A 484,730-nucleotide genomic window follows, 5' to 3' on the forward strand; every position below is an offset into this window, starting at 1 on the left:
AAGGATCACCGGTTAGAATCCACCAGTGAGGAGTCGAGACGGGCCGACATCCCATGAGTAGTAGCGCAGCCAATCTCTAGCCGTTAGAGGTCAGCCTGATTGCTCGAGGTGCATTTAATTCAGGGTGACATTCCTCGTGAAGCGCGAGGGTCATGGATGGTGGCGGGTAGCAGCAGCAGCAGCAGCAGCAGCAGCAACCGTGAACTTCATCTCGGCGGTTTCCCCCGCATCGAACTGAGCCTGGTTGGGTGACTTGAGAATAGTTAGCGATGCTGGCTTATTGGCTTTGGCTTGCCCTGCTAGTGGTAGAAAGAAAAGGTTAAGGTGGCTTTCCAAGTTCCCTATTTGTCCCTCCATCCTTATATCCTTTTTGCTCCTCTTACTCCGCAGTCGCGGGAATTAGGCTAATAACCTGACTGACAAGACTGACCATGCACGTTCAGCTGCATATGCGACATAATCAGAGCTTGCTGCCTGCTAGCAAGGGGAAAGTCATTGATGTGAGGCCACTAAGTGGATTTAGCCGGGTTCAGCCAGTCGCAAGTGAGATCGCAATTGCTGGGTCCAGAGTACGGGTGGTAGTGCTACTTCTTTCATTCTCAGACAATGGGTGTATGGCCCCTGTCCACGTCACGGGGCCTGGACAACGTGACCGTCAATTACTCCCCAAACTTGTATACGACCAGATAATCACAATTCAGAAGGATGCAGATACAGACACAAGTCGTCTCTTCGTTGTTCTTATGCAATCAGAACATCCAACATGTTTTACGTACATGTAATCAACCACCCAACAGCAGAAAACCAAAATATAACAGGGCTGGAGGGCCGATATCTATATCTATCATCAATGCACCCCCTCATATTCGAGTCATCACTTCGTTGCTCAAATCTACGCCCGCTTAGGCTTCCCCACTCCTCCGTTCTGTTGTTCGACGGTAGATCTTGCTGGGACGTTATTGTACAGACGACGTTCCGCCAACTTGAGAACCTCATCGATGAGCCTAGTTGGTTTCGGTCAGCAAACATTCTCGCCAGGTAGGGGGGATTCAAGAGATTGACTTACACAACCGGGGCACTAATGGCCACGACGGCCTTCCATTCCATCCAGCCCAGGGGCAGGATCGAGAACAAACCCTGCAAGAAGGGCACATACAAGATCGCAAAGTGCAACGCCATCGAAAGGATGATGGCACCGACCAGCATGGGGTTGTGCCAGAGGAAGAACGTAAGAAGGGATTCGCTGGACGAGAGTGCGTTCATGGCGTTCAACATCTCAATGACGACCAGGATCGAAAGAGACACAGTAGAGGCCGAGCGGGACATATCGTTCGAGAACATCTCGCACCCAATCTCAGGGAACTGAGAGGAGCATTTGTGGAAGTGAGACTATACAGATATTAGCAAGACCGGAAAAGAAAAGAAAACAAGTAGACTAGACGACGTATATCTTACCAATTGCCAGAAGGAGATCTGAGGACCCTCAGGGTTGTACACAAACCACCAAACGTAGCCGAAGACAGTAGCCGCACCAACATAAGTACCGATCACCATGTATCTGAACAGAAGCCAGCCGCCAACCAGGGGCTCGTCGCGCTTGCGGGGGGCGCGTCTCATCACATCATGGTCAGGGGGGTTGAAGGAGAGCGCGGTAGCAGGCAAGCCGTCGGTAACAAGGTTGACCCAAAGAAGCTGCACGGGAATCAAAGCTTCAGGCATGCCCAAGGCGGCGGTCAAGAAGATCGACACCACTTCGCCGATGTTCGAAGAGATCAGGTAGCGGATGAACTGCTGAGTGTTGCTATAGATGGAACGTCCCTCTTCCACAGCCACGGTGATGGTGGCAAAGTTGTCGTCGGCCAAAACCATATCAGCAGCCAGCTTTGCAACGTCGGTTCCTGTTCCCATAGCCACACCAATATCCGACTTCTTCAGGGCAGGGGCGTCGTTAACACCGTCACCAGTCATGGCAACCACATGGCCTTGAGATTGGAGAAGATCGACCAGCTTGGACTTGTGGCTAGGCTCGGTGCGGGAAATTAAAGACACAGTCTTAGCAGCCTCGAGTTTCTCAGCCTCCGAAAGGCCGTCGAACTCCCTTCCAGTGAGGCTCTTGCCTTTAAGATCCTCGCCCTCGTGGAAGACACCAATCTGACGGCAGATCGACTCAGCGGTGTTCTGATTGTCACCAGTAATGACGATAACCCGAATTCCAGCATCGTGGCATTTCTTGATGGAAGCCGCGACCTCCACGCGAGGGGGATCGAGCATAGCGACAAGTCCGATAAGAGTCATGTTTTGTTCCAACTGGGCGTAGTCCTGGGACGATTGAGCGTTGTGAAGCAGAGGGTTGTTGTTGACACCGTCGACACTAGCCAGAGCCATCACACGAAGACCGCGGCTACCGTAGCCCACAACTTCAGCAGCGAGCCGGTCAAGATGAGACTTCGTGAGAGAGGCCCTTTTGCCGTCAGCTCCAAGGAGAACATGCGTGCACCGCTCCAAGATAGACTCGGGAGCGCCCTTGACGAGTAGCTTCTGTTCCTTATCATTTCCAATGAGCACGGACATGCTCTTCCGGTCACGCGAGAATTCGTAGGTTGCTTTCAAGGGCAGGCGAGCTTCGTAGTACGCGCTTGCGGCGTGGAGTCGCTGGGAGGCGGGGAGGCGGAACAGCTTCGCATTCGTAGCGGCATCATCAGTGCCAATCTTCTCGACCAGAACACGCAGTGCACCCTCAGTAGGTTCACCGATACAGGAAAATGAGCCATTCTTCGCATCGTGGGCCAAAGTCGCACTGTTGCAGCGAGCCATGACCTCCGCCATCTGTCGAACAGTGGCCGAGGACACGGCAAGGTTCTGGAGTTCCTTTCCATCGCGAGTGACTTTACCTTCAGGCGCAAAAGTAGTGCCTTCAATATCAATCTCCTCAACACCGTTGCCGGCCGCATTCAAATACGCAATCTTCTCTGCGCTCATTTGGTTGGTGGTCAAGGTTCCGGTCTTGTCGGAGCAGATCACACTGCAGCTGCCGAGAGTCTCAACGGAGGGAAGCGAACGGACGACTGCATTCTTCTGAGCCATCTTGCGGGTACCAAGTGCGAGGCAGGTGGTGATCACCACAGCCAAACCCTCGGGAATGGCAGCCACACCCAGAGACACCGCAATCTTAAGATAGTAGATGGCTCCCTTAGTCCAGCCTCCATGGGAAGGGTCGTTGAAATGCTCGATGTTGATGATCCACACCAGAATACAAATGACGGTAATTACCTTAGCCAGCATGTCTCCGAAATCATCGAGCTTCTGCTTCAGTGGGGTTGGCTCCGAGATCTGAGAGGTGATGCTCTCGTGAATGTCACCAATGGCGGTTGATCCACCGGTCAAGGTCACAATGGCGGTAGCGTGTCCATTAACAACAGTGGTACCAGAGAAAAGCATGTTGGTTTGATCCTGCTTAACGGCCTGCTTGTCATGAACAGTGCGGGCGTCCTTGCTCACACTCTCACTCTCACCGGTCAGGATGGCTTGATCCACTCGGAAGCTGTTGCTGTGAACGGCAAGTAGCCTGCAATCCGCTGGAACACGGTCTCCAACCGCAACAACGACAATATCTCCGGGAACCAGGTCTTCGGCCTTGACACGCTTGGTAACGCCATCACGGACAACAGTAGCTTCGTTTGCAGAGTATTCCTGAAGAGCAGCAATGGCCTTCTCAGCATTGCTCTCCTGGGTAACACCAACCACGGCATTGAGGATCAGAATCGTCAAAATCTATGGTATAACAGGATTCGTTAGTGTCTTGGGTCGAGGCGGCGCCAGACTCGGGAGGCTTTCGAGCTCATACCACAACGGGGTCAACAAAGGCGGACCAGTCATCTCCTTCTTCGAAAAGAGCCAGAACAAAAGATACAGCAGCGGAGCCCAGTAGAATCAGGACCAGTTGGTCCTTGAATTGTTCCAGGACAAGTTGCCAGAGAGGGGTTGGTGGTTCTTCCGCAAGGGCTATGAAGGTTCGAACCGCAAGTTAGTGCCTGCGACATTGCCCATGGGGAAGGAAAGCTGCAACATACCGTTAGGACCGTACTTTTTCCTCGATTGAGAGACCTGCTGTTGCGACAGACCAGAGCTCTCCTTGACGTCAAAATGGTCCAGCACTTCGGCTGGGGAATAGAGGTAGGAGTGCTCCATGTTGTTGGGACCCCGAAAAAGCGCAAGGTGGCCTGGAGCGGGAACAACAGAGAAGAGAGAGAAAAGGAAGGGAAGAGACCGGGGATATAACCCAGATCAAGACATGAACGCCAAGTGGCCGGAAGCTTGGGACCTAGTGAGTGGCACTGCAATCAAGTCGGAGAGGTTAGTCCCTTAGCGGGAAGGATCTAGAAGAGTAGTAGATAGATAGTAGGTTAGGATGGGAAGCGGAAAGCGGACACACCAGATAGTACCGTTGTTAATAATACCGGGCAAGACCAATCAATACACCAGATACCGTCAGCCAAGGAGGGAAGGAAGGAAATGAAGTAAAGTAAGAAAGAAAATAAATAAAAACAGGGTATTCTCTTGGTGTCTTGTGGTTTTCTCAAGAGGATGGCAAAAACTGCTGATTTATAATTTATAAATAAATTCCCCATTCCATACAAGGACCGAATGATGGGCCAGGGATTTTGCCTCTTGGGGGCTCGGGAACCGTGAACCAAGAGGCGGCTTTGTCAGGCACTCAACGTGTTCTCTTCATTTGCGGTGTCTGGATCTATCTGGTCCCCCCCGTCGCTGCGCCAGAATTGCCGGTTCCAATCCGACAGGGCTGAACCATACCATGACCGTGCTTCTGTGAGTCCGGGCGTTGGAGTCACTTGGCCTGTTTAGTAGTCTTTACGACTGGATTATTACACTCATCTTCCTACAAAGGTTCTATAGCTGTGTGTCTGTTATCTTTCGTGTTCATAAAAGTTCATGAAAAATAACTAGGCTGAAGAACATAACTGATCAATTAGGAAAAAAAAGGGTGAAGAAAAAAAAGAAAAGAAATTAAAAAAGGGACGCATTCTCCCCCCAACATTGCACAGCCTTCTTAATAGTTCTAAATAATCTTCCTACGTATCCATTTTCATTCTCGGCGTTATCTCCCTCAATTCTCTCTTTTTCTTCTCTCTCTCTGCAAGCGAGAAACCCACCGCTCGGCCATAACAATACCATACACTCTCCACTGCGAAACGATGATGCCTTCCTGGCTGACCCCAAGACTCGAACTAAAACCACTCGTCCCATACAATTCGCAGTCATCCTGGTTCATTTGGCGCCCATTTAGCGGGGTCTCACTCCTCGGATTGGAAGGTGCTGCATAACACCGGTGGAGGCCTCTTGTGTCTCGTAGATTTTGATTCGATTCCGTGCTTTCCGCCATGGTGTCGGACCCAGAGCACCTGCCCCAAACAAGTCATCGATCTTCCACCCATCCACACCAAACGGTACGACAGCTTGCCTAGTCCGGCCCTTGTAGACGCCCTGTAGGGCAGAGGGCCCGTCCACACTGCTCCAGAAGGTGATTTCATCATTTCATACCATCTATCGTTGTATTGGGGATTCTCCTCCTGAAACCCCAATGTCTTGACTCAGCAGCCCGCCTGTTTCGGTGGTTGTTGCAGTCCTGCGTAATCTCCGCTCAGGAAGGGTGTATTTAGTAGTAGGAGAACCCATAGTTGTCTTTTAGTTTGCATGGCCAAAAGCACGGTCAGCCTAAAAGGGATAGTAAATAAAGGGTTTCCTTTTTAATCGGGCAATAACCGGTGAACTTGTCATCTGCCGGGCTCTCAACATCTTTTTTTTTTTTTCGTCTCGTGCGGTTCTGAATAGACGATCATCGGAGATATGGAGCACAGCTCAGGGTACCACAGCCCGTTGAGGGTGGAGAAGCGCGACGTATAACATCTTCACCGGTTGTGCGGTAGAGAATAACCGGCAGAATAGGACGAACTTGGCAGTTAAAAAGACAAAGGGGACCAGAGCGATGCTGGTTCTGATGAACGGAAGAGCATGATGGTTCAACTCAAGGGGAAAATGAGTATGATCTATCTCCCACATGAACTGGTATCATTAGCCGCCCTCTTATGGTTTTCAACTCTTGCACCCAGGCTCTTGAAGTATTCATGGCTGCCTCAGTCGATTCCGGCCATGAATTTCTGAAGATCTCTATTTACAGCTCCTACTATGCTACTATAATTCCCTCCCCGTTTGGGGGATGTTAGGATGTTACTATGCCGCATAATTGGGAGCCTTTCACTAATAATTGAGAGCGACCGCTCAACTAAGGAGGCACTAACCATTAATTGCCTAGTTGGCTTTCAAACCCGGAGTGATTATTGTTAGATTACGTCAGGGTCCAGTGACCGGCGGAAGCAGGTGACCAGCAGGAGATTTGCTTGCTGACTCACCATGACACTGCCTGAGGCTGCCAGAGCAAACATCGCAAACAGACGAGGCGCCCGCTTCTCGCTAAAGCTGGCTGGTCGTCACCTTCACCGTCCATCACTCGTTGCTGGAGGATCACATCTGCCAAACCTCTCGTGATTCCCATCTTCTTTTCATCCCATTCTCCGTTGTCTCGTGCTCTACTTCGGTATCTTGCACCTCTACTCTCTCCTTTTCACCCTCTACCAAACCAACCACCGTCTTTCCCAATCCCCTTATCTCCATCAGATCGCCTACTATGACTTCTGAGGTATGTTATTCCACCCCCTCAGCCTGACCCCTCTCTCTGCTCTGGCGGCTTCAACTGGCGTCCGTCCAGTTGCAGTCCGTTTAATCCCTAGCCGCATGTATTCCTATGTCGGGAAATTCTCTTGTGTTTTCTCAGTTGTTGCGTCGCGATTAGTCTGGACTCAGCTAACTGTTCTTCCCCCCCTTTACTTGCAGCGTGAGAAGTAAGGATCCAGACCCGTCTCGACCAGTGACCCGACAACAGCAACACTGACACTACACCCTTCTGCAGCAAGACGTTCCTCGCCCGGCTCTGTGAGCAGGCTGAGCGCTACGATGGTAAGATGCCCGTTTACTGCTCTGCCATGTTGGCTTCACATGCTGATCCCTACCGCCTATAGAGATGGTCACGTACATGAAGGTCAGTAGCCGCCTGTCAGCCCCTGGGCTCTTAACAAGCATAATCGCTAACTCTTGTGCAGGAAGTCGCCAACGTATGACCCCCCTTACCTCCTTCTGACGAGAAGCTCCCCCCTTTTCCCCCCGTAACCCCCTTTTACCCGTGGGTCAAGCTGACCCCGCATCAGATTGGAGGCGAGCTTTCCGTCGATGAGCGTAACCTTCTCTCCGTTGCTTACAAGAACGTGGTCGGTACCCGCCGTGCCTCGTGGCGTATCATCTCCTCCATTGAGCAGAAGGAGGAGTCCAAGGGCTCTGAGCAGCACGTCTCGATCATCCGTGACTACCGCCAGAAGATCGAGACCGAGCTCGAGAGGGTCTGCCAGGATGTCCTCGACGTTCTGGATGAGTCCCTTATCCCCAAGGCCGAGACTGGCGAGTCCAAGGTCTTCTACTACAAGATGTGAGTCTTGGATTAGGGAACGAGCATTTACTGGCAGGTATAAAGAGAGCAGAGGCTGACTGTTGTACGAACTATAGGAAGGGTGACTACCACCGCTACCTCGCTGAGTTTGCCTCTGGCAACAAGCGCAAGGTCGCTGCCACCGCCGCCCACGAGGCTTACAAGGTGAGCTCTTTGAATTGCGTGCTATATCGGAGGACTCGCACTAACAATCATACAGAACGCTACCGATGTCGCCCAGACTGACCTTACCCCTACCCACCCCATCCGCCTTGGTCTCGCCCTGAACTTCTCCGTCTTCTACTACGAGATCCTGAACTCCCCCGATCGTGCCTGCCACCTTGCCAAGCAGGCGTTCGATGACGCCATTGCGGAGCTCGACTCGCTTTCGGAGGAGAGCTACCGTGACAGCACTCTGATCATGCAGCTCCTGCGTGACAACCTCACTCTGTGGACCTCTTCTGATGGCAACGAGGCCGAGGGTGCTGCCCCCAAGGAGGACAAGCCCGAGGAGGAGACCGCCGCCGCCCCCGAGGACAAGGCCGAGGAGCCCAAGCCCGCTGCCCCTGAGTCCTAGAGGGGTGGTGTGTGTTCTTGTGTATCAAAAACAGTTGTGTCCCCGACGTGCCAGTTCAGGTGTGCGAATACTACCCGGAAACGCTTATGAAGGTCTGCTTTTAGCTGTGCGAAGGGTCTGGACCGGCACATATCTTCCACTTGTTCGGGATCCTGTGGGTCGGCCGGCGGAGTTTGATGTTTGGAGAGCGAAGAAAAGGGGCTGAGTGGAATTTACCTCTCTTTTATTCTCTCTTTATTCACCCCCAGCAAGATACAGTGTCTTATTTCCAACTTTTTTATTCACCCCACGCCCCTTTTCCCGATTTCCCCCTGCTGTTTCGCTCGTACGTGTTAAGAGCCTTAAGCTTTACAATATCTCAAATCAAAGTAACCAGTTCTCTCAATCCCATGACCCGATACCTTAACGGGAATCAATTTATCATCGAATGACTGCTAGATTCTGTATCCTTCTCAAGAGCCGCGATCCCATTACTGCTACCACCGTTGGAAGTCTTTATTACCGCCGTAAAGATAAATAGCCGCCTTGCACACTTACTGCCACTGCCACCCACTGCCCCTACAGAACATATATTACCTCATCACCTCCTAGTACTCGTTAACACTACGTCCCAAGATGAACATTTTATAGTTAGTAAGAGAGCCATAGACTTAGTAATCGAACAACTGCGACAGCTTCTATACTAGCTGGAAATATATATGCTACCAACGAATATGCCGGGAGAGATGAGCCATGCTCTATAAACCGTATAGGAAGCCGAGTAGCGAAAAATAAGTAAAAAAAAAAAGAAAAGGGACAATCTTATATGACGGATATACAAAACAGAGGATGAATGGACATGGTTTTATATGATGCATGTCAGGGCGCAAGCCGGTCTAGCAAAGATATAGAGTGGATAACTGAGAAGAGCATAGAAAGAATAATAGACACGAAACTAAAAGCAAATGAAGGCAAGTAAGTTAAGGGGATTGGTTTGGTGGTTAAGAAGAAAAAAAGAAAAAGGAAATATAAATGTTCTAAATAACAAAATCACATGAAGTCATCGTCATCCAACCCATCATCATCATAAGAGTTGGTTTCAATCCGGTTCTCTCTGGAAGTGACCAGGGAGACCTTGGTCTTGGCCGCCTTGGTCTTCTTGTTACCCTTATCGGCAGCACGCTCCTCCTTCATCTTCTCGTTGCTGAGGGTAGTCAGGGAGGAAGCGATCTTCTTGACATCACCACTGGGCAGGTCCTTGACGAGCTGCTTGATGAAGTCCTGCGCCCACAGAGCATACTGGGGCTTCTTCGACTGAGTGGTCAACAGAGGGATAAGGGTGGTAGTGACGCGGGTGAACTGGTCCTTGGTGGCGGGCTTGAAAAGAGGCATAGCCGAGAGATCGACGGCCTGGGTCGGGTCGGCCGAGTCACTGATGACCACGGCCTTGGGGGCGCTGCGGTTGCGCATACGGTTCAGGTCGATGTCACCGAAGAGGTCCTCGGCGTGCTTGAGGTCAGCATCCTTCTCGGTCTTGCGGAGACGGGCTCTCCGCTCGGCCTCGTCCTCATCGCTGTCGTCCGAAGTCTCAGCATCGGCATCTGCCTTCCGCTGGGCCTTCTTTTCCTGTATCCGCTGTGCCTTGCTCTTCTTGTTGGCGGCGGCTTCGGCTTCGGCCTTGGCCTTGGCCTCCGCTGCCTTAGCGGCCTTCTCGCGCTCTACTTCGGAATCTTCGGCGGCGTCCCAGGAGTCGAGAACCTAGTTCATTCAGTCAGATTGTGGGGGAAAAGGTGGTGGGGGATTATTTCCACGACTAAGGCTGAGAGAGACGGCGCGGGGCAGATTGTGAGGCAAAAATGGACAGGGAGGGGGAGGGGCGGCAAAAAAACTTACATCCTCCTCTTCCTCATCGTCGAACTTGCGGCGGGCAACCACAGGAGGGGGAGAGACACTCTCCTCTTCGTCATCTGAATGAAGCCGTCAGTATCGTGAATGGCTTGCCATGTTGTCCCGCAATGTATATTCCTATGGCGGGCGAGGGCCACAAAAATCCAAAAGAGGACATACCCCACTTTGAAGGAGCCATGGCGGGCAAAAGTCGTCAAGTTTGGGGCGAAAATGACAAGCTGGAAAGTGAGTTGCGTGGCTGGCAGTGAAGCCGGTGATAAGCGTAAGTCTCACGCAGAGGAACTGGTGTCGTTGACGAGGTACTGCTGGAGGAGGGAATTTGTTTGAACGACCGAGTGGCTGATCCCGTGGGGCATGCGGCATGGTCACGTGAACGCGGGATTGCCCGTGATGCCCAATCTTACTATGTACTTACATTGAACTTGGGGGAAACAATAGGAACTCTCTATATTGAAGGGTGAAAAGAAATATTTTTTCATTATGTGCCACTAAATTCAATTATTTGGCCTTTGAATTCGTCATCATAAATCTTAATCATCTCTGATGTTTTCGCCGCCTAGTTCCATCCCAACGATGTTGTTCTGCAGCCGCTGGGAAGGGCTAGTGGGGACCGCTAGGGTCTTGCACTGGGTGACATTATACGGAAAATGGCTGCATTTACAGGTTAACGGCAGTGCGGAACTTCTCGCCGGCGTAGACGGCGTTGTCACCGAGCTCCTCCTCGATACGGAGGATCTGGTTCAGCTTAGCCAGACGCTCGGAACGGGCAGGAGCACCGGTCTTGATCTGGCCAGAGCGCAGACCGACAGCAATGTCGGCAATGGTGACATCCTCGGTCTCACCGGAGCGGTGGGAGACCATGACACCCCAGTTGTCAGCGTAGGAGTCCTTGGCAGCCTGGATAGACTCGGTAAGGGTACCGATCTGGTTGACCTTGAGCAGGAGAGCGTTGCAAGACTTGAGCTCAATGGCCTTCTTGATACGCAGGGGGTTGGTGACAGTCAAGTCATCACTATAGAAATAATCAGTTAGCGACGAACAACTCTAACGGGGAGGTTGCATTGAGAGGAGTACGTACCCGACAATCTGGAAGTCAGAGGTCTTGTAGAAGTAGCTCCAGGCCTCCCAGTCGTCCTCAGCGAAGGGGTCCTCAATGCTGACAATGGGGTACTTGCTGGCAAGGGACTTGTAGAGGTCGGCCAGCTGCTCGTAGGTGAGCCACTTGGAGGAGTCGCTCTCAGGGTTCTTGAAGTCAAGGTCGTACTTCTTGACGTCGGCCTTGTAGAACTCGCTGGAGGCAACGTCCATGGCAATGCTGATCTTGCCAGTGTAACCGGCCTGCTCGATGGACTCGGTGATCAGGTCAAGAGCCTCCTCGGCAGTCTGGATGTCGGGGGCGACACCACCCTCGTCACCAACGTTGCCAGCGGACTGGCCGTACTTCTTCTTGGCAAGAGCCTTGAGCTTCTGGTAGACCTCAGCACCCTGGCGGAGACCCTCAGAGAAGGAAGAGGCAGTGCTACATGCTGGTTAGTGATGCGATCTACTTTGTGAGTGGCATGTCAGCTGCAACTTACTTGGGGACGATCATGAACTCCTGGAAAGCCAGGCGGCCACCAGCGTGGGAACCACCGTTCAGGACGTTCTGGAAGGGAACGGGGAGGACGTAGGGCTTCTTGGTACCAGCAAGGTCGGAGATGTGAGCGTAGAGAGGGATGCCCTTCTCAGCGGCACCGGCCTTGGCGATGGCCAGACTGACACCAAGGATGGCGTTGGCACCGAGGTTGGACTTGTTGGCAGTACCATCGAGCTTGTTGAGGAACTCATCAACCTTGGACTGGTCCTTAACATCGAGGTTCTCCTTGATGACGGCGGGGGCAATGGTCTCGTTGACGTTCTTGACGGCCTTCAGGACACCTAAGTCAAGCAGTGGATGTCAGCTGGATGGAATTGATTACACCAAGGATGCAGAGAAGGATGCTCTGAACTTACCCTTGCCACCCCACATGGTCTTGTCGCCATCGCGGAGCTCGTGAGCCTCGTGCTGGCCTGGATATTGACTGTCAGCATGTCCAATGTAGAGCTGGAGGACAACAAGGTCCTTGATTGCTTGTTGACTACTAACCAGTGGAAGCACCAGAGGGGACAATGGCACGGTGAAGACCAGTCTCGGTGACAACGTCAACCTCGACGGTGGGGTTACCGCGGGAGTCGTAGACGGAGCGGGCGTGGATCTTAGAGATAGGCATGTTGATGGACTGGGGGGAGGAGAGTTCTGGATCAGTGAAACTGAAAGGAAACGAAGATGGCAAAGAGAGAACAAGGCCCAGATATAAGGGAAAAACGGAGGAGGCAAAAATGTAAGCGCTCCGGACTTGCTGTTTCGGTGTGCACTAGTAGCAGCGGGGGGAGGGTGGTGAGTGTTCACCGAGGACCCAAAAAGAATGAGCGGATGGCGGATGAGTGACGGAGAAGGGAAGGACGGGGAGGGGGGGGAAGGGGAGAGGTGGAGAGGTCCGATCCATCGAATAGACCAGGCTCGGCACAGCCCAAGTTTCCCAAACGATCATCTCATCAATGGGATTGGTGCTAAATCCGGACATGCCAGATCATTTGATAGACAGACAAGATGGAATGATGGGCATATAGACAGGAGGATGTATGGATGGAGGGGTGAAGCACAACAACATGGTGGGATGATGGCGGGGTCATGACCCCCAGCTTAGAGAAGTTGGAAGAACAGGAGGAAATGGGCATGGGAGAGAGATAATAGGAGTGATGTTGATGTTGATGATGATGAGTATGAGTATGGGGTAGACAAGTAATACTTACAGGACCTTGAGGATGAAGGTTGTACTAAGTAAGGAAAGAGCTTTCTTGAGAGTACTCTAACACAAGAGGAGGGGAGGAGGAGGGGGAAGTAGTAGATAAATAATAAACACGACAACAGACTGTTACAGGCAGGCTACTTCTTGTAAGCTTTCCCACCCCCAAAAGGCGTGCCCCGGGAAAGCTCACGGTCTCGTCCTCCGAATCTTTCCAAGGGAATGGTGGGGCAGACAGCATCAGTCGCTGCTCTCGCTGGCTGAAGCTGTCTCTAGACTCTCAAACTGCTACCCTCCCCAGCGAGATCTTCCGCATTCCCTCGGGGTAAGGCGGGTGTTGCTGCTGAGGACGGGGTTGACGAACTGACAAGGCTCCATGGCTCCTCTTTTCCATGTCTTCTTCCCGACCTGGGTCACGGCTAAAGGTAATAGAAAGTATGATGCTTATGGTACGGATCGCAGATGCATCCTGTCACCTGTAGGCGCAATAGCCCCTCCTTTTCCACACAACAACAATACGCACCTACTACCCCTCCATTACAGGTAGTAGTAGCTTGAACTTTCTGTAAATCCTCCAGGACCAATTGAGTGAGTCAGAGTACTACCAATCATATCAATTATGATCTATCTCATACGTTGAGAGAGCATCTTCCACCTGCCCCTCAATGGGTGGGAAAACATCCAGCGCTTTCTTGTCTGGAAACTTCCATTGCGTAATGACGAAAATGCCCGCGGCAAATGGACTAAGACATAGACACCTTGGTGCCTGAGAGGTTACCCCGGATAATAGATACTCCGACAAGTGATAGATTGTTGGCCTTATCTTCCTGCAGCCTAACTATTCAGGCATAAATACAGGCATACATTGGTGATTATGTCATTGTCAATGAGCCAGCGTCATGTGATCACTGTGAGCTGGTGGCTGCTGTGAGCTCCTCGACAGCTCGCCGAGCTGGATGCAGTAAGACCAAGTACCGTCAACCAGCCCATCCCTTATCAATCCATCTGCATATTCACCCTCCCGGGTCGTTACCTTGTTTTCTAAAGACCCCCGGGGATTTTGCTGTTTCGACTTCGCCCTGCTTTTCGGTCTCCCTGATTGCCTTACATCATGAACGGCGCCAGCGATCCGGAGAGAGAGCAGGCGCTCGAGGATTACAAGAGGAGCCTGTTTGAGCTCCGAGAATGGGAAGCCAAGCTCAAGTCTCTTCGCATGGGAATCAAGGATTTGCAACGAGAGTTCGACATCTCTGAAGAGAACATCAAGGCGCTGCAAAGTGTCGGCCAGATCATCGGAGAAGTGTTGAAGCAGCTGGATGAGGAGAGATGTAAGTTCATCTCGACTTCTCATCCCTATACCATTTATTCCCGGGCAGAAACACGTCCAACATATGCTACTCTTTCTACCGGTATGTGAGCTGACCCGTTTCAGTCATTGTCAAGGCATCATCCGGACCGCGTTATGTCGTCGGTTGCCGCTCGAAGGTCGATAAAGCAAAGCTGAAGCAGGGTACCCGTGTCGCCCTCGATATGACCACACTTACTATAATGCGAATGCTCCCGAGAGAGGTCGATCCGTTGGTATACAACATGTCACTGGAGGACCCAGGCCAGATCAACTTTGCAGGAATTGGTGGTCTGAACGAACAGATCCGCGAGCTTCGAGAAGTCATTGAGTTGCCGCTCAAGAACCCCGAGCTTTTCCAGAGAGTAGGAATCAAGCCGCCCAAGGGTGTGCTCCTCTACGGTCCTCCCGGTACCGGAAAGACGCTGTTGGCACGAGCAGTGGCAAGCTCAATGGAGACCAACTTCCTGAAAGGTATACATCTCTAGTTCCGGGCGCGGGCGTAGGTAGGCCTAGATCGCTAACTCTGTCCTAGTTGTCTCGTCCGCTATTGTCGACAAGTACATCGGTGAATCTGCACGGTTAATAAGAGAGATGTTCGGATACGCCAAAGAACACGAGCCTTGCATTATCTTCATGGACGAAATCGACGCTATCGGTGGAAGGCGTTTCTCGGAGGGTACCTCGGCTGATCGAGAAATCCAGCGTACACTGATGGAGCTTCTCAACCAGCTGGATGGTTTCGATTACCTTGGAAAGACGAAGATCATTATGGCTACGAATCGGCCCGACACGCTTGACCCGGCTCTGCTGCGAGCCGGTCGTCTCGACCGCAAGATCGAGATTCCCCTGCCCAACGAGGTCGGTCGTCTGGAGATCTTGAAGATCCACTCCAGCACCGTTCAACTGGATGGTGAGATCGACTTCGAAAGTGTGGTGAAGATGAGCGACGGACTTAACGGTGCTGATCTTCGCAACGTTGTTACGGAAGCGTATGTCTCTCATTCATCATTGCTCTGCCTTTTGTCTTTTACATGAAGAACACTAACATGGAGATACAGTGGTCTATTTGCTATCAAGGATTACCGGGATGCGATCAACCAGGATGACTTCAACAGAGCGGTCCGCAAGGTGGCTGAGGCGAAGAAGCTGGAGGGCAAGCTGGAATACCAGAAGTTGTAGTTCCCGCTTGATTGAATACCTGAGAATTAGCCATGATGTAGAAAGCTATTATTTCCAACTTATGGGAAGCCAAACCCCCAATCTGCTTATGCTCATCTAATGTACACAATCCATGCAGTGATGATGCCGTGCAGTTTGCAGCCTTGTACTTAAAGTAGTAGGTACAGTTTAAGTGGTAGCCCGATTAATCACATGGGACATTTCCCCACAAACTAGGCAAAGAAGGTGCATGGACCCGAGCATTGGACCCTGACCGGGTAAACATGTCTGCCATGGGTTGTAACTGACAATCGAGCTTGAGTACCAGTGTTGATGACGATGATGGCTTCCTCTCCAGATACTGTGAATATGCCGCCCGTTCGTCGCCAAGGCCGCGACCAAGGATCGGCATCCATGCGCTGAGGACAAGTTGAGCTAGGCGCCACATGGGCTTTACACGCGTCCATCGGAATGGCTGTCCTCACTTTTATGTAATGCTCGAATCAGTTTCCCTAGGCGCCGAAACATCTTCTCAGAATAGTTGACACCTGTTCAGTATCTTACTGTCCAGGAACCATCGATGGCCTATTAGTGTGCATCGGGAGACAGTCCGCGGAGATCAACAGACCCAACTTGCGACCGGTCATCTTAAATCGCAAAGAGATCAAATGCTTGGTTCAATCGGGGGCCTGCTAACTTTATCGGTAATCTTGCCATTTACTCCTGGGAGCTCACTATCGCTGCAGCATTTCACAGTGCTTCTTTGGCTAACCGTTGAATGGTCCTCTCATATTTCCTACTAGATCTAAAACCGTTCGCCCCGTTAACTATAGTCTTGCCGCGATACTGACTACTACTTTTGGGGCTTACCCCAGACTACCTATTTACCTACCTACGAACGAACGACGTATCCTGTAACCAGACGTCCTTGCCTGAGCACCAGCCTCAATCCGAGACAAGACACTGAACCTATGCGAATAAATCCGACAGGCCACATATTGTCTCGGACTTAGAGCGCATCGGAGGTGTGGTCCTCCTTCGGTAGAGGACAGATATAGTAGTAGAAGCTTGGCGGTGGTGGTCATGTCTTTCCAGGCCCCTCGGAACAGTTCTCCATTTTCGTCTCAGCAACCGTTCCAGAATAACTACTGGCGTGCTAGTCGAAGCCCTGGGACCAACGGGCTGCCTGGCTATGGGTTTTCGCCACCGACTGGTATCTCCAACTCCCTGAACAATCCCCTCGCCGGCGACCGCACTCTCCCCATGTACAAGGACAAACCCTACTTCGCACCACGACGCACCGGTCCGAGAGCCAGGCGGCGGAAGATCATATATAGCGGACTATGTCTGTTTGTTCTGCTCGCTCTCTGGTACTACTCTGGCTCTGGTCAGCCGGAATGGAAGACACCGGACGCGGAGAAGGGCGCCGAGCTCTGGAAGTGGGTGCAAAGTTTTGAGGAGTCGGAACCACCATACGATGGCAGTGCGGTGACAGAGAAAATTGACTGGGAAGCAAGGAGGGAGAAAGTCCGCGACGTCTTCATTGTCAGTTGGGATGGTTATGCAGCTCATGCGTGGGGTATGTTTTTGAATGGAAATAATCTCTGCTTCTTGGATGTGGTGACTGACAATGGCTTTGTCTGCTGGTGATTAGGTTACGATGAATACCACCCTATCGCCAAAAACGGCCGACACATGATTGAAGGAGGAATGGGGTGGATAATTGTTGATGCGCTGGACACGTTGATGATTATGAACCTGACGTCCCGAGTGCAACATGCCCGCAGCTGGATTCACAACTCGTTGCAATACAACCAGGACCACGATGTGAATACCTTCGAGACTACCATTCGCATGCTGGGAGGCTTACTTTCCGCACACTATCTCTCCACGAACTACCCCGAGCTGGCTCCGCTCACGGATGACGATACAGGCGCGCCGGGAGAAGACTTATATATCGAGAAGGCTACCGATCTGGCAGATCGTCTATTAGGCGCCTTTGAATCCGGTACGGGAATTCCGTATGCAAGTATCAATCTCAACAAATCGGAGGGCCTCCCTTCGTATGCGGATAATGGCGCCTCATCTACTGCCGAAGCAACTACTCTCCAGCTGGAGTTCAAGTACTTGGCCAAGCTGACGGGCGAGGCCGAGTACTGGCAGGCTGTGGAGAAGGTCATGGAGGTCGTGGACGACCAGAAGATGGAAGACGGATTGCTTCCGATCTACGTATATCCAGAGACCGGCGAGTTTAAAGGCGATAACATCCGTCTCGGTAGCAGAGGCGACTCGTACTACGGTATATATCCAGCCGATTCCATGCGTTAATTCTAATGCGCTGACTGATGTCTTCTAGAATACCTCATCAAGCAGTACCTTCAAACGAAGGAGACTGAACCGATCTACAAGGACATGTGGGACGAGTCCCTCGTTGGCGTGCGCAAGCACCTAATCACCTACACACAGAATGCCAAATTGACCGTCCTGGGCGAACGACCTGCCGGGCTGCACGGAGTCCTTTCCCCCAAGATGGACCACCTAGTCTGCTTCTACCCCGGCACAATCGCCCTCGCAGCAACCGGCGGGCGTCCTCTTTCCGAGGCAAGACAGTCACCCGACTGGGGCCAACGCCAGGAGGAAGAGATTCTCCTCGCCCGAGAACTAACCAAGACCTGCTGGGCAACGTACCTAATCACGAAGACCGGCCTCGCACCAGAGATCACCTACTTCAATGTAGACGACCCTCGTGTTATGGAGACAGACATGTACCCAGACTCGACGATTGCCAACCCCAGCTCAGGCCAGCAAAAAGCCTCTGGCGAACTCCCCCTCCTTTCCAAATCCATTTACCCCGTCACCGACTACTCCACCAAATGGCGCGATGACCTCAACATCCACAAACAAGACCGCCACAACCTCCAACGCCCAGAGACCGTCGAATCCCTCTTCTACATGTACCGCATCACCGGAGACGACATCTACCGGCATTGGGGCTGGGAGATGTTCAAGTCCTTCGTCAAGCACACCGCCGTGGTCGAGGACATCCCTGTTGATGAACTCAGCAAAGAAGACACATCCAGCTCAACATCATCGTCGGAGACAGAAGAAGACGACGGAACCCGACAGAAGTCGAAACCCCAGAAAATCACCGGCTTCACCTCACTCTCAAACGCCGATGACGACCCCCCAGTGAAGCGTGACAACATGGAGAGTTTCTGGATGGCAGAGACGCTCAAATACTTCTACCTGCTCTTCTCGGACCGCGACTTCATCTCTCTGGAAGAACATGTCTTTAACACAGAAGCACACCCTCTCCCGCGGTTCAAGCCGACGGGCGAGTTGAAAACAGGATGGATGAGGAAGAGTCGGACGATAACGACATCTAGTGAGGAAGTGGAGGAGTCGGTATAAATTTCTTTTGACTATCTATTTTCTTTTTTTGCTCTTATATAACTCTTGGACTACGTTTCCTTGGGTCTTTTTTTTCAATATAAAAGAAATATGCCGTGAATTGATTTATCGCCTCTTGTTTCTGTCTGATGCTTTGCTTTCTATACTTAAGTACTGTTAGTACATATTGCTCCTGCATTCTGGCTTGTTGCATCATCCGAGGCAGGCACTTGGGTTTATTCGTCTACTCACTTTCATTATCTACCGATTTTGGCTTTATATAACTAATATTACTACTAGTGTTATTACTAGTAGTAGGATTTGCTCTTTCATGACTTGGCTTCGCATTGAATGTCTGTCTGTACGATAGATCCTCTGGTACATATATTAAACTTCCCTGTGGGTGTATATATACTATGTACAGATTACGTACTAGTAGTAAGCGGAGAGAAACAATCGTTATCGTTTCCTCGTTATATGTACACGTCGTGGCTAGCCGGCTAGTTAATGGCTAGCTGGTCAACATTTAATTCCTGCGAGCCCGCTGCACAGCAGCCTCGATGAGCCGCTTGTACCCACGGACCGCCTCCTCCAATTGTCCGACAGTGATAGCCTCATTATCACCATGCGCAACATGGATACTACCCGGGCCATACAGATAGCGCTTGACTCCCTCGGAGACCTTCAGGTTCGGCACATCCGTACCATAGTTCACCGTGGTGATCTCGAATCCGGGGACGTCTGTGTCCAGGTCCTGAGGTGCGTACCCACCAGAATACGCAGCAAAATCGCAGTACACATGCTCATCACCACCAGTGGCATTTCTCACCGCACGTGCAACAATGTCCCTCGCCTCGTCGGGCGTGCCCGCCGCCAGACGGATCGCCACTTCAGCGATCGCGGACGAGGGCACTACGTTGGCCGCGACACCAGCGTCCACGCGCCCAATGTTCACGGTCGTTTCGCCGTATTTATCGCTCGCGGGAAGTCCGCCCTCCGCTTCTGGGATCTTGCCTAGACGATCAACCCGCGATAGAGCGGGCAAGAGGGCGGAGATGGCGCTGCTACCGAGCCAGGGGTATCCCGAGTGAGCGGCTTGGCCAGTTGCAATGATGGGGAACTCCAGCATGCCTTTGTGGCCGGCGACGAGGGCCTGCTCGGTGGGTTCACCGAAGATGACGGTATGGTAGGGGGACGGGGAAGGATTGAGAGTGGAGTTGTCGGAGAAGGTGCGCATGCCGAGGCCACCGACTTCTTCGTCGACAACGAAGAGGAGGCCTAGGCTGGCGGATGGGTTGGATTCGAGGGTATCGAGGACGGCGAAGATCTGGGCGGCGACGCTGGCTTTGGCGTCTACGGTGCCGCGGCCGGAGATGAGGATGTTGGAGTTGTTGTTTGCGTCATCGTGGAGCCCATAGGGGATGAAGGGGGGTACGGTGTCGATGTGGCTGGTCAGGAGGATCTCAGGGCGGTCTTGGGAAGGCGAGGTGGATGGGTAGGCGAAGATGTTGAAGCGGTTGGGGTCGCCTTTGGAGGATGAGGGGACGGGCTGCTTGATGACGGTGAAGTTGTGCGATTCGAGGAATTCCGCCACGAAGGTGCCTACGGCCGTCTCGTTACCAGAGACGGAGGGGATCTGGACGATGTCGCGGTGGAATGAGAGGAAAGGCGAAGCGTCGATGATGTCGGACGCGGTGGAGGCGAGGGACAAGAGGGTCTGCGGGGAGGCAGCCGAGGCTACGCCGACGGCCGCGAGAAGAGAGATGGGGGATTTCATGGTTCTAAGTGGCTAAGGGTGAGTGGGAAAGGGTAAAGGCATTCCCTGGATGAAGGATGGAGGTCAATTGGCTGATGAGAGGGAGACTGTCGAGGGGGACAGGGATGGGGAAGAATTGTTTTGTGATGCTGGGATGAGGAGTCAATGGAATGCAGGATTGATTGAAGCGCGATTTGGAGATAAGCCATTTCTGCCTGAGGATACAGGCAGCATTAAGGCAGGAGTGAGTCAGTCGGTCTGGACCTGCCTAATTGGGGATTAGTGTCTGGTCACGCCATTCCTTCTAAGTAAATGGATCTATCTGTAAGATGAATCGTTGTATAGATCACCAGCAGGATACAGAAGAATGCACCATGATGCATATACACACTACACAGCACTTTTACTTGCTAGATGCACAGAAGAGCAACGAAGGGTCCTGCTTGGACTGGTGCTCCACCAACCAACATCATGATGTAGAATCAACTGGAAATAGAAACGATCCGCTCAATTAACTTCTGCAGTCGGCCGACTCGTCAAGAATACCTAAATCTCCTCGAGAATTGGCAGAATGACGTCCCTGGAAATGCCTTTCTTCCGCAGTGTACGGAACACAACTACACAGCACTTTTTGTCCGATTGCCATCATGCATCTTTGAGAATGAAGTACTGAAGGATTGGAACAGGCGGCAACTAACAAAACATCCCGACCGTCATTGCCGGCCGTCAACAGATATGCTCAGTTGCTCACAAAGCATGGCGCCAAGATCCCTTACCGTTGGAGTTTTCCGCGGAACAGCGCCGGACTTCCACCCGCTCGAATAGCATTCTTGATGCGGTCGAGCTGGACTGAACCAAGGAAGAGAACATCAGAGTTGAGGGAGGCAAGGTTCCCGGTCGGTTGGCGCTGAAGCCATGTGGATCTGACGTCGGCACCAGACCTTTGAATGCTCACATTCTCACACACACACACAGAGAGAAGAGAATCAACTAATCAGAACTTACTGTAGAAGGCAAGTTGAGGGATCCCATTCTTGTTCTACCTCGTCCCCACCGCTGACTTGGCTCTCGCTCTCTACTGTATAGTAGGAAGTTTACTAGTTAGTTGGTATAGAAACAATAGTCATCATAACAAGGAAGGTAGAAAATAATAATATCATCATCATCAGAACTGGGGGCGCGGTCCAGTACCCAAGCAGTGCCACGGCGAGATTCTCAATCTCTCTTGTGTTCCCTCACGCATTGAAGCACAACAGCTCCGGCCACTGCAAACTATTCATTCCCACACCCCCTGCTGTCTTCCCTCCCTTTTATTCCAACCTGCTGTTCCGTCGGGACTGGTCCGATGTCAAATCTATAATGTGGGAGAGGATGGTTGATAGGTCGTCGTACTTTCGGGGACTCTACTTGGTCCCTGAAGGGGTATGACGACGGGGTTGAGGGGTCGCACAGCGCGTTCACAAGCAGTAAAGGAATGGAGCTCTGTCTATCCGATGGGGGGATGCTCTGTGTTGGACCAGTCGAGTCGGTCAGAGTCTAGACAACTTCCTCTCCAGTCCCCACTACCCTCGCTGGGTTCCCTTGTTCGTCCGGCTTCTCTGTCCGTCTCCATCCTCGCTTGCTGTGTTGGAGACGGCGCCGATGTGCAGCCGTTGAAACCTGTCTGAGGGAGGATTCAGACATTCACCATCCATACCCACACACACTACACCAACTCACAACTGCAAATTGGGATTCATCATTCGATGCAAGTCCTTATTTGAACCATCCCAGTCGACTCAGTTGCCGAGCTGCTCGCGGATTAGTACATACGGAACACTACCACTACTACCGACTTACTACTTACCGGAGTAGCCATTCGACCGCGTGTCTTCTCCGACCCACGATGGCCACAGAAGCCCAAAGAACAATTGCGAGCCATGGCCACTGAGGCCCGATCCATGGTTCCCCAGCCACGGAGCGAAACGGAGCCCTCACAGGCCTGTCTAAGTTAGTGTAAACCCGACGATCATCCTGACTGTGGTTAACTGGTTCCTCTGGTTCTGTGGTTTCAGCCTGTGGTTCTGGTTTTTCTCCTCTCTAAAATCTTTTCCCTGTTTCCTTTTCTTTTTTCTATTTTTTGCCCATCGACAGCCCTAAAACTGGCCTGTCAGATGGCTGGGTCGACAGGGAAAAATTGGGCCCAGTCAGCAGGCTAGATAGCTCCGATAGAAGGAGAATTTAGTGACGATGGGCTAAGACTGCGATCCAATGGATCAACTGGGGCAACGTTCTAAAGGAAAAAGGTCGACTGGATGCTGTCAAAAAAAAGAAAAAACCGGTCTAATTTGTCAAGTGTCACAAGAAGATTTTCATCGCATCGCGGCGTGTAGAATATTAGCTATCAATAATGAAGCAACATTCCTGACACACACACACACACACACACACACACACACGCATTCTCTCTCTCGCTCGCTCACACTCTTGCGCTGGGTTGTAGACATTGTTGTTATTGTTGATATTTGCCTATACGTGCTTTGTCTGTGCTCCCAGATCTCTTTCATTCTCATCGCCTCCTCTTTTTCCTCTTCTCCTCATCCTTCCCCTCTTCTCGCCCCCTCATCAGTTACTCGACTCTTCTTCTCTTCTCTTACTCTATCCTCTCACATCATATCTTCTCATCCTATTCCTATTTCCTAGATTCCTAAAACACCCTTTCTTCTCTCCCCTCCGCAAGCATTCCTTCGATATCCTCCCTGTCTACCTCCAACCTCCCCCCCCTTGAGTCGGATCCTGTAACCTCACCGCAATCATCAGCCTCCGATTGACTGCGGCCCACTGAGCTGTCAGCCGCGTCCTTTTGGGCCTCACGAACAATCCCGGCCAGTTGTTCGTTGACTGGGTGCTGCGACAGGCTCCACGTCTTGCCTGCCCTACCAGCGCGGACGGATTCTCAGCGTCTCCTTCCTTCAGGCCGTACTTCTTCAATCCGGGCCAAGCCTGTCAGTCAATAATCAATCTCAAGCAGTCAGCGTCAGTCAGAAAGCCAGTCAGTTGCGCTTTCTCCATCTCTTCTCTGTTCATCAGAGCCTGTCGCTGCTTCTGTTACTGCAAGGCAATCTCGCGATTCCACCGCCACGCCACGTCGTCACAGACCAACTTCGTTCCTCGTGAACAATAAAGGCGCTCTTCCCGGGGCTCGTGGCATCTCTTTGGTCCGATCGATCGTCCTTTCTTTTTCCTTCTCCCTCTCTCCCCTCTCACTTCTTTGAACCGCCTTTTCTTGGTAGTTCAAACAAACAAACAAAAAAGAAAAAGAACCTCTCCCCCCGCCGGTCTGGGCATTTAATCGAACACCGGATGATGTTCCGTCCGCCTTCAAATTGACTCCGTTCTGTCCTCCCCTGCGTTTCGCGTTGTTCCTCCTCACGTCCGTTTCGCCCTGTTCCGGCACGTGAAGTGGAAGCCTCACCATCTGCGCGATCTTCAGTCACCGCCAGCCTGACTACCACGCTAGTAGTCTTGACTTGTCCATCATGTTAAAACCCGCCCAGTTTCTAGATACCAGACGGCGCGATAGTTTTGAAACCATGGCTGAGTCGTCCCCGTCATCTCGCCAGCCTCCGTCGCCCTGGACCACCACCTCCTCCACGCCTGTTTCACCCGCTGTGTCTCTTTTCTCTGCCAAGGGCCACACGCGTTTTTCCAGCTCGGTTTCGTCCCTGGTTTCATCCCCAGGACACGGAAACTCGATGGAGAGCCCGTCGCGGAATCCCTTGACAGGAGTGAAGGAAGAACCCTGTGGGTCTCAGCCCAGGGACCTCGAGGAGGATTATTTCCGTATGTTACTTGCCCTTGCTCCCAGCCCCCGTGCCTTCTCCTTTTCTCCTGCTTTATTCTCCGATATCCGTCTCCTCGTTCGCTAATCGATTCCTGTCCACAGAACACTTTGACCAAGGTCTCTCGGTCGCCGAGGATTCATACTACGCTTCTCTCGATGCTTCTGACAGCTACGACCTAACGGATGCCGGCATGGATCTTGCACATTCGCCCAGGAATCGACGCTCTGATAGTATCTCCGCCCGGGGTCTTTCGCGCATCGGCTCCCGAATCTCCACCATCTCCACTCGCTGGAAGTCCAAACGTGCCTCCGATGGCCCGGACGGTGCAGATGTATTCGCAACACAGCTGCGTTCCCGCACTAATTCAGCATCATCCGCCATAGCCAGTCCCACTACGGGTTCTTTCACTCGCGTCAATTCGATCCAGGTTCCTCCATCACCCGCCAGGACTATCTTTGAGGAGGCCATCAGCGAAGCCGGTACGCAACCTATTGATATCAGCAAAGCCAACCGGTACAGCCAGGATGAGGATTCGGCCCCTCAAGCAACGACTCCCCTACTGCCACCGTTCATGGGCGACGAATCATCCTACCAGACCGCGTCTCGCGTCCATTCTCCGTTACAATCCCCTTCAGTAGCCGACAATATGGTAGATGACGGCCCAGTTGTCTGCAGCGCTGTCGCCGATCTGCGATTAGCAGGATTACCTTCACCACCCCTCTCGTCCAAGCCATCTGTCGCATCGTTCAATCGTCCACGAGCCAGTACAGTGCGGACTGTTTCGGGAGATGCGCCTCCATTCACGCTCTCCGACCCAAATGACGAGTGGGCGAACAGACTCGGTCATGCCAACTTTACCATCCAGCCGGAGCCTTATGTACCCGAGACCTGTGACCTGGGAACGTTTGGGCAGCTGCGCGCAGATTGGGACCTGGCTCAGTGCAACTTCATGCGCCATCTCGTGCGGACTGGCGAACATTATGGGGTTACTTCCACGATCTACAAGCTCACCGAAGAGAAGTGGGAGTCCATCAATCGCGAATGGCGCCGCCATCATGAGGCGATGCTATCTGAGCTAGAAGTGACAGAGGGACCCCGTCTTAGTTTGATGAAGTCCCACTGTGACCCTTGCGACCCGGTCAAAATTCCTCGCCTTCACGACAACAAGTTCCCCGAGCTAGGCGATGGCGAGATCGTGGGTCCTATGAAAATCGCTCCAGCAGCGAATGGATCCGGACTATGTCGCACCCGTTCGTTGAAACGCAACTTTGTCAAGTTCTTCCAGGATCTCGTTATTCGGTCCTGATTTGACTGCCTTGACACGAACATGGAAACAATTAATGACCATAGACAGACTGCGGGAGGCTTACGATGTATACCATCTTACGACTTTTCTTAACGCCTCTCGAACGATTGATTCAGCGAGTGATGACTTATGCCTCTCCTATAGTATACACGTTTCGACGGATATGTTTTTATCTTTTGTTTTATTCCCTGTTTCTGTTCATGATCTGTGCTTGCATAATGATGACTGATGACCTGTGCACCTGCGACTACTGACTCGCAGAGTGCAGTCCGTTCCTTAATGTTTGATCTCTCTGCATATGTACCCTCTTCCCCTGTTGTTAAATACTTGTTCGCGCCAACATGTATTGATAATGCTGTACACTGCCCAGCATCTCTTTTGTGTGTTCTCTCTGCCGGCGATGCATTCCTTGCGTCATTGTCCTTGGCACAAAAAGTAACCGTTGGGTTGCACCGTCTAATGACTGGAGAGGGGAAAGTCTGTGGATGCAAAGACAGGGGAAAGAGGGGAGCATGAAGCAGAAGAAGAATTACGATTGTTGAAAGCAAAAGTGGCTGGGTTACCAAGCGAAAAGGGAAACGAAACCATTGCAAGGGCGCTTCCTGGTGTTCTGTTCAGTCTTATACCCCAAGGCATGGTTCTTCATTCATTTATCCTACTTGAAATTCTACGTTTTGCTGCTCCTTCCACAAAAAGCCAAAAGCATACCTATTATAGATACATGCCTGTTCTCTGTTCGCGTTTCTGTACACCCCAGTGTATATATACAGATGCTACTATTAGATACTACCTAACTAGACCTACATATAACTACATATCAGTACTACTTATGACTCACCCACCACCCTGGCACTCTAACTAATCATGATGCCTTCAATTCCCAACGGATAATTATGGTTCCCCGCCCTTGCTTGTCCACATGCAATGCATATGCAGTGTACTTTTGTTTCCCCCCCCTCCCCTCCCTCAATCATACATACAGTAGTAGTATGTATGTATGTATGTACGTAGTCCACAGTTACTCAACCCCCACTCCCCTCAAAGAACCAGCCAGCCAGCTAGCCAGCCAGCCAGGGTCAGGACTCAGGTCAGACAAGTCGCCTGATGCATACATGTATGCGCGGGGTCGACCGTCTTTTTCCATTCACCCCCCCCTCCCCCCTCCTCCCTTCGACAGCCACCCGAATCGAGTAACTCGTACCGCGCACATGTCGCCTAAACTAAGTTCTTACATTAGTTATCTGGTGGCTAGCTAGCTAGCTAGGGTCTGGCAGATCGCTCGCTTGTTCGGCCATTTACATTGATTGTTCTTTTTCTTCAGTCATGCATGCATGCATGCTTGCATTTCATTCCCGCTAGACTAGATAGATAGATAGATAGATGGTAGAAGAACGCCTAGAACAGGGCTGGATTAGCCCGTTGCTGCATACGAATGACTACGTAGGCAGCAGCAGCAGCTGTAGTAGCAGTAGTAGTAGGTAGCTGGATTTGTTTATGGGTGGTAGTCTAGTTTACCTGAGCTGAGATAAGCTAAGCTGTGTCCCCATGATTGCTTTCAGATGGGACACTGTTCTATGAATGCTAATGAGTTTATGAGGTGGTCCGATACTACACAGATAGTTGTCTTCACACCCAGTACTGGCCCCATAACCTTTTGGCGGTCTCGTCTCCTCGGAAGCGAAATTCCACGCGGATGATGTCTTGGAAGCCTTCTTCCATTGTCGGTTCTTTGAATCGGCGGAGGAAATCTCCAAAGGCGATTCCGGGGAGAAGGGTGCGTGATTCGGGGTTCTGGGTATTGGATTGGGGGTTAGCATTAAATACACATCGACTGGTGGAATGGTGTATGTATGCATGTATGGGTATAGGTGTGTCTGATGATCTGATAATACACGTGTGATCGTTGGGGAAGATGGTAGTGATGGGTGGAGTTGGTATAACCACCACCTACCTCCATTCGAACGACTCGAATGGGGAGAGGACAAGCTATGGGTTTGGGTGGGAGGGGAAGAGGGGACAATGGGGATGCAGTACATGCGCATCTTCATCTCGCACGGACTTACCAAGGTTTGATTTGCGGCACGGACCGCATTGTTATGCCGGCAGAGGGCCGGGGAAGCTGTGAAATAGACACAACGAATCGGGACGTTGAATTCCTTAGCGACTTCTACCCAGTGGGATCTGGTTTCCGCGTCGGCGTTGGTGTTGTCTGTGCGTCTGATCAGCGACGAAATCTAACCGTTCGTGCATTTGCAATAACACCGTGGTTACTGAGGAAGAGGGGGGATGGATCGCAATATGGGCTAGGGTTGGTGTAGCCTGGCTAGACTCGAGCCAGGGAAATCGACGATTTAGACCGTCGGAGTGTCAATGCAAGGGTGGGTGGGTTGGTCTCTTGGGGAAAGACTGCCCCGTTCATAACGTTCACGTACCGACAACCACAGATCTTCCGGCTGCAAGGTGTTCCTTTGCCACTTTGATGCACTTAGGGCGCTGTGTTTAAACGGCTGGTTAGATGATAGATTATGCAATCTTGGTAGTACATAGATGTGGGTTGGTCGTTGAGGCGTCTATCTGCTGCGCGAGCGAAGCCCCTGCCACTTGTGGGCTTGGCGTAGAAGGGGGTGTTGGAAGGAAGTAACCCGTATAAGGGCTGTAGATATAATGAAGAAAACGTACAGTTTTGAGCAGGTCTTGGTTGACTCGTTCGTATTTCAGCGGTTCTAGATATTCCCAGTAGAATGAGGATTTGCCCGCCCCAGGGCTGCCGCAGAATATCACCAGCTCGAGAGGACTCTGGCGAGAGAAAGGTGGCGCCACTGCAGCATGCAAGACAAGTTGTCAATAGGGTACTCTGATGGTCGATTCACAATCACCCCGTGCATTGAGACTCACCGTCGTCAGTTGGCTCTGCTTGCAGGTATTTTGTCGGATCGAACGGTTCCACGAATGGCTCTGGATCAGCATTGAAGAAGAACTCCTCGGGCGTCTTAAAGGGTACTTTAACATTGAGAGCAAATCCGCTTGAACCGCCGTTAGCGTATCAAGTCCGTGAGTGTGCTTCAAAAGGCCAGCCCTACCGGTCGACCATGGAATGATCGTTCGGCCGTCCAGCAGCGTCCCCTACAAAAACGGACTCTGCCAGATTGACCCCCGACACATCAAAGTCATAGTCATCGAGCATCTCCTTCCATAGACCTGTCCTGGGTTTCCTATATTCGTCATCTTCTGTGGCCGCATATACACTGAGAGGGATGTCCAGTTGCTTCATGACAGCCGACGCCCTCTCCTTGAAGTTGACAAGGCTCTTGGAGTCGCTCTGGCATTTCTTAAGATCTTTCTTGAGACTGATCTTTTTTTGATTCGTTACGACCACCACGTAGTATCTGCACAGAAGAGAGATCAATATCCTGTTGTCCGGAAGCAGCCCGATCAGGGAACGATAAGCCAACCTACTACATACCCATTGTCGTTCAATTCCTTGAGTTTCCCAGGTACTGTATCATGCCACCACTTCCAATCTGACCCATTCCTGGGGAAAGTATTTCCAGAGGCTGTCGAGACGAGCGTTGAATCCTAGGTGCGATCACCTAGTCAGTCTCGGGCTCGTGCAATGATATACCGTAAAATCGCTGAACGGTCTGGTTTTCAACTGACCAGGTCAAATGCCGCGATCCTAGGCTTCTCTGTACTATTTTTGTGACCGAGATCCGAAGTATACTTGCCAATGACGGCACTGTTATTAACAATGCGCCAAGTGATTTGTTCGGGCTTTTTCTGAGATGCCGGAGTAAAAAAGGAGGAAACAGCTTTTTCTAGTAGTTATTAACCCTATTAGTATAGAGACGTACGAAAACAGAATAGGTGTGCCTCACTAGTTATGGTAGACTCAACCTTCCTTTTGAGTGGAGGCGGCGAAATAGCTCGAGTGGGGGAAGCTGTACGTTTCACGCCCCCGCCGCCGGCCATCCTGAGATACTGGAGTCTGGAAATAATCTTGAATATGTTTACCGGGTACCGTGGTTCTGAATCTAGCCGAAAGAGAGATAAACTGCGACTGGATGGCTCGAACTGGTGTCGGATTCAAAAGCGGAAGTCGACGCGCTGACACGCGCCTGAACTTCGCGAAGTCACATGCTTATATTGACGGCTCATTGCACCCATACGGTTGATGGATGCTACAACTGCACCGCTGACATCAATTGAATCAAGCGAGGTGTATGTTTTCAACTAAAGTTTGCTTTTCCAAAAAAGATCTCAGCACTATGTTTTCAAGGCTCCTAATGACAGATTTGAATTTCAAATGATTTATCTACTGAGAGCCATCAACTCCGGGGTATATAGCACGGCTAAAAAGATATGATAATACATGATTACTTCGCTCGCGTATCCAGAGACAGCCGATCCGCCATCTCTAGACGGACGGCCGACTTGAGCTGCTCGCGAAGCCCGAACAAATGCTGCGACGCCGTCCTCATCATCTCCTGATTCCCGCCGTCCTGGACGGTGATAGCAGCTTGTAGGACATAGCTCCCTGTCCGTTCCAGCGGTGAGAGTTCCTGATAAGCAGGCAGCTGCCGACGAGGTCCATGTGATTCCTGCGTCCCAGTCGGGTAAAGCAGGACACGGTGTAGGAAGATAACGATGTCATTGAGAACAAAGACATCCCCTTCCACCACGTACTCAGTGACAAAGCTGAACCCAGTTTGTCAGCTGACTAGGACCAATCAAGATACGAAGGAGCTGGATATGCGCCGAGGAGTACGGGATGCTACTAACCTATAGCCCCAGGCATTCATGGGCGCCGTGATATCACCTTTGGGCAGCGTGGCACTGGCCATTAGACGAGCAGTTACGGCGGATCGAGTGCCTGCCTCGGGAATATCTCTGAATTCAAGTTTCCAGGGCTGGTCCTCGTAACTGTAAGACGATGAAGACGACGATGGCTTCTCCTCCAATCCGGACATGGAGACATCGGGATCTCCAGATGAGGAAGGGTTCCCGCCAAAGTCGGCATTGGCGACGGGACCAACTACTTGGGTATAGAACATGCCGCCATTGAGCATTTTATTAAGGCGCTGCAATTCGACACCCTGCAGATCTTGACTGGCCCCAACCCGGGTGGTGGTCAAGCCTGGCTTGCGGTAGGCCTTGAAAACCAAGCGTCTTTCCAGGCGGTGACGGGGTTGCATGGCCGTCAAACCGGCCAGCTGTTGAAGGAGCTCATGATGCTGATGCGCCGGGACCGAGGCGAAGAGCAGAAGCTCATGCATAATCGCAAGAGGAAGAACCGGGGTAGGAATCGAGACGAATAAGAATAGAAATCGGGAGTTCGTTCGAGCCTGTCTGTAGCTCCCTTAGCTCCGGCCAGCTTTGCTCAGGGAAAGACGGAACACATCAGGCAAAGCCGCAAATCAGGCAAAAAGCACGGGTGAAGTCGGGTCGGAGACTCCTTCCGAGTGTCCACTTTGGTCCGGCCGGTAAGTAATATTGTTATGGTACGGTAACTGCCAGACAAGTCTCGAGAATTCAGTAGTAACACAATAGTAGTTGAACAACAATCCACTTTCTGGCTGGGCGGAAAACGCGTGGGGAGATAACAATCATGTGATATCACGCGATTGTAACTCCGAGGTGAGTAAACCAGGGATTTCAGTGTGAGCGGCAAAATGCTAGAAGGCAAAGTTTAAGAAGACAACAAATCAACCATAAAAGATTTTTTTTGAGAAATTAAACTTTATGTTCTTTCTTTTTTCCTTGTTCCTCTAATATTGCTTGTGTTGAAAATTTCCCCTTTTGGACAGGGCTAATTGGAGTAGACTCATCCGAGCACATGCCAAGATGGGGGGAGGGGAAGGAATTTACTATTAGTGAATAGTGAGGTTGACTTGCCCTCCTTCCCAGGGCTTGCGGAGGGGGGGGTCAGATCCCGGAAGGTAAAAAGTACAGTATTAAATCTTACATAGAGTGAGGGTGTACGTATGTGCATGTGTGAGGGGGATCACGCCAGACTACGTACTTGTGATGTTTCTCCGCTCAGGTGATCTAAGATAAGAGAGGGTTTGTTACACCAACTGGAGCATCATAACGTCCTCCGGGAAATCCTACGAATGAGGGGAAGCCGAAAAGAGACGTGCAGGTGAAAAGCGTCGGGAGGAAAGGCGATTAGAAGGAAGCACCGATGCAGGTCCCCCAAAATCCAAACTCACTGGCCACTCAGGCACGGGTCTTCCTTCACCGGGGATGCGGGTTTGGGCAAGGATCGGGGCCGTCGGGAGTAATCATCAGGTGTCAATCATTCTAAGAGTCTATCTGATTTGGGGAAAAGATGGAGAACATGATGTCGTCGCTATCGAATTGGCAAGGAGCAGCTAGTACCGACTCGACCGAATAATCTCTGATCATACCACAAGCAGCATAGAACCAGACGTTGAGGAGTAGTAATCGTGCCAGATTGATGGTGGAATGGATGGTGGAAGGCAAAGCCCGGATCACAAAATCCGGCGGCGGGTTTCTCGTTAATAACCCGTATTACTCCATACATACCACCAAAGCTGGGCTTATCAAAAACCCACACCCTCGCTTCCGCTCCGACCCTCGTCGGCATTTTCCCTCTCCTCCTCCTCCTCCTCATTCATTTCTCTTCCCCTTCCCCTCCACCAGTCTTTCCAATTCTCCTCCTGCTCCTTTCCCTCCGTCCAGACAGCCTTCTGTACAGTCCTTGCCTCTTTCTTTCTCAAAAATATATAGGCCTTCTGTGTCCTTGTCGTGGAGAATCCGCTGCCTTCCAAAAGCTTCCTCTTCCACTTCCAACTTATTAATCGCTTAATTCGGTCGCGTCGGACGCCAGCGGTTTCTCTCGATTCCTCGCTTTTCATCCTTACGACTACCTTATAATCTATAACCCTACCTTCCTTCTTCCTACTATACAAAATGCGTGCCACTTTTGCTCTCCGCAGCGCTGCCCGCACCCCCCTCATCCGGTTCCTCGGCCGCCGTTCCGTGCCTCGTATGTATTCCTTCACACCCGTCAATTCTACGCGCCTGCCTCTTTGTCTAACATGACCCATCTCCAGAGTCCGTTGACCACACTCCCCGTCCCCACCCCGCTTCTCCTTCCGGAATCCTCCCGGACTCTTTCGCCGCCTACCGTATCAAGGCACAGCAGCACGGCCCCCTTGGCCGTGCCTCTTTCTCTCAGGGCATTGGCCGCAGCGCTGGTGCCTCCCTGGGCCCCGTTCAGCCTAAGCAGGGTGAATTCTTCGACCGCGACGAGCTTCCTGCCCGTTTCCACCGCCTTCCCTGGTCCGAGGCCGAGATTGAGGCCATTGAGACCGGCGGTGCCAGCCTGTTCGCGTAGATCATTCCAGGATCTCACTCAACGAGAGATGACGCAACGGTAGCGGTCACGGTTTTGTGATTGACGAATACTATCATGTTAAGATAGAGTACGGCCATCGGCATGGGGCCGTGGCAGCCGTTGTTCTCCCAATTCAACCATGGAGTAACAGGCGAGTTGTGGGGCCTGGTTCGTCTCGCATCATTGGAACTTGGATGGTACTATAATCAGGGGCTGGGAGCACCGTCGCATACTGGTGATGGGTCGTTTGTTGGCATTGTCCAACCAGGAGCTGCTTCCGTCCCTGCACTTCTTCGATTGCTTCTTTTTATGCTTTTCTTTTCGGTCACGGCGCTGGTGGTTGCTTGTTTCGGAGCTTAGCGGTTTGGAATTCCTTGTACTTGGGGCGCGACACATGACGGATGCTTTCTTGTTGTCTGGCTGGGGCTTGCTGAGATATCTTCGGATTTCTGTGCATAGATGGTTGTTTCATTCGGATCCAAAAGTCTGCTGCATGTTGGACTATCCTCGGTTTGCGGGGCTTTGTTTGAGTTCTTCCCTGAGGTTTATTAGTACTATACTGAGGCTCGAGGAGACCTTGAATACGATCAATCAATTCAACATAACTTTTTACAGTCACGTAGTCTATCGTAGAGAGCTACTGGTCGTCCATCCGAGATTCTGCCGGACTGCAGCGGACAGATGTCATGACACGTGCCCGTATCCTTAGCGTCAGCTCCTGCCACGCAACAACAACAACTTTCTATACAACCTCCATCGAGCTACGCGCCTCCAACATCGCGTCAGGTCTCAAACGGGACTTTCATCGAGACCAAAAGGAACACGCGCCATATAATGGCCCTTAAAGAGGACACCACCGCAATAACCTTCACCGAGGTGGACGAAGTTAATCACCCTACCGCAACTTACATTTACTCCGAGCCCGCAGCGGGCCCTGCACGTCCTGAGCAGGACAAGAAGCATGGAGAGAATTGGGGACGCGTGGATGTGGCAGTACGTGATTTCCAATGTTACCTAATCTGAGCACTAGGCTGCAAAGCTGTCATTCCGATTTAACCATTTGCTTGGTAGCATGCTTCCTCCACTACTCTGGCAGCTTGGTCTTCAAAGAGCGTTCTAGACTTTCTGGTTGAGGTCTTCCTTCCTGCTGGATATCCCCACAGTGTCACGGATGATTATACGCCGTAAGATACTGTTGATCTCTCTCCCTAGCATTGGGCTCTACTAATTCATACAGATACCAATTGTTTGTATGTAGAAAGCGTTAAGCGAAACACTACCATACTTGCCCCTATCAGACTAGACGGCTAATCCACGAAGGACTCTCTCCAAGCCTTCAGCAGCTCGATTGCCGGTCTCTTATCCTCGAGAGCAGTGCTGCAAGGTCGGTAGATTTCCTATTCACACCCAACTGCTGGTCCACAGACTACCAATGCTAACAGCCCTTAGGTGTTGGAGTTGGTAACGCCGATGCCTCCCCCACCGCAGCCCTACTGCTGCATATCCTCCAAGATTCCTCTGGCCGGATCGCGACGATTCTCTTCGCGCATCGGGTTGGTACTGCTCTCGAGCCAGAATGCAAGATGTACCGGCTGGCAGCAGACGTCTTCAACGATCTAGCAATGATCCTCGACTGTCTCTCACCAATGATCCCGGCAGGTGCTCCTCGAGTCACCGTCCTCAGCACAGCAGGTGTCCTTCGGGCTCTATGCGGAGTAGCAGGGGGGAGCTCCAAGGCGAGTCTGAGTGCACATTTCTCTCGCTGGGGGAACCTCGCTGAAGTCAATGCAGTAAGTGAATCAATCGTTATTCGAACCTCACGCCTACAATACAGCCACTAACTTCTTGTCAACAGAAAGACTCATCACAAGAGACAATCATATCCCTCATCGGCATGCTCGTAAGCCAGACAGACCCTAAATACTACAGCTCATCTTCCCCCGGGCAAACCTGACACACGAACCTCACAGGTCGGCTCCTTCGTTGTCTCCCGCGTGACCAGCTTCTCCACAACCTGGATATGCCTCTTGATGCTTCTAGCCCTGCATCTCAGTCTCAACTATGCCGCCGTGCGCTCCGTCCAAATGACCAGTCTCAACAGACAGCGAGCCAACATCGTCTTCTCAACCCTCCTAAACACCGATCCAGACGTCACACAACTCCTCCACCCAGAACTCACCAAACAACAACCACAATCCCACCAACCACCCTCCTGGAAGACCCTAACCCCAGCCCACGTCTCCAAGCAAGAGAAAATCTTCGAAACAGACGGCATCCTCCGCTGGTCCTCCTCAACAACGACTCCCCCTCAAACCCTCGGTTACTGTCGTATAGGCATCTCTCTGCAACAATTCCTCTCCTCGTCTGCACTATCCACCACATCTTCAAAATCCCTCCGAACCCCAATCCCAATGCCCCAACTCACCACCCTCTTCAGCAAAGAAGGTTACATCCTCTACCTCACCAACAGCAGCAGCAGCAGTAGTAAGAAGACCCCAACATGGCACGCCAACATCCTACTCAAGAATACCACTACAAGTCAATCTCAGCTCAAGGCATGGGCGCATGCCTTGCTGGCTGCAAGGGTTTTGTCGACGTCATCAGCAGCGGATTCTATCAACACCTCAAACCAGGTTGAATCTACGATAGATGTACTGCACCGGACGTTGGAGTTCCTGAATGAAGGGTCGAGGTTTGATCGGTATACGACTGTGTTGACGGACAATGGCTGGGATTTGAGCATTGCTGCGTTGGAGACGAGGTCGGGAAGGAGGGTCGTGGTGTAATATAGCTAGCATAGCTGTTTGTCTATGACTGGATATTGAATTAGTGTACTCTTGTGTAGTTTAGTAACATGAGTGTTTTTATAGCAGTCATAAATGCTTTGTGATGATCGATACATGAGTATTGACTATGTAGGAAGGAGCACTGTTGATGGGTGAGATGGGGTTTCAATACTTGTACGGTTTATGACAAGACAGTCTACTCAATCCTACGTTCGAGCACGGAACAAGTGAAGATAAAAAGCATCCAATCCATGGGTATCTATCGATCAGTACACAGTGATGCTAATGCTAATGCTGATGCAAAGTGTGATGCTAACTAAAACACGGAGGAGAAAGAAAAAAATGCAGTCATGCCCTTTGACAAAAGGGGGATAAAAAACAACTCCCATGCACGCACACATCAACAGAATGTCCCCTCGACACCCCACACCACTCCCCCTTGTGAGAAATTCAATATGGATACACACACACAAAACGCCAAGAGACATAACAGATAACCACCATCCCGTTTTGGAAACCCCCAAGTCTATATGGTTTTGATGATGACAAATGGAATGATGCACGCTGGGTCGCTTGCTTCGATGCAAGTGGAAGAAAAAAAAGGCAAAAAGAAGATGAGACAGAACGCCGGAATATGCTTAAATCATAATGCACATGCATTACACCGTCCACTCGTAGTCAGTGAGTCAATGCGACATATTCGCTCAATAACCGAGAGATCAATCATATATGCGGTATCAGGTTATGCAGATCGGATCATGCGGTCTAGCCGATGCGGTGAGAGGAGTAGAGATCAGGATGCCATTTTTGGCGATCCGGCGAGGATTCGGAGCGAAGAAGGCTTTTGAGTGATAAAGGACATCATCAGAGCTTTCATGCTCTGCCAGATTGGGTGTGATTTCGATAAGGACGTTGTCGGCCGGTTCTGAACGGCCAGTCATTCATCCATGCCGGACAACTTGAAATGTTGGTTGCCGGAGCCTCCATGGCCCGAGCGCTTTTTGAAGCCCAACTTCAGTCCCATCTTTTTCCATGGGTTTTCGGTGCGCTTCGGGCTGTGAGCCAGGTGCATGCAATGGGGATCACTGGAGGGAGGCGTAGTCGGCGGTGTCATTGGTTCGCCTGCACTGGCACTCGATTGCAAGCTTCCAGAGTCATCAGTCAACGCTCCAGACCCGGAATCTCCGCTGGCGTTGGAGACCTGTCCCAAAGTCCGATGGCCGACCTTACCCATGGAAGTCATTGCACTCAAGGAGAAGTTCGAGCGGCTAGGCGGAGAACCGACGGACACCGGCGATCCCAGATCCTTGGAAGACTGGGGAGACTGCCGTCTCCTCTTCGATCGGCCCCGACTGGCCGTGTGCTCGTCGAAGCTCGAGTTGGATACGACGGTGATATCGTCCTCCTGAGAAAACAGCGGCTCCGATAGCGGCAAAACGTGAGCGGTCGAAGCATGCGAGTTGAGAAACGGCAGAAAGATCGACTCCTCCATCAGATCATGGACGAGTTTTACGGCAGCGTCCAGGGTTTCGGGAAGCGGCGGGTTAGGAAGATTGGCGTGTCGAAGGATGTCATCGCGGACCTCGCTGGAGACGTTGATCTCTCGTGGAGATCCGGGCAGAATGTAGGCGGTCAACAGTCGCTGCCAGAGCATACGCAGATGCTGGCTGCCGGTGCAGTCGGTGACGATGGGCGATTCATTCAGCTGGCGGCTCAGGGCATCGTATGTTTCCCGGTACCGCTTGGCCTCCAACGTGAATTCCAGGGTCTCCAGACAGTGGTTCTGCGAGAGATAGGCCATAAAGGCACTAAGGGTGTATGGGGCAGGTGCAGTGTTGGCCAGCACCTCATCTAATGAGGGACGCATGGGACAGAAAGCACCCGGAGGAACCGTCAAACTCAGCGGACGCGAACCGGAGGAGTCCATGTCCTCGTCCGACTCGCTGTCCGATGAGGAAGACGTGGGAGAAAGCTCAGGGGTGGTGCTGGGAGTATGGTGTCGGAAGAGTATGGGAGGATGCAGGGTCTTCTTTTTAAGCATCGCGTACAGCGTGCGTCGGTCACTGGGGTACGGCGCAGGTGTGGTGAAGCCCCGAAATCCACCTCGTTGTTGCTGTAATCCTCCGAGACAGCCCAGGCAGTGAATCCGGTACTTCGCCAGTCTTGAATGTTGAGTGGCCACCCTTTTCCGGAGAGGCCAGACTCGTCGATAAGAGAAGCCGTGTTTCAGATGGTGAAGCGTAAAGAGAGACAGCGCGACGGTGAGGCGGCGGCACTGAGCGGGTAGAAAGGCTGAAGCGAGAACCCGGCGATAAGGTGGTAGTAGTGGTAGTAGTGTAAGGTAGAGTTGAGTAGATAAGTGAAGACCTCAGTTAGTGAAGGATTGAGATCTGTTGGTGGACAAAGGATTGATTAGTCGTTTTCGATGTCCCGCAGCAAGGGTATAGGCAGCAGCAGCGGTTTTCCAGAAGGGTCAGAGAAGACGGGGGGTGTGTGATGGGAATGTATTGGAGGAGGAAAGTTGGTAATTGGGGGCAAGGAAAAAGTAAAAAACGGTTGTTAATAATAAGAGACAGGACTAAGGCCAGGCACAGCGATAGTAGTAAGTTGTAAAGGGAATTGAGAAAAGAAAAGAAGATGACGCCACAGGAGACACAGCCGAATGGCAGAGGGAAGAGAGAGGGGGGGGGGATGACTGGTAAGTATTCAAATAAGAGGAGGACCAGCCATATCCAGAGGGTGTGAGTGGGAGAGTAAAGTGTGAGTGAGAGAAGAGTGGAAGAAACAAGGCAGGACGGGCCAGTGGTGGGTGGAGTGAGGTGATGCCGATCAGGACCCCTTCAAAAGTTCTCAGAACCTGCACGGAAGCGTCGAGCACCCGGGGGGAAAGAGCGAAAGAGCGAGAGAGAGCGAGAGAACAGAGAGAGAGGGGGGCCACACAGGAAAGTGAGTAAGTGGAGTGGAGAGAAGCCAGCCAGACAGAGAGAGAGAGGGGTGGGGGACCCGCCAGAAAGTGAAAATCGAGAAGAAAGTGGATGGATTTGCTGGATTTGCTGGCCCACAGGAACAACCGGCGGCCCAAGATTTCCTCACTTCCAGAGCCCATCCACGTTGGCTGGCAGTGGATGCTCTCCCTCTGCAATTCCCATGGGAACCTCGCCTTTCCACACCACGAATCACCGCTGACGAGACTTCCCGGTCGATCGTACCCAGGATGAGCCCCAGCCTATCACGCCGACTTCGGCGGGTCTCTTCAGCCAGTCACAGTTGCAGCCCAAAGAAATAATGCCACCCACCCCTCCCAAAATGTAAAAGTAAAAATCTAATCGGGAAAGAAAAAACAGGGAAAGTGGAAAATGGTTCAAAAAAGAAAATCATCACTTTGGGAGAGACAGAAAGAGGGAGAGGGAGGGGGGGCTGCGTATTTCTTTGTCTCCTCCTTCCCAATTTGGCTTTTCTCTTTTTCTTTTTCTTTTCTTCTTAAATCCCTAATTCCGCTTATTCTTCAAAGAGAGAAGAAGAAATTAAAACTGGGAAGGGGAAGAAGGCCGGCAGGAAAAAGATTCCACGCTGATCATGAAAGCAACAATGACTGACTGACCCCAGACAGACTTTCTAGAACCACAGACACACTCTCACGCACCACACACAACACACATTGGAGGGATGAGGACTACGCGGCTAGTAGATAGTAACAGAGGCATGGCCAACCAGGAGAGAATCACGTCATGCCCCTAAGGCATGCCTCAGACACTAGCCCAGAGAGCGACTCGCAACCATTGCAACCCAAAAAGGATCTGAGAGGCCAAAAGGTGGAGACCATGAATGGAAATTGGCTCCCGTCGCTGGTCTTGAATGGATCACCAGAACGCGCGATGGATCTCCGGCCGATGAAGTAATAATCCAGAGTTCCAGCTGCTGGATGTGAGGCCGAAGGTGGGTCCATAACAACGCAAGTTTAGCGTTGGGGCAGTCAAACTCGATGGTGCAAGGTCGTGTTGTTTGTGGTTTGTGCTGCTGCCGCCGCCGCTAACTACTCAATCCCATCGTGGTGTGGAATATAAAACCGGCCATGGTGGATCCTGGCGCTTGTTTCTTCTGCCCTTCAACAATAAAATGACTCGAGAAGAGGGCCCTCTCTCAGCTCTGTGGATATCCCATCTGCCTTGGCCTCGCGTAGTGCTCACTACCACTATGACTGTCTGGCAGTCTGCGGTTGTTGCTATGATGGTATGGACCAGGTCGATCGATCGATCGACCGGCGGACCCCAAAGCAATATCCCGTCATGGATTGCAGTTGAAACAGCATAGTGGAGCGACCGAAAATATGACAAGCACCATGGGGTAACAACAGAGCCAACACAAAAAAGATCAAAAAAATAAAAATAAAACAGAAAAAAAGGAAGGGGCCGAAGGAATGGACCCAAAACCGTAAGGAAATTGAGGGAAATAAGAAAAAATAGCTTTCTAGAAAGAATGAAGGAGAAACCAATGTCGTTCACTCACCATGCGTCAATTGAAATGCGACCTCCCGCAACAGAATATCCGTAGAAGGAGACCGGCAGCAAGGGGGCGGTCGCCAAAACGCGCGTTCAACGCCAATATATCTCAACGGTGCAGCAACGAGGGAGGGGGAAAAAATCGCTCAGGGCTGATCAAAAATGATAGATAGCGGAGCTTATGTAGGTTGCAGGCAAGTAGGCAGGCAGGCAAGCCGAAAAAGAAGCAGGCGTGGAGTTTAATGTATGTATGTTCTGTATGTATGCTGTAGATATTCAACGCCCCGGTAGACAGAAGTAGAAAGGTAAATGTGATATATGATATGATGCACCCTACAGCGGCAAGCGATATTCCGCAACGGGAGAAGGATAGTAGAACAAAATTAGAAACTCAGACTGCAACAACTCATTAGGCGCCCAGGAACCGGATTTCTTGCAGCTTTTGTATGGAGAAGGCGCCTGAATTCAATGCAGAAAGCTTTGGTCAAGTTGATTGCCTGATGCGGTTTGGGAGCAGAAGAGAGAAAAGGAAGAAAAAAAAAAAGAGGTGGTGGCAACTGGGCTCGTATGTGCCAGTCTGGACCCGATCGCAGTCCGCCGTAGCCCCTCTTAGGCTTCGGAGTACATGTACCTGAGCCCTCCCGGTGACCGCAGCAGGTCGCAGAGGTAGAGGTACTAGCTACATACATACATACAAAGACACACTGTCAGCAAACAAGCTGGGGTTTGCATTGCCGCTGTGCTTGAAACCCACGCACAACTGAGCCAATGCCAGATGGAAGAGCTGCCTAGATGCAATGATGAATCCGTTAATTAGTCCAGCCCAGATGTGTTGTCGCATCCACAAGACACATGGCCATCTACTTGGCGCGATGATTACTTTAGAAGTAGTAAGTAACAAGACGAAGTTCTGCCCACTACACCGGAATGGCGAGACAAAGAATACTATACCACGCCTGAACGGCGTACTCCGAACGTTGTTTCCAATTCCTTATAGAATTAATTAAACTCCCATGTAGACCTAACCACACCGTGGACGTTCTTCCCCCCGATACGATACTAGCTGTACCAATCCGGAGACGGAGAACAACTCTCCGGATTGGCCCCCCTCTCAACGGACGATAATGCTGAATATGATCTCAAAGGCGCACGACGGCCTAACGCTGTCGTGCAGAGCGGCCACCCCGCAATGATTGGTCAAGCTGGCGCAGGATCTACAGGATGCCAAGCAGGCTGTGCAGCCAAAAAGGCAAGGGGGGGGGGAAGGGATACATTCATAAGGGTTCCACCAAAAGACTAAAGGTAGAGGGAGGGAGAGGGAGGGAGAAAGTCTGTAGGGAGAGCTTGCAGGTGGTATATTGTGTAGAGAGAGTTTCGAGCCTTATGAGTGCAACCCAGACATCCATTGGGACGATTTCGAACCCGGCTGCAGCAAAAGCATGGTGTGGGTGAGTAGTGAATGCCTGTCGGGCCAATTCCCTTCAGGGAAGAAAACCTTCCTTATGTGCAGTAGCGTCTAAAAAGTGGTAATGAGCGGATCTGCAAGCCGACGAGGAGAGTGTGGTTGCAGACAAAGAATCTCCAGCAGATAGGAGCTGCGAAAGCTGCGTGCTCCTGTTCTTCGCGGAGTCAATCGCGGAGTCGACTGGCTCCAGTTATGGGGTAAATAGTGCCGTGCTACGCTGGAATGGTTCTAGTACAGGATAACACCATCGTGCTAAGCGCCATCAGCTTCTGAGCGCCAATTCCGATTATTACCCAGGAGGTTTAACCCCCCTCCACAATCCTCAGCAACGTCCAATCCGGGGGGCGGAACGGCTGGACGGCGTGGTATCACCAGTAATGACCCTTGTCCGGGGGTTGTGTTTAGTGGCTCTCCCCAAACGCGCCTGCAAGGGCCTGCAGACATGCAGCATACTGGTGTATGTGTCACAGGGTGGTGGTGATGGTTAACGAGAAGAGCATCTCCCGATCCCGGTGTGGTCGTGGTCGCGGGCTCAGTGTCAAATTCCGGGAGATTGATTCATCATTGCAAACCGTTGTCGGGAAACCAGCCGACAAAAGAAAAAAAAAAAAAACAAAAAGAAAAAAGAAAATGGAATCCTGGAATTTCTTACCTTTTCCAGAACACGAAGGAAGGCGCAAAGAAATTTCGAGGAATGCTGGTTTGCCCCAGTTGCGAACCGCAAGGGAAAGCGAGAGAACCAGCCCAACCCTTGCGGCATCCACTAATGAGATAGATGGCAACTGGGGAGGAGGGAGAGGGGGGCTTTCGGCCCGCCCGTACGCAGTTACTGTTGATTGTGACCAGTCAGTGGCCACGCCTGACGAAAAGGCAATGAGAGTGTGTGGCATTAGCGTTGCCCAAGTGGTCGAATTCTGGCCAGTTCCGAGGGTCCTCACGGCTTTGTGGATTGGTGGTGCCACCCCCCACCCCCCCATACACACACGCACAACTAATCCACCAGCCAATGCCAGCAGAGGTGGATGAGCAACGTGTTTCCTTTTTGGGGTTGGCGCCTTTAAACGCTGTGCTCACGAGGTGCAGTGCCTTCCTTTATCTGGTCCAGAAGCTTGTTAGCGGCTGTGGAGCATGGCTCTCGGGGCGTCTTTGCCAGGCCTTGGCGCGATAGGGGCATATCGTTTGAAGTCCTTCTCCTTCTCTTTACTTCCTTTGGGCAAGTGCATTTTATGACCTGCAGGTACTGTTGATACAGTAGTAATCGAGTAGTTATGGTGTAGTAGGAGTATACTTTAGCATATTGCGAACCTGTTACCTAGCGTTCAGGTGTCATTCTGGGTGGCGGACGGGTCTTGATGTTGTGTTCTAGAATGACATGGACCTTTTCCTCACCAGTGTATCTCATCAGATGTTGTTGTGCTACCACGTAGTCCCTGTCAAAGAAAAGGTTCTACGTCAGCACTAGAAAGAAGCCATACAGAAGGTTCCATGGAGTGACACGGCAGGCGAAGACTCGAGGAGGCGTACAAGATCTACCGCCTCCCTTGATAACGCCATCAGCAACAGCATTCTAGTAGCTTACGAATGTAGAAGTGGGAAGGGTGTTGTGTAAAGGGGAGGGATTTTCTGAGTTACCATCCATCAATTCGAACAAGCCACACCCAAATAACGTCATGTACCTGCTGTGTGATGCCCGTTTGCAGATCAGTCTAGCACCCAGTAAGTAAGTGGCTTGAAGGGTCGAGTGACACTTGAATACGACACAGATTTATGGTCCCGGTAACCTTACTGCCTACATTGCTTGAAGCTTCTTGAGTAAGGTCATCTCAGGACGGTCACGCCTGAGTCATCTTGACTAATTGGCTCTGCTTATCAACTTCCATTACATCTTCCATGGGCTGTTGTGCCACCTGATTGATTGTTCGTCGAACGGGTGCCGGGGTCGTCGCATCAACTGACCAGCAGAGCAGATCATCATGAAATTCTAGATTGATCATGGAAGCTTTCGAAGGAAATCATTTTTTTTTCTTCTTTGCACAACGCCACTCTATTAATGTAACAACAACAAGCAACTTTGCATATCACCAGGGACAAAATTAATCTACGGCCATCAAAAATGGAAAAGCGCTCCGATATGCTCCGGACTGATAAAGAAAGAAAGAAAGTCCTTAGCGACGGATCGGGTGAGGGTGGCAAAGCAGCGCGGTGGCTTATCAGTTGGCAATGAAAAACTATTTCGGAGTGCTGAACCTAATCTTTAGGCTAGTGAGGTCGCTACTCCTCTGGGAAAGAGAATCATCGGAGTCTTATCAAACTTCGGCGGCATAAATATACCAAAAATTGAGCCCATCTCTCTCTCCACATATCAACTTAATTATCTACTTACTATCCGGACTCCGAAGAGTGATACGTAGATAGGACCACAGCAACTATGGAGTACTAATGGAGACAAATTACCTAATCCCCGTGCCAGTTCACGCCGACGATTAGCGACGGTACCCGCCCTGGCACTTATCCTCGTTTGCTCCATGTTATATTCATTAGTGAGGACTTAGGAGGGGGCAAATATTGGGTCCAGCCAACAAGGTTGTCGGCACCGCCCGCACACCGAAAACCCCAAAGGTAGAACGGAGTACTGATAGGGAAAGTTAAGTTAGGTATCAATTTGCATCGGAGGTAACACCAAATAACTATCTAATAGCTATGACTAAATCTGGGTATGTTCAGTTTTGCCAATGGTGGACACACCAAAACTAAAAAAACTCAATGGTAGTGAAGCTATTCGAATCGATATTGGATACCTTTTCGCCTCACTTCTCGTCTCATAGCTTCCTGCATGCAGAAGTAGGATGCGAACAAGAGCCCACTTGCAGAAGCAACTTCTTGGAGCTAAGCAGGTAGCTGCTGCTGCTGCTGCTGCTACTGCTGCTACCTACAGCTCTCCATCTCTCCAGCAAGCTAGCAAGTTGAACAACCATTCAGAAATCCATACGTACCTACAGCTCCAATTGACCCCATCGTATCGAGGGCGCTGCCAAGGACTGGTCACCACGTGTACGACCTCAATTGCTAAATGCGCGAGACCGCCACGAAGCCACGTTTTCGGCCAGCTGTCGGAAGAGAAGATTTTTTTTTTCTCGTACAGCTGTTTCTGCTTGGCAGGTTTTGACCTACTAATTGCTAGCAGCTTACATTGATGGTGAAGTTGGCGCTGTATGTATGCACTGCACCGATTGGAGACTTACAATTCTACGGGGAGTTCGGAGTCAACCGAAGGAGCAACAAAATCCACCGTAAATCACCTACAACGTACTAGTCACAAGCCTCCTATGATCGGCGAAAGTCAAGTCATTGAGCTGCTACTACTACAGTATCAATCCTGGCAATGAAAGGACCCTCATCTCTCATCTCATCTCTTTCGCCATCATAAACTTCTACTACGTATACTCCATACTTGGGCTCTACGAAAGAACGACCTCCAAGTCAAGATCCACAATTTCTCCGTGGTCGGCAATACACTAAGCCGCCGCACTAGCCAAGAAATCGAGAGTTATGACGCGATCAGACACCGCGTGAGAATTGAGAAGAGATCTCTGCAGAACCAGAACCCTTACACGGGTAAAGGCAGCAAAGAATAGCCGGTCAGTGCTAATAAGTGAGGCAGGCAGGCACTTGGATCATCATAGTAAGTGGATAATATAAGGAAGATCCGGACCAGGGCAGCCCAACACGATAAAAAAGACAAAAGCCTGAAGAATATGACGAAGTGGCCTGATGCCTGTCTGTCTGTCTGTCTTTCTGCTTCTCCCGTCAATCTGAAACAGGCGAGTGGGAACTGGGAACTGGGATTCCGATTCGATTCTCGGGCCCGAATTGCTGCCCCCCTCCCCTCCCCATTCCCACTTTGGGTCTAGACCTGCTGTAGTGGAGAATAATGAGAGGATTGTCTTGTCTGATGATCCGTTGTCGGTCATCATATGTTTGGTTGTGGTTGGCCCGGCAGTCAATCAGATGCTCGGAATACTGAACTGTCACTTTTTTTATGTAGGAGCTTGTTATATTTTCGTCATTCAATCAGAGCTGAGAAGGACTTCCCCTATATTCTACAAAAATATCATATCCTTCTATTATAGTATTTCTGTACTATGTGTATATAGGATACTAATATGATCATCCCATCACATCACTAAGTAACTACTACAAAGTAACTACTACGTAGTTATCATCAGACCGTCCACAATATACCCCTGCACCCTGCACCACATCTGCAACATGACAGCATCAAACCACCATGACAGGATCCATAGCTACTTAGTACTAAATAGAAGAATAATTGCCATCGCCGATCCCCCATCACCATCACCATAATCCCAGTCTATATTCCGTGTATTAACGGCACGGGGTACTAACCTATAGTATGCACTCCTCCCAAGAAGGCAAACCCTATCACAGACAGACTTAACGAAGACAGCTACCCCTTCATCTGCAACGATGATTCGTTCATTTTCAGAAGTGAAGTAGCCAAGCAGCCAAGCAAGTTGCCAAGACAGGAAGGAAAATGTATTCCTACACCATCGTGTCAGTCATCTTACACTGGAATTATTCCGCAGGAAGATGCTGAACGGGAATTACTTCACTTTATCGTTATCCTACTCGATAGTACAGGCAGGACACTTCTGGTATGGGGATGGGGGATGGGGGATGGGGGATGTTGTATCACCATAATTTAATCCCTATATAGGTACATACATAAACACCTACATAGTAGAAGCGATACTGCAATCCTACTATACCAGAACTAGAGTTGTTATACTACACCTACGTAGTACTGAACATCAAAAACCTCACAAACACACACACATACACACATACAATCATACATACCCAACCACCAATTATCAACATCAACATCAAACCAACCCAAGCCAAGACAATCATCACCCCCCTCCTCCATCCCTCCATCCATCCATCCATCCCAACCTATAACATCACCCGATCCGCCACTACAAACTAGTAGCCTAAGTAGCAGTCCTACCGTGCGCACAGATCCCCCCCCCTTCCCCCTCCATCAATCCATCAATCCCTACCGATCATCATCCCCCCCTCGTCCCGAACACGGCACACAGCTCAGCACCCATCTTCCAATGAGGAGCGGAGTAGGATACTTTACTTCTCTTGATTGATTGAATGCTCGCTTGATAGATGAATAGATAGTCATGTCATGGTATACGTGTAAGACATGGATTAACTATGGGGATGGCTAAAATGTCATGTCATGTCATCATTGTCATAGCGGGAAGGAATACTCTCTTTCTTGGCCTGCAGGGTAAGCTGAGGATAGTACGTAGTAGGCACTAGATAGTAAGTATCTAGTGGGTTGATAGGGCTGGGTGGATGGGCGGGTGGCTTTCACTGCTGCTGCTGTGCCGTGTTTGTGTCTTGGCGATGGGTGGTAATCAGAGGAGGTAGTAAGTAGTGCTGGATGATGTTTGATTGAAGGGTACTAGGTAGGTAGGTAGGTAGTTTATTGGTTGGTTGCTTCTTATGTTGGGGAAGACAGTTTACTGCGGTGTTGCCAACGTCGACAAGTAGATAGATAATAGCATAGGAAGTATGTATGCATACAACGTACATGTCAGCTGCTCGATGTGATGAAGGTGATCGCTATAGAACTGTATATTAGAAGCTCTATCTAATGGGATTAAACTAGTACTATACTATGTATGCAGCAGTAGTAAAAAGTAGGTATCTTCGAAAACAACTCCTAACACGCCCATGTTCACACGCCCGACATCCAAAAGACCGGATTACTCTACGGAAACCAAGCCCCCGTCTTCGATATAGAACTCCCACGGCCATGCTGAATGCATATGCTCTTCCTCTTTCGGTAGATCTGCGACTCCCTGTCATCTTCACCATCACTTTGCATCAACGTATATATAGCACAACTTGCCGCAGACTCTGGAACGCAAGCCTCTTCGAGGCCGACTCAGGGCTTGGTTTACTGCTCCACCTTCCTCCCCCTCTGTAGTCCCTCGACCAACAGGGGTCGAGCGAACTCCTCGTCACACCCTTCGAGCACGGAAAGAAAAAAAGACGAAAGAACCAGGCGAATCTGGTGAATCAACTGTTTTTGAAACTGACAACGGCAGAGAGCATGATAGGAACAAGTACAAATCCAACAAAACACACACGGCTACATCCGAATGATTCCTTGCAAATGCGCGTGAATAGCGACACAACAGAATGGGATTGAAAAGAAGAAAAAAAGTAAACAGAAACAGCCGCAGGCCGCTATCGCATGAACTCCTTGACCGAGGACTCAATTAGTCCTGCACACGCATTCCACGGGGCCGCATATTCAAACATTTAAATGCTAAAAATGCTTTGTAAATCAGTGTCTGCCCGGACGACACGCGAGGACTTCCACCAAATGCCAAACGCCCTTCTGCCACATCATTAAAATTACCATCGAAAGACCAGCCACGAGAGACCCGACGTGATAGAGTGGTAGATGTCAGAGACGGGTCGAAGAGGAAAGGTAAGAGGTTCGGGGCACTGATCATGTACTCTGACAAACACAAGACGGAACTCTAGTATTAAATGACTCGTGCCGGGAATGCGGGACGAAGGAAATAAAGAAGAGAGAAGGAAAGAAATGCAATGACACAAGCAGGACTGATCAGGTTCGCCGTTCCGAGCCGTAGCACCATAAAGAGAGTGTTGAGATGACGAGGGTAATGATGAGAAAGACGTGGGAGGGTCGTTTCTATATCGAAGGCCGACGCATTTCGTGCTGATGTTGCCTTGGCAGATTAGAGAGAGAGAGAGAGAGAGAGAGAGAGCGAGAGCAGGCGGGTTGAAGCCAGATGCTCTTGATCCGAGACCCATGGATGACACAAATAAGGAAAAAGAACAATATATCCACGCTCCCCAAAGTCAACATCATGTTCACCTGCATCAGCAGCTGCAACAGCAGCTGCGTCGGCAAGTCGAAACACGTACAACGGGATGGGGAGAGTTCCCGGGCTATAACACAGTATAATCGCATGCTGCCTTTCAAACCTCCCAAGTATGTTGAGAACAAGAAATAACGAAAGAAAGTCGAAAAGCCAACATGACCAGGTGATTCATGTAGAATTCCAGTGAATTCCACGCTCATCCTCGCATCAACCTGGATATCCCGGAATAAGTATGGGAAGGCCTAAAAACTTGCGGTATGCATTTTGGATCACCTACCGCAGCAAAGCGCCTTCATCAGCTTCTGGACAAACGTAGGCTGCGGCTCATTGTTTCCCTGAGCGCCCTGGCCTTGTTGGCTGTTCTTCGTCGGGTTCGCAGGGCTGTCCAGGCGTCCCGGAATGTTGGCATTCGAGTTCTGAAACTGTGCTTGAGTCGATGCTGTCGGCGTGGCATCCAGGCCCCCGCTTTGGCGCTTCGGCGGCATGCCGCCTGAGACGCTTGGCCGGTCGCGTGTCTTGCCAGCTCCGGGCTTGGCCGGAGACGGAGGCGGGGGCTGAGCGGCGTTTAAACGGTCGGCAGTCACTCCGGGCCGGCTGCCGCGGAGCTGCTGTGCGTGTAGCTCGCGGGCAGAGGTGTTGGGAAGAGCGTTGTTGTGGAGGTGCTGTTGAGACGAGTAGGACTTGTACTCCCATCCTCTTCCATTGTTGAGCTTCATCCAGTCATATTCGCCATCTTCGACTTCTCCGGCATTCTTGAGAGCCTGTGTCAAGAGGTCCCGGAGGTAATCGTAGTCAGGGGTATCCTCGAAGCCGAGGTTGCGCACATAAGTGAGGTATTTCGTGAATTCTTCTAAGCCATCTGATTAGTGACAATGATTCCTTTGAAAAGGAAAAGAGACGCAATCACCTGGGAATCCATCGCAAAGATCCTTGATTGCGGTGGTCTGCTTCTTCTCGCCAATCTTCTCATACTTCTGCTTGTTGGTGGCAGCCTTGAGACCCTGCCAGGGGAGGCCACCTCTGAGGAAGTACAGGAAGACGTGGCCCAAAGCTTCGAGGTCATCACGTCGCGATTGTTCACGTCCCAAGTGGGTGTTGATGCTCATGTAACGGGCTGTGCCGGACAGCGACTTCCGTTCGCGGTAGGGAATATGCTGCTTCGTCTTGGGATCTCTATACTGCTTGGCCATACCGAAATCAACAACGTGGATTACATTAGCAGCCTTGGTGTTCGGGCGACCAATGAGGAAGTTATCGGGCTTGATATCACGGTAGATAAGGTTCTTCTCGTGGATCGTTTGGACTCGTGAAAGCTTTGAAGCATGTTAGTATGGATATCCACACATCGATTGGTCGGAGTACGCACCATCTGCTTAGCGACCATGACAACAGTCTTGATTGAGAAACGTCGGTTGCAATGATCGAAGAGATCTTCCAAACTGGGACCGAGCAGGTCGATAACCAGGATGTTGTGAAGACCCTCTTGCCCGAAGTAGTAGACATTGGGGATGCCAGCTGCAACCAGTCAGGACCGGGAAACCTTACGAACACAATTGCCACCAGGGTATACTCACGGCATCCGACCAGAATCTTATATGTCCGATATTCATCGCGAAGCTGTGGTGCATCACTCTTGCGAGGTTCCTAGTACCATTAGTATGGGCGAACCGTAGACCCGTGCCATCAAGAGTATCACGTACGAATTTGATCGCCACCTGCTGATTGTTCAACAAATTCGTACCCTCGAAGATCACACCGAACGATCCTTCACCGATCTTCTTCCCTACTCGGTAGTGGACACCGACGACGTTGGACGAGGAGGATGACATGACTGCGGTAGTTGGGAGGGGAGGAGGGATGTTGAGAGACCGCGGACAGGGGCGGCGAGAAGGGGAAGGTAGGCTTAGAAGACTCGATCAACGGCGGTTACACGTGAGACTAGCCTGACGGATGGGTCAGAATAATCGACAAGAGGGCATGAATGACGAAAGAAATGAGGTCTAGTAGCGGGCCCTGGGGCGTGAAGGTGGGAGAGGGGGGGAAAAGGCGACCGGAGTCTTACAGGAAGCCCGATGGTACCAATGCGAACCATTCATGAAAGAGAACCCCAGTGTACAACAATCACGGAACCCGGATGGACGACAAATCGGAGACCGCAGACGGCGAGATAGATAGTCGCTCGAACAATCGCACCGGTGAATTTGGACGGGGAGGGAATAGGGTGCACCCTTGGACGGCGTTGGCAAGAAGGGTGACGGGAGAGGGAAGAACAAGGTATTCCGGGGAACCGACAGCTTTGAGGGCTGCAGGCTGACAGTTAAGGGTGCGCTCGTCGGAAAGGGGACGAGGAATAAAATGTTCGATTTTGGGAAAAAAGGGAATTAATCGAGAAGGGGTAAGGAGGGAGGGAGGGAAAAAAAAATAAGGAAAGAAAATTCCCCTACTACCGACCAACCGCGTGGCAGTACGGCAAAAACGCACTGGGCAGGCAGTGGTAGATGTAGAATTGGAGGGCGCCGTCGAAGGGGAGGAAGACGGAGGGAGGAGAGAGAAGAAGGGAAAGAAGAGTGATAGGAGGAACGGAGACGGGAGGAAGAGTAGGTTGGTAGAGAGGACCTAGGTGAGCAGCGAACACGCCGATGGCATGAACTACAACTGCTACGACCTGCCTATGGGGGAGAAGGAGGGAAAGGGAAAGGGAAAAAGAAGGGAAAGAAATGAGGCGGAGAATAACAGGAGCAGGAGAAAAGAGGAAGAGGAAGAGGAAGAGGAGAGAGACGGAGGAGTGAGAGAGAGCGAGCGCGGCAAGAGAGGCGATGGTTGGATGAGAGGGAGAGGGAGAGAGAGAGAGAGGTTTGGTCTGGTCCGGTCTGGTTCCTTTGCTAGGTTTTGGTCAGGTCATGACGGAACAGCCGTATCGGCTACTAGTTCAGGTAAGTAAAGCCAGTAAAGTCAAGTAACTTATTTACCTGTCGAAAGACTCGAGAAAGTCGAAACCCGATGACGCCCTTCGAAATGGGGCGCTTCCGCCCGGTTTTTCTCACGGTAACGATGGTAACAACTGGGTAACTGGTATCAACTAGTGCAGGCGATTGGAGCCGGAAAGGCCCCATCGATAGGGGATGAAGGGCGGTAATCGGGAGTACGGGTATGGTACCTGATTACACTGAGACATCCCGAGGGCCCCATGCATTTCTTCATTCATTCATTCATCTGTCCTTCCACTTCCCACATACCTCTCCCTCCTAAAGAAGTACTACTATTACCACCACTTGCTGATCGGGTAAGATTATGTGAGTGAGACAAGATCTCCATTTTTTTCAGGTTACCCCAGAGTTGTTTCTCATGCCTACCAGACACTGGAACTGTTGATCCCAAGGAAGTGAAGAAAACTCTGGATACAATATGAGAGCCAATGAAAGGATCGAGTTGCAGACTTCAATGGCGCTTATTCGCCTCCCAAATTTTATCCTGAACTCGGAATCGCCCTGACCCAGGGACCTTTACTAGCGGCGCCGCTAGCGCTCAGCCTGTTTGGGCGATGAACGGTTGAAAGCGGGCACTACTCCGGTTAGTAGACGCCAGCAGTGGATTCTGGACCAGATGGGAAAAGCTATTATTATTATTATTTATTATTGCGGTGGTCTCGATGGTACGATTGTTACCTTTTTCTCCTCTTTTTCACCCCAGTGCCACATGGGGCTGGCGCTGTTTAAGTGTGTCGTCAAAAGCTCCATCCAGCACTAAACAAGGAGGGAAAAGAAAATTAAAAAGAAAAATAAAAAGAAACATGGAACCCCCGGGGGTTCGCTCACGGTGGGCAAAAGGAATCCATCCATCCATTTTATTCTCTTTTTCTACCTATATAGATACTATTAAGAATAACTATACAGTCACCGCAATTGGTATTGAGGTTAGTTTCAACCAACTATTTATTTACCATAATCACTACAATTGAATACTATACTTTCACAAGTTGCACTTGTCCTCCCCCCTGTGCCTACTAGGTTGTTGTTGTTGTTGTTGTTGCTCCCTTGACCGAGGAATGAACGACAGGATGGATATGGCCATCAAGGTCTAGCTGGTTTTGGCATGGTAACGTAATTTCAGGTACATACGTGGTGTATCAATCTATTTCCCTGCGGAACATAAAACCTGCCTATACTTGACTTGGAGCAGAGGAGCTCATGAAAAGCCAACACATGCCTAACAGAACTAACACTACGTATCTAATGACTAACTTCATCTTTATGGATCGTTTATCCGATCGGTAGTTCAATAAATCGAATCACATTGCTTCTCTTTCCCCTATCATTGCGGGACACATCCTCCTCTCAATCGGATTTCTACTCCGGAACAAGCAAGCAACAATTAACCCCAGGACCCCTAAACCCAGAGTTGAAGTACCTGCGCAGAGGGGATGCGAGTTGTCCGCAAGCTGCGGGTAATGGCGCAGATAATAACTTCCTAGGTTAGTAAGATCGTATACTATCCAACCTAACTAGTAACTGACTTTGTACTTTGCTAGTTAGGTTAGTAAGTAGTAAGTACGGAGTAAGTAGTAACCTAACCGACACAGCGGTCCAATTCCCTTCTCCCCTTCTCTACCAATAATCGCCAGCGATCGTAGCTGTCAATTCAGCTAAAACAACGCCCCATATAAATTATTCGACAATGACAGACTGTCAGCTCGCTCCTAGCGGCTAATCACTCTTAATCTGCCTAGTGACTAGTGAGGTGCTGCGGTCTGCATCTAAGAAGCCTTGAGGGGTTTGAAGGTACCTGCGCTGAGCTGGCACTGCCCCTGACCAGTCTGTAACCCAACCTGACGCTCAGGGCAACCAATCGAGCTACTTCAAATAGTAGTCCGACTACTACTAGTAAAAGTGTTCGGTAGCTGCTAGTGGTAGATAGGTGTCGTATCGGGGGAAAAATTATGTATCATACCGTACTTACCTGGCCCCTACCTGTTAGTAGATACATAATAGATACGGAGGCTGTGAGTAAGTGAGCCAGTGACTTGAGAATTGGGAAGACTAGACTTAATACTCATCCACCCCCCTCCCCACTCTTTCCAAACGAGGAGTAGGACGAGGATTACTTTGCTCCGCAGTGTCCTCATTATCAAGGTATGGACCTGCTGATTTCATTGGTACAAGGTATCGGAGTGGGATTTGGGGGCCCTGATAGCACAGGGGTGCTTCCGAAGAGCCCAATTGGGTTGGCGGCTTCCACCACTTTTCAATAATATGGAGGATTAGAAGTGTTCTCGAAGAAGTAACCGGCCGTCATGATCGGATTTCCCATGGAGGACTGACTTCCCATGAATTGTCGCTACTGAGTACTGCGCCGCACAGCCGGGCATCCTGCAACTCCGTAGCACATCCACCTGTGGCTCCTCCATTTTAGACGCATCTGACACGTCCATGACCCACATCCCACTGGATGCCTGTGCTTGGTTTGTTCTGATCGACTGGCCTCCATGTAGTGATGACTGCCCGTTTGAAACGCATTCAAAGCAGCCTTGAAACGGTTTCTCCTTCCCCAACTACATCAGACGTGGAATGCCTCGTTGGCAAAACTCTACGGCATACAGGCGCGTATGCCAGATAATGCAGGGGCATAGTCCGGCCTAAATCGGCCCCAAAAATTCATACGTTCGAGAGGCCTGGTGTAGTGTAACGGGCCGCCCATCCAGTAGAGTGATTTAGCCACGCGATTGTCGAATACACTTCATCACATCGCACACAGGGTGTGTTGGTGTGACCATAGCAACAGTCACTTATTCATACAGCAGCAGGTTGAATATATAGGCGGTCTCTCACAGTTCCTCCGCCGGAACGTCTTCTGCTTCACTTCCGAGCTCCTCCGCCACCAAATTTCGGTCTTCTTCTTCGCCGTCCTCATCCATGTCGCCTTCATCGTCCTCCTCCTCCTCATCGTCGTCGTCCTCACTACTAGAGCCGCTTCCGTCGCTCTCACTGTCACTCCCGGGATCGTAATCTTCCTCGTCCTCGTCCTCTTGATCTTCCAGCTCGCGTTGGGCTTTCTGTAGTTCACTTTCCTCCTCGACAGCCCCTTCCTCATTGGCAGCAGCTTCATCGTCTCCCTTGGCACTGTTGACATTGTATCGCTTCGCACGTCGTGCTTCGGCAAGACTGGCATCCTGCAGACCATGCTTTTTGATATAACCATCAATTCCGGAGAAGTCGGCCTGGTCGATCATGGAAAACTCGAATTCCTGCGTCTCTTCGCTTGACGTAGGCCGAGCTACAACATTGAGATTAAAGGTCCGTTGCAGGACAGATGTGTATGAGATTGAGTCGACGTTTTCAAAAGCAAAGAAGACCAGTGGTTTCTTGAACCCGAATAATATTCCCGTAGAAAGAAGGAAAAGATAGCCTGAGATGTAACATTCTTAGTCAAGGGGACATAAGGAAAGAACACGGCGTGCATACCTTCTTTACTGCCGCGGAAGGCCTTGACATGATAGGCCTTCTCCCCCTTGCGGTGAGCCTCAGGCATAGCACTCACGAACTCTCGCTCATCTGGGCGCACAACCTTGGTCCGTGGGAGGCTGTCGTTCAGTATCCGCTGGACGAGTTTATCAGCCGTTTCTTCGTTATCCGTTCCAAGCTGTTGTCCATTTCCTGAGAACGCTGCCTTGGGCGGTCCGTCGTTGACCGTCCATACGATGGCATCGGGAGCAGCTACACCTTCAGGTGGTGAGTTGACGCCGTCCGCATATTGGGGGATAATGCAGAAATTAAATTGTCGCTGGTTCTTCTCGGGAACGGGGAGGCACAAGACGTGCTCTGTTGTGATCCAACAACATTGTCAGCATTGACACCAATTCCGTCAACCATAGTTCTAGACATACGTATGTTATCCAAATGCACTCCAAACTCAACCTCCTTCGATGTCTGGTTTCTCGCACGCAGGAATCCCGCGGTGATTTCGAGTGTAAGCTTCTTCCGCTGGGGAACAGCAAAGGAAACATCCTGCATGTAGAATTGAAGCAAAGTATCGGCTTTCAGGTCACCGGAGGATTGGGCACTTGTAGCATTGCCATTCTGTAGTTTTCGTTTCTTCATGGCCGGGCCGTCGGTGACGACCTCGACAGGCCGAACGGGGGCGGTTGCAGTCCTGGCCAGCAGGCTGGAAGTGTATTTCGCGATATCTTCGAAGAGAAGTCCATGTTGCGGGGTATGTGCTGTTTACAGGATAAGAGGGTCAGCCGGCAGTCCTTGCACCTCCTATGGGGTTGTGGGGTGAAAGTAGATTGTTGTCTTAAGCGACATAACACGCACCGATCGCATCGTAAACCCGTTTTTTGAGCGCTGGTTGGGCGGCAAAGGCGTCCTCAATGGCCGGGATACTGGAGGGCACCGATGAGTTGATCGTGGCAAAAGCCATGCTGTGGAAGGTTGACAGCCCCAATGACGCTTATATATATAACCTGCGTAAGTCAAACCTGTTGAGGCCGCCTAGAACAAGGGAAGTTGAATGGGGGAGAATTGGGTAAACCGGGACGCGGATCGGATGGATGAAGAAAGAAAGTAATTAGCAAGGAACGCAGCTGCAGACCTCTCCCCTGGCGGCCCTGTCGACCCGTGGGCGCGCGCATCCATAATTTCGAGCGCATTTGGGGCAAAGTAGTCCGCAAAGATTGGGTCCGGTCGCGCCTACGTCCAGTCTTCTTGCGACGGATGTAACTGTACTCAAATCAACCTACAGTTTGGTACTGCAGGGAAGCAGCCTATCCATACTATTCATCTTATACATTCAGATTCTATGCTACAGTAGTATAATTGTGTACACCCATTGGAAAAAAAGGAAAAGGGAAATGAAACAGAAAAGACCCAGGCGCACTCTCCCACAAGTCGGAACACCAAACGAAATCCCAGCAAGCAATTAGGCTTTCTTGGTCGCTTTCTCCTTCATGAAGTTCTCAATGAATCCGACCGTCTTATCATCCAGGATGTAATTTCCATTGGCATCCTTCCTCGCGTTCTGGCGCTCCTGCCTCTTGGCTTGAAGCATGGCCAAGAATTCACCTCTGGGTGTCAACAAAGACCGGCTTTGCAGATATTCCCTTCTGTAGTCTTCCATCTTCCTGGCTTCCACCCACTCCTCATCGTGTCTCGTTCTGTACTTCGAAAACTTGTTGCGGAGTTCGTCCAGGACGCTGGGAGGGAATGGGGCGTAGTGCAACGACGGCATCCAAGTGGGCGTTTCAACTTCCATACGGAGCGTGTCCCAGGCCTCATCCTTCATTTCTGCAGGGTCACTTCGGGGCCAAGGAATCTCAATGTCTTCACCGGCAATGTATCTCGTGTGTCGGGGCGTTTCGGTACCGTAGTCGCGTTCGAGGAAAGGCTCTCCGCCGCGGACATGTTCAACCAATACATCTCGTGTGGCGCCGGTGACAGGATCATCGAGAGCGACAACAAGGCGAACATCGTCGATGGAAAGAGGCAGGCTCACGGACTGGAAGGGGCTCGAGTTGCCATACTGCTCATTCAGCCAGTCGGGGAAGTGGACATCGGCCTGTTATTGGAAAACCCAAGGATCAGCAAACGAAACAGTGGTTACTCCAGACATATTCTCATACCATGTTGAGATCCTTGACCACAACAGTCTCGGTCGTAGCATCCACCCTAGTAACCTCGTTGATCTTGCCCTTGTCTTTGCCCTTCATGATGCATACTCGGTCGCCGGGAGCAATGTTGATGTACTGTCTCCGCAAGTGCTCCGGAATAGGCGGAGGGTTCATTGCCTGAGGGCTTAACGCACCGAAAAGCCTCCCTTCAAGACCGGCATCACGCTGAGGAGCCAGGGGTCCACGGAGCCAGTCTTCACGGCGTCGCTGTCTTTCCGCGCGGAGGTTATCGAGCTCGATGCGGTTGTAGGCAAAGCGCTGCCTTAGACTGTCCTTCAATTCCTCGCGTTCGGCTGATTTGGAGGCTCGAACTGCTTTCCGTGTGGCCTGGTTCCGCGCCAGGGCGGTCCTTCGAATGACCTTCTGCATCTTGACTGTTGCCCAGCAATGGCCGATTGTTCCCGCGGAGTCACCAGGAAGCCTTGAGAGATGCTCGGGAGGGAAAATTGCGGCCCTGGTTCGTGCACGTGACCGGGACTATGGAGAGCCAATGGGGAAACCAAATGACGGGGTTCCGAAACTAGTACTCCTAAGTATGTACACACTGGAATTTGTCTCGTCACAACATTTGCTAGTGACTATTTATTTAGCAGTCTCTGAAGATCGTTTTGTTATAAGCACTGAATAAGTGAGTACATTCCAGCAGATATGCAGCAGCTACCATCAAAGAAAGCCTGGCCATAGCGCCAAAACTAGCACGTGCGCCTAGGACTAGGTACGTAGTACTCACATCAATACCTTTCCAAGGCCCCTCCGATCGAGACAGGGTGCACTTCATATTCAGGACTCAGTCTTACTTTAAGAAACCGAAGATCCTGAAAAGTGAAACCCAAATATATATGAGAAACGGAGAGAATCGTTTGACCAGTACGAATTGAAGCATCGTTATCAGTGTTTCTCAAACCATAGAGGCCAAAGAGGACTAATATAGACTGAGGATCTTAGACTTATTCTACAAAGCATATAAGTCGTTATGGCACAGGGCTGGCCATTAACCATAGATCAATTGCAACTATACTCGAGATCATCACTCATGTTCAACAAAGACTGGTCATACCATCTTCGTTTGGGTATAAGTGCTATTTTGGTCGTCTCCTATAGATGTAAACATCGTAACATCCAGTGTGCGGTGTTATTTGCAGGAGACTTGCTTTATATATCAGAAGAAAGAAGAGTGTATTATGTTGCAAATAGGTCATGCTACCTCTAAGGACCATTATAACCCACAAGGTTAGCCCTGTCCTCATAGTCTCCCAAAGAGTAACGCCAAATATTCCCGCTGCAGGCACTGATACTATAATAGAATATCTCAATCTTCTGAATTCTTGACGAATTCATATCAGCTGTGGTCTTCATGGCACACCCGCCATCCTCGTCAACCCCGAAGGCACAAGGGGTATGTCATCATTGTCAACAGGTATCCGTAGCAGGCAACAACATAGTGTTTCCAGTACATGCCCAGCGTCCTTCAGTGTACTCTGCTTTGTAAGATCACCGGCGAGCTAACGCAGGGACCTCTCGCGCGATGACTTGTTCAATGATGTGCGAGGTACTGAGTAGATCCTCCGGGAAGGTACACACACTCATGAGCTACCTGAATCCAACGTCCAAATCTATCGACACTGTGAAGTGGGTTGGCAGACAATTGTGTAGATTCGTAATCCATCGGTGACTACCATCCTTACTGCAAGAGGCCTCCTGTAGGACAAATGCCAATGTAGCGGATCTCTGGGACGGTGTCACCGATCATGTCTTACCACTGCTGAGAGTTACGGGTCCCCAAATGGATTCGGCACAGCATCTGACACGATCAGTAGGCAATAAGCAGGTTCGGTCAGACACAACAACAGCCTGCCAAGTCAGCCAGGCACAAGACTGAGCTAGCAGCATTTCGATAGCGTTTGCTGTCTGAGAGACTGACTCAGAACAGAGAAGATCATGTACTCTATAGGTGCACAGGACCTGCTCTCGTACAGCAACAAGACCCAGAAGGCCGTGGCAGATTATCTATGGTTGCTTTCTCCGCACGAAGGAACTCGGAGAGTACGGAAAATCGACTCCGTAGTGGAAGTAAAGCGTCTCGGCCGCGGACTTGCAGCATCTTTCCTGCACTTCCGCATTCCGCATACGAAACGTCAGCCAGGCCATTTGCTGAGTCTCAAGTGCGGTCACAACCACCCCACTTGACAACCAGCTATTTGGGTTGGTGACCATATACTCCGTGATCCTCTGCGTCTTTCGATCCTCGATCTGTTTTGATATTCATAAGAGGAAAGAGATAAAGGAGTTGCCTGCTTCCAGTCAAAGATGACGTTTGCACTGGAGGAATACGTACCGACCATGTTTGGTAAAGAGCATGGCGATCAATTGCACCGCCACGTCTCTTTGCTGTCGGTAATTGAAGGAAGCATCTCCCCCCCTAGCGGGTCTGGAAGGTTACCGTCATACCGCACCAGAAGTACGTACCTTTGTTACTCCTTCCAGGCTAAGCCTAATCCCCTCGGAAGGTCCGATGGTTATCTTGAGTGCCGATGGTCTGTCATTCTTCTGGAAATTGAAGGCACTTTGCAGGAAATATCATCATATTTACTCCATAATCCCCACAGAAAGGCTGGCTTGGTGATGAGTTGTTCGCTGAAAAAGCAATCTGACCGCTGCCTGGCTATACTCGGATCGCCAATGCAGACCGTACAGCAGGTATCTACACACTCAGTCTTGGATTATCGGGACATCCACAATGGAACGAATCAGCGTAAAGATAGGGCGCCTGCAGGGTTATCGTCTTTGGGTTATCCCTTCCACCACCAGCCGTCTACATCATTGCGAGCTGCAGACTATGATGTTATTTCTTGGGGCGGAGTACTCTGTGCGTGGTGTAGCACGATGTAATGAGTGATCCAAGATGCATAAGTGAAATCCAGCCGGTATGTCTGTCCAAGGAAGAAAGCTGGGGTAGCATGCAGGGAAACCCCGAATGAGTAAAGTAAAGCGAATCGAGGAATTGCTTGACCTCCCGAAAACTGTATTAAACTTGGAGGTCGTTGGCTTGATTGTCGCTATCTTTTACTTGCTGAAGCATGGAAGTGAGAGGAACACATAAGTTACAAAATACTTACTGTGGCAGCTTACCCAGACAACCGGAGGGACGCGACACCGCCGATTAGGAGAAGTATGGAGCCACAGCCGACAGCTCCGACTCTCTGGGGCGCCCACAGGCTTCTAGGCTCTCTCCGACTATGGTGACGGTAACTATGGTGTCGACAGAAGTTCTTTTATTGTGGATGTAGAATGGACCATGTTACTGGTAGTACTATCACGAATTATATTGAAGATGACATGGCCTCAATTGTAGGAGGCAATTTTTGTTTACCTTTTTACTTTTGCAGTTCCCCCCCCCCCCCCCCAATCTCTCCTTCGAAATTGTTCGGAAGATAAGCCCGCGGAATATAGAAGAAGGCTAAGGCAATGCAGTCTGACGACTGACAACTATTCAGTGCTTAGTCTATCTAACTAACTTACCACTACGCAGCCGAGATGGACCGAAGAACTAGTTAGGTTGGAGCTTAATAGCAGCAAAAAAGGAGCTCAACTATTACAGGGGAAGAGATTGGATGAAGGTTGACTGGGCTGAATGCCTGGGAATGAATACATAGTCGTAAACACGGGCCACGACAATACGTAAGTGCCACTGATACTCGTAGGTAATGTCGATTATTACTGCGTTCACCCTGTCATTAGTCTTCAGCCACGGTGGCTTCGACGGAGAATGAAGGCAGACCAAACTAGGCAGCTAAGTAAGCAGGATTGTCGAAGGAGACAAACTAGGTCACGAGCGAAACAAATTCGGTGCCTATTAAAAGGAGGTACTAAGTTGATGGAAGAAAAGGAGTGATGGCAATTGTAGAGATGGAAAAGAAAGAAAGAAAAGAAAGAGAAAGAAAGGGCGTGGAACGATTATCCGACATCTCTCGTCTGGTTGGCCCATAAACCATTTTATTAAATTCCAATGCGATACAAGCCATCAAACTGTACTGTGTCCTACTGAGGAGACTGGGAAAGCATATCACGTCATTCCCAAGTATGATACTTTTATTTTTTCTTCTTTCTGCCTTTTGTTCCGTAGTAGTCATCTACATACAGTAACTAATAAGAATGTGTCCAAGATGGGAGGAAAGAGAATAAATTAATCGAATCACATGAATGGGGAAATTGGAGTGAAAGGGGAGAGAGAGTGGGTGGAAAATAGAATCGTCATAATCTGAATCAAATCAAATCAAAATAAAATAAAAAATAATAAAAGAACTAACTGGCTTTCACAGCCACATAGCATTTTCACCAGGAAAGGTGGATGGGGCTGGGCCAAATGTCGCTTGCCAACCGTTTCAGGCCCTTCTAGTCTGGGTTTGGTCAGGTTCCTTTCCTTAGTCACCCTACTTTTCGGGAACAGGGAGCCTCACCTGAAAGGACGGGGGAACGAAGTTACGAAAGAACAGAACGTCGCCCAAACGAAGGAGGAGCCAAAAGCCAGCCCTGGGGCCAACCGCCGATAACTGACCCATACACACGCCAGCAGCAAAGCAGCAGCAGCAGTACCAATCCAGCTGCACCAAGCATTGTCTCTCTCCCTCTCCTCTCTTTCTCTCTCTCTCTCCCTCTCCCTCTCTTCTCTTCCATCCTTCTATCAACAACCTTCTCCTCCCTTCCTCATCATTGTTCCTTTGGGAACTTTTTTTTTTCTACCTTTCGTGCCATTCTTTCCTCGTAAACTCATTTGTTGGGTTTATTACTGGAAACTCTTGGCTCGGCCATTCACCCTGCCTTTCCCTCCCTGAATATTTTAGTCCGCGCCCGTTGCGCCTACGACTCCCCTGCACCGTACGTGATAACCCTTTTCCTCGGGCGCCTGACTTGTCCCTTTCTCTACTCTCAACTTCCCCCATCCAACACCCCCATCCATCCACTCCTGCAACAACAGCTTCCCACCTCGCTCGTTGTCGTTGGCCACTCTTTCACCACATCATCCCCTTTATTTCTATTCAACTTCTCTTCCTCCTCGTCCTTTGCTAATCCTCCACGCTTTGAAAGATGGCTGAAATCCGCCGCAAGCTCGTCATCGTGGGCGATGGTGCCTGCGGTAAGACTTGTCTTTTGATGTGAGTATCCTCCCTTCTTCTAATTTCGCTACATAGGGATCAAGCAGTGAACTAACTCTGGCTTCTTTTTTTCACCAGCGTCTTCTCCAAGGGTACCTTCCCTGAGGTTAGCTTCCACCGACCCTCCTGACCTGGTCCTTATTGCCGTCTTTCACCCCCCATGGCCATCCCGAGATATCTGGCTAGCCTTCCAGTCAACAAGCACTCCGCTTCTGTTAAGCTGACCTATCACGCTTTAGGTGTACGTCCCTACCGTCTTCGAGAACTACGTCGCCGACGTAGAGGTCGATGGCAAGCACGTCGAGCTTGCCCTTTGGGATACGGCTGGTCAGGAAGATTATGACCGTCTTCGTCCTCTTTCATACCCTGACTCCCATGTCATCCTGATCTGTTTCGCGGTTGACTCTCCCGATTCTCTCGACAACGTCCAGGAGAAGGTTAGTTCTCCGCGACATGCCTGGTCTCCTTAGCGGGCAGATGGGCAAAGGACCTACTTTCCAGATAACTAATATCATTACAGTGGATCTCTGAGGTCCTCCACTTCTGTCAGGGACTCCCCATCATCCTTGTTGGCTGCAAGATGGATCTGCGCCACGACCCCAAGACCATCGAGGAGCTTCACAAGACCTCCCAAAAGCCGGTTACCCCTGAGCAGGTATGTGGCACACGACCAAAAGGATGCATCATCCCCCGATATAGAGGCTAATATGCGATTAGGGTGAGGAGGTTCGCAAGAAGATCGGTGCTTACAAGTACCTTGAGTGCTCTGCGCGCACCAACGAGGGTGTCCGCGAGGTCTTCGAGGCTGCCACCCGGGCTGCCCTTCTTACGAAGACCCACAAGAGTAAGAAGAAGTGCACTATCCTGTAAACTAGTTTTCTCTCCTTCGCAAAAGGTCTGTTTCATGCGGAGATTATATGAACGGATAAGCGTCTGATCCTTTGGTTTTCTACTATTTATTAAGAGGGGGTCATTCCGTTGGCGTGTTCCACTATGTGTGCCCGGATGCGAGTGTGGATAATGTTCAATCACGGGCACATGAGCTTCATGGGATATCTGGCTATGCACTTGGTCGACTTTCTATTTTGCAGACTTGATTTGATTTTCTAGGGAGGCGTTGTCTTCATAACCTCGTGGGTTTTTTCTTTTTTTCTTTCCTATCGGTTTCCAGCTCCATAGGCGCCTAACGGGATGGTTCTCGGTCACTATGGCAAGAAGGGCGCCAGGTTGCCTTCAAAGCAAACGTCCTCGCTACCCCCGAGTACTGCAGATCGGAATTGAGCAACTGGGGAATGCGTTCGTCTCACGTCTCTCCCATCAGTCAAATCTCTCGAATGTATCCGGTCCAAGGAAAGAAAAAGAAGTCGAGAATCGGAATCCCGATTCTCACTTTGTACGGATTCCCCTCAGCACAGTCTTATCCCCCACTTCTGTTGTTTTTTCCCCTGTTTCGGTTAAAGAGAATGCATGGAATTTGTCGTTGGCTTGGTTTTCTCCTACATGTCCTGCAGCCTATCCAGTCGAAACTGCACTGCATCATGTTCTATCATCATGGTCTCCGAGCAGACATGAGGAATATCTAGCACGCCTATTAAGTTACTATTTACTAATCCACCATTTTCTCCCACTCCTTCCTCGTACTGTGATCCTGTTGTGTATGCACTGCGTATTCTCCTAGTACAACCGTCTATTTTAGCATCCGTACTTTTTGACCCATATCAGTAGACTGACGAGTGGTACGCATACTACCTCAAATAGCAACACTCCATAGCCTAACATAGCGATATTCGGCAGCCTACAGACAGGGAAGGGGGGTGTGGATAGTAGACAGCAAGCCAAGGGGGGATTTGCCAATCCACTGATAGCTAGCGTCTAATGATAGTAACAACTAGCCGAACTAGATAGAAGTCAAGACGTAAGTTCAACCACGACCACTCATCCTGGTTTCTCCATCTATATATGGAAACTCGATAGTAGTGAGGAAAACAAGGAACAAATAGATAGATTAGTAGTAGATATATTTATAAAGCAGAAGATATAATGTAGTCATATATAGTATAAGTATGATAGAAATAGGAATTAAGTTGTTACTTATGCGGTATGTAATAATCCCCGTTCAATTTCAATTGTTTTCATACATACATACGTTCGTACCGGCGGTTCTGTTTGTGACTTACGGACGGGACTAATCGTTTTCAGGGGTAATGAACTATCCTAACTACGTACACAATTGTGTACCTGGGTTTTCTTCCCTACATGACTATGTACTTTTTATTCATAGGAAGAAGTGGGTGTAGTTCATATTTGATTTGTATATTTTTGTTATATGCATGCTGATAGATGATCTAGTCACTGGGTGTTCCGCTATAGGTACTTGAGGACTGAAATATATACATCATGAGTTTAGCATAACAAATTCAAGGTGGATTATTGAATCAAGGCACGATTAACTACTCAGTTTCATTGCCTGTCATATCTTGCATATCTACTTCACTGTATCTCATGCTTCTTTTTACTCCGAGTCATGTATCGTGTGAAGCATCTATCAAATTTCTGCCTCGCTTGTAGGTGGGTTTTATCTGTGGGTATGATCTTCGTTTTGAGTGGATAGTGAATTATTTATCTTCGGCTACAGTAGTACTTACAGTTGCTATTCTCCTTTGTCTGATTGGTTCAGTATTCAATGTATTAGAGGTGGTAACACTGGCAGGGTGAATGATCTACCATATTCATTGAAAATAGTGACTGTCAAAGAATACCAATCGAGTCTCTTTATTGGTTCGTAAATGTATATATATCATGTCGTGTCTTATCTATTCAAGCTGAGCAAATTCTCAATATATCGTCTTGCGTCCAGGCCCAGCCCTTCGACAAGTTTCCCCGGTCCTGTATCGGTCCGCGATGCTTGCAATCCCGGCGACGACGCCCCGCCCAGATCGCGGAAGAACCGAGTGCTGCTACTGTTGCGTGCATGTCCGGACGGAGAGACGGAGTCACTGGATCTGCGGACGATGAATGCTTCCTGAAGGGGGGCATTATTGCTGTCCGGTTCCGTGTTGGTCTGGACACTGGCGTTGGAGGCTGTGCTCCCTTGTTCTTGTCTGGGAGGCTCGGACATTCGGATCCAGACGATCCACCAGCCGCGGCTGGTCTTGCAGGTTCTTTCGACCTCGAGAGGTCGCGAGCGGGTTTCAAGGTGGGTGCTCAAGAGTCGGTGGTGGATATTGAGGCTCTCGACGCGCGACCATGGGTGTGTGGCTGGATCCCGGGGTTCGTTGACGGTGGACCCAAGGTCTGGTATGTTCGGGATTGAAGAGCGGATTGTTAAGTTTGTTTGATCGTAGACTAGATTGTAGACGGGCTGGGTTTTGCCGGTAAATCGCTTGTTGATGTCGAGGGCGTTATCGGACATGGAAATGCGAAGTTCTGCGGTGGCAGGTGATGTGGAATTGCTGAGAGACTTGTGGAGCGGGCTGAGTTGGTGGCTGATGGTTTGATATAGCGTCGGGTCGGATAGAGTCGAGGTTGCGGGATCAAATAGAAATGTATATATGAATGGTTGATGCTGTAAGTCTGTTAGTTCAGGTAGTAAGGCTGTGTGGTATGGGGAAGACATACAATATAGACTACTGCTTGCAGTTCTGTCAAGCCTTAGGCGAAGCTGGTTAGCTGTGGACGGTCTAATCACACATTGAATCCCTTACCTGTTAGAGCCGGCTCCGTAGACTCTGACAATTGAATGTGCAAGCGTCTGTAGTTTATATTATTCTGCGATGGCCCTGTCTGACTTTCCGTTGGGTCAGAGCCCTCTTGCATAGGTGCACTCTGATTGTCAGTATTAGAAAGCAGGCCAACGAGAAATTTCCCACAGCTCTGAATCTTTTTGCCCTCACTGGGCTGAAGATCCTCCCCATTAATGGCTCCCGGGGCATCAGTAGACAAATCCGTCTGTTTGTCTGGACTCATCGGCCTGTCTTCTCGCTTTATAGCCTCGACTCGCGGGTGTGGACTGGCTGTTCCCGACGATACTCCCCAAGACGAGCCATAGCCAAGAGTGAGATATTTCACAAATGTCTCTGTCCTGAAGCCTATCCAATCGTTTCCTCGATCGCTTCCTACTGGTGAGCTCTCGCCACTGGTATGTGAGCTCGACTTCTGTGGAGCCTGCGGAGACTCCGCTGTTCCTACCACGAGTGGAGGTGGTATACCTGGAGAGAAAGGGCGATCGGGTGTTGCAGCTTGAGGTTCCGCCATCATTTGCTTGGTGGGATCGCTTCCAGCTAGTTTGCTGCGGTGCTTTCTTCGCCGCTTTCGACGACGTGGTGAGCTTGGGTCTTCGCCTACACCGTATGCGTCGGCGCCGTATCTATAGATTGATTCCATCCATTGTGAGATTCGCAAGAGGGATGGTCTAGAGACTGCTCCGACTCCTGAGAATATAACGCCATCTGCCGGCCTAGGGCAGGCTCCCGAGCCAAGCCATCGATCCTCGCCGTCACCTATGTTCAGCGAATCTCCTGGTCTGTTGTTTGCTGCCGGTTCCTTGTCAGAGGAGCCAGGATCACCAAATCGTGAGACGACCAGGTCCAGGAGGCCATCTGTGCGGGCGACAAAGTCCTCTAAAACCTCCCTCTCCCCGCTTCCCCACTCTTCTTCGCCAACGCCGATTCCGAGTTCACCCCCAGCGGAGAGCTTGACGCCATTGTATATGTCAACAGCGGGGTTTCCGCTTAGAAGAACCTCCCAGGTCCATGCGAACCTCCACCAGAAATTATCAACAAGAGCACAGAATGTGGGTCTACCAACACGGCTGTATAAGGCGTCAAGTGTCGAATCGTGGTGGAGAAGAAAGATGGAGTGGGCTCGACGCAGTTGTTGTATTAGCAAAGCAGGAGGAGACATCTCCCTTGAGGAATAGCTGAATGAAGAAGACGAGGCATCGCGCTGAGAGGAAGTTGTGCTAGGTTGATCAAGTGGGAGGCGAGTTAGGTCGACAGACTGTAACAAGCTCAGCAGCTATTGATGTGATGCTCCGGCGCAAGTCTACCTACAGCTAGAATCCACCAGTCCTTCTCAAGTTCATGTAGAATAATCTGCGACTTTTCGGTTTCGACGTAATCGACTGCTTTCCCTTGCGAAAAGTCCCTAGGATCATTAGTACGGCGCCAGTTGTGGTAGAACGATGTAGAGCGAATCCCACCTGGCAAAGCCTACCATGCCCTGAGCCAGTCCTATCTGTCGCAAGATCTCATTCCAGTAATCGTTGGAGTATTGGTCGCCATCGTCAGCCGCGGAGCCTTCACGTCGGCGCGATCGACCCGATCGAGATGTATAGAAGACGACTTGGTCGCGGATTGTCTCGTCGGTCGGACCGAGGCGGGGGTTGTATATAGCGAGGAACGACAGTTGCGCAGGAATCACTGACGCTAAATCACTCTCCGGCATTGCACCATCGAACCGTGAGCTCCAGCTCACAGTGAAGCAGTGCAGTTGGGTGAGAAACACTCATCGTCACCAGACGGACTGGAGTAGTGGGCGGCGGTGACATCACGTGGTGGAGATGGGAGGTCGGCGAACTTGCCGGAGCTGCTGCGGATGCGACTGTTTGATTGTTCCGTCACCCGCAAATCGCCGCCGTCAATTGCTGGCCATGTTTCTCTTGCGGGGACCTGGAGCTCTCTGTGCCTACAGACGAGCCGGTCTTTTCCCATCCTTGTCACATAGATGCCTCGCGACGAAGGCCTACGACCCACTCCGGATTCTCTTTTGCGGATCTGACGATTTCAGCATAGCTTCGTTGAAAGCTCTCCATGAAGAACATGTCAAGCGACCGGATCGGATTGCCTCAATTGATGTCGTTTGCAGACCAGGGAAGAAGGTTGGAAGAGGGTTGAAGCAGATCCGCGAGGGTACTTATCTAGGCAAGCTTGACAAGTTGTTCGCGCAGCTAATTGTTTTTATCTTGCAGTTCCCATCAAAGCGGCCGCAACGGAGTTGTCGCTTCCGATCCACGAGATAGATACTTTTCGAGGCTGGACGGTAACTCGCAGCTGTTGATACCTGCTATGGCTACGTGCTGACACTGTTAGCCGCCTACGCTACCCGGTGGCCCTATAAACCTGATCATTGCCGTCTCATTTGGGCTGTTCGTACCTCCGCGGCTTCTCAACGGCGCGAAGTATGGAGGTCTAAATGTCCATCCATCGTTGCTTCCCGAGTATGCAGTCGCAGATTACCCACGAACGGACCCCGCTAACACAATACTTGAAGCTTCCGGGGCCCTGCACCACTACATCATACCTTGTTAGCCGGTAAAACTAAGACCGGTGTCACCCTTCAGACGCTTGATCTCAAGCACTTCGATCATGGCACTATCCTGGCGCAGACTCCAGCCCCTGGCTTCGACATTCCCAATCCCGATGCATGCACAGTACCCGATTTATTAAATCTAGTCTGTCCGAAGGGCGCGGATATTCTCGTTAAGGGTATACGGGAAGGTCTCTTTGTTCCCCCGGTGGAAGATGCGGGCTGGCGAGCCTCTGAAGGAGACGGCCCATTGGTCCATGCGGCCAAGATCAAGCCGGAGGACAGGCATATCGATTGGCAAAACTGGTCATCCCTGGACATTAGCAGAAGGAATCGCGTTTTGGGTCCACTCTGGAGTAAGGCATTGGTTGCCAGCAACGCGTCCAGTGAAAAGCCTTCCTTCCAACACCGGCGAGTTATCTTCACTGAGTTTGAAGAAGTAACACCACTCAAAGGCTGCGACAAGTTCTCTGTTGTTCCAGGCTTGCCATTTGTGGATGGCACGCATCCCATCGATTCTACAAAGGGAAAGGGCGTTTACGTGTTCACGCGAGATGGGAAGCTCATTATGGTACACCAGATGAAAGTGGAGGGGGAGCCGAATGCCGACGCTCTTCGCGCTGCTCTGAAGGCTCGGATGGTTGGTGACCGGACATTTTACTCTGGTGAAGTGGGCTTTACGCCGTTTTACAACCCTCTTGTGTAGGGGACTGGTGATAAAAGTAAACTGATATGTGTTCTATCTTGCTAACGTCATGATACCAGCTCTAGCACTTAATATTTACCCGTTCCAGTGCCCAATGCCACATCAGAAAGTCTACTTCGCAAGGCTCCACATTTTCTCTATTTGAAGGAGAAGCCGGAATCTGAAAAGTTAGTTTTGTTGTAGACAACAAAAGCAAGAGCACTCACCGATCTGTATCTCTTGCCCAGTCATAGATGAGTTTTGCGCAAGCATGACATATGCTTGAGCAGCGTCTTCAAGCTCAGGCTGTTCACGACCTCGTTAATAGGCGGAAACCGTGCATGGATTGGTCAAGAGCCTTACCACTTTCTTAAGGGCTGTCTTTGCCGTCCACCCCTCAATTGCTTGGGCAGGGAAGCGCTGGCCCTATGGTTCGTCCACATTAGCTCTCCCGCGACTCCACTACAACTGCGATGGCGCTACTTACCCATTCAGTCAAAAGAAGGCCAGGAAGAACCGCATTCACGCGGACCTTGCTACCTTGAGTGTGTGCAAGGCATTTCACCATGTGCAGTCCTGTTGCTGATGTTAACGGGGATGCAAAGCGTTCATTGCGGTTTGCGTACCTCCTGCTTTAGTGATCGCATATGGCAAGCTGCTTCCAGTTGGCGAAACGGCCTATCTTGCAGGTCAACACTTGCGCATCTTACCACGCGACCTTCGTAGAGGACCTACCGCAATAGATGAGGTTAGCAGGAACACGCCACCCTCGGGGTTTGCGTTGAATGTGGGCAGTGCTGCTTTGAAAAGATAGAAATGGCCTTTTACGTTCATTGACCAGCACTGAGGAATTCGTTAGCCTTGCAAATCACGGCGACCCTCTACAGGGTTCACCCCATTGTGACACCTACTCTATCCCATTCCTCGTCATTCATAGCGTCCAAGTCATTGAACTTGGTCATTTTGGTCCAACCCTGGCCATGCGTTCAGTCAATTTTCCCCTATTGCTGACACGGACCGGGATAGTAGCGACTCACTGCGTTCGAAACAATGATATCCAGGCCCCCCAACTGATCAATGGTGGCCTTGACAGCGTTAATGCAGTCATTCTGAACACCGGCATCCTAAATGATACAGCCACGATATCAGTCCAGCACTCCGTCAATGACACTCGTCACAACCTACACCTTGTATAGTAATAGCCTTGACCTTGTAACTCTCTTGAAGTTCCGCGGCCAATTTCTCAGCAGCGTCTTTGCTCGAAGCGTAATTGATGGCGACATTGCAACCCTCGGCGGCGTATTTCTGGGCTACAAGAGCACCCAGCCCTCTGAACATCCCATATCGTCAACAAATGCTCCAAAAAGGTGAACACAACGGAGCGAGTGAACATACCGTGAGCCGCCCGTGATGAGAGCAACGCGATTGCGCAGAGAATACATGATTATATGGCTAGATAGTTGATTGAATCGATAGAAGCAGATTTAGCAGAGCTGAGTCGACCTGAGGACACACCGAAGTAGTAGATAAGTACTTGACGAAGCGGGGTCAATCGGAGCTTATGTCGGCGGCGCTCATCTACTTAACTAATGCCTGCTGCGGAACCCTCCGTCCGACTAGTACGTGACTTACGGTCTTTTTGTCTACTTGCAGACGGTCTTTTTGTCTACTTGCAGGGTTGGAGGGGGTGGTGCACCTGCACTACATAGCTGCGCTTTTTCTACTATAAGGCCCAAGAATGCTGTTGGGTTTTCAGTCTTAGTGAGTCTAATTGTGGTATCATCATTGTCCAAGAACAATCGGTTTCCAGATCACCCCTGCCAGGTACAATGCAGAAGAAACTGAAAAGAGGGGAGTCCAACCTTACTGTCTCCATGTATACCTCGGTTCGGCCCCTCGATGTGGTCCCGCCGCCGACTGATCGCCCGTAGGGCCCGACAGCTTGTTCTTGCTAAGAAACATGGTGGATGACCCGACAGTCGATTTTAAATGTCCAAGGGGTATCATGTATGATATGTCTATAGATACAAGAAGCTAAGATCAAATCGCAAGACACCGGAAAGCAATCGAAGTTTTGAAGGCTTGTAGAATCGGAGAATCAACACCGGACACTCAATCCATAAGTGTACCAACGTATTCTGTCTCTTTCATTCCCGGCCACGCCTTCTTCCCTGCTAATGCGGGCCACTGAACCAGGAATCGATCTGCCAGAGGCAACAGGAGCTTCCCCGACAGGCTCAATGTAGTCACGCGAGCCCACGATTCTACGAAGATTGTGCGCAGCTGGTAGGTACCCGGCGCGAGCACTGGCGCTGTTGCAGAGTCACTTTCTGATGTGCTTTTTCCGGGCGCAGAAGGAGAAATCAGCCCGCACAAGAACAGCCATAGACGAAGTAGCCGGGCGGCAACGACGACGCAGACCGCGGTGGCAGGGCCATTGGTGAGGATGAGGTCCGGGTATGGAGAGGATAGATGCGACGCTGGGCGAGAATGTCGGCTCTGGTCCGGATGAAGACCACGCAAGACCGAGAGACAGGACCAGAAGGAGTTCAGTGTAGAGAAAGGCGCACTCAGGTAGGATTGGTGTACGCGACGGGCGCGGGGTACCGTGACGATGGTGTAGGAGGGGTCTGGCGATGCGGCTTTGGCATTGGAATTGACATGATGGTTTATATGGGTTGTTTCGAACTCAACAGCTTTCGTCGCGCTGAAATTGTCCCCAGAGCTTACGATGTAGGTTCGATGGGTGTATTTGGACGGATCTAGGTTCATGCGCCGGAGCATAGAGAACATCTCGGCTGTGTGGCCGCCGCTACCGAGGACTATTAGAAGATGAACCGGGGAGTTTCGCGGGCGCCATTTGGGGACTTGGCTGTTTTGTGATTTGGCGAGAGCGTAGATGAGGACCTGAAAGTTATCGAGTGGGTGGATTAGCTTTGGTTGTATATAGGGGAGATGATGTGCAAGGAATTGCTTACAATGAGCGTAAATATGCAGGCTGTGGCAGTAAAGCCGATAGCCAGGAAGAGGCTAGTCCAGGATAGCCATGACTCCATGGGATTGAGAGGTTGCTGTATGTATTGTTTGAGATGAACCGAAGATGTGTTATTGAGGATGTGGCAGGTTCCAGAGTTGTCGCAGTTGTCGCATGCGGCCGGCGGAACGAATGAACTCTATGTATATAGTGACAGCGCATTAAAAGGCGGAGACTTCTTCTTCAAACCTTGTCAGACCAGCCCCATAGCTAGTTACGACAATAGCTGGGGAGCGACAAGTGAATGAGGAGTAATTGTTGCGGGGGGCGTTAGATGCTTGGGGATCTATCTGGAAGCTGGATAACTATCCAGGCACGTGGTCCGTGCTAGTCTCGGCGATTATTTTGGTGTTGTTGTCTTAACTCCTTCCTCTGATTTCCCCCCATCGTCCATCCCATTTCTTATCGTCACCGCCATCAATGTCCACCTACACGGCTTGAGATGGCTTCATTGTTCGCTAAGCGATTCAAATGCTTTTATTGCGGGCGTCGCTCGGCCCACTCCGACAGCGACACTGCCCGCAAATGGCGTTGCAAACATTGCGAAGCCGTCAACTACCTGGATGAGGTAAGTCCCGTGTTTTGTGTATTCCGGCGTCAAGCAGGATTTCAAGTACTGATTGCCTCGGCGGTTGCGCTTCATAGAAAGGAGAAATCACGGATCCTCCCGCTGCAGAAACAAATCCAGACGTCTACGGTCCCGGGGCATCGAGCCCGCCATTCGAATCCACCGACTTTACAGCCTCCAGCTTATTCTGCGCCCAGTGTCTTCGAAACCAACACCTCTTTACCAGCGCTTTGGCGTCCTATTTTCCGTCATCTGATGATCCAAACTACAGCGCATATGAGAAGGAGTACCCCAAATTTCGCAAGAACTTAGAGGAGCGTTATCCGCAGGTGTGCGTCAAATGCGAACCCAGAGTGAAGCAACGCATACGTCAGGCAGGATATGAAGCAAAGTCAGACCACCTGAGACGCATGATGGACCGGAGTAAAGCTGGAAGGGCCGCTCGGCAAGCACGTCGATGGAACTGGAGGAACCTGTTGGTCTTAGCTGGTGCTCTGGGTTACTGGATTAGTGTTGCTGGTCAACTTAGCTGGAATGTGTGGAGTGCTTTGACTGTTGAGGAGTGGGAACCGCTGCAGGATCCAGACTCCCCCTCGATGTCGCCTTCTATTATCTCTTGTGTGAACCTTCTCTTCGAGACCCGCCGCGTGCCGAACCATTGCTCAGTAGACCTGGCACCGTACGCCGGTCTTGCGCTGATTGCAGGCATTCTGTCCATTTGGTGGAACCCGAAATTGAGACTCAAAGTTGAAGGGCGAGGAGGTCGCTTCGTGAAACTAGGAGAGTACTACCAGGTTCAGCTCATTATTTTGGTGGTGCGATGCGCTTTCTGGGGCGTCTTAAGGGATCCGTCATCAAGTGGACTGCCACCAGACCTGCCACCAACATTGCATCTCTTCATGATCTTCTTCACAATTATGGTGAGCTAATCATCTGACAACTATTATCTGAGCCCAGCATGCTAATAAATTCTCAGTCTGTCATGGTCTCCCGGCGGATAGTGCGCTACGATACCCGGCCATTGGTAGACTGGACCGATGACACGCCTGCAGCCACGCCAAACCGCAGAACCGAAGCTTCCCCTCCGCCCTCTACGACTACCGGACAGGAGTTTTCGACCCCAAGCTCCAATCTTCGGCAGCGCACCTCTCGTTTCCCTCTCGAAAAGCTAGGCACCCCAAGGGCGACCACACCGCGGGCAGCCCTCGAGACCCCAACTATTCCCACACCACCTCCAGAATCGGATGACATGGACTGGACTCCCTCCGTGCAGCACGAACTCACACCGACTGTCAGCGTTCATCAAAGGGATCAGAAGTCCGTGCTCGATGGGCCGATGCCTTTTTATGGATCCGTTCCTGCTGCACCACAGCCACCCGCATGGAACCTGCGCAATAAACCCGCTCAGCGTGTGAAACCAATCGAACAAGTCGTTGAACGCAACCCATTCCACCGCACTCCTACTCAAAACCTCCGATGGCATCGCAACCAAAACAGCCCAGACTCGGTGTTTGCACCTCCTAAGTTTTTCCCTGTGAGCGACCATGCTGCGACTACCGGACTCGAAAGTTTGTTTGACCGAACCTTCACTATCAAGTCGCCCGAGGATGAAGAGGACAGCTCTTGGCAGTCTCGCCATCAATCATCGAACTCACACTCTCGCCAGTCTGCCAACTTGCGGGGTTATTTTGTGTACCAATATCTTCGATTAGGCCTGCTACTTGTCTCACTCGTTACCTGGGTCCTCTCACAGTATGACCGCTTGTCAATCCCAGGGAACTATGTAGAGGTGGCCTCCTTGGGCAGTGCTAGCCTGATTGCTGGATTCGCTCTCTTGGAGGCCCTCAAGCAACCTATCGTGCAGTGGAACGGCATGGAAATTCTTGTTTACTTTGCGGAGCTTGTGGCAGCTGTCCACCTCGGCGGGAACCTGCCGCGAGTGTCAATCGAGCGCCATTACTTCGACAGATACGGCCAGCTACTTCTGGTGTTCATGGCGGTCCAGGAGGCGCTGGGTCTGCTCTCGCTATACAATATAGCCAGGGCAAGCAGCACTGGTCTTCAGCCACAACAATCGGGGCATAACTCGCCATCGAATGGCGAGAATCCCGGGCACTCTCCTCAACCGGCAATCGATAACCAACCCCTGCAATCATTCTCTTCTCAGCGGTCTGCGCCGCCCCTTTCTTTCTCTTCTACTCTCCCAACCTCTAGCTTTGCGACACAATCGCCGGAGCCGTACTACTCGCTTGCACCCTCCCCATATGACGGGTCTTCCAGCAAGGATCATAGCTTCAGTCTCAAAAGTCTGAAAGGGAACGATTCTGACGCCTCAGATTATTACGATCGAGACTCAGACACGGAGACAACCGTGACTACCGCAACCACGGCTACTAGCAACACCGTCCGGAACATCCGGTACGGACGGGCTGCCAGCGAAGCGATGTTCTCGCCACGACGAACCGAGCTGGGACCCGGAATTGGAGGGTTGAGTCTCGAAGATAGGCCCGCCCGGCGAGTCACCCGGAGCCAGTCGAAACTCCAAGGCGAGGGCTTTCGTCGGTTTCCGACTCGGGGCCTGAAATAGGCCTGTTTCTGATCTTTTCTGCTTTTGTCGGAATTTTCTTTCTTGTGCTTCTACTTTCGCATACTGTTCCAGGGTACATCATCTTCAGCGCTTGCACTAGAGGAGTTGGGTTAGCTGTGCCTTGATTGTATTCAACCTGTTCACACTGTTCATACGCGGATCGCATATTGCGGGGGTTTATTGTACTTCTGTTCTTCGTTTCCTACTTCATCTTAGGTCCTCGTGGAGATTGTTTCGGGTGTTTGGGGGGTTGTACATAGCAGGTAGAATACATACGACTTATGAATGATGACTGAATATCATACAATGTGACTATCCCAAGGTAGATTATGTAGTATGTCGAACTTATTTCTTTCTGTATGTGCATCACGGGTTCTAGTGAGCTGACCAATAACTACCGTAGCCGACATTGCGTGATTGTCAGCAATTGCATGTTTCAAACCCAACCCAAGACAAGACCGTTATAGTAGATCATAGTGAACCCAGAAAACCAGACGATGCGATGACACATACTCTAGTCTTCATACATAACCGCAGAGTAGTATACATAGCATACAGTAGTCTATAGCAATATAGTAATCTATCGTACATGAAGTAGAGGCGATGCAATATGAAGTGAAGAGGGTAGTAATCTCGTGTCTAGACCCACCCAAAATTAGTCGCAATAAACTTAGCGAGTTCCTCTATAGTAGCTGCATCCTCCTCCGCCCCCAACTGTTCGTATAGAATCTCCTTCCAGTGGGTCGGCCGGATCTCGTGAAGCTTACGCCCCTTGAGTGCCTCCTGCAGACGGGCAGCCTGCTCCGAGCCGACGGAGGAATCGGACGAGACGGAGATGTGGCTCTCCAGGATGGCTCCGTGTTTGAGGCGGAGAAACACACGTGTCTGTGTTGTTTAATTGGGTTAGTTATAGATTGTTGCTTACTGATGCCAAGAGAAAGGGAAAGCGCCATCTTACAGAAGGAGGTAGGGATGATGGAAGGGCGGGGCGTTCGCGAGGGTCCTCTTCCACGGGGTAAGTCGAGAAGATGAATTGGGGCGTTTGCGTGTATTTCCATTCCAGTGACTGTTGCAAATTTTCAATACTGTGTTAGTTTACGGTTTCTTGGCTTCGACTTGTCGGGGTGTCGAGCAGCGACTCACTCGTAATTCGTCGAAGCCTTTCTTGATCTCGGGCTCTTCGTAGCCTTGGGCTTCTCCCACCGCTCCGACGACCCAGTCGTCTCCTGCGTAAAGCTCTGCATCGTGGACATAGGCACGCTGCGCGCGGCGCACAGCATCCGGATTGGTCTGGTATAGCTCTGCAAACTCCGACATGATATTGGCGATCACGTCTTGAATTCCGAATGGGATGGAGGCGTCGGCAAACACGGACGATACATTGGCGACGGGAGATCGCACACTTTCCACGCCTTTGGCCTTGATGTAATCTCGTGCGGGCGATCGTAAGAACGAACCGAGGGAGTTGATGTTGGGCGAATCGAGTAGGCAGGTGCCGTGGTGAAGCGCGCGGTGTCGCGTAAGCTTGAACGCTGAGCCGGAGATCTTTCGAGGTTGGGATTGCCCTTCGTCAAGGGACATGACGATGTCGTGGCGGTCATTGACGCTGGTAGTGGTCGCTCCGACACGGTGCAATGCGCGCACGACCATCTCCGCATGTTTGTTGCGTGTGAATGTCGGTCGCGGGGAGATCACGCTGTAGTTGAGATTGCCCTCGTCGTGAAAGACGGCACCACCGCCAGACCGTCGTCGGACGTAGAGTGCATCTTCGGTGTCGTTGTAGGAGTGGATTCCGTGCTCCGCGGTTCCGCGGTCATTATGTAGCACTCGGAGGTTGGTCTCGAGCCATGGGTTCTGATTGCGCCCGATTACCACACACGGTCGGTTGATATATAGGAAGAGGATGTTCGAGTCGGCGGGCGCATGCTCTAGCAGAAAGTGTTCGATGGAGAGGTTCACGTAGGGATCGGTGGAGAGAGATTGGTAGATTTGATGCCGGGAGGACTGGCGACTGGCGAGCTGGGCGAATTGGTCGGCGGAGAATGAGGAATTCCACCGCACGGCATTAGAACGCAGGCTGGCGCTGGGATGGGGAACTCGGAGCGACGATAGCCAGCATGTTGCTCGAGAGGAGAAGAGACGCATTGGAGGGTTTAGAGAGCTGCCGAGCAACTCATGGCCAGTCCAGAACAGGTAGAGAGGAAGGAAAAGAGAGAAAGCGAAGATGGTGACAATACTGTAAGTATCATCATAATGCAAGATACCAGGCGTACCTTCAAAACAGACCGAACGGTACCTACAGTCGGAGAGGATGATGGACCAATGGGGGCCAAGGAACAAGGCCGATCTCGCCGGGAGCTAAACCGCACACGATCAAAGTGGCAGCCCGACGTGCCATTCCTCTCTCCGAGACTCCATCCAGACTTCACTTTTCTTTCCGTCTGCCCCTCGCTTACTTTTCTCCTCCTCTTCCTTTCCCCTCCGTTCTTCTTATTTGGCCTCGTTCTCCCTCGATATCCTGTCTTCTTCGACTTCACTTCATCCTCTCCCTACAGATCCCACCTTCTCTTCTCCCTCCGAACCCCATCAATCAATTGAACACCGCCCGCCATGTCGACGTGGGGTGATTACTTCCGGGTCACCACGTAGGTCTTCTGAGTCAGCCCCAGTCTATGATGATGGTGACATCGCACACCATCACCACCACACAATCACAAACACCTCTGTCCATATACATGCACATACTAATTGCGCTCTTTCTCTTTTCAGTTACGGTGAATCGCACTGCCGCTCCGTCGGCTGCATCGTCGATGGCTGCCCCCCAGGAATGGAACTCACCGAGGACGACATCCAGCCCCAGATGACCCGGAGACGTCCCGGCCAGAGTGCTCTGACGACGCCTCGTAATGAGAAGGACCGCGTTGAAATCCAGTCCGGAACGGAGTTTGGAGTTACACTGGGAACTCCGATTGGCATGATGGTGCGCAACGAGGACCAGAGACCCAAGGACTACGGCAACAGCACCATGGACCTGTACCCCCGCCCCAGTCACGCCGACTTGACCTACCTCGAGAAGTACGGCGTCAAGGCCAGCAGCGGTGGTGGTCGCAGTAGTGCCCGTGAGACCATTGGTAAGTGAACCGCTCAACACCAGAAGGGAACGCCATTAACGCAGTTTTCCCCCGGGTTACAGGCCGTGTGGCTGCCGGTGCCATCGCCGAAAAGTACCTGCGCCTCTCGCACGGCGTTGAGATTGTCGCCTTCGTCTCCTCCGTTGGCAACGAGCACCTGTTCCCCCCTACTCCCGAGCACCCCACTGCCTCCACCAACCCCGAATACCTCAACCTCCTCAAGACCATCACCCGTACCACCGTCGACGAGTTCGCGCCCACCCGCTGCCCCAACGCCGATGCCGCCGCGCGCATGACCAAGGTGATCGAGCAGTTCCGCGACAACCACGACAGCATCGGCGGTACCGTCACCTGCGTGATCCGCAACGTCCCCGTCGGTCTGGGTGAGCCCTGCTTCGACAAGCTCGAGGCCAAGCTCGCCCACGCCATGCTCAGCATCCCCGCCACCAAGGGCTTCGAGATCGGCTCCGGCTTCGGAGGCTGCGAGGTCCCCGGCTCCATCCACAACGACCCCTTCATCGTCTCCGATGTCCCTACCCAACTCGGCACCAACACCACCACGAAGCAGCGCCTTACCACCAAGACCAACAACTCCGGTGGTATCCAGGGCGGTATCTCCAACGGCGCCGACATCTACTTCCGCATCGCCTTCAAGCCCCCGGCCACCATCGGCCAGGCCCAGAACACCGCCACCTACGACTTCGGCGAGGGTATCCTCGAAGCCAAGGGCCGTCACGACCCCTGCGTCACCCCCCGCGCCGTCCCCATTGTCGAGGCCATGTCCGCGCTGGTCGTCATGGACGCCCTGATGGCTCAGTACTCCCGCGAGAGCGCCAAGTCTCTCCTGCCCCCGTTGCCCAAGACCCTGCCCACTCGTCCCACTCTGGGTACCAACGGCCACAGCGCTTAAATAGGAAGTGGTTCGATTTATTTCATTTTTGTTCTGGGTTCGGGGTCTCTAGTCTAAAATTATCACGATTGGCTCTTTGGGGACCGATCTATGCATGCGGGGTTTTCATTTTCTATCTTAGAATGCAGTGACGTACGTCATGTTCGGCTGATGTTTGATGTCTCAAGTCAGAAACTCAACTTAATGACTTTTTTTTCCCTTTTTTTTCTCTGATTGATATTTGTTGCTTCGGTATATTATATCACCTTACCTTTTCTTCATTATGTTCGCATAGATTTCTTCTCGGGTTTGGTTTCAAATCAAAAAGGCGTTCTACGTTCGTACTACTATAACAGATGAGTCATGTGTTCAATAACCTCGCTTGTTATGGGACAGTAATTACTCTAGGAACTAACTACTTGGCGTAATCAGTAATTGAAAATTTTGAGACAGTCAAATATACCGGAAGGAGGAGTAGGTTTAAGTATCATTCAAATTCATTTAGATTCATTCGACTCATGGCTCGTCAATTCCACGACCTCATTGACATCGTTCAATCCATCCAACTAACCAATTGCATAAAGACATTGACGAAGAGAAAAACAGCAACAAATCTGTAACGAGTGTGGTATCATATCTTATCAAACAAATCAACAATCAAAAACCCGTATGTAATATATGTATGGATGTGGGTATGTATGGATGTATGAACCAACCAGATACCCACATGAGATGAAAGAAAAGGGCGAAAGAAGCTTATCACCGCAAAACTGGGTGTTCAGAGGAATGGAAAAATAAGCAAGCACTGCTCACTTCGCGGCATCACTATTGCTTCTGCTGACGGACTTCTCGGAGAATGTGTCCAGTTCGCCTGCAGTAGCGTTGACGACGCGGAGTTTCTCCTTCGGTACGGTGAAGGTTACCTGGACGCGACGGCCTTCTGCAGCACCTTCTACGTCCCAATCGTCGTCACTGTCTGGATCGAGGTCTAGGAATGCGTGTAAGGCGGTGTCATCTCGTGAGGACCGAGCCTGGGACTCCATATTGCGTGAGAGTCGGTTGGCTGCGCCCCAGTCTTTGGCACCTTGCTTGCGTCTGAAGAGTTCAGCTGATGCGCTGACGGAGCGACGCGGGAGGCCGTAGCCTGTAGAAGTTGTGGAAGGTCCGAGAACCGTGCCTCTTCGGTCGATACCAGAGGCTAGGGGTGCTGTGGTCGGATCTATGTCCGTTGCTGGGCGTCTCCGCGTTAGGGAGAGGACTCTGCGAACGTTGTTGCCGATCCATTCGGATGTGCGTTGTTTGGGGAAAGTGGTAGGCTTGGGGAATAGATCGAGCGGGGAGGTCGGTTCAGGGTTGTCGCGAAGAAGGTGCTCGCCTTCAGCTTGTCGAAGGGAGAGCGAGGTGTGAGCGGTGGAGTAGGAGTCAGAAGAGTAGCGCTTCTCGGATGAAAGCGCTGCACTGTTCGGTCTGCTTCGGGCTGGCTCTCGACTAGGGATCGAAATTGTGACGGACTTTTGAGGAGACTGGCGCCCACTACTTGCTTGACTCGCGGGGTAGCTGAAGTTGGCCATGCGAGGTTGAGGGATTGATTTGGCCGACGTCGAGGAGTCGGAGAGGTTCGAAGATGTCCGTTCATCCTTATCTGGCGAAGAAGGCATGTCTCTGTCATAGCCAACTCCAGCCATGTAGTCGGACGGGCCGGCCGAGCCACCAGCATATGAGTCTCCGCATACGGTCGTGCTCAAGGGTGTCAGGATTGTTGACTCGGCCCGGAAATTGTCGATTGTTTTCTGCGTGGAAACGCCCACGGCATCTTTGGCTTCATCTTCCTCACGTTCATCGATCGGGTGAATATCGCCTGTGGCATCACTCCTTCTATACTCGCTGTATTGCGTAGGGGGTCGATACATTCTGGCGCTCAGACTAGAACGACCTGTAGTTGTGGGACTAGGATCCCCGAGCAGACCAGTGCTTTCTGCGACTGCATCGCCTGTATCCTGCCAACTGAATGGTCGGCCAGATCCACTATTGCCCATCCAAGGGTAGTCACTTCTGACTTCGGCCTCCCTCATGGAGGGCTTGTGGATACTGCTCGCCATGAAAGGCTCCCCTTGACCCCAGAAGTGGGCTCTTTCTGCCCCCAAGGCTAGCTTGCGGAGCTCCTGATCTCGCACGCGGCGCTTTTGGCGCCTCTTCCAGAGGAAGAATAGGAGTATAGCGAGACCAGCAACGACAGGAATTCCCAGCCCAACACCAACTCCGACCCCAGTCTTCCATGTCTTTGACGAGCCAGACTGGGAGGACTCCTGTTGGCTAGCGATGGATTCAGGATTCCGGTAGGATGAGACCCATTCCTCAGAGGTGATATTATATAGATAGACCTGTGAGTTGGGCTGGGATTGCTTAGCTGAACGCTTTGACGAGGATGATGACGACTGCGGTATAGTATATCCGCCTGCCACCATCATCACACCACCAGGCAGCATCGTTGCCCCATGCCCATAAAGACCGCTCCCTCCTGTGGTCTCCGTATCCTCAGTTGACAGTATGTTCCAAGTCCAATCACCAGAACCGCCATACGTTTCTCCCAATTCCAGTATGACTAGCTGCGGTTGAGCAGCAATGCTTGTATTCCCCACCCAGCCCCCGTACACAATGACCTTGCTGCCATCTGGGGAAAGAACTGCTGTATGCCCCGATCTCGGCTCTACCGTGGCAACTTCCCTCACAGCAAGCTCGGTCTTGTAGGAAGTAGAAGTAATGTCGACTGTGACGAAGCTCCAGCTATTCTGGGGCAGTGAGAACACGGCAAGCTGCGACATATTGATGAATGCATCCTGGGTTTGGCCACCAATCAGGAGAAAATCCTGTTGCTGGCGCACCTCGCCGTTCGATGAATATGCATAAGTGGCTTGCAACGGAGTCACGGTAAAGCCGGCCTCTGCAATCGGGGGTGCGCGATTGCCGGTGGTGGATGCATCATAAGCATCAGTCTTGCCCGATCCGGATGGCTCAAGGACCACCATGGACTGAGAGTAGTTGGCGCTACCCATCCAATTTGCGTCTGAGGCATTCGAAAAGGGGCACATCCCGCCAAAAGCATAGACAGAGCTGTCGGAGGTGTTGGTGGAGGCATATGTGAACCCTGCTGAGAGATAGTTCGGTGCATCCACGTTGTCGCTTGACCCGCTTTCCTTCACAGAGAGCTTTTCCCATGACCCATCACCAATCGAGCTATTGTTGTCCGGTGTAAACTGCCACAGCTCACCCTTGTCCAAAGCTTCCTGGCAATTGCCTAGATATATCTTGATCACTCCATGCTGATCGAGAACAGGCACAAATGCAGGGGACTGAGTGTTGAGTTGGAAGGGTAGTGGATCCATCAAGATATTGTAACTCGGACTTGTTGTATCGATCTCGCCTGAAACATCCCAGGTGATGAATTCGGTGGAGGCATCTTGACTCGTACCGGTGGATTGTAGCAGGTAGGCGAACGACCCATTGCTAGTTGAAGAGTAGAAGAGTTGTGAGGGAGTGTATGGGACGGCTGTGGAAGCCGGGCTGGCGAAGAGCAGGAGGGCAAGGAGTGTTGGCACCACGGGGGCGCCAACAGCCCTGCGTATTCCGTGTTTTCTCGAGAGACATTCATCCATGGGGATTAGCGAGAGCTTTAAGTTGCGTTAACAAGAATGCGGCAGTCTGAGACTGACTGCGATGCATCTAGAGCAACGGTCGATCCTTAGCTCGTTAGCACGACTCAGCAAAGGCGCGTCTGGAGGGCCAGACCGGCCGGCATGAGACGAAGCGTTAGAGGCGACCTGTATCAATTGGGGTTTCTCCTTGAAGGTTTGGTCTCCAGAGAATTGCAATCAAAAGACCAAGGTAACCTTGAAACAGGCGATAGAGGGAGGAGTGGTGAAGTAAAGAGCAGCTGCGCGAGGAGGCAGTAATATTGACAGGGGAAAGAAAGCGACAACAGGCTGCATCTCAATTACAGCCGATCGGACCCGGTTCTAGATGATCTCTAGTCTCTAGAGGCGCCGGAAGAAAGATTTGATTAAAGCCATCGTCATCGCTAGCGGGCCCATAGCAAGCTTTGTCCAGTCTGAAGTGGAGGCCTGGAATTACTGAGGGGCTGGGGATGGAGGATTGAAGCGTCAACACGGGCGGTTGCACTGGCAACTGGGAGGGGCGAGAGAGAGAGCACTGCATGGAAGTCCCAAGGAGGGGACGCGTGAGCATTGTGGTGCAAAGATCCCTGTTGGATAGATAAATAGATTTGATGAGGTTGGTGATGATTGATTGATTGATTGTTGGGGGGGGTCGGGCAATTGTGGTTTATCTCAATTCTGTATCTAGATGAATAAATTGACAGGTGCCAGTTTTGACCTTATCGATAGTATGAATGATGGCATGCAGAATAAGTGAGACCGACCATGTGGAGAAAAGTGAAACAAGGGCGATCCTCTAAGAGATGTCACGTAGTTAGTTCAAACGGCTACAAGGAAACTATGAGAAGATGTGTGACAGCTCATAGTAGTAGTCGATGATGATACTGGTCTCTGTAGGATTCTTCTTGTATATACTATGCTACTATTTTGCACGTTTAGTGAGTTGCGATGATTGAGATTTGTTGATTGTTGATTGTTGATTGTTGATATTGCAAGTGGGGCCACCCAAGCAGGAAAACTGAAGGAAGCTCAATATGGGTTGGCCTGCCAACTACCAGCCATCAACAACATTTTCTCTCCCATTCAATTAATGACTATTACCATAACATCATCATCATCATCAGATGAAAATCAAGGTCGTGTTCTTTCATGTGAAACCATGCCCACTTTCACTGCCTCATTCCCAGCCTGACCCAAGACTACTTACTCAAGATATCCACCACTAGAATAGTATAGTATACCTACTAGATACTTTGTAGATACATACATACGCCTTACCCGGTCTCATCCTCGTGGGGCTCCTGCGGGGCTGCATCTTCACCACGAACAAGTCAAAGGAGTCTCGGAAGAAGCAAAGAATCCCACTTCCAACTATCTACCGCCTTACTTGAAGTTTTCTGGAAAGGCCAAGGAGCCACTACCACATCAAGGTTCGGTGAAGTTGGCCTGACCTGACTCAACTTCCGGATAGAGGTTGGTGCTGATGCCCGTACTGCTGCTGCGAGATCTATTTGGCCACTGTGAGTCTGTGCGCTCAGTGGCCAGTCAACATTGGATCTACTTACTGGATCGCTTTTGGTCATCCTTACGCCCAGGCGCCCTCTCACTGGTCGGAATCATCAACGTTGTTTGATATTCGGCCGGACTGACCAGCCCTTCGACACAGTCAGGCTGATCTCCGTGGCGAGATCCGCAACCCGACTATCCACTCCAGCTGGTCCTTCCTCTCAGACCACAGCTTTCTTGACTCAATACGCGTAAGATCCTCATCTGCGGACTGAACATCCCGCGAATCTCCGTAGGCCCGCTCGGGCCGCGGTCTGATATGCAACTGCTTCCAGGCAGCCTCACCAGTGGATCACTAACCATAACTCATCTGCGACGTAAAGCAAACAAACATATCGGAAAAGCTCAAGGGTGGCGACGTTGATCATGATGGGCCAATCGAACAGTGGCCCAGCCCACCCCCTTGGTGCGGGTTGATGTTGATGTTGATGTTGGCGATCAGCTACATTCCTTCTTCCCCCCGGCCGTGACAGTTCGCCTGCATGATTAATGCGATGATTTTATCTCTCAAAAACCAATAGCAATACTTGTAGACCAAGCCAAGACAAGGGTATCTCGGAAACACTCGGTTCGGGCTTGGGGGACGAGAAAGTCTATTACAACTCGGGATTGCATGTTGCCATCTGACCTCGTAGCCAGACTTCATGGGTCCGAGCCAGAGGTATGCTCCCGAGCTCCTGCATGGAGCAACATATCTGCTTGGACGCCACAGGGAATGCCAAGGTGAATAATGTACTAAGTGTCTGTATTTTGCTGGTTCGGTAGCCTCATGATGGGGGCAGCGCAGCAAGCTACCTGTTAGGTTATATTCAGATGGGGAGCATTATCCGATCACCTGAGAACTTGCGGTGAAACATATGCCTATGGACGGTATTTGATGTACGGGGTTTGGATCTTTGACCTCCTCGACTCGATAGCGTCTTGTGTGTCGTGTGGTCCACAGTACTCTTCGCAAACCTGACCGAACATAAGAACAGGGGGTGGCAGCTGGCTATACTCGGCCTTCACAATACCAACATTCTACTGGCTATATGCACACTTGCCAGCGCGATGCACTGGCTCTAGTATGTACAGCTTGGCTGTATGATACGTATCTAGGCAGCACTACACATGTACCTGCCTGACTGACATTAAGCTACCGCCTCTGCTGCATATGCCGGTTCGAATGTGCATTAGAATCAAACTAGCCAATCAAATTGCCTGTGATGTGTGCATGAGTATACCAGGCTAGGACCATACATCAATCTCAATCGACTACTTTTTTATCAGCTCATTGTGGCTTGCATCAGTGTCGCTACATGTATGAGCGATTGGTACCATGGAATGACCTGAACGCGATCTATCCATTGGCGTTATCCGGGTAAAGTACTTCCCAATGTTGAGATATTTCCTGGCAGCCATGCATACTCCCTGTCGCAGAGTTTTGGCACTAACACCCCCCATCCTCATCTAAACTTGGCCAGGTTGGAAGCAAACAAAGCATGTGGTATGGAACTCACCGGACCATATACCACCTAACGAACTACCACGGATCTGCGCGACAAGGCATCAGGACACCTGGTCCAACATGGCCTCCCAATTGGCAAGCACCGGACGGCTGACCGACATATCCGGAATATGGCGCTGTCATATGTAGACTGATTACGACTTCGGCTCGGCTCTCCAGAGGCCCAGAATAGGATCAGATAGCTGGCTAGCTAGGTCTTCATGCCAGCGTCCCCTCCGGTTAATTGATCCCCGTCGAGCTGGATGCTTATCAAGGGCGCCATGAACATATCAACCCCTGAGTCATTTACCATAATGCAACACAGCACAGGGCCTGTGATGACCAACTAGCCAACCGCGATACATATTCCACGAATGGCGCAATCGATCTAATGATTTGAAAACGCCACAATCATCTCACTCACTACGGCTAGATAGTGGTTGCAGCACTATTGAAAAGAACCCTGCTCGCCGTCCCAACTCCTCCTGCTGCATACTGCATGATACCCCGAGGTATAAACAAATATACATATACTACATAGTATACATATATCATCATGCCAGATGCAGCCCAATCTTATCAATTTCCTATCCGGGTAATAAGCACGGCCGATACCGTGCCACCGCATCATTACTATTTACCACGGAGAATTCTATAACAGTGGCTTGGTATAGGTGACCAGGTAGAGTTACACTCACCCGCGCCCCATGTCTCATAGTACTATATTCATAGTCGTATTCATATACTGGGTTGAAGTAGATGCAAGTCTCGTATCTATTTTAGTTCCCTTGGGTTCTGCCACGGATTGCCTGGTTTGGTGGTATGCAGGGGAGGAGGTCGGAGATGGAGTTGCTCACTCCGTATCTACTTCAGTCTAGGGTGTCCTAGTAGTAAACTACTGTAGAGTCTGTGTGGTAAAGGGGTAGAAGCATGGTGAATATTACTACTGGTCAGAGTTATCGCAAGTGGGATACTCCGCGACTTGCACTACGGTAACCACTTTACCCTGCTATAGTCCTGTCCTAACTAACTCCCAGGGTAGGTAGGGTATATCAATCATGACCAACACCATACCACACCAAACACCCATCTCTACACGCATACCAGAGACAGACATACACTCGATCATCTGCAAGCCAAGCCAAACCAACCACCCAACTAAACAACCAACCAACATCCCATCCATCCCATACTTACAAAGTAGATAATCAACAACCAGGTAAATTACACACTGAACCAAGTGGTATACTTGGCAAACTACTAGTATCCATACCGTAATCAACACAGCATACAACATCCCCCCTAGCATACATAACATACATCCGACATCCGGCTATGCCTACCCAGCATCTCCCCTCTGATGAGACGGGAGGGGAAGAAGACGCCCTAAAAAGCTTGGTAGCGGGTGCGCCAGAAACCAAGTCCAGTCATTATTGCTGATAACCTCGGCGAGGCTCGGATATGCATGTTTCTCGATTAGGAATTAGGGATGGGTAATGGGACTACACTACTGAACTTACTGTCTCTTGTGTCTGCTGTCTAGTAGGTAGGGGATGCGGGATGGGGTGGGGTTGGGCTGGTTGGATTTTATGTGAAACTGGGGAGGTGAGGGTGTGCAATTATGTTTGATTTGGGTTGTAATAGGACGGTGTGTCTGATAAAAGATATATGGGAATGGTATGCGATGTGAAGTTATAGATAGTTGTATGTGGATGAAGGGGGAAAAAGTAAAAAGACAAAAAAGTTATTATTTCGTATTGGCGCTGCCCGGAATCGAACCGGGGCTGGCACGGCCACAACGTGACGTCATACCACTAGACCACAGCACCTGTTGTTGTGATAGAGGCAACGGGGATTTGGTACATAGCCTACGTATTTTATTTTTTGTGCTTAGTAGGCTAGTAGTACTAGTGTGGGCACGGGGTTTAAGTAGATGATAGGATGACAATATACTACTACTTTTGTGTTGGTTGTAGCATTGTAATCTTGAATTATTCGTTTCGCATTTACTCTCATCCCCGTTCTCAGTCTACTGGCATGTGTAGTATCATTCACGAATACTCTTCTTATCTTGTCTGAGGGCATCTATCTCGATACCTGGACACCGGATATATATCTCCGTGTTTGGATTACAATCCGGTAGTATGATGAAACCATGGCCTACGTGCTACATCTGCTACCCCTCACGTATCCCCCGATCACACACAGTGTGCCAGCCGGGTAATCCAATTGCGAGTACTTGATTAATGGCCGGCATAGTATGAAACGATGCACCTCGTCTAGCCCGACCCGAGATGATAACGATATATACAGCGGAGCATGAGAGCAGCTCATGCAATCAAGGAACATCCCCAAAAGACACACAAATGAAAGCCCAAGCAACACACCAACCACTACCAGGGGATTATTGAGAACATACTAGAAAAAGAGACGCCGCGTAAACACGGCAAGTAGTAGCCCCGCAAAGAATCAGACCAGACGCACACCAACCCATTCAGTAAGTAGACATGCGAGACCTCGTACTATCACCAAGCTAGTTGAATATGACACTGGAGATCCCTGGGGTAGACTTCGATCCGCGCACCCACCGGCCACGAGATCGACGGAGCAGTACATAGATTTCATGCGTCTCTATACCCCCACGGCAGCGCAAATGCCCACAGCAGCGGCCTCAGAACCCAGTACGGGCCGAGCTGTCAAAGCAAAGAGCCTTGTACCCCGCGCGCAATCGAAGTCGAGGTCTGGGGAACGGGCGAACGGGCCAACACCTGCACCTCGTCTCCACCAAGATCAATAAACGAGCGATACGGAGCGCAAAGCCCATAACCCACGAGGCATGGCACCAGACAGGATCAGAGTGGGAGATGCACCCCTGTCGCGGGATGTAGCGCGAACATTGCTCCCGGCCGTCCAAAGTAGTCACTATTGAACTAGTCTGTTCCTTCCCAGCCAGTGGCCCTCTAGCCACTTGGCAATGGTTGAACCAGACAACAGCGTCCCACTAGATAGCAGGTGCATGCAGACCAAAGTGCTGGTCTAGTGCACAAGGAGTGTCAAAGTGCCTATTCAAGCACTGGTTGATGAAGGGAATGCGGTAGGCCACCGACCGCACCGGATATACCAAAGTATGCGGAAGGCAACCCCCATAAGGCGGCGTGCATTGCGTATATGACATGCCAAGAAACGGCATGTCTATCTTGATCCGAGAAATATTCGCGCCGTGCTCCTTAAGACACCGAGAGAAACATTCAGGGGCGTCCTACGTGTGGCTCGCCAGCGTTGGGCTCCGATGACGTCGGTACGGGCCAGTGAGCGAATGGAATCAGAGGAGCCCGATGAGAATGCAAGAATGCAGATGCATGCCCGCACTGCAGCCCGCCATCCAATGAAACGCTTCCGAAGATCGCATACTAGGTCACTCTGAGACCAGTCTAAGTTGAGGTATCCAGAGAGAGTTGTATCGCCATGAGTCCAGTGGTCGGCCCAAGCATTCCCCGCCTCTCGTGAAAGCCAGTTTCCGGGAGAGCGCTTGCTGGCTAAAAGTGTCACTATCCTGCCCCCAAGTGCAGGAGAGGTTCCTCTAGTAGACCATTAGGGATCCTCATCAAGGAAGCAAGTTATACTCATTCTAGTAAGAATGGCATGGCTTCCATGCCAAAAGCAGGTGGAAAAGACGGATTGCCGCTAAAGCAGCCACTCCTCGTGGGGACGAGTCAGGCTGCTATGCATGAGCAAATCAGAGGTAGGAAACTCATTCGACGGCCTCCCGTCTCTGATGGGCTAGTGAACTTCTATTCGCAAGATGGTTGGGGATTCTCCTGACCGGAACTGGGCCACCTTTGAGCATGGCACCAATGGCCGTGCACCCGTCTTCAGGCCGTTTTGTATACAGGTGAACCCTGGGATGGATAACCAGTCGTTTCAGATCCAGGGATGGTCGCCAGGTATACCCAAGCTAGAAGACCCATCGAGGCCTTGCTCAAGGTGGAGCGACCGGTGCTTCATGGATTGATGGAAATTCTATCGAGAGCTCCCCACCGTTCTTCCACGAGTTTCTCTGCGTATGTCGGCCTCGCCTCCTGCCTCATCAGGAAAGCACTCAACATTGACATCTCCAGGAGTGTTCGTGTGGCTGCTGGTTAGACTGGACTCGGGGAGAACACAGACCTCCTTGTCCAAGCTCTCCGCGCGGAGCTAAAGGAGTAGGCCCCGAGAGCTTATTGGAGGGTGAGGCCGCAGTCAAACATTATCTACATACAGTAGGGTGAACACTGGTGGCCTATAAGGGCTCAGACGGGTGCCAGGGAAGCAGGGTCGCTCCGAAATCCGTCGATCCAAATTACATGGTGGTCAGTGCCCTCTTGATCACTACTGTATCATGACGCTCAACTTTTTGAGAATTGACCCAGGGAGAGAGCATGGTTAGAGACCTGGAAGATACTAGAACGGACGACTATGGATGGGGCGAAAGAGAGTTGGTGATAGACATCATTGGACCCACGGAACAAGCAGATCCAGATCGATACCGGTCGCGCTGGCCAGCCAGCCAGACTGACAGGTGTCAGTGACGACACACAATTCCTTTTACAATCCGTGTCTAACTGATTGTTCGATATATCGATCATATTTTGTAGGGGCTGATGATGGACGTATAGACCGAGTCGCAGTCCTGTAGGCATTGGCAAACCCGTATTCAGGTTGGGTGGCACGAAGGATCCGTTCAGGCACGACGAACAGTTGCGATAGGATGACGGGAAGAGCAAGGGGCGGAGGAGGGCCAATGACCCGTTGACAAAATGGCCGGAGAAATAGTCCTCTACGTAAGACAAGATAGAGAGAACTGACGCCACAGGCTAATAAGTTATTTTCTTACCTTTTTCTTTTTCTTTGTTTTTTCTTTATTGCGTTTACTCTCGAAACTTATTTTTCTTCTTAAGTACTAGATCTATCAAACAGTTTAGTTAATAGAAGTCTAGAAGGCATAGTAATATAACCCAAGTACTAGTACCTCATGCAGTCAAATTAGGGATGGTCAATGGGCTCATGAATGGTCGACACGCGTCTTGAGTTCTCACACTTACAGATGAACCAAGCTAAAGTGGAATTCAGCCTAAGATGCAGCATCTATTTTGCCCCCCGATGGAGAATACTTTAGATAGCTAAAGAGGATCCTCTCCCGTTACCGGTCAGGACGCTAAAGTCCGTAGCCTACGGGAGTGGTGCCCATGGGCTTGGAGGAGGTCCCAACCACCGCCAAGGAGGGCCGGATGGCCGGCCGAGATGGCCTTGTTCAAAGCATTCACTGGCTAGCAATGTTCTTATCATCCACCACTATAGCTACCCACAATCAACTAGGGAAATGACAAAAAAAAGAAAATAAGAAATAAAGATCAATGAAATGGACATTTGATTATCTATTAGATTATCTTCCCGGGAAGCACTAGGGGATTGTATCGGACTGAATCGCATTATGATGATGCTCGTGCACAACGGGAAGAGGGACTTCAACCTCCCCACCGACCGGCTATTGGGTGATGGATCCAGAATAATCTAGGTACGTTTCCATCGGTCCCCCTTCGACGGGCAGGTCGGTACGCCGTACGGAGTATGGTACCTAATATACTGCTGTATTCTGGTTTCACACCCCCCGTCATTATTTAGTATCATCAGTCCCTCCTGGGAGGGAGTTGCCAAGTCGTTTTCCAACCAGTTCTGACCAGGTATTATTGGGGTATTGTAAATCAATTTACCAGTCACCACTGGTAAGTACTGCAGTTTGCGCTGTGCTGTTCATCTTTTGCTACGTATTCATTCGGTCCCCTCCTCCCCTCTCTCTCACTTTGAGTCGCTCAATCTTTCTCTCCCTCTTTCCAGTTCTTTTCCCCCCACCCCCAAAAGGCAAGCCGCCTGACAAAAGCCTGACTGACCCTTCTGTCACCACCGCCGTGAACCACCACCTCCATCTGCCGTTCTTCCCCCCATTATTCATTACTCACGATCCGCCATCACAGCGGTTCCTCTCCTCCCTCTCCCTCCCTCGTCCTGTCTTTCTACACTTTCTCCCTCAACTCTCTCCATCCCCGTCCCTTTTCCCTCTTCTAAACACCACCCATCATCTCCCCTTAATTCCTCCTCCTTCCCCCCCTCCTCTTTCTTTCCCTCTTCCACTTCGTTCCACTGATCCTCTTCTTCATTAAACCTTCCAATACTTACGGATACCTACCCCTCCTTTTTTACCTTCTCCCTATACCAATTTTTTTTAACTTTTCTTTTCTTCTAATTCCTTTCATCGCCAGTATAATTATTTGCACTTTTTTTCCTTCTTGTCTATTTCCTATCAACTTCGGACGGCTCCCCCTTGCTATATAACGGTTATTACACCGTCGTGTCTTTTGTTACTATACTTAGACACTCTCTTGGCTCTGGTCCTGCCCTATTTTAAAGGGTCTCTTCTCCGACCGATCTGCGAACATCTCCGGCTCAACCTCGTTCCACCCTCACGTCTCCGAGCGCCCCAATCGATCATCAGCTGCATCCTGGCGCTGTAGCAGTTCGGTCGCTCGGAGTCTCCGGTCTCGTTATCGCCGTTGTCCGGTACACGGTTTATCCCCCAGGTCACTCTGCATGCCTGTTTATACGCCTTTCCAAGTCGAGCTCCGAGAGTAATGCCGGTCCACTCGTGCGCATCCACCGAGCTTCACGTCAGCTCGCCCTGAATCAAGCGGTTTCTATGGGAAGATTAACCGGACCGGAGAAGGAAATATATTGTACGGACGGGGCCATCAGACGGAACCCCAGGAAATAAGGCCTAGGAAGGGGAGGATGCCCAGTTGTAACTCAGAAAGAGTTCGCTGATTCAAAGACATGAAAATGGACCGTCCGCCTTCAGTTCCCGGTCTGGAGGAGCCCGTCATTCTGGCTGTCCGGAATGGCCAGACCTCAGACCATGTTCGCAGGCGGAGTTCGGACAAGTCCATCGAGGATTCTTCGTTACCGGCACCGATGGAGGCAGATATCAAGCAGACTGTCACCAAGCCACCGAATGCGAAGCTTCCCTTGCAGGGCGATTTCTCAGATGGGCAGGCATCTCTTCGACACCCGTTTCCCCATCTGTACCATTCATCCAGTACATCCAGGTCACCCTCCACTCGTACTTCTTCGAGCTCGCTTCAGGCATTGAACGAGGACACCGTCGTCGATGCGCGGTCGGATCATAGCGCTATCGGCCGGAGCTCCATCTCTTCTCGGAGGGTCGCCCACATGGGCCCCTCTGAGACTCATTCCGCAGACTATCCCGTCTATCCCGACCAATCCTACGCCGTCCTTCAGTCCCAAATCCACCCCACCTACCAACCCCCGTTCCTACGCACCCGAAGCTCTTACCCGTCCCGGACTGAGGCGGCCAAATTTGCTCCGTCGCGTGCATCACGCACGGCGGGCAACACCCCCCTCTCCAGCCCGGGCCTATTCTCCATTAGAAGTCCTCGCTCGACGCCTCCATTCGCGTCCGACGACGAAGGTCGCATCAGCAGTCCCTATCTCCATCCCACCCATCTCCAGCCCCCCAAAGAGTAAGTCCGACGTGCCACCGAGTGCACTAACATCCTCTATCCTCCCAAAAAAAGGAAAAAAAACATTCGACTGTTGACTGACCATCTTGATGATAGAACCCATACCGCTGAGGTGGATCGAGATCTTGTGACCGGAAACAAGCTCATCAATCAGTATGAGATCCTTGAGGAGCTCGGGCGCGGTGAACATGGAAAGGTGAAGCTCGGCCGCCATGTTACGACGCGACAAAAGGTTGCAATCAAGATCGTTCAGCGTTATTCAAAGCGTCGCCGCCTCGGAAAACTCGGTAACCCTGAGGATAAGGTCAAGAAAGAGGTTGCCATCCTGAAAAAGGCAAGGCACCCTAACGTCGTCAGTCTGTTAGAAGTCATCGATGATCCGAATCGCCAAAAGGTCTATATTGTCCTCGAGTATGTGGAGAACGGAGAAATCATCTGGCGCAAGCGTGGGCTGCGAGAGATCGTCCACGTCGATAAGCGCCGGCTGGAGCGTGAGAAGGCGGGCATTCCCGATACCCCGTCTTTCATGGAAGAAAGTCAACAGTACGTAAGGACAGCCCAGCACCTTCGTCGGCAGCGCGAGAAGGCACGTGAACGGCGCCAAGCACAGGCGGCATATGCACAAGAAGCTCCGATCCCTGCCTGGAGTCTGGAGCATGGTGCGGAGTCAGACGAAGAGGAGGATCTGGGGGGCGAGCCTATGGTTGCCCGTGTTCCCAGCCGGTCTATGGTGAGCACCGATGATGCCCACTCCTCTCCCAGTCAGTCTTATGTGTCGGGTCAGGAGTCGGCACTGGCTGCAGTAGAAGGCAGCATGTACGGCGCCTATGCAGACTATCCATTCGAAAGACGGTTCAGCACCGCATCAAGCAGCTTCGGCTATGCACCTTCCGAGCCGGAGTGGTTCACCGACGATGACGACATGTCCTATGTGCCTTGCTTGACTTTTAACGAAGCGCGCAATGCCTTTCGCGATTCGTTGCTAGGTTTGGAATATCTTCACTACCAAGGCATCATCCATCGCGACATTAAACCCGCAAATCTTCTGGTCACCAGCAACTATCGTGTGAAAATCTCAGATTTTGGTGTCTCGTACTTGGGACGCCCCATTCGAGACGAGGAAGAGGAGCAGGTGGAGGAAACGGATGCCACCGAGTTGGATGATGCTCGCGAGCTGTCTAAGACGGTCGGGACACCGGCTTTTTATGCCCCTGAGTTGTGCTATACAGGCGATGATTTCGTGGACGTGCTCGGCGCCGCCCCTCGGATCACCGGCGCTATTGATGTTTGGTCTCTGGGTGTTACCCTCTACGGCATGATCTTCGGGCGCCTACCATTCGTTTCCGATGACGAATACAGCATGTTCCAGACTATTGTACGGAAGGAAGTCTTCATTCCCCGAAAGCGTTTACAGCCCGTGGAAGACGATCCCGACACCGTCAGTCAGTGGCCTCGCTACAGTGACGGCAGCAAACGGATGGAAGACGAGCTGGTGTACGAGGACATTGACGACGAATTGTATGATCTGCTAAAGCGGCTGCTGACCAAGGATCCGGTTAAACGGATCACCGTGAAGGAGATCAAACACCATCCTTGGGTTCTGCATGGCCTTCCTAACCCCAGAGCATGGGTGGAAGAGACGGACCCGGGATACCAAAGCAAAGGAAAAAGAATCGAAGTATCCACCGAAGAAGTGACTAGTGCTGTCAGCAAAGTACCATTCATTCAGCGTGTGCGATCCAACGTTGCTAAGTGGTCTAACTATCTGACTGGAAGGTCGAAAGAGAAGGATGGTCGCAAGCGGACTCCTAGCAATTCTCCTTCGGTCGAGTCATCGTCAACTACAAGCAGCACTGCCTTTGGGAAATACCTTTGGGACAATCGGCGGCACAGCCTTAGGGGGGATGAAGAATTTCCACGCTCTCTCCGCTTACCCAGGGAAGGCGAGCATCCGCTTTCGCAGAGTGTCACTGCAAGTCCCGTGGGCCGAGAAGATCAGCCGTCTTATTTCGCTTCGTCCGATTCCATGCCAGTGCAGGATCAATCTACGCGCCCAGATCCTCCCGAGCGCACAACATCCACATTGTCTACTGCTGAATCTGCCAAGACCGTGAAACCATCGGACCACAAAAAAGTATCAGTACCCCAGCGTGCTGGTACCCCCGTCCGTGTGGAACCGTCTGGGACCACAAACATTGGTGGCCTTTTTGGTGGCGCGAGCCGTCGGCTTGCAAGAGGCCTGCAACCTGGGGATTGGCGGTCCGATCGGTCTGTCTCAGGCGAGACCGCGTCTTTGGACGGTGACCGCCACTCGGAGCCCAGCTTGGCTTTGAGTGTTGCCTCTGCTGTTGGTCAAATGCAGAATTGCAACTTGTTGTCGAGTGAGGAGCCGCTCTTGACTCCTCCCGATGGCTCCCTTGGTAGAACATCCAGCCATCGGCGAAACCGATCCCACCAGCTTCCAGGCAAGCATTCCGCCGAGCCATTCCACCTAACCAAGGAGGCCTTGTTACGGAAGAGGAGGAGCGACCTCGGGCCCGTTGGTGATGCAGACAGCAATCGTGGCGACAGTGAGCCATGCTCCGGTGACTACACGGGCCTGCGGATTGAGAATCACCCGCAAGTCTCATACTCGTCGAATGACCAGTCCTCTGGAGATCCTCTTTCAGGAGGGCTGACAACATCGCCGCCATCGGCAGCTACAATATCCTCTTCGTCAATTGACGAGTATACTAGCGGCATGTCCCAGAGCACTTCTCACCCCAGCATCCCGTCTGTGGTGTCGGGAGCGTCGTCTCTCTCTGGTGAGAGTGGCTTCAAGGAGAAGGATACTGAATCAGCCGTTCAGGTTCCTTCGATTCTCCGCACTGGTGAAACAGTCAAAGCCCGGCATCCCTGTCCTCCACGACCTGCAGAAGATGACGAGTGTCGCTACTACTGCGATGACGAAGAAGAGTCTGGTGACGACTCAGAAGATGAAGGACTTGTCATTGGCAAGAAGAGGGCGACCCCTCAGAAGCCGATCATCCGCCCTGGACAGTCGAAGTCATGATAACAATACACACATGTCCTTTCCGGGGTCTTTCGTCGTCATATAAGCAAGGGACATCAAAAGTTTCTTTCACCGTTACATGATGTTTGCATTTGCTTCTCCTTTACCGATTATGACGCTACTACCATCATATTATGACTTTTCTGGGTGGTTTGTCCAATCACCATGATCATTATCTTGTTGGAGTTTAATTTCTGCGTGTATATCATTTATTCAATCAGTGGGGGGATATTTTCCTTATCTATTCGCTTCGCTTCTTCCCCCCACATTCTTTTCTTCTTTCTGGCTGGTTGCGTCCCTTTTGCTGGCATACAGGAAACTTCCCTAGGGTTCCACATCTGTTGAGACACAGATACATTGCTTGTACATATATTTGCATTGGCGGCACGTTCATATTCGGTCCTCTTGATTCGTTTATCTTCATCCATTGGCTTGCATTCGGATGATGCTGGGGTTCATTCTGCGTCTATATATACTGGTCTGTTTGCTGCATTGGGCCTGGGGTCTGTGATTGCGTGTATGTAATGATGCTTGGAGGAAGGGTCAGGCTATACAATGTACCTGCCTTTCCCCTTTTTCTTTTTTTGGGCTTTGGATAGCTGGAGGCAGCGGGAGTAGGATTTTGCTTTGCGGAAGGGTTGCCATGGAAGGACACGATGCTGATGACCAAGTCGCGAGAGATGATGAAGAGAACAACAATATACACAGAGAGAGAGACAGACACACGTTCACGATCCACTTGGGTGCGCCAGTGCCTTTCTGCCGCACATGGGAAAAGCGGGTCACCGTTTAGCCTAGTGTGCCGATACTTTCTATACCGGGGGAAGCCGGATGAAAGATGAAACCGGCCAAGCAGAACCACGAGTCCGTAGAAGCTTAGGGAGGAGGTCTGAGAGCGTCTCCTAAACTAGATTTGGAGTACACCGAGAAGTCGTCGTATGTGCCCATGTGGCTTGCAGGGAGTCTGGGCGACCATCTGACCTCGGGAGATGTGGGTTTACCGCAAGTTGAATCCGACTTCTCGCTAAGTATGGAGACAGGGAGCCCACGGTACGGATGCAGAATGGGCTCGGGCGTGCCACCGGCCGATCTGCACAGACGGTGTCATGTTCCTCCACCAATGGCTCGGCAGATTGGAAACACTTGGTGTCTCGCGATGCATGACCTGACGCTGACTGCCGTCCTGCATTGATTAAATGGTGGAGAACTCCGGTGGTGTTTAATCTATATGGGCAGACGTTATTCTTTGCCTTCTCCGTGTCATTTGTAAGACGGACCCGGTGGACAATGAATGTCTCAAAGCGGCCAGTCGACGATGTCTTTTAAAAGGGGCTTTGATGCCGGGATTGACTGACTCGTACTGCTGGATCCAACCGTGAGAGTGATAACCGGGCTCATTACAGGCGAGCTTCGATGACAGCCATGATGATCTACCCTCTACTTCTTTCTGCATTGCCTCTGCTCAGCAGCGCCGCGCTGACCTACCGCGGGGCGGATATCTCCTCCCTTTTGATCGAGGAAGATGCTGGCATCAGCTATAAGAACTTGAATGGCGAGACCCAGGCATTGGAGGATATTCTGGTCAACAATGGTGTCAACTCGATCCGACAGAGGGTGTGGGTCGATCCCAGCGATGGCTCGTACGATCTCGACTATAACCTCAAGCTGGCCAAGCGTGTTCAGGCCGCGGGTATGAGTATTTACTTGGATCTGCATCTCAGTGATACGTGGGCAGACCCCAGTGATCAGGTCAGTCCTACTGCTGAAAGAAAAGACTACACAGGAAAAGAGCTGGAACACTGATATAAGGGCTGTATATAGACTACCCCTACCGGTTGGTCGACTACGGACATCGACACACTCACCTGGCAGCTATATAACTACACGCTCGAAGTCTGCAACACCTTCGCGGAGAATGACATTGACGTCGAGATTGTCTCCATTGGCAACGAGATCAGCAGCGGACTTCTTTGGCCACTGGGCAAGACCAGCAACTATGACAACATCGCGAAGCTTCTGCACTCCGGAGCCTGGGGAGTGAAGGACTCCGACCTGACCACGACCCCGAAGATTATGATCCACCTGGACAATGGATGGGACTGGGACGAGCAGGAATACTTTTACAAGACCGTTCTGGCTACGGGGTCACTGCTCTCCACGGATTTCGACCTCATGGGAGTCTCGTACTATCCATTCTACAGCTCGGAAGCAACCCTGTCGTCGCTCAAGACCAGCCTTACGAACATGCAATCGAACTACGATAAGCCCGTCGTGGTGGTGGAGACGAACTGGCCCGTGTCGTGCCCGGACCCTGAGTATTCATTCCCGTCGGATCTCACCTCGATCCCCTTTTCGGCTGCAGGCCAGGAGGAGTTCCTGGAGAAGCTGGCAGAAGTGGTAGAGGGCGTCACGGATGGACTGGGCATTTATTACTGGGAACCGGCATGGATCGACAATGCCGGCCTGGGATCCAGCTGCGCGGATAACCTGATGGTGGATGTTAACACGGATGAGGTGTTGGAGAGTGTCACTGTGTTTGAGGACCTGTGATTTTCCTCGCTTTTCTGTTTGAGAGCACCAGGATGATGCATCTCAGCTATTGTGTATTGTATTAAGTAGTGATGTTCCAGCGTATGTGTGTGTGACTAGTAGTATATGTTCGTTAATAATTGATCAACAGTCAGTCAGTTACTCAATTCTGCTACCTGCATCACCTGTACACTGCACAATAGAGACAAGTTTCAGAACAAGACAAATGAACAAAACTAGATAGTAAGCACATCCATTAGGGAAATAACTGATGTAGATCTAATGAAGAAAGCGACACTACCGGGCCGCGCGCGCACAAACACCCACACACCGAAATGATGAAGCCTGCGGTTGAACCGTGGACCTGCAGGTTGAGAGGGGCAGCAGACAGGGTGGCTGTGCAAACCAGCGATCCAGTTGGGATCAGCGGTGTTTCAAGCTGCAAATGGTATGGTTTGGCCTACCTATGGATCTATCTAAATCAGGGCCAGGAAATTTAAACCCTGACAGCTTGTCGACAGGAGAGATGGAGAATGTGTGTGTCGTGTGTGTGTGCAACCGAGATAGGGGGAGGGGGTTAAGGCTGACAGGTTCTTGCTGAAGAGAGAGAAAGTTAACTTAGAGGATGGATCTATCGGAAATAATAATCAATGATTATCGTAATACGAGAGGATCAGTGCGGGATATTTTGGCATATCACCCTTACTGTACTACGGAGGACTACTATTTGAAGTAAATGATCCTTGACAGGATGATGATGTTTTTCCGACCTGCATGACGCTGGGGAGATAAGAACTCTCGGATACGGAGTAGTATTTATGGAGTGTCTAATTAGGGCAATGAAGAGGGAATTCATCCTCGCTGCAGCCTCTCAGGTCATGATCCCAATCATACACCCTTGTCTTCTTGTATTTTTATCTTCTTTTCGATTCTTGTTGATCAACCTGATGAGAGTGAGATAGACAGGCTATTTTTAGTTATTTCATAGTTATCTCCTACCCGATTAGATCAGCCGGCCCTCATCAGCATGAACGAACTATCGTGACAGGCTGTGATGAATCAATCAATCAATCAATCAATCAATCATCTTTTCAGCTGTTCTTGCTTTGGACCCTTTTTTTCGATCAGCATCGTACAGGTTAACTCGGCTGTAGGCTACGTCAACGGTTTTGTTTGTGGTTTCACTCTTCGTTCTCATCTCAGTGTGGATCCTGCAGTCTGCCTTGTCAGATCAACATACACTCTTTCTCTTTCCACATTCATTGATTGAAATTTACTGAGAGATTAATCCCGCATGATGATGATGCTATTCTTACTACTTTTCTGGTCAAGTGGGGGATAGATGGGGGAGAGATACTATTCATTCTCCCTTCTTTCCAGACAGCTTCCATAAGGGGGTGTCCCCAGTACCTTCTAGAGTATTGTATAAATGTAGTAATACTGTGATAGATATAACATTATCTCAAAACATCACAACTACAACACATATCCTGAGCACGCACAAGAACCAATCAAATCCCATCAACTAAGGAAAGCTCGTCAACTCAACAGTGCTTCTCTGCAGCTCATTATCCCGCAGCTTACGAAATCGTGTCTCAACGTCATCGAGAAAGCTGTTGGGAGTTTCTCCATCTCCAACGTAAAGTGTGACTGTGCCGATCTGTTCGCGCGTCTGCTCTCTGGTTCCGCGGGGTGGTAGATCGGGTGGTGAGGCCGAAGCGTTGAATGGTGCCGTCCTCGGGTAGGAGATGAAGAACGTTGATCATGGCTCCAAAGTTGCCAATAATAAGGAGAACGGAAGGAGGACCGGTGGAGCGGGTGAATGTGTTTTTGAGATGGGAAAGCATGGGTATGTGAGTTGAAGCATTTACATGGTCAAGTAACCTGGCGCTCAAGTGCAATGTTCTCTGGGGATGGTGATTAATGAGTATCTATGGAGGGGATTGATCCCTTATGGTAGATGTAGTCCAGTGCACCAGGCGGAGATTCCTCCAGTCAGAGACAAATTTGGAGAAGACAAGGATAAAATAGCAAGGGAGGTTTCTATATTGGAAAGCTAGGCAGGCAGTTTTGGGGTAGTATACTTTACTGTAGTATACAATAGTAAATTAGGCGACTCTACTAAAACCAGTGAAACTTACTGGAAGAGGGGATTCAAGGTACCTTATTGTACTGGAATAATATATAATAGACCCCCCAGCATCGTTAGAAACTAAACTAAAATCCATTAATTCGATAGATAGTTTAATAATTGTTTTTTTTCTTTTTGAGAGGCAGACTGTCTGGCCTGAGGAATACTTGCTTTTGCACGTGCCCCGGGAATCAGGCATCGGGAATCTGGACGAGTTTCTGCCTTGAACTTCCTTCTTGGACCGTCAGCTCAGTTTCATCATCATCCTTTTTCGAGTTTCGATCTTCTTTCCTGTTTCACCCTTGTCTGTCTCTGTGTGCTTGTGTGTGTTGTGTCTGATTGAGTCTGCATCCATCTTCCTCGTCCCTAGTCAGCGGCTGAGGATCGTCCTCTGCCGGCATCTTCCCCGGCGCTTGTTGGCGCCCGAGAATGTGTGCAACGACTTTCCCCCTCCAGACCGACTGCGCGCCGCGAGGCTGAATCGCAAGGCCCGTCTGCCTTACTCTCTCTCTCACTCACTCAACTCTCCCTCTCCCTCTCCCACCACAATTCCACACCCCCCTTTCCCTCATTTGCCTCTCTCTCTCCCCTTCCTCTGGTCGCTCGTGTCCGCCTTTCTGCACGCGAATTTTCCATTGCTGTGCCGTGCTGGACGTCATCCACTAACTCGTGCCCGATTCCTTGCTACTTACTACCTCCCCCTCCTGGCCCTCCTCCACGCCCACTTCCCTCCCTGCGCCATTTCTGACTCGCTCTTCCCCGCGTTTCTTCAGCTTCTCCGTTAGCTGTAAGATTGGACCGGACCTTACCTTCCAACTCGACTAAGCCTTGCTCATCGCGTGGGATCTATTTTTGGTTCATCCTCTCGTCATGGCATCCCAGGACAACCTGCCCGACTCGGGGCAGTCGCCCGCTGGGATGAGGAGCCGCAGTATCAGTCCATATAATGATCCCTCCGCCGGTTTGACCTTGGATGTCTCCGTCGCAACCACTACAGCTCCTTATACCTCGACTTCCTACAACCCCTCCAATCCAGGCGCCTCTGATTCCTACGGCTATAACCCCACCGGTTATCTCTCCGCACCCTCCGCCGCGCAGACGCTGGCCCCGACCGATCACACATACTCCCACAGCCTTCAACTGCCACAATCCTTCGATGCTGGGTTGATGCCCCAGCTGGACCAGTCGACGGGCCTGTCCTTGCAGCAACAGCAGCAACAACAACAACAAGCGACAGACGAGAATTTCTCTAATCTGTTGAACTCGAACCCCGCAGATTTCGACTTTGCCCTCTATCAGAACCCTAGTCCGAACAGCACGGCCGCCCCGGACTACGACTCCCCGCTCCTGCTAGACCCCCAAGTTCACGGTCAGTCCCGACCGGGCAGTCAAGCGGTAAACCCCGCCGACCTCGTTAGCCAGATACCCTCTCCTCATCCTTCGGCTTCTCCGCAATTGTCCCCAATCTCCCCCCAGGACCATTACCAGCACTCGTCTCCCGGGCCCATGTCGCCGCCCAACTCGACGCCGGGGACTTACTACACCCCGCAACATTCCCGCCATACTTCCTTGGACCCTGCCAGCGCCGCATACATGTCGGGCAATGTGCATACCGATTGGCAGGCAGTCATGGCCAACTCCGCCTTCCAGGGCCATCGACGGGCCCCATCTGAGGTGTCTGAGGTGTCATCCGCTGCCCCATCTCCCTACATGTCCCAGCATGAATCTTTCGATGGCGTGGAGAACAACCCCTCCCCACTCCTAGCGCCCCAGCATGACCCCGGTCTCTACGACAATGCACTGGGCATTGAATCTTTCACTTTGTCCGATGGTCAGCAACAGCACCACTCACAGGGCATCAGCCCCGCCCACAGTCCATATATCTCTCCGCAGTTGATGCCTCAACAGCCCACAGATATGATTCCCAACGTGCCGTACATCTCTGCTCCTGCGGGCAACACGCAGTACCCCACCCCACCGACCGACATGTACGGGGAGGGTATGATGGTCCAAGGAAATGGTGGCATGGGAGATATAGGTCAAGCATCGCAAATGGCGCCACCCTCTATCAACGTGGAATTCGCACCCCCGGCGAAGAATCTCAACCTCCCGCAGACGAAGCCCAGTGCGGACTTGGACTCTTTGAGTCCACCCGTTGCCATGCGTAAGTTGTCACTGCTCGGCCTGTTCTTTGCGGTCTCTCGGACAAAGCTAATTGTGAGCTTATAGGCTCTCGCATGCGTAGTAAGTCGGACCCATATGCCCACCCGGCTTCTCGCGCACGGTCATCATCTACTTCGACCAGCCTGGAGCCGTTTGTGCCTCCATCACCCCGGTCGCTGTCGCCTTTTGATACCATGAGGGGCCAGCCACATAGTAATCCCAGCTCCCGAGAGCCGTCTCCCTCGCGATCGGGTCGGCGACTGTCCACGTCGTCGATCGACAGTAGAAATTACATTCTCGGTCTTGCGGATCCTCAGAGGCCTGGGGGCAACCCCAACGACTCCAAACGTGTCCAGAAACACCCGGCCACGTTCCAGTGTCACCTGTGCCCCAAGCGCTTCACGCGAGCCTACAACCTACGATCTCATTTGCGTACCCACACGGACGAGCGGCCTTTCGTATGCACTGTCTGCGGAAAAGCTTTTGCGCGACAGCATGATCGAAAGCGTCACGAGGGGCTGCATTCGGGCGAAAAGAAGTTCGTCTGTCGCGGTGACCTCTCGCGTGGTGGACAGTGGGGATGTGGTCGGCGATTTGCTCGTGCGGATGCTCTGGGTCGTCATTTCCGTTCCGAAGCTGGTCGGATCTGTATCAAGCCATTGTTGGATGAAGAGTCTCAAGAGCGGGAGCGCACGATGATGGATCAGCAGCAGCACCTACAACCTATACCACCTCCGTTGATGGTGCCAGGAATGGATGGCCAACATACCAGCAATTTCGTTCTCCCTGCCGCGTTGTTGGCCCAATACCCCGCGTTGCAGACCTTGCAGTGGGATCAAATCCCTGCCACCGCAGACGATCCCAGTGACATAGGAGGCCGCAGCAGTTTCGATGCCAGTTCCGGCGGAGAGTTTGGATTTGATGATGACGAATCCGGCCTCAGTAGTGTCTCTGGCATCAGCGGGAGCTACGGAGGCCCGAGTAACATGTACGATGTGAACAATTCGGGCCAGATGTTAGGAGTGAACCCTGCAGACTCTGGCTATCGAGAAGCCGATTGGAGAGCATGACAACGCGTGTCTCGGTGATGCTCGCTTGCCCTCCCATATTTTCCTTCATTCTTAGCTCGGGTGCTATATCCTTTCACCCAATTTTTCTTCTTCTTTCCTTTCCCCATCTTTATCATTTAACAGGCGATATTTCTTTCCATTCTACCCGAAATCCGAGGCAACGGGTGCAGCAGGCTTCCTCATGATTTCGATTTCTCAATAGAACAGGGTTTTGGCGTTGAGATACAGGGAGACGGATTGGACTGGTGATTGATTGATTGATTGCCTCATGACGGCGGGTTTCACTTTCATTCAGACCTACCAGTTTCTTTTTTTTCTATTTCTTTTACTACTTTTCTTTCATTCTCAGATGGTCTAACCGACCACACATTATCATTCTATCTTGTTACGTGATTACGAAGAATCCTTGAACTTCATACCCATGGAAGATGCTCCCGGTTGTGTTTTCGTGTGCGAGGTTTAGGTTTTTTATTTATTTATTTTCTATTTCGCTATTACCCAGGGAAAAGGGATGCAATTTTTGAATACGGATTATTAAGTCATTTTCGTCACATTTATTGTCCTACTTATAAGTGAGAGGTGACTTTTTTAAGCTCATGTAATTGACTGGTGCGCGGTACTGACATACTAACAAACAGAATACATATTAGTAAGTCCACTGTGATATCCACATTCCCAAGACAATAATAGTATTGTATACAGTTCTCTTCAAACAGTCCATATCCATCCATCTATCTATTCTAACTATCTCTATCTATTCAAATTACCCTAAAAATAGAAGCAAAGCTTGATTGCAGCCCCAGCCGAAGGCAAACCTACCTCCTATACGAGCGCTCCATGCATAGATTGCAAGGCAATCCTCTAATAAGGTAAGTGTATCAATAAGACTGAGTGTTACTAGTTAGCAGCACTAGACATAAATATAAGTATTAGTTCAGCTGTGTCTGCCTTGACATTTTTTCTGATTCTGGGATCTGGATGAAGACAGATAGATGTAGTAAAGAGTAAGCAGTAAGCAAGCTTGTACTAGTAAGGATTTAGGTTTCAGTGGAGGGGATGGTGGGACATGAATACTGCTACCGCCACCACCACTACCACTACTACTAGGAGAGGCAGGTACTGTTTTAGTCAGGATGTTATATGCTACGCTTCAAGTGAAGAGGGGAAGGACAGGGATGTAAGGTGAAGTATAGAGGACTAGAGCGGAGGAGCATTTTGTACTCCCCCTTTGATACAAATGATATACTATACAAATACGTTGATGATGATGGATGATGGATGATAATGCATTCATAAACCCCCCATGCCGCAGGAAACGCCGAACAGCTGACCAGCTAGCTCAAGTCCTTAATGGAACAGATAATAGATATGATTTTTCTTTTCAGCTCACTTTAAGAGGTGGGATGGGATTGGATTATCAGATTTCCGCTACAACCATGAAACGCTCACCGCACCAATTTCCCAATCTCCTCAATCCACTTAGCATGGAACTCTTCCTCGGTGAATCTCAACGCAGACTTCCTGGCGCGTAGCCGCATCGCGACCTTCTCTTCAACCGGAAGCGCAAGCGCCGCCTCGAACGAAGCAGCGAATTGCTCCTCCGTGGAGGCGCGGAATCCCGTGGCGCCATCGCCGAGGTCAATGACGATGTCTTCGCGGGGACCGCCGGAGTCGTGGACCACACTGATCAGACCGGCGGCTTGGTACTCGACGACGCAGATGCCGAAATGCTCGTTCCACATGGCGTTGACGCCGATGGAGGCCGTGGCGAGGTGCTCGAGGATGGTGGGCCAGCTGGCGTCGCAGATGAAGGTGGTTTGGTCGCGGATGCGGAGTTCGTGGGCTAGTAGCCGGAGGTTGTAGATGTGGGTTTCGTCGGGGCTGGCGTGACGGACAGAACCGATGAGGACGAGCTTGGGCTCGGTTTCGGGGTCGGCGTTCTGGTCGCGGCGCTCTTGGAGGAAGCGGGCGAAGGAGCGGAGGAGTAAGGGGTGGTTCTTCTCCGGGCGGAACTGGGCGATGTACAGGATAAGGGGCTGGCGGGTGCGTTCGGTCTCTGGGGACACGGTGATGGTGGACTCGAGTTCGGAGACAGCAGTGGGTGGGAAGATTACGGTGGGATCTTTGTGGGGGTTGGTTTGGCGGGAGGGACCCCAGATGGTGCGGATGTGCGCTGATGTCCAAGAGGAGTTGCACATGACGACATCGACGTGGCCGCCTACCCAGCCGTAGAGTTTGGCAAATGCGATCCAGTACTTCCGCTTGACCTGGCCCTTGAGACCCTTTCCGGCGCCGGAGTTGACGCCTTGCAGGCCGGTCTGGTCGTCGAGGGATTGGAGCATGTCGGTGGAGATGGTCGGGTAGTGCACGTAGGCGGCGGTTGGGACGGAGGGGAAGAGAAGCTTGCTGAAAGCGAGGGTGAATGCGTAGCCCATTGTGTCAACGAAGATATCCGGAACAAGGAGGTTGAATGCATCCCAGGCAACGATGAGAGAGCCCAGGGATTGGCCGAGCAGAGTCATGTAGGGGTACATGCTGCTAACGACATATTTGCGGGTAGTGAGATAGAGGAGGACGACAGTCGGGGAATGGAGGGTGATGTTGAAGCGGTTCTGAGGTCGTCAGTATGTGCATGAAAGACATGGGGATGCTAAATGGAGTGGTACCTGGACCCGTTCCAGCATGGCTGCTTTGTTGACCTCATGATCGCCGGTATAGATGGCACAGATTGCCTTGGGCCAGCGTTTCTGGGTTGCTCTCACGGCCTCCCAGAGAACACGTTCACCACCACCGCCTGCGTTACTGTAGGAAAGTGATCAGTAGGAGTTGCAACGAGGGGGTTGCCGAGGGCATTACCAGAACGGATGGAAGAAGCCGATGATGCCATCCCATTCTTCATTGCGGTTGGTGCCAGCGGTTCCGGAGCTGGAGCTGGAGGTATCGACCTTCTCCCAGTCCTCCTCATCACCGGAGTTGGTAGCAGAGGCAACCTTTGTACGAGTAACGTGTTCTTCATCGTCAGCGCGGACGCGCGAGATGATGTACTCGCGGCGAGAGCGGGTACGCTTCTGGACCAGCCAACCGACACCGCGGAGAACTAGGCGGAGAACACTCAGGGGCAGCTGGGGGAGCAGCACACAGGTCGCCAGGAGGGCGAGCACGGTGAGAACCGACTTGAGGATGAGCAGCATCATGGCTAACGAGAGACAGCTGCGGACATGGCAGGTGGATGAGGAGCGGAAGAGAAGAAGAATGAAACTGGCCAGCGTGGAGGTTGAAGACGAAGCGAAGAAGCGGGTCGATCTCGAGATCCTTATCGATAGCCCGTATTGTATGGTACATTACATTACATACATGATATACTGACAGTATGGTCAATCATTGTCTTGTTCCTATCACCACGTGATATCTAACTTCCACGTGATGACATGTTTTCCACCCTCGGCGGCCTTTCAATTCATTCTGGTCTGATTCGATCAACTCGGCGCGGCATTGGTGAGGCATTGTCTCCTAATCCCATACTTCCATTATTTCATTCTTGTACATATTCTGTTTTTCAAACTCATACGTCCAGCCAACCCGCCAATCCCTCAACATGCGGCCCTTCCGATTGTCGCATCCCGCACGCAAGACGACGGCTTTCCAGCAGGTCCGGCATTTCCACCCAACCCGTCCAGCTCCCTTCATCAACGAAGCCCTCGAACTCTCCTCCGCCTTTCTCCATAATGTCCACGCTATTTCCGGTCTACCATGGGCCGTCTCCATCCCATTGAGTGCTCTGATCGTCCGAACAACCGTTGCTCTGCCGCTACAACTCTACAGCAAGATGCAAGCGAAACGAGAACGGGATGCGATACCACTTCTCCATGCGTGGAACCGATGCTTTAAAGAGAATTTGCAGAAATCAGAGGACTACACTCGCGAGGATCGCCTATTGCTCGCCAAAATGGACCCTACAAGGGCCCAAAAGCAACAACTCATGAAGCAATACCTGGAAAGGAAACGAATCGTACACCGTCGCCTGGGCGTTCCCCGGTTCTGGAAGCCGCTGAACTTCCTCCAACTACCCATCTGGATCTCCATCATGGAGAGTCTCCGCGCCATGTCCGGCAATGACCGTGGTCTAGTGCCCTGGCTACTATCGCGCCTTGAGCCCGAGTCCGCGGATCCCTCGTCTGCCCTGCATCTTGCGGTCGAGCCCTCACTCGCCAATGAGGGTGCCCTTTGGTTCCCCGATCTTCTGGCCGGAGATCCTACCGGTATCCTGCCTTTGGCACTAACACTATCTATCCTGCTGAATATCCGAATGGGTTGGAAGGCCCAGCCTCTGAAGAACCTGGCCGATCTGCCCAAGGTAGAGATGTACAAGCAGCTTTCCTTGCGGGGAATTCGGATGTTTGTTCAGGTGCTGGCGTTGAATGTGGGATTGTCATCCTACGTATCAGAGATGCCTACCGCATTGATGATCTACTGGCTCACCAGTACGAACGTCGCTACGTTGCAGACCTTACTCCTGGATCGGGTGCTTTTCCCGGTCAAGCCCCTGCCTGTATGGAAGAGGCACTACGTCATGTACAAAACACCAAAAAGCCTGGCGCCTCCGGCCAAGAAGTCATGAAGTCAGGTTATGGACATGACTTGCAGACTCATGGGAGTTTGTGATGCCAGGCTATAGCCGACCGGAACGGATCCAAGGATACGTAAGACAGGTCCGGTGATGTAGGGGCTGTGCTCACTCACGAGTACTGAAATGCGCCTGAGGTAGTTTCGCTTTAGAGGGCCTCACTTGTTTATGAAGGAAATGCGTCGCGCTTTCTTCGATCAAAACTACCCGGGTGCAATCAATTCGTGGACACACGTCCATTATTTAACCCATTGTGCCATGGCCTGACCTGACGGACCAGAGACAGGGTGCTCGAGCTCCGAGGGAGCTTGACAATCTCAGCGCAACCGGGTGTGGCGGACATATACCGCTTTGTACTTATATAAAATCTCGATACCCCAAGAATAGCATCAATTACACTTGCAAAAGCAGGAGTTACACTAATGTAACGGTCTATGTCATGTATATCTCATTTCATGCTAATTAATGCATACTAAAGCAAGTGTAAGTTCCCCATCAGGCTCCGCGCGCGTAACGCCGGCTGTACTGCCAGTCCATTTAGTCAGGGTGAAAGAAAATCATAAAAGACAGTAAATGCCGTCAACCGTGTATGCATGTATCACGAACGGGCATCAAAGACAAAGTATAAGAAGTGGGAATGGAATCGAGCATGTTTTCTTGCGTCTCTCTTTTCTGTCTCTTTGGCGCCAATCGTAATAATGTCTTATGGTAAAAGTTATGGGTTTAAACTACAGCTTGGCCTTGACGCTCTCCTCGGATGCGCTGGCCTCTTCGTTGATGGTGACGGTGCGGTTGTCAGGGCCCTCGCCGAAGAAGATGACCTCGACAGTTACGTCGTCGCTTAATGAAGTTAGTGGGATCCTAGTGAACGATAAAGTAAGGAAGAAGCATACCGGTATCTGCGGGAATAAGGACTGGGGAGAGTCAGCAAAGCGGAGACCATCTCCTTGTCCTTTCCTCCCATGGCATTGCGCACAAGGTGAGTCGCAGCGTTTTGATCCTCAACGGTGAAGCGGCTGGCTGCTCCAGCGATGTCGTACTGCTGTTGACGGATGGGACGACGTTGGCCTTCAGCGTCGGTCGCCTTGGGCCCCTCAACAGGCAGCTCAGACTTGTTACCAAAGCTAAACCAGCTCTTCAGCCAGGCCTTGTTGCTGCCACTGGCGCCGAGCTGCTGCTGCTGCTCAACCCACTGGCCGACAAGACCGACAACTTCCTCGTTGCTCAACATCTCCCAGAGACCGTCGGTTGCAAGGACGAGGAAGTCACCGCTGCCGGGCTCCATCTTTGTGGTGCTGACGATTGGCTCGGCAGTCACGTAGGGAGGAGTCTTCAGCAGGGGATGGGGAGTGCGACCAAAGAACTGTCGCTTGATCTTGTCCTGAGTATCCTTGCTCCACTTGTAGAATGCATCTCCGAAAGAGCGACTCGGCTCGAGCTGTCCGAGAATCCGTCCGTTGCGCACAACGTTAGGCTCCCCGGGATGCTCCTCCCGTAGACGCTTCATCTCAGACGGAGTTCCACCAGTCTGGTCCTCAGAAAGAGGCGTTGCGGTCCATTTACCGTTCGCAGCACGACGACCCAGAACAGCTCTAGAGTCACCTGCGCAGGCGACCTTCAAATCCTTAGACTGAGAGTCGTAGAAAGCAAGAAGGGCGCAAGATCCGGAAAGAGCAGGCGCAAGCATCTCGGCTGCGACCCGGCGCGAGTTGGACTTGAGCACCTTGTCGACGCTGCTGTGCACAATATCGTCGTCCAAACGAGTGAACCCTTGCTTGATCGCAGCGTCAATGGCAGCGGACGAGGGCGTCAACAAAGAGGGGTCTGCAGCCGCGGCTTTATAGGTGGTGTTCAATTCGCGAGCGACGTAGGAGATGAGAACATTGCGCAACTTGGCAGATGTTGTCCAGCCTCTGTGAAACAGTAGGTTAGCGTAAGAAAGAAACTTGATCGTATGGAATTCTGTAAACGCACGAATGGCCATCAAACACCGCCCAGAACATCCAATCACTCTTAGATTCGCCTTGATTGGCTGCCGCAACGGACGACGGCACCTCGATAATCTTTTCGGCATGATCATCCTCAATTGGAGAATTACTAGGCACCTGCACAATATCGTAGCGGACCACTCCCTTGCCCCGATTCACCAGATATGACTCCTCATTCTTCCTGAGCTTCTGTGTGGCTTGCTCTGGGGTCAACATTTCGAGAACTCGACGGTCAGAATCGTCCGTGTGCTTGGACAATGGCTGATCTCCAGAGATAGGGGCGGTAAAGAACTGATCATTATCCACCAGCAGTGCACGTCGAGTGGCCTCCGCAGGGGCTTCAGCTTGAGCGCCAGCGGTTGAATACGAACGGAGTTGCGACGAGGTTGGGTTCAGACCCGCCGATGTCTGGCCGGTGCCCTGATAAGCGTACCAGGCGCCCGAGGCGACGGCGGTCGAAATGACAGCGATCGAGAAGTTCCGAAGATGCATCGACGACTGGAGGGGGGCGGGGAGATAAGAGGGGTGTTTGCCCGTGGAGGAAGCACGTAGACCGAGACTCCGACTGCTGGAGAAGGACACGGCGCACGGTTTCCTACCAGTGACCTTCCATGCTGGCACGCGACGGGCAGTACGAAGGGCTTGAAAAGCCGCACGACGCATTGGGCCGGCGGATAGAGGACTGTATGTGAGCCGGGAGTGTCTTGGCTACTCTCCGTCTCTGGTTTCGGAGAACAACAAAAGCAAGCAGAAGATAAGCAAGTGAGAAACAGATGAGATGCGGTGGAGGCAAGCAACTACTTTCAACCACGGGATCTCGCCGCCATTGCGTCATGTGATACCGTGTATGTATTGCTTGTGACCTTACATACGGCGGCTTCCGAAAGGGGCTTAAGGAAAACTGACAGAACCCCGCTAAGCCTGTCTCGGCCGTGTCGTCATTCCCCGCGGGACTGCCCGATTCAATCATATTCTTTTGTTCTTTGGCTCTTAGGCTTTCCTGTCAATATCTTTTCCGCGTCGCTGTCTGCGTGTGTGGCCCATTGCGCCTAGTGATATCAGATCACTCTCGACTACTTCTACAGATTCGAATATATTGTCGACTCCTGAATGTCCTCCCGTGCGCTCCGCAAGCTGCAGAAGCAGCGCGAACAAGAGCTGCAGCTGGCACAACTCGAACAAGAGAATGATGACTCGAGCGATGAAGAGCCAGTGGTCCGGCCGTCAAAGCCGAAGCTCAATGCATTCGATTTGTTGAACTTAGTTGATGACGACGAAGAAGATGAGCAGGAGTCCGAGATTGAAGCCGAAATCGAGGAACCTGAGCCAGTGACTCAACCTAAGGAGGAGGTTCCTGCACCTGCACCTGCACCCAAGCCCACAGCCCCGGGAAAGAAAAATAAAAAGAACAAGAAAAAGAAGAAGGCGGTGGCTAAATCGGGGGCTGGTGCTGCTTCTCCTGAGGCTACAGGACTGGATGATATCGACAAAGCGCTGAAAGACTTGGCCGTCAACCCTAAACACCCCGCACACTCCGGTGGTTCAGCCGCCGCAGAAGACCGCGATGCTGGATTCCCGAAAACACCGGAAGCACTTCTTGCCATTGATCCTAGATGCCTGAATGCGACGAACGAGATGCGCAAATTATTTGGAAATGTCGTGTTGGAAAACTTCGATCAAGATACTGGATCGGGTCGCAGGAGAGATAGAGGTCGGGAGACGCTTGATTTAGGACAGGCATTGACAGGTCGGTATAGTCCTGCCAGTAGGGGTCAGAGTCTGGCAGGCGTGACGCAGCGGCGGAATGTTCTCATGCAGGGCAGGGATGAGTGGCCTCGGTCTCCCAGTGGTGGCCTTGGAATGGAGCTGGTCGAAAAGCTCCAAAATGGCTCCACTATGTACAAGATTGTGCACAATTCTTCATATACGGACGTGCAGAGACAGTTCGATATGTGCGTGGAGTCAATGGATCCCCAAAGAATGATCCACCTCCTACAATACAATCCATACCACATCTCTACCCTCCTACAGGTGTCTGAAATAGCAAAGCATCAGGGAGATCATGCGGTCTCGGCTGACCTACTCGAGCGCGCACTATTCAATATCGGTCGTTCAGCTCATTCGTCTTTCAGCAACCTCGTTAAGCAAGGCCAGGCAAAACTTGACTTTGTGCATATGGAAAACCGCGAGCTGTGGCTGGTTGGCTGGAGGTACATTGCTAATCTGGGTATGAAGGGTACTTGGCGGACGGCGTATGAGTGGGCGAAACTACTGTTGAGTCTCAATGAGACTGACCCATACTGCATCCGGCTTCTTATCGATCACCTGGCCCTGCGAGGCCGAGAATACGCCCATTTCGTGGATCTGTGCACACAGACACGTCTGAGCAAGGAGTGGGACGCCCTTCCCAACATCCAGTGCTCGCTTGCGCTGGCCTATCTACGACTTAATAAACCGAAGGAATGCCGCGAGCAGCTGCGTCGAGCCATGTCGCGCTACCCGTGGGTGTTCTGCAAGATGGCGCAAGAGCTCGACATCCAGCCCATGCCCAAGAGGATCTGGGGCAAGATGCCACCCACGGACGCCCATGAACTCTTTACCGAACTCTATATTAGCCGTGCCAAGGACCTCTGGAACACTCCCGAAGCGGTTTCTCTGATCGTAGAAGTGGCCGACACGCTTCCTGACGAAGAAGAGCCCGTTGAACCGCCGGAGATCTCGCTGGATATCGCACGCCATGTCGTACTGTCCGATATCCCTCGGGTCACGACGCACCTGCCCAACCGCTTCGTCGCTGGACGCCTCTCCGCATCCGATCCCCTTCCCCCATACGAGTCGGAAGCCTATCGTCAGCAGTCCGACCCCACGCCATCCTACTTGTCGCAGGTACCAGATGTAGGGCGGCCACAATGGCTGCGAGACCTGCTTGATCAGCTGAACAACGGAGCTATTCATTTCCCTAGGTTCCAGCGTGATGGAGAGGAAGTACACGAAGATGACGTTCCATCGGAGACCGAAGCTGAGGACACCCGTGCGCCGGCCCACCCCAGCGCCGATCAGCAACCCGTTCTCGAACAGTGGCTGTTGAACGACGGGATGCACACGCTGGAAGCATTTCTCCAACAGTATGGAGTTGATCGGGGAAACTGGGGCGAAGTACTTGACTATTCCCCACTGACGGAGTATGTGGATGGCTTGGAATTGGTTCAGCCAGAGTCGGAGCGCGAGCGCTTGCTGCATGGACCAATTCGGGAGGCGATGGGAGACATGGTGGTTTCCATGCTGGAGGACGAGCTCCAGCTACTTCAGTACGACGAGGAAGAAGCTTGATACCCAGGGTGAATTATCGCGTGTAACCTATACAACATTTAGGAAAAGTATTTGCTGCATGGGCATTCAGATGGGCTTAGTAGACCAGTTAGAATATAGATGGTTGTCGATCAAAATTTCTCAATATCACAAGATATTAATTACTTAGAGACAGATAACTTGATCTACTGTAACTGTATTTTATCGATCGTGATGTTGCTGCTATCGCGACCCAGTAAAACAAAGTGTATATTTAAAAATACTAGTAGCAGTAGTACTATATGGCCTGCTTTGCAAGGGACCCCTGCACAATACGACGTTACCAACGGCTATGCGGCTTAGATGCATCCATTCCAGTTATAGAAATACTCACCTACATGTACCCCAAAAGATTTCTACCCACATCCAAAGCAATGATAATTATCATGGGGGAACTTGACAAGCTGATAAGCGATAGGATGAAGCTGAAAGAATGACACTGCTAACACAGACAGCTTAGTCAAAAGCATTCCTGACCGGCTCCACCCGCAACCATGCGCCAATCTATTCAGTCCCCAAGTGACTCAATTGTCGCCATTTTAACTAATAGCTTCATTCCTTCGTGCTTCCCTCCTACACATTCCAGGAAAATTTCTTCAACCACCGGATTCCTCCGAATTGAGCAGCTGACCCTTCATTTTTCACTATCCGCTCTTATCGCGACCCCATGCGCCCGGACGGCAAGGGATTTTCTCAATAAAACCGCTATCATAGGAGGGTTCCTTATCTCTGCCCGTCATTGATTGAGTCGAGCAGTCCGCAAGAGTTTCCCTCCAAACTCTAGCAACAACTCTTGCACCTCACTGCCCCCAGTACCTCAAACCAAGATGGCGGCTCTCTGGACAGCTACCAATGCCGACTCTGTCCCTCTCACTTCTCGCGAAGCAGCCTCTGGCTTGCTGGGTTCGATATCACTCACCTGCTGGATCTTTCTCCTTGTAAGCCCTCTAAATCTTTATCCCTCCATTCCATATACAAACCATACTAACAAGCTCCTAGGTCCCCCAACTAATCGAAAATTACCGCAACGGCAACGCCGAAGCTATTTCCCTCCTCTTCCTCTTCGTCTGGTTCCTCGGCGACATCACCAACCTAATCGGAGGCGCCTGGGCAGGTCTCGTGCCCGTGATTGTCGCCATCGCCGTGTACTTCTGCATCGCGGACGGGGTCCTCATCGGACAATGTCTCTACTATAAGGCGCGGAACTCGCGACAGCCGCGCCCCCGCCGCCGCACTTCCTCTTCCGTGTTCGAGCCAAGCACGCCCGATCCGACGACACCGCTCCTGGGCCGGCGGTTCACTGATGCGTATGCGCAGACAGGCGAAACTCTAGACAACCCTAGGAACTCGACGCGCCGCGCGGAAAGCAGCAGTGATGACATGCTGGCTAAGATTGTCGAGGAGAATGATGTGGGGCGCAAGGCGTGGGTGAAGAATTTTAGCAGTGTGCTGGGCATCTGCGTTATTGGAATGGCAGGGTGGACAGTTGCCTGGCGGACGGGCGTGTGGAAGCCTGCGCCAGTGGAGGAGGGGCTGGGTGGCGTGGATATGGCGCCTGGGGCAATGGTGTTGGGGTATATTAGTGCAATTTGTTATCTTGGGTATGTTTGTTTATTATGCTCTATTGGGGAGGCTGATGGTGCTGGTGCTAACTGGAATATAGGGCGCGACTTCCACAGATCTATAAGAACTACTGCGATAAGTCGTGTGAGGGTATGTATATCTCTTTCTGAGAGAGGTGATGTGGTTGGAGCTAACATATGAGTATAGGACTCTCGCTACTGTTCTTCATCCTCTCTCTTATGGGAAACCTCACCTACGGCGCCGGCGTAAGTCTACCAATTTATCACAATTCTCATGATTCACATAAACCCAGACTAATAAAAACCTTTTTTATAGATCATCTGCCACTCCACAGAAAGGAACTATATTGTGACCAATGTCCCATGGCTGATTGGCTCGCTCGGCACCATGGTCGAAGACGTGACCATCTTCGTGCAGTTCCGACTCTACGCGACACGCGACCAGGACACGGCTGCTGTTTAGCGCGTCTGTTGCACATTAATTTTGTGTTGTGTGTTTGTGTGCTGTTTCTAAGGTTGTCTTGGTTCTATGCTGCTGATGGTTTAGCGTGTCTAGCTAGTACTTTATTGTCTGGGGTTGTATTATTGGTTGGTTGTACCTGTATGGGCTGGCGGTGTCTAAAAGTTCTTTATCTCGATCTTGATCTTGCATTGCGGAGTGGGTATTGCTGTTGTTGTTATCGATATGGATATTGATTTGCTGATGTTGATGTACATCGATTGGCGGGATATTTGTTGTATGGGGAAGTTAGTTGGTGCACAGGGCAGGCGGAGTATAGTATATATAGTACTATAGTATACTATAACCATACGAACTACTGGTGTCTACTACATCTAGATCTACAGAACATATGGAAACAGTGGGAACGAGGTTTTGCTCATGGTCGCATGACAGACATTGCATGAGAGCTGGGGCACCTAAGCTCGAAAGAACACGCCATATAGCAGAGTAGCAACAAGCACACACAACATCAGAGACACAAGAGGAGCCGAAGCCGAATCTCTTCCGCCCCCCCAGGAAAAACCGGAATCGCAACGGCATCGCGGTTTCCCTCCAGAAAGTAGTACTACGTAAGAGACACATTTCTGGTTCTTATTTTCTTCACGACGGAGCCTATCATGCGAGCAGAGCGCCCAGTCCCACCGGATGTCCTTGTCCGTTCATTCTTTCTTTTAATTTTCCCTTTTTGGTCTTCGTGCGGTCGCGTAGTATCAGGTACAAGAAATGCGAGGGGGCGAAAAGGAGGTAGTAAGGAAACGAGATAGAAAAGGAAAAATTAGGAAACCCGAACGGTTGAAGACGCTTAGTCGAAAAGACCGAAGCCCATGTCCTCGTCGGACTCCTCCTTCTCTGTATAGAAGTTAGCCCAAATGTTCCTATTCCTATGATGCCCTGCCATTGCAATCGCCATGACAATGGGTATGTTGTAGTATGTTCCGTACCTTCTTCCTTCTTCTCCTCAGCGGCGGCAGCCTCGGCGGGGGCAGCAGCGCCACCGGCAGCAGCAGCGGGGGCGGCAGGGCCAGCGGAGCCGACGTTGGTCAGGAGCTCCTTGATGTCCTTGCCCTCGAGAGCCTATTGATAAAACCGACGTGTAAGTCTTTGTGTTTGATTCCAGATGGTGGTGGTGCATAGTCGGGTTGAATCGCGAATCGCATGCGATGATGAAACTGAGATGTGTTGCGAAGGTTGGACGGATTAATTTACCTTGGCGAAGATGGAAGTCCAGATGGGCTCAACCTCCTGAACCTTGGCGGCAGACAGGAGAGTCTGGAGCTTGTCGGCCTGTATTGAAGAAATTCCAATATTAGTCCAATTTTGATCCTATAACCTTGAATTTTCCAACCCGGCATTTGTTGCATATTCCGATTCCTTGGTATCTCCTAGTCCCATCTCTTTTCGCGACACTTTCTTATTTTTCCTGCTCTTTCCTAGAACCTTGTTCCCATCCTTGCCTGCCATTCCAATGCCCGGGTTGAAATCAAGGGTCAATACGTACGGTGACCTCGACGCCGTCATCGGCGAGGATGAGGGCGGCGTAGGAGCAAGCGAGCTCGGCAGTAGACATGGTGGTCGACGGGGGGGTTGGACTGGACTGGAGTCTCGAGAGGGATGGGGATAAAAAGAGGAAGAGAAGGACGGGAGACTTTTTTGTAACGGCCTGGTCGAGAAGGGGAGTCGGACGGTGAGTGACTAACGCTTGCCCCGAACGGAAGTTGTGTGTTGAGCACCGCAGAAGCCCTCGCTTAGGGCTGCTCCCGTTTGGGCTTAGTCTTACCACCCCTCGCCCGTGACTTGGCGCTATCCCGCTTCGGGCCAGATAGCTTGGCAATGCCATCATCGCCTGATGGGCTTCACGTTGCTTTCCCGCCCGTGGACTTTACTTCAATGCGGATGTATCTCTTATTAGATTCTGTCTACCTGGCTTGGTTGTTGTGTCGCTGATATAGAATCAACTCGATTACCTCTTTCAATTCCGCTTCATCCGCACCTGCGTCCCCGAACCCATTACTTCGTTATCTATATTCTTCCCCTCTCCTCCCCTCCCCTCCCTCCCCTCTCTCTCCAGCAGCATGGACTCCCCCGCTGTCCCCGCCCCGCTGGACCCGAAAGAGCAGCCAATCCTTGAGCGTCTGTTGCGCACTCGCGATGCTCTCATCTTGCTCAAACAAGACAAGTCTTCATATATTAAATCTCGCGATGTTCTTCCTCTCTATGAAGAGGTGGTCGCCGAGGTAGAAAAGCTCAATGCCGCGCGCAAGGAACAGGATCGCCGGCGGGCACATAATCGACGTTAGCACTGAGTGGGCCTGTGTATGGATGATCGTGACCATAGGAATGCTAACTTGTGCGATGTTCTAGTGGACTATGTTCTTGACGATTGCTTCCAACTCATTTCACTGCTATTCCTGACCGTTGGTCGCAACAATGAAGCTCCTGCCGTGTATGTTTCTACTGCCTGGTCTGAGTCAAAGGTGAACTATACTAACTGTTGTCGCTGTGGTACAGGTACTCTCTTGCAACGACTGTTCAGGTATGCGTGACCGTCTCTGCGATACTATTCCCCTACTAACCGTTCAGCGTCTACTCGACCATCTGGAAGAGGCCGGCTTCTACAGTTCCAAAGACCTGATCTCCATCACCAAGACCCTTGCGAACATGAACGATACCCTCGAGCGATGCCGCCAAGCTTATTCCCCCGCCCTTATTACCCTGCTCGAAAGTCGTCTGGAGAAATGCCAGCTGTTGTTGGAGAAATTGCAGAGTGGTCTGGCCAAGCTGGGTCCGGAACTGGCGGCTACACATGAGACTCTTGTCTCAATTCTACGCTCGACGTCGGCCGTAAACACGCGCTCCAAGGTAGTATACCCTTACCGATCGGAAGTGTGCAAGCTGACACTGGTAGTTTTCATCATCCGAGGTCACTGCGCTTCGGACCCAACTGAAGAAGATTGAGGAGGGCATGAAGGACGGAAAATTCGTGGATGCTGAAGGGGTGCCGCTTTCCGGTGCCCAGGAAGACGTCAAGCTGCTATTGGAACGGTGTTGGCTCTGGACGGAGATCGTGCTGGAACGGTATGTATGAATGGCGACACGATAGAATCCCGTGCTGATATGTCGCAGACAAGGAAAGATCGACGAAAGGTTCAAGGAACAGTACGACAAATTGATCGAGATCCGCAACCAGCTGGACCGTCTGGCTGTGACACAGGCTTGGTCGCTCCGCGAGACGGACCTGTTCGGCTACCAGCGCAAGCTCGACCGGATTGACGAGGCGCGGGTGAACGGCAACTTTGTGGATGCGGAGGGCAACGCAGCAGACATTCATGCGCAGAGGGTAAGTTGCACCGGCCGCCATATATGGTACATACTAACTCGGGTATAGACATTACTGTACCTAATCCGGCGTAGTTACGGGTACATTTATGCGCTGCTGATCTCCTCAGAGCCGGTGTCGGAGGCGCTGTTGCCAGTGTACAACCAGCTGCAGACGCTGCGCAAATGTCTACTGGAGGTACAGGAGTCAGGGGGTGTATCGAACTCGCGCGAGCTCTATCCGTACAGCATGAAGGTAGGTGCTGCTTTCGCCAAACAGAGTTGACAGGCGCTAACGACAAATCAATAGCTCAACTCGATTGACAACATGCGCGTGGACGGAAAGTTCTACGTGGGCACCGACATCCCTGAAGGTCAGGGCAGCGTGAACGCGTTGCTGGCCGAATGCTACGACATTGTATGGGAATTGCGGGCGGCAGTGGACGAGGACGAGCGGACGGCGTAGATGGGAAGGATGTCTTAATATGTACTAATGCGAACGGGAGGATATCTTGCTGGCTTTGGAGGCGTTAGGGAGTTGGACCGTCGTAGTGAATGAATGATTGATCGATTGAACTATGAACCAAGTTGAAATCATGAAGCGATCCCTGCATAAATCCTACATGACATCACCTCCGCTCCGCCCCGCTGGGCCCCACATCCCACATACTCGCGGGTCTTCAAGGGAAGCAAGTAATTCCACCTCATCTTCTAGTCTTGTGTATACATCCCAGCTACTTCCAGAGTACATCACCCATGATTGGGGCATTTGTAGTCTGCTGACAGGCAGATCCCACATCCAATCTCTTCACACTGTATATAAGCGTCACTCTTGTCCCTCCAATTCCCTCATCACAACCAACATCCATTTCCTTCCCCCAATTTACCCAGTATACAATCCTCCAATATCCCTCTCTCAACATGACAGAAACCCTCCGCCCAGCCTTCGCCGACCGACCCCGACCTCTCCTCTCCTACGGCATCCCCTTTCCCACCGCAGCAGCCCACCACATCACCGACCTCTTCCACGCCTCCAAGATCTACATCCTCTGCTCCGCCTCCCTCGCCCACAACACCGACGCCCTCGACCGTCTCACCCGCGCCCTAGGACCGGACAAGATCGCAGGAACCCGCATCGGCATGCAAAGCCACACGCTCTGGTCCGAAGTACTAGAAGTCGTCCGCGACGCCCAAGCCGCGGAAGCAGATCTCCTAATCACCCTCGGCGGGGGGAGTCTAACAGATGCCGCGAAGGTGGTTGCGCTGGTAATATACCTTCCCTACCCCCTCCCCCCCTCCACCTATCCTAACACATATACTAATCAAAAGAACTGGCTGGCAAACTATAGGCAATATCCAACAACACCACCACCCCCGACACCCTCCTCACGTTAACCACCGAACCACCGACTCCAAACCCACCCATCAAACCCCCCTCCATCCCCATCATCTCCATCCCCACCTCCCTCTCCGCAGGCGAATACTCTTCCTTCGCGGGCGCCACGCACGACACTTCCCGGCGGAAATACTCCTTCTCAGCACCGATCCGCGGCCCGCAGCTTGTCATCCTTGACCCGGAGCTGACTGCCACCACTCCCGAGCGGATCTGGTTAGGGACGGGCATCCGGGCGGTGGATCACTGCGTTGAGACGTATCTTTCCTCGGGGGTGGGAAGTAAAGATGGGGTTACGGAGGAGACGGATCGGTTGGCGTTGCATGCGTTGGGGTTGTTGGTTCCAGGGTTGGTGAGGTGTACAAGATTGAATACTAAGGAGGGGGGGACAGATAGAGAAGAAGATGGTGATGATAATGATGGTGGGAAAGCAGCGCGGTTGGATTGTGCCTTGGGCAGTGTGGATGCTATGGCTGCTTGTTCGGCCGGGTTGCCTTTGGGGGCGAGTCATGGGATTGGACATCAGGTATGACCGCATTCATTTTCTTATGTATCTTTTTCTAATAGGGTACCTGTTTATATACTAACGACTACGTGATGAATAGCTCGGCCCCCTCGGCGTCCCCCACGGCGAAACAAGCTGTATTCTCCTCCCCGCCGTATGCAAATACAACGTCAAGTACAGCAGCAGTACCAGCAATGTGACTGCCCGACAGACTAAACTCCGCGATTTTCTGCTCCGGCAGGAGGGCGTATCCGGGGTGGTGCGCAAGCATTATGCAGAAGCAGCAGCAGAAGTTGATCTCGGAGATGTGCTAGACGCAGTGATTAGAGAGTTAGGGCTGCCGCGGTCGTTGCAGGCGGTCGGGGTGGGGCGGGATCAGTTCGAGGCGCTGGCGGAACATTGTCTGCATGATCGGTGGTGTCGGGCGAATGTGGTGCCGTTGCAGGAGAAGGGGCAAGTGTTGGAGATTTTAGAGATGGTTGCTTAGTCTCTCTCTCACTTTCTTTCTCTCTGTCTATATATATATCCTACAGTATAGGATTGATTGATTGACTGGGAGTGAAGAAGATATATGGTATATGTAGTACTATGTATGTATTCGGCTTATTATGGCTCCCAACTACGTCACGTCTTGTCTTGTCTTCTCTCATGAAAACCGCTATACACCTTTAACAATAAAAGCATAACAATAGAAGAGATATAAAAAATAACTGTCGAAAAAATAATAAAAATCCCATATCCTTATTGGTGGTTGTTGTTGTTGTCCTTATCACATTGCAATTCTCATTTCAACTCATGGCATATGAACATTTCCCAAACCGAACCCCGTCCCCAACTGGTGTATATCAACTCACTGGAAGTAGCTGCGCACGGCGGCCTGGTTGTCCGGGTTAACACCCGCCAGGATCTGCTCTGCGTTCAGCCCGGTCGCGGCGACCAGCTGCTTCGCCGAGTTGGCCACCCGGCCGGCTGTCTGGCCCTGCAGCGTCTCCGCTTCCAGTGCCTGGACAATGTGTCCGAACACCTTGTCGGCGCTGGACATCACCACGGGGTTTTGTCTATTGCACGTCAGTTAGTATGGTCACCAAGTATTGATAAGCATATTGGGGTCTTACTGGTCGATCAGCTGCGCAAGGAAGGAGTAGGCGTACGGAGCAGCCTCCTCGTCGAATGTGATAGGGAGAGTGCCGATCCAGTTGGCCACAATCTCCTGAGCGTTCTGCACCTTGCTGGCGTTGTAGTGCAGGATCTTGGCGATACTGGCCGATGCGTTCTCCGTCGCGAACACGTGCTCCTCACTGCGCGCCTGGTTGATCTGCGTCACCTGGAATAGACTGGGGATGCTGGCCGCCACAAAGTCGGCCCACGCGGCACCGCCCTTCTGGGCAGCAACGCCCACACCGTACGCCGCAGCCTGGCGGTTGGCCGCATTAGGGTCCTGCAGGCCGGCTGCCAGGGGCTGCATGATGTGGTCCTTGTAGTTCCACGACTCGGGTCCGCAGAACTCGAGCACATCGTCCATGATGCACAGGGCCCATTGCCGCTGCGTGGGGTCCTGGCTGGTGATGAACGCATCGTAGAAGGCCATAAGCTGCTCCCACGCCGGCAGGAACGTCGTGCCCTGGTTCTTGAAGATGGAGTGGAAAGCCTTGTTCATGTCACTGAGAAGGTTCTGGTCGTCCTCAATCGCGTATTCGTAGTCGAGGTTGTCCTCCTCGCCCTCCTCCGCCTCCGCGCGGTCCTCGAGACGTGCCTTCACGCGGACCTGGTAGTCCTCCAGCGTTGACTTGGCCGACTCAATGAAAGCCTGCATGTGCTGCTGGGTCAGGCAGTTTTGGCCGACCACCTCCACCGACTCGTAGAAGCACTGGTACATCTCCGCCAGTGTGTCGACTGTGGGCTCGGCGCTGAGCACTTCAATGATCTTCTCCGCCACCTTGTTCCAGATACCGGCAAATCCAGCCGACTGGTCGCCGTGAGCCTTCTTGTACGAGTTCAAGAGCTGGGGGATCAGCTTAGCAGACGACACCCGCACGGGGTCGTGGAAGAAGAATGCAAGGCCGGGGACGGCAATCTTCTCCATAGTCTCCAGAACATACGGCTCGAACGCAGCCTCCAGAATCTGTGCGTAGATCGTGATGAGCTCGATGGCGGTGTTCTTGTCCTCCAGTGCACTGGTCTTGATACCGATGATCTTGCCCTTCAGAGGCACCAGCTCCCAGCCCTCATCCTGCTCGACCTGGTCGATCTGGTCCTCATCGTCGAGAAGCTGAATATCAGCCTTGGCAGCGGCAACCGTCAACAAAGGCGGCATGACACCAGGCAGGTAAGGGACAAAGTCCTGGCCCAAGACGCGGCACATGCGGCCCCAGCAGTGGAGAAGGTACTGCGATTGCGGGTCGTCGGCGTCGACAATGTTCTGTTGAATGTTGCCCAGAAGCTGCACCAGGTTCAGCGCGTCCTGACCCATCTTCTCCTTGCCGACAGCCAGAGCGATCAGCGTGGCGCACTCCATAGCCTTGGCGCGAAGCAGGCGGTATTCCTTGGACTGCTCCTCCTTCAAGACGTTGAACAGCAAAGGCATCAGGGTATCGTAGTACTGCTCGAAGGCATTCTCAGCCGAGTCGGCGATGGTAGCGATAGTCGAAAGGGCCTGCTCCTGCACGTAGCGCTTGGTGCTGCGCAGCAACAACAGCAGGTGCTGCAGGAGATCGGCAAGGTACGGTTCCAGCACCTTTCTCTCGGCCTCCTCGCAGAAGTTGACCAGGGCCGCGGCGGCGTGCGCCTGGACACGGGGCTCAGTGCTGTTAAGCACGGGGATGATGTTGGTCAGCACCACAGAGTGGTATTTCTCCTGCATAGTACCGGCGAAATCGGTGCTCATCTGGCCCAGAGCGTTGCAGCCAGCATAGCGCACGCGCGGGTGGGGGTCCTGAAGAGCGGGAACAACCAGTCGCAACACCTGGTCCAACTCGCCGACCATCAGGTCGCGGCAGCCTTCCGAGATGGCGGAGATTGCCATGAGAGCTGCATGGCGATCGCGCCAAGCAGAAGAGGACATCATGCGAGGAATCCAGGCAAAGGTCGCGGGGAGGATGATCTGGCCGCCAAGCTTGTTGGCCAGACGGTCCATGCACTGTTCACCCGCAACGTGGTTGAGGTCGCTTTCCTCCAAGTCGAGCTGTAATACGTCAGCACAACAATAACCATGCAAGATAATGAAATAGAACGTACATCCTCCGACGCATTCCATTCAGAAGCGTCTTCATCATCGACACCAATATCCGTCATCAAGCTCAGGCACTGGGTCACCATCTGCTGAGCGAACTCGGAGTTCTTCTTGCACATCGAGGGCGCATAGTCGGCGAAGGTAGCCATCAATTCGAGAGCGTTCTGGCGGACCTGGTCACTGAGGTCCTTGTCGGCAATCACACTGATACTGAATGTAACCAGGTTGTTGAACATGGTCTTGAACATCTTGGGGCAGATCTCGGCCAACTCGATCAGAGACAAAAAGGCGGAGGAGAGCTCCTCGCTCTCGGACGACTCCTTCAACGGAGGCAGAATGTTGAGCAGATCGGGCATGAGGGAGAAGAACTTGGGCTGGGACTTCTTGGCGATCGAGCGGAAGAACGAAGCGAAGGCCTCCATGGCGGCAATGCGCACCTGTACAAACGGCGATCAGCATACGGCTTGGGGCCTCAAGCCTGAGGTATGGCTGTCTTGACATACTGAGACAACGTCATCCTTGAAACCCTTGCTGAACACACCGACAACAGCCTCCTCGTGGGGCTTCTCGATGATACCGGGGGTAGTGTTGAAGATGCGGAAAGCGGCCTCACGCAGGCCGGAGTCAGGGGACTGGCTGGCCTGGAAGAGAACGCCGAGCAGTTCGGGCCATTGGTCGCCTAAGCCACATGTATCAGATTGGAAAGATCCAGCACGTATCAAGGTCCTTCACGGTGCCTACCGTTGTCAGTGTACTGTCTGGCAATCTCGGCCACGGCGTCGCCGATCTTCTTGCGGGTATCTGTGACGGACTCGCTGGTCAAGCAAGTCACGAGCTTCTGACGGATGATCAACCTCTGCTCGCCGGTGAGGGTCGAGAAGAGCTCTTTGGCCTCGTTTGTGACGGGGTCTTTTCGTGTCTTGGTCGCGATTCTTCTGAAGAGAACGGCGGAGAAAGAACGTGTCTGGGGGAGATGCAACAATGAGCGACCTGAACGCGAACCACCTTTTTGTCTCCTTAAACTGCCACTAGTCCGGAGGGATAAAAATAACGCTTGTTATAATCCGGGGGTGCTGATCTTTGACTCGATTGTCTTGGACCAACGTCCTTTAAGGGCCCACCGAGGAAAAGCCAAGCAGGGCACTTACTAGCACATCCTCCGCACCCTGGATCTGCTCTGCCAGGCCCATCAGCAGGACATCGGGACGGCCTTGAATCCAATCATTGTTCAGCTGTTCCTCCGCCTGAGCACGAATGGTGTTGTCGGGAGTGGACAGCGCGCGCAGGAGCTGCGAGAGCGCCGAGTGGACCTCGGGGGAGAGTAGCGACATTTTGACAGCTCAAGTGTGAACAATCAACCCGAGCTGAAAACCACCAAGATCGCGGGAAATTAGGAGACAGGGGGTCCAGCGGTGAACCCAGGTGGTGGAGGGTGGGGTGGTGGTTGATGTGAAAGGGACTTTTTTTGGCCCTTTGGAGGAGAAATTGTTTTGGTGGGGGAAGAAATAAGTTGACCAGTCGAGGGGGAAGAGGGAGGGCGGTATGGGCACCAAGCAACCAGACAGGTCAATCAATGAACGGGCAACCCGGCCAGGAAAAAAAAATAAAGGGTAGAAAAAAAAAAGAGTAGAGTGAAGATCAATCAATACGAATAAGTACCAGCGCGGGTAAAATCCCAGCTCAGCATCGCAGCCGGACAGAAAGCTGCGGGTGAACAGGAGGGGGGAGGGCAGAAAGAAGAGGGCCCGTGAATAGCGCGAGGCTTAGAAGATAGTGAGAAAAAGAGCCTGGATGTTTGATGGTGAAGGAGGGAAGAAAGGTCAAAAGTGACTGCAATAATACTAGACTAAGGCAATAACTAATATTCACGGCTTTCTGCTCGCGACCCCCCAATCAGCTTTTTCCAAAATCCTAAAATTTCCCCCCAAGGCCGCCGCGCTAGTCTCCTTCCGGCAAGCCCTTCAGGCAGCCAGGCAGTCAACCCCTCTTGCAGGATTCGGCAAATCATCCAGGAACGTCCCTTGGCTATACCGGTAACTATTATGTCTATCATGCAAAATATGCTTTATCTAATCCCTCATGATGTTGACCCTGACGATGGTCCGGTACTGGTGGGTGGTCTATAAGTACGCTTCCCGAATGGGAGCAGAACATGCTATTGTAACCTTACGCTCTCACGAACTTAACGGTATCCGAAACAGAATAAACAGGCACAATTAGGACTTCGGCCACCACCATATGTAAGGAAGGAGATTGACCAATGCATAAGGGAAACTAGTCACACAAACGAAACGCTCTTGGGGTTACAGATATATGACACGCGAAAGGAGACGTCGAAAAGGAAATAGATACACGGGTACTTGCTTTCTTTCATCACGGACAGGTAGATGCACATCTCTTTACCGGGAAGTGGCCCGGCTCAGAATGAACACTCCCGCAATGACGGCCGCCAGGGTCACAATCGCACCCGGAAGCAGCAGGTCGTTGGGCACTCCGGCGATAAACTGCTCTTCGGGCTGGTGTACAGGGAAGGACTGAGCCCGGGGCTTCGCCACCAGGGACTCTTCCTCGGACCGGTCTTCGGGAATGGGACTCTTCTCCTCGATGGGCCGGGCTGGCACCGGCTGGGGTTCAACGGTAGCAGGAATAGGAGGCTGCGTAGGGTCGTGGACGAAGAGATCGACCTTATCGCGGTGCGATTGACGGGCAAGGCTGACGGCATCTGCCAGATCTTGGTCGGTGGTGATCGACACGGTGTCGCCCTCGTTGTCCAGGTAGCTCAGAGCGTAGCCTGTGTTGCTCAGTTTACCCTCGTCACAGCTGGGAACGCCACCCACGGCATCCGCCTCGGGGCCCAGCTTGGCCGACACTTGAGCAACCAGCTCAGCAATGCCAGCAGAGGGGAACACGTTAACACGGTGCACACGGCCGCTAGGAGCCTTGAACTTGAACGGGAAGGGGACGTGCTCTCCGTGGTGCGGGTCCACGTGGAATTCAGAGTGCTCGTCGCCGCCATGGTGAGAAGCAGATTCGTTGGGGAGAACGCTGTCTCGGGCGTCATAACTAGCCTTCGGAGACTCAGGGCTGAGTACTGACCGCTGCGCGGGCTGCTGGCTCCCCGAGACCATGGAATCGGACTCGTGATCCATCGACAGCCAAAACTTGTTCCAGGCCGGGCCCTCATCATCATGCGACTGCATGGTATTGATCTAATTGCAAGTTAGACGAATACTTCTGTCCTATCAAACATCCTGTTACTGACCTGTTCCAACGTGGCGTACGTAAGCTTCAGCACATCCACCATTCCCACAATCTCACCCGCATCGTTCATGACGGGGAGGTTGAGGTAATGTCCATCTATACATCCCCCGTATTAGTTTCTTCTCTTGAGCGTAGCAGGGGTAATTGGAGTGACTGACCGTGCATCTTGCGGAGCGCAGCCTGGATACTCATGTCGCTGGGGGCGAAATCAGGGTGAGGGGTCATCACGCGGACGACGCTGCAGGTAGACGGGTCAAGACCAGGAGCAATGACACGCAGCACAATGTCCTTGCTGGTGAAGATACCCGTGATAGAGCCCTGATCCTGTACGAGCAGGGCAGTGGTGTGGTGTTCCCTCATCAGAGCGGCGGCATCCTTGACCGTGGTGCGGACGGAGACAGTGGTTGGGGGCATGCCGTCCAAGACGGTCTCTAGCGTGGGGCCGGACATCTTGTGTCGTAGCGCTTCGACATACTGGATGATCTGCTGGGGCTGACTGGAGCCGAGTTCCGTCTGCACACCCTCCAATGCATCGTAGAGCTTGCGCGACGAACTGTATGCACGTTCCAACTTCTCCATCGCATCGTAGAAGCACTTTGTGATATCGAGAACACCCGAGATATCCTGGTTCTCGTCCATAACCGGCAAGTGTCTGAATCCTTTCCGGACCATGAGGTCAAGAGCGTCGGTGGCACTGGTATCCGTTCTCGCGCACAGAGGGTTCTTGGTCATAATCTCAGACACGGTGATTTCCCGCGCCTTCAGGCCAGTGCCGACCACGCGGAACGCGAGGTCCTTAGCCGTGAAGATACCAGCAATTCGGTCATCATCGTCAGTCACAAGCACGCAGTCTTCTCTCTTCGCGGCCATCAACTGGGCGGCTTCGGCGATGGAGGTGTTCGGCTTGATCTGGAGGGCTTGACTAGGTTTCAATGCGAGGACGGTACCGGGGGGAGCTTTGCGGGAGCGGTTTGCTCGTGCCGGGGCATGTCTCTTCTTGTTGAGGTCGGCCTCCAATTTTCGTCGGATAGCCTAAGTCCATGAGTGGTTAGAAAAGTCAATGGGAGGCATTGAGCAATCAAAATTTCGAAAACCGAGAAACGACATGCAGGACAAGATTTTTTCCAGGTTCACCTCCTTTTTCTCCGAGGCAGTTGCAAACAATCCAAAGGGGGAAAAGCGTGTCCATACCTCATCGCGCTTGGACTGGTTTTGCCTCTGACGGCTGCTGGCGGCACTCATGGTGGAACTGCCAATGTCGCTGGACGCGGTCTGGGGGGTGTGAGTTGTAGAGGAAGTCTCTGGGCGAGGACGTGGAATGTGACTGTCAAAGTCGGGCAGCCTGCCTCTACCGACAGTCTTGTGGCTAATGGTTCCCTTAAAAGTGGGTGTGGATGACATGGCGCCGAACCGGAATGGCGGACCTGTGGTAGGCTGGCAGGTCTGTGTCTCACGAACCGGTCAAGAGAGAGCGGAGAATGCAGCGGAGCGGTGGAATGGAGACACGACCCCCGTGAAGGACGAACGAGGATTGAGAAGTGGTAATGAACCAGAGACAAGTCACGCAAGGAAGACAGATGAAGAGGAAGAGGAAGAAGAGTAAAAAGAGGGAGAGCGAGACACAACGCGATGATCTGGAGGGACGAGAAAGATACGGCAGACAAGCCAGCAGCCACCAAGCCAAACCCAGGGGGGGAAAAAGGTAGAAGCAGATCCAAAGTGGATTCGGCTGGCCGAACTATTTGCTGTTAATGACAGTTTCAGGGAGAAAGAGGGATGGCACGGGGACCACTCACAATACTCGACCTGAGTAAACAGAATACCGTATTGGTGTACCGTAACTTTGGGTCGGGATGGGCCATGTGCGCTAGTCCACTTCGGGACACGGCACGTGAACGCCAGTCGGATCACCCAACTTTTTCAACTTTCTCGCCGATTGCCTGAGGCAGGGGCGGTCAGGCCACCGTCCGCCACTCTCCCGATGTCACCCCTCCGCTTATGCCTCAGGTGTCTACACCCAGCATTAACCGCCTGAGGCCACTCATCCCGTGACCCAGCTCGCTTAAGGGCATAGGGCTACCACACAAACCCGACACAACCTCATCCCGAAGAGACGACTCCGGAGCCTTTACGACAACCAAACCCGACAGCCAAGTACGCGACAACCTCCCTTCCCCTTCTCCCTGACTTACATTCTCTGACCCGTTGCTGCAGAGAAATCCGTCAAGATGGTCAAGAAGAGGGCGAACAAGTAAGACCGAACCCTTTCCTATCCCACCCATCCATGCCACATACCATATATACATATATACACAATCTACGCACACCTGAATGAAGACGGCCGCACGGAAAAGAAAATTCGCCATACATTTATCGCAAAATGGCCCGGCTACCGTACAGTGTTGTGTGATTTTGGGGAAAATATGAAGAAGATTGAAGAAATGGCGAAATTAAAATCGAAAACATGGAAATTCGCAAATTCAAAGAAAAGGAACCGATAAACTAACCTCTTTTTACAGCGGTCGTAACAAGAACGGCCGCGGCCACGTCAAGCCCGTGCGCTGCTCCAACTGCGCTCGCTGCACTCCCAAGGACAAGGCCATCAAGAGATTCACCATCCGCAACATGGTCGAGTCCGCTGCCATCCGTACGTTCCACGATCTTCCTCCATTGATCTGAGTTTTTCCCGAAACCGTCCGCGCGCGCTGTCTGTTCGTTCCGAAAGAGCTGGGAAGTGGGGGTGTTACATGCATGTGTATGCAATGGATCGAAGCGAAATCAACTCGACCGGAATACGACATGGAGCAACAAAGAGAAGGAACCGATACAAACAGCGCGACGCACGAGTGAACGGAATTCGACACAACCCTGAAAGACAACACCGGACTGACTGGTTCTTTTTTTTCCAACTCTACAGGTGATATCTCGGACGCCTCCGTCTTCACCGACTACGCCGTCCCCAAGATGTACCTGAAGCTGCAGTACTGCGTCTCCTGCGCTATCCACGGCAAGATTGTTCGGTACGCCACCCACCCAAAACAACGATGATGAATGCGTCGAAACCATCATCGACCTCCAGAACAAAACACAAAGCTAATATTTCATCCCTATAGTGTCCGCTCCCGGGAAGGTCGTCGCAACCGTGCTCCCCCTCCTCGTATCAGGTACAACAAGGATGGCAAGAAGCTGAACCCCCCTCAGGCCGCCAAGGCTATGTAAGGAAGGAAATGACAACGATTTCAAAATAAAAGAAAAATGGAATTAGTTTAGGGGCCCTTAACTGTTGCTTCTTATAATTTTTCTTTATGTTGTCTGAAAAAAACCACAACCATAACTTCTTTACTATACTTTATGCGGAATTCTTAAATGGAAATGAACGGGTTTCAGTTTCGGGGTTGAAATGAATTATGCGTGCGGAGTCGTGTCTGAAAGACGAAATTCTATACCAAACTTTTTCTAAAACGAAGAACGATCTTTTCTTAAGCTAAACTTGTGTTGTCTCTTGCTTGCTATCTAGAGATACTAGAGGAAAGAGAATTTTTGATTGTATGGATTTGCTCTATATGATCTACTATTGTTTGAGGGGCTGTCCGCGAGGTGTGTACTATCTATCGTACTAGCTCGGTGTGCCCTAGTTGTAGGCATGACACTACACCTCCATAATTACATAGTAAACGACAGTTCTGGTCCTTGTAGTAAACCCCATAAAGAATGTGAAGAGGATGGTACTGTTAATAATATCTCACCTATCGTTCAAAGCCAGCTGTGGGTGATTGTCTACGATGTATGTGATGTCAAACAGTGTAATATATATCGGGTATCATGCTCGCGATCTCTATCAACTACTGGAGAAGTGCCACGAACAAAATAAATGCCCCATCAAGGGTACAAATAGCCCTTCTCGAAATAATTCCCATACATATCTACCATCCCGCTTCGGCCCTTTGGCGCTGGGTTTCGGACAATCTTCACTTCCCCCTTCCAGTGTCCCTCTAAGTAATGAGCAATTGGTGAATGAGGCACTGATGCCGTCGCCAACGTATTTATGCTCGACGACGGCGAGATCGTTTGGAATGAGGAGACGGAAGGAGAGAAGCGAGAGGACATGGTGCCAGCAGTACCACGTCTTCTGCGATCTCTCCTCAAAATTTCCTCATACTCTGCCTTTTTACTACGTCGGAATGCTGCCAATTCGGCGACCAGATCAACGTCTGGTACGTCATTCTGCGGCCCCATTTCTCCATCCTTGTCCAATTGTGGGCTGTGCGAGCGCATGTTCCGAGGTGTAGTCGTGGGGTCGACTGAGTTTGATCTCGAGCGCAAAGGATCTGGATGAAGCATACCTGGTGAAGAGGCCAGATCGAGTTGTAAGGGGTGAACATCGTCATCTTCTGGAATCAACGTCACTTTCTCGTTCAAGGCTGCCATAGGGAAGTATCGCCCTGAATAGAAATCGGGTACTCCGCATTCTTCTTCACCAAAGAAGCTGAAGTCGCCTATTGCTGCTGACCATAGCCTCTCCGAATCGCGATCACCGGTGCTTGACTTTGAAGCTCCTGCCCGGTAGTTGGCTGGCATCCATCTAGATAACTTGCTGGACTTAACTGAAGATGTAATTTCAAGCACCAAGCGACGCAGACCAAACAGAGACCTGGCACGTTCTTGCTCAGCTTTGGCTCGAGCTCTTCCAGGTGCGAGCGAATAATCCGAGCCCGCTTGTAAGGTTGCAAGTAATGCTTCATTTGAGCAAGCGGTTATGAATCGAATAAGCGATTCCAAGATTGGCGAGTTCGGCGGTACGTGAGATGGAACGTCGGTCAAAACCAATGTTTCAAGATGAGGGACATGCGAAGGATGCAGGTACGGAAAATAATACCTTTTGTTATCACGTCGAGGAAGACTTTTCGGTCGCTTAGCAAGCAACTCCTGGATCTTCTGGGCTCGAGAATCTTCGACTGAAAGGGGAGAAGAACATTGCGGGATAGACGCCGCTGCACCAACCGAGATGCTGGAAATGCTAGAGAAGGAGACATCATGGGGCAAGCGATATGAAGCCCTTGCGGCAGAGGTACTGCTCGGACCCTCTTCATCACTGACTTGGTCTGCCCCGATCACCTCGGGAGCGAAGACAGAGCCTCGTCGCAGGTCAGGTAGTGGTTCGTCTTCATAGATGGTTGGCTTTCGAGCCCGCTCGGCGGGCTGCGAAGGCCAGTCCGGAGATTGCGGGACTGGTGAACCAGGAAGCTCGAAAATAGGTGCTTCGTTTGATGCTAGTTCATAAATCTCATGGTTCGTACCTAATTCTGCCTCTGTACGCACTTCACTCTCGTTCCCAGCAGGGAGCTCTGGTAGCAACATGTCCGCCGTTGAGGTCTCCCTTGACGGCGCATCAACTGTACAGACGGCATGATGAGCTCGAAGATAGGTGAGGTTCCCCTTGGCAACCGTCCCCAGGATGGGAATCAATTTCTCAGCACCAGGAAGCTTGTGGGAATCGTCCTGAGGCGAAGCAAGAGAGCTCTGGTTTCTTCCAATAGACTCTATAGTGTCAACGGTTCCCACATCCAGAGCATGAAGGCGAGATGAGAACAAAAGACTTGCGGCCCCTTCTACAGAGATAGGATTCTCGGCGATATAAAGGTGTGTTATGCCTGCATGAGATAAATCCTCAACCCAGGAGCGCCCTGTCAATGGTTGTGTTAAAGCTTTTAGGATTTGTTCATCTAAAAGCGGGGTCCTAAGAAACCTCCTGTCAGACAGCAAGGGTCTCGATTGCGGAGAGTGTGCAAGGGAGCCCAGTGACGCTAGTGTCGCTCGTTGTAATCTATCCTCAGCACCAGGGGGTAGAAAGGATGCCTGCAATAAAGACCGTATGGACATATCAGTAAGTAGATTATTGCGCAGATCCAAAAATCGGACTCTGCGTCCGATGGCATTGGCCAGGAATTCTGCATCATTGTCCTTTAAACCGATACCTCGAAGCTTGAGAACCTGAAGGTTTTCCAACTGTGATAGCGACGACAGAACTGTGCGATCCCGCGCAGGGGTGGTGTAAGACAAATCGAGATAGATCAATTCAGGGAAGCGAAGTAAGGTCTCCGCAATACCGTGTGATGTCGCATTTGGCTCACTATCCGCCAATAGCAGACGGACATTGTAGGTCTGGGAAGCTGTGTCATTTTCTCCAGATGGACTAGATCTTCTCAAGGCGGTCATAGCATTGTGGTCAAAAAATGGTAGCTTTGAGACCATCAACGACTGGAGGCACGGTAGAGCATCCAAGATCTCCTTTAGCCACTCAGGTCGTGGACCACCATAAATCTCCGAGAGCGCAGGCGGCAGATGCAACGTATGGGTGAGCATCCGCACCTTGAGACGGGCATATTTTAGTGTCCTTCTGAACCTTGTGAGAGCGACTAGTGTGTCTTGTCAGCGCCAAACAGCCAAATCAAACAGTCGTGGGATCGTTCAGACCTACCATAAACCGCATCGTTATCCGTTCCAAAGTGGGAAGCGGGATCCCCCCACAGAAAGGGCATGAAGATACCATGCCATTTCTGACATACCAAGACCACTGCGCATAGGTCGCTTGACGGGATGTAGTGTGCTATAACCGACCATGCGTCTCTGGTGGTAGCGGTTTGATAGGAGGGTGGCACAGTATCCATTGTCACAGTTGTACGTTGATGCGACTTCTCTCCACCCGGGTGATGGGGCCTTTAAGCCTTGTCCTAGATCAGGCTAGCAGGATGCGCAGAAAACAGTCTGCAGTACATCGGGAGAAATGATGGGTTGGATAATTTTCTGGACTGGTTGTCACACGCCGCTAAGCAAATGAAACCAAGAGAATAGCGGCCCCCAAAGAGATGCTGCTGACTTGCAGATGGGCGTCGGGCACTGCCACGGTTCACGATGGGGCGAGGGAAGGCCCGAAGGATCCATAGAGCCAAAGAAACTCCATACTTTAATCTGCCGTAGATAATGACATCCTACTGTGGAATATGGAATATAGTAGCACCCCAACCATAGAGGAGAGAATAAAAGCTGAAGAAAAGGGGAGAAAAGAAGCGACGATAAGAACAGACACTGTTATCGTATGGATACAGTAATTGTACGGTCCTCTTTCTGACGTCATCCCCCGCACGGTCAGCAAACCATCGCCGACAAATAAAACCACTGATTCACGGCGCTTAAATGATACGTACTGGCCTCCTCTCTCTTCCAATTCTCCTCTCTTCAAATCCCTTTACTTCATAGGCCAAAATGGAGCCATGGCAGCGAAACATTCGCAGGATGCACCAAGTCAGCGAGGTGCTCGACCTTGACCCTCAAAAGTCCGACATGATCGCCGATTTCGTTGCACTGATCCAAGCAATCCGCGAAGGGCTTACGCAAATCGATGATGATTCCTATATACCCGATTCGCAGATCAATATGCTTTTCTTGACAAAGCTCAAGGAATGTCCTGATTGGAGTGACTGGGCATCTGCTATGCTGCGAGATGGTCGGATGTGCTCCTCCAATCCTACGGAGCAGGTGACCTTCCAGGAGCTGGCCCAATTGGCCATGGAGCAAGAGAAAATCCGTCAGCAGCGGAGAAGGAGTGCATGGGGTACTAGTGGTCATGGTGCTGCCAAGAGAGGGTTTGTATCGCCATTGGAGGTTCCGGAAGATCCTCGCGCTCTCACTCAGGACGAGATCAACGCATTCGTTGTAAAACAGATGCATAAGGATGAGGCATTCCGAAATCGCAGTGGAAGTGTCCGAAGACATGCTAAGCGGCCCAGTCAGGAGGAAATCAATGACTACGTGGTCGAACAGATGCGTCGAGAACGGGAGCAAGCTACGAGGAATCGAAGTCACAGTCAACCGATGCAGGAAGGACCTGTTCAACGACCGGTGCAAATGCGCTGTACCTTCTGTGGTGATAGAAATCACCAGCTTTCAAACTGTTGGCGGAGATGGAGAGTTGCTGTGGAAGCTCCGAATGGGAACTACTTGCCTAAACGTGTCGAGTACAGGACTGAATTTCCGGGCCAACCACCCATGTATCGCACGGGTTTCACGCTTTTCTAAAGGCCGTATGAGACTTGATAATGATTCTTAATCGTGTTTACGATTCTATTCACGTTTATCAGCGACTGGAGTTTAGCCAAGAGCATGGAGTTTGGAGTCTTTCAGCATCATGTACCCCTATGTTGAATATTTGGAGCGATTTCCCCCCCTGTGCTTGAGCGACATACATTCAGGATTCCCATACATAGTTTGCCGTCATTACAATTTTGTTCTTAAGCTCTGAATCAATAGAAAAGCTTCTCATATCCCCTTCTCAAGGCAAAGGTGTAGCCCGGTGATAAGCAAGCGTTGGAATTCCCAATTTCAAGCTCTCGAGATCTTGGAAGGTTGGATCTGACTTCAAAGACGAAGAACTGTCCGGCCACTTCTTCTGCAGAAGCATGCTTCGCAGTCTCATCTGGACAGACACACATGCATCTGCCCACGCGCAGACAGCTCCAGCCAGGCCTTCTGTGAGGGAAAATGGGCGATCAGGCAGTCGGTAGATGTTAGATGTTGGCGTGACGGAACTTTGGTATGGTGGTGTTTCCCGCACATGCAACAGCATCGCCAGCGCTCTCGATAGGAAATAGTCACCGGTAAGCCCGGTATCCAACACTGTTTGGTTAGTAGTCTGTGTTCTCCCCATATACTTCTCCCTGGCAACTTGCATCTCTTCCTTATCATACTCAAAGCTGTCGTGCAGAAGCAACAATGGCCATGCACTACCGGTAATGCCATGACAGATCCCGCCACCTTTGGAGAGCAGTCCTTCTTCCCATACCCGTTCGCTTGCCAGGCGAATTGCTACGTCCCACTCTGGCTGCCAGAAGTTAGAGATCAAGGGCTTGTTCCGCCTGGCGCTTGCCATAAGGGTCAAGATGCCGGGACTACCATGACAAATCTGGACGAGAGGTGAGGAGCGCTTGGATGAAGGGCCACGATCGGGAAGAGTCGTTGGGAGGTGGCCATTATGAGCAATGCATATCTTGCAAAGGCCGGTGATTGTTTCCGCTATCAGGGGCAGGTAATTACGCAAAGCACCGTCGTTGAGCTCTTCAGGATCGCAGGCAAGGAGGGCCGCGAGTATGCCGGCTAGAAAATCTTATCAGCTGAATATACCGGGAGGTTTTCTACATAGACGTAACATACACATTCCATGTACCCTAGTAGATATGTTAGATTTGCCGTTTTGTTGCTCAGCATTTGTGACCATGGTGGGGGCATTACTTACGCTCCTAGGCCATACCGATCTTCATGCCAGTGCCACATCAACGGCAAAGCATTTCTCTCCCCATACTCCTCTAGATAGTCTTCTCTGCCTTGGAGCCCACCCTTGATAATAGCATCAATAAGGTCTGGAACAGATTCGAAAATGGATGCCAGAAGGCCTGTAGCCCTCTCGTCATACTTGTGAGCTCTCACGCTCAGCACAACCCACAATAGACCCGCTCGGCCATACAAAACTTCGTCCGTACCCATCATCCCATCACCGTGTGGTAGCATGTGGGGATTCCCGATTGCCACTTGTACAACATTTCTGAGACATTCGATATCAGCTTCGGACATGGATGCACCGGATTGCGCAGCTGCAAGAATCCGCATCAAAGGTCCCACAAGCACACTTGGGGAGCCAAAAGGTGCTACTCTTCCGGGCAAAAGTGGAATATCAGGGCCATGTGGCAAGATTTGCTCGCTTGCAAGTCTGCGAAAGTCAAGAGGAAGTCCGACATCTTTGTTGCTGAACGCTTTGACCTGATGGTCCAGTCGGAGGAAAGCAAGAGCAATTCCTGCAAGGGAAGATCCATCAGATTACACTTGCCGATATGTTGTGATGAAGCATATCAATCAACCGCTAACAGTGTGAAAGCTATGCGCATACCTGGAAATCCCACATATATACCCGTGTTGTAGGTTTTGCCCCATTCGCTCTGAGGAGGACAGCCCTCCTGCAATAGAGTTGCACCACGATCCACGGCAACTTGCAACTCTTTGAGAGCGTTCTCCAGGGTTTCTTGATTTATATCTAGCGGGGTTAAGTTGTTCGGATAATACTGGGGTAAATCTGTGGTTGACATACTATCGCGAAGGCAGGAGAACTACACTGGAGAGGAGCTATGTATAGACAAATAAAGCTAAGTTATGGGATATGGAGCTCAGTAAGGGTATTCGAGACACAGTTTGATTGATGATATTCGGACTGATTCAGATGAAGTCTGGGTCACTTGGCCAATAGCTTAAATACGAGGATGTAGTAGAGAGGGGAAGAGCCCAAAGATGTGGGTGACGCTTCTGCATCACCTGACCTGCATGATCTACATTCCTCGAAAAGCAACTCCAGTAATGCTTTTATCTGCTGTAATAAGGATTCTTCGGTTTAGATCATCCACCATGCTAGTTGTCTTTGAAGCTGTGCAAGTTTATCTTTGAGATCCTAGCAACCGAGAGCCCCGATGTGCCACAAGCGTCTGTTCTTTCGCCTCGCTTCTTGACGGCCTAATCACTTCCTTAGCCATGCTATTGACAAACCTAGGTAAGTGAGATGTGCATGAGCTATTCTCTTGGGAAACTCAATGCTGAATACAGTATTCGTCAGGGAGTCTTTCTTCCTTGGCTATAATGCGATGCAAGTCCTCCCTGTTTCCCCTCGTTATTGGGTGTACTGGCACTGTCTTGTGGACCTGTCAAGAACGCATGAGCTGGCCGTGTAACAATCACAAACTCTATGTCGCAGTATATCTGCTTACGATCTACAAGCTATAGATGCTTTTTGTTGTGACCACTGGGAGGAGTCGGAAACTATCTTTCATATCTCTCGTCTTCGTCGAGGACTTCATGGGTTTTCCTAGACACAAGTTCCTTGATCGACATCGGCATCAGAGGACATTTTCAGTGATCACCTACATTGAAATCTGTTTCGACTTTAGTCCGCTGTCCCTTTACATCCGTCAATAAAATGACGCATGATTTGCTTTTTGGGGACTCTTCTGAGTTGTCAGAAGTTACTCATTTGAGAGGACTCTTCCACGCAGTTCATCAGTCAATCGATATTTTGGATATGGTCAGACCTTGGATGTTCAGGTCATACGTTGATCGAATCATAGTCAGGCATTCTAGTCGATAGATAAGCCCTGAAAAGGTCTCTCGGACAAATGCGGGTTGCCTAGCCGAAAGCCTGGTGAGAAAAGAACGCATTATTTGACTCGGAATAAATGAGACTAGAGCACAACAAGATCAGGAGACAATCAGCTTTACTAGGATGTATTGGTATGGATCAGGGACCTCGAGCTAGAAATAATAGCCAGGGCCACGGATGTGGACGATACTCGCGCAGTGATTCTCCAGTGGCATTACTCCCTACAATATGTTGGAAACTTCTCATGGGAATCAGAATCCAACAGATACATTTAGGTCAATTTCGACTTGCACAGTTTACATTTCTATTTGACAGGTATGATCAGTATCAAGGCATTTGCAACTTGAGGCCTAAAACAGAGATGTCTCCCTATGTCGCGCAGATGAGCGTTTTACGTCGCATCCATTATCTTGATCTACTTTACAACGAGCATATGGATCTAGCTTGACTGACAAAAATAATCCGCATTCTGGGCTAAATTGCTCAAATGTCTGTGACTTCCTTTCCCAAGTCCTATCTCTAGATACTCCACTTTCCCCCAAACCTGTGCCAAATCCACTCCCTCCCCTGTTTAGCGGTCGCAGCTACTGCTGAACATTTTGCGGCGCTTCTCGAGAGACACTGTCTCCTGTATATTATTGGCTTGGATAATTGGGTCGATCGGCAGGCTATTCCCAATTTATGGTCTAGACGATCGACTTCAGCTGTGGCCGCTTCAGCTGAGCCAGCCTAGGTAATCTCGGTTACGCATTACTTCTCTGTGCTCGGGACGCGTACAATGCGTCTCTACTATTCCTCACACGAACTTGAACTGAAACACACGGCTGGATATCTACCCTATACCTGCTCATATTTGGCTTCTGTTTGTTAGTTAGGGGTGATTGAGGGGAATCTGCGCTAAGGGTACACCACCCCTGTAGCCTTTGAACATGGGGTAGGGAGACGGCAAAGACCACGTCCATCGCCACCGGATATGATCAGTCTAGTAGTTGCGACACCCTGCATACAGACTGCCCTCAAGATCATTGTATCATGATGTGAGCATTCCGTAAGCGAGCTGGTGAGACTTATACTAGTTACCAACGCGGTAGACGTAATGCTACTCGAGGTCCCAGGGAGCATATGAGAGAATAATCAATGGCAATCGCGGGTTATCTCTTAAAAGATACTTGTTCACTGTCGTGTGGATCATTTAGGATCTTAGTAGCGAACACTACATATGAGATCCCATGCACTGTAGAGTGATAAGTAGGATTACTACTATCACCGTCATAGTCCTCAGAAGAATCCCGACCCCGCCACTCTACGACATATATCTGGGTGGCTACCTGGCAGACATGATGGGATTGAATAACCATAGTAGTACATTAAAGAGAAAATCTATAGTGTTCATAACTCGAGTAAAGAGTGCTATGCCAGTACCCCGAACTAATATTTGAGAAAGCATTATTGTCAAAGTTCCATTCGTATTATGCTGGAATCTGGTGGGGTTCAAATGATTAGACAACAGGAACGGTTCAGGGATGTGATGGACGAAGTGGGCTCAGATGGTGAGAAATCAACCTTATACAGCAAAAGAATATGAATATGAAGCAATTCAAGAATTTGCTAGAAAAAGTACATTCGATATAATCACATTATAAGACTTTCCATAATGTCAAGGTAGTGTTTTTGAGGGGGAAAAGCAGCAAATAGGGCTGCGGGGCGCGGCATGATTGGTCACCGCCTCCAGCACTGGAGAGTTTCGATCCCAAAGAAGCTCGGGGAAATTTTGGTCGAGCAGCGATATCGAACCCCCGACCAGCTAGGACACTCAGGGCCACGATCTCATCTTTCTATAGCCCCTTGTCCGTTGGCTCACAAACTTCCTTTTTCTCCGCCGTCTTTCCCTGAAATAATCTCATCAAAATGGCCTTCGCTGGCCAAGCACCCACGATCATCGTGCTCAAGGAGGGTCCGTCAACCCGCCCGCATTTGCATTGGCATCTGTGTGTCATCGCTGAGAGATTTTGCTGACTCCGTTGATTGTTTTCTTTTGCTTCAGGCACCGATACCTCCCAGGGCAAGGGTCAGATCATCTCCAACATCAATGCCTGTGTTGCCGTGCAATCCACGATCAAGAGCACTCTCGGTCCTTATGGAGGGGACCTGTTGATGGTGGACGGCAACGGTAGACAGACCATCACCAACGATGGAGCTACTGTGATGAAGGTGCGTCTGGGAACACACTCCTATATTCTTCCTTCGGAAGTCTCCAGGCAATATTCATTCATACTTTATTTTACTTCGTGAGCTTACTTGTCCTTGTCTTCTGTTCTAGCTTCTCGATATCGTTCACCCCGCCGCCCGCATTCTCACGGACATTGCCCGCTCTCAAGATGCTGAGGTCGGCGACGGAACAACGTCGGTTGTCGTCCTCGCCGGTGAAATCCTGAAGGAAGTTCGCGAACTCGTTGAGCAGGGTGTCAGTTCACAGACCATCGTCAAGGGTCTACGGAGGGGAAGTGCGATGGCCGTCAACAAGATTAAGGAGATCGCTGTGGACGTGATCGAGTCTGCGGGAAGTGAGGAAAAGAAGGTTGAGACGCTCCGCCGTCTGGCCGGAACGGCGATGAACAGCAAGCTGATCAAGCGGAACTCGGAATTCTTCACCAAGAGTAAGGGGTTCCCCCCCTATCCATGGTGCTGTGTTGTTCGTGGGAACAGATGCTGACTAAATACCCTAGTGGTGGTGGATGCCGTGCTGTCGCTCGACCAGGACGACCTTAACGAGAAGCTGATCGGTGTGAAGCGGGTTACTGGTGGTGGTCTTCAGGAATCCCTGTTCGTCAACGGTGTCGCCTTCAAGAAGACCTTCTCGTACGCCGGTTTCGAGCAACAGCCCAAGTACTTCAAGGACCCCAAGATTGTCTGCCTGAACGTCGAGCTGGAGTTGAAGAGTGAGAAGGACAACGCCGAGGTGCGCGTCGAGCATGTGTCGGAGTACCAGGCCATCGTCGATGCCGAGTGGCAGATCATCTACAACAAGCTGGAGGCTATCTACAAGACCGGAGCCAAGGTTGTTCTCAGCAAGCTCCCCATCGGTGATTTGGCTACGCAGTATGTTCTCCCGCACTGTTTCCTGGCAATTGGTCTACATGCTTACATTATTTCTCTTCGTCTACAGATACTTTGCGGACCGGGATATCTTCTGCGCTGGTCGCGTTGCGGCCGATGATATGGATCGGGTCTGCCAGGCGACCGGAGCGGCTACCCAGTCGACCTGCAGCGACATCCAGGAACGCCACCTGGGTACCTGCGGTATTTTCGAGGAGCGCCAGATCGGTGGTGAGCGTTACAACCTCTTCTCCGAGTGCCCCAAGGCCAAGACCTGCACCCTTGTGCTGCGTGGTGGAGCGGAGCAGTTCATCGCCGAGGTCGAGCGCAGTCTGCACGATGCCATCATGATTGTCAAGCGTGCTCTCCGCCACACGACCATTGTCGCGGGTGGTGGTGCTACCGAGATGGAACTGTCCAGCTTCATGCACGGCTTTGCGGACCGCAACGTGCCCCACAAGCAGCAGGCGGTCGTCAAGGCGTTCGCCAAGGCCCTGGAGGTGATCCCCCGCCAGCTGTGCGATAACGCAGGTTTCGATGCGACGGATATTCTGAACCGGCTGCGGGTGGAGCACCGCAAGGGCAACGTCTGGGCTGGTGTCGACTTTGATCACGAGGGTGTTCGGGACAACATGGCGGCTTTCGTGTGGGAGCCCAGTCTGGTCAAGGTGAACGCCATTCAGGCGGCAGTGGAGGCTGCATGCTTGATCTTGAGTGTGGACGAGACGATCAGTGAGTACCCCCGTGATATAGTGTTACCCCTAAGCCCTATAGTATCTTTTAGGCTGACCGATGGTGATTTTCTTTTTCCCCTCCAGAGAACGAAGAGTCGGCCCAAGCTCAGGCCCCAACACGAGGCCTGCCGCCGGGTGCTGCCCAGCGGGCGCTTGGAGGAGGCCGCGGACGTGGCATGCCCCGACGTGGACGGTAAATGTCGGAAGACGAAGGATGGATTGGGATAGGTTGGAGGGAAGGAGAGAGGTACCACTAGTACAATAAAGCAAATTTCGAATCTCCCATAACTATAAAGGGGAAAATTTGAGTTGTTTATAATCAGTGCCTGAGGTGTCTGTTTACTACCTACGTATGGGAACTATTCATTCTTCGGTGTAGCTGGTTCTTGTACAGTCACGTGGCAGCAAGCAGGAAACACGCAGGGATTGTGCATGATGGAAGATCTACTATTTGTAGAGAATGAACGATTGGGAATTTTCTGGATGAGTGTTCTGGGCCCAAGGGGGTGGATAGGCAAGTCCGTGCTATTTAAGGTGTGGATCGGGGGGAGGACATGGGGAATGCAGGAATTGGCTGGCTGTCTGAAATTGGGCATGTTCGTTTATTTGCTTATGGCGGAAGCAGAAGCACAGCAGAGACAGACACCAGAGAAAGAGAGAGTCCAAAAAGGGATTCGGGGAGACCGAGGCATGCTTTGTTTTTCTGCGCCGGAGGGACCGAGTGGAAAAAGGAAGGAAGGATGGACGTGCGTCGTGCAGGGAGACCATTAACATATTAATTTAATTAGTCGTGCCTTTCCTCGAGGAGTAAGAATCGCCCATCAATTTTTTACTTTTAGTTTTAGTTTCCCAGTGATTTGGGTCTTTATTAGTATCTATTTACTACTACTTCTTCTGTATTGATTCTGCCCCTTCTTTCTCCCCGGTCCGGAACCCAATCGGCGCGATCCGCTCCACTGGCTTATGCTGCAAATCTGCCATCGGTTCTCCATCTGACTGAACTGACTGACGCCTGCGCCTTTTCTTGTTCCTCCTTCATCCTTCCCTCTTCCACCTTTCCCCCCCAATCCCTCCCGTTCACTCACCTCTTATTTGTCTGCTTCCTGCCGGCTTGCATTCTCATCCTCACATCAACCTTTTTTCTGGTTTCACCTGATCGCTTTCCCTTCCCCCACTCCCCCCCCTCCTCCTCTTTCTTGTCAGACCATGTCCTACTATCCACCTTACTCGGGCCCGCCCGGGTACCCTCCGCAGCAATATTCCTATCCTCCGCAGCAGCAGAGCTATGGCTCCCCGCCCCAATATCAGCAGCCGTGAGATCTCCTTGCTTGCTCCCCTCGTGAGATTTTGTTCTCCATAAACTCTCAGTCTCTCTTTAATATTTTCATCACAAATACGAAATCGCTACTTCGAGACGTCGCGCTGACGTAGCTTTGGCAGACAGATGAATCCTCACCACTCACACCACCACTCGTCCTACGGGGGCGGTGGTTACCCCGGCCAGGCTTATCGCCAACAGCAGCCTCCCAGCAACCCTTACCCCTACAGCCAGCCCTCTCCTCAGCAGTACCAAGGATCGCAACCCCCTCAAAACGGATACAATGTATGTCTTGCATGATGCGTCGCTGTTCTGCATGTTGGTGGGTATGGGTGGAAGCTGACGTCGCTTCTCTAGGGTGGCTACCCTTCTGCCAGCCAAGGCCCGATGTATGGGGGCCGGCCAGGTATGTCGCCGCTGCGATGTTTTGTGCAAGCTTCTATCCCAACTGACGCCTCTTTTAGGTATCGCCGATGTCTACCATAACTCCTACAACCAAGGCAACCACAGCGCCCCTCCGCCGCCGCCCAGCGAACCCGTCAGCTTCGGCCAAGGCGCGCCGCAGGGTTACAACTTCCAGTACTCGCGCTGCACGGGCAAGAGAAAGGCGTTGCTGATCGGTATCAACTACTTCAACCAGAAGGGCCAGCTGCGCGGATGTATCAACGATGTCAAGAACATGTCCACCTACCTAAACCAGAACTTCGGTTACGCTCGCGAAGACATGGTCCTCCTGACGGATGATCAACAAAACCCCATGAGTCAACCCACCAAGGCTAATATTCTTCGGGCTATGCACTGGCTCGTCAAGGATGCCCAGCCGAACGATTCGCTCTTCTTCCACTATTCTGGTATGCCGTCCTCATAATCCCGATTTGCTGGACTGGGGCTGACAGTAGCAGGACACGGTGGACAGACGCCTGACCTCGACGGTGACGAAGACGACGGATACGACGAAGTTATCTACCCGGTCGATTTCCGGGCTGCCGGCCACATTGTCGACGATGAGATGCACCGGATCATGGTCAAACCGCTGCAGCCGGGTGTCCGACTGACGGCTATCTTCGATTCCTGTCACTCGGGTTCCGCACTCGACTTGCCCTACATCTACTCGACCCAGGGTATCCTCAAGGAACCCAACTTGGCCAAGGAGGCGGGCCAGGGCCTGCTGGGTGTGGTTTCGGCTTACGCGCGTGGCGACATGAGCGGCATGATGTCGACGGCCGTTGGGTTCTTCAAGAAGGCGACCAAGGGCGATGAGGCGTACGAGCGCACCATCCAGACCAAGACCAGTCCAGCCGACGTTATCATGTGGTCCGGCAGCAAGGACGACCAGACCAGTCAGGACGCCCAGATCGCCGGCCAGGCTACCGGCGCCATGTCCTGGGCCTTTATCAGCGCGCTTCGCAAGAACCCGCAGCAGAGTTACGTCCAGCTGCTGAACAGCATCCGAGACGAGTTGTCCACCAAGTATACGCAGAAGCCGCAGCTGAGCTGCAGCCATCCCTTGGGTAAGCAGTCGCCTGTCGCTTCGTGATTAGGAAGATGGAATTTTCTGACGGAATCATTTAGACGTGAATGTGCTCTATGTTATGTAAATAGTTGCTTTGTAATTTGCGGGGTGCTTGCGGGGGGTAGTCATTTCTCTTCATTCGGAATAGGGCAAAAGGGTTTCAGTCAATCTATTGTTTACTTTTCTTACTTCCCCTTCCCCCTTTCTCGCTAAGCATGAGATGGTTATGATCGCCTTGATATGTCTGAGATGCCTCGTTATGCTTTGCATGCATTATATGTGACTGGGACGGGGACAGCAATGAACGGGACGGGGTTGGTTTTCGCTGTTTATATTGAAAAAGAAAGACTGATAAATCAACGTCAATCGATCAACAAATAACGACTCAATCCATCCATAATAGTAAATCCCATCACGGTATCATTCATTACATTCATGCCTATTTATTTATATGTACCCATGAGATGCATGCTCATATCATAACTTTTGTAACGTCCAAACCCATCCAGTCCCATCCGAACACGATCAAGAATAAAGAAAGGATTTCCCTACCACCTCTTCGGCGCATCCACCACCGTCCTCGAAAACGACGCACTAAACGTCTCCTTCTCCTTCTTCTTCTGCGCCGCAATAATCCCCGTTCGATCCGTCACCGGCGTCGCATTGATAATACTATCAAACGCCTCATCCTCACTCCCCTCCGCGGACCCAGACTCAGCATCCGAATCCTCCAACGGCCTCGACTTCGCCCCTTCCTCCTCCGGTCTCGCAATCTTCTCCGGCTGCGGCTTATCCGAAGCCGAGGGATTCTGGAACGACTTGGAATTTAGAATTTTGGCTCGAATAGCAGCCATTTGTTCCTCTTCTTCCGAGTCGTCTGATATCGCAAAGGGGTCTTTATCTTCTTCTTCCTCTTCTTCCTCCTCCTCTCCCTCTTCTCCCTCGTCCTTATCAGACCCCGAACCCTGCTCCTCGGAATCCGACTCGGCCCTCCGATTCGTATTCCCCACCGTCCAAATATCGTCTGCGCCGCCTGCGGCCCGACTCTCCTCATATTCCCGCTCGATCTTGGCGAGCCATTCCTCCTCGGCGCGCTTGATTTCGTCTTCGTCGGCGCAGGCGGCGTACCGCTTGAGTAGCTTTCCGTTGATTTCTAGGAAGGCTTCGCCGTAGCGGAAGGGTTTGAGGACTTGGCGGGCCCAGTCTTCGTGGCCGCAGATGCAGAAACAGGCCGCCAGGGCTTCGACGCAGTTTAGGCGCCAGGGTTTGCCGTAGTTGACTGTGTTGGCGGCGATGAGGTAGGGTACTATTTTTCATTCGGTGTTAGTGTTGTTGGTGGTGTGGGTATTGGTTGTAAGTTGGGGCATACAGAGTCGTTCGCATTTTCCTCCGATTCGCGACCAGGGCACTTCCTTCACTCGCACCCAGGAACATTCTACTACTGCGGCACCGAATTGTTCGAGGAGATCTTTGTCGGCCGGGGAGATAATCTTCTTTGCGTTGGGACTGGAGGGATGTGATGTGAGTATTAGCGATTGGGGGTTCTCTGCGAGTCTTTTGTGTAGAGGGTATGGGTGACAACGTACGAGACAATTACACCCGGGAATCGCTGGCCGATCTGCAGCTCGCGCATCAGACCAAAGTTCATCAATCTCTTTCCTGAGCAGCGCTTGGGATCACAGTGACCCAGATCCCAGCAGGCGGCTTTGAAGGGAGGTCTGGAGGGGCGGTCGGCATCATCGGCGTCAGGGTCGGCGGGATCGCGGCGGGGAGGACGGGGACCCTTGGAGGAGAATTTCTTGCCTCCTCGAGCGAAGTTGTCTTTTTTATGGCGGACCATGGTGGATATGTGTTGTTGTTGTTATTGTTGTTTTGAGTGACAGTGGAGGTGATTGAAGAACTGCGGAAAATTATTGAAGAGGGGAAAGTTGAAAGATGACGGCGGGCGCCACACGTGGAGTGGGAAAACGAACTAAAGCCAGCCAGCCAGCGGGAGTCAGTGAGTCGGGCAAGTAAACCAAGTCGGTTGGTTCCATTTCGAGCTACTAACTTAACTCATCCCCTCTCTATCTCTCTCGCTCACTCACTCTGTTGTCTCCGGTCCTTTCCCCTCACTCTCCGCCCTGAGTCCCAGTCCTGTTCGACTGACTCCCTTTTATTTCAATTGTGCTATTTATTTTCTCTCTCCCCTTTCTCCATCTTACACAGAATCCGCCGTCACCCTGGAGGCCGCTTCAGCACGCATGGCAGCGAGGGACCGTTTCGGTGCCTACGCTGAGCCGGGCTTAACACCGCTGCAACGGGCTGTTCGTACGTCACCCCTGTTCTTTTTGTCCCTCCCCAAAAGCAACACACACACCAATACAGAATTGTTCTGATTTTTTGGTTGGCTAAATATTTACGACTCTTACAGGAAATGCCTGCGACTTGTCGCACTACGAACCCAACCTCGCCCTGAACCTTGAAGTGGCCGATCTGATCAACTCCAAGAAGGGCAATGCGTGAGTTGCTACTTACTACTGTGTCGCGTCCACCGACCCGCGCCGTTAAAACTAATCCACTCAACCCTCCACCCTTCTAGACCTCGCGAAGCTGCCTTCGAAATCGTCCATCTAATCAACTCGCGGAATCAGAATGTGGCGTTACTAGCATTGGCGGTAGGCTTTTGTCCAGATATATTGAATAGAGCTTAGATGTGCCTGAATGCGGGGCTAACATTCCACCCCTGCGACTCTTGTCACCCGTTTAGCTTCTCGACATCTGCGTCAAAAATTGCGGTTACCCATTTCACCTCCAGATTAGCACCAAAGAGTTTCTGAATGAGCTGGTTCGTCGATTCCCCGAGCGCCCGCAGCTGCGGCCGACTCGGGTGCAACATCGCATCCTCGAGTCCATTGAGGAGTGGAGACAGACGATCTGCCAGACGTCGCGGTACAAGGAGGATCTAGGCCATATTCGTGATATGCATCGGCTATTACTCTACAAGGGTTATGTGTTTCCGGAAATTCGCCATGAGGATGCGGCCGTCTTGAACCCGAGTGATGTACGTGATCCCGCCCCCACTGGTTCTAGGGAGTGTTGCTGACTAGTGGTATCCGAATAGAATCTGCGGTCCGCGGAGGAGATGGAAGAGGAGGAGAAAGAGGCCCAGTCGGCTAAATTGCAGGAGCTGATTCGTAGGGGTACGCCTGCGGATCTGCAGGAGGCTAATCGTCTGATGAAGGTCATGGCCGGGTACGACAACAGACACAAGACTGATTACCGGGCTAAGGCGGCGGAAGAGGTCGCCAAGGTGCAGCAGAAGGCGAAGATCTTGGAGGAAATGCTACAGAGTCACCAGCCCGGTGACCCGGTCGCGGAGGGTGATGTGTTTGAGGTAAGCTTGGGGGTGCGCGCTAGGTCTCGTTTGATTGTCAACTGACTGTCGGGTTGCTAGGAACTGGCCGGGGCGCTGCAGAGTGCCCATCCCAAGATCCAGAAGATGTGTGAGGAGGAGTCGGATGATCCGGAGGCGGTTCACAAGTTGCTCGAGATCAATGACAGCATACACCGGACCATTGAGCGGTACAAGCTCGTCAAGAAGGGCGACTGGGAAGCCGCCACACGGATCCCCAAGGGCACACTGGGCACGACAACAGGTGTATCGAAGAACGCGAACAACCAGCTGTCGCTTATCGACTTCGACCCGGAACCTCCTGCCAGTGCCAGTACCAACGGCAACGGTGCGCCGGCCGCGACCGGGGCCAGTTCATTGGAGAACGACTTGCTGGGACTGTCAATAGATGAACCCGCTCCGGCTGTGGGTGGTATTTCGTTAGGACCATGTAGGAGACATCTGCTGCTGACATGAATGAGTTGACATGGCTAATGCTCGTGCTAGCGATCACGACCACTGCTACACCGCCAGTGCCGCAGGCTCCTGCTGGATTCAAGCCGAACTACGACATCCTGTCCTCGCTGGGCAGCTCTTCTCAACCGCCATCTCAGTCAGCCACTCCGGTGCCAAGTGCACGACCCCAGAGCATCGTCGCGACGCCCACTCCCCCACCGGCTGTCGACCCATTCGCTTCGCTGGTATCCGCTAGTCCCCGGCATGCCAGTCCCCTCCCGTCTGGAGGATCTGCAGCCGGCCATGCAGCCGCTGGGGGGTCCCTGCTCGATCTGGCAGGAAGCGGACCGACGCAACCGGTTGGCAGCAGCGGCAAGGCGGCGGAGGAGGACGAATGGAACTTTGCATCGTCGCTGCCGGAGAGCAACACACTACCGAGCACCAACCGAGTGTCGGTATTGAATTCGGCGCTCCGAATTGAATTTGTGGCGCGACGACACCCCCAGCAGTCGCAGCAGATCCATGTGGTGGCCCTGTTTTCGAACGGCACGAGCCAGCCACTGAACGAACTACACTTCCAGGTGGCTGTGGAGAAGGTGAGTCGTAAAGTTCTGCCCGCTTCCCTTCGGACAGGGCATGGAAACCAACGGACAGAAGAGGAAGAAGCTAAACAACTCCCACAGGCGTACACGTTGCAACTCCGCCCGCAGTCCGGGCGGGACATTGGACCGCTGCAGAACAACGGGGTGCAGCAGGAGATGCTCATCTCCGGGGTAGCGGGGGGCAAGGGCAACTCGATCAAGATGCGGTACCGAGTGTCATACCGGGTGGGCAGTGAGCACAAAGAGGAGCAGGGGATGGTGCCGTCGTTGGGTATAGCCTGATTTGATAACTTTCCATTACTTACACTTTTTGTCGAACAGGATTTAGTCTCCCTTCTTTGATCCCCTCTTCCCCCCCACACCTCCTCTTTTTTTTCTCTTCTCCACCGTGTTTGATGAGAGGGGAAGAGGGGATTGTTTGAAAGTGTGATTGATAGCTTTTCTTCTCTTGCTAGCTAGCCCTGCATAGTTGCCTGCCGTTGTGTGTGGATGATTTAGTGTTTTCTTTTTTTCCCCCTTTATGCCGTGTATACCAACTCAAGCAAGTTTGACAGCCCGCCCCCAACCTACACCAACTCCTCCTCAGATAGGTAGTAAGTAGTAAGTAGTAGCATAGCTAGTTAGTAGCTTCCTATGCCCAAATGAATTTAACCAACTAAACTAAACCAAGTAATGCACAAAACAAAAGACAAAAGACAAAAGACAAATCAATTGTCCCTGTATTGTCACACCCAATCCAATCAATAATCCATCCATTATCACCATCCATCCATCCATCAATCTACATTGTATGCATTGCATGCACACATCCAAGCAACACACCCATGTTTCCCTCCCCCTCGCCCGACCGGACTCACGGACCAAACGCCCCCCATCCCCCCCGTCTAGAACCAGCCTACCTTCCCACCACCACATGTGCTGGCCCTCTAAACTAAGTAACTTAACCTAGGTACTGAGTTTTCTTCCTTCCTTCCCACCACCCTGGGTCAATGTAAATTCTTCCCCCCTAGCTGCAGCCACACAACGACGAAAGCCAAGCCTACCCAAGGGACAGGGATTGGACGAAGGAGGAACATGGCACTGGCAACAAACATCATATCCCGCGAGTCAGTCCACAAGTTCCCCGGGGTTGTCCGGGGTTGTGGTACCATGTTCTGTGTAGGTACGTATGGTACGTATGTGGGGTTGCGCCTCTTCCATCTCTCTCTGTATGTCTCTCTTGTGGCGAAAATAGGGGGGCGAGGGGCGAGAGGCGAGGGACAGGGGACGGGGGACGGGGGCTAGCTATACTGTATGTATGGGATGGATGGATGGCGGCAGAAGCCGATGCGGAAACTAGGACTAGAACGGAAGAGGTAGAGGGAGGGGGTAAAGGATAGAGCCCGAAGGATTGGGACTTGGTCTTGAGAGAGGCTAGATGTGAAGAGGTCTAGGTATACAAGGCCGAAGGATGGGCTCTTGACCGTGTGTGTGTGCTGGAATGGGAAAGTAGACGAGCATGCTCGGGGGCGTACCTTAGCGTCCGAGGTTGTTGGTCTAAGTACCTGGGTAAGGGGGTAAGGGGATTTACGAGATGGGCAGCTGGAAGGAGAGGGAGGGGGGATTGTACCTGGGGTTTGGGTAGGTGGCGTGGCGGTGGCTACGGGGGTTTTAGTTTGGGTGGTGGTTGTTATCCAGACTAGATTCCGTGGGTTGAGAAGTGGTCTGTACGTCCTGTATGGAGGGATGGGGAGGGTGTACTTAGGGGAGGCGATTAGATTGTGAAGGTATTTACTTTTCAGGTCAAAGTAAGTTGGTTGGTATGGGTGATAATGTCTATGTTTGTTGTTTAAGCGAGGTGTCCTAGGATCTTGGCGATGGTCTTGTTATTCTACTCTATACTGGAATGCTGTTTGTTGTCTGTGGAGTGAGATAGGTTGATCCACACAGACAAGGTAGAGGAATTCCCAGATTAGGTATGCGTTAGGATGATTGAAAAATAGATCCACATCCTTGTCTACTGTTGATCTCGCTGTTAATCGGTCTAACAATAATGTCCGTGTGTACGGGGAAAGATAGTAGAGAGATTGTGGCTTGGACTGAAGATCTGGCAGGTGGAGGCAGATGGGAAGATCAGCGGTGGAGAGAAGCAAGATTGAAATGGCTAGTGGTGGTAGTGGTGGTGGTGAAAGTTACGAGGCCGAACAAATCCCCGATGTTCCTACAGTAGCGCGTACGCTCGGATTACGGGCGAAAACCCGCGCATCTGTCACTCTACCCGATACGGTAATGATAACCAGTTGTGGCCAATCACACAGTAAGATCGGACCTGGCCGATCTCTGCACTAGTTTAGGCTGTCCGGCTCGTACTACTTAGTACTAGTGTATCTAGTAAGATTCTCGTACGGTATAGGAGTTACTGGGAAGTATCTTCTCGCTGGAAATGATACTGACAAGATACCTGCTAGCGACTTCATGTCTGGCATTGGCAAGATCGATCGTGTTTCCCCATCACGAGGATCATCCTGGGCAACGATGTCTCCGCTTCGTGTGTAGCTTCCCCCCCTCTCGATCTGCTATCTCCTCTCGAAGTACCTCTTCTCCTCTCCTCTTCTCCCCATCTCATCTGCTTTTTTCCTCGTCTGCTTATCTTTATTCGCTTTTCTTTTCGTCGACTAATATTGTCTGCTACTTCCTTCCTCACTTCCTCTGGTTTCTCTGGAAAATGGTTCCGGTTCGCTTCTAGTCTTCCCCTGCTAGTCACCCACTTCAGACTTCCGCTCTTCCATGGGATCCAGTCTCCTCCCATGTCTGAGTCCCGGCTCTGCAAGAACCTTGCACTGTCGCTCGTTCCATGGTTCCATCAGAGCCTGACTTTTGGTCGGCCCTTGTTTCGGCGACCCAGACTTGCCCCAGCACTGGATGTCTCGTCTAGACTCGGCCCTTGGCTGGCTGAGCTGTTGTGACCTGACAGCTAAACTTCGCTGCTTGAACCACTCCCGGTGTCAACTTTACTGACGCTCTGCTCACTGTTGGATGCCCCTCCTTGGCTGCCGTTATTCCAACAGCTGCCATTTTATTTAACTTCAACCCCCCGTCTTTTTCTGTCCCTTCCCTTCTATTATTGTTTTCTTGTGTACAAGGCGTGGTGAAACATCTCTCACCTTCCTCAACATACTACTGCCGATCTTGCAGTCATCTGCTCCGTCTCACTGCTTACGCACGCCGCGCCACACATCACACCATACTGCCTTAAGTGCCACACTGCTTTACCCGTCACTGTCCGCTACAATCACTCACGATGGGCTCTCCCGCCATCGATGTGGATGTTTGTCCCAATCCCCGCACAAAGGAGGAGAACCAGGAACGGTAGGCTATCTATTTGGCCACTATTTCTCTGCCTGCAAGCCCGCTGACGAGAAAACAGTGCCTTCATAGCCGCCTCCCGTCGTAAAGACCGCAGCTTAGATGCTCGCGTGGAATCGGCCAACCGGGCCTCCAGCCTGCACAAGCAGCGGACCGGCAAGGCTCTCCTCATCAGTCGGGAAATTGTTGAACGAGAGGCCATGTACGAAGAGGTCGATGACCGCTACCAAGAGAAAATCAACCGCATGCTGCATGCTCAGTCGATGCAGCTGCAAACCGAGTTCAACCGCAATCTCATGGCGGCTTTTGCGAACCGTCCTAGTGCTCTGCACCAGCGTCGGGCCAGCTCCCAACTCAACCCGCGGGCGTCTCTCAACGGCATCCGCAAGATGAGTCTGGACTTGTCTGGGCTTCGTGCCTCTGTCTCCGACGGTATGAGCACCGGACCAATGACTAGCCCGTTGGCACCACACCAGGGTAGCTATGTGCTTTCCCCCACATACGACGGAAATTCCCAGTCGCCGTCGTATCCCAGCGTCTTCCCCGCGTCGTCGGGCCAACTACCATCCTACCTCACCCAGACCGCGGGCGGACCCACCTGGCCGGCGCAGCTGAACGGGCCGCAGCCCATGCGATCGCCTTGGACAGGAGGGTTCGTGTCGCCGGTGCAGCAGGTCCCGGCCACTACGATGGGCGAAATGGGCGCCATGCCGGTTCGTCAGTTCCGGGACCGCATGGGTTCGGCGCCGGTCATTCCCGTTCACGCGATGCCTTCCCCCTTGCTTGCAACTCCCGCGGCGTCTAGCAACAGCAGTGCTACGGTGCCTCCCACAACAACAACGTCGTCCTCGTCCTCAACTGTGTCGGCCGGTCCTCGACCGGCCCACCCGATGTACCAGCACACTCGAGTCCGGTCAGAGCCTGGCCAAGCTCTGCGGACGCAAAGCTTAGCCAACCTGTCTCAGCTCAACTCTCCACCAGGCATGCCGATGGATTCCACAGAGCCAGTGCCGACACCAGACTTGTGTCCGACACCCAGCACACCACAGTCCCCCACATCGACGGGGCAGGACCCGGGTCTTTGGGGGCTAGACCTGAACAAGGACGAGGGGGTGATGGGATATGCACAGGAGCACCATATGGATCCTGACTATGAAGATTTCAGCCGGTTCGCATTTGGGCTTGGCAGTGGTCCCCAGCTGCCGGAATCGGAAACGGCGTTTGATGAATTTTTTACCATGGAGGATTTTCCCGTCAGTGCATGAGTACCCTATACGTTGAGTGATTACTTTGCTCTAAACTATGTTTTAGTATTGATTTATTTTTCTTCTTTTCTTTTGTCTGTTTATTATTGTTACTACTACTACTACTACTACTTCCTTTGAGTGGGGACTTGCTGGCTTGGTTGGTGTCGTGTGTACGAGGGGAGACAATACCCGGGAGAGCGGCGTTGACCAGGTGATCCATAGCGAATGCTATACCTTTGCTTAACTTGACATTTTTCATGGGTTGGTAGAAATTCAGCCATCTTCGTAACTTCACTCTCCTCCAAACCCCAACAAACAAACTTCAGGGCCAGTAAAGTGGATCCCCACCGTCCTGAGCTATCTAGCTAGACCGGGTGAAGCTCTTCAAGCTCCAGGGAACCTGGTGGGTGGAGAATTTGGAGATGAGGTTACATTTCCGCAAACAGCGAACACGAATGCATCGATTTTCCTCAACATAGTCCAGGACCCGTTCGACCACCTGGAACTTATAATTATAAATTAGTGGAAATGAAAGAAAATTTTCATCAGATCAAAAAAATCCCGCGGCCATTTATATTTTCTCAGCGGGATGATGTGCATCATAATGGCTTAATAGTTATAATACGAGTTACACAAAGAAAAAAAAAACCTCCTAAGAACTTAGATGAAGAAATGGTTTATGAGGACATAGGGTGATCATAGTGTAGTAGTGTATTTAGTAGCTTTTTTGTTGGGTTATCTGATGCGGGTAGTAGTAATATGGATAATAACTTGAATAACATGAGGAATTTAGATAAATTAGATTGGTGAGTATCAGCTAAGTTTGAATGTAGTGAGTGAGTGACATGGGAGCTACGTCCGTAGTTACTACAGAGCCAGTCAGTCTATAGTAATAAACATTGATAAAAAAAATAAGGAAGGATTGGAGGGGAGTTTACTCTCCAGATAGATAGATTGGTTACTACTATAGTTAGTAGGTAATAGGTAGGTAGAACACGCCGTTTTAGCCGATACTAGCTATCCACTCATATCCCCTTAACCCAGCCGGGATTTCCGTCTGTTATTGTTTTTAATTTCCTTTTTAATTTTGTCATGGTGGGTGTCGACATGCTGACATCTGGGGGAGGAAGCTGGGGGCTAGGCTAGGGGCCAGCTGAGGGAATTTGGTAAGGGTGATGGGAGATGTGCGGTTTAGTGTTGAGTTTATTTTTTCATTATTGTGATGGTGATTCTGCTTGGTTGGTTTGTTTGGTATGGGATCTACATTAGAGCTTGGTGTACTGGATGAGGTTGGATGAGATGAGTTAGTGGGTTATTATATTACTCAGGTAGTTAGTTGCAGCTATACTCATAGTATAATAATTAAAGAAGAGGAGAGGAGGAAGTAATTCCCTCACTACTCTCATATTAAAAATATTTGCTGATAAAGTTCTTCCCTTCTATGCCCAAGTATCTCTGCACAAGCAGTGTATAGAAATCCGCCTCCGCCACCAATAAAGTCTGCCAATCCACACACACACACCCTGCCCTCTAAGTAGAGAGAAAGACGGAGAGAGAGAGAGAGAGAGAGAGCTTGTGTGGGTCTCCTAATCCCTACCCCTCTTTTCTTCCCTAAACCTATACTATAGAGAGTAAAGGTACGTACGTACGTAGTCAAATATAGCCCTTGATCGACCAAAACTAAACCAACAGACCAGCCTCGAATCACGAGAATCATACAAATTAAGTTGTTAGTTAGTTTAACGTTATTAGTGTGGAAACATCATGTGGGAAAAAAAACGGGAAGGTGATCTGCATTACTAGTTTTTTTGCAGAAATGCAAGTCATTTTCTCACTCTCACACACAACAATTTGCAAATAATAAGCAGAGAATATTATTAATTGATTGGTTTGTGGATTTTCCCTTTTTTTTTAGTGTGGATACTTACGGAGTTCCGCTTGGTCTGTGCTACGTACTTTGAACTTGAGTGGATTAACGCACTAGTCCCGGTTAGGAAAAGCCGGGAGGCGATGATTGAACCTTGATTAGTTACTGTACTTTTTGACTTTTCAATTACTTTTTTGAACTGTTAGGAGGAATCGGGTTAGGGCGGGTGTAACTTAACTTACTGGTGCTGGGTAGGTTCAGGTTCGGGTGGTTGGGTTCCTTGGATCTTTCTCTCTCGCTCACTCTTTCGTCTCTCTCTCTGTGCTGTTGCTGTTGCTGAGGTACGGTATTGGGTAGATTCGGGTCTGTCCCTCTGTTTTGTGTCTGTGAGTTCAATAAGTGAAGAAGAGTTTATTTGTAGGGTTGAATCATTCAAGGAGTAGATGCTTTCAGAATACACATTTCCTTCTCGTGAGTATACTCTATACTTCCTGTCTTTACCTTCACTCACCACTCACCACTCAATCCATCTACAGAACTTAAGAGTAGAATCCACCTAACCTGTCCTACTACTAGTTACTACATACCACACTCCCTCACTACTACTACCACAATCATAAACCCACATAGAGAAACATCTTATACTACCAAAGCAAGCAAGCATCCTCACTCGTAAATACACTCCCACCCAAAAACCCACACCCAACATGGAAGTATTTTCCGTCTCGGCTAACACCACCCACTACCCATTCCCGACTTGAGCAATATCCTGGAGGTGGGATGCAAACCAGCTACCCGACTTAGATGAAATAGGGATTGGGAATGGGCCTGTTAAGACCCAGGCTATTCACTAACTAAACAGAGTAACCGGGTTCATCTGTCGCTTTTTGCTACTACTGTTGTTGTGGGCTGGGTCTGGCTACGGACATCCGGCCGATCTCCCATTTCACAGTGGAGTCAAGTAAAAAAGTGAAAGTCTAGAACTTGGGAGCTCCCGGATAGTTGATAGCCCGAAAGAGGGGGGAGGAGTTGGAGCTGGTGTGGAGTTGGGGGGTGTGTGTGGGTGGGTGATCATGATGGCTTGCTCCAGAGATTAAGAGGGATTGGATTTGGATTTGTGTAACGTGTTCTGGGTAGCTTGATTGCTTGTTTGCTTACATCAGGGTTGTTGAGTAGCTTAGTAGCTACTAGCTAGCTAGATAGAAGAAAAAAAGAAGAGGTGAGATGAATATACAAGGATGACTCACTTCCTGTCCCTGCCAAGTGCCAAGTAACATTTCACACATGGCAGATAATACTACTAAGGTACTACCTACACAATAATACTAATAGTAAAGTGTAAGAAGAATAGATAGATAGTAGGCACCGCCACTCCCTCCCTCCTCAACTAAGTCTAACCTAACCCTCACACACACTCCGGAAATACTCACATCCCATACCAGTACTAACCCCAAATCTAACCCTCTCCTCCGCCCCAATCTAGACCAACCCACGCTTTCCCATCCAGGTATAACACCCTCCTATTGGCCTTTTTCCACCCAACTTAACTAACGGATCGCCTCCGTCCGCATTTCCATAGTAGCAGTACCTTGGGCCCTTCCTCCAATCCCTCAAGATAGTAGGGGGAGCGAGCGAGCGAGCGAGCGGGTCTCGGGGATGGCCGGGCCCCGCTTTTCACCTACTAGTAAGTAGTGATCTCTGCAGTTCCTAACTGATTCAAGTATCTATGGATCGGGCGTTGTGTATCCACTTGCTGGTTGCTCAGTCGCTGTATTTAGTATACTGTCACTGTGTCACTGGTCAATGGGGAGTGCTGCTGGTGGGGCGAGGGTGGGGGTGACTCTTGTATTGACGATACTAATTATATTACTGTATTGTATGTAAGGGATTGTATTGCGTAAGGGTGGGTGGGTGTAAGGCCGAGATTCATCTCCCCGCCCCCGTGTTCTTCTATATGTCAGGATTGCTCCATATTTGGGGGAATTTCCGATGGATTTGAATCAGGTATTGGGATTTGATCCTATGGATTGGATTGATATGTACTTGGTGTCGATCTAGGTACAGAATTGGACATAGTAAATACTAGAAAGGGAAAAAAGAGGTGAAAAAAAAAATAAAGGGAGAAAAAGAAGAACAGGCTATACAATTCGCCCGCTGAACAGTTCCCGGCCTATCTCGCCGCTACGTCGCACCCCCACGCTCGAACTGCTGCTGCGTCGTCGTCGGCTACGGCTCTCGGCTGGGTCCGCCGGACTGAGTCCGCTCGCCCGCGCGTGCAGGTTCAGGATGTCCGTTAGACTCACAACCCCGACTAGCCGCCCCGAAAGCCGTGCCCCGGGTAGCGCCGAGGCCGGGATCGACGGCGCGCTGAGATATGCCGCTGGTGCCGCATTGCTGTTGTTGACGGCTGGTGAAGGGGGTGGACTCGAGTTGGTGACCAATGGGATATGCACGGATGAGTGCGATGGTGTAGGAGGTCCTGATGATGATGGCGATAGCGGATCGGTCACCCATAGGCTGGTGGTTTGTTAGTAGTTGCCATTTTGTATATGCTGGATCTAGACTTACCGATGGGACCGGGTGGCGACCACCTTGGCGACGGTGTGCGCTAGTGTCGACCCTGGGTTCACGTGGAAGACCGGGAACGAGTCTTTGCCCTCTTCCAAGCCGCGATTCGACAGAATCACGGAAATGAAATGCGTGCATGTATTGCGGAGTAGTGGGAGCGAGGATGAGCGCGTGAGGAGCTGTCTGGTCAGCGGTGCTCATCTAGCGTCATAGTGCTGCGTACCTTGACATCTGTCGTGGAGATGTTGCCCACGACGTTGGAGTGGTTGTCCACCACTGCGATAGACGAGATGCCCTCTTCATTCATGATCTGCAGCGCCTCAACGAGCGGCCGATCACCACTACACAGCATTAGCTAGATCACTAAATAACGTTCAAATAACTCACTTGATTGAAATCACATCTCGCGACCCGATCCGCAGGTCATGCAGCGACTGCGGATACAGCTGGTCGATCACAGGAAAGCTGCGGCCATTCTCCCACAGGAACTTGACCAGTCGGAATTGACTGAAAATGCCCACAACCTCATTGTCGTCCCGCTCGCTAACCACTACCACGCGATGCACCCCGCCGCCGAACGTCTGTACAGCGGTCATGACACTGGCCGATGCTGGCAACGTCGTCAGCGGTTCTTTGCGACCGAGATCCTTGACATCTCGCAGCGGAATCGGAATGCCTTCTTTCGCTTTGCGTGCAAGTTCTTCGTACGACGCAAGGAGCTCCTCATTCGGCTGTGTTAGTCCCGCCGCTAGCAGGAGATATGCGTTCAGATCGGCGTAGTCGAAGGTGCCCACGGCCGACTTGTGCTGGGGTGATTCCCGGATCAGCAGCACCGGCGCCCCGGTGTCAATCAAGATCTAACAGAGTCAGCCTGCGACTCGGAAATTCTATCTGGATCTAGCAGCAGCGCCCACATTCGTCGCTTCTTCAATTCCCGTGTCTATGTCGACGAACTTCAGGTCGTCTGGACTGACCAGCTCCCCGATGGAGATCTCCCGCCAGTCTCGGCCAACAAACGCGGGGTTGGCATTGTTCGGGGCCGGCGGATTGTCGATGAGACTCTGAATGGCGGCCTGTGTCAGGGAAGGCTGTCGGCGTGCCCGCGGCGACCCTGGTGTCGCACGGAGAGTATCGCTGATGCTCTGACGGTGCTGATGATTCGGAGCGTGCGAGGAGAGGCGGAGTGAACGAACGCTGGCGGATGGAGTGCGGGAATCCGTGCTAGAACGGGGAGATGTAACGTTTGATCCACTGGAATTGCTGTCTGCAACCGTATCCATCGGGCGGTCCGTCATGGTGGACGGAAATGGGAGGGAGGGGAGGAGCTTAGGTAAGGAGGGATGAGGGGTGTAGTTGGCGTGCAAGAAGTTCTCCGGATAGGAGTAGCTGTACAAAAGTACGTGAGACCTGATCTGGGGAGGTGATGCTCCCGATTCGAGACAAACAACAGCATCAAAAGTGGCAGTGCAGGCTGCAAAGAAAGGAGAAGCGAGTCTGGATGGGAGGCGAAGACGAAAGGAGAGTCACTCATTCGAAGCCCCCAAAAGGCGGGGATACGGCGGCTCCCCTTAATCGTCCAATCACAAGCCCCCGCTTGTCATCCCGGCGTCATCCAGCTCCAGTCTGGACATCTCCTAGTCTCCTTTATATCCACCCAATCATTCTACACATTATGTACTTTGTATCGAGTCAACCAGGCCTGTCTGCTCCTTACTGATCTACAGCTATGCAGGTACCTCTGCAGCTCACACACTGTGGCGGTCCCCCGGCCGAGATATGGCCGACCGCCCTGGGACTGTCAGCAGTGACATCATCCAGTTAGCATTAACTATGGATATAGTCCCCACTTGACGGTCTGACACTTTTGACAATCAACTCAGGTCTCCCAGCAGTCCTTCCCAGCCTATCTTGCGGTATTTATCTGGCCTTTGTTTCTTCATCTGGGGATAGCCTCGTGGCCTTTTCCGGTCTGACTCTTGCTCGTGCTTGTAAGTCTTGCTGCCGTCGCGGTAGAAGCAGAATAGCTCTTTCCTCATTGGCGTGTCGCTTTTGGTTTTGCTAGGGTTGATTTCGAAGTTCAAGACGGGGGCAGCGTCTAGACCGGTCGGCTTTTTCGCCTCGCTCTTGATAACTGCTAAGTACTGATCGTAGAGAGTTCCGTCCCGTTTTGTATCGGGATCTACTAGCCATCCATCAACCTGAGAATCAACCTTAGACGCCCTTGTGAGATCCCCGCAGTCCACCGCGAGAACAACCTCCAGCGACGGAAAGTCTCGCAGGTATTGGAGGATCTGCACCGAGAGGTCAATTTGACGAGACAAGACCAAGACTCGGAGATGTGCAAATGCCTCAGAACTCTGCTGCAACTCGTTCCACGACCGGATGATGCGATTGCTGAGCGTGACCCCGGACGACTCGCCGTTATGCCAGGTTTGCGGTGGCGATGATATTTCCAAAGCTACCAAGTTCCGGATACTAGCTATCTCCACGAGATCAGGAACCCTGGCGATTGATGGGTCCAAACTTAGCACCGCCCGCCAACTCAAAGTATCGCTATTCACCTCCTTCCAGTAGTCGGGCATGCCCATCTCCACGCTTTTGACACTATATGAGCGGTAACGGCTGACTTCTCGGAATTGCTCGGGGTAGGCCGTTGCAAAGAGCTTCCAGCTGTGTAGAGTTCTTCTCTTGCTACGGCAGAAGTTAGGCCATATTCGTTCTTATATTCTCGATCATCCTACCTCTTGCCAAGGCAATCCCAGAGGTAGCTAGCAATATGCCAGGGTACGTAAGCAAACATTTCAGGCCGTAGTCTCCTCTGGTCAGACAACAGGCATTTCATGGCGGAATGTTGTAATGAGGGTGCCCCGACTCGGCTGCTCTCCTCCCACCTTTCTGGCAAGAACGGAGACTCGTGAACCCAAAAGGGCCCATTAGGGTACTTGGAAGGATGAAAGGCCATCTCCCTATAGGCCTGGCCGGTTCGCCGGTCGATAGTAACGCCGGCCATTTCTGAGACAGCCCGCCCGGGCTTTGTATATGAGCTAGCAATGCGTCACTCGGCTGCGGAACATGAATTCCCCTTTCATTTGTTACGTAAGGATGTGTTGCACGATAGTAAATCAGATCGTTTAGACGAGTGTTCGTTGCTGAAGCGGGTAATATCGATGTGATGGGAGTAGGAGTAAATGTTTCACCGCAGACGCAAGTCAAGTAACAGGGCCACGTGATCTGAGACAACCACAAATATAACGGCCTGATACGAAGTCCGGAGAGTTTTGTTGAAACGTGAAATAAAGCCGGTTGACACGGTCCGTGTTTTCAGCTAGTATGTGAAATGTGCTCGCGACTCTGTTTTTGATGGCCTGTCATGTGACTGTCCGGTAGATACTGAAGGGTCCCAGTTTCCTAATAGGGAAGCCCCACCGATCGAGTGGTCGTTCTTTCCTTTTTAGTCTCTTGATCTACTATTCGTCTTTGATTTTGTTCACTTTCCTCCTCCTCCTCTCCCTCTTCCTTTTCGTCTTCTCTCTTAACCCGTCTGTCAGAAGCCTCAGTCACAGAAAACTATAAGGCTGCCATTACAGTTTTACCATGACCAACTCAGAATGCCGCGTGATGATCCGACTGACTGGATTTCCGATGGCCAACTACCATGCAACTAACACAACCCTCATACTAACATAAATCCGTCTCCGCTCAAATGATTCATCGCGATAATATCATTACAAAACTGAGCCCAAGGCACCTCTCGGCATTCTCACTGCAGCAAATTACGCGCTCAGCAACGGTCTAAATACGTACGTTCAGGGACCTGCCCGCCCTGTTCCTGCGCTCCCTGCAGATGACTGTCCCATACCCGCGCCCCGGGGGGCTGGTCAGCCGCTGCGCCTCGCTATTCCATAGGTCACAAGTCAATCGATGCTGACGCGGGCGCCAGGCAGCGAGCCCTCTCATGCATGTATCTCTCCGTCTGCATATCTCCGTCGATCCTATACCCCACAGGGACACAGCCTTATGGCCCTGTTCCCCTGACTCCTCAAAATAGGAAATGACTCAGGCCAAGCTGCCTGAGCCCGTATAGATGCCACTGCCCTGCGGCTTGGGATCAATATGATGCAGTCCTGCAGGATCAGGAGGCTGCCTGCCTCGTGGCGCCCGATATTGTACATCTTAGAGAGCTATAAACTGGCTTAAATCTTCACTCACCTGCAGAATGTTATTCTATCTTTCAGTATCTCTATATCAATTCAACTCAACTTATCACATTACAATCGTCAGGGACTTAAGCTCACACGAGCAGATGCGCACTAACCATGTCTTCTGATACAAATCTCAAAGACCCTACCGTCCTTCACAAGGTCGCACGGGTAGTACATGCATGGAAGCGAGAGTCAAGCATGCTCCAAATGGTCACTTCATTCATCTCAAAGCCCCCATCGATTCAAACGGCAGACGCTCGTCAGCATACCGTATGGTTGTTTGATAACACTGCCTATCAGGTACCGGCGCCCACAGCATCAAGACAGGCATCATGGCACGCAGAAGTCGTGGCCTGCGCTTTCCGCAAGAATAGCCGAAGGGATATCACCAAGCTCGTCGCCATGATTGCAGACCTCATTGGACTGGACGGGGAGATGGGAACGGACAAGGAGACACGCCATCGGATAACAGAACGACTACAGCCATTCCTGTTCCATACTGCCTCTGCACACTTGATGACACTCGAAACTCCCTTGCCGAACAGCACCATCCAGATGCAGAAGATCGGGCCCACCGATGAGAGTGGCATCAGTAGTCAGACAATCAGCGCAAACAGCAAGCACATCACAGATGGCACTAAAATTCGATCATATCTTCGAGGTTGGGGAAACCAGGTTTTCATGGACACCATCTTTGCTGGTCCAGAAGGTTGGCTTGTCATCTCCGACATCGACGATACAATCAAGTACACCAAGACTTCTGAGACCACTGGCATCCTTCGCACCACGTTCGTCGAAGACCCCAAGCCTATTGCCGGAATGCCTCAGCTCTATGCCCATATCCAGAACCAGCTTGTACCCGCATGGTTCTATGTCTCAGCTTCTCCTTATAATTTGTACCCTTTTTTGCACGGATTCCTTGATGCATATTTCAGTCCGGGTACGATGATTCTTCGAGACTCATCCTGGTTGGATATCAGCGAGCTAGTAAAGTCCTTCACCGTTAACACACACGAGTACAAGGTGGACCGCGGGGAGAAAATTTATGGATGGTTTCCTAAGCGCCAAGTGCTCTGTATCGGAGACTCCACGCAGCAAGATCCCGAGGCCTACGCAGAACTTTATAAGAGGCATCCGCACTGGATCCAAGCGATTTGGATCAGGAAGGTTACAGACGTGCCTCACTTGGATGAACAGAACTCCCCAGAGAGGTTCAAAACTGCGTTTGCGGGTATTCCAGAACACGTGTGGAGGGTGTTCGAACAACCGGCGGAAGTGCATCATCTGGTGGCTGAACTTAAGTCAAGCAGTCGACAGGCACAATCCCCAAAACAAGGCCTGGTCTACCCACAGAAACTTCCGCCACCGCCGAAAGACTTGGTGATGAGCTCAATATCGCCTGATCAGTCGATCTATTGACGGTGCTGAGATAAGCCGTTCCCTCCTGGGTTACGTCAACATGAGAGTATGTTCACCCGCAGCCACGGTGGCTGCAGCCCACACCAGAATTTATACTAAGCTCTCTTGTGCCCAAGGGTTGCAGATCATTTTATTTTCCCCGAGTTACAGGAAGAAGCTCAGAATATACCAAAGTCAAGGCTCATCCACTGAAAGAATTCGTCCCACCTGGCACTAAGCATAACGAAGCTTCGCGGCACTCACTGTCGCAGCGGTTCATGTCAATTGAGTTTGACTACTTTATTGAATACGATCGGTGACTGCGACACTATCACGCATTAGAGGGACCGAGCGAATCGTCATGAAGCCTGCAAAGCCTCAGTCAACCACGATGGACGAACAGACGTTCGTGCCACCAACAATGAGGGCGCTTTACTTCAGCCCGGCATCAACAGCCGTCACAGACCACACATCTATGGACGAGCCTAGGACCGATTCCCATGTGAAGTTCGACACGGACTTTCAAACTCCCATCCCTTCAGGGAACGACTATCTCGTCAAGGTGCAGGCAGCCGCCTTTTCCCATGATGAGCTCCGGCTATCTAATATTCTGAACCCATCCAAGTCCATTCCGCAGATCCCTTTGCATAGTTTTTGCGGTACAGTCATTAGTACCCCTGAAAAAGACCACTGGAACCCAGACGGGCCCAAATTCAAGGTTGACGACGCCGTCTTTGGGCTGATCAAGCACACGCGCGACGGTGCAGCAGCCGACTACGTCATCGTATCGGAAGATGAGCTGGCGTACAAGCCCAAGAATATCAGCGCTGCTGAGGCAGCTACCATACCCATGCCCGCCTTGACGGCCTGGGAGGCGTTATTCAAGTACGCCGGGCTTGACACCGCCGACGTTAAACAGGGTCGCCAGCAGCTACGGGTTCTCATTACCAACGCGCGCAACAATGAAATTGCCACTCAGGCACTACAATTGCTTCGATCGCATAAGCTCTTCCCGCACTCGCGGCCCTGGATTTGCGCAACCTGTGACGCTGAAGACCAGGAGGATTACCTGCGGAAAGGATACGACGTGGACGCGACAATCTATGCGCCACTTCCCCTACCACATGACTATGATCTCGGGTCCATCTTTCGCAAGAACCGCTGGGACCCGGTAGATGTTGTCCTGGACTGCGCTGGTCAGGAGATGTTCGAGCAAGCACACTCTCCAAAGGTCATCAAAGAGCATGGTGCTGTCCTGACCGCGGTAGACTCGACGCCGGCGGAAGCCAGGAACCCTCTCGATGACGATGAGCCACGCAAGGATGGCGTGCTTAGTCGCTTCATTCTCGTCAGCCCCAACGGTGAAGCCTTGAGCCAGATTTCCGAGCTAGTTGAGGCAGACGAGGTCCGAGGGAGGGTCGAGAGCATCAAGGACTTGGTTGACGGCACGGACGTGCTATCCTCGGGGGCGGCAGGAGCGGGCGGAGGACGTCGGGGAGGAATGATGGTGATTCGGGTTAACTAGCATTAAGCGTCTGATATCTATTATCTTCGTGATTTTGTATTTTAAAGCAGCATGACAGCTCAGTGAATGTACCATACTTGGCAGCTACATTAGCGATTAGACTTATCAATGTTTAGACTAGTAGATCCATAGACCATCGTCAGAGAAGGGCAGACCAAGGCAAAATATCTCGTTAGCCCGGGCGCATGAGACAGATTAATACCAAAATTCTTTTCTTGTTATTGAATCTTACAGGTAGACGAAGCATACCTTTGAGAGTAACTAACGACATGGTGGAAGAGTAAGCGCTAGAAGGACAATCAACGGACAGAAAAGAAGAGAAGAGAAGAAAAGGGAATTGGAAAAGAGAAAGGGGGAGTAGAAACACATACAGGCTCACTCCGAGTCAGGTGCAGCATGGGATAAACAAAACCCCTCCCTCACGACAAGACTTTGGTGCGACCTGATGATCGAAAAGGAACAAGAAAAAAAGAAAAGAAAAGAAGAACTGATAGGAAGGAAGACGAATTCGACAGCACAAGCCACCCGGTGTACATGGTAGATACATTCATGAATGAAGGAAACGAGTAGACGAAGAGGAAAAGGACAGGGAACCTTTAAGCTCCCCTCTGCTACACATGTTGAGAGAAGAAAAGAAGATGAAAGAGGGAGGGAGTGTTATGGGGATGATTAGAGGAAGTGGAAACAATTGGAATAAGACTTTAGGTAGAAGAAAGAAACGGAAGGCGGAGAATAGTAGAAGAAAATAAATTTTATAGAGGGAAATAAAAGGATCATAAGTAGAATAGTAAATAAAGTAAAAGCCATGCAAGGCCTCGTTGGATGTCTCTGTCTCCATGTGTAGCACTCATTCTTAATCTCTCTTTTATTTTTTGGTTCTTCTTTTCGATAGTTTTTGGTTGTCTGATGACAAAGGCACAAACCAGTTGCGTCCTTGTCATGGCATACCGGGTTCAGTGTTCTGGATGGCGCCCCGGTGCTGGTTGTCTGACCTGGCTGCATGCATCTGAACGGGGTTTAACTTCCCAGAGGTGCGTACAATTCCTGTGGGAGTTGGGGGGTGTTTGAGAAATACATATGACATGGCCGCGCTTTGCCTCCTTGAGAAAAGAGAGGGAACAAGCGAGTCGATGGGTGGAAAAGAAAGCTGTGGAACAAAAGCAGACGATGAAAACACAGATCAATGGAGATCGAATCGAACATCCCGTGCAAAACAATGCAAGAAGGATTTCATATAAACGCCACTCTGCCAGTTCCAACCGGTATACCGGTGACTACTTCAAGATGAAGCCAAGTAGAGCTCCCCCGGGGTAGTTGTTTTGTTGATTCAGAAACCAATAGCATAAGGGGAAATAATAGGAAAGTAAAAAAGACAAACTAGGTTGGGGACTATAGCAGATGACGAAGAATGATAATACCCTTACAGTAGGGAGTCGAGTCTAGTGAAAACGCTCAAACATGCTGCCACAATCTGCAAGAGAATTAGCACTGGGCGCAGAGTAGTCAATGGATGAGGAGAAACGTACCTCCATCTGAAGTTCTCGGTCCTTAGATTTGTTCACCTCGTCGTTGATAGCCTGTGCCAGGTTGGCTCCAATGGCCTGCGACCCTCCTGCTCTCCGGGCAAATGGCCACTGAGAGTATTCAGCAAGCAACTCATCCACCTGCGCGAATGCCCTTTCACGGGCCTCGTGACTCATTGTGACCAGAGCGTTCTCCAGCACGTTGGCCGCATAGGCCGCGCATACCATGGTGATGGTTCGTAGGTAACGGAACTCGACGTCTTCAGGAAGCCATGCATTTGCCGGGAGGATCACTGTACGGCTGCTGCAGACGTTGCGGACGCGGCGGTGGAGATCGTCCTTGGCGCCTCCATCGGCGACGGGATGCGTAGCCATATCGAAGAGGAGGAAGTTCCGCTTTTCGGTGCGGAGGATACCCTTGTCTACCAAACCTTTGGCGAGGCGTTCGCGCACTTGCTTGAGTTGGTAGCCAATCTTCATCAGATTCCATGTTTCACCTGCCCGGAAGACACGTCGAGTCAGCCAATGCGTCAATAGCAATCGCGGAAGAATCAATAAGGAATATGATCGGAGATGCTCCTGGGTAACGTACCGCTCAACAAATCGATCCAGGAGTTCACGCTCATCTTCTCACTCGACTTCATTATCTTCAGCGCCTCGTCCAGCAAGACCTCCCCAGTTAGCGTATCGTCGACCACCTCAATCACCCGATCGGCCAAAGGGAAACGTCGCCGAGAGGAGTCCTTCTGCATGCTGATCCGACCACGGAGCGCTAACTCGATCACGATGCATCCTCGGAGAGCGTATGAGATGTTCTCATTCCAAAAAGACAGATAACCCTAGAGCGACACCAAGCCATCCCGGACGCGCCTGTCAGTCATTGAACACCGGTTGTAGATGCGCTAGCCAGGCTAGGGGCTCACCTGCTTATCCTTCAACCCCAGCAGAAGCACCTCTTCCATCAACGTCAACTTGGGCTGCTTGCTGCGTTCCTCCGTCTCACTGATGTCCCTAGGATCAAAGGCGATTTTGTGACCGTTTTCGGAGCTGGTGAACGAGGTCTCGGGGATGCGGTTATCCAGCGACGAGCCATTTCTCGACACGGGCGAAGAGACTCTGCTGTCGTCGTTGTCTTCGGCGCCAGCGACTCGACCGCCACCTCTCCGGCGAGTCAAGCCCCCGGCTGAGGCCATGAGGATCTAAATGCGGCTGGAGGACGGGAGTGGGGGGGAGGGAGGGATCAAGGGAACCAGGGTGGTGTCGATAAGCACGCAAATGATGGAGTCTATGCCGTTATCGTCTGCGACATGGACAGATGTTTGCTTATTGGGCGGGTAGGAAGATCGGAGGTTGGAGTTGCTAGAATGGAAGAGTGACGCCGGAAAGTTTGCTAGACGGGAAATTGTCAGGGGGGGGGTTGTGGTGGAAGACGACGACGAAGAGGAAAGGCAGGCCGACAATCAATGGGGGAAGAAGGAGACGGGCGGCCAGAGAAGTGGGTAACTGAGCCGAGCAGCGACAAGAAACCCCAATTACAGCCCGGTGAGAACTCAAAGACAAGAAAAAAGAAGGGTGGTGGTGGGAGATAAAAACCCGGGGAGGGAAGTTGGATGGAGGAGATATAAAGATTGATGCGGTCGATGCGGTCGCTAAGGCTATCTGGCGCTTGGTCTTCCTTTGGCTGGGCGTCTCCAGTTAGTTAGTTAGAGTAGTTGTTGCTTCTCCGGTGACGGACCCCATTTCTTTTATGGCCACTACTACTACTTACTACTTATTACTTACTACTACTTATCTATTCCCAGCCCACTCGGTTCCAGGCCCCTGCGTGTTTTATATTTATATTTATTTTTATTTTTCTCTCTCTGCTACAAATCGCATTAACATTGGTTTCAAAGCTGCAGCAGAAAATCCCAGCCCTTCTCACCTTTAAAATGCTGGCTGGGGCCCTGCACTTACATTTCTCGTTGATTGCTCCCGAATCGGTAGCCTCCACGTCATCCCACGGAACCGCATATCAGATTCGTTCCGACCTGAACACCGCGTGCAATTCCAAGCTTAATTCAACGCTATCAGTTCCCTCAGCATTGATTCCCCAGCAAATGAAGTTACTTCTTCAACAACACTCAATAATAAAGAGAGAAGATGTTTCATACGAAAAGACCAGCCAAAATCAGTCAAAACTGCATTGAAGATGATATACACGATATAATAGAGTGAAAGAGCACAGGCATGTATCAGCATACAGAGTAGCGTGACCGACTCCGGGTACCTCCACTATGGCAAGTCCCATGTAGATGCACGCCAGAAGTCCCTTTCCTTTCTATTCTAAATCCCCCAATCCACTCCGAGTCCTCGCATTACGTTCATATTTAGTGAGCTAGCAAAGTAGTCAGTACCCAATCCCCGTAAGTCATGTTCAATTGCACATAGAAGGATGTTATGTTGAACTTACCATCGGGCTGACCAAGGATGTACTCAACAGCCTTGTCAACTATAGCAGAAGGGATGGTCAGTATATGTTCTCTGGCGTCGCAATACCCTGTAAGGGCATCTCATCCCAAAGCTGCACTTACCGCTGTGGATGGAGTCGGCCTCCTTGTCGGGGATCTCAATGCTGAATTCCTATAGACATCCCTATCAGTATACAACGTCAAGTATAAACCAGGGCATATGCGATATCCATACCTCCTCAATGGCCATGACGACCTCAACGGTATCCAAGCTGTCCAGACCGAGGTCGTTCGCGAAGTGAGAGGCACCGTTGATCTGTTGAATCGCGACCGTTAAGCTATGATTCTTTACCCGCGGGAAATCCCGGCCAATGACATCGGGCGTCATCGGGTATCAAAACTAACCTTGCTAGCATCGGAGACCTGTAATGGTTCCAGCCTGTCAGTCACTGTGCTTGTTTTATATTTCTTGATAGCTTGCAATTCCTCGCCTTGAGGGAGCAGCTAAAAACGCGCAATTCCGGACGCACCTTGTCAAAGTTCTTCAGAAGGTTGACTATCCGACCCTCAACCTCATCCTTGTTGAGACCGGCGGGAGCGGAGTAGAGTCTGACACCCTGGTAGGCAAAGCGAGGGGCGAATTGGGCCGGACGAGCGACAGGAGAGCTACGGATCTGGAAGGGAGCCGGAGTCTTGACGGCACGAGGGACGGAGGCCCTGAGGGAGCGGACGACAGCGGAGCGGAACATGATGGCAGGAAGGTGAAGCTGAAAGGGAAGGCTAAAAAGGGCCTGAATAAAGAGAAGAGGTGGAGTGGGGGGGAAAATGAGGAGGAGAAGGTAGTGATGGAATGGGGAAAGATTGGGGGAAATGAAGCGATGGATGATGAACGGGTTTGGATTCTGTTGCGGCTCGGAGGAAGCAAAATCCTGGCGGCGGGCCAATCACGGGGCGGCAGAAAGCCATGACCTAAGCAGGCCGGCGACCCAAGCAGAACTTCGTCGACTTCCACCTCCAACCGCTTCTGGTTCGAATTGCTGCTGTTCCCCCCTCTGTCAATTGACCTCCCCCCTCGTCATCCCCGCTCTTTCGCGCGCTTCTTCGACTTCCGCGATGGCCGCCCCCAAGTCCGTCGCCAGGCTCGTCGCCTACTCTCGTCCTACAGCCTTCCCTCTCCGCTCTTCGCCCTTGGGATCCATCGCAAACTTCTCTTCTTCGGTGAACCGGGCAGCTACGCCAGCTGGTCCCCCCCAACCGGGCTTCCGTCTGCCCCCTCCGAAGAAATGGGACGAAGGCACTGAGTCTTCTCTCGACAAGGCCGGAAAGTACTTCCTTATGGCTGAGTTGTTGCGCGGCATGTACGTCGTGCTGGAGCAGTTCTTCAGACCTCCGTAAGTCGTCCCATCCAGCTTCGTCAGGTCTGCCTCGGTGCATATCATCATCAGAACGTCTCGTGGACCGTCTAAGCCTGTCTATTGCTTTTCATTATCTTGAGGAGGATTGTTCTGCCTCAATGGATCTGCGGCTGATGCGCTAGTCGTTTAGTTACACCATCTTCTACCCCTTCGAGAAGGGTCCCATCTCCCCCCGTTTCCGCGGCGAACACGCTCTGCGTCGCTACCCCACCGGTGAAGAGCGCTGCATTGCCTGCAAGCTCTGCGAGGCCATCTGCCCGGCCCAGGCTATCACCATCGAGGCTGAGGAGCGTGAGGATGGAAGCCGTCGCACGACGCGTTACGATATCGACATGACCAAGTGCATCTACTGTGGTTACTGCCAGGAGAGTTGCCCTGTCGACGCTATTGTTGAGAGTGAGTAATCAGTAAAATCATGTAGGACGTGAGTCGTTTACTGACAATGTCGCGTAGCTTCCAACGCCGAATATGCCACCGAGACCCGTGAAGAGCTGCTGTACAACAAGGAGAAGCTTCTCGCCAACGGTGACAAGTGGGAGCCCGAAATTGCCGCTGCTATCAGAGCCGATGCTCCTTACCGCTAAGCGGCACCTGTATTTGCCAATGATGACACCGGACACGGTGTCCATGTGACACTCCCCTTGAAAGAGATGCGAGAAAAACATGATATTAGAAAGAGAGTCTTTCCGACCTAGAAAGCCTGGCTTGTAGCCACTCCCAATTATCCCCCACGCTGTACATATCTCACGCCCACCCCCCTTCGCCTCCCTGATTACCTTCTGTACTAGTCGGGTCTACCGGAATTGATCAGATCGGCCACTCGATTCCGGGTCTGGTTTTGTCTTTGATGTTGAAGGAAATCCTGCATGTTGTGTTGTTCTTTTTACTCTTGTTTGTCTAGGGATCCAATCAAAGAATTTTTCCTTTGTTATGTGACAGAATAGTGCTTAAGCAGCGACTATCGCCAGTGCAGCAACCATCCTCCACAGATAAGCTTTGAACACTCAACGATATACTGATAACATCCCAAATGGTCTGCCATAATATTCCGTCACTCACAGCCCAACCAAGCACGCAACATCCTCAACACTGCGGCACTCAGCTAGCAATCTCTCCCAACCCACCACCCGTCTTTTGCTATTACATACCTCTATCAATCGAAATCATCGGATATATCCCTACCCTCTCATGCAGACCCACCCATACTCAACAACATAGAACATAACCACCCCTATGTCCGATAAGCCATTGTGGATAAACCCATCTCGACCGACATGATACTTTCAAAGTATACATAGTACCTACACCGCAACTCTGCTTCCATATCCAACAAGAGCCTAGACCATCCACAAAAGCATACTATCCATACGAGTACCTGAATAGGCAGTCCTACACCACAGACCTCCCACGGAACTACCACTCATCTCCCCACAAAGTAAAAGGAAACTGCCATTATCTTCTCCCTCAATCTCTGGTAGCGACGAGAACGTCCCGTCCCGCAGTCTGTAACAAAGCCACAGAGCTAGTAGACTAGGTTAGTGTTGGTGTTGGGAGTTTCTTTGTGCAGTAGCAGGTTGACACGTTCCAGTACTGGTAGATGAATGTAGGAGAATGCCTTGACATAGCCCTTATGTCCATACTGTGATACGTTACAAAGCTATTAAGCATATCTGTAGACCCTTCTGGACTTCAATATGTCCCATTCCTTCCTGCATATGGGAGGGGTATCGCTCACGGTATGTCCCAAACATCTCCCAAAGTCATCAACTTCAATGTAACAGCATAGCTATATAAGCCCTTCCATCACGAGATGGCCCCTGTTACAATGCAAGAATCACCATCTCATCCCATCCCATCCCATCCAACCTAGCCTAGCCCTCATCCCCTAACTACCCACCCACCCACCAACAATGTCCCCCACAACGACCACCACCCTCTCCCTCCTCGTCTTCCACGGCTCCCCCCTCGACTTCATCAAATACCGCCACGCCGTGCTCCTCCTCACCACATACCCCGACAACCAACAAAGCATGTTCCACATCACGGGGCCCCCCGGGGGATTTAAATTCGTTGAGGTAACCGGGGCGAATCCCACGCAGAGCGCGAAACTAGAGCGGAATATCCCCGTCGTAACGACGGTAAGTAGTGATAATTCTACTATTTCTAGGAAGATGGTCAGGGATGCGTGCGCTAGGGTTAAAGTGCGGAATGATATCCCCGGGTGGAATTGTCAGAATTGGGTGGGCGAGGCATTGTCGGAGTTGGTTAAGATTGGGTGTTGTACGGAGGTGCAGAGGGGGTTGGCTGTTGATGGGATGGTGGATGCGTGTTTGGAGGCGAGGGATGAGAGGTTTGCTTGATTTCTTTCTTCAATTTCATATCTTGGGGAGGGGTTTGGGGTTGAGGTTGAGAAGGGGGGTAAAAGTTTTGATGATGATAGATTGATAGATGGTGGTGATAGATGATAGATGATGGATGAGTGATGATGATGATTGATGATGGGTAATTCTTTCGGGTTCATGACTTATGAAGTATGACTTGGACTGAGTTACGACATAGACAAAAGTTTGCTGGCAGACAATTCTAATGAAGATGATGACTATTGGTATGCATGGTTAGCTAAGGTCTCTTTATAGAGTCTCTCTCTTAGCTGCTGTGCTGCGACCTGCATTGTGCATACTCAATCAAATTCGTACATGAATGTAGTAGTTGTGCAAGCTCAGCTGGCATAAGAAACAACAAAGACAAAAAATGCTTCGTGAGATTCGGTATATATGCACAAAATGAACAGAGAACCTCCAGAGTTTAAACTCCCCAAACACCGTTTCTCCAATGCCCGCACTCCCTTCAACTTTTTGGTCTCGAGCTTCTTTTGCTCAATCTGTAGCATGTTTCTGCTCCTCTCTGACTTTTCCCTTTTGATCTTCCTTTTTCCCTTTGGTTTGTTTTGTTTTTGAAACTTCCGGCCCCCATTCTTCTGTGCGTGTATGTACACATGGTCAGAGGTTGCAGCTTGGTATTACACTTTGGACGGGTCTCCACTTCTTCTTCCAACACAGCAGCACAATGTTTGCTTATTTCTTGCCTCCAGACTTGGCCTTGAAGCTGCCCTCAAAGCCCGGTCTGGACTTCTTCTTACCTCCTCCGGCCTGCTTCTTCTTGCCGCCTCCCTTAGTGCCCTTCTCCTCTCGGCGCTTCCGGAGGTTCTCTTCACGCTTCTGCTGCTTCATGTCCTTGCCCTTCTTCACGGCTTCCAGACGCTCCTTCCATTCGCGCTCGGACTTCTTCTTCGCCGATTCCTTGCGCTTGAGCGCCTTCTTCAGCAACGATGTGTCGTCACGGACCCGTTCGCCATGTGCCCGCTTCTTCGCGTTAAGCCACAGGTCCTTCTCCTCAATGTCAGCCCGCTTCTGCTCGTCCATGGCGGCGAGCTTGGCCTTCTTCGCCTCAACAGCCTTCAAGGCTGCGGCAGGGTCTTTAGGACCGTGGCTCTTGGGTTGCTCCCGGACTCCGGAAAGAGTGGGGTCGGCGTGTTGGCCATCTGCGAAGACAACGCGGCCAAAAGCGTAGTTGTTGTTCGAGCCGACGGACTCAGCGGGTGAGCGCGGGGAGGCGAGAAGGGATCCCGAGCCACCAGGAGAAAAGCGGCGGACCATGGCTTCATCCTTCAGCCGTTGCTCCTCTTCTCTAGCCTTTTGGCGCAGCTCCTTCTTGTGCGCTTTGCGTTGCTCGGCTTTTTGGCGGCGAGCTTCGATTAGCTCTTGACGGTTTCTAGCGGGCTTTCCGTTGAGCCCATCGGCATGGCGGGCTGCGCGAAGTTCATCGAGCCGCTTCTGTAACCGTTGCTTGAGCTCATCTGGGGTAGGCTTAAGAGGCTTAGGTTCGGAGGTGGAGGATTTGGAGGCTTCGGTGGGGGGAACAATGGAGGATATGGAAGAGCTGCCCGATTGGGGATTGGAAGCATCGAACCCAGGGGAGTTGGGGGTGGACGCAGAAGAGGATGGTTGTTCTTCTTGTTCGGCGTTAAACTCGAGCGAGAGACCTTCGGCGGGGACGCCATCCGCAATTTCACTGTCATCACTATCGCTGTCCTCTTGTTCTTGTTTTTGTTCCTTGGTCTTGTTGGCGGGGGTCGACTCGGATTTTTGCACAGCAGGTGTTTCGGTCTCTTCGGGCTGCTCGGCTACCTTGACCTTCCTAGCGGCTTCCTTGGCCTTCTTCTTCTCCTTCTGAGCAGCTTTCTTCTGGGCCTTCTTTTCCTCCTTCAACTTCTTGCGCGCTTCTGCCTCTTCAGCCGACTTGGCGGATGTGCGCTCCGCATCGGCCGAGTCTTCGGCCTGCTTTTGCTTCTTTGAGTTGGCATCTCCTCTCTTCAATCCTTCCTTGGGCTTCTCGGAGCCGAGTTCACCGTTATCAGAAGAGTCGTCTTCTTCCCCATTGCCTTCCTCGTCACGTTTACGCTTGCGTGCATTCTCGTCCATCACATCCTTGGCTGACTTGGCGGAATCGGGGTCCAACTTCGCCCGCTTGGCTTCACGGGCCTGCTCCTTAGTCTGCTTCTTGCGCTGCCATTGATCCTATTTCAGGAACCACTGGTCAGCTGTGTCTAAAGCGCGACGCTAAATGAGACGAAGGGAGAAAAGGAAGGGCAGGAGGAAATTTTGCAGCAAGAAAAGATTGGACATGTCACATACACTGCCATCTTCGCCGTAATAAAATTTCGCCGGGATCAGCGACAGTAAACCGTCGAAGGCCTGAGCATGGCTTCGCAGGCGTTCCTGAAGAAGAAAAAATAGAGGAGGTCAACCTCGTGATCGGGCATACAGCAATGCACGGAACAACACACCTCGATATCATCCATCCTTCAAGAAACAGAGTGACCGCAGACCTTCCAAGGGATCCAAGCCGTTGAACCAGTAATATACTGGAGGTTGATGAGAAATTTGGGCAACGCTCGGTCGAACGTAGTGAATGCCGCGATACCTCGAAAAAATTGGGTGGGCAGGTTGAAATCTTGGCGCTCTGTCTCCGCTCGGCTGTTCACCGCCCGCGCACACAGACTGTTGTTCGGATTAATGTTTGACCTTGTGCAGGAGCAACTGGTCAATGAGATTACAGCTACGTACTCGATAACTACAGTACTATGCTCACTCATCATTATACAGCTACGATAAGTTGGTGCACAAAAGACTTGAATTCCATACCATACAGAAAGTCATCAACTTCATTAAAAACCCCACACAGTATAGACAGTGGGTTTCATCAGGTACCAGCCCATGATGATTTACTCTTGCACTTTCAATGGTGCTGGCACTGGCACATCCAGTTCCGGACATTCTTCGCTTTGAATCTCAGTGATATTGTCATAAGGAAATGGAATCGTCCAGATCAAATCGAACCTAGATAGGAAACCCATTCTTTAGTAACTCATCTAGCCCAAAGCCAAACCCTCTAATAACTTACCGATCATCAGGATATTCAGGAGGGTCCTCATACCCCAGCTCCTGGACAATCTGCCTCATCTTACCATGGCGCCAGGAGATCAGAATATTTCCTGTTCCCTTGAACTCTTTGATCCGTTTCGCCACACACTTAACGTGATTGCGCTTGCAGGATGTATCAACGGAGAGGCCAAGGTCCTGTGCGACGGGGAGGACGGTCTCATAGGAACGCCTATGCTGGCCTCCTGAGCAGTCACCAACATAAACATTAGCTTGTTCGGCCTTAAAGTAGGAATAACCGCCTGAAATGCGCCATGTCTTACGCTTATTGATCTTGGGCGCCATCACATGGCCTATTTCATAAGGTGACCCCACGCCGAATACTTCCCGGAGGCACTCGGCGCGTTTGAAGCCATCGGCATTTAGTCCACTGTCCCCAGGATCTGGAGGTTTCTCGCCATGACGGATGAGATACACTGTCGGGGGGTTGGGGTCGGGCGTAGATGTTGGGGATGCGTGTAAGATGGTGGAGAGGCATAGGGGGGATAGTAGAATGAGTACGGATTTCATTTTGTGGTAAGGCCCAGCTGATGCACTATATATATCCGACAATATTTGCTGGGGTTTTAGACGTAAGGTCAACACATCGACAACTAGTATAGGTCAGGAGTCCTTTGATGAATGATCTCGAAGTCGGAAGACCGTAGAAAGCTCCCTCATTTTTGCAGCATTCCAGGGAAGGAACGCTACGCACTATTTAAAACAGAAGCAAATACGCAGTGGCACCCCCTGCCACCTACAGGCGTGGATCTACAATTGTCGCACACCATGATTGCAAACCCAACTATGAGCGAATTTTCAGGATGATCCATGTGTTCATCGTAGTCAAAGAAAAACTTCGGTGACGGTCGCAAGTGGGTGCTGATTATAGTTGAAACATGCTTCCCTCGCCCCCTCCATAGTATACTACTAACTTACTGATGTCGCAGTTGTCGGTCAGGCGGGCTATCCACCACGAGAGGCACCGCGTAAAGTATAACCTTAAAGGCGACCAATCTGTTTGCATCCACCAGCTGGTCGCTGGAGTCAGATGATGATCTGTCTAGACTAACTCTTGGGAGTTTGGGGGGCACTTTTTGAGAATACCTTGCGAATACTTGAGATGTTTATCATGGAATGAAATGAATTATGTGGTGCCGCGTGGGCTGGCTGAGTGTAGGAAGCTTGAGATGTGCAACATGGTAGTGCGGTTAACCTTGCATTTTGCGTATGCTGGGGAGATGGTTGTACTGCATTGGTTGTAAGGGGTTTGGGGAATCTTGGTATGATAAGGTTTGATAAAGATGGGTAAGTGGTTGCTTATTGCTGGGTTGGTGTGTAAGGCTGTAAGCACTGTAGTGGTTGATTATGGCCCCGCGTTTTTATACATAAAGGAAGGCACTTGGGTCCGTGGATCATTCCATCGTGATCGTGATTCTACGAGGGATGACCAAGCATGGTATTTGCAGATTGTACAGCTTATTATTCAGCCTTCTGCCATATTTTAGATATTATTTGCTGCCTACAGTTGACATCATGCTTCAAGGTGGAATCGACCTTCAGCTCTGACATCCCGCCCGATGCTAGGCAGGGCACAACAGCCGCCATACACAAGAAAGGGTGTGCGCCCTAGACTAATCTCGGCGCAGCACACCCGAGGATTCTAGAATGACATTCGACAAGGCTAACTCGGCCAAATGCGATCTACAAGGTATCTAGACTACCTAAAACCGGGCACATCATCTCTCTATCTACGTATCTGATCTGATCAACTGCCCAGTGGTGCCCCATAGCCCCGAGGCCCGGATCGTTGCAAGTCTCAAGCCGCCAAGGGTCCAAGAGAAGCGAAACCCAGTAAAACTGCCTGGAACCAAAGACGAGTGATCCATTCAGAGACCAGATTCACTCCGGATTCCTCCACTGCTCGTACGTGTTCGCAACACTAGGCGGACGGAATTCTACACTAATAGTGTAATAATGTGTCTGCCTGCTAATGCCGGTCGTTTTTGGACCCCAATTAGGAACAACCCTACTTACTTGGGTAAGTCGTACGTAGAGTACCCGGCAAACACGGAGATGTGCTATTCCGATGATCCGGCATTTCCAGGGAAGGGATTATGGGGGCTTATTTCGGTAAAAACTCCAGCAGATGGTTGCGATGTTGAGTCTGCCCAATAGGGTGGTGACTGGATGGTATTGGTACTATACAGTATCGGCATCGCGGCATCAGTACGTAGTAAGTACTATTTATGGATTCGCACAGCCATACTTGAGTAGATGTGCGCACGCAGTTGACTATTTTATGCAATATGCAACAATGGTTGCTAAGCCACTGGGCGGCTGTGTGAGAGAGCCACATGTGAGCTCGGTATGATGTGTAATATTATACCATGGTAACGTCACCGATGTACCCGCGCTAACTCCGAGGCCGAAAATTCCAGTCGCGGCTAGCTCTGGCGCTTACTATGACTAGGGGGTGAAGGGAAAGTAAGGGGCCGGATGTGTAATGCGCTGCGTATCGAAGTAATTGCATAATGACAGGCATGATTAATCTATAGAAGCCCGTTGGAATTTGCCACTGTCAGGCAAAGCAATAGAAAAGGAAAAGTACCTGATCCCCAGGTTGGCGGGGAGCAATTCCGAAAGGAAGACCAGATCAACACCCGCCCTGCGCCCAAGATGAACACATGGCACAGCCACCCCGCTCTGCATGGTGGCGGGGGATCTAGTGATTCCGTATGGCATCAGCCTCAACGAACAGCCACAACAGAAGTCGTAATCTCACTTCAAACCGGGTTAATTTCTGACCGGGGGCTGTGACTGAACAGCGTAATTACTTGTTCCCGTGTATTCTCAGCTGGCGCTGTGCTCTTGGCGTAGCGGGGGCATCATTGAATCTTGGTGGGGCTCACCTTCTGGGCGAGTCAGCACTGCGCCTGCTCAGCCCTGCAGTGCCAGATCACCTTATCCAGTGGCCAAATATCCCACTATAAAAGGCCTGGGAACCCCTCGTTTTGTCTTACCTTCCATCATCTTACTAAATCCACTCCACTTCCTTCTTCTATCAACCTTACCTATCTATCAATCAACTACCTCTACAACTCCAATCCACATCATAACCATGTCTGGCTACGACGGATACAACAACCAGGGCTACTACGGCCACCAGCAGGGTGGTTACAACCAGGGCGGCTACGGCCAAGGTGGATACGGCCAGCAGGGCGGATACCCCCAGCAGCAAGGATATGGCCAGCAGGGTGGCTATGACCAGTACAGCCAGCACCAGCACCAGCAGCACGGCGGCCAGGGTGGTGCCTCTAGCGACTACTACGGCGGTGGTGGACAGCCCCAGTATGGTGAGGGCCAGTACGGCCAGCAGCACCAGGGTGGTCAGCAGTACGGCCAGGACCAGCGTGGCGAGTATGTTATACACTATAGTACCTTGATATTCATGAGCTCTAGCTAACATTGTTTGTCTTTAGGTACAACCAGGGTGCCCCCGGCGGAGCCCAGGAGGGTGAGCGTGGCCTCGGTGGTGCCATTGCCGGTGGTCTTGCGGGCGGATTTGCCGGTCACAAGGCCGATCACGGAATCCTCGGAACCATCGGTGGAGCCATCATGGGAAGCATCGCCGAGGACGCCATCAAGAAGCACAAGCACAAGGATGAGCAGCAGCAGGAATACCAGAGCAGCTATGGTGGTTACCCCCCTCAGGGTGGCCAGTCCCACGGTGGCGGTGGCATGATGGACCAGCTCGGTGGCTTCTTCAAGCGATAGACGGTTCTCCTTTTTCTAAACCGATTGTTTTCTTCCTGTTTATTCTTACGAATTCCCTTGCGACTACCGTGAATGACTGAAATTTCGACTTTTGCTTCGTTCGGCCGGCCGGGTTTTGGATGAAGAATTATTGAATCGCTTTTTCTACATTTTCTTCTCATTGCTATTACTGAGATCGCTTTGCTTGTTACACATACCCGGCGCGGATGAAATCTTTAATCCTGATACCAACGCTGTATTCCAGTCTACATAGCTCTTCTGTGGTTACGTTACGAAGAATCATACAGTCTTTGGCCTCATTTACATTTGCTCAACGGTTGTAGAATTATAAATTCCCACGTAGCTCCAATCCTTGGAGAGAAAATCGCGATCCGACCATCCTCCCACCACCCACCACTTGACCGATCTTCACGCATTTGAGTTCGCCCCATGATGTTAACAGGATGAGGGGTTTCAGGTTGGTGGCGGGGTGGAAAAGTCTCGACGACCTGACCCCACCCTTTTGCTTTTTTGTCTTGTCTCATGCCGGAAAATAAGTTGAATCATTGTGAAGGTGATCAGCGAAAGCCAGCTCATCATCAACCAGTAATGTCTGCTGTAACGTCTGATACTACTAACAGCAGGAGGTTTTGGCCCCCTCACAAAGATACCTCCAAGCGGAATACTAGTAGTATTGCCGGTTTAGTATCCGACAAGAAACAAGAATCCCGCACATTCCACGGAAAAGAAGAAAAATGCCTCTTTGCATTTCTTCTCCAACTATCTAACCCCACGTTACACGATCTAGAGGGCATAAAGAAATATATCGATGTAACCTCCTCCTCGTCTTGTCTACAATACGATGGTAAACATCTCAAAATGAGAAAAGCACACTTTCCCAAAGCGAATAGTGCGAAACTTCTGCGGCCCAATATGTCCCGGCTTACTTATTCCCCTAACCCAAAATCCCCACCGTGACATCTCGATTACCTTAAACAGATAGATAGATAGATAAACAGACCATCAATGATCGTGGCTGAGACTGAGCGGTTAAAGGGTCGGATGGATCACCCACACACTGCAAGTTGATCCTGACATATGACCTGACAAACAACATGGTCAGGGTTTGGTGAATGTAGTACGCGTGTCGCTTCAAAGGCAATTGTTTGCCTCGTTTTGGGGCGGAGCAAGGTTCGGTTTTACGTATATGATCGTCGCTTTCTCTCTGTGTATCGATATGCTGGTTATGTATTTACCAACCTACCCTACTTTGTACTTACTTGCAGATTGGCATTTGGGCGGTTGGCTACCGTGCTGTGTTCTGCATGATGGTCTAGGGGATGTAGTGGTCGATTGGTGGAATCAAGTGACATCCTGCCTACTCTTTCCGGGAGATGTCGGAGGAGTGTAGGACAAGATTTGTTATTGGATTGCTGTGTTTGGTCTCTGCTGTTGAGGGATGGTTTGGCGGTCTGGGCGATATGCGAGTGCTACTGTTGGTTGGTTTGACGTTGTCTCTCGTTGCTAGGAACTGGTAGGTAGTAATCATGTTTGTGTTTGGTGGTTCTCTGGAACAATGAATCACCGTTCAGGTGGTGTGCTGCAAATACGAAGTAAGCAAGTAGTAGTGTGAGATGGATGCATCGGAATTGCTGGGATCGAAGTTGATTTCCCCGACATCTAGAACGGGTTCCGTAAACGGTTTAGCGTATTATTTACCCGCCTCAGGCACCTGTTGTTGCCAAGCCCGACATCAAAAGTTCGAGCGGAAGATTCCCTTGAACCAGCTGTGATAGACCAGAACTCCGGCCAACACAAGACAGTATGATTGTTCGGCAACTTGTGCGGCAAAGTGAGTTTATTCTATGGATCGGAATAATTGATAGGAAATATTGGTGCTGATCCCCCCGTCTTCATTCAGGCCGCCAGCTTCGGGCTCTTCCCCGTCAGTCGCGCATCTTGTCCCGATTCTCTTCCACCGAGACGACTGGCCAGACCCCAGTACAGACTATCGTTGCAGAGCAAGCACCTCAATTAGAGACCCCTGCACCGGCTGTTGCGGTGCCGGAGCCTGGTACATCTGGTGCACAAGAGAAATTGGATCCGAACACGCTCCGCAGTAAGTACCGCAACATCATGGCCGTGAGGCCTGCCGCTGTCTGAAGGGAAAGCTAACATACCCTCTTCTTTCCAGGGATCAAATTCCACAGTCTCGGTAGCGATGTGACCGGCGTCTACCGGCCAGAGAGCCTCCTCAAAAACCCTCCCAAAGCCACCGACGTTACCCTCGAAATGCTCCTCGCCAACCAGACACACCTTGGACACTCGACTTCCCGCTGGAACCCCCAGAACTCGCGCTATATCTTCGGTATCAGGGAGGGAACTCACATCATCTCTCTTGACATCACGGCGGCTTACCTCCGACGTGCGGCCAAGATCGTGGAGGAAGTTGCCTTCCGGGGTGGATTAGTTCTCTTTGCAGGCACGCGAAAGGGTCAGAAGCGTGCGGTGGTCAGAGCCGCGGAACTGGCTCAGGGATATCACATTTTCGAGCGTTGGATCCCTGGTAGCTTGACCAATGGCCAGCAGATCTTGGGCCATTGCGACAAGAAGATCGTGAACGGCTTGGATGAGACGATTGAGGACCTCTGGAAAGAGGAATTGGAAGGTTACCGTGCACTTAAGCCCGACCTTGTTGTTTGCTTGAACCCCGTCGAGAACGTTGTCCTGTTGCACGAGTGTGGTCTCAACAACGTCCCGACTATCGGTATCATCGACACTGACGCCGACCCGACTCGTGTCACATACCCCATCCCTGCCAACGACGACAGTTTGCGTTCCGTGACTCTGATTGCTGGTGTGCTGGGACGGGCAGGAGAAGCGGGTCAGCAGAGAAGATTGGCGCTAGCGCGCAAGGGTGAGTGGACGTATAAACTCATGCAACCACTCCGTCAACAAGTAGAGGAGACGACTCTGGAGACTGGGGAAGGACAGACGCCTGAAGCCTCTCAGGAGGTTGTGTCTGAGGAAGTCCCTTCTGAGGGAAGCCCGCTGGACAAGCCTAAGGAAGAGGCTTCCAAGGATGACGAATAGAGTCGAAACGTTGACTATTGCTCTTATTGATATCTGTCTGTCTACATCTGAACTTTCGGCTGGGATTGTATTGTATAGGACATTGTAAATTTTCCTTTTCTCTGGTGTTATATCATGTATCAACAATGCTATTTGAATTGATCTTCTGGTCTAGACTCATGGATTAGGATAGTCTTCCCCTTAGCTGTTTGCGCAGTTCATGGCCGACCACGCCTTACGCCTAGGTTGACTGCGTTTCAGTCAGCCTCATCGTCCTATGGGTACTTACTAAAAGGTATTGTTTAATTACAAGTTGTTTATGTGTGTCACAGCAAACAGTTGATTCAAAATTCAATCTCTTCTATACTATCTAACGCCACCGACATCTATCATCATGATCCGGGTAAACAATTTCCACGTATTACCAAAAGCTTCAACGAACTTTCTAAACCAACCACAACATCCCCTGTCTAGTTCTTCAAGGTATAAACCACCCGTCCCCGAGAGTCCTTACCCTTATACTCCACAGTCTTTCCAATATCCGACACAACGCGTCTCTCATCACCATTATGAAGGACGATATCAAGATCTTTCCAAGCAGGAACAAATCCAGACTTCTCATCACGAGAGAATCCAACAATAACCTTCTCCTCCGTGGAGCTATACGTGATAGTATACTCCGAGATGCGCGCCTCAAGCGAGATACCATCATCTTCGAACCAAGTAGTGCTGAACACCTGGCCATGAGAACTACCACGGGGCGGGAAGATTTCAACTCCACGGTAATCATCGACCTCTTTCACAGCCACAGAAGCCGGAGTGTCATCGCCAGGAACCCTGGTATGGACTGGCTTTCCGACGGGGATGGCACCGCCGATTCTAGCCAGAAGGGGAATGCTCTTCCTCCATTCGGAGGGCACTTCCACCCATTGTCCGGAGGCAAGGTAGTTATAAGGCTCGTTCATGTTCACGTACCCGAAGTCGAACTTGTCATTCGCCTTACGGGGAAGATATAACTTGGCAACGTTCACGCCGGGCTCGTACACACCGCCGACCATGATGGTGTCACCGAACCAGAACTGCTCGTCGCCCGATTTCAGGGCCTTCGTCCATACCTCCGGGTCGGATTCATAGCCCCATCCTACCCAGCGCTGGGGCGGGGACGCCGTCAGATGGCTTTCTAGACCGAGGGAGTAGATGTAAGGGAGGATCTCGTAGCGACGCTTGATGGTATCGCGGACGAGAGAAGTGATCTCGGGGTACATCCACGGCTCGATGACGTCTCCGACGGAGCTGTTCCCAGGAGATGTCTTGAAGCAGTTGATGGCGAAACGAGGCGAGTGGATACCCAGTTGGATCCATCTGAGCAGCAGCTCAGGAGAGGGCTGAGGTCCTTCGAATCCTCCGATATCGTGACCGCAGCACTGTAGAAGAGAGATACCTGCGCTGAGGGACAGAGCGTTCGCTCCCTTCATGCCCTCCCAGCTGGTCACGTTGTCTCCGCTCCAGGTGCTGGCAGCGTAGCGCATTGTACCTGCGGTGGCACTGCGAGTCAGGACGAACGGTCTGTGGTTGGGCTCAATGTTGAGCAGAGCGTCGTGGGAGGCTTTGCCCATGAGTTCGGTGTGCATGGCGCGACCCCACTGGCCGACGGAGTTCTCGACGCCCTTCTTGACGGCCTCGGAGACGGTTGGCTCGTCCAATGCTAACTTCCAATCGTCGTCTGGGAGCGTGTACTCGTTGTTGTCGTTCCACATGGCGTCGATTCCGGCGCGCTTCAGGCTCTGCACGCCGTCATACCACCACTTGAACGCAACAGCGGATGAAAAGTCGATGTGACATCCGTCACCTCCTGTTGCGCCTCCGGCACTCCACAGTCGCATGTAGCCCGGCTTGTTGCTCGCAGGGTCCTTGAAGAACCCGTTTGAATCAATAAGCTTCTGGAAGTCGGGGTGTGAGGCAAGCAGGAATGGCTTGATGTTGGAGAGAAGGCGGATACCCCGACCATGGTATTTGGCAATCCACTCTTCGGGATTGGGGAAGCGATGTTTGTTCCATGTGAAGACATTGCGGACCTTTGGCTCGGTTTCGGCGATCGAGTATCCGGAGCTCATTTGGTGTGCGGAGCAGGGAATGCCGTGCTCTTCCAGCTTGTCTGCGAACTCCATCAATGCCTCGTGAGCAGGCGGGTCGTCAAGCATGGTGTACTTGTATCCACCTGAGATGTAACCATATGCCCATCTGGGGACGAGGATCGGAAGACCGACAAGCTCTGCGTAGGAGCGCACGACATCCTTGAGCGTCTTGCCGACGATGAGGTACTGTTCCAATCCGCCGTAGTCTTGACGGTAGACTTTGAAGTGGCCCCAGAGGCCGTCGACCTCTGAGCCGACAGACCAGGTTCCTCTGCCGTGTGTAGTCGAGAAGATGGCCACGCATCCATCAGGCGATGCCTTGATCAGCAGAGGAATGTGCTTGTATAGAGGGTCGGTGTTGTAAACATCGTATCCGAAGCTGTCGGTGGCTGAGAGCTGGAAATGGCGTCCTGTGAGGTCCATGGGAGCTCTTTTCTCGCCAAGCCCAACGTGAAGGCAATCACGGTCATGCTCTGTGTAGTGTGCGATGCCGGTGGAGTCTGCGACATAGGAGCGAAGTGGCAGATCGCGATATAGGTGCTTCTCGGTGCCCTTCCATGATAGGGAGACGACTGGGGTGTTGCTCCAGTCAACGGACGCTGTTACGTCTCCCACTTCGATTGTCTTTTGATTCGAACCGCCTGATGTGGAGACTTGGACTCCATCTAGGTTTGTTGCTGGCTTGGTCACACTGGGGAAGGGAGGGAGAGGGTGGTCTTGCGATGAGAAGGTGACTCTGAATAGGTTCTCGCGAATTGGTTCAAAAGAGAAGTCGAAGGAACGCTCATCGGGGCTCGAGCGAAGATGTACAGAGGAGGAGTCTTGAGCCCCAGTTGGAGACTCTTGATAAGTCTTAGGGACGAACTCTTTTTGAGGCATTGTTGTGTGTACTCCCTTGAACAGGGTCAATTGAGTGAATACGAATGAGGATTTGACTACAGGATTTGGATTCAAGCCAGAATACCGCTCTATTTGAGTGATTCTACATGCCTCTGTCCCACCGGCATTGCGTGAGGAGCAGTGCCGTTGAGGCCCACCAGCGTGGAGCTGTATAGTCGGATTTCGGGGAGTATCTCCGACACGTCTGGCACAAGGCACTACTTTGTCCTACAGGGTTAGTGAACTTTCCCCCACACTTTGTGCTCCCCCGCGTCCCCGTGACCCACACCCAAGCGAAGCTGGAGATACTTTTTGTACTCGGTCATTCGCTTTTCGTGCCCGAAATCCGAAGCTAGATGCTGTTCAACGTCAAGTATCTCCCCACTCCCATGAATTCACCTGCACGGTGATGGCACAACTGCAATTCATTGGATGTCGCATCGGATAATGTCCGACAGTTTCCACGTCATGTTATCCCGTGGTGTGTTGCCGGGATGGAACGACTACCTCGACGCTAATCTTGTCATGGGCGTCGTGACGAGCCATGGCTGAATTGATTCGCTCCCGCGTCGGGTTTGGGCTGCTTCCGTCCGGGGCAGAGGATGAGGCTTTCCCCACGGGGTTGCCCTTTGGAGTGTAGCTGTACGATGAAGGGGGATATGCTATTACCCAGTGCTGTTGTGGCCTTTGTCTGGGTTTTATCTTGCACTTTGGGGAATCTTCTCTTCGTTCTGGATTACTCTTGCTGAAGGTTGGGACGCTTATTCTTCCTACTTGAGAGACGGTCGTCTTGTTAGGGCTATTTCAAGTACAGTTCGACTACAGAAGAACAGACGAGGAACCATGTCCCACAAACAAGGAACAACGCCCGCAGACAAGACACAAGATGAGCATATTGAATCAGTCGAGAACGCGCCACGTCGGGAGCTGCAACATGCAAACGAACCTACTCAGGATACAGCTTTTGGCCTCATGAGAGACGCAGGTCATTCAGCCATCCTAACACCCGAGAACAACGCCAAAGTCCTTCGGAAGATCGATCTAAGGCTCCTGCCTATTCTGCTGGGAATCTATTTCCTGCAGCAGGTCGATAAGTCGACTCTCTCATACGCATCGGTCTTTGGGTTGGTCGAGAAGGCCCATCTACATGGGCAGGAATACTCGTGGCTGGGGGCGGTCGTCTACCTGGTGCAACTCGTTGCTCAGCCATTCGTCGCCTACATCCTGGTCAAGGTGCCTCTGGGGAAGTTCCTGGCATGTACGACCTTTTGCTGGGGCATTGCCCTGACATGCATGACCCCAGCGAACACTTTTGCGAAGTTGTTGGTTTGTCGGATGTTTCTGGGTCTCTTTGAAGCTGGTATACGTGAGTATTCCCTCTGGCCACAGTTGGCTGTTCTGGTACTAGTGCTGAAGTTGGATGACAAGCGCCGGCGTTCATTGCGATCACGCAAATGTGGTATCGACGACGAGAACAACCCGTCCGACTTGGTTCATGGTATGCTATGAACGGAGTGGTGAACATGGTGAGTATTAGTTTTCCAACCTACTTGTTATGTATGACTGCTAATGGGGACTACAATCTAGTTTGGAAGTCTGATAACCTACGGTCTTGGTCACATTGGATCTTCGGTCTTCGAGCCCTACCAGGTGGGTTATTTTCACCATCATGGAGGCGAGATGCTAACTGTACCACAGATTATTTTCTTGTTTTTCGGGCTCATCACGATTGTTTTCTCTGCCGTTGTATTGTGAGACATGCCGTTTCAACAACGAACGTTGCACCTTCCTGACCTTTATATCTTAGTATTCTGACACCTGACTCGCCGATGAAGTCCAATTTTCTTCACGAAGAGGATAAAGTTCTGGCTATTGAAAGGTAACTACTATGCAGTTGTTAAAAAACGCGCCAAATGCTCACAACTGTGGTTAGACTTCGTATGAACCAGCAAGGTATCGAAACGCACGAGTGGAAATGGCAGCATGTGAAAGAAACATGCCTCGACATCAAGTCTTTCTTTTGGTTTGCTTTGATGTTCTCAATCTCGTAAGATACTTTTATTCAAGCATTGAAGCGGAACGTACTGACGATATCACAGAATCCCCAGCGGCGGTATCTCGACCTTCGGGCCATTGATCATCGAAGCATTCGGATTCAACCAATTTGACACAATTCTTTTCAATATACCTTTTGGCGCTGTCCAGCTCATTGCAACTATGGGAGGGGCGTGGATGGCGACTAAGCTCCAGATGAAGGGTCCTGTCATAGCTTTGCTCTGTTTGCCTGCTATTGCGGGATGTGTAATGTTGTTGCAGATTCCGCACGATGGTAATCACAATGGGGCACTGCTTGCAGGATATTACATTGTAAGTTTTATGTTGATGTCTGCAATGTGCTCGCTAATATTTGCTAGATCTCTGTATACCCAGGAATTAGTATGTCTCTATGAATTGCGCAAACGGGCCCAAGCTAACAGACTATAGCACCCTTGATCTACTCGTGGTCTGCTGGTAACACAGGAGGCGAAACAAAAAAGAAGCTCGTGAACGGTATTCTACTCGTTGGACAATGTGCTGGTAACGTATGTAAACCAAACAGTCCGGAAAGCAGGGTCAAGCACTGACATGGAACAGGTCCTAGGATCGAACCTGTACACTACAACTGAAGCACCGCTATACAGACGTGGTCTGCTCTCCAAGTAAGCCTGAAAAGAGCCAATGAGTGACTGTGGACAATACTGATCATGCATACAAACAGCCTCGCCATGTTCTGTGTTCTCATCCTGCTTTGCGCGTAAGTCCCCCACACCATAATTTAGCTTCACCTACTCATCTACTTTTAGATTGAACATGGGATACCTCTTCTTCCTAAACAAGAAACATGAGCAAAAGCGAGTGAGCATGGGAAAGAGCGCAAAGATCATCGACCACTCCATGCAAGCCGTAGGAGCCGTCCCAATCGACAAGACCGAAGCACCTCAGGAGACGCTTGGCGATGACAATGCGTTCAAGGACCTGACGGACTGGGAGAACGAGGATTTCGTCTATGTATACTAAGAGCGGGCTCTTCACCCCAATGCGGTAAGGAATGATGGAATGTCTTGAGGAATATGCGGGTTATGTTTATAGCGTTCATTTCATGTTATCATGTTATTCAGTCTATGGAGAGTATCTGTTACTGGCGATAGTCAACAACATATTACCATGTTCTTAGTATAATACTTGAACAAGAAGCAAGACAGCCGGAACTGAAATAAAAACCAACCGCAATCAAACCAAGTTCGTAGTTAGTACCTTCCAATAGCCGACTCGGCAATCCCCCGGCGAGACGGCGTGGGGCCCCGCCTTTTCCTCTCATGCCATCCCCGTTCAATCTATTTACCCCCTTCCAAACCGACTCCTTCTTCCGACGATCAGTGCGCATACCCTGCATTTTGATGCAGTCTTGTCTCTAATCTAATGCAAACGACTATACCTACTCGGAAAGTTAATAATGGACTCAGACGAGGAATCCTCCTGCGCGGTATCCGCTTCAGTTGGGAAGAAGCGCATCCCGGTATGCTTGCTTGACTTGATTCCTAGGTCACCTTGGGAGTTATATGAGCTGCGATGCTACTAGTGCAGTAGCTACTGTCTAGATAAAAGAAGCACTGCTAATATATGTCAAAATGGTCTAGAAAGCATGTACTTCTTGTCGGCAGTCGAAAGTACGTCATCTTTCTTACATACTGTGACACTGTGTCTTCGGCTCGATTTTATTGTTTTACTAATGTGTTGGGTGGTATAGGTCAAATGCGATGGTAAACGGCCATGTACGAGGTACGTATGTCCTAATGAGTTTCTAAGATGAGTATGCTGATGAAGATGATTAGATGTAAACGTGCAAGGAAACGATGTGTATTCTTTGAAATACCGAAGGATCCTGCTGTTTTGTATGCATCTCCCTCTTATTCCCGGTTGGAGACGCTGTTAGTTTGTTGACCATGGTACCATGTTCAGACGCCTGGAGAATGTCGAAGCAGAAGTACAGCGTCTACGGGAGCAATTGAGTAATGTGAACGAGCTACTGCTACGTCAGTCTACGCAGCAGCAACAGCAAATTGCTGTCACTTCTCCCGCTTCCGCTCATGTCATGTCTGATCCTGGAACGATGCCGGCATTCCTTGCTACGGGAGGCATGGGTGGGTACCATCACCATTGGCGAGGCGCTAGATACCCTATGGCCCATAGGGATCATGATGCTGGCGTATTTCAGTACCATACTCCTGGGATGGAGGCTGCTCGGCCTACCAGGTTGCGACGCTCAGGGTTCGATATCAAGGAAGAGCCAGTATTGGATTTTATTAGTAGGGGGATGATGACGGCTGATCAGGCTATGTCGTGCTTTAGGACGTATGTTGCTTTTGACGCCTGGTGCCTGATGTTTGCTAACATGCAGTATAGATTCTTTCAGGGCTGTGTACGTGATCTCATTTTTGGTTATGATTTTCAGGGCTTATGCACAGGGAATTAGGATAGGTATATCCCAGTATTTGATCCAGATATCGACACTTTCAACTCTGTGCGCGCTCGGAGTAGCATTCTGTTTAATGCTATCTGCACAATTGGCAGCCGAGTTGAGATCAGTACGCTTGATACAGAATCATTTGGATTAGTGACAAGTCGCTGACAATTCCAGGGTCTGGATCTCAGATCCCCGATCTACTCCATGCCGAACTCAAGAGATCGATAAACGTTATTATTCAAAATAAAAACCTCAATTGCTTGGAATCCGTGCAGGCTTTGCTCGTTGTAGCCTGCTACTCTGCTGAGCGGTCCTTGATCCTGTCTTTTGCAACGAGGATGGCGTTGGATTTGGGGCTAGATGAAGCTTTTGAGGAACTGATACAAAGACTGACGATGAAAGAGACTGAACAGGTTCATGATATGACAGGTGTGCTTGTGGATGATGAAGAGCGTACACTCATGCGCAAATCTAGGATTTGGTTTGGTCTCTTGGTACTTGATCATATGTAAGTATGCAGTACCAGTCAGGTATATGCGCATGCTAAGAAGGCATAAACAGATTCCATGTCGACGGTGGGAAGCCTCCTGGCATCCGGGTGACCGGGAACGCTCATCGATGTCGCATTCTGCTTCGCCATCATACGTCTACCGTCTTGGATTTACGGCTTTTCTCCCAGGTGGAGGTGAGTGTGTCTGTCTTGAACTTACTACCACCATAGTAACTAATTTGAATAGCTGAACATCATACGTGGTAAGCGCCTTACAATTTAAGATACTGACAGGCTGGATAACAAGATGGTAGCAAGAGTGAACGATACTCTAGACGCCAAAGAAACACTACAAAGATCAGATATCACAGAGTTTGTACACGAAGCCAAGGTAGATCTCGATCTATGGTTCGAGTAAGTGAATTTCCTAGCAAGTATCCTCATCACATAGTTCTCCAACTAATCTCAACCAGCGACTGGCTACGCATTATCGGTACCACCACCATATAGCACCATGCCCAAACGATATACCAACTCTACTAACATGCCCAGAAAACTCCCCATCTGCCACCCAAGAACGCCCCTTCCTCCTCGCGGCCCTACGAGTTCAAAAATGCTGGGCCGAGTTGATCCTGCACTGCAAAGCGCTCCGCTCCATGGGCGTAGGAAACGTCGCGTACATACTAACCTTCCCCCCAAAACCCTAACCCAAACCATATCTACCTACTAACCCATATGCCGACGTAGAGAAATGTCCCCACTCGAACAAACCATCCTTCTAACCGCCAAATCCAGCGCCCGAAAACACCTCCGCCTAATCAGCCTCGAACCCGACTTCTACCTCGCCAAACTCAAATACGCTATGGATTTCGTCTGGGCTAAATGCGCCTTCTGTTTCCTCTTACTCCTAAAGTTATCTCGCCTCGTCCCTGAACAAAAAGAAGAGCACACGGAACTTCTAGATCATGGAAATAGACTCCTTGATGAGCTAACTAAGACGAACGGGGAATCGGCCCCAACAGCAGCAACGGCGACAACAACAACAGGGATAGGGAATAACAATAATATCTATATGCAGATATTGCGATTGAGTATTGAGAAATATAGTCGTGTGTTGCAGGAAAGGGAGGTTAATGGTGCCTCGATTGAGGAGGCAGGAGGAATGAGTAGTGGAGGGGAGGGAGGGAATACCAATCAACCGGGCACCAATGCGATGACGCCATTTTGGGAGTTATTTGATGCGCAGGCCGATCTGCAGAGTTTTGTACCTGAGCAGTTTGTTCGGGAGTGGGATTTTCCGGGCCTGGATTTATTTTATTTTCCTACGGCGTGGCAGGATTTCTTTGGGGATTTTTCGTTGGCGGTTTGATTTCAATTATCTTGTGGGTGGTTAGTTGTGGGATTGGATGGTCATACTGATTGAGTATGTGTATGCGGACAGTGTGAAGTCCAGCGCATGTTAGTAGATGGTAGAGAAGGAATCATCATATCATATCATATTGAGCTGGCCAAGTGTTGAAATCCTGAATGCTTTGCCAGAAGGAAGAACGAATAACTCTATATAACCATGCGAGTTTAACATTGTTTGTAAAAAAAGGATGACGTCTAAGTGGAACTTTTCCTCCAGTGCCTGTTGAATGAATGAAAGAAAACTAAAACGGGGATATCAAAACCCTAAACCACCACCAAACTTGGGTATTATTTCATTTCATTTCTTGTGCTAAGTCGATTGGGGGCGAAGTAGCTTAGCCCAGGGCTCTCATGGTGAGCTCGACACTGTAATGCGTAATGCAATTAGTAAGTACTCGACATAAAGCAGCAGCAGGAGAGTAAGTAGGAGGTGAAATAGTGAACGTACACAGCAAAAGTACCCGCCGACACAGGCATAGCCCTCAGCAAGGTAGGTCCAATACCCTTCCAGAAGCCAGCGAGACCCTCAACAGCATAGGTCTTCTTAAAGCAGTCGGTCATGCTCTTGAACTGCTGCTGAGCGCCGAAGCCATCGCACTGCATCTTACTCTTGACGACGTCGAAGGGGTAACTGGACAGCCAGAGGGCCTCACCAGCCAGACCACCGTAGGTAGCGACCTTCAAGCTGGAGATGTCCTCACGCTTGATATTGTTGCGCTTGGCATCCTGGTTCATGAGGTACTCGAAAGCCAAGAACCAGGTTCCGTAGGCCTGGGCTTCACGGAGGTAAGTGACGTTCTGACCGCGGAAGAGACCCTTGAGAACACCGCCCTGGTTGCAGAGCTTGCGGATGCAGTCGATGGGGCCGTTGTACAGACGATCAGCTCCGTGGGGCTGGGTTTGCAGACGGATACGGACGTGCTCGATAGGGCCGGACAGGAAGGAGTTGGTGAGACCGGCAAAACTACCGGCCATGTAGTACTGCGTGTAGGAGAGAGTGCTGTCCGCGTACTTCTTCTTGTTGAGCTTCTCCAGACGTCTGCGGGCTTCGTGGAAAGCTCCGAATTGAACGCTGACCTGGGGGCTGGTCAGTATGAGTGAGAAGGGACTGATGATTGGCTTAATGGGGGTTGCTTACGCAGGCACCGATTCCGATCAACGGAGTCAGGGTACCCTTGTAGAAGGCGAAGGGGCCCTCGTTCTTCAGGATCTTGGTGGCGCAGTCCAGAGCACTGGAGTACTGGGTGGTGGTTTGCAGGCGGACCTTGACAATGTCTGGTCATTGTTAGGAGAACTCTCGGGTTGGAGAGAGAGGGTTACCCACCAAAAGGTTGTCCTGTGCATTGTTAGTATGTGCTTTGAGTAGAGATTTGTGGTAGTGATGAGGGATAATTCTGATAAGGCATGATAAAGCAATGCGCCAGCACATCTCTCACCGTGATGGGATACTCCATCTACGGAGGACATGTGCGCGCAATTGCATCGGGGATGGTATATGTATATGTTCAAAGAACATGAAGCGATGATTATGACATACCAAGAAGCACCTGAGCAATTCCACCAGCAGCACCAGCACCCAAATCCTTGAGGGTGCGAAGGGTTCCGCCCCCCTTCTGCATGTCCTCGAATGCCTCGGACTCCATTGCGGGGAAGTATTACAGGTTCGGGAAACTGAAAGTTGAAAGGAGATCGAGTCGTAGAGCTAAGGACGGAATCGCACCGAACGACGCAGCTGATCTCTCAATCCCGAGAACCCAGGGGTCTTTGTACAGACAGGAAGAAGGAGGAAGAGACGGAGCTTATCAGAAAGACGAGAAAGAAGAGCGCAATTGATGTCGCGAGAGTGCTCGCCTCCGATTCGGCGATGGCGCCGAGCGCACGTGAGGCGGAAAACTGGCGGACCCGCGGGATGAGTCAGCAGGCAGCGTACGGGCGGATACACCAGCGTTACTTTGATTACTTACGGCGCCGATGTTCTTCTCCGCAGTTTTGGCGCCGAGGGTTTCGCTGTGAGCAACGACAATACATCATGCACAGACGGGCTGCTTTGGAAGTGAGTTGAAATTTTCTTATAGCTTTACAGGATTTGAGCTAATAGTCACCCTTTTCTTCCAGCTATCCCGTCGTCACGGTGTCGAATGGTCGTGCGCAACCGCCCGCAGAAATGCTGCCTTCACTCCCGTAGTAGGCTTGGTGCCTCGACGGCATTTTCGAATCTCTCCTCTTCGTCTCGAATCATCCGATTCTCCGCCATCAAACAGTCCCGGTGGACCAGTTGCAGGTACAAGCTCCGGCTCAGCACCTACAGGCCCGAAGTTCGGTAATCGTTGGGGTAGCAAAGCGCAGAGACCGCTTGGGCTGAGTGCAGCGGAGCAAGCTATACGAGACTCTTTAGTCGCAAAGAGGCAACAAGAAGAACAGCGACAGCAACAACAATTACAGAGACAAGAGCAAGACCGGCAGCGTAAAGAGAGGCAACAGCAATCGCAACAACGATGGAAGGAAGGGCGGTCCCAGGGCCGCACGGAAGAGCAATGGCCGAGCACGAGATGGCGGGATTCCGGCTTCAAGCCCAGGCAATCCGATGCATTCCCCAGGCGCCGCTCGGGTCTTAACAGTGAGGACAAGGAAAGCCTGTCTCTACAGCCCGATAGGTCACTCGAAGTCAACGTCAACAAAGTGCCCAAGCACAAGCGGTCGACAGGTTGGACATGTCCAGATTGTCAGACGAGATGTTACGGGCAGCATACCGTCTGCCCGCACTGCAAAGCACCCAGGCCGAACCTGCACGAGGGGCCGCAACGGCACCGGGGCTCACCCCGCCATCGCCACGCAGACGAGGAAGCTACAAAGATTCGAAAATTGGGCCAGTCTATTTTGTCTGATAAGGATAGCGGGAATGCTGAAGGGCTCGGCTCAAGGGAAACAGCGTTCAGAGGTTATATGGCAAGCCAAGGGCAATTTGCCGGTCCACGACCTGTGTTCGACTCCAATGTCGATAAAGAAATATCCGTCCAGGAAGCCAGGGAAGCAAGGAAGAAGGAAATAGAGGCAAGAAAAGAAGAGAGGGAGGCAAAGAAGGAAGAGAGGAAAGCGCAGCAGCAAGCAGAGGAAGACAAGCAGGAAAAGAAAGCTAGTGACCCTTGGACCTGGGATCCGTCATCTTTGAAGAACATCAAAGTACGTGAAGATGATGTCTCGGAAACGAAGCCGAAACGAAAGGCCAGTCGCAAGCAACGCGAGTCTGGTAGGGATGAGGAGGATTTATTTGACGAGGACGACGAGTCTCAGCGCCGGAAGCGTCGCGAAGAGAAGAAGCGCTTGAAGAAGGAGAAAGCGCGCAAGAAGGAGATGCAAGCTAATGTCAGCCCTCTATATCTCCCCGAGTTCATCAGCGTCAGCAGTCTTGCAGACGTCATTGGTGTCCGTCCTGCACAGTTTGTTAAACGTATGGAGGATATGGGTTTCGACGACGTTACGTATGATCATGTCCTTGATGCCGAAACCGCCGGCCTGATCGCCTCTGAATACAACTATGAACCCATTTTTGACAATGGCGAGGGTGACTTGACCGCAGCGCCAGAGCCAGAAGACAAGTCAAGTCTACCTGTCAGACCCCCGGTCGTGACGATCATGGGGCATGTTGACCACGGCAAAACCACCATCCTCGACTGGCTTCGCAAGTCCTCGATTGTCGCAACGGAGCACGGGGGTATCACGCAGCACATTGGTGCATTCTCGGTGGCTATGCCTTCCGGAAAGACCATCACCTTCTTGGATACTCCTGGCCACGCTGCTTTCTTGGATATGCGCCGTCGTGGTGCGGACGTGACCGACATTGTGGTCCTTGTCGTCGCGGGTGATGACAGTGTTAAGCCCCAAACGATTGAGGCAATTAAGCATGCCACTTCAGCCAATGTCCCCATCATTGTTGCCATGAGCAAGATGGACAAGGAAGGCGTCAATCCTGACAGGGTGAAACAGGACCTCTCGATGCACGGTGTACACGTCGAGGATTTTGGTGGTGACGTACAAGCAATCGGCGTGAGTGGAAAAACCGGCCAGGGAATGTTGGAGCTTGAAGAAGCAATTATCACCTTGTCAGAGGTGCTCGACCACCGGGCTGACCCCCAGGGTCACGTCGAAGGATGGGTTATCGAGGGCACTACCAAGAGCTATGGCCGTGTAGCTACTGTACTTGTCCGGCGGGGAACACTTCGAACGGGAGATATCATTGTTGCTGGCACCACCTGGGCGCGCGTGCGCACACTTCGGAACGAAGCTGGTCAGACAATTCCCGAAGCCACTCCTGGCATGCCAGTGGAGGTTGATGGCTGGCGAGAACAGCCAGCGGCTGGCACCGAGCTTTTGCAGGCTGACGACGAGCAGCACGCTAAGGGCGTCGTGGACTACCGGTTGGAACGGGCTGAGACACAGAAACTGAGCGAAGACATGACCGCTATCAACGAAGCGCGTCGTGAAAAGCTTGAGAAACGCCGTCAAGAAGTGGCTGGCGCGGACCAGGCCGAGGAGACTGTACAATCTGGCCCCAAGCCAGTACAATTCATCATCAAGGCCGACGTTGGTGGTTCGGCAGAGGCCGTTCTCAACTCGGTCACTGCTGTCGGTAACAACGAAGTGTACGCCAATGTACTTCGCTCCGAAGTAGGCCCGATCAGTGAGTTCGACATTGAGCATGCGGCCACAGCCAATGGTCACATTATCACGTTCAACATGCCCGTCGACCCTGTGATTTCTCGGATGGCAGAGAAGCGCGGCGTCAACATCATGAACCACAACGTAATTTACAAACTCATTGATGATGTCAAGAGCATCTTGAGTGAGCATCTGGCACCTAATGTCACCCAGCGTGTGACGGGAGAAGCAGAGATCGGACAAATCTTCGAAATCACGGTTAAGGGACGTAACAAGACAGCCATCGCAGGATGCAAGGTGCGCAATGGAATGATCAATCGGGCCAAGAAGGTCCGTGTGATCAGAGGTAATGAGACAATCTACGATGGTGAGTTGAATCCCTCAATGGCGTGTTACTTATGACAGTTGACTAACTGGCCGCAGGCTCAATCACGTCTCTAAAGAACGTCAAGAAGGACGTAACAGAGATGCGCAAAGACACGGAATGTGGTATCGGCTTCGATGGCTGGACCGACTTTGCCGTTGGCGACCACATCCAATGCTACGAGGAAGTCTTCGAGAAGAGATACCTCTGATCGACATTTCGGCTTCACATTCACACCCTCTTTTCCACTCTCAACTTCTGGCATCTGTATTTTTAGCGGACACCCATCGTCCACCTCTACATACATACCCCTTGGCTGTTACCCATGTTTCTCATCTGCATGTCCCAAAAGCGTGTGGCTGAGCAACAACCCATTCTGTACAATATGATCCCGGGGATGATGAGCTTATACCAAAAGTACTACGCATCATCACCACCCGGATAGAAAGGAGTCTACAAATCAAAGTTCTATACCCATCTACAACAATCCCCCCCCACATTTACCCAACCCATCTCATAGTATCATAATTCAAAACTACACGTAAAATAAACCCAGGATTCATCTACCTAGCTTTCCACCTCACCCTCCCCACCCACCTCGCCCAATCCATCACATCCTCCCTCTCACAAATCCTCTCAACAGTAAACCACTCCCTCGCCAGCTCCTCATTACTCGCCATGCGATGCACAAAACTATGACACGCCCGACACAACCACGCCACACTATTCAACCTCCACTCCTCATGCCACCCCTTCTTGACCACCTTGGCATGCACACTCCTCGGAATCAAATGATGATACGACAGCGGAATCCAATCCCGCTCACAGATCTCGCACGCATCCGTGCGCGTAGTCGCCCACACTGGCGGCGGCTTCGTCACCGACGCTACGTACTCGCCTAGTATCGGCGCGAGGAAATAGGGAATGTCGGACGCGGATTCGATGACTGCGTACGCTGTTAGGGTATCTGTGATGGAGGCGGGTAGGGTGTGCGAGGTCCTTTCGGCGAGGTGTTGTGGGCTGTATTCTTTGTCGCTTGTGAAGTCGGTGTTGGGGTCGTAGGTGAGGGTTTGGAGTGAGGGTGGTTGGAGTGATGGGAAGGTTTCTGTGGCTATGAACTGTTTTTTTGGTGGTGAGGAGAGGGGGAGAGAGGGAGGGGAGGGGGTTGTGTACCCCGCTCTCTCGCGCGCTCTCTCTCTCTCTCGTCCTCTCTCGGTGAGGTTAGTTGGGTTTTGTTGTTGTGATGGTTGGATTGGACTAAGTGTAGGCTACGCACGTCGATAAAGTCGGCCAGGTCTTCTGGATCCGTTCTAGTGAACTCATTTTGTTGGACTTGTTCTGCATCCGGTTTTGGGTCTGCTCGACTGCTGGACTTCTGGCGCGGGGTTGTGCGCGGACGTCGCGCTTTCTTGGTTCGAGGTGTCGGAGAGAATTTCGCGACGATTGCGCTCGATACGCAGTCGCGGAAGATTTGGTAGTTTTCGCTGTCTGGCGCTGTCATTGTGGGTTCATTGGAAAGGTTGTTGGGTTGTTGTTTGTGGTGGTGAGGCGGTTGGGTCGATGAGTGAGGCCTTGACATCATCGTCAATCGGCCGCTTCTACATTAGTAGTTGAGTTTACGGGAGCCGTGTTTCTTTCTTGTCTTCTACGACCACATCTATCCGAGATTCGATTGCGCTGGAATACTCAATTACATGATGGGGGATATTGTTCTTGCTTTCGACATTTATGGCACACTGCTCTCCTTTGAGGCTGTCATCCGTGAGCTGGAGCGCTTCTTGAATGACGATGCCCGGGCCCGCACCGTGGCACAGACATGGAGACGCTACCAGCTTGAATACACCTTCAGGCTGAACAGCATGGGTATGTTGCTGTCCGAAAGGATTGCTTCTACATTGGCTAATGTCGTCTCATGCTTCAGGGCGCTATCTTACCTTCCTGGAAGTTACCAGGAATTCCCTTCTGCATGCCTTGGATGATACGGGTACCTCGCTGGGAGACAAGGAGATTGAGCATCTTATGGCGACCTATGATAGACTGACACCCTTCCCCGATGTCGAGGACGCTTTAAATCAACTTTCAGCCTTTCCGCAAGTCACCTCAGTCATCTTTTCAAATGGCACCCGGGGCATGATAGCTAATTGTGTGGAGAGCTCGACGGTTCTATCGCAGCACAAAACATTCTTTAGAGATGTTGTCAGCGTCGACGAAGTGAAGCAGTACAAGCCCGCTCCGGCAGTCTACAATTATCTGGCAAAGTGCGTCGGCCGGAACCAGTCGGAGATGAAGGATATCTGGCTAGTCAGTGGCAATCCATTTGACATTGCAGGCGCCCGCAATGTGGGCATGAATGCCATTTGGGTAGAGCGGGCTGAGGCAGGCTGGGTCGACAAGGCGTTGCCTGATGTCAAGCCGACAGCGATCGTTCACCATCTGGGAGGGATTGTAGATGTGATTAAGCAACAATTGTCACTATAGCATCCCTACTGCTAGCAGATTTATAGGTCTTTTACATGGGTTGACATCGGCAACATGCCTGATTTCTTAAAAGTGATGTACCACTGTAAATATTTCCAAACGCTCCACGCTTGAGGAGGAGAATTCGGGGTAAGTCAGCGAGTTGCTCTGACCTTCTATTTCCCCTCCAAGGTTCCACGGTCAAGGAGCTCAGAGTGAATAAGAAGGTGTTCAGTTTATGTATGGAAGAAAAGAAAAGAGAAGGTTGAAGCGGGCGAAAATTTCAGCTTTATAGCTTGTGCTTCACCGCCCGCTTATCGATAAGGTCTTGGCGGGCATGACGATGTTGAGGCCGTGCTCGGGTGTGTTTGTGCCTTGTCCGCATCGTTCTCCATCTCACACTTGCGCTCTTTCTCTGCTTTAATACAGACCCCTTTTCTACCAGTTTTCTTTTGGCGTTACAATCTCCTTTTGTTGATTTGATCATGCCACACAGACATATCGATACTACTAAAGCAGCGTGGTTATATCCCCTGCGGGTATGTTTGCCCACGTTGCTGCCTGTTCCCTTTTGTGACGGTGAAACTGATGGTTTGGTCTTTCTACAGGGCATTTATTACTTTGCGTCGCATCGCTACCTTTGGCCTCTTTTCAAGACTCGTCTAATTCCGATCGTTCTCCTGTCCGCTTTCATCTACGTCCTGCTCTTCCTGTTTGCATATTTGCCTCAGGTGGCCTTCCTGTCCATCTTCCAGGGTGTCGGGGCCTGGATCAATGGCGCGTTCCTGGTTCTAGGAGAGGGGGCGGCCATTGTTGCTGCTCTCTTTGAAGCCTTCTTCGTCGATGAGACCCTCGTGGACATCTTCGATTCGGTGCTCGTGAGTGAGGGCCATGGCGAACTCGTCACCATGTCGAGGGTTTTGTACCCCCAGGGCGATGATGTCGTCAAACGGCTCGGCAAGCCCACCAAGAGCGCCGTTTATGCACCGTTTTCTCTACGGCAAATCGTGGAATTTATTGTGCTTCTACCGCTGAACTTTATTCCGGTGGCTGGAACACCCATGTTCCTCGTGCTGACCGGCTACCGGGCGGGCCCCTTCCACCATTGGCGATACTTTCAGCTGTTGGATCTCTCGAAACAGCAGCGCAAAGAAAGGATTCGCCGCAGACAATTGCAATACACCACGTGGGTTTCAACCTTCTTTCCCCTGACACAAACCCCCTTGAAGATCAACCGAGGTTCATACTGACGCTCAACCACGAGGGAACCCAGATTTGGGACGGTGGCCCTGATACTTCAGTTGATCCCCATTTTGTCCATGTTCTTCCTGATGTCAACCGCGGTTGGATCTGCTCTATGGACGGTGGATCTTGAAAACAAGCGCGATCTTTTGGGCAGGAGGCCCGGGCGAGATCCCGAAGGTCTCTACCGCGACGATTACAACGATGATGATGCTATGATTTAGTTTGTGTTTTTTATTTTCTTTTTCTTCTTCTTTTCTTGATGCTCCTTTAGCCTTTATTCCCGCTTCTTTTAGCGTCCCCCCGTTTTCTTCACTTCTATGCTGCCCTTGTGGTTTCAAGGGATGTTTTGATTTACCTTGTCAATTGTTGGGATATCAACGTACAGAATACCGATTTTTAATGTGGTCACACCGATGACCGGGTTTAACCGAACACTTCTTAGCGTCATGAATCATGAGAGAGGGTCGGTAGTAGTAGTTCGATCGTTCCATTATTGCCATGGTTGGTCCCTGCGACAGGACGCAAAAAGACTGTTGACTCCACCTGCGGGCTTTTTCTAAGGTACTTTGGTAGACAGGGAGCCTTTCGCTGGTCGAGGATAACTAAATGTAATTAGTATCGGGGGGGAAGTTAAGATTAGTGTGCGGCGGAGACGGACCGATTGGGAAGTAACCCCTGACGGGGCGAGACTTAGCAGCACTGTTAGCAACTTAGCAAACCTTGCCGGCGCCCGACAGTGCTCCGATCCTATAGTAAGTAGTCACTGAGTACGGAGACTAGACTATACTAAGTCTTCTCTACCACAGAGTTAAGGGTTCCGGATTTGTTACCCGCTTCTACTCCCAATTTGTGAGCAAATCAGGCACCGAGTCCCTGACGGCACTTGCGACGATGGGAGTCTCAGTCGGTTCCCTCCATCGTCATCGTTGGCGCCCGGCATAATTGTTGCTTATTATTCCTTTTACTACTAACTAACTAACTCAGCCTCCTTTCAATGCGACCCATTCCATTTTCTAGTTTGGTTGCCTCGGGCTGCCCTTGAGCCTCAAGTTCCAGCATCACACACAGTCTCATTTGTAAGCGGCATGACGCGCAGCCACGTGATCTCCTCCCCGCCTGATTCGGAGTCTCGGTTCCTCCTCCTCTCTCTCTCTCTGTATCTCTCTCTGTGATCGACACTGCTTCTCAAATCACCCCATTAGACATGGCTCAAAACAAGAAGGGAGTGATGAAAGAAAAAAGAATCGACAGAAGACAATTGGTCCTCTAAGAAGAAGAAAACTACAAAATAAAAAAAAACCAAGCAAACACAATTCCGAGGCTCCATAAACGCTCATCACCGGTGAAGTACAGGGCTCCGATTCCACCCGTCATTGGAGCCCCTCTTCTCCATCGACGGCGGAGTTTGGCCAAACTTAAGGTACCAGACTACTTCGTCCACTACTTTTGTCCCAGCCAACCTAAGCCCGGCGTCCAGACCTCCACCGGGCGGGGATATCCTGACCTGACCGGTGGTCGATATTGCATTAGGTCACTCTGGGGTCGCTTCTTTGGGCTCACTGCTCATAATCTTAAAACTCAAATGTTGAACGGTCCTGCGCAAACCTGCGAAATCTAGTCTTTTTCGTCTTCCAATCTAACCCTTCTAGACTAACCCGCCGTCCCTTAATAATCTTCGAGCCTCGTTCGGGCGATCATCCTTCCAATTTCCCCCACAACAACTGGACCGTTCGTCCGATTGTACGGTCTTCGTGCACTGGACTAGCACTCTCTACTCTACTTCACCCCCCTGGTGCCCCCCTCCTCTCCGAGGTGCTGTTGTTCGCTAGTACCCGGGACTATCGGCATACCTTAACTACTACTAGTCATTCCTACTGCGTCTTCTCCAGGTTTTACTCGTTATCATCCCGCTATCCGTCTCCGACCCGCACGCGACAGTGCTGCTCTGTCCAGCATCTTGTGGTGTAGTATGCGCGGACGTCCTGGTCCTGGTCCGCAACAACAACCCTATGTACTAGGCTTCTGAATGCGATTTACAAGAGCATGGGAATATCCGCTGTGTCCTTTACATGCTCATGGACCAACGAACCAGACTGCGTAAGGCTTGTGACGCCTGTAGTATTCGAAAAGTGAAGGTATACTACACGCAGCTGTCACTGTTCATGAAGAAAGTGCAGTGTTGGCTAACTCTGCTCAGTGCGACACCAGCGGACCACCCTGTCGGTCATGCGCAAGCTTGGATATCCCTTGCACTTATGAACGACCGAGTCGACGTCGCGGTCCCCCTAACCGCCATGCAGAAGCATTCAAAAAGCAAAAACTAGCAGAGTCCCCTGCAGGCTCCCCAAGTCCATCAGACCATGCCACCCCGGGTCCTCCCGGGTCAGTGGGGAGCACCACCATCCCCTCGTCCACCCCAGCACCTTTATCGGCGGAGTCCATTTGTTCTATGCCGACCCTGTGGCTATTGATAGACGATTTTTTCACCTACATCCATCCCTTAGTTCCTGTCCCCCATGAGCCCACGTTCCGCGCCGCATTGGAGCGGCGAGATGACCTTACTAACCCTACCTTTTTGGCCCTCACGGCCGCCATGGTCGGGACACTGGTGGCGTCCTTTCCGCGAAGGCCCAAGCGGCATCTGAAGACGGAGGCGGAGAAGGCAGCATTTCCACACTCAATGGCATTGGTCAGGCGATGCCATGATGTTGCAGTCCAAGCTAGAGGCTACGGCTATCTGGATCGAAGCGCGACAGTGTATGATGCCGCAACTAGCTATTTCCTTGGGCTTTGCGCAGGATATGTCTGGCACATGCGCCGCTGTCGCGCATATTTCGCGGAATGCCTTACTATGATTCATGTGTATGACCTTTCTCGGCAGTCGAATCACTTTCGGGCAATGACTCCGCCAAGCCCTTCTTCCTCGTCGCGTTATTCGCAAGATCCTTTTGGCGGCGCGACCGCCGATCTTCACGTCGACATCATCGAGCAGGAGCTCGGACGACGCTTATTTTACACCACCATCGCCGGCTACCGGACGCTACAACAGCTTGGCTCCGGTGACGTGACTATCCATGTGCCTCCTGAAACTCCGACTTCGCGCTACCCTCCCTTGCCCCTCGAAGTGGATGATGAGTATATCTTCTCCACACATGTTGAACCACAACCGTCTGATCGGATTTCTCTTCTTGTGGGCTTCAACGCCAACGTCCGGGTGTTCAGTTCGTATAATACTCTCTCCGCCTGGGAGACTGCGTTTGGGAGCGGCCAGGTCTTTGATTGGGAACGGCAGCGCTCTCTTATGTGGGAATGTCTGCAAAAGGCTAAGTCTGGCTTATCTAATGTTCCAAGGGAATTGGCTATCCAGCTATCTCAAGATCCCGAAATGGGCAACGGGCATGGCCAATACGAGACTACACCTCCTGTGGAGGATCCGCGGGCTCGTAAGCGCCATATGCAACTTCAGATTCAAAAGGCGAACATCTACGCGAGCCAGTTGGGCACCCGATCATACTTGGTAGAGAAATATTGGACCTTGTACGGAGCGTGGAAAATGCAGCGAAAACAGTCCGACCAGCAAATTCCCGTCAGCCCCAGAACTACGATCAAGGTTGAAGGTGAGCCGCCGCAAAGTTTAGACACATACGATGCGGAAGCCCAATCCGATTATATTGGGAGGATGATGGCAGAAGAGCGTCGGGTGGTGATCCGGGACCTATTCATCTTGTTGCAATCGGTCAACGAGAGTAGTATGGAACCCAACGGCGGCAGTTTCGTATGCACCCTGTGTTTCCTTCAACTTGAACCGGGAGAACTGACCCCTTCATAGACCGCTAAAATCCGCCAAATCGCCTCCACATTACTCAACTTCCCGCATCATAGCATGATCACGCCCTCCACTTCTGGTCCCCAACCTTTAACATCCGCAGAAGCCGAAGCTTACCTTCGCGCATTCATTGATACTCTTGTACGCCTAGAAGGGTTCAAATCCAGATCTAGCCAGGACAAAAGCGGTTCCAGTCCCGAGGTACACCGACAATCCATCAGCTATTTGAGCGATCACAACCGCGACGAAGAAGAGCTGCGCCAATGGGCCAGTCTGAAAGAATACCAGGCCAAGTTTGCCGAAGCAGGGGGCATGTTATCCGAACTGTAATGGACACGAAGGCATTTTTGAAGCTGACTTATTTTCGCATCATTTATAGCTGGAGTTTCTGGAATGGGATATCGATTGCTTTATTCGTTTGGGAGGCGGGATACTGATTGTTAGCAACGCTGGGGTGGCGACGGAGTTCAGTGTGTGTACTATTCGGGTCGGGAGTATGATTGAACGGCCTTGGTGTCTATATATTTGTGTGTTTTATTATAGAGTGTTTCATTGACTGTTTGACTGTTATCTTTTGTGATGATACCTGTATCTAGGTTATTTCATGGGTGGATGGTTGATATGATTTGATATATTGGAAGTATCTCAAATGAGATGGATGACAAATCCCAATGTGTAATTTATCAGAGTAGCTGATGAATACTACTACAAAATCAACACATAAGTCAAACAATCACTCAAACCTGGAATTATATGTCTTCATTATTACTTATATCTATCACCACTTCTAACCAGTCAATACACATAACAACAGAATCAACTTAAGTAGTCACACTCTCCGTCTCCGTAACCCTCTCCGTAACAGTCTCCGTCTTCGTCACCATCTCCTTCTCCTTCTCCGTCACAGTCACAGTCTCCCTCTCCCTCTCCGTCACCGTAACAGTCACAGTAACAGGACCCGTAAGCGTCACAGGCACAATCCGAAGAACATCACCTGACTCACTAGACAGGGAAGAAGTTACCGTAGGTATGGACGTGGACACATCATCCTCTTCGCTAGATTGCGTTGACGTTTGTTCTGCATCTAACGGAGTCGTCGCCGTCGTCGACATTTTCTCTTCCCCAGATGTTGTTGTTGTTATGGCTGTGGTAGGGACAGTTTCCGAGGTTGGGGTTGGGGTTGGTTTATCAACGACAGTAACGATAGCAGTAGCAATGGTGGTGGAATCATAGGTTTGTTCTGGGGTGGGTGTATCTGTGATTACTACGTAGATGGTTTGCATAGTTGTTGATGAAAAGTGGAGGGTCGTTGGGGGTTCTTTTGTTGTGGTTGGGTTGATTGTTGTGAGGGATGATGTGGATGTAGATGTGGATGTGGTATCTGGGTTAGAAGGTATGAAGGAGGATGTCCCGATGACTGTTGTTGATCCTTCGGGTGTGACTAGTACGACGACTGGGGTTGGGGCGGATGTTGTGGTGGCGTCTTCTGTTTCTGGTGTGGGAGTGGTTGTGGTCGTTGTGTCCACTGGGTCTGCTGGCTGGGTGGTCTTTGTTGTGGTTGTGCTTGTCGTGGGTATGGTCACCCCGATGAAGGGTTTGGCTGTGTGGGGGGTTGGTGTGGTTGTCTGGCTTTCAGTGGGTGTTGATGAGGTGTCCTCGGCTGTAGTCGTTGTGCTCTCGCTGGAGGGTGACATTTCAGGCATTGAGGGAGAGCTAGCACTGGCTTCTGGGAGAGGCGTGATGACGCCAATCGTGAAGCTGGTGGACGTTGATGTCTCGGAGGTGTGGGATGATGTAGTGCTCTCTGGAGCAGCGCTTGATGATGCGGGTGCAATAGTGGAGGAATGTAGTAGTTTACTAGATGAAGTGATTGTTCCCTGGTGTGATGGAGATGCTTTTGACATCTCTGCTGCTGTTCTGGATGAGTGTGATACTCTGATAGCAGAGGATGACGTCTCGTGTGTGATGTGAGAAGAGGTTGTTGGCATAGGTGCGTGAGATGACGAGCCTTCCATTGGACCTCCTGGCATGTTAATTGAGGGTGTTACAATATGGGAGCTCTCAGAAAGCGTGCTCGATGGTGTTGTGGTATGCACCACCTGCGACGAAGAACTTGTCGTAGGAGAGCTTGGAACTGCACTCGAGGGAGGCGAGTAGGGTACTGAAGATGAAGGTGTAGTTGTGGTTGTGGTTGTAGTCGTTGATGTCAGCGACAAGGTAGTCACGATGCTGTCTGACGAGACACTTCTAGATAACGAGTGCGTAGCTGCAGAGGAAGACTCGAACATAGAGGTAGTTGAGTCGACATGAGTAGTAGTAGTCGGAGATACTTGAACGAACGCAGCTGAACTCGATGGCACCGGCTCAGCGGTAGTGCTAGAGCTGGATGCAGTCTGAGGCAGACTGGAGGGAGTGACCGGAACTACAGTCAAAGCGTTGATCTCATCGTCATCATCGTCATCGACCGAAGGACTGGCAACGTGCACATAAGGTGTAGTGAGCGAAGGAGATGGAGAGAGCGACTCCATGTCTCTCTTGGAAGCAAAAGGAGCAATCGGACCAGCCGCGCAGCAAAAGACCAGGAAGAAGGTCACGAGGATAACTGGTATGAGCGACATTATCTCGTCTGCTGCTGGAATTATGCAGTCGAAATAGTACCAATATTATGTATGTATGTCAAGGAGATGTAAAGGGGACAAATAAACGAGCTGTCAAAGAGAGTATGCAAAGATAAATAGCTGACCACGCTGCATTAACATGTATTGGCAAGTTCAGAAGCGACAGAAATTCATCTTTGACTCGAATTAATATCTAGAAACAACGAAAGAGTGTCGAAGTGAGGGAAAGTAAAGAAGGACAATCAGGAATATGGATGATGCAGAGCGAATGAGGGTTAGACAAGAGAAAGACCGTGTTTAAGAAAGCCAAGCGATGAAAGCGCCCACCCGTCATCTCTTTATTTAGCTGATGCCACGGCCTGGACCGACATCAATTGCAGCTTGACATGAAACATTCCGACGGTCCAACTTGCTGTTGTGGGACTCGAAGCTGGGATCGGTTGGCTGGCGAGAGTCGAGTTGGCGCGCGACAAAGAAGTGCCGGCTGGGATGTTGCAGCACCCGCCCCGGTTGGCCAACATTTCCCATTCATTGGCAACCGTGTCAAGTCTTGCAGAACAGTGGATCATAGCAATCTTTCTACTGAGCTCTGATGAATGGATCTCGCCATGTCCGAGCATACGCCTCACAAGCTAAGCCACCATCCTTGAGCCAGCCAGGCATGGCTAGATTGGCTGAGATGCAGCCAACCACCAAGCAGCAAGAGAATGAAATATCCAATTGCGAAAAAATCAATAATATTGACTTGGCTATAGTCCAAAGCTACTGTTAGATCATTCCTACTTTCATATACGTCCTGATCCTGTCTCATAAGCCTCACTCCTTGCCGCTTGAACCAGCCTCCTTCAACATAGTAGAGGCCAGCTCAGCTGACTGCAACCGTAAACGCTTCGCTAATCCCCTCAAAGGAGGATATCTTTCCTTGCACACTTCTTGAGTCGCCGTAATAGTGGAGACGATATGTTCCACTCTGAATGGGATTAGGATTCCCCGTGTCGTAGTACTCGTCCTCGATCTGCCATTGGAGAGTGACCTCGCTATACCCCAAAATCGTACTCGTCCTTTCCCAGTTATACAGAAGGTTCCAGTCGCTGTCAGTATGCACAACATCCCATGACCCGGTAGCTGAGTTGTACCTCTCCACAGCCGCGAAGGTCGACTCTTGTCGTAGGTTATTGCGAGGGTTTGCCCCCACAAATGTGACATTTACCATGTCTCCAGGCCCGTAAGTGACATTTGCCGACGAGGATACAATATCCCCAAATGCTTTGCTAATTGGCGATCCGTCATATATAACTGAGGGAATAAAGCTTAGTGAGTTGTTGGTATTGACGGGAGGTATCTTCCCGGAGGATAGCGACGGTAGACTGCCCGTCTGCGCTGACTTGCCCAGGTACGGCAGATACGTAAGGGTTAGGTTGATGTATGCTGCAAGTGTATTGGGGCCGTACAGAGTCGAGGCCCCTTCATAGCGCTGCACTCCGTATTCCTCCTCCGTGGCGACGTAATGAGCATAGCTATTGGACGGCGCACCTAGGACTACCAGAGGGTCTGCCACTCCAAGAACCTCTTTTGCAGAGTTGCCAATCGCTTCTTTCCAGCGTCTCCCAGACATGGTGGTGGCTTCGCTTGTCGAGATGACAATGAATAGTTGACCCACTCTCAGGACCTGAATGTCCACAATATTAGGTGTCCAGGCGTACGGCTGTGTGATTGGTCCCACATCGAGAAGAACCTGCTTCGGCGCTTGACACGCCTGCTGCTCTTTCGACGGCTGGTGCAAGAAAGCACGAGCAACATACCATAGAGGGTTGGAATCGGCTGGTCCCGTGCCATTCTGGGTAAAGTCGAATAATCCTGGCCCGTCCGTGGTGCCGGCTGCAAACGAGAATCCCAATGCGGCAGGACACGTCTTTAGAGTACTACCATTAAACGGCGACGTAAAAGTGTAGTTGGACAGGTCCTGGTAAGTGTGGAATGAGCGGACATCGGCGCCTGAAAGAATTCGAACAGGATTTGAATCCAAATTGGCGTAAAGTTCTTTCGCAGCCGCGTATTGTCGCCGTCCAATCTCGAAGCAGCTCTTTGCGCCGTTATCCTTCTCGCGGAAATAAGGTCCACGGCCGTGGCAATCCTCCGTCTTCCCGCCACATGTGCTATCTTCGTATCGGCATTGTTGTTCAGAGCCATCCTCACACCAAGCTCCTAACACATTCGGGCTTGTATCGCCGACATTTGACTGAGAAAAGCCTGCGACAAAGTCATCGGAGAATTTTTGGTCGCCTTTGACACTGCGCTCAAAAAGCCACGCGGCCACACCCTTGTTGTCCCCGGTGATCAGGGTATTATTATTGTACAAAGATGTACCATGTACGGGAAAGAAGGTCAGTATGGCAGTGGTCTTGTTGTCGGATTCCCGATCAAACCTCAACAAAGTCAGCGTCTTGTCCACATTCGCCGAGTACCGAGCTTTCTCTTCTGCAGGATTGGCGTCATAAGCGTAAGGGCTTCTATTGGTATTGGCGTCTTCTAGGTCTATGGACCCAAAGCTGAGACGTCCGGGTGCTAAACCTTCGTGGGCTCGCTTGATTGAAAGGAGGACACCGTCAACAATCGCTTGATAGCTCTGTTTATCAAAACCCTTGGTGGGGATTTGAGGAAGAAGGTAATTCATCCAGGCACCGGGGCCTGAATGAGAGTGTGTCCCAGTAAGTGCGACGTTCTGCTCGGTGTATCGAGCATAGTCGCTGCCCAGGCTAGCAAGGCCATCAAGTACACCATGGCGCACGGCAGTGTCCCCGGTCAGAGCATCCAGGATAAGGTAGATGAAAGTGTCATCTGGGTTGTTATTATTGGCCACAATGAAAGCCCGAGAGTAGATTCTCTGCCGAAGACCAGTCCCAATCTGGTCCAAGCTAGCATATCCATTCATCCCTAACTCAACAACAGGCCTAGCAGACAATGTATCAGCATCCATGCAGCACTGGTAGGATAAAGGTAGTTTACCCCGTTATATCCGCCTTTCCTGCGCCTAGCAGGAAAATATCATCGTTGTTCGCCTCGGTTGCAGCAGCTCTGTGCGCCCACTTAGACTGTGTACCGACAATGAGTGGCTGGCTCTGGTGCTGAAACAGTGAGAACAGTTGCAGCAACACAAGTGCCGTTGCCACGCTGCTGGCCAAAGCCACACCCAGCCTGAAGTTCGCCATTCCACCAAGATAAGGCGTGAGCTCTAGGATCGTTGCAGTGCCAGAGAGCCTTCAGCCTGACCACGGGGATGCGCACTTCTTATTGCAAGCAGGGACCGACCGAGGCAAGAGCTATCACAAGGCATGCCCGGCTAATTTGCAACGACGGCTCCGGGGATGACACTGCAGGGTCTCTGCAACCTTGCGGGGAGGATGCGGAAGAGGCGCGATTGGTGAAAAGGCTATTGGAATGTAGGAGAAAGGGTCTGGTCCGTTCCCGTCGTCATCCGTGGCTAAGCTTGATCAGGAATGTTCTATCCAGCCCCGCGTCGACTAACTGCAAGAATATAAGTTTAGATTCGGCTCTGAAGATGGATGACATGCGGTTGGCTGGTTGAGTCATCATCATTGCAACTCTGTCAAGGTCATAGGCGGGGAACTGGCCAGTCAGGGACCAGCCCTGCCCTGTCACAAGGGACCCTGTAGATCGCATGAACCTCGTCTGATAGAGAAGCCTAGGCTAAGCCTCCAGAGAAGTGGAGAAGAGGCCCGCCTTGCCTAAAGATCCGGGAAAGTGATGATCATGTGGAGAATGAAGGAGGAAAGGAGACGTCCGTGTCGCAGCTGGACGAGATTCATCTATACTTGGGTTGCCCGAAACGGTTTAGCTTAAAACACCCCGGATCAGCTCCGGCAGAATAGGCTGAGTCATCCAGTGATACTCACCGCCCTCCTGTGCTCGGCGCAAAAGCTGAGACGCCCATGACGAGCTGCTGCTGCTGGCACTGTTCGATCTTATACAACATATCACTTCGCATTGGCCCCTGCCTCTTCTAGCTCCTCGTTATCTAGGTCTAATACGCAGGCTCAAGTCAACATGCCTCTCATCAACGAATCCCACGACTCACTTCCTTGTAAGTTGCCTTACCTCTGCTATGAGTTCCCTTCTAACGCGTGGACCGTCATTAGACATCGAACCGGCCCCTTCCACCCAGGCACGAGCAGCTGCAGAGAAGCTAATTGCCGCGGAACTTTCGTTGGATGCCAAAACCACTATTCACCCATCCATTCCTGCTTTTCCTGAGTCGCGGTTTTCTCCTCTCATCCAGCAAGAGGTGGACCGCAAAGCTGCTGGATTGCCCTTGACCGGCGGAATCGACCTCTCCCGCTATGAAGCGCCTGAGGCTCCTGCTAAAGCCGCTGACGGAACTCCCGACCTCGAGGAATGGCAACGGACACTGCAAAGGGCTTACACGGCTAGCTCCCATTTGTCAATGCGGCACGAGAATCTGGCACTGCTAGAAGAGAATGGAAAGAACGCGTGGCTGATTGGCAATTCGCAGCTGGAAGACATCCTACGGGGGCTTGAGAAGGAATTGGCTGAGATGAAGGAGGCCGCCGAGGCAGTGAACAAGGAGAGAAAGCTCGCCCAGGAAGCCAACAAGGGAGAGATTGTGGGGCTGGAGGAGACATGGAAGCGTGGTGTTGGTGCCATCCTCGACACGGAATTGGCTGCAGAAGGCCTGCGCTTGCAGATCTTGGAGCAAAGACGTCAACTGGCGCAGCAGCATGCGCAGCAGTAATGGGGGTTTTCCGTCGACCTACATTTCTCAGGACGGAGACTCGCTCGACCAGGGTGTAGGCAGTCGCACTGTTGGCCGGGTGAAAGGAGGGCATTGCTTGGTAGAGAAGCCACTTTGGTAATGGGCCAGTTACCCAGCTGCCTGGGGCGTAAAATGCAGCTTCTGCGGTTGTCATTGGGCCTGACCCAAAATTGAACACGACAAAGACGACGCTGTATTCGGCCCATATAAGACCATGGTTAAAATTAACTGGGATGATCATTGGCGTTAGGACAAGACTTGGTGGCGATGGCCGCAGGCGGGGAAACACCCAGCATTTGCCATTCCCCGCACCACGGCAAGATCGAGGCCATTGGCACACCGTCACCACTGCCTCAGCTCTGTTGCCAACAAAAGCGACTCCGCTTAATACAAGCAATTAATGCCTGGGAACGAGGGTGAGAAGGAACAATTATTCCGTCCGTGGCTATCCGGTCAATCCGCCTCATTGATTGGTGTTGCGTTTGGCCTGGCGCCGGATTCGTCTCTCTATCCCAGTCCGCCGCGACAGCAACCATTGGAGGATGGCCTGCAAGCTCCCAGCTGACCTGTACAAGGTACGCTTGGGCTGTCGCTGAGCTTCATGTCTGAACAGGTCGCTGACTGGCGAGACCATGTCCTGCTCGATTGGCATTCTGCTTGGCGTTCTCACTGTCAGGATCTGCTCTTTGCCGTCGCAAACTTAATCCAGTCGTCCATTACCGGCAGGAGCCAAGATACACCATTAGAATAGGCTCCCGTATGTCCATCCTGTATATAGATTAATCCACCTTTTATATCGATATATCTCTGACAACTCACTGCATGCACTATGCACGACCCCCTCTCGCCGTGCGGGGAATCTGCGGGAAGCATTTTGTACTTTTGTACCTCTATAGCACTAAATGAAGGTTGTATACCGTGTACCATAGTCTCTTCGCAGTTCTCTTTGTTCCTTGTATGACTTGGACGGTGCGAATGCTGGTTCACATCCTTGTCATGACTCGTATGCAAGAGGGGTTCTACATGGTGGTGCGGGGATGTATCTCTTGGTCCATAGCATTGCCTACCATGATGAGGAGGTGCTGCATCATGGGTTTGCAGGGTTGCCAGCATATAAACCGACCTCTGAATGCCAATTCCCGGTCATTTTCTATCTTTTTCTGTAAATCACACACCTTCTCACTCACAATTTCTACTATCCATACGTAGTCAATCATACCCACCATGACCATCCCAGAGGAAGTGGACATCATTGTCTGCGGTGGTGGCAGCACCGGCTGCGTAATCGCCGGTCGACTTGCTAACCTGGACCATAATCTCCAGGTCCTGCTGATTGAAGCTGGTGAAGACAACCTGAACAACCCATGGTAGGTTGGACATTGTTACCTTTACTCCCCGAGGCCACCCCTAACCTTGCCCTAGGGTCTATCGCCCCGGTATCTACCCCCGGAACATGAAGCTTGACTCGAAGACAGCTTCCTTCTACTACTCCCGGCCTTCGGAATGGCTTGATGGCCGTCGGGCTGTTGTTCCATGTGCCCATGTCCTCGGAGGAGGCAGCTCTATCAACTTCATGGTAAGCTCTGCTTGCTAAACCCACATCTAGCAACAGTAAGACACGCCCTAACAGTGAAGTAGATGTACACTCGAGCCTCTGCCTCCGACTACGACGACTTCCAGGCCAAGGGCTGGACGACAGACGAGCTTCTTCCCTTGATGAGAAAGCACGAGACATACCAGCGGGCCTGTAACAACCGGGACATTCATGGCTTCGATGGACCCATCAAGGTCTCGTTCGGGAACTACACGTATCCCATCATGCAGGACTTCCTGCGTGCTGCCGAGTCGCAGGACATTCCTGTCACGGATGATCTTCAGGACCTGAAGACAGGGTAAGTCACTCATACCTCCACTGTATACATGTACTTAGCAACCTGCTAACATGTGCAGCCACGGAGCCGAACACTGGCTGAAATGGATCAACCGCGACACAGGTACGTCCTCATGGTCACCATATCGTACATCTAGTAGAGAGACTAATAACCCACATCCAGGCCGCCGCAGCGACTCCGCCCACGCCTACGTCCACAGCACCCGGGCCAAGTACTCCAACCTGCACCTCAAATGCAACACCAAAGTAGACAAAGTAATCATCGAGAACGGCCGTGCCGTCGGCGTCGCCACCGTTCCCACCAAGCCCCTCGCAGGCCGAGATCCCCCGCGGACCATCTTCAGAGCCCGCAAACAGATCATCGTCAGCGGCGGCACCCTCAGCTCCCCTCTCATCCTCCAGAGGTCTGGTGTCGGTGACCCGGAGAAGCTCCGTCGTGCTGGCGTGCAGCCTCTCGTGAGCCTCCCCGGTGTGGGACGGAACTTCCAAGACCACTACCTGACATTCTCCGTCTTCCGGGCGAAGCCTGAAGTCGAGTCCTTCGATGACTTCGTCCGCGGAGACCCCGAAGTGCAGAAGAAGGTCTTCGAGGAATGGAACATCAAGGGCACAGGACCTCTAGCGACGAACGGCATCGAAGCCGGCGTGAAGATCCGGCCGGATGCAAAGGAACTAGAGGAGATGAAGAGCTGGCCCACGAATGACTTTTACAAGGGCTGGGAGAGTTACTTTAAGAACAAGCCGGATAAGCCGGTGATGCATTACTCTGTCATTGCTGGGTAGGCACTACACCCTCTCCAAATAACATACTAGAGATACTAACAGTTGATAGCTGGTTCGGCGACCACATGCTCATGCCCCCAGGCAAATTCTTCACCATGTTCCACTTCCTCGTGAGTATCCCTCCCTCCATACCACCACCACTATCCATTCCAAACTTACTCATTAATCAATCAATCAACAGGAATACCCCTTCTCCCGAGGCTCCACGCACATCCAATCCGCCGACCCCTACGAAAGCCCCGACTTCGACGCCGGCTTCATGAACGACAAGCGCGACATGGCCCCCATGGTCTGGGGATACATCAAGTCGCGCGAGACGGCGCGGCGCATGGGCGCCTACGCAGGTGAAGTGACAGGCATGCACCCTCACTTTTCGTATGACTCGCCCGCGCGAGCATTCGATCTGGACCTGGAGACGACGAAGGCGTATGCAGGGCCGAACCATATTTCTGCTGGGATTCAGCATGGTACGTCACACATTCCTTCATTCCCTCATATGTATACATAGGCGGACTAGTCCACTTGAAAAGAATACCTACTGACATTATGTAAAGGCTCCTGGTCCCAACCCCTCGAACCTGGTACTTCGCCCGCATCGCCTACGAGGCTTAACTCCAATAGACAGGATACAAGGGAAGAGATCAAGTATAGTAAGAAGGATATCGAACATATTGAGAAGTGGGGTGCGTATCCCTTCCTTCCTTCCTACACAGCCCCCCCTCCCTCTAACAATCCCATACCATTGAACTGACTAATGACCGAATCAATGATAGTCCAACGCCACGTCGAAACAACCTGGCACTCCCTCGGAACCTGCAGCATGGCGCCCCGCGAAGGCAACAATCTCACGCCGCACGGCGGAGTCGTCGATGAACGACTCAATGTGCATGGTGTGCAGGGGCTTAAGGTGGCTGATTTGTCCATTTGTCCGGATAATGTGGGGTGTAATACTTATAGTGTCAGTTCCCCTTCCCCCACCCTCCCCCTTTTCTTTGTATTTTTTCTATTCTTTTTCTGCAGTGGATTAAGTGGGCTATGCTAATGTGTGGTGGGTGTGTAGACCGCCCTGCTTATCGGAGAGAAATGTGCGGTCTTGACCGCTGAGGATCTGGGTTACTCGGGTAAGGCGTTGGATATGAAGGTTCCGGAGTATCATGCGCCTGGGGAGGTGACGTTTTTGTCGAGGTTGTGAGGGGAGTATACCTTGTTGAGGTAGGTGGGGTGTTGTTTAGTTGTACTTTGTTAGTTTGATTGATTGAGTAGTATGAAATTTACATGAGTCGTTGTGAATTGCTTAGCAGTAAGAATATGAAATGATAGTTTTTCTCGATGGTAATACAATTTGTTGAAATACAAACAGACATTCATGGTTAATCTGCAATGAACTACAACTTCTCCGGAGGAACCACCAAATTCACATCCACACCCTCCTCACTCACACTGACCACCCCCTTTGCCGCAACCTCTGCAACCTCCGCAACCTTCTTCTGGTCCGCCTCGCGGTTCCACACCTCCAGGTGCTTGCACATACCATACATTGTCGTGATCGGAGGAGCGTACCCCAGCCCGCCCTGTTCTGGCGACTTGCGTGCACGCGAATCATCGGCAATGTAATGCACATTAGTGATGGAGAAAAGAGCAGGTTGCATCCTGGCGATATCTCCGGTGATTCTAGGAAGCCAGGGGAAGTAAACGACCTGCAGGAAGGAGTACCATTCGATGAGGTAGGACAGGATGAGGAAAGGGACGGGAGGTACGCGAGGGAAGTTAGCGGGTGTTTTGGAGAGGGTGTGCAGGAGGAGATAGACGTCGCCGTAGGTTGGGGCTGGGTTGGGATCTGTGACTAGGAAGGATTGGCCACCGATATTGGGGAGTGTGGTTGGGCTGTTGGTGTGCTCGATAAGACGCTGTTCGTAGAGTAGGTGGGCAATGGAGACGTTTTCGGCGTTGACGAAGTTTTGCATGGTGTCAATGAGCCAGCTGATAGGGTTGTTAGTCCTTGATATTCTGCAAAGGTTATTGGGGGCTAGTAGGGATGTCTTACGCAGGGGAACCGCCGGATCTGAGATATGATGTGGTGAGAGAACCTTCCGTGTCGCCGATCCCGTAAATGCCATTCGCCGGCCGGATGCAGCCTGTGCGGAAGTTTCCTTCAAGATTGTCGGCGGCGCGGACGATCTTCTCAGCCTTGGATTTGGAGGCGGCATAGTTGCTGAAGAAGTCGTAGTGTTCTTCCGGGACTGGGGTCGAGTCATCGACTACCTGGACGTGACCCTTGGGGGACTTGTTCCAGGGTGCGATCCAGAAGGATTGACTACGGAGACTGACAGATCCTGAGGATGTCGAGATGAGGCAGCTTGCGCCGGCTTTCTTCGCTGCAGCCAGCACGTTGACTGTGCCGCCCACGTTAACGTCGGTGCAACGGGGAAGGAAAGTTTTGAGACGCTCTCCGGGCCTAATCACGGCGGCATTGTGGAAGACGGTCAGGGGCCTATTAGCGACAGCTTCCGGCCAACGTTGTGCGAAAGCAGTGGCCACGGCCTTCTCGTCGGCAATATTCGTCTTGAAGAAAGCGACACCCTGGTCGAGGATCTCGCGACGAGGCGCTGCAAGGTCCAAGATACGGATAGCCGACGGGTCTTCTCCGCGAGCGAGCAGATGGTTTACCATCCAGCTTCCCACGAATCCTGGAACTGTTAGCTTTGGAACTGTTGATATGGGGAATCGCATAAGGCAGTCTCATGAGCCACGGCATGCGAATGTCTTTTGAAGATAGAACGCACCTGCCCCACCGACCACGATATAGCGCCGGTTTTGCTTCGGGGGAAGGCTCTTTTGCACATCGACTGGGTTTCGAATAGAATCCTCGTATGCTGCTTTGATTTCATCGACAGTCCAACGATGAGGAGAGAGCCGGCTTACTTCCTCCGGCGTGCCTGTCATACCACGATTAACGTGGCAGAGATAGAGGACAGCTAGTCCGGAGGCAACGGCGATCTCTGAGAACATGTCGAAATGGCAGCTCTAGGCTGAAACGTGTAGTAAAGGGGGTATGCGATGCAGACAGCCGGATGGAGGACAGTCAGGTCTTTCTTGTTGCAGCGAATTAGCACTTTTACCCTGTAGATCAATCCCTTTTGCGAACACGCAGCAGAAAGCAATGCTGTTGCAACATAGGAAATGATTTGAGATCAATCTAATTCAGGTACAAGAAGTATTGCTCAGCCATAAATCTCATCACTAACTTACAATCTCGCGTGGCTAAGCCTTAAAGCCACCATCCATGGGTCTCAGGAATCCAAGCGAACGGAGATTAATAGTTCGGGATTGGACCGTTCGGTTAGACGAGTCAGGCCCACATGTCATTCGGTCAGTGGCCAGGTGTAAGTTCGTTAAGGGGTAAGGAACCTATCAAGAAGAGAGTTTCTCTGTCAATCAGCCACTAAAGCATAAAAACGGTTCGATAAATTTGATGCATCCCTTGATTCCGAGTTGCATTAGCAGGAGATGGCCTCCACGTGCCCGGCGCCGGGGCAAAAGCAAGCAAAATGGTCCGATTCGGTTTATTTGTGACACCTTCGGAAAATTTGATGGCGCGGTCAGGGGCTGAGACATTGAATATGACCGGATTTATTGACAGCCGAAAGGCTCAATTATTGTCATTCAGAAGGTAAATTGTAAGCATCTCAACTGCCATATACTCTAACACAGCCAAGAGTACTCCCGTACAAGCTCTTTATTGGACGATGCATGCTGCAGGTGTCTGTAAGCACCCAATTCATAGTAGATCCGATGCTGTACACCTTTTCTACCACAATGAAGGATATAGTCCTTTGTTCGCATCAAGGGCTACGCTTGACTTATCATATAGGAATCATATCGCAGGGTTTACTACTTCGTGATTGTGATTATTGTCTGGCAGAAGATTCAACAGCCATTTCGGTATTCTTTCCGAGGGGTGGGTCGGGCTTATCTCCGCAATTCCGAGCCTTGTCTCTCCCTCTACGATATGGCCGAGATAGAGATGAATTGGAGGCGTATACAAAGGTATACCGATAAGAACTGTGTTGTTACTCTTATCGCCTGCAACGGACTATAATCTAGCAAGCATACACTGTGGATTCTCACGCGAGTGCCTCCTGATGAACCCAGTCGGTTACCTAGGGATTAAGGATGAAAGCGTATGTATACACAGTAAGTCCCAGCATGCTTGTTCTGAGTAAGTGGCTCTTCCTCGCTACTCCAGCATCTGACGGCATTGGCATACATGCTCCTCCCTCCATTTGGTCGCCCTCGTGCCTTTGAAGTTGGAGCTATGGCCACCAAAACATTCGTACCGTCGTTTGCATGGCCCGTGCAATGAGTTTCCCACCGGGGCCACTGTCTCAAATATTGCATTTTGGATTCCCTAAATATAGATCCTTATCCTTCCCAGAACATGATAGTATACAGGGCACCATCCTTGCTTCTCGGTAGCATGCTCTGACGGATCCTCACATTCCTCAGAAGAATGGTATGGGGCTGGTCTTGGCACGTGTCGAGTCACCTCTTTGGGCTCGCGCAGGAACTGCGCAATTGCCAGCACTGAAGAGACAAATCATTTTCTCTCTCGAGATGAATATAGATGACGGCATGGTTACCTATCATATTTGGACCTGCAACGTCCGCTCGGAACACGGGCCACTGGGTGGTGGCCGCCAGAATCAGCATGGATACCTAAAAAGAAGGGGCGCAGACGTTCTGGATCGCAAAAACAGAGTTTCGCACAGGATCGTCCTGGTTGTTGCCAGAGTTTCATCGGCAAACCGGCACGGGCGGCACTCGGAACCGAGCCCTGAACTGTGACTGGGTCATGGGCAAGCATCAACCCCGTTTTAGCCTCGAAGGCCTCCCCCGCCCTGTGCTTGACATTTTCTAGTGGACTGGCTCCCTTAGGGTAAGGAAGACGCAAATGCTTCTCCTCGTTGGTGTGGAGCTGGCCGCGTTCAGAATTATCGTCTTCCGACATGGTGGTGGGGACTTGGCTTCGTTTGCGACTGTGCATCTGCCGTTTTCGCCAGAAATCCACCGCAGTGGAGATGCTTATTCATGCGGTGGTGACGTCCAGGACTTATCTCCAGTTTTCTCCCCATCTGGAGCAAATTAGGGATCCTGGGGTAGGTAGATCAGCCTGGCGAAACAGGGTCTGTTAGTGACTGCCATAGTCACGACAGGTATCCATGCAGAGAGACACTGGTAAACTTGCGATGCATGCCCATGATTCCGCATCACACTGTGTCTTATGCAGATCACACCCTGTAGGTGACGAATAGCCAGCTTTAGGTATGAACTAAGTGCGATTGGGCGGGCCTCGTATGCCGTAGCGCAATTTGAATCAGAATTCTCCTGCTACACCGTAACGCCATGCCAGTCCGTGCTGCGAGAGAGGTCAGTCACTGAGGCATTATTTCCCCCCAACACGACTGGGTAGTATATAGTAAGGACTAAAAAGGGTATTAACTCACTGAATGGACATGCGACTTCCCTCGGCTAGTCAATAATAGGGATCATCAGCCGCGTCTAACCATGGATTCCCATATCCAAATTCTAGAAGGAATTCATAGCCTGTCTGTTTTACTGTATCCGGATCGTCAGTTAGGGGACACCCCAGCACAACTCGTCTAGGCAGCGGATCTGGCAACTCAACGTGGAAGATGCAGATGACTGTTAGTTGAGTGCCTAGCGGTGAACGTATCAATTTTAGTTCTCGTGCAATGTCCATCAGCACCTGTCTTTTCCTTGGCAAGAGTCGAAGAAGATCCGGTGGAGGAAGACCGAGGGCTTATCAGTCGCACTCCTGCCGACTGTTCTCGTCCGGCGCCCCCACTTTGAGTGTCTTCGCTTTTGTCTCGCTCTCGCGCTCTCTCTCCCTCTTTTCTTTCCCCTAATGTCACTGACTCACTAGTTTTCGTTGCTAATCATTATCGTATGCGTTTCAGAATTTAATCTCCGCTAAGCTTTATCTTGCAACTCCCAGCGTCTATCACTCAAAAAATTGTCTTCTCCCTTCCCGGCATTTGTACTCGTCTTGTTGGTTTCCATGTCTGCTGCGCTACAACTTGAAATCGCTCACAGTTGATTATTTTGGGAGCAATCCTCTACTTGAAGTTCTGTCGCATTGGATACAGTTTTCTTTCTTACTCTTGCTGAATCGGGAGCACGAGCGAGTCCAAGAGCCAGTTTGTCGAGTCATTATATAGTAGCTGCAGCGCATTTCAGCGCGCTCTATCTTAATTTTCTTTCATATTACTCCTCCACCGCAGCTATATAATAGATTAGGAGGTTTATATCAGCTGTATCGGCTGTACTCGCTCCAACTGTGGAGAGCTCTTCCCCCTCTGGGTCACGGACCGAATTCTAATTGACGCCACGAAAATGTCCTCAGCCAAGATTCCTTCTTCAGATCCCCCGGCAGGCCCAGGGGATAGCAAAGAGGGGCCTACCTCCACATATGCACAATCATACGCAGTATCAGGCTCATCCGAGGACACTATCGATCAAGTGGATGACCTGGCGCACATCCCCACGCGCGCCTCTCGAGCCTCGATACCATCTCTAGCCCAAAGAGTCACATCTATAGGGACGACTGGCACATCTGACCCGAACTATGAAGTTGATTGGGACGATGAGTTCGACACTAATAACCCGAAGAACTGGCCCTTCCCCTACAAAGCTATGGGAATCGCTATTCTATCATACAACACCTTGATTATGTGAGTCTGGCGCATCGCCTAGATACGCATTAAGCGACAACGACGCTAATACCTTTCAGCGTATTATACTCAACATCGTACACATCCGGAGAGTCGCAGATTGCAGCTGAATTTGGGGCCTCCACCACCATCGTTACGTTGGGATTGACTCTGTACCTCATCGGTCTGGCTGTGGGATCCATGTTTATGGCGCCACTAAGCGAATTGTACGGCCGAAAGCCAGTCTGCATAGCCTGCTTGTTTATCTTCACAGTATTGATCATACCTTGCGCGCTCGCCAAAAACCTTGCGACTCTGCTGGTTGTGCGCTTCATCGCAGCGTTGTTCGGAAGTGTAATGATTTCCACTGCGCCGGGGATGGTTGCGGACATAGTCGAAGATGACCAGCGCGCGCTGGCAATGTCGGTCTGGAGTCTCGGGCCCGTGAACGGACCAGGTAGGCATAACCACTCCCCCGCCAAAACCTACCTGTTATTGACCCTGCCCTAGTCCTCGGACCCATTATCGGAGGTTTCGTCACCCAGTACCTGGGCTGGCGGTGGATGGATTGGATCGCTCTGATATTGTCTGGAGTCGCGTTGGTCTTTTCATGTATCATGAAGGAGACTTATGGCCCCATAATCCTGCAAAAGAAAGCCGCCCGCATGAGGAAAGAAACGGGCGACTCACGATGGTGGTGTCGATACGAACAGAAGGCCAGTCTGAGTGAGCTGCTCAAGATAAATCTCGGCCGTCCGTTTGTAATGGCAGTCACTGAGCCTATTTGGTCAGTCTTTCCGAACCAGTACTCGCGTTGTCACTTCAAAGCTGATGTGCCTTTCATATAGTATATTCTGGAATATTTACATTGCCATCGTATATGGTATCCTCTATCTCTGCTTCACAGCCTACCCTATCGTTTTCCGGGATATTCGCGGTTGGTCACTTGGTCTCTCCGGCCTCGCATTCCTGGGTATCGGAACTGGATGCGTGATCACCATATCCAGCGAACCCTTGATCCGCCGCTTGATCAACAGTCATAAGCCGGACCCCGAAACAGGCAAACCACCCCCGGAAGCAATGGTGGCCTTTGTATGTATCTGCGCGCTCCTGATTCCCGCTGGAGAATTGTGGTTCGCCTGGACCTGTTCGCCTGCCTCGATTCCTTGGATTGTACCCATTCTCGCTGGTGTCCTCTTCGGCACGGGCAACACGGGAGTCTTCATCTACGCGACCAACTACTTGGCTGGTAGTTACGGGGTGTATGCAGCGTCCGCGCTGGCAGGAAATTCCGTGATCCGGAGTATTCTGGGAGGTGTCTTACCCCTTGTTGGAACGTATATGTATGCCGGTATTGGTCCGAATTGGTCTGGGACCCTTTTGGGCTTGCTCGAGGTGGCTATCGTCCCGATCCCATTTATTTTCTACAAATATGGCTACAAGATCCGGGAGAAGAGCGTGCTCATCCGGCGGATGCAGGAGGATAAGCGGCGATTGGCAGGAAAGCGCCAACACCATACACAGCAGGTGGAGAATCTTGCGAAAATCGAGGAGAAGGAAACGATGGAGGTATGAGTAAGGAGTGTGATCGAGACTGGAGACAGTGAATCGACATTAAGCGCAGGAGTACAAATGAGTTTTTGCGCAGAAAAGCATCCTCGCACAGTTGGAGTTTGGACGGGGAGCCTGACTTTTTCACCTTATTAGGAAACATTGGTCTGGATAATGTGGATATGTACATGTCTGTCAGGAAAGTCACGAAGTAATGGAATGAAGATCTCGGGTAGTACCATAGTATAGCACATAGAGAAAAAGTCGAATAATTGCTAGTCATTAATGAATATGTTGATATGAGTTATCACCCTGTCCTCCTTACCCTCCTCTCCACTCCCAACGCCTCCTGCAGGATTCGCTCATACTCTCCCAACGCCACGGCGCCAGCTGGGAACACCATCACGGCTTCCACATACACTGGGTTGGGATTTGATTCTGAAAGAGCAGGATCACCATCACTTCTCCTCTTTCTCCTTACATAGCCGAGCACATTTACCCACGCGCCAACGGACAGCTCCTGCGAAGTGACTGTCTCCAGCACCGCGTTGATATCCACGGCAACAGAGGGTGGTTGCTGCGGTGGTTTCTGACGCGGATAGTTGTGTTCAAGGATGAGATGCCCCGTTTGGATGTTGTATGTCCTCACGCTGAGAAAATCAGTCTCTTTACTACTATCTTCCTGAGCAGGCAAAGAAGCAAGTATCTCTAAATAGTCTACGGGATACAGCATGCAAAACGATAAGATATACACATAGATAGACAAGGAACTTCACGCACCAACCGAGAAATCGGACCTTCGAGCTAACTGGAAGAGAAGGTAGATCGGAGAGGAATGCCCGCGTAGAAGGAAGAGGTGCGTTCATTCCAGCAGGTGAGATAGTCTCATAAAGAAGCCATCGTATAGAGGAATGATCTCGAGGCAGCAGTGATCGATCACAAGGCAATCAATCAATCAATCAATAATAAATAATTAATACCCGTGAAATACGATGACCGGCGTGACCCCCATCCACGTGACCATATCACCCCGATAGGCTTAGCGCGGTATGTCATAGGGCCAACGAGGGGAAAACCAACTTGAATCCGGCCGGGGATCTCCTCCATCTCTTGCTCGCTCTTCTCTCGTCTCGGACCTTATCACACTCTCTCTGTTCTTGTCGCTTATCAAGGACCGCTGCCTTGCTCGACCTGGCTTAGGTGACTCGGAGCTGATCGACTCCCGCACCCTTCACCAGGATAATCACCGTCCAGCGATCCCTCACCGATCCCGCCCCGTTGCCACGGACCATCATCTCTTTCCATCCCACCTTCCACCGATTCCAGAACCCGTCGTTACACTTCCTCCCGACTCAACACCAACGACTTCCCCCATCGGACGTCGAATCACTAGTCCCTGACATCACCTCGATCATCGCAATAGCAACCACCCTCTATCACAGCCTAATCAACCCTCATACACCCTTATCAACATGTGGTCTTGGTTCGGCGGATCCGCCGCTCAGAAGCGGAAAGATGCGCCCAAGAATGCGATTCTCATGCTTCGCGAGCAGCTGGACATGCTCCAGAAGCGCGAGAAGCACTTGGAGAATTTGATGGAGGAGCAGGATGCAATTGCTCGGAAGAACGTAACGTCAAACAAGGCCGGTGGGTGACCGCAGAAAAACAGTCAACTAGGCAACAACAAATGAAGACTAACAAGTTATTGATCTGTATAGCGGCCAAGAATGCCCTTCGACGGAAGAAGGTCCATGAGAAGAACCTCGAACAGACGACGGCGCAGATTGTTCAGCTAGAGCAGCAGATCTACTCGATCGAGGCGGCGAATATCAACCAGGAGACTTTGAAGGCTATGGAGGCGGCTGGTGCGGCGATGGCGAAGATCCATGGTTCTATGACGATCGATAAGGTGGATGAGACGATGTATGTTGTTTCGTTATGGTATTATCTGTGTGATGGGAATAAGGCAACTGACTATGGACTAGGGATACACTTCGCGAACAGCACCAACTCAGCACGGAAATCGCAACAGCCATCACAAGCACCTCTCTGGTCGATCAACCAGACGAGGCCGACTTGGAGGAGGAACTCGAGGGTTTGGAGCAGGAGGCCATGGACGAGCGGATGCTCAACACAGGTACTGTGCCGGTTGCAGACCAGCTCAACCGTTTACCTCCTGCGGCAAATGGAGAAAGTAAGCCACTGTCCCTCCCTCTTTTCTGTGAAACTATTCTAACATATATACAACAGTCAAATCCAAACCCCAGACCGAAGAAGAAGACGAGGAAGCAGAACTGGAGAAGCTACGTGCGGAAATGGCCATGGGATAACTGGCCAGCTAGCTATTTTGTTTTCCTCCAATTCCTTCCAGACTCGGGTTTCTTTCACCTCTCCTTCTTCCCTTTTAATCATATGTGTCAAAGAACATGTGCTGCCTCCATTCCACCGTTTTGATTGATTGCGTTATTTGCGCCCCTTGGAGTTAGTTTATTTTTCTTTCTTATTACTTGAATCCTTGCATGATGGAATGAAATCATTGTCTACTTATGTTCGGTTCCTATATTGTGATTGAATACATTTACTAGTAGTAGAGTTGAATTGAGTAGCTGATCCATGATATTCTATGCATACATGAATACTACATGAAACCGTATCTGTTAGTTCCAGGTATCCATGTAATATCTACACATCATACTTATGTACATGATCACACCTGAAGTCCAGTCCTACTACTGCCTTGTCTAGTGCTTTCTACGTATAGTAATCATGCTGCCTAGAAACACATCCATCCATTCATCTATCATGAAAACAAAGATTGTAGTAGTGGTCACGGTAGTATAAACAGACACGTCGTTCCCTGCTTACTATATAGGCATCCATCATAAGCATATACATTTATTACCACTAACCTAATCTAACTTGACCTACAACGGTGGGAGCCTAGCAGAAATAACCTTACTAGTGAAATACATAGGAATGATAATTAGAGTATAGTCGAACCTTGATGATAATCTCTACGAATCACGCTACTAGCCACGATGTAGATTATGAAGTAGTACATATTTTTCTTATTTAACTACAATGAAAGAAAATATTCTCTTCTCTTCCCATCCATCCAACTAGATCAAGTCGGAAGTATAATCTCGCAGTGATAAGGATTAGGATGAGGTTTTATTTTGATAAATTAAGGTAGATTTACGGTAAATAGCTAAGAATAAGATATGAGGCAATAAGAATAAAATTGAGAAATGAGATAAAAGTGAAACACTCAGATATTGAAACGCTCAAACTCCCATGTTTTTGGTAAATGATCTCGCAAACCCATCCGGAATGAAAACCCCCGCCCATTTGAGTGTGTGTTTGCCGAAGTGAAATGGAAATAATCAGTTAGTTAGTTATACGTGAACCCCCGGGTAAAAGAAAAATGGTGAAGCCACTGGGAGGGAAGTGGTATAATACGTCACGAACGACCTTGGTTAAAGTCCCTGCAGTGGCTTGAAAGGGGTAGTAAAGAGAGAGAGAAAAGGGGTATGAAGCGTGCATATCATGGAAACCAGGCGTAACTCTTGAGTAATTTGGCGCGAGCCCCGTCGTTCGCTTCGTGACACCACTTGGATTTCCATTTCCACTCTTGCGCAGCCGCCTCGATGAGGGCTTCCTTGCACTCGGGAGGAAGTTCCTCCAGGATTTCGGGGCTCGTGAACTCGGGATTAGCGGAGTCAGCGACACTGATTAGGCCATTGGAGCCGAGATCGTGCACATCGCCGTCTGGGCCGGGAACGCCCAGGTTGGAATACGGCGAAGATTCGAACTGGATATCATGGATGGCGAATCGGCGGGACAGCGCAGCTGGAACTGAGGAGAAGAGGGTGGATTCGGTGATTGGCTGTTCAGGTTGGCTGTCGCTGGGTTCGTTGGCTTCCCTGCCAACAGCAGCTGACTCTGCTTCGCTGGTGCCGTTCGTCAGGCTCAGGGTAGACATGCCCTGAGCTAATTTGGTTGCAACTCGAGGGTCGGAGGGAGGCAGACGCTCCCAGCGGGCGTGCGTCGGTTGCATAATCTTGGGGTACTGCATGACGTTGGTGTGGATGTCATACTGTCCTTCAAGGTTTTCGCGGCGCGCAAGAGATATGAGTGAGTTAAAGTTGCTACAAGCATGTCAGTATACAACTAGTGTCAGGCAAGCGCGTCATCACATACCTCGCCTCTCGGGCATGTTCGAGCATCCAGTTATCACCAGTAACTGTAACCTTACGTTTCTTCGAATCCACCGCCTTTCCGGTGGGCAACGGCACTGACGGAGCGCTGGTGTGATAGACACTACTGGCACCGTGCCAGGCCACGTATTGATTCTTGTTGTAAGGCTCGCCTGGGGCAGGGAGCTTATCTTCCGGGACGGCAAGTTCGCCCTCGACATCTCCACGCTCCCTCGCGGCCTGGGTATGGTAATCATCGGTGACCTTCTTTCCACCAACAATAATCTTTGCACCGAATTCCCGAAAGACAGATCGAGCGGTGACAACACCGATAGCTCGGCCTTTGTAAGAGTGGGGGATAATTTCTCGTTCGATGAGATCGCGTTTCGCCTCGTCGTCGATGATAATCTTATAGAGGAGTTTGTGCTTCTGGAAAAACAGGTACGAGTCCCTGAAACCAATGCATCGCGCAGGCTCAGTAGACAACATGTATTTGCGATCACCACGGTTGAGAATCGTAAACACACGGACCCTATATTCTCGGTCGCCCAGCAGGTTGCCGTTCTTGTCCACCTTTGTCTCGCCCTCGGGGTCGTCTGGGAGAGCAACTTCGTCGTCGATAACATCCATCATGTTGCCCTCCTTGTCGATCGGAACCTGGGTAACATGCGACGGGCCCCGGTTACGTGCCCACCTACCACCACTAGCAGCGGGACGACCGCGCCTTCGCTTGACCGGCGTGGATGTATGAATCGGGGTCTGAGGGGCGCCGTCATCAGGCGCATCCCAGTCTGGGGGACGGTTCTTCGGGGGACGACCTATGCGGCGCTTTCGTGGGATGGCTGACATGCGGCCACCCATGCGTGTAGGAGTGTCGCCGCGCGATGGAGGGTTCGAATCCTGGGCGGGCGTTGCGGCTGCCTCTTCCTCCTGGCTGGGTTCTGCCTGGGCTTCCGCCTCAGGATCCTTATCGGAAGCATCACCTGGATCTTCCATCGCTGGCGACGATCCACGCGATGGGGGTGCTTCAATCATCTCCTCGTCCGAGACGTCGGGGAGCGGAGGGGCGGCATTCCCTACTGGGTAATTAGTTGTTCGCGTCCGTGACGACCGAGGCCGCGGCGGCCAAGGAAAGAGTAAGGTGAAAACCGAGGAGATCACTTACGCATTGATTGCGCAGCTGCTTGAGCAGCCGCACGAAGTTTCCTAGCCATACCGACGGTGAATGGGTAAGATAGGCAATGGACGCCGACCTAGAATTTCCTGGAGCGACAGAGCTGAATGGAGGCCCTTGGAGACGTTCCTTTCCGCAGCCATTCGCGCTAGAGCCAGACGGGACTAGGTTTCTCCGAGGACCCGGGTTTCTTTATCACGTGATCAAAAAGGAACACCCCTGATGCCTGAGGCAGATAGAGTTGTTCCAGCCACGTGCCGAACCAATGATGGAGATAATCGGAGACCCTCATCGAGGCTGGAGTCAGTTTGGCGCTTGCTGCACCATGATGTCATGGTCCCTTTCCGCTGATCGCCGACGGTTCGTTCCTTCGAACTGATTCGTGATCGCGCGGCCATCTTGTGTTGCCCGTTTCCCGCTGAACAGTTATTATCGGCTTCCCCGTGTAGATACATTCCCTTACCCCCTAGTACTACTACTACTTACTACACGGCGTGTAGCAAGTGCAATATGCGGGATTTCCTCCGAGGGTCAGTCATCCTTTGGCTTTCGCTACACAAAATAAACCTATGTGGTCTAGACAGGTTCGGTAGCCTTGCATCCTGGCTGAAGCTGAACTGAACCATTGCCAGCACGACCCAAGCCAGCAGATGATTCATCTGCAGCGATAAGGTATGCGCGAGCCTGACCACTGACGTATGTAAGTGACAGTGATAACCTGTTCGGCCTCAACTTCACATGTCCGCCAAAGAGGCGGTGGGAGATGGAGCTTCTGGAACCCCTCAAAAGAGAACCCCACCACCCTCAATAATAGCGGCAGAGCAGGACTGCTGTGCTCCGCATTCCTCAACTCTGACCACCCTTATGCATCCCTGAAGGAGGGTAGGCCCCATCGCGTCACATAATCTTCAACGTGTGTTGGAGCCTGGGTGCTGCGAGGCCATCGCGGTACGGTCCCCTCCGTGGGTATCGGAATCGAGCGTGGGCCCGTGGATGTTTTCGGAGCGTCTGTGGTGACCAGATGCTGCGTGCCGCAGATCGCTTACACAACCTCGCAGCAGCCTGCAGGTGACCTACCTACTGATCGTGTCCAAGTAGCCTCAGATGCAGCGACGGTCTCCCTAGTCAACTAGGGCATTTAGCTTATTATTGGCGGATCGTGGAGGGGGCGAGTGTGAAAACAAAGCAGAACTCCACCAAAAGGTTCCCCTGGATATCTTTTCCTGCGATTTCTGGTAGGCATCAATTTCCTAAACAAGCGAGCTGAGAAGAAAATTGCTCCTACCAGAACTCGCTATCTGCACGATGGAGCTCAGTGTCGGTTACACCATGGCAGTGATTGGCATTTTTAGGACTACCCCCTCCTCCTCCATCTCCTCCTCCTCCTAACCCCCATTTTCTGGTCTACGACGGCCGGGTGTTTTTACCGTCGAACCAGGCCATTCTGAAACATAATCGTTCCTACCTAAGCAGCGACTGCATTACAATGCTACTGGATCTGGCAGCTGCACGGACATGGTGTAACTCCGTATCGGCGACTTACCACCTCCCAGCCGTACAGCTGCCCTGAGCTTGTGATGCACAAACGTAAGGGGGTGACGAGCCCGGGATTCCCGCTAGCCTCGGGGCGCGCGATCTCCCAATCGTCCTCGACACCTATGATTTGACTGTGCGAGGCATAGATTACGGGTCTGGCCGATAGTTTGACTCAGATAAGAGGAAGAAATGCAACGCTTCGACTACCTAAGACTGGGAGGAATTCCAAGGGGTTGAGGATGCGGCTGCGGTCATACTATAGGCCCCCCATGTAAGATGGGTATAGGAATGGTACTAGAGACTACTGCAGAACTACCACAACAGCCAGCAGGGCTGTGTATCATTTGAAGATAGCCGTAGTTCCGCGCGAACACATCTCAAACGCGGGGCATCTGAGAATCCTTGAAAAGAACTTAACATGATGTCACTCAATCTCAAGTTATCGCTCATAGTGTAGATAGCTTGCATTGACACACCATAAGGAAACGAGGTCCGGGCGGAAAGGGCAACACGCATACCTAATCGGGCAATCAGTCGATCCGAACCGGGTGCGAATCACTTTAATTAATGACCTTGGTTAAGATCCAGAGACTTTACGGTTATTAATCATAGTAGTCCTAACAAGGTACTGTACATGTACCTCGAAGTACTTCTCCAGGGACAAGTAAAGAGGGAAAGAAACTAATCCCTGTCATAGCAGTACTGTATTTGGACAACCACAAAGCCAAGAGAGGGTCAGTGAGCTGTGATGAGGTATATCTCAATGGTTGTTGATGAGTTGATGACAGTTGCGGTGACCAAGTAACTAGTACTCCACTGGTACCTACCCCACCCTCCCTCCATCCAATCCAACCGCGAAAGGAACCCAAAAAAGAAGAAGAAGAATTAAGAATAATGAGAGATGAGGAGGTGGCGGCGGAGAAAATGATCTCCGGTGGCATTTTCAATGATTTACTTTCCTTCTTGTCGGAGGGGCACTTAGCGTGAGGAGATGGTGGAGAGAGTTGAAAGAGGAGAAGAAGGAGAAAAAGCAGAAAAATCTATATCCATTTTAGCTAAAAAGAGGAATTCGCTATTGGCATGTTCTGCCGGAATTTTGAGGGTACTAGTGGGTGGCCGTGGAGGAGCATAAGCTTTCTACCGAGGATTACAATGGGCAAAAAGAGTATCTGCAGGTCATTATTGCATCTCTAGGTGGGAATATTGGGTGATAATGTGGAATTATTTGATCGGACTAATGCCGTTTCATAGTAAGTAGTATAGATAGTAGTATAGGGAAGGAGGGAGGGAGGAAGGAAGGAGTTACTCGGGTATCTATCTAGTGGCAGTTTTGGCAAATGGAAAAGATAGAGAAGCCTAAAGAACAGACGGACCCATTCCATGGCAGTGACTGGTGTTGGAATTATGCAGCGGGTTTTCTTGACTTTGGAGCATTCCCGGTTCCCACAACCCAGCCCACCCACCCATCCATCCATCCATCCATGTCCACCGGGCGGATAGCCCATCCTTGTCCAAAGAAGGGCCCAAGAGAGAAGGAGAAGGGAGGCAAACCGGCACATCATCGGACCTCTGCGGTCATCGATGGGCTTGGGAGCCTGTCATTCATCCTTTTTGCTTTACACGGATAATAACTTATTCATTTCTTTTTTACTCTTGAAGGAGGGGGGTGAGTGGGAGGGGAGGGAAGAAAGAAGGAGAAATGGCAATTATTTCAACCATGCTGACCCCCCCCCTTCAGCAGAATAAAAAGAAGATAGAAGAAGGAGGAGATGATGGTAGTGGTAGTGAATTAATCATCCAGGAGTTTTTTTCTATTCCTGTTCCCTCTCTTTTATCATTCTTCCAAGGCATCTCTATCCGTTCCAAGAACTGTCCCCCTCCTTCTTCGTCTTCCTTCTTCATCACCGCTAGATAAATGTTACTGTGTGTCTCCTCTTCCAGCCACCAAAGCGATGTGGTTCGTGGTTGACTTCACCAGTGGTTCCATCCCATACAGCGCTTCGTCTATTTGCCAGCAGCACCGCCATCTCCACTCCGTCTGAGGCCTTTTCCCTTTTCCTTTTACTTACGCCTCCTGCCGCGCTTTGATTCGTTCCCTTTCCAATGGGTGGCATTTGCCTCCAATTCTAAGGGACACTCCGAGACAACAATGCACCCTGGACTACTACTAGGCTACTTCCTTCACCAGTAGCGTTGCCGAAGCTGTGCCAGGCTAGTAGTAATCGGTTCGAAAGAGTCATCATCATCATCATCAAACAAACCACCCTTGACCGGTCATCACCCATAAGACCCATCCTATAGTATAAGCACGTTCAACCAGACCTAAAAAAAGGCTTCACCACCAATTCTGACCTGTGTTCTGGTGCGAGAATAGAACCGGGAAGAAAAGAGGAGGTCACATCGTATTCTTGTCGTGTTTCTTCCATACAGAACCATCGCTGGTTCTAACCATCTCACTCTTCCTCTTCCTCTCCCATCCTCGCTGGTTCCTTTGGTTTAACCTCAACCACTCCCCCTCACCCAACAGATCCTGTAACTCACCCAGCTCCTGCACTGCTTCCAAACCTTTTTTTTTTTTTTTTTTGACGCGTTTTTGCCATCCAACTTTCTTTTCTCCTCCCCCAGAATCTCGGTCGCGAAAGTTACCACAAGTCGACGGTCTCCATCCGCAGTCCCTGACCCGTTCAGCGGCTTCAGCGGCAGCTTAGGTCTATGACTATTGGGGGGTTTGGTTCGTTTTAACGCCACCTCATCGCCAACCTCAAATTTGAATTATCCGTCAAAACGTGATTTCCCGAATTTCATCTTCCTTTTTTTAACCTTCTTCCCTCTTCGTATATTGACATCTGCCGGGGTTACTTCTTTTTTATTGTTTTAAAAAAGAATTCCACCCATCCTTGTTTCGTGTTTCCTTCCTATCAGTTCTGGCCATCTGGTACGAAACCCGCCATCCGCCGGCGTCCGCCCGCCATTTGTCCGTCTGCGCCTGATTGACGCTAAGGCTCCGTCGCCCACATTGACGGGCATTAATTGCCTGCCCGAGACTGACTGATTGAGTTCTTGGAGCCCATAAGTGCCTTTCTTCGTCAAATTCGCCCCGGGAATTCATTGGGTTTCGTCTGTGAGTAAAACCCTCCAGGTTGGTGCTTCTCATTCCGTGCCTTTTTTTTCCTTCCCTCCCGTTTTTCCCCTCAAATGTCATTCATCGCTCTTCATCCTTGGCCGTCGACCCCATCAGCTCTACCCACTTTCCTTTCCACGGCTCCGTCGACACTCTCCTCCTAACAATTTGCCAAACAGTAACAGGGCATCCCGCTTTTCTACCCCTCCCTGCTCTTCGCCATCCGCACCCGATCGGATTCATCCTCCCGCAAACTTCCTTGACTTGTCAACCTCCCAACAGCGTCTGACTCACCTTTTTGATTCCCACGTTTCAACTTTGCTCGTCGAAAGACGTCATACCTTCAGCGATCTGTCCTCGATCATCTCGTCGCTTTGACATCACTACTTCTATCACAGCGGTGCGACCGACAGATTCGACCCTCGGTATTCCTGGTTGTGGATTTTGGGTGTCGGATGGAAACATAAAGATGGCTGCTGCTCAGAGTGGACTAGGGCCGCATGGAGATGCGGGCTCATTGAAGCAGCCCAGATCCCGGAGGTGAGTACAGTGTCGCAACTTTCACCTCGTTCTTGCTGTTTGGTCTGGATTTCATCGTATGCCGGGTGTGGCAAGAGAGTGTGTGGTAAAAGGATGAAAGAGCTGGGTGCGAAGTTTTCGCTCAACGGCGGATGACGGCCGTACTTCAGCCCTCATTGTGTTGTCATGGTTAGCATGCAAGCTTTCCATCCTCGGTTTTTGCAGCGCTGCCCATGGATCATGTCGCGTGCGGGAGTCATCCGCGACAAGCAATGACTATATGCCGCACGGGCTGAAGAGGGGAAGAAAAATCGCTCTGCATGAAAACTGCCACTCCATTGCTCTTTCGATGCCAGCTTAAGACCTAGCAACTACCCCTGCTATACTGTGAATCGCTTGTCATATGCCTTCTGTCTTTGCGTTACTAGTCCGCCATACATAGCACCATGGGGGTCTTAATTACGCTGTCATGCTTAATTTCAACAACAATGGCCTTCCTGATCATGGCTGACTCGTGCGCTAGCAATGGTACGCAAGAAGACGACAATCAGGATCAAATCGGCTCCAACAGTCCAACTCCTACTGGGATCTCGACTCCACAGCCCGATCTAGCGGACAAGCGTCTGCCTTCCATAAATTCCAGTTATTTCCAGGTTGGTTCTCCCTCTGGTGATAAGTCCCGTTCCTCCAACACCTGGTCTTCTGAGACTTCTACTTCCGCGCAAAACCCCCAGTCGGATGCGGCCCCCACAGGGACACGGGATCGAGGTTCCTCACCCTCGGGCTCCTTCGTTATGATGGAGCGCCCCGAGGCTTCGGATACCCAGTCATCTACCGTTTCGCCGGACCAGAGCCTTGAGACACACACATTGCAGCCGGAAACGTTGCCCCCAACGAATTTGCCTACTCCCCCCTACAGTTCCGCTTGTTCTCTTTTGCAGAAAGAATCGGATGAGGCTGAACTGGGCTCCTCTGCCCCGGATAAGGGCATGGGCTCCATCTTCAATACTTTGAAAAATTACCTCTCCCCCTCCGGAAGCATGTCATCTCCTGAACAAACATCCCGCCGTCACACCTCTCTTCCCGTCTCAAGCGTCTCTGACGATCCAGTCCTTGCCTCCCACTTTTCCAATCCCTCCCTTCTTCCTGCTTCAGATGCGTTCTGTTTGCCGGATGCTCCCCTTCTCGAACACGAAAAACCACATGTGTCTATGTCTTCTGAGAATCTGGCGAAGCTAACTGGAACTGTGTCGGATCTCGTGCGTCTAAAGAGTACACCTCCTCTTACTCCTCGAGCAATGTCCAATGAAGGTTCGCAAACCGACAAGAAGCCACCCACCTCCTCCCCTCATCCGTCGGAACCTGCCCAGCCGCCCTCCGATGAATCGGCGAATGCAGCCGACGAGATCGCTGGCAAGCTCAACGAAGCGTTCCCCCCTGAAAGAGATACTCCCTCACCAACTGGTCCTCCGGTGGCCTCGCTGAAGGGCAAGCTCTACGTGAACATATCCGAAGCTAGAGGGCTCCGACCTGGGTTCGATCCGTACGTCGTCTGCGTTTTTGAGTGGAATGAAGTCATCTCAAAGAGCGCCCAGGACGAAGAAGCGGCTACCTTGGAACGCCAACAGAAAGAACAAGAGAAGTCGGACCGTGAGGCTGGACGCCCAATGGCGATACCCATGAAAAGTCGGCAAAGCAGCAACAACAGCGCGCTCGACGGTGAGCCTCGGGGGCGTGCCCCAGTGACCGACCCGCATTGGAACCACGAAGCGGTCTTGTACGTTCATCCTCCTGTCAGCATTTTAACGAAGGGTATGTGGCTAACTATTACCTTATAGCGATGTCTTTGGTGATCAGTCAGAGGTAGATGTCTCGGTGTATGATCGCAAAGATCAGGAAGCATTTTTGGGCCACGTGCGCCTTTGCATCAACTTGAAGGATGACAACAGCCGGCTAGAAGGATGGTTCCCTCTGAAGTCCCGTGGCGCGGGTGACTCTCAAGTGTCTGGGGAGATCCACATGGAGATGCGCTTCGAGCGGACAGAGAAGAAGCAGGTTGGGCCGAATGACTTCCAAATCCTCAAGCTCATCGGCAAAGGGACGTTTGGCCAGGTCTATCAGGTCAAGAAGAAGGACACACGTCGTATCTACGCGATGAAAGTCCTGTCGAAGAAGGTTATCATTCAGAAGAAGGAGGTCGCACATACTCTGGGAGAGCGGAATATCTTGGTCCGCACAGCCATGGCGGCTTCACCTTTCATCGTCGGCCTGAAGTTCTCCTTCCAAACACCCACCGATCTTTATCTTGTCACAGACTACATGTCCGGTGGTGAGCTGTTCTGGCATCTTCAAAAGGAGGGGCGATTCCAGGAGGCCAGAGCGAAGTTCTACATTGCCGAGCTCATTCTAGCTCTGCAGCACCTTCATGATCACGATATCGTTTACCGGGATCTCAAGCCGGAGAACATTCTGCTCGATGCGAATGGTCACATCGCTCTCTGTGATTTCGGTCTCTCCAAGGCCAATTTGACCCAAAACGACACGACGAACACGTTCTGTGGTACGACTGAGTACCTGGCTCCGGAAGTACTGCTTGACGAACAGGGATACACCAAGATGGTCGATTTCTGGTCTCTTGGAGTTCTCGTGTTTGAGATGTGCTGCGGCTGGAGTCCATTCTACGCCGAGGACACGCAGCAGATGTACAAGAATATCGCCTTCGGCAAAGTTCGGTTCCCTCGAGACGCTCTCAGCACGGAGGGAAGGAACTTCGTAAAGGGCTTGCTTAACCGGAACCCCAAGCACCGCCTTGGTGCCAAGGGCGATGCAAAGGAGCTTATGGCACACCCATTCTTTGACGACGTCGACTGGCAGGCATTGGGCCGGAAGGAGGTGATCCCTCCGTTCAAGCCAACGCTCAAGTCTGACACTGACACTTCCAACTTCGATCCCGAGTTCACGAATGCGCTCGAGACTAACAACTCACTCAACGACCGCGCAGCTGCCATTGCCAATGGGTTCATGCCGGCGTCGACGCCTTTGTCTCCCGGTCTGCAGGCCAACTTCAAAGGCTTTACCTTTGTAAACGAAAGCTCCATGGATCACCACTTTACCAATGAGCCTGGTGACCACATGGAAGAGGACGCTGAGACTTGGCAACGACCTCAGCAGCCGGCAAGCACTACTAACCACCGCATGAGTGGGGTACAGAGGACACACGAGGGCGGCGAGCCCGGTATTTTCAACGTTGATGATAATTTCGACATGTGATTATGGCCTGATGCATGATAATGGAGTTGTGATTTGTGCCTATTTTTTGAACCTTTTTGCTTTGTACATGCCGTCGTGGGTGATTAGGGCTTAGCTGTTGTTACCTTTCGTTTCTGGTTTGCTATTCGTGGTTTACACCTTAGCTTTTGTTTATTTCTCTTGCTATGGTAACAGCAGTATTAGTCCCCCGCAGTGGTTTGATCATATTTTGCTCTCTTCATATCTTTATCGCTATCTGCGGCTTCCATGTCTTGATTCTTTTTCACTGGTCATCTGGATATAGATGGTTGGATATACTTCACCGATCCGGCTTTGTCCTGCACGGAAGGGACATGAGCCTGGTCCACGAATACTTGACCTTACATTTGCACTTTGTCGTTCCGTCAAACCTTGTGATATCCGGCAGTCGCCTGGCTCCATCGCCGGTCGACCCACGTGCTGCCTTGAATTTGCGGTTAGCTTTTGCGAACTCGTATTGGTCTTGTTCCCGAATCCTTGTCTTTCGCATGCGGAGGAGTTACAAGCATGAGTGACAAACACGCACAACATAGTGAAGAGTTGATGCAGGGGCGTTATTATCCGGCAGCATGGCGCAGGAGGACGCTTGCTTGAGATTGTCTGTTGGTCAGAGGCCAATAAATACACAAGTTGTTACGAAATGTTCTAGGTCTACGTAGTATCCGGATCGTAGTTACTACAGTGCAGTAAGCGAGTGAATTGTAGCAGAGACACACACACACACACACACACACACACACACACACACACAGAGAGAGAGAGAGAGAGAGAGAGAGAGAGAGAGAGAAAGTCCAGACCCAGCCAACCCTAAAACCAAAAACCCACGAAGGCGGCACAAAATAAACCATCTGAAACACATCCATTATCAATCAGGACAAGACAAGCCGTGTACAAACCCGATCTATAATTATCTAGATACTAGAGACTAAATACTAGGTGGATACTGGATAGATCTTCTCAAACCGACCCCCCCTCCCCGATGGACCCTCGGATGAAACCGACCCAACAAACCAACATTGAACCTAAGTAAATCCATGAATCGTGAAAGCCAAAAGCAGCACTGGCCAGATCTATTTTTGTCCGATGATAAGACTAAAACAAGAATATTCGTTGAAACGAGACATTGTCTGACATACACGGGAAGAGTACACACAGCAGTCTTCACTTACTAATGATAGTACCAACGATAGTAAGTGGTTTGATCGCGCTGAGCTCAGATGAGGGATTCCTTCATGGTAAGTTACTATTTATATATATTTTTCTGATTGTGTTGTGCTGTGTTGGGACTAGGTATCAGATCAGATCCTAGTATGTACTGTGCTTAATGCACTGTAAAGCCTACCATGTGAATAAATACATAAATAAACGAATATGTAAAAATCGAATTAAAATGCCAAGCTGAGATGCGATGCGATGGATGATGCGATGTGATATTGTGTAATAACTACCTAAACTATATTTGGATAAGTAGTTAGTTATGATGGTGATGATTTGTGTGAAAGTTTCTGAGACACGAACACTAACCAGCCAATGAAAGATACTCTGGTGCGTTTACTGACTCACGTCTTTGGATGGGAAGGGATTATCATTATTAGACTTTACTAGATGGGGTATAACTCTATTACTACTTAGTAGTTTAGTATATACTAAATGCCTTGGTTTTGAAGTGGTGGTGGTGGTCGCTTTGGGGGCCGTGCGGGTGGTAGATATGGACTTTTATGGTATTTGATAGTGATGATCGGTTCTTTGTTTTTCTCTGTTATTTTGGGGAGGATTGTTGGTAGGATGTTAATACTTTGTTTGTAGTGCGGGTTTGTGGACAAAGCAATTGAGGGTGCATGAATGGTTGAATGAATAAGTAGTTTGAGGTTTTGAATGTGTTTGTTTAGGGTTGAGTCTTCGATAGCAGTACCCTTGTATTTAACATGTATCCCCCACGGATATCCCGAACCCCATTCCACTGCAGTTCGCATCACCAAAAATCTTGGCTGAATTTTAGTTCCCCTGCAACCACACAGAAAAGGGAACCAACGAACACCCAACAAGGAACCCAAAGTGTAGATCATATTTCCCTTCGCAAAGATCCGAAATAATCAATACAAAAGTAAAACGTACTCGAGCCAATCGTGAGGCCGGTTCTAGTTGACCGAAGTAACACTTGCAGGGGGGGTGCTGCAGCCACCACCACCGGACAGACGGCCCCACGGACCCCTGACTCGAGGGAAGAACTTGAGTTACATGTACGTACTAAGTTAGTTAGGTGTGGTAGTATGTGAAACAGGCTACTGTGGTTCCTTGTTTTGTTTTTCTTTTCTTTTTTTATTCCATGGCATTGTGTGGATGGTGGTGGTGATGGTGTGATGGTGATACAGAGTGCTTATTTATATACATCAATACAGGGGGAGGGAGGGGTGGGAACGGTCGGAAGAAAAATGGCAGTGGTTGTAGGGTTGTATGTTGCACTTGCCGGAGCAGAGTGGAGTGTACCATGCGGCATTTGTTCGGATCGGTTGGTTTCGGGATATTTGTGTAGTTTAGTATTTATACATTAGCATATTATGCTGTGTAATCAGTCCAGGATGAAATTGAGGGGGGAGGAGAGTTCGGATTTAAGAGGATGTACTAGTATCTACTATCAACTTACAATGTAGGTATCGGCTGTGTGGATGATGGCGATTAGTGACATTTATATGCATGTTATCCAGCTCGGACAACAATCATTGTATATTGCATCCATATTAACCAATCTATATGACGAAACAGGTGGAACGCATTGAGATAGTTATCTCCGAGCGCGGTATAATTCCTTCACCATCGTTGTCTGAGATTGATGCTCCAAAAACGGGGGGCTGACTAACTGCAGGCTGCGTGGGTTTCCACTTTCCACACACACACACACACACACATATTCCCCTCATACGCACTGAGGCCTCTGCTACACACAAATGGGTCCAACGCAACAGCCAATGGTTAATGGACGGTGCGAGCCGATGGCTGGAAAGGGACCCATCGCCATGGAGACTAGACTAAAGACGACTAAACGGGTGATAACGGTGGTTCGTCTTCAGGAGACGTGCTACTGTGCTGCAAGTTAGTTCGTTATTTCTGTTGCCTGCGTGTCTGCTGCATATATACGCACAGACAGCGTACACTTACACATAAGATACTTCCATCCCTCATGGTATGTATATACTACCGACCTCAATACTCCCTATGAAGACGATAAATAATAGCTGCCTTTTCTCTCGTAATATTGTGTAAAATCCCCTCAGCATGGTGATCGTAAGCTGCATCGACGTCATCAATCCATTGGATGGTATAAATAAACTTCAGAAAAGACCCCAACTACTGGATCATCAACCTTGTCCGGGGCAAGTTGAGCAAAGAGAGCAATAATGCGCACTGAAAAGGGGCTTTCGTAGCGTATCATCTCAATTAGGGACTAGCGTGGTTGTTCCTGACGCTAGTGCCAGCCCGGTCACCGCACTAGACTATACCTGGTATAGTCTTCCTGCCTCGTTCCGCGGGTGTCGAGGCAATCCCCTGCACGGGATTCCATGGATTCGGGGCTGCCACCTCCTTTTCCTTCCTTTTTCCTTCCTTCTCCTGCACCTCCGTCGTCATCCTTGACCCATCCCAAACTCTTGGTTCGGTTGGGTGGGATCGGGGCTACGGTGTGCTACCGTCTACACCATCAAAACAACAAAGCCAATTGACGGTTTTCAGGCCTTTTGATCTTCTGGGGATGATAATGATGATGCGCCGTCCTGCGAAACATTTGCGGAGTCGCTCATCCTCCCACTGAATTGTCGCATCGTTACTCGTTTGGGGTGATACTACGGCCGCCACTACTGTCTCCAAAAGACTAACCCTCCAGCTAACGATTTAGTTCACGGGCCTCTGTCCGCTTTTGCATTGGCAGTTGAATCCTGGAGTCGCCCGACAGTTTCCTTCTGCTTAGTTCACATTATCCTCCGTACGGCTGATGCAGCCCGTCATAACCGAGCATCGCTACCTCCCTTTTCCCCCCTGGCGACGGCTGCTCTTCCTTGGGTCCGTCAGTATTGGATGGATGAATATCGGATGGAGTGATGTTTGAGCCGAGGTCTCCGCTTTTCCTTTTCCAGCACGAGTCGCTGTGATGCCGATGCCCTGCAGTCTCACCACGGACTAGTGAACCTAAGATCCTCGTTCCTCTGGTGGGGACGATCGGCCCTCGACTGCCGTCCCAAGTCCTCCTATCTGGTAGTCCGACCACTCTTGACTACTGAATGTACACACTCGGAGAAGTGGCGTGTTCGCGGTGGCCTGCCTCTTGACTTTCTCGTGCCATCAATGGTCCTGCGTTAAGCTCTTTTGGGCGTCCAGACTAACTTCAGCCGACCAAATGTGTGGTCCTGATACTTGTTGGCGCCCGCTCTCACGCTAATGTTCCCCTCGTTCTCCTAAAATAGCGCCGCGCTGTCTTTTTTCTTTTTTCCCTCTCTTTCTCAAGTACTACTTCCTTTGGCCATCAGATTACAACTTTCGTTGTGATTTCTTACTGTTGCTTGTTGTGTGTCCTTCCTTTTCGTTCCTTACATCCACACTCCTTCGTATATACACGCTCTAGCTGGTGTGCCTCTTAATTTACTGTTCATACATTCCTGTGCCGTCCGTTCTTTTCGACCATCGTTTCCCCACTCGAGCGCCTTTCCCCCTTTCTCTGTCTCCAACGGTCTTTGCGCACTATTCATACAGGCCGCCACCACCACCACCACTACTTTTTTTTTTACTCCCCTGTGCGCCCTCTCACGGTGCTCGTCAAATGCAACACCGGTGTTCATAATGAGTGTCGTCGCCAGTAGACCCGAGAGCGCTGCTGTGCCCTTCAGCCCCATTCCTCAAAGCGAATTTATACATTGCAAGGATGCAGCATATGCCGTGACAGTGCAGCCGGTCTCCTCTCGAACGTCATCCGTTTCTTCCTTCAAGAGCAATTACAGTGTCTCTACTGCCCCTACAGTCTACTCTCCTATCTCTCCCACATCACCAGCTCGCGTATTCGACTCCGCTGCTTCTCTGGATAAGATACTGGAGTCGGTGTTCAAGCGACTACCGCAAGAAGTCTACGATGTCATTCTAGACCAATTGGAGCTTTTACATGTCGGCCCCAATCAGACCGGATGCTTAACATGCTTTCAGCGCGACTTGCACGCTCTTTCCTTGACCTGCCGGGCGTGGGAGAAGGGAGTCAGAGCGAAGTTGTGAGTATATTGTTTTGCTTTCAGCCAGGCCTTCGTCATAGCTATTCCCGCGTATGCTAATCAGGCTTGCATCCAGGTATAACCGCATACACATCATTGGAAACGATTCGCCGTCGCAATTGAAGAAATACCGACTCAAAAGGGGAAGCCGCTTGAAGTTGCTCAGACGAACCCTCCGGGAGAGGAAGTTGCTGGCCAATCTCGTTCTTGAGCTTCGAGTCCCCCAAATGGACCTGTTGTTCACAACAGTGAAGCAGAGCACTCAATGGCAAGAATACCGAGACCTAGTCGCCTCGGTCGTCATGGTGTGCCCGAACTTGGAACGATTGCTCGGCTTGACCATCCCGTATAACCATGAGTTCGATCGTCTGACACATGCGTTATCTACGCGTCGAAAGTTGAAGGAGCACACATGGGTTCTAGGAGAGGCCCCGGCGGTCTCTGAAGAATCCCCTCGCAGCACATCATGCCCCTGGAGCTTGGGCCCCTCGCAGATGTTTGAGTTTCTCAACTACCATGTCTCATGGACTAATCTGGAGACGCTGATGCTTTATGGCGTCAACGAGAACAACGCCCTGGAACCGAGCATCTTTCTTCGCATGGTCAGCCTCCTGCCGTCGCTGCGAAATCTTTGCATTTCCAACTTTGACGCGGATGCCTTTGCGGACAGCGCGCTTCTGTGTCTACCGTCGCTCGAATCGCTCCGCTTGGAGAACCTCCCGGGCGTGACTGATTCAGGGCTCTGCCAATTTTCCATGCGTCCAGAGTCTCGCTCCCTCAAGACCCTGGCCCTTATCGAACAAAATATCGATTCGTTGCTTACGATCTCGAAAATCTTGTCATCACTGAGACAGTTGGAACGATTCAAGTTCGTCCAGAGCAACAAGAACCCTACGCTGAACGCCGATGGGATTGTCTTTCAACCGCTTTTCGCCTCTTCGACGCTTCGATATTTGCATTGGGACGTTACGGGACCCGACTCTGCCGCCGGGCTCGGCAGGCTCGATTACGCTCCGTTTGTGAAACCACCGCGACATACAGAGTCCCCGAATTCTCATCTAGCTCAGAGTATTCTGTCCGTGGGCTTCCCTCGTCTTGAAGCACTGCGAGCACCCTCGGATATAGAACCCCCGGGAGTCCTCCAGGCTGTATGCCAGCCGATACCACGCGGGCAAGCACTGCTCAAGCCAGACCGTTACAGCCTTCCCCGTAGCTCCCACGGCTCTGTTACGACCCGACCAATGGCCCTGCCCGCTGGGAACAACTTGACTTCTGCTCGGATACGAGCGCAGACTTTTATTGACATGGCAGCGAAGGACACGGAAACCGGAATGCGCCTGCTCATCACTGATCACTCCGACTCGTACGTTCCTGACAATGCATTGGACGAACTTTCCGATGATGGGTCCGATCTGGACATGGACGAGTTCGGCATAGGTGGTGTGCAGCCTAAGAATGATGTGTTGCCCGACGATCACGAAGGTCCGGTCACCGTGTATGACTTCCGGATGCCAGCTTTCATGGGGAGGATAGGCTGTAGGACAAGTGAGAAGGACATCTCAATTCCGCGATTTATCCTTCGTCCGGACATACCAGGGCAGGATGGTGATGGAGGTTTAGTTGATTGGAAACATGTACTGGCCTCCAGCCAGTCCCTTACATATGCTGCTGGAGTTGGAGTAAATTGCTTTGGCGGCAAGGGCCACGCGAAACCGGCGCCCGAAGAGCCGCCATCGCCGACCTCAACTACAACCTCACGCTTTGGATGGGGCAGCATCGGCAGTCGGTCCGCGCTGGGCACCAGTCCAAACACCCCTACAACACCAGCGACGCCGATGAGTCTTTCGTCTACGACGGCACTCCCTTGGGACCGAGATACCTGCACCGGATCATGGAATTATAGCCACAAAAGTGGAAGGGACTGGTGGTTCCACATGGAACGAGACCGCCCAGGAAACGTCGAAATAGTTGACGTTAAGCGACTATTCTAGTCAGGTTGATGTACATCACCGGTGACGTGCATTTGATTTTACCTTTCATTGGTACTTTTATTTTTCTCAAGAATGGCATGCTATGGTACATGCTGTCTGTTGGTATACACGCAGAAACGGCGTTTACGGATTGACGGATGGATGGACGATCTCATCAATTGTGGATATTTTTTTTTCTTCTTATTTCTCTGGAAATTTTCTGGCCTCGACATACCCGGTGCAGCAGGGGCTATTACCATCTCTATCTCATTAATTGGCATCTCTCTCTCTCGTGTGTTGGTGGTTCACATACCGCATGAATTCCTATCATCCGGGTCATCTCCGTCTAATAGTGTTTGGCACCGGCGTGAGCAACGCAATTACATAATGCTGCAGCTCTTGTTTATTTTGTATATCCATGTGTCTTCTTTTGTACAGCTTATCATCTGGGGTGGCATTTGTCGATTTTACATCTCGTTTTCCTGTATACTTACAGTACTTACGATCAGACTGATCAGTATATATACCTAGTGCTTAATGCATAACTATGGACATCCAACAAGAACATACTTCACATTAAGTAGTAGATAGTACTAGATAAGCAATATATACCCAGGGATTTAATATCTTCACAACAAGTGGTTTATATATATGTAAGAAACAGTAAAAATGCTCCCCTTCTTCTCACCTACAAGGTCACTTCATCACAAAACTGCAAAGGATGGAAGTAAGATTGGACGACGCACAATCTACCATTTCAATGTTACTCCGTAAATAAAAGAATGATACATACATACATACACCAAACGAAAAAGAATGAATCAAATTGAAAAGGTGAAAAAGAACGAAGAAAATAAAAATAAAATAAAAAAGAGGAATGGGGCAAGCCGGGCTTGAACCGGCCACCTCCAGATCTTCAGTCTGACGCGCTCCCAGATGCGCCATTGCCCCATTGGTTGATACTTTGGCGACCAAAGAGCGCTATATGAGGCTAGACATACTGTGGAGAAGAAATCAAAATTATTCTAAAGCATTTGGGATGGACTATAGAGTAGGGTTGGTCTTTTCTAGGAGTACTTAGACTGGTAAGTGGTTAATGAAAGGTTATGTGGGTAGGAAGGCAAGTCCATTGACTGTACCTTGCCGGATAATGGAACAATGAGGATTGAAAAGAGATAGAATGAACAATGTTCTAGTTAGTGTTTGTCCTTATCTGCTTTCCATTAATAACTTTCTCTTTGTCTATCTCTTGGCGCGGGCAAGTTCATATTAGAATGGTATCGGAAAACATGTGAATTGTAGTACTAAGTCCATCATTATGCAGGAATAAAATGTTCTGTGGTACTATCCCTACTAACCACGTCCAGGACATCGAAATACCTCACAAGGCATGAGTCAATCGATCAATCTGCTCCATATGCCTGCTGTAAGCATCTCTAACCACCACTCCTCCCTCATATTGTCAAAACCCTAAACAATGATCACTAATCAAGGGGCAATGGCGCATCTGGGAGCGCGTCAGACTGAAGATCTGGAGGTGGCCGGTTCAAGCCCGGCTTGCCCCATCCTTTTTTGTTGTGAATTTTTTTTCTTTATCTCTATGATTTTTGACTGTGGATAATTTGCATATTGTGGGTGGAGGAGATGTTGTGGGGTTGTTGTAGATTGCGCTAGCCGTATATGGTTAGTCAATGTTCATCAGAGTTTCTGGTCGATTATGTAATTCGTTAGTTGGTGGGTTGGCTGTATGCTGGTGATGGAAGATTCCTTTCCTGTGAAGGTTACGGCAATATTCAGACGGGGCTCAAATACCATGTTCTAACTCAATTTGTGGGGAATAGTTTGCCTTGGAGTATGTCAGGGAAGGACAAGTGTTGAAGCAGTCGCGTGGGTGGGGTGATATTGCAGAGCGAATTTCGCCGGTTTGGGAGCTTCTTGAGGCTGAGGTGGATGCAGAAAGTAAGAAGCAATTGAGTACTTGCTTTGGAGGCATGGTAGACTGATATACCATGAAGTGAAGTGATGGGCAGTACGTGGTTTTGTTTAACATGTTATAGAGCCTGATTGTTTCAGTTGGGATGTTCTTAATGAACTCCATGGCTTCTGAAGAACTGGGCAGGGAACGAGCAGTTTAGGCGTTTGCGTACGGGGCATATCTGCGTCAGTTGCAATACAGTAAACTGAAAAAGACTTAGTCAAGTTCAACAGTTAGATGCATGTCAATGTCATCATATCGATCTTGGTGCAAATACCATTAGTCGGAGACGGTCGACGGCGCCTAATGTTAGTAAATGCCTCAGTATACAGCCGTGCCAGCCAACTCAAATTCACAATTACCCATAAATAACACCACTATAGTCTGCTAAAAGTAATCCCAGAATAATAAGTACAAGAAAAAATAACATATAGTGCGAAAACTGCCCACTCAGCGGTCGGATTCGCTGCATAATGTATACTTTGACATTTGCAAAAGGGCCTACAAGAATAGAAAAAATATACAGTATTTCACATAATCGGGGCAATGGCGCATCTGGGAGCGCGTCAGACTGAAGCTTTAACTTCGGCCCACAGGCTTCGTCCGAAAGGATGTCTCTGTAAATCTGAAGGTGGCCGGTTCAAGCCCGGCTTGCCCCATTCTTTTTTTCCCCGTTCTTTTCGGACACCAATCGATCTCGCACCATCATCCACTTCAACGTAATCTTCTTCCTGGGTCAGACCTCATTATCTTTTATTTGTTTATTATTTTTGTCTCTTTGAATTCGGAAGTTTCTTACGCAGCCCTTTTATTTAGTTCAAGCCCCTCAAACATTCTCGATTATTGCATGTTCTCCCCATCTACTTACCTCACAGATAATCCAGCCACCCCTGACTTGATGACGGTCTAAAGCCGCTATCCAATATGCTTTTCTTAATACTTTTGACATTCTTACGGACATCCGCGGCATGAATATTCAGAAACTTTATTTTAGAGCCGTTGTATGTCTTTGGTCATGTGAACGTTCAGTCTTGGATTTCGTGAGATGATGAAATTGGCGCATGTTGGAATCTCCAGATGGTTATGATGCGTTCCCTTCTTCTATTTCCGTCTGGGATGTCACGAGAAGAGAATCAAGAGCGAGGAAAGAGGGAGTGTGCGTCTACTATACGAATATGTAAAGACAGGGCCGTGACTTGTTCTCACAATTACACATTGATGGCTGGGAACACCCACTGCATATCTACTAAGGCACATGATAAAGGCTTGTGCATACTTTATGCTATTGCTTTCATGTGCTGCTGATCTGAGAGCAGGTACTGCTGATGGTCATTCACGTCTGCACAGCAGTAGATCAGTAGGGACCCCCCGACATCTTGGATGCGACTGCTGCACCTACCATTCAAGGCACAAGTTGAGGCAATGACTTTTCAACATAGGAAGAGTTTCCATCAAGCCAAATGGGATGAAACAAGCAGAAGGAACTCGGAAAGTCCATGTACACCTGATGTAAACTCCATGAATATGGATAACTAGCTTTAGGCACGCTGGGATATAAATCCATCACCATCCCCTTTCATAAATAGACGCAAGAGGTCATGACATCCAGCAGCGAGTGAACGAACTACAACCTGAAAAGACCAGCGTCTGATACTGATTGGGATAGTTACTCTTCAACACCACTACACCACCTTTGTCTCATATTCAAGATGGGTTGGAAATCAATGTTATGGCCCGCTGAGTACGATCCTTCAGGCCGGTTCAAACGGGGATCTCAGATAGCCAAATTATTGGATCATGCTAAGATTCCCTATGTGGCCTGCGGAGATTTGATGGACGGGCATTACGAGATAGAGCATCTTGCGACTGTAAGGCAAACCAACCATATAATACACCGAGAAAGAAAATGAACAAGGCTAACTGATCGACAATAGTCTATTTCAATTTGCTTCGTGGTTCCAGACGATCGCCTGGATGCCGCTATACGAGCGTTGCGAGTTGCTGGTTTATCCGAGAATCCTTGTACTGCTGGTTGGTCTGGTTGCTGCTGGGCCAATCTCCCAACTGATGTTGACGATTATGCGTTCCCGTGGCCTGCCAAACACTTCCATCACTATTTGAACTCCAGACTGTGCTACCCTGTCGGTCTGCTCCGGAAGTCCCAGTGGCTCTGGCTCATGCCCGATCTTCCCCTTGAATTTCCTGAGCCCAATGACCCTAATTTCATTCTCTCTACAGACCGCCGTCTTCCTTATTGGGATATGGATGGTTATGGCAACTCCTTCTATCCCATAAAGCTGCTCACTCCAGCGCGATGGATAGAGTCATTGTTTAGTCTGCATATCAGAGATTTGAGTACAGACCAAAGATTTCACGAATACTGGTACCATCATATTGTGGAGTTTAATGAACGACTTGCAAGGCTACTTCCTCCGGAACTTTTTCACATTGACCTCATTCAACCACCTTTTCGCACCTTATATATAGAGCAAACGGACAGGCGTAACACAGTGAACTACAAGCACTTGTTGATGGACAGGTTGTGGGAAGAATGGCAGGAAGCTGGTTCTATGCCAGACCCTGTTTTCCCGTTCGATAGCGAAAGGTATAAGAAGAGTCTCGAGGACAGAAGGTTGTGGTTAGAGGCAGACTGGATTTTTGAGATCATGTCCAGTTAAATTTCAGAGTCGATCTTTCACTTATCCACGATACCTTCCTCCTTTCCGCTCTTCCCACCAGAAGATGGTTCCATCGAGAGCTTATCGAACAGAGGGGCTAGATGGGGTGAGCTTAGGCTTCAGAAATCAAATGTATCATTTTAATATAGAGCATGATTACTTACCAGGTTTTTTTCTAGAAATTAGTGATCCAGATGCCTGCCCTTCCCTTTGCGTCTATCCTTAGTAAGGAGTACACTTCCTTTTCCTGGTTTGTCCCGAAGAGAAAGTAAAGAAACCCACTTTCCCAGCTTCTTAGTAAAAAGTCAGAAGAAAAAAAAGGATGAGACAATTAGAGAATCGAATGGCATATGCTAAATAACGAATGGATGTTGTATGCACTACTATATCACTTCAGCTGTAGCGCTTTCCCGGTCAGAGATACTACTTTGTACTGAACACATAGCTGCGCGACACCACAGACATTCTGGCTCTGTCTTGACGTAATTTTACAGAGATACCTGCTCACTAAATCTACCAAGCGAGTGGTTACTACACTAGTATTTTCTATATCTGATCTAGAAGGTGTATGTATTAGAACAAGCAACTGTGGCATGAGATAATCGGTGAGGACCGGAAAATATATCCGCATTTGGGGCTTGATGAACATGGCAGGCGTTACTAGGGTCTATCATGGCCTTCGGGGTTGTCGTATTCCTTAGTATTCCTAAAACTGGACGACATCGTGATTAACATTGGCTTAACTCTGAATTACCGTGTACTCTTGCATGAAATGGCTCAGAGCCTGCTTGGAAGTAGTCGGCAGTCCTCTCCCACTCCCTGTCATCTCTGCACGTATCAAGACCATAAAAAAAGTAGGCCAAGGGAAGGTGTGCTCCTTGTGGTACTGAACCAGCCCTTGTTGTTATTCAAACCCTACTCCTATCCCCTGCCGTCTCCCCACAGCACACACTATGCTAACCCCTGCAAAAGCAACCCGCGAACAAACCAGAAGCACTCGAAAAGCGCTTCAATAGACTTGAATAGTTACCAGAATATAACTCTGTTCTGCTTGCTTATCGTTCTGGGCTTCCCATTGATGATCCTTGCTAGGGAACTACTGCTAGTATCCTGGAGTCTCCACTGGCCATTGCCACAGGCTTAAATTTACGTGGCAGGGTGGCAAACGCGGAAGACAGATTCCGATCAGATGCTGTTGGAGGTTCAGATAATAAGTTAAGTAGATTGACTAGGGACTCTCTGCCTATCGCGTTGCTCGAGCGGGCTGCTGACCGAGATCTGACACACTGACCGTGAATATAGGACTGCCCTAGATCGTATGTTCCGGTAGACTTGAAAATTGGACAAAGATAGAGATTGTTATCAGAATTGGGCAAGGGATGGTCCGTGGTGATTACTCGTTTGGGTGGGTGCTGAAGGTGGTTGGCGCCCAGTGCTCTTTTCGAACGGGCCAGACACAGGGTTCATACCAATCCATAGCAGACTTGGAGACAAACAACGGCTCCATCACCACGTGTACAGTCAGTGACTAGACAGACAAGACAATCTTTCGCGTGGCTGCCGGGTAATGCTTCCGGTAACAGAGACAGCAGTTGAATTTATTAGACGGCTGACTCCGTCTCGCCCGTCGACCCACCCTCTCAACCATGGAGCACCAGCTGTAGCCAAAGACGCTTATGCGCCAAAAGCACGTCTGTACATACGACAGTCAGGAGAAAAAACGGCTAAAACAGGGAACTTCGTGTCCCAAGGATCCAAGTTCCTTGATTTGCTCCATGCCTCTGTCCCCCTCTCTCCCCTCATGGGGCCGGGTCCCTGGCTCCTATTACGGAGATGGAGGGTGGGGACGACTTCAAGCTCGGTGGTTCTGTCGATTTGGGGCCTTATCCCGAACTGACACGGCAGGCCATGGCTTTATAATGCTGCATAATAACTGTTTCACTGCAGGTCATGATCATAAACGCTCATCTGTTCTTCTTTCTCTGTCTCAGAACCCAGAACACTATCCGGAGAACATGGAAGGCTTCAACCGCTCCGAGTTCCTAGGCACGGTATTCGAGTCTACAAAGCGGTAGGTTCAGCTAGCAGTAACTTGACGCTAAGGAATAAGTCTGACCTTGACCGTAACTCTGTTGGGTAGATATGGAAACTTGCAACCCATTGGCTTGGGGGTGTATGGCCTTGTTTGGTAGCCTCTGCCCTGTTTTTTCCTTGATTCCTACTGGGAAGGGGGAGAGAGAGGAATTGTGAGTGAGTGAGGGTGAGTGAGGGTATGGCTGACATTTCAATTCAGCTCGGCACATGATCAGATTACGGGACAGGCAGTCGCCATTAAAAAGGTCATCAAGCCGTTCGAGACTGCCACAGTGGCAAAGCGTACCTTTCGAGAGGTGAAACTCTTGAAGCATTTTCGACACGAGAATGTATGGCAGGCCCAATCCATCTACCTTCAAGACGCCTTCTTCATTCTGACAATCTACAGCTCATCGGTCTTTGTGACATTTTTGTCTCTCCACTGGAGGACATGTAAGTACCCACAAACCCTCCATGCCATCACACTGGCACTGACCACTATCTCTCAGATATTTAGTGACTGAACTCCTTGCGACGGATTTGAATCGGTTGATGAGATCTAAACCCCTGGAACCCCAGTTTGTCCAATACTTTACCTACCAGATCTTGGTAAGTCAGCGGAGTGGTAACCCCAACAGAGTACCAATGCCCAGAAAGGACTAACTTAGCCTCCATAGCGTGGTCTGAAGTACATCCACTCCGCCGGCGTTATCCATCGGGACCTCAAGCCTAGCAATATTTTAGTTAACGAGAATTGCGACCTGAAGATATGCGATTTTGGGCTCGCACGAGTGAAGGAACATCAGATGACCGGCTATGTGTCTACACGCTATTATCGAGCACCGGAAATCATGCTGACATGGCAGAGATACGGCGTGGAGGTAGACCTCTGGAGTACCGGGTGCATTCTCGCCGAGATGCTCTCTGGAAAGCCCCTGTTTCCCGGGAAGGACCATATCAATCAATTCTACTTGATTATCGACCTCTTGGGCAACCCTCCTGATGAGGTCATCGATCGAATTTGCAGTAAGAACGTACGTTTCGAGAAACCACCATTATAACAGTCCCATGCTCACCTGAATGATAGACGGTACAGATAGTTAAGTCACTTGGGAATAGACAGCCACGCTGTCTAAGGACAATGTTCTCGAGCGTCGATGAAGCTGGTATGTGATTTTCTGTTTAGGCATGGATGATGGACTCCCCTACTTACCGAGACTTGCGGTACAGCCGTGGACCTCCTCGACAAGTTCTTGGTCTTCGACCCACACGCCAGGATATCGGCCAGCAATGCTTTAGAGCACCGCTATTTGCAGATATATCATGACCCTACTGATGAGCCCAGCGTCGAAAGACCATTCGATTGGTCGTTCGACGGCGCTCGACTCTCCAAGGAGACCCTCAAGCTTATGATGCACGTTTCCCCGGTGTCTTTAATCTATGCGTACCATCTCCTAACACAGAGCATACAGATATGCAGAAGTGCTGGATTACCACCAATCCGACGAATTAGCCCACCCAGTTACCCTTGCTGAAGAGCCGATGTCCGGAGCTGATCTACTCCCGAATTTCAGCACATTTCCCGTGCCAGGACGGGAGACCGATACAAACCCGGACTCCACGTTTAGCCTCTTGGAGCCTTGGTCCACGTGGGACATTGGAGGCCTTGACCTATCATTACCAGCATCAGATTACGTGGATCCAGCTGGTCCTAGTTTACCGACAACAATTGGGTGAGCATGAAAATACCAATTACAAGGTTAAGCCCGGGGTCGAGCAGATTCTTTAGGTTCGATACCCCGAAAGAAATATCTAAATGGCATGATGAAATCTTTGACTCTTCCTTCACCCTTCCCTGTTGAGAGTACCGGATTATATGGGACAGATTAGGAGCCACATCCTGGCCCGCGCGTTGTATTGGAGTCGTGCACATTCCCCAACTCAGTAAAAAGCGAAATACTTTTCGTCTAAGGTGTGAACAGACAACGACAGTACTGGTACCCCAAAACGGGATAGTATGAGTCTTCAATACTTGATGACGGCCATTCCGAAGGCCAAGCCAGTCGTACTCTCAAATCCGCGGAGTTGCGCGAATCTTCTTTGACGGGCATATTCTGGAGCGTTAATGGTAATTCCAGTCATGCATCAGGCATCCTCAACGATATTATGTACTGAGTCGGAACTAGGGCGTTCGACCGCATGATTCGCCGGGGAATTAAGCGTTGGACTGATAATTCATCCCATCGCGAACGTCGCAGCACGCCTCGATCTTTGGGGAGATAATACGGAGATGTGGACAGCCAAACTGGCCCAGTTCAATCGATTATAGTAAAGAACCCACCGCTGACCAGATTAACGCCCCGGCCGAAGGTGTCCGAAGGATAGATGCACCTCCTTGCCTCATTAAGTCTAGTTGTGTTCATCTGAACTTAATCTGGTAAAAGCATCACTCGCCACCTTGGTTACCAAGTGCTTATTAACCATAGGCTGTTCACTTAGCCAACTAGCTGACAGGCGATGCCACGGCACAGCTCAGCCGTCTAACAGGATAATTTCCATAGTAGCTCACAGCTAACTTGGCTGGCCAGCAGAACCAGCCCTTAGTAAGTGGTTGCGGTGTACACAGTAAGTAAATGGACCTTTTTCCAATGGCCTCGTCAGTCCGAGGGGGGTGGCAAAAGACACCCACCCAAGAGAGTGTGTACTAGAAAAGGCCTCCCACGCAGATCTCGTACGGTGGGGCTGACTAGGAGATAGGCCATCAGATCTATCTAGTCTAGATCTACTCTCTACGGTTTGAGAGCCTAAGCGAGGTGGGGAGTGGAGACGGTCATGCCCGGTGGGCACTGGGCCACCCGTTATCTGAATCTGGGAACCACCAACAAACTAGTCTATCCCCACCACTTGCACACACTCACACTATGTTAGTCACCCCTTGTTGAGTATTTCCACTTGACTGACGGAGAGTCATCACAGTTAAGCCCCGTTTGTTGACTCCACTGTCAGGTGGCAATGTTCGCTCTGCCAATTCCGTCTCGTCCATCTACTTTTTGACTGTCTACCACGGGAATAAAAGCAGTAGTCTAGTCAAGTCAGTACCCGTACTCAACGACTAGACGAGCGTCATGTCTTATTCTCCACTGACTTCAAACGTTCAGCCCTGGTGGATGAAAAGTGCACTTGAAGTACGATAGCATGCTGGCGTCTCTGTCAGCCTCTGTGGCCGCCAACAAGGGCACCCAAGGCGTCGTAAAGCTCTCATAATATCTTCCTTTCAAGTCTCTCCTTTGGTGTGGAGACATCACTATAAGTTTACCTGCATTACAAAACAGCACACTCTTAGCTGCCTTTCACTTCAGCTACCCAGGGAGGGTGGCCTGCATATTTGCTGATATGCCTCAACAGAAGAACGGTTCCCTGATTCGGAAAGCTTGTGTACGTATGGTGAGCATCCTTCGGTGCTGGAAGCCGTCTTCGGAAGTCCCGAAGCTCAGTATCTGCTACTGTGCCAGCCCCACCGATAATACCTACTCAGAAGATGCTAGTACTGAGCCCCTTGGAACCACCGTCTCGTCTGTACGGGGTAAACGCCCTTCTCCCCTGTCTGACTGAGGTAGGGCTCGGTAGTACTCTTCCGGCCAAACATCCAAGAGTAACAGACTCTATCACAGAAGATATCTGATCTTCCCACCGTTGTTGCTATCAAAATGTGGGCAGGCCACACGGGCACTCTATATTTTGACGCTCCTTGGGGATATTACTTCTCATATTGTGGAAGTGGACCTTTTAGCTGCATACAGCAAATTCAACCACCTCTAACGGGTGATGAGACGGCGAACGATACGCACTCATAGATGTCATCATACGACGTTCAGCTTTCTGTGGATTTCGGACCTGATACCTGGTCGGGCAAGCTTCTCCCTGTCTCCAACACTGCAAGAGGCTTAGCGGAGAATTGCTCGGGCCCGACATCGGCCAACCAATCATCGCTACTGGTTAAGTACCACTTTTCAATTGTCACCTGCAAAGATTGAAATACTACTGCTTATTTACATTGTACTATTATTTGTCTGGTACTAATTAATATTTCTTCCTCATTAGCCAATCCACCTGGGCCAAATGCATCCATCTATCGATGGGTTTGGATCGGCAATTACCACGAGGGGTCCACATGATAAGCATCCTCCTATGTATTACCCATCCTGAGCCTACTGTGTATGGTTCAGGACGCCTACTCCGTTCACCCCTCTTGAAGTTACCACTAGACTATGCTATGCCATGGCACATGGCCATCCTATAAGTGAAACATTTGAGCATATTTTCCCCCGTGGAGACCACATCCCCACCTGAAAACCGGAGACCTCCACTATCTGGTCTCGACCTCGATCCACAGACTGGCTGGACTTTCCGCATGAAGACGTCCTTACTACAACCATGTTCAATGTAGACCAAGATAGATTCCATCCTCTACATCTTGCTAGAGGTATCAGAGGAACCGACTGATCTCCACGTCGCAATGGAACTTCTTTTATCTACGGCAGTGAAAGCAACAAATATGTATCCCAAGGAGTGATGTTTCACCCCCTTAAATTGAGTCATTCTGTTACCCAGTCCTCCAAGAAGTAAAGAGACTAGATACATAAGCGAGTCGTCCCGAGGGGGTTTTGGACGCCTTACGAGAGAATAAGGATGAGGGCAGAAAACCTGATTTCTCAGGTTTTGCGTCACGATACAGAACCATGAGAAGAAAATAAAGAGAAAGGACAGCTACACAAGAAATAAGGCACCAATAACTCCTGGAACGTTTAGAAGACGTTGTAGACAGGGGAGGTGAATCAGAGGATTTCTTTTCAACGGGAGGAAGGCGAAGAGCTCCTCTCCAGCACTCCAGGGGCCTTCTCTTGCCCTTTTGCTCGGTAAGCCGGATCCTGTCAAGATTGTCTTCCAGGATAGCCAAATGGGGCTCATCCCAAACGTGTCCAGGCTCTAGCGCTTTGGCCAGTGCCCATATCACATCGGGGCTTTTGTGCGGCTTAGTTACCTCCGAGAAGAGAGCAAACGAAGGCCTGGCGAAAAGTTGATCTTCAGACTGCAAATACTGTAAAGGAAGGGTCTCATCGAATTCTGCAGCATAGACGTCGGACCTAGAATCATCACTTTGATGCGGGGCTTGCGCAGTACGATGATACGTTGTGATTTCAACTTTGATATCTCTGCGAAATTCGTTTTCATTACCCCACGCGATGGTCATTATGAAAGGGTTGCCGTTGCCACTACAAAGCTGGAAAACCGCTGGATTGCCATTGACCAGCTTTCCTCGCAAGGTATTCATGGTCCAATCGGATGTTTGTACCATCAAATCGATTTTCAGCTAGATACAAGTTGTTAGCGGGCTATTTTGCTTTGTCCTGGAGAAGGGGTGGCGGGTAGGGTATGGGATGCTTGGGGTGATGGGAAAAAAACAAGTGAAGGAGCTGATCTCATACTTCATCAGGGTCGACGACTCGATATTCTGGTAAATGATATTGACTACACGTGTCGCCAATAACAAGTACTTTTGACTCCCTAAACTCTCTGTGCTGACTCAGATTCTCCAGAAGAAGGGGCATTGCGCGGCGGATCATCTTGAAGGAAGAGGTTTCTGGTGGGGTGGAGGAGGTCGAGGGGGCGGGGGGGTTCACTGCAGTTCATTGTTGTTAACGGTTCAAAACGGAGTGTAGATTACGATAAGAATGAGGTACTAAGATTGTAGAGGAGAAATGTCTGGCAATTTGGCTTCTCATAGGGAATTCTTGATACTTATAATAGATACTAGAGGGCCCCAGGGGGTGGTAAGACGTCCAATGCAGGCTGGAGTACGCTTCCTGCTGTCCCCATCTCCCAACTTATTTCTTCCTTCACCTACGGCGAAGATTCTCATTTCCGCATTGCACAAGCCCGTCTGCATCCACAACGATAGCGAAGTGATGCGCTGGCATCAATACGGAGCTGCAACCGAGGGTTCGCTTGTCAGACGTCCATCTTCTGAAAGACGGGAGCAGACACCTTGGGAGTTTTAAGGTTTCGCGCTTCCAAACAACTGGCCTCATGCAGCTCTGAAGCAGCAAGAGAAGAGATGGCACCGATGGAAACAAGTCGTTCGATCTGAAATGCCGCAGCCCATGTTGTTTGAGTTTTGCAGCAAATGTCCAAAGGAACAGCTTATGTTACACCATGTCCAGTTGAACACTCAATGGTTGGGCGGAAGATGGTCTCCGCTCCAGGCTGATTGAGGTAGTAGGTTCTCACTCACCGCATCAAAGAAAAAAAAGGGGAAAAGAAGTCTGCCAGCTATAAACACGGATTCACACTGACATCATTGAGATGGAAGATGTGGTGCAAAAATAGGGGACTGTGCCAATTAGCTGAATCCCAGAGGGAGCATAGTAAGATGGAGACAACCCATCCATGGTACCCAAACGATGGATGCAGGTGCCAAGCCTTTCAAGGCAAGCTATCCATGTCCAGTGAACTAGGTTCAAGGCTTGGGGCCGATCCGTGAAAATCCCAAAAAAAGAAACGGAAAATTGGCGAGCAAACGGGGACTGCTGCTCACTGTGAGAGACCGGAAAGAAAGAATATGAGACATAGCCTACCAAGTGCCTCATCTAGACCGCTTCCTGCTCTTCTGCCTCTAGGCACTTTCTCTCTATCCGCCCAAGCCGCCATATGTATCCTAGATGGTTCGAATAGACCTGGCAATTCTATGAATGAGCTGTAGGATCTCGCAACATGTATACTGCCACCAAAACTAGATGGCCGACTTGCTGAAAACATGAATCGCCGCTACTTATGCAGTGGCCTATTAAGCACACGAATAGCCAACGAAACGAGTTATTGTGGAGGAAGCTGGAAAAATGCTGAAAAGTTGACCAGTGTGATCTATTCATCCTTAAGCTTTTCGCCGTTGGATGAGAAGAGAGGCGCTGGTGCTCCGGACCCGGTGGTCGAATACCACCCCGTACTGTAGGGAGCCTTCAGCCACAAAAAGACATTGAATCCTGTGATTATCCGGAACAACCCGTCCTCAGAAGCTTCATCGATGCGGTCAGAGCGAGCTGACGAGTCCAGAAGGCTCAGAGCAAACGGTTTGGAAACGGCGTGAGATAAGAAACGAGAAATCACAATGACAGAGGCGTTTGAATGTAGTCAGCATACGTCACGCGAGCAGCTTTACAGCTCTGGGAATTGACGGGGTTGGTAGCTCGCGGAACAGCCTATGAGAGTTGACCTGGCTAGACACAAATCATACCGCTCCATCCTCAGCGAACTGAACAAGCAGCCCTCACCCACAAAGTCGGAGGAGCAGGTACTTCTCAGGGGTAATCCAGTTCCCCGTGGAGGTTGCACTTGTCCAGTCCTACTCAATCATGTCAAATATTAGAGGCACAGCAAGCTCTAATCGATCAGGTCACGGACTTCAAGCCACAGAACGCAGTAACTGACGGCCATATTCTCCGAGCAATGTATGCTCTGGCACTAGGCCTGACCTGGTCTGTGTGCTGCTGCTTTCTACTGGCTATCTCGCCGGTTAAGGATTGTGCGACGATCTACTGTCGTCATCCTGTGGCTATCTTTCATAGCAAGGCAGAGCGCACCATCGCTCTCTGAATAACCTTTAGGAGACGGCTGAACTGGTCATCTGGTTTCGCGACGCCACCTAGTTCCAGAATCGTAGAGGTGTAAGATACTTATCAACTTGAGACACCAATCACAAGTCACACCAAGTATTGCGCCCATTCCACCTATCAACCTTTCCAGGGAGATGATATCATTGAGCAAGTTCGGTCGCCGGCTGCAACTTTAGTGGCGTTACTCGTCAGTTATAGTACACAGACACAGTGGGCCCTTTGAATGGACATCCGGGTATGGCACCATGACATCGGCACCAAACAGCCATGCAGATCCCCTAAGCTTTCAATCAGCCACAAGCCCGATATAACGGAGAATAGTTGAGTTCCTCACCTCACATACTCTATTTTAGTAATGATCTTCGGGCTTCTACCACTTCATAGAACGACAAGAATACGGGCTCTGCAGTCTGGTTCTAAAAGTGGGCCTAGGCTCTGCTATGGCAGGATCAGTAGAGTAGAGAAACTGCATGTACGTTTGCTGATCATTTCATTCTTGGTTGAACTGGCTTGTCAGTAAGTAGGTTCTCAGACCGATTGGTCTCTGGTGGCTGTCATCGTCCGCTTTTCTTGGCCCTTCCTCTTCTCACTTCAGGAAACAGCTTGTATCAGGACGAAGTGGGAAGAGGATTAGCACGTGCAAAAGACGCTGGCTTTTTAAGCGGTGTGGTAGAATGTGGAAGCACGCATCTTTTGGACTTGAGGAGGGCTCGGGTGGTGAGATGATGAGCGTGATAGGAAACTTGCGGTTGAGATGCATGGCGGGTGCATCACCTGACCTGCTTTAGCATGGATTCTATAGACGGGTGCCCAAAGTCCCTGATGCGATCTTTAATTATTTGAGAGGCTGCTCCGCTTGGCTTTGAATTCGGTTTGATTATGCGGCATAATTACGAGAAAATGAAAGAGGTAATAGCATCTTCAGCCAAGGGAGACATATGTAATAGCATCCTCTAAGCTGCAGCAGGAGTAGATACATAGCATAATGACGACCCGGAGATCATGTAGATAATCGTGACGATGACCGAATTAGACATAGATACCCATGTTCGTGTCCTTCTTCTTCGCCTGTACTTCCGAAATGGCATCCACGTAGTTCTCGTGTCCTACTTTGCTCATGCCCTTCCGGAGAGCGATCATACCCGCCTCCACGCACACAGCCTTCAGCTGAGCACCGCCAAACTCATCGGTACTGCGGGCCAGTTCCGCCCAGTTAACCCGGTCATCCACGGCCATTTTGCGGGAGTGGATCTGCAAGATGTTGGCTCTCGCCTCCTCGTTGGGTAGCGGGAACTCGATCTTGCGGTCCAGACGACCGGAACGGAGCAGGGCGGGATCGAGAACGTCAACACGGTTCGTGGCCGCGAGGACCTTGATGCGATCATCCGAGGCAAATCCGTCGAGCTGATTGAGCAGTTCAAGCATGGTTCGCTGCACTTCACGGTCACCGGACTTCTCGGAGTCGAAACGCTTCGTACCGACCGCATCCAGCTCGTCGATGAAGATAATGGAAGGTGCCTTCTCCTTGGCAAGGGCGAAGCAGTCACGAACAAGTTTCGCACCATCACCGATGAACATCTGCACCAACTGCGGACCGGCGAGCTTGAGGAATGTGGCGTTCGTCTCTGCTGCACAGGCTCGGGCAAGAAGTGTCTTACCCGTACCGGGAGGTCCATACATTAGAGCACCTGTGAAGTATGTCAGAAAGCCCGTGCTAGGCTGGAGAAACCAAGGATTACATACCTTTCGGTGCCTTGATGCCAAGCTTCTTGAACCTGTCAGCCTCCTTCATAGGCCATACGATAGCCTCCACAATCTCCTCGATTTGCTTATCCAAGCCACCAATGTCGGTGTACTTCTCCGTCGGCTTCTCATCGACCTCCATGGCCTTAACACGGTTATCGTACTCGGCAGGTAGCGTATCCAGGACGAGGTATGAGTCCTTGTTGACACCAATGAGATCACCAGGCTTCAACTTCTCGTGATCTACTAGACCAATGAGAGGGAGATAGATAGTCTGGCGGGTCGACGTCTTGATGACAGCCGACTTGCCCACCCGTGTAGCATCAAGGTCAATGTTCGCTCCCTCCTCGGCAGCCTCAGCTTCAACATCCAAATCCAAAAGCTCGACGACGTTTCCGACCAGGTAGGGTAATTGCCTATCAAGAGAAACAGTCAGTAAATGGCCCGAATCGCGGCGCAATTGCCACCGCGTCGAACAGACGCCAGCGGAACCGAAGGCCACGGGACTCAGAGCTTACCTGTTGTTCTCGATCTTTTCTTGGTTATCCTTGACTTTCTCTCGCATCGTGTTTTGCTCGTGGGTCAGGCGCTGGTACTCGCTCTTCATTATACGCAGCTCGTTCTCCAGCATCCGCCGTCGCTTGACGATGTCCGCTGTACTCGAGCTAAGGATCTCTTCGTCCAAGAGTCCATCATCCTCATCTTTCTTGGCATCGGCATCTTTCATCTCAGCATCTCCTTCACCTTCGGGCTTCCTGCCTTCGCCGTCATCTCCCTGGTCCTTCTTCTTGTCTCTCTGCTCACGCTCAAGGTCGTCGAGGTCTTCCAAAGTCGACATGGTGGAAAACTAGAGTGCGGGCGTATGAGGTTAAAAATCGTAATAAGAGCGGAAAGGGTATCTGGATCGGGGGGTGGGTGTGTTTTGTCGAAGGTGATGGACCTAGAGAGAAAGGGTTGGGGAACTTGAGCTGTGTTGGAGTCGTGATGCTTGAGCTCCGGCCAAACAACGTCAGCTGTCTTGCCTACGTCACGTGATACCATTACAAATAGCTTGCGCGAGTCCGCTTCGGTAAACACTGCCAACAACGCTCAATGAGCTTTTCTAAGCCTTGAAATTTACAAAGGATCTAGGATATGTACACTAGAACAACCAACTGATGTTAATGTACAGTTATCAGCTGCCTGCACATACCCCCACGGAACAACAGGTTCAAATGTAGTAGTTGGGGTTATCCAGGGACCACTGGTCATTGCCGATGTTTCTTAGGACCTCCTCGCGACCGAATTTAAGAAGACGGTATCGTGAGATGAAGTCATCATTGTTTACTGTCCAGTGTTAGCATGTTGGTTTTTCAGGACAGGGATACGATAACAAGAAGCATGTAACGGAAGGCCAGCAAAACATTCAGAAAAAGAAATTCACAGCAGTAAAGGATACTTACTATATCCACCGCACATCCTGCGCTTTCCTGTAAATTCCGAGCGACCGTGAAGCATTCTCCAATTGTCGAAGACTTGGGAAAATTAGTCCTGTTCGCAAACATCGTTCCCTGCAACACTTACTGAGGGCTGTCCCTGGTTCAAGCTGTGTCCAGATCTCCATGTCTTTGCGACGAATTATCTCGTCCCAGTGCCGTGCGGCCGTATACCATTTGACCTGTTCCTCCCAGTTCCAATTCTTCTTGGCGGCTCTGTCATAGTTGTTCCAGCGAATCTGAAATAGCCGTTGTAGTTCAGGGTGAACCTTAAGGACTGGAGCTTGCTCCGCCGGTTGCACGCATACGTCCTCATTGCCACTTGAGTGGTAAGGGTGGTTCGTTGACATCAATACCTCGAAGTCTTGTGGGCTCTCTTCACGAAGAATCGAAGCAGCCCGGAAACCATCAACAAGTAGGCTGGCGCCGCCATCTCCATTGGTATGGGATAGAAGGTGGAATAGCTGGAGCCTCGCAGGATCGGTGAAATAGGTGTTGTCCGTATGTGCTCCGAGAAATTCTGTCGTATATGCGGTGTCCTTGAAGGTCAAGTCGGCTGTGAAGTCCCAAAATCCACCTTGTAAACGGGAGAGAGTCAGAAATCGACACAGTAACGGCCAAGGATGTTGCCTTACCGTAATGAGTGTTTCTGATGAAAGCAATTCTCTTTAGGAGAGCTTCAGTTGATTCGGGGTTGGTAGGAACTCCTTGTACAAAAGCAAATCCCCAGTCGTACTTCGCAGTGTAAGCAAGACTTTCTGGTTAGCAATGGAGTCATAGCTTACAATCCCTTCAAGCCAGTCACGCAGAGCACCATCGTCGGCCATGATATCTGCGTAAGGAAATGTTGGAAATGTCGTGTCTCTGCCCGGAACGTATGACTTGATCTCTCTGAGTCAAATTGGTATTTCAGCAAGGGTAGCCACTGCAGCTCAACGGTTGAAGTACCTGAAATGTAGTTCTGACTTCGGTTCCAGCTTGGAAACATGCTTGTTGGAATGGCTCTTGAGCCACGGAAATGGATAATAGGCATGATGCCCGTCCGACCCTTTACAAAGTCAACGTCCACTGTAAGATGACGGGATAATGTTCGCTTACAGTCTACCTTCACACCATCCTTCTCATAACTGAGATCTTTGATACGGATATCATCAGGTATCTGTATCAGATAATGATCAGTAACTCCATCCGTAACAAGACATTAACTTACTGACTCACCGCAAACGTATCAACAGTTCGTTGTCTTGTGTCTGGATGGATGCATTTGGAACATTGGCAGTTGTCCCTAAATATAAGTAAGTTACTGGTCGTGCACATCCGCTACTCTAGCTTTTGGAATGCCCACCGGAGCCAAAACGTCCCACTGTGTGATATTAGCATCGTGATTCAATTGATTCCATATTAGGGATCCTTACAAGTTGCTGGCTTGACCTTCATGACCGAGCTGCAACGCCTCCCACTTTTGGTTCCTCAAGTGAAGAGGCCAGGGATCCTCGTTATCGCTGCTAGAGGGTGTGGCCAGGGCATTTGCCACTGATGAATTCGCGCGTACTAGCGAAGGGAATCGAGTTGAGACGGATGATGACTTGTAGGTCTTTGAAAAGAGTGCACCCCGGTGTCAGATTGCTACTCTCACCGGATTTGGTGATCTGTCTCTTACCATTCCAACATATTTCGGGGTAAGTGATGACACGGCACGCGATGTGCTAGTACCTCGGTCAATCATCACTGTATGTGCGAGAGTCCTTGGGCGTCATACCTTGCATGATTCAAGGGACCAAGTGCCCTAAGGAAGGAGAGTCTGGCCACACTGTACATTTTGATCTTACTATACACAAAACTGAGGATTATTGATGGGAAACAATGGATCTCCACAGTGTCACCCCATATCAAGCCCCACGTCACGTGCGGCCGTCAATTAGGCCTCGGCCCGCCATTCTGATCTTATCTTTCGTTTGATTCCAGTGTACACGTAGTAGATGGCCGATGAACTCCATTTTATAATTGACTATCCATAAAGTTGCTGGTTATTAAATAGAAAAACAGCTAGTGACAGATCTCTACACTCATAGAATACACCACAGGTGCCAATCATAGCTTGCTTCTTGGGTTGGTAACCTTCATCAGACAGCGGCCATTGCTCAGAACTGCCTTGCCCTTACCATTCTTGGTCACGAATCGAATTTCTTCATAACCATCTTGGAGACTGCCCGTCCTCCAGATTTCAGTGATAAGCTTGTCACCAGGTATAACTGGCGAAGCAAAGCGCGCTTGAATCTCCTTAAGATTCTTCGGATCACTACCACCGAGCTCTCGCAGAACACCATGGGCAGCGGAATTCCAGCTGAAGAGGCCATGGACGATGGCGCCACCGAAGCCCATCTTCTCGCCAGGCTCGGGAGTAGCATGTAGAGGATTGTAGTCTCCGTTGAGTCTAATCGGCGGTATCATTGTCAGCATTCAAGGATCCACCTTGTCCACTACGCTAGTACTCTTATGTGGCTGGGGCGGTATCTTACCGATAGAGATGGGCTGTCTCCGGAGTCGTTTGTACTACATGAACGGCATCTGGCTGCTTGCCTTCAGGTGGGGCATAGTTGGCATTGCTGGGGCCTAAAACCCATCGCGTCAATAACAAGGATATTTGATATAACAAGTGCTTTTGGAAGCCTTACCTTTCGGTCCACCCCAGTTACCCTGGCCAACGAAGAAACCGCTGCTAACAGTTCTTGAGTAGATCTCGCCTGTCTCCTTATCCACAATAGTCTGTTCGGTTTCGATGACAGTGCCAGGCTTGCCCTTGTCATAGACTCCAATGACCTTGTTGCGCAACTCGAACTTCTTACCCTCGCTCGTGGGGGGCAAGGGCTTAAGGATGGTGAGCTTGCGCTGGCCGTCAACCACGCGACGATAGTCGAACTTTGGAACACCAGGGATAGGGGATCCGCCAGAACGGGCATAGAAGTCCGTTACTTCTTGATCAGTGAGCTTAAACGCTGTAATTAATACGTTGTTAGTGAGGCATTCAGGCCATACAGGTGAGAAACATTAAACCCGGAGAGTTCATATCCGGAACATAATCCTTAAACACAGCGATACTTCACTTCGTAGGTTTCAACTGGGAATTTATACATACGAAGAATTATAGGATACGTGGGAAAGACCGCAAAGTTCGGATGGAGCTCCTGTGCGAACCTCGGTAAGAAAATTGTGTAGTTGATATGAGCATATAGAATGGAACTCACGTAGAGAAAATGCAGCTCATCGGCCTTGCAGCCGATACTGTAGGCAAAAAGTAGAGCGTCCCGCTTGAGCCAGGACACCTCCTGGCGAGGGAATTCATGACCAGCTCCTGGGGTTGACATTATGGAAGTTCGATGAAGATGCGATAAATCCACCAAACACAATTAAGGACAATGGTAGGGCCTACGGGGGACGCTTCTTTCTCTGGGAGGTCAAAGATAGATTGATGCGGAGAAAGGCCCCCAGAAGGGGCAGTTAGTGTAATCCATGCCGTTGCGGGGCTCCGGCCAAACCGAGGCTCGATCACGAATCAGCCGATTTGGCCGAGAACATTCCCTATCCTATTACTGATTGTTTTCTACCAGTGACGAGACTGTCATACCTTTCAATGCACATTAAGTTTTGTTTCTTATCATCTGAATGGCAAGATGAATGAATAGACTTTAAAAGAAATTATCAGAGGTAGTGAACCGGTTAATTGAACTTCGTGAGATTAATGGACCTGAAGCTAAGTAATGCATAGACAGAACGTCGGAGGTGTGAGACTGAGCGTCGACTCGGGGTATCTACTTGGGAAATTCGAGGAGCTTCATAATCGTCCTTTGGAAATCTTCTCTCCGTACCGCGCCAACTGATGATGCCGTTGCCTTGCCTTCCGTATACGCCGAGAAAAATGATGAAAAATGGCATGACTGAAATCAAAGGAAGTCCAAAATTAACCTTCCATCAGACCGACATCCATACAAGTGAACTTCCGTTAAAATGCTATGCTGCCCACAGGGCAGAACCACTTTATGTTACTGGTGAACATAAATCGACTCCAAGCAAAATAGCTAAGCAACCGAAGAAACAAGGGATGGCCAAGAATTTAGCACCTGCGAGGGTTAGCACATGATGAGTTACTCTGACAGGAACGATTACTCACATCCTGTAGAAGCAGCTGCCCTCGGAGTAACGGTTCGGATCCGTGGTCTCGAACTTGTAGGAGATGCTGATGTCAAGGTCGCGCTTGTTCTTGTCGTTCGGCTTGTTCTCGAGAACACCGGAAACAACTTCCTCCTCTTCGACGGTCAGAACATCGCGAAGATAGAAGACGGTCTGCTTCCAGTGGGTGTATTTGGCATGGGGACCGGTGGAGAAGGTGATGGGCTTGTGGCATGCGCCAAATTCAATATCGAACCAAGCGATCACTGCGTGGATGAAGTCACTGCGCTTGGCAGGAAGCGAAAAGGGTACCTTGAAGACCAAGTCGGCCGGAGTGACAGTGTAAAGATCAAGGGTGATGATGGGGCAAGGGTCGGTAACGAGCGCCTTCATCTCGACAGTGTCGACAAGGGGTTCGGTAAGGGCAATCTGCTTCATCGGGCTGTAGTTGAATCCATACACATTATCCCAGACTAAAATCCGTTAGCGTCCCAATTTCATCGAAAATAGTGGCGCCAAGTGAAGTGTGCTTACATCCGATCTTGTCATCCTTGTACTCGCCATCCTCGATGGCAGCCAAGTACATGGTGGCCTTGTCGGGGAAGATCTTGCCGCCAGGAACAAGGTAACGGTCACGGGCGTAGAGAACGGTGTCCAACATGCTCTCATAGAGAAGGAAGTAGCCCATCCACTCGGAGATGATGATATCAACCTTGGGATAAGGGAGGACAACCTCCTCCATCTTTCCCTGGAGCAGGGTGATCTTGTCCGACAAGCCATTCACAGCAACAATCTCACGAGCCTTCTCAATGATCGACGACATATCGACACCAATCACATGCTTGGCACCTGCCTTGGCGGCGAACCTTTTGAACCAAATGTGTTAGAAATATCCCATCGTTGACCAGTCGATCGGCTTGAACATACATGCTGAGAATACCAGTTCCGCAACCGACATCGAGAACGACCTTGTCCTTGAAGATGTGACGGTTCTGGTAAATAGAGTCACGGTACGATCTAGTACGAACATCATCTTTCTAGAAAACCAGTGGTGGTTAGCGATAGTCAAGGCGTTGTGGTAGAATTGTACTTACAAGCATCTCCTCATGAATGCCTGAGCGGGGTCCGAGATTAGCCACATCCGACTAAAGTTACTTAGGTCATTGAGAGTATTTACCATGGTGATCATAACTGTGAATTTTTGTCAGCATAAATGATGCGAAGAAGACTTCTTATCTTGGCCTTACCTCGTGAAATAACGCACTTCAGCGTGGTCCATGCCTACCATGCGATCAGCGCTGCTGGTGGTCATGGCAGAAGAGTCTGCTTCTCCGGCCATATTTGCGGATCGGTCGATTTGGTGATGGTCAATAAGACAGAAGGAAGAAGAGGGAGGCAGATGCACAGTAAGAGAGGAGTGTGCAAGGGGAAGGATAGGTAAAACCGAAGAAAGAAAGAAAAAAAAATGCTATACAGCTATGTTATGGAGAAAAAGATATGGGCGCCTCAAAGATCCCTTCAAGCGCGGCCCTCTTTTTTTTTAACTTTTGCCTTGTTAGGAATTTCTCCTCTCGATGGCAATTCCCGCTAAATCCGATAAGGTTAGCTCATTTCACTGAGCGCTAGTCCCAAGTTGGACGTATCATGTGACTAATTAGCCCTTTGTTGTGACTAGGGCTATCCCAGCCAGCATGCCAGTTGGCGGTTAGTGATGGAATTTGGCGCTGGCCTGTTGTTTGAAAGGATTGAATGATTTGGCCACCGGTACAATATCTAGGGGATGCCGGTATTCCAAGACTAGTTTTTTATCGAATGTCATATAAAGACTCGTATGGTCGCGCAACTGGTTTTCCGTATGTTGCATGCTACTGGTGGTTCATAGTAGTACCGCGTAAGATTCCCTAGCATGAACGGAAACAAGCACCCCAAGCCTGGTGCTGAAACAAACACACTCCGGGAAAGTGGGGCTGGATTGCCTACTTTGTAAATTTGAGTAGAGTTCACAAATGAGCTTGAAATGATCTTGCTTCTAGTTCTGACTATCTACATAGTACGTATAGTGTAAGGAGGATGAATGCCTTAGCAGGCGTTGCCAAGCTGTTGTTCCATTGTTGCCGTGCGCGATGCCGCTCCGCCCCCGCCGGAGCTACACGCCGCCCGTCTAGCGTCTAAGCTGTTGGTTTCACTCCTGAAGCTTCCCTTCTCAACTAGAGTGCCATACAACAACCACGAAAAGCACCATGTTTATAGGAACGATAAGGAGGAGTACTTACTGCTTCTTCCTTTTCCTTCTCATTGCCGCTCTTATTGGTAATTCGACAGCCTCTCTTGGTGACCACCTTCCCGACTTCAAAGAATGCGTTAAGGTACATCAACCGGAACCTCATAGCATCCACAACGCGGGAGCCAATGGCTAAGCAACGAACAGGTTTGCCAGGCTGAGAATTGCCAGGATGGCAATGAAGTAATTCGTGAGTATTATAAGCATTGCTTTCCGCCAGCTTGGCTACTAACCAATTGGCTACCAGCTCTCCATCTTCGCCTCATGCTGTGGACATGCCCTTCCGAATGCGATTATACCTGCCAACATGTCGTGACGGACCGCCGTGTCGCTCGTGATCCTCCCATGTTGAACCCAGTATTACAATTCCATGGTAAATGGCCATTCCGCAGAATCCTGGGGATGCAGGAACCATTCTCCGTTCTCTTCTCTTTGTTCAACTTCCTTGCCCACTGGCATGGGATTGGACGCATTCGTGAGACGGTACCAGCTTGGCACTCCCTGCGGCCATATTACATTGCCTTCGGATACTGCGGTTTGGCATGCTGGACCTTCAGCGCGGTTTTCCACATGAGGGACTTGTCCTTGACCGAGAAGTTGGATTACTTTGGAGCGGGGGCTAATGTCATGTATGGGTTCTACCTTGCACTTCTTCGGATCTTCCGTCTGGACCAGGAGAAGCCTAGACACAAACCAACTTTACGTCGTCTGTTGACCACGGTCTGTGCTCTGCTCTACACATTGCATGTGTGCTACCTCAGCTTCTGGTCGTGGGACTACACCTACAACATGATCGCAAACATTGTGATAGGCATGGCCCAGAACATCCTATGGGTGGCATTCAGTATTCACCGCTATCGCAAATACGGCAAGGAATGGATGGCCTGGCCCGGAATGATTGTGGTGTGGATTATTTTGGCTATGAGCCTCGAGTTGCTGGACTTTCCCCCTTGGCATGAGCTGATTGATGCGCATAGCCTTTGGCACCTTGGAACCGTGATCCCGACTGCTTGGTGGTATTTGTGAGTTTATGCTGGAATCTGACCATAGGTTTACTACGCGGCTGACAATTGCGATAGGTTTCTCATCAAGGATGTCCAAAACGATGTGGCGGGCGATAGGCTGAAAGCCTGATTCAGCTCAATGGCCCGATCCGAAGTATCTGGACACGCATGACCATTGATTACCCGGTCTATTGGTCTAGCTTCGTATCACCAGTGCAGGTGATCGGATAGTAGTAGCTTGTATTATATGATAGAGTAGTAGTTTTCAACCAACCGCGCCAGGTAATCAGCCAATAAATTTGGGCATTCCTAGTATTTATTATGGGCGATTCTTTTTGCTATAGTTATGTTCATTGAATACCAAGTCTAATTAAGACAAAAGCGAGAGGTGAATAGACATGCCGTGCCATGCAATGCTTCGACTCCATTCCTCCCGCTTCTGCATTGCACCACACCATGCCATGAATGATTGTTGCGGGTTGCCTCACCGCCCACCGCTCGGGACCCTGGGTACGTAGGCAGTAACAGGGGAACAGGGGCAGGAAACTAAACCTGAGCTGGACGGAGCGTGTCTCACCCAATCTTTTATTTGACCCTTCCCCTCTCTCGTTTTTTTTTATTGTGGTTCTACCCCCCCTTTCGCTTCATATTATATGTTCCCTGAACCCCCAAGGTCTCAGTTTTTCAAGTCCTTTTGGTGCTAGTCAACTTATCCTTGGTTTAGTTTGCGCCACAATGGCGTCCCCGGCTATCAGAAAGGCGATCGCTGAAGCGGCGTCGCAGTACTCCAAGCCCGAAGGGAAGGTCTTTCAATATGGTACCGCGGGGGTGAGTTCTTTACTCCATGAAAACCGACTCTTTAGAGATGAAACAAGATGTACTAATTACCTCCCTTACTTGCAGTTCCGTATGAAGGCGTAAGTTGCTCCCCTGCCGATAAACACCTCGAAGGATCGACCCCGCCTCCACAATACCCCGCGACCGCCCTTTTGTTTACACTTTGACCAACGCTTTGCCAGTGATCTCCTCAACACCGTAGTCTTCACCGTGGGCTTGCTTGCTGGGCTTCGTTCCAGGAAGCTTAGTGGACAATGGGTTGGTGTCATGGTCACTGCCAGTCACAACCCCGCGGAAGATAATGGTGTCAAGTTGATTGATCCCATGGTGAGTCGCTGTGAACCTCGCCAGCTTGGAGTATGTGCAATGACATGATAAGTGGCTAATACTGTATAGGGTGAAATGTTGGAGGTAAGCTCCCGGAGCTGTAGGATACTGAAATGCGACGACTTTCTCACATCGCTGTAGGCTGAGTGGGAAACTTATGCCACCAGACTTGCCAATGCCCCGCTTGACAAGGTCGGTGATGTCTTTGACGAACTCATCAAGGAGATCGATGTCAGCATGGAGAACCCCGCTCGTGTCGTCTTCGCTCGCGACACTCGTGCCTCTGGCTCGCGTCTGGTCTCTGTCATCAATGCCGCCCTTACCGCTTCGGAGGTCGAATTCATCGATCTGAAGTACATGACCACCCCTCAGCTCCACTATGTTGTGCGCTGCAAGAACACTCTGGGCACCCAGTATGAGTATGGCGAGCCCACAGAGCAGGGCTACTATGAGAAGCTTGCCGAAGCTTTCAAGAGAGTTATGCGTGGTGTTAAGGTCAAGGGCTCGTTGACCGTGGACTGCGCGAACGGTGTTGGTGGGCCCAAGCTGAGAGAGCTCATCAAATACCTGCCCGGCCCGGAGGAGGGTGGCATGGATATCAAGATAGTTAATGATGATGTCATTAACCCTGATAGCCTGAACTTTGAAGTCCGAAACCCCCTCTGTTCTGCCTGCTTTCTATCTGCATACTGACTGGCTTCTAGTGTGGTGCCGATTATGTCAAAACGAAACAACGTGCTCCGCCTTCCTCCAAGGCAGCTGCTCTTGACCGCTGTGCCTCGCTGGATGGTGACGCCGATCGTATCGTGTACTACTTCATCGACGAGAGCAACACTTTCAGATTGCTTGACGGTGACCGCATTGCCACCCTTGCGGCCTCCTTCATCGGCGATCTTGCGCGGAGCGCTGGGATTGCGCAGAAGCTCAAGATCGGCGTCGTCCAGACCGCTTACGCCAATGGTTCCAGCACGGACTACATCGAGAAGGTCCTGAAGTTGCCTTCTGTTTGCACCAACACTGGTGTCAAGCATCTGCACCATGCGGCCCTGCGCTTCGACGTTGGCGTCTACTTCGAGGCCAACGGTCACGGTACCATTACTTTCTCCGAGACCGCCTTGAAGACCATTAAGAACACTGAGCCCCAGTCTCCTGCCCAGCAGCGCTCCCTTGAGTGCCTCCAGGCTCTTACTGACCTGATTAACCAGGCGGTCGGTGATGCCATCTCCGACATGCTCCTGGTCGAAGCTATTCTTGCTCACAAGGGCTGGAGCCCCAAGGAATGGCTTGCTACTTACACCGACCTTCCCTCGCGACTTGTCCGCGTGGAGGTTGCAGACCGCTCCATCTTCAAGGCTTACGATGCCGAGCGCAAGCTCGAGTCGCCTCCAGGCCTCCAGGCTAAGATTGAGTCCCTCCAGTCCCGCTACAACAAGGGCAGAAGCTTTGCCCGTGCAAGTGGCACGGAAGATGCGGTGCGTGTCTATGCTGAGGCAGCAAGCCGCTCCGAGGCGGACGACCTTGCTACCCGTGTCGCGAACGCCGTCCGCGAGGCTGGCACTGCCAAGGAAACATTGCAGTCTGCTTGAACCCATACTGCCTTGGAATGACGGACTGCTCTAAATAGCAAAGCCCGATTCTCCTGCAAAAAGATATCAGATATACTTACACAAACGGCAAGTGTAGGAACAGGACAATTCTGTTCTGCCTTGCAAGCATCCTGGGAACTTTTACGAATGAATTTATGAAATTAGTTTAATCTGCATTGAAGCAAAAGAAGTTGCATTTGATGTTCTCAGATCCGTTTTCACGTTTCAGATACATTCTTCTAGCATTTCTAGTTGACTGAAGCACATCTAGACTTTTATAAAAAGAAAAAAAGCGTGTCGACACAGCAAGCAGGTGAACAATCATCAATTTTGGGTATTAACTTCGTAAAATGCAGCCGAGAGGTCAAGGCCTTTCACGCCTAACCCTCCTCTTGATCCATCTCATCCCGAGACCGTTTACCACCAAACTTCTTGCCCCTGCCTCCCTTCTTCTCATTGTAATCTTTCATATCCATGATCGCCTGGCGTTGCGCCTCCGCGACATTCTCACCAAGCACCATGACCTCGTCCTTAGGGCAGTCATACTCCTTGAGCTTCTTGCCCAGAGCACCTTCAATTCTCAGCCAAACCTCAACATCGTACTGGGCGACAAAGCTGATAGCAAGACCACTCTTTCCGGCACGGGCAGTACGTCCGACACGGTGGACATAGCTGGGAGAGTCTATAGCACATAAAACACATTAGCTGAATCCAACCATATTGCTCCCATAACGAAAGACAGGGTATACATACCACCCGGCAAATCAAAGTTAAGCACGACATCAACCGACGGAATATCCAAACCACGAGCAGCCACATCCGTCGCGACAAGAATATTCCGACTACGAGCACGGAACTTGCCCAGCGCACCAAGACGAGCCGACTGCGAAAGCTGACCATGTAGCGGGATAGCGCCGAAGCCAAGCGCACGCAGCAAGAAGGCAAGTCTCTGCGTCTCGTTCACCGTCCTCGTGAAAATAATCGTACTCTGGCCGGCGAATTCGTTCAACAGGTAGACGAGGTACAAGTCCTTGTGCTTCTGGGGAATGAAGAGGTAGGATTGGAGGAGAGTCGAGACGGTCTGGTATTTGCTTGTGGAGACGGAGACACGGAGCGGGTTGGAGAGGGAGGCACGTTGGAGGGATTCGACCTTGGAGCTCATCGTCGCGGAGAAGAGGAATGTGCGGCGCTCGCGGGGCAGGACTTTCAGGATCTTGTCGAGCAGGGGTCCGAAGTCCATGTCTAGAAGTCGATCCGCTTCGTCCATGACCAGGTACTTCAGGTTGCGGAGGGAGAATCCCTTGGTGTTCTCCAGGTGGTCGAGAAGACGACCGGGGGTGGCCACGATGATATGGGGCTTTTTGCCCAGGGAAATCGATTGAGATACCATGTCCATACCGCCGACGATGACGCAGCTTCGTACGCCCAAGCTGGCGCCTAGGGACTCGAAGGATTTGGAGATCTGGTAGGCGAGTTCTCGGGTTGGGGCGAGGATGAGACCGAAGAAGGGCTGGGGCTTTTCCATCAGGGCTGTGAGGGGGTGTTAGTTATTTAATCTAGTTATATTTGAAGCGCCGGAATAAAGGCAATGCTGTGGCTAGAAACATACCCTGAAGAATAGGAAGAGCAAAGGCTGCCGTCTTTCCACTTCCGGTCTCTGCAAGACCGATCAAATCACGGCCTTGAAGAGCCAGAGGAATCGACTCCCGCTGGATGGGAGTGGGCGCTTTGTAGCCCATCGTCTCGCAGGCCTCGCATAGCTGTTCGATGATTCCTAGCTCCTTGAATGTCTTGGTCTGTCCCTCTTCTTGTTCTTGCACTTGCTCTTGTGCTTCCGGTTCTGGGGATTGCTCTGGGGTGGAAGATTCGACATCGCTCTCTTGTGCGGGCGCAGGCGCAGGTGCAGGTGCCTCACGGGCGACCTTGCGCTTCTTGACTCCAGGCATTATTATTTGTATGGGTAGAGAATATCTTTATCTGGCAGCAGCGAAAATTCAAAAAACTTGTCGACATCATTGCGAAAGTAAAATAATGTATAATTTTAGGCGCCGCAAAATCGTTGATCCGGGCTCCTCCGCGGCTTTGCTCCGCTCATACTTTTTCTTCGGGTCAGAAAAAAAGTCACTGCCCTGAGAACATCCCCGTCCGGAGCGATTATTATTCCTCCGTTGTTTTCCTTTTCATCTTTACGCTTTTGTCACCATGGCGAAGGCACGTACTAAGAAGCGCACTCATGTTCGCGCGCAAAATGCTACGGCTGCTGCTGCCAAAGGCGGCGCCGCATCTATGAGCAAGACTCCGAAGTCGATGGTTATCCGTGTCGGCGCTTCAGAAGTTGGTTCTAGTGTCAGTCAGTTGGTCAAGGATGTGCGAACGATGATGGAGCCGGATACGGCTGTTAGATTGAAGGTGAGCTTAGAATTGTTTTGTTGACAAATGGATGAAGACTAATGGTATCGGTTGTTAGGAACGCAAATCAAACAGGCTAAGGGATTACACGACTATGACTGGTCCCCTTGGAGTCACACATCTTATGCTTTTCTCCAAGTCGGCGTCTGGAAACACGAACATGCGTTTGGCGCTTACGCCCCGTGGTCCGACATTGCACTTCCAGGTCGAAAACTACTCCCTATGCCGTGATGTTGAGAAAGCTTTGAAGCGCCCGAGAGGTGGTGGTCAGGATCACAAGACGCCTCCTTTGTTGGTCATGAACAATTTCAACTCCCCCAACGCCACTGAGGACTCTAAGGTGCCTAAGCGTCTGGAGAGTCTCTCAACGACTATCTTCCAATCTCTCTTCCCCCCGATCAACCCTCAAGCCACTCCCCTCTCTTCCATTCGCCGTGTGATGCTCTTGAACCGTGAACTCGCCCCCGAGGGTGAGGAGACAGAACACTATGTGTTGAACCTCCGTCATTACGCCATTACTACGAAGAAGACCGGCGTTTCGAAGCGCATTCGCCGCCTCGATCCCAAGGAGATCCGGAACAGGGAGAAGAAGGGTGCCGCTGTGCCTAATCTGGGTAAGCTGGAGGATGCGGCGGATTATCTGCTGGACCCGTCAGCTGCTGGGTATACCTCGGCTAGTGAGACGGAGATGGACACGGATGCTGAGGTTGAGGTGGCGGAGAGCACCACGAAAAAGGTCCTCTCGAAGCGCGAACTACAGCGCATGAAGGCTGGAGAGAAGGAGAAGGCACAGAAGAAGCTGAGCAATGCTCCGGGAGTCGAGAAGCGGGCGGTCAAGTTGGTTGAGCTGGGCCCTCGTATGAAGCTCCGCCTGCTCAAGGTTGAAGAAGGTCTTTGCGAAGGTCGCGTCATGTGGCACGATTTCATCAAGAAGTCTGAGGAGGAAGTCACCAAGTTGGACAAGAACTGGGATCAGAAGAAGAAGGAGAAGGAGCAAAGAAAGAAGGAACAAAAAGCGAACATCGAGAAGAAGAAGCAAGCCAAGGCTCAAGCTAAAGCCGAAGGCAAGGAGGTTGAAGACGACGACGAAGATGATGTTGATATGGATGAGGAAGATGAATGGCTCAGTGATGACTTTGAAGATGACAATGCGGAGGAGCAGGAGAACGATGATGAGGATGAGGACGAATCGATGGAGGAGTAAACAGGCGCGCTTTCATCACCTTGAAACGGACTCTCAATGTCAAGCAGCTCATAGCCCAGCTGCTACATCAAAATCCCACGCATTACTTGCTTCTGCCGTTGGCCCTGAGAACTGGGCGCATGCATGTGAAGCTATGATAGTGGAGATCAGTTACATTTCAGTGACGAAGCCTGCGATAAAAGACGTGACTCTTTCTTCCTTTGCTCGTTGGCGTTGGGAGTACAGGTGGCCACGGACGAAAAGGACTGAGTTATCTAAAAAGTCTCGATCAGAATGTTACGAGCCATGACCGGAAGTCTCTCGTGACGTTCAGCAGGCTGGCCATGACCGATAGAAGTACCAAAATATACCCACAAATCCTGCCTATTATTTTCTATACTCGTACATGGAAGAAACTTTCTCATATCATATCCCTATTTACACGTAGCAAAACTGGCTCGTAAACAACATCCATGATCATACTAGTTCCCTCCCTGCAAACAAAACACGGATATCTACCAATACCCACCCATCCACCTACTACTTCCTCAACTTCTCCTCGACAATCCTCTCCACCATCTTCTCCAACATCTTCATATCCCCACCGGCAGTACCAGCAAAGTACCCCTGCACACTCTTCTCCACATACTTGCCCACAATATCAATCTCCACATTCACATAATCCCCAGGCTTCTTCGCCGCCGTGACAATCTTCTCCTGCGTATACGCAATAAGCATCACCTCAAAGTACCCCTCCGGACCATCCACAACATTCGTCACCGTCAAACTAGCCCCGTCCAGCGTGACATATCCCTTCTCCACGATGTACCGCATCACGCCCACATCGCGCGGCTGCATACGGAACACCAGCGCATTGCCCTCCGGCGTCACGGAAAGAATCTTGGCGATGGTATCGACGTGGCCTTGCACAAAGTGACCGCCCATGCGCGTTTCACCCAGCACGGCGCGTTCGAGGTTCACGCGGGAGTCAGTCTGCAGGGAGCCGAGATTCGTGCGGCGGAGGGTTTCGGGGGCGACGCCGACCTTGAACCAGGTCTTGTCGAAGGCGGTTACTGTTAGGCAGGTTCCTGTTTTTATGTAATTTTATTAGTTGAATGGGATTTCTCCTTGGGCTCCTTGGGGGGTGCTCGTGGGGGGTTCGTGGGGTATTGTTTCGCGATTTTGGGGGGAGTGGGGGTAGGGGGAGGGGTAACGATGGAGAGAGAAGGAAGCAGAGGAAAAAGTAGAGATCGAATGCAATGGGAATGATGGTGAGTGTAACAATTGATATCATGCGATGCGATTCATACCATTGACGGCTATACTGTCGCCGAGATGGCAATCTGTGAGAATCTCCTCACAGTCGGAGATGGTCAAGGATGTACCCCCGCCCCCGCTTGAGGAGGTATCGAGAGGCTCGAGGGACGAGACAGCTGCGATAGAGAAAGGCAATTAGTTTTTTCTGTTTGGGTATTCATGATCGCAGTATAAGAAACTCACTCCCGATTTTCTCAACAAGACCGGTGAACATGGTGGAAATGGGTAAGAATATAAAAATGTAGAGTCGATGCCGTGGTTGCGGGCGGAATCAAGCGGTTGTGAGAAGGAAAGTTGAGCGGAAAGCGGACTTAATGTACTTGACCTCGGCTGCGAAGCTCCGTCGGCGAGGTCCCCGAATGGGAGCCAGCGCTTCTACTTGATCTCCCCTGTAGCTTATTTGGAGAACCTTGCATTGTCGATTATAATTTATCTGCCCACTTTCCTTTTGGCTGGATATTGCTCTAACTATCATTACTTTTATGGGTCTATCATATTATTTAACATCGCATCTTTAAGCCAGCATTAGAATCAATCATGAATCTCACGGCCGCATTGAGGGTACAGCGGGCTTGCGTTGCCCGTCGCAGCATCTATCTTCCCCGGAGGACGACGCAATGGCGCAGCTATTCTTCTGCTGTTTCGGATGATACACTTCCCTTGAAAGGTATACGAGTTTTGGATATGACACGAGTTTTGGCTGGTGTGAGTAGTAGGATTGTCGTCTCCAACAGCGTGGGGTTGGAGATGTAACTAACATTGTCCCCGCAGCCATACTGTACCCAGATTTTGGGTGATTTAGGGTATGTTTTTCGACATCTGACAATTATTATCAAGGCAGTGGGGGATCTGACCGGGATGATACCATATAGAGCGGATGTTATTAAAGTCGAACACCCCGTGCGCGGTGATGATACTCGAGCGTGGGGTCCCCCGTACGCCACGTACACCGATGGGTCCGAAGGTCCAGGGGAGAGTGCCTACTATCTTGGAGTATGTTATGCGGTCTGCTACTGCCATACCTCCAAGAGCGCAATTGACCATTGTGAATAGGTAAACCGCAACAAGAAATCAATTGGTCTGTCTTTCGCTCATAAGTCCGGTGTAGAGATTCTACACCGGCTGGCGAAGGAATGTGACGTCCTCGTCGAGAACTACCTTCCTGGTAGTCTTAAGAAATATAATATGGATTATGAGACCCTGCGCTCCATCAATCCTAAACTTATCTACGCCAGCATCACCGGATACGGTCAGACTGGGCCATACAGTAACCGTGCGGGGTACGATGTCATGGTCGAAGCGGAGATGGGTCTGATGCACATCACGGGTAGTAGAGAGGGGGAACCGGTGAAGGTAGGCGTTGCTGTGACCGATTTGACCACTGGTCTGTACACATCGAATGCCATAATGGCTGCCTTGCTTGCGCGAGCGAGAACTGGTAAGGGACAGCATATCGATGCATGCCTGAGCGACTGTCAAGTTGCGACCTTGGCGAACATTGCCAGCTCCGCTCTGATCAGTGGTAAGAAGGATTCGGGAAGATGGGGAACCGCACACCGTAAGTGGCTTATACCATGTGTTCGAAATCTAGCTACTGACTGTCTGTAGCATCCATTGTGCCTTACCGAAGCTACAAGACGCTCGATGGCGATATTCTTTTCGGAGGCGGGAACGATAGACTGTTCGGTGTGTTGTGCGACCGACTTGGACACCCGGAATGGAAGACCGATCCCCGATTCGTTACCAACAGTGATCGAGTAAAGCATCGTACGGATATTGATGGTTTGATTGAGGAAACTGTAAAGCAAAAGACCACGCAAGAGTGGCTTGAGATCTTGGAGGGCAGCGGCATGCCCTATGCCGCAGTCAATGATATTCAGGGAACGTTGAACCACTCCCACGGTATGCTATACATCCAACATAACCTGATTCCAGAATTATACCAATTCGCTGATAATGTATATGTAGTCCAAGCACGAGGCATGGTTGCAGAAATTGACCATCCAGCCTGTGGTCCCATCAAGTTGGTGAATACACCCATCAAGTATTCCCACGCGACCCCTGGCATTCGGACACCGCCCCCAACCCTGGGGCAACATACGGACGAAATATTGGGGGAGGTACTGGAGTATGGCAAGGACGATATTGCTCGGCTAAAGAAGGATGGCGTAATAGCATAGATTATATCATACAGTAGCTCTGCTCGTCCGACTTGGCTGGTGGATTGCTCTAGACTGCGTTGAAGAGCCGGTGGTCCGGAAGGTCACGCATCTGCAGGAATAATCCCTACATGGTTAGTTTTTCGTGCGACTACCGGCTCATCCGCGCTGAAGAGTCCCGGATATCATAGAGAGATAGCTAGAAGAGAATAACCTCAATCCAGCCATGCATATTGAACAGTGTGCCGCTGGCAGTTACACAATTAAAGGAGCATTATTGCTTTTGACAATGGAAGGGCGGTTCTGTCAAGGGCGCGGGGGATGGATTCCTCACGATCACGTGATGGTATATAAATCTGGGTCCGTTCATGATGACTTCTCTTGTCGCACTCCGATAACAGTGAGGATTCAGGTGCAGTGTCCGGAGCAAGTCTACTAAAGACGACTGAGCAACTGTGCACATCGACCCGACTTGGGGATATGTCACCGCACAATGGAGCTCCTTCCTCCCAGGCGTCTATAGAAACAGCGCCTTCATCAGCCCACGGAACACTTCATACCACTACCACCACTTCTGGCTCACCCCCTTCGGATTCCTCGCGCAGCGTCAGCATTGGTTCCTCCCTGGGACTGCCTCCCTCCTTACCCGGACGGCCGTCGAGCGTACCCTCAAAGAGGGTGGAGATCCCCCGGCTCTCTGCAGCTACTACCGAGTTACTGGCGCGGGTCACCGGTAACCTCAAAGGACCGCAGCAGAGAAATGATAATGATAGATTTGTTACATGGAACCCATCAACAGTTACTCGGACGTTCGAAAGCCAGAATAGCAATTCCACAATGGGGAAAATGAGGGCCTCTTCTACAATTATTGAATTGCCTACGGCGCCGTTCGTGTATTCGAACACTGTGGCGCCACCGGCGGTTCCTCAGCCTGCCTCCCCAGCGCCTCAAGGAACTACAGGAGACATAGTAAAGCCTACAAATCTACCCAACCTCGCCCCAAAACCGCCCAGCACAACACCAATTGACGCAGTATCAAGACATTCAGGGTCTCCAGTCCCGGTCAATGTCGACCTAAAACGCACAAGTTCAACGCCCGTCGATGCAGTATCACGGCAGTCGGCGTCCCCAATTCCAGTCAATATCGCTCCAAAACCAAGCACAACACCTGTCGGTGCGGTTCTAGCACCAACACAATTGACTGCACCCATTTCAGCAGAACCCACAGCTGAGATCAAAATTGCCCCTAAACCAAATGGGACATTGTCGAAGGGTGCAGCACCAGCACCAACACCCTTGCCTACACCACAGGAGCCACAGCCAGCAGCAAAGTCCAAGAGGCCACAAACTGCAGCTGGCTCGCGTCAGCGAAAGGGTGCGGCAAATGGTAACAAGCGCGGCAAGAAGCGCAGACGAAATAATGACAGTGACGGGGAAGATATCATAAGGGCCGGTGACTCCAGTAGCGACGAATCAGATGTTGCACCAACAGCGACGCAAACAAAATCTGGACGCTTGGTCAACCGGCCTTCGTTATATGTACCAGCACCGTCAGCTCCTGCGGTAGCTAAGGAGGTAAGCAACTCGGCGGACGCGTCTGATTATGCAGCCGTCGCACGAAAGCGTAAACGTATCCACCGCCGAGGAAAAGATGCGATCATCACTTGCTTGCATTGTCAGAGGGGTCATAGCCCATTAAGCAACTCGATCGTATTCTGTGACGAGTGCAATGCCGCATGGCATCAGTTGTGTCACGATCCTCCTATTGGCGCAGACGTTGTTGCGGTCAAGGAGAAGGAATGGTTCTGTCGGGAATGCCGGCCTGTCCAAATTTCTGTCATTCAGCCAACAGTTGTGCGGAGCAATCCTGACCTCACATCTGGGCCATTAGTCCCTAATTATCCTCCGCTATCAATTCCCAAAGGCGAGGTGGGTGCAGCGGAATTTTCGGCTGATGAGCGACGAGGCTTCCTGTCGGGTCTGTCGCATGCAACCCTCGTTGAGCTCCTGATGACTATTTCGGACAACAATCCGATATTGCCGATGTTTCCTGAGAATATGAGGGATCTCCAGTCATCCAAGTTCGCGTTTCGATTGCCAATTTCCGACGCCCCGACTCCGTCGACATCGGTGTCGGGTAATGTTTCGACAAGCAATGATACAAGGGATTCCACGTCTGCATCTACTGAAGTGATCAAACACAATGAGGACTCTGTACCCGATGCCACATCTTCATCGTCTACTCGCAGGCGATATGAGGAGATCTCTGATGACGACTCGGAATATGAATTTCAGGAGCACCGCTTGTATCCGCGCGCTGGGAACGGGTTCCGGCTATCGCTTAATGTGGATGACATGGATATCATGCGCGAAGACCCTGCTTGTCCTACCTTCAGCTATTCGCTACACGGACCTGCGCAGGTACGCGCTCAGCTGAGCGAAATGGTTCCAGTGTGGGGAACATGACACCAGCGTCAACTTCCCTTATACTTACGTTCACCTCTGCGTCTATATTTGACATTGAGCACTTGACGTCTTAGATTCTTTAGATCATCTTCATCACTTATGTGGTCTAGCGAATTATAGATATCTGAAGCGTGTGAAGCTTTGGGTTAGCAATACAATACACTATCTGCTGTGCAACCTTCAATACGCCAAAGATGACGCCTCCCGATAACTCGCCGCTACACAAAGTCAAACGCAGATTTCGGACACATTGAACATGGAGAAGCCTTTAGTTGACCACCAACTACGAGCTCTCTGCTAGCCTTGGCTGGCGGGTCCCAAACGATGCCTGCAACACCATGTCGCGGTTTCGACACGTTACAACCGGTGTCATCCACGTCATAGAACAGCAGGATATCTGCACGACTTCCCTGGCTCAAGGACAAGGCCTCGGGTGAGGGAAGTCCGATTGCTGCGCGAGCTCTGGTTGACACGCATTCGTACAATAGCTCAGCATTCGCCTTGGTCCCGGCTTGATAGACACCCACTCCTACACACGCCAATGACAGGGGGTCTTCAGAGCCCCAGGGCGTAAAAGCGTTGCCCACATTGTTGATTCCTATCACCGTGTCCAAACCATACTTGTTTATCATCTCCAAAACCTGCAATGTACCCCGTGGTCGATCCTGCCCCTTCGAAGATGGTGGAGAGGCCATGTACATGTCGCTCGTCGGTAGCCCAACAAAGCTGACTGGGAGGTCATTTTCCCGGATCTCTTGTGCAAGAAGCCCCCATTCTTCATCACTGAACAGCGTCAGTCGCGTGCAGTGCCCCAGCATGACCCGCTTATCTGTTGACTGCGATGTCCACCCCTTTTCCTTCAGCGTGTGCAAAACAAACCATACCAGTGCCTCCTTCCCAGTGTCGAGTTTATAGTCGAGATGGAAGTCCACATGCTTTCTGCACTCTAGGGCACGCTCAATCGCCCATGTAATATTTTGTTTCGATGCATCGATCGACGACTCAACGTACGGTGTTGTCCCGATGACATCAACCTGCGTCTGTCGCACGGCTTCTTCCATGAGCCGACGGTTATGGTTCCCATGCTCACCCGAGAATATCGGGTCCTGCGCAAATGACACGATTTGCACTGCACATACCTCTTTCCACTCATCCTTGAGAGCGATACCGGCTTCAAGACAAGTGAGGTTTACAGTATGATCTACCTCCACGAATGCCCTCATCGCCGTGACTCCTGCGGAGACAGATCCGGCAATCAGCCATTCTCCGCGTCTCAGGAGATCCTCCCGCGTAAACTGCTGCTTTGCTTTCGTGGTAAAGGATAGCGCTTCAGCGAACGAGCCGGTGGAGGGAAGAAGATGTGCATATTCGGGGGAGTTGTGGATAAATGCTTTATCGAGGTGGATATGTGGGTGTGTCAGAGCTGGGAGGGCGAGTGGTGCGGTCTGATCCAATTCAGCATTGGGGTGCGGGGTGATGGATGTGATGATGCTGTGCGGAGAATCATGGGGGCGCGAGATGGCAATGTCCCAAGTTGAGTCTCTGCCGGGGAGTCGGACATTCTGAATGCGCTTGACGGGTGTAAGAGTAGGCGGAGGCATTTTTGGTATATATTATTATATTGTGTTAGATGTTGTGAGTGATAGAAAGTGGTGTTTCGGGTGACAGCAATCTATGGCGGAGCTCGCCGCACTTTGTATGTATCCCCGATCATGGGTCAGTCACAGCTGACGGCAACGTAAACATAAGATTTAACTGAATTATCAATCTCCGAAATCAAAGTTCCAGATAATCAAGGCAAATGCACTATGCATGCCTTACACAACCTTAACTCAGCCACGAGCTGAGCTGAATTGAACTGAACTGAACTGAACCACTCCATCAGCAGCCCCACATCTCACAATCATCTGGCCGGAGTTTCTTTCTCCTCATTCCCTCCTCCAAGCTCCGACTGTCACAACTTCCAATTGACACCCTATACCCCAGACCAGAAGTCCACACTCAATCCTCCTCCATAATCGCACCCAGTAAGTCACTTATCACACCCCCTATCTAAGCGCCGACAATTCCTAACCAACCAATCACAGACCCCAAGCCGCAGCAGCCTCCGCAAAACACCACCACCACTCACCACTCACCACCACAACCACTGCTATACACAACACCACAACCCCCTACCATGCCCCCAACCACACCTAAACCATCACTCAACCATTCCTAATACTCCCTCCCGCAAAATGACCACCCCAAAACTCATCCACACCCACCCCCTCCAACCCACCACCAGCACCAGCATCACCAACAATCCCAACACAAACCCCCCCCTAACCATCGACCTCCTCCTCACAACCCTCACCCGGACCATCCTCCACCCCATCCCATCCTACATCCTCCTCCTATGCCTCCGCGCTCAAGCAACCCCCTACACTTCCCTCCCCTTCATCATCGCCATCATCTACTCCGCCCTCCTCACCCTCATCTACATCCTCAGCACACTCAATCAGCAATTAGCCTACGGGGCCCCGCGCACCGTCGATCTCTCCAATGAAGTGGTGGTCGTGACGGGCGGTGCGAGCGGGTTGGGATTACTCATTGCGAGGATATATGCGCTGCGTGGCGCCTCCGTAGCGGTTTTGGATCTTCGCGGGATATCGGATGAGGAGGTCGAGGAGATGGGGTTGGGGGGGTGTTATGTTTGTGATGTTTCGGATAGGGGGGCTTTGGAGGGCGTGGTGGGGAGGGTTGCGGTGGAGGTATGTATTTTTCCCTTTTCTTTATTTTTACTTTTGATATAGAGATATGGTGGGTGGGAGGGAGTCTGGTATTTAATTGATTTGATTGATTGACTGATGGCTAACTAACTTGATGGGGTGGGTGGATAGTTGGGCCCTCCTACCATTTTGATCCATTGCGCAGCTGCAAGAATCAACGGTCTACCCTTGCAACAGCTCTCTCCCGAGGCTTTCCAGAAAACTATCAACACCAATTTACTCGCCGCCGTTCATGCCTATCAGGTTTTTTTGCCGTATATGCTGGCTGCGCCGGACGGTGGGACCATTGTTACGGTGAGTTCGGTGCTCGGGCAGCTGTGTGCGGCTGGCTTGGCGGATTACTCGGCTAGTAAGGCTGGGTTGAGCGCGTTGCATCGCTCGCTCGAGGCCGAACTTCGACAATCCGGGGACGATGCAAAAGTGAAGATGGTTCTGGTGGAGCCGGGCCAGATCTCAACGCCGCTGTTTGAATCCGTCCAGACGCCCAACCGGTTCTTTGCCCCCGTGCTGGAGCCAGTCCAGGTCGCGCAGGCTATTGTCTCGGCTGTCGACAGCGGCAGGGGTGGCGTGATAAGGTTGCCTGCGTTTGCCATGCTGGTGAACTGGTATGCGGTGTTGCCGGCGAGCGTGCAGCGGTTGGCGCGGTACCTGAGCGGGATTGATGGTGCGGTAGCACAGGCGTCGTCCAAACCCGGCAGGGCTGATTCGTCCAGCCAGCAGTTGCAGACTGAGTTGGATCACGTGAAAGAGGACTGAACGACGAAGCTGAACAACAGCTGCAATAAGAATATACCCCAACTGTATCATGTCCATGCAATGTATATATACTTGAGACACAATTTAATTCGTCTCTGAGCGCAGCCGTTCCGCACGATCATCCAGATGGACGTCCCGGGCAGAGCATTTATTGCTCCTTGGCCAGGATCATCTTCTCGCGCTCGCTCTGTCTCTTGGGCAGGTTCTCCTTCTTGGTGTGCTTGCGCACGTTCTCTTCGCGTCTCTTGATCGCCATCAGCTCCTCCCGCTTGATCTCGCGCGCCTTCTTGATCGGCTTCGGCACGTGACGCTGGCGGCGGATTCGGCGGATTTCCGGCATGTGCGAGTATCTCTGGATCAAAGCCTGGTCGTACTCGAGCTTGGCCCGTTGACGAGCGCTCTTTACTCCGCTGCGGTCGGATGCGTTTGCGCGCCAAAGGCGGATATTGCCGTCGTCGGAGCCGGACAAGACGTACTTGTTGTCGGGTGTGAACTTGGCGGAGAAAACACTGTAGAACATAGTCAGCATTATGGATTCTTGGAGAAGGGGAGCAAAAGTAGATACATACCGTTGCATACGCTGGGTGTGGTAGATGTCGCGAGAGTGGCCCGTGGATCTGTTCCACAAGCGGATCGTCCGATCGTAAGAGGCAGTGACAAGTTCCTGACCGGTGGGACTGAAGTCCACATCCATCACAGCAGCGACGTGGTCCTTGAGCACGTTCAATGCGCGATCCATCTTGCGCATGTCGAACATGTAGACGTTGTGGTCTTCGTTGGCAACGGCAAAGTTGAACGCTTCCATCGGATTCCACGAGATCGCGTTCGACGCCAGGCGGAGAACCATCTTGTGAAGAGGGGACGATGTCCGGAGGTCGTACATGATAATCGAGCGATCAATGCCGGTCGAACCAAGGATGGAGGTCTCGGTCTGGTTGAAAGCAATGGAGGTGATGGTATCCACGTTGGTGGGCCAGTGGAGAGTCTGGGACGGCGTAGAGGAAGGACGGGAGAGATCGTAGATAGAGATCTGAGAGGAGGATGCGGCGAAGTAGGGCAGGTCCCGATGGTGCGTGAGGCAGGTGAAAGCGCCCTGGCCCAGGTAGGTTGCTAGCGGTGGTGCTTCGGGTGCCGAGTTGTACGGGTCAAAAAGCTTGACGGTCTTGTCGCTCGCGCAAGAAAGCAACTTCCGATCGGGGGTCCAGCACACACCCTTGACGATGTTGTCGTGTGCCTGGGTGTTCCAGATCTCTCCCTGGGTGGTCAAATCCCACACCTTGACCACACCATCACCGCTACCACTGGCGAACCGTTCCAGAGAGCCTGGGTCCTTGGCCATAGTATACACACCGTCCACATGGCCTTCGCCCATCTGGCCCAAGAAGGGCGCAGCGAACAGGCGCTCTAACTTGGTGGCATTGAGAGCACGGGTGTATTCACGAGCCCGCTCGAATGGATGCTGCGCCGGGTCGAGGTTTCGGGGCTGTCGAACGACAGCGGTTCCCGGAGCCTGTTGCGAGGAAGTGGGACGAGAGAGAGCTTTGATTTTCTGAGAGGTATATTAGTCTCTATCCGGAAGGCTATGGAGTGATTTAGATTGACTTACCATGGCGTCCGGTGGTTTTCTCTGCAAAGGAAGCTGGAGGAAAGAAAACTAAAACTATATCGGACATAAAATTTCCAGGCGCTTTTTTCTACTGGGCGGGTACCGCCGATTCTGGTTGGCTCGCCAAGCCGCGGGCGGTGAGGGCGGCAGCTGCAGCTCCAACCGCCAGTGACGATAGCCAAACCTGTAAGCTTCCTGTCCTGCCATCATCCTCTATACCTCATCATCTCATCTCTCATCGTGTCTAGGGCCTTCCTACTCTGTGCATTACCTGTCACTCCGCTGGCAGATTGAAAACTACCCGCAATCCCTCCAGATTTCCTCCGCCGCCCCTCACAGCCCCGATCTAGTCATGGCACCCTCTTCGACGACCGCTGGGCGGATAGACGAAGCCCGGGGTCTCGTGAAGAGCGACCCTTCCAAGGCCGAGAGCACCCTCAAGGAAATTCTCGCGCAAGGTCCCGGTTCGTCTGAGGCCTCATCGCGCGATTACGAGAATGCCCTGGTGTTGCTGGGAGAGCTCTACCGGGACCAGAAGAAGCCCCACGAGATTGCCGAACTCATCAAGACCAGCCGCGATTCTTTCTCTTCATTCGCCAAGGCAAAGACGGCTAAGCTGGGTATGTTGGACTGACCGGGTTAATGTATTGCTTCCAGGGTTGCTAACCACTCGTCCTCTGATAGTCCGCCAGCTGCTCGACCTGTTCAGCGAGATCCCGAACACCCTCGATATCCAAGTCTCCGTCATCCAATCATGCATTGAGTGGGCCATCGCCGAGCGGAGGTCCTTCCTTCGTCAGAACCTCCAGACTCGCCTTGTGGCCATCTACATGCAGAAACAGACCTACTACGATGCGCTCACCCTCATCAACTCCCTCCTCCGCGAGCTAAAGCGCCTGGATGACAAGCTCATGCTGGTTGAGGTGCAGCTGCTGGAGTCGCGGGTGTACCATGCATTGGGCAACCAGGCCAAGGCACGTGCTGCTTTGACGGCAGCCCGGACATCGGCCGCCTCCGTCTACACTCCGCCGAACCTGCAGGCCGGTCTGGATATGCAGAGTGGTATGCTACACGCCGAAGACAAAGATTTCAACACGTCATTCTCCTATTTCATTGAGGCTCTGGAAGGGTACAGCTCCCTTGATGAGGGAGAGAAGGCCACTGCGGCCCTCCAATATATGCTGCTATGCAAGATCATGTTGAACCTGGTGGACGATGTGACGAATTTGCTGGGATCGAAGCAGGCTCAGAAGTATGCCAGCCCGCGACTCGAGGCCATGAAGGCTGTGGCGCGTGCCCATGCCAACCGGTCCCTAGAGGAGTACGAGAAGGCGCTCTCGGACTACAGGTTCGAGCTGGGCAGTGATACATTCATCCGCAACCACCTCCGCAGACTGTACGATGCCATGTTGGAGCAGAACCTGATCAAGGTTATTGAACCTTTCAGCCGGGTTGAGCTGGACCACATCGCCAAGATGGTTGGACTGGACACGCAGCAGGTGGAGCGGAAGCTCTCCCAGATGATCCTGGACAAGGTGATTATCGGAGTGCTCGACCAGGGGGCTGGATGCCTGATTGTCTACGATGAGACGGAGCGTGATCAGGCATACGATGCTGCATTGGACACGATTGAGAAGTTGAGCAATGTGGTGGAAGAGTTGTACACTAATCAAGCATCGCTGCTGGAGTAAGTAAGAAAAGGCAGATGATGCGTGGGGGGGAGGTGATTATTGAGTTAATGGCTTGGAAATGAAACAGCATTACTACAAATGAATATATGAGGATCGTTGATCCTATAAGTAACTAGAGAAAAGTAATTATAGAGCGTAGTTTGATGTGGTTACTGGTCCATCCCAAAGAGGAATAGCGCGACCGCGGCAAAAGAATCGCGAAAGCAAGTGACTGACTTGCTTCTGTTCGTCCGCCCAGCAACTACACGCCCATCTCTCCGGCCCTGCGCGGTCTGTCTCATCGCCCCAAGGATCTCCATCCTCCAATTCGCGGATCTTCCCTTGCGGCCTCACCGTCTCATCACGGACCAACCATGAATGCCCCGATCCCACCCAACTACGGCCGTGGGTTCCCCCCACAAGCCGCCCAACGCTCCCCTGCCACGCCTCGTCGCGGTCCTCCAGGTCCTGGTGAGCCTCCACCCTGTAACCCAATCAAACCCCGGCGGAACTTTTTCTTCTAACTCCTTCTTCTCCCTCATATAGCTGCTGCGATGCCTGTCCCCATGCCTCAGCACGCCGTTCCCCCTCAATACATCCCTCCCCAGCGCAACATGCAGCCTCCCAATGACGCCGCCCTGCGTCGCAGCCGCAAACCCACCGACAAGAACATCCCCGACGGCATTGAGGAAGTAATCATCGGCGAAGGTGTGCAGCAGTACAAGAGCCTCCGCGACCTGGAGAAACGCCTCGATGCAGCCATTGTCCGTAAGCGCCTGGACATCCAGGACTCCATCAGCAAGACTGTCAAGAAGTACCGCACGATGCGCATTTGGATCTCCAACACTGTCGAAAACCAACCCTGGCAGACTGCCAACGGTGCCGCCCCCGGAAGCAACCCCGGCTCCGGACGGTACAAGGTGCGCATCGAGGGACGTCTTCTAGACGACGACAGCGACCCGACCGCCCCGGAGGACAGTGACGACGAAGCTACCGAGCAGACAGACAACGGCGACGCAATGGAGCAAGATGGCCCTAACGCCAATGCCACGACCAAGAAGTCATCCAACAAGCGCTCCAAGCAGCGTTTCTCGCACTTCTTCAAATCCATCACCGTCGACTTCGACAAGTCCTCCACCGCCAGTCCGGAGGAAGTCAAGCCAATCACCTGGACCAAGCCGCAATTACCCCCTAACACCGTCACCCTGCCACCCACGGCAGACTTTGACTCGATGCAGTTCGCCCGCGCGTCACAGGAGAACCTGAACGTGACATTCAGTCTCGTGCGCGACGAGACACCAGAACGGTACAAGCTCAGCAAAGAGCTAGCAGAAGTACTAGACGTGGAGGAAGAAACACGAAGCGGCATTGTCCTCGGCATCTGGGACTACATCCGCGCCATGGGCCTACAAGAAGACGAAGAGAAGCGACTCGTCCGCTGTGACCATCGTCTCCGATCGGTACGTCCCCTCCCCATTTCCATATAAATCCAAAAACCAAACTAACCCAACCCAACCACACAGATCTTCGGCCGCGACCAAATGTTCTTCCCCCAAATCCCCGAAAGCATCGGCCCACACACCAGCCCTATCGACCCCATCCACCTCCCCTACACCATCCGCGTCGACGAAGACTACCACAAGGACCCGACCCCCACCGTCTACGACATCCAAGTCGCCCTGGAAGACCCTCTCCGCTCCAAGATGCTCGCCCTCACCCAGAACCCGCAATACACGGCATCCATGCGCCAGATCGCCACGCTAGACGACCAGGTCGCTCTCATCGTGCAGGCCCTGACGCACTCCCGCGCCCGTCACTCCTTCTACACGGCTCTCAGCAAGGATCCCGCGACTTTCGTCCGCCGCTGGATCAACTCCCAGCGCAGAGACCTGGAGACTATCCTCGGAGAGGCGACGCGTGGTGGTGGCGAAGATGCTAGTGGTCCTGAGTTCCGTCGTGGTGGTACAGATGGCGTTTGGGATACGACTGTGGCGAGGGAAGCGGTGCGGTATATGCTTGCGAAGCCGGAGGCGGCGATGGGGAGGTGATTCTTACCTAGGTAGTTTACTCGTTAGGATTGGGTGCTGGAGAACATGTGGTATCAAGTTAGTGATGTGTGACTGGTGTATTATCTGATCAGCGAAGAAAATAACTCCTTACGAACGATACTAGTTTAGTTAGTCGGTTGAGTTGGGCTTGTTTGTTTGATGGGGGCGCTTTCGTGGTGTTTTTTGTCTTTGGTTGGTTTTGATTCCGGGATGGATGTTTTTTCTTCAGCTCTTTTTTAGTTCCCTTGTCATCTATAATGTATTGCTTGGTTGAAACTATACAGATCTTATCTACCGTGGCTGTAGTAGATATATATATTTGGGATTAGTAGTATGAAGACCATATGATAATTGCACAGGTCCATAGTGGTGTATGGTTATATATATTGTAGTAGTGTTATATGCCGTTACTCGTTTCATTTAAATTTCTGATACTGTACTGTACTGAGATCTAAGCCAGATAGCAACTGCACAAGAAAACAAAACAAAAACAGACTAAAATAAGCAAACCTATTCTCCTATCCAGATCAACTCCTTGTCGAAAGACATGAATGCATGGATTTCGAATCAACTAGCTTTCCCATAACATGACATCGCGTTATATAAGAATATATTCTCTGATGCTTGGAAGCCGGTCTCGCTGACTTATGTGGTCGGCTGTAGTAGGGGTAGATATCAAGTCAACAAGCTGTGAGACATGTCCTCGCGAGCTACGAGGCTGTCCATAGTAGGACTGACGGTATGATGAGGGATGTTGTTCCTCGTTGGTTTGTTGCTGCTGCTGCCGCTGCTGCTTTATTGAAGCATGTAACAGAAGCAAACTAGGATGACAACTGGACCTTCCTCTTCCTCAATTCCTCGAGCCCCGAGTCGACAGCCGAAGCGACTTTCTCCTCGGTAACTCCATCGAGGAAAGGGCTACCCTCCTCCTGTTCCAGCTTGGAGGCCGCTTCCAGGACGACCTTCTGCGTGATTTCCTCCTTCAGGTTGTTGATTTGCTCCTCCTTGGAGGGCTTACCGGCCGGTCCGGACTTCTCAGCGGGCCCGCGGAACCGCTTCAGGACGGTCTCGACCATCTTCGAGAACCAGAAGTAGTTCAAGAAGTTGAGGACCACGTTCGAGATCACGTAAGTCAGGACCAGCCAGGTGGGGACGCCGCCGGCGGTGAAGGAGGCGTACCTGGCCATTTCACTGCCGCTGCCTCCGCGGACCTGGAAGACTTGAGAGGTGATATCGACGGGCTCGAGGGGAGTAGCAGCTGCGGTGGCATCCCAGGTCTGTTTCAGGGCGTACCACATGTCCCGATAGACGGCGACGGACTGGTAGGTGCCCCAAAGGAGACGGCAGCTGAAGAAGGTGAAGAGAAGCATCATGCCATTATACCACTGCAGGTTGCTGCCGGTCATGTTGACCTTGTCGAGGAACCAGTGGATATTGAGGAAAGGGCTGGAGAGCTCATAGAGGATGAAGACAGGGGAGTAGAAGTTCACGAATGGTCTCTGTTATTATAGCACAAGTCAAATGATTAGCTTATTGACGCATACCGTAAATCTGAAAAAGGTTACAACTCACAAATCCGAAACTGAACACCCACAGGGCGCTAATGCCATGGAAAAGCATTCCGATCCCAAAGAGCTTAACGTAGATCGTGCTCACGATCAGATCGTAGACAAAGTATCCGGCAGCGAAGGCGGACACCAGTCCACAGGCTCCAGTGTATCCATAGACACGTTCAGGAGTGTTCATAGAAGCCCGGTCTTCATCGACAAACATGACCCAAAGGGCCATGCCATTGATAAAGGTGCTCTGCACCAGCGAGACGACATGAACATCCCAGTTGAGCTTGGTCCGGGGATTGAGTTTCGGGTAGTGACGGGGAAACAACACCGGAGACAGAACGGGGGACAAGATAAAGTGGATAAAGAGGTAGCCGGCAAAAGCAATAACGACTTCGTGAGCATGCTCCGTCAGAGCCGGAACGTTGTAATAAAGCGCCCAAGGCTCGACGAAATCCCGCAGCCATGCTGGCGGGGGTGGAAACGGATCCAACATGCCGGTTGACCGCTCCTCCGACCAAGCGGAGAGAAGTTAGGATGAGAGAACCGGAAAATTAACCACTCTTGCAGAGAGGAGATAGGGGAGCAGGAGAACAAGACAGAGGAGGAGAGAGCAGCAGGAGGGCGGAGACTAGTGAGGTTAGTTGGTCTAGAAACTAGCCATGGTGGAGACCGGAGACGTTGGAGTTTACCGACCGAAAGGAGAGAAGTAGTAGTAAAAGAGGAGTGGCCAGGGGCAGCAGGCACCGAGGATCTATTTATCTCTCGCCGTCGGGCCAGCCAAGGACGGCAACCGATGCAGGCATGCACGCATCCAGGATGAAGCGAGTAGTGACTGTTGATGCAGCAAGGACCTGGGAGCCAACCTCTTTAAACACAAAAAGCGCCGTGAGAAACAAATCCGTTGGGGATTCGGCGCTGACTCAGCCGCGGTGCATGACCGTTGGCCATGTGACTCGTTGCTTCTTTGATCTCCATCTTCTACAGGCAACAGCTACGAACAAACATCTACAGAAGAAATATATTGAATCTTGGTTTTCCCTCAAATCAGCATATCAAGTCCATTATTAACTTCCACTCGCTGAATAAGAAACATAGGTACATCATGCATAAACAGTCGTAAGAAACATAGGAGAATACAAAAGAAAGTAACCCGTATCCAACCCCTTTTCGGATTCATGTCCGACACACCAATGATCCTAATCTATACAGCACTCAGCGCAGCCAAATGCTCGGATGATTTGTTTCAGGAGAGCTTCCATATCATGCTGCTTGCTCTCATCCCTTCATTACTAGGGTCATGCAGCAGAGTCGAGAGGAGTCCTCGTGCGCTTAGAGCTTCATGCCGCGGCACTCGTGACCTCGGGTCCAATACCACTGTCGCTGTGCTGTCCGTAGACCACCATCTTTGAGCCCTCCTCATCCAGCTCCAACGCCTCGTCCGGCTCATCTGCCTTGGGCGTCTGAGCGTCCTCCGCATCGGAGTCCTCCGGTTCGTCCGCGACCGAATGCAGCCCTGTGGAGCTAGCGGCACTTACCCGCCGATCGGCGGAGACATGGCTACTGGTACCATAGATCATGCTATCCGCGTATGTTCCTGTGTAACTGGTTCGTCGCTCCGTGCCTGCGTCACTCTCTTCCCCATCCTCTTCTGGAAAGACTTCGTTCTCCTTGTTGGCAACGGAGCTCCGGCCTCCCCAAGATGCCTTGCGCTGGGAGACGTTGGATCTGACGGAATGGCTCCGCTTCAGACTGGCAAACCCACTGGCGCTGCTCACCTGCCGATCTCCTGCACCGCGATTGCCTGTAACGTTGCTCAGACTGAAGATACGCCGTTCCTTGCTGGTGGTAGATGGTGCGACAGATCCCGCCTGGGACCCATTCGTTCCTCGCTTTCTCAGCGCTAGCCCAACGCTACTGCCGAGGATGCTACGGGCATCTTTGGCGGTGCTGGCATTGCTGGCAACACTAGGCCCGCGGGCGCGAGATCCGCGCTTCTTTACGCCATTCGGGCGACTCAAGAGAACACTGCGAGCGTGGTCGAGAACGCCTTCCAGGATTCTTTTTTCGAGATGGTCTGCACGATCCTCCATAACTTGCATTTCTTCATGACGAAGCTCGAGTGCCATCTCCAAGCCAGCGACTTCCTTGCTGAGCTTGGTGGTCTGCTTAGCAAGGTCATCCTTTTCAGATTTCAAAGTCTGGATAATGTGCAGCAGAGAATCCTTCTCCTCCTTTAGGGTCAAGATTTCTGCCTCCACCTGCTCGCGCTGGGCGTTGCGCCTCTCCAATGCAATCGCTGCTTCTTCGGCCTCCTTACGTCTCCGCTCGTTGTCTTCAGCCACCATGGCGGTCTGGGCAGCAAACATCTCGTTCATCCGACGGGATGTGTCCATGATATCCTTGTGCATCTCGTCCAACTTCATCATCTGCGTAACTGATTGATCATTATTGGTCGCATGGTCGATGAGTACATCAAGCTTATCGTGCACCGGCCCAGTAGAGTTAGTGGCGTGGTCCAGAAGCTCGCTCAGTTTCTCGTAGACCTGGCCATTGGTACTCGTAGTATGGGTCAGAAGTTCGTCGAGCTTTTGATGTACTTGGTCATTCGTAACGCGTTCGACGAGTGTATTCAGGGTCTCTTGGACCTGGCTACTTTTAGCACGATCGAGGAGGTCATTGAGCTTTTCCTGAACATGAGTATCATCATATTTCTCGGGCTCAGGCGGTGGCAAAGCAGGGAGTAGAGGAGTAATGGCGGAGGGAATCGTAGAAAGGTCCATCTTGAGGTCTTGCGCCGATCTCTGGGAGTGGTCGTAGTGCTGTCCGACAATGGAAAGGATCTCTTGAATGGACTCAAGCACCTGAGGGTGGAACTCGTGTAGCTGACTTTCAACACGATCGGTTGCAGCTGCTGCACGCTCGAGATCCGAACGAGCCTGCTCCTGTTGAGTCTTGACTTCGTTGTGCATCTCTTCCATCTTGTTGTAGGATACATCGACCTTTTCAAAGAAGGTTTGCGCATCGGTGCACATGCGCTCACAAGCCTCGTTAACGCTGTTGCCCATGGACCCAATGACAAGCCTGATGTCTTCGGCCAGAGCCTTGGTATTGGTAACAGCCTCAAGATGCGCATTATCACGTTCTGCGCTCTCAGAGAACTTGGAGTCGATAGCAGTCTGGATAGATGACTGGACCTCGTCATATTTGGCCACGATCTCACCGAGCTTTTCGTCAATCTTCGAGCCCAGTTCGACGATAATGGCGGCTCGGGTCTCGTCATGCTTGACCATAGCAGCAGCATCACGCTCTTCCTTCTCTAGTTTAGTCGCATCCTGTTCGCCCCGGGCGCGCTCGAATTCGCGGTTGATCAGCTCCGTGAGTTCGTTGACATTTTCAACTGTCGTGAAGCTTTCGGCAGACGCTGCCAGGCCTTCAAGTAGCTGCTTGAGTTCACTGAGCCCCTCATTGCTACCATCCAGCTTGCTCTTCAGCTCGTCTCCGAGCCCCTCCACGACAGCCCGAGCTTCCTCGATCTTTTCGGCAAGCCCGGCGTGCTCAACCTTTCGAGCATCGAAGGCTTGTCCCGTCATCTCGTTGTCAGCATCAACCTTCTCCCGGAACTCAGTAACAAGTGCCGTAAGATCTTGAATATCGGTCTTGGTCGGTAACGTCTCAATGTCGGGAAGCTTGAGCTCTTCGACCTGCGTCTTTACTTCAAATATCATGGCTTCCACGGTCTGCAAGTCCGCCTTGACCAACTTCTCGGCATCATTCTCCTCCTCCGTTCCCTTGCCCTTCAGTTCGTCAAGAGCGATCCACATGTCTTTCATCAGGGTCTCCAAAGTACCAATTTCAGACTTTGTCGGGCCGTCTGATTCGAATCGAGTGCGAAGTTCAGACATGGCTTCTTTAGTTTCCTTGACGATACCTTCAAGGTTTGAAAGCTGTTCCGCTCTTGCGATCTCGTCAGGGGCAGGGAACGTCATCTCATCAAGCTGTGCCTTTGTGTTGCGCAACAAGGTTTCAATGGCGTCCGTATCCTCCTTCTTGGCTGTCGCCTCATCTGCAGGCTGATCACGAGCGACGATGCCTGTTACTGAGCTCTGAAGTTCGTGTAGTCCGAGGAGAACTTCATCGAGGTGCTCTTTCTTAAGCATGTCTTCAGGAGCCTCCGCAGCGCGGGGAGCTGACTCAATTGCCTCGACCTTGACTTGAAGTTGGGTGATAAGGGCCTTCAGACCTTCAATATCGTTGCTGCTGGTGGAATCAACGGGAGGAGTGTCACTTGCGAGCATCAGTTCACCTCCACGAGTCGTCTCAATTTCTTCGCTCTGTTTCTGAGCTTGCCTCAGCATCTCAACATCTGCCTTCAGACTGCCAAGCCCTGATTTCAGCTCATCGAGCAGCTCCGAATAGTCGAACTCCACGTTCTTATCCATGAGTTTTGCAAGGTCTTCCCGAATGGTGCCAACACCATCGTTCAAGGCTTCGATGACTTCACCATTAGTGAAATTGTCGCTTTCGACAGCCTCTCTGGGCTGGCTTTGCTCGCCCTTGAAGCTGTCGAATCTTTCATGCAGCGCAGCAATAATTTCATCCTTGTCGGTCTTGGGCTCCGTAGGTTCCGCACGGACCAAGGTCATGTTCATTGAGTGACGGAGTTCCTCGAATTCTTGTTTGATAATGTTCGTAATGTCGTCGACATTCGTAGACTTGTGCTGCTCAGACATCTCCCGGATTGCTCCAAGGATTGCATCACTGTCTATGCCCTTGTGTTGCTCGGACATATCGCGTACAACAGCAAGCACATCATCATTGTTGGCTGCCTTGTGTTGCTCTGACATTTCACGGATTGCTGCAAGAATCTCCTCGGTGTTTGTGCTGTTCTGCTTTTCGGAGATTTCATGGATGGCAGCAAGAATCTCCTCGCTGTTCGTACCGCTTTGCTTCTCGGACATCTCACGGATGGCAGAAAGAATCTCATCACTGTTCGTGTTGTTCTGCTTCTCGGAAATATCACGGAGGGCAGTAAGAACTTCATCGCTCGGCGCGTCGGGTTTCTGTTCGAACGCTGCCGCAACTGCGGCAAGGATTGCATCATTGTTGGCAGACTTGTGCTCCTCCAACTGTTCACGAAGAGCTGCAAGGATATCCTCTCCAGGCGTACCCGCCTGCTTCTCCGACAGCTCGCGAATAGCCGCAAGAACATCATCGTTTTGCGAAGACTTTTGCTGTTCGGAGATGTCGCGGATGGCGTCGAGAATTTCGTCCTTTTCATTCGGTGCGTTGTTGCGAATTAACAAGGAGCTCATGGTCTGGCGCAGATGCTCAAATTCCTTCTCCATGGCATCAAGAAGTTCTGGAGTATCCGGGTTACCGCGAGGCGCATTAGACATGGCGGTCTCAGTGATCGTCTTCTCCATGTCAGCCTGCAACAGGCGAAACCCTTCCTTGACAGTGTCCATGATCTCATGCTTCCCGGAAGCTTCGGCTGCAGTTGAGGCGTAGCCTTCCACTTCCTGTCGCACGACAGCAATGCCATCTTTGATAGCGTTAAGCAACTGCTCCGAGCTCTCTTCACTAGCACCGAAATGTTGGCCCATTTCCCCCTTTATGCCATCGAGCTGCTCCTGAACACGTTCCAGCATCTGCTCGCCGACGCTTTGGTTCGCCTCATTGGCCTCCGCCAGACCAGCCGCGATAGCCTCCATAAGATCATCCCTGTTGAGCTCGATCTCTCTCGTGATTGAGTTCTGGCTTTCCATGCCTTCAGCGATGGCGTGCATAATCTCTTCACGGGACACAGTAGGTTGAACGTTGGTGCTGACGACCGACTGCTGTGCAATGAATGCTTCATTTATCACATTGGCAACGTCATCCTTCGTGATGTGAGGGTGTTCGATGGCTTTGGTCGCTCCGAAATGCGCTTCTAGTCCTTCCGAGAGAGCACTCAAAATCTCATCACGACCCAGCCCAGAGTCCAGGGTGTCTCTTGTTAGAGCACTTTGGGACGTGACGGAGTGTGTGACGGCTTCTAGGATCTCATCGCGCATGCCATCAAGGTGTTCGCGCTCCACGCCCCGAGGTGCAGGAGGTTCGAAACCGGCAAGGCATTCGTGAATTGTTTGTACGATCTCTTCTTTCGTAATGCTGGGTGATTGTGCGAAGCTCTGCATTCCAGCCTGGACAGCCGCCAAGACTTGGTCGTAAGTAACGGCATCCTCGTGCTGCGGCCTATACTCTCTAAGCCCTTCTGACAAGCACTCCAGAATCTCGTCTCGTTCCAAGCCGAAGTTTTGCAACTCGATCTCAGGCTTATATGTCTCCCAGGCTTCCCTAACGGTCTCTAGGATCTCTTCCTTTTCCATATTGACACCGTGGGGCTCGGCACGGAACTGAGACAAGTCAAGCTCATCTAGAGCCCTCTTGACGACAGAGTAGAGTTCGTTGCCATTCATGGCGGCTCTGAATTCCGAGATGGATGAAGAGTGGTGCCTACTCTCATCCATAATTGAGGCGAGTTGGTCTCTAAGCTCGTGCAGGCTATTTTCGACAATACCAGCCAGCTCTTCATGAGTGGGACGATCCGGCCTATCTTCTATAGCGCGGGAAGTCCCAACTCCTTCGATTTGGCGAGCCAGATTCCTTCCCATTCCTAAAACTTCTCCTCGTAGTTCTCGTACAAGAGCTTTGACCTCGTTCGTCATGCCACCCCCTTCAATGACACTAGTCTTTACTCGTTTCATGATCGCTAGCATCTCGTCTGCCATTTCGGGATCGGCGGGCACCAAAGAGCGTTCTGCGGGCCGGACGTTGTGGGTTTCTATATCGGGAGAGTATGCATGTTCGTCGTCCAGCGACCTTGTTCCGGAACCATCTGGCTCTCCCTGCGGAGGAACGCTGTCGGCGCCGGCCCAAGCCTGAGAGCGTACCAAAGCCTTGTTTCCCGGGTCGTCCTTCACATGCTCGAGAATCTCTTCAAGCATCCTCGTAATCGTCTCATCGTTTGATACTTCGTGGGTTTCGGAGACAGGCCTAGCTTTGATCTCCTCAACCATTTCTATAAGCTTGTCTTGACCTTCCTTCGTCCCCATCTCCCGGAGGACCTTCTCTAGTAATGCGATGCTGGCGGAACCATCAGAGATAGGCGTAGGAGATCCACACAATTCGCGCTCCATTGCTGCGGCAAATGGATTAGGGCTTGACATTCGTGGTGCTGCATAGCTCTTCTTCGAGCTCGGAGAACTATCCGATTCCCTGTTGTTAATACCGTTTTCAGAACCCAGGAGAGTACTGAAGTCCCACCTTGTGGCAGCATCAGAATCAAGGAACTTTGCGGCTAGGCTGGAGGACAAGTCACGAAGGCTCTTTCGAATATCCTCATCTCGGGCATTAGTCGCAGCTTTGAGACTGACCAGGTCCGTGGCATTGTCTTTACTTCGTCGGCTTAGTTGAGCCATTTCGCGCTGAAGGTTACTCGCAATATCTGTCAGGCTGAGTATCTGGGTAGATAACGATTCGAAGGTGTGGTTGTCGGGGCGCCTAGGCCCAATAAACGGGTCTGCATCGTTACTTTTTGGTTTCGATGGCTCGACGCTCTCGGTAGGCAGCTGCATGTTCTGCAAAGCTAGCATCGTCGCCGACGGAGGTGTGCTTTCGCCTAGGATTGGCCTCGAAAGGTATCGGTTTGAAATCTGCAAGTTAGGCAGCTCCTGTTCATTGTCGCGCGAGTCCGCTGAGTCAGGAGCTTTCACGGGCGTTAATTCATGCTGCTTAGGGCTCTGATCAAAAGTCGACGCGCGGAGAGGCCGTTCTGGTGACCGGCTCTCGAGATAGTTTAAGAATTCATTGCGAGCATCTGTATTCTGTAGCGACTGCATGCGCCTGTGAAATTGGCCCTTGATGAGGGACTTCTCTGGGGACTTCGGCGGCATGGGGTTGGTCGTATACGGGCTCGGTGCGTTTTCGCGCATCTTCTCTTGGAAATTCGCCGCCACGGCTTGGATGCCTGGGGAGACATTTCCTCTTGTAACAGGGCTAGTAGCACTGGGGTTCATGGGGAGCGGAGGGGGTGCCCGTTCGGGATCCGAACTGTCCCACCTTCGTTTCCACAGTCCACGGTCAGTCTGATGCGATTCATAGTTATAGCCCAAGAGAGCGGCTCAAAGATAGAGTTTGCACATACATGGGCACCGATTGATGTCTAACGACCAGTTCCCGGTCGCGGGACCCATCTCGTGTATGCGTAGGCATCATGTAACTTAATCGTCGTTAAAGCAGAAAAAACAGGGTATGTCTGTCGATGTTGGATATAAAGCAAGTCGATCGAGGGATATCAGGAATGTGCGAGAGGAATGTTCGTCAAAATCAAAGCAATCGGGGTCGTAAAGGGCATATCAAATCGTCAAAACAAAAACTAAAAAGACGCAGGAGGGGGGTGGAATTGAAAGACAATAGGCGACAAAAAACAGGAAAGGGATATAGAATGTAAAATGAAGATGATGATACAAATGCGCTTGCTATGAGAGATGAGGGGAAACAAGGACGACGAAACACAATGCGACGAGACAGTTGCAAGAGACCAAGGAACACGAGCAGGCTCCAGAGGTTGAACAGTCAATATAAGAGACAATCAAACATCCAAGTGGAGTTCCTGGCTGAAAGGAACGGTAGCTCATGGGGCATCAACGGAAGCCCGATCCAATGTGCGGCGTACACATCGAAGCTCCCGTCATAGCAACCGACGGTCCTTTGGTTGTCCGGTAAACAAAGAGCCAAGACCCGATCGAGGCGGTGAGTTTGTCCGACCTCCCCGACATCTCGGGCACTAGTCCGTTTGGAGAAACATTCCCAACTCGGCTAGTAGCCTTCAGTCGGTAAGGTGACCAATGAGATTTTGGCGCACAAAGCCCTGAGCCCTCTTCGCTCAGAAAAATAGAACGTCCAACGCGGAGAACCTCACTTACTCGACCGAAGCACATCGACAACCACCCCATCGACCTCCGCTCACCGGGACTTTCACAATGAAGTGTTAGTGAAATGCTGCATCACCTCGACTCTTGATTTTTCTCGTCTTCGAATCCAAACTGACAGGATGTTACGATAGTCATGAAAGTGGGCCGTGTGGCCATCATCACCCGTGGCCGTTACGCCGGTAAGAAGGTACGACAACCGATTTCTCCATTTTCTGGCGAGGACATACATATATATATACCCCGAGGTGGAATGGATTGGAAGGAATGATTTTTGCCGACTTGGGAAGAAGAAATGAGTCTTCGATTTGCATGGGAATGAAATCATCGAGCGGAAACGCGATTTACGGACGAACTACCACGGGGGATATAACGAACGGAATGTGCAAGGATAGATGTGCTGACGAGGGTTTCTTTCGCGAATGACAGGTCGTCATTGTCCAGCCTAACGACACTGGCTCCAAGGCGCACCCCTTCCCTTACGCCATCGTCGCCGGTATCGAGCGCTACCCCCTCAAGGTCACCCGCCGCATGGGTAAGAAGACCGTCGAGAAGCGCAGCCGCATCAAGCCTTTCATCAAGGTCGTCAACTACAACCACTTGATGCCCACTCGCTACACTCTCGAGCTCGAGGGTCTCAAGGGTGCCGTCTCCACCGAGACCTTCAAGGAGGTTTCCACCCGCGAGGATGCCAAGAAGAACGTCAAGAAGGCCCTTGAGGACCGCTACACCAGCGGCAAGAACCGTTGGTTCTTCACTCCTCTGCGTACGTCTTACTCTTATCACCTTTTGCAGCTACGTTGGCTGGGTTAGGTTCGCAATGCTGACCGCTCTACAGGTTTCTAAACGGGGTAATTTGGGGCGTTTTGTCGTTTGAGCGCGCAGGGTCTTAGATGAGGCAAAGGGAAAATGAAAAAGCATCGAAGACGTCCGGTTCAAAAGCATGGGATCACGTGAAGTATACCATAGCACGAGAGAAGAATGGGAATGTATCGATGTACAGGTCCAGGACTTGACCAATTTTTCTTATCATGAGGGAGGCCACTCAGATCTGGCGTCCGTCTCGAAATGAAATGGAAAATATGAACAAATTCAACTTTTTTTTTGTGTTTCGGAATTTTCGGCTTCCCAGGGGTTTTCTTCCTTTTTACAACAACGCATGGCACAACCTAGCGCAGACAAAGAACGCATCCGTACTACAGCAGCCGGTCAGGTCGGAAAAGATTACCAAGTCCGAAGTCACCACGATTCGCTCGATCATTTTCAAACGAAAGCATACTTATCACCTTGGAACGAAAGAATGCTATCGAATCATCCGACACCACGGGCCCTTCCAAGTTCCCCCTGTTTGCTTTGTCTTACGAGGGAAGGAAGGGAACATGTGTGTGTGTCGGGTCCGATCTAGATTTGGAAACCTACATCCGTTCAACCTACCGAGCTTGTACTCCCATCCCCGCACGGCCGATATTCCCCGTACATGAAATCCCAGCCTATCCCACATGTTGGGGTAAAAAGCGGAGTTCCATGGAGAAGCATATATCCCCACCTGTAGGAAACGTAGGCCAGGCCTATATTAGGGGATTATGTCATATTGTGTAGATACGCTGCTCGTCCTTTGGTTCCGTCTAATGTGCGTAGTGGCGGATTAGTGCAAGGAGGCCATGTTCACTAGTGAATGTAGCACGGATGATGTTGCCCCTCCGTCTAAATGACGGTAGCACCGGCTTCTGCGCCTGAACCAAATAAGCTAGGTACCAGAAAGGTAGGTGTAGCGCCAACTGGTGCTGGCAAGGGACTACATGGGGGTCCCTTGTAGCCGTGGAAATGAGGAGGTGCAATTAGAGGTTGCGATCTGTGCACGTCGTTCCTTACCCGAGAGAGGGAGTAGCCGTCTAGGCGTGCGACAATCCCTCAGTTTCGGTCGTCGATAATGACCGGGTATTTTACGATCCTGGCAGCATGGCAACAACTAGGATGGTTAAAGCTACCGATGGGAACCCTTCAGGACATGTGAAAAGCCATTGGTTGTTGATATCTACGCGGCCGGCGATTGCAGCAAGCAAGCCACCAGGAGTCGGCCGTCCAGGTTGTTGGCGCCTTCTATCTCATTTTGCTTCCGATCGCCGGGTAGAGAAACTGTAGTGGTGTTGAGGGGGAGGACCTTACGTCCAGACTGGGCGTCAACGCTAAATCAGACTTAAGCACAAAGACACTGCGTTATGCTTCAATATGTCAAAGTTGATCGGGATCGAGGTTTATGAATTGACCTCCGGGAAGGCTAGCGTTCGACCGACATGCAGCAGCAAGACAATCAGACAGCATTGGAAAGTCCAGCACGGTACGACCATTGTCGCATGAACAGAAGTACGACGCACATGGTCAGCACTAGATGAGACTGGCCTGGAGGCGAGCCCGTGGAAGATACTACAATGGGGACTTATTCTGTCGAAGCTTGCTCAGATCTGGACAGCACTTGCAGGACTGCCACCACACGGTTGGCGTTGGTAGCGCCCAAGACGACGAGTGGATCAAGCTAAACCCCTCTCTATCCCAGAAAAATCTACGGAGCAGTCTGGATAGTAAGATGTCTTCCACGGAGAAAGGTGATGGTCCAAAGGGTCAAAGGGTCAAAGACGCCTCCAACCCCGGACCTGAGACGAGGTCCAGGCGCAAAGATGATGATGCTTGCACTTCCCGCAGGAGATCAACGAGAGCGGTTACCCATCTGGTACAAAAGGAAAAGCAGGGGGAAAGCAGTAGTCCGTTTTCCGGATGTACTGATCCTCAACGTTTACCCTCCAGCTGGTTGCTTCTTGAGACTAGTACTCCGGATCGTTGGGGTGGAATTTTGGGGATCCGGTTTCCTTGTGACAGTCACCGTGAATAGGCGCCCTGATAAGCATGCGGCGCGAACCACGGCGAAGTCCCGTTCTTATCGGAGCCACGAGGAATTCAAGTAAAGGGCCACTGTAAGGTTAGCAATTTGTGCATATTTCCAAACGAACACTGAAAAGATGGCATATAATTACGGCCGATAAGATCAAGGTGAATAGGGAAAGGACATTAGGCAAGAGGAGTGTGTTCGGGAATGAACTACAATGACAGTTAGTGTAGTAAGTAGCAGGAAGACCAGCCGACGGGCGATAGAACACGACTAGGGCCGCCCGACCCGCAATCACATGCTATCAGCCCATCCCGCGATTCCAAGCCAGAAAACCTTCCAAGTCAATCAACTGTTCGCAACTTCCGGATTCCATCATCATCCACACTGCACTGCTGCAACTACTTTCAGCCTGTAGCCCCGAATCAAGGTCCTAATTTGCTGTTCCGATGCCTGTCGTTCATTTGTTTGGCTTGGCTCTTGCCACTCCGACAACGCAACCGTTACCGCCGTTATCGAGACCAAAATCATGAATCGTTCGATTCTCATTCCGTTCCAGCCATGACTACTCTATCTATACATGACTAAGAAAGAGGGAACCATGTAGGCACAGGTGCGGGTGGCTTGCTCGACACGGCCTTCCGAGGGGTCTGAACTCACTCTGTTCAGTTCTGAATCCTTATTTCATATCCTCGCTGCTCCGCGATAGCAACTACTAAGTATGTTCAGTGCGAATTCGGATGCGAGCTGTCGGGGGAGCGCGAGCGCACGGAAGGAGATGCACGATCCTGGTCAATCCAATCTTGGGTCGCGTTTTCTCCAGGCTCATCCCAGGTTCCAGGCCCTGCAGGTGAAATGATAATGACGATGAAGCCGCCGGATTGAGCACGCAACAACTAACTCCGTCCTACGACGGTCTAAAACCTCCTGGAACCAACGGCTGGCTTGCCCCTCCATTCAAGCTCCAAGCGACTTGTTCACCAACGGGCCCGCTATCACATGCTGCCAACTCGCTCTCTCTCTCTTTTTTCTATTTCTTACTCAGAAAAATAAATAAAATATTTATTTTTTGCATTATCTCATGATAAATCAAACTAACATAAAGAAAGACAATAATTAAAAAAACTAAAATAAAATTAGCACAGAAAAAAAAAATCAAACTAATCAAATCACTCAAGCCTCATAAATCCTAGCTATCGGATCGACTGATGGCGTGTTCGCTCTTCTCTCCTCTGAACCTACCTTAAATTTAACTACGGTTCACCTCTTTCCGGTCCATCCCAACTGCTCCCGTATTCCGTCTTTCCTTCTGCAAATGTAAGTAATGTCCTTTCCCCTCTCACCCCTCCATTTCCTTTATTATCCTCAACATCCCCATCCTCCTCACTTTCCGCTTCTTGTCACCGCTTCTTCACGTCTGACCCTCCATAGCTCGTCTTGTCCACCAGGACCTATCTAGCTTTGAGCATTCTATTGTCGGGTAAGGGTTTATCTTATCGCTCCGCTACTCTATACTTCCTTTCATATACTAATGCGATTTTCATGTGATAGAAACTTATGCCTCACGCAGAAAACGGCATTATGGGCGAGAACTCTGTCAACGGGGAGGCTATCCACTCCCAATTCCTCGATGTGAGTTACCCTAATGCACGACTGTCGATCGCTTCTAACATGCGCTAATCTCTATTTCCTATGGTAGCACCTGACATCCTATCCTGTTGTTTCCGACTCTATCACCGTCATCAAGACCAACAAGTACGCCGCGAAATCTCTGGAATATGCCGACCAAGGCTACTCTCGCTTAGCCAAGCCGTTCCTCCCTTACTTCTCCAAGCCGTACGGCTTCGTTGCTCCGTATGTCGCGCGCGTAGATACTCTCGGAGACAAAGGCCTGAGCAAGGTTGATGAAACGTTTCCATTTATCAGAGATGATACGACCACGCTCAAGGGATCGATCAAAGATGGTGTCTCATTCCCAGTGCGATTCGCTTATGACCTAAAGGGTCATGTTTTTGACACTTACAGTTCTGAGTACAAGAAGTGTGGTGGGGACGGAATGGTTGCGAGCGGCAAGGCCGTCATCACTACCGGCTTGGTGCTCTCGCAGGAGTCGCTAGCCTATATCAGCTCCTTGCTTCAGGCCAAGAAAGCCCAAGTTAAGGATGCAGTCAACGAGAAGACTGACAACTAAACTCTCGCAATTGTTATACTTTATTCCTGTTTCAGCTGGTCTGTTGTCTTGCGATAGGTAATTCTTTTGCGTGTTTGTTGTTTAGATCGTTTTGCTCTGGGAGGTCTGTCTCCTTTATTCGGTTTGTCTTGGACATAGGCGGTTGCGTTCAATTCTCCACGTGCTCATGCAGCTTGCATTGGATACATACACAGGCTTGGTAATGGTAGCTAGGGATTAATTGACTTTCATGAAATGTCCGTGCCAGAGGTCTGTGGTAGATCAGTAATAAAACAGCAAAAAAGTAATATGACAAAAAGATCTCCCCGACTGGGAGTCGAACCCAGGTCTCCCGCGCTTGTTCCTGGGAAGGATTGACAAGCGGAAATCATGACCGTTAGACCATCGAGGATCTTCGTTGCGAAAAGCAACTAACTTATGCTATACTAGCAAGGGCTACAGATCTAATAAAGTAGCAAGAATCGCGACAGCTAAAGTATCCCAAGGGTATACAGGGATACAAAAGTCACATCTTACCAACCATTGCTTCTGCTTCTAGCAAGCAAGATACAAAGTACTGAGGCCTACCAACACGCACAAATATCACATAAAACATAGCAATCCAACAACAACTCCACACTTCCAAATCAATCAGACTTCGACGCTCCGTCAGGATAGATACCCAGTCCCTCCCTATCACTAGGAACCAATACATCAAACTCCCCCATAACCCTGGCTCTACCAACCAACCCTGTACTATATACCTTGTCAACATCAACCAAACACATCCAACTACAACAGAAATTCAAAGTAACTACATCCCAGAACCAAATTACATACAAACATACATATCACAAATCTACTCCATACTTGGGTAGATATATGGTACCAACCGCCCCACTTAAGAAGCCCTAACCGGTCCGAAAACAGCTACAACCCCCACCAGCAGCTCTAGATTTATGTAGTCAAATTATTGCCTGAATTAAATATATCACATCCTCGATGGTCTAACGGTCATGATTTCCGCTTGTCAATCCTTCTCAGGAACAAGCGCGGGAGACCTGGGTTCGACTCCCAGTCGGGGAGGGTTCCTTTTTGCTTTTTGTTTTTTTGGCTTATTGGGGATGGGGTTGCTTGGTTGCTTGGTTGGTTGAGTAAAGGAATGGAGAGTGGTGTGTGTTATATTTTTTGGGTGGGTGGGTTTCTGATGTTTTTTTTTTTTTTTTTTTTGCATTTCAAGTCATTGAAGTATTGATTACTTACGATCATATATTTTTGGTTGTGGGTTGTTGCTGATGTCTCACGAGCGGGATAAGATATCTTTAAATGTTGGGGATCGCTAGTTGGGGATCGCTTTAGGACTGAGGGAGTGTAGGGAAATGATAAAGGGTCTGTGGTCTTTTATTCGCTGGACCTATACCCTTTGTTGAGGATATACTTTTCTACCAAGTAGTCTAGTGTGGCTATCACTTATAGCATCGATCTTGTCTTGGTAAAATGCACTATTATCGATGACTTCTCCGGAGATCAGCTGCAATCCAAGCATACCGGTCCTCAACTTTATTAAGTGTGTCGAGTGATTGCGTGTCGCCAAAATATTTGTGGACTTCGGGAATCTCAGGATCCTTCTTACTCAACCCTTTGAAGGCATGTTGCATATCATCTGTCCGGAATACCGGTTTGTTCTCGGGCTGTCTCGCTGCTGTTCCCATACAGTATTGCAGTAATGCGGCCAGTCCAGCTGCAACAGCTGTCGCTAATGAGCTACCGGACAGTGACTGTGGTGGAAACTGAGGAGAGTGCATCTGATCCCTTAACGGTAGGTTTTCTCCTGGAAGATAGAAGTCCAGTTTCTGTGCACCAGTCCGGGACCATTTCCCACCATCGATGGTGGCTGCACCAATCTTGAGTGGATCGCTGAATGCAGCAGGGAGATCATTGTTATCCAGCGAAACGCTAGTGTTTCCATAGTCGCTTGCAGCGCAGAACATGGTGATTCCATTATCGTATGCGGCGCGGATACTTTTCTGGAAATCGTTGTACAGGTCCCCGGGCATCTTGCTCTGATTTATGCTCCAGCTCATAGAGATGATATGCACACCAGCATTAGTAGCCCGTTTGATCGCCTTGATTGCTGTTTCTGGTTTAATCTGTCGCACTCCTTTTTCCCCATGTCCCTCGCCGAGGCGAATAATGTATAAGCGCGCCTTGGGACAGATACGACAAATCAACTTGGCCATTTCCGTGCCATGACCACCAGGTGCAGACCAGTAGTCAATGGGGCGATCGGGACGACCGGGCCGGTGATGAAAGGAAGTTCCACCATCGATGTTCTCCTGCAGATTTGCTTGGAGAGGGTCGATTCCGTCATCAATAATAGCCACCTTCACAGTGGGTGCATACTTCTCCAGGTGCCGGTGGTAGTTCTTGACGATCAGCGCAAACTGGTCCATCGTATCCAGCCAGGGATGCTTGCTGATAAAGCGAAAAATTACGTTAGTTTGTCGTTTGAGCAAGCCAGGAGAGAATGAGGGGAGCGCTACCTGCTGATGGCTGTCGCCTGACTGTGGAAGTGGATCTGCGGCGAGATGCGGTTCATCATTCTCTCTTCCACAACCTCGATTTCCGGCCGGATTTTACGTAACCTCTGCTTGAACTGATTTAGATACAGGGTGATTCTTTCTTCTGAGATAACTCCCTGGATAGTAATTTTCGACTCTCTTTAGTGAAACTCACAAATTCTCAGTGGAGTCGGATACCTACTGGTTGGATGCTGAGGTGAATTTTTTTCAACTATGCCCAGTAATCAGCACATGTTTGAGAACTCAGAACTTGTCAGCTCTTACCTTTTCTAGCCTTTCGAGGCCGCCAGGGGCTGACCAACCACGCAAAACTTCGTTGTTACTGCTGGAGTAGAGATACAGCTCACGTACGCCCGGTGCGGCGTTGAAGATGGCATCGCTCGGCATATCGAATCGGTTCCAATTAAGAATTTCAACTCCAAAGCCCTGGAGAGCCATCTCAATGGCTTCTTCACAATGGGGAGTATTGCAGTCATCAACTACACTGACATCAATGATTTCGCTGACCCCTTTGCTCCGCAACCATTGGAAGACTTTTACAAAGTCAACCCTTCCAGGCAGAGAGGACGTGCGCCGCGAATCCTCTTGGTCACTCTGGGGATCTTCCAGGAGGTTCTCTCCACCACTAACGGTCAGGCACGGTAGGTCGACGTGATGGAGGATGCTCTCGAATTGGACATGGCGGACCAATTTTGTTAGGCGCTTGTATGTATAGTTGTTCTCTGCGTCATTGGAGAGATCGAAATAGATTGTTTTTTCTCCACCGGGTCCTGAGCCATGAGGCCGAGTACCTACCGTTCGAACATCGTACAAGATTTCTTTCAGCTCATCTACCGAAAGCTCTCTCATATAAAGGCGTTTTATATCCTCTGTTAGCTTTCTCAACACTGTATAGTTCTTCGCGGACCCAAGCAGCTCATATGGTAGCCTGTTGTCCTCGGTGCGCTTATAAAATTCCCTCGGGCAACGCGTGGTCAGGTCCTGGACCCAATCAATAAGACACTCGATATTCGGAGACGGTTGAGAGGGCGGTGGCGAAGCAAAGGCGTCTCCAATAGCTTTGACCGCGACGTGTAAGGGCGTTCGGCCAATGTCATCGGTGTGGGAGAGAGCCTTGGGATTTTCAGTTAAGGCAAATTCGATAAAGCTAATCATTTGGGGAAGATTTTTGGTGGTCAAGCCGGTGTTGTGCCGTGCAATGGTGTTAATAGCCACATGCAACGGGGTTTGGCCCTTTTTGTCCCTGCAGGCAAAGAGATCCACCAATATTTTGTGACGCTGCTGAGCATCTGAAACGTCACTTAAAGCCTTATGGACTATTTCAACGATAGGCAGCATTGATTGGAGGATTATATGCAAAAGATTACCATTTCCGCATTCCTGGCCCAGTGCAGGAATCTTCTGGCTGGTTTTCAGAACGGCCTTGATAAACTTTTGGTTGCGTTTGTCCTGGTTGCCCGCGATATGCGGCGCTGTATACCCGTCTTGATTCCTTTGATGGACTAGTTCTGGATAATCGCCAACCAAGCGTCTCACCAGTAATTGACCCTTCGGTTGTCGTGCGAAGTGATGAAGCAAGGTCTCCCCTTTTTCACCCACAGCCCCAAGCACGTCCCGATACTCTTCAAGGAACTCTTGGAACTTTTCACGGCCTCCAAAATATAGCTCGACAGACTTTGCGTCGGATTGCCTTTGCTCGTACTTCTTGCAGATATCGCGATGCCTCCTTGTAATATCCTGCAACTTCCTTCCCTCGCTACTGAGATGTTGGAATGTTCCCTCTCCCTCTTCCTCGTCGTCGTCCTCCTCGCCCTCACTTCCGTCGTCTCCCTCTCCCAGGCCCAGGGTTGGCTGTCTTTTCAAGACCCCGATCGGGCGTATTTGTTTCTCACCAATCTGTTGGTCCTTGGACGATACGACATGAACACTGCGAAGGCTCTTGTCCCAGCCATACGGGTCTTGTGGAACTCGTGCCCGGAAATCACCAAGGGGAACGGCCTGAGGCATCAGGGATGGTTTTTAGAAAGATAATCTCACGGTCGATAAATTTGACTTTTGGATATTTAGGTTAACAGAGCAGCTGAGAGAAAGATTTGATACTGCCGGAACATTCCCTCTTCCTGCTGAAGGTGAGGCTGACATGGGTCCGATTAGAAGACTTGGTCAGGGTGTTGTACGTTTTGTTTGCCGACGTCCCCTCCCGATGGTTGCGGAGCTTCGCGTGATCCTGCATCCAACTCTGCATAATCACACACCTTCCTGTGCTCGCACCACTCCACTTGCACTTACCCCGACATTTGATTTGGCAATCTGTCCACTCCTCGCAGTTTCACCATGCAAGTGTTTCATAAGTGCATCGTTTCATTGGCCCACGTGGTTGGGAGGTCCAAGAGATAAGGTCCCATTTGTTTGATTTCGGAGTACTATTTCAGCTGCTCCTGAAGCTCAGCCTCGTGGGCACCATCGAAATAGCCCGCCTCAACTCGATACATCATAACAAAATTTGATTGAATCTGGGCATACAATGGATTCGACTGCTAAAGGAAAGTCCTTTGCTCGACTGTGGGCACGGAAATCAAAGGGAAATCGTCCTCTATCGTTTGAGCCAGAGTCAGTTATACTCTACGATCGCGCACCTCGTGTTCTTTCTTGATATGTCTTGTGCTATATGCTGACGGTGCTAGTATTGTGGTTGTTCATGACCTGGGAGGACCAGAGTTCGCCTGCGAGAAAGGGAGCGGAGAACTGGTGGCCTGGTTCGAGGATGTTCTCATTGCAGATTACCCCGATGCCCATATTCTCAGCTTTTCCCCCATACCAGATGCTTTTTCTGAAACCCTACTCACAGGCCGTGGTTTTCAGATCCAGGCTTGGGAGCTGCTGAGCTCAATCCAGCAGCAAAGAGAGGAGGATCATGTCAGTTATCACCCCGGATTATTGTGTTTCAGCCTCTCATTAACAACTTCAGCGTACCGGATCCGAAATTATATTCCTTGCTTCGGGTATAGGTCTTCTTGTTGTAGAGCAAGTTCGTGGTTATTGCCTTGAAATTCCCAACACAAAAAGAGCATTGTAGCTAACACCTCTCTTTCCCTCAAAGGCGCTAGTGATTGCCCACCACTACCAACGGTTCCAATCGATTAGCCGTGAAACGTCTCTCATAGTAAGAAGTCCTCTGAGCACACAGTTTGTGCGTGGATTTTCTACACAACAAAGCTAACATAAGTCCGTTCAGGGCTTTCTGGAGGCCGAAGCATTGAAAGAAACCGGAAAATCGTGGGAAGAAGTCAGTCTACGCACAGCTGTTCGATTGCACCAGCGGTATGGATGGAGCATCGCGACGACAATAAGTCACCTAGCTACAACAATGAAAGAAACCCATAGTGCCTTCACTCTGCTTTCTGGGCGATATAAGACACTCACATCTAAACAAACAATAGCTTTTCGGACAGAGAAAGCGACCGATGAGGTGCTAAGTGAGTGGCAAGTTCTCTCAAGCCAAATCAGGCGTTTAGCACTGCCCTTTTTAGAAGGTATGAGATAGTCGTCTACTTCGTGGAACTGATTAAAGTAGCTGTAGAGCTGATATCCAGACCATTAGGTTCCCAACAATCGTTGCACGCCGTGTACGGCCGAGATGCCCGCAACCTAATCCTTTCCAAATTTGCTCCCTCGCATGTTCGTGGACTGATGCCATATACGGCTTGCTCCCAAGCCCATGATCTCCTATATTCTGATACAACCTACCAGTCGTGGAGAAATAATGGTAACGCTGGAGTATTCTATGTATATGGGGGTGGGAAGATGGAAACTGCGCAGGTCACAGGAATATCGGCAGAAGATACGGCGGTGACAGCTTACTTATCTTTTGAAAATGTCCCATGTTTTGAGAGAACAGTATCAACTGTTATAAAAGTGCTTATTCATAGGTTCCTGGTCACTGTTGGCCCCGCCTTCGATATCATTCGACCCGTTCTACGCTCTTTCGGTCACATACCAAAATACACTGTTGAAGAGTTATGGGTCCTTCTTGGATCATTATTGTCATGTCCTGATGTTCAATCCATCTATTATATAATTGATGGAATTGATTTGTGCAATGACAGCATAACAGATCAGTTAGATGCACTGGTGGAGATGGCCCATGCCCGAAGTATATGCTGCAAAGTGCTTGCCACAAGCCGAACACTCAGCAATGCAACATCCGGGAAAACGAATGCATTGGATCTGAATTCATTATTATTACAGCACGGAAACTTAAAGGATATCGTCCGGCGTACAATGCGACAGTTAATGACGCAAACACGCGGCCTCACGGAGCTTGAGCAGGTAATCGTCAATGAGCTTCGGGGATCTGCATCCCTTTCAGATATCAACATTCGACTGCAAGCCTTATTACACTTCGCCAGGCCACTAAGTGTCTGCTCGATAGAGGGGAGCCTCCAAATTCTGCAGAAACCGCTGTCAGAGCTATATGCACGGATGCTGGGCCCGCTGAATGCTTTAATGCCATGGGTGCGCAGGGCTTTGTCTTGGATGGTGCTTAGTTTCCGGCCGCTTAGCATACATGAGCTAGCTATTGCTGTCTTAATTCCCGAAATTCTGGAAGAGCAGGAGTTGCTTCGCCAACTACCTCTTGATCTTGAGGGCGACTTGACCCGTGCCTTGGGACCGCTGATTGAAATTCGCAACGGCCAACCTATGTTTGCGAGCGAATCCGTCAGAGAATATATCGGAAGGGAGCTCACAGCAAAGTTGGAGTTCGGTACTGATGCTCAAGCTTGCGATCTGTTATCGCATGTTGATTTGACTCGTCATTGTCTCACATATCTGAAACGCTCTTGGGTGACTCAAGCGAGTCCAGCCGACGAATGTTATAGTTTCTTGGGACAGAGCGGAATGGAGTTCAGCGAGTACGCGGCACGATACTGGCCTTATCATTACCGCGCAGAAGAGAATAGAGGTAATCTTGCACATGGCATAATAGATTTTTTCTTTCAGGACAACTGTGGAATACGTTGGGCAGAGTGGTGGCGGAATGCGCACTGTCTCGACAGCACAGACTCCTTTGAATCCACCCCTCTTGCTCTTGCTGCGGAACATGGCCTATGCGAGGTCGTTTCCAAACTGATATGGCCCACCGAGGACAAGTCTGTTCCTTCACAGGAAATGACTAAGGCCTTAGAGGTAGCATTACAATTCGGTCACCTGGACGTGGCCCGCCAGTTGCTGCTCGACACGACCCCTTCAAATAAATCACTTACTCTTGCTACGAGAACAGGGGACACAGAGCTTGTCACTAATATACTCCACAAGATCGATATTCCAGAATCTGTCTGTCTTGAGCCACTTAAAGTAGCAGTCATACGTGGACATCTTGAAACAATTGACGTCTTGCTGCAGCTGCTTCCGGATTTGCCATCGACTCTCCAGGATAACACATATTTGTATCTCGACGCCATTAGATCAGGGCAGTTCCAAGTTTTGAAACACTTCCTCAATGTTGGAGGCGCACGATTACCAGGGGAAGTTGGCTCAAGCTTGCTTCGCTTGGCTGCCCAGAGAGGCGACATCGGTGTCATTCGCTTGCTCCTGGCCGAGGGCTTCAGTGCAGACCAGAAAGATGAGAATGGCTGGACAATCTTACATCATTCCGCTGACAATAGGCGTGCTAACGTTGTTACTGAACTTTTACCGTCGCACGACGCTGAGGCCAAGGATGTTAATGGCATGTCACCGTTGCATCTTGTCTGCGGAAATGGAAGCATCCCGACGTTTATCGCACTTATGAAGGCGAATAACATTAGCCTCGAAGCACCCAACTTTGACGGAGACCAGCCAATCCATTTAGCCGCAGCGGGAGGCCACCTCCAGATTGTTGTACGTCTTGTGGAAATGGGAGCAGATCCATACACTTCGAATCGCAAAGGATTCACGCCGTTACACTTGGCCGCTCAAGCGGGCCACCTGGAGGTCGTTCGGGAACTTATTCGCCGAGCAGAAGATCGACTGTCGGTCAGTCGAACAGCTGAAGAATCTCCACGCATAGAGTTCCGCGAGGATATAAGTGAGCATAACGGAGAGTCAGCGGCAGCTGGAGACAGTCTGGATGCCCGCAAGAGTGACAGTAGCAGCGGTAGTGACAGTGAAGAAGAGGAGGAAGGGGAGGAAGAGGAAAGTAGTGATGGAGATGCCGAGGAAACAGGAAATCAAATTTATGCGCACGAACCAACCCCTTTGCATTCGGCAGCTTTGAGAGGTTATGATGACGTTGTAAGGGAGCTCCTCGAGGCGCACGCTGATCCTAATTATGGGAACCAACATGGAAAAACGCCCCTGCACCTGGCAGTTCAAGATGGTCAAACGGCTGTTGTAAAGGCGCTGCTTGATGGAGGCGCCAACCCGAGTCTGTGCGATATGGATGGACGTCTGCCAATACATCTTGCTTCTGAAGTCGGGAACATTTTCATTTTCCGGGCCCTTCAGCAAGTCGTGTCTTACGTGGAAGCGGTCGATGACCGAGGTAGGACCCCGTTGCATATTTGTGCCCGGCATGCATATGAGGAACTGGTCCAAGTACTGCTCAATCAAGGAGCCGATCCCAACGCTAGCAATTCTGAAGAACAAAGCCCCTTGTACTGCGCGATTCAAAGTGGCAACCCACAGGTATTCAAGATATTGTTAGATGCTGGTGCCAAAATCAATGGTGCAAGTAAAAGCCAGGCTGCGCTGATTTATAAAGCGGTACGTGCTGGGCAAGACAAGGATGTTATCCGGCTACTGATGGAGGCTGGCTGCAACCCACTGGCGAAGGTTTCGGGTTTGATGACATCGTTGGAACTGGCTCTTATAAGAAATGATCGGGCAATGGTGTTGCAACTCTTGGAGCGTGTCGGACCAAATACCCCGTCACTGGCGGAATACTCAGAGGGACTTTTTTGGCTCGCCTATGAAGGCTGCATTGAGGGAGTCAGAAAGGTTCTGAAAGAAGCAGGCGATGGCACACTAGAGGGTAAGACCTTTGGAATGGCAGCTTTGCACATAGCAGCAAGAAGCGGGCGTGAGGAGGTATTGCAATTTCTCTTGGAACGAGGCTCGAATCCGAATGCACGATCATCCGATAATAAGACGCCTTTAATATATGCATGCACGCGAGGTGAACAAGTTGGAGTTGTCAAGAGGCTGTTGGATGCAGGCGCGAACCCTGATCTCGTGTCTGATAGGGGCTTCAGCGCCCTCCATTGTGCAATAGAGTCAAAGAGCGACGACCTAGTGCAACTTCTACTCAAGCAGGGGACGCCCTTGCCCAGTGCTACAGAGACCGGTGTTACAATCCTGGGTTCTGCTGTCCAACATAGAATGTCCTCTGTGGTTGAGCTTCTTTTGCAACGTGGGGCTAACCCGTTCGAGATTCATCGTGGCAAGACAGTCATCGAGTGGGCTATTATGGATGACAATCCGGCCTACTTAAACCATATGGTCCATTACGGAATTGGCATGGTTGATGCTGAGAGCAGATTCACACCATTGCATCTTGCGGCAATGATAGGCAATTTGGAACTCATTGAGAAGCATTCATCTAGTCTCGGGGCCAAAGATACGGTTTACGAACGGACCGCGCTGCATTGGGTTGCAAATAAAGGTGAATCGGATGCGCTGAAATACTTGATTTACTTGGGTGAGGAAGTGTCAGTTCAGGATAAGCAGGGAATGACGGCCCTGCATTTAGCAGCGTCTCGTGGAAAGGGAGATATGGTGGAAGCCTTGCTTCAAAAGGATGACCGATGCATAACCTTAAAGGATATTCACGGTTGGGCTCCTATGCACTTTGCCAAAGCATATGGAAGGACCGAGGCTGTCTCCGTTCTTTCTAGTATTTCTCCATCAGGAGTACAAGAAATGCCAAGTTGCTACCCCCCAAGCCGCTGGGTTGGTGAAGAAGAGAGGCCTACAAAAAACTTGCTAGCTGAGGGAGGCCTTAAGGTTATCACTGGTGAGTACCGATAAGCAAAACGTGGATACATGCTGACGGTTTCGACCTACTCGGCTAGGAGGAATCGACAACGATTGGACCAGGATACAAATTCGCCCTAACCATCCAATGCCCCTCGAAAAACATGTATATTACTATGAGGTGGCAATTATCAATGCTGCAACATTCAGGTGAGTCACACCTACTCTATATATTTTCATGCTAGTCTGCTGATTGGTTTTCGTTTGATGGACAGGATTCTGGGCCTCGGATTCTGCGAGGAAAACGCTGAGAAGGAGGGGATGCCTGGCTGGCGGAATCATTCGTGGGGTTATCACGCCGATGATGGATTACTCTACGCGGAAAGCGGGAGAGGGAAAGAGTATGGACCAACATATAGGGATGGAGATGTAGTGGGATGTGGTGTGGATTTTGACGCACAATGTGCGTTTTTCACCTGTAACGGAAAGATCCTCGGTATGTGACTTTGTCTCGGTGCCTCACTATTTCGGTGATATGTCTGACAAGGATTGAAGGCACGTTCCCTTGTAAATTGCAGGGTATCTACTACCCTGTGTTGGGCTATGGCGAGAACGGGATTGAGATCACTACGAACTTTGGCCCTGGTGGATTTCGCTTCGAAGGGGTGGACAGTTACTGCTGGCGGAAAGAGATTGAACCACAAGATGAATGAGTATATGATATGCAGCAGCTATGCTAGATGACTTACAAAACGGGTGGTATATTTAACCTATTGCGCGACTGGCAGAGACGTATGCAGCACCACAGCCGGGATAGCATCCAAATCCACAGCATCCAGATGCTGGGCATCATACACCTTAGTAGTAGGTGGTAAAGCCGGATTAAACACCACCGGATCAACTCTAGGCTTCTTCCCCAGCCAATCTTCAATCTTATTAAACCTCCCCATCTCAGCTTTCACCTCAATTGTCCCGACAAACACTCTCCCCGGATCCCTCCGCAACAGCACCGCCGTCGTAATCGCCCCAGGAATCCCACTCCTCTGACTAGCATTCTCCTCCAAAACCCACTGAGCGCCATTCGGCTCCCCACACAACCGGTTCGTAAAAAGGCTCGTCCCAAAGATCGAGATGTGATCCTTCACCTCCGCACTCTGCGACCGCGTCCACCCAGTTCCTATACTCGCCGTAACGACCCCACCACCCTGTACCCCTGCATCCCCACGAACCTCCTTACTCAGTGAGACTACCGACTCATTCATAACGTATTGTCCATCCAGCGAGACTTTTCTGACTTCGGGTGTATCGCCATCCCCATCCTCATCATCATCATCCATGTCCGCATAAGCAAAATCCCATTTGATCCGCGCGTATTTGAATCGACGATCGAGAGTCTGTCCGAGAAATTCAAATTTGGCGACTATGAGAGTTGCGTTGGAGACGTGATCATCGGGATGAAGATTTCCGTGGATGACGTGCTGGAGTCGGCCTTTGACGATCCGGTCGGAGCGATGGTAGGTGCGGTGAATGAGATAGTGACGTTGTTCTTCGTTGGGGAGGTTGGTCATTCGATAGGCGCTGTCTTCGTTGCCGGTTTCGTGGAGGGGGATGGTGAAGGTGTATTGGTTTGCCATTTGGGTTGTGCTTGGTTTTGTTGTAGGCAGTGCTCTTGCTTACTATTGTCGGTTTGTGTTGTACTTGGGAGGGGAGGTTCTTGTTTTGAGTGGGTGTTGTGAAGAAGATAAGGAGGTATAGGTGAGGCTGAGGCTGGGGCTGAGGGTTAGATTGCGGGGTTCATTGCTGCTGTACTTCAGACACGTGTCGTGCCTTTTTGGAGGTCGGTACACTTGTGTTTGGCTGTTTATGTTTCAATGGATGTTGTTGATATCATACTTTTGGTACTGATCCTGCGGTATACGGGTTCAGTATGGTTTTGCACGGTTGGGGAAGTTTACTGTAGATTCTGGTTAAGGTTGTACCTCAACCTTAATCCTATACCCTGTTTATTAGGGCATGAGGGTGGGGCGATGGATGGTCTCCGTATGCTTGTTGGGGAGGTTGATCCCTTTTACGTTATATTTAGTAAGGTAAAAAACATCATAGAACAGAATAAGTTGTGTGATAAGAGCTTTTGATCCTACCTGCTACGATTCACTTGTCCTCTTCCTTTTGTCTACGGAGTACTAGTATATGTGTCGAGCTGGAAGCATAGGGAAGCTGGCTTTGGGTATGCGACATTTAACAGTGAAGTTCCACTTATGATAAGAAGTCATTGAAGGTTTGGTTTATCGTGGTCTGGCATGTGGCTTGAGAATAGGCATTTCATGGTCGGCTAGTGGATGTAGTCTTTCTTGGTTGTTAATGTGGTAGCTAGTCTTGGTTCAAGTCTACTTCTAGGATACAGTTTGATCACTCAACTAAAGATCCCAATTGATGTCAAAGATATATAATAGCAATTAGTACATAATCTCCCAGTTCATTCTGTTCAAAATTACTTACATGCTTAATAGAAAACAAACTACCATACAATCCATCAATATCCATACCAAACATCTGCACTACACTGCTTTACACTCCACTAAACCGAAAAGGGTCCTTGAACCACAACACCATCATAACCCCCTATCGTTTCGTTAGACCAATTGAATACTTATGCTTTAATTTTCACACTATATTATCCTAGTTCTACAAAAGTCTAGTACATACGACCACAGGGTGTGGAAAACAGGGCTTCCCGTCCGCTCAGCCGTACTTAAGCCACACGCCGGGAGGTTAGTAGTTGGGTGGGTGACCACCAGCGAATCCCTTCTGTTGTATGTATTCTTCTTTTTTTATCTTTTTATTATTTTATCACAAACAATATTCATTCGAATCAGATCAAATAGATCGGTAGCCCTCCTTCACTGTCTCGTTCAGTCCAAGTGTCATTCATATGATTGTCTCCTATAACCAAGAATCCTACGAATCTGTCCCTCCAGCTGCGCACAACACCAAGCAATCACAGGCAGACCAAACCTATCTTTGCTACTACATGCCAACTCGGAAAAATAAGCCCGCCGAAGGTATTACCACTAAAGTCTTTCCTTAACACACAAAATGCTTATTACTATATATCATTAAGCTATTTGCAATTCAAGTCATTAGCTCATATCCCTGACCCTAGCCCTAACCTGACTGGTCCAATTATCCAGTCCAAAAACCATGCGCATCCATAACGTCGTAAACCCAAAACAAGAGACGATATCGATATTGATTAAGTCTTAGTGAGCTTGGTACTTTTGCTGCTAGGGCCTCCCCAGCACCACTTCGCCAAGGTGATGAGCCAATTCATGTCCCGCTCCCGCATGTCCATAAGCGGGCAACTTCGCATGACAAGCTGGCCCTTGTCAAAGTAAGCCTCAATAATCCGGAGGTAGTGCTCTCCAATGGCTGATAGCAGCAGGGCCTGCAAGAGCGGTGAGCGTTTCACTTTGAATTGAATAATAGGGGTATTTAAAGGCTTACAGGGGCAATAACGTGAGGTCGAAGCGCTGGATCTCGCAAGCGTCCGTGCATGATCATAATCGCTGCGTCAACCTCGCTGCGGCAAAGCTCCTTGTTTTGTGGTTGGGCGAGCTCACTCCACATGAGGGCCACGATATGGGGGGCTTCAGTGTTGGTATCGTACCAAACTGATTCAACCTGCCACTGAGAGCCCAAGGTTACGCAGCCCAAGTCCTGAAAATTGAAATTTCCCCAACTGGGCGGCTAAACATCAATAAAGTTGAGTATTCAGAAAAAGGGGGGCGAAACTAACGAGGACATTCCAAAGCGAGGTGGGTGAGTGTCTGCATCTGGCATCTCACAACGGCAGAGAAATCGGTTCAGACAAATGGCGAGGTGTTCTGCATTCTTATATGGGCATCCGTCGAATTCCGGCCAATCTTCCGCATCATCGGGATATTCATACTCAGGTTCTTCGATGGGATACAAGTAAGAAGAGAAGTACTACGGAGGATTACTGGTATCCAGTGACATTTCTGTGTGATTGATTTTGGCCTGCTTGAGATGGGCGGGTAACAAACGATGATCAAGTTTGCCAAGCTGTCCATAAATATTGTTCAGCTCCTGCCGGCGATATTTCCTCTCAAGTATTAGTTGCTCATCCATACTGGGCTTTCATTTGTGATGGCGAGAAACAATGAAGCGCGGAGGACTTTTACAAGATGACGAGTCGATCACGTGTCCCGGAGAGGATTCATGTCTGAGGCATGAAGGGGTGATAAGCATTGTATGATGAGAGGAGGAATATCCTAACATAAACCCCTAAATGGGTTTAGTGGATAGTAGCTTGCAGTGGCATATGTCTCTTGAGTACCATCTGGAAGCAATCTGTGATGAATCATCACTTACAGAATGACAAAAGCAGCGCCAAGAATGAAGTGATTTTGAAAGGTCTCAAGAAGCGCTTATAGCATTATCCTTGACATATTCACTAGTCTCGTATCTGAGAGGCTCCTCAACTGGCGGATCAAAGTCGTCAAGAGAAGCTTTTCGGGCGTCTGCATGTTTGAGTTTTGAATGCGCCGTGGCTTGCCCGTGTCACTACAGGGTTTCCCATTCGACTTTATATCCGCCATAGAATCATTGTTAGATGGGCAGACTGATCGAAACTGACAGCCTTGTCTTTTGGGGCTCAACACACTTTTATCCGGAGCGAAGCGAGGTTGCTCTCAGGGTCTTTTCCGTCCATCTCGGATGCAGTCAGTTTCGACACCCACAATGTTCTTGTCCAATGACTCCGGGACTAAGTGAAATTCATGATTATATGGAATCAAAATGATCAACTGACTAGTATGTCTAGCACGTGCCCCGGGGCAAGATACCGGGCTGGGAGGTCAGGGGTCCTCGTTCCCGACTTCACTATGTCCCTCATCGACGCTCTTCATCCACACCACCGTGCAAACCCCTGAAGAAGACACAGCCAGCAACTCAACAGGTCGGTGGCTCAATTCATCAATGGGAATTTGTCCGGCCAAATTTCGATAGATCATGGATCAAAAGCCGAGTTACCCATCGACGGGCTCCTTCGTATCTGTCAACATCAATGCGAATTGCGCGATCAGCTTTTGCGGGTTTGCGATTCGCATCTTTGCTTCTATCGGAGTATAATGCGTGGAGTCCATCATTAGCTATGACTCGTTGCTCTCTGGGAGAGATCATCAAGGGAAAGATAAGCTACCCATCAAGCAAATCAGATTGTTTTACTGACAACTCGAGACACGAAGCAAGGTACTTCCTCTTAATACGGTTTACTGCAGACATCCTTCTATGCAGCGTCTTCCTCTAATTTGTATGTTGATAGCCTAGATTAGGTTAATAAGATAAGTCGAACACCTATGCAGCTGTGCCATTGAGGTCCTGTCATCCGTGCAACACCCGAGCATGATGCCGAATATGCTGTCGTCCGACCAACACCACGTATTGATGTGAGATAGAGCACTCAGTTTTTCACCGACTGCAGGTTTTAGCTGCAGCTCACTGACTCATAATAGTGTGATGCCGCGTTCGGAGACCGAGCCGAAGTTGGACGAGGAGCTCGCTGAGAGGCCCGATAGGATCATCCCGCCGATGATCCTTCAGCCCAGGGCCGTAACCCAATCTGGCCCCCGCCGTATGCCTGACCGACTATATCTCCAGCACCCCGCTCTCTTCTGGCCTCTGCTACACGCAGATTATACTCAGTGCTAGCAGAACATAATATCAACTATGGCGCTTGAGCAAAAGTCGGCCGCCTCCATCGCCGAGCAGCCCTGGCGCTCAACAGACTTGCAAGGCCCGTCTGACCTTAGCGCCGCGCATTCCACTGCCAGCTACGGCAGACCCCGATCATTCGAGATCGTTGAACCACCAGCTCAAATCTCCACCAACACCTTTCACGTCCGTGACACTACTCCCCATGATATATTTCCAGATGGTGGAACCCGGTCATGGGTTGTTGTTCTGGGGTCCTTCTTTCTACTCATGAGCAGTTACGGCATGATGAACTCTACTGGTGTCCTGCAGAGTTATTTTGCCAGCCACCAGCTCTCGGACTACACTAGTAGTGTCATCGGTTGGATCCCGGGTCTATTTGTCTTCTGTGGCCTAGGCTTGGGCGCCCAGGTTGGTCCGATGTTCGACAGGTACGGGCCTACGGGCATTCTCATCGCTGGGACAGCCTGCTACGTCGCGGGCCTGCTATTGATGGCCGAATGCCAACTCTACTGGCAATTTATCCTGACCTTTGGTGTTCTCACTGGCATGGGCGCCGCTTTGCTGAGCACGGCTGCCATTTCTGCCGTTCCCCATTGGTTCGATCGCCGAGTTGGCTTGGCCATGGGCACGGCGATGGCCGGAGCGGGAGTTGGGGGTGTGGTATTCCCCTGGGTTCTCCGGGCAGGGTTCAAGGACCTTGGATATAAGTGGACCATGCGGCTACTTGCATTGATTGTGGGGACCTTGTGTGCAATGGGAATCGCTTTTGTTCGTTCTCGTCTACCGAGGAGCCAGAGTAAACCGAGCATCAACGTACGTGCGTTCCAGGATGCCAGGTTTACTTGGTTGACCATGGGAACTTTCAGTAAGTCCAAGATTTTCGGTCTCTGGTAGAATAATATTAGTCTGCTAATGATCTGTAGTCATGGAGCTGGAAGTCTTTGGCTGCCTGGGTCTTTACCCGACATATGTTGTAATGCAGGGATTTGGCACAACCACCAGCATCATCCTCCTGTCTATCTTGAACGTGTAAGGGCCGACATGATCTCATTACTTTGAAAAGCCGGTCAAGTCTGATGCAATATTTTAGGTTCTCTACCATTGGTCGCCTCGTCGCTGGTGGTGTCGCAGACAAGTATGGGCGAATCAACACGCAAATAGGTTTGCTCGGCCTAGGTGCCGTGGCGGTCTTCGTCATCTGGCTACCCTTCGGGAGCAAACTAGCAGGACTCTATATCTTCAGCTGTGTATACGGCTTCGCTTCCGGTTCCTTTATTAGTCTGGCACCAGCTTGCATCGGTCAAATTTCCAAAGCCAGCGAAGTGGGTGGGAGATTCGGGGTTTGCTATCTGACCGTCAGCTTTGCGTATGTCGCCCGAACTATCGTAAAGGAATGTGCTAATATAACTGAGCAGTACATTAATCAGTATCCCCATTGGTGGTGAGATGATCGAGACAGTCGGAAAGCAGGCCATGGTGGCCTTTCTCGGTGCCGTTCTGGTCATCGCGATGGGCATGTTTTCCATGGCACGGTGGTCATGCCTTAATTACAGATGGCGGTGGCAAGCTAAAATCTAATTTTTGTTTGGTAAGAATCCGTTGCGGCCAAGTGAGTAAGACGCATTTGGCGTTAAAAGTTTGATATTTGGTTGCAACTTTCGGTGTCCTTTTCTATCTAATATCACCATTTTGATGGTTTTCGGGGTATTCAAGGCAGTCCTGGCGCCACATCAGCAAGTAGCACACGACTAGTGGTTTCATCTATTTCTGGTTTCTGAGAAACTAACTTCATTGGGCGCATTCATCTCGGGCATGTCATCGTGTTGGTGGAGATTTGGGGTGAATCTTTGGCCATCGATGTCGCCGGAAACATCGAGTTAGGGCTGCGGGGGGATATGGTGGCCGTGATTGGTGCATCGATCCAATTGAATTCATATCCCGCCGGGGCCAACCCGAGCAATACAAGCATAGTATATTTCTTGTCATTGGCATATGGTAGGAGCTCTACCGTCTACGTAGGCTTCTATAAATAACCGACAGATACAGGCTTCCTATTAAGGCGCTTGCTTTGAGGATGGTTGTAGACGCACGTACGTTGGTGGTCGTGTAGATGGCGAGATCTCGATCCTTGTTATGCTTGTTCAGGTATATGCCTACCCAGTGATTACGGCTCTAGCAGCTAGTGGCTTGCATCTATTCTGTCAGTGGAGTACTGGTGTGCGAGTGATAGTTTGGGTACTATCACCATGATGTCGATGTCGCTGCAGACTGAAAAAGATAGTGGTGCCGTGATATATAATGGAACGTGTTGAGCTGGTAGTACTACTAGTATTAGCAAGCACCGACAACCACTCAGCGCACAGCTTAACAATCAAACTGACACATAAACTTAGCTTTATTAGAATATCCTAATCATCATTCACACCGCTCCCCCCAAACAACACCCTTAAACCAATGGAGTCAACGAAACTTCCCTCAAAAGGCAACATGAACCCTACACACAACCCCCAAACATAATGTCAAAAATAGCCAAACCAACATATCAAATCCTCGATGGTCTAACGGTCATGATTTCCGCTTGTCAATCCCCTTTCGGGAACAAGCGCGGGAGACCTGGGTTCGACTCCCAGTCGGGGAGATTCTTTTTTATCCCATCATTATTTCTTGGTTTTTTTTGCTCTTGATTACCCCAGTACCCCCTGACCACCTATTGGACACAACAAATTTCCTTTCATATTCGTATTTGGCATTCCTGCCACTAGCTCGTCCACGGTACTGCTGCAAAGCGCAGAAGTAACTAGCCGAAGTAACGCTTCATAGAACAAAGAGAACCGTACACTGAAACCATCCAAACTAGGTTCTACAGTTTCGTGGCTAAAGTTATTTTCACACACCAAACAACATAGCCTACCCTGTAGCCAATAACACACAGTAACTAGCTAACAATCTCAATGAAAGCACGCATCAATTGCCGCGCAACCATCCTGTAGTATCAAATCCTTATCGCACCCGCCAAGCACACCCTACCCAAATAGGATAAATCACGCCCGCCGCGCCCCACCCGAATCTGGTCGCGCCGCAGCGCGTTCCACCGAACAAAGGAAACCGTCGGCAACAATCAATACGCCGTTACTTGCGTGCCCTTACAGACAAACAAAACAAGACAAAACAAGACGACCAGATGCTCATTGCGATGTAGACTGTCAATTCCACATCCACAGACACCTATAACACCCACATCCCTACCCAGAAAGAGAGAAAGAAAAGAAGACCCGAAGAAATGGCACCTGCCCGTAAACGCCGCGCGGTATGTCACTCACTCACACACCTATACACCACACCAAGCTCAAACCTAACACGTAACTGCATGCAAAGGTCCCCGACTCACCCAGCGAAGAAGACGACATACCCACGCCCGCGACGCAACGACGCCGGGTAACAGCGGCGCATAGCGAAGACGAAGACAACGACGACGACGATGCCGGTTCCGATGATGCGTACGATACGCGGGCGCCCAGTAGCACGGACGTGATGGTGAAGAAGATGGTGCGGTTAGCGCTAGCGAGCGAGTTCTCGCGACTGCCGATCCGACGATCGGATATTAGTGTTAAGGTGCTGGGGGAGCAGGGGACGAGGCAGTTCAAGACGGTGTTTGAGGAGGCGCAGAGGTTGTTGCAGGAGAAGTTTGGGATGGAGATGATGGAGTTGCCGGTTAAGGAGAAGGTTACGGTGCAGCAGAGGAGGGGTGAGTTTTTCCATTCATTTATTTCTTGTGATGGGGGGAGGGTGGGGGTTGTGTGAAAGTGTGTATTGGCTAACTGGTGGATGTGGATGTGGATGTGAATAGCTGCGCAAAAGGTTGAAAAGCCTTCATCCACGAACAAGTCCTGGATAGTGACGACTACGTTGCCGACAAAGTACCGGAAGCCTGAGATTTTGTTGCCTAGTAGGGCGCCGATGGAGAGTACATATACGGGGCTGTATAGTTTTATTATTGCGGTGATCGTGCTTAATGGGGGCACGATTCATGAGCAGAAGCTCGAGAGGTATCTGAAGCGGACTAATACGGATGCGTGGACGCCTATTGATCGGACGGATCGGTTCTTGCAACGGTTGTGTAAGGAGGGGTATTTGGTGCGCAATCGCGATGTGGATGGTGGGGAGGAGGTCATTGAGTATATTCTTGGGCCTAGGGGGAAGATTGAGGTGGGGACGAAGGGGGTTGCGAGGTTGGTTCGGGAGGTCTATGGACAGTCTGAGGGCAGTGAGAGGGATGATGGGTTTGAGATCCGGCTGGCGCGGAGTCTTGGGCTTAAGCAGCCGGAACAGCGTGCTCAGGAAGAGCAGGCTGAGGAGGGTGGTGGTGATGATGAAGAGGAGGGCGGGAGGCAAAGGCAGAGGCGGGAGCAGCCTAGCCGCCGGGTTAATAGGCGGTTGCCTGAATCTGAGGCTGAGGAGGAGAGTGAGGAGGAGGAGAGCGATGGTTGACCACCATGTCTTCTTTTTTTGTTTATGTGATGACTTGTTGTTTGTTGTATTGTTTGCTAGCTAAATTCTGTCTGAATGATACCCGTTGATTATGGTTCTGACTTGCATAGATTGCTCACCTGGTATGGAAGAAGATCATAGTTGGTACCAGCCCAAAACACCACTGATGATTTAACAAGCATTCATATTAGACCCGCGGACTGGCCGCATGCATCCGAACAGCCATCTATGCTTCGAATACAGGAACAAAGTAATCATCAGTGGTATATCTATGATCAAAAAAGTCGCTATACACAGTTGTTGCCGTCTATTCGCTGTCACTGGCGCTGTCGTGAACCGATCCATTGTCCGCATCCTCCCTTAGCCCCTCCGCCATGATGTACTCTGCTTGCTGTAGCGTGGTCTTGATCCCCGGGTTATTGTAGACGAGCTCAGCTGGTTTCTGACCGTGCTTGTTCCTGACACGCGGATCACAACCGGCCTCGCACATCATCTTGATCATTTCTTCGCCTACTTCGGCGTCTTTCTCGTTCGCATAACGCACGGCGGTATGCAGCGGGGTATCTTTGTCCAGACGGGTGAGGGGGTCGCATTCGAAGTACTGAATATCGAAGAGGGCATCCATGACGTCGTCTGCAACACAATGTCATTAGATTAGCATGTGTATAAGGCAGTGCTGATGCCAAGAGGATAGGGCTGTGGTCTCAATGAGGGGTGTTCACTTACAGCTACCGTATGCAGCACATATGTGAAGAGCGTGATTCCCCATCGAATCCGTCACACCGTTGAAGAATTCGGCTACTTCTTCATTCGACTTTCCTTCCATACGCTCCAGGACACTCTCTATCAAATGAGGCTGATCTCGACGGCAGGCCTCTACGACTAGTTCACGGGGGGAAGCGCCCTATGCAACCAATGCTTGTTAGCAACGGAACCGGAGTGGGGGTATTGCAGCACTCACTTCGTCAGCCATGGTTGCTCGTTCTTGGGAAATGACAAGTGTAGAGTATAATAAGTAGCTGTATCTTGAATATTCAAGGGTGGTTGCGCGGAGGGGTCAAACAAATGCCGCAAGTATGGGGCCGGGTTAGCCGCGAGGGTGGTAAAGGAGGCGGTGTCGGAAACGAGGACTGGGGATCAGCAATGCCTCAAAGCAACTGAAACAATCGACGTAGTGTTTCAGGGTGGTGAGTCAGTAGCCCTGAGTGTTGAGAAAACACAGAAAGCGTTAATCGATGTGAATACCTTGCAGCTGCGTTTGAAAGTACTATCAGTAGGATACTGTCTCCTATTGTTGTTCCCCCGCGGCCGAGCATACAGTGCAGTGGAATGGATGCATGACTCCCGCCGCGGACAGCCATTCGGAAGGGAGGTTACTCCGGCCGGCCAGGCAGCCCCGCGTCCAATCGGCGGCGGTGAATCTCTCCGCCAACGAAATCGCCGGTCGATAAGAGCCTCAGCAGCTAGCCGGCGATTATCGTCCAGATCGCTGCGACCCTTACTTGCGCCGGACAGTGGCAGCTGCACCAGTCCCGTAACCGCCTTTATGAAGGCTATGCTATGCGAAAATTGTGCTACAATCTGACTGACTGATTGATCCCTTGATTGATTGACGGACTTTCACCCAGGAAGAAGCAAGCAAGCAAGCAACATTCACGATGCCGTTGACCTGTCAGTTTTCTCCTCTTGCAGCCTCTACAATCTACAGTACTTGTTAACTAACCCTCACCTTTCTACTCCCCAGTCTGCCCTAACTGCAGCAATGCGCTCACAATCTCTCGTGCCGAACCGACCACAAGACATCCCCTAGGCGTCAACCGATTCGAATGCCGCACCTGCCCATACCAATATGCTCTGGACCAGAGCTGGTTTGAGAAGACACCCATGAAGCAGAAGGAAGTGGAAGATGTCTTTGGAGGCAAGGAAGAATTCGCAAATGCAGATAGCGTGGCCAGTAAGTCACAAGCCTGGAGGGGCACTTTTCCCTACGGTTGTTGGAATAAACTTGGGGGCTTGGGGCTAATGTTGTGCTTTCTCTTCCCTTTTTCCCTACCCGCAGCTCAATGCCCCGCAGAAGACTGTAATGGCGACCGCGCATACTTTTTCCAGCTGCAGATTCGGAGTGCAGACGAACCGATGACCACATTCCTAAAGGTGGGTGCGCACCAGCGGCTTATGCGGTTCTCATGCATCTGGCCTGACATGCCTTGCTGATTGCGGTTGACAGTGTACCACGTGTGGTGCCCGATGGAGAGAGAACTGAGGCTACTCCAGCATTAGAGTTTGGACTATGGAGATATCCCTGGAGAACAATATGTGTTGTTCGAATAATAGAGGGGCGGGGGATAACGTAGAGGAAGAACGGGAAGGATAGGAAAGGGAAAAAAAAGGGAAGGCTGGTGCTACGGTGTATGATTAGGATGATGATCTGGGCCCTTGCGATTGTGGTTGTTCCCATTTGCGATGATTTACATCGAAATTACTAGAGATACCCCTCAATGGATGATGACACCAATCCATAGCAACTACTATACAAGAGTGGTTAAACTACACGCCTACTCCCTATTAGAGTGAGCTAAGAAAAGTATGTCAGATTAAGCGCAAAAGAAGAAATTTTCTTCCCGCCTCGTTGATCCAATTTATTATTTTTTTTAGTATTTAATTTTTTTTGGGACCATTTTTTCCGTTCCTATTTCCCCCTCCTACAGAATTTGCCGCCGCCAACAAAATCTACGTACTAACTATTCATGGTAACCTGGCAACGGCGGGCAAATAATGGCCCGATTGGGATTGGCCAGATCCAGGTAAGCTACCAAGTTAGTAGGAGTATAAGTGGTACTTTGTAGAAAGGATCCTTTGTGTGTGTTGTTTCTGGTACGGTACCAGATCTTGAGTCATTTTTTTCTCACTTCTTTTTTCTCATCCTCAAAACAGCCACTGTCGGGGTCCTAAAGAGGAAGGGGGTTGGTTAAGAATGGGAAAAGAAAAAAGACGAAATAAAAAGAAAAGAGAAAGGCTAGATACCTAACCGCACTGTCAGGTCAAGACACTAAGTGAGGGGCAGTGATGATGGCAAAAAAATGATGTGGGCAAGTAAAAAAAAAAAAGATTTTCTCTCACATGTTTTGCCGCACCAGCCATCCCACTATCAAAAAGCGATGATGTTTGAGATTGTCGGGTGTCCACATCATTTTTTTAGTGTGAATCGCTAGTAAGAATTTGAGATATTATTGAGCATCATCCCATGATAGCGAGTACAAGTCCCGAGTAAATACCAACATTGCTATACTCCCACTGCTGTTGCTGCTATCTAGTTTGCTACGTTGGTCGTTGACCTCACAGGGATTTCCACCAAAAAAGTGGACCGGGCGGGCGCCACTCGGCCGTGCCACAGCAGCCTGAGAGCGGACAAATAACAACAGCCGCTTGCCGCGGGGTTCGGTTGCAAACATGACCAAACAGGCCAGGCCATCATCAACCCACCGCTGCGTTGATGCCCAGGATTTCAGTCCAATAATCCACTATTTACCAACGGATAGAGCTAGATGAGTTAGGTCCAGATAGATAGACAAGAGGACCGGAGGGAGGGGACCGAGAGAGAGAAAAATTTTCGATGAAAGAGTGGTCAAGGTGGGGTCGTAGTTCGGCGCTCCGAAGGCGAGGAACCAAGGAAAGGCGAGAAAAGGACAGGCTGATCGCGCAGTGTTGCTGGGCTGCAAGCGTGTCCAGTTGAGTCTGGAAAAGGCTCCGCCGTGAAGATTCTGCGTTGGTCCCGCACCTGCGTGGTGGGGGCATTACCCCTCCATGTCCAATGAATTCAAGTCAAAGCCAAGGGTTGAAGCCCGCCCGCTTAGTCGCCTTCTCGCTTGACCCCTCCATATAAGTATTTCCCCTCCTCCCCCTCCCACAAATTTTTCCTTTCCCTTTCCTCCCTCGTCCGCTTCAGTACGTATATCTTCCCCTCCCATCTCTCTCTTCCTTCCTGTCTCTTCTCTCTTTCTTCATTCATCCCTCTCTCTAACTGACTTTGTTGCTCAGCACCTCTACGCGTTCTGGCCGTAGTATCTGAGCAATTTTTTCTACAGACTTTTTCTATCTAATTCCAAAAAAGAACTTCGAGTTCATTCACAACCGTCATCATGGGGTAGGTTCAGACAACGATCCATCATCTGAGTGAGAAGGGACATCGGCTAACGGCTATCTTCTCCAACAGTAAGGAGGACAAGACTCACATCAACATCGTCGTTATCGGCCACGTCGATTCCGGCAAGTCCACCACCACTGGTCACCTGATCTACAAGTGCGGTGGTATCGACCAGCGTACCATCGAGAAGTTCGAGAAGGTAAGGAGGATCATACATCAGACAGAATCATAACAAGACACGGTACTAACTACATCCAACAGGAAGCCGCTGAGCTCGGTAAGGGTTCCTTCAAGTACGCTTGGGTTCTTGACAAGCTCAAGTCCGAGCGTGAGCGTGGTATCACCATCGACATTGCCCTCTGGAAGTTCCAGACTGGCAAGTATGAGGTCACCGTCATTGGTATGTATTCATTAAGTTCTCTCTTCATCAAATCAATGTACTAACGTCCATCTTAGACGCCCCCGGTCACCGTGACTTCATCAAGAACATGATCACTGGTACCTCCCAGGCTGACTGCGCTATCCTCATCATTGCCTCCGGTACTGGTGAGTTCGAGGCTGGTATCTCCAAGGATGGCCAGACTCGTGAGCACGCTCTGCTTGCTTTCACCCTCGGTGTCCGCCAGCTCATCGTTGCCCTCAACAAGATGGACACCTGCAAGTGGTCCGAGGACCGTTACAACGAAATCGTTAAGGAGACCTCCAACTTCATCAAGAAGGTCGGATACAACCCCAAGGGTGTTCCTTTCGTCCCCATCTCCGGTTTCAACGGTGACAACATGCTCGAGCCCTCCCCCAACTGCCCCTGGTACAAGGGTTGGGAGAAGGAGACCAAGGCCGGCAAGGTCACCGGTAAGACCCTCCTTGAGGCCATCGACGCCATCGAGCCCCCCGTCCGTCCCTCCAACAAGCCCCTCCGTCTTCCCCTCCAGGATGTCTACAAGATCTCCGGTATTGGAACTGTTCCCGTCGGTCGTGTCGAGACCGGTATCATTGCCCCTGGTATGGTCGTGACCTTCGCTCCCGCCAACGTCACCACTGAAGTCAAGTCCGTTGAGATGCACCACCAGCAGCTCAAGGAGGGTGTCCCCGGTGACAACGTTGGTTTCAACGTCAAGAACGTTTCCGTCAAGGAGGTTCGCCGTGGTAACGTTGCCGGTGACTCCAAGAACGACCCCCCTCTTGGCTGTGAGAGCTTCACCGCCCAGGTCATCGTCCTCAACCACCCCGGTCAGGTCGGCGCTGGTTACGCTCCCGTCCTGGACTGCCACACTGCTCACATTGCTTGCAAGTTCGCTGAGCTCCTTGAGAAGATTGACCGCCGTACCGGAAAGTCTGTTGAATCTGCCCCCAAGTTCATCAAGTCCGGTGACGCTGCCATCGTCAAGATGATTCCCTCCAAGCCCATGTGTGTTGAGGCTTTCACTGACTACCCCCCTCTTGGTCGTTTCGCCGTCCGTGACATGCGCCAGACTGTTGCTGTCGGTGTCATCAAGGCTGTTGAGAAGAAGGAGGGTGGTTCCGGCAAGGTCACCAAGGCCGCCCAGAAGGCCGGTAAGAAATAAGCTGGTGCAGGGTGAAAATGGCATGATGAACCTTTGATGATCAAACAAAACAATGGAATTACGGAATTAGACTTTAAGTTTATGTAGTTGATCCTACAAAACTTGAATTACGACTCGTTTCGTTCATTTAGCTCGCATCGTAGGCATTTTGTAGCGTTTTCCGTTTTCGGCGACATGAAGCTGAAGTAGTGGTTCTATATCAAATCTTAGTAAGCCGTCAGCGGTGGCTGACTAATCACATCACCAACCACTCACAGTGCTTTCTGCTTAGACGTCCCTCGCAACGTAGAACTTGACAAACAAGCCATATCGACTCTGTTGGTTACAGTCAATAACGATACATGTTCGAGATGTCCTCTGCGACTTGAGCCTACGTTACGCCTCTATTGGTTCTATAATTACATTCTGCTCTATTTAATTGATGTTCGTGTTGTAACTACCAAGTTACGATCTTATCATGCCACAACTACCCTAAGAAGTCCATTCCAATCGCTAAGTCACCGTCTCCGACATGCCATCCATGTATGTAGTTGAACGCAACCATTCCAGCTTCATTCAGTCTTCGTAATAATCGTCTCTATCATCTTAATAATCTTGAAGCGTATTAACTATTGTTATTATAATAACTTAGGAAGCAATAATCCACTACTACTACAGTAATAAGTTCCCTCATTCAGATAAACTAGCCAGAAATGATTGTAAGCTAAGCAACTGCTCTTAAGTCAATTGTTGTCTTGATCAATGGGTGTGGCGGGTATAGTATGTAGTCTCTGCCTGTACGCAAGTCAGGTACTCTTCTTACTTGCTGTGTTAGTTGGTCTATTGAAGTTGATCAGTCCTTTATTCTGTCGCTCCTAGGCACTTACGGTGGGTTTGAAGGGGCGCTTCTATGCGCACATTAAGTCTGAAATACTAATAGTAGCATTTAACATTCTGGTGGTAGTCATAAAACTAACATGAACATGATGGGAGGAAGTAGATGGGGTTATAAATAGGCCCCCTATGTAGGTTTCGCGAAGTCGTAGATATATTTTCTTTCTGGATTCTTAACAACTAGTATTTGACGGGTGTCGCATTGCTGGCTTTCTGGATTGACATAACATTCCTTTGTAAAGAAGTAGGACAAGGAAAGCAAACGGGCAATCTAGAAGCATAACGCCAACTGGCGAGTATATTACCCACTATCTAACATTAGAAGTAAGACGGAAGATCGGCTTCAACTTACTAAACCTAAGGAGTGCACTAGTAATCTAGGATATTGAAAAGAGTCACTTCAGCCCCAAATCTCTCGACATTTTTTTCTTGTCGCTGGATCCCGACACCCACACTCTTTCGAAGGCCATCAAGCATCGAAGGCGGAGGCAGAGGTGCTGTTGGACGTACAAGGAGCATGTCCCTTCAGGTGACCGACCTTTCCTTTGGAGCAGCTTTTCTTCATCTCCCTATCCCCTCAACGCATTCATGGTAACATTTGTGTTCTCCGTAATCAAGTCAATAAGGCTGTTGCATGCGCGAAGAACTGGCTTATGTCTAAATTATATACCAGCATGAGCTGACTATTCGCTCTTTGCTTTAGTCCTTCACTGAGACTTGCTGTATGGGTGTCTGGAAACGACGAACATTTCTTGGCGCTATCTGAGCTCAGTTGGTGCTCTGCTAAACACTGTCATATATCTTAGGCTTTCGAGATGAATGGAAATAACTAATACGTCTCTCACTGGTGGGACTAGATGCAAGAGGCTTCTTGCCTTTTTGATTCTGAGATCTCAATGACGATGCTTAATATTCTACAGAGGTGGTTTTACAAGAAAGTCAACGGGAATCTGAGATGTTTTATCTCATTTTCATGCTATAATACAGGATACTATTTGGTCTGAAAATATTCCACAGCTGCTGCTTGTCGAACGTCCGATCACAAACCAACTCTTCTCGTTGTTGCCACTTTTCGAGCTTGATTAGGACCATTACCAGCCGTTCATCTCGTGGTACTCGACCGTGGCAACTTACAAACCCAGCATTGCCTTTCTGATCTTGTCATCTGAGTGGCCCTCTTCTCTGTCTTTTCCAAGCATCCCTCTTGTCTTGGATACTCGTTGGTGGTTCATCGACTTGGCAGATGCCCTCCATTCTCAAAAGATCCACAAAGGCGAGAGTGATTAGGATCATTTCTACAATTCCAGGTATCACTAGCGCTGTTTGCACTGCCCTCTCTTTTGACATGATATTTTTTTCCCATTTGAGTCAAGATCTGTTGCCCCTGTCCCTTTCTTTGGGTCCTCATCTGGTAAGAACTCCTCTTTATTTGGCTCTTCGCACCCGCTGTTGGGCAGCTCTGCGACCTCGCATGATTCTCCACTTATGAGTATGCGTCATAGAGGCCTCTACCATTTTCGGTGTTTGTTTTACATCTCTCCCACTGGTATTCCTTGCCTTTCCCCCCTGGGGCAATATTCTGCTCGTCAGTGCTTTTGGCCTTCTCCGGGTGCACACGCCGCCAATTCCGCATGTTCTGCTTCGATCTTTTTCAGGTTATTTATCGGCTCGGGTGACAGAATGGCTCTCCATCGTTTGTAGTATTCTCTCTGTTTCTTCAAACAGGCTAGCCGCTTCGCCCAGGCTTCAGGATCTTATAATTTGGTGGCCTGCTTTTGGGAAGGCCAGAGGTCTTCTTTGTCAAGTCGTCCTCATTGGCACTCTGTGAAGAACTTTCATCTTCACCCGGTTTCAAAATCAGGGTCCAAGTCCATGTGGTCATCAGGACTATTATCCGAGGCCTCAATACCTCCGGGCAAACTGCCATGGACCGATTGGTTGATAGACGTGGATACACAGCTTCCGGCTAAGTTGTCGCAAATCCAGTAGTAAGGATCTCCTCATTTATTGGAGAAAATCGGCCTTCCTGAATCCTATGTAGCGTACCGCCTTAGGCTTTCGTGCATGCCTCTAACCAACTGAAGACCTGCTCAGGATCTCCATACACGCATGCATCGTGTAGGTGCTTAGAGCATTTCAGTGCGTCTGCCCCTAAACATTGTATAATATATCGCTTCTGCAAGCAGGCATATCGGTCGTATATAATTGACAAGGTCTGCATCTGAGCTCATCGCCACCATAACAAAATGAATAGTGTAACGAACTTGCAAGTCCTTGAATGAAGGTCTTGGTTTAACAGTATATACTGAAATGAGTGATGCCTAGTGCAAAAATGGTCAGAGTCCAACGCATCAACAAATGGTGGGCTGGTATGAACCTACACAGACTTGGCAGAGATGGTGTCATATTTGTCCGACGGCCACTGAGTCCCTCTTTGTCAGGAACATATTTCGGCATTGCGTTTATATATTGGTACGTGCACCTGCTGGCTTCCATACTATAAAATATCTTGTTCTGGTAGATGATTTTTGCCGTACACGCCGGTTCTTTGGTGCCATGCATCCATAGGATTGTCATGCGTAAATCAAATCGGGCAGGTTTTCCTACCCCATTGTTTCCTTGGAATTACATTATTCAAATGCTAGTTCTATGTCAGCAAAAGATGAATTTGTTGATGAATGTGATATACCTCAGATTCATCATAGGGATTGACGAAAACGGTTGATGGTCATCAAAGCATCGAACTCGATGTAGCCGACGCATTTCTATATAAAAAGGAGTAGTTATATATGATTTAGAAGCCAAGAAACAGTGAATGTTAGAATTATAGATTAGAAAAACTTTCAGGAGAGATGATAACAGGACCTCATCGTGGAACTGCTAGAGCGGGAGATGGCACGCTGAGAGGGGAGAGGAAGTGGAAGAAGGAGAAGAAGGAGAAGAAGGAGAAGAGGGAGAGATGAGCAGATATTTATACCCGAGAACATCTCCATTCTGGGTTCCCAGTCACTCGGAAAATGCCGAGTGTGAGAGGAAACAGTGCAGGCATCATCCTTGGAAGCGCAAACGGCGATTGAATTACGTTCAATTGGCTGGAAAGGAGGGCTGTCCTACCCAGTGACGTACGCGACTGTCACTCCCACCATGCAGATACCCCTTCACCCATACTGGCTTGCGAATCATTCATCATGGCCAGGTGGATGCCTAACTGGAGGTCGTACAATGGCCCCTCCATCCCATCTTGGCAATGCAGAGTCCTCCGGGATGATGCAGCTGTTCTTTTGGATATATTCACCGTCTAAGGGTGGGATTTTCATGAGTAATAACTATCTGACGACCTTATTCATGGCAAGTGCCGTGAGTGACCCAGGGAATGAAATGACCGACAGGAATCAATCGTTTGAGTAATCTAATCGGATGGACGAAGGGTGAGGATGAAGATTAACATTGCAGATAAGCGGGAATAGTATGCAAAAGTTCTATACATTGGCGTAGATTAAGATCGATCTGTTGCCAAGAGTATAATACTGCTATTTATCGATCCTCTTACATGCAGTCCTATATACACCAACCGATCGCTTCCCTAGCAATCTAATCACTCAGCATCCACTCAAGCCATGTACACCTCCATCCGCCGTATATTTACATGACCCTGTTCCAGCTGTAGTGGCATTCTTCCCCGGATACAGCACCACATTGTCATAGTCGATATTATAGCACGGATGTACCTCTGAGCACGAGACCGTCGAGACCACAGACTTCTCAGTATCCACCCATCCCGTGAAATTGACAAAAGCGACATTTGAAATTGACATCTTGCTTGTGCCCGCATAGGAACCATTGTCTCCACTGTCCTGGCTAATGGAAGGACCAGCACTTGCTCCCTGTACATTAAAGTTTGAGAATAGTACGTTACGGATGCTGCCCCAGCCGTCGCCACGAGGCACACCAGCGCTTTCGTAGGAACTTTGGGGGACGAGAGCTCCGACCCAGGTTTTGAGGTAGGCGCTGTTGTGCATGTCTTCGTTGTATCGGAGGATCTGGTCACCGTTAGTACTATTGATGATGGTGGCCGGGAAAACCGCACGTACATTGACCTTGTCCACGCGAATGTTAGCTACGCTGCTATCTTCCAAGTATTGGCCCAGGCTGCCAATCGCGATGCCGTTGCCACCACGGCAGGTGACGTTCTGAATGTCGATATTGTAGGAGCGGGGTTTGATAGCGATGCAGTCATCTCCGCCTTGGTAGACAAAGTTGGTGAGCTGGATGTTGACAGCGTCCATAGTATCTGGATACAAGACCTTAGTCAGTCCCAGTCCAAGTCACTGATAAGGATGGAAGAGATATACCGAAACCATCCGTATTCTGCACCCAATTATCACCCCACGGGGCATCCACAGCCGTGGCATTGCAGTAGATGTTGTTGAAGCGCATATTGGTCCCGTTCATGATGTTGATACTCCATAGAGGTGGATCCTTGACGTAGAAGCTGTCAACAATCACTTCAGACACGTTCCAGAAGACAAAGGGCATCGGACGCCCCGGCTGTGTGTCGCCCTTCTCAGCTGTGTACCAAGTATTTCCATTGCCGTCAATGCCACCGGTGCCATAGCCATTGATGGTGATGTTGTCGCCGCTAATAATGAAGCCCGCATGGTGGTTTTGGAACGCAACTGGGTAGGAGTTGTTACGCCAGTATGTGAGATTGTCGGAAAACTGCCAGCGAATCAGTGTTTCACAGGTCACAAGATGGGCAGTGAGGGGGTCTTACTGTCCACTTTCCCCGCCACTCGATTGCCACATCCTTCAATGTTGGATGCAGTCTTGTCGCAATCCAGTACGATTGGTCTTCGGGGAAAATGATGGTGCCTCCATTGCCACACTCTTCGAACGCCGCCATGATATTGGGGACGTCGTCATGATGGCCCCCGTTTGCTCGGACGGTGCAGACATTGTGGTTGTTTTCCACATTGCCTGCATGGCCAACGGAGGCCAGCCCCAGGAGCAAGAGCGAAACCGAAGCTGTAAGTTGCATTATGAACGCGGGTGATGCGCGCTGTAAGTGTCTGGGAGCATTGGTTCCTTTATTGAATGCTGACCGGGGCTTCCATTAGAGGTGATGAACGATCAGACCAGACTTCGGTGCTACTTCTACCGAACTACAAATTCCATTGATATCACCAATTTCCCTGTGCGGAGAAAACCCGGGGAGAACTCCATGCACTGGCCTTCGAATGACGCCTTTATGCACGATCGACGGGCTCTCTGTAGGAAATTCCACCAATGACGCCGGCATTCCTACTAGCCTATTGCTGCGCAGCCAACCAACGCCGCCCCCTGAACGTGTGAGAAAGCTTGCCTGTTCGCTTATATTTGATTGATTCAATCCGCCATTCAGCCGAGACTGACCTGACTAATTTACCCCAGACTGACCGTTAAGCCAATCGATCCGTCCCGCACGAGCACGCCAGCGATATTAATCCTTCGAAGCTAGCGACCCCTCTTCGCTTTCTGGGCAAAAGCCCGGGGGAACATTATCTCGAGCCGAGACGTTTATATGGACCCGTGTGTCTGGTGGAGAATGGATATTGCTCTGTGTGGTAATTGGTGTTGCAGTCTGCGGAACAGACAAGACAGCAACCATGCGCTGCCACAGGCTCTTGTCGGGCGTGCTCGCTCTACTTCCTCTCTCAGTTGCTCAAAGCTGTTGGCGCAACACCACTTGCTCTGGTCCGACCGACAGCGCTTTCTCCGGGCCGTGGGAGAAGAACATTTTCGCACCCTCGTCGAGGACTCTGAATCCTGAGAAGCTCTTTCTCATTACGCAACCGGATAAGACGGAAGACTATACCCCATTTGCACTTCATGGAAACGGGTCATTGGTGGTCTATGACTTTGGAAAAGAGGTTGGCGGCATTGTGTCTGTAAACTTCAGCTCCACAGGCAGTGGTGCATTAGGAGTGGCCTTCACCGAAGCGAAGAACTATATTGGGGAGTGGTCGGACTCGTCAAATGGAGGCTTCAAAGGCCCTGATGGTGCACTCTATGGTAATTTCACCGAAGCCGGAAGCCACTACTATGTGATGCCGGATAAGAGCTTGCGGGGTGGATTTCGCTATCTGACTCTTTTCCTGATCACCAGCGACAACTCCACCATTCAAATCGAGGATGTGAGCTTGGAGATCGGCTTTCAGCCTACCTGGTCCAATTTGAAGGCCTATCAGGGGTACTTCCACTCCAATGACGACTTGCTCAACAAGATCTGGTACACTGGTGCCTACACTCTGCAGACGAACGAGGTGCCGACCGACACGGGGCGTCAGATCCCGGCGATGGCCGAAGGCTGGGCAAACAATTGCACCCTTGGACCTGGTGATACAATCATTGTCGACGGAGCGAAGCGTGACCGTGCGGTATGGCCGGGTGACATGGGTATTGCTGTGCCTTCGGCGTTTGTGAGTTTGGGCGACTTGGACAGTGTCAAGAATGCGCTGCAGGTTATGTACGACACTCAGGTAAGATCACATTATTGCGACTGTGCTATTTCTCAGCTACTAACACTATTCAGAACAACTCGACAGGTGCATTCGACGAGTCTGGCCCGCCGCTGAGCCAAAAAGACTCGGACACGTACCACATGTGGACGATGGTCGGGACCTACAACTACATGCTCTATACCAACGACAGCGATTTCCTCGAGCAAAATTGGGAGGGTTATCAGAAGGCTATGGATTATATCTACGGCAAGGTGACTTATCCCAGCGGCTTGCTGAACGTCACGGGCACGCGCGACTGGGCCAGATGGCAGCAGGGATACAACAACTCCGAGGCGCAGATGATGTGAGCAATGCCCTAATCATGCACTCATTACCTTCTAACAGTCCCAGCTTGTATCACACCCTCAACACAGGCGCAGAGCTCGCCACCTGGGCCGGAGATTCAGGCGACCTGTCCAGCACCTGGACTAGCCGAGCCGAGAAGCTGCGTCAAGCCATCAACGAATACTGCTGGGACGAATCGTACGGCGCATTCAAAGACAACGCCACCGACACCACCCTGCATCCTCAAGACGCAAACAGCATGGCCCTGCTCTTCGGGGTCGTGGATGCGGACCGGGCCGCCAGCATTTCTGAAAGACTAACGGACAACTGGACCCCGATTGGAGCCGTGGCGCCCGAACTGCCAGAGAACATCTCCCCGTTCATCTCCTCGTTCGAGATCCAGGGCCATCTGACCGTGGGACAGCCCCAACGAGCACTGGAGCTGATCCGTCGCAGCTGGGGATGGTACTACAACAACGCGAACGGCACACAGAGCACGGTCATCGAAGGCTATCTACAGAACGGCACGTTCGGGTACCGCGGTAGCCGCGGGTACTACTATGACACGGCATATGTGTCACACTCGCACGGCTGGTCATCAGGACCGACGTCGGCGCTGACGAACTACATCGTGGGGATAACTGTCACATCTCCACTGGGGGCGACCTGGCGCATTGCCCCGCAGTTTGTCGATCTACAGTCCGCCGAGGGTGGATTTACGACCTCGCTTGGAAAGTTCCAGGCTGGATGGTCAAAGACAGACAAGGGATACACGCTCGACTTTACGGTTCCGCACGGGACCCAGGGAAACCTCACACTGCCGTTCGTCGGCACTGCAAAGCCATCTATCAAGATCGACGGGACGGAGATCACCCGGGGGGTGCAGTATGCCAACGCGACAGCGACAGTGACGGTCAGCGGAGGAGGAACGTACAAGGTGGAGGTGCAGTAGCGGTAGCAGTAACTACATTATCATTACACAGTACTTATACTAGGACATTAAATAGCATAGTAACCTTCAATCCACCTCAATGCCCACTAAATGCTATACTACCTCAACCGTCCAATCAGGGCAGCTCTAATCACGTGTCCCTAATCATCCGATCCGCTCACTTCCACCGCATCCCCATACTCCATCCAGACTTTACATCCATCTCCAACCCAACAAATTCAATCAACACAACACACACAAACAATCAATATGCCACCGATACCCCCTTCCCTCCGCGCCGCCCGCGCCCAATGGCGCACCTGCGCTCAACACCTCCACGCCTCCACCAACCCCCCCAAAACCCGCCTCTACAGCACAACCCGCACCCTCCGCTCCAGCACCACCACCACAGCCAGCAACCCCCTCCGCAGCGCCGCCCGCGCGCCCCGCAGCCGCGAACAAGACCTCGCGCGGAGCAAACGCTCAATGTACATCTCCGCGACAGGGATGATCGTATGCGCCGTCGGAATGTACGGTGTGATCAAAGCGGACGTATTCGGTCTGGAACAAACCACCGCCACCACTACCACCGACGGAGTCGAAATCGAGAACACCACCACCAGCGGCAGTGCCACCAAACTCGACGGCCCCAGCACGGGCTTTCCCACAAAGCCCACGCTAACGCACATCCAATCCGCCAGCGGAAACCCCGACCAAGTGGAGACAGGAACGAGCTCGATCCCGCATTTCCCGGCGGTGATTCATCTGCCGAAGTGGTTGGAGAGTGAGGAGACTCCTGCGTCCGCGACGGATTTGCCTGTGCAGAGCAATGGTGAGGGCGAGGAGGAATACCATCTCCTAGGACTGGGTATTCGGACCGTCTCATTCCTCAATTTCCAGGTGTACGTTGTGGGATTGTATGTTGCGAAGGAGGACTTGGCGGAGCTGCAATCACGACTTGTGCGCACGGCGGTGCATCCTCCCGGGGAGGGGACGGAGTCGGTGATTGATAATGAGGTGGGGGCTACGGCTGCGACGTCGTTGGTGTCGATGGAGAGGGAGAAGTTGAGGGAGTTGTTGTTGGATGCGGAGAAGGGGGAGCAGGCGTGGGATATGTTGTTGAAGAAGGATGGGTTGAGGACGGCGTTTCGGGTCGTGCCGACGAGGAATACGGATTTCTTGCATTTGAGGGATGGGTGGGTGAGGGGCATTACAGGCAGGGCGCAGAGGTATAATAAGGTTGAGGGTGGTGGTAAGGGGGAGTTTGAGGGCGAGGAGTTTGGTCAGGCTATGGGGGAGTTTAAGGGCCTTTTTGGAGGTGGGCAGAGGAAGAGTGTGCCTAAGGGACAGGTGTTGGTGTTGGCGAGGGGCAAGAAGGGACAGTTGGATGTGTTGGTTCAGGGTGGTGGTGAGGGGAAGGATGCGCTGCCGGATCGGTATTTGGGTAGGGTCAAGGATGAGAGGGTCAGTCGGTTGGTGTGGTTGAATTATTTGGCGGGGAAGAATGTCTCGAGTGAGGGGGCTAGACGCAGTGTGGTGGATGGGATTATGGGCGTCGTGGAGAGGCCGGTTGGAACTGTATAATCCCTCTCTCTCCCTCTCTCAAACTCTACTACTCCTTTCCTGTTTCTGGTGTTCGAGTATGTAGTGTATGTATGTATTATATATGATCTGATCTGATCTGATAGCACCAATCAATCATCTATCATTACTCCCCTATCACTGCTTCGCAGATATATCATAAAAGACAAGATATCTACAAAGCTCCAGCAGCCTCCAACAACCCCTTCAGCTCCGCACCCTTCTTGCTCTGCAAGTCCGAGTTTCCACCAATGTGCTTCTGGCTAATGAAGATGTTGGGGACGGTGCGCTGGTTGGAGATTTCCTGGAGGGCGTCCTGGAGGTCGGCTCCGTCGGCTGTACACAGCACACATATATCAGCACACGATTTCCATAAAGAATCTCTCTCTCAAGAGAATGGGGAAAGAAGGATAGGGTAAGGGGAAGGAAGCTTACGCAGCTGATCCAACTCAAGAGCAGTGTACTTCGCGCCGAGCTCATTCAGTAAGTTCTTGCTTGCTTGGCAGTAAGGGCAGTAGGATTTGGAGAAGACGACTATATACCATAAAATATTAGCGAATTGGTTTCTCCACACAACGTTACACTGATACATCATGTATGACACAATCAATGCTGGGATGGGGGTACCTACCAACGCCATTCTCATTAATCAAGGTCTGGGCCTTAGTCTTAGCAGCGGCGGACATGGTGGGAGAAGGAGCGGCAAAAGAGCCGAAGAGACGGGTGAAGATGGAGGAAATGGTGGCGGTATTGACTGGTAGTCTAATCTAAAAAGAAGAGAAGAGGAGAGGAGGAGGGAGGGGGAAGTGGGGTTATTTATAAGATTGGGTGGAATGGGTTTAATCAAGGTTTCAGCGGGATGATGGAATCGATCAGATAGGATGGAATAAATTAATGAATTGAATGGATGAATGATGGAATGAGGAGAGCGGATGGTCGGATTACGCAAGGTGCGCTAGGGTGATTATGTAATGAGGGGTGCTGGGGGGTGGCTTATTAATGATGGGTTATATGGGGGGTTCTAGAACGGTCACTTAACCATGTATATTGTTGGATGTATACTGGTTGTTGTATACTAATTGAAATAAATATTTAATATAATTGTGAACTTTGTCTATAACGATATGCACAAAGAAAATCAATGCATGTTCAAGGAAAGACGCGTGATGTCGTAATGACCGCTCAATGCAGGTGCACAAAACACTGAAATCAACAGATAGGGAATCAAATGAGAGTAAAAAGTCTCCAAGGAACGACAAGAAGTAAAAGGTGGATAGCTATTAAAATCCTAGTCAGATCAAACACCACCCAGCTCGCTGAAAAAACAAATCCACAATGCAGGAAATAGGTATCTTAAATGACGGACATATGCCACTCAAAACGAATGCGTCCTCCCCCTACATCACGATGCAGCATCCGCAGCCCTTCTCCTTCGGCGGCGGTTCCTGCGCAGTCACCACTGGCGGGCTCCATTTTGGCTGCAGCGCCGCCTGTGGTGGTTCATGTACCCGCGGCATCGTGCTGTAGCCCGTGCCCGAGTTCGGCCGTCCCGACTCCTTGGACGGTGTCTCCAAGTTCGGGGTCTTCTGCTCTGGCACTTCTTCTTTCTCCACCTTTTCGTTCTGTTCGATCGGCTCCGGCTCCGGCTCCTCTTCCTTGGGTGCCGGCTTCTCAGAGGGCTTTGGCCCATCCGGCCCGATGGCTAGCGGAGCGAACTCCCGATCATACGTGGTAGGCGTCTTGCCTTCCTTCTCCCACTGCTCCTGCTGCATGCGTCGTGCATGTGTGGGAAGAATCTGCTGGTCAGGCGGAAGACGCGGATCGGGCTTGTACATCGTCGCCAACCACGGAGGATCGCCTTCCGGCCGGTTAATGGGACGATTCTCAGCGGCTTTCGTGGCCCGCAACGTACTAGACGGTGCCCGGCTTCTCGGGGTCGCCTTTCGTGTAGTCGACGGAGGAGCCGACGTCTTGCGATTGGTAGCACCGCCCTTGGTGGTCTTCCTACCGGCCGCATTTTGTAGGGTGTTCCCGCGACTGCCAGGCCGGCTTCCTGCCGGAGTAATGTTCTGGGCAGAGTCCACCGACATCGGCTCACTAGCCCGACGGGGCATCCCGAAGGACAAAGTATCGTCATCCCCGTTGGTATTCGCGCGGCTGCGCTGCTTGGAGAATTCCCGTCCGCCGTTCTCGGGATTGGGAGAGACCGGTACTGGGATACCCGAGGGAATGGGTATCCGCGAAGAGCTTTTGCGAAGTCCGGGGTTGCGGTAGAAGCCAGCCGCTCCATTGGCCATGCCCTCTTCCTGTCGACGAGAATCCCACCTTCCACGCTCTTCACCTTCTTCTGGGAAGGTTGGAGACCCGCTATGTTCCCGGAGCTGGGAATCGCCGTGCAAACTGGGCCAGGGTTCCAGTTGCTCGGTCGGTGGGGAGCTGGCAGGTGTTCCATACGAGTCGTAGTTCTTTGTGCGCGTCTTGTTGCCCTCACCCGCCCGACGTTGTAGCAGAATGGCAGCCTGCTGCAGCTCCTCACTCTCAATCTTGGCCAGCTTGTCGCGATGGATCCAATTGTCCTGGTCGATCTCGTCCGTATACATGCCCATTCCCTCGTGCCACTCGCCGTGCCTCACCGACCCCTTTCGATAAAGAGAATCCGTCGAGTCTTTGACATTGCCGGCGCTACGACTGGCTACATCGTGTCCGTAGATTGAGCGTGAGCTGCCTGCTTCACTTCCGCGTCGGCTGTGGCTAACTTGTGGGCGGCCCCGGGAGGTCAAGTGCTCGTGAGCATAGGCGTGACGCGATAGCGAGGAGCTGCGAGAGCCCTTGGAATTACGCTCCCTGGACCTGGCGTGTGAATCGTGGGAGGACCGTGATTTTGAGCGATGCTTAGTACTCTACCGAAACCCAGGTTAGCATGCCAGTCCGGCTTTTGGCCCGCGAAGGCCAGAACGATCGGCGCGATTGCATCAGAGCACCGCAGAAAGGTATGTCGGGAGTGTAACACACTTACATCCTGTCGAATCGGGACAGCGTACTCCCACTGACCCCCATCTATGCTGGGTGACGTCCAAACATCTGTCGTGTAAGTCGCGGTAGCTGTCCCCGCCATTCCAACAGCAATTATTAAGATTCAGTCAAGGCCAGGCCAGCTGGAACCCGTGGTGCGGCGAAGGTGCGTGCAGGATGATTAAAGAGAGTCTGATCACTAGGTGAATAATTTTTTTGCCCTTCCCGTCTTGTTCCCCGATCAGGCCATCCCAGTAGCGCACAGACCAGAAACAGCAATCGTGCTGGACCGTTTGTCTCGAAGATCCCCTAAGCCGAGACTCCAACAAGTGTATGTACGATGTGAGGGGTAGGTGGTTGGGAGGTAGAGGGCACGAGTCGGTGGGAAAGGGGGGGAAGAAGCGGAACACGAGAGATGCTCCGAAAGGAGGAAATCGTAAACAGCCAGGGAAGTGGAGAAGCCGGAGCCTTAAAATTGCAGCGCAATATGTAATTCCCGGGGGGTGGAAGAGGAAGTCAGGGACCGGCGGGATGGGTACCGTGGACGTAACTCCGGGCTGGGCACTATTATAGGCCGACGGCGGTTGGCAGACGGCTAGCAGTGTCGGGATCCGAGAATCAGGACCGGTCGGGGGATTGGAAGAAAATAGAATAGTGTCGAGGTAGATGAATTAGGGGGGAAGTTAAATGGATAGGAGAGAAAATGATGAGCTTCGATGAGGGGCAGAGAAGAGTCGAGAGTCAAACGACTGGGAGGAGGAGAAGAGGAAGAAAGAGGAGAGGCGGAGAAGGAAGAAGAGGAGGAGGGGAAGGAAGAAGTCCAAGGAAAAGGAGTGGTTGCAAAGAGATGTGGCTGGACCCGTGGCGCCAAAACTGATTCGTTGACACTCCGGGGGAAGCTGATTAAAGAAAAGCTCAATAGAGATAGTAAGTAGGTATAAGATGAGGAAGAAAAGAATAGAGGAAGTGCACTGTCCAAGGGTCCCAACCCAGAAGAAGCCGAATGGAAGGGAAGAAGAAGGGCTAAAAGATGAGAGGGGAGGAGAAGAGGAGAAACGGAGGGAGAGAGAGAGAATAATGTCGAGAACCAAGACAGAAAGGCAGAACAGAGAGAGAGAGAGAGACACGGGGGGAAAAAAGTCCCAATCTCCTTCAGGATTAGCTTCCCGGTGACTATCAGACAAGCCTAGAACTGGTCTGGCCAATCACTCCGACCATCGCCGACTAGAAAAAGAAAAGAACAATTCCCAGCAATTGTCTCGAGAACTAAACTGTGTTAAACTAAACCCAAAAGGAGTACATCTCACTGTCGATCCATCGTTACCCAACTGACTGGCACCGAAAACTGTTCTTTTTTCCCTGTCTTCCCCGTCAACGTCCATGTGTGCAGTCTATCTACAGTATTTCTGGACTTTTTGCCAAACCCTGCAGCTGAGCCGTCACATTGCTTCCATCTTGTTCCCTACATACTGTAAATATTTTTTTTTCTCATAAATTGAGGGAATTCAGTATATTGAGATCCAAGTTCTGCCTATTGTTTGCCTGTCTGCCTTGAGCACCGAGGAGCTGGATCGATACAATATGCAATTTCCCCAGTGACGGGTCGATATGACATCGAGAACGCCAACCGAGGCTACTTCAAGTCACATCTTTGAGTTTCTGTTCTCGATTGCGTTGTGATACATCTCTCCCATCTTGCATCTTTAAGCGAGGCCACTAGTTCAGGATCCGCCTGGTAAGTAGGAAGTAGATCTCCCATGATCCCATCACACACCTTCCAGTTCCACTACTACTGTACTTGCTGTACTACTAGTAGACACCGTTAGTATGATCTACCCAATCCCTGCCAGTTACAGTCCCGCGGGATTAAAATAAGAAACCATGACTCTATCACTTTCTCTGCATCTTGACGGAGACAGAATTAAAACTCAATTCCTTACCAAAAAAATAATAACAATAATAATCATAAATAGAAGTTGTTATCCCCAGTTCCAATCTGATAGCCTCACCATCAAAAGTCGGGTAAATTTCCAACTTCCCTGTAACAATCTCCTTGCCTTTACCTACCCTACCCAACCCAATCCATGACCAAACAGTACCAGTATCGCCCATTACCAACCAGCAACTTCTAATCACCAGATGGCTTGCTCCGTGGACTACGCCACGGGCGCTGACAGGCTCAACATCAACGTCAAGGTTTGTTCTGACCAAGGTCATCCTGAACTTTGAGGGTTGTGTCTGAACCAGGATATCCTTGATTGACCTGACCGACCATGAGTGAGTGTTGTGGTTGGCTCGGAGAGTATCTTGCGCTCATGATCTAGTAGTTCACCGCATCCGAACACTACTAATACTACTTACTTACTTGAACACGTGGTCCACATGTGTATGTATGTGTGAAATATATGTAAGTGAGCAAGTGGTAGAAACACACTGATTTGTACGGACTATCGCAATCAATATCCTGCAAGGAACCAACCAACCCCCAACCACCAGCCCATTCAATTTAATCATCCGGACGCCGTCCCATGCAAATCAGAGGTAAAACCCGCAGCATTTGTATGTATGTGCAGCATGAACTCAGTCGTGGTCGTGGTCATGGTCTCGATGCACGAGGGAGGTCTATCTGTTCTAGATAAGTAGCTCCTGGATGGCACCCGACAGACAGACCCTAACAAAGCAAAGCAAATGAAGGTAGCAAAAGGTTAATGTGTTCTCTATTTCGTTGTATTATTATGATCATCTTTCCCTGGAATATTCCCATCTCTCATGTACAGAAGAAAAAGCAAAAGTTGCATTATTTGCCAGCCGCGACGTCTTATGTCCTGCTGACCTGGTCCAGACTGTTGAGCGCGTTCTGAGCTGACTTGACAAGAGCCCGACGCGCATCACGGATCTCCTGCACACCGTCGGGGTTGATGTTGTCCGCATTCAGAAGAACCTGCGCCAGGATCGTCTCCGTCAGCTTCTTATACTCGAACTCGCGCGACTTGGCATCCGCCGGTGTGTTCGTGATGTAGTCCTCGCAGAGAGGAACAAGCTCACGCTGCAGGTACGACGACAGGGCGTTCACTTGGTCGATCGGGTTGTTGAACGACTTCAAATTGGGTGCTGGGGGCGGCATGCCGGTTCCGTTGGACGGGCGCGGAGGTTCTTCGGCGGGAGGTGGGAGGGTAGTTGAGCCGTCGGCCTGCTTTCTGCCCTTCTTCTTGCCGTTGCGCTTCTTGTTCTTGCCCGACTTCTTGCGACCAGATCCCTCCTGACGGGCGGATTCCGCGTTCCTGTCAGCCTCCGCCTCGGACAATTCACTAGGCGAGCTCTCCCCCGGCTCCACTCCGGAGACGACACATAGCACTTCCGACTGTTGTTTGAGACCCTCCGACCGACACGGCAGCGAGTCGTTGTCCAACAACTTCCCCTTGTAGAGCAGTTTGATCCGCTTCGGATCAGGGGTGCGCGTCGCCTCCGCTGCCCGCTGTCTCAGTTGACCCACGCTGAGGGCGCCGTCGTTGATAGCGTAAGCCGGGAAGTGCAGATCGTACTTTTCCTTGCGGTGTTTCAGAATAAGAGTGTCGGGCTCGGTATCCTCCGCTCCTGCGTATTGATTGCGATACGTGTTCGCGGGTGGGTTGACGATATCATCTTGTGTGATGTAGCTGTAGTCGTTGTCGGTGACTTGGGGGGTATTGTCGACGTTGGTGTAACCGCGGCGCCAGAAGTTGGCGAACGGAGTGCGCCAGGACATGACGAGAATGACAATTGTACAGACGATGAGGGTGTAAGCGACGGGTGTGGTGTATGCGCCGTCGGGGTGGTCCGCTAGTAGTTCGGGCCAGGGCGTAAGCAGGCGCAGGGGAGTCGAGTCTTTGGCTGATGAGAGCGTGGCGATGAGTTGATGGTGGAGAGTGTGCAAGGACGGAGGAAGGTTGGTGGTGACGTGGTCTAAGTAGGATGCACACGTCTCGCCCAGCGAGGACAGAGAAATGTGCGAGAGCAGCTGGCTCATGGATTGACGGCCAGGGCACGAGGCAATGAAGGGGGATGACGACAGGGGAAGGGCGTGTTTGAGGTCATGGAAGATGGCCACTTGAGCTCCGGACCAGGCAGATAAGGCGGAGAGGGCTTTTTTTTTGCCGCAGCCGCAAATCCTGCGGTGGAGCTGCTGCTGCCCGCAATCGGAGTTGCGCAGTCAACTTACTTTGGTGTTACTACTTACTAGTTACTTGTTGCTCAAGGCAGACAGGCATATATCCTCCAGTAGTAGGTACTACTACTAATGATCTCCTGACAAGGCTGCTATGCCTTTCTCATTGCTTTTTTCCCCTTCCTCCTCACACGACAAACAACAACACGAGCCACACCATGTGGTCTTCAAGGCTTACAGGGGAAAAGCATAATCTGCCAAGCCAGTGACTCAAATCTATATTCTTCCCGCCCAGGCATACTCATACTATCTATACTACGATATCACCACTGGAGAAATATACCGCATCAAAGTACTTCAATATAACACCCAACAGACCAAACACAACCAACCTACACACAAGACCCTACATTACCCCCTCTTCATCATAGGCTACCAGCCCATTTGATCGACCACACGTGGCAATGCACCGCGCACGTCAGATTGGGTTTCATTTTCGCAGAAATAACACCAACCCTTTATCTTATTCTATTTTATTTTTTGCTCTTGGAGCCTTATAGGCAGCAAACCCTCAGCTGCTGAGTGGCAAAAACAGTTCTAGAGGTGAACAATGAAAGTTACTTACCTACCGATCGACATGATCCAGAACTAAGTCTGGCTATCCATGTCAGACTAACGCTACAAATACGAGGACAGGACATTGACCCCGCCCGTCAGAGCTCGTTCAGTATGATAGTTAGGTACCAGCAGAATACAGTAAATAGATCAAACTTTGGCTCGAGAACAGCGACCGGATAGACTTTTATTCTAAGTAGTAGGTTTGGAGAGGTTAAGCCTTGTGTGTATGTATTTTATCGAGTTCTTCATCTGGGGTAACTTATCAGCTTAGAGGATACCAAGGTGACAAAGTAGTATTATTTCTCTTACCATGACCTAGAACCTTCATCAGGCTTATCTATCCATCCATCCATCCTGTGTAAGCACGCCCCCTTGTCTAAGTGATATGCATATGCATTCGATATGACCAGCAGGTGTCAGGTACCTACCTACCTGCTGTATCATGCTGGACATGGGGGATTTAGCTTGCTTGCTTGCTTGCTTACCCTGACTCCTGCAGCGTGATCGACATGGCACTAAAACAGGTGAGTGGGTAGCAGGTTATCTAGTATCTAGGGTTCCCCGCAGCCGTTGTGATCGGGAGAGATCATGCTAGATGAGATGAGATAGTATGAAGATAAAGGTTGATGCTGATGCTTACTGTGATATTCATGGTGTTTGTTGGGTATCGCTAGTACTGCATTGAGAAATCAGTATGATGCTGGATACTATCTGTGGCTAGATGTGAAGCGGCTGGGGTAGTACACAAACAAAGTATACAGGATAAGCGCAAAACTGTCATTGAGAGCTATGTATACTATGTACATCTATAAACATTACCATGTAAAAGTGTCTACCAGCAACGCCTTCGCCATGCAGCAAGTCAGGTTACATTACCGACCGGTCAGTGTTCTTACAGTCGGACTCCGCCAGGTGCTGGTCGACCACCAAACCACCTTGCCAGTCCGCTATCACCCTCATTGCTTTCGCTGCCCATCCATCTGGGAAGACGGAAGGAGTCGCCCTGCAGCCACTGGGGCTTGCTGGCGGTTTCAAATGTGTTCCTCACTCGATGAGCGAAGGACTGGAAAAAGTTATCTTCATCCTCATCTTCCATCAACGGAGTCGTGGCAGGTGTTCCTCTGGAGGCCCGAGGGGTTCTAGAATTCTCCAGCAGCGCGGTGCGAGAGGAGGAAAATGCTGGCGTGTCATCGTCAATGCGACTGGACGGGCGAGGTGACCGACCGCCACGAGGGGAGAGTCCCAAAGAGCCGAGGCCGTTGAGCTCCCGGTCGATAAGATCACGCCCCTCTCGCCACCCACCTAGTCCGTAGCCACCGGGGTTGTTCTCCAGATCATCGTCTTCTTCTTCCAGAAGACCCCAGCTGCAGATGTTCTGGACGCGACCGTAGAGATTGAATAGGGTGGCACCGATAGGCACCAGAATGAAGACCGGGAAGAAGTAATCAAAGCCCTTTCCGAGCGGGGTAAGGTCAATGAACCGGCCCAAGAACTTGTAAAAAGTAGTGTTCTGCCGGACCGTCGCAGGCAAAAAGGTCAAGAAGTTGTAAGCGATGGGAACTGTCAGTCTGGCGACTAGCCCCGCATACCAACAGGCGCTCTCCCCGTACGTGTTTCGGCGGACCAAAGCACGGTTGCCCCACACTTTGGCGTCGTTGACACCCACTAATGCTGCCGAGCACATGTACAACAGCCAAGCAGAGGCAATCAATTGGCGCCCAAAGTCGACCGGCGCAGGCTCCTTGTGGTAAGAAACTATAGAAAGCGTCACAACGGATAGCCGAGGCGCCAAGGACTTGACCAACTCCGACCAGACAACGCACACGGAGGCCGCCGAGAAAACTGCGCCTAGTGCAAGTCGTACGTTTGGGATGACATGCACATAGAGGTGGTAGCGCATATAGGGACTCAGGAAGTTCAGGCTCGGGAGCCAAGATGCTCGATGGGGGGAGTGAATAAACTCGAGCTTCTTAGATGCCGACGCATTGATAATTGCCTGCATGTCTGCTGCGGATAGGACCAAGCGATCCCACTCATCGACGAAGCGAGCCTTCTGATGCCGAGCGCGCTGAAGACGTCGGGTCAAGTCCGCAAGGTAACGTTCAGTAATGACGGCAGGGATAGTGCCGGGCCCCTCCGCATGTTCCAAGAGCCCCGAACGCAGCTCGGGCGGGTTCGAGGTCTCTGCCAATTCATCAATCCATTCCTGAAAATCGCGAGCGGTGCCCGTTTTGCGACGCTGCAATTGAGCAACTTGCGACTCCAAGCTTTCCAGGTCATTAATGGCGTCCATCAAACGGTCGTGCAGTTTCGGAGCATGTGCTTGGATTCTCCGCAGACGACCACTGACGTTGGAGTTACGGAAGAGCGTGCGGGGAATGGACACAAGTCCGTGACCCATCAGATAGATGGCCAGAACCAGACCCCAAACATATGCAAGAGCCATCACTAGCGTCTTAATCGAGGTGAATTCAAAGCCATTCTGGATCGAGATGTAGATTAATCCGACCGTTGCACAGCACAGAACAATCAGTTGGTACCGCGCATTGGAGCGAATGGAATATTGAATGCGACCCTTCGGATCACGGTAGCCCGAATCAATGTATTCTCCGAGTAAAGGAAGGATGGCCCTGAGAGGAAGTAAAGCGTTAGTGATTGATCTAGATTGTGACGGTTGCGACCGGACACATCGTGCTGCACATCACCTACCATGTCAGCACAAAGATTAGCCAGTAAGCAATGCGCCAGGAGACGAGAATTAGACGGTCGGGTAGCCAGATGGCCGTGGGGCCTCCGCCATCGCGCGAGCTCGATGCTAGATCAATTGGTACTAGAAGAACTACACTGGCCGGAAGGGCGAGTGCAAGGAAGACGGGGATGGAAAGGTAGGCCGGAGTCGCGCGGAGAGTGAGAAAGCGTCGCAGAAGTAACAAAACTAGCACAGAGATCGTAAGGAGGGCCAAAGTAAAAAAGACGCTGGACCCCACGGGAACCGGTGATGCGGAAATCATGGCGATTCTGGAGGGGCGTTCGACATGCGGCAGCGGAGGAAGGAGGTAGTAGGAGTAACTAGTTAGTCGCAGTACGGGGAAATCCAGGGTCTTGATCGATCGGATCAGTCAATCAATCAATAATAATCATCGTAAGTCAACTTAAAAAGAGAGACTGTTTGACCCAAGAGATCCAGGGGGGTTGCAGAAGCATGCAAAGAGAGTTTTGGGGGCTAGACAGGACGCGGAAAAAAGGGACCGGACAGACAGAGAGGTGATAATGGAAACGAGGACAGTTTTATGGATCATCTCATTTCCCAAAGCTCGTCGTTGTTGGTCGATGCTAATCAAAGTGCATCCATCTGGTGACGACAGCACCCGCGTCACGTGGTATCACCTGACGTGTCCCGCTGCTAAAAGAAGCAACAGGCGGACGAGTACTTTTAAGGCACTGTTTAGTCAGGTCCACTTGGCTGACGCTTTTGCCCGCATTCGACACTAGCCCGATGGATACGGACGGATGATCACGGCGGTGCCTGCGATCGACTCCGTGCCTGGTCGGTCACCCGTGGGGGAAGTTGAAACGGGAAGGATGGAAGTTCTCACGCTGGGTGTTGTGGTGAAATGAGATATATTCATCCCATTTCATTGCTTGATTTTTCTCTTAGAACATGACTGCCCTATATTTTCAGAGTTGTAGAGTGGCATGGTAAATAGCTCATCCTATGAAGTGCAGTCCGACATGCAAATACAATACTGATCCCGACCAGCCCGAAGCACCGCGTGTTTCAGCCGCCGCTTTCCCTGCTCACTTATTCTTTCCTCTTTCTACGTTGAAGGTTGAAGGAACACCTTACCTTCATTCTACCCGCCACCCAAACTCTGTCCTTAGTTGTAGAAAGAACACTCCCCAAGGCTCATGAACAAAATCTCTGAACGCAGAGATATCGATGTTAGCTTTGACTTCGTCTTGATCAGGGGAACTGTGAGGTGAAGAAAGTGTTGTGAAACATGATTACATTTATAGTAATCTGATTTGAAGGATGGAAAATGAGAAATGGAAAATGACGAAAAATGGATTGGAAGGGGGGGAGACAGCATTGACACCCACAGTCGCCCTAGTGAGTAGGTCGTACGGTCGACTGGCAGATGGCCATGGCTTCTATTCGCGCATCGGAACTTAGTAGTCATTTTTGGTCTGCCGCGTACGGACGCTATGTGCTATTACTTCATTTGGTTCAGTGTCTGCAAGGTAGACACTCACTTTATTGAGCTAGCAATGGATAGACCGGAAAGCAACAACCGGAGCGTAAAGATCAAGTATTGTGTAGGACGGTCCTTGTTACCGCACTTCCATCCGCACAGACAGAGACAGCTTGGTTCAGACTCCTGTTGGGATTCCTACATACTTGAAAAGATAAAAATTATTTGGACGCAGGAACATCGATCATTTCAGTTGACATGACTTTGGCTGTAATGCAGTGGACCCAAGCTGAGAATGATTGCAGTCAGTTCATCTGACTTCAGCTCGCCCTCTTTGAATATTAGTGCAGGTTATCTACTAGTAGACTGCTATCTATCTAGTCCCTGGGTAGGCTATCGTCCCACGGAACCAGAGGGATTGCCAGTAGTGGGGCAAAGAGTACACATGCGCCTCTAGAAAGTCCGATTGAGTAGCGGTAGGAATTATGGATGGAACCAGGCAGCCGCTTTCGTAGTAATACTCATAATTATACAGAAGAGACATCCTCCCATTTGGTAGACCACTTACCGACTCGGTGGATATTTCGTCGCTTAAGGTGTGAGGACATCCGTATTCAATGCGGAAACATCCAGACAAAAAAGAGACTTTTTTATTTCCAAAGGTTCATGCACACTAATTGGGTGAAGGTATGGGTGGAGGGGGGAGGGGACCTGACCAACCGACTACTCCTTCAGGCTGTGTACTACTACTAACCAGAATGGTCGGCCCCTGTGCGGGATATTGAGACCATTGGAAGAGTAGGGTGAAAAAAGAAAAAGAAAAGAGCTGGAAAAAAAAAAAAAAGAAATGAGAGGAAAAGAAAGAAAAAACATGAAGCATTTGATTCGATGCGGAAGGTCTGCGAAACCAACATTTCTTGGCCTGACAGACCTTGCGTCCCTTTCAGCCAGTCACCCGGACCAGGCCAATACGGTACTAGTAAGTAGACGGATAGTTAGTTAGTAAGTAGTAAGTAAGTAAGTCAGTAGTTCAAGTCACCTTCAGTCAGTCATTCAATCAATCAGTCAAGAGTCAGAGCCAGTCATGATGAACTGGAAATGGGCAGCAGGGGACCGGTACCGAGAAGGAAAAGATGGCCCGCTTTGGTCGTCCCCCCATCTCTGCAGCCGTCATTTGCACGACACCCAACTCTGTTTTCCTCTATCTTGTGAGGAAGAATCCATGGATGGAGACCGGGTCAGAAGATTGAGAAAGGGACAGTCAATACATTGACTTATTGGATGAAAGAATAAAGAAGAGGATTGATTCGATACAAAGTACTAGTTAGTCAGTTAGTTAGATAGTTACTTCTACTTAAGACTACATACTGGTAATTATTCTTTGGAGAAGTATCTATTACTTTTACTTACATCTCTTTTTTTAAAATACCAAGCGACGGGAAGAGGGTGTACCTTAAGCAGGCAGCCCACTCTGGACCTACGGCAAGTAGAAAAGATACCCACTTGGTCCTAGTTGAGGGACTAATTAAGTTTCCCTAACCTTGCCCGACCGACGACGAGCACCAACGGGCAGATCCCCAAGAAGGGCCTTGGGAAGTCTAGTACCTGTTAGTCTGGCTCCTCTCGGCCACACTAACCCAAACTCGCGCCTTAGGCACACCACTCCCATCAATTGCTCAATTACCTTACCGTTACCATCATCCAAACTTAGACTTCCTTAACCCCAGCACAGCATCGCCTGCCCTCCTCCTCCCTCTTGCCCGCTCGTTTTCTCCCTCCTTCAAGCGGGATCTTCAACATTTCTTGCCTGCTTCCTCCTCCTCCTCCCACCTTCAATCTCCCTTAACCACACCCCCCCTCTCTATCTTCCTCATTCTCCCCTTTGTTATCCATATATTGGGATTTGTCGAGGTTATTATATTCTGTTGTGATTTTTTGTTTTTTTATATTTTCTTTTCAAAAGATTTCCCTTCCTTTTTTTTATTATCTTATTATTTTCTATTTCCTTTTCTTATTATATTTTCCTTTTTCTTTTTGTTTTTTACCCACTCAATTTTACCTTCTTCATAACCCGGCTATTCCTCCCTTCCTAGTCTAATTCCCTGGTTTCGCGATCTCCGCCTTTCCCACCCTCTCACTCACTCTCTCTTTACCACTCGAGTTTCTCAGACCGATTCCTCTCTGGCTGTTTATTTCCTTTCTCATTGACCACACACCCCTCCTCTCTCTCTTTTTTAAACTATTGCTATTACTATCACTATTCTCTTCGGCACTTTTTTTCCTTTTTCCTCGTCTCATTTTCTCTACATCTAATCCTGCCCTCCCAGCTGACACGCTTGTCGAACACGCCACCGTGCAGCTGGTTATCGGGTTACCTGTCTTACTGTAAACTCAGGTATGATGATCCCCTTCTTGACTCTAGCGTCCTCCTCTTTCCGACCGTTCGGCTTTTTGCGCACTTCTGCATTCATTCACTGCCAAACCAGAACGCTGGAAATTTACTGCCCTGCTGGATGCTTTTGCCCTTCTCTTTCTTCTCTTCTTCTTCTTCTTCTTCTTGTTCTTGTTCTTCTTTTGTAATATCGAAGCAACATCCTAACTTGTTCATTTTTCCTCCTTCCCGCTTAGGTTTCCGAAATTACCTCGTCATTTCTCCCCGTCCTGCCACCCATCTTCCCAACTCTTAAAGCCCCGGGAAGCTCCATAGTCATCGAGACGAACGGCTCTGCACTCACTGGCCCAGTGCCACTGCAACATCCCTGTCACTGATCCAGCATCCACCGGACTCAATCCTGCTTAGTCTGACAACCCCCCCAAGCCACTCCCCCCCGGGCATCTGCCAACGAAACCGCTCTGTTTGAACACTGGTGCCCGAACGCCTTGTTTCCCTGCTGCGTTGGTCCCCCGTGTTCTACCGCCGTCCCGTGCTTGTTCCTATTGCTCGTCTTCTTTCGTTTCACCCCCATCAACCTACCTGGGTTTACAGCGAAAGCCCACGCCGCAATCAACTCAACAGTCTCGGACGCGATCAACCTGCGACGAGACTCATCTGCATCGTCTTCCCGTTTTCCTTTCTCTCGTCCCCCCTCAGGCCCCACCGCCGGTCTCATCCCACTTCTCTCTCGCACCGACGACGTCTGCTGGAAGAGCGCCCGTCTACTTTGACTTACAATTTCGTCTATCGCATAGTGTAGCGCTTGGCATTGACGCCGGCGAATGCTGACACCCACGGACGGCTTGCGCGGACTACTCCTCGATCCCCATTGAGGGGGGTTGTTGACATGAATCCGGCAAACTTCCCCAATGTTGGCGGGGCCATGAATGGCGGAGTTAAGCCGCATGGCCAAATGCAACTTCCGACAAAACCTGAGAATAACCAGATAATCCTCCAGCAAGTTGCACAGGCGCTGCAGGCACAGGGTCAATATTCCGGTTGGCGAGCGGATGTTCCCATCAGAGAGCGAGCACTCAAGGTGTACCAAATGTAGGTTCCCACCATGCGCATCCCTGTCGTCACTAACCTGACTCAAATAAATTCACTTGCACCCCTCCCCCTCCTTCCATTCCCTAAGAAGTGGCTGGTGCCTACGCTAATCCATCACCTCCTAGGATCACCTCACTGCGTTTAATCCAGCCTCGTATAGACATGCAGAATGCTGCGCATGCTGCCTTGACCTTCGAACAGAAGGCATTCAAAGAGGCTGGCCAGAAGGTAGATACTGTTACTTCCCTTTACCTTGTGTTACGTGGGCTCTAATCATGGCGTCTCTCAGGCCGATTACGAAAGGGAATGCAATGAGAAGCTCCTTCATATTCGCGATACTCGTGCAAGACAGGCAGCGGTAATGCAAGGTGGGATGATGCCCCAAGGGCAAGCTATGGGAATGCCTGGATTGGGACAGCCGCCATTCAACCCGCAAATGAATCGCCCCGTGCAAGCATCGCCTTTACCCGGACAACAGCAAATGTCGATGGGCATGGGTGACATAAGCCAACAAGCTGCAATGCAACACCGCCAGCAAGCGCAGCAGCAACATCAGAACATATTACAGCAACAGCGCCCGCAACAAAAGCCTGCGAATGGGGCAGCGCTTTCGGACGATTTAAACACCCTTTCCGCTTCTGAGTACGAACAAGTTTGTCGCATAGCGAGTCAGATCATCTCGAAGACCTCGCCAGAGGATCTCGAGAAAATCAAGATGAACCTGCAGAACATGACGCCCGAGCAGCGAGGGTATTTGCAACGGAAAAACATGGACCCGATCACTTACTTCTTTCGCTCTCAGGCGCTCAACCAGTTGAAGAGGTTCAAGAAAAATCGGGGTGATATTCGCCCGCCAGGTGCTGGGGTTGATCCCAACAGTGCCATGATGGGCGACCCCATGATGAACACACAGCGGCATATGTTTCAGAATATGATAAACGCACAACGCAACTCCTTCTCGGTAGGCAGCCAGCAAGGCTTGGACCCGTCATCGTTCATTGGAAATGTTGAGAACATCCAGGGACAACAGGCCGATGGGTTGCGCTCTCAGGAGGCAGGCCAACTTGTGGTGCCCGCAAGCTCCTCCCAGATGAATCAGCAACCATTCACGACGCCGCAGAATATGTTCCAGGTCGGACAGCAGCTTGGCCAGGGCGCGCAGGCAAATATAAACGGCTCTGGAATAAGCCCACAGTTTCTAGCCCAGCAGCATGTGCAGAATGCACAGACTATGCCGCAGGATAGATCTCAACAAGCATCTCAGTTCCAGGCGCAGCCACAGCCACAATCCCAGTCAGCGCAAGACCAAGCACGGGTGCAAGCAGCTGCCAAAGTACAATTCGCAATGTCTCAAAACCAACCTGGCGCGCGAATGCAGCATCAAATGTCCCAACAAAGCCCGGCTATGCCCATGTTGAATCGGCCAATGGCTCCAGGTCAGATTTCTCCGCCACAAGGAACAGCGCAAGTCCGGCCTCCGTCCCGACCCCAGGGAATGGGACAACAGCCTGGGAACATTCAAATGAACGGACAACCGTCTATGCAAAGACCACAGATTCCACCTAACCTCCCCCCGCAAATCCAGGAGCAACTCAATTCGATGAGCAACGAACAGTTAAGCGCGTTTCTCATGAACCATCAACGGCGTGCGCTGGCAAACAACCAGGCCCTGGCTAGGGCAAACGCCTCGCAGCAGTCCATGCCAATGCAGCAGAATCTATCGCAGTCGGGTCAAGGCCAGCAGATGATCAATGGCCAAATGATGAACGGCCAGATGCAAAATGGGCAGAACCTACGAGCGTCTCTTAATCTGCAACAACAACTTGCGGGAATGGGTGGTGCCCAACAGCCTAACCAGATGCTGCCAGGTCAGATGTCCGTCCAACAGCGACAGCAACAGCAGCAACAGCAGCGCCAGCAGGATCTCTATAAGCTTCAACTTCTTCGTGCGCATAGCGGCGGTATGGAGATGTCTCCAGAACAGGTCAAAGAAATGGATCGATTGCACTTCCCGCCCGCGATATTGAGCAACAATCCGAACATCTCCTCGGCTGTTCCGAAAAATATCAAGACCTGGGGTCAGCTGAAGCAATTGGCGGCCACAAGCCCGCAACTGCTGGGAGGCGCCGACATCACGAAGCTGCTGGCGTTGCAGAAACTCCATCTCGCTCAGATTCTTGCTCAGTCCAAAGAGAATGCCCGCAACCCCGAACAGGGTGGACAAGGCCCTTGGATGCCGACACCGTTCCAGGGGCAGCCGCAGCCTTTGATGAACCCACAGCTCCAAGCTGGCCAGCAGCAGATGCCAATGAATATGCCGGTTATGCGTCCCATCTCCGCGCAAGATATTCAATTGGCCCGCCAGCGTTTAGGCAGTCAGGTGCAGAACCTGAGCGATGATCAACTCCGCGAATTGCTGCATAGAAACCGACAGAAGCAAATACAGGCGGCCCAGAGTCGAGCGGCCCAGGCTCTTGCCGCCCAACAGGCACAACAACAATCTCTATCAGCACCGCAGCCCCCGGTTACTGTGCCGCCCTCCATGCCTCAAGTCAAACCGGAGCCGCAGCCCTCACAGCAAACGGCGCAGCAGCCCCAGCAAAATTCGACTACCAAGGCTCAGGCCCAGTCTGTGCCGTCTGGCAAGAATGCGAAAGGGCCTGTCGCAAAACAGGCACAGAAAAGGAAGTTGCCACATGATGAGTCTACAGAATCTCAGCCCACTCCAGAACAGAAACCCGCTCCTCCCGCTCCTTCTCAGGCGGGAGCAACCCCCACACAGGCAAAGGCGAATATGCTTTTCACTCGCGAGCAGTTGGCTGCTATGACGCCCCAGCAACGCGCACAGTTCGAGGCACATTTACGCCGGCAGCAATCTCAGCAACCTCAAGGCCGTGTTCCCATCAGCAGAGCGCATGCAGAGGAACAATGGAACAAGTTGCCAGAAAAGTTAAAGCAGTTGTACAACGAAATTGCTAGAAACACTCCTCCAGGGGAGCCTGTATCCATTACGCCAGAGCAAAAGGCAACCATGGCGCAACAGCTGCGGGAGATCACTGACTACCTAAGTAAAATGGATAATCTTATTCAATTTCTGGCTACTAAAATTCCCGGACAAGAGAAGAATGTGCACAGTTTGCTTTCAATGGTGAGTTGAGCGATTGCTTTCCCTTTCCATTATATGTGAGGTTCGTTCATTACTGACGATGCTTTCCAGCGGGTCTACTTAATGAGGCAATTCAAACCAGGGCCTGATTGGACTCTTAATGACCAGTTCACAATTTCGCCACAATATCTGGGGCTCTACACTGGTTCCATCAAGAGGCTGTTCCATACCATGATTGCGCGCGTCAACCAACAGATGCCAGGCCCACGGTTTAGCGTCTCTCAGGGAGCACCTGCGCAACAGGCCAACCAAGCCAACATGCCCGCCCTGAACGCAAGCAATCTGCAGCAATTGCAACAGCAGGAGGAAGCACTTCAGCGTGCCCGCCGAGCCTCCAGCCAGACTGTTTCTGGCGCTGCTGCCATCCCCCAAGCCCCGTTTGGAGCGCCTTCTCCTCAAGGTGTTCCCCATGCCTATGGCCCGGGTAGTGTTCCTCCGGAACAGCTGAAACTTCCTCCCCCCAAGAAACGCAAGCAGTCCCAAACCGGAGCTACACCCGTTTCTGCGGCGCCAACTTCCAAGGCGCAGGCAGGAAAACCGGCCGATGCACGGACGACCGGTGCAGCCTTGGGTGGGGCATTTAAGTGTAGTGTCCCGGAGTGTCAGCATCACTACCAAGGGTTGGCGACGCAAAACGCCTTGGACAGGCACGTTGCAGAGGCTCACCAGGTTGAAGAGCCCATTGAGAACCCGCTGGAGTTCGCTTTGGAGAGCTTCCGCACCTGCCTCGTGAAGGACGAGGATAAGAGTGGGGCTCCAGACCTGAAGAGCATCCCGCTTGTAAATGGTAAGGTCGCTGCAACCTCGTCACCTTCAAAGCACGAGGTTAAACTCGAGGCGGCCACTCCAGTGCCCACAAGTGCGGCCGCCATGGGGCGAGCTCCCAGCCAAGTAGGACCAAAGCCTAGTTCGCCAGCATCGAACCAACAATTGACGCCTCGCACGTCCACCGCGAAACCGGCAATGCCATCTCCCCTCAAGCCAACCGCCGGCAAAGACGGCAAGAAGGAGCCGGCCAAAATGGCTGAGCCAGGGCCCTCTGCGGACGCAACTCCCCAAGATCCATGGGCAAACAGCGCGATCTCTCTCGACGCGATACAGGATACCTTCATGGAGTTCGCCGATGACGGCGGCCTTGGATTCGGTGCTATGGATGAATTCCTTAACCCTGAGATGTTTACCAACACGCAAGCGAAAGACACACCGGATTCCGTTGAGACTGGCCTCGTAACCCAAACACCCAAGGATACCGAGCTTCCGAAGACGGATGATCTCAATGGTAAGACCGAAGGGAGTGAGGGCAGCTGGCTTCCAGCGGATTGGATTACCTTCCCAGGCCGGCTAGAAGATGGAATTATGATGACGGATCCATGGGAGGAATTTGATTGGGATCTGGTCGACCGCAAAGACGGGGCGATCAACGTTGACGATAGCGGCATCGCGATATGTGCGATATAGGCAGGTAGCCTGTGACGAGAAGCTTTTTATGATTTGAGCCGGCGAAAGGCGTGCGGATTACTATGTCATTATGGCATGGACCACGAATGATTATTGTACATTAAGCCGAGGAGGACTTGTCACTTCTAGTTCGTGACGTGTTGTGTGTTTCATTTTTTCTACTTTTCACTGGTCGGTATTCTTCTGGCGCGGCGTTGGACGGAGCGAGTGATAAAAAAAGAGGGTTTATTTGCTGAGTCGCCCTGGGAGCAAGGCTCTCTCGGGGGATGGTTTGAAGAGTGAGAACCGCCACGGCCTGGAGAAAGAATTAGGGCTGAGGAGGATAACTGGATGTGTATCCCATGGCTGTTTTGAAGCACCATCTAGTCTAGCTTTAATTATACCAATATTCCATCTGTATACATCTCGATGCATTGCATACTTAGTCCTTAAACTAGAACTAGAGTTAGTTAACTAGTTCACTTTGGATTATCCGTATGTATGTCAGCCGTAATGATACGCCCCATACGGACCCGTGACAAGACCCACTCCGGGATCAGCTGCCGATAAGGTTAGCCTGTCCACCTGAAAGCTGTGGCTCTTCTTCCCCATGAACTCTCCCTCCATCTTCCACCCATCATCCTCGTCTGCTTTGTTCCGTGTTTCTCCCATCGATTATCCTCGGTCTTCCAGGATGGGTGCTCAATAGCTCCCTGTTTGCTAGCTTCCTTCCGAATATCAATCTCGCCATTCTACTTGAATGTGCCTTGAATTCCTTCTTGCCTTCCCACCCATCGTCAGCTTCTTCGGACTTGGCCAACTAACCCACTCCCTCCCTCCCTGTGACCACCTTATCACTCCACCCACGTGAGCCACCGAGTGGCTTATCTATCGCCCTTAGTACCTCCCCTCTACCTCTTCCCTGCTTTGTACTATTCAACAACTCCTCCTTTTGTCCCTCATTTTCTTACCACACTCGGGTCATCATGGCGAATAAAGCTGCCGTTCCATTCCTGGTGACGATGATGCTCGTCACCGGGGTGTGCAACACCATCCTCAACAAATACCAGGTCTGACTTCCCTACTGTTCTATGCCACACACCTCTTCGCTCATCCGATGAACAGGACATGCAATGCGTGTGGAATTGCGACTCGCCCTATCCCAAATACCGTCGCACCTTCGAGCAACCCGTTATCCAAACGTAGGTATTCCCCTCCTTGCCCTAGTCTGCATATGTCGGCTCACAATCTCCCTTGGATGACAGTATTCAGATGTTCACCGGAGAAATGGGAAGCTGGCTGGTGATTCTCATGACCTGGCTATATCAACGGTATCTTGCTCCGCGCTTGTCCAACAACTCTTCGCCTCTTCTAGCTGGTGGTTATCACCCTGTCAACAATACGGAAGGACTCGACGATGAGGAAGATTATACCATCAGAGGGCCAGAAGCTTCAGATGATGTCACGAAGCCCGCCACGCTAGCAGACGGTCGCGTTCACCTTCGAGGATACAAGATCTTTCTTCTTGCTGCACCAGCGTGCTGCGATATCGCGGGCACAACTCTGATGAACGTCGGGTTGCTCTTTGTTGCTGCCAGTGTCTACCAGATGACTCGCGGTGCCCTCGTTCTATTCGTCGGCCTCTTCAGTGTTCTTTTCCTCCACCGCAAACTATATCTCTATCATTGGTTGGCGCTGTTCATTGTGGTCTTAGGCGTTGCTCTGGTCGGTCTTGCAGGTGCCCTCTTCGCCGACAACCAAGGGCACGACGTCACCCAAGGAAGTGCTGCTGCCGTAGTGACCCATGCTATCCGAGAAGTCCAGGCAACAACACGGTCTCCGGAAGCACTGAAAGCTGTCGTTGGTGTGCTGCTTATAGCCGCAGCCCAGATCTTCACTGCGTCCCAATTCGTTCTGGAAGAGTGGATCTTGGAAAACTATGAAATGGACCCCCTCCAGGTCGTTGGCTGGGAAGGTATCTTCGGGTTCTCTGTCACCGTCATTGGCTCGATCATCTTGTACTTGACCATCGGACGTACGGAGGCCGGCCGCTACGGCTACTTCGATGCAAAGGAAGGATGGAGCCAGGTTTTCCATAACCGAGCAATCGCCATGTCCAGTTTCTTGATCATGATCAGTATTGGGTGAGTCTCTTCCTAACACCCCTCCTTATCCGTCAACAACATACTAATTGGGACAATCTCAGCGGATTCAATTTCTTCGGTCTCTCCGTCACCCACACCGTATCCGCTACTTCCCGCAGTACTATTGACACCTGCCGGACCCTCTTCATCTGGCTCGTCTCCCTCGCTCTGGGCTGGGAGACCTTCAAATGGCTACAAGTCGCCGGCTTCGCGCTCCTCGTCTACGGAACCTTCCTCTTCAACGATATTGTCCGCCCGCCGCTCAAAGCCTGCCTTCCTAGTTCTCGCCGCGACCAAGAGATTCTTCTCCCTGAAGAGCCGATTGAGCATATGTAAGTTGTTCGGCTCACTTCATCTTCGCATGATACACATCACACACCCAACTCGAAACCAAGAGTACGTCACCTTGATCGGTGACGTCACGTGTCTCTTGTCCTTGACGGACTAGACACCGCTACAGGTTTTGTTTGATACTGGATATCTATCGCTCTCGCAATACAAGTGCTTCATGTTCTAGGCATGGGCATATCTCTGTCATTAGTTGATTTTTGGTTTCATTATCGGCGTTTCAGTTTTGGCTGTGTTGCTCTAGGAATACAAATTGGATTATAGAGGCAGGTACTCAGGCATGAAGCCGCTGGTGAGTGCGGTTTGTTTCTGTGAAACAATTTACAGTATCTCTTTCTTTGGTCTTATATTCGATTTGGCTGTGTGTAACTGGCGTCTCCGATATTTGTTGGCTTAGACAACGAGTCATATACTCGAAATATGGGTATATAGAGAAAGTAGTGGTCGTAGTACTAGCTCGGTATAGCTGAATTTGATCGTAAAGAGTATCCAGATCCCACCTAGTTTTACCCTGTTGGTTTTCTTCATACTCAGTATGTAAGCTGTATATCTAAATCCATCAATATAATAGGTGTTATAGTACATGAGTCCATCTATACCATCAACACTTAAGATAGACCAATCTATTATCTTTCTCTTAACGCAAAGTAGTCCTTCTCAGAATATGACTGATAAATGGAAGAAAACATAATGTAAGACGAAATATGCAATAAATCCGACGGATGATGTACAATGCCAAACCAACAAGCAGGGTATATAGAATGTAAGCGTGCATGTATATGTGTATGGTAGTATATATGTAAAGCGAAATGATAAGAGACAAGCTCAAACGATAATGTACGTCGAATATGCTATGTTACAGACTCGGAATAAGATGGGGTGGTGCCAGGTAGGTCGCGGGGAGATTTGTAGCCAACTGCTAATAGGGATTTTTGGCTTCGTGCGTCTAGACGAGGACGTAAAGCGCACACATCTGCGGTAGGTTAGAGTTGATCGAGAAGTCCGGGTGTAAAGTTGTTAGTAAGCTTACCAGTGATAATCCGAAAATCATAGATAGCCAGAAGAAGAGGTTCTGGATTGAGTCAGTATTTGGTTTGGGGCACAGTATTCAGGAGGGGAAAAGTACGTTTAGTGTTGTCTTTCCTCGGACGTATTTGGACTTTTGTACCGCAACGATGGGTAGCTGGAGCATCATCGCTAAGAATCCGTAGCCACGGAGCTTCTTGGTGATGCAGCTCATAACCAACTCGTGGGCAATGGCGCTGACGAGAAAAGTGATAAACATGGCGACCGGCTTGGAGAAGTTTGATAGCGAGGGAAAGTATACATGGCGGCGGAGGAAGTGGTGAACTGGGATGTTCCATTCGCGGGAGAACTCGAGCCTGTAGCCAAATTAGTAGCCATCATCAAAGAGGCTTCATAAGCTTCCACTAACCAGTCGCATGAATTCCACCAGTCTGAGTAAAAGTGACGATCAGCGAAACAAGTTAGTTCCGCGAAGGCGCCCAAAACATATTCGAAGATCACCAGGAACACAAGAAGAAACGTGACCATGAAGGGGAACAGAAGCATGCTGATGGTCTCCGCGAGAATCAGGGCTTTTTCGGCCGCGCTTGACACCTTGTGCAATTGGATATTGGCCTCTGTCAGGACAGGGAGGATAAACTCTTCGCTTGTCAATGTCAATAGGAAAATGCATCCGAAGATAGCCAAAGTCTTCAAGCCGATTTCGATCCACCGTCTTTCCTTGCTCCGAGGATATTCCAACTCGTAGCAGAGAGTGGGGCAGAATACAAAGTCGACATAATTAACAACGGTAAGATTCTGGGGATAGGTGACGTTTCCCATAGGAGAGGTGAGCTCTGTGGCCAAGTCCTCGCGCAATTCAGCGATCGACTCGGAGCGCGCATGGTGGCTCGCACGCCGGGCTACCGAGCGTCGACGGGGGGATGCATCTGGGTAGGGGATTGGCGCTTCCAATGAGACTTTCCCTGGCTTGTCGAGCGACGCTAGTCGACGCTGCGTCTCACTCAGATGACCATTGTAGAACGCATAGGAGTGCACCTTCATCAGAATGGTTAGAGTATGAAGGGTGAAGAAGACCTGGGCCGTCCAGGTCCAGCGCATCATAAACGGCCAACTACGAGCCTGGTTAGCTGCTGCATCTAGCCGAAGGTACAGTGAGATGCCAACTTACTTGATCCATAGAATGGCCCAGCCTGCCTCGAAGATGCTTTGCACGACCATGCCACCTCTTCCCCAACGCATCAAGCTACCGCTCTTTCGTATGAGATGGTGGAGCGGCAGGACCACTGCGCTACTGACCACCATGGCCACGTCACTGAACCCCATGGACCACACATTTTCTGACAACAGGCTCCATACTCTGATCCTCAGGGGATAGCCAGTATCCTTGATATTCCGAAGCATCGTAGTAACGACCATGATAAACAATGCAATCCAAAACAGGGTATAGAAGCCGCGGAAGTCGCGGTACTCGCTCCGCGGGTCAAAATGAGATACTCGAGGAACATAATCGATTGTATAAAATATTCGAGTCCGGGCTCGTGCTTGCTTTCTTGCCGTGGAGATTGAATGCGCGGAGGGGGGAGCATCGTCGGGGACCGGGGTTGAGCGACCACTAGTAAGGAAAGTTAGCACCAGCCATTCTAGTAATTCCGTATGCAAGTACTTGCCTCGAATCAGCTTTCTCCAAGGGGGAAATTGCCGTTAAATCGTCTAGATTCTTCGACCCCGGAACGGCACGGGGCCGTAGTAAAGGGGAGCCATTAGGTGGTTGAACGGCCGAAGACATGCTGCGGGCAGGGAAAAGAGCAATAGGAGAAATTCGTCGGTTCACATGGATCCAAGGAACCGGAGAGCCAGCACCCCAATAGTTATATAGATAGACGAAATCTGACACATGCAGAAAGCTGACACAGGCAGGAAGGGGGGTGAGTGCTGGACGTTTGAGGTGGATCCTATAGCAAAAGACGGAGTATGACCGCGGGCTGGTAAGGCTGGCTCGTGCAGCGGCCGATCAGCAGAAACGAATACGAAACTGCGCGCAGACAAGGAGACGTAGGGCGGAAGTCTTTTGCGATCGACGGTATCAGGTGTACAGGCTTAATGCAGGGAGTAAGACGAATGACACATCATGAACAAGGCTTGGAGCATGGTACAGTAAGAAAATGAAAGCCAATGGCGGCTGCAGGGGGGTAGATAAACTACATGGTAGGAGTTCATGAACAAGATGTCCATCGCGGAATGAAATCATAGGGGGAAGCCATTACGGAGTACTTCCAGCCTAATATGGCAAGTCCGTTGCCTCCTTCACCGCCTACTGCCTTGAATGTTGAATGAGGATAGCCTCGGCAGAATCCCCCGCAAACCGTATGGCTTACAATACAAATACAAACAAACATACTATGACGCAAGTATAGAGCAGGTTGGCTCACACGCTTCGAATGTCTCACGTAATTCATAGGCAAGAATGATGACTAGTAGTCAGCTACATCTGCCCCCTTAAGACAGAAACACCACTAACGCGGTGAGGCGTACTAAGATTATCTTAGTGTGGCATGAAACAACGGCGGCGGGTGTGGCTGTGAATAGCCAATATGCCGGGATTCTGCATTTTGTATATTGAAAGATAGTAATTGCTACGGTCCTTGTCGGACTTGTAAGCCTAGTTCTATTCAGCTGTTATTTTCTTTGAGATTTGCAGACAGACATCACATTGCAAACCAATAAACACCTTGAGTATCCGGAGATATCATGACCTTAACGCCAATCCGCTTCATTCAGTTTTTAAAAGACATCACAAGCTCCACGCCTCATGCCTGTATGGAAGGGCGCGGAATGGAAATAGAGAATTAGAACCAAATCTTGATCAGCTCCTCACTGACCGCACTTGGCGTCAAGACACCGCTGTCGGTAATCAAGGCAGAGATCAGATGGGGGGGAGTGAAGTCAACTACATCAGCACTGTCTGCCGTTTTGACGGCCTTGGCAACAGCTGCATCCGTAGACAAAGCTTGCTGTTGCTTCGCCTCGTCGGCAACATCTTCTTCAGTCTTGAAATCGATCACGCGCTGCTCAATCGGCAAATCATACTGGCTGAGCGGGTAGATACGGACGAACTTGTGGCTCTCCGCCACAACGTAGAAGGGTTTGCCCATAGCCTTAGCAAGAAGACCAATCTGGTAGGTTCCCATGCGCGACACGATTCCACCGTTTTCAACCACACCCTCAGCACCGACAATGACAGTATCGGCCTTGCCCATCGAGTATGCAACAGCCGACTCCGGGATCGTAGCGACAGGAACTCCCTTCGCCCGGAGAGCGCGCACAGTCTCCATACCCTCCGGCTCATCGGAATGCGCACCAGTACCCTTCGCCGATGACAGGACATAGATCACCTTGAACCGCACTGCCGATGGGCCGCCCTTTTCATCCGCGGCCTTCTGTAGCAACGAAGCGACAACTCGCGATCCTCCGTTCGTCAAAACTGTGCTTCCATCGCGTACAAAGCCTCGTCCAAACGCCGCGATCTTGTCTCGACTCTCCTTCGCACGTCTAATGAACAACCGTCCGTTGGACAGAAGATGCGCCCTAATCGCGTTGAAATCACCTGCGGGCCCGAGCTGTCCGGGTCTCTGCAGGGTAGTGATCAGGTACCGCTGGAAGAGGTCGGTTCCAGCGGAGAGACCAATGGGGTTCGGAATCGACTGTTTCAGGTGTGCAGTAGATTTCTCGAGAAGGTCGAGCGTCTCGGATATCGTCGAGGAGGGAGAGTTTGTAAGGAGTAGTACCAGAGCTTCGATAGCTGCAATTGGCATAGTCAGGTCGGGGTCGGAGCGGAGCAAGTCATTGTAGGTCGCGACAATGCTGGAAAGAACAAATATTAGCGATCCAAAGGACTAGAACTTCCTGGATGTGAAGTAGGTGACTTACTCGAACGGCTTGGCGGCGGCCGATGTGGGAGCTGCCATGATGTCTGAAGAACGCCGAGAAGCGATAATACTCCGAGAAGTTGAGAGCCGTGAGCTGGAAAACCTCGCGTTCACAGCAAGAAAGCACTCTCTAACACTGGTTCACTGTCCACAGGTAATTCCGCTGTGGCCGCCGCAAAGAGTCATCGAAAAAGGGAAGCGTGGAGTAAGTTTGCATTGTTTGTCTGCAATGCCCCTCTCCCACCGCGCTAATCCGCTTCTGGTTGCCATGCGAGTCCTGCGCAGTAAACAATCATCATAACATCCATCGAGCGGGCACCAATCTCGCCACCACTCTGCCTTGGCCGTGTTCGAGTGATTTCTGTAGCTCATCGTCTTAGCTTGGACTGCGAGGAACAATGGCGTACGGCAGCCGAATGAGCCAGCAATTCCATGGCTCCCAGCAACACCACAATAGAGGTCGCAAAAAGGAGGATGATAATGATGCTCTCATGCGCCTGGTCAGTTCACGGTCGAACAAGGCATCTTCGCTTACAATATCTAATACTGCTAGCAGCCGGACAAGGAAATCGCAGGATGCATTAATGACATCGGCATCCCTTTCACCGCCGCCGACTTGATCAAGCCAAACCCGCAACAGATTCAAATGGTCTTTGAATGGTTTGCTGAGCTCCTCATGAATATGACACGCGAAACCGTAGAGCCAGCGATGCGAGCTGCGGCGGATGATATCTGCGGCGACTACCCCGACATCGTACCTACTGACACGCGCAACCTCATGGGGTTCTTTACCAGCTTACGGCGGTTGATGATGGAGGTGCGTATGAACCCGCTTTATACTAAACCAGGCGAGCTCAGTTGGATCTAACACGGCATACGGAGATATAGTGCGGTGTCAATGATTTTATGTTTACCGATCTTACCAAGCCTACTCATGATCGTCTCGTCAAGATATTTTCCTACCTCATCAACTTTGTCAGATTCCGCGAATCTCAAACGCCCGTTATTGATGAGCACTTCAACAAGGGCGAGAAGGTCAAATCGCGCATTGACACCCTGTACACGGAGAACCAGGAGATGGAGCAGCGCCTCGAAGAAATGCGCCGGACTATGAAGGCCAACGAGGCACAAGTGAAGGACAAGGTACGACGTAACGACGAGTTGAAAGCGCGACTACTGGAACTGCGGCGCAACCAAGAGCGAGTGGCCGAGATGCTAGAAAGAGCCAAGGCGGATAAGGCAAGACGGCAAGCGCAACTCGAGGAGAAGACAGAAAGGGTCGTTCGTACGCGGCAAGAAGTTGAGAAACTGCGTCCTTATGTAATGGAGAGCCCCATCTCTCTCCAGGCCTCGTTGAGTGAATTGTCGGAGAATCTCCTCCGCGAGAAAGCGCAAATCGATGCGATGGAAAAACGAGCGAGGGCTCTGCAAACATCATCAGACACATTTACGGTTGTTAGTAACGACGTGCAAGCCTGCGTGCGCCTTCTCGAAGATATATCCGTGGAACTGCAAAAGGAAGATGATGAAGAGTCAAGGGCCTCTAGAAATAGAGAAGCCATTTCCGAGCGAGGGAACAATGTTAGGGAGGTGGAGCAGACCGAGAAGTTGCTGCAGCGGCAGCTGGCACGATGGAATGAGAGGATCGAGGCTCTACGAAAGAATGCTCAAGAAAAAGCGGAAGTAGCGCAGGCGCGTATGGAAGAACTCCGGGAGGTCCAGAAACAACTCAGGGAGGAGCGAGCTGAAAAGCAGCGCGACATGGAGCGGAGGAGAATCCGGATCGAACAAACTGAAAAGAAGGTAAATATCGCTTGATTCCTTCGGCTTTACATGCTTTACTAATTCTTCCCCAGATGGCCGATCTCAAGGAGAACATTGAAAGCGAAATTCAAAGCGCTCACGATGAATACTTGAAGTTGGAGTCACATATCAAACTCTATATCACGGACATGGAGAAATGCCTATAAGTTTGGGAATTCATTACGGTGTCAAATCGGGAGTTTAGGGCTGGTTCAAGGATACCCGTTTGATTATGGGGGTTTACATTGTCTTATATTACATATCTTGCTCTATTACTGTCATTCAAATCGTCAGAGGTCTATAATTTTAGTGTCTGTAATCGGAGCCTCATTATCATTAAACTCAAACCACCGCTGCACGACCCTTTTAACTGGTACTCCACCCCCTCGATACGAAGTACTTTCCTCTCCAACCCGCATAGAGCTGTTCAACAACGGCACCTGCGTATGCCATGAGACCTCCCCCCTCCCACTCCCCATAGAATCACCAACATCTCTACATTCACACAGCACAAGATCCATCCCCCCTCGATCCGCCACCTCCACCACCGCCGCAAACGTCCTCGACAACCCCTGAGCAGAGAACTCCGAAGTAGGAACATGTAAAGCCAACGGGTTCAGAATAGCCATCAGAGGTGGTGGTTGTTTCGTCTGCCTTTCCTTCTCCTCTGTAGTAGTAGTCAACAACTCTCGTTGTAACCCTACACCACCTTCCGGCGATCGTACCACAGACAAATACGCTCGAAGATGCTCCAGCGTAGGGCAGTACACTAACTTAATGCTGCTTGATTTGGACAGCACCCCGATGGTGTTTTTGGTAAGTATGTGATTATGTTGATTGTGTTCTTCACTTCTGGAGCTTGAGGCGAGTAATAACTGTTCTAGGAATTGTTCCTTCGTTGAGCATATGAGTAGTATTGTGGTGGGGGCATCTTGGGTGATGATGTGTTGGAGGAAATCTGTTATGCGGTCGCTGGTGGTGTAGATTTGTCGGGTTGGGGGGTGGAGGGTCATGATAGATAGTATTAAGTAGTATTGTTCGGGTGGGGTTGAATCTGTGGATGAATAGTAGAGGGATAGATGGTTTGTTAGGTGGATAGATGGACGGGTTGGAATGCATTAGCGCTGAGCTATCCACGTACTTACCTACCACTACTAGACTAGTGGTTAGGTTAGGATTTGCAGAGGGTGGTTGAACCGTTTGATGTGGGGATTCTGATTGGTGCTTTCAATTGCTACCGCAGCATTTAGTACTATAGAAGAGGGAGGTTCGTTTAGATGTATACAACGTGACCAATGTTCTTCAATTCTAGTAAGTTCGATAACGCAGCTCAGTCAGCTGCAATGGGCTAATCGTATACCTACTTACCTGAACTATTTTCAGTTGGTGCTAAGAGTCAAGATAATATATCAGACAACAATCACACGCCACCTAGTAGGTTTAATTGGAACCTTTCCTTATTCTTCCTAGTACGGCTAGGGACTATCAGCGCTTACCTGCTCCGTCTATGATCATACACTAGTACTGTTCATGTCATCTTCTCCTCTAGGCATTGAAGACAAGCAGAGGGTGTGTCCTATCAGCATAATGAGGCGTGGGAAAGTACTTGATTAGCTTCGAATCAAGAAAGGTTAAAGCAACTGATAACCGGAAGACACTATAGTAGATGCCTCCACACTTAATCTAAGGTTCCATCATAACTGGAGACTATCTACAGGGGTGTATAGATAGCCTTATGCACGCCAAGCTGGGGTACGCCATTTCTATGTTAGTCGGACAGTTACAATAAGTGCAACGATGGTATGACTCAACCAGAGTGGTAGTCAACTAGATACTAGATCCCTCTCAATTACTTTGCCAATGTCTTCATATATATGGGACTCAATGGGCCTTCTAAGATCACTACTTATGTATCTAGTATGCCATTCATTCGAAGACAAACTGTGGCATCGCTTCCTCTTCATTCTGTTTCGTATAATAATCTTTTCAAACCCTCCTGCTGGTGATGAGCAGAGATGTGCATTCTGAGAAGGGTGGTGGCTCAAGCTACACGATGACAGCGGCTGTGCCTGACCACGACGCCATTCATCCTTCTACCAACTTTTCGGAGACGGTGCTGTCCAAGAACGGCACAGCCGACGACAATTTAGTCGACCCCGAACAGACTCCATCATCAGCACCCATAGAGGTTGACGGTGGTTATGGCTGGATGTGTGTGCTGTGCGTCTTTCTGGTCAATGCTCATACTTGGGGGATCAACAGTGTAAGGCCTCACTCATGGTCTTTGGTGTCTTTCTGGCCCACTATCTGGACACAAATACATTCCCAGGAGCATCAGACCTCGACTATGCCTTTGTCGGAGGCCTCTCCCTCAGTATGGCTCAATTCATCGCGCCAGTCGCAACCATCACGACTCGAATGTGGTGTACAAGAGTTACCTTGATGATCGGGATCACATTGCAGACCGCGGCATTGTTGGGAGCGTCATGGGCGGGTCAGATTTGGCAATTGTTCCTCAGCCAAGCTCTGTGCTTTGGATTTGGCATGGGCATGCAATTCAGTGCTACTGTTGGCATTATTCCTCAGTGGTTCACCCGCCGTCGGTCCCTTGCCAATGGTATTGCAACGGCTGGATCGGGAATCGGAGGCCTTATCTATTCATTGGCTACAAGTGCCATGATTCAGAGATGGGGCATTGGCTGGGCTTTCCGCATCCTGGCGGTCGTCTCCGCTGCTGCGTGCGGCTTCTCTGCTATCATTGTAAGGGATCGAAAAAAGGCCATTGGAGCTGTTCAAATCGCCTTCCATACAGAGCTTTTAAGAAGACCAGATTTCCTGCTCACTTTGGCCTGGGGTTGCTTTGGCGTGTTGGGCTACGTGGCCCTTCTGTTCTCCATTCCCGACTATGCAACCACCGTAGGCCTGACCGCATCTCAAGGCTCAATTGTTGGTGCCATGTTCAATCTTGGAGGAGGCCTTGGGCGACCTGTTATAGGGTACGTCAGCGACAGCTTTGGACGGCTGAACACCGCTCTCGCTTGTACCTTTTTGGCTGGCCTGTTTTCTCTCGTCATCTGGGTCTTTGCCAAAGATTTCGGAGTCCTTATCTACTATGCGTTGATTAGCGGTCCTTTTGCTGCGACCTTCACGACTACTGTAGCTCCAGTTGGCGCGGAGGTTATGGGATTACAACTCTTGCCATCTGCATTGTCGATCTTCTGGCTTTCAGTCGTCATCCCGAGCACATTTGCTGAACCGATCGCTCTTTGGCTACGCACCGACAACGGAACTAACTTCCTGCATGCCCAGATATTTGTCGGCTTCATGTCCATGGCAGCATGCATTTGTCTCGGACTTGTGCGAGCATGGAAGATATCAGCGCTTTCCAGCTCTGATGCTGACGGCGATCCTCTCAAGCAGGAAACCCAGATCAGGGACGACGATGCCGTGCCGCGAGAGTCCGTTGTGGGAACGGCGAGCAGCGTGCCCAGTATCACAAGTAAAGCGAAGATTGTGAAGGGACTATTCACGATGGCGAGAGTTTAAATCATGTAGACAAGATGTCTGGGATGAAGGGGTCATCCTACTTCACCGTTCTACGGATAGGAGCCAGTTAGCCAACTTCGTGGCTTCAGGCCACGATCCATCACCTGATGTTAATATATAAGCAGGTTTTGCTGGACTTCGCTAATCACGTCATCTCTCTTCAGCATATTACTTCCTCCAAATCAAAACACGACGTAAAAACAACAAAAGGAGTTGCCATGCTCTAAAGCGACTTCTCAGTCACACAGACATGACGCCGCAAGTCATGAGCCTCTCCCATCGAAGGCCGTCGAGACATCTGGTTGTTTACTGGAGGTAAAATAAATAGTAGAGTCTATGTAGAAATTAAATATCATTGATAAGAAGATAAATCAGGGGGGTGAACGATAATAAGTTCTCCTAATCTCCTGCTTGGTGATGGTTACCGAGATAGCAAGTGGGATTAGCGGATGATGGAAAGTAGCCGTAGTTAAGCACGTTACCCAATCGTCATGTCAGCTGCCCGCCCGCCGCCGCGGAACTCCCAACTTCCTCCAGCTCCCCTCTATTAGGGACACCCCCTCCCCAGGTCTGATCTGTCATTGCGTCTATGCGAAGGACCTCGGGGCGAAAATGGAGACCATTTCCAGAATATCCACGATGCTGGAAACAGGTAATGTCACCGCGGACAGTTGCTCGCCAATTGTCCTCCGCATCTGGACAAATCAACTAACTGATCGTGCGAGCAGCTCGTGAGCTCACCCTCGAAGCAGCCCAGTCAGCAGCCCTGAGTAAGGGGTCTAGCACGGGTTTATCGTCTCGAAATTTGGCTACTGCTCACATCAAAAAGCTTCTGGATAGTCGAAATGACCGGGAGGTCCTAGATGGCATGCGCCGGGTGATTACGGTATGGCCCCGAGATGCCTAAATGCAAGAATCCATTGTCTAACGCTCTTTTGGTTTTGCGCCATATAGTTGATGTACCGATCCGAACCCTCCCTTCCTTTCTTCTCGGCTGTGGTCAAAAACGTCGCTAGTTCGAATCTTGAGGTCAAGAAGTTGGTCTACATCTATTTGGTCCATCATGCGGAGGCGGAACCGGACCTTGCACTCCTATCTATCAATGCCATCCAGAAGTCGCTTACCGATCAGAACCCCCACTCGCGGGCTATGGCGCTTCGTACAATGTCCGGAATCAGAGTGCCAGTCATCAGTCAGATTGTGTCCCTTGCAATCAAAAGAGGCTGCGGCGACATGAGCCCGCATGTTCGCAAAGCCGCAGCACTGGCAATCCCAAAGTGTTATCGCCTGGACCCGAGTACACTCCCTCAGCTGATTGGGTATCTTACTACTTTGCTTGGTGATAGCCAGTACTTTGTCCTCGGGCCTGCTGTCGCCGCTTTCCTAGACGTTTGTCCGGACAGGATCGATCTCATCCATAAGCATTACCGAAGCCTTGTCAAGAAGCTCGTCGACATGGACGAATGGAGCCAACTCTCAACACTGCGTCTTCTGACCTTTTACGCCAGGAAGTGCTTCCCTCGCAAGGTCCAGAAAGGCAAACAGGCAGTTTCTGAAGGCTTCTACGAGGACGATAAGGCGCCGGAGAGCAATGGTGATGATAACGAGCATGAAGTGCTTGTGCTGGATCCTGATCTTGAGTTCTTCTTGCGTACTTGCAAGCTGTTGCTACAAAATCGCAACTCCGCTGTGATTGTTGGCGTTGTCCGGTGTTTCCTTTACCTCGGCACTCCAGAGTATCTCGATGCCGCCGTTGGTCCTCTAGTTGCGCTGGTTCGGAGCCCACAGGATACGCAGCACGTTGCGCTATATAACATTGTCGCCGTTGCCCTAAAACACCCCAAGCCGTTTACGAAATACACTACGCACTTCCTGGTCCACGCGGTAGATCCGCCTCATATCTGGCGCCTCAAGCTGGAAGTACTCACTTTACTCTTTCCCCACTGCGGGCTGCACTTGAAAGGCGTGATCCTCAGCGAACTGGAACACTTTTCTCAAAGCTCGGACCCAGACCTAGTGCGAGAAAGCGTGCGTGCTATAGGACGCTGCGCACAGAGTGAACCTCGAAGTGCTGATCATTGTCTCCGCGTTCTTTTGAGTCAAGTCACGAGTCTGGACGACAACCTTGTTTCAGAGTCGTTGACCGTTATCAGACACCTCATCCAGCAGGACCCACCTTCACACGAGAAGACAGTGATTCAGCTTGTCAAGCATTTGGGATTAACAAAGAATCCCGATGCCAGAGCAACCATTATTTGGCTGGTCGGAGAATTTGCCGGTGTCGCGCCTGAGAGAAATATTGCGGCCGATATCCTGCGCATTCTGGTACAAGACTTTGCAAATGAATCCGAGGCCGTTAAGCAGCAGATCATCCTCCTGGGGGCTAAGGTATATTTGCATCATCTGTTGCGAAACCCTCCAAAGGAGGTGCCGCCACCAGAGCCCAAGCCTGAGAAGATCGTCAACGAGTGGACGGAGAACGAAGAGGAGCGGAAAGAGGATTCAGGCGACAAGAAACCGCAGAGTGATGAACCCGAAGAAGATAGGATGACGCTGCTTTGGCGGTACCTTCTTCTCCTTGCTCGATATGATCCTTCCTACGATCTCCGCGACCGTGCCCGCCTATACAAGGCTTTGCTCGCTTCTCCTTCTTCTACACAACTGGCTAATCTGCTATTACTTGCCCCGAAGCCCGTTCCACACGCCCCAAGCCCGTCAGAAACACGCAAGGACCTGCTGATCGGCTCCTCGACCCTCGTTGTTGGTCCCGACGCTGGAATGCTTGGCTTGAATGGCTATCAAAGCCTCCCTGAATGGGTTGAGTCCGGACAAGAGCCCGACCCACGCCTCCGAGAGAACGATATTAAACCAAACGTGGTAGATAAGTCCTCCTTGACTGCGGGCGAGCGGCTTGATCGAGCCCTTAAGGAGCATGAAAGTACCGCTGCAACTTCGGGCAGGCAACGGGATGGTCGCGGAGTAGCGAGTGCCTCCTCAGCGAAGGGGAAGTCACTCGACCAGTGGCTTGAGGAGCCCGAGACGGAGACGGAGGAAGAGACAGAAACAGAGGAAGAGGTAACCGACTCTGAATACGAGGAAGTGACGGACGAGGAAACGGACGAAGAGGAGGAAACAGATGAAGAATATGAGACGGATGAAGAAGAACAGGGGCAGAGTGCAGGACTCTTGAAGCAGTGATACCCAATTGGAGAGATGGGAAGAGCATTTGTACAGATTAGCTGCATAGACCAACTTGATATACTTCCAATTCTAGATGTGACGGCCTGAACTCCGTATTCAAATACTTCACTCTAGTACAGAATATGGGTGCTGGCAGGAGATCTTTCGCACTTCCGGAGCACCAGATCTCAAAGCCATTATGCATAATGTAGCCTTCTGATAGTTATATGCTGGCAAAGCCACCGAGACAAGCGATGTATGGATATTCACACCTCCAACCGCCAGACTTCATCGATGATGCGGACGGAACAGCAGGCGGTGCCACCCGGCAGAATGTGGCCAGGAATCCCTCGGCGGGTTGAATGGGCTTTGTGCCTGTCGATAATCCTGGTTTGCTTCATCTCCATCTGTTAGAAGTACAGAGTCCTTCCGAAATATGGATTAAGTGCAGCGCAAGCTCTTTGACATTTTACTCACACCCCTCCGAACCCGCGTCTAGGCCCTGCTCTTCCCACATCGGTCACAGGTCCCCCCTTGTGAGACGCTCACTCCTGCTCCTGCGTACTGTGTGCCGTTGGCCATGATGCGAGCTACTGCAGGAACCTCTCACACAAACATATCCCTTCGCGAACCGGAACGACTACTATTCACTCTCCGCTTATAATAGCGGTGTTTTCCAGCCGTTGATCATTTCTCCTTCCTTTTGGGCACCTATACACGACTTACGGTGGACTTCTGAGCCTCCATTTTCTATTACCGAGCGCAATCGAACATTGCGCACTGCATGAATATACAGATATCTTTGAATCTTCTGAGTTGATTAATATATCTACTCCGAAATGCCTGGATTACCAGGTAAGCATTTCCCCCCTCTACTCGTCCTGTGCGGCCCCTCACCGTTGGATCAGCTAGTATCGACCTCGACGAGTGCATTGAGAGACTCTACCGGAAAGAGTTGCTGGCAGACTCGGTGATCGAAGCGATATGCGCCAAGGCGAAGGAATTGTTGATGAAAGAGAGCAATGTCGTCCACATTGCGGCTCCGGTCACGGTGGTCGGAGATATCCACGGACAGTTCTTCGACATGATTGAGATATTCAAGATCGGAGGATTCTGTCCCAATACAAACTACTTGTTTCTTGGTCAGTATTCCGCGTGATATTATACTGGTGGTTGGCGGGGAAAGAAGGGAAATGGGCAGCAACAAGAAAAGGCGTGCCGATCCCCAGACAGAATACGGTTTAGGTGTGAGCATGAGTGCTGACGGACGTTCTTTCTTCCAATACAAACAGGCGACTACGTGGACCGAGGCTTGTTCAGCGTGGAGACCATCTCCCTCCTCGTGTGCTTGAAACTGCGATACCCCCAGCGCGTCCATCTTATCCGCGGCAATCACGAGTCGCGTGGTGTAACGCAATCATACGGATTCTACACGGAATGCGCGCGCAAATACGGCAATGCCAACGTCTGGCATTACTTCACGGATATGTTCGACTTCCTGACCCTCAGCGTGGTCATCAATGACCAGATCTTCTGCGTCCACGGCGGCCTATCCCCATCCATCCACTCCATCGACCAAATCAAAATCATCGACCGGTTCCGCGAAATCCCACACGAAGGTCCCATGGCTGATCTAGTGTGGTCGGATCCCGACACCGAACGGGATGAATTCTCCCTGTCGCCGCGTGGAGCGGGCTATACCTTCGGTGCGCAGGTGGTCCGCAAATTCCTCGAGGTCAATAGCATGTCGCATATCCTACGGGCTCACCAGCTGTGTCAGGAAGGATATCAAGTTCTCTACGATGACCGGCTCAGTACGGTCTGGAGTGCACCGAATTACTGTTACCGGTGCGGAAACCTAGCTAGTGTCCTGGAGGTCAGTGATACAGGCGAACGGTATTTCAATATTTTTGACGCCGCGCCGGAAAATGATATCCATCGGGGCGAGCAGCAGGCGCAGCAGAACAAGGATGGCCAGAGTCCGGTGATTGACTACTTTCTGTGATACCCTTCTTATCTTTTTCCTTTCTATTTTCTTCTTTCTCGATTCTCTTTACTTTTTTTGCCTGAGGTTGCTTTTTTGCTGTTGTTTTGCTTCTTTCCCTTTCTCTTCTTGTGTCTTTTTTTCAAACCCACATCCTCTTACAAATCATTCATGGATCTTCTTGGGGAGTTTGGTAAATATCACAGGCATTTATAGACAAATATCCCATGGTGCGATGTACGACAGCAAGATGCAGTTTGAAAATTTAGAAAATTAGTCAGTCACACATAGGATTTCTGGGTTCCCAGAGGGGAGAAACAGAAAAGAGAAAAAGGCCCAGGACAGGATAGGACCGGGCCGGGCCGCACGCAAAACGGCCCTTGGTATGTATGCATAGTTGTATGCGGTTATCGGGAATGTATGGTAGATAGGGCGATAACTCTGTAGATGGAGGAAACCATAAACCCAAACACATAACATATATTCGGCAAGAGTGGGTACTAGTAGTTATTCTTTAAACAAGAATTCTAGTAGACAATGAAAAGGTGTAAGATATAATATTGTATTCCAGAACTCGGACAATAGTAAAGATGCGGATAGGTAGGTAGGTCCAACGCTAGTAAAACTGCGAAGAAAAGGCAGGGATATGGTGTGATGTGCTTGCGCTTTCTCATGGAGTATGATATGGGTAGGCAGGGAAAACAGTTCATAGTTTCATATATGAGAGGGAAAAGAAAGAGAGAAAGAAATTTGTGATGGGAAAAGCCAGAAAGCAGAGCCAGTCCGACTGACTATTCTTCTAAACGACAAAATTCATTTCATTCTTTCTACCAGTCCTTGGCGATGTCGAAGGACCACTCGAAGTGGAGGTGGGTGTGGTTGTCGTCGTCGACGAACTTGGATACAGCGTTGTAGTGGCCACGGGAGATCATGCCCGAAGGGGCTTCCTCGGCGTTGACTGGGAGTGTGTTAGGTACGGATCCCTTTACTGTGGAGTTGGATGGGGGAGGGCAGTTAATGGGCAGCTTACATTTCTTCTCGTAGAAGGGCTTGTCGGTGGTGCTGGGGGCGTAGCTTCCCTATAAGCGAGTGAGTACACGGGCTTACATCCTGCCACGATGGTCGCAATTAGAGCACTTACCAGCATCTCCTCGTCCTTGCTAACTCTGATACCCTTGCGCTTTACTACCTGAAGGTACTTAAGACCGCTCAGAACCTCATGGTGCACCTGGAAGACGACCTTGATGTGGAAGACGGCACCCTCCTTGATCTTGAAGGGCTTGTCCTTGAGGGTGTCGAGCGCATTGGGAGTAGACAGATCAATCACAACATCGGGGCGTCCTTCCACCTCCAGGGCAAGGGACTTGATGATGCACTTTCTGGGGTCATTGGGGTCGCCAATAGGAGTTCCAGTGGCCAGACCCAGAGAGGCCTTCCAGCGGTTGAGAGACTCGTCATTCTTGTCTGTGGAAGATTCGAATTAGACGGGAATCAAGGCGGGTGGATGGTTTCAATGGAGAAAATAGGATTATGCAAGAGACACAATTTCCAGTTTTAACGGTGGAGTGTCAGGAATGCTTGCGATGTACGTTTGACGGGACTGGGGCAGCAAGCAAGGGGGCGGCGGCGATGTTGGATGCCACGAGGCTACTATCACGGGGAGTGGGAGGGGTATCGGATTGCCAGGGAGAGGGGCAGGCGAGCGTAGATAGCACATACCAAGGTTCTGGTACTCTTCAATGGTCTTCTTCTCTCCGACCTTGAAACCCTCGGTCTGGGAGGCAACGAGATCTTCTTCGTGCTCGGGCATGATTATTGTTGTTGGTGGGGTATTTGGAGATAGGGGGGAAATGGGAGGGAGAATGCTGATATTGCTCCTCGCAAACGGGATATATAGACTAGGAAAAGGTGAGTCTTCGTCAGAGGAGACTAAGGAACATCGCACATCACGTACCAGACGATAGGAATACAGGAAACTGCTGAGGAGAGAATTGTTTAGGGATGTTTTGGAGTGGAAGCAGTGGACTAAAGTAACAAGTGGGGGGAAGAAAGGCGGTGGGAGGAGTGGATGGGAGTGGATGGAAGTGGATGGGCCAGACCAGACCTTCTTCTTGCCTGGTGTCCGCCGAAAGATTAAGGGGAGCCAGAGCAATCCATGGAACAGGCCACGCAATGGGTATTTTTGGAACGGATGATAATTTGGGGATCTTGATCCTTCTTTTGACTTCATGATCCGGATGAGAAATGAGAAACCACGCTAGGTTGCTATACAAACACCGAGGTCCACCTCCCTGGATGGATTGCCGGAGATGAGATGTCATAGAAATGCACCAGTCTGGTATCTACCATTGAGTATTAACTGCATTTGGAGGTGAATTATTTACTCGGTCTCGATTGGTTTGAATGGGATACTATCTTGGATATACTCATATAGATGCTTGATAACAATCCAGTTATCTGCTCAGTTTAAGCCTCTTTATCCGGATGGCTGCCGTGCAATTTACAGTAGCTTATTTCCTCATCCACGCCTAATTCCCGGTGATGAAGTCTGACTCTGACGATTGGGCGAGAGATGGTGGGTTTGCGTGCTGTACTTAATTCATCCAACTCGATTGAGGCTCTCCTATTATTATCCAATGTGCTTCAAGATGTACCTAATGATACTAGTAGTGGCTGGGCTGAGCTACCCTACTACCATATGAATGGCCGTAGTAGTTAGGTTATTTATATCGCTAATATACTAGTACTCACCACATACTAGTACAATAATATGTCTTAGACAAGTCTGGACTTCGAGTGCTCAGGTTACTACTAGTAGTACTAATTACTCATTTGGAAAATTTGCTTCAGCAATTGGAAGAAATACGAAGCCAGCGGTTAAGCTGTTTCATGCTTTGCAGCCATGGTGGGCGTGTTTCATTCGAATCCAGTGCCCCGAATGCACCAAACCCAAGTTGCCTCAATGTCCGACTCACGGCATATTGCGCATAGGCATTATGCATAGTATATGCGGGTGGCCCAACTCAGCACCTAATACAAATTCATGAATTAATTTCAATACAATTGAATCATTGCCTTGGGCTTGAACCAGTAAAGGAAGGTTCTTCTGGTAGAATAAGTAGATACCTTACGCGAACCGCAGCCATGGAACCCATTACAAGGAACCCGAAAACAACAAAAATCGTAATGGATGGGCGTCACGGGGACAACCGGCAGCGGTGAGGCGTCAAGGCAGCGATACCATGATGAGCCAAACACGTCACAACAGATACCGGGGGATGGGCCGGCACCGCAGATACTTGCTGTTTTGGCTTGCCCCGCCAAAACCTAAAATTATGATTGGTTCACTGCTGCAGTGGTGTCACAGTAGCGCGGTACTGTGGGGGTTCCCAGACGGTCACAGCCGGTCACGGTGGGAATCAATCGCCCTCCCCAATTTGCTTTCGATTCCCTGATTATTTTCCTTCCCCTACGCATTTCTTTGATCCTGCTTATCGAACCCGCGCCCTGACTTCCATTCCATTATCACCTGGGTCGTCGCGGCTCTCTGCCTGAGCGTTCCTATCCATCACCCGCTCATCTCAACCCGCGGTGTTTGTCTCTGTGCGCCCTCTTGTGGTGCCGTGTTTGCTTTCGCGACCTACCTCGCCTGGAGAGCGCCGACAGACGCGCCTGCAACGTGGCCGCCGTTTTGGCGACGCATCTTCTCTCATCACCAACCCTCATCCGATACCCCTCGCTTCTCCATTGACCCTGCTCGCGAGCCTGATCATTAATCATGGTGCGCTCATTGCCGAAGAAAAACAACCCTCTCATCCTTGCGGACGTGGCTCCTGCTTGTAAGTTATTACTCCAGCTAGCGCCCGAGCTCAGACTCGATCGTGGCATGCCGATATCTCCACCAAAGCGTGCGCAGACTAATCTGTCTCCTTCTACCTCCTGCGACATCAGACGATGAACTTCTTTCGCGCCGTCGTCTGGGAAAGACCAACCTCGCCGTGAAACCCACCCAGGTTGGCACGTCAAATGCGACAAAGCCTGAAAACCTCGGCCCCTTCGAGTATGCACACTTGCGCGCGCCGCTGCCTAGAGACCTCAAGGGCTCCGAGATCTTCCCCTCACACTCTCCTCAACAGCATCCCGAAACCTACTTTTTGATGGTAAGGATGGCCGAGAATGAATGAAACGTGATGTCATAGAATGGTTGTTGACCTGTCGCTATAGAGACGTAGCAAAGATGGATTTGTCAGTGCTACCGGAATGTTCAAGATTGCCTTCCCTTGGGCAAAGCTCGATGAAGAACGGTCTGAGCGGGAGTATCTGAAGACCCGGACAGAGACTAGCGAAGACGAGATCGCCGGCAATGTTTGGATCTCGCCTCTGCTTGGTAAGTATCACACTTCAGCAGATATGAACATTGTTCTGATTACTTTCAGCCCTTGAGTTGGCAAAGGAGTATCAAATGTACGACTGGGTTAGGGCCCTTCTCGATCCTACCGACATCGTTCAAAGCCCCTCGTCCGCGAAGAAGCAAATTACCCCGCCACCTCGGTTTGATTTGCCGCCGATCGAAGCCCCGGCCATTCTCACTGCACCACGCCTCCGTAGGGGACGGTCTGCTTCTCCAAGCAAGAAGTCGACCTCCCCGCGTAAGCCCCGCCAGACTCGCGCCATGAAAGAGGCCAACGCTGCGGCGACTAGTGCTGCCAACGCCAGCCTTCAGTCTTCTTTGGACTTGACGGCTTCCACCGTGGAGTCGGAATCGGTCACCGGCACCGTTCATCAGAGCGTTGAAGTGGACGGCGACGAGAAGCCCGCTCCTACCCCGAAGAAACCGGCATCCGCATCCAAGGCGAAGAGGACGGCTGCTCGTGCGGAAGAGCCCGAGGAGAAGGAGGAGCAGGAACGTGAGAAGGTCAAGGTCGATGTTGAGACCAACGCGGAGACTGTTGACGAGGCCAAAACCTCCCAGACCACCGTTTCCGTTGAGATGCCTATCAGCCTTCCTGAGGCACCGTCTGCCGCCGATACCGAGCAGATGATCGCCAAGGCGAAAGAAATGGTAGAAGAGGCGGTCAAGCTTCAGACCGAGACGGCGGAGCCCTCGTCGGCCAAGGCAGCCCAGAAGCGCAAGACGGAAGTGCTCAGCGACGATGACGAGGAAGAAGATGAGGAAGCCAAGACCCTCCGTGTGAAGAGGGCTAAGGTTCTGGAGGAAAAGCTCAAGCAGGAGCGCGTGCGGAACCGTGCTCTTGTTGGCGTTACGGCTGCCTTTGCGCTTGCGTAAGTCTTGCATGACGCCAAATCTTTCAAGTATATTGCTAACCTGCTTTACAGCGCCTCGATTCCGTATTTCTTCTAAACACCCTAGCCAATCTGGAAGCAAAATTGTCGTGATTATGCGCCGTGTCGGCTTGCCCACGTCCAGCTCAAGTTTGGACAAATCCGCCATCGATTCCACCCCCTTGGAAAATCTCCCCCTTATTCCCCAACTGCTATGGTTTTGAACGATGCTTAATGGAGAAACAGCCGAAGCTGTTCCTTATCCGTTCACAATTTGCCCCTACTCTGGAATTCATCCGAGTTCAGGCTTTGGCCAATCCACCCGAGCGCATCACGATCCCTAAGTCCCAATTGAAGTGATTCTTGATGTATCGTATTGGCCGCGAATATTTCTTTACTAATGATGCCGTCTGGGTGCGAGTGATGTGGTTCGCACGGGGGATTGGCCGGTGAGGTCCTGGCGATCGAGGAAAGCCTTGGGTTCGTTTCGTTCATTATCTATGCCGTTTCTTATTATCTCCTGGATACCTGATATACGCCTCTATAATGTGGTTTTCTTTTCCTTTTTCTATTTTCTGTTCTACACCATTTGGACCGGGGCTGTACCCTGGAGTCGTGATGCAATCGGGATGGTTTGACTGGATTGTGTTCGGAGTTATGTCATTGTTAGGTAGATTTGCAAATGATGGATATGCAGTAACTATGAATTGAACATTGCCCTAGTAGATATTTTGTGTAGCACTTAAAGTATAATATAGATAATTTAAGATAATAGTAAGATGTCCTGCGAACGCGAACCAGTCGGGACGGTTCCGTCCTGCAAACAGGCTAAACATCGTCATTCTCTCCGCCTGTTCGGAGCTCTACCAGAAACTCCAGTCCGCATACCACACTCCAGATAACGAACCCAATTATCCAGGCGATGCCATGTCGCTCCCCGGTCTCGATCTAACACAACCCTCGGCGGACCGCGAGTTCGCCCCCGCCCCGCCCTCTCAGATCAGCCTCTCCAAGGGCTCCGAGTGGCGGTTCGAAGTCGCCTTTGGCACGACCGTCCGCGTAAAGGTGAGCTACCATAACCCCCGCTCCTCAAGCAATCTCCATATCTCCCCAATTCACAAAAAGAGACAGCTGACTGACATATCTACCACCTGGAGAACTAGCTCTTAGCCGGAACCGCCGAACTCTTCGGTACCGAACTAGCCCCCTCCCAAACCTACACCTTCTCCGGCACCAAAGCAGCAATCTACACCTGGCATGGATGCACGCTAGAAGTCAGCGCCGGGGAGGCCATCACCGGCCTGGACAGTCTCGCCCCGGGAGGAACGAATGGAACAGCGACGCGCGGACTCGGCGCGGGCGGCTGCCAGAGCGAGTACGTGGCGGAGGAAACACCGATGATTGAATATGCGAACGTGCATTTTGCGTTGGAGACACTACGACAGGAGGCCAAGGCGACGGGGAAGGATGGTCCGCGGGTGCTGATTCTCGGACCTGAAGATGCGGGCAAGACGAGTCTGTCGAAGATACTGACGGCGTATGCGACTAAGGTGGGCCGGCAGCCGCTGGTGGTGAATTTGGACCCTACGGAGGGAATGTTGAGTGTCCCGGGGACGTTGACGGCTACGGCGTTCCGGACGATGATTGATGTTGAGGAGGGCTGGGGAAGTAGTCCTATGTCCGGGCCGAGTGCGGTGCCAGTGAAATTGCCTTTGGTGTATTTTTATCCGATGCAGAATCCGTTGGAGGCCGATGGGTCGGTGTATAAGTCTATCGTGTCGAGGTTGGCGCTGTCGGTGACGGGGAGGATGGCCGAGGATGAGGATGCTAGAGAGACGGGGATTATTGTGGATACGCCGGGGATTTTGAGTCAGAGTAAGGCTGGGAATGTCGAGATGATTAATCATATTGTGACGGAGTTTGCGAGTGAGTTTTTCCTGATCCTGGTGAGGGTGTATGCGCTGACATATTTGGCACAGTTACGACAATTCTGGTTATCGGCTCCGAGCGACTGTACAGCATTATGATGAAGAACTTTGATAACAAGCCTACGGCTAGTGCGTCTGCAGCGGCGTCGGATGAGCGCATTTCGGTGATCAAGCTGTCCAAGTCCGGGGGTTGTGTTGATCGCGATGCGGCATTCATGAAGGCTGTCAGTGAGTCGCAGATCCGGACATACTTCTTCGGCAACCCAATCCCTTCAACGGCATCGGCGGCGCTGTCACTATCTGCGTCGTCGTCCTCCACGAATGTTACGTTGTCGCCGCATGCGCAGCAGCTGGACTTTGGCGCTTTAGCGGTCTACAACTACACCATCGCCTCAGCAGAGGAGGACGAAGATGAGTACGACCCGTCGCAGCTGGGTACCGGCGATGCCTTCCTCCCCGGTGGAAGCAACGACATGGACCTGGGACAGACTCCGCAGGAAGAGACCCCGGTAGCACCGACGCTACCTGGGATTGCTGGACCGGCGAAGGAATCGGTGACGCCGGCTGGGTCGTCCAACGTGCCACTGAAGAAGGTGCTACCTCCTGCGCCCACAGCGCTGGCTAATTCGCTACTCGCCATCACACATGCAAGCTCGACGGCCAGCCCGGCGGATGTGCGCGATGCCAGCATCATGGGCTTCCTGTACGTGGCGGACGTGGACGCGGAGAAGGGTAAGATCCGAGTGCTGGCGCCGGTTGGGGGTCGCGTGCCACCGCGGGCGATTGTATGGGGGAAGAAATGGCCTGGAGAGGTGGTGGGATTAGTGGGATAATACCTAGTCACATAGCAGATATATTATGGCAGAATATTGTATTGCATATCCAAACTCCATCTTCTTGTGGTATCTACCCCAGTAAGGTCTAGATCCCTTACATACATACCAGACATGCTCCAACGGGATCGCCGCATACCTCCGCTCCGCCTCCTGACATTTCCCCAATTTCAACCTCCTCACCACATCACATCGTCGAACACATTACATTCACATCAACTCTCCTTGAAATTCCTCCACCGACACATATTCACCATGGCCTGACACCATCCACTCGCTACACCGGCCTTCCACTCCCACCCACAAATACTACACACAACAACAACCGCACCCCAACTCACCTCCGCACACCATCCTCACCACATACCCAAAGAACCGCCCACCCCAAGCACAATCAAAGCAAAGCAAAGCAAAGCATGCCCCGCCTCCACCCAACCTCCCTCCTCCTCTTCCCCCTCCGCGTCCTCGCCATCCCATTCACAACCCTGATCGCACGCATCCCACACCTCCGCTCCCGACACCGCCGCACCCGCACCCTAACCATGCTCCTCCCATTGCTCATCCTCCTCCTCATCCTCCTCGCCCTCCTCCCCCTATACATAATCTACCGACCACCGCACGCCCTAATCCGCTCTATGGCGGAGAAGTACCCGGATACGTTATGGGAGATACCACTCCTCAACAATTCTCCCAACACCAAGAACAAACCAGAAGCGAATGGTGGGAAGGAAGAGAAAGAGAAACTCATCGCCCTAACCATCGACGACGCTCCCAGCGCCTACACCCTCGACATCCTACACCTACTCGAGCAATACAACGCACGGGCGACATTCTTCCTCATCGGATCACAAATCCCCGGCCGGGAAGGGATACTCCACACGCTAGTGAAGAGCGGGATGGAACTCGGGAACCACGCGATGCACGACGAGCCGTCTGTGTCGCTGGGGAGGGAGGTGCTGGAGCAGGAGATGCAGGAGGTGGAGGGGGTGATTGCGAGGGTGTATGAGGAGGTTGGGGTGGAACGGCCGAGGGATGGGAGGGGGGTGGTGCGGAAGTGGTTTAGACCTGGATCGGGGTTCTTTTCTGGGTGGATGAGAGAGCTGGTAAGGGGGCTTGGGTATAGGATTGTGCTTGGGAGTGTGTATCCGCATGATGCGCAGATTGGGTGGGCGGGGGTGAATGCGTGGCATGTCAGGAGTTTGGTTAGGGAGGGGAGTATTGTTGTGATGCATGATCGGAGGAGTTGGACGGTTGAGGGGTTGAGGAAGGTGTTGCCGGTTTTGAGGGATAGGGGTTTTAGGGTTGTTGGGTTGGGGGAGGCGATGGGGATTGTTGATGCTGCTAATAATGCTGCCGCTGGTGGTTCTACTGATGGGGGAGGGAGGTTGATTGATTGATTGATTGATGGATTGGATATCAGGTGTACAGGTATCATCAACACTAACATACAGGCGGGTTCCTGACAAAAACACACACACGAACAGAGAAATACATGGTATCGAACTACTCGTTTCGCTTCCATTCCTCCACGTTGCGCCGCATCTCTCCCTCCACGTCGTATCCTCGACTCGCGTCTTCCAGCAATTCCTCCTCCCGGTCCCGGTAGCGTTGCTCGGCGTCGCGCCGGCGCAGCGCCACCTGCTTCAGATACATCAGGTCATTCGACTGTACCGCCTCTGCGAACTTGGCGCGCATGCGCGGGGAGTATAGCTGACAGCTTGCTTCGCGGCACCGAGACGGTCCATCGCCAGGGAGCAGTCGCATGGAGGTCGAGAACTTGCGCGCGATGGGATGTTTGGCCCGGACCAACGGCCACACCACGTCATCGTAGCAGTCCTCGCACACTGTCAGCTCTGGCAGTTGCGGCATGTAGTGCCACGTGCTGAGGATCCGTCGGTCCCGCCGACAGTCCCGCAGCACTACCTTGCGTCGAGCGTACGAGAGGAACTCCGTTACGTCGGGGCGCAGCATATGTTCCTGGTCGGCGCGGTTGGCCGCTATGTCCAGGCAGTCGATGTACCGGACAAACCGCGGGCTGTCTGTCAGGAAGTCGCAGGCTCGTTCCTGTTTGGTGGAGCTCCGCTTGAAGGTGTCCCGGTGCTGCGGCATCAGGACCCGTAGGTTCCGCACGCATGCAGAGCACACATTGAACTGCGGGAGGTACATGTTCGTTTCCGGGTCCACAATCCGGTACCAGTGCTGCTCAGTGATAATGCGTCCTGGGCACGGCTTGATGCTGAGGGGTGGTCGCGTGATTTGGTGCAGCAGTTCGAGGTGGTCTAGTTGCTTCTTGAGCGTCTGCATCCATGCCAGCCTGGTCCAGGGCTCGCTCATGGAGCAGCGGATTTTCTCTCCACGGGATCGGGGACTGGCTAGGACGAAGTGGTCGCGGAACTCCGACTTGCGCATTTGCTTCATGCATGACGGGCAAATATTCAAATGAGGTAGTCCCTTGACTGTGTGCCAGTCCTGGTATCCGGCGATGGGAGTCGATCTGGGGCAGGGCGGGAGGAAAAACGGCCGTTTGGGCGATGTCTGACGGACAGCATCTTGCGATGAACTTCGATGGCGAACAGCGTCCTGTGAGGAGCTCCGTCGGCGTGGTAGTGGTGGTGGCTCAGGAATATCCTCGGGAGTCCGTGGGAGCGACGAGGACCTCTGCGGCACGTCATCTAGGAAAGATACGGCCCGCCGGGCTGGCAGCTGAGCGGTTGACTGAGGTTTGTCGCTTGAGATTGATCGGCCTGCTGGCTTAGTGGCCAATCCCGGACGTGGTGGAAGTTGTGGTGCCGGGCCTGCAGCTGAGGAGGACGCCTCATGTTCATCCGCACGGCGGTCAGTAGCTGGCTCCTTGGGCGTCGACAAGGACCTAGGACGGGTTTTTGGGGCGGTGCTCTTGGGCGCTGCAGTAACAGCAGGGGTCGTGGATGGCTCCGCGGGAAGTTCAACCGGGACACTGGGTTGATCAGTAGACGGGGGACTAGGCGTCTTCGGCACATCGCTTGAGCCTCCTTTGGCACGGAGTTCTTGTCTCTGGCGGATTTTCTCTTCCAGCCTTTCTGCCACGGTGAGTCCAGTGGGCGACTTTTTGTCCGTTTGAGGCGCGGCAGGTTTGTTCACAGGTTCAGGCTTGGTTTTGGACTTGACTGTAGCCGAGTCGGACTGGTAGCCGGATTTAGTGGCGAGGGCGTCGGCGGAGCGGCCATGTTTCACACTCCCAAATCGCCTGGGCAACGACGGAGTAGACTTGCTTTGTGTGACGGCAGGAGTGCGTATGTTCGAAGCTCTCGAGGCATCCCGGGAACTCTGGGCTGTATCCCTCTTAGGCGGGCTGTCTCTCTGGGCTCTAGTATCCGCCCTGGGGCGGCCTCGCGTCGTAGAGTCCTGCCTCTGAACAGCTGGCTTCTTGGGTTGGTCCTGGGGTTTCTCTCGACTTGCAAGTGGCGCGGACAACGAGACTGCCTGGTCATCCCCGACAAGGTAGAGCATCGGGTCCTGTTTCTCATCCACCGGGGTTGGCGGCCCTACGTTGTCCTCGGAGCTGCTGTCACGGCTGAAGTCCTCATAGATGACGGTCGTCTCCTCATATGAAGAGTAAGAGAAAACATCCACAAGGACTGGGTATTGGTCGACGGTTCCGCGGGAGCAAACACCTTCGAGTCCGGGCATTTCTCCAATTTGGGACGATCCGTGTAATTCGCGGGAGAGGGAAACAGCTTCGTCTTCCACACATGGCGACGGCGGCCAGTGGGTCTTCTTGCGCCAGCGCAAGCTCATCTTGGTGGTAGAATACATTGGTAATAGAAACAGAAGAACAAAGAACTTTTAGCAAAGAAAAGCAAAGCTCCAACGGGAAAGTATCGGTCCTGGGGGCTATCCTGCGGTGGCACGGTGGATCAGAAATACTTTCCGGGCAGTTGGCATCATATATCCGTCGAGCATCGGACTCACTCGAGAAAGGGTCTCGAAAGGATGAGCAAGAAAAAATAGCACACACACACACACACAAGAGCGTTCGGCAAACAGCAATTGGCACGGGAGTGATCCAGATGGAACAGAGAACAGTCAATCAACTTGCAGATGAGACAGTCAGATGGCCTGGGGTCCTTTGTGAGCGGCTAGAATTATGTATTAAGCGATGGAGAGGTTAGTTTCTGATGTACACACCCTAGGAATCGGGGGAGTTGCGAAGAGATTTTTCGAGAGGCTATATAAAGTAGACAGACCCCAATGGGAAACCTGGTCGGGCAGCGCCTCTCCGGGGATGGTGGCCCTATCAGGGCCTGGGCTCAGACATTGGGCGTTAACAGGGAACGAATCAATCCCGCTAGCCCTGAAACATGGCGATCGTGGCCAGACGTCAAGCGTTGGGAACGAATGGATCTCCTTTAGCCATGTCAACAAGGAGTCGCTCATGAAACCATCCCATCCCTATGCAGGTGAGGTCAAGCGTGGTCTGTCAGACTGTGGGACAACCTGTGTTGGCAGATTCATTCATTCGCTATCCCCGCTTTCCGTCGACCGATTAGGTACACTGACGGGCGAAAGAGATTTTAGTCTGCGGGAAAGGCGCCACTTTCGAGTATTGGCGTGGATGATTGTTGGTCTAGTATACAGTAGGCACAGCACGTCGTGAGCCCGACACGCTTTTTGGCAAAGCCACACAGCCTCCGCTCAAGGGATACCGGGCAACTCGGCACATTGGGCGTCATCAGCTACTGGTGCCACCTTTTGGGATGAGCTGCATGCCCCCTGACCGATGATGCTGGGGAGATCAGTAGCTTCCAATGATATAGGATTCACTGTTGGAAGCGACACTGCTATGACATCAGTGGGAAAGACGGTGAAAGAGCAAACGGTGGCAATTTGCATAGCGAGGCGGTAACACAGAGGGGGCTGAGTTGTCTGGCTGAACTGGAAGATGCATAATGAAGTTTTCCGCGGAAGGGATGAAGAGGGTGAAGGCCCAATGGATGGAGGAAAGACAATCCGGAATGCTTCTGGAGAAGCACGAGTATATGTCCCGATCGGGAATTTATGCAGCAAAGGAATAATATCGCTATGCAAAAACTGACTCAGCTGTGTACGGCACGGTCCGTCGGCAGGAAGCCGACATTTGTCAGCTATATTCCCGACGGTTCGGACTTGCAGCCGATGGCGTCACTCCGTCGGATGAAGAGGTGGCCATTCTATTGACTCCAGAATTATTGCCAGAGAGTAGGAAAGGAGTCGCTGAATAGCTGAAACAGCGAATATCAATGAACGCAGTAGAATATACCGACCGAAAGGTCTGCTTCAGATCCCGGTGATACAGTGCGGAGATGCGTCGGACATCCTGACCCAATATCCGCAAGCGCAACGCAGAATAATGAAGAACTGCGGGGAAGAAGCGCAGAAAATCAAGCTTCAAATGACGGGAATCGACTGCCTCAAGTCGCGGTCCACTTTCGGCAAAAAACCAACCAGCAGGACTGTCCAGCTCCGTCAATCGTAGCCGGGGGAAGAACTTCCACTACCCCCCACCCGACTATCCGGATATACTTAACCCACCTATTGTCCCACCCCTCATCGCGCAACTAGAAATACCCCCGATTATCCAATGCCCCTCCATCGCGTCTTTCCTCGTCTTATCCGATCCTCTATCCCATCCATCACCACTACTACTACCTCGACCCTGTCTTCCCCAGCGATTCAACGACTCTCCGCAATCAACACCCACCTCCACCCACCCATCGCATCCCCCATCCGCACCCTCACCACCATGTCCGTCCCTCAAACCATGAAGGCCGTTCTGGTCGAGAAGCTCGGCGGCCCCGAGGTCCTCGAATTCAAGTCCGACCACCCCGTCCCCACGCCCAAGGAAGGCCAAGTCCTCGTGAAGAACAATATCTCCGGCATCAACTACATCGACACGTACTTCCGCACAGGCCTCTACCCCTCCGCGAAGCCCGAAATCCTGGGTCGCGAGGGCGCCGGTACCATCGTCGCATTGGGTGACGGCCCCAACCCCTACAACTTCCAAGTCGGAGATCGGGTGGCCTGGCTCAGCACTGGCGGATATGCCGAGTACACGGCGGTGCCGATGGCCAAGACGATCAAGATCCCCGAGGGGATCACGGACGAGAACCTGATGGCGTCATTCCTGAGTGGGTTGACGGTTCTCACGTTGGCGAAGGAGACGTATCCCGTGCAGAAGGATGAGTGGGTGTTGGTGCATGCTGCGGCTGGCGGGGCGGGAACCCTGATGACGCAGGTGCTGAAGTCCATTGGTGCGAAGGTCATCGGAACGGCTGGTGGCCCTGAGAAGTGCCAGCTGGCGAAGAGTCTGGGTGCTGATGTGGTGATTGATTACCGCAGCGAGGAGGGCAAGGATTGGGTGAAGCAGGTGAAGGAGATTACGGGTGGTAAGGGAGTTGATGTTGTTTTCGATTCGGTTGGCAAGGATACTTGGGAGGGAAGCTTGGAGAGCGTTAAGCGCAAGGGTACTATTGTTTGGTTTGGCAATGCTAGTGGTCCGGTGCCGCCTTTGCCTTTGCAGTAAGTTGATTCCTACTCTGGTTCGTGGTGTGAGGTGCGATGCTGATGGCTTTATAGGAAACTCTCCCCCAAGTGTGTCAAGGTCGCTCGGCCTCAGCTCTTCGGCTACATTGAGACTCGCGAGGAGTTCGAGTTCTACGTCAATGAGCTGTTCTCGCTTCTCCTGTCTAACAAGCTCAAGGCCAAGGTTCACAAGGTGTACCCCTTGGAGGAGGTTGCCCAGGCTCACACTGATCTGGAGGGTAGAAAGACCACCGGCAAGTCGATGCTGAAGCCTTGAGCTGGTGCAGATGCTATGAATATATGTTCCAATAGAAATCAATTTGTTTCGACTATCTAGAAATGAGCCGTGACTAAGATGAGAATATGATAGTAGCTGTTAGAATCCTAAGAATTGAGCTTCCGCGGACGGGCCTGCTTTGGCGATGCTCACAAAGTAACAGACGAGTCATCCTCTCCATCACTCTCTGCTTTGGCTAAATCTCTCGGCTCCTTCCATCCAAGCATCAAGTCATTCACGAGAGGGGTGTAGTTGGAACCATACGTTCTATACGCATCCTCGAAATAATGGAATCCACAGTTCAGCTCCCATACCGGAGTGATTACCTTCATTCCCGGGTAGCAGTACTGAAGTATATTGTCCTCCATGAAGAACTCAAAATACTTTTCCGGCTGCTGTGCCACTTGCTCCTCCGGACTGAGGTCGAAATCAGGCATACCTGGATCTCGGTAAGCCCTTGCTAGCAGCTTTCCGACGGGAACAAGATCAGGAGCGTGCGTCTGGTAGAACTCGCGGACGTCTTCTCTGGGGGGATGAACTGCGGTAATCTCGAACCCATCAATATCCTCAATACGCACTGCGCACAGCGTATCATTCTCGGTCAATTCCTGGAACCGGAGGGCATGACGATTCTCTCCCGCGCCGGCGAGGGCGAATTTGACGATTTTGCGGGCTGTCTCAGTCGTCAGGCGAGGCGCATCGTCCTTGGAGTTTTTCCATTGATTGTCCTCCACATATGTGTCATGGAGCTCTCCGCCGAAAAGCAAGGAGCAACACGAGTTGAAGTCACCAGGGCTTTTGGCCATGAGTTGGTGATTGTTCCACAGCTCCCTTGTAGCTATATCGCACGAATTCCTGGCCTGATCGATGTTATCGTTGTACTCCGGGCATACATCATGGTAGAGGAGGTAGGACAGAAAGTTTCGGATGGTGACTGTCGCCAGCTTAATCATATCTTCGGTTTCCGGATTGAAATAGTATGGAAAGAAGGAAGTCCTATTAGGAGTCAGTCAAACGTAGTTTCAAGGCGTGTATAACTCGTACAGAAAGCCACGAACGACTGCATCAAAATCCACGGTAAGGTTAGATCTGTCCTTGCCTACACTGGTCATTGACCGCGCCTGTAGGATTTGTTCGCTGTCCATTTGCTGAAGGTCACGGCCGTCCAACCCCCCGAACATTCTCTGACCGACGTTCACCCCGCCATACGCCAGATATTTCAGGAAGACGTCTCTTCTGTCTGACTCCAGGCGCCGATTCTTTTGGTAGCGTAGAAGGGCATCCTCAATCCGGCTTGGACTAGTCAGTATGAGTGCCAAATCCATGAGTTGGCAAGACTTACTGGGTGAGAGGTCGCGAGCTTCACGCATATTGCGGTTAGCAGGTGCTAAACATGGAAGTTTGGGGACATACACATTGTAGAGCTCCTTCTCAGCGCTAAACTCCTCGGGGGTAATGGGCGCGTCGACGTAGTACTCTTCGAAGCCGGTTGGCTTGTTCTGTAGACCTTAGTCTGGCTGCAAGTCGTTGCATCAGTTAGCATTCTCACCTTTCCACGCTTGCTCTTGGGGCGCGTCTTGTTCTTCTTCTTTTTCTTCTTGGCCTGGTCAAACTCAATGGGCAACTCCTCGAGTGACTGGGATCTAGGACTGTTAGGGGCAGAATCTGGTTTATCTTCCGGTGTTTCTGGTGATTGGTCCGTCTGCTGAGGATCGTTGATGGTTTTAGATGCAGCTGGGCGAAAAGGAAGCTTTTTGCCAGTATCTGAAGGATCCTGAGAGTCCGACATCGTGAGTGCAGTAACAGACCCCTGAGATGAGACAAAGAATAAGGAATCGCCCTTAAGAAGAGGATGAGGGGATGGAGGAAAGTGAGGGAAGATAGAGAGAGATAAAAGCTGGAGGGGTAACCTGGACGTGTGGGAGATGGAACTCGGAAGTTGCACGAGGAACACCGTGAAACATTGCTTTGGAGATCTTCAGTTTATTGACAGTAGATTAATTCTGAGGCTTTCTAGATTCACAGCCAATGATGGAAGAATCGAACGTGATAGAAAGCACCGACAGTGAAGCAAGTAAGAGGGATTCACCTGTTAAATGACTGGGACAAAGCCGGTTCCTTCCATGCCAGTATTTATTAGGCTGGTAGATGCCGTTCATGCCATGAAGTGATATCGATACCTCATCAGAAATTGTAAGAGACGCATTGATTGGACTGCTACAGATTAAAACTATTGTGAAGATTCATGTCTATGGATAAACAGTATTGAATTAGCTCAATATATGCCACATTGACTAGGCACCAAAAGCCAATTCCAGTTATGTGAGTAAGAATATTGTAATGCCACTACATTGGGCCATATTAGATCTCTGAGCCTTGCTGCTTCCGAGCCTACCATTTAGGCCTTTCGAATTCCAGGGAAGATGGCGTTACTGACTGCTGCGATTAAGTTTCTAGGTGAGAACCAAGCGTGGGTGATTGAGTGTCTTGGAAATCGACCCAGATAAGAAAAGCGCTTTGCTTGGGGCAGCTGTCCATTGTGGTAACTATGAGATGACTCTGCTGTTGATTGTTTACAAAAGTTATCCGCACAGGGGCCAAGCGTGGGATATATATTGAAGTATGAGCAGATCCATATGCCAACATCATGCCGCTGCATATTGCGAGCTTGTACTGGAAGGGGGATACTATCCGCACGGTGATGGAGCATTGGCGAAGAGAGGATATGAAGTTGCCAGCAACGATGGTGGTCTGCCAGGATAACCGGGGTCAACTCTCACTGCAAAGGCTTCAGCCGCATGATGCTGCTGGACACGGTGGGTCTGTTTCTGGAGACCAACTCAGAGACGGTGAAGGTTTCCCATTACTAGGGAATCCCTGCTGCAAGTTAAGCCATCTAGCCTCATGCCAAAACCAATGGCCCACTTATCCCTCTACTCAAATTGTTGCCAGCGGGTGGAGCAGATGCCCGCGTCGGTAACTCCGAGGGACGTAATCTATTGCATCAACTGACTCGCGCATACCAAGATCCCGAGTGTCTGAGCCCAAATTTGCGAACCAGCTGCTGGAGCAAACAGGGGTCAGTGACAAGGCTGCCATTGAGGCAGCCCGGCAGCTTATTTAGCGGGGTGCAGATGTTAATTGGCGCAATTCCCAAGGCATTACCCCTTTGCACGAGGCTATGCGAGGGGTGATACGCACTTGGGAGGATGAGTCTACAGGTCATGCCGAGTTCCTACACGCCAAATGTCTGCCGCAAGCCCCTGGTGCTGTCATAGGAAAGTCGGAAGAGGCAGGAGTCTCGATGGGTCAGATCAATATAGCAGGAGAAACCCCAGCGCAGGTCCGTTTGAGGTGAGGAAAGTCGTGGAAAGTTGCGGCGGGAGATGAAAGCGCAACAGTGTGCAATGAGAGGGCCAGAGAGAAGGAGGCAAAACGATAACTTGAACATACAGTCTTGTCTGTGTAACTGGCTCTGATTAACTCAGTGTCAGTCGAAGTTCCTGGGCCTATGGATTACATATGGCTTTCGTACATAGACTCCTATCATGATGCAACATGCAGATAACTCACCATCACCATGGAATGGAATTAGTCAAGGATGAGTGAGTGAATTAGACCATGACTCTCTATGGCACCATATCTGAGCAGGCTGAAATCTGGCACCAGTATAAGCTGACGTGCTGGTTATTGGTAATTTTCTCAGCAAAGCGCGGGTGAAATCCAGTGGAACGATGAAGTATAGAGAAGAACTTCCAGCGAATGATCGCCGGCATGCGGCATCATAGCGCCTGATATTATACTTCCTCTGGGCTGCACTCGAGCCTTCTCGGATGATCACATTTCTAATACCGACCATTCCTTTGAGTTCATCTCGGGGATCCCTGGGCGGTGCAGGTTTGCTCGGGCCGCCTTGTGTTTCTTTGGGGGAAAAGGTCAGTCCATTGTCCAGCACAAGAAGAGCGGATGCTTGCATGATTCTCCGCGGTTGCACGTCACTTCAGCTCGGAACAAAACCAGCAACTTCCACCACTTCTTTTCACTCACCACCACCTCCTGTGGCTTGTCCCTCCTTTTTCTGCCAACCCTTTGTTTGCCCTGTCGACCTATTACTCTCTCCTTTGTTTGATTGCCTCTTTTCCCTCCTTTTACTCTTCTCCGGCATTTGCCTAGATATATATACCATATACATCTTTTTTTTTCCTCCCTTACCCGACTCGTCCTGCGCCCTTCCGCATCGCTTCCATTTCTCATTGCCCGTGACTCAACTCATGCGGAATGCCGTCTAGAATCCAACGGTCTCTGTTGGACAGTGAATAATCCCTTAGTTCTTCGGACACCCAATATGTCTTCGTCGCGGTCGGACAGCTTGAAAACCCAGAAACTGGACACCGACAGCTTTGTCGCTTTTGACCATGCCGCCGCTGGCCAGTAAGTTCTGCCTCTCCGCCCTTGCCGCAAGATACGAGATGCTTCATGGCCAGCACTCCTATTTTCTCCCCCTCCCCAAGAAATGTTCGTTTGCTCTGCATACGAGCCGGTACAGGTTACTGACGTCGTGTTAAAATTACAGCGACGGTGTCCAATGCACTTTGTCCGGCTCCTTTATCGCAAAGCCCTGCACCCCCGAAGAAGTCGCGTTTTACGAGTCTAGCGCCCTCCACCCGGAATTCAGAGAGTTCATCCCTACATACATAGGGACTTTGACCTCTGCCGACCAGCAGCAGTTCTCCGCCATCGAAGCTGCGCAGCAGTCCGGTGCGATTGTTCTCCCCGGATCAGACTACTCCTCGACATCGGGCACGCCGGGCGCGACCGCACCGGCACAGCCCAGCGCGGCAACCTCGGGATCGGCGAGTACTGCGCAGGATCTACCATGGGTTCCTTCGAACGGGAAGAAGCTGGAGACAGGAATATCTATTGTGCTGGAAAACGTGGCCTCGGGGTTTAAGCGGCCGAATGTTTTGGACGTGAAGCTGGGCGCAAGGCTATGGGCTGATGATGCGCCGCCTCAGAAGCGAGCGAAACTAGATGCTGTATCCCAGGAGACGACAAGCTCAAAGCTGGGATTCCGGATTGCGGGAATGAAGGTCTGGACGGGCGTGAGTGGAGAAAGCGACGAAGGAAGTAAAACCGATCCGTATGCTACGAAATACGAGGGTTCCGAAGGGGCGCGGGGCGAGGTCATCGAGAAAGATGGATATAAGCGCTACGACAAGTGGTATGGGCGGTCTCTCACTGAAGACACTGTTATAGAAGGGTTCCAAAAATTCCTTGCTGGTGCCAAAGCTGGGGCCGTTGACCGCTCCCAGTTGGTCGCCCAGAGATTGGCGGACGAACTGAAAAAGGTACAGCATGTGTTGGAGTCAGAGGAAAGCCGGATGTATTCTTCAAGTGTTTTGATTGTATATGAGGGAGATCCAGAAGCGATGGAACATGCGCTTGTGGAGGAACAAAAGCCCCGGCCTGAACGGGGTGAGTCCGAGGACGAAGACGAAGACGAGGAAGAGGAAAACATGGAATTCCACATCCAGCAGGGCGGGTCAATCCAGGTGGTTGATATCCCGGTCGGTCAGGGAATCAAATCGCACCAGGCAATCAATATCAACATCGACCCCGAAATGGCCGAGCTGGCCGATCTGGGAGACCTGGGGGATCTAGAAGATGATGAGGATGAGGATCCCCCGAAGGTGCATGACCTTCGTCTGATCGATTTTGCCCACGCCAGTTGGACACCAGGTCAGGGGCCGGACGAGAATGTGCTCAAAGGGATACGGAACTTGATCAAAATCCTGTCCGGACTTGCCGTCGAGTAAGTGTACGATATGCAGGCCAAGGCATCGAAACTCGCGGGCGATTTAGATGCTATATGAAACAATTTGGTGTTAGCGAATATACAAATGTACATCAATTATATGCTACTGAATACCGTTGCATAATATAACTTCTTCATGTTGAGGATAGGACATCTTCACAATCCACATGAATGAGCGCTGTGCACATGGCTCTCAGGCTTAGGTTAATAATGCCAAACTGAGGAGCCTCCTACATCAACCCAAGCATGTTAGCTCAGGGGAAGAGCGCCGGGCTCATAACCCGGAGGTCCCTGGATCGAAACCAGGACATGCTATCTGATTCTTTTTTTTCTTTTTCCCCTTTGCTCTCTTACCAACACAGCTGAACAGTATCAAGCTGTCCGTACAGACTTTTTATTCATCTCTTCTAATTTAACACGGTCTGCTCCTTGACAAGGCTACATGCCATCCCTCAAAGATATAGCCTGACATTGTTGGTCCTTTTCTTAATCTTCAAGACTCTACACTAGCAAAATAACTCACATTTTGACATTATCAGACATCACTTCATTACAGGGCATGCTACAGGAGATAATCGAGCGCAATAGATGTATATATGATGCGGAGGACTGCACTGCACAGTATACATCTGCAGCATGGCATACATCTATCAATATACTATCCCCAGCGGTAGATCGCGAAGATCTTAGAAAGTGCCAGGCAACGACAACCCACAGACCGCTAGACCAACGTAGTAATCCAAATCATCCCTCTTATCAGCCAAGTCATGAGGCTATCATCTTCCATATACTAATGGTACCTTTCACATGTCTCCCAGCGACGCCGGGCAAATGAATTGTTGGGCTTACATCATGGTAAAACCATCATGGCTGATATCAAGATGTATATACGGTGCTTAAGAAGATAGACTGTAGCAGAACGATTTTTCGAATGTTAAATCAAGATGAGGCTGCCTTGGCGAGGAGTTGCTACTTGTGCTGTGTGATCTATACGAGGTCTCTACTGATATACGATACCACATGCCTACATCACTTGCCAGTATTATCATGAGCTGGCAAGCTTGATGAGAGGACAACCTGATCATGTGGAATATTAAAAGCTTGGAGTATATTCTGATAGAGGAATAATCTGCTTCTATCTATGCATCTAGTAACGAGTAACTACACTTTCTCCACACAGGATATGCACAGAACCAACCCACCAACGATACTGAGTTTCCTCATTCCTCATACAACACCAAATGATAAATAGAAAATCACAGTCTACCATAGAAACCACAAACCACAAACCTGAAATAGAAGTAGAAGGATGGAAAAACACCTCCGTTTGTAGCCGGACATCTGATATCACGTGAAGCGCCGCCGCACATTGAAATCTAGGAACAATCACACATTCATTCCATCCATACCTTATTGAGTCATATTCTTAACAACACAGCTCCCTTCAACCAACCCAGCATGTTAGCTCAGGGGAAGAGCGCCGGGCTCATAACCCGGAGGTCCCTGGATCGAAACCAGGACATGCTAACTAAATGATCCATTTTTTTCTTTTGTGTCTCATGCAGAGTGGATTCGCGGTGTCACGTATGGAGTAGATATGGATACTACCGCATTTCGCTCTTTTTACTCACTCACTCACCAATTTGGCAGTCGTCTTTTTGTATGAGATAGACTAGCTTCTTAGAATATTAATGAATCCACGTCTGTATCCAAATAATAAATAACCCATTAACTACGAAGACCTGGTCCGTGTATATAATGCAAATAAAATCATAGACCATGGACCAGTCCCCAACCAAGCACAAAATCTTACATAATCCATCCGCTCTCCGCTCCATCTCAAACCCATCCCAATCATCCATCGCAAACCCGCCGGTCCGCATCAGCCAAAAGCCAACAGCACAAAAAACCAAAATGTTTCCCACGCGAGCTCTCTTCTCTCGCTCGGTCTGGAAGGGTGAGTCTGACCTCTTATCCCTCTACTCATTTTCCTGGAGAAATTGAACCTAACTAACAACGCATACCTACAGGCCCGAACATCGTCCCGTACGTCGTCGCATTTATTTCCCTTCTCTTCTTTACCTACATTATAATCTGTTATCAACACCGCAACTCAATGCCACATTACCTTCGACTGTTATTTAATTAAACTCGTCGCTGAACACACATACGATGGATCTAGAGATATATACTAACGAAAGCTGTGAATAGTCTCCCTCTCCCCCGCAAACTCCCCGCTCCGCCAGGAACACCTCCGATCAAGACGCAGAAGCGCGGCGCTACGATCCTGCCTAACTTTGTGGGATTGAAGTTCCAGGTTCATAATGGGAAGGTTTATCAGGATGTTGTGATTACTGAGGAGATGGTTGGGAGGAAGTTGGGGGAGTTTGTTGCGTGAGTTTTTTTCCCTTCCCAACCTTTTTTTATTTTCTCTTGTTATAGCTGGGGTGGGATATAGGAGACTGGGGAGGTTGGAGGACTTGGGCATTAAAAGGAAGAGTGGGAGGTACTGGAGGAATGAGAGATTCGATTGGCGTGTGATGACGATGATTATGGAATTGCTGCTAACTGAATGGTTTCGATAGGACTCGGAAGAGATTCACGTACAAGCAGTCGAAGAACAAATGATTGCTTTTCGGGTTGTGTGTGGCTGTCTCGCTATGTGGCTATTCTGCTGTGTGCTCTGCATTGGAATCTTACTGGGTCCTCTGTGATATGGGGATAGGTAGATTGTCAGCTTAAGAGACATGGTAGGCAAGCAGACAAGGCAGACGGACAGACAGGTGGTGATTTTCATATTTGCATGGCTAGGTTCTTTTTCTTATTATCTCGGGCGTTATATCCAGTTCCTTACTGCTTATTCTTCCACCAATGTATATCTACGTGTTGCATGTAAACTACTAGACGGACCATAAAATTCAACAGGTCAATGGACTTCTCAACACAGAATATCAAGTCACTTCTATTATTGTCTCAGTTATTGTCTTCTTTCTTTTTGTTGGTTGCCGCCCTTCCTACCATATCATATCATATCTCGATAACTCCGCCCTAAAACGCCTTTTGTATATTTCAAACTCGGCCCACATGCAGGATATCGTTCGGCCGTTGCCCAGTATTTTACGCCAGCAAGCAAAGGTGAAAAGAAAAAGTAAAGTAAAACAGCACATCCCATCCCGTCCCGTCCCCGATCTACCCATATTCCCATGCCCATGCCCATGAACATCCAGCACGTTTGCGACAAACAAACCCCCCAAAGCATTCCCAAGGTGGGAAAAAGAAGGGGAAAAGAAATCACCGATAAAACTCCCCCCTCTTGACACTAACCCCATACTCCGACACCGCCATACCCAAATCCTCCATCGTAAGCACCGTCCGGCCCTGTCCGGAACCTCCCGACCCACCACCTCCGAACCCAGGTCTCTGGATTCCCAAGTGCGTGCCCGCTTTGCCCTTTCCTGCATCGCCGCCTGATACGCCAGTCGCAGCACCAGCGGACCCCACACCTGCAGCACCGGCGGGCATGTTCAACCCCGAGGCGGCGTTCAAACTGCCCATGGGGTTGCTGGCAGAAGAGCTGTTGGAGGCGCGAATGCGCGCGTACTGATACGAGTCGGCGGCAATATCGGCAATGAATTTCTGGGTTGCGAGAGCGAGGAGGCGGGCGAGGTGTGGTGGTGTTTGATTGGGGCCGTTACCCGGAGGCGGGAGACCGGCGAGAGTGAGGTAGTGGGCTGTTACAGCATCGGGGATCTAAAGATATTCGTGTTAGTAAGATATAGGACGGAAATATGAGGTGGAAGTAAACGAGGGTGGTAGTGGAGAGAAAAAAGTGACATAGGAGGGGAATCCAGGTGGAAAAGCAAGAAATCTTACAATCGGCGCATATTCATCCATCTTGCCCATGAACTCCCGCAAGCTGGTTTCTTTCTTGGCAGGCGCTGCGGCGGCCGCCAGAGCGTCCACGGAGGTGGGCGCGGGGATGGAGTTTTCGGCCGCAGCGGCGGCGTCATTGCCAGCGGGATTCTGATTCGGCATGTTGGCGGTGTTATTTGCGTTTAGGTCGATGTCTTGTTCGATAGATGCATCCAGGTTGTTGTCACCGGTATCTGGTTCTTGTTTGGGGACGACAGTCGCAGAGGAATCTTGCGATGCTGCGGGAGCTGGAGCTGGAGCCGGGGCGGAAGTAGGAGCAGCAGCAGCAGCAGCAGCTGGAGGGGGAGGTTGCGAAGCCGATGAGTCGGCCATGGTGGTAGTGTTAATAGTGAATGAAGGTGAGTGGTGGTAATGGGTGGTTGGTGGCTGGCGAGCAAGGGAGGGCCGGCCAGAGCTAGTCCAATAGTGAATGAAGGAGCGCGTCGGCGGTCAGACAATGAGCCGGGATGGCGGTGGTGCGCTGGTTCTGAGTTACCAGCACAAGGGAATAAGCTGCAGGGGGGTGGTGTGGGAGGAAGACGAAGAATGAATGGGACTTGAAAGATGGATGGGATGGCGGAGAGTCGACTGGTCGGGTCGCGCTGCCGGAGCGGAGAGCCATTCGTCTCTCTGCTCTTGTCCGCGGTCGGCCCGATTCTGCTACTATAGTATATCTTTCTGGCTACGTCTACAGCAATTACATGCTTGATATTGGCCAAATAGTCCATTCATAAAGTACAGTCTTGCATTAAGTCCCTAATGCTGCCTCGCAATTACGAAAAATGAACAATGTTGGTACACAGCCCCATCTCTACATGGCCGTTCGTCTCCCCAGCAAGCAAAGCACCCTCGAGACCCCCAATCAACTCCCCCGGACAGTCACATCGGTAATCAACATAATCGCTAGAATAGATGTCGCAAAAGAAAACATAGAACACATTTTGATACATGTGGAAAAAGAGCAAAGAAGAATGAGATGGACATTGAGCAGAAGCTTAGACACAAGCCATGACGGGCGCTTTATTGTCCAAGATGCATATTGGGATCAACATGGTCTTGATGGTGGGTATGATGCGGGTGATGCTGGTGATGGTGATGGTGGTGGTGATGCTGCCCAAAGGCTTCACCATGCACCTCCTGTCCCAGCGTCTGCATCAGGTTCTGCTCGGCTGTCTGGTCAAACGCCGCATGCGCTCCAGCATCTGGTGGCAGTGGCGATGCCGACATATCGTGGCCGTGTGTCATTCCAACCGGCTGCGCATGTGCACCGGCAAGCGCCATCATGCCCTTGATGCCTTCAACATGTGCCTTGTCCTCTTCTCCCTGCTTCTTCTGCCGTTCGCGGGCCTCGCGTTTGGCTGCCTGCGCGGGGGCACGCGTCTTTAGCTCTCCTGTCACAAACTTCAGGTAATACGGCACTTCAATGCCACTCTTGAGGAAGAACAGCTTCAGGTTCCGCGCCTTGTCCTTTAGTTGAACCTGGTTGCGGTCCTTCAGCGCTTCGCTGATAGTGCCTCCTGGGCCAAACATGGCAAGAATCTGACTCCAGTGCGGGCCCTTGACCCGGTCCAGCCCGGCCATCAATGCGTTCTCTTCCTCCGTCGTCCACGGCCGACGCTGGCTGGGCAACCCAGACTTGCGGCTGCTAGGCGACGACTTGGCAGATGCCGCCATGCGCGCGCGCTCGTAGAGTACTTGAGTCGGCTGCGACTGCGAGTAGTGTGGTATCCCCGGCATATAGCCATGGTTGGCTGCGGCTGAGTTGGGTCGCGGAATCGAAGCAGGCGTCACATGGTTGTATTGCTGGAAGTTGGCCTGCAGGGGGCTTTGCTGGAAAGTTAATTGACCGGGCGGTTGCTGGTAACCGGACGGAGCGGGACTATGATGATACGGCTGCTGGTGAGTCTGCTGATGCTGCATCTGACCCGTGGGCTGGGCAGCAGAATAGCCATGCAGAATCTGGCCCCCCTGCTGCGGCGCATGCTGAGGAGGTTGCTGCTGGAGTTGCTGGGGTTGATGCATCTGATGCTGTTGTTGGTGCTGCTGTGGTTGCTGCTGCGACGGTTGCTGTTGCTGGTTCTGTTGGGCCTGCTGCTGCTGAGAGCGTCTCAAGCCGTGGCCTTGCAATGCAATTTGCGCCGCACGAGCCGCACGCGCAACCAAGTCGCCGTGCATGTTTCTGTCAACAGGAACATCAGGTGGCTGGGTCGAGACGGGGAATTGGCCCTGCAAAGGAGCATTGGACGGCTGTGAGTCTCCGTCGGACGAGGATGGTTGTCGACCCTTAGCGGTCTTTTTCGTCTGGCTCATCGTTAGTACAGGCACGTGCAAAGATGAATGATGGGGATTCAGACCTGTTGGTTGCTGATGGTATCGAAGTTCTTGGTGATGTAGGAGCTCAAGTCCCGAAGAAAATCCTCCCAGTGGTACTTGTCCGGCAAGGCCTTCATGGCTTCCTCGTTGTTGACGTCGCTCAGCAGAATGTCACGGCGCGAACCGGCCCGCTTGACAAAGTCCGCTTCACTTGGAGCCAGCTGACGAGTCCCTGGACGCCGATCAAGCAGCTGTTGCTCCAGCTCATCTGGAAACAGGTCGTAAAGCAGCTCGGTTCGGGTTCTTTCTGAATTGTTCATCGATGCGATGAATGCCTGGGTCTTAAGTTCCAAGAACAAGGCACCCTGCACCTTGAGTAGACGGCCACCTTCGGGAACAAACACATCGAGGAAGTTATCGTTGAGTTCCGAAAACCCGATCTCCTGCGTGCCAAAGATACTAGAAACAAAGGATGCTAGATTGGCTTTGCGAATAATATCGATCTGGGAGGATTCGGTGAGCTCCAGCTCTGTAGGCGAAAGGAAGGACTTTTTGCTAGAGTAAACTTTTTTCGTATGATCGAACAGCGACCGCATGGTCGCATAGGCCTGGCCACTCTCGGTCTCGGGTTCGGAAACGAAGGAAGTGATTTCCTGATACGAGGACTTGGCTAGCAGCGACAGAATCTGGGTTGACTAGAGACATCGCGGGTTAGAATCCTGTAAGGAAAGTCACGCGAAGTAAGTCGCGACTTACCAAATTGTCAAGAATGGGCAGACTCTGAATCTTCAGATGTGAGTTGGCTTTGACAAACACCATGCCCTTCGGAGGCGACGCGCTGGAGGTCTCCGCCAGTTGCTGCTGGCCTAACACACATTGTTCCTCCACTCGTTCTGCGTGATTCATGATACTTGAAATCACAGTAGCCATGTCCGAATCAATATCAGCACTGCTTTCTGGTTGTGGCACCGCGCTTTCTGCAGATCCTTCGATGGGAGCGGGCGTGTCTAGAGGACGGTCCACGGGATGGTCCACGGGGTCGACAACACCAGAGCCTAGTGCAGATGCCAATTCTTCTTCAATCTGGTTTCCCGGTACTTGATCTGCAGTCAAGGTGGTCGGTGGAGGTGGCAGTGAAAGGTCAGCCGGCTCGGATTCGAGACGGCGTTTCTTAGAAGCTGGCGGCGAGAGGGAACCGTCATCTTCCTCGAGAGGGTGAGACATTTTGGGGGAAACTGCCGTAAATTCACGTCAACCCTGTGAATGGAAACAAACAGGGCATACAGAAAGACTTCATCACTGCAGAGGACTGGCCCCAGGGTGTTTGATTTGAAGACAATCTACCCAGGGAGCTGCCGGGGCCAGCGGGAGCAGAGACTCCTTCGAACGGCGCGCAGGAGAACTCACCATGAGCGGCGGAATCGGTCACGGAGGGAACAGGCAACTCAGATGAGGCCGCCTCGTCGAGAGACGGGTCTGTACCTCTCGTGTCGACCATGATAGGAACAATTCCTGATGGAAGGGATAGGCGTTGACTTCCAAGAGCAGAAATGAGGGCTTAGGGGTAGGGCGCAGGCGTAGGGCTTTTGGGAAGTGTTAGATTGAGAATCGCCCCCTCAGATTTTTCCTACTTTTTCCCTCTCCGCCCGGTCGGTCGGGGAACTCGGCTGGGGGTGTGGATTCCAGCTCCATTATTTCCTGGGGATACTTACGATATAGATAGTATACTAGCTGGATTTAATTTTCTGTATTATCTTCAAATTCTATTTATTTTTCTTTTCATTCATTATGATTAAAGACAACAATATCCATTTATGTCTGTTTGGTCATTGCCAGGTTCTGTTGTAGTACTTCTGTTGTGTTTCCCCGACCGTCTTCCCTGCCTTTTCCTCTTTCGGAAACCCATTCTCTTGTCTGCCTGGGTGCCTGATTCTTCACTTTTCTCTATACTCAACATTCTGCTGTTACTCCTTCTCTTCTTCCACCACTCTCTGGTTCACTCCCCATCTTGCATCCGGAATAGGCTTCACTCCTTGACTATAAAATCCCTCCTAGTGTATCATTCGATCACTATTTAACCCCTCAGTGGTAGCATTCATCCAAGGTTACTTCCGTCGAATGCTACTCTATCCATGCGTCATAGACTACCTCCTATCTCTTTCTAGACCTCTACTATTAACCATTGCAACACACTGACGTGCTCTAGCTGGTTTATCAGGATACTGGCATCTGCAAAATGAACCCTTCCCTGAGGATGCCAACAAGTGACAGTAGATAGACGCGTCTACCACTATAGCCATGTCGAGAACACCTCCTCCTGCAAGGGTCTAAGTTAACCTATCTCTATAGCATCTACAGGCATGATTAGGAATGCAGACACAGGACTGGTGTGTTTCGAGCAGCTCAGCCCTGATTGTCGGATGGACAAAGGCAATTCCCATGGTTCTTGATTGTAGGCAAGATTATTGCGCTGTTACGTCCGTGGTCTGTACCAGACGTTAACCGACCATTGGAGGAGTCCAGACACGGACCGGTCCTTGAGTTTGACACCTCTAGAACCCTCCTCGCCCTATATTCCATGAGCACTCCCCGCAGGTTCAACATTTTCTATATGACCCGGTTCCGTAGGATGTAACTACCAGTGCTGCCAATGCTTTTTATCTGGGGCCCTCCCACTGTTGGTTGATCGACACTCGTTCGTGTATGCATGAATGTGCTTGGTAGTCTTCACCCATAGTGTCGACTGAGCATCTTCACTTTTCATGAAAGACCGACTTTAAAAAGCCCCACAATGCTTTCTACGCGCCAGTTTGTCGCCCTTGCGGCAATCCTGCAGGCAGCTACCCAGGCTTCGGCTCAGGACCTGAAAGAACAAGTCTGGGCGGTATTCGCTTACACTCTATACGGAGACCGTGTCCCGACAGCCCTGCCTCGTCCCAATATTTTGACGCCATATGGTGCCAACACACTGTATGAAGCTGGGTCTGCTTTCCGAGATCGATATGTTGCAATCCATTCGACCGACGTCAGTCCGAGTACGAGAATCGAGAGCATCTCTACATATGCCCTCGAAGATGAAGATCTTGATATTCTGTCTACCACCGATCCATCGGTCATTGCGTCTGCGCAGGCTTTTATGCAGGGGCTATACCCACCTCTCAACGATACTTACGACGTGCAATATCCTGACCCGTCGTATCTCATGGCCAATGGCAGCTTTGCGACTGCCCCTATGGGTGGCTACCAATATCCACCCATTGTCACCGTGAGCTCGGACGACCCTCAGTCGGTCGTGGTGGCAGGCCAAGATAATTGCTTCCTGCATCAGATCGCCAATGCTGACTACCAGGCTAGCACGGATGCTCAGAAAATGATACAGGAGTCTGACGCGCTCTACAACCGTCTCTATATCCAGGCCCTGTCGGGCGATTTTGACCGCTCTTCGGTCAACTATGCAAACTCCATTGCGGTCTCCGAATTCTTAGAATACCAGCTCTTGCACAACGAGACATTGTTGCACAGCGTCAGCCAAGAGGATATAAGGCTCGCGCGCTGGTATGCCGACCAATATACTTTTGCAACAAACGGCAACTCGGATACATCATTGTCAAGCCCAATCGATAGCAGTGCCATTCGCACAATTGCAGGTCAGACACTAGCCGGAAGTATCTTGGATGCATTCGACACCAATGTTCTTTACCGGGGTACCAGTGGGAAACTGACATTCGTCTTCGGAGGCTACGAGCCTGCTGTGGCTCTTACCTCTCTCGTGCAACTTGCCTCCCCGGCAAATGGAAAATTCTATGGACGACCTGCGCTCGGGGCCTCGCTCACCTTTGAGCTCTTCAGTCTGGAAAACCAATCTTTTCCAACCTATCCTGACCCATCTCAGCTTTATGTGCGGTTCCTCCTGCGCAATGGAACAACTTCACCGGAGTTCCAATCCTACCCGCTTTTCGGTCACAGTCCCAGCAGCATCGAGGTTCCCTATAGCGAGTTCAAGGCTGAGATGCAGGCATTTTCGCTGAATTCGACGCAGGAGTGGTGTCTTCAGTGTGATTCGACTTCTTCAGCTGTATTCTGCCCGGGTATTCTGGATGAAGACGACGGCCCGAGTAGCAGCGCAGCCTCTTCCTCCGGACGCAAAGGAATTAGTCCCGCCGTTGGAGGAGTCATCGGTGCGATTGTGACTCTCGTTGTCGTTGGGTTGATTGCTGCTGCCGGGTTCCTGCTGCTTGGGGTCCGAGTACAGCGTGGACGCAGGCCGAGCTTGGAGGAGATTAAAGGAGGTATTGATTTGGGAAGTGATTCGAACCTGGCCCTGCGGGAACATGCTGCGCCGCCAGCAAAGACGGCAAGGCCTTGAACTTGCATTTGCGGGTGGGCTGATGACCCTTATATCATGGAAAGCAAGATGAGTATAATAATAAAACAGCGGTCTTATGTGATTTTTAGTATTGAGAATCATGTTACTTTAATTCAATACAAAAAGCTATATTCCATACTGGGTGAAATCCATTCTACGTCTAGTCGCAATTGTCCCGGGGAACAGATGGGGTGACACAGACGAGTCAATACAACTTGATCCCATTTTTTTCTTCTTTTTTTCTTTTGATATGTTGCACATATTGAAACAGCCTCGGCCTGTATTGTATGCGTAAGACACACTTCGGGGGGCACGATGTAGGGGTGGGTATCTAGCGTGGGCATGAGGAGACATGAGGGAACATAAGATGTACATAACAGTGGGGAGTTAAGGACAACTTTAGACGGAAATCATAGTAATGACATGAGAAGCTCGCATGACGCCAGGATAACTTGGACAAGAAGACAGATAAGAGAGAGAACAAGAGGACAAGGATGACTACCACCCTCGATCCTTGATGGTAGCGATAAATTTGGCCCGGAGGTACCCAGAGGGCTCCAGCACCCTTTTCAGCACGGGAAGCCACCAATCCTCTATAGATTCATGAATGACCGTTGCCAAGGCATACTCCATGTATTCAGGGAAAAATCCACTGTACCCCCAATCGACGATGCCGGTGAGCTGGCCATCTTGAACCATAATGTTCCGCGCAGACAGATCACCATGTGTCAAAACGAACTTTGAAGGGCTCTTCTTCCTCATCTTAGGCAAGTATCGCTTCCAGAATGCCTGTTGGTAAGGAAACTTATCTCTGGAAAAGCACCACTCATCAAATTCCTCTTCTGAGGCAAAGGGGCCCATGTCATTATTGTGCAAGCGGTCGAAGAAATTATATGTCGTGACATTGCCGATACGGCCAATATACGGCTGGGTGTGTTTCCGCATCTCTTGTACCTTGAAAAGGTGAGCACAAATTGCTAAGCCAGGCGATGTAGATGAAACTCTACCTGATGCTTGAGTTGGAGTTCAATGTTCTTCTTTTGAGACTTGGTTAAGGTGTGCCAGAATTTATCAAGCGAATCGCCAGACACCCGGTCAGTCACTGTGGCTATAACACCCCTCTTCACGTAATAGCAACCGCGTACCCGAGGTGTGAGGATCCTTTTTTCATGGGCATACTGCATCATTTCAGCTTCCGATTGCCTGTAGTCTTCCTTCCGGTTCACTTTCACAGCGACCAAGTTCCCGCTTGTGGTTCGGGATTCCACCACGCGGTTTCCCATATACTCGTAGAGGTCTGTGCCTTGTATGATGCTCCGATATTCCTCCAGCTGCTTAGCCAGGCGGGCCTCGATTTCCTCTACCTCTGACATGTTGTAGATGATGGCGAAGCCGCGAGTGTGAGAGTATGACTGAGGGAAGGAAGGAAGGGAGGTCGCGAACTACTGTTGGGCGTCCTCAAATGAGCCGCCCGCGCGCGCCGACTACCGGAGCGGGAGAACTTCTTAGCACAGTGCTTCATTATTCCGCACGTGCGCCATAGTTAGTTCTATCTGTCTCATTCTGTTACGTATACTCTGTCTTCGAGGGCAGGCATGGGTGGGTGAATAGGTTCCTGCCCACTCCCGAGCAGGCAGGCATCGGTGGGGAATACGTTTCGCCAGCGGATGTCCCCCGCTTATCTACCTACTCCAGTACGGTAAACATCGGCCATAAGCAATAAATTACTCTAGTAAGAGTAGTTTTGTATGGAAGGAAAGTCAAAATATAGTAACTACTTAGTACGGAAGTTTCCAGAAATTCAATATGTAAATTAATTTAAACTAGTAGTGATTGAGTTGTTATAAATAGAGGATTCCCATCTACTTCTCTCGTCTTAGGTATTAGGATTCAGTCTAGTACGCTCTGGACTGTGAATCCTCCAAATGATACCGCTAGGCTATCCAGTGAGAGATTAGAACTCCGAGTCAACAGAGCCAGGATGGTCACTTCTTATAAGCTGACTTTCACTACTACGGGTGGATGTGAAATCGGATCTTCACATAAGGCTCTCTTTAGATTGAATGACAAGAAAGGTATATAAACAGAGACATGGCTGTGGCAAGTACTAACTAGCACAGAATGTTCTCCATCCATCTTCTAACATTATTATCATTGGACTCGGAATGTCGAGTCTTTCTAGCATTAGTTTAGCTTCTATACCAAAAGACCGGCCGTTGCCGCTGCATATTATATCCTGGGGACATGGCAGTCTTTCTTTATCACTGGGCCATCTTTCTGCCTTACCAAATGGGTGGAACAAAAGGGATCCTCTATCACATTGACTATGAAGAGCGCAGACGCTGCATCGCGTGTACCACATCTTCTAGGTTATCCAAAGAACCTTTCAGAGCTCCCTAAAGAAGACCCACCAGATCGTTCACGATACCTGATGCTTTCGCTACTTTTGCACAGGTTGAGTATGCAGTGAACAAACTGTACGAGAACTACAAGATATATAAAATTTTCACTCGAAACTGTCAGCTTTTCGCGCTGGATGCATTCCTGCGATTGCATCAACTCTACCCGACTTCTGTACCGGCCGGTGCCATTCGAGACATACGTCGCCGTGGAACTATATCGACCTTTCTTGCGCTCAGCATACGAGGAACTCCAGTGGTTTATTCCATGTCGGAAGACCGACTCGGCAATCCTAACCGCTATGAGATCGACTAGCGCAAGAAGACCTACGTGCCAGTAGAGGACGGCCTGCCAACCGTTCGCACTGATGACAATACTACCCTCACTGGCCCGGCCACTCGTTCAACTTATCCCTAAAGCCCTGACGCTGGCCCTCCTCCTCATTCCACTGAAAGGACCGATACTGGCTTTTCCACACGTCCTCTTGCTCCGCAGCCTGACACTTAACGTCAGCCCCCAAGACCGTGGACACGTGCAAGACCGCAAAACTACATACTTTCGTCGTACTTCACTCGGTCCGCTGCTCGAGTTGCTGGACAGCTAGTTGAGAAACACCTGAGTGATTTCATGCTTAATACTCATTCAGTGTATCTGTTATGTTGTCGCTATACTTGGGGTTCAGTTGCGCTGTTCACTTTTATATCCTTGCTTTCCTGTCTATTTCAGTGCACGATACCTTGGTTCTTCCGTCTCCGCTGCATTATTTCGCATATTTTGCTTTGGGAATTTTATCTCATGTCTCTCTCTCTCTTTGTCTGATATCTTCTAGCTATCTCAATTAATCGAAGTGCACCTATTTCCTTTCAGATATCTCCGTTTATTTCCTATGGATCTTCCAAATGCTTTCCTGACCAGTTCTTTGAATTTGTTCCGGAGCTTCTCGGAGACCTTGTATAAGTAATCATCGTAAGCATCTGATGCATGGAATATTTAATTATCCGTATGTTGCTGAATGTCCATGGGAATATCATCGTCAACAAAGATATTTGCACGCCGGAGTAGTTTGTAACGATATTGCGCATCACTTAGCCTGGGTGGGCTGCTGGACCGTGACCGTTGTGAGGAGCGGGTGGATGGAGAAGGTAATGGGATTACTGGTATGCCGCTTATACTTTGCTCTGGGGCCACATCGAGACGCGTGATAATAGGAATAACCAGGCACGGGCACTCACTAATCCCCAAACGGGTATAGTGCGCGGGATTGCCAGAGGGACCGACCGATAAAGTTTCCCGCTGGTTGATACCGTCATCGTTCTTCGTCCATCAGGCAGATCAATGGAATGCTAGCAATGCTTGTGAAACATTCTCGTCATTGACCATTGTTCTTTACTGCAGAATTTTCTTCAGAGATTTGGTGGTTCTAGCCTCACGCTGAATTGGGAGACTGAAGCATCTTAGAGGCACCGATAAGACTAGATATCATTGCCTCTGCTTAGTTCCCGGTTTGTTTACAAACAACAAACCCTCGTCTCTCTGCATGGCGTAGACTCGCCCTGGTGGCAGGATGCGAACCCAACGATTTGTGGTCTGGCTGGGCACATTTGTCCTCGTCTCCCTATTCCTCATCTTCTTCAGAAGTCCCAGCCCCTCACCCTCACCTATTGTGGACCTCTATCCTTCTCCCGATTCTCGGCCTCCGACTACTTTGCAGAGGCCCCCCGTGCCGTCCAATGCCCAGCTTATTGAACAGTCTGGCCTCCGAAAGGCTGCTCAGCCGGACAGTCTTCATCCGATTGCATCGCTTGTCAATAATGCGGAGCAGCAATTCGATCGGCTACTGTCACGTCAATCGAAGACCTTGGCTCAGGCTGTCAATGAATATCGAGAGCGTTACAACATGCACCCGCCCCCGCATTTTGACAAATGGTTTCAATTTGCTAAAAATAGAGGGGTTCAACTGATTGATGAATACGATACAATCTATCATGCTCTATTGCCATTTTGGGCCCTCGAACCGAAGACTATTCGCGATCGGGCTCGCGAGACGCTGGGCTTCGACAATTCTATGATCGGCGTACTGATCAGAAATGGATCTGTGTCACTGGTGGAAGGCGGAGCATTCGAGCAGAGCTGGCAGCGCAGTGCCACCGCTAAGATGATCGAAAGTTTTGTCGAGTATCTGCCTGATATGGATCTTGTATTCAATGCCCTCGATGAGCCTCGAGTCGTTGTACCCAGCGAAGATCTTCAGAGGCTGGTTGCTATTGCGAGAGAGCAAGTCTCTCAGAATACTATTACGAATACCATGCCTACAAATGCATGGTCAGATAGACCAGGCGACTTGGACAAAGGTGACCGCATTGATGAAGTGCGTACTACTCGTTTCAACCGGTTCACCCGTCAGTCCACGTGGAGTTATTCTCGATCTTCCTGTCCGATCGACAGTCCGGTCCGGTCTCTTGATGAGCGGGCCGCGGACAATATAAACTCCTATGCTCAGGGCGAATTAGGATTCATATACAACACCAGTGCCTTTTCCGATATTTGCAACTCACCTTCCCTCCGCCACAAGTACGGGTTCTTTGACCGGCCGAACAGGTTCGAGGCTGTGCATGACTTGTTCCCGGTCTTCTCGCAGAGCAAGATCTCGAGCTACCAGGACATTCTGTACCCAAGCCCTTGGTACTGGTCTGACCAAGTACCTTATGAAGAAGACAAAGATATGGAGTGGAACGAGAAGAGCAGCCAGATGTTCTGGAGAGGCTCAACAACTGGAGGATACTCCAGGGCTGGCGGCTGGCGGCGGCAGCATCGACAATTGTTCGTCGGCAATGTCAATGCCCTCAATACAGCCAAGATACTGTCCAGGACTGAAAGTAACCAATGGAAGGCCAGGGGAGTTGGTCGAAACTCCTTTGCAGATCTCTTCGACGTTCGGTTCACATACATTGGCCAATGTGATGACAAGGACTGTGCCGCCCAGGAAGAGTATTTTGAGTTGGCGGAACCGGTTGATCAGCAAGACGCTTGGGCGTACAAACACCTGCTGGACATGGACGGGAATGCGTTCAGTGGTCGGTTCTATGCGTTCTTACGCAGCCGGAGTCTCGTTCATAAGGTCTCAATCTTCCGCGAATGGCATGATGAGTGGCTCAAACCCTGGACACATTACGTACCTTTGAGCCTAGCCGGAGATGATTATCTGGAGGCCATACGCTACTTTGAGTCCGAAGAAGAGGGCAGAGTGATCGCACCAAGACTTGCTCAGCAAGGCCGGGAATGGGCGCAGAAAGCTCTTCGAAACGAGGACATGGAGGTCTGGTTCTTCCGACTTCTACTAGAGTAAGTGCACTCTTTGTATCTTTTGCTTTCCTAATACTAAAAAACCATCCAATAGGTACGGGCGCCTAGTTGACGACAGCCGACATAATCTGGGCTTCTCGGTCTAGCTTTGTATGATCACTGCCAGGTTTTGCTATTTGCTTTCTGTTCTATTCCCCAATGTTTAACGAACGTACGATATATATGGCGTTTTGGAGCTTTTGCTATGATGAGACGAAAATCTGGAATTGCCAATTGATGTGTATATATGAGTTACGAAAAATCGAAAAGAAATTCACATTTTATATCCTTAGTTATGCTGTCGCCCTGTACCAAACACCACTGCACAAAAAATCCTTATACTCTCAGAATTAATTGTGGCCCCGTTTCACATGTTGCGGGTCCCATCTGAGCGGGTATTAGGTCATCGGGCCCCAGTCTCTCGTCTCTTCCTCCCATAGAGTTACTTTGGTTAGTTCCAGAGAAAGAAGAGCTTGGGTGGCGGAGACCTCTTCCAGTCTCGGAATTTGCCCCATTAATAGACAAGCACTAACCAGCACTGGGTAGTTTAAGGCTATCAAACACACACTTACCATTATGCTTGCTCACCAGCCAAGAACCGTTTCCCCTCCACTTCAATCCTTCCATCTTTTCCACTAAGATCCTCCCTCCCTCCCCCCTATCCTATTCGGACTAGTTCCGTCAGGTGGATCTTCTGTTTGCTCTGCTCTGGTCTATAAATTTGCCTCGGCCTCCGCTGGTTAGTTGTTATCGTCAGCTCATCTTCTTCCCTTCGATTTCTTTGTTCCCTTTTTTTTTATTTTGCGATCTTTCAGTCGTTGGACTTTACTAAAGTACTGTAGTGCTGGTGATTGAGATTGATTGTTTGACAGTTTCCGTGTCTGCATGGGATAAAATACATGCATGCATGCATCATGACGCCCACAGCTTGGTTGCTCGGAAAGCTTAAATCGGCTGTGATTCTGACATATGGGTTGGGTGGACTGTTGTTTTATGGCCTTGTTGCTGTGAAACTGGGGTATTTCTTCAAGCAGACTACTGAAAAGGAGGAGTTGGAGCTGAAGATCGGTAAGAATTTTGTCTATGTTGCTTTTCTTTGTTTTACGTGCTATGCTGGGACTGTGCGGGGGACATAAAGCTGATGACTTATGATGAATCCTAGCGCGCAACAAGTTCTGGGACTTGTCCAAGGATTGGGCTGGCTTTTCGCATCATATACTTAGCCTGAAGAACGGGTTCAAGTTTCACTACGTTTGCAACGACCAAGGAGCCTCGGTGGATCAGGATAAACCTGTGGTTGTCTTTATCCATGGATTCCCCGATAGCTGGGCCATCTGGCGCAATGTTCTGAGCTCTTCGTCTCTTCAGCAGTCTGCGACGCTCATTGCGGTTGATATGCCTGGTTATGGTGGGACTGATAGCTTGGCTGATTACTCGCCTACTAATGTGCTCGAGAGTCTGACGGAGTTCATCCTTGCAATCAGAGCCAAATATGGCGTGGATACGGAGGCTGGTATGCGCCAGAAGAAGCTGGTTGTTGTCGCGCATGACTGGGGCTGTGTTGTTTCTATGCGACTTGCGGCTGAAGCTCCTCAGTTGGCGGATCGGTTTATCTTGAGTAATGGGCCGTTGGTACGTTATTGCAGAGATTCTACGGGTATGTTCGGTTATGCTGATGATGTTAGCCTGCACTTGCCACGTCCAACATTAGTCGTCTGCTGTCTGCATCTGTTAAGATGTTGAAGACGGCCTCGCGCTCGCCGATCCAGTCGCGTTCGATGATCTACAAGGCCTTTGCCACCATGAGCCCCGTTTACCGGCAATTCTTCAAGTCCAAGTACATCTTTGCTATGCAGCTGCCCATGCCTCTCGTTCGGTTTTTCGGAAGGGGTGGGAATTATTCCTTCCTGAAGCTCATCCACAGAGGCTCCTTCGGAAAGCGGGAGTATACATCTCAGGATGCTGCGGACTGTTTTGCTAGCTCCTTGGGTCCGTCAGTTGCAGAATCCAGGACTCAGACCGCTGATGGCGAGCAATATCCCGAGTCACTGAAGAATGAGCGCGCACCGTCGAGCTTCCAGCACATGGCCTGCTATTACAGAGATGGAACTGCTTACGCGCGTTGGGACAAATCTGTTGAGACGATTACTGCCTTGCACAGCATCGCGAGCGGTAGCGGTGCCCGTCGTGCCAGCAGCGGGGCTGGACTGTTTGATGACGGACCCAAGGGGGCCCTGAAAGCTTGTGCGACCGTTATTTGGGGCAAGGGAGACATTGCCTTGGAGCCGCAGATCTGCTTGGATGGCCTCGCCGATTACCTTGTCGCAGACAGTCAGTTGGTCGAGCTTCCACTCTCGGGCCACTTCACTCCGATGGAACGGGAGAGCCAGGTTGCCTTTGAAAAGGCGGTTGAGTGGGCTGTCAAGGGCGAGAAGGAGGACATCGGGGCGGTTATGAAGGCTTGCTATCCAACAGCTGTAGTGACTCTTCGGAAGTGAACTGATCCGATCGTGTTGTTTGCTTGAATTGCTATTTTAGGACGGATGCCCTCCCTTTGGCCTAGTCCTTCCTTAGTTGTTGTGAATGTTTTGCCGAGACTGGCTCAGCAGGTGCAGGGGGACACAAAGCCAGGTACACGGTTTCTTGTTTCCGCGCCGAGACCGCTATCGGTGCACTCCAAGGGGGAATTAAAGAGTGCGGACATGCAAGGGGCATCCGCGGAGGTTGGCTGTCGGTCTGGCTTCTAGGCTGGTCTGCAATCGGAATTCCACAGCTTCTTTCCCTTTCTCCTTTAAATAGACGGGAGTTTTCGCAACGCAACGTGCATCACCTCCGACATCCGGTGAATGAACGGCCGGGAGGAGCAAGCGTCGGTGGCACGGGGACGCGGCCTGATGCAGTTGAGCTCTGCCGCTTCCTCACCAATAATCCCTGGCGTTGGCTTTGGCTCCTTTTGTTTCCCCCCTCAGACCATCCCCAGCCAGTGCACGCGCATTGACTTTTTCTTCCCCCAGAGTAGTAGTCCCGAGCCACGAACGAGCTATCCTTTTTATTTTATATTTTCTTTTCTTGTATTTTCCATTCCCCATCATTCAGCAAGCACAGCAATTCAATTCAGTTGTCGTGTGGGTATTCGTAAATCCAACCAGAAAAGAAGTCTGGTACCATCCGCATCTTGACTCCCCCAGCCTCCCAAGGACTGCTCACAGCCGGGCCCGACTTTGCTGATTGCTGATTATGCTGGCGGGCGGGGTTTAGCTCCAAACGTCACCTGCGAGTGAGGGGGATCGTAGTAATTTGGGGGTGAACTAGCTCAGTACCTCCTAGACTAGCTCTCAACCTGCCTTCTCTCCTCTTTGTTTTCCTTCTCGTCTTCGTGCACCTCACACTCGTTTGTTTTTGTTTCTTTGCATCACTCCCTTTTCTCGTAGCTGGTGGTCTCGTGGATCGCGCGGCTCACCTCCCGCCGCAATGGTTCAAGGAAGTGCCGTTTACTGCACTGTATGTTCCGCCTCCTCATCCCGTGATCACGTTGCCTGCTACTAATTGGTCCCCCAACAGCTTCTACTGAGTGATCACTATCTCCCAGGTATGCTTGCTCCTGTGACCGTTAGAACTACCGTTCAGAGCTCCATTCCTGACTTGCTCCCACTCAATCTATAGGCGCCACCGTTCTTGCTCATTCTCTCCGCGACAATGGCTCCAAAGCTAAGCTGGTTGCTCTGTTCACCCCGGACAGCTTGCAGCCAGCAACAATCCAGGAACTTCAGGTGCGCGCGCATGCTTCGTTCACGCTAAACAATTCCCACCTCACAGGGCCAGTCACTGACTAGCACGCCTTAGGCTGTCTATGATGAACTAATCCCCGTGCACCCTCTGACAAACATCACTCCAGCGAACCTCTGGCTCATGGATCGGCCGGACTTGATTGCAACCTTCACAAAGATCGAGCTCTGGCGTCAAACACAGTACAAGCGCATAGTCTACATTGATTGTGATGTGGTCGCACTCAGAGCGCCCGATGAACTCCTAGAGTTGGACGTGGATTTCGCAGCGGTTCCAGATGTAGGCTGGCCGGATTGCTTCAACAGCGGTGTTATGGTGCTCCGTCCTAATTTACAGGATTATCTTGCTCTTAGAGCATTGGCAGAGCGAGGTATCAGTTTCGATGGCGCTGATCAGGGTCTTTTGAACATGCACTTTCGCGATTGGCACAGACTGAGCTTTTCGTACAATTGCACACCTAGTGCGAACTACCAGTATATCCCCGCCTACAAGCATTTTCAAAGTACGATCAGCATGATTCATTTCATTGGTGCTCAGAAACCCTGGAATATGGCGAGGCAGGTGGAACCAATTCAATCTCCCTACAATCAGTTGCTGGGAAGATGGTGGGCTGTCTACGATAGGCACTATCGTCCTGTTGTGACTACGAATGTCAGTACTATCCCGTGGATAGCCGTTGAGGCATCTCTACATAGTGTCTATGAGCTAATTATACCAGCAGCAGCCAATCCAGCTACCTAAGCCTGTGCCTACAATTCAGGTGGAAACCCCACATCAGGATTTCTATGGGGGTCACCAGGAGGATGTACAGCCGCCGCCGCCGCACAGAGAGTATACGGAGTATGTGTCTCATGAGCAAGCTCAAGAAACACACTTCGAACCGTCGTCGCAAGCGCAATACGAACACCCGCAAGAACATCAACAGATTTCTCACCAGGACTTCGCGCCGTTCCAGCCAGCTCAGCCACCAACTCAACCACCAGCATCGGCACCAAGCTACCCTACACAAGTTGCGCACGAGGCTCCACAGGTGCATCAAACGCATGAGACTTACCAAGCACATCCTCAACAGAGTGTGGCAGCACCAGCTCCTGAACCTACGCCTGTAGCAGGCTCAAGCATACCCACCAAGCACGAGCAACGACAGGAACAGCGTGCGGTTGAGAGTGCACAAGCACCAATCATAAGTGCTGTTCCGCGGTATGTTCGTGGGGAAGAGCATGTCACGGCATACATACACCCTCAATCAGGCGAGACATCATTTGTAGCCCATAGCGAGCCGCAATCGCGTGCACATGAACCTAGCGTGCCATCGCATATACAAACACCTCAGCCACAGTCACAATATTTCCAGCACGAATACCATCAGCAGCCTACAGAGCCAGCCAATGTGTCTGAAGAGCAGCCACCTGCACCGCCATCTCCGAAACCTGAAGTACAGACTACGTTTGAGCCGCCCAAGGCAGAATGGGATGCATCCAAGTAAGCCACTGAGGAACTTATCAAATCGCTTATTGCTAATGCTTCTAGGGAACCTCCGCCACTGAACACGAAGCCAGAAGGTATCGCTTTGGAGAAGAAGACCTACGCCATGTCGCAGGATGAGCAGCTCTTCCAGCCTCCAGAATCCTATCCGGAAGCACCAAAGAACATGTACTATGAAGTCCCAAGCACCAAGCCGGAGCCCGAAAAGCTTGCCCAGGTATTTCCCTGGGAGACTCGTGCGCCTAGACCAACGCGTGTGTTCCCAGAAGACGACCAGAGCTCAACTACATTTACCCTTCCAAGATCATTCGTTGAAAGCACGGAAGACGAGTCTGGCCCGTCACCTGATTCTCGAGTGACATCCTGGACATCTGAAGATCCAACTGAATCCTGGGACTCTTACACGCGGTCTAATGCTTGGGACGAAATCCCGGAGATCCAAAGATACATCCAATCCATACAACAAGCCCGCAAAGGCAAGGTGCAGGTGCTCACCGGCGGCCCATCCAGCACAGGACAGAGCCTAGTATCCGGCCAAGAAAGATACACTTTCAGCTGGTCCAACAATACACGGGTGACAGACTTTCCCAGCGAGCAAGAACGGCCTAGCCTCCCCGTAACCCCCGCACCTATTCGCAGAAAGCCCCCTATCCCAGGTGAAGAAGACTCCGACACAGGCCTACTTCCGCCCGCACACGGTGTGCCGAACCAGGAGGACTGGGTGGGTATCACGGTTGATATCTTTTTGCACCTCCTTCGAGCGACGTACTTATATTGGAGATTTACAGAACCCTACAGTCGGCCTCGAGGACCTTCGTCGACGTCAGTCCGAAGTGTTGGAAAATCCAGATTTGCTGTTTGAGCGGATCTTGATGCGCTCATCGGCTGCTTCTGGTCATGCTTGAGGGAATCATAGTCATGAGTTTACGTACGATATTATGTGTGAAATGCGTTTGTTTGGAGCATTGATTTTTTCTATTCATTCCTCGGCAATGCGAGTTTTATCTTTATCCCTTAGCTAGCTGTCTTGTGCTTTGCATTTTGTGTTTTGTTTGTGTACACAGCATTGTTATCTTCGCTAGTCCTCTCTTCTTGTTTCTTCCTTCTATACCTTGTCTGGCATTGTACAGTATCTTATTGACCCACATGCATATGCATCCGATTGCTGTGTTGTTTCGTTTTGCGGATACAAACTGTTACTATGCCATACATTAGGAGCGCAGCCTTGTGATTTTGACCTGCTTTGAGTGTCTCAAGACTGAGTTGACGACTGTTATTCTATGTTTATTAATACTGTGGTTTGATTGAGCGAATGAAAGAGCTATGATGTGTTGTGAGAGTTTGGCTCTAGTCAGCAACTCCTCAACCTTCTAAGAATATTTACATGCCCTCGTCTAATCTATTTCACAAACAGCAGATGGATATCGAGTGACAAGACGCCATACAACTGAACGCAATCACCAAGCTAAGAATAAGTAGGGGTGGTATAAATAAGAAAAAAGAACAAACAGCGACTGAAATCAACACCGCTCTCCCCGGACCGAATAAACATGCGACGTCTTGATATGACAGGCCTTGCCGGTCTTATCGTCGAAGATGGAGAAGCCGTGCGTTGCTGCGTTGGGAGGAGTGTATACTTTCAGCTCGTTAGCATAGGACTCACTAATGGTAACAATAATATTATAATGACGGAACCTACAATGCAACGACACGGCGTAATCATTAGGATCCGGATTCGAGATTCTATGAAGGCCCAGCTGTAAAATGCGACTCATTGTTAGCCATGCTACTCCAAGCTAATACCCAGTCCAATCATAATAACCGGAAATATCAGACGAACCTTGTCGGACATATACGTAACCTGATTCTCACCGTATATAGTCTCCTTTTTGATTTGTGGTGGAGACGATTCTCCATTTTGGAGCTTGTCTTGGTCTGGCCAGGCATAGAGGGTTTCTTTCAAAGAGCCTTTTAGAATCTACATTAAAGTATTTGGATCGGTGGTTAGCTTTGTGGGCGGATGACCTCTTTCTTTTGGAGAATATACTACCTTCATGACGCAGTGCGCATTGGCGTGATCATGTATTGCGCTTCCTTTTCCGGGGCTCCAGACTAGGATGAGCTTGAATGTCCTTCGTCAGTATATATCCCTGATAGTACTTTGCCTTTATGCTATTGTACATAATGGCGGTGGGTAAATGCAAGCAAAGTACGAGCAACTCACCAGATTGCTCTTGCCATTGCCCTCATCGATGAGGTTCCTTGTGTAATTCTTTTTCGAGTCTCCCAGCGCAAAGTGGAGCCATTCATCTTGATTCGAATCATATCGTTCCATTAAACGCAGGATGTCCATTGGATCGATGTCATCGGAGTCTAGACCCGAGCTCGGACCCAGAGCGTCACTTAGATCTTGGACGAGGTTCTCGAATCCATTGCTAGAAGGGCAATTAGATTTGGAGAGGGTGTCTGTGTTGATGTATGGCATGTTCGTTTTGGGTCTGTTCTTTTTTATTAGAGCTGGGAATAGTGCTTTTGTGCTTTTCCTTGGGTCAGTGTTGTATGGTATAGATATTTTCGGTTATCGGAGGATTCGGAAGGAAGTATAGATGGTGGTAGAGACAGAGTGCAGAAGGAATGTGTAGGTGTCCTTGAGTGGACAAATTGGACTTATGAATTGGATGCAAACAAGAATAGTAACTCAAACAGCATCCATTGCAGCCACTAAAAATACGAGTCACCAGCCCATGTATCTGAACGTTAAGAATTGCGTGATGGTGGATATGTGGGATGAACCCCGATCCCGGCGGAAGGAAAAGCTCTTGCCACAATCGCCGATAAGCGTGGATTTGATGCCTGAACATTTCATGCCTGAGGCAACCTCCCCGCCATGTGACGAAGCAAACGGACAAATGAAGTGGCGGCCACAATTTCAAAGATTGTATCTCCACCATTGCGACTGACATACCGCGAGCGTTTTCGTTCAGGTTTTCTCACCACGACACCGTTGGAAAAGGGTTTTCGATCGCTAGGGCGGAAATCCTACAGTTTTAGATTTCCTTGATTTTCTTTCTTTTTGTCTTGCATAGTCTCTTTTCTTTTTTGTACCGTGTGCGAGGGGTGAAACTCGTATAAAACCGCCAAAATGTCGACAACCGTGGAGAAGGTTGGATAACCCGCCACTATTGCTCGATTTTATTTCTCTTTACTGTTCATATTGAAAGTTATAATATCAGACTGGATTATGCTGACTGTCTTTGTGTGTACAAATGTAGATCAAACAAGTCGAGGACGAGGTTCGCGCCGAACGCCCGTTAAATTTATCTTGCGCCGGAATTCGTATACTGATCGGTTATTCAGATGGCTCGGACTCAGAAGAACAAGGCGACGGCTTACCACTTGGGTATGAGACGAATGGGTTTGGACGTGGTTCGCGAACAGACAGAGCTGATGGTATCGTGCAGGACAGTTGAAGGCCAAGCTTGCTAAGCTGAAGCGAGAGCTGTTGACTCCGACTGGCGGTGGTGGTGGCGGCGGTGGTGGTAAGTGGAGAGTGACTGTATCGAATGGAATTGTCAGTTATTGACTATTGGATTGCTAGCTGGTTTCGATGTCGCCCGTACCGGTGTTGCTAGTGTGTATGTCGCATGACAAGTCTTGGAGTGTGGGATATATACTGACTCTGAATAGTGGTTTCATCGGTTTCCCGTCCGTCGGAAAGAGTACCTTGATGAGCAGATTGACTGGCCAACATTCCGAAGGTTCGTTGCAGGCAAGTCCCAGTCAATGGTATGGTGCTAACGGTACTTTGTATAGCTGCTGCTTATGAGTTCACAACTTTGACGACTGTCCCTGGTCAAGTGATGTACAACGGTGCTAAGATTCAGATTCTCGATCTTCCTGGTATTATTCAGGGTGCCAAAGATGGTAAAGGTCGTGGTCGACAGGTCATTGCAGTGGCCAAGACCTGCCATCTCATTTTCATTGTGCTCGACGTCAACAAGCCGCTAGTCGACAAGAAGGTCATCGAGAACGAATTGGAAGGATTTGGTATCCGTATCAACAAGCAGCCGCCCAACATCACTTTCAAGAAGAAGGACAAGGGTGGTATTGCCATCACAAGCACCGTTCCTCTGACGCATATCGATCACGACGTGGGTTTCCAGAGCACAGAGTACGTTGACGTGCACTCGGGCTGACTTGGATCATTAGGAAATCAAAGCTGTCATGAGCGAGTACAAGATCTCGTCGGCAGATATCGCCATTAGATGTGACGCAACGATTGATGACCTTATTGATGTTCTTGAAGCTAAGAGTCGGGCTTACATTCCCGTTGTCTATGCCCTGAACAAGATTGACGCTATTACGATTGAGGAGTTGGATTTGCTGTACCGGATACCTAACGCCTGCCCGATCAGTTCTGAGCATGGCTGGAACATCGACGAACTTTTGGAGATGATGTGGGCAAAGCTCAACCTCCGACGCATCTACACCAAGCCTAAAGGAAAGGCACCCGATTACACGGCCCCCGTGGTGCTCAGAGCGCATGCTTGCACGGTCGAGGATTTCGTAAGGCTCCCTTTACCTCGGCAGGTCCGACCATCCTTGTTAGACGGGATCCGCTGACGCGCAATCAGTGTAATCAAATTCACAGGACGATCAAGGACCAGTTCAAGCACGCTATTGTGTATGGCCGCTCTGTGAAGCACCAGCCGCAGCGTGTTGGTCTGTCACACGAGCTGGCAGACGAAGATATCGGTTCGTACTTCTTTAGCTTCAACCTCAAACACGCGATCATTAGGATCTCCAGAGCTAACTAGCGGGGGTGTGAACTGCAGTGTCGATTGTCAAGCGGTAAATGAGGCTTTACTGGAGCGCGAATCCAATCCTTGAAGGATCCGCTTTTATGAACGGGGCGAGAGCTATGGCGAATCGAAATCGGACTCGAATAGGGAATCGAAATCGGTAGCGGTGTTGGGGCTGCTTCGCCAAGTATCAGGTCCAAGAGGCCCGGCCCTTGTGACATATTTCCGTGAGATGCCATAAGGATTGTGATTGGGGGAAGACGAGGTGCGCACGGGCAGCAAGAAGAAGCTGGCGAACGCCGCCCTGGAATTTCAGCACGATCACTCGTCTGGAAGACGGAAGCCTGGATGGGATAGACACCATGGAGTCAGTATGGATCGGATTGCTTCTCTTCTATCTACTACTACTCAAATCTGTGTGATGCGCGATCCTCTTTTAGGAAGGCGAAGGAGGAGAAGAAAAAACAAAAGCGGCTTTGGAGGCAGGGAGTTTTTGTTACGAACGCTGAAAAAAAGGGCTGGAATAGGGTACTATTTTCTTTTTTCTTTCTTTCTCTTCCAGTCTGTTCTCCTGGATCAGCGGTACTTAAGTAGTCCTGCCGTTTTTATATTTTCTTTTATTTTTTGGGGTTTCATCTTTTTTTTTTTTCTTTCTATTCTTGTTTCTTTAAATTTTTTGGAGCGTTCCTTCGACCCATCCATCCATCCATCCTTGGTTGATGATGTACTATGGTCGAAGCCGGTTGTCCCGATCCGAGAAAAAGACAAGAGAAAGAAAGACAAGAAGATCGGGGATGTTCTAGATCTAAAGGCCCAGACTAGCATTTCCAGTCTCGTAGACCAACATAAACTAAAGTAGACTACCTACCACACACATACTTCCATTTCATGCGCACACAGATCAATCGAGTAACTCTCGAACCACTAGTTAGTAGTTACAAAGTTCCGTGCGGAGGGATTTGCTTCGCTTACTACTACTACGTACTTATACCACCTACCTTTCGGTTCCTTAATTGATTTGATTTGATTTAATCATGATTGATTGATTGACCGACCGCTACCTTCCTTCCTTCCTTCCTACCTGGCCCAGGCGCATTTCAGTTGTCTGTCTATTTATTCTCAGATTTAAGTTCAAAGCCGGCTTCCACATCCACATCGCTTGGACCAGCCGAACCCAGGCCTGTGCTTTGATTACTAGTTAGTTAGCTAGTTAGCAAGCAAGCAAGCAAGCAAGAAACTCGAAAAAGCAAGAAAGCAGAAGAAAAACCACAGCGCACGTCCCTCTGATTATTATTACTTTTATTTCTTATTCTTGTTTGGTTCTTCCCTTCCTTGCCGGGTTTCCTTCCTTATTGCTCTGCTTAATGCTGTCATTTACAGGAGTGGGAAGAGAAGCTATGATTCAGGATAGTAATGAAGATGATCCATGCGCTCAATGTCAAGTGCCATACATACGCACTGTCCACATTCCCCGTGCTTTGGGCTATCTGATCATCATAACTCTTATCACCTGGTGATTTTATGCTGCTGCTGTGCTGTAGATTATGTATGTATGTGCGTTATGTATGTATGTATGTATGTGGATAGAAGGACTGAACACATTTAAGCATTGCTATTGCTTCTACTGCTGCGCTGGGATCGGGTTTGCGATTCGATCTGACTTATGCGAGGGGATGGTAGTAGTAGTAGTAGTAGTAAGTATATGGAGAAGATACCCTCGTCTGGTCTGGAAATTTGTATATACTACCTCAATGCTAGATGTAGATGGATAGTGTTTAGCAATTTGGATTGGGACAGCTCGCGGGTTGTTAGTTGAGTAGTAATGAGCCAGAATTTGAACATAGAAACAAAGGTAAGTAGCTAGATAGTAGGCAATCAGGAATCAATCTGACTTAACTACTACGACGGTGCTATTCTTACCGTTCGCGACCAATTTAGCAACTCAGGAGTCAGGTCCAATCAAGATGGAGAATGGGGTGGCTTTTCTTGGTCCATTTTAAACGAAGGCTCCATTTATACGAGTGGAGGGCCAAGATTGGAACGCCTCTGGGGTTAGTTAACGTAAGTAAGTAAGCAAGCAAGAAAGACACTTGAGATCGGTGTGTTCATTCTAGCTAATATGTAGCTGTTACTAGTTAGTTTACGGGTGGATTGAGGGGGGAATCGGTCGGGCACGACATTCCGTACACTCACTGGCAGTCGCCTCTTAACGTAGTATTCAGATTGGAATTGTGGTAATTCTTTGATATTGAACTAAATGAATTAATGTGGGAAAGTAATGCCATGCCCAACTTACAGTTACATAGTACTCTTGTAGTACCTGACCTTCTGCAGCTAATGGCTGCGCCTGCAGATGCGGACAGGGTCTGGGGTACTTGGGAGGAGAACACTTCGATAGGATACACTCACTCCATCCAGCAGGGATTATTATCTTATTAGTTGACTAGTTTAAGTAAGTACTACTTGGTAGTAAGGTAATGCGGTCTGCCCCCTTCAGCCGAGTCTTCATTTATTTCTCATTTGCTGGGATGACGTACCTGTCATGACCGTACGGTACGATTACCAGGAGAGGGGGTGTAAGTACCGATACCTACTATACTTACTGGAGTAGTAGTAAGAGAGGCGGCGTAATCGGTCAATCATTAGCCATCGTCTAGATACTAAGTAAGTATCCAGGCCATGGCGTCAGTGGTTCAGAAAGTTTCTCTCGGGTTTGCGATCTTATTCTTTACTTTCAGCGCTGGCGGTTTCTCGGAAATATGGTGAGCTTATGGCTAGTATCCTGGGTTCAATTCGGCAGTTGCTAAACAGAGTAATTGTTCGACTTCGGATGAGAATGGCTTAATCATTTCACTACCTTGCCTATCATCTAGTCAGTTAGTAGGTTAGTCTCTTAATTTTCTTTCTAATTACTATATTGCAGGACATCTCCTCATCTCTCAACGACCGGATAAGTGATTTGGTCAGTGTCAACCCCCCCCCCTCCCTGGACCAATGACCGGCTCCAGGCGAGGCTCTTGATAACCGACTGCTCCATGCGATAATGCAGGTTGGAAGTTTTCCTCGGAGTATAGAGTACCCTGTGCATGGCTACTGACAGTCTCTCAAGAAGCGGTCTGCGCGGGCGAGCGGGATGGAAAGAAGCTGTCATGACGGGCGGCAATTATTCCCTGCACATAACAAGACCTCATTCCTATAAGATCCGGGAAAATCCCCTTCAGTATTACTAATCCTGCGAAGCGGAGCTTGTCCTGCGCCTTACTTCAAAGTCTGCGTCCTTCTGCATATGACGGGCGAGTCACCGTTGCTGTTAGTTAATGCACGACTGCTTTTTTTTGCGGCGGGCTGGGTGGGGAGGGCAAGGGAAATGGGCTAGGTTGTATACAAAACTTGGTAGCGATGGGGGAAGGATGCGTGAGACCCCCCAGCAGGAAATGGTGGGAAGGAGGGGCAAAACTAGGAACGAAATTAGGGAGGACAAGCCCGAGCTGGAGACACTAAACAGGCTGGAAAAGCAAGCGGACAGGGAACCTCAGCCAAGTGGAGCAGTTTAACATGGCTGATGATGATCATTTCAGCAGATAACCTCCTGCAGTGATGGGGTGCCGCTCTCAACCCCGAGTATCTCCAGGAAGATGATGAATGGCCAAATGACGAATACTGATGATCTAGCGAAGATTGGATAATGCATCCGATCGAAGCGTCATTTTTTTTTACCACCCTGGTCACTTGCGAGAATACATTGTCTCCTGATGTTGAGATCTGCTCTTCTGCTGCGGCACAGCCTCGACAGACAGGCCGAATGGATGTCTGAAGAAGGCCTCGCCAAGAGTTATGGCTGAAATCTCCCCTAGTCCCCGTGATTCTCAATTCTCAGTGCTCCATAAAACCCAAACGAATTTTTGCTCATCAGATGACCGAAAATGCACCGTCCGACGGACGTTGATTCCCACTGGGAAGTGGAGGCTGCATTGCATCTGAGTGCTTTTCCTTCTCCGCCCGTCTCACCTTATTTGCCGGGAATATCACGATGCGAAACGGCCTCGCACAAATGAGCTTTCTTGTTACGCCATTTCTCTTCACCATCGTCCCTTCCAGGCAATTTCGCCTTGGATAACGCGGTATCCTCGGCCCTCACCATAGCCAATACAGCCGTGGTGGCTTGCGCTGGTCAACACACAAAGGAAACCCCACGACGAGGTCGAGGGTTGTTTGTGATCGATAATGTGAGGAATGGCGCTTGAAGCGGAGAAGGTATTGTAAAGGTCAAGGAACCCTTATATCGGCGATCGGAAGACATGAAGATGGGTAAGTAGGTGGGTAGGTAAGTGGTGTATGTTACCTGTTCCGGGATCGTAGGATCTGGTCAGGCAGGCGCGAACTGCACCCGCCAATCTCCACTCCGATGTAGGCCTCAGATCTCCTCGCTCTTTTACACACATACCTCGGTCTTTCCTGATCCCACCGCTACATAGTCGTCCAGCAGACGCCCGCCACCGTCCACTAGTTACTCATGGTTCAATCTGTCCTTCCAATGTGATGTCATACTCACTGAGACATTTGCTCAGGCATTTGTCGGACTCGGAAGTGTTCCGTTTAGGACGAACCACCCCTCTCCTCGAATCCCACCATGGGCGGTTACGGTGGTAATTAGCCAGGTAGACTGGTGGCACAGCGGTGCACACTGCATGTACCTGGGACATGCTACATTGGAATAAACGAATCCAGTAGAAGCCCCCTTGACTCCTGCAATGGCTTGTGTACCTGACAGATATCTATTATTGGTCTGGTAAACCGGTAAGGCTACCACGAAATGGTGCCTCATTCGGTGCCTGTTGTCGCACCCCCGGCCCGTCCCCGGCCATTTCCCTTTCCGACCCTCTCCTCTGCTATGCACTTACATACCCTGGTCCATGCGAGGCCCTGTCGCTGAGCGGATCATCAGATTCAGCCAGTAGAAGTTCGGCTCTAAGCGCCGTCACCAGCAGCTGCTGGCCTCTACTATGACCTCAATGCTTCTTGTGCGATATCCTCCCTTTCCTTTCCCACTTCAGCTTTCATTTGGAAGGGGCAAAATGCAACATCTTGAGAACTGGACCGACCAGGCAGAAGCGAGCCGGAAAGAAAAATCTGTGTGTGTATAGAGTATGTGTGACTTTCATCAGTATACATCAGTGAAGCTAGCAAACCTCCCTCCACATTGGAAGCGTATACTGGATTATCGCTTCATGTGGTAACGTTTCATAAATTCCAAATAACCGGCTACTCTGATTGGATATACAAGCAGATTATCTGTTGGACATTCGGCTGTGCTGCTACGCACGGAAAGTGGCAACGACCTTGAAAAAGACAGTAGGGTTCATGGTAACAATATCTGTTGTCTCAGGGAGCTTTGCTTACGATCTATATCAGCTTTCGTCAGCTTTCATACTCATCGTTTCATTGTATTCTTTCATCTTGCTGATACACCTAATCTTATCATTATATTACTTGTTATAGAGTTCTGTCTATGCTGTCGCTTAATTTAATTTCATATACATCATACCGTGACGGGTAGTCAAGGCTCGAGTGGGCGGCAAATGTATTACATACAATCACTTAGTACCTGACTCACGACAGCAGCCTCGTGGCCATCCGCCCAAGCGGGGCGGATTAGCAACGGAAGATGCAACCAGAAATGATTCCAGATCAGTCTCACATCCCCGAAGGGTACAGCATACGTCCTTACATAACGTTTGATACCAAAAGACAAAATACGGGGAACTCTTAGCCCCTAGTACTATTTGGGCACTATTGAAGCCCCAGTAAGGCTGCACTTGCAGGGAGACCTGTCGCGTTCCGCTCAGGGCACCCAGAAGTCGCACGGCAAGAGGGTCGAAGTGGAATGCAGTACCTTTTTTTTTTCTTTCCTCTCTCTTCTAATCAGTACCTGGTAAGTTTATGTTGGCTGATAAGATATACTGTTTTAGCGGACATTTGGGGGGGAAAGAAGGAGGAGGGGGGGGCGCACTTTGACAGGAAGTTAATTCCAACCGTCCGACTCCGACTCCGACTCCCAGGGAGTCAGACAAGTAGGGCTAAAAGCTTGCAATGATTCGCAGTGGACTGAAAGTTACACCGGACCTAGGAAAAGTTTTACCCTCGAATGATCAATGGCCGATCACTATCTTCACGTTCAAGGCGGGTAGGTAAGCATGGCCCAATGCGTCGAAACTCTCATCCGCCCAATCCATCCCCTCTGTTACTCGCACAACGGAGTCCCCCCGTGCCTGAATTTCTTCCAAACCTTTGCTATTTTCACATCCCAAGAATCTTCTTTGCCTTTGCATTGCTTCCAGAAGACCAACAGCTGCCCCTCCTCAATCCACTCCCCCCAATTTCTCTGGGTACGACTTGTGCGACGATTTGCATTGCTTACTTAGGTTGTCGGCCCGGAGTGGACCGCAGCGGGTCCTAGGTGGACCGTGGGGTCCTAGCTCTAGGACCTCATGCTGGTTTGAACTTCAGTCGTGCTAAAAGGAACCGACTCTCCCTGACTAGAACCCATCCGGTCTGTGCACCCTCTGATAGGGGGAGTCTGGATTTCAACCCTGGTCAACCCCCATGTTAGCATGGCAGACAAAATAAATTGAAATCGGTCTGCCGCCTCTCATTCGTCCATATAATCGTCTGACGGTATTTTCTCGTGACAAAGTACTATGCAGATCGCATTTACTCGCTGATGACTGGCTGTCGGCATGGGCGTCGACTATTGGTGAGCAGGCCCGAGTCACTTTCAGGCAAAGAAAAGAAAATTTAGAAAAGATGGAAAAGAAAAACATACATAGTATGATTGAATAATCATTATTCATCCGGATTGCGCTAAGCACTAGGAGAGCGAGGGAATTATACGGAATCCTCAAATGTGTGAAGTCTATTATGCCATGGACGGAAACTCGGCGTCGGAATCATATTCTGACAACCTTCCTAATACCAGTAAGGTAACAGAAACTACTTCCGAAAGTGGCAATCTAGCTCAACCAGCTGCACCACTCAGTCCTCATCGCCTTTAGTCTCCCTGAAAGATCGACCGCTTTTTGCCGGTGTTAATGTTTCTTCCTATTCCCTTTTCTTCCCTTTTCTTATTTTTCTTTTTTCGTCTTTTGTCATTTTTTTTTTTCTTCCCTTTCCTTTCCACCCCCCTCTCTTCTCCTCACAGGCCACCACTTCCTTACTATCTCCTGATGCCCTGTACTTCTACATTTCCAGTGACCTTCCCCTCATCTCATGCGACCAATCCCCTGGTCTCCACCTTCTTCAGTCAGATCTGACATTCGGTCAACGCCACAAAGCGACATGGACCGGGCAGTGCTGGGAATTGAGAAATCCCACTTATCATCCTGGGGACTATCTCCAGTAGGAAACCGTTGGGATTTCGCCGCTTGATCATGAGCGACATTCCAGTATAGTTTCGAAGTTCTTTCTTTGTCCGCAAGTATGTCATGCGGGCATTTAGGTTCAGCGGTTTATCGATCCGTTCCCCGTTCCGTCAATTGAACCTTGGTTTGCCCTCGAGGGTTCCTCTCAATCTTCCATAACTTTTGTCCGAGCCGATCCCCTCGTCTATTCGTTGGTGCCTGGTCCACTCACATCGCTCTTCGTCCCAGTTGCGGGATATATTGCTTCGAGTATGAATGTTCTACAGGATGGATGGAAGATAAAACGCGCAACATCCATATACTTAATCTGAAGTAGAGGCGAGACAAGCCAACAATGGTTAAGCAAGCAAAAAGAAAGTACAAGCTCCTCTCTCTAAATCAAATGAAAATTAGAAAGATGGAGAGACAGATAATAGAAATCGAGCTCTACTTCTTTCGATTGGAAACAGAGGATAGGCAACCCAGAGAAAGAAAGAAGACATAGACAAGAAAAGAAGGAGAAAAAAAGGTTAATTGTCCATTCTCGTAGTTGACCTATCCCTTTCATCCATCCACCGTTCAATTGCCCTTTTTGAGTTATCAACGACATTATCATGGATACCAGGTTCTGCTGCTCCACTTGAAATCGGGTACGGTCTCCTAAGTACCCAATGTCCACTCAGTGATCTCGACTAACCAAGTATATCCTGCGCTAGGCCAACGGTCATTGGTGTAGTTGACCGCCAGTGTAACACCAGGAAGCAAAGGAAAATCTCTGCGGTGGGAGGAGAAGACACACCTCCATCATCATGTCATTCTATCAAGCTCGGGGAGCCTACTGCTGTTACTTACTTTGCCTGATTGCTAGTAGTTAGGAACGGACCATTCGCAAACACGATACGAGCCGTCATGCACGATACAGGATGCTGACCCGATGTGGTACGAGGCCTTACCATGCGTCTTTAGTGGTATTTGGTCCCAAAGGCAGATCCCTGCTGGTCAATCTAGATCCCTGCCAATCAGCGACAGTTCCCCCACCCATCATCTGGTTGGGGTTTAGCGTGCCTGCCTTTACTCTGAATTACTATTCGATTTCGCGGCCCAATCGTCGTGCAAGACCTGCGTCTTTTTATTTTCTTATTTTTAATTATTATTTATTTCTTCTATTTTCTGATTTTTTTTTCTTATTTTTCTTTTTTCTTTTTCGATTATTATTTCCCCCCCTAAACCTTCCCTTTTTTCCCCCCCATTTCGCCCACAGCTCCAGGTTTCTCGCTATCTGGAAATCTGGATGTATCGCATCGTCGGCGGCGGCCTCGTGTCTGGCTGTCCGTAATAATCTCCTTGGATAGATCTGATAGGTTAGGTATCAACGAACCGGGGGGTCCCCTCCTCAAAATCGGTGGGATCCAGCCCTTCGATGTATCTCAGTAACTTAGTAGTAGTACTTAGTTTCCCGATAGGAGGTCCTATCTATCTGTATCGATTCTCATCGGCTGATGCAGAACAGGAAGCAGGTTACCTAGAACATTTACGACTTACTACTAGTACTAGTAATCTCCAGTCAGGACATCTGTACGGAGGTTACCGACTGATCTACCAGCTAGAACCTGAAGTAGTAGGAGTAAGTATACCACGAAATACGCTCTAGGTACATTTCCCTTAGTTCGTACTCAGTAGGTAAGTACTGCACAAACCTACTTACTACATCCATGCATTGGGTATTACTATATCTACTACTTTGCTACTTACTTTCCCTTCCTTAACCTACTGCAACCACTGCCACTACTATACTTACTACTACTGCCTTCTCCGCCCAGTTTAGTCCGTGAACTGACGTACCTCCCGACGTACCTTACCCTTTTACCTCCCATCTTCTAGTCGTTGTTTCCTTCTCCAATTGATTCTCTTCCTTCCCTGATCGTCCCTGTGCCGGTGGCCTGGCCTGTCCCTTTCTTAAACTCCAGGCTTTACCCACCCGCCGCACTTCCTCCCACCCCTCCCCATAAGACGACCCGCCTCTCCATTTTTCCGTCCTTTTCCCCCCCTTGTACAGAAAAAGATCAGACTCCAGGCCTGCTGCAGGTGTCTGGTATGCGCTACTACTCTGGGAACCTTTCCGAACTACGAGTGTGAAGGAGATTTGCTCCCGAGGATCTTCGCTTTCCATCCACTCCAGTTGATGCATGCGAGCGCCTCAGCTTCCGTAATCGCACCATCTCCCTCGTCTATCATCCGTTCAAGCTCGAACATGCGTCTGCCTACCTTGTCTTGGCCTTAAGCTGTCCGTCGTTACTGGACATTCTTTTTCTTTGCTTTTTTCACACGTCTATCGATTCCCAAATCACCCGATCTCGGTCTTTATAACCTCTAGAGTGCGCCGATAGACTGTCCTCGTCGGGCACTGACTTCGGTGCAACCATCACCACCACTCACGAACAATTGTGATATCACTACCCCTCCTAGTCTCTCATCCTCCGCATACAGCAGCCACGCTTAGGGCTCGCTCGCCAGACATGGACACAGAGAGCAGCCATGCGCAGGAACATGACTTTGCGCAGACTTCCTGGCTTGATATAGGTGGATTCAGCCCCTCCGAGCAATCTCCAACGCTGGACTACCAAGCCTTTGGATATGGAGTCGTACCACTAGACCCATCCTATGGCGTCGATATCCCTCCACCTTATGAGGGATTGCCAATAGCCATGCCTCCACCCCCGAGTTCCTGGCCTAGTATGCTTTCAAACCAAGGGCCATTCCCGGAACCGGGCATGTCAGCTGTACCCTTGATGCAGGCACCACCCACACTTGCCCCGGTGCCAACTATTCCAGCAGTTCCTCGCAAGGCATCCATTAGCAAGGCATCTACTGGCAAGTCGACGACCGGCAAATCATCATCCGGCAAGTCATCCAGTGGAAAGTCGAATAGCAACCCAACGCCTCGCAGGACTCTGACGGATGAAGACCGTCGGCGGATGTGTCTTTATCACGAAGAGAATAAGACAGCCAAGCAAACAGACATTGGAGGTAAAGCGTTCTCTGATCCTACTGAGGGAAGATTCTTTAGACTAACTAGTGCAATTTGCAGCATTATTTGGAGTCGAAAGAAGGTAAAGTCACCCTTAGAGGATCCCACTCGCTGAAAATATCGTCTAACTGGCATGATTAAAGTACTGTCTCAAAGGTCCTGCGGCAGAAGGATAAGTATCTCAATCCAGACGATGGCAGTCGATCTCCCATCAAGCGTGCCAAAGGAAGAGTCCCAGACATTGAAAAGGCTTTGTCTAATTGGGCGCGGAACTACCAGAAACAGGGCTACCCGTTGAACGATGAGATGATACGTGAGAAGGCCCTTTTCTTTGCTAGTACCTGTGGCAGTTCAGACGGCAAGGAGAAGGTGCTAAGTACCAGTTGGTTGGAGAAATTCAAACGCAAGTATAATTTGATGGGTGCAAGGAATCGCAAGGGCTCCTGGGCCAGCACAAAGAGCGAATCGGATAGCCCTACTTGTTTGAGCATCGATTCAGCACTGGCGTCCGCGGTCCAGTCGCCCACCTTACTCTCGCCTACATCCCCAACAGGCTTCCTATCACCATTGCCGCTATCACCCGTCCAGAGCAATGAGAACATCAGGGGCGAGCTTGTCCAGAGTCTTGCAGAGATTGCAAGTGACTATCAGCACACGCACACCAAGAGTACAACCTCGCTGGAAACAACATGCTCTTTCTCTGCCGGGGTTACTAGCCCGACATCCACTTTTGTAACCGAAAGTCCATTTACTCCTACTAGCCAGTCCCTTGGTTCATCCGCGGATGGCAATTCCACCAGACCACGCAGCCAAACATTTCCACTCAGTTCGTCCGACCCGAACCTTTTGTGCCCTGATGAAAACTCCGAGCATTTGACAAAAGCCGCACTACGACAGTCACTCTCAATCTCAGAACATCAACCTCCCCCTGAGGAACATCACGACCAGAAATTCCTCCCAGCACTTGATACGTCTGCGAATACAATCAAACGCAATCGGAGCAATCCGGAATTCAAAGCCAAGTCCATATATCCACCATTGTTCTCGAAGTCCAACACTGTGTCTCCGGTTAGCTCCCCGGGCTCGCCAACCCAGGATGAAGCTAGGAGAGCACTAGAGCTCGTGATGAATTATTTCAAACAGCAGCCGTCAGGTCTTGGGGCAGATGATTACATGACAATTGGGAAGTTGATGGAAAGGCTTGAGCTCGCCAAGGCACAGCAAGTGACCCTTCCAGGGGGTCTCACTCGAATTGACGAACATGAAGATTCACCTCAATTGAACAGGAAGAGAAGCATCCACAGCCTTGGCTAGACAGTCCTGGCTTGCCGGTGATCTCCCGAACCATGGCATCATAAACATGTAGCGACTACATGTGATCACTACCTTTGGCATATTATCCTAATTTTTCTTCGGTGTTTCTCTATTGCTCTTTTCATTATACCACATATGATTTATCTTTACCGGGCGGTCTTCTGCTTTAACATTGCATTTTCATGCCAGATCGAACAATTTTGTGACAGTCAGTGGCTCTGCGATACGGCCGAGGCCCTGAGAAAAATCTCTTTTGTTGATGATACACCGCGCGAGGGCAACCTCAAATATCCGGTCTAAAGGGAAGGGAACCCAGGTGCTTGGTCCTGTTCGCAGGAATTTTTGGTGTTGAGAGGAGTGTCGCTTTGGAATACGGCCTTGGGATGGTTTTTATTTTTGTCTTTTTACTATTTGGCTCATATACTTCTGTCTCGAGACGAGCATATTACCCAGAACTTACCCGCTCGCGCGGATTTGCCTGCATCTGCATTTGTGTCACTATTCTGTACTTGTCCTTCCTTGCTTTCCTCTGTTCATTGAACATCGTTTGAAATTTTGGTGCATTAACCTGATGTGCGTTGATAGGGCTGCCAGCCGGGGTAAACTTAACTGGCAAACAACCTGGAAGACCCGTGATCATACGGTATCCAGACTAATCGTGGCTTTTCTTTTAATTCTTTTCCCTCTTTACTTCTCTTCTTTCTTATTTGTCGTTGCTTTAGTGATTATTATTTTTTTCACACCGCATTCTGCGCTATTCCCACCAACTAATACCTTGTTTGATCCTCCCCCCGGTCCGTTATGCGCTGTCTCTGGGGAGATGGGCTGGTCTGATTCGACAGATAAGGCACCCATCCATAAGGGACCCTGTCAGGTCCTTCTTCGGCCTGCCAGCAACCGGGGCTTCCCCCCTCCCCACGGCTAGCACGCCTAGATCGGGAGGCCTTCTCATTCGTTGACTCTTCTGCAGGTTTGCCTCGTTTCTTTTTTGACGTTCGGCCCAGGCAAGATGACATTTTTGTACCATCCCGGTACTTGGTCTGTCTGTCTGTCTGTCCATGCCGGCATGTGTTTGTAACCATTACGTATCATACTACCACTACCTATCTACTATGCTGTCGCTCTTTTTGGCCATTGGTGTATTGCTACTACTACTACGTGACTGTCTTTGGATTCATGCCATTGGCGGGTGGGGTCGAGAAAAGAAAAAGACGTCTTTGCAACGCCTGTATTCTGGGGCATGCATGAGAGTTGAGCTAAGGGAAATGTTTACTTCCACTTAGTTTGGGCCCACATTTTTCTGGTGACACGCCCTAGTTGCCACCAGAAGCCACCACAGCTTGGGCACGTGGTGATGGAGGGTTACATACCGCTTATATGAGTGGCTTAAGCACTACTTGTCTACCGGATTTCAGCAAGAACTGAACCCTGAAAGAAGGGTTATTATGCGATATTGGTATCATTAACATTACTATCCTAGGGGAAGGGAATATCTCGATGTAGCGCTCCGCGTACACTGTACGCCGTCTATGAGCCCGTATGGGTAGGCGGAGTCAAGTTAGATGCCAGGGGTACCCCCCTGTCCTCCATTAGCTCGGCGATGCTGCGCTCAGACAACTCCGGAAGGAGCTTTGTGAGAATGGCTTCTATGATGGAATATATTAAATGCTTGTTGCAATAATCATCGGCAAAGAGGTCGAGAACCTCCTCAACGGCAGCGAGTAGGAGTGACTCCTCGTGGCCGCAATCTGCGGGTGAGACCGTGGATGACGCGTGGGGAGAGTCGAGCCAGGGCGATTCAGGCTCGTCGGAGCTATTCAGTCGCCCTGGGCGTCGGGACGGCGGGTTATGCTCGATAGGAACAGACGGGACACCGAAGAAACGACGTGCGATTGGGCGAGGAAGCCGGGAGAGAATGCTGGCCGCACAGCGTCGCTTGATAGAAGCGACGTCGGGCGTGGAAGGCCGCGGATCCGGCGATAAGGGCGCTGTCGCGGAGACACCAGACGAGGAAACGCTACTGCAAGCGTCACTTGCGCCAGCGGCGTCGTTAATAGACCCTTTCACTATAGGAGATGCTGGAGGCTGCACGGACAGCTGCGGCGCCGAAGCCGCGGCGCGACCATCTGCCGCTGTGGACGCTGGTCGGGCGTTCAAAGGAAAGAGCGCGGCCCTAGTCGCAAGAAGCAGGTTTGGAAAAAGGGCGGGGGTAAGGACATGATCGCGGATGGTCTCGTGAAGGAACCTAGTGGAGAAAAGAAAAACGTAAGAAAAAAGAAAAAAAAATGATTTTTTGAACAATGAAAATGAAGTGGAAAAACGATAATTAGGTTCAAGGTAAGGCAATCATCCCGAAGGGGAAACAGAAGGAGTCAACAGTCGAATCACACGGGGAGGTCCGCGATAGCCCCGAGGTAACAGTTGACACTTGACAGAATCTCAGACTGTGGAGAAGCGGTTTGCCCCATCAGGATAGTAATGACGGCCACACTCCGATAAAGTGAGCAAGTCCAGTAGCACTAGAAGAGGGATCTGCTTGGCTAGGGGGGGCAGTACAGGAGCTTGGGCCAGCCATTGGTGCGAATGGAGATGCTGCCAGTGGTGAAGATGACGACAAGGTCGCGGACTGAGAGCATAAGCGCCTCGGATTCGTTCATCCGTCCAGCAACGGAGCAGAGAAAGATGACGATTCAGGCGTTGTTCGGGGGAAACCCAACCTGGGCGCCCTCCGGAAGCGTGTCTGAACGCACCATAGGGCCCCGGCGAGTCATGGCCGGGATTCCATCTCAGAAAGAAAAAAAAAATATGGGGGCGAACTAGGTGATTGATTGGCTTGAAAATGAAGAACAGGACGAGATTCCGCCCTATCCATGCAATTCCCCAAGTCATAAAACCGTTTCGCTCAACCAATAGGTGCCTGATCGTCATGATTCATTTTGAAGGCCCATTAGCGTCGGTCCGTGGGCCAGGACCTCGACTACGCCCATTTCCAGGGGCAGGGATAGGCGGTCTTCGCTCAATTTAACTTCGAAGGAGGTGGTCGACTAGCCGGTAGTGCGAAAATTGCTTTTTTCGTTGCGGTTCCCACCCTCTGAATCTTTGTGCGATCGATGCCGCGATCATTGTTTGACTGCCCCTCCGACCAGGTTGTGCACGGCACAAAAAAAGAGAGCTGGAGCTGGACGGGACGGAAGGGCCGGGCCAGCCCACGGCCCAAATTGACAGACCCATTGACAGACGGCAGCAGACTTGCAGACCAAACCAGGTCCAACGGAAGAGCAATTTAGAAAGTAAGTAGCAGTTCGGTATGTCCGAAGGCACCCCAGTCCCGGATGGCATGACCAGAGGATGTCAAAGCTCCTCCTTTCTTCCCCCGGGGGGGAGGAGGAAGAGGGGGCACAGCCAGCCAGCCAGCCAGCCAGCCCGCCCGTCCAACATGCTAGCTAGCAATTTAATCAACTGGAAATTTGATGTCTGCAGAACTGGCAAGCCAGACGAGAGTCCGGTGTCATGTAACGGACGGTACCCGTCTGGTAAGAAAACAGTACGCGCCGGTCACAGTCGGTAATGACGAGACGGCCAGGGGCTGGACAAATGAGAGTCGAGAAGACGAGGGCGGGCGGGGGCTGCCATCCACCAGGCGATCAAGTGATCGTTGCAGCATGCGCGCAATGCGCATCCCACCTGCATACTCCTGCTGGCCCGCCGTCTTTACTCCAATGGCTTGCTTCTCGACCACTGCGCACCATCATCCTCTCTGACCATCACTCTCGCAAACACACCGGTCGCCGCCGCCTGTGTAGATCATGGTTCGGAGATCCAACCGTACCGCTTCTCCACAGTTGGGAGACCACATGCCCCTTAGGGTCGCGCCGTCTCGCGCTTCGAAACACCCATCTGAATCCAACGGCCATCCGTGGCCTGTAGGAGATTGCTTGCGAGTGATGATGGAGGGGGGTAGGGTTTGGGAAATTTCAAATCGGGATGTGCGACTCACCTATCAAGAACACTATCCGTATCACCCAATTTACCTGGACCGGCCAGGATCAGATACTGGATCAGTGCGAGCATTCCACACAGCCAAGGCATCCGCTGCGGCACATCCATCACTTGCGAGACCATGCCATACAATCGGTAGTCCAGCACCGGGCGCTTCTTGGAGGTTGCGCACGAGGGGGGTCCGTCCGCGTTGCTGGTTGGAGGGCATGGTGTCAGGGACGCAGTAACCGGAGGAGCGGATGCAACGCGAAACAGGCCGATCACAATGAAACGTAAAGTCACGTAGATCATGTAGGCATATTGTAGCGCTTGCCAGATCCAGTCGGGAACTGGCACTTGAACTTGAGACGACGAATGACCTTCCGTGAACGCTTCTTGAGAGAGAAGACCGTACTTGTGAAGTCTGGATCGCTGACGCATCGTTGCAGTCGCTGCATCCTCCTCCTGTTCATTGCGCCCTACTCTGTCCACCACCTTCGTGATACTGTCCCACAAGAACCATCCTTCGCTGATTTTCCCGGCCACTGCGTTGCCCAGCACAAGATCTGCCAGGATGTCGCCGAGCAGAGTCCGCAGAGAAGCATTTTCCAGGTCCTCCGTGGGAAGTAGCACCGCTAACATGCCGTGAACCAATAGTTGTCGATAGATTGATTCATTTTCTCTTTGCTGCGCAACAGCTTGAGCGTCTGATGGGTCGGGAATCGGTGAGAGGCCTGGATGCGGATTCAGAGCATGATAAAGCTCGCGGAGCGGAGGAGATATCGAAGACTGTTCTGATTGTTGCTTCGCTAGTCTATATGCTATAGACAACCAAGGCCGCGGTCAGCTCATGTACCCCCTCCTTAGACGTCGGACAAGACGCAAGGTCTTACATGTAATGTGCTTCTCAACGAGAGCAGGAATCTCATCAAGAAACAGCTGCGCAACATCGGTCTCGCGCAACCTCTGCTCAAGAGCGCGGGTGCAGTGTGCAATGACCTGAAGGAGTTCGTTCACGAGCACCTGATCCGATGTGATCTTTGAGTACCAAGTGTACACAAACTCCTTGACGATTATGGCAATAAGCGCATAAAGCTGACGATCTACCTCATTCGAGCTCGTAAGTGGAGGCAGCAGATCTTCCGGAGGCTGAGGAGTAGTGGCACCCCCATGGTTACCAGCTTGAGGACATAGGACGCGTCGAATTAGAGCAATCGTCGCCTTGTCGCTCGTCGCATTAAATGGATCCTCTCGACTGGCATGTTTGACTGGCTGCGGGCGCGTCGGAGTTTGGGTAAAAGACTTCAGAGTTGGAGACGAAGGCACAGCCGTCGACTTCGAGCTGGAGGTCGTTGGGCCAGCTTTGAGATGCGACAGCGGATGGAGGCCCGGGCGGAGAGGGTCGCTGGTCATCTCATCGCAGGAAAGCAGGCAGAACGGGAGCAAAAAGAGTAGACCGTTATGATACCTAGTATATACAGAGCAGATATAAGGAATTAAGCAGTCGGAGAGAAAGGCGCTCCCGGTGAGAATGCCATCAGGCAGGGGAAGCAAGAGCAGCAAGCCGCGGCAACTGCGTCGGACTTGGAGGGATGACGCTCTGTCCCTACCGTATCGGGAAGGTAGGGCTTAGGGCTGATCTAGACCCGTGCCCGCCGATAAGGCTTATCGGCACGGGGTTTTCTTATCTGTCTGCAATCCCCGCAATCGCTTTTCGCTGTCATCTCGGCGTCCCCTCTTTCTCTTTTTTTTCTCTTTATATCTTTTGGTAGCGCTATACAATGGCTTCCTCCGTGGACACGCCGATCCCCCTGTGGCTGGACTGTGATCCAGGTAGGTACTTCTTTCCCATCCAAGTGTAGCTACGCTAACAAGCACTCAGGCCACGATGTGAGTATAATCTATGAGTCAGAGAAAATCAACATATGGTATACAAGGTTAACCACTCAGGAGTTTTGGCCCATATATAGGATGCTTTCGCCATTCTCCTTGCTGCACACCATCCCTCGCTGAAGCTTCTCGGTATTACCACCATTCACGGCAATGCCTCCCTGGAGAACACCACTATCAATGCCACTCGGGTCTTGGAGGCCATCGGCCGGCCAGAGATCCCCGTGTACCCCGGAAGCAAGAAGCCCTTCTGCAGACCCGCTCTCCATGCGCCCAATATCCACGGTAAGCATTGCGGATGAATGTTCTTTCACTAAAGCAGAAGCCCGTGAGAATAACCTTTGCGAAATATAGGTGACTCTGGTCTGGACGGTACCGACCTCCTGCCCAAGGCCTCGACGGCCCCGATCACAGACAAGAACCCCATTCTGGCCATGCGGGATGCCCTCATGGCGCACCCCAAGGGTACACCATGGGTTGTTGCAACCGGCACACTGACCAACGTTGCCCTGTTGTTCGCGACTTTCCCCGAGGTTGCGGAGCACATTGCCGGTCTGACCATCATGGGTGGAGGTGTTGGTGAAGGATTCACCGACGCTCCCATGAGCAGACTCGAGGGACAAGAAAACAGAATTGGCAATGTAACGCCTCTTGCTGAGTTCAACATCTACGTATGTCCCCTATACTACTACCTCCCAAAGCCACCCTCTCTTAAGAGGCCGACCTCCTGTATCTACCAACTACTAACACCACATAAAACCAGTGTGACCCCGAAGCCTCCCAAGCCATCTTCAGCGACCCAGTCGTTGCATCCAAGACCACCCTGATCACTCTCGACCTCACCCACCAAGTCCTTGCCGACCAGAGCGTCCGGAACCTCGTCCGCCACGGCGTGGACGATGCCTCCGTCGAGCCCACCACCCTGCGTCAGATGCTATACGAGCTCCTGATCTTCTTCGCCAACACTTACGAAACCGTCTTCGGTCTTTCCACCGGTCCTCCCCTGCACGACCCCCTTGCTGTGGCGGTCATCCTGTCGACCTTGAACCCTGCCTATGCGAAGAGCCACCCCGACCAGGTCCTGAAGTTCGACGACCGCGGCGGAGAGCGCTTCTCCGTCAATGTCATCACGGACGGACTCCATGGAACTGACATTGCGCTGGTGGGCTCGCTGGGTCGGTCTGTGGTAGAGGCGAACCCTAACGCGGTTTGCATTCCCCGTGGTGTGGATCTGGATGCGTTCTGGAATATGATCAATGACTGCATCAAGCGGGCGGATCAGTGCAATGCGGCAAGGAAGGCCTAATGATGTTTCTGCGGCATGTGTCATGCAGGACTTTTCTTCCTTTGAAGGCGATATTTGATATTAGAATATTGAAAAGCTTCTCAACGAATAGTACATAGATTTATTAGATAGAAGAATTACTGCATAGCCCGTTTCATCATGCTGTCGTATAGGTCAAGACTATCTATTCACGCTATGCTAAATACACTAAAGAACTTTAGCGAAGCTACCACTCGCGGATGCCCCCATCAGGGCCAAAGAATTCCTTAGGTGCCCAGGGTTCAGAGTTTACCGCCAACTGCCTGACCAGCTCCTCATTCACGTCAATTCCCAATCCCGGTGCCGTCAGAGCATCCACGTATCCATCCTTAACGGTAAATACACTAGGATCCTTGACGTAGCTAGTAATATCATATTCGCCCGCTTCCGTATTATAGTGCATCCCCAGACTCATCTCCTGGATGACAAAGTTGGGAGTCGCCAAGTCCACCTGCATACACGCCGCCAAAGCGATGGATCCCAGAGGACAATGCGGGGCAATTGCAACATCATACGTTTCAGCCATGGAAGCTATGCGTCGTAGCTCGGAGATACCTCCGCAGTGAGCGATATCGGGCTGGAGGATGTCCACGCTCGCGTCTTCCAGGAAGCGTTTCACGTCCCAGCGACTGTAGAGACGTTCGCCGAGGGCGATGGGGCAAGACACCTGATCCGATAGCTGTTTGATGGCTTCGGGGTGTTCAGAGAGGAGCGGCTCCTCCAGGAAAAGAGGGCGGTGCGGCTCCAGGGCTTTGGCGAGCTGTTTGGCCATTGGCTTGTGGAGGCGGCCGTGGAAGTCGAGGGCTGCGTCTAAGCCGAGTGCTTTGACGGTTTTCAGCCGTTCAACGGAGGAGTCCAACGCACGAGGGGAATCGAGCCAGTTGATGTCCTCGGTGGCATTCATCTTGATGGCTTTGAAGCCTTGCGCGAGACGAGCTTTCCCGGCTGCCTCGACATCGGAGGGCCGGTCTCCTCCGATCCATGCGTAGACGGACAGTTTGTTCCGGACTTTGCCTCCGAGGAGCTGGTAGATGGGGACTCCAAGGCGACGGCCCTTCAGATCCCAGAGTGCAATGTCAATTCCTGAAATGGCGGACATAAAGACCGGGCCTCCGCGGTAGAAACCCAGACGCCAGGCCATTTGCCATATGTGTTCGATGTCACTGGTCACTCGAGATTAGTTGCATGCTTTGCCCAGTAGGGAGGGTGGATATGTACTCGGCTTCGTAACCTTGGAACCGCTTGCAGAGAGCATTCAATGTGCCTTCGACGGCCTCGGTATGGCCTTCTAAAGTACTTTCACCCCAACCGCATTGGCCATCTTCATCGACAATCTTGACGAAGAGCCAACGGGGAGGGACGCGGAAGTACTCGATGGACTTGATCTTGACCATGCTGGCGAGTGACTAAATATGCTGGTTGACAATGATTCGATCTCCTGGTAGGCTGGCAGATACACAACATAGACGACGCAATGAGACAACAAGTGATATTTATGATGGTGAAGAGCAATCGGAGTTGCTCCGTCTACCAGGCCGAATTACCGACATGGCTCCATCACGGAGAGGATGAATAGATGGGTCTCGCAATGGTGTAACTTGGCGACAGGGCATCCGATCGGCCCAAGACCAGACCATGCAGGATGCCCAGGAATGAGATGAGATTGGCTTTGGCATGAAACGCACCGTTAAAGCCATAGTGGACTCGGCTTATAGACGGACGCTGTCATCCTGCATTAGTTCACATAATTCCGGGGGCGTGAGGTATTCAAGAGTGGAGTACGACGAGAATCCCTTGCATGTTTCGCTAAGATGGATGAGACGGCTGTGCAGGAGACTTCCCCTTTGGTTGGAAATAAAGTGCGTAGCATGATGATTGTTGTACGTAGATATCTAAATGGTCTAGTGGAGTATAACTATGGGGCACATCCGGGGTTCTGTCCAGGCACAGAACCCAGCGTCGGAGGATGGAGGGGGTGAGCCCCGTTGTGTATGAGGAATGTTTAAGATGTCAAAAACAAATGTGCAGCGATGGAGAAATTCAGCAGGTACAAGGAAGGCATAAAGTCTCCCGAAAAGATTGTAAGAGAAAGTAAAGGAAGAAGTTCAAACGAGAAGTCGGCGAGGGGTGCCCGATTAGGCAATCCAGTGACTCGGCGGCTTTTGGATTTGCTTTGGAATCGAACTTCCTGCAAGTCAAAAACCTCATCTTCTTCCTCACATTCTGCTGCTTCGGCATCGCCGCTCGTCTTTTTGCACCCTTCCAACGGTCGGGAATTTATGTTTCACTCGCTCCAGCTCCTTGGTTTGAGCTGCTACTTGAAAGGGGATTTTGTCTCTCCTTGAACCGCCTCCTGGTGGATGCGATCTCCCATCATCCATCTTCCTCCCTGGCGGACTGCCTCTCCGCCGCCACTCGATCTACACCTGTTGCTTTCACTCAGATCATGCCCCCCGTCAACTCGCCATCGGTAAGTTGTCACTACTCGCTCTGGCCCTCCATCCATGTCGATTGTTCCTGCGTATCCCGTACCTCGGGACGGTCGCCACTTTGACTCTGCGCAGACCGTGGGATTGAGGTACCAAGCCGATGTTGTGACGTGCCTTGCCTTCTCGGTTGATGCCATCGACAGAAGAGTTTCGTTTCCACTCTAACCTTCTCTCCTTTTATCACAGGATCCCCCCGCTCAGTCGTCTTCCGCTTCTTCGTTTCGGCCTTTGACCGCGCTCTCCTTGCCTGTTCCCTCGCTCCCCGCAGCCGTGTCCGATGACGCTCATGATGATAACGTGAGCTTTCTCCGATCTCGTGTGCGCTCCCCACCAGACTCGACTTCTTCACTCAGTCGCCAGCGCCGACGTCGACAGCAAATCGCGTCTGATTTCGATCTAGAGCCCATGGAGCTGGATGATCCGTCCCACTTGCGCATCGAAATCAACCGCCGCATCCCCATCGTGCGCCGTCAACGCGACGCCTCCGGCAACCCCAACTCGACCAATCTCCCCAACTACGAAGGTCAGATGTCGAATTCCCGCTCAGTATATGGCTGGGCTCCGGCCTCCGATGACGATGACGATGATGTAGGCTACGAGCCGCTTCACGACAGTAACACCATCTCATGGTTCGGCCGATTCTCCGATCGCTACGCGGCTGCTCGTCGCCACGCGCGCCGGGATGCCGCTGGTCGAAGTCCCCCAACACTGCCAGACGAACCGTCTGACGGCAGTTCCAATCGCCAAAGCGACCCGGCTCTTTCGACAACAGAGGCTTTTTTACAGTCGGTGCGACGCCAACAGCGGGGTTCGCGGACACGCGCGCGGGCGCTTCACGACTATTTGTTAGAGCGGGAACGGGCTTCCCAGGATTCGGATGAGAGTCGAGAGCGACCAGGCCCTCCATCAGCCTCACGAGCATATCGCTTCCTTCCCAGCGCCCGGGGCGAGTCGCAACGATATTTGACGCACAACGACTTACGCGCTCGGATAAGCGCTCACCGACAGTTACACATGGACAACCCTCCAAATCCACGGTTGAAGGAGACCATTTTATATCTGGATCGCCTGCGGTATTCAACCTCGTTTGAGGAAAGTCTCACTTCAGCGGCCGCAGGGGGGTTTGTACATACTGATTTCCTCAACGGGAACGAGGATGACTTCATCCTCGATATCAGTTCGATAGCGCCGCCGCCGGAAAGTTCATGGCTTCGTCCGGGTATGGTCTTTTCGGGGTCGCAGCGGGCTGCCAGCAGTGCGAGCTCGCTTTTCGCACAACGAGGGCTCAGTCCGTCGGCATCCCAGGACCCCATGATTGTCAATGGGAGTGACAACAGTCGCATTAGTGTATATACCACAACAGGACGACGGTACCTGGCCAATAATATTTACCACCTGGGAGGTGGTAAGGACGAGAACTGGCCAGTCAAGGTCACCATACATAGTATCAACCCGGACGATATGACGCTGTCGGGTACCATGGAGGCATACAACATACCGGACAAAACGACCCCGGCGCATGATGCACATATCGTCACATATCTGGAGGGAGAGATAATCGATTTTAACAAACATACACTCGAAACAAAGAACTTCAAAGCAGATGCGGAGATTGACAGTACATATTGGCGGGAGTTGCAGCCATTCAAGAATCTGAGCGATGAAGAAATGACGCGGAAACTCGTGAGCCGGAAGTGGATAACTGAGCAGTTATCCAAGCAGTGGATACTGATGAGATGGAAGGGTGAGTTCGATTGACAGAGGCTGTAAGGCCATACTAATAAGGCTCTACAGAACGCTGTTTCATCACGCCCACCGACTCCCGACAAGGACTGACGATTTCGGGATTCTACTATATCTCACTAAACCGGCAGACTGGACATATCGAAGGGTTATATTACGACCCGGGCAGCTCGCCATACCAACAGCTGTCACTGAAACCAGAGTCGAAGAAAATGGTGCGTCCCTCGTACGGGTTCCGCTAACTTAAAAAAAACAGCACGGTACAGCTGTCTGTCACATATGTCTAATGTAAACTGCTAATCTTGGGGCCCTGCTTATAATATGGCGTTGGACGGGACAATGTTTGCATAGCCGGGTGTCATTATACCAGTATCAGCATTCATGTCAAATTGTGCAAATATTACCCAATTACCTTACACCAATCTACACATCGTGCATCTACACCCAGAAAGAAAAAAAAAAAGTAGAGTACCATGATCCGTCGATTGTCTGATCCACGCTATCACAAAGTGAAACACCCAAATCGTAGCTAGATACAACAACAGGATGGAAGAGTATAAGTAATGAGACGCGGCAGCAGCAGCGACGAACAAACCCACTCCAGAGAATCCGTAGCCCGTAAAACCAAATTCACAAACCCCGTAATTCCCCAAAGTTCATCCATCACCACCACCACCACACACACACACGCATAGTAAGAACATCCCACACCTATAACCGCCCCGCGGACCCTAAACCACCGACCGAACCACACCACTCAAGGGGGTAAAAAAAATGGTGGAAACCCCTTTCCTACCACTCCTCAGACTTTCATATCGAAGCGAGCAATTTACTGCTCAGTCTGGAAGTAGTTAAGGAGGACAGAGCGCTCCTGAGACTCCTCACCCCAGTCCTTAACGACGACGCAAGAGCAGTTGACGACCTTGCGGGCGTTACCCTCACGGTCGAGCTGGCCTAGACACAACCATTCGCATTAGCATTCGCCCTCCACTTCCTTCCACACCCCGGGAAATTCTCATAAAGGTATGAACTTACAAAGACCAACCCACTCGCCAAGCATCTTTCCATCAGGGACCTTGATAAGGGGGATCTTGTGCTCGGAGCAGAGAGCCACAACAAGCTTCTTGTAGGCCTCCTCCTCGCAGCCCTCGTTCAGGACACACATGTGAGCCTGACGACGGTCCAGGGCCTTAGCGGCCTCGCGCAGACCACGGGCAAGTCCGTCGTGGATGAGAGAGATACGGAGAACTCCCTTCAGGGCATCCAGGACGGACATCTGGCCACCGGCGCCAGCGTCGGCCGAAACCTCGACCTCATCGGCGGCGACAACGGGGTTGGATTGGGTCTCTTCTCCGTCCGACTATAACATATATCAAGACATTGGTTAGTTGATTGATTCATTGGTCATGGTGGTGGTGGTAAGGGGACGTATGTTGGGGTAGGGGAGGGCGCACCATTTTGATGATTGTGTTGTATGACGAGATGTCGGATTATCCTCAAAGAGTCGAGGTAGTTTGTTCTTGTATAGACTAGTAGGTGGTGGTGCTCGGCCTGTGGTGCGCGCAATTTTGGGCTACTTTCTCGCTAAATGTGTGCCCTACGCATTAGTCATGGTCACGTGAGTCGCGATAAGGTTAAGGTTGTTGATATGTCACGTGATATGCATTGTATACTGCAATACTGCGATACCGCGGTACTACTCAGATAAAAAGAACATCGCTACGAATATCGCTACGAAATCCAAGACTGATTGTCCAACGTCTCACATCAGGTATCATAGTCATACATCAAGAATTTCACCTGTACAGGCTAGCGTCAAGCTAAAAGAACGCTGAAGCACAAACAATTAGACGTATGTACTAGGCCGGCTGTGTCCATAGCCGTTAGTCAACCCATTTCCTCCCAAAAGCCCGGGCGCCTCCTCGATCGGCGTCCCAGATATATGTCCATTAGCCTGCGGCAGCTCAAGCACGGGCTGCGGCTTGGGTTCCTGATCAATGTGCATCTTCAGAAACTGTATGTCCAACCCGTGAAGGTGCGGTATGTGGGGAACGAGATCCATGAAATCAGACAGCTAGATACGTCAGCGCGTGCTCAAGCAATTGGTTTGTCAGGATCAACATACCTTAACCCAAAATACATGTTCCATCTCGAAGTATTTGGGTCGTGCTTCGCAGTCTTTTTGCATGATCTGTTCGAACGACGAGCTAAGAAACTCCGTCTCTTCCGCTTGCACCAGCATCCTTCGTGTGACACGCCACAAGTTCATGCGTTGCGTAGGTGTTGCATTGCGTTTCTCCCATGTGGCATATTGAGATAACTGAAGATCATTCGTCGCCAGCAATGGTGCGACGAGGTAATTCGGAACCCATTTTTCCTCAGCCACCGCCGGTCCGCAGGATGGATCAAGCTGCTTCGTTTCAGCAGTCACCACTGGCATGAATTTCTTGAGCCATGCATGACTCTTCGCCAGTGGATCATTCGAGCCCACGAGATTTGCTGCAGCTCTGAGTCGACTGGGGAGGGCGTCTCGCCGGCGTTGTTCCTGCTCTTCCTGCTCCCTGCGCAGTTTAGCAAGGCGCTGCCTTTCTTGTTCGAGGCGCCTCTGGCGCTCGTCCTCGGCTTGCTTAATCCGCCGTTGCTCCGCCTCGATCCGCTTGCGCTCTTCCTCTGCAGCCTTCTCCTGAGCAATACGAGCCTCGCGCGCTACCCGCTCTTCCTCTTCTACTCGAGCCTTCTCCGCTTCGGCCGCTAAGCGTTCTTCTTCTGCCTGTCGCTCTGCCGCAGCTTTTTCGGCTTCTTTCTGCCGACGCGCTTCAGCTTCGGCTTGGGCTTGGGCTTGAGCTTGAGCTTGAGCTTCGGCTTCAGCCTTGGCTTTGGCTTCCGCCTTAGCCTTAACTTCAGCCTTAGCTTTAGCTTCAGCTTTGGCTTTAGCTTCAGCTTCCGCGGTGCTTGTTGAGTCCTCCATGGGAATATCTTCTAATCCTTGAGTCTCGACCTTTTCCTGCTCCTGCTTCACGGGGTTCTTCTCGGCTGCCCTCGAGGGAACGTCAGGTTCCCTCGATCGTTCCCGTTTGGGCTCTACGGCCTGAGTGTCATCCCTATGACGGGCAGGAGTCTTGAGATCTTCCGAAGTTGGATGGCTCTTCTTCACACCTCCGTTGGTAATGTTAGGTGTACCATCCTCCGACAGCACACGTCGTTTCTTCTTCTGGGTATCGCGCGGGTGCCGTTCGGCATCTGTATCACGGGATCGCGGTCGATCGGGACTAACACTGCTGCGTCCGCGTTTCAAATGCGGCGGTCCAGGTCTGGAAGTAGCGGATTCGGAAGGATCGGGGCGCGTCTTGGTATTCTCATCTCTCCCCGAGATGGATTCGGACGGAGGTAAACTAGGGACTCTCCTATCACGGTCTGGGGGCCGTCCGGCAATTAAGCGTCTCCTCTTGGGCGCTTCATCGCCACGACTGGATTCGCCGTCCCTCGCAGAAGATCCCTTGAACCGAGCCGGTTCCGAACGCGACGCGTCCTGGTCGCCTGCTCCAACATGGGCAACCTTCGGACGAGGTGCACTAGATTTCTCCTTTCCATGAGCCATAGCTTCTCTCCGGCGCTCCTTCGAAAGTGCATCTTTAGACGAATCTCGACGGCCAGGGCTCGCCATTGCTTTCCTAGGCCGACCTCCCGGTGACGGTGACTCTCTGCGGCCGGTTCGCTTGCCTTCCTTCTCCCTTTCACGCACTCGTCGCGGAGATGAGAATTCGGCTTTGCGCTGCTTCTTTGTCCGGATATAGTCGTCGTATGCATCACGCAGAAGATCGTATTCTTCCTCCCAATTATCAGCCCTACGCTCCCGAGACAATTCGAAGTAGGTACGGTCCTTGTGGAGACGGCGAGTCGGATTGAAACTTGGTTGAGCAAGGAGCAGTTTGATCACGGGAAGGTTGCCTCGGCCAATCGCTGCTAACATAGGGGTGTTGTATCCCGGCTTTTGAGAGCCGCCCGGAACAGGATCTGGATCCGGATCTGCATCGCCCATGCCAAGTAGAAGGGACAACACTTCATCGTGACCACCTTTGGCTGCGGCGATCATAGACTCAGGATCCGCCCTTTGCCCGACATTAAGAATGTTGGCAACTCCAGCGATATCGCCCTTGGCAGCGAATGCTTGTAGATTCTCTGGTGTAGCCTTGGTCCACAGTAGATCATTCCGAGTAGCCTCGCTCCTGACACTCTTCCTTTTGCTCGTGATACCAGCATAAGGCGGACTTCGTTGTCCACTGACCGGTGGCGATTCACGTGGACTATTGATCGCAACCCGACGGGATGACGTTTCCCTATTCCCAGAACCTGTTTGTTCTTCTGAGCGACGACTCGGGCGTGGGTTCGCCTTTGCTTCCTCAATCACGCGCCGGATCTCGTCGTACTCCTCCGAGTCTGAAGGAATCAAATCGCTGGGCTCGTCGCCTTCAGCATTGACTGCGCGGGGATTTGCACCGGCCTGAAGCAAGAGCTTGACAACATCAAGATGCCCGTTCTCAACGGCATCTATCAGCGGCGTGTCCCTGTCGATGTTCCTGGTCTCGACCTCACAGCCAGCCTCTAGCAAGAACTTGACAATGGACGCACAACCTTCCAGAGCAGCAATCTGTAGTGGTGTATTTCCCGCATTATCAGCAACATTGAGATCCTCCGGTCGTTCGGCATGTCGAGCCATGGCTACCTCCAGCTCCTGGGCGGCACAGGCACGTGCAAGTCGCGTCCGGCCATTTTGATCTCGCTGTTTCTTGTGCCCCATTGGCCGTGCGGGAGACGCTGAAGCACCATCCACAGACGCAACCTTCCGTACATAGGCACTGGGCAAGGGAGACCCGCTGGTAGATGAGGAGACGGACTGTCTGTCTTCGGAACTCTGCCTGGGAACCCCAGAGATGAGCGGTGTGGGTGCCTTCCTCTTTCGTTGCAGATCGCTGCTGAGCTGAGGGCCGGATGCTGTCCGCTTATGAGAACGAACTGGTGAGACAGATCGATCGTTCGGTGTTGGGCGAGGGAGAGAAATCCCGTTCAAATCTCGTCGCTCCCGGTCGCGGGGGGCTGCCGAGTGATGTTGACGTGCATTTCGACGAGCATCCGCCTCCGCGTCGACACTCTCGCTGAAGCTGCGCTTCCTTGACGTTCTGGGGGCGGATGTGATCGGATGGGACGATTCGACTCGACTGGGTACCGTCTGGGGTTCCTCGGTCTTCTCAATCTTAACTATGGGGGCAGGTGGCGAGCCAGCCCTCCGCTGAGGGCTGGCCGGGCGCACCGGACGGTCGCGTTCACTGGGCACATCATCATCATCGTCCGCCGATTTCCGCTTTCTCACTTGCAAATCATTAGGAGGAAGGTCGCTCTCTGCGGCATCAGCATGGTCATTTGCATCATCACGTCGTTTCGGTTCATGTTTTATGAACTTCCGTCTCTTCTCAGGCGACAGAGATTCGCGGCCCGATTGAATTATGGTTTCTGCCTCCGAGTCAGCCTTGGGGCTCGGTGGCCCATCGCCGTCCCCGACAGCAGGATCTACCTCTTTAGCGGGAACATCCACTTCCTGAGCAACCGGGGGAGTGGCCCTCTTGGAAGGTGGATGACCCAAGGTAGACTGGTGGTTCACCTTGACAGCAAAAGCGCTTTGTCCGGCATCCAGGGAAGCTGGCAGGGAGGAGACAGCCTCAACATCACTCATAGCGGTAGCACTCGATTTCTGGGGGTTCTGCTCGTCATTTTCGGGGGCCGTGGCGGACTTGAAGACCCGTGGTCAGATACACCAGCAGTTGCGCGCGGAAGCTGGTGCTCGACCACGCTGAACGTAAATAAGAAGTGACAGCTTATTTCCTTTCACCGGAAGAAAAGAAAGGTCGGGGTGGTAGAGAGCGAGAGCGAAAAGGGTGAATAGCCGGGTCGATTGAAGAGTGGCGAGAGGGGCCAGAAAAAGGTCAAGGTTGGTGGTGAAGTCAAGAGAGAGGGTAGCGACAGGATACAAGTAGTAGGGAATTCGGTCGGGAGGTGTAAGAGGAGTCGAAGTAGTAATTAATCGGACAAGATGAAGGAGAAGGAGGGGGAGGGAGGGGAGGAAGAAGAGGGGAAGAAAATAAGAGTTAAGAAACTAAGCGGATGGTTTGGATGGGAGAGTTGGAAGGGGGGAAGAAGAAGGAAGTAAGTTGAGAGGACAGAAATAGTGGAAGAAAGAAAAGATGAAAGAAGATGGGAGAAGTTGAAACGGCCGACGGGCACTGGGATGGGCGAAATTACCAGGTAATGGCGGTCCCGTAGTGGAAGTTGGTAACAGGACCAGGGCGGTAGGAGTAGTTCGCCGTCCGTGAAGTTAGTTGGGTCTTAGTGGATGGTTAGTGAAGATTTCTGGAGGATCCGGAGGGCGAACTAGCAACAAAAAAGGGTAAAAGAAAAAAAAAGGGATTCAGAATAATCAGAAGTTGTTATGGAAATAATTGTGACTAAAAAGAAAGAGAAACTGGAGAAATAAGAATACAAATAAGAAAAATACAACAACAGCAGCAGCAGCAGTAGCAGCGACAGTTAGACAACAACAATAACAACAGTCAAGACCAAATAATCATAATAATGATGATAACAGTAATAATAGTAGTGCTCCCGTAGTTACTGGACTAATCACGCATTGGGGTGGAAACGACGACCCCGAGGGATGAATGATGATTGCTAGGAGTCATCCGCCGCCGCCGCAGCCAGCAGCAGCAGCAGCAACAGCCAAAGCAGCAGCAAGCAGAAGAAATCAATCGATCGTTAGTTCATCGTTCGAGTCGTCATGGTCATAGTGGTCATAGTTAGTATTCGCCCCGGGAAACTTACCACCGGGGGCCTTGCCATTTGGCCACCGGCGGAGCAAATGCCTTTCGCTAGTTGGTTAGTCATAGATAGTCCCCCAGTCTGACCAAGTACGGTACAGAAATTCAGGGTATTAAATTTCATTTCGTGAAATTGAGGGGTGGGCTGCTGTTGCTGTTGCTGCTGTTGCTGCTGCTTCTTGCTGCTACTGTGGCCTGTGGAAAGTGTGGATTAAATTGAAAATAAATTCGATAAATAGATAGCTGGGGATGTGACAATTCGTGACCCGCCAAGTAAAGTACTTACGTTTATTCGAACCCCATGAAACGGCAAATGATGAGCAGTCAGGGAGCAGAAGAGGGCAGGTCTGTGTTGATTATTACCACACTGCCGTTTCCGCAGACTGAATACGGACGCAGACGGGATGTATCTACCCTATAACCAGGTACTAGTTGCAACTATGACACCTTGGAAAGATGGAATGGATGGAGACCAGTTCAGCTACTGCTGACCAGACTGACTTACCTTCCTTGATCCTTACGTACAGCGGGGGGGGCAACGCCAGTCACCATCCATCCAATCCCACCTCCGACGGACAAGTCCAGCTGCAGCCGTGATTGAAGCGACCCGACCGACCGGGGGAAAAGCCTGCTCTTTGCCTGCTGGCCTTGTTGGCCTTGCTGGCCGGTTCTGCCTGAGGGTCGAATGCGTCGACTCGCGCGACCCAGATCCAGAAACTCAAATGATTAGTACACAGTTTTTTAGTTAGTTAGTATCCTGCGAGAAGGCCCAAAAGCGGGCGGGGATGGGCGGTCAAGACCAGTGACTCTGTCGAGGAACGATGTGGCGGAAAAAAGATCTAACTGATTTTCCCTATTCATCTCTTTTCTTCTTTCTCTCCCGGTTTTCCTCTCCTTCGCCGGCCGGAGCTGACTGCATAGCGCCCACTTTTTTTTGCTTTTCATTTTTACTTTTTTTGGTCGGGTCACTCACTCTTGCGTCTGAAACTCGGGCTCTGGAACGGAGGAGACGGAGGGAGGAGGGGGGGGACCACAGAATCGAAGGAAAAGGAAAGTGACGGGACGGGGGAGCCAGTCAAATGGCAGTCAGTGCCAGTTTAGTGGCAGATTGGCAGATGGGCAGTCCCCTCCCAATTCTCGTCGCCATTGGGTCATTTCCCTTGGAAGCTGCGTAGGCTATCAGGCTAGGCATCAGCTCGTCCCCTGGTTTGACCAATTATTGATGGCCGAGCGACCCGGTTCTTGCTGTTTTCAGCCTAGAAGGGTTCTGCAAAAAAAAGAGCGCGACCCACTGGGCAACAGCAGATCTCCTCCCATCCTCGGCTGAGACCAGTCATCGCAAAGGTTGCTTCCAGCTTATCGCCCCGCTTTGCCCCCACTTCCTCTTTGCTGCTGCTGCTGCTGTTGTGTTGTTGTTGCTGCTATGTTAGTTTAGTAGTGTAGCTTGTTGTGGTGGTAATTAATGGTGGTGGGCGGCCTTTTTGGTTGGCGTTGCATGGGTGACTTTTTACTACCTCAACCCCCGTCCATGGATCGTCCGAGTCCTTTGGGACAAAAAGGGGGGTCATGTTGTGTTGTTGTGTGGTGAAGGAGTGAAAGAGTCAAGTTGTCCGGTGATCCGGAATGTTGGATTGATCCAAATCAATCCCTATTTTAAATACCGAGTATGCTGGGGTAGTACACACGCATACACATACACACACACATACACACACCGGACGGAGGAGGAGAATTGAAGCTCCTCAAGTCCTCTCCTCCCTCCGGACCTCCGATGACCCGATCATTTGGGAGGTCTGTTTATTGCAGGAGGATGAAGAGGCCGCTCTAGTCTCGGGTCTAGCTCGCAAGCTGCTTCCTTCTCACGAGACCCTGGTGGATCAAACACACGCCGATTCCTACTCGGACGGGGAGGGCCTGTTTATGATTTATGACTGCTCATCTCGCTCATCCCCTTGGCTGTGGAGTGGTTTCGGTGGTTTTTGTTCTCCACATCTCGAGCTTTTTGAACGTGTCGCATCATCATGACAGCCTCTACCCTTTGTAACCGTAATATTACCACTTTACCAGAGCCTCCTCTCCCTCGCCCCGGTGCCATGATACCATCCGGCCCGGGGCGCAGCTCGCTCTCTTTGCCTTTCTCTCGCATCCTCTCCAGCTTCTCTCCTTAGTGTTGTCTAGACTCTTTCTCGCCAATTATAGGAGCCGGCGGAACTTGGTGTGGCCATTAGCTGTTCTCTCCCCTCCCCCCCTCCCCTCTCCGCTGCAAAAGTCCTACTCCGCATTGGCGGCGGACTCCGGTCGCAATGGAGCTTCCCTTCAACCTGGTGGATACAGCTCTTTCCTCCACGCACATTGACGCCATCGACGCCCTTCGAGCATTTTTTCTTTTGGCATCCTGCACGGTATGCACCGATATGTTGCCATTCCAAATTCGAGGCAGACGACGTTGCGAAATGACCCTGCATCAAAACTAAACCCAGAATATCCTACCTAGATCCTCTCCGTCAGCATCTTGCCAGATTCGCTTCACTCCCGCTTCATTCCTTATGGCGCTCGTACAACCTCGACGGCCGACTCGCAGTCCTCGCAGTCCTCACCCCCGGCGTCCTCGGACTCCTCTCCGGCAGCCCGCGCTCTTGACTATGCTGCCGCCTTGACAGTCCCTCACAGCTACTTCACACAATTCTACATTGCCTCCGTTCTGGCTTCGGTCTTCTGGGCTGCGCAGCTTTTGTGTCAGGGTGCTGTGTTCCAGGCCTTTGCGACGAGAATCAGTCCGGAACATATGCAACAGTCCATGTCGATACAGCAAGTCTTCTTGTGCTGGGCGCTCATGCTCATCCAGGGTGCAAGGCGGCTATATGAGTGCAATGCCTTCGCCAAGCCTTCGGCCTCGAGAATGTGGTTTGTTCACTGGCTCGTAGGCCTTGCATTTTACCTAGCAGTATCCGTTGCCTTATGGATTGAAGGAGCAGGTACCACTCCGACTGACAGGCTAGTGTACGGAACCCTACTGATCGCATCTAGGAGCCCTGCTGTCTCATAAAGTGATTCTCGACGACGTCAAGGTTACGATAGCTCCGTCTCTCCGCACCTTTGTCTGCATCCCTCTTTTCTTGATTGCATCGGGCGTCCAGCACGACTGCCACCATTATCTCTTCTCTCTGAAGAAGTATAACCTGCCCACTCACCCCATTTTCCGCGGGATTATCTGTCCGCATTATACAGCAGAGTGTGTGATATATCTCTCGCTGGCTCTGTTGGGCGCCCCCAAGGGTGAGGTCGTAAACAAGTCGCTGTTGTCCGCTCTCGTATTTGTCGTTATCAACTTGGGCGTCACCGCTGCGAACACCAGGCAGTGGTATATGCGAAAATTCGGCGTGGAGTCAGTGCGGGAGAGATGGAACATGATCCCTTTGGTTTACTAATTATGTAGCATGAGACCAGCGGGGAAATTGCCCCGAGACATGAGCCCCGGATGCCTCGCGTCACCGACTGCCCAGAAACCTCATCGTATTCCCGAGACTTGCAACTTTGAGCACGTCTCGATAAGTCAAGCTTATCCTAGTCTCCCTCTCCAGGCAGCCGCACTCATACCTTTCTGGCTCCCTCAACAGATCCCAGTTGCAGATGGATTCTGCGCCCAGCCCTTCATCCCTGGAGGTTTCTGCAATCCCATGCAGAAAGTCGGTATAGATACTCTTCGTGGTAACGAGCAGGCTGCGTCTCTCCTGCAGAATCCTATACACCGGACGCCGGCCATGTCCGTTCCCATCGCCGTCCTCACTTTTCTCGTACAGATCTAGCACGATAGGAGCTCCCAGGCTCACAGTAGCTACGAGCGGGTAGTAGGCAGCACCGTCTTCATGCGGCATTATGCCCTGTCCCGGGCGGTATTCATTTACCAGAACATGATTCGGGGCGCGGTGCGGGGCGTCGGCGAAAAGGCCCAAGGAGTCGAAGCGAGGGGTGATGATGGGTGAGACGAGCCAAGAAGGCAACGGGAAGGAGATGAGCGCGTTCGATTTGGTCAGAGCCGAGGGCCAGGATTGAAGACGCCGGTGAGCTAGATGAGTCCAGCGGGGTAACGGCGCAGTCGTTATCTATAGCCGGGGTTCCGATGAGCGCCCAACCTCCCCACAGGGCCTGAATGAACTTAGGCCACTGCACAGTAAAGCCACGGTAACTCACTCACCTTCCGGAGGAGAAACTCCTCTTCATCCTCCGAGATGAAATCCGCTATGTAGAAGCCATCGTTCGGCAGTGATTTGATGCGGGCAGACTCAAGATCGGCTCTCATTTGCTGGAGTCAATCCCGAGGAGCACACGGAGCAAATATCCCTGTTGTTCAATGAAGGGTCCGATGACGACTAGTAGGAGAGGATTAATCTATCAGAACGAGTCCGTTGAGTTGGTTACACGGTAAGCCGGACGATCAGACAGCGGGGGAGGTCACGAAGAAAGAAGGGGATCGTAGTGAAACTTACCGGGCGTTGAGCGTAGACCGGGAACCCAGACGGGATGAATAACTGGGGATGAATGGCTGATCTGGGAATAAGAAGTAAGTGATGATGCCGATGAATGGCATGTCGTCACAATGAGACGCAATGGCTGCCCACTTTGGCCGTGACGTGGTACGTAAGCGCGTAGCGTTTACTCCATCACAATGAATTGATGCCCAGTTACACAGTAACTGATAAGAATAGAAGTCACTTGCTCCTCACCTGACATCTGCTGACAGCTCATGACTCGACAAAAAGCTTATCCGTTAACTATACTCCGGGACTGAAGTTACTTCCATAAACAATTATCGAGCTTCATATACATGACACTCGAGTGAAGTAGCAAATCGGATGGTTCCATGAATGATGATGTGTGCCGCTACTATTCGTTTCTCAAGCTGTCTCTGGTAAATCTAATTCACTTAAGGGAGGAGATTATGTGGTGGACGTCCATTTTTAAGTACTACCTATCTCCTACTATAGTTCATCTTAGGGCTCCAATGATTAGCAAAACCCAAGCCACGATATGCTCATTTGCATATTTACGGCGAGCCATACAATATCACTGAAGCTCATAACTATATTGGCGTGCATGGATTTAGTAGAGGAACAAAGCTATCGGTGCTCTCATTAGAATGGCAGACTATGTATCATCATCATCATCATTCTACTATAAACCTGGCTATTTACATCCCTTTAGTCATCACAAAATAAACCCAAGGATAATAAACTGTCTCATCGTCCACAGGGTCCAGTATCAATAGGAGGTACACATTCCTCCATTCATCTTGAAACTCCTTGCAGAACCACTCCGCATTCATTTGTACTTTCCGGCACTTGCAATATTCCCAGTATGCAGGATACCACCCAGACTGTGCCCAGTCAACAAGGGCAGCCACTTTGGGATCTGGACCCGGAGTTATCATGATATTAGGCGGAAGCAGGTCATTATGCGTGAACACGATGGGCGATACTATATCATCATCAATTTCAATCTCGCAAGCATCCTGGAGTTGCTTGACAGCATCTTCGCCCTGAAACGGACCAACCAGTTCCGGACGGTCTATAACATAGATGTCCGTCAGTGGGTTCTTGTCTAGGTTGCCTGATATCATTGATCAGCTTCATAGTACCAGTCACGAGATAGTATATTAACTCACCAACATATTTATCCCGGGGATCTTGTTCCAAAGTCCGCAACAGCTCAACAAACCGATGAAGTTCCTCACAGATAGCCCGTTTCTCGCCATCACTTAAACCACCCCATCGATCTGCTAAAGTATCACCTTCTATCAATGACATATATATGAACGTCTGTCCATCATCTTCGGTCCAGCCAAAGATCTCGGGGATAGGGATTCGGCCATGGAATTCTTCGCGCAGCATGATTTGCGTCTGGGCCTCGACTATGCTCACACTGAGACCATACTTGACGACTAATCCTAATGATGGGATTACAACTGACGGAGGATAGTTGAGGCTTGTGGCGGCAACATTTCCAGTCTTCAGGTTGAGGTCTCGTACCTCGCCTGGTGATGGAAGCGCGGGGGCCCGACCCACCTGGAAGAAGCTGCTTTCAGGGAAGGTCTTCATTGGGTTATGGATGAAACGGGGAGATGGTGGTGAGGTTTGTTTGGCTGTGTTCTAGAAGAGTATCCACGGTATGCGAGAAGGGCTAATATGCGTGTAAATTGTCTGGGCTGAATACGGAAGGGGAGTTAAGGAGAAAGAGAATAATGGTGCCTCCAGGGGCCTGCACTAATTGGAGACCTTTTTCTGTAGTGGTTTCGATCATGAGGGTTACTGTGCATCATTCAGATCTACGGTCTAGATCTACTGGAGCAGTCAACGGTGGCTAGTTATGTCTAGGACAGATTAATTATAGTCATCCAAAGACACAGATATGAGGTGTGCAAGATCTATAATAATACCTCCTAGATACTGATCAGAAGCCATACCCCCGACTAATCAGCTAGGCACATTGTAGTATAAGTAAGATCACTCACTCGGCGCTTAGTTGCGCTTCGCAAAGCATACATTGTCTCTGCCTCAGGCCACCACCCCACCACAATCCATCCCCTCGGCGGGGTGGGAATCATTTGCTTCATATGCAAACAGCAACAGCAAACATCATCTTTCGTTTGACCATCACCGCTGCATCTTCCCTTTTCACCACGCGTCCTCATTATCCTCCTTACATACTCAACTTCAAATTTGAAGAAGTAATATACCATGGCACCCAAGAACAAAGGCGGCGACAAGAAGGGCAAGGATGGCGGAGACAGCAACAGCAAAGGCGGCGGAAAGGGCCTCAAGCCTGCGAATGCTATTAACGTGAGACATATTCTTGTACGTATCTCCTCTGTCTCTCTCCACTTCTTTGTATTTCTTTTGTTGTGTTGGGTGGTTGTAGGTGGTTTTCTAGCTTTGGTTTGGTGGTGGGGTGTATTTCTCTATGTGAAGGGGGATGTACTACTACATTACTATCCATTCATCTAGGGATGAAGAAGAGTAGATGATGATCCTTTCATGTAACAACATCAATCTACCAGATATGATAACTGACCAAGCTGCAGTGCGAGAAATTCTCCAAAAAGGAAGAAGCCCTAGAGAAGCTTCGCAACGGCGCCAAATTCGACGAAGTTGCGAGGGAATTCTCGGAGGATAAGGCTAGGCAGGGTATGTATTCTTCTATTTTTCTTCCATTCTATATTTAATACTTTACCTCCCTCGGGGTGGTTATGTGTTGGGTGATGTCAATGCTAAGGAAAACGGTACAGGCGGCTCCCTTGGCTGGAAGACCCGGGGGAGTCTGGATGCGACGTTCGAAAAGGCGGCGTATGATCTGGAGCCGAGTACGACGGGAAACCCCAAGTACGTGGATGTGAAGACTGGATTTGGGTACCATATTATTATGGTTGAGGGGAGGAAGTAAACTACTATCATACTACTAGTATCTGTTTTTATTTAGTTATGTTAGGGCTAGGTTAGGATTGGTATGGATATTGCATGAAGAAATCAGTTGATCAATCAATCTATGAGATCAGACCAAGTCTAATGATAATAATAATGAAACTATATGTACATATGCAGAAAAGTAATACAGATCTATCAGGAGGCGAGTATATATTACCGCCTACTGCTTCTTAGCAGCCTTCGCTCGCTCCTTGGCTGCCTTCTCCTGCCGTTGGACGATAGCTTCAGCGCCAATACCGCCAAAGACAAGACCCACGCCCAGCCACTGACCTGCGGAGAGGGAGTGGCCGAACCAGAACACACTCAGGAGCATGGTCAGCATCTTGCGCGTGACTGTCACCGTGACCAGGAGCAAGGATGAGAAGCGCGACAGCGTGTAGAAGATGAACAGTTGTCCGATGGCTCCGCAGGCGGCGAATCCGAGCACGTTCTTCAGGGCTTCCGGGTGACGGGACAGGAAGCCAATGGCGGAGTTCAGCTCCGTCTCTGTGGATGGGGGGATGGGGAAGGGCAGAAGGTTGTGCAGAATGCCGGTGGAGGACAGATGGGGCATGATCAACAGGTAGCTGCTCGTCAGGACGGTCGAGAGGACATTCTGGGCAACCATCATTTGCGGTCCCGTGAAGCGCGTGTACAGCTGCGGAGAGCTGAAGACGTGGTCCTGGGTGGTGTTCGTGAGGCCGTCCAGGAGCAGGTTGATGGAAAGAAGGAAGATTCCCCATGTGCTTGAGCCGGACTGGCCCTTGGCAGCTGATGCGGCGACCTTCTTGCTGGTGCCGGGGTGGTGAAGGGTGAATGTAGCCACTCCGAGGGTGACCAGGAGGACGACACCGTACTTGTACAGAGGGTATCTCTTGCGAAAGATGGTCAGGTGCAAGAACATGACGGGCAGGAGCTTGCACGATTTGGCGAGAATGAAGGTGAGGTAGTCGATGTGCGCGAGACTGGCATATCCGAAGGGCGATGCGAGAGACGAGGAGATGCTGACCAGGAGCAAGGGAAAGACGATTTTCTTGGTTGGAAAGGGAGAGGGGATCTTCTGGCTGGACGGAGTCGAAAAGAACAGGTACAGGAAGCCGGTGATGGCGGCAAAGGTCGACTGGATCGTGTTCAGGACAATCGAATAGGTGAAGCGCTCTGTCGGTGGTTCGGGGACTTCAGCAGTCGGAGGATGAGTAGGATAGGATACGGTGGTGATGGCTTCTTGAAGCACACCCCAGGAAAGACTAAGAAAGTCGCAGTCAGCATTTTAATGACTTCAGCAGTTCTCGACACCACGAACGAAAGACATACAATGAAGCGTAGATTCCAAGAACACAGATCGCAAGCTGCATCAAGCCGGGGGTGTCCGGCGCATTGTCCTGCGCCGCATGCTTTCCAGAAGCACTTCCATTTGTGACGGAAGATTTCCCATTCATCTTCTTATCCAGCGACTGCGCATCATCCGGAGGCATATGCATCAGTTCAGAGGACGTGGCGCGTTGCAAAGGCGCAGCTTGTTTCTGGCGCGCCATGATCGACGAGGAACCAAAGCAGCGCTTATACTTCGTCCAGGTTATTTGCAGAAAGATAAGAAAGAGGACGAGGGCAAGAATATAATCAGGAGTGGATCGCCAAACACTGACGAATATAGAGGAGGTATGTGAAAATAGACAGACAGTCAAACAAAGCTTCGATGGAGCAGACAGTTGACTTTATAGTTGAGCAAAGAAAACGATGATGCCATGTGTTCTTCTGCGCGTCTCCAAAACCCGCCGCGGAATCTCGGCGCGATCGCCCTATTTTTTTTCTTTCCTTCCGCCCCGCCGAGTCTCATTCTTCGGTCTCACTTGATCGACCCTTAATTTAATTCTAGAACTTGGATCGCGAACTAAAGTTCCTACCTATCTACCAGTCCCAGGTAAGTCCAATTTCTCCCTCCATCCTCTCTGAACCATAGCCACAAGCACATACACAAACTAACCCAGTTCGAATTTTTAGACTCCATTGTAGCTACACCTCCAATTCCGCCTCAACTCTACCATCTACAACCACAACCACCACCGCCACCATGACCACCACAATACCACCACCATCCCAAGAACAACAACCCAACTCACCAACACCAGAATCGATAGCAACAACACCCCTTCCCCCCTCCGCCCTCACAACCCTCCTCTCATCCACCACAACACCACCACCGACCCCCCTCTCCGCAAACACCCTCCAAATCCTACACAACCTCCAACACCAACACCTGTGGACCTCCCTGCGCGTGCATGACCTCCACCTCCCCAGCAACTCCGAACAGCAACAACCCCTCTACCTCATCTCCGGCATTCCCCCGCACCATCTCTACATTCACCCGGACGAGCAGCTCTTCATGCTGGAGCGCGGGCTGCGCGAAGACGACGTCGAGCTAGAGCGCATGTTCGTCCTGCCCACGGTGCAGGGCGAGTCATGGACGCTGCGCAAGTTGGCGGGGGTGTTTGATTCGTTGCCTGAGGGTAGCGGGGAAGGAGAAGTACTGGAAGGAGGGGCGACAGAGGGGGAGAAGGCGGAGAAGTTGAGGGAGTATTATGAGTATCGGGAGAAGGCGAGGGCTACGAAGGAGTGGGGTGGGAAGAGGTTGTTGTTGGCTATGGTGGATAGGAGGATGGGGGGTGATGGGACGGTGGTGTATTATGTTGTGCAGGATGGTGCGGTGAAGCCGAGGCAGAATTAATCTACGACTGGGGAACTCAGGGACATGCTGCTCAGCGTACAGCAAGAAGCATCGAAGCAAGCGATTCCTTCCAATTTATCTTTACACCGAAGAAGATCGAATTATATACACGGATGACAGACAGCAACAAGAGACGAACCGGACCAAGTACCTCGCAGAGGCATTCGACGAAACGGACAGATGAGCAACTGCAGCCGGGTATCGTGGGAACAAGCAAGTAACAGGGACAGACAAAACAGCCATGCATCCTCAGCCATGTTGTGAAAAACAAACTACTCATGGCGCACCTAAGGGACGTTCATCCTCAATTTGTGCGTGTTCCGCCTGGCAGCTAGTGCAGTACGTTTCGTACCATTGCTGAACATCATCGGTGAGTTCAGCAAAGACACTCGGCCCTGAGCGGTCCACCTCGAGGTCCACGTCTTCTTCACCTTCATTCTTGCCGAGAAGAATCTGGATCTGGCGACAACGGCGCAATTCCTGTCGCAACCATCGCTCCCACTCGCTTTGGATCACTTCTCTCTCGATGCTGTTGACCACGCGGAGAGCTACCAGGAGATCGTGTCGGTATGAACCCAACCGTTCGCGCGTTTGCTGAATCCGTCGGGCTGCACTCCTGGTCATGGAGTCCCGGAACCCTGACGTTCCCAGAGAGATTGTGTTTCCTGGGCTGCGTACGGTCTGCTGGTGGAAGGTTGCGAAACAATCACTCACGTTTTCACTACCGTGGCCAATCGTTGTATTGGCGATCGCGTCGTCGATATCTCTCATGTAAATAGCTTTGGTCATGACGTTGTCGGGGCTAACTCCGATGCGGGCCATGAAGTTCCCAACAGTCCTGTCGTGCCACCATTCATAGGCATCGCGGGACGAATAGAACCCATTGATCAACATACTCGACAATAATAAGATGAGAATGACCTTGTTTGCGTGTGTGGTCTTCCACACCCAACGTAGGAAAGCGAACGTCCACATCATCAGGTCAGAAACAATGCTCTCCGTCAAAGACACACACGTCTCAAAGAGGAGCTGTGGCAGGGACCTCTGAATGCGAGGATTGCGCAGCTTCAATTGTAGGTCGGTCTGGGGCGAGAACTGGGATGAGAAATTTTGACGTCCAATGTGTCCGAAAATCGTAATGGCCTTCTTGGTGCGACTATGCGCGCCCAACCTGCGGACCTGGTCGCCAACTAGATCGACGAGATCCAACGCGTCTTGTTCCAAATCATTGGAGGCGCTTTTATCAATAATATCTATGATACTTTAGCAAGCGCCGATGGCTCTTCTAGGGGCAAGAACTTACGCTGAAGGCCGTATGGGGACCACAGCCACTCCACTTTAGTGAAGATAGAGAGCTTGCACTTTCCCTTTGCGACAAATGTAATCACAACCTTGCTGACGAGCCGGAAGGATCTCTTGAAAGGAAGATGCCAAGGCGTCCGCTTGTCTGTAATCACATAGCAGAGATGATCATTCAGGACATCAATCATCTGATAATCCGAGATCTCCTTGGTATGGGTACGTCCTAGACCGAGTTAGTGAGAACGATACATGGCATGCTAGGGTATCCAACGTACCAAGGGCATCAGCCGTCTCAATTTCATAATGGAAATCTCGTCTAAGATGGTTGGACTCTTGTCTGACCCAGGGTCCTTGTTTGATACCTGTACTCAGTTAGCAATGGCCAGCGTTAGCCCTAAGCTTGACTCACCCTTCGCTCTCCGTTGATGAAGGAGAAGCTGCCAGACGGCGCTCTTGTCTCCGAAAAGAATATGGAAGACCGCTTTAGCACTTGTATCAAAGACCTTTTCGGCTGCCAGATGAAGATCTCCTTGGGGTACATATTGAACAGGCTGCGTTGGTAGTCTGAACTTGGGAGTGTCTTTGCCATTGCCATTCTTCTTATGCATGTCCAGGTCGTTATCGATATAGACACCAACATCTTTCTTCGGAGGCTCCGTGCCACTGTCCCCTCCCTCAACATGATCGTCCCCAGCAGCTACATCCTCCCAGCTATCGAGGCTAGGAGTCCGCGTTAGTGCTTCACTCTCCATCCGGTTCAAGGTCTTGAAGGTTGCTTCCAGGCCCAGTGGCTCGGCGGCAGTGGAATTATGAATCAAAAAGTTAAGTCGCCGTTGAAGAAGTCGCAATGGCTCAAGGAATGTCTTAACAGTTCCACGACCCGGAGTATCGTCTCCTGGAGGAGGGATCATATGAAGATACAAAAAGTCACAGTCCCTTCCTGGGGCAGCAGTAACTTCTTTAATACTCTCCAATGAGATACACGTCGTGAGTACTAGACCGAAATGGTGGCTGTAGAAGTAAATGTTTTGGGTCGTAACGTAGGCCCTTCCGGGGAAATCTTGCTGATCGTTAGGATTCCAGGTAGCGCGGAACACCATAACCAGTGGTTCATCTTTTTTGATGTCAGGAAATAGCAGCCGGAACTGTGCATCCTGAATCTTAAGCTGCTGCGGGTAGTAACTGGGATAGTCGTGCGCATCGCCAAGCAATGCCCGCTGCATCTTGGACGAGTCTCCGTCAAGGCTCACCGTCTGCCTGTGACGTGGCCCAGACTTCGGCGGCTTATTCCCTGGCGACCCACTAGACGTGTCAGCTTCGGCTGTCAGGAATTGCTTAGATGGATCATTCGCTGGCGAGGCCGACTTGTCCGAGGGGCCTGAGTCCTGCTCGCCAGGCAGTCCTATGCGTTCACGTTCAATTCGATTCATGAAACCCCAGTTTGAACTACCCCACAGGTTAGCCATCATGCCACTCGGCATTCCTCCGGTCTTGTCGGCTTGGCCCAGTCCTATACCCCTTTCATTGCTTACGATCACAGCGGCCTTGCTCATAGTTGTCGGGGCAGGTGGATTTGCCAAGGTGCCTGGGGCAAGAGTAGAGGGAGGATCGTTGCCAAATGTCGAGCTACGAGTCCTAGTCCCATCAACGTCGAGGGGCAAAGGAGGGCTGCCCGGCCCAAGAGCACTGTGACTGGCAGAGATCAAGCTTGCTATGCCACCTCCAGCACCCGGCAATGAAGTGGACGGCGCCACTGCATTGTTTGATTTGCGGTGAAGGTCCAGCTTCTGCATTATACGCGATGCGTGTTCGCGTGCGGAGCTTTCGGAATCCAGCGTCGTCAACCTCCTATAACTGCTGAGGTCACTACTGTTCCTCATGGCGGATGGGTCTCTTTCAGGTAGGGCGAGCATCCCGCTGCGATCTGCAGAGCTCTGCTCGTCACTGGCACGGGGAGTGAGCGAATCAGAAGGATCGGCAGCAAACTCGGGAGCCGGGGGCTGAGAGATTGCGAAAGCAGGATCCTGAACAGTAACTTTGCCGGACACTGAGAGATCAGTGCTAGCGGGATTCTCCAACGCCTTTCGCTTGGCGGCCTCGAAGGCAGCAATCCAATCCATGAGTTCTTTCTGAGTTTCAGCCTGGAGCATGATGGTATTGCTCTTGGTTTTAACTTCGAAGCAAAACCTGCGCTCTTCCTGAAAGGCAGCCCGAACACTGCAGAGAAGGACGCCTATTCTTTCGCTCTCTTCAACGCCACCTGTTCGCGAGCCTTGGACAAGGCAGCCGAAAATGCCGTGTTTCAAGAATGCCCATCGTCTAACCCAGATAGTCCGGGTAGGCTTCCCAGAAAGTGTCCGGAGGAACACCCATCCTTGCTTCTCGGGTCTAGCCTCCTTGCTCATGCTGGTTGTCGACAGAGGCCGGGAGCCGAGGTAGGGAACAGTGGACAAAGAGTAGTCTTCTAATTCTCGAGATGGCCTAGCTGCATTCTCTGCTGCTTCTTCGATCTGCTTCCTCGAAGTCAAAAGCTCCCGCTTGGAAGATCGCTCGCCCCCTTCCATTTCGTGAGCCCAGCCTTTGATGCGGTCCATCTCCTGACCCCATTTCGCGAACGCCGTGCCATTGCTGTTGTGGAATATCTTAAGCTCCCGCCACTGATCATAAGAGACCCGGACTAGCAGTCGGTCCAGCGCGTTCCGCAATTGGGGGGCCTGTATCGAATAGTCCATCGACGCTTTGAGGTAAGCTTTGCGAGCTTCGTGGAGTTGAAAGGCATCCTCTCTTAATGAAGAAGGCTCCTTCGATTTCGATTGCGACGAGTATCGGGCCAACAGATAGTCGTACTGTTTCTGTGTCTGCTCGAGGTTGCGACGGATCTCCTATAGCGGGGTAAGAGCCACATCCGCACGAGTTTCAGGGGCAACCAGTCAAGTACCTTGAAAGTCCGCAAATCTTCATGCATGAAGGCCCGGATTGGCTCAGAAATAAGATTTTCCATCTTTTTAAAAGTGGATATCAGCCCATTCCACATGTCCTTGGTGCTGTCACCACACCTCCTCATCGACTGCAGCGTGTAATCATGATCAAGGACAGCTTCGGAGACCAGTAGCGGGTTCGTAGAATAAGACAGGAAGATGTTCGCCGCGCTTTCCATTGCCGCAAGCTCCGAAGAGAGCTTGGAAGCGGCCCTCGCATAGCCGTCGAGCCATCTTTCGAGGAATTCGATCTGGTCGGAGAAGTGAAGGGTGGTGGCTCGGAATGTGGGCGAGTCGAGAGCAGCCTCCTTTAGACCAACTGGACTTTACCGGAAGGGTTAGAAAGGAACCTATGCAGCGATTCGAAGAAGCAGAGCTAATTCAGAGGACTTACACGACGCTGACGAGCTTCCCGACCTGGGGTAATGGGATCTGCGGCTGAGTCGACATCTAGTGTATGTCACCAGCCATACACTTGATGCGAGCAGAAGTAGCGGCAAGACAAGGCAGCAATGAGGCCCCTAGTCAAGTCAAAGAATAATGATAGAAATGAAGCATCCGAAGAACTCAGGGATACAGGTGAAGGTGGGAAAGTAGCATGGCTAGTGGAGGAAGCTTACTAGGAGACAGAGCGCCTCTTGCTCGAGCCATCGGCGGATACAGGCCCGCGCATGATCTAATTGGCTACGTCAGTGGTTCCCTTTGACGGCCTTGGGTCCCCAGGCAACAAAGGGCCCTGTAGGGCGGTGAGCCCCGCCGACTTTTTTTTCTGCCGGCAACCGCTATTATTTTCTTTTGGGAGGCGCATTTGGTCGGAGATAACCACTTCCATCGATCGCTTTCCACATTCTAGTGATCTCCCGACAGCTGTGTCTGTTATTTCGAAATGGAGCCCCCAGCCAAGAGGTCGCGCAAGTTGCTCGATGACGACAGCTCCAGCGACTCAGGAGACGAGTCCGGCGGAGTTCCCATCACCAATGAGGACATCACGTTCAAGATCAACGAAGAGTATGCGCGCCGCTTCGAATACAACAAGAAGAGAGAAGAGAAGCAGCAATGTAAGACTCCATTCTTCTATAATCTGCATGTCGAGAGAAACTAAACTTTGTTCTACAAATAGTGGAGTCCAAATACGGAAAATCTGTCCTAGGCAAACGTCGCGATCGCGATGGTGAAGATGAGTCCGGCGACTCGGAGGATGATTCTACCTCTGAGGAAGAGGACGAGGATGGAGAATTGGCTACCGCCGCTCTGGATGCTGAGATTATGGCCACGCTGAACGCAATCCGATCAAAGGACCCTCGGGTGTATGATAGCAATGCCACTTTCTACACCGCAGCCGACGAGGAGGCGAAAACCGAAGGCTCTGGAAAGAAAGAAAAGCCTATGACCCTTCGTGATTATCATCGTGAGAATCTATTGAGCGGCGCCAACCTGGCAGATGAGGAGGCATCTGACGCGCCGAAGACCTACGCTCAGGAGCAGGAGGAATTGAAGGATGCGGTTGTCCGCGAAATGCACGCCGCTGCCGGTAAAGGTGATGAGAGTGAGGAGGATGACGAAGAAGATTTCCTTGTTGCCAAATCGGCGCCTGAACCTCTTCCGGAGCCCAAGAAGGATGTCAATCTGGATGTTGAGAATGCGGACAAAGACCCGGAAACCTTCCTTTCAAACTTCATGTCGGCAAGAGCATGGATCCCTGCTGGTAGATCGGAACTTCAACCATTCGAGTCGGATGACGAAGAGGAGGATCAACGGGCCGAGGCATTCGAAGAAGCATACAACTTCCGCTTCGAAGACCCCAGCAAAATCAACGCTACTCTAATCACCCATTCTCGTGATCTGACCAACAAGCAGTCGGTTCGCAGAGAAGAAAAGAGCAGCCGGAAGAAGCGCAGAGATGCGGAGAGGCAGCAGATGGAAGAGGAGAAGAAGCAGCGCGAGACAGAAAAGAACCGCCTGCGGAAGCTCAAGATGGAAGAACTTCAAGAGAAGGTCAACCAAATCAAGGAGGTTGCTGGCCTTCGTGCCAATGAGATGACTGACGAAGATTGGGTCAGCTTCTTGGACGCTGCCTGGGATGACAAGAACTGGGAGGAGGAAATGCAGAAACGTTTCGGTGAAGACTACTACGCGGAGGGGGATAAGGAAGGAAGCGATGATGAGTCAGGGAAGAAGAAGAAGCATCCGAAGAAGCCTACGTGGGATGATGATATTGATATCAAGGATCTCGTGCCCGACTTCGAGGAAGAGGAGAAGCCCGCCGTGGATATCTCTGATGTCGAGATGGAGGATGATGAAGAGGGAAGTAACAAGAAGAGCAAGGCGCAGGAGAGACGAGACCAGAAGCGTGAAGCGCGCAAAGACCGCCTTCGTATCCAGGAGGCCGTGGATCGCAACTTGGACCTCGATATCAGCCTTCTTCCGGGTGCGACCAAGAAGAATTCTACTGGATTCCGCTACCGGGAGACATCGCCTCAGAGTTTTGGATTGACTGCACGGGATATCCTCATGGCCGATGACACCCATCTGAACCAGTTTGCGGGCTTGAAAAAGCTTGCATCGTTCCGTGACCCTGAGAAGAAGAGTCGGGATCAGAGGAAGCTGGGCAAGAAGGCCCGTCTAAGGCAATGGCGCAAGGATACCTTTGGTGACGAAGAAGGCCCCAGGATTTCCGAGGAGGCGCCACGGGCACCTACACCGGAGAAGGACAATGTCGGTAAGGTCGATATTCGTGAAGGTGAACCCAAGAAGAAGAGGAGAAAGAGAAACAAGAAGAACTGAACCTGGGGTGCTTCTTACTGTACATGCATCTGGGATTTATGATATACTAGACAGTGTTTTTCATTGTTCAATAACGGCGTATCGGTAATGAGAGCTGTCTACGTTGTTGGTAGATAAGCTGGTCAAAAGTTACAATATATTTACCTACTGCATAGCAAAGTGTTTATTGAGTCAAACGATCAGGTAGTTTATGTCAGTTCTCTTGATAGAACCGAGGTGCTCTTCTGTAGTACCATCATGTCAGGAACATGTGATCATTGGATATATGATAGTGTACTCTCGAATTGAATTCACTGATGCTATATATTTTCGCGAGGACCGAACCAAATAAACACAGTTCAGTCGACATACTAGTAACGATGAACTACCACTACAGTAGCAACTAGCCTTCATAAACAGCCAAATAACCAATCATGAACTCTCCAATAACATCAGCCCAACCAGCAAACTACGAATTGGAGTTTTGATTACACCTAAACCACACCCGAACAACCTCCCGTTGCTGGCACAACGGCGCAGATGAAAAGTGGTATCCCCCATGTTTTCTTAGCGGGTGGGTCCCGGATGAAAAGAGAACAGTTTGTCAGGTTTGCCCGCCCCGTCGAACAAACAGAAAATAGAATAAAAAATAAATAAAAATTAAAAAAAGGAGGAAGGGAAAGAAAGAAAGAAGAGAAAAAAAAAGAAAGACAGAAAGAGGAGGACCAAGGTGGAAAAATGAAACTAGTCACTTTCAAGCAGAAACAGTGGGTCCCGGCTGGGACAATTCCTGTTTGGGTAATGTAGGTCTCGTGTCTTCTTTGGCTGCATACGAAAAGATGATGCTGGCACTGGAATAGTGTGGAAGAACGTCGGGATCGGATAGATATACTGGTCGTATGTATATCTCCTGTATGAACTGGTACAGCATAGTTGTTCAGTTTTTTTGAAGAGTGGTGATAGTTGAATGAATAACCCCTTAGTACACTTATGAGACGACTACTTGCGATCTTCGGACACTAGGATGAGGGATAAAAAGGAGTACGGCCTGAGGTATATAACATAACCTCTAGCAACAAGCATATGCTACTGCTGTGCCCTTGCCTACGAAATGCAGCATAACCATGTAGTACTACTCATAGGGAACCAAGCTTGGATGATAAGAACTGATAGTATTTAACCGGGGAGAGTATGATAGAATACCAACTTATGGGATACTTCATATTACCGATGTTGTCCGTGTTTGCGATCGCTGCTCCCTTGGCCGCCCCCTTCTGTCTCTGTCTGTCTCTCGCTCTGTCTCCGTACCTGAGAACTTCCGCCCGGAGCAGAAAAACGGGGAAATCGCGGCATGTCAGCCGAAAGACGCCGCACGCACCTGATCAGTCCCGGTGGCGCGTAGGAAGGCCCAGAAACCATGGACTCCGTTTGGATGCTGCAGATAGATAAGTAGTAGCGTAGGTACTTAGGTGAGTAAATTTTTTTAAATTATTTTCGAGCAATTTCTGCAGAGACCGACGCAAATTGACAATTCCGTTCCTGCAATTGCCGTTGTGCACGAATAAGTCAAAGTACACAAGATGGAGGCCGAGAGGCAAGCGTTTGCCATCGGATATCCGGGACCAAATGGGAAGAAGGGGCGGTTCCCCATGGATGGAGCGCGAAGGTGTGGACTCTCCAAGAAAACGCTTTGGTTCGGTCAAGACGGGGAAATGGGAGAGGAATGGATGGGTATCTTACGAAGCCGAATTACGGAGAAAGGGCCCAAACATGTAAATTATGGTCTGTAGGTCAATCAGCAAAGGACCGAGCGGTGATTGCGAGTACACCGATCGGTAGACTACGGAAGGGATGAAAAAAGGACCAAGGGAAGAAATATCGAGAGCTACATGCCGTTTCAGAGGCTATTAGATTGATATATTTCAAAATATCATTCCGTAGGTATAATCGCTATAATGAAGGCTGAGATGAAGATGAAAGTGGCTTTTTCTTCCTCTTTGACCAGAAATTCACTCATAGTAACTAAAGGTATCAAAGGGTATTTCCCAATAATGTCAGCGGTCGGAGTTGGTTACTGGCGCGATCGGGAGATATCGGCTCTTCGTTGCCTGGGCCAGCATTAGCGCCGGGTCCAGTTTTTTTTTTTTTTTTTCTTGCATCTGTTTTTTTTTTCGTTCCCCCTAACAATGGGAGGGCCTCCCTACTCCGTACCGGGCCAACCAATCCGGCCAATGGAAACTGGGCCGGGGCGCCCATCGCCGCCGCTGCCACTGCAAATTCAGGCCAGCGAAAAACCCAAGAGCGTCCTAGCGTCTCCGCTCGCTTCTTCCCGCTTACAAGAGCCCTTCGCTCGCTATTTTTTCTTCCCTCCCTTCCCTTCCTCTCTTCCTTTTCTCTCCATCCCCTTTGAAGTGTCCTGTTTGACTGGCACTATCATCCATCTCCTCTCTTTCTTTCCTTAGTTTTCGTTATCACAGCCGTCAAAATGGCCAAGGGTGATGTTAACCAGGCCGACAAGACCGTCTTCGGCATGCCCGTAAGTTCCTACTTGTCCCATACGAACGGAAAGGCCAGGTTGTCGGATGTCGCGCTCTCGATGGAATCGGTTGAAATTGGTCTTTAATATCGAAGATCGAGTACTACATTCCTTCGAGACACGATGGTCGAACAATTTGGCCCGGTTCAATGGTGTTGTTGCCGGACTAGGTGGCTAATGAAAAATTTTCACAGGGATTCGTCGTCGACTTCCTGAGTATGTGCATTCCAGCTCCCCCCGAATGATCGATCCTCATACTACGATCGATCAATTCCTATCCAACGAGCAACACGAATTATTTGATCATGACCTGAATTTGATACTAACTACTGGTACAGTGGGTGGTGTCTCCGCTGCCGTCTCCAAGACTGCTGCCGCCCCCATCGAGCGTATCAAGCTCCTCATCCAGAACCAGGTTGGTTAAGCCTCAACACCAATGTCTCGCACTGCCGGAACGAAAATTGCTGGCACGATCTGCAATTGCGTCTTCGAAACGACATCTCTCCGACCGAAGATTGCCAATTCAGCCGGACGCAAAAATTTTCACTCCGGACAGTCCGGGCATGAGATCGACCCAAATAGATGCTAATACGATTGCCCTTCAGGATGAGATGCTTCGCGCTGGTCGTCTCGACCGCAAGTACAACGGTATCATGGACTGCTTCCGTCGTACCGCCGCCTCCGAGGGTGTTGTTTCCCTGTGGCGTGGTAACACTGCCAACGTTATCCGTTACTTCCCCACCCAGGCTCTTAACTTCGCCTTCCGTGACACCTACAAGTCCATGTTCTCCTACAAGAAGGAGCGTGATGGATACACCAAGTGGATGATGGGTAACCTTGCCTCCGGTGGTGTATGTATCCCTATATCCAGCTTAATACTCGAGCGATCACGCTAACAATTGCTTCAGGCTGCTGGTGCCACTTCCCTCCTCTTCGTCTACTCCCTCGACTACGCCCGTACCCGTCTTGCCAACGACGCCAAGTCCGCCAAGGGCGGTGGTGACCGTCAGTTCAACGGTCTCGTTGACGTCTACAAGAAGACCCTCGCCTCCGACGGTATTGCCGGTCTCTACCGTGGTTTCGGTCCCTCCGTTGCTGGTATCGTTGTCTACCGTGGTCTGTACTTCGGCATGTACGACTCCATCAAGCCCGTTGTCCTGGTTGGTCCTCTCGAGGGTAACTTCCTTGCCTCTTTCCTGCTCGGCTGGACTGTCACCACCGGTGCCGGTATCGCTTCCTACCCCCTGGACACCATCCGTCGTCGTATGATGATGACCTCCGGTGAGGCCGTCAAGTACAAGTCCTCCATGGATGCTGCTCGCCAGATCGTCGCCAAGGAGGGTGTCAAGTCTCTCTTCAAGGGTGCCGGTGCTAACATCCTCCGTGGTGTTGCCGGTGCTGGTGTCCTGTCTATCTACGACCAGGTCCAGCTCATCCTCTTCGGCAAGAAGTACAAGGGTGGCTCTGGCTAAGCGCTTGATTAATTTCAAGCTGTTTCAGTCATGATATCGGGGAAATGGGGTTGCCGGTGTCTTGGTGTAACTACCAGATGCCGGAGGTGCTGCGGAGGATAGAAATATGCGTCAAGAGTGATATCAATAATCTTGAGCATAGAATCGTGTGATATTTCCTCTTGTACCAGTTGTATTTTACTGCCCGCAAGCTTATTTCTTTTTTTCTTCCAACTGTACTTTCTCCACCTTGGGTATCAAAAACAGTATGTCCTGCCTTGGATCAAAATCTGTTCTTAGTCCGTAATGTAGATGCCATAGTTGCTGTAAAAATTTGCACCCTTCTAGTCACCTGACCCAATGGCAACGTCACGTGCAATATAGCTCCATGACGTCGATCCCTGCTCCAGCTTCATCCCATAGTTATAGCTTCCTCCCTCCCTTATAGTTCATACATCCCCTTAACCAATTCCACCTATATCCAAAATGACCAGTTCCTCCACCACAGATGAGGTCCCTCCCCGGACCTCCAGCCCAGCCGCCGCCCCTGACTCAGAGCCAGAGCCAGGACCAGAGCCAGAACCAGAGCAAGACACAACCCAACCCGCAACCACCTCCGCGACAGCAACCGCCCCAGCATACTCTCCCATCTACGCTACCGCAGAACCCAGCGACCTCCCAACCCAAGCAACCAATTCCCTGGACACCCAAGTGCCATTGACACCCGCAGCAGCCACTACCACCATTACAACTGCCACGGAAGACCCTCCAGCTACATCTACATCTACATCTACATCCCCACCACCACCCCAACCAGGCGCCCACCCTATCCCTCCCCCGACATCCTCCACTAACCACCCAGCTCCAACATCCACGTCAGACAATCATTCACCACCACCACCTGCACCAAAACCAGCCGACCCTCCTCTTCCACCAACCATCACACCCGCACCAGCACCAGCACCAGCACCAACACCCCCATCCAGCCACCCCCACCCCCAAACCTACAGCTACAGCTACAGCTACGGCAGCTACCGCCCACCAACCCAAACCAACCCCAACTCGACCACAACACCCTACGGCTCCCTGTACCAGCCTCCCACAACAGCTACCACGACGGCCACTACGACAGTGACTTCTGCGGGGGCGCAGCTGCCGCTGCATTATGAGCCGGATGCGTCGTCGTCGGGGAGGGTGGATTTGGGTGATGCGGAGGGTGGTGAAGATGGAGTGTGGGGGTGGATGAGGTGGGCGGGACGGAAGTTGGGGGAGGTGGAGGCGGAGGTGTGGAGGAGGATTAATGAGGTTCATGATCGGTGATTTATTCTTCTTTATTTATATATAGGGGTGTTGGTTGAGGTAGGGAGGATGTTGGGTAGGGTTGGTTTGGGGTGTGCACTATGTATGATGATATATCTTTTGGAATGGGTGGGCGTTGGTTTGGTTTGTTGGTTTGGCTGTTTTGAGTGTGTCTGATTAGGTTACTAGTATTTGCTGGGATGGGAAGGGAACGGTATAGGTTGTGCTCGGGGTTTGGGTTGGGATAAAAGGTGGGTGTATTGGGTTTGTAAACTATGTACTACGTAACTTGTTCTTATATTATTTGTGTTACTTAAATGTTGTGAGTGAGATAAACAATAGAGAATACTAAGTATTTGTTTCGAATGTATTATACCAATTTTAGTTATATACTACGAAACTCTACGGGTAAAGGCATGAGTATGTGATGACTATGTGGCCGAGACCAAGCATAGACCGTATATTTATTATCTCTATGTGTAAAAATATGTCCAATGCCTCACTCGGCAGACTCAAGCTATTAACACTGAGTCGTAAGAACCATATAAACAATATGGATTGAATGGATAGAAGTAGTCCATTGCAATTGCTGCCATGCAACAATCATATGTTCCAATAATTGCAAGAATGGAGAGTGGTCCGGGGTGCCAGTATGTGTGTTGAAACGCACCCCCAAGAACGCCTGATAGGCAACAAGTTCATCAACCTTGTACCAGGTCGATGTCATTATGTGAATGTTGTTTGAAGAAATGCCAAAACGCCGGGGTCATTCCCAGAACCCAAACCCAATGCATCGTCAGGATCGAACCAGTCGTATCGATAACGTCGTCCAGCTTGCTGGTGTATTCTTTGAACAAGAAAAGTAATCGTAGAACGTAAAAGTATGTATCAGGGAATAGGACCAGCCTCAAGTCTCAAAGAGACGTTGCAGGGTTGCAAGAACACAAGATGTTCTTGACAAACGCCTGCCAAAAGTATATATATGATTACATTGATCCGAGTCGGAGGAGCGCCTCGACTGCAGCACGCTCCTCGCGGTCACCCATGACACCCTCCGGGAGGGTAAAGCCGTGTTGTTGAACCGGTAATCTGCGCGGTGCAGACTTCGCCAGCGACGACGCAGCAGGTCCTCCGCCTCGCAGTTGTGGCGAGTTATGGGTCCCATTCACGAAGCCTCCCGAGGCGTTCAATGATCGTGCGCGAAGCGCATCAGCACCTATCTGTGCCCAATCTTCCTCATCTGTGATATCTTCTTCGCCCCAGTCTTCGTCCTGCATCTCGTCGTCCGGGGCCTCAGACGACGAGCAGTACTCGCGCTCGTTTCCGTCGAGTGACATCTTGTCAGCCTCATGTTCCAGCATGCTGATATCATGTCCACCGTAGTCCATCTCCGAGTAAGAGAAGACAGCGGAGTCGCCAGTAACGCTACTGCCATAGGGCTGAACGCTTCCCCGCTTCGTAGGGATCTGCATGCCCCGTTGCGGGAAAGAGTTGGAGATACTGGCGGGTGGCGACACGTTGAGGTGTTGCGCATCCCGTAAAGGCTCACCACGACGGCGAGCATCCCAGCGTCCCCAGCCGACCTTTTCGAAGATAACATCACCATCACGGCCGCCACTCTTGTCTTCGCTCCCTCGGCCTTCCAGCGCAGCGACCACCAGCCTGCGGGCTTTGGCAGGTGGGATGCCTGAGAAACCCGGCACACTGGTAGTCAAATAACCCATCAGGTGGCGAATAGCCAAAGGGCCATGTTGCAGCATAATTTCCGGGAGATGGCACTTGGCCAACATGCCCGGCGTGATAACCCCGGTGCTATCTAGATCATGAGCCGACGGACGAGCTTCATTCGAGTTGTTCGTATGATCGGCGGCATCTCCGAGCTCAACATCGGACTCCACATGCGAGGAGCTCAGCGGGGAGTATCCAGGGTGATTAGCGCCCTGGCGTCTGAAGCCCTGCGGAGGCAAAGTGGGGGAAATGGAGTTGGGCGGAGTAGGCAACATGGCAGGATGCCCCGGACGAGCGGAGTCACGACCGCCCGGGGTGAAACCGGAGCGTGGCTTGGGGATATCGACAGAGGCCGTCTTGCCAGCAAGGGCCATAGCAATGCTGGAGGTGGTATTCATGAAAGCCATGGTGATGATCGAGACCAACAAGAGGATCTAGATACTTTCTTTTATTTGGGGGGGACCTGAGGGTGGCTAATCTGCTTATCAAATGAGTCAGAGGACCATCCGCCAATCATTGCATGAGGCCAACCAATGGAACAGATGACTAAGTCCCACACTCAGAAGGACAATTGGGAAGTATAAGATTCACGCGTTTGGAGGCAAAAAGGAACAATAAGGAACGAAAACCAAAAATTGAGCTCAAAGGAATTTGGTTGGAATTTTTTCTTTGAGGGTTTGGTACTCACAGTGCACT

At 50.9% G+C, this 484,730-nt stretch overlaps 163 protein-coding genes and 9 non-coding genes across 173 annotated transcripts; 94 read left to right on the top strand and 78 right to left on the bottom strand.

Annotated features, from left to right (window-relative positions):
* Positions 1–892: 892 nt before the first annotated feature.
* Positions 893–4,188, bottom strand: AtWU_00049 (calcium-transporting ATPase; the record flags this gene model as incomplete). Its single annotated transcript, XM_035495165.1, has 5 exons — positions 893–1,004; positions 1,067–1,389; positions 1,456–3,771; positions 3,845–4,002; positions 4,071–4,188. The coding sequence occupies 5 exons, from the start codon at positions 4,186–4,188 to the stop codon at positions 893–895; spliced, it is 3,027 nt and encodes a 1,008-aa protein (XP_035351058.1).
* Positions 4,189–6,703: 2,515 nt separating this feature from the next.
* Positions 6,704–8,132, top strand: AtWU_00050 (14-3-3 adaptor artA-like protein; the record flags this gene model as incomplete). The annotated part of the gene is made up of 8 exons (XM_035495166.1): positions 6,704–6,715; positions 6,910–6,917; positions 6,986–7,032; positions 7,095–7,114; positions 7,176–7,187; positions 7,281–7,555; positions 7,633–7,720; positions 7,776–8,132. The coding sequence occupies 8 exons, from the start codon at positions 6,704–6,706 to the stop codon at positions 8,130–8,132; spliced, it is 819 nt and encodes a 272-aa protein (XP_035351059.1).
* A 1,029-nt stretch (positions 8,133–9,161) lies between these two features.
* AtWU_00051 (eukaryotic translation initiation factor 3 subunit J) lies at positions 9,162–10,197 on the bottom strand (the record flags this gene model as incomplete). Its single annotated transcript, XM_035495167.1, has 3 exons — positions 9,162–9,869; positions 10,005–10,078; positions 10,179–10,197. 3 exons carry the CDS (start codon positions 10,195–10,197, stop codon positions 9,162–9,164), a joined length of 801 nt encoding a protein of 266 aa, XP_035351060.1.
* A 479-nt stretch (positions 10,198–10,676) lies between these two features.
* On the bottom strand, positions 10,677–12,268 carry aspf22 (enolase acuN; the record flags this gene model as incomplete). Its single annotated transcript, XM_035495168.1, has 5 exons — positions 10,677–11,031; positions 11,098–11,538; positions 11,597–11,936; positions 12,012–12,068; positions 12,145–12,268. 5 exons carry the CDS (start codon positions 12,266–12,268, stop codon positions 10,677–10,679), a joined length of 1,317 nt encoding a protein of 438 aa, XP_035351061.1.
* A 1,687-nt stretch (positions 12,269–13,955) lies between these two features.
* On the top strand, positions 13,956–15,371 carry rpt4 (proteasome regulatory particle base subunit RPT4; the record flags this gene model as incomplete). The annotated part of the gene is made up of 4 exons (XM_035495169.1): positions 13,956–14,172; positions 14,277–14,663; positions 14,725–15,181; positions 15,251–15,371. The coding sequence occupies 4 exons, from the start codon at positions 13,956–13,958 to the stop codon at positions 15,369–15,371; spliced, it is 1,182 nt and encodes a 393-aa protein (XP_035351062.1).
* A 1,062-nt stretch (positions 15,372–16,433) lies between these two features.
* On the top strand, positions 16,434–18,761 carry AtWU_00054 (glycoside hydrolase family 47 protein; the record flags this gene model as incomplete). Its single annotated transcript, XM_035495170.1, has 3 exons — positions 16,434–16,929; positions 17,005–17,649; positions 17,707–18,761. 3 exons carry the CDS (start codon positions 16,434–16,436, stop codon positions 18,759–18,761), a joined length of 2,196 nt encoding a protein of 731 aa, XP_035351063.1.
* Positions 18,762–19,266: 505 nt separating this feature from the next.
* On the bottom strand, positions 19,267–20,517 carry AtWU_00055 (M20 family metallopeptidase; the record flags this gene model as incomplete). Its single annotated transcript, XM_035495171.1, has 1 exon — positions 19,267–20,517. One exon carries the CDS (start codon positions 20,515–20,517, stop codon positions 19,267–19,269), a length of 1,251 nt encoding a protein of 416 aa, XP_035351064.1.
* Positions 20,518–24,014: 3,497 nt separating this feature from the next.
* AtWU_00056 (uncharacterized protein) lies at positions 24,015–25,626 on the top strand (the record flags this gene model as incomplete). The annotated part of the gene is made up of 2 exons (XM_035495172.1): positions 24,015–24,318; positions 24,422–25,626. 2 exons carry the CDS (start codon positions 24,015–24,017, stop codon positions 25,624–25,626), a joined length of 1,509 nt encoding a protein of 502 aa, XP_035351065.1.
* A 1,626-nt stretch (positions 25,627–27,252) lies between these two features.
* Positions 27,253–29,595, bottom strand: AtWU_00057 (putative DNA 3'-phosphatase Tpp1; the record flags this gene model as incomplete). The annotated part of the gene is made up of 9 exons (XM_035495173.1): positions 27,253–27,417; positions 27,690–27,835; positions 28,059–28,119; positions 28,306–28,445; positions 28,522–28,649; positions 28,707–29,012; positions 29,090–29,202; positions 29,284–29,441; positions 29,502–29,595. 9 exons carry the CDS (start codon positions 29,593–29,595, stop codon positions 27,253–27,255), a joined length of 1,311 nt encoding a protein of 436 aa, XP_035351066.1.
* A 404-nt stretch (positions 29,596–29,999) lies between these two features.
* On the bottom strand, positions 30,000–30,899 carry AtWU_00058 (mediator of RNA polymerase II transcription subunit 18; the record flags this gene model as incomplete). The annotated part of the gene is made up of 2 exons (XM_035495174.1): positions 30,000–30,321; positions 30,406–30,899. 2 exons carry the CDS (start codon positions 30,897–30,899, stop codon positions 30,000–30,002), a joined length of 816 nt encoding a protein of 271 aa, XP_035351067.1.
* Positions 30,900–32,559: 1,660 nt separating this feature from the next.
* On the top strand, positions 32,560–32,986 carry AtWU_00059 (alpha-ketoglutarate dehydrogenase subunit KGD4; the record flags this gene model as incomplete). Its single annotated transcript, XM_035495175.1, has 2 exons — positions 32,560–32,635; positions 32,703–32,986. The coding sequence occupies 2 exons, from the start codon at positions 32,560–32,562 to the stop codon at positions 32,984–32,986; spliced, it is 360 nt and encodes a 119-aa protein (XP_035351068.1).
* Positions 32,987–33,820: 834 nt separating this feature from the next.
* Positions 33,821–35,772, top strand: AtWU_00060 (RUS1 family protein; the record flags this gene model as incomplete). The annotated part of the gene is made up of 7 exons (XM_035495176.1): positions 33,821–33,979; positions 34,058–34,170; positions 34,224–34,236; positions 34,307–34,370; positions 34,436–34,776; positions 34,842–34,886; positions 34,957–35,772. 7 exons carry the CDS (start codon positions 33,821–33,823, stop codon positions 35,770–35,772), a joined length of 1,551 nt encoding a protein of 516 aa, XP_035351069.1.
* Positions 35,773–36,709: 937 nt separating this feature from the next.
* On the bottom strand, positions 36,710–37,813 carry AtWU_00061 (regulator of G-protein signaling domain-containing protein; the record flags this gene model as incomplete). Its single annotated transcript, XM_035495177.1, has 1 exon — positions 36,710–37,813. One exon carries the CDS (start codon positions 37,811–37,813, stop codon positions 36,710–36,712), a length of 1,104 nt encoding a protein of 367 aa, XP_035351070.1.
* Positions 37,814–48,964: 11,151 nt separating this feature from the next.
* Positions 48,965–50,524, bottom strand: AtWU_00062 (casein kinase I; the record flags this gene model as incomplete). The annotated part of the gene is made up of 5 exons (XM_035495178.1): positions 48,965–49,545; positions 49,603–50,008; positions 50,062–50,210; positions 50,270–50,339; positions 50,396–50,524. 5 exons carry the CDS (start codon positions 50,522–50,524, stop codon positions 48,965–48,967), a joined length of 1,335 nt encoding a protein of 444 aa, XP_035351071.1.
* Positions 50,525–54,516: 3,992 nt separating this feature from the next.
* rtt106 (putative negative regulator of DNA transposition (Rtt106)) lies at positions 54,517–56,111 on the bottom strand (the record flags this gene model as incomplete). Its single annotated transcript, XM_035495179.1, has 4 exons — positions 54,517–55,097; positions 55,154–55,510; positions 55,576–55,908; positions 56,006–56,111. The coding sequence occupies 4 exons, from the start codon at positions 56,109–56,111 to the stop codon at positions 54,517–54,519; spliced, it is 1,377 nt and encodes a 458-aa protein (XP_035351072.1).
* Positions 56,112–56,609: 498 nt separating this feature from the next.
* AtWU_00064 (mitochondrial 54S ribosomal protein uL24m) lies at positions 56,610–57,726 on the bottom strand (the record flags this gene model as incomplete). Its single annotated transcript, XM_035495180.1, has 2 exons — positions 56,610–57,245; positions 57,310–57,726. The coding sequence occupies 2 exons, from the start codon at positions 57,724–57,726 to the stop codon at positions 56,610–56,612; spliced, it is 1,053 nt and encodes a 350-aa protein (XP_035351073.1).
* Positions 57,727–62,442: 4,716 nt separating this feature from the next.
* Positions 62,443–63,380, top strand: rho1 (Rho family GTPase RHO1; the record flags this gene model as incomplete). Its single annotated transcript, XM_035495181.1, has 5 exons — positions 62,443–62,510; positions 62,589–62,616; positions 62,750–62,947; positions 63,031–63,165; positions 63,228–63,380. The coding sequence occupies 5 exons, from the start codon at positions 62,443–62,445 to the stop codon at positions 63,378–63,380; spliced, it is 582 nt and encodes a 193-aa protein (XP_035351074.1).
* Positions 63,381–65,319: 1,939 nt separating this feature from the next.
* AtWU_00066 (uncharacterized protein) lies at positions 65,320–67,955 on the bottom strand (the record flags this gene model as incomplete). The annotated part of the gene is made up of 5 exons (XM_035495182.1): positions 65,320–66,075; positions 66,129–66,160; positions 66,215–67,508; positions 67,562–67,655; positions 67,711–67,955. 5 exons carry the CDS (start codon positions 67,953–67,955, stop codon positions 65,320–65,322), a joined length of 2,421 nt encoding a protein of 806 aa, XP_035351075.1.
* Positions 67,956–68,160: 205 nt separating this feature from the next.
* AtWU_00067 (methionyl-tRNA formyltransferase) lies at positions 68,161–69,522 on the top strand (the record flags this gene model as incomplete). The annotated part of the gene is made up of 4 exons (XM_035495183.1): positions 68,161–68,419; positions 68,479–68,549; positions 68,600–68,727; positions 68,781–69,522. 4 exons carry the CDS (start codon positions 68,161–68,163, stop codon positions 69,520–69,522), a joined length of 1,200 nt encoding a protein of 399 aa, XP_035351076.1.
* A 137-nt stretch (positions 69,523–69,659) lies between these two features.
* On the bottom strand, positions 69,660–70,943 carry AtWU_00068 (SDR family NAD(P)-dependent oxidoreductase; the record flags this gene model as incomplete). The annotated part of the gene is made up of 10 exons (XM_035495184.1): positions 69,660–69,682; positions 69,729–69,807; positions 69,865–69,927; positions 69,989–70,077; positions 70,128–70,179; positions 70,237–70,344; positions 70,413–70,475; positions 70,539–70,625; positions 70,687–70,831; positions 70,897–70,943. 10 exons carry the CDS (start codon positions 70,941–70,943, stop codon positions 69,660–69,662), a joined length of 756 nt encoding a protein of 251 aa, XP_035351077.1.
* A 670-nt stretch (positions 70,944–71,613) lies between these two features.
* AtWU_00069 (glycosyltransferase family protein) lies at positions 71,614–72,557 on the bottom strand (the record flags this gene model as incomplete). The annotated part of the gene is made up of 2 exons (XM_035495185.1): positions 71,614–72,408; positions 72,480–72,557. The coding sequence occupies 2 exons, from the start codon at positions 72,555–72,557 to the stop codon at positions 71,614–71,616; spliced, it is 873 nt and encodes a 290-aa protein (XP_035351078.1).
* A 420-nt stretch (positions 72,558–72,977) lies between these two features.
* Positions 72,978–75,690, top strand: AtWU_00070 (uncharacterized protein; the record flags this gene model as incomplete). The annotated part of the gene is made up of 3 exons (XM_035495186.1): positions 72,978–73,103; positions 73,181–74,023; positions 74,080–75,690. 3 exons carry the CDS (start codon positions 72,978–72,980, stop codon positions 75,688–75,690), a joined length of 2,580 nt encoding a protein of 859 aa, XP_035351079.1.
* Positions 75,691–76,329: 639 nt separating this feature from the next.
* AtWU_00071 (putative lipoate--protein ligase) lies at positions 76,330–77,835 on the bottom strand (the record flags this gene model as incomplete). The annotated part of the gene is made up of 3 exons (XM_035495187.1): positions 76,330–76,575; positions 76,649–76,756; positions 76,834–77,835. The coding sequence occupies 3 exons, from the start codon at positions 77,833–77,835 to the stop codon at positions 76,330–76,332; spliced, it is 1,356 nt and encodes a 451-aa protein (XP_035351080.1).
* Positions 77,836–78,300: 465 nt separating this feature from the next.
* AtWU_00072 (bifunctional chorismate synthase/riboflavin reductase [NAD(P)H] ARO2) lies at positions 78,301–79,731 on the top strand (the record flags this gene model as incomplete). The annotated part of the gene is made up of 3 exons (XM_035495188.1): positions 78,301–78,335; positions 78,460–78,821; positions 78,884–79,731. The coding sequence occupies 3 exons, from the start codon at positions 78,301–78,303 to the stop codon at positions 79,729–79,731; spliced, it is 1,245 nt and encodes a 414-aa protein (XP_035351081.1).
* Positions 79,732–80,519: 788 nt separating this feature from the next.
* On the bottom strand, positions 80,520–83,363 carry AtWU_00073 (uncharacterized protein; the record flags this gene model as incomplete). Its single annotated transcript, XM_035495189.1, has 1 exon — positions 80,520–83,363. The coding sequence occupies one exon, from the start codon at positions 83,361–83,363 to the stop codon at positions 80,520–80,522; it is 2,844 nt and encodes a 947-aa protein (XP_035351082.1).
* A 4,828-nt stretch (positions 83,364–88,191) lies between these two features.
* Positions 88,192–88,262, bottom strand: AtWU_t1. Its single transcript has one exon. It is a non-coding gene; the product is annotated as a tRNA-His (tRNA).
* A 5,041-nt stretch (positions 88,263–93,303) lies between these two features.
* Positions 93,304–97,056, top strand: AtWU_00074 (putative serine/threonine protein kinase; the record flags this gene model as incomplete). The annotated part of the gene is made up of 2 exons (XM_035495190.1): positions 93,304–94,004; positions 94,101–97,056. 2 exons carry the CDS (start codon positions 93,304–93,306, stop codon positions 97,054–97,056), a joined length of 3,657 nt encoding a protein of 1,218 aa, XP_035351083.1.
* A 1,422-nt stretch (positions 97,057–98,478) lies between these two features.
* AtWU_00075 (arabinogalactan endo-1,4-beta-galactosidase) lies at positions 98,479–99,606 on the top strand (the record flags this gene model as incomplete). The annotated part of the gene is made up of 2 exons (XM_035495191.1): positions 98,479–98,805; positions 98,878–99,606. 2 exons carry the CDS (start codon positions 98,479–98,481, stop codon positions 99,604–99,606), a joined length of 1,056 nt encoding a protein of 351 aa, XP_035351084.1.
* A 2,980-nt stretch (positions 99,607–102,586) lies between these two features.
* crzA (putative C2H2 transcription factor Crz1) lies at positions 102,587–104,949 on the top strand (the record flags this gene model as incomplete). Its single annotated transcript, XM_035495192.1, has 2 exons — positions 102,587–103,880; positions 103,946–104,949. 2 exons carry the CDS (start codon positions 102,587–102,589, stop codon positions 104,947–104,949), a joined length of 2,298 nt encoding a protein of 765 aa, XP_035351085.1.
* Positions 104,950–106,394: 1,445 nt separating this feature from the next.
* On the bottom strand, positions 106,395–108,143 carry AtWU_00077 (alpha-1,2-mannosyltransferase ALG11; the record flags this gene model as incomplete). The annotated part of the gene is made up of 3 exons (XM_035495193.1): positions 106,395–107,561; positions 107,616–107,751; positions 107,806–108,143. The coding sequence occupies 3 exons, from the start codon at positions 108,141–108,143 to the stop codon at positions 106,395–106,397; spliced, it is 1,641 nt and encodes a 546-aa protein (XP_035351086.1).
* Positions 108,144–108,544: 401 nt separating this feature from the next.
* Positions 108,545–109,567, top strand: AtWU_00078 (putative mitochondrial export translocase Oxa2; the record flags this gene model as incomplete). Its single annotated transcript, XM_035495194.1, has 1 exon — positions 108,545–109,567. One exon carries the CDS (start codon positions 108,545–108,547, stop codon positions 109,565–109,567), a length of 1,023 nt encoding a protein of 340 aa, XP_035351087.1.
* A 734-nt stretch (positions 109,568–110,301) lies between these two features.
* ptcF (type 2C protein phosphatase ptcF) lies at positions 110,302–112,224 on the bottom strand (the record flags this gene model as incomplete). The annotated part of the gene is made up of 3 exons (XM_035495195.1): positions 110,302–110,413; positions 110,467–111,486; positions 111,548–112,224. 3 exons carry the CDS (start codon positions 112,222–112,224, stop codon positions 110,302–110,304), a joined length of 1,809 nt encoding a protein of 602 aa, XP_035351088.1.
* A 447-nt stretch (positions 112,225–112,671) lies between these two features.
* Positions 112,672–114,891, top strand: AtWU_00080 (transcriptional repressor TCF25 family protein; the record flags this gene model as incomplete). The annotated part of the gene is made up of 1 exon (XM_035495196.1): positions 112,672–114,891. One exon carries the CDS (start codon positions 112,672–112,674, stop codon positions 114,889–114,891), a length of 2,220 nt encoding a protein of 739 aa, XP_035351089.1.
* Positions 114,892–115,736: 845 nt separating this feature from the next.
* AtWU_00081 (vacuolar membrane PQ loop repeat protein) lies at positions 115,737–116,955 on the top strand (the record flags this gene model as incomplete). The annotated part of the gene is made up of 5 exons (XM_035495197.1): positions 115,737–115,847; positions 115,909–116,510; positions 116,573–116,622; positions 116,680–116,738; positions 116,809–116,955. The coding sequence occupies 5 exons, from the start codon at positions 115,737–115,739 to the stop codon at positions 116,953–116,955; spliced, it is 969 nt and encodes a 322-aa protein (XP_035351090.1).
* An 841-nt stretch (positions 116,956–117,796) lies between these two features.
* rpp1 (ribosomal protein P1) lies at positions 117,797–118,561 on the bottom strand (the record flags this gene model as incomplete). The annotated part of the gene is made up of 4 exons (XM_035495198.1): positions 117,797–117,843; positions 117,936–118,068; positions 118,201–118,278; positions 118,493–118,561. The coding sequence occupies 4 exons, from the start codon at positions 118,559–118,561 to the stop codon at positions 117,797–117,799; spliced, it is 327 nt and encodes a 108-aa protein (XP_035351091.1).
* Positions 118,562–119,066: 505 nt separating this feature from the next.
* On the top strand, positions 119,067–120,775 carry AtWU_00083 (uncharacterized protein; the record flags this gene model as incomplete). Its single annotated transcript, XM_035495199.1, has 8 exons — positions 119,067–119,286; positions 119,356–119,437; positions 119,503–119,527; positions 119,575–119,853; positions 119,900–120,069; positions 120,118–120,331; positions 120,380–120,565; positions 120,620–120,775. 8 exons carry the CDS (start codon positions 119,067–119,069, stop codon positions 120,773–120,775), a joined length of 1,332 nt encoding a protein of 443 aa, XP_035351092.1.
* A 455-nt stretch (positions 120,776–121,230) lies between these two features.
* On the top strand, positions 121,231–122,694 carry AtWU_00084 (iron-containing alcohol dehydrogenase; the record flags this gene model as incomplete). The annotated part of the gene is made up of 3 exons (XM_035495200.1): positions 121,231–121,575; positions 121,659–122,228; positions 122,308–122,694. The coding sequence occupies 3 exons, from the start codon at positions 121,231–121,233 to the stop codon at positions 122,692–122,694; spliced, it is 1,302 nt and encodes a 433-aa protein (XP_035351093.1).
* A 363-nt stretch (positions 122,695–123,057) lies between these two features.
* Positions 123,058–126,767, bottom strand: AtWU_00085 (nuclear import receptor PSE1; the record flags this gene model as incomplete). The annotated part of the gene is made up of 6 exons (XM_035495201.1): positions 123,058–123,265; positions 123,323–125,388; positions 125,442–125,873; positions 125,940–126,115; positions 126,178–126,400; positions 126,585–126,767. 6 exons carry the CDS (start codon positions 126,765–126,767, stop codon positions 123,058–123,060), a joined length of 3,288 nt encoding a protein of 1,095 aa, XP_035351094.1.
* A 1,068-nt stretch (positions 126,768–127,835) lies between these two features.
* Positions 127,836–130,098, bottom strand: AtWU_00086 (CBS and PB1 domain protein; the record flags this gene model as incomplete). The annotated part of the gene is made up of 4 exons (XM_035495202.1): positions 127,836–128,645; positions 128,699–128,793; positions 128,856–129,729; positions 129,889–130,098. The coding sequence occupies 4 exons, from the start codon at positions 130,096–130,098 to the stop codon at positions 127,836–127,838; spliced, it is 1,989 nt and encodes a 662-aa protein (XP_035351095.1).
* Positions 130,099–130,925: 827 nt separating this feature from the next.
* On the top strand, positions 130,926–131,916 carry AtWU_00087 (40S ribosomal protein eS26; the record flags this gene model as incomplete). Its single annotated transcript, XM_035495203.1, has 4 exons — positions 130,926–130,948; positions 131,217–131,344; positions 131,615–131,717; positions 131,811–131,916. 4 exons carry the CDS (start codon positions 130,926–130,928, stop codon positions 131,914–131,916), a joined length of 360 nt encoding a protein of 119 aa, XP_035351096.1.
* Positions 131,917–132,576: 660 nt separating this feature from the next.
* Positions 132,577–135,365, bottom strand: AtWU_00088 (leucine rich repeat domain protein; the record flags this gene model as incomplete). Its single annotated transcript, XM_035495204.1, has 2 exons — positions 132,577–135,113; positions 135,176–135,365. 2 exons carry the CDS (start codon positions 135,363–135,365, stop codon positions 132,577–132,579), a joined length of 2,727 nt encoding a protein of 908 aa, XP_035351097.1.
* Positions 135,366–135,960: 595 nt separating this feature from the next.
* Positions 135,961–136,773, top strand: AtWU_00089 (uncharacterized protein; the record flags this gene model as incomplete). The annotated part of the gene is made up of 1 exon (XM_035495205.1): positions 135,961–136,773. One exon carries the CDS (start codon positions 135,961–135,963, stop codon positions 136,771–136,773), a length of 813 nt encoding a protein of 270 aa, XP_035351098.1.
* Positions 136,774–137,026: 253 nt separating this feature from the next.
* AtWU_00090 (lanthionine synthetase C family protein) lies at positions 137,027–138,830 on the bottom strand (the record flags this gene model as incomplete). Its single annotated transcript, XM_035495206.1, has 4 exons — positions 137,027–137,847; positions 137,905–137,918; positions 137,987–138,542; positions 138,635–138,830. The coding sequence occupies 4 exons, from the start codon at positions 138,828–138,830 to the stop codon at positions 137,027–137,029; spliced, it is 1,587 nt and encodes a 528-aa protein (XP_035351099.1).
* Positions 138,831–141,796: 2,966 nt separating this feature from the next.
* On the top strand, positions 141,797–143,915 carry AtWU_00091 (chaperonin-containing T-complex subunit CCT7; the record flags this gene model as incomplete). The annotated part of the gene is made up of 6 exons (XM_035495207.1): positions 141,797–141,842; positions 141,933–142,099; positions 142,209–142,545; positions 142,615–142,987; positions 143,055–143,716; positions 143,803–143,915. 6 exons carry the CDS (start codon positions 141,797–141,799, stop codon positions 143,913–143,915), a joined length of 1,698 nt encoding a protein of 565 aa, XP_035351100.1.
* A 1,009-nt stretch (positions 143,916–144,924) lies between these two features.
* AtWU_00092 (metacaspase-1A) lies at positions 144,925–146,634 on the top strand (the record flags this gene model as incomplete). The annotated part of the gene is made up of 6 exons (XM_035495208.1): positions 144,925–145,031; positions 145,159–145,321; positions 145,394–145,442; positions 145,501–145,887; positions 145,939–146,547; positions 146,609–146,634. 6 exons carry the CDS (start codon positions 144,925–144,927, stop codon positions 146,632–146,634), a joined length of 1,341 nt encoding a protein of 446 aa, XP_035351101.1.
* A 463-nt stretch (positions 146,635–147,097) lies between these two features.
* On the bottom strand, positions 147,098–148,389 carry AtWU_00093 (ribosome biogenesis TSR3 family protein; the record flags this gene model as incomplete). The annotated part of the gene is made up of 3 exons (XM_035495209.1): positions 147,098–147,855; positions 147,919–148,055; positions 148,136–148,389. The coding sequence occupies 3 exons, from the start codon at positions 148,387–148,389 to the stop codon at positions 147,098–147,100; spliced, it is 1,149 nt and encodes a 382-aa protein (XP_035351102.1).
* A 403-nt stretch (positions 148,390–148,792) lies between these two features.
* AtWU_00094 (VHS domain protein) lies at positions 148,793–151,262 on the top strand (the record flags this gene model as incomplete). Its single annotated transcript, XM_035495210.1, has 8 exons — positions 148,793–148,859; positions 148,963–149,050; positions 149,131–149,206; positions 149,299–149,592; positions 149,653–149,925; positions 149,986–150,373; positions 150,430–150,974; positions 151,062–151,262. 8 exons carry the CDS (start codon positions 148,793–148,795, stop codon positions 151,260–151,262), a joined length of 1,932 nt encoding a protein of 643 aa, XP_035351103.1.
* A 2,998-nt stretch (positions 151,263–154,260) lies between these two features.
* On the top strand, positions 154,261–155,590 carry AtWU_00095 (uncharacterized protein; the record flags this gene model as incomplete). Its single annotated transcript, XM_035495211.1, has 2 exons — positions 154,261–154,328; positions 154,387–155,590. 2 exons carry the CDS (start codon positions 154,261–154,263, stop codon positions 155,588–155,590), a joined length of 1,272 nt encoding a protein of 423 aa, XP_035351104.1.
* Positions 155,591–159,577: 3,987 nt separating this feature from the next.
* On the bottom strand, positions 159,578–161,302 carry AtWU_00096 (CBS domain protein; the record flags this gene model as incomplete). Its single annotated transcript, XM_035495212.1, has 5 exons — positions 159,578–159,956; positions 160,008–160,186; positions 160,231–160,348; positions 160,395–160,864; positions 160,922–161,302. The coding sequence occupies 5 exons, from the start codon at positions 161,300–161,302 to the stop codon at positions 159,578–159,580; spliced, it is 1,527 nt and encodes a 508-aa protein (XP_035351105.1).
* A 576-nt stretch (positions 161,303–161,878) lies between these two features.
* On the bottom strand, positions 161,879–163,017 carry AtWU_00097 (CBS domain-containing protein; the record flags this gene model as incomplete). The annotated part of the gene is made up of 2 exons (XM_035495213.1): positions 161,879–162,698; positions 162,749–163,017. The coding sequence occupies 2 exons, from the start codon at positions 163,015–163,017 to the stop codon at positions 161,879–161,881; spliced, it is 1,089 nt and encodes a 362-aa protein (XP_035351106.1).
* A 1,306-nt stretch (positions 163,018–164,323) lies between these two features.
* Positions 164,324–165,628, top strand: AtWU_00098 (phosphatidate phosphatase App1 family protein; the record flags this gene model as incomplete). Its single annotated transcript, XM_035495214.1, has 1 exon — positions 164,324–165,628. The coding sequence occupies one exon, from the start codon at positions 164,324–164,326 to the stop codon at positions 165,626–165,628; it is 1,305 nt and encodes a 434-aa protein (XP_035351107.1).
* A 340-nt stretch (positions 165,629–165,968) lies between these two features.
* AtWU_00099 (NADP-dependent oxidoreductase) lies at positions 165,969–167,132 on the top strand (the record flags this gene model as incomplete). Its single annotated transcript, XM_035495215.1, has 1 exon — positions 165,969–167,132. One exon carries the CDS (start codon positions 165,969–165,971, stop codon positions 167,130–167,132), a length of 1,164 nt encoding a protein of 387 aa, XP_035351108.1.
* A 1,420-nt stretch (positions 167,133–168,552) lies between these two features.
* Positions 168,553–169,848, bottom strand: AtWU_00100 (GOLPH3/VPS74 family protein; the record flags this gene model as incomplete). The annotated part of the gene is made up of 4 exons (XM_035495216.1): positions 168,553–168,603; positions 168,659–169,152; positions 169,248–169,494; positions 169,579–169,848. The coding sequence occupies 4 exons, from the start codon at positions 169,846–169,848 to the stop codon at positions 168,553–168,555; spliced, it is 1,062 nt and encodes a 353-aa protein (XP_035351109.1).
* A 1,176-nt stretch (positions 169,849–171,024) lies between these two features.
* On the bottom strand, positions 171,025–171,854 carry acpA (acyl carrier protein; the record flags this gene model as incomplete). The annotated part of the gene is made up of 6 exons (XM_035495217.1): positions 171,025–171,032; positions 171,108–171,146; positions 171,229–171,277; positions 171,341–171,421; positions 171,511–171,528; positions 171,636–171,854. The coding sequence occupies 6 exons, from the start codon at positions 171,852–171,854 to the stop codon at positions 171,025–171,027; spliced, it is 414 nt and encodes a 137-aa protein (XP_035351110.1).
* Positions 171,855–172,218: 364 nt separating this feature from the next.
* On the top strand, positions 172,219–173,104 carry AtWU_00102 (NuoI/complex I 23 kDa subunit family protein; the record flags this gene model as incomplete). Its single annotated transcript, XM_035495218.1, has 3 exons — positions 172,219–172,496; positions 172,651–172,916; positions 172,974–173,104. 3 exons carry the CDS (start codon positions 172,219–172,221, stop codon positions 173,102–173,104), a joined length of 675 nt encoding a protein of 224 aa, XP_035351111.1.
* A 1,326-nt stretch (positions 173,105–174,430) lies between these two features.
* On the top strand, positions 174,431–174,880 carry AtWU_00103 (uncharacterized protein; the record flags this gene model as incomplete). Its single annotated transcript, XM_035495219.1, has 1 exon — positions 174,431–174,880. The coding sequence occupies one exon, from the start codon at positions 174,431–174,433 to the stop codon at positions 174,878–174,880; it is 450 nt and encodes a 149-aa protein (XP_035351112.1).
* Positions 174,881–175,594: 714 nt separating this feature from the next.
* AtWU_00104 (putative 60S ribosome biogenesis protein Rrp14) lies at positions 175,595–178,531 on the bottom strand (the record flags this gene model as incomplete). The annotated part of the gene is made up of 5 exons (XM_035495220.1): positions 175,595–177,097; positions 177,215–177,298; positions 177,409–177,580; positions 177,809–177,919; positions 177,984–178,531. 5 exons carry the CDS (start codon positions 178,529–178,531, stop codon positions 175,595–175,597), a joined length of 2,418 nt encoding a protein of 805 aa, XP_035351113.1.
* Positions 178,532–181,121: 2,590 nt separating this feature from the next.
* Positions 181,122–181,777, top strand: hel10 (putative high expression lethality protein Hel10; the record flags this gene model as incomplete). Its single annotated transcript, XM_035495221.1, has 2 exons — positions 181,122–181,420; positions 181,483–181,777. The coding sequence occupies 2 exons, from the start codon at positions 181,122–181,124 to the stop codon at positions 181,775–181,777; spliced, it is 594 nt and encodes a 197-aa protein (XP_035351114.1).
* Positions 181,778–183,580: 1,803 nt separating this feature from the next.
* AtWU_00106 (mitochondrial 37S ribosomal protein uS2m) lies at positions 183,581–184,849 on the top strand (the record flags this gene model as incomplete). The annotated part of the gene is made up of 3 exons (XM_035495222.1): positions 183,581–183,608; positions 183,678–183,875; positions 183,951–184,849. 3 exons carry the CDS (start codon positions 183,581–183,583, stop codon positions 184,847–184,849), a joined length of 1,125 nt encoding a protein of 374 aa, XP_035351115.1.
* A 449-nt stretch (positions 184,850–185,298) lies between these two features.
* On the bottom strand, positions 185,299–187,842 carry AtWU_00107 (putative alpha-glucosidase; the record flags this gene model as incomplete). Its single annotated transcript, XM_035495223.1, has 1 exon — positions 185,299–187,842. The coding sequence occupies one exon, from the start codon at positions 187,840–187,842 to the stop codon at positions 185,299–185,301; it is 2,544 nt and encodes an 847-aa protein (XP_035351116.1).
* Positions 187,843–188,685: 843 nt separating this feature from the next.
* Positions 188,686–190,899, top strand: AtWU_00108 (putative MFS transporter; the record flags this gene model as incomplete). The annotated part of the gene is made up of 12 exons (XM_035495224.1): positions 188,686–189,208; positions 189,271–189,368; positions 189,430–189,492; positions 189,541–189,593; positions 189,650–189,721; positions 189,776–189,889; positions 189,942–190,209; positions 190,257–190,278; positions 190,327–190,424; positions 190,477–190,541; positions 190,601–190,636; positions 190,686–190,899. 12 exons carry the CDS (start codon positions 188,686–188,688, stop codon positions 190,897–190,899), a joined length of 1,626 nt encoding a protein of 541 aa, XP_035351117.1.
* A 436-nt stretch (positions 190,900–191,335) lies between these two features.
* On the top strand, positions 191,336–194,205 carry AtWU_00109 (putative C6 transcription factor; the record flags this gene model as incomplete). Its single annotated transcript, XM_035495225.1, has 14 exons — positions 191,336–191,398; positions 191,544–191,549; positions 191,630–191,661; positions 191,715–191,774; positions 191,842–192,234; positions 192,286–192,301; positions 192,356–192,467; positions 192,521–192,854; positions 192,908–193,031; positions 193,084–193,099; positions 193,151–193,250; positions 193,310–193,329; positions 193,389–193,512; positions 193,584–194,205. 14 exons carry the CDS (start codon positions 191,336–191,338, stop codon positions 194,203–194,205), a joined length of 2,022 nt encoding a protein of 673 aa, XP_035351118.1.
* A 376-nt stretch (positions 194,206–194,581) lies between these two features.
* On the bottom strand, positions 194,582–195,889 carry AtWU_00110 (putative mitochondrial carrier protein (Ymc1); the record flags this gene model as incomplete). Its single annotated transcript, XM_035495226.1, has 5 exons — positions 194,582–194,612; positions 194,695–195,323; positions 195,385–195,521; positions 195,571–195,582; positions 195,784–195,889. 5 exons carry the CDS (start codon positions 195,887–195,889, stop codon positions 194,582–194,584), a joined length of 915 nt encoding a protein of 304 aa, XP_035351119.1.
* A 386-nt stretch (positions 195,890–196,275) lies between these two features.
* On the top strand, positions 196,276–199,477 carry AtWU_00111 (translation initiation factor 2; the record flags this gene model as incomplete). Its single annotated transcript, XM_035495227.1, has 3 exons — positions 196,276–196,299; positions 196,362–199,269; positions 199,326–199,477. 3 exons carry the CDS (start codon positions 196,276–196,278, stop codon positions 199,475–199,477), a joined length of 3,084 nt encoding a protein of 1,027 aa, XP_035351120.1.
* A 352-nt stretch (positions 199,478–199,829) lies between these two features.
* AtWU_00112 (HNH endonuclease) lies at positions 199,830–200,767 on the bottom strand (the record flags this gene model as incomplete). Its single annotated transcript, XM_035495228.1, has 2 exons — positions 199,830–200,384; positions 200,543–200,767. The coding sequence occupies 2 exons, from the start codon at positions 200,765–200,767 to the stop codon at positions 199,830–199,832; spliced, it is 780 nt and encodes a 259-aa protein (XP_035351121.1).
* A 196-nt stretch (positions 200,768–200,963) lies between these two features.
* AtWU_00113 (haloacid dehalogenase, type II) lies at positions 200,964–201,744 on the top strand (the record flags this gene model as incomplete). Its single annotated transcript, XM_035495229.1, has 2 exons — positions 200,964–201,129; positions 201,188–201,744. The coding sequence occupies 2 exons, from the start codon at positions 200,964–200,966 to the stop codon at positions 201,742–201,744; spliced, it is 723 nt and encodes a 240-aa protein (XP_035351122.1).
* A 464-nt stretch (positions 201,745–202,208) lies between these two features.
* AtWU_00114 (EI24 domain-containing protein) lies at positions 202,209–203,189 on the top strand (the record flags this gene model as incomplete). Its single annotated transcript, XM_035495230.1, has 3 exons — positions 202,209–202,262; positions 202,332–202,909; positions 202,997–203,189. The coding sequence occupies 3 exons, from the start codon at positions 202,209–202,211 to the stop codon at positions 203,187–203,189; spliced, it is 825 nt and encodes a 274-aa protein (XP_035351123.1).
* Positions 203,190–205,043: 1,854 nt separating this feature from the next.
* Positions 205,044–207,238, top strand: AtWU_00115 (uncharacterized protein; the record flags this gene model as incomplete). Its single annotated transcript, XM_035495231.1, has 4 exons — positions 205,044–205,103; positions 205,166–206,743; positions 206,798–207,104; positions 207,174–207,238. The coding sequence occupies 4 exons, from the start codon at positions 205,044–205,046 to the stop codon at positions 207,236–207,238; spliced, it is 2,010 nt and encodes a 669-aa protein (XP_035351124.1).
* Positions 207,239–207,615: 377 nt separating this feature from the next.
* AtWU_00116 (uncharacterized protein) lies at positions 207,616–209,412 on the bottom strand (the record flags this gene model as incomplete). The annotated part of the gene is made up of 1 exon (XM_035495232.1): positions 207,616–209,412. The coding sequence occupies one exon, from the start codon at positions 209,410–209,412 to the stop codon at positions 207,616–207,618; it is 1,797 nt and encodes a 598-aa protein (XP_035351125.1).
* Positions 209,413–210,277: 865 nt separating this feature from the next.
* AtWU_00117 (neutral/alkaline ceramidase) lies at positions 210,278–212,621 on the bottom strand (the record flags this gene model as incomplete). Its single annotated transcript, XM_035495233.1, has 2 exons — positions 210,278–212,363; positions 212,419–212,621. 2 exons carry the CDS (start codon positions 212,619–212,621, stop codon positions 210,278–210,280), a joined length of 2,289 nt encoding a protein of 762 aa, XP_035351126.1.
* An 856-nt stretch (positions 212,622–213,477) lies between these two features.
* On the top strand, positions 213,478–214,183 carry AtWU_00118 (pre-mRNA-splicing factor SPF27 family protein; the record flags this gene model as incomplete). The annotated part of the gene is made up of 2 exons (XM_035495234.1): positions 213,478–213,514; positions 213,570–214,183. The coding sequence occupies 2 exons, from the start codon at positions 213,478–213,480 to the stop codon at positions 214,181–214,183; spliced, it is 651 nt and encodes a 216-aa protein (XP_035351127.1).
* A 1,245-nt stretch (positions 214,184–215,428) lies between these two features.
* Positions 215,429–218,070, top strand: AtWU_00119 (GMC family oxidoreductase; the record flags this gene model as incomplete). The annotated part of the gene is made up of 10 exons (XM_035495235.1): positions 215,429–215,571; positions 215,627–215,780; positions 215,843–216,096; positions 216,155–216,198; positions 216,259–216,874; positions 216,928–216,988; positions 217,060–217,345; positions 217,433–217,561; positions 217,652–217,836; positions 217,939–218,070. The coding sequence occupies 10 exons, from the start codon at positions 215,429–215,431 to the stop codon at positions 218,068–218,070; spliced, it is 2,004 nt and encodes a 667-aa protein (XP_035351128.1).
* Positions 218,071–218,263: 193 nt separating this feature from the next.
* Positions 218,264–219,887, bottom strand: AtWU_00120 (putative 3-beta hydroxysteroid dehydrogenase/isomerase family protein; the record flags this gene model as incomplete). The annotated part of the gene is made up of 3 exons (XM_035495236.1): positions 218,264–218,858; positions 218,923–219,565; positions 219,662–219,887. 3 exons carry the CDS (start codon positions 219,885–219,887, stop codon positions 218,264–218,266), a joined length of 1,464 nt encoding a protein of 487 aa, XP_035351129.1.
* Positions 219,888–221,380: 1,493 nt separating this feature from the next.
* On the bottom strand, positions 221,381–221,886 carry AtWU_00121 (uncharacterized protein; the record flags this gene model as incomplete). The annotated part of the gene is made up of 2 exons (XM_035495237.1): positions 221,381–221,462; positions 221,519–221,886. The coding sequence occupies 2 exons, from the start codon at positions 221,884–221,886 to the stop codon at positions 221,381–221,383; spliced, it is 450 nt and encodes a 149-aa protein (XP_035351130.1).
* Positions 221,887–223,292: 1,406 nt separating this feature from the next.
* Positions 223,293–225,184, top strand: AtWU_00122 (MFS transporter; the record flags this gene model as incomplete). Its single annotated transcript, XM_035495238.1, has 4 exons — positions 223,293–223,630; positions 223,690–224,066; positions 224,120–224,396; positions 224,458–225,184. The coding sequence occupies 4 exons, from the start codon at positions 223,293–223,295 to the stop codon at positions 225,182–225,184; spliced, it is 1,719 nt and encodes a 572-aa protein (XP_035351131.1).
* A 1,448-nt stretch (positions 225,185–226,632) lies between these two features.
* AtWU_00123 (ESCRT-III subunit protein SNF7) lies at positions 226,633–227,490 on the top strand (the record flags this gene model as incomplete). The annotated part of the gene is made up of 4 exons (XM_035495239.1): positions 226,633–226,807; positions 226,879–227,083; positions 227,146–227,354; positions 227,411–227,490. 4 exons carry the CDS (start codon positions 226,633–226,635, stop codon positions 227,488–227,490), a joined length of 669 nt encoding a protein of 222 aa, XP_035351132.1.
* A 1,214-nt stretch (positions 227,491–228,704) lies between these two features.
* Positions 228,705–230,570, bottom strand: AtWU_00124 (nuclear localization protein Npl6; the record flags this gene model as incomplete). The annotated part of the gene is made up of 3 exons (XM_035495240.1): positions 228,705–229,308; positions 229,361–230,432; positions 230,522–230,570. 3 exons carry the CDS (start codon positions 230,568–230,570, stop codon positions 228,705–228,707), a joined length of 1,725 nt encoding a protein of 574 aa, XP_035351133.1.
* A 5,086-nt stretch (positions 230,571–235,656) lies between these two features.
* Positions 235,657–238,976, top strand: schA (serine/threonine protein kinase SCH9; the record flags this gene model as incomplete). The annotated part of the gene is made up of 3 exons (XM_035495241.1): positions 235,657–235,727; positions 236,230–237,483; positions 237,545–238,976. 3 exons carry the CDS (start codon positions 235,657–235,659, stop codon positions 238,974–238,976), a joined length of 2,757 nt encoding a protein of 918 aa, XP_035351134.1.
* Positions 238,977–243,821: 4,845 nt separating this feature from the next.
* Positions 243,822–246,231, top strand: AtWU_00126 (uncharacterized protein; the record flags this gene model as incomplete). The annotated part of the gene is made up of 2 exons (XM_035495242.1): positions 243,822–244,240; positions 244,317–246,231. The coding sequence occupies 2 exons, from the start codon at positions 243,822–243,824 to the stop codon at positions 246,229–246,231; spliced, it is 2,334 nt and encodes a 777-aa protein (XP_035351135.1).
* An 857-nt stretch (positions 246,232–247,088) lies between these two features.
* On the bottom strand, positions 247,089–247,161 carry AtWU_t2. The gene has a single exon. It is a non-coding gene; the product is annotated as a tRNA-Phe (tRNA).
* A 541-nt stretch (positions 247,162–247,702) lies between these two features.
* On the top strand, positions 247,703–247,775 carry AtWU_t3. Its single transcript has one exon. It is a non-coding gene; the product is annotated as a tRNA-Phe (tRNA).
* Positions 247,776–248,725: 950 nt separating this feature from the next.
* AtWU_t4 lies at positions 248,726–248,844 on the top strand. Its single transcript has 2 exons — positions 248,726–248,762; positions 248,809–248,844. It is a non-coding gene; the product is annotated as a tRNA-Phe (tRNA).
* Positions 248,845–249,894: 1,050 nt separating this feature from the next.
* On the top strand, positions 249,895–250,863 carry AtWU_00127 (MaoC like domain family protein; the record flags this gene model as incomplete). Its single annotated transcript, XM_035495243.1, has 2 exons — positions 249,895–250,053; positions 250,120–250,863. The coding sequence occupies 2 exons, from the start codon at positions 249,895–249,897 to the stop codon at positions 250,861–250,863; spliced, it is 903 nt and encodes a 300-aa protein (XP_035351136.1).
* A 2,015-nt stretch (positions 250,864–252,878) lies between these two features.
* Positions 252,879–254,673, top strand: AtWU_00128 (mitogen-activated protein kinase mpkC; the record flags this gene model as incomplete). The annotated part of the gene is made up of 8 exons (XM_035495244.1): positions 252,879–252,934; positions 253,157–253,286; positions 253,346–253,389; positions 253,446–253,545; positions 253,614–253,970; positions 254,033–254,102; positions 254,167–254,365; positions 254,409–254,673. 8 exons carry the CDS (start codon positions 252,879–252,881, stop codon positions 254,671–254,673), a joined length of 1,221 nt encoding a protein of 406 aa, XP_035351137.1.
* Positions 254,674–255,768: 1,095 nt separating this feature from the next.
* AtWU_00129 (uncharacterized protein) lies at positions 255,769–256,107 on the top strand (the record flags this gene model as incomplete). Its single annotated transcript, XM_035495245.1, has 3 exons — positions 255,769–255,859; positions 255,913–256,027; positions 256,095–256,107. The coding sequence occupies 3 exons, from the start codon at positions 255,769–255,771 to the stop codon at positions 256,105–256,107; spliced, it is 219 nt and encodes a 72-aa protein (XP_035351138.1).
* A 1,502-nt stretch (positions 256,108–257,609) lies between these two features.
* On the bottom strand, positions 257,610–258,560 carry AtWU_00130 (uncharacterized protein; the record flags this gene model as incomplete). Its single annotated transcript, XM_035495246.1, has 3 exons — positions 257,610–257,640; positions 257,724–258,307; positions 258,423–258,560. 3 exons carry the CDS (start codon positions 258,558–258,560, stop codon positions 257,610–257,612), a joined length of 753 nt encoding a protein of 250 aa, XP_035351139.1.
* Positions 258,561–261,635: 3,075 nt separating this feature from the next.
* Positions 261,636–263,187, bottom strand: AtWU_00131 (proteasome regulatory particle base subunit RPT5; the record flags this gene model as incomplete). Its single annotated transcript, XM_035495247.1, has 3 exons — positions 261,636–262,294; positions 262,350–262,765; positions 262,868–263,187. 3 exons carry the CDS (start codon positions 263,185–263,187, stop codon positions 261,636–261,638), a joined length of 1,395 nt encoding a protein of 464 aa, XP_035351140.1.
* A 372-nt stretch (positions 263,188–263,559) lies between these two features.
* Positions 263,560–265,642, bottom strand: AtWU_00132 (putative trimethyllysine dioxygenase TmlH; the record flags this gene model as incomplete). Its single annotated transcript, XM_035495248.1, has 12 exons — positions 263,560–263,675; positions 263,792–263,863; positions 263,913–264,401; positions 264,460–264,559; positions 264,610–264,715; positions 264,773–264,872; positions 264,923–264,983; positions 265,043–265,109; positions 265,170–265,187; positions 265,240–265,418; positions 265,485–265,530; positions 265,584–265,642. 12 exons carry the CDS (start codon positions 265,640–265,642, stop codon positions 263,560–263,562), a joined length of 1,413 nt encoding a protein of 470 aa, XP_035351141.1.
* Positions 265,643–265,915: 273 nt separating this feature from the next.
* Positions 265,916–267,189, bottom strand: AtWU_00133 (putative peroxisomal dehydratase; the record flags this gene model as incomplete). Its single annotated transcript, XM_035495249.1, has 5 exons — positions 265,916–266,258; positions 266,344–266,437; positions 266,500–266,820; positions 266,961–267,009; positions 267,070–267,189. The coding sequence occupies 5 exons, from the start codon at positions 267,187–267,189 to the stop codon at positions 265,916–265,918; spliced, it is 927 nt and encodes a 308-aa protein (XP_035351142.1).
* A 746-nt stretch (positions 267,190–267,935) lies between these two features.
* rmtA (protein-arginine omega-N methyltransferase HMT1) lies at positions 267,936–269,330 on the bottom strand (the record flags this gene model as incomplete). The annotated part of the gene is made up of 7 exons (XM_035495250.1): positions 267,936–267,942; positions 267,993–268,464; positions 268,526–268,857; positions 268,919–269,028; positions 269,086–269,105; positions 269,169–269,182; positions 269,239–269,330. The coding sequence occupies 7 exons, from the start codon at positions 269,328–269,330 to the stop codon at positions 267,936–267,938; spliced, it is 1,047 nt and encodes a 348-aa protein (XP_035351143.1).
* A 901-nt stretch (positions 269,331–270,231) lies between these two features.
* Positions 270,232–271,406, top strand: AtWU_00135 (PGAP3/PER1 family protein; the record flags this gene model as incomplete). The annotated part of the gene is made up of 4 exons (XM_035495251.1): positions 270,232–270,357; positions 270,420–270,462; positions 270,520–271,294; positions 271,352–271,406. 4 exons carry the CDS (start codon positions 270,232–270,234, stop codon positions 271,404–271,406), a joined length of 999 nt encoding a protein of 332 aa, XP_035351144.1.
* Positions 271,407–272,011: 605 nt separating this feature from the next.
* Positions 272,012–274,026, top strand: agm1 (phosphoacetylglucosamine mutase PCM1; the record flags this gene model as incomplete). The annotated part of the gene is made up of 6 exons (XM_035495252.1): positions 272,012–272,104; positions 272,180–272,193; positions 272,296–272,440; positions 272,510–272,524; positions 272,582–273,088; positions 273,145–274,026. 6 exons carry the CDS (start codon positions 272,012–272,014, stop codon positions 274,024–274,026), a joined length of 1,656 nt encoding a protein of 551 aa, XP_035351145.1.
* A 380-nt stretch (positions 274,027–274,406) lies between these two features.
* rrp3 (RNA-dependent ATPase RRP3) lies at positions 274,407–275,972 on the bottom strand (the record flags this gene model as incomplete). Its single annotated transcript, XM_035495253.1, has 3 exons — positions 274,407–274,708; positions 274,780–275,556; positions 275,636–275,972. 3 exons carry the CDS (start codon positions 275,970–275,972, stop codon positions 274,407–274,409), a joined length of 1,416 nt encoding a protein of 471 aa, XP_035351146.1.
* Positions 275,973–276,228: 256 nt separating this feature from the next.
* Positions 276,229–277,639, top strand: AtWU_00138 (Brix domain-containing protein; the record flags this gene model as incomplete). Its single annotated transcript, XM_035495254.1, has 2 exons — positions 276,229–276,435; positions 276,494–277,639. The coding sequence occupies 2 exons, from the start codon at positions 276,229–276,231 to the stop codon at positions 277,637–277,639; spliced, it is 1,353 nt and encodes a 450-aa protein (XP_035351147.1).
* A 519-nt stretch (positions 277,640–278,158) lies between these two features.
* Positions 278,159–279,149, bottom strand: AtWU_00139 (riboflavin synthase; the record flags this gene model as incomplete). The annotated part of the gene is made up of 3 exons (XM_035495255.1): positions 278,159–278,706; positions 278,929–279,051; positions 279,119–279,149. 3 exons carry the CDS (start codon positions 279,147–279,149, stop codon positions 278,159–278,161), a joined length of 702 nt encoding a protein of 233 aa, XP_035351148.1.
* A 323-nt stretch (positions 279,150–279,472) lies between these two features.
* AtWU_00140 (CaiB/BaiF CoA transferase family protein) lies at positions 279,473–281,115 on the top strand (the record flags this gene model as incomplete). Its single annotated transcript, XM_035495256.1, has 6 exons — positions 279,473–279,640; positions 279,707–279,738; positions 279,808–279,928; positions 279,989–280,493; positions 280,544–280,837; positions 280,904–281,115. 6 exons carry the CDS (start codon positions 279,473–279,475, stop codon positions 281,113–281,115), a joined length of 1,332 nt encoding a protein of 443 aa, XP_035351149.1.
* An 816-nt stretch (positions 281,116–281,931) lies between these two features.
* On the top strand, positions 281,932–283,560 carry AtWU_00141 (PHD finger domain protein; the record flags this gene model as incomplete). The annotated part of the gene is made up of 1 exon (XM_035495257.1): positions 281,932–283,560. One exon carries the CDS (start codon positions 281,932–281,934, stop codon positions 283,558–283,560), a length of 1,629 nt encoding a protein of 542 aa, XP_035351150.1.
* A 218-nt stretch (positions 283,561–283,778) lies between these two features.
* Positions 283,779–285,161, bottom strand: AtWU_00142 (putative zinc metallopeptidase; the record flags this gene model as incomplete). The annotated part of the gene is made up of 1 exon (XM_035495258.1): positions 283,779–285,161. One exon carries the CDS (start codon positions 285,159–285,161, stop codon positions 283,779–283,781), a length of 1,383 nt encoding a protein of 460 aa, XP_035351151.1.
* A 636-nt stretch (positions 285,162–285,797) lies between these two features.
* Positions 285,798–287,087, top strand: AtWU_00143 (short-chain dehydrogenase/reductase family protein; the record flags this gene model as incomplete). The annotated part of the gene is made up of 2 exons (XM_035495259.1): positions 285,798–286,313; positions 286,443–287,087. The coding sequence occupies 2 exons, from the start codon at positions 285,798–285,800 to the stop codon at positions 287,085–287,087; spliced, it is 1,161 nt and encodes a 386-aa protein (XP_035351152.1).
* A 148-nt stretch (positions 287,088–287,235) lies between these two features.
* On the bottom strand, positions 287,236–288,696 carry AtWU_00144 (rRNA-processing protein SOF1; the record flags this gene model as incomplete). The annotated part of the gene is made up of 3 exons (XM_035495260.1): positions 287,236–287,596; positions 287,657–288,636; positions 288,694–288,696. The coding sequence occupies 3 exons, from the start codon at positions 288,694–288,696 to the stop codon at positions 287,236–287,238; spliced, it is 1,344 nt and encodes a 447-aa protein (XP_035351153.1).
* A 349-nt stretch (positions 288,697–289,045) lies between these two features.
* AtWU_00145 (proteasome regulatory particle lid subunit RPN6) lies at positions 289,046–290,384 on the top strand (the record flags this gene model as incomplete). Its single annotated transcript, XM_035495261.1, has 2 exons — positions 289,046–289,313; positions 289,378–290,384. The coding sequence occupies 2 exons, from the start codon at positions 289,046–289,048 to the stop codon at positions 290,382–290,384; spliced, it is 1,275 nt and encodes a 424-aa protein (XP_035351154.1).
* Positions 290,385–290,737: 353 nt separating this feature from the next.
* AtWU_00146 (SWI-SNF complex subunit) lies at positions 290,738–292,411 on the top strand (the record flags this gene model as incomplete). Its single annotated transcript, XM_035495262.1, has 3 exons — positions 290,738–290,834; positions 290,910–291,823; positions 291,887–292,411. 3 exons carry the CDS (start codon positions 290,738–290,740, stop codon positions 292,409–292,411), a joined length of 1,536 nt encoding a protein of 511 aa, XP_035351155.1.
* An 821-nt stretch (positions 292,412–293,232) lies between these two features.
* AtWU_00147 (TLC domain-containing protein) lies at positions 293,233–294,463 on the bottom strand (the record flags this gene model as incomplete). Its single annotated transcript, XM_035495263.1, has 2 exons — positions 293,233–293,910; positions 293,984–294,463. The coding sequence occupies 2 exons, from the start codon at positions 294,461–294,463 to the stop codon at positions 293,233–293,235; spliced, it is 1,158 nt and encodes a 385-aa protein (XP_035351156.1).
* Positions 294,464–295,307: 844 nt separating this feature from the next.
* Positions 295,308–302,027, bottom strand: AtWU_00148 (uncharacterized protein; the record flags this gene model as incomplete). Its single annotated transcript, XM_035495264.1, has 1 exon — positions 295,308–302,027. The coding sequence occupies one exon, from the start codon at positions 302,025–302,027 to the stop codon at positions 295,308–295,310; it is 6,720 nt and encodes a 2,239-aa protein (XP_035351157.1).
* A 966-nt stretch (positions 302,028–302,993) lies between these two features.
* On the top strand, positions 302,994–303,788 carry AtWU_00149 (60S ribosomal protein eL27; the record flags this gene model as incomplete). Its single annotated transcript, XM_035495265.1, has 4 exons — positions 302,994–303,000; positions 303,077–303,132; positions 303,372–303,708; positions 303,781–303,788. 4 exons carry the CDS (start codon positions 302,994–302,996, stop codon positions 303,786–303,788), a joined length of 408 nt encoding a protein of 135 aa, XP_035351158.1.
* Positions 303,789–307,404: 3,616 nt separating this feature from the next.
* AtWU_00150 (putative pathogenesis associated protein Cap20) lies at positions 307,405–308,014 on the top strand (the record flags this gene model as incomplete). Its single annotated transcript, XM_035495266.1, has 2 exons — positions 307,405–307,455; positions 307,523–308,014. The coding sequence occupies 2 exons, from the start codon at positions 307,405–307,407 to the stop codon at positions 308,012–308,014; spliced, it is 543 nt and encodes a 180-aa protein (XP_035351159.1).
* Positions 308,015–308,315: 301 nt separating this feature from the next.
* On the bottom strand, positions 308,316–308,405 carry AtWU_t5. The gene is given in 2 exon segments: positions 308,316–308,350; positions 308,369–308,405. It is a non-coding gene; the product is annotated as a tRNA-Asp (tRNA).
* A 584-nt stretch (positions 308,406–308,989) lies between these two features.
* AtWU_t6 lies at positions 308,990–309,079 on the top strand. The gene is given in 2 exon segments: positions 308,990–309,026; positions 309,045–309,079. It is a non-coding gene; the product is annotated as a tRNA-Asp (tRNA).
* A 419-nt stretch (positions 309,080–309,498) lies between these two features.
* Positions 309,499–311,424, bottom strand: AtWU_00151 (subtilisin-like protein; the record flags this gene model as incomplete). Its single annotated transcript, XM_035495267.1, has 3 exons — positions 309,499–310,468; positions 310,537–310,691; positions 310,840–311,424. 3 exons carry the CDS (start codon positions 311,422–311,424, stop codon positions 309,499–309,501), a joined length of 1,710 nt encoding a protein of 569 aa, XP_035351160.1.
* A 1,675-nt stretch (positions 311,425–313,099) lies between these two features.
* AtWU_00152 (ankyrin repeat protein) lies at positions 313,100–319,241 on the top strand (the record flags this gene model as incomplete). Its single annotated transcript, XM_035495268.1, has 10 exons — positions 313,100–313,185; positions 313,260–313,491; positions 313,544–313,603; positions 313,676–313,738; positions 313,811–313,896; positions 313,960–314,108; positions 314,177–318,568; positions 318,627–318,738; positions 318,804–319,024; positions 319,084–319,241. 10 exons carry the CDS (start codon positions 313,100–313,102, stop codon positions 319,239–319,241), a joined length of 5,559 nt encoding a protein of 1,852 aa, XP_035351161.1.
* Positions 319,242–319,298: 57 nt separating this feature from the next.
* On the bottom strand, positions 319,299–320,162 carry AtWU_00153 (translation elongation factor EF-1, subunit alpha; the record flags this gene model as incomplete). The annotated part of the gene is made up of 1 exon (XM_035495269.1): positions 319,299–320,162. The coding sequence occupies one exon, from the start codon at positions 320,160–320,162 to the stop codon at positions 319,299–319,301; it is 864 nt and encodes a 287-aa protein (XP_035351162.1).
* Positions 320,163–321,232: 1,070 nt separating this feature from the next.
* AtWU_r1 lies at positions 321,233–321,348 on the top strand. Its single transcript, XR_004775188.1, has one exon. It is a non-coding gene; the product is annotated as a 5S ribosomal RNA (ribosomal RNA).
* A 433-nt stretch (positions 321,349–321,781) lies between these two features.
* On the bottom strand, positions 321,782–322,155 carry AtWU_00154 (uncharacterized protein; the record flags this gene model as incomplete). Its single annotated transcript, XM_035495270.1, has 2 exons — positions 321,782–321,973; positions 322,033–322,155. The coding sequence occupies 2 exons, from the start codon at positions 322,153–322,155 to the stop codon at positions 321,782–321,784; spliced, it is 315 nt and encodes a 104-aa protein (XP_035351163.1).
* A 2,121-nt stretch (positions 322,156–324,276) lies between these two features.
* AtWU_00155 (MCT family MFS transporter) lies at positions 324,277–325,842 on the top strand (the record flags this gene model as incomplete). Its single annotated transcript, XM_035495271.1, has 4 exons — positions 324,277–325,129; positions 325,188–325,293; positions 325,355–325,630; positions 325,680–325,842. 4 exons carry the CDS (start codon positions 324,277–324,279, stop codon positions 325,840–325,842), a joined length of 1,398 nt encoding a protein of 465 aa, XP_035351164.1.
* A 969-nt stretch (positions 325,843–326,811) lies between these two features.
* AtWU_t7 lies at positions 326,812–326,902 on the top strand. Its single transcript is given in 2 exon segments — positions 326,812–326,848; positions 326,868–326,902. It is a non-coding gene; the product is annotated as a tRNA-Asp (tRNA).
* Positions 326,903–327,544: 642 nt separating this feature from the next.
* On the top strand, positions 327,545–328,752 carry AtWU_00156 (MAGE domain-containing protein; the record flags this gene model as incomplete). Its single annotated transcript, XM_035495272.1, has 3 exons — positions 327,545–327,571; positions 327,640–328,009; positions 328,112–328,752. The coding sequence occupies 3 exons, from the start codon at positions 327,545–327,547 to the stop codon at positions 328,750–328,752; spliced, it is 1,038 nt and encodes a 345-aa protein (XP_035351165.1).
* A 307-nt stretch (positions 328,753–329,059) lies between these two features.
* Positions 329,060–329,725, bottom strand: AtWU_00157 (ankyrin repeat-containing protein ANK1; the record flags this gene model as incomplete). Its single annotated transcript, XM_035495273.1, has 3 exons — positions 329,060–329,385; positions 329,479–329,656; positions 329,714–329,725. The coding sequence occupies 3 exons, from the start codon at positions 329,723–329,725 to the stop codon at positions 329,060–329,062; spliced, it is 516 nt and encodes a 171-aa protein (XP_035351166.1).
* Positions 329,726–330,410: 685 nt separating this feature from the next.
* Positions 330,411–331,015, top strand: AtWU_00158 (DNA-directed RNA polymerase III core subunit RPC11; the record flags this gene model as incomplete). Its single annotated transcript, XM_035495274.1, has 4 exons — positions 330,411–330,423; positions 330,497–330,706; positions 330,812–330,906; positions 330,980–331,015. 4 exons carry the CDS (start codon positions 330,411–330,413, stop codon positions 331,013–331,015), a joined length of 354 nt encoding a protein of 117 aa, XP_035351167.1.
* Positions 331,016–332,891: 1,876 nt separating this feature from the next.
* On the top strand, positions 332,892–334,461 carry AtWU_00159 (translation elongation factor EF-1 alpha; the record flags this gene model as incomplete). The annotated part of the gene is made up of 4 exons (XM_035495275.1): positions 332,892–332,896; positions 332,966–333,095; positions 333,158–333,296; positions 333,353–334,461. 4 exons carry the CDS (start codon positions 332,892–332,894, stop codon positions 334,459–334,461), a joined length of 1,383 nt encoding a protein of 460 aa, XP_035351168.1.
* A 4,472-nt stretch (positions 334,462–338,933) lies between these two features.
* AtWU_00160 (putative extracellular exo-polygalacturonase) lies at positions 338,934–340,372 on the bottom strand (the record flags this gene model as incomplete). Its single annotated transcript, XM_035495276.1, has 4 exons — positions 338,934–339,374; positions 339,426–339,625; positions 339,687–340,053; positions 340,109–340,372. 4 exons carry the CDS (start codon positions 340,370–340,372, stop codon positions 338,934–338,936), a joined length of 1,272 nt encoding a protein of 423 aa, XP_035351169.1.
* Positions 340,373–340,979: 607 nt separating this feature from the next.
* AtWU_00161 (putative alpha-L-rhamnosidase B) lies at positions 340,980–343,110 on the top strand (the record flags this gene model as incomplete). Its single annotated transcript, XM_035495277.1, has 3 exons — positions 340,980–341,852; positions 341,906–342,177; positions 342,225–343,110. 3 exons carry the CDS (start codon positions 340,980–340,982, stop codon positions 343,108–343,110), a joined length of 2,031 nt encoding a protein of 676 aa, XP_035351170.1.
* A 249-nt stretch (positions 343,111–343,359) lies between these two features.
* On the top strand, positions 343,360–344,673 carry AtWU_00162 (chalcone isomerase domain-containing protein; the record flags this gene model as incomplete). The annotated part of the gene is made up of 1 exon (XM_035495278.1): positions 343,360–344,673. The coding sequence occupies one exon, from the start codon at positions 343,360–343,362 to the stop codon at positions 344,671–344,673; it is 1,314 nt and encodes a 437-aa protein (XP_035351171.1).
* Positions 344,674–344,845: 172 nt separating this feature from the next.
* Positions 344,846–345,356, bottom strand: AtWU_00163 (glutaredoxin; the record flags this gene model as incomplete). Its single annotated transcript, XM_035495279.1, has 3 exons — positions 344,846–345,006; positions 345,106–345,204; positions 345,302–345,356. 3 exons carry the CDS (start codon positions 345,354–345,356, stop codon positions 344,846–344,848), a joined length of 315 nt encoding a protein of 104 aa, XP_035351172.1.
* Positions 345,357–346,067: 711 nt separating this feature from the next.
* Positions 346,068–347,785, bottom strand: AtWU_00164 (uncharacterized protein; the record flags this gene model as incomplete). Its single annotated transcript, XM_035495280.1, has 2 exons — positions 346,068–347,570; positions 347,687–347,785. The coding sequence occupies 2 exons, from the start codon at positions 347,783–347,785 to the stop codon at positions 346,068–346,070; spliced, it is 1,602 nt and encodes a 533-aa protein (XP_035351173.1).
* Positions 347,786–350,500: 2,715 nt separating this feature from the next.
* On the bottom strand, positions 350,501–351,688 carry AtWU_00165 (BAG family molecular chaperone regulator; the record flags this gene model as incomplete). Its single annotated transcript, XM_035495281.1, has 1 exon — positions 350,501–351,688. One exon carries the CDS (start codon positions 351,686–351,688, stop codon positions 350,501–350,503), a length of 1,188 nt encoding a protein of 395 aa, XP_035351174.1.
* A 1,648-nt stretch (positions 351,689–353,336) lies between these two features.
* Positions 353,337–355,455, bottom strand: AtWU_00166 (LMBR1 domain-containing protein; the record flags this gene model as incomplete). Its single annotated transcript, XM_035495282.1, has 2 exons — positions 353,337–355,074; positions 355,154–355,455. 2 exons carry the CDS (start codon positions 355,453–355,455, stop codon positions 353,337–353,339), a joined length of 2,040 nt encoding a protein of 679 aa, XP_035351175.1.
* A 3,968-nt stretch (positions 355,456–359,423) lies between these two features.
* Positions 359,424–359,978, bottom strand: AtWU_00167 (uncharacterized protein; the record flags this gene model as incomplete). The annotated part of the gene is made up of 1 exon (XM_035495283.1): positions 359,424–359,978. One exon carries the CDS (start codon positions 359,976–359,978, stop codon positions 359,424–359,426), a length of 555 nt encoding a protein of 184 aa, XP_035351176.1.
* A 6-nt stretch (positions 359,979–359,984) lies between these two features.
* Positions 359,985–364,745, top strand: AtWU_00168 (uncharacterized protein; the record flags this gene model as incomplete). The annotated part of the gene is made up of 4 exons (XM_035495284.1): positions 359,985–360,121; positions 360,247–360,349; positions 360,411–363,269; positions 363,339–364,745. 4 exons carry the CDS (start codon positions 359,985–359,987, stop codon positions 364,743–364,745), a joined length of 4,506 nt encoding a protein of 1,501 aa, XP_035351177.1.
* Positions 364,746–365,710: 965 nt separating this feature from the next.
* On the top strand, positions 365,711–367,204 carry AtWU_00169 (putative nucleotide-sugar transporter; the record flags this gene model as incomplete). Its single annotated transcript, XM_035495285.1, has 4 exons — positions 365,711–365,794; positions 365,850–365,926; positions 365,990–366,868; positions 366,931–367,204. The coding sequence occupies 4 exons, from the start codon at positions 365,711–365,713 to the stop codon at positions 367,202–367,204; spliced, it is 1,314 nt and encodes a 437-aa protein (XP_035351178.1).
* A 958-nt stretch (positions 367,205–368,162) lies between these two features.
* On the bottom strand, positions 368,163–370,031 carry AtWU_00170 (putative sterol o-acyltransferase (APE2); the record flags this gene model as incomplete). The annotated part of the gene is made up of 6 exons (XM_035495286.1): positions 368,163–368,189; positions 368,247–368,288; positions 368,343–368,598; positions 368,652–369,356; positions 369,414–369,857; positions 369,913–370,031. The coding sequence occupies 6 exons, from the start codon at positions 370,029–370,031 to the stop codon at positions 368,163–368,165; spliced, it is 1,593 nt and encodes a 530-aa protein (XP_035351179.1).
* Positions 370,032–371,091: 1,060 nt separating this feature from the next.
* AtWU_00171 (translation initiation factor eIF2B subunit alpha) lies at positions 371,092–372,210 on the bottom strand (the record flags this gene model as incomplete). Its single annotated transcript, XM_035495287.1, has 2 exons — positions 371,092–372,106; positions 372,173–372,210. 2 exons carry the CDS (start codon positions 372,208–372,210, stop codon positions 371,092–371,094), a joined length of 1,053 nt encoding a protein of 350 aa, XP_035351180.1.
* A 359-nt stretch (positions 372,211–372,569) lies between these two features.
* On the top strand, positions 372,570–374,141 carry nuf2 (kinetochore-associated Ndc80 complex subunit NUF2; the record flags this gene model as incomplete). Its single annotated transcript, XM_035495288.1, has 4 exons — positions 372,570–372,671; positions 372,728–372,988; positions 373,060–373,974; positions 374,028–374,141. 4 exons carry the CDS (start codon positions 372,570–372,572, stop codon positions 374,139–374,141), a joined length of 1,392 nt encoding a protein of 463 aa, XP_035351181.1.
* A 2,110-nt stretch (positions 374,142–376,251) lies between these two features.
* Positions 376,252–377,520, top strand: AtWU_00173 (MFS transporter; the record flags this gene model as incomplete). The annotated part of the gene is made up of 1 exon (XM_035495289.1): positions 376,252–377,520. One exon carries the CDS (start codon positions 376,252–376,254, stop codon positions 377,518–377,520), a length of 1,269 nt encoding a protein of 422 aa, XP_035351182.1.
* A 612-nt stretch (positions 377,521–378,132) lies between these two features.
* Positions 378,133–380,718, top strand: AtWU_00174 (AP-3 complex subunit beta; the record flags this gene model as incomplete). The annotated part of the gene is made up of 3 exons (XM_035495290.1): positions 378,133–378,172; positions 378,249–378,406; positions 378,475–380,718. The coding sequence occupies 3 exons, from the start codon at positions 378,133–378,135 to the stop codon at positions 380,716–380,718; spliced, it is 2,442 nt and encodes an 813-aa protein (XP_035351183.1).
* An 821-nt stretch (positions 380,719–381,539) lies between these two features.
* Positions 381,540–382,705, top strand: AtWU_00175 (serine/threonine-protein phosphatase; the record flags this gene model as incomplete). Its single annotated transcript, XM_035495291.1, has 3 exons — positions 381,540–381,555; positions 381,609–381,842; positions 381,993–382,705. 3 exons carry the CDS (start codon positions 381,540–381,542, stop codon positions 382,703–382,705), a joined length of 963 nt encoding a protein of 320 aa, XP_035351184.1.
* Positions 382,706–383,511: 806 nt separating this feature from the next.
* On the bottom strand, positions 383,512–384,494 carry AtWU_00176 (rho GDP-dissociation inhibitor; the record flags this gene model as incomplete). Its single annotated transcript, XM_035495292.1, has 4 exons — positions 383,512–383,642; positions 383,715–383,763; positions 383,826–384,148; positions 384,404–384,494. 4 exons carry the CDS (start codon positions 384,492–384,494, stop codon positions 383,512–383,514), a joined length of 594 nt encoding a protein of 197 aa, XP_035351185.1.
* A 1,968-nt stretch (positions 384,495–386,462) lies between these two features.
* AtWU_00177 (KilA-N domain-containing protein) lies at positions 386,463–388,046 on the top strand (the record flags this gene model as incomplete). The annotated part of the gene is made up of 5 exons (XM_035495293.1): positions 386,463–386,523; positions 386,636–386,844; positions 386,909–387,071; positions 387,121–387,967; positions 388,022–388,046. 5 exons carry the CDS (start codon positions 386,463–386,465, stop codon positions 388,044–388,046), a joined length of 1,305 nt encoding a protein of 434 aa, XP_035351186.1.
* An 848-nt stretch (positions 388,047–388,894) lies between these two features.
* Positions 388,895–390,728, top strand: AtWU_00178 (cleavage polyadenylation factor subunit CLP1; the record flags this gene model as incomplete). The annotated part of the gene is made up of 3 exons (XM_035495294.1): positions 388,895–389,032; positions 389,131–389,893; positions 389,947–390,728. The coding sequence occupies 3 exons, from the start codon at positions 388,895–388,897 to the stop codon at positions 390,726–390,728; spliced, it is 1,683 nt and encodes a 560-aa protein (XP_035351187.1).
* Positions 390,729–391,144: 416 nt separating this feature from the next.
* AtWU_00179 (chitin deacetylase CDA4) lies at positions 391,145–392,125 on the top strand (the record flags this gene model as incomplete). Its single annotated transcript, XM_035495295.1, has 1 exon — positions 391,145–392,125. One exon carries the CDS (start codon positions 391,145–391,147, stop codon positions 392,123–392,125), a length of 981 nt encoding a protein of 326 aa, XP_035351188.1.
* Positions 392,126–392,231: 106 nt separating this feature from the next.
* AtWU_00180 (uncharacterized protein) lies at positions 392,232–394,505 on the bottom strand (the record flags this gene model as incomplete). Its single annotated transcript, XM_035495296.1, has 1 exon — positions 392,232–394,505. The coding sequence occupies one exon, from the start codon at positions 394,503–394,505 to the stop codon at positions 392,232–392,234; it is 2,274 nt and encodes a 757-aa protein (XP_035351189.1).
* A 1,822-nt stretch (positions 394,506–396,327) lies between these two features.
* AtWU_00181 (quinone oxidoreductase family protein) lies at positions 396,328–397,545 on the top strand (the record flags this gene model as incomplete). The annotated part of the gene is made up of 2 exons (XM_035495297.1): positions 396,328–397,265; positions 397,323–397,545. 2 exons carry the CDS (start codon positions 396,328–396,330, stop codon positions 397,543–397,545), a joined length of 1,161 nt encoding a protein of 386 aa, XP_035351190.1.
* Positions 397,546–397,694: 149 nt separating this feature from the next.
* On the bottom strand, positions 397,695–399,334 carry AtWU_00182 (uncharacterized protein; the record flags this gene model as incomplete). The annotated part of the gene is made up of 5 exons (XM_035495298.1): positions 397,695–398,541; positions 398,590–398,838; positions 398,888–398,905; positions 398,959–399,044; positions 399,095–399,334. 5 exons carry the CDS (start codon positions 399,332–399,334, stop codon positions 397,695–397,697), a joined length of 1,440 nt encoding a protein of 479 aa, XP_035351191.1.
* A 2,556-nt stretch (positions 399,335–401,890) lies between these two features.
* Positions 401,891–403,361, top strand: AtWU_00183 (inositol polyphosphate multikinase; the record flags this gene model as incomplete). The annotated part of the gene is made up of 2 exons (XM_035495299.1): positions 401,891–401,976; positions 402,119–403,361. The coding sequence occupies 2 exons, from the start codon at positions 401,891–401,893 to the stop codon at positions 403,359–403,361; spliced, it is 1,329 nt and encodes a 442-aa protein (XP_035351192.1).
* Positions 403,362–403,603: 242 nt separating this feature from the next.
* Positions 403,604–404,887, top strand: AtWU_t8. Of its 2 annotated transcripts, none has more exons than one of them (1): positions 403,604–403,675. It is a non-coding gene; the product is annotated as a tRNA-Met (tRNA). The 2 variants fall into 2 exon arrangements; another variant differs by lacking the exon at positions 403,604–403,675 and adding an exon at positions 404,816–404,887.
* A 252-nt stretch (positions 404,888–405,139) lies between these two features.
* On the top strand, positions 405,140–405,988 carry AtWU_00184 (mitochondrial 37S ribosomal uS19m domain-containing protein; the record flags this gene model as incomplete). Its single annotated transcript, XM_035495300.1, has 4 exons — positions 405,140–405,317; positions 405,391–405,406; positions 405,572–405,754; positions 405,946–405,988. 4 exons carry the CDS (start codon positions 405,140–405,142, stop codon positions 405,986–405,988), a joined length of 420 nt encoding a protein of 139 aa, XP_035351193.1.
* A 663-nt stretch (positions 405,989–406,651) lies between these two features.
* Positions 406,652–407,605, bottom strand: AtWU_00185 (putative TFIID and and SAGA complex TAF10 subunit; the record flags this gene model as incomplete). The annotated part of the gene is made up of 2 exons (XM_035495301.1): positions 406,652–407,110; positions 407,234–407,605. 2 exons carry the CDS (start codon positions 407,603–407,605, stop codon positions 406,652–406,654), a joined length of 831 nt encoding a protein of 276 aa, XP_035351194.1.
* Positions 407,606–408,292: 687 nt separating this feature from the next.
* Positions 408,293–411,083, bottom strand: AtWU_00186 (putative MYB DNA binding protein (Tbf1); the record flags this gene model as incomplete). Its single annotated transcript, XM_035495302.1, has 4 exons — positions 408,293–409,573; positions 409,627–410,280; positions 410,342–410,820; positions 410,993–411,083. The coding sequence occupies 4 exons, from the start codon at positions 411,081–411,083 to the stop codon at positions 408,293–408,295; spliced, it is 2,505 nt and encodes an 834-aa protein (XP_035351195.1).
* Positions 411,084–412,376: 1,293 nt separating this feature from the next.
* AtWU_00187 (uncharacterized protein) lies at positions 412,377–413,951 on the top strand (the record flags this gene model as incomplete). Its single annotated transcript, XM_035495303.1, has 1 exon — positions 412,377–413,951. One exon carries the CDS (start codon positions 412,377–412,379, stop codon positions 413,949–413,951), a length of 1,575 nt encoding a protein of 524 aa, XP_035351196.1.
* Positions 413,952–414,449: 498 nt separating this feature from the next.
* On the bottom strand, positions 414,450–415,324 carry AtWU_00188 (phosphotransferase family protein; the record flags this gene model as incomplete). Its single annotated transcript, XM_035495304.1, has 2 exons — positions 414,450–414,905; positions 414,959–415,324. 2 exons carry the CDS (start codon positions 415,322–415,324, stop codon positions 414,450–414,452), a joined length of 822 nt encoding a protein of 273 aa, XP_035351197.1.
* A 2,591-nt stretch (positions 415,325–417,915) lies between these two features.
* On the top strand, positions 417,916–419,800 carry AtWU_00189 (putative capsule-associated protein CAP1; the record flags this gene model as incomplete). The annotated part of the gene is made up of 2 exons (XM_035495305.1): positions 417,916–419,693; positions 419,749–419,800. 2 exons carry the CDS (start codon positions 417,916–417,918, stop codon positions 419,798–419,800), a joined length of 1,830 nt encoding a protein of 609 aa, XP_035351198.1.
* Positions 419,801–420,607: 807 nt separating this feature from the next.
* Positions 420,608–422,191, top strand: AtWU_00190 (alpha/beta fold hydrolase; the record flags this gene model as incomplete). Its single annotated transcript, XM_035495306.1, has 3 exons — positions 420,608–420,761; positions 420,856–421,325; positions 421,379–422,191. 3 exons carry the CDS (start codon positions 420,608–420,610, stop codon positions 422,189–422,191), a joined length of 1,437 nt encoding a protein of 478 aa, XP_035351199.1.
* A 973-nt stretch (positions 422,192–423,164) lies between these two features.
* AtWU_00191 (glycogenin) lies at positions 423,165–425,869 on the top strand (the record flags this gene model as incomplete). Its single annotated transcript, XM_035495307.1, has 7 exons — positions 423,165–423,194; positions 423,255–423,282; positions 423,357–423,463; positions 423,537–424,130; positions 424,204–424,961; positions 425,010–425,685; positions 425,753–425,869. 7 exons carry the CDS (start codon positions 423,165–423,167, stop codon positions 425,867–425,869), a joined length of 2,310 nt encoding a protein of 769 aa, XP_035351200.1.
* Positions 425,870–426,484: 615 nt separating this feature from the next.
* AtWU_00192 (putative cysteine dioxygenase Cdo1) lies at positions 426,485–427,449 on the bottom strand (the record flags this gene model as incomplete). The annotated part of the gene is made up of 5 exons (XM_035495308.1): positions 426,485–426,600; positions 426,664–426,721; positions 426,805–426,942; positions 427,015–427,086; positions 427,189–427,449. 5 exons carry the CDS (start codon positions 427,447–427,449, stop codon positions 426,485–426,487), a joined length of 645 nt encoding a protein of 214 aa, XP_035351201.1.
* A 657-nt stretch (positions 427,450–428,106) lies between these two features.
* Positions 428,107–429,819, top strand: AtWU_00193 (GTP-binding protein RBG1; the record flags this gene model as incomplete). The annotated part of the gene is made up of 10 exons (XM_035495309.1): positions 428,107–428,127; positions 428,237–428,257; positions 428,322–428,364; positions 428,426–428,503; positions 428,563–428,599; positions 428,652–428,722; positions 428,778–429,115; positions 429,174–429,530; positions 429,599–429,719; positions 429,800–429,819. The coding sequence occupies 10 exons, from the start codon at positions 428,107–428,109 to the stop codon at positions 429,817–429,819; spliced, it is 1,107 nt and encodes a 368-aa protein (XP_035351202.1).
* A 9,860-nt stretch (positions 429,820–439,679) lies between these two features.
* Positions 439,680–441,505, top strand: AtWU_00194 (centromere binding protein B; the record flags this gene model as incomplete). Its single annotated transcript, XM_035495310.1, has 3 exons — positions 439,680–440,190; positions 440,252–440,273; positions 440,335–441,505. The coding sequence occupies 3 exons, from the start codon at positions 439,680–439,682 to the stop codon at positions 441,503–441,505; spliced, it is 1,704 nt and encodes a 567-aa protein (XP_035351203.1).
* A 1,527-nt stretch (positions 441,506–443,032) lies between these two features.
* On the bottom strand, positions 443,033–446,896 carry AtWU_00195 (PXA domain-containing protein; the record flags this gene model as incomplete). The annotated part of the gene is made up of 3 exons (XM_035495311.1): positions 443,033–443,750; positions 445,503–446,304; positions 446,377–446,896. 3 exons carry the CDS (start codon positions 446,894–446,896, stop codon positions 443,033–443,035), a joined length of 2,040 nt encoding a protein of 679 aa, XP_035351204.1.
* Positions 446,897–447,264: 368 nt separating this feature from the next.
* AtWU_00196 (uridine-cytidine N-ribohydrolase) lies at positions 447,265–448,679 on the top strand (the record flags this gene model as incomplete). Its single annotated transcript, XM_035495312.1, has 5 exons — positions 447,265–447,316; positions 447,366–447,373; positions 447,454–447,658; positions 447,728–448,044; positions 448,137–448,679. 5 exons carry the CDS (start codon positions 447,265–447,267, stop codon positions 448,677–448,679), a joined length of 1,125 nt encoding a protein of 374 aa, XP_035351205.1.
* Positions 448,680–448,884: 205 nt separating this feature from the next.
* Positions 448,885–450,091, bottom strand: AtWU_00197 (enolase C-terminal domain-like protein; the record flags this gene model as incomplete). Its single annotated transcript, XM_035495313.1, has 2 exons — positions 448,885–449,860; positions 449,916–450,091. The coding sequence occupies 2 exons, from the start codon at positions 450,089–450,091 to the stop codon at positions 448,885–448,887; spliced, it is 1,152 nt and encodes a 383-aa protein (XP_035351206.1).
* A 417-nt stretch (positions 450,092–450,508) lies between these two features.
* On the top strand, positions 450,509–453,171 carry AtWU_00198 (vacuolar import and degradation protein-domain-containing protein; the record flags this gene model as incomplete). Its single annotated transcript, XM_035495314.1, has 4 exons — positions 450,509–450,672; positions 450,837–451,167; positions 451,373–452,930; positions 452,981–453,171. 4 exons carry the CDS (start codon positions 450,509–450,511, stop codon positions 453,169–453,171), a joined length of 2,244 nt encoding a protein of 747 aa, XP_035351207.1.
* A 587-nt stretch (positions 453,172–453,758) lies between these two features.
* Positions 453,759–454,386, bottom strand: AtWU_00199 (40S ribosomal protein eS12; the record flags this gene model as incomplete). The annotated part of the gene is made up of 3 exons (XM_035495315.1): positions 453,759–453,883; positions 453,965–454,289; positions 454,384–454,386. The coding sequence occupies 3 exons, from the start codon at positions 454,384–454,386 to the stop codon at positions 453,759–453,761; spliced, it is 453 nt and encodes a 150-aa protein (XP_035351208.1).
* Positions 454,387–454,775: 389 nt separating this feature from the next.
* AtWU_00200 (putative histone deacetylase complex subunit (Hos4)) lies at positions 454,776–458,657 on the bottom strand (the record flags this gene model as incomplete). The annotated part of the gene is made up of 2 exons (XM_035495316.1): positions 454,776–455,003; positions 455,055–458,657. The coding sequence occupies 2 exons, from the start codon at positions 458,655–458,657 to the stop codon at positions 454,776–454,778; spliced, it is 3,831 nt and encodes a 1,276-aa protein (XP_035351209.1).
* A 3,441-nt stretch (positions 458,658–462,098) lies between these two features.
* Positions 462,099–463,223, top strand: AtWU_00201 (putative 3-oxo-5-alpha-steroid 4-dehydrogenase; the record flags this gene model as incomplete). Its single annotated transcript, XM_035495317.1, has 3 exons — positions 462,099–462,197; positions 462,290–462,770; positions 462,823–463,223. 3 exons carry the CDS (start codon positions 462,099–462,101, stop codon positions 463,221–463,223), a joined length of 981 nt encoding a protein of 326 aa, XP_035351210.1.
* A 60-nt stretch (positions 463,224–463,283) lies between these two features.
* Positions 463,284–464,095, bottom strand: AtWU_00202 (uncharacterized protein; the record flags this gene model as incomplete). The annotated part of the gene is made up of 2 exons (XM_035495318.1): positions 463,284–463,898; positions 463,991–464,095. The coding sequence occupies 2 exons, from the start codon at positions 464,093–464,095 to the stop codon at positions 463,284–463,286; spliced, it is 720 nt and encodes a 239-aa protein (XP_035351211.1).
* Positions 464,096–464,983: 888 nt separating this feature from the next.
* Positions 464,984–465,890, bottom strand: AtWU_00203 (phosphotransferase family protein; the record flags this gene model as incomplete). Its single annotated transcript, XM_035495319.1, has 2 exons — positions 464,984–465,402; positions 465,458–465,890. 2 exons carry the CDS (start codon positions 465,888–465,890, stop codon positions 464,984–464,986), a joined length of 852 nt encoding a protein of 283 aa, XP_035351212.1.
* Positions 465,891–466,529: 639 nt separating this feature from the next.
* Positions 466,530–467,232, top strand: AtWU_00204 (peptidylprolyl isomerase; the record flags this gene model as incomplete). Its single annotated transcript, XM_035495320.1, has 3 exons — positions 466,530–466,646; positions 466,874–466,976; positions 467,078–467,232. The coding sequence occupies 3 exons, from the start codon at positions 466,530–466,532 to the stop codon at positions 467,230–467,232; spliced, it is 375 nt and encodes a 124-aa protein (XP_035351213.1).
* Positions 467,233–467,433: 201 nt separating this feature from the next.
* Positions 467,434–468,787, bottom strand: AtWU_00205 (UDP-galactose transporter HUT1; the record flags this gene model as incomplete). Its single annotated transcript, XM_035495321.1, has 2 exons — positions 467,434–468,499; positions 468,567–468,787. 2 exons carry the CDS (start codon positions 468,785–468,787, stop codon positions 467,434–467,436), a joined length of 1,287 nt encoding a protein of 428 aa, XP_035351214.1.
* Positions 468,788–469,323: 536 nt separating this feature from the next.
* AtWU_00206 (uncharacterized protein) lies at positions 469,324–469,977 on the top strand (the record flags this gene model as incomplete). The annotated part of the gene is made up of 1 exon (XM_035495322.1): positions 469,324–469,977. The coding sequence occupies one exon, from the start codon at positions 469,324–469,326 to the stop codon at positions 469,975–469,977; it is 654 nt and encodes a 217-aa protein (XP_035351215.1).
* Positions 469,978–470,253: 276 nt separating this feature from the next.
* AtWU_00207 (putative transcription factor SipA3) lies at positions 470,254–474,707 on the bottom strand (the record flags this gene model as incomplete). Its single annotated transcript, XM_035495323.1, has 6 exons — positions 470,254–471,230; positions 471,281–471,502; positions 471,555–471,641; positions 471,689–474,161; positions 474,218–474,581; positions 474,652–474,707. 6 exons carry the CDS (start codon positions 474,705–474,707, stop codon positions 470,254–470,256), a joined length of 4,179 nt encoding a protein of 1,392 aa, XP_035351216.1.
* A 436-nt stretch (positions 474,708–475,143) lies between these two features.
* AtWU_00208 (KRI1 family protein) lies at positions 475,144–477,041 on the top strand (the record flags this gene model as incomplete). The annotated part of the gene is made up of 2 exons (XM_035495324.1): positions 475,144–475,315; positions 475,378–477,041. 2 exons carry the CDS (start codon positions 475,144–475,146, stop codon positions 477,039–477,041), a joined length of 1,836 nt encoding a protein of 611 aa, XP_035351217.1.
* Positions 477,042–479,505: 2,464 nt separating this feature from the next.
* On the top strand, positions 479,506–481,028 carry AtWU_00209 (putative mitochondrial ADP,ATP carrier protein (Ant); the record flags this gene model as incomplete). Its single annotated transcript, XM_035495325.1, has 5 exons — positions 479,506–479,556; positions 479,751–479,772; positions 479,895–479,971; positions 480,162–480,407; positions 480,465–481,028. 5 exons carry the CDS (start codon positions 479,506–479,508, stop codon positions 481,026–481,028), a joined length of 960 nt encoding a protein of 319 aa, XP_035351218.1.
* Positions 481,029–481,493: 465 nt separating this feature from the next.
* AtWU_00210 (uncharacterized protein) lies at positions 481,494–482,327 on the top strand (the record flags this gene model as incomplete). The annotated part of the gene is made up of 1 exon (XM_035495326.1): positions 481,494–482,327. One exon carries the CDS (start codon positions 481,494–481,496, stop codon positions 482,325–482,327), a length of 834 nt encoding a protein of 277 aa, XP_035351219.1.
* A 965-nt stretch (positions 482,328–483,292) lies between these two features.
* Positions 483,293–484,441, bottom strand: AtWU_00211 (uncharacterized protein; the record flags this gene model as incomplete). Its single annotated transcript, XM_035495327.1, has 1 exon — positions 483,293–484,441. One exon carries the CDS (start codon positions 484,439–484,441, stop codon positions 483,293–483,295), a length of 1,149 nt encoding a protein of 382 aa, XP_035351220.1.
* Between the last annotated feature and the right edge of the window lie 289 nt (positions 484,442–484,730).

Source organism: Aspergillus tubingensis (genome assembly GCF_013340325.1).
Source record: "Aspergillus tubingensis WU-2223L DNA, scaffold_1, whole genome shotgun sequence".
Lineage (NCBI taxonomy): Eukaryota > Fungi > Ascomycota > Eurotiomycetes > Eurotiales > Aspergillaceae > Aspergillus > Aspergillus tubingensis.